Source organism: Carettochelys insculpta, chromosome 18 (assembly GCF_033958435.1).
Source record: "Carettochelys insculpta isolate YL-2023 chromosome 18, ASM3395843v1, whole genome shotgun sequence".
NCBI classification, from domain to species: Eukaryota; Metazoa; Chordata; order Testudines; family Carettochelyidae; genus Carettochelys; species Carettochelys insculpta.
Window position 1 is genome coordinate 26,422,121 of NC_134154.1, and position 525,926 is coordinate 26,948,046.

The window sequence follows — 525,926 nt, forward strand, 5'->3', positions numbered from 1 at the left end:
TCCAGACTAGCTCACCACCTAATAAATTATGTTGTTAGTCTTTAAAGTGCTTCTGGTCTGCTTTTTTGTTTTGATAAAATATAGACTAACACGGCTATCTCTCTGTTACTATCCAGAATATTTGACTATCCAGCAACCTCCTGGGCCCAAGGCTGCCGGATATGAAAGAGTTTACCATATATAGCTTTTACTTACCTCTGTTCAGAGTTGTAATTTTTATGTTAGAAACCGATTAATTAGGCATTTCCTATTTACTAGAGGATGAGTACATTTTTTTAATTCATGATTGTGTCAAACTCCAGGGGATGGCAATGGGAATGTTATTCAAATGCACAAAAGCAGTGTTTTTAAATTGCTTTATTAGTTAAATAAATCCCTTGTTAATTATACTAGGTATGTCAGGGGTTGGAGTACGTTTACCAAAACTAAAGATATAATTAACTTAAGGGATGTAGGAGTGGTATTAACTGACTGGCTTCTTGTAACCATGTCCTTCAAGAGTTTAACCCTGGGCGATCACACCCTTGTATGCCATGTTTTGTTGACAGGTTGGAAGAGGAAAACAAACTTTTCAGCATTTTTGGCTCCTCCTTGGTTTCTCCACACTGAATGATAGATACTGAGTTAGTTGAACAAAACTACATGAAGAAAATATTTGTTTGACATGCAAAAAATACTACTGCCATCAAAATGTGGTTTTGCCCTTCAACAAACATTGGTTCCAGGTGCTCCCGGGGGAGGTGACACATCGTTTCCTGCTAGCTTTTCTCTGTGCCCTAAAACACGTTGTGGTGGAACAAACACTATCCCAATGTAGTGCTTCCTTCAGTTTGTAAAGCTGGACTACTATGGATCTGTGTCCAGCATGGCCCAGAGACTGGGGCCTTGGCTCCCCTGCAGATATAGCTCTTGTGCCTGCATGGGTCAGCCACTGAGACCACAGGATGGCTTTACAGGTGGTGAATACAACATCTGATGGCCAGGGCTGGAGCTCTTAATCCAGCTTCAGAGACAGCTACTCCGTGTGGCTGCGGGCAGCCATAGCCGAATCTCTGGCGGTTTTTGAGCACCTCCTGCTGAGCCAGGCTGCCTTGTGCTCTGCATGTAAGCAGAGAGATATGCCCACAAAAATCTGTGTCTCCTCTCAGCGGCTGTGCTCCCTTTGTTCGGACCCACAAAAAACAAATGACTGCAGTATAAAGCATATGGGTTACAGCTTCCTGGCAAAACCCTGTGTCCCACATTGCAGGCAAGGGATGGCTCAGGGTTTCCTGCTAGTCAGTTACCTTCTCTCTCTCTCTCGCTCTCTCTCTCTCGCTCTGTGTGTGTGTGTGTGTGTGTGTGTGTGTAGGAGTAGGAACTCTGCTGTGATCTTGCTCCTTTTTTGCCTTGTGATCTGCAGACAAAGTAGAGCCTCATCCGCCTAGTCCTTGGGTGGCTTTAAAATGTATAGCCAATACAACAAGAAAAAGGCACTAGAAAACTGGCAGTGGGAAAACAAAAGGCGGTGGATTGTTTGAACCCAAAGAAATATAATGTGAGATGCAGGAACTAAAAGAAAATGAATCCATGAGGCACAGCATCTTAAAAGGAAATGACGGATTAGAGCACAGACATGAGCTAACCAGTCAGAGAAGCACAGATGGTACAAGGGAAGAACTTTTTCCTTAGTGTCAGCTTGATGAAGTCTTTCCATTTGCCCCAAATCAGAAATTGTGACCCAAAATTAAAGGTCTGACGTACTTACGAAGGGAAAAGAGGAAACCCCAGAGCTCCTTGGGAAATACCCGACCCAGTAAGATTATCGCCAATGAACGGTTTCTGAGTCTGTGGTCGCACAGAGCCAAAAAAAGAGAATTGAAGAACCAGCCTCACAAGACAGGAAGTTTCTGAACAAAAGTGACACAGAGCAGAATGGGAAGATAGGGTCTCTGATGCACTGGTGTAAGTCGATAAAATTACACCAGCCTCCTGAAGGAATTTTTACCCCGATGCACAATTGGCCAACTGCAGTTTGGGGTTTTTTAACCCATCAGGAACTGGTCACAGCAGTAGACAGGACAGTGGTAAGAGTGGGTCAGTGCGCTCCAACAGGATAAAAAAAATCTTACCTAGATGCCCAGATGATAACTCTCACTTACGTTATCAGGGGCCAATGGATTGCCAGACCTGGGGTCTGGTGTATAGTCTGTAATTTCAATGACATGATGCAACCTTGAAACTAGAAAGGCAGAATATAATAAAAACATGACATTTAAAGTTACTGGTTTCCCAAATCTGGGAAATGGTGCCTGAAATTAGAGCTGGGATAATAGATACATGGCCCAAACTGACAGAGACAAGCATTGTAGTATGTTACGGGGAGATATCAGTAAGATTAAAAGAGTGGCCCCAGCCAGTTTTAATGTGTGGTACTTATTGTTGGTTGCTTGTGATTTGCCAAGAGAAGAAAGTGGGGATGGTGAGGCCACACACTCAGAAAGCCATCATCCAGCATAATCTGTCAAGCTCTCACATGGAACCCACCAGGAAAATGCAAAAGAGGAAGACCTCAGACAATGCGGAGACGATCTACTGAGATTGGAAGACAGCAATTGACTTATTCCTGGAGTCAGCTAGAAGTTTTGTTTCAAGACAGAGTGAAGTGGAAGTGACTTGTAGATGGCCTCCTCTCCACCTGCACTACAATTATTTAAGTCAAGTAAATTGTCACTTACTGTTGGGCAACAAGAAACACAAGCAAATGAACTGTTCCACGGAAAAGTGAATGTTGAGATGGATGAATGGCGTAAGCAAGAGGTATCTATGCGTGAGAGAAGTGCTCAAAATAACACCAATACAAAAAAAAAAAGACTCTAGCAGTTAGGAGATGAACAGTTCTGACAACTGTGTAGGTCAGAGTGAGTTCAACAGATCAAGGATGAAGGAAAAAGAGAGGCTGACCCAAGAAGAAGTGGTGGGGTGCTATAAAGGAAGACATAAAATGATGGGGTCTAAATTAGCGGTTATCATTCAAGAAGGGTCTTGAAGTCATTGTGCATAGTTCTCTGAAAATAGCCACTCAGTGTGCCAGGGCAGCCAAAAAATGAATGGGATGTTGGGAAACATTTTCTACAATACATTAGAGGGTTTTGGCTCCAAAAAACCTGTTGAGCATCCCAACTAAACATGCATTCTGTTGACATACTGTCGACAGAGCTTGGTGCTTCTGTCGACAACCTTTTGCCTCTTCCCCATGAGGCAGAATGCTTTTCTCGACAGAATCGGTCAACAAAAAAGCTGTATGCATGCTCTGAGGAGGGCCCTCTGTCAAAGACAGGGCTTCCAGTTTACTGGGCAGCTTTGTTTGTTGATCTTCTGCTGGCTGCTCAATGGCGACAGTGCAGAGTGACAGAGCGAGCCACTTTTGTGTGTGGCCGCAGTCTGTCGACAGAAGTTTTTTCGGAAGATCTCTTCTGACAGTAACAAATGGCTGTAGTGTAGATGTAACCTTAGCAAGAGCGAACAAGACAAAAAATATCCACAGTACGCTTGCATCTTGAAGACCATGTGGTCGCTCTGTCTCACAGAAGATACTTTGTAATTAGAAAAAGACCAGAAAAGGGCAATAAAAATGATTAGGGGTATGGAACGGCTTCAGTGTGAGGAAAGGTTAATAAGATGGGGACTTTTCAGCCTGAAAAAAGAGATGACTAAGGAGGCATATGATTGAGATCTATAAAATCATGACTGGTGTAGCGAATGTAGATAAGGAAGTTCTGTTTACTCCTTCTCATAACACAAAAGTCGCCAGATGAAATTAATGTGCTGCGGGTTTCAAACAAACGAACATTTTTTTCTTCAAGCAATCTGTTGAACTCCTTGCCAGAGGATGTTGTGAAGACCAAGACAATAACAGGGTTGAAAAAGCACTAGATACATTTGTGAAGGAAAGGTCCAGCAATGGCTATGAGCTAGGATGGGCAGAGCAGTGTCCCCACCCTGTGTTTGCTCAGGCTTTGCTTGCAGTGTGGCCATCCGAGCAAGGCCTTGTCCTGAAAGAGGCAACGGTGTTATGGGAGTGTGACTTCCTAGGGTTTAACTCTTAGGGGGCTGATGTTTTTCAAGCTGCCAAATTAATGCTTTCTGACAGTGATGCACAAATATTTTGGGAGCAACTGTTTCACTTAAGAGCTCATTTGGCCCATGGGGCACCCATCATGTGAGCCCTTTTGGCCCAGATAGAAGAACAAAGCAAGGATCGTTATCTAAGGGACTTCTGTGGCCCCCTCGAGACCCTCACATTCTGGAACATAAATAGCCTCCCAACAACCATGTGAAGCAGGGCCGTGCTACTCTCCTGGTTTGCTGGTGGGGAACTGGGTTACAGAGATGCTGAGGCCATTAAAATCAATGCAAGTTGGCAACCTAACCACCTGTGGGGATCTGGACCGAACTGATCGGTCTAAGGTCCCAAAGAAAGGGACTGAACCTTGTCCTGGCTAATGGCCTAATCATTGAACCAGCCTCCCTCTTTGTGAGAGGGGAAAGCAAAGGGTTTCCCATAGTGCTGCAGGCAGGTGTGCAATGGGGAGACAGAGGAGTGCCTGTCATTCGCCAGGGTAGGATGGATACAGGAAGATGGGAAAGGGAGTAAAGGTGCTGAGTGCTCAGGGTGTTTGTTTAATTCAGTTTAGTTTATTTCATGCTCAATGGGCATCCTGCGTGTCTTTCATTTCACAATGCACAGAACAGGTCCAATCAAAACGTACCTCTTCTGCTGCTTGCCTTCCTCCCAAGGTTCTATCCCCACCCCCTCTATTGGCCCTCGTGCACGAGAAAGCTGTCAGCTCCTGCCTCTGATCGGTTCATGTGTGCTGGCAGCTGTGGGCATGCGGAGATCCCAGGCCCAGCCACGTGGGGACACGAGCCCCTACTGCTGAGGGAGAGCGGGAAGGGCTCACCAGTGATCCACTGCCCCCCCAGGTTGTAAAATCTGGCTCTGCCCCTTTGCTGCCTGAGCACATGCGTTCTTGACGCACCACCACACTCGTTAACTTTTCGAACAAGCTCTTGGGCCAAGCGCCCTGCAAACAGCTGAAAGCTGCCTCGTTCTTGTCCTTTACTCCCCCTCCACCACCTCAACACGCTCTTTTGCTGGGCTGCCTACCCAGCATTTCACAAGGATTATGCTGCTGGTATGCTGAGCCACAGCTGCCCAATGGTATTTCCTTGCATGCCCCCATCTGTCTGCATTGTATCACGGTTGGCTCCTGTATTTGGCTTGTTAAGTTCTTTGTGGCAGCAACCAGCTTTGGGTCAATGTTTGTAATGGGGTCCTGGTCTATGAGTAAAGCACTGGTCACACAGATACCAAATAATAACTGGCTCTCATCCAGAAAAAAAATCATCCCATGGTCTGGTATTTCAGCATCTCGGAGGTGAACAGCACAAGTCAGTACATGTTCCACTCCACTGGCCATCAACATCTGATGAAGTGAGTCTGTGCTCACGAAAGCTCATGCTCAAAACTTTTCTGTTAGTCTATAAGGTGCCACAGGACCCTTCGTTGCTGTTATCTATTTGTGTGGCTCTCCACATCAAACCGCTATCGTGTGTGACTCCTTTGGCACATCCTTCCAGAGTTATCTGTGACGGCGATAAGCAGAGTTCTGTCATGCTGATAAGGTGGCTGATCAACAGCTGCCTTGGACATCTGCCCAAATGGAAGGTATGTGTCCCTGTGCAGCCCTTGTGGACAGCAGAGCGAGTGACACCTGAGTTGCTGGTGTTTTATGGAAAACTAATCGCTTCTTTGAAAGAGCCCCAAAGAGGGGGCTTTTTGCAGGTCAACTCTTGGATGAGGAACTTCCAAAAGGGATTCAAGTCTTCCTAGTTTTACCATAAATTGTCTAGTGTTTTTGCTGTGCAGTAGAAATATTTGATATATATGGAGGTGTACCTATCTCACAGAGCTGGAAGGGGCCTTTAGAGGTCATAGAATCATAGAACACTAGGACCGGAAGGGGCCTTGAGAGGCCATCGAGTCCAGTCCCCTGCCCCGACGGCAGGACCGACCACTATCTACACCATCCCTGATAGACATCTATCTAATCTGTTCTTAAATATCTCCAGCGAGGGAGATTCCACAACCTCCCTTGGCAACTTATTCCAGTACTTGACCACCCTGACAGTTAGGAACTATTTCCTAATGTCCAACCTAAACTTCCCTTGCTGCAGTTTAAGTCCATTGCCTCTTGTTCTCTCCTCAGAGGCCAAGAAGAACAAGTTTTCTCCCTCCTCCTTATGACACCCTTTAAGATATCTGAAAACCGCTATCATGTCCCCCCTCAATCTTCTTTTTTCCAAGCTAAACAAGCCCAATTCTTTCAGCCTTTCTTCATAAGTCATGTTCTCCAGACCTTTTATCATTCTAGTTGCTCTTCTCTGGACCTTCTCTAATTTCTCCACATCTTTCTTGAATTGGGGTGCCCAGAACTGGACACAATATTCCAGCTGAGGTCTAACCAGCGCAGAGTAGAGCGGTAGAATGATTTCTCGTGTCTTGTTCACAACACACCTGCTAATGCATCCCAGAATCATGTTTGCTTTTTTTGCAACAGCATCACACTGTTGACTCATATTTAACTTGTGATCTACTAGAACCCCTAGGTCCCTTTCTGCTGTACTCCTTCCTAGACAGTCTTTTCCCATTCTGTATGTGTGAAACAGATTATTCATTGAGTCAGTCACCGGTCATTGAGTCCAGTCACCTGCCCTCACAACAGAACCTATCATCATCCCTGACAGATTTTTTTTGTTTGTTTTTTTAAATCTATTTGCCCCAGATCCCTAAATGGCTCCCTCAAGGCTTAACCTCACTACCCAGGGTTTAGTAGGCCAATGCTCAGACCCCTGGGTGATCCCTCCCCCACCAATAATTGTAAATAATACCAGGTGGCCCAGCTCAGCTCCACATTTGCCAGCATAGCTGCATTCGTTCCTCTCACCTGGTCACACTACACATCCCATAATGAAAAGCAGAGGTGGGGTGGAGCTAATCATATGGCTGGGAGACTGTTGCCTCTCCCTCCACAGACGGCTTTTAGGTGTACAATTTTACAAGCTGAATATGCCTTTGACAACGGAGGTCCATGATATGAATGTTCAGGCCTGGCTGGAGAGTGAACTGGCCCCGTTCTTGCCTGACAGGTGCAGCTCCTCCTCCTGGTGCCTGACTCCCACTCTGATCGTTATACTGTGGTTCTTGGAGGCCCTGTGCACCATGCCACAATACCACCTGCTGAAATTTGGCTCGGCCTTTCCTCTACCATGATGGAAAACTGGCCAGTCCATATCTTAATATCAGTGTGTGGCCCCAAGCACAAGGGCATAATGCCCAGCATGGGAAGCCAGGCTCAGCCCCCAGGGACAGGAGCCCCTGCTGCTGGCGAGTGTGGGGAGGGCTCATTTTCCGTCCCGGCACCAGGGACTGTTGCTCCTCAGGTCACAAAAAACCTGGCTCTGCCCCTTCTGTTGCATGAGGACATGTGTTTTGGAAGCTACACATGGTACATGTCATATTCCCCAAACAGCATGTAAGTGGTTAGCCAATCACAGTGCCCCAACAAATACAGCAACACCACTCCTCACATTTCAGTAGTGGGACTGGCTGCCACAGGCTCATGTCATCAATGCAATACCCATTTGTGCTGCAGTATTTACTCTAGTCTATAAACCTGGATTTAATTGCAAGGGAGAAGCCAGATCAAATCTCCTTGTAGCTGATCTCTAACCTGGACTATCTGTGCAATAACTTTTCTGCCATGGAATGCATTGCCCCCTCTCATATGTTTTCACCTTTGTATTTACTGGCTAATCATTCTGTGGCACATCATTTAAACTACTTTGCTGCTTCCAGCCCTTTGTGAGACCCTGAAGTCTACCCACGTCATCCTCAATAATAGTTGCAGTGTTTGCGATCACTTCATAAGGCTCCAAAAGGCCTTGGATTTCTTCAGTGGCTAGTTGGCTTCATGTCATTTCAGGTAGACACTACAATAAACAAATCCCACTGGTGCTGAGAGTAAAACCCATTCACTTCATGTGGAGGAATAAACACCTGAGCAAGGTCTGGTACATGTGCCCAGAGCCCCTATGAAGGCTGTTGAATGCACAGCTGTTTTGCAGCTGTGTTACAGGGGCCATGTGTGCCCTGAACACACCAGGGGTATAGATGTCTAATGGTGGCAATGTGCTGCAGATGTGTGTTGAGTGTGCAGACGTGCCAGCGAAGTGCATGCAGAGATCCCACGATGCAGGTGCATTTTGAATACGTGGTGCAGAGGTGTTGGAACTGGGGATGCTGCATCACCCCCTGGCTGGAAGTGGCTTCCATTAGATACAGGCCTTACAGTTTGGTCCAGTGGCTCTCAGCAACCCCGATACAAAAACTGTCCCAGGCTCTCTCGTGGCCATGTGCCTAGAACTGCGCATTGGCAGCTGTGGGCGCCTGGTTGTTCTCCAGGTGCACTGCGCGCGCCTTCCGCGGATACCACGTGTCCTCGCACGCGTCGCAGGGCGAGCGCGCGTCGCTGGCGTTACCTAGCAACCAGCCCAGTCTCCTAGCAACCCGGGGACGCGGTGTTGCCCCAGCCACGTGCGGCGCCGAGCGCGGGACTCCAGTCATGGGCGGCCTCAGCGCCTCCGCCGCCTTCCGGGAGCATCTCCGCCGGCTGTGCCTGGGGGAATTTCCCTGCGGCGCCGGCTCCTGGGTGAGGGCTGCTGCCGGGGGCAGCTGGGGCCGGCCAGCGGCTGTGGGCGGTCTGGGCGCGGTCAGGCTCTGCACGGGGCTCGTCCGACCCCAGGCCTGCGCAGGGGGGGCACAGACTCTCGCCGAGCCAGAGAGACACGCAGCTGGGGCAGGGGCCGGGGAGCGTTCGCAGGGGGCCGCTGGCCGTAAACCCCCCTCCCCGCTTTGCAGGGGCTCCAGAGGGGAGCTTCTGCCCAGCACACAGACCTGGCGACGCCGCTGGTGCTTGCAGAAGGCCGCAGCCCCTGCATGGGCCTGCAGACAGGGTCCCTGCCCTGAGACGGGGGCAGCCTGGAGTAGTGCTTCTCCGTCTTCATCATCATCGTCGTCAATAACGGTGGGCGCAGCGCGTTGGTGTCCGATGCCTCTCTCACTATTTCCTTCCATCTTTCCCTGTTCAGTGCAGAGTGACTTAGTTTCTGTAGTAACAGAGACAAGCTCTGCACCAATCCACAATATCACCTACCCATTCTCCGTGAGGTCTGCCTCTCCTGTCCCAACCGTCCATTACACCGAATACCAGGGTCTTGATTTTTCATTCGTTGTTCATTCTGCAAATATGCCCAGATAGTTGTAGCTTCCGTTTTATAACCTTCTGCAGCAGGTTCTCTTTCGGCCGTATCTTTCTATATAATTCCTCATTGGTGACCTTCTGCGTCCATTGCTCAGAATCTTTCTATAACAAGTCCTTTCGAATGCCAATATTATTCTTGTCAAATCTTTCGTTATCATCCATGTCCGACATTCGTACAACATGCTGCTGAATACACACGTTTGCAAGATGCTCAGCTTCATTCCTAAGCTAATCACTTTGGTTTTCCAGATCTTATTCATCGCCTTCAAACTCAGTCTTGCTTTCTCCATCTTACTTTTTAATACAATACCCCTTTAAAAATGGTAAGTACTCCCACCACCGACAGCTTTCGGACACACAATTTTTTTTCTACCATTGCAACACATTTGGTTAAACAACCTAATTGCAACTGGTTGGCTGGGAGAAATGCCCTGTAGGCAATAACTACTTATGACAGTGCAAAAAGGATAAATAAAAGAGAATGAGATTAACATAAAATAGATCTAATTCTTTTATTTATAAAAAGGTTGAGAAACACTGAGCCTCTGGAAGAACTCTAACAGCAATGAAGGGTCCTGTGGCACCTTATAGACTAACAGAAAAGTTTTGAGCATGAGCTTTCGTGAGCACAGACTCACTTCATCAGATGAGTGAGTCTGTGCTCACGAAAGCTCATGCTCAAAACTTTTCTGTTAGTCTATAAGGTGCCACAGGACCCTTAGTTGCTGTTACAGATCCAGACTAACACGGCTACCCCTCCGATACTTGACACTTGGAAGAACTCTGTGTACCCCCAGGGGAGCGACTGATTTAGAGCTTCAGCACCCCATTGGGATGCCCCAAAGCCAAATCAGCATGTTACCTGCCAGGCATTGTCACAACAAGCTCTCACTTGCCTACTGCCCTATGTTGCAGATGTTCTGTGTACTAAATGCCCACGGAGCCCAGGATCAGCCTATGGGGATATGGAGGCAGAGAATGGACCTAGACAGCTCACAGGGTTTCAGTTTGTTTTTAAAAAAGGCCCAGCAGAAGGCCAGGCCCAGAGTCCCAGACATTCTCAGTTCGCTCTTACACCTCTGCACTTTCTTCCCCTTCTTCCCCCATCCCTGTCCTATGCAGAACAGGTCCCACTCCAAATTAAGGAAAAGGAAACCTGGAGGAAATGCAGCCCACAGACAGGCAAGCCCAGCCCAGACCCAGGAGATTGGAGCTCCCATTGAAGAGAGTCTGGAGACCTTAATGGAGTTTGTCAGCCGCCAGGAATCCCTCTGGGCTCTGCCACCTGACTGCAGCCCCGAGGACCAGCACCTGAGGGAACTAGCAGTGCAATCGCCCGAGTTCATCCAGGACAACTTCATCTTCCTTTTCTTCAGGACCTTAAGGATAGTGGATAAAGGCGTGAGTTCAATCAGCGGGCTGTTCGCTGTCGTTAAAATGTAAAGAAAGGCTGAGCCCAGAATCGGGAGCCAGGATCTGCTGTGTTGTAATCCTGCCTCTGACACTGCCTCTCTCTGTGGTCTTGGCCAAGTCATGTAGCTTTCCTGCCTCAGTTTTTCTACATAAACAGTAGGTGCTACTGTGTTCCTATTTCACAGGACAACAGTAAGGATCCCGCAGTTAATAGCCACGTGTTGCCAAGGGTGCAGGAGCTGGGGTGTGTGTCAGCTTTCCCTGGCTTGATGTGATATCCATCATATATAGTGTTTAAATTTCTGGTCAGCGGCATTCACTGCCTGGTGCTGTGTGAGGACTAAGAGCTATAGCTGAAATTCAGCCCGTCTTCACAGATTTGTGCTGTAAAGAGCTGCTCCCATAACCTTCCTGTTCTTTAAAAAAAAAAAAAATTAAAACTGAACATTGTATAGTCTTGTGCTGGGCAAAATGTAAAAAAATACATCTCTCCCGAGCTTTCCAGAAACAATATTCTCTCGGTATTTCTTAGAGTTTTCAAGCATGTCTCAGTGATATCAGCCAACCCATTCCCAAGAGCCATGGTGATTTTTATTTCCCATTTATTTCTCTTTAAGAAAAGTCCAGCATTGAGGCCTTGTCTGAGGAAAGCACGCTGTTTCAGGCTAGCGCTTGAGCACACACATAATGGTAAGCATGTGCTTGTGTCGCATTGAATTCACTGGGAATTCAGCACATATTTAAATGCTGCCCTGCATATGGGTGGACTTAAGCACTTAAGGGCTTTCCTGAAACAAGGCTTAAGTCACATTAGACCTGTGGTCTAAAGACTCATTAACATAGAGTCTTGGTAGAAGGGGCTGGAAGGTTGGATCTGTCTCCTGGTCAGATTTCCAAGAAAAGATAATAGAGAGGGAATAAAACTGCCCTCCCCAGCTGCAGATACTGTCTACATCCTGTCGATACCGAGCCCCTTGAACTGTGGTTGTATGCCTGCTTGATCCCTAGAGTGGAAGAGAACCAATAATCAGCAATAATCAGAGTTCCTCCAGGTGTCCCTTTGCCTTATTCACTCTCCACCTCATGCCAGGTGTCATCTGAACCTGCACTTGCTCTTCTTCCTTAGCCTCCTGTCTCTAAGGGTATTGGGAGATTGACCTGGTTCAGTTTCGCACACCTGTTGGGGACATGCAAAATCAAACTATCAGGGCTTGACAGTTGACCCCATACTCATCATTCTAGTGAGGAGTAAGAGAGGTCAATGGGAGAGTTTCTCCTACTGACCTCCCTCTTTGAGGACGGCCAGATAAGTTGATCATAGAGACGTCGATTCCAGCTATGCCATAGCTGGAATTGCGTATCTAGGATTGACTTTCAGGTCTAGTGTGGACCTGGCCTTGTTCCCTCTACTGCTACCTTCTATAACTCAGAGAATTGTTTTGGGAGCTCCAGGGCCTGATCCTCTGACATGCTGAGCACCCAAAGCCTTCAATGAAATAAGAGGGAGCTGTAGGTGATCAGTACCTCTCAAGATCAACCCCCTAGTTAGTACAAAATATGTCTGTGATCCTCCAATTCTTATTTAGGTAAAACAAATGTACTTAGGCACTTGGATACCAGGGCAAAGCAACCTGAACAGGTCGGATTAGAGGAAATCAGACAGAAATCTCCCTTGGAAGCCAAGGGGAGTTTTGCCTGTGCGAGAACCCCAGAATCAAGCACTGATGTTGCCCTGTGTCATGCTAAGACACGTCTGTGGTTCAGAGCCAGCTGACTGATGGTGAATGTGAATCTCTTTCCAGGTAAATGAAGTTGATGAAAATGTGTTGAAGTTTCATAACCTGGAAGAACTCATACTCAGTGCCAACCAAATCAGCAAAATAAACTCTGCCCACCTTCCTAGAACACTGAAGGTAAATAAGCTGGTGACTCCTTTGGGTGGTCAGAGAGGGTGTGTCATGATGAGCTTCCCTTCTGCCTAGAATGGACAGAATAAACCATAGTGGCAACCAGCAGAAGCAACACCTAGATAAAGGCTCTCTAAAACCCTATAGGTATAGAACATTATTTCCCTCCCCCCAACAACTGTGCTTCCTCTTTTCCTCCTTCAGGTCTTGGAGCTCTGTGGCAATGAGATAGTCGGTTTGCAGGATCTGTGCTCTCACCCACCTCCGGAGCTCCAGCATTTGGGGCTGGGTTACAACAGGCTGCTGGGCTCTTCAGAGGATAAATATCTCACGGCAGAATTCTGGTAACTCCCAACCCTAACAAAGGACCCTAGTGTGACAGCCTGACAATATCATAATATCCTAAACAAGCCTGTATTGAAGTAAAACACTGAAGTAGGGTTAATCTCTTTAGGGGTGAGGGCATGCATTAAAACTGCACTTGTGTACGTGTTATTGGGGAGTTACCTGTTTCTCCTCTAGCAGGAAAGAAGGTGCTAATGTACTTCCTCTATTGCTGGTCATTTGAAGCCAGCACCCCTGGAGAAACAACGAGAAGTCCTGTGGCACTTTCAGGACTAGCCATTTTATTTGGGCTTAAGTTGTCATGGGCTCGAGCACACGTTTGTCAGATCCTTGAAGTAGAAACTTCAGTTTGTCAGGGATATATACACATGCAAAGAGAGGTACATTGCATTACTAGGCAGAAGACCAGTGTTAACACGGCCAATTCAGCCAGGGTGGACGTGCTCCAGTTCCAAAAGTTGATGAGAAGACCCAAAGGGAGGAAATTACTTTCTGAAGTGAGCTAGCCACTCCCTGTCCCTATCAGACGCAGTGTGATAGCATCGAGTTTGCATGTGAATGCCAGCTCTACAGTTTCATGCTGCAGTCTGTTTTTTAATTTTTTTTTTTTTTTTTTGGAATTTGTATGCAAACTTGATACTATCTCACTGGGTCTGACTAGTGACTGGGAATGGCGAGCACACTTTGTAAAGTAATATTCCCCCTTTTGGTCTTCTTACCTTCTCATTAGCTGTTGGGAACAGGCCCATTTCATGGAGTTTCCATTTCACTCAGCTGCATTTCTGGGGGATACGGGACTGGTGGACTCTTGATTCTATGACAGTTCTTACAATCCTGTTTCAATACGCATTTTCCAAGGGGCACGGCCTGAATTCTTTAATGAGTCTTGTCTGAATAAGGACCTGCAAATTAGACCCTGTACTAGAGAAGTGTACTCTACGCTAACTAGTTAGCTACCCCCATGTCAGTAGCATGTCACTGGACAATCTAGGGATTTTTCAGTAGCATTGCAAGAATGGTAACTTCTGGGTTCCTGTTTGAATGCACCTTAGCTCCCTGGCAGTTCCAAGTTGTTGCCAGCAAGTGGCCCAAGTAAAATGCATAGGGCTGATTGATTTCAGGGAGAGCTTTGCTTACACTCCATCATGGGTCTCACATAGTGATGTGAATGTTGCTTGTTAGATATTATCCTAATACTGTTCTGTTCTCTTTTAGGCCAAATCTTCTTTCTCTTGACCTAAGCTTCAATAATTTTACAGATCTGTTGAGCATAGTCTCTAAACTGGCCACTCTGCAGAGACTCAGAATGCTTGTGCTTCAGGGTAATCCATTAGTGCTGATACCTGGCTACAGAGGTTTTGTAATAGACAGCCTGCCCAAACTCTGTATATTGGATGATAGGAACATATCACCAGATGAGAAGCATCAGTTCCATGGTCTGTCTAGCAAGCCAGGTGAGACTTTATTTTGTAAATATTTCCACAGTACTTGGTAATCTTTATAGTTTTCACAAAGGCAGCTTGCAGTAGTGGGTTGAGGCTGGGCTTGGGAGTCGGGGTCCTTGGTTCTAAACCTAGGTGCAGTGAAGGCTTTCTGTTTGCTTGTGATCATTCCAACTTCTCTCTGCCTTAATTTCCTCCTCTGTAAAATGAGGATATTTTTCCCATATATTTACCTCATGCGGATGGGCTGTGACGATTAATTAATTGATATCTAGAACTGTCTGTAAGTGCTAAGCATGATCATTCTCTTTTAAGTCTGTTAAAGATTAAGGTTACTGACGTACCATCTAAAACGCTTTCTAAATGCGCACATTTTGGTAAGATTGGAGATGGTTGAGAAAACTTTATATAATCAAGTATTTCTATTGGCCATTTGTAAAATTGGGATATTGATAGTTGCTGACCTTCTTTGGAAAGTGCTTTGATGAAAGGCGCTATGCAAGAGTTAGGTAATCTTCATTATTCTCTATCTGTTTGAGTCCAGCATCTATCTGGATTCTGCATGGACAACTTCTGTTGATATCAATGGAACTTTGCCCATGCATCTCAGAACAGGCATCATGGTGATGAACAGCCTTATAAAAAACTAGACAGAGATAAATTGGCCTTGATCTGTTAATTAGGTACAAAGGTCTGCAATTCTTGGGTTTCAGACCCAAAGCCCAGCTGTGATAAAATCCGACTTCTCTCTTTGTGACATCAGTCTTTTGCCATCCAAGGGAGGGGAGAGACTGTCTCCAGTTCCTTACTGTGGCCTTCCTGCAAGGGAAATAAGAGCAGCTTGGCTGAGCATGAGCAGACCTTTCTTGCATAGACTTGTGTTTGATTTTAGATCAGGCCTCTGCCAGTCCAGGCTGCTGCTCTCTGCTGGTGCATTAGGGCCCTGACTCAAATACGTACACCGATTTAACTTTCAGTGTGCAAATAACTCAGCATGCGCTTAAAACTCATTGGCTATGTTTAAAGTCAGATGTTTGGAAGCTTCCCTCAGAAGAAAGTCCCCCCCTTAAGACCCTATTCAGGACAGCTCTGAAGCACTGAACTTGCTTTCCTGAATGGGGACTTAGAAGTCTAAAACAGAAAGTGAAGGCAGCAAGCCTATCACCTGGGGAAAGGGAACTCTTTGCATGGCTTTTGAGTGACCCCATGTGGCCAGTTGTTGCCTTGGAATGATTGGAGCTGGAACCACATAGGGTGTGTTCCTTGCTGGAGCAGTGTATTTGCTGAAGTAGGCTATCTTTCTGCTAAGCTAGCTCAGATAAGTCTATACACGTGTAGTTATACCTCTCAGCTATAGTGTAGCCATACTTTACAGCAGTGGTTCCCATCCTTTTCACTAGTGTGACCCCCAGTCCTTCCCCCAAACTGTTTGTGGACCCCCAATCACTCCCCCCAAATCATTCACGGACTCCCATCAAAGCCAATTCTATCTGCTGTGTACACTTCATTAACTGAAAAAGGAAACCACAACATAGATTCTTGGACAGGAATTAATAACATTAGTGGAAGATATTTAACTTAAAATAATAATTGGTTGTAACTTTGCAATTTATTTAAAACTTATTTTCTATTATAATTTTTCTCTTTTATTTTTTTCCCATGGACTCCCTGCAAAAACTTTGTGGCCCCCCAGAGGTCTGCGGACCCCAGGCTGAAAACCACTGGCCTTTGTGGATATCCCCCACCACCGCCAGACAGACCCTACACTAAAATATTTGACCCCCTTAATTTCCTAACTTGCTACAGTATCTCAAATTCAATCCTGGAGAATGGACATGGTAACCTAGTGGCTGGATTATCTTCTGCGCAGATCTCGTTGTGAATAAAGCACAACTGTTGGTGAGCGTTGGGAAAATCAAAGGTGTCCCTAACCCCGTCAAGCCAGAGGCACTGGAAGGAATCCCAGAGTCTCCAGTGGTCACTCACAGCTACTATGTGACCTATGAGTTTGTGGAGGGGGAGACAGATGAAGACATGAACACTGCTGAGGTCTGTTTTTAAATGGTTTAAAATATATGTAAAGAGAATTAGGGGGTGGTGGGTAAGAGGGATTCACAAGCCTTTCACCTCCAGGTTGTTGGTGTAACACGGCCCAGGTCATTAGTGACTGGAAGTTGTTAGTTCTCCCACACAAAGGGAATCTGGTACATTCTCAGAGGCTACCATCAGCATCACCCATCCTTGCAACTGGCCTCCTTTTGGCAGTGTCAGCAAAGAGCCCAAAGACTGACTTAGCCATGGAAGTTAGCTTCCCTTCTCACTGCGGGAGTGTGCGTCGCTGTCGTGCTTCAGGGACCATTTGGGGGAAGGCAGCTTGGCCAGCTCCTGAGAGTTTCATATTTGATGCTTATCTTAAAACTCTAGACTCCAACATCATGGGAGTGTCCCAGAATTCCTGCTTTAAAATAGGACCCCCTAGAGGTTAAAACGCCAAAGGGCAAATAACAATGTCAAATGTATTATTTTTAACATTGCACAACAGGGGCACAGACTAAGCCAGAATATGGCCCCCTTCTACAGATGTCTTTGATGCTTTTCTGTTACAGGTATTAAAATTCCATGAGAATCAAGTGGTGGCTACATCAGACCCTGGGAGTCTACCAGGGAATGCTGTCAAAGGAGAGTTGGAGTCTTCAGCTGTATCTTCTTTGCTTAAATTGGAGCCACCAACAAACCAGGGTAACACACAAACAAGAAATACCAATCTTAACCTGAATTTGGGGTATTTATCAATTTTGCTGGGGTGTCATCAGCTGGTGCTTTGAAATATGTAGCCATCAACACATCTCTGGTAATGTAGGTCACAGCTAGATCCATTATCAAAACCATGTCACTTAATAATTAATGGGCGGTATTATTCTCCAGCCAGACTTTGGGTCTGGAGTGGATACTGCTTTCCAAATAAGTGGAGTGAATATAAATCAGAGTCTAGACTTTACACTTGTGGAATGTCTCAAGTCTGTAATTTTGTTTGGTGTGATAATTATGGTATTACAAAGCATAGATCACAGCAGAGCCCTGTAATCATACCAAACCCCAAAAGCCCCAGGTGTAATAAAAAGGCTACTTCGTGATCTAACCAGGATTTCAGGGAATTAAAAAAGGAATAGAAACTGCTGTCCTTGAATGACAAAATATTGGCATATGTGTTCAGGTTTTGGTGCCCTGTTTCTAAAGCATGTGTTGTTTGAGTGCTCAGGAGAGGAGTGCTGGCTGCTGCAAGTAGTCAGGGATTACTCAGGACCACATCTGGGAGCAAATGCTTGCTACACCAGGCCCTTATTTTGTATAACGTCATGCTGGTATGCTGTGTATTACAGAATGGATGCAGAGCCCACTCCTGAATCCGCTTTGTGCACAGAGCTCCTCCTCAACTCAGTCACCGTTCTTTGTGTGCTATGATTTGAGGGGTGTGCTTTGAATCCAAAGTTAAAATAACGATTAGCAAAGGTGAGGGAGATGAAAGCTGATGAAGCAGAGATTCAAGGGGCTTTTCCCAGATGGCAGGAGTTTCAGAAGTGGAATGATCCTGTGCAAGGCCAGAAGAGGAGGCCAGAGGAAGACAAGATCATTGATACAAGCTGGAACAAGGAACCGAGAGGCCTTTAAATACTGTAGGAGAAGGTCAGTTTCGAGGGAGGCCAGTGCGATTACATTAGGAGTGGAGGGATGTTACTGTGCTTCATAGTGGAAGTGAGAATGTGACAATTGCTCTTCCCCTCAAAATGATTTTCTCCTTTCCTGGCTTCTGACACACTCACATGTTTCTGTGGCAGCCACCTCAGTAGTGATTTCAGGCTGCTTCCTATCCAGGCAGCTGTGAGTACCCAGGAGTGCATCTTACCAGAGACCCCTGATCTTTTCCTGGTTACAGGACTTCTCTTCTGCACTCAGCTTTCTGTGTCATCCCAGACAGTGACCTTTAAATGCTCTGTTTCTCTGTTATAGATCATATTCTCCTGTGATCACACCACAGGTGAGTGTGTCTGTTATAACTGGACTGGACTTAAACCAGTGAGCCAAATTCAGTCCTGGGGTAAGCCCATTCAGTGTCAGGAACCTGCACCTCAGGCTGTGGCCAGCTGGTCCTGGGCTGGAATCTCACTGTGGTAGTTTGGTGGGTCTTAGAGTTTAACTTCCAGCAGGCAAGTGCCCACATCCCTAACAAACAGCATCCACAATTGGGATTAGTTGCCCTCACCCCTATGCTGGCTATGTGAGCTGGGTGCCCAAGGACTGAATGGATCATGGAATCCCCGCTCACTCCTACTGGTCCTCCAGAGCAGAGACGTCTGGCGGAAGCTGGTACTGCCTCTGCATGTACTCTGCAGGCACAGCTGAGACATCGGGGAGAGACGGGGTCCTCACTGCGCTTTTTGTGTTTTCTCGCTTAGCAAGCAGGCACCTCACGCTTCGGAAGCCCTGGGCTGAGACCATGGATTGCAACTACAGGAAGGAGTATGTCACGGGGGATTTAGTGGCTCTGAAAGCCTTCCTGATGGCTGGAACCACTGTCACTGTTGTAGAGGAAAAGGTAAATGCTTGGCACACTCTGGGAGAGAAGGACACAGTCCAGCTGGGAGGGAAACAAGCTTTTCAAAAGCTTGACAGTAATGCAATTGTGTCACTGTATTTGCATCTTTTTACTTGTGCTGTAACAAACCGAGATCTCATCTGCTGTTTGGAGTCCAAACACTGCAGTGGGAGAGCCAAAGCTGTTCTGTCTTGTTAGGTGCTTTCATGGCCTGTTGCTGCAGCTCCAGCTGAAGAAGCAGGCAAGAAGGGGAAGGCAGAGAAGGGAAAGGCAGAGAAGGGAAAGGCAGTGAAGGGGAAGCCAAAGGATGGCGCCAAGGTAAAAACAAAGATGCAGGAAGGGAGAATGTTATTGTGAAGGCTGATTAAGAGGGCTAAGTAAAAACCCACAGAGAGTAAGAATGTGGCTTATGGGCACAGATCACTTTTCATTAACCTGCTCCCTTGCTCAGCATGCCAGTGGTGATCTACACGTACACAGGCCCCTGTTGGAGGTTCAGGGGGCACCTGTGGCTACTCTGGATGTTGCAGGCCATTGGAGAGAGGCAGCATTAAAAAATAACAAATGAAAAAAATCAACATGTGAGTTGCGACAAAACAGTGTCTGTTTCTCTGTCCCTAGGGACTATGTTCAGCTCAGGTTGCTTCCCCAGGCCCTGTACACTTGGTCCCTTTCCTGGTTTGTGCCAAGTCACAGTCAGGGCTTCCCACTTACTCCTGAAGCTCTTGCTTGGGTATTGAGCCCCCTCCTGGTCTCAGAGAGAGATTTTTGATGCAGGCATTTTGCTCACTCTTTTGTCTGGGTGGGGTGGTTATAATGACACAGGTCTAAGACCAGAATGGGGTCCCACGTGGTAATGTCCTCAAGGTATCATGATGTCTGATCAGTGTTCTTAAAGCACATGACTCTTGGACATAATCAAATTGGTGCTGTGCAGGGTGACAAGCAGAAAAAGAAAAAGGAAATCCCGGTCGAACTCCGCAGTGACCCGCCTCTTTTGAGAAGCCTGGGATCTGGGCACGTGAACCTTGACAGCCTCTTAACAGGCGACCAGCTGGTGGACATGGTGTGCGACTTTGGGGTCCTCGTCACTGAGGAAACAACACAGCCACCGTCTCCTAAGGAGAAGGTACCAACCACTCTAATATTAGCAGTGACTCCTTTGCCCAGCTCAGATGCTGCCCTGGCAGGGGAATGGATGGCTTCCATTGTTTCCAGCAGGAGCATGCTGCATGTGTGAGCCAGGGGCCTGGCCCAGGCTAGTGTGACACCCCTTAGGAGGGGAAGTGTTTCATGAGGAGCAAAATTTGGCCTGAGCTGAGGGAGAGCTTTGAGAGAGAGCAGTGGAACCTGGCTGTGGGCACAGAGCGCAGAATCTCAGCTGGGCTTGGTACCTTGCATAGGCCTACACAAAAGGCTGCCAGCTGAAGAGTGTTTCCTCATTTCAGGGCTAGTTTGGGTGAGGAAAGGCAGGAGCTGGGATCTTTACAGAGACATATATAGTTTTGGCTTTGGAGATGGCTATGCCACACACAGGCTCTCTGGATTATCTTGTGAATGTAAAACCAAGCTGGCCCATATGATTGTGCCAGTCTGGTATGGCCAATGGTCCGTGAAGTCTCTCGCCTGTTTACCCAGACATCAGCCTGATGCTTCGGAAGAAAGGGGAAAAGCCCTTATACCCCACATGGGACAATTCCAGCTGAAATGTGCTGGAGAAGCGCTAGGTGGTGGTGTTATGAATATGCTGAAGAAGAACTGGTCTCTGTGCGGTCTCCCCTGCATACACTAAAATCATTCACTCGAGCCCTTTTGCATTGGTCTGAGGCATGGGCCCCAAGGCCATGGGTGCTCAGCACCGGGATCACCCACAGAAAAAAATTAGTGGGTTCACCACTGGCAGCCAGCTTCCCCCTCCCTGCCAGCGCCTCCCACGTGCCATGCCAAATAACTCCTCCCCCTCCCTACCAGTGCGCCTGTCACCCACCACAATCAGCTGTTTTGCAGCATGCAGGAGATTCGGGGAGGAGAGGGAAGGAGCAGGGATGGGCACACTCGGGAAGCGGCAGACAGAGGCAGGGCGGGGGCGACTTGGAGGCAGAGATGATATGGGAAAGGGGCATGGAGCTGAGGCAGTGTTGGGACTTGGAAGGAATCAGGGGCAGGGCAGAACAGGGCTTTGAGCACCTCTTGGGTCTGGAGGAAGCTTGCACCTATGCTCCTAAATGGGATATAAATCCTAAGGAGCTGCTGAAATCTGATGGGGAAATATTCCCTTTGTAGAATGGCTCTGAGCTTCCTCCTGTCTGACACTCTCTCTGGTTTTTGAGTATAGGGGCTCTTAGTGGAGCTCCTGCTGCTGATTAGCACCTTTTAAAGCCTAATCCTCTGCTTGTGACATAACCTGGCAGTGTGAAAGGGACCGTCATGTCCCAGTCGGGAGATTATGACTGCAGGGCTAAACTTTGCCTCTCACAAGCGCTCTCCTGAGGAGGACAAACTTCTTTTTCCTAGGATGTTAAGAAGAGCAAAGACAAGAACAAAAAAACAAAACCTGGGGGAGAAAGTCCTGCAAGCCAGAAAACCGCAGTGGCTGCCAAAGGTAATGGAAGAGGTAGAGCTGTCTAAGGTCTCAGCACTTCTAGAGCCCCCTAGGAAGGACTACATCACTGAGCTGTGCAATGAATAAGGCAGCACCAGGATCCTCCATCCATTCAGCTGTGGTGTAGGGTGTGCAGAAGCATCTTAACAGCTCAGCTCTAATGCAGCAAGGCACTTAAACACAGTCCTGATTTCAAGCTCATGAGTAGCACTGTTCAACTCACTGGGAACATACAAGTGCCTGAAGTTGGATAGAGGTGTAAGTACCTGGCTTATTTGGTGCCTACTAGATAGATAGGGGTGGGTGTGTCCGTCCGTCCGTACAGGGCATGGCTTGGGTTCGCTTGTCTGACAGGGGAGAGCTGTCAATAATGCAGAGCTCAACACACTTTGCAAAGGTATCAGGGCACAGAAAGGGGAATTATTTCAAAACGTCACAGACACATGCAGCACATGTGGGGCCCTGGTGTTTTTTTAGGGTTGTTTCCTTTACCAGGGCAATAACTAAACCTTCCCCTCAGGAAAAGGAAAAACCAAAGAATCTCCTGAAGTGAGGGAAGTCCAAGAAACCCAGCCTGTGCCTCTGACGGTAGAATTCCAAGTTCAGTTGATTCAGTGGACGGCTGCATCTGATGCCCAGTGCCAATAAAGAAATCAGAACCACTTGCTTGATGAGGCAAGTTCATGTATTGTCTGCACAACAACAACAAACTTACAGGCTGCATTACTGAAGCAAAGCCTTGGCCATGTGTGTTTGTAGGGCCCGATCCTGAGAGGTTTGTGAGTACTGAACTCACAACTACCATTGACAGCTAAGCTTGCTGTGACACTCACTGAAGTCTAGCAAAGTTCCTGTTGACCTCAATGCGTCCGTATCGTCCCCACTAAGGGCCAGAAAGCCTGGGGACAACCAGCCCCCATTCAGCTACAGTGTCCCTTTTGAAGGACTTGTGTTGCGGCCTGGGAGGAGGGACAATCAGGCCCAGCTGAGAAAGGGTCAGGCTGAAATAGCTTGGATGACAAAAGAATTGTGGGAAAGCTTCTGGCAGCTGAGGCTGGCCCTGAGGTGGGGGGAGAAATGAAAAGGGAAAGGCTTCGGGGTTCCCGCTTTGACTAGTGGAAGAACTTCGTGGGTTTGTGACTAGAGAATATGAGAGCACCCAGCAGGTGGCAGAGGGGAAATTTTTCATGTGCTGGGTTTTTATTCTGACAGGCCACATCACATCTTGGATTGCTTCAGGTTGTCCTTTGGTGCCCCTTCGTTTTCCATTTTTGGTGCCTGTTAGGTTTGTGGTGGTAACAGGTTAGCCATGTGCCCAACTAATATGCCTACTCACAGCAAGGCTGTTTAACACAGCCTGTCTGGTCACTCAGGGCTGCCCACCCTGGAGGCAGCTGTGAGCACCGCTAGCGATGGCCACTGGCCACACAATGCCTTGGTGAGGTAATTGCCAGCCTTCTGTACTCGCCATCTAGCCCCTATATTGTGCCAGGGAGGGGTTTCTCTCACACTCACAGGACAGCAGACGCACTGGGTAGCCCTCCTCGCTCAGACCCACAGCAGGCTGAAGCAGGGAAGAAGATAGAGGACATCATCCTGAATCCAGCCTTCACCAGTTAGGTCCAACAGAGCCTGTTCATGCCTGGCCATCCCTGAGAGATGGCTTCTGCGTGCCAAATAGGATGGTACAGTGGTGATTCTAAATACTTCCTCTCCTGCCATACCTTCTTGGGCTCCTGGCTTTCAGCCCCCTGTTGACATTAGCAGCTGAAATATTATTTACTTAATACTTGTCCTGGTCTTTGCCTTGTTTTCCTCAGGATCTTTTATTTTCCTATTTTAATTCTTGATAATAAAATCTCTTTGCCCCATTCATGTGTGTGTGTGTTTTCGGTCAGGGTACAAATGTCTAAGGATGGATGTGGATTGGGAGAAAGGGGCCTGAGTACATGTGAGCTCCAGATGGTGTTTGAAGACTTAACCTTAGAACCTGAATGGCCTGTGGGTGTGGAGCTGGTCCTACTAGACATGGGCCAGAGTCCCGGCAGGAACAAGATCAGGCTGCATCTCCGTTGAGAAGGTCTTAAAACCCGGAGTCACTGATGGCAGTGAGCTGAAATGCAGCGTCAGGAGTATCAGTGGGAGCTGTTTTTCAGTTCTTTTTGATGGAAGTTGGACTGATAAATGCAGGATGACATGGTCCAAGCACAGCACTCCTGGGTTCTGTTCCCAGCTTTCCCATTAACTCATGCTTCCTGTAGTGGTTGTTGAAAATTGTTTTTGTACTATCCACACTGACACTCAATTTTCAATGCCATTTGAGGGAGGCTTGGGACTGACAACTGTTGCCATCAGCAGGCCAAGTGCCTAATGTAGGCTGAACTCTTGCTACTTTGATATGGTGACACATGGGTGGGGGGGGGGGGGATGCAGAGTCATGCCCCCTGCCCCAAGTTTGGGCATGTTTTATATGCCCTGCCCTTAATCCCACTTCATACTACCAGAATCTTTAAATGGTGCCCCCCCCCCCTTTCCCACTGTCAAGAGTTCTGCATGATCACTGGTGTCAATTCATCTTTCAGAATGTCTGGAACGCTCATTCTCTGGGTACTGCTCTGTGGCATCTTTAACATTAGTTGAGAGCAGAGGATAAGCTATCTTCAATGCTCTGCTTTCTCCAGGGTGAAAACTTTAAAGGCCGAGTCCTAAGGTGGCAGGTCTGATTGTTTCTCAGCCAGATGGTGCCACCAGAGCCACACACCTGAGACATGGTACTGCTGGACTAGAAAACAATAATTTACACTGTTGGCCTTCAAGGAGAATGCAAGAAGACAGATCATAAGAAAGCACCTAGCATGTCCCTTGTGGGTCTGCTAGAAGACAACGTGGAGACCTACTTATGCTGCAGAAGCTTGTAAGAACAGATGACTGGAAGGCAGTAATAAGAGGGTTGGGTGACACAAACATACTCTCCCCACAGGACAGAAGAGCTATTGAAAAGGGCAGAGTGTATTTGTTATAAGGCTTTATTGGTGAAGTTCCTTGAGGCAGAGGAAAGTCACAAGAGGGTCTGGGGTAAAGTGGTAAGTCCCCCAGATCCACGTACATTGTACAATGTTCCAGCAAATGACAGTGGATGCTAAAGAAAAAGGGAGAGGGTTGGATGATATGAAAGGCTCTGGTTAAATACAGGTTGAACCTCTCTGGTCCAGCACCCTGGGATCTGCCCAGTACCGGATGAGAGAATTTGCCGGACTATGGGAGGTCAATATTGTCTGTCAGCATTACCAACACTTCCACTGCTGACTGGGCTCGTAAAAGACATTTAGGGGTAAATTACAGCTAAATAACACAGAAAGCTCAGTGCCAGGACTGGTGGCTGTAAACAAATTTTATGGGACTGCAGGGAACTTGGCCACACCCATAATAAGTGGTCACTGGGAAAATTAAAATCATGCCTCATTACCGATGTTGCTGGAAAAGAGAGTTCTGGATTAGAGAGCTTCAACCTGTACATATATTGGAAATGGCTGTTGGTGAATGATTAGAGTCAGACAACCCTGGCTCCAACGGGGGAACAACATTGTTCTATTCTCTGCCTACAATCCCAGTCTAACTGTTTTTTTTCTAAAGTGATCAGTGGGGAAACAGTTAATAGTGCTAACAGTTAACCTGTTACCTGGGGAAGTAATACCTGCTGAGAGTCATTCTAAGACCATTCACATCCGCACCTCACTATTGTTTCAGGTTCTCGGAAGAGTCAGGCAGAGAGCCCAGTACTGGGTCCTCCCCAGAGTTCCCGGTAAGCTGTGTACTTAGATGGTTGCCCAGGAGAGCTTCAGGTGCTGTTTAGCTGATTGGCACAGAGCCCACAGCTGCCAGTATGTGTTTCTATTGGTGAAATATGCCTGTATATGCCTTGGTGCACAAAAAATTTATTTTGCACGTGGATGGAAAAAATTAGATAGAACATTGGTCTTACTGAGAAGATTTTTCTTGCAAAGAGAAAAGCAAAACAAATACTTAATGCTGCAGAGGTGGCTGACAGGTTTGCCGGCTTTCTAACTGCATAAAACCAAACACCCCCTTCCCAGAACCCTCCTGTCCATAGGGATGGTTCAGGATGGATACCCCAAGTCCTGCAGCAGCAGCCTCAATTGTCCTTTGAACAGGACTGTGGGGCCCAGGGGATTACTGGGGCAGAGGAGGTTGATGCAGGGTGGAAGCAGGGGCCACCCCTCCCACTCACCGTGGTGGGAGAAGCCAGATCTACCTGGCAGCCTGCTCCACTCAACCCAACCACCCAGATCCCCTGCTGCTGCGCTCGGCTTCACTGCAGCATCAGGAAGCAAGTACACTGGCCCCAATGCTCACCTCAGCAATGAAGGGCTTGTGGGAGTTGGCTGGGTCAAGGTTCAGGGTGCTCTGATTCCCCCTGCTGCCCTGGTAAAACACAGGGCAGGGTGCTGGAGCAGAGCAGTGAGTGTGGGTGGACAGTGATTCCTGTCCTGATCCCCCAGGTAAACTACCAGGGTTGCACTGCATGGGGAAGAGGCTTGGGGTGAGGGGTGCAATGGGAGGGGAGAGGCAAGATGTGAGTGGAAGAGGGGCAGGGAACGGAGGGGAGATGTAGGGCCTCCAGCAGGGTCTAGGACATGGGAAGGTGGGGATTGCATCGTGTTAGGTGCTCCCCTCTGTAGGGCCCTGCCCCTTCTCTGAGGCCACACCTAACTAGCTCCATCTCCCTTCCCTCTGTCACTTGCAGGGATCCCCCCACCCTTTCTCCAGGCTGGGGCAGGGGGTTGGGCTGTGGGAGGGAGGGGCAGGTTCTGGGGTGGTGGGGGCCGGGGTTGAGGCGTTTAGTGTGCAGAAGGGAGCTCCAGGCTGGAGTAAGGGATTGTGGTGTGGGCGTGTTGCAAGGTGCAGGCTCTGGTTTGGGGGCAGAGAGTTTGGGTGTGGGGTGGGACTCAGCGGGGGTGGGGGTTGGGAGAGGAGTTGGGGTCCCAGGAAACAGCCACCAGCACCCTGCGGCCCCTAGGCACAAGAAGGCTCTGCATGCTGCCCTTGTGCACATGGGCACCACCCCTGCAACTTCCAGTGGTTGCAGATCCCAGCCACTGGGAGTTGCTCAGCTGGCACTTTGGGTGGGGACAGTGCACAGTGCCCTCATGTCCCTAGGATTCGGTACAGAAACCGCCTTAGCCCTGGACTCCTGCTACACCTCTGGCCTGACAGCCAACAGCCTGGTTAATACCACCAACCAGAGCCGCCAAGGATGGGTCCCTTTTCTACTGGATGTCCTGGTTAGAAACCAGACCTCCAGTAATCCTAATGGCTGGGCCACTCAGTAGGGTATTGGGCAGGACGGTCCTGTAGTTGGGATGCCAAAAAGGCAGCCTGACATATGTTTTAAATGGGACTCATTGTCCTGTATTTGCCCCCCACCAGCCTCGGGGAAGCAGCTTCCCCAAGGCTCCCAGGGAGCACCGGCAGCTGCCACCTCCTTCCCAGCTCCCCGGGTCTCGGAGGAGCCTCCCCTCCCCATGTCCCTGTCCCGTATTTGGGACAGGGAGATACAGTCGCCCAACCCCCCGGGCCAGGGAGTAAACCCACAGGGCCGGGCTCCAGGCCCACCCCAGCCCTGAGCCCCTCCACGCTTTGCCCCCCGGGACTGTTCGCAGGTGGGCGGAGCGTGTGCTCTATTTAGGCGGCGTCCTGCTGCTTTCCCCCCCCAAGTCTTGCCCCAGGCCCCGCAGAGCCGCTCTGGTAAGCCCAGCCCCGCGCACAGCCCGACTCCAGCTCTTGCAGCCAACGTGGACGTCAGCGGGCGGGGAGAGGCCACAAAACCCCAGGCCGCACCGGGGGAGAAGTGACTGAAGTTCCCGGCTGGGGGAGTCCAACCAAGGGCCCTTGGAAGAACAAGGCGGGCAGGGGCGCGCGGGCCACTGGGGTTCCCTGCGGCGTGCAGAGCCCCAGCCCCAGCCCCGGGCGGACTCGAACGCCTTCAGCGCCATTCGCAGGGGCGTAAACGTCCCCCCCGCCTTACAAGACCCCCATAACTGGGCCTGCGTCCCCCCGCCGCGGGCCCTTCCATTCACCTGCCGCGAGCGCCAGCCGCTCCCCGCCCCCCGGCTGCTCTCGCTGGCTGGTGTCATCTCCACACGAGCCCTCCCCCCGGTTTCTATGGCGACCCCGGCCGGGCCCTAGAGCAGCGGAAGCCCCATTCGCCGCGGCGGGGAATGAGCGGCCGCCGGCGTCCAGTGCGCGCCTCCCCCCCGCGGCTAGGCGCGGCGGGAAGGAGCTTCAGGACTCCACGCCCGCCCGGCCCGTGTTAGCCTGAAGCCGGGAGGAAGCTTCGCTGGCGGCGGGCGAGGGACTTGCGCTGCGCCGTGAGTGGGGCGCGCGCCCTGCAGAGCAGCAGCCCCTGGAGGCGAGGCCGGTGCTGCAGGAGAGGTGAGCGGGGCGGGAGCGCCCGACCCCGGGGATGGCTTGCACTGGCGGGGCTCAGCTGAACCAGACGCCTCCTCCGAGCAGGCGGTGGCGAAATGCACTTCAGAGACTCGGGGGACTAGTTCTTTTAATGCCGTTGCCTTTAGGTAGGTGCAGCCCAGCCTTGTGAGGTGGGGGGCCGCCGCCGATTAGGGATTGGTCGGCCTCCTTTAACACCAGCTAAGGGCTTAATTGTCACAGTCCTGTAGCCCCTTAAAGACTAACACACTTAGTAAGTGCTGCAATGAGCTTTCGTGGGTCAGACCCGCTTCTTCAGCAGCTCATTACCTAATACGTGCAGTTGTTAGCCTTTAAGGTGCCACAGGACTGCTTGGTTTTTTGTGATGCTACAGACTAATAGGGCTACCCCTCGGAGCCAGTGTAAAGCCGGACCTGTGGTTTACTTCAGTTATTGACCGGCGGATTCCGTTGTACAAGTGACAAGGAGGCTGCAAATGTCTGTGTCTGTATATCCGGGTGACAGAACGTTTCAGGGCTGGGAGTAGCACAAATGATCCAGTTTGCCTAGGACAGCAAAAACGTTCAGTCTCTGATTGGATGCCTGTAATGGGCCGTTAGAACTGGGGTTAGGTAGACAATGAATCAGGCTGGTAACTGTTTCCTTCTTCTTAAAAGGAAGAGGGAGAAGTGGTCTCCTATCTCAAACAAGCTGTTCATTTAGATTCACTTTTTAGTATTCACGCTTGGTGGCTGGATGGACAGAATGCTTTCCCCAAGGGATGAATAGAAACCTCTTGGCTTGTCTCCTGCCTGTATAGAATGAAACATCTCTCTGTGAACATCATGATGTGATGTTCTTTTTAAGGCTGTTCTTTTTAAAACAGTGTAGAATTTAAAGACACTGGAGCATTGGCAACTTCAGTTGACAGACCTGAGGGTGCTGAAAAAGCTCTTGTTCTGTCTCAGAAATAGAATTCCAGGTTTGTGTACCTGGAAACCCTGGTGAATCTTAAGACAGATAAGCTTCATCTGGCCCAACAAGTATTAGGATTAGACTATCTTGGCAGATGTGAAGTGCCCCAGAGCGCAGAGTTTACAAACATCGTGCAACAAGATGGGGGCTGGGGGTAGAAAGCCCGGAGCCTTGCTTACCACCTGTGCTTCCAGCTAGACCCTCAAACCAAATTACCATGTTATCCAAACACCCCTGCTGAGCTTCCCTGGTTCCCTGCAGTGTTCCTAAGACAGGCCCCGTGTGAGCCGCGGCACTTGTGTGACGGCTCTCTTCTTCCTGAGACCTTCTCCAAATACATATCGGGCACCTGGGCACTGCCTAAGAGCAGGGTTAGCTTTGGATTTGCTGTGCTGGTCTTGGGGTGTTCTCCCTCCTTTCCCAAAGGAGATGTTGGAAATTGAGAACATGCTGCGCTTGCAGGACCCAAACTGAGCATTAACTCACTCCATAGGCTAATGAGCTCACAGGCCAACATAGGTATCCATGATGTACAAAAGGACCTATCTGCATCTTTAGGTACCTGCATAGCTTTGTAAATCTGGCCTGTAGCCTCTTTCGATTTTTTTTTTTTAAAGCTTCTTTAACATTGAGACGAGAAGCCTAAATGCTCCTTTAATAAATATTCTGTGTATTCTTTAACTGTGCAGGGATTGGCTTCTGCTCCAGTGCTTGCGATGTATCCCAGGATAAGAACAGTTGCACTATACACCATCTCAGTCACGTTGATTGCATTCTTTATGTATATAAAGAAAGAGACTAAGTTGGCTGTGCTTCCAGCAGCCAGGAAGGTAGCTGTACCAAATCCCAGCCATACGTTCTGGGCCCTGGAGCAGACTGAACGCAGCAAATGTTTGCCAGATCTGACAATTGCCAGTTCTTCTCTTGCACTCCCAGAGCTTCACCGAGCCTTCTTAATATACAAGCACTGCAGGAACTTTTCAACACTACTGAAGCCCACGAGATGCCGTGAGGAAACATTCCTCTTGCTGGCAGTCAAGTCGGCCCCAATCAACATAGATCGTCGGGTTGCTATCCGGAACACATGGGGGAAGGAAGTGGCCATTGGCAGCAAGCCCATCAAGCTGGTGTTCTTGCTTGGGCACTCAAAGGTCAAAGTCCAGGCTCACTCCCTCCAACAGCTGTTGGTTTATGAGAGCCAAGAGTTTGATGATATTATCCAGTGGGATTTTGCAGACAACTTTTTCAACTTGACGCTGAAGGAGCTGCACTTTCTCCGGTGGTTCATGGCGGACTGTCCACACGCCAGGTTTGTGTTGAAGGGTGATGACGATGTTTTTGTCAACACCTACAATATCATTGAGTTCCTCAAGGAACTCAACCCTGGGGAGGATCTCTTTGTTGGGGATGTGATTAGTCGGGCCCGTCCTGTCAGAAACACCAAAGTCAAATATTTCATCCCACAGTCTATGTACAAAGCCCCCTACTATCCTCTCTATGCCGGTGGCGGTGGCTATGTGATGTCCCAAAAGACAGTGCAGCGACTGCAGAGCGCTGCTGAGGACACAGAACTCTTCCCAATAGATGATGTCTTTGTGGGAATGTGTCTGGCAAAGATGGCCATGACCCCATTGAACCACGCTGGCTTTAAGACCTTTGGAATCCAGAGGCCTTTTAATCCTTTTGATCCATGTCTGTACAAAGAACTGATGATCGTGCACAAGCTGAACCCCACTGAGATGTGGATCATGTGGACGCTGGTAAAAGATGACAGTATTAGGTGTGCTGCATCGGTAACTCATAACTTTAGAACTGTTTGAAAAGGAGACTGCTGATGCTAAGGAGGGGAACAGAACATGATGGTGGTGGCTACTCTAAGGTGCTTAAATTGACATTTAAAAAAAAACAGAAAACCAAGTTGTAGTAGATTATACATTTGTATTAACACTGTAGTTTTACAGTAAGATAACATTCTGCGATGGGCCTCTGAAAATACATAGATAGGTTGCTGAAGCATCACAGAGTTGAACGGAAAAGATGTTGCGGGGGCTGGATAGTTCAGGGATGTGATCTCTTCCTCTTTGGATCAGTGACTTGAATTCAGGCTACATAGGTGGTTCTGAGGAGCTGTTTGGTGGCATGCACAGTGAAGTGATCTTCGTGTCAGTTGTGATGGTGGCTCTTAGACATAAGTGTCCAAATTACACCTGGCAACCTTATTGGCAGTCTTGAGTAGGAAGGCCCAGAGCTAAATGAGAAGTAGAGCCTGAACTTCTTTTAATCCTTGACATCAAGGCTGAGAAACAGTCTAGACAAGCTTAAGATGCTGCATTTCTAGGAAGAACTTTCACTATCTAGGGCTAGTAATCCAGCAGACTTCACCAGCACTCAGTTTACTTAATGGGGACAGGGGAAAATAACACTGTCAAAATGGTCTAGAAACTTTTCAATTGTCTTTTTATTTAAGCTGAGCCATTATGCACCAAAGTACTTAGTTCCAATAGCACTGACTTCTAAGCAGCTCTTTCTCTTTGGGTTTTATCTGAATTTCCACTAGATTATTTGCACTGGAATTTCTGCACGATAATACTTCCCAATGGGATTGGGAGAAGAAACAGACTGCTATTAATCTCTGTAATAACAGCGACTGGTTTTTTTTTTTTTTAACAGCAGGTACAAATAAATACAGTTTTGAAAATGTTTATATTCTGAGTATTCTTGGTCTCTTCCAAGTACAACTGCAGTTTGCATCTCAAAAAGGAAATACTGGGTTAGCCAACAGCCACATCCATCAAAGTGTTTACAGCTGCAAATGGAAAATATCTGTAAGGCTTTGTGGGATGTGTGACTTGCTTCCTTTCATGCATTAGTGTAACATTGCTTGTCTGGTGAAATGATATTTGCCTTAAGTAATGCCTGGAGGTGGCATGTAGTATAAAAGCGTACACAAGTCCTATGTCACCTTGGTGCTATCCGAGTCGATCCCTGGAGTAAAGGTTAATCAGCTCTGTTCTGCTGGGTGGTAAGATGGAATATATCCACTTCAGGACATTTCACAAACACAAAACAATTAATCCTCACAGTGTTGTTGCTGGTGAGGGGAGGAGGCCTGAAAGTGGTAGTAAAGCATTGCTTTTGGACAAGCAAAACCTGTGTTTCTGAGTGTTGTGGGAGCTGGTCCTTCATTGTAAAGTGCTCAGATATCCACTGCAGGGATGGAGAAAGTAAGTGACAGCCTTGCAGAAGGCTAGTGAGGAGAGTTTGACCCAGCTGGAACTAGAAGCAAGGAATGTCTGCTTCTTTGTAAGAAGGGATGTTCACAAGAACCCATGAGACTTATCAGTATGCATACTGTTTAACGACGCCTTGTCAGTTAACTTTGCGGGTGGCCACCGCGCCAGGCTGGAGCAGTCCCTGACAGCAGGGAGACCTAGGTGAAAACAGTTAACCAGTTAAATGCTACTGTTTTTAACTATTTTTACATCCCTGTTTTTAAGTTTGGTGATAAAACTGTTTAAACGACATCAATTCAATGGATTGTGATGGTGTGGCTTCCTGTTTGCCAGGTTATTATTGCCTTTACAGTCACTACTCTGCTTGCTTTTATTAGTGCTTATCTGAGCAAGAGCCTTTCACGTGACTTCTGAGGTCCTTGTCAATTCCCTTTTTGGTGTTGCAGGGTCTCCCCAGTTTACTTAGGGTTGTTGTTGTCTACAGGTGCCAGAGATTTGTTAACATTAGGAACTATTCAAATTTACACTGTTGTATGACAGATGGTTTCTCACTGTTTCTGTAGTGGACTCTACCACATAATAAGCTTGCAATTCCTGCCTAAGAACCTAGGAAAAATTAAGAGATAGACAAGTGGTTAAAAATGAGCATGTATGAAAACATTAGATTAGTACATTCATCTTTACCAAAGCTATTTTAGGGTGTGGGTGTTTTCTTAAAAATATATATATTTTCTAACATGCAACTGTACTCTTCGACCTTTCTATCACTGATGTAGGGGTTAAAAATGAGACTAGGAATGGGGTTTATGTCTGAAGTGAAAAGTGTCTGTTGCTGTGTTTGTAAGCAAGGCGCTAGGTAGGATAGTAAAACTAACTGCTTGGATTTTTAGGAGGGAAAGAAACCTTATTCACTGGAAACTGATAATTCTGTGCAGGTGCTTTTCATATATTTTCGAAGTGATGTGTGCGACTCAAGGGCACCATCCAGGATGAGGGTTGGTTCCTTTTCATGAAATACTACTTTCATCATTTGCTTAAGCTAAACAATGCCAGATATAAAAACAAATGGGCTATTGTATTAAATTATGCTTAGTGTGCCTTTGCAAGTGCTGTACAAACTAACATGCGCATGTGGTGATAACCTGCAGGCTGTAGCTAGGACTTTTGAGTGAGAAGCTCTAGCATGTATGCAATTTAAGAGCTTTGAATGCAAACAGGTATTTGGAAACATAAAGACTAGATCAAAGTCCAGTGACACTAATTCCTATCATCTGAGTGCGGTACACAAAGGATGCATCTGAAAGGGTCCTATCTACCATTCATGTTTAAGTAAGATTTTGAACAGCATTCTCTCCAATGGCAAATTAGAAAAATTGATGCATGTTGCAGGGCTGAGGTTACTTGAGCAGAGATATCACTTGGTTATTTTCAGTAACAAGCAAGGTGTTTGTCTAAGATGCTTGCCATGGCTTCATCAGGAAAGTAAAGCTGTTAGCATGGCTTCCTTCATCACTCTCTCAAAATGGGCTAATAACACATTATAACAGGCTCAGGCTGAAAACCCCCCCACCTTTTTTCAACTTGGCTCTACTCTCAGAAGCGACCTTGTGCTCCTTTCAGTATAGGATACAGCTGCGACCAGTGTGGAGAAGAAAGCAGACACTGAGTTGGCGGAAGGTGTGACTCAGAAAGGGTAAGGTGGTTCTGCTTTCCAGGGCACTACATAAACAGGATCCAGTTCCCTAAACCATACCTATTGGGTAGGTCTATACTAACGGTACTCAGCTGTGTTGTAATTCAACATCACATTAAAGGAAGCTCTTCAGAAAAATCTCGCAGCCATTGTTCTATATGATAAAACTACAATAGGTGAATTTGAAGAACTATAATCCTAGATTCAGTATGAATTCAACAAATTGCTTAAATGACAATAAAGGGAAGGAAATGATATGCACAGACTGTTAAAATGTGGCTTTAAAACACAGCATGCAGGATTGAAAACACTTCAATTTCAGAATCAAGGAGAAAGCTAATACTTCCTGTAATCTGAGGCAGATTGCAGCTATGCTACTTAAAAGCTCACATTTGGACTACTGTTCTATTTGCAACTATTTGTGGTCTTAGCCTTTTCAGCGTGATGTTCCCTATTAACACAAATAGCCTGGATTTTTTAAATGTCATGTGGCACTGAAACAAAATCCTTCCTTTACTGCTGTGGAAAACCATCTGTATTGCACCTTGCAGCTGATGTTCCTATTAGGTTACAAGCAAGTCTGTGTACACAGAACTGTCAAACTCTACAAACAGTTAGCACTGAGTGTAGACCAGGGGTACTCAAATCCAAAATGCTGCATTTGGCTCCAGCATTTTATAATAGTGCTGAATATTTTAAGTGAGTTTAATTTAGAAGGGTGGGGTTGCATTCAAAGGCTTGCTTACTGAAAGGGCTCACCAATATAAAAATGAGAGCCTCCAAATTCCACAGATTTGTAGCAACTCTCAACTGTCTCCTTTTGATACAATTAACTGCAATTAGCCTGCAGCAGTTTTTTATTAAACAATGAGGTTTCCATTATTTGTGACAGTCCAAACAATTAGAAAACACCACAAAAAAGTTAACATTTTTAAGCAAACTGTCTGATAAAGAAATGTAATTATATTGTACCTCCAATTGAACAATACCCACTAGGATTAACATGCTTCGCAGACTAGAAAATTATTTCTAAATGTCCCACTGTTTGCAATCTACAATTAATTTGACATTGGGAATTCTCAAGGGTTTATTATCATTATCATCATCATCTGAATTAAACAGTCACAGTACCAGACTCTAAACACTCAATATCTTTAACAGCTAATTTCACATTTTGCACAGTTGTACACTCTTAACAAAATGTTATTAGCAATGCCTATGATGATAACAGGAACTTAAAAAAAAGTTTCAATCACCTGAATCTCACTGGTTGTTTGGTATAACAAATTTATGAATTATTGCCCGCTGCCACCAATTATCAACAGATAAGCATGTTTATCTTTGGTGCTTTTCCCTTTCCAAGACTTTTTTTTAATCATATGGAAAGCTCCAGGCCCTGTTGTTAGTGGCATGCTGTCACCTTCAGAATATTTGATATTTAAAAAGTTTTTGGTTTTGGGATTTTTTCTTTCAGTCTTCACGCAGATAAGACTCATCCACTTCCTCTGAGGTTTCAGGAATACTGCAGGGCTGTGATGATTCCTCCACTTTTGTATTAATGAGCTCTTCGGTCTGCGCTTCAGCTAACTTGATCTCTGCTTTCTGTGATAGCTGTCGTACCTCTTGCACCTGTGTTTTTACCAGCTGAATGTGGTTGTGAACTGCCACTGAAGCTTGATCTGCACCTGAAATTTACAGTAATTTTAAGTAATTCAGAAATAAACCTGATGATAAAACACCATAAATTAAGACAGGAATTAAACTAGTAGTTAAATATCATGTCTTAATAAAACATCCATGCTCTAAGCAAATCAGTTTTCGAAACAGTTACTTCTCTTTTCTATTAATAATTAAATATAGTAGATACTTTAGACTATATGACCACAAGGGAATTTTTCCTCAGATAATTCCTGCCAACAAAGTTGGGTTGCCAATTAGTGCAAAATTAGGCTGTGATTTTATGTAATGTGGCCGCACGGTCTCTGAAAAACGGACCAAGACTGAAGAACCTTTAGTCTTTATTTGAATCTGCAGTTTAGGTGAATGACTGTGTTGCAGGCCCAAACCTTGAACAACCTACAGTCTTCTCTTTCACTGATATAACAGATTCCAAGAATAATTTAATAAATGTTTTAGTACAGTTTTTTTCCTAAATGAAAGCATCAGATCTTATTTCTAACTTAAATAATCAGATGAGTGTATTAAATGATGGGCCTGGTTTTCAGAAGTATTGAAAACTCTGAAAATCAGACCATGTGATTCTCAGTCTGCAAACTAAGCATATTCAGATTGTCAGTTGTGCCTGTACACTCAATATTAAATGCTGCTTAAGTGCCAGGGGAAAGTTTTTTTGCTTAAAAATTGCAAATTTCACGTGATACCAAGCAGTGTACTCCAGGAATGCCTGTATACCTGATTGATATGCAGCTTCTGCTGCCATCTCTGAAAGATGTAAAGCAGTCATCCAACTAGATTCTAACTTCAGGAATTCTTGCTGCTTTGTAGTCATCTATAATTAAAAACAAAATGCTATGTAATAAGTCTCACTTTTTGTATGTGATGCTCGTACAGCTATATTAAATTAATAGAATCATAGAATAGTAGGACTGGAAGGGACCTCGAGAGGCCATCGAGTCCAGCCCCCTGCCCTCATGGCAGGACCAAGCACTTTCTAGACCATCCCTGAAAGCCATCTATCTAACCTCTTCTTAAATATCTCCAGTGATGGAGATTCTACCACTTCCCTTGGCAATTCGTTCCAGTGTTTGATCACCCTGACAGTTAGGAACTTTTTCCTAATGTCCAACCTGAACCTCCCCTGCTGCAATTTAAGTCCATTGCCTCTTGTTCTATCCTCAGAGGCAAGGAAGAACAAGTTCCCTCCCTCTGCCTTATGACACCCTTTTAAATACCTGAAAACTGCTATCATGTCCCCCCTCAATCTTCTCTTTTCCAAACTAAACAAGCCCAATTCTTTCAGCCTTTCTTCATAGGTCATGTTCTCTAGACCTCTGATCATTCTCATTGGTCTCCTCTGGACCCTCTCCAATTTCTCCACATCCTTCCTGAACTGCGGTGCCCAGAACTGGACACAATACTCCACCTGAGACCTAACTAGCGCAGAGTAGAGCGGGAGAATGACTTCTCGTGTTTTGTTCACAACACACCTGTTAATGCATCCTACAATCATGTTTGCTTTTTTTGCAACAGCATCACACTTGTTTAAGAAATATTTCTTAAACAACAAAAAGGAGACAAACTGATGACTGAAGAAGTGAGTTCTTTACCTCAACTCTTGCTCCTATTATCACCTGCCATATTGCATCCACCTCTTTGGAATTCATTTTCCCGAGAAGATTTGTATATTGCCGGTAGAGAGAGACCAGTGTGTAAACTGCCTGCAAAAGATACAAAGTCAAGCCTAACTACTTGATAGCAAATGCTTCTTACTCTATATTTTCAAACTAATTTTGCATCTGGTGATGCTCTCACAGCATTAGTTTGTTACACAGCAGACAGAAAATTGGGGTGGGGAAGAGAAATCTAAGACTTGTTTTAAAATATTTAGTGAGGAAGTTATTTCTGGCAAGTCTCAAGTGGTTTCTGAACTTTGCTTTGGCTACTATTATATTAAAATTGTTCATTAATTTAACCTAAAACAATATGAAAATGGAGTTATTTCATTGTCCTTAAATAAAGTTGACAGTTATAATATTGGAAATCAAGTTTTAGGATATCCAGGAATTTAATAGTAAAAGCAAAGAGAAAATTCAATCTTTTTTTAAAGAGAACTTCCTTTGAAATATGGACTTATAAAACACAAACAGTTTGATTCAATGTGGCAGAGGGAAGTAGCAATAAACACAAACTTGGCAGTTCTAAACTGTATAATGAACTAGCTAACTGCTTGCTTTTTTAATTGAAATCTTGGCAAGAATGACATGAAGTGGGGATAAATTAGTTGTAGGCATATATCTTAAATTTCTACATTTATCTACAATGATATACTAAAGGCAATACTAATGAATAGTTAAGGAAACTAACTATTCTGCTTACTTTGGCATTTAAAAGATATTGCACTTCAAAGTGGACTTTGTAGAATTTCAAACTCAGTTAACTGGATTGGAAAAATAATTTTCTGATAGAACTTACATATTTGTCTTGCCTAGAAAAGAAGTGGAAAGGTAATTAATGTATTGTTAAAGAATGCTGGATATCTGGCTTGTGGGCTTTTGTCCTGTGTAGGTATTAGGCTACTCTTTGCAAAGTTTAGTGTCACTCATAAGGGTCCCACACTTCAGGAAGTACTTCTCTTGACAAGAATTTAACGAATCTCTAAACATCACTTGTGCCTTGGATCATGAACAGTCCAAAACAGCATTAACACCTCCTCTACTGTCCACTAGGGATATGTTAATCAGTTCATTTATTTTGATATGCATGATGTACCAATGCAATCAGAACTACTACACCAGAACCTCTATTGCATTGTTACTCTGATTCATGAAGTCAAAGTGCTTTTCACTTTAAAGAGCTGATTTAAAAGGTGCAGTCAGAGTCTGGCTTTGTAAGAGATTTAAATACTCTAGCAGTTGCAGTGTTAACTCTGTACTAATGCAGGCAGTCACTCATCTTACCTTTGTGTACTCTGTTAGTGCTTCAATTAATGCATACGTTGTTTGAGAGAGAAGTGTACCAGTACTGTCTGTTACCAGAGAGACTGCCCTTCTAATCAAGGCTTCATGACTGAGAGAAGTGGGCTCATTTTTCTGAAAAACAATAGATGTACACACTTTTTACATCGGTTTCCAAAGACAGACAACCTACATTGATAAAAATGTCATCTACCGTAAGCAAAAAACCCTACAAGAGATATTACTTAAGGAAAAAAATGCTGCTCTGCTTAACTCTTAACTAACTAACTTCTAAAAAGTAAAACAAATTGTTACTCCAAGGGCTTGTCTACCCTTGATTCCAACTTCGAAGGGAGATTACTAATGAAGTGCTGCAGTGAATATGCAGCACTTCATTAGGCTAATTCTCCACCATGGCAACATCGAAGCATCAAACTTCAAAGTGCCAGCATACGCGTAGCCCTGGGCACTTTGAAGTGCCCGTGGCCGCACACATGCTGGTACTTCGAAATGTGATGCTTCGAAGTTGTTGTGGGGGATAATTAGCCTAACAAACTGCTGCGTATTCATTGCAGCACTTCATTAGTAATCTCCCATCAGCCTGAGTACCATGCCCCCTTCGAAGTATGGGCCAAGTGTGGACACAGCCAGCTTGCAGCTGCTTTTCTGAAGGGCCCGCACTTCAAGAAATAGTTCAACAAAACAACTTCTCCTACAAAGTTTTGGAAGTCTCAGAACAGTTTGCATATACAAAAATATAGGGATTTATTTCCCAGTAGTCTGCTCAGGATATATAGAATAGAACACTATACAGAATACTATAACTATAGAACAGAACTCTAGAACTGGAAGGGACCTCGAGAGGTCACCAAGTCCAATCCCCTGCCCTCATGGCAGGACCAAGCACCAGCTAGAGAGAGTCTCTAAACCAGGGGTACACAAATTAGGAGGGTGTGAAATTTATACAGGGGGGTGCAGTACAGTCAGCTCCCCTCCTGCAGGGGCCCCATCTTGCCTTTGTCAGCTCATCAGTGTTGCATGCCTCCGTCTGCCAGCTTCACTTCCAGTCCGTCCATCCCCCACCCACCATGGGGGCCTCTGCAGCCTTGCCGCAGCCTCTCTGGGCTTGGCTGACCTGTGCTGCCAGCCCTCTGGCTCCCTAGGGGGCCACCATTTCCTGGGAGTGCTGGAATCATTTCCGGTCTCCCAGCCTGAGCAAACCAGGAGGAACATGTGGCAGAGGCAGCTGAGTGGGGGTAAGCTTGTACCGGGACAGAAGTTAAACTGACTGGTCTATAGTTTCCTGGGTTATTCTTATGTTCCTTTTTATAGCTGGGCACTGTATTTGCCCTTTTCCAATCTTCTGGAATCTCTCCTGACTTCCATGACTTTCCAAAGACGACACTGAAAGGCTCAGATACCTCCTCTGTCAGCTTGTTGAGTATTCTAGGATGCATTTCATCATCAGGCCCTGGTGACTTGCAGACATCACACTTTTTTCTAACTTATTTTTTAATTTTATCTTCTAAACCTACCCCTTTCCCACTAGCAATCACTATGTGAGGCATTCCATCACCATCAGACTTCCTGGTGAAGATCAAAACAAAGAACTCATTGAGCACCTCTGTCATTTCAATCTCTCTCTCTATATATACAGATATATGCAAAACACTAATTTTGTTTCCTGTGTGATGATAATCACTGGTTTGTAAAGGTTCAGGGACACTATGCAAAGTTCACAAAGAACTGAAACTGTCAATTCCATTCTAGGATCATGGATAAATTTCCCCCCCAGGAATTGTGAGATTTGGTCTGTTAATAAAGGGATTGCTGGGGTGTATGGGATGTCCTGGGAACAGCAGCACCTCTGGTGTGGGGAACTGTTGTGTCTCTTCGGGGCAGTTTGTGCACCTTTGGTCCCCACCTGGCACTCAGCTCTCACCTGTGGCTCCCAGAAGCTGTAGCATGCAGCCACCACACCCTGATAAACTGCTTCAGCAGGTGTGCTAAACCAGGTGAGGGTAGCCAGCAGGTCTGAAACCTGCGGTGAGATAGGGAATTGCCTATCCCAGCGTACAGAGTCGGCCCTGGCGGACTGGATGGATGAGATCAACAGCAAGATCCAACGACTAGGAAGGTGGTTCTGCAACAGTCGGTGGAGAGCGAAGGGCGTGACAAGGCACCAAAGACAGCATGGCCATCCACTACAGCCTAGGAAGTCCCAGCCATGATGACTTTCCGTACCACTGGAACCAGGCTTCTGAGGTTGAGAAAGTGGAACTGCTCCTGTGCAACGGCTTTTTCACTTTAAACATTCTCCCGCACAGGTTCTTTGCACATCCTCATCACTTCTGTCTACCTCAAAGTCCTACAGCGATGGCGGAGGGGTGAAGTGACAGGTGGAGGTGACCACTGGGAGTTGTAGCTCCAAACCTGCATGTGGGCAGCCTGTGGACTTTGGTCACTTGACTCTGACCCCGGGACAACAGAGGAGTTCAGCAGCAACCCAGGCGACTGAGCAAACCTTTTTAGGAACAGTACTGCTCACCTTCAAAATGAGGGAGGGGACTAGAAAAGGTGTCCCAAAAATTACTTGTCCTAACCAAAATGGCCAGCATGCTGCAGCTGGCAGTTTTACCCTCACAGCGGTCGAAAAACAGTGAAAAGAAAGATGATATTTGCAGCATGGAACGTTTGCACTCTCTTGAACAGGAAGAATGCTATAAGGCCTGAGAGAAGAACGGCCCTCATAGCAAGAGAACTGGCACGTTATAACACTGACATAGCCGCCCTGAGCGAGACCAGACTGGCAGAGGAAGGATCCATCTGCGAACCAAAAGGAGGTTACACCATCTCCTGGACAGGCAGGCCAGAAAATGAAGACAGAATCCACAGAGTGGGACTTGCCATCAAGACATCACTTCTGCACCAGCTTCCTGACCTACCACCTTGCATCAGTGAATGTCTGATCAAGCTCCGCTTCCTCCTCAATACCTCTCTCCACATTACAGTCATCAGCGCTTATGCCCCCACACTGACTAGCAGTGATGAAGCAAAAGAAATTTTCTATGAGGACCTTGACCATCTTGCGAAAGCAACTCCTCCTAGTGACAAGCTTCTCCTGCTGGGTGACTTCAACGCCAGGGTTGGCAAGGACTGTAGGACCTGGAATGGGGTGCTGGGGCATCATGGTGTTGGTAACATGGATGCCAATGGCCACCTTCTGCTGAGCTTGTGTGCAGAAAATGACCTGACAATTACCAACACTCTCTTCAGGCAGCCGATAAATACAAGACCACATGGATGCACCCGAGATCAAAACAGTGGCACCTGATTGACTATGTCATCAGTCACAGACCGGACATTCGAGATATTAAGATCACCAGGGCCATGCGGGGAGCTGAGTACTGGACTGATCATAGACTTGTCAGATCAGTCCTTATGCTGCTCATCACACCACTGTACCGCAAGAAGCTCAAGGTTGTCAGGCCCTCCTTCAACGTCGGGAAGCTGCAACATACTGGTCATCGTGAGAAATTTGCAGCCTGCCTTGACGAAGTGCTGATGTCCCATGGACCTGTGACTGGAGACCCAACACAAAAGTGGGACCAGTTCAAAACCCTGGTGATGGAATCAGCCAAGTCAACACTAGGACTGAAAAAGAGAGTTCACCAAAACTGGTTTGATGAAAATGATGATGCCATCATGGAGATCTTAGAGGAAAAACAGAACACATTTATGCTATGGCAGAATGATCAGTTCTCAATCTCCAAACGTGATCGTTTCAAACACCTTCAGAGCCAGGCGCAAACGGCACTTCACAAAATGCAAGATGAGTGGTGGGAGAGTAAAGCTGAAGAAGTCCAATACTACGTTGACACCAAGAACTCCAAGATGTTCTTCAGTGCTATCAAAGCTATATATGGACCTTCAAAGCCAAGTACTATACCTCACCTGTCTCCTCCTCCTGAGGGAGAAGAACAGCATCAACAATAGGAGGAGAGAGCACTTCAGCAACCTTCTCAACAGACCCTCCATTGTCAACCCTGTGGCCTGAGACCAAATCCCTCAGAAACCCACAACAGAGAGTCTTGACCTGCCCCCTACAATGGATGAGGTCAAAAAGGTGATCAGCCAGACCAGCTCTGGCAAAACCCCTGGGATGGATAGTATCCCTGCTGAAATTTTCAAAGCGGCAGGACCAGTGTCACTTAAAGCAGTACAGAGAAGAGAGATGCCCTGGTAATTTCCACAGTCAGCTTTGTTGCCCTTGTTCTTGAAGAGCGAGATGATTGTGGCATTCTTAAAGTCTTCGGGCATGTCTTCTTCTTCCCAGATGCTGATCAAGATGTTGTGAAAGGCTTTAAGTGACACTGATCCTGCCGCTTTCAAAATTTCAGCAGGGATACCTACCAGAGGCACAGTGTAGTTTTCACCCAGGCCGCAGCACCATTGACATGATCTTTGCTGTTCGTCAGGTCCAGGAAAAGTGCACAGAGCAGAACTTGGATCTGTACGCTGTCTTTACAGGCCTGACCAAGGCGTTTGACACCTTCAGCAGAGAAACCCTGTGGATTATCCTGTCAAAACCTGGTTGCCTAAGAAGATTTGTTAACCTCATACGCTTGTTCCACGATGACATGACTGGCTTTGTTCTTTCAAATAGCGAGTTCTCAGTTCCATTTGAGATATCCAATGGTATGAAGCAAGGGTGTGTGCTGGCCCCAGTGTTATTCAACATCTTTTTCAAGTGTGTCCTCAGCCACGCAGTTAGGGACCTGGACCATGGAGTCTACATAAAATACAGACTTGATGGGTCACTTTTCAACCTTTGTTGTCTGAATGCTAAAATCAAGACATTTGAGAGGCTCATCCTGGAAGCCCTTTTGGCTGGTGACTGGGCACTTACGGCACACAAGGAATCTGATCTCCAGCTCATCATCAACAAGTTTGCTGATGCCACTCACCTCTTTTTGGTTTGACCATCAGCCTAGGACAGACCCAGGTACTGTTTCAACCTGCTCCAGGATCTGCTGCTCTCCCTGCTTCAATCTTTATTGAAGGAACAGAGTTAAAAACAGTAGAGGAGTTCAAGTACCTTGGCAGTGCGATAGCCAGTGATGGCTCCCTTGACAAAGAAATCCAATGCCAGAATCTGCCAGGCCAGCCGGGCACTAGGATGTCAGAGGGCGAGTGTTGAATCAGCACAATATCCGACAGTCCACTAAACTGAAGGTATACAAGGCTGTAGACCTGACCAGTCTGCTGTATGGCTTTGAAACTTGGACCTTATACAGAAAACATATAAAACTGCTGGAGCGCTTCCACACACGCAGCCTGAGGTCAATACTGCATATTCGATGGCAGGACAGAGTTACGAACCTGGAAGTCCTGGACAGAGCAGGAACCATGAGCATTGAAGCCATGATTCTGAAAGCCCAGCTTCGCTGGACAGGGCATGTCATACGAATGGAGGAGTCAAGAATCCCTACGCAACTCCTCTAGGGTGAACTCTCCCAGGGCAAAGGAAATCAAGGTAGGCCTCGCAAGAGGTATAAAGACTGCGTGAAGGCAAACATTGCTCATGCTGGTTTAAAACCAGATCAGCCAGAGTAGCATGCAAAAGACTGAACAGGCTGGCATGCTCTTGTATGACATGCATATGACAACTTTGAACAGCAGCGACGCGTGCGCCTCATTGATGCTCGTGAGAGGAAGAAAGAAACAGCAGCAGCTGCACCAACAGAGCCAGGACAATTCCCTTGCCCCCACTGTGAACGCCCACGCTGTTCGAAGCTTGGACTCCTCAGCCACATGCGAGTCCACAACTGATGAGCCTGTTCAAGCTCAAGACATCATCGTCGGACATGATGGACTACCTACAAAGGGATTCCTAAGGAGGTGCCATTGCAGCTTGAGATATCAAAGGTAACAGCAAGTAATTTTCAATATTTTTTTCTTAGTTATATGAGACCTGAAACTGGGGCAAATCTATTTTACATTGCCACTGATCACTAAATTACCCTACTTATGTCATACTCTTTATAGTGGAATCACTTTAGCTGTGTGTGTCTTTTAAAAGTCAGATAAGATGCAGAGAATTTCTAGGTGTCCAGCTGTGCCCCAGAAAGCTCACGAACCAAACTGCAATATACGTGCTACTAACATCATACAGTAACTGGGAGGATGTTATAATTAACTGGTCCTTTTGCCACAAGTGCACTCTTCCACCACATCTTAGAATATTGAAGTACCTGTAATGTACATTTATTCCCAGTATATTTACCTGTACAACAGGGACTGCACACAAGGCTGCTCCAAAACCCACTCCTAACACTTTGCTCCATGGACCACTCAGTCCTGAGAAACAGCGTTTCCTAGCATTAGCCAGAACAGGAAAACTTTGTCTGGGAACGAGAAATAAAGATAAGCATGCAGACTCTACTACACAGTTGGGAAAATAAACATTCTGGAAGGACAGAACGCTTTGGGGGCAGAAACATTTTATTTTTTGCTCTATATTTGTCTTACGCAGGGGGCCTGTTTATGACTGGGTTTTCTATGCAGTATCACAATACAAATAATAAATTCAAATTTGTTTTAAAGTTAATTACCTAACCACAGTCTCAAGGAAAGATACAATGTGCATTGTAACTTCTTGGAAGGCAAGATTGTCTTTAGTTTGTCCAATAATAAGTGTATAGCATAATATAAGCATAAGCATATACTCTTAATATAATCAATAGGGATAAAATGTATTTAGATCATCAGTAAAATAAAATGCACTAACAAGGTGAAGTAAGCAAAACAATAAGGTTAATAATCAGAGGTCCTGAAACTGCATTATTTATGCATAAGTTTCACTTCACACATAGTGTAATCAATGAGATTATACAGCATCAAGGTCTTATTGTTAAAATAACATGGTACAGTAATGAATCAAACTAAAAGTGAAACGCATCTCTTTGCTTCTGCACTACATTTATATGGGTTTCAGGCCAGCTTTGAGACTGCCTGAACAGTTCATTTTATAGCTCACTCTCAAATTGTGTTATGCAGAACACTGGTGGTCTATGGAAAACTAGTTTATCATTTACAGCAGCTAAACTGGATTAAGACAAAAATTATTCAGTAAACTCTTTCATAGCCAGCAACCCCAGGACTGGGAGGTTGCCGGATATTCAAATATGCCTGTTAACAGACAGCAGTTGCAGAGGCACAGGAAGCTGGGGAGAGACAAAGCCATGGGATCCCCGACTGGGGCTGGGGGAGTGCTGGCAGCTAGGGAGCTGGCCAGGTCCCCAGCTAGGGTGTCGGGGAGTGCTGGCAGCTCCAGGGCTGGGAAGCTGGCTGGGCTGGGGGAGCGCCGGTGTCAGGAAGTCAGCCGGGGTGCGAGGGAGGGCGAGGGCCAGGGACCTATCTGGGGAAACTGGCAGTGACAGCCAGGCATGACTTCTGCTCAGTTTTGCCCTCAGATAACTGTCATGTTTGCACCAGTTATTTGGGAGTTCTGGTTGAAAGAATACCAGATATAAGTGAGTGTACTGTAGGTGTTCTTAATATCACTTCCCTAGATGGGTGATTGGAGCAGTTATGAAAGAGATGTTATGTGATCATAAATGACAGGGAATGGTACTTGTCATGGACCATCTTCATATAAAATATTACAAAAATATTAAACTAAATGAACAGTACAGTGAGAACTAAAGGTATAGCACAAGCTATCTCACTCACTTAAGTTGTTATATAGAAGTCAGTGAGAATGCCTATATAAGACAACGTTGTTTACATTAACTTCTTCAGCACTTTACAGACTTAAAGGGATACCATAATTTAATTTAGTCCTAAATTTTAATTATAGAAATGATTTTGTTTTTCTGTCATCCAAACAGAAACTGTTTTAAACATTTCTACAGAAATATTTACAGGTCAAACACTGCCCTAGTTCCTGGGAGCCAAAACTTGAGACCAAATTAATTTCACTATGTAAATTGAAATTATAAAAATGTAAACAAAACTAGTGACAAGAGATTTAAAAATTAACACTTTTCATGTTTTTCACTTAGATGAGACTGCTGGTGTTCTTACAGTTAAGTATACCCAGAAATGGATGGCGGTTTACTGTATGAAAGCAAAGCAAATAAGGAACCTAATCTATTACAGGCTGACAAGTGTCCCTTTAACAGGCTGACACGACAGAAACTTTCAGAAAGAGCTGCGCATTTGTTTTAGAGCAAATGCCAGCCTTGATGGATGCTCTAACTATGAAGGTAAGTCCTGCAGGGGCAAGGGATGGATAAAATATTTTCAAACTTCTAAAGGGTATGGGTAAAAAAAATGGAGCAGATACAAGTTCAATTTCAGCGTCATTTGTAGCCATTGTACCGAGCAGCCTATTTAAATTGGGGTGGGTGGCCCGCAAAGGATCTCTAAGCGCAGGACTCATCTCCGCTTTACTCAGGGAAACTGAGGCACCGCGGGGGCCAGGCCTGGCCCGAGGAGCTAAGGAGACGCCGCACGGGATAGGAGGTACAAGTTGAGAGGGGAGCGGGGAGTTTGAGGGGTACAAGGGGGTGGGAGGGTCCCGGTGCGTGGGGGGAGCAGAGGTTTCAGACCCAGGGAGGGGGCGCACGGGGGGGGAGCGGTTCGGGCAGGTTACAGCGGAGTCTCGGAGGAGGCTCCACCAGGCGATACCTGAAGAGGGCGGAGCAGCACCGGAACCACCGGCCACATACAGCGGCCGCCATTGCCTCCGGACTGAGGCAGGGCGCCGGAAGTGAGGTCACTTCCGCCCCCTCCCCCCACAGGCTGGACTTCCAGCTCTTGGAGGCGGTCCCCAGGCCGCGCGCGTGCGCGCTTCCAGCTCCGCCCCTCGCCTACGGCGGGCTGGGCGGGCCCGGAGGAGCCCGTTGCCCGGCCCTGGCGCTGAGGTCGGGCTGCTGCGGGGTTTTGTTGTGCCGCCCCCAGCTTCCGGTGCCGGGTTTGGCCGCCGCGGGACTCCGGGGGCGGGGAGCGACTGGGAGGAGGGTCCGAGGCCGGGCTTCTCACCGCTCCTCGCAGGCCCGGTTGCGGACCCGTCACCAGCTGGGCTGAGGGAACTCCGGCTCCGCGCTGACTGAGTGACCCCCGCCGCCCGCCCGGTGCTGGTTTTACCGGCCGGAGTACGGCGCCGCGCTTCGCCCGGGGCTTCCTCTTGCGTTGCCCAAGCGGTGCACGTGGGTTTGCATTTGAACGTTGGCTCTGCAGGGCTGGCCCGTCCCTCCGGCTGGGTGTCAGCCCCGCTCTGCCGCCCGCTGTGCACTCCAGTCTCCGCGTCGTTCGTGGGAAGTGACTAGCGCCCGACCTAGGATTGCCCCCCTCCCGCCCCATCGCTCCAGCCCTGTGTAAACCGGCAGACAGTCCTCCTGCGTGAGGCCCGTCAACATTGTTTCCTTGAATTTTCTCCATCCGTGGGGGGGATAATTTTTGTTACGTGCACGGAGACACGTGCGGGTGGGCACCCCCGTAGAAACGTGCTGCTGGCTGTGGGGGCTCCGCTAATCAGCGGGGTGGCACCCAACTCTCTCCTGGGTGGCTGCCCAAGTGCTCAGCTTACAGGGAGCGCTGCCTGTCAGCCACTTCTGCATTCACAGTAATTTTCTCTTAACAGTGTCAAAACAAAAAGCAGTCAAGTAGCACTTTAAAGACTAGCAAAATATTTTGCTAGTCTTTTAAGTGCTACTTGACTGCTTTTTGTTTTGATAGTGTATAGACTAGCACGGCTTCCTCTCTGTTACTTCTCTTAACAGTGTTTCCCTAGTGTGCTTATCAGACAGTCATCTGGAAGTGTCAAAATCTTCACTACAAACATGCATAGCTTCACCTCTGTCCGCTAGGCTAGTCACCTTAGGGGAAGTTAGGCTGCTTAGGCATGATTTGTTCTTGTTAAATACAGGCTGGCAGTTCCTTGTAACTTTATTTGCTTATAGGTGCTTCTAAATTGATTGTTTAATCATTTGTTCTAGCGTCTTTCCAAGTATTGAAATTAGCTTGGTTAATAGTTTCCCAGATCTTGTTTTGTTCTTCTTTTAAAGTATAGGTACTATGTTCTTCTCCAGTCTTCTGGGACCTCACTCATCCTCTGTGAGTTCTTAAAGATAGTTTTAAGATTGTTTCAGTTTGTTCCTTAATCATCTAGGATCAATATCATCACACTTGGCTGTCTTGGATAGCTCTAAGTTATCTAAAAATTATGTCAAGTATATGGTCACAATATTTTTAGTGAACACTGAAGCAAAAGAAGTATTGGACTCCTCAGCCATCCTGATGCCATCAGTTCTTTGCTCTTCTTTTCTGCTAAGTAGAGGGCCTACACTTCCCTTTGTCTCTCTTGTGCCTATTGTATTTAAACAGCTGCCTCTTGTCTTTTATGTCTCTTACGAGGTGAAACGAATTAGGTGCACTGATCTTTGTCTTTACAGGTTTGTGTTGTTGATTAGTACTGAGGAATTTGTCCATATTTTCACTTCTGTAGGATTCCTTTTTCATTTTTAGGACATTAAAGGATGCTTGCTGGAATCCTATTGGGGTTTTTTAGTAGACTGTGACTGCTTAGCTTGCCTTCGCATTGATACAGTTTGCTTCTGTGCCTTTAATATTGGCTTATTTAGAAATTGTCAACTCATCTGAACTTTTCCTCTTAAGGCTGAGTTTGGCAACACTTACTTCTGCTATGTAAGCTTATTACTTTTTATGCTGGCAAATATATTTATTTTCCCTTTTCTTTTTAGTCAAACTATATTGATGCCCTAAAAATGATTTAGTAGGAATTGACAGAAACAAGAAGCCATTGCTCTTTCAAAAGGGAAATAACTTAGTCTTGCTCCTCTGAATTAAAGTATATATAAAGAGAGTTATATGTATGTATAAAGTGTACATGTAAAGAGAATTTGCGGGTTGAAATGGCTAATACATCTGTGGAATCTTGACTATAGTGATGAAAAGAAGTGGCAGGCCCTGCCAGAGGAGAATGTGCTCCAAAATTAGAATTTTTCTGTGTGACCACCAGGTTTCCAGCAGGACTGTGGCCTAAGAAAGTAGATCAAAGCTCTGTTAGCATGATGAGAATTGGATGTAGGACTGTCTCCTTAGATGTGACCATTCTGTGATCCTATTTTTGTGCAAAACAAAAAGCAGTCAAGTAGCACTTTAAAGACTCGCAAAATAGTTTATTAGGTGAGCTTTCGTGGGACAGACCCACTTATTCAGACCGTAGCCAGACCAGAACAGACTCAATATTTAAGGCACAGAGAACCAAAAACAGTAAGCAAGGAGGTCCTCCTTGCTTACTGTTTTTGGTTCTCTGTGTCTTAAATATTGAGTCTGTTCTGGTCTGAAGAAGTGGGTCTGTCCCACGAAAGCTCACCTAATAAACTATTTTGCTAGTCTTTAAAGTGCTACTTGACTGCTTTTTGTTTTGATAGTGTATAGACTAGCACTGCTTACTCTTTGTTACTATTTTTGTGCAGTTCATTGGCTATACTTAGTACCAGATGCAAAGCCTCCAAGTGACTTTGATGGTCTTTGGCTCAGGCCCTTATTGATTAATCTTGTACTTATTCATGGCTTCTTTGCTATTTATAAAGTCAAGTGGTTACATTCACTCTTAGGAGTGGAGTTGCCAGACTTTCAGTAATGAACTATTTGAATGATCTAAAATCAAAGACAGGAGATAAACTTTGTAAATTAGCTGGAGAAACTTTTAACTTTTGGTGTCTAACAGTTTTCTATTTATGTTATAATGGTCTACATATTTTTATTCATTTATCATATGCATCAACAGAATCCACAGTGATCACTACTACCAGAGGGGTAGCCGAGTCAGTCTGTATCTTCAAAAACAACAAGAAGTCCTTTGGCACCTTATAGACTAACAGATATTTTGGAGAATAAGCTTTCGTGGGCAAAGACCCACTTCATCAGATGCATGAGTGGGGGATTCCAGAGGAAGGTTTAAATACATGGGCTTATGAAAAATAGCGATCACTATGGTATTTTAGAAACATGGGGTAAATACATTTTGAGGGAAAATAATTGTTACTTTTGTCATAAATATTCTTAGTTAGCTGGCACAACCTGCGAACTGTCACTGTGTGACCAAAGATACGTAGATTTTTGATTAAATTATAAAAGAGTGGGGATTATGAAATATGTATATGTGGGGGGGGCATAGTTATTTCTTTAATTCAAATGATATTTTCTTTTATTCGCTTTAAATTTTCTAGCATTTTTGTGTGGAAATACATTTTAGACGGCATAAAACCAAGCTTGAATGAGCAAGAAGATTTCTTTAACATGATGTCACTCAGTGGACTTCTCTGTGCAACAAAGACAGAAATCATTTGCACTTGAGCACTCTGATCCTGCTAACACATAAGTACTGTACTTGCTAAAGTTTATGCACTCTGTATAGTCTCAGACCCTCTTGGAAATTAGTGAGTCTATTCACAGTGCAAATAAGCATTTGCAGTCCTTAGACCAAGACATTCATGTCAATAAAACATCTGTGTTTTGTTTCTCACATTGGAATTGAAGTAAACTGCTGTGTCCAGAAGAACCGCATGGGTTGCTCTTTTTATTTATTCATCATATATATTTTTAACCCTGTTGTAGGCGAACTTCCAGCCTAGAGTTTGTAGTTACTAAAATGTTTGTTAGACATTGGAAACATACGGTATAGGTCATAGAAGTTAAATAGTAGGTTTTTCTTCTAAAAAATCATAGAATTGTTTTAACAAACTTCCATGGAGTGTTAACAAACTCCAAGGCTGCGTCTACACTGCCCCTCCCTTTTGGAAGGGGCATGTAAATACAGCCGTTCAAAAATGCTAATGAGGCACTGATATGAATATTCAATAGGTCATTTGCATAATAACCCCTCACTGTGTCGAAAGTGCTACTTGCAAAATAGCTGTGTATGTGGGGTTCCTTCGAAAGGAAGCCCCACTTTTGAAAGCAAACTTCTTCCTAATTAATAGAATTTTGTGAAGGTACGCATTTTTAACTGTTTGAGTTTTAGGGTTGGTTTACATTGACTTCAATGGACTTTGATTGTTTAAACTTACCACTTTTAGGAGATGAACAGTTCTGACCCTTAGAAACTACAGAAGGCCCTAGAGGGATATGTTGTTCCCTCTATCGCAGAATAGGTTAGTCGCAGAGGATATTTTTAGAGCATCCTTATACGGTATGGTTGCAGTGAAACTCTTGCCTGGTTGGTTTCAACTCTTCCAAATATGCTAATAGCACTTCTAGTGGAAAAGTCTTGGATACATAACCCCAGTCTGTATTCTGTCAATTAAAAATAAATAAATAACAAGAAAGGAGGCATGTTGATTATGCTGATCCAGTAGGAAATAAGAGGATCAGAATTTGAAAGACAAACAAAAAAAAAAAACCCTCTGCCTTCCTGTCCATAACCAGGCAGATGGAAGCAGACCTGTCTGGACTTGATTGCTCTGGGGACAGCTCACACTCTAATCGTTCTACGCCACTTCTGGGCTTTGTCCCTCCCTTTCATTCACCACTCTCAACACAAGCTGCTGTTCTCAGGAGAAGATTGATTGGAGTACAAAATTGACAGCATTCTTTCTGAATCTTCAGACCAGGAATAGGATTGATCCCAAAGACCAAGTTTGGAAGAGCCATTAGGGGTCAGCAAGGTGTTTTTTAATCATGTTTTTGTTTTACATAAGAAAATAAGATTGTATTTAGCCATAATAAAACAAAAGATTTTAACAGTTTGCGGAGCCAAAAGGAACTGACATTGATGAGCAGATGCCAGCTGCAGGGTAGGTGGTGGTAACAGTTTCACATTCTGGACTAGTCTGCAGCTAGAGAGGATAGAGGGGAGCTGTCACTTAAGTACCAAAAAGTAAGTTGTCCAGCCAGCCAGGAGCAGTGCCCCGATCAGCACTGTGTAACTGAACAGCACAAAGGCCAGGAGCTCCTTCAGCACTTTCAGGAAGTGGACAGCAAAGGACTCCTGCATGGTTCTTCCTGGCATTGCAAGTCAGATGGGATGTCTGCAGTTGTCTCAGACTCTGCTTCCCCACTATCCTGATCTGAAAAGGAGAGAAATAAAAGAAGCAGGATGAGCCCTTCTGAGCAGGTGGAAGCTGAGGCGAAGCCTGTTGATTGCATGTAGAAAAGTCTCAATCCACATTAGCTTCTGGTGGTGGTGTATGAACAAAACCCATGGATGTGGTTTGTCAGAAGCGTTTTAATACCCAGGGGAGCTCTGCAGGCTGAATGGTGCTTGTGTATTTGGAAAGTGTTTTCCAGTGTTTCCAAGATGTGCAGTGCTGAAAGGGGCTGTAAGATCTGATCACAAACCAGGTCAGGAGTTAGGGGTAGGGTTGAGGGAGACCCCTGTTAATATATGGGTGGAGTAGGGCAGGGACAGGCACCTGCGATCCAACCAGTACCTGGAATTATTCCCTTCTGCCAACTGATGTGTGGCTGGCAAGCTTTGTATTTAGAGCATTCGCCAGTGGTGCATTAGTACCAACAAAATGCTCTAATCAAAGTGGTCAGTTCCTTCAGAGAAGCCACTGTTAATATTTAATGTTATAATTGCTTCTAATGGACAAACAGGCACAGCGCAAGTGTATTGATTCAGCTCAGAGGAAGATTAAATCCAAAAGCTTCCTAACTCCTGTCAAAATATTTTTTTTTAAATAAGGGGTAAATTTTTTTGAACTTCTTCCCTTCCCAGTTATACATATTTATAATTGTTCATTGCCCAGGGTTTGCCCTAGTTAGTGAACGTTGTGTAAAATCTTAACACATTCCTAATAATTGTTTGTAATTAGGCTGCGAAGCTGTAAAAACAGATGTATACCCATCTTCAGTTGCATGTTCATTGATGCTTTATCAGCAAATTACTAGGTCAAAAATATTTGTCTCTTTAGTTGGCGTGACCAAAGGAAAAAAGAAATTAGGTTCACGATAATCCTGAACCTAAAGGATTGTTTTTTTTCCAAACAATATACCACCAGTCAGAGCAAACGGAATTTCATCTTACCCATTTAACAAAGGAGTGATTAATTAGATGCACAAAGTGAAGTCTAAACAGTAGCTTTAATTTGTTGTTTTAATGTTTTGTTAAAGCCTTACCTCTTGCTATGGTCAGATACAGTAATGGGTTGTGGAAAATATTACAATTTTTCTAAAAACAAAATCTGTTAGAGGTAGTTTTTTAGAGTCTCGAAGTTATTTACCACTAATGTTTCAGATTATTTTCATTATAGAATAAAATATATGTTGCTGAAGAGATAAATAACCTGCTTACCGTGGGAGAGATGATTGAATTTACTTCTTAAAGTTTCTGTTTTTCTTTTGCAGCTTTCTCTTGAATTTCTGGCTTCTAAAAGGTTGGTGATGTAGTTAGATCCCTTTCTGGTCTGCTAAGCCGAAGAGTCGGGAGTTATGAGGGTGCATTTACAGCCTGCACCAGTACTAATGGACTAGGTGTGGTCAGAGACCAATTATTATATATGACATAGACCCATAAGCTTCCTCTGTGCTGACAGCACAATAGTATAGAACAATCCAACCACTGGTATTGCTGTAAATCCTAGGGGGAGATTTTTTTGGATGTAAACAATGTATTGTATATTTTAAAATATGTGAAACTTCCCTTCCCAGTTGTCCTCTACCCATGTTTTTTTTTAAATACTATTTTTTGTTTCTTCCTACATCAGATATGAGGCTTGTGTCCTCATTTCACTAGGCAATTTCTTATTTTTTGGGGTACTTTATTGTGTGTATTCTGCTTTTTGTATAATTTTTCTGCTCTTAACAGCTTTGTTCTCACAGACAGAACATTGAAGAAGGAGGATACTGGAGTGGAACTGGAAAATCTCTTAAGATCACCCTGACGTGACAGGATGCCTGTAGATCTAGTTAAGACCTTTGGATGAAGGTAGGCTTACCTCTGCAATATCACCCGTCCAGTTCTGTTTTATTTTTAAAATTTCAGAAAAATTGTGAAGATGTCAGGCTAGTCTTAGTGAAGTGGTTACTAATAATCCTATTTAAAAGGTTAAGGTTGTTTGGCTTTTAAGTAACCTGAAAACGTATGCAGCACAGAGAAGCAAGAGCATCTACTGCAAATCAAATCTCTTACCTACAAAGCCATTATGGTCTAGCAAATGGCCTCTTAATTTAATCAGGATCTCTTGTTATCAAATTATTACCCTGTGGTCAGCAAGACTTTAGCTAGCAGGGAACATAAATAGGCTCAGGAAGCTTGTTAAGTAGTAATTGCTCCTCTGGAGAATTGGTCAGCTCCAGGCTCTGTTTCTTGCATATTTCCAGGAAGGGAACTTGTAGTTGATAGGTCTGTGTGGCTGTTAACCAAGCTGCTAGTTGTGATGTCCATTTAGAAATGCTATGCTGAGAGACAGCGCTTTTTCTGGCCAAAGGTGAAGTTTAATGTGATATGCAGGTTAACAGTATTTTCTTATGGAACAAGTACAGTGGAGAACAACTTAGTACAAATGAAAAAGGTAAACGGTTTAGCATGTGGTGTTTGTAAACTCTTTGTTGTTACCTTTTACATTTCACTTAGCTTGGCTACTAGTAAAACCAGATTAGTCAGCCTTTGCTCTTCTCTCTCCTCAGTTTTGTTCTCTCAGTCTTAAACAAAGTAAAAATGATGCAATATTACAAGAGAAAATGTAAACCTAAACTAAAGAAACATCCATTTAAATAAAAACTATGGAAGTTTGAGGTGGTTTCAATTTGATTTTTTTAACACACACATTCTATGTTTCTTCCTTTCTCAGTGATAGTTTATTTGAGCACCAAAACATGTTTGTATATGGTTAAAAGTGTAAGTGAAAGAACTTGGCAGTGGTACCATATGTAATTCCTTATGCCTTGATTTTTCAAAGGTCTTGAGAATTGATTTCAGTACATCCTTGGGACCTGACGAGGGATTTTGCTGGACCGCGCGGTCAGTCAGGGCCACCCTGAGAAGAGGGCAGGGCCCAGGGCTTGTGCTGTGGGCTTTGCCCTTTCCCTGCTGCACCCTCCCCCTGACCCCTCCCTGTCAGAGGATTGCCTTGGGCAGGACAGTGGCAGCGGGGTGGCTTCCCCTCACCCATCCCACTCTCACCACACAGCATGAATGGCAGCCTGCTCTTTTCCACTGATCCCTGCTTTTCTGCTGGTGGTGGGGAGCAGAGGCTGTTGCTGCAGAGAAGTGGGGCTTGTGCTGCTTGGGGAGTGTAGGCACAGCGGGGTGTTAATGGGAGGTGACCTGCCTGACACCAGCCCAGGTAAATCTCCAGTCCATGGGATGGCTGGAGTGGCTGCTGCGGGGCCTCAGGTGGCTGCCCCAGCTCATCCTCTGCACAGGATGGCTCTGAGGCCAGTGCTCCCCTGCTGGCCTTCAGCCGTGCCCCCCCCCCAGGTTTCCCTCTTGGCCACCAGTCCTGGCCACTTCCGAGTCGCCACCTGCAGCTTCGGTTCACCTCCTCTGGGGCACTGGCCACTGTCGGTAGACAGGATACTGGGCTGGATGGACCTTTGGTCTGACCCAGTGTGGCCCTTCTTATGCAAGTGTATTTTTTTTTCATTCATTTTAATAGTTTTAAGTGAGGTTGAGGTTATACACTTTTCATACTTATTTTACCATCATGCACCTTCAAAGGTAGAAGGGAAAGAGCTTCCCTGCTTTTTCACTGGGCTACATTTTGGGCATGCAAAGTGCCATGTCTAACAAAGCATGTAACTTAATTTTAAGTGCATGATGCAGCTACCAGTGACATCAAAGGGGCTAAGTGCATTTTGTGCTGAGTCAAGCACATGTGCTCAGCACCTTGTGGGAATGAGCTGGTTTGAAACTGCTGCAGGTTAGCCCACCATATATTACAAATGCTCAAATACTGAATGAATTTCCTGTAAAATGTTCCAATATATTTCTAGTTAAAGCAGCAGCACACAGTAGTCAGACATGAAGGATATAAAGGTGAGCGTGGAAAAAACAACACCAGGATTCTTCTTCCTAAGGGAGAAACAAATGGGAGTTGAAGATACTCAGCATCTCTTAGGTAGGATGCTAAGAAGAAGCTGAGAATCAGCCCAGTGCACCTCAGAAGATAACAAAGGAAGCTGCATGGTAAGTGCTAGTGATCATCTATCCTTTGCTGTTAATTCTTTAAGTAGTGCTATAAGCCTATACAGCACAGAATTGTTGCATATGTCTGTGTTGTGTTGCATTTTTATTTTCTTCCTTTACTGTGCTCATGGCTTCCAGCGACCTGTCATTATTTACTGAGGAGCTTGGGGGCATGGAGGGGGTTGTCTGCTTTCTACTTTGCAGCTTAGTGGCTCTACTTTAATGCATATAACAGCAGTGTGCACACAGCAGATCTGGGAGGCTGCAGTGGCACGGCAGGTAATACTGATTTATCCAGAACTTTAAGTGTAAGGGCAAATTAAATGGAAAGCAGCTATATTTTTGATGAGCCCTAGAGATGAAGTGACTTCTGCTCCTGAAGTTTTTACTGCCAGTTTACAAATCCAGCTGTTGTTTTGTCCTTGACATATATAGAAACACAGAAATTCAGTGTGCTAAACTTCTTCTGTAAGAGCTAGGCCACAGGACTTGAAAATACCACTTCCTCCAAAGGTGAACAGACAGCGAGAGGTTGCATTGTGCTATGGAAGCAGTCATAAAAGGAAGGGGTGAGGTCTGTCTCCTCCCCCCCCCCCCCCCCATCTTCATACAATGGAGAATAATTGAACTATGTTTATTTCTAGGCTGCCGTTATTGACCAGGAAGGTAAGAAACAGGTACTGATTGCACTAGGGCTTGTGCATCAGTTGGATGCCCTGTCACACCATGAATCTCATTTGTCATGATGATGTTTTGATATGATTGATTAAACTTATTTTATGCAAGATGTAATGTGTGGTGTATGATTTGCTGAAAAACTAGCCAGTGTGTGCATGTATCATTTTTGTACCTGAAATTAGAGCTCAGGAACAAACATACTGGACAAGATGATGTCAGTGTATTGAATGGGTGGGAAAGGGACCTTATACTTCTATCTCCCAGTGAGGGCACTTCCTTGAGCACACCCCCTGCCCTCTGGGTTCCATTGTGGGAAGACTGTCTTTTCCCCTGTCCAGGATGTCAGTCAAGCTTTGTGCAGAATATATACAGGACTTTTATAGGCCAGCACTCTTATCTAGCAGTATCTATGATCTGGTATGTTTTCAGTTAGCCACAGCAGGGTAAGTGGCAGTCTGGCTAAGTGTCTCAGTGTGTTTACCACCACCCTTTCTGGCTCCTGTACCTACTGCTCCTGCCTTTATACTGAAGCTAGGTACAAGTCCTTGCAGGGAGCAGAGCAAACAGTGAGTAGGAATACTAAAATTAAGAAAGGGAGAACTAAAAGTCATCAAGGAAGATTTCTGGGCAGATATCTTATGGGCAATCAACCTTCGTTGCAGGAGAAGAGTAAGAAGGCTTCAGCAATTTAAGATACTAAAACGACACAAAGGAACACACAAGATAGCACAATGCTGGCTCCCTTTAAAGTTCTATAACTTCACATTTCAGACAAAGGTCTACTACTGATAAATTATTTCCTCATATTCCTTTCACTGAGTCACAGTTAATAGGAAGTTCCATGTGTACCAGGAATAATAAGAGTAGAACGTGTAGCCAGGAGCTACAAGAGTGATCTCCTGTTCTCCCTCTGCCAGCAGTTCTAGGAGCCCAACACCAATATGAAGGCTGATGAATTCAACCAGATCTTTCCATAGCTTCTAAAAAGGAGGTGGCTCCAGTTTCTCCATCAAAGATTTGATCCAGCTTGTACCATTGATTAGTTTAGTGGTAGCAATGACATATTCTGTGCCTCCATCTTCCATCTGAGAAAGAAACCTCAGTGCAGCAATTTCAGCGTACGTCACACCTCCCAGAAAGAACACCAAAGTTACTCTGTTTTCTCCCTGTTGACCTGAAGATTTAGGGAGAGAGTTAACAACTGGACTGAGGGTGAAAGGACAGTTTTATTTTGAAGTCACAGTAGGGCTAAACTCAAGCACATACTTTAGACCATGGGTGTCCAACCTTTTGGCTTGCCTGGGCTGCACTGAGTGAAAAGGAATTGTCTTGGGCCCCATATAAAATATATAATTAGTTAATGTATATAAATCACATACTGTTAAAAGTTTACGATCTTGTGGGGCTGCATTACTAGCTGTCCAGGGCCGCAGGTTGGAGATGCCTGCTTTAGACAAAAGGGACTCCTTGCATCTGCCAGTGACCCTGAATAAGTCACTCTGTGGCTCAGTTTCCTTAGTGCAAAAAGTGGACAATATCAATAATGAAGGTAATGTTGTATAAGAGCTAGAAATAATATCTACTGTAAGGCAATGATCAAATAAAGCTCACTGTACTGAAGTCAGGAAGATAGTATCTCGAATTACTAATAAATGAACTGTACAAATGGATGCTGTCAGTCACCACATCAGGCTAAGTAGGTGTAAGAGTAGGACTGTCCCAGACTAATTAAGTTATTCTATAAAAACTTACGCTTTTTTTGAAGACCAGTTGGTAACTGCTGCCTCTCTTCAAAGTGGGGTCCTGGAAGCATCTTTAAAACTTCTTCAATGCTACGCCACCCTGGCCGAGCAAGCAGCTGTGCCAGACGCACACTTAATGGAGCATAGCCACTGTATACATAGGAAATATCATTCGGATTCTGTAGGAGTGGGAAATGAGCAGCAGTGAAGTTCTCTACTGAAAAGTGACATTTCAGCCTATTAAAATCATGCAAAGTACAACCTACCCTCTATTTCCCAATGTGTCCTATCAATAGACAGGTCAGTTGGAGGATGAAGGATTCAGTTTACCTGTTCATTAACGTCATCCATCCACAGGCGCAGGGTTTTCCTGATTGTTGGGTAGTTGTTTCTACTGCTTGTCTGAAGTTTTAAAAGTCCAGCCTTTTCCAGATTGTTTAAGGTCAATATATGTTCATAGCCATAAGTCTGTACATAAGAACATAAGAATGGCCATACTGGGTCAGACCAAAGGTCCATGCAGCTCAGTATCGCATCTGCTGACAGTGGCCAATGCCAGGTGCCCCACAGAAGGAGAACAGAAGACAATCATCAAGTGATTTATCTCCTGCCCTTGTACTGAAGGCTAGGGCACCATACTTTACCCCTGGCTAATAGCCATTTATGGACCTAACCTGCAAAAATTTATTGAGCTCTTTTTTTAAACCCTAATAGAGTCCTGGCCTTCACAGCCTCCTCCGGCAAGGAGTTCCACAGGTTGACTGTGCGCTGTGTGAAGAAAAATTTCCTTTTATTAGTTTTGAACCTACTACCCATCAATTTCATTTGGTGGCCCCTAGTTCTTGTATTATGGGAAAAGGTAAATTTTTCTATATTCACTTTCTCCACACCATTCATGATTTTATATACCTCTGTCATATCGCCCCTCAATTGCCTCTTTTCCAGACTGAAAAGTCCCAATCTCTCTAGCCTCTCCCCATATGGGACCCGTTCCAAACCCCTAATCATCTTAGTCGCTCTTTTCTGAACCTTTTCTAATGCCAATATATCTGTCTGTAACATGTGGATTTTGCTTTTAATGTATACTGTCATTTATACATCAAAAGTACACAGTTTATTTCAACACTAACAAACCAATTTGCTGAAATTTGAAATTACAGGAAAGTCAGAGGCTCGGAAGCAGATGGACATTTTAAATTGAAAAATATTTAAACAATTTTAAATTTAACTAACTTTAGCGGTACAACTTTTAGTTCATTAAGGTGACTCAGGTAATAAGGGCACAGAGTTAATGTGAACGTTTACAAATATTTTTGCAGTATGTAAAAAGAGTCAAAACAAAAAAAATCAAGTTTTACATATTAGATATATTTCAGTTATTTTTTTAAAAAAACCAGGAGTGTGATTAAAGCAAATAGGATTATTCACAGAATCAAGACCTATTAAAGTCCATAGGATAATTCATTTGTAAAATCTTTAAGACTAAAGTTTTAATTTGCAAGGAATATCCACATTAGTTAAACAATTATAGCCTGACCTGGAGAATCTCTCTTTTATAATGGTCCAGCACCTTCTGCTTGAGTCCACTGTTACACACTGACTGTAGGCAAACAAGCCTTAATATCTTTATCAGTGGATGTTTTTGAGCAATGCAATCTTCAGTGTAATTGTTGACCTATAAAGAAACAGATCCAAGCTGTCAACCAAACCCTAGTTTAGGATTTTAACAGAGCTGAAAAGAAAAGCTCTGCTTTTGCTTTTTCATTAGAAGGCAGAAATTATGTTTTCAGAAGTTGCTTTTACCCCATCACTTCAGGAAGGATAAAACAGGAATCACAATAGTTACATAAGCAGCTTCATACACTAAGTGTTTTGCAAACGCTCATCCTTGATTCCCCTTCAACCTCATAACAGCACCAGCCCATTCAAAGCACTGAAGCTCAGTCAATAGTTGCTGGTGCAGCAACACATGCAGCAAAACTACATCACTGTAATGGTGACAGTCTCCCATGTCAGACAGAAAATGCAGCAGAGCCACTATTGCCCACCTACACAGCAATGGTACAGACACAGTTTAATTAGGCCACAACTTTATTCATTTTAATGTTTGGGATTGTCAGCAACAAACTCTACAGTGCAGGGAGGAGGGGATAGGTTCCTGGCTGACGTGGGCAGCGGAGGCCCTCATTAGTCAGCTCCCATATGGGATGTTTTCCCCTGTAGTCCTTTGAGAAGCGTATCACTTCCATAGTGAGTACCTGCACTGGACACCCACTACAAGCTTTACATACAAGTTGTAACATAACTTAAATCTCTATTTTACTCCCTCCCATCAGCTGTGTGGAAGATGGAAAAACCCACCCTGCCCTTTGCCAATCCAGGGGAAAAATTCCTTCCCAGTCCTGCATGGAAAAGAGAACTAACATACCAGTAGATAAAAGGTAAATATGGTCCTATTCAAAGTACAACTGTGGGCAGGTGGGAGCTTCCAGACAGCAGGAAGGGCAATGCAGGAATCTTGGCTTGGCCTCAACTGGATCCTGCCCTTCCTGTCCATCATGGCAGGCCGTCCCCTTTTTCAGCCTTGTTTCTTTCAGTGTGCTAGACCACGGCACGCTTGTTTAAAAAAAAAAAAAGCTTACTTAAATCGGGCATCTTAAGTGATATGCACTGCTGGGAACGTGTGTCTCCAAAATGCACAAGGAACACACAAAAAGTTAAAGACCAGCATCAAACCAGTCGGCCATCATCATTACCAACTCCCTCTCCCCAACACCTTTTTGAGAGAGAGGTTTTAGGAGACTAGGTATAACAAGATTAATCACATACTAACACGACTATTCTCCACCCACCTTATCGGTGTCTATTCCAGACATGAACTCTTGCTCCACTGTTAGATTATCAAAGAAATCTTCTGATGCTTTAAAAAAAAAAATCACTAAATTAGTACGTCAATATGTAAAATAAAAAAGGTCAGGTGATCAGTGTTAAGTGGCTTCAGCAGAACTGCTCAAATATAAATAAGGCCAATAATTTGCTCCTGGAGTCAGAATTAAGAAACCAGCAAAATTATATCTTTGGTTGCAAGATGTACCTTGACTTTAGCAAAGTTTTTGATACCATCTCCCACAACATTCTTGCCCATAAGTTAAGTATGGATTGGATACATGGACTGTAAAATGGATAGAAAACTGGCTTGATGGATGGGCCCAGCAGGTAGTGGTGAATGGCTCAATGTCTGCTTGGCAGTCGGTTTCAAGTGGAATGCTGCAAGGATCAGTTCTAGGGCCAATACTGTTCATCTTTATTGTTGACCTGGATGAGGGGATGGATTGAACCCTCAGCAAATTTGCAGATGACACTAAGCTGCGGGTGGGGTCAGGTAGATGCATTGGAGGGTCGGGACAGGATCCAGAGTGACCTAGACAAATTGGGCCAAAAGAAATTTGATGAGGTTCAACAAGGAGAAGTGCAGAGTCCTGCACTTGTGACAGAAGAATCCCAAGAACTGTTACAGGCTGGGGCTTGACTGGGTAAGTAGCAGTGCAGCAGAAAAGGACCTGGGGATGAGTCAGCAGTGTGCCCTTGTAGCTAAGAAGACTAACAGCATATAGTGGTGCATTAGAAGTATTTCCAGAAGATCGAGAGAAGTTATTATTCCCCTCTACTCAGCACTGGTGAGGGCATGAGTGGAGTACTGCCTCCAGTTCTGGGAACCCCAGTACAGAAATGATGTGGACACATTGGAGAGGGTTCAGCAAAGGGCAACAAAAACGATTAGGGGGCTGGAGCACATGACCTATGAGGACAAGCTGAGAGATATGCGCTTGAAGAGAAGACTGAGGGGCAATTTGATAGCAGCCTTCAACTTCCCAAAAGGGGATTCTAAAGAGGATGGAGAGAGACTGTTCTCAGTGGTGAGGGATGGCAAAACAAGGAGCAATCGTCTGAAGTTACAGAGGGAGAGGTGGCTGTTGGATATTAGCAAAAACTATTTCACCAGGAAGGTGGTGAAACTCTTACTGAGAAAGGTGGTGGAATCTCCCTCTCTAGAGGTTTTTTCAGTGCTGTCTTGCAATAATCATGGCTGGGATGATTTAGTTGGGGTTGGTCCTGCTACGGGGAAGGGCCCTGGACTAGATGACCTCCTGGGATCCCTTCCAGCCCTGGAATTCTATGATTCTATGTACCACAAAATCAACTGTAGGGGGAATATTGAAAAGGATACTTACTAGTAATGTCTTTGATTAGCTCTGCAATTGAGGTATGATTTGCTAGAGAACTTCTTGCTGCCTGCATGTGTGGCAGTTGTGAAACAAACTGCTTGATCTCCCCAACTGTTTTAGCATGGTGCCTTTCCTAAAAACCCAGCAATTACAATAGTCAACATCTGCTAAATCATTTAATCAAAAAGTGCATTTGTTTAGTTGTGTACTCTGTTCACTGCTTTAAGAAACTGAAGGAGCAAGCTTCATTATACCATGCTGTCATTTTGCAATGCTGAGCAGACCTGACCTTTCAGACAGACAAGAGAATTTTCAAAAGACACCTTCCTACAACACCACTGTTGCTTTGTCAGTGTATAAAGCTATTGTGTAATTGTGCCACAAGAAAACCAAACTTGGGATCAGGGTTCTCTCATTTGCATGACAGTTTCTCTATAAACTTATATTAAAATAGTACAGCCTCCTGTACTCCTATTGTGCCTTCCATCCAAGAACACTCAACTGAACATTTGTGAAGTCAGTCTCAAATGCCACCTGAGGTTGAAAAGGATTAATATACCTATTTCACAAATGGGGAGACTGAGGCCCACAGAAATGAAGTTTTATTTCCTTTGGTAGAAAAGAGGAATGGACTACTTATTCTCCACCCATATACATCTGAGTGTGATGAGATTCTTAATGCTAAGATCCTGAATCACTGGAGTTGAGATGCAGTCACTCTGATCCACTATTTCAAGAACATAGACACTGTAGATGCCCTGCAGCTAAGGCATTAAAGCCCCAGGATGATAAGGGGCAGCTGTGCTAGTCTGCATCTGCAAAAACAACAACAAGTCCTATGGCATCTTAAAGATTCAACATGTTTATTTGGACCTAAGCTTTCCTTGGTAAAAATCACTTTGTCAGATGCATGGACTGGCAGTTAAGGAGGTGTGTATATTTTTATATATATAAAATTTACCTACATATCAAAGACTAATCAAGTGTAGGACCAGGGGAATGGAGACAGCATTTCCCCTTCTCTTGATATCTGAACATTTGTCTATCTATTTTTGGGGAAAAAAATTAACATGTCCCAATCTTTAAAGTCTTTCCCAAGGTAGCTCCGAACCTTCCCTAGATACTGTACTCCTTTTCAGGAGTCTGATTTGTCTTACATACCCCTAATTTTCATATCACTTAACATGACTTGTTTACAAAAATCAGACATAAAAATAAGAGTGTCTCAGGATGGTATTGAAAAATTGCTTAACTTTCTCATTTTGATATAATTATAAAATAAATCAACTGGAATGTAAGTATTTATCCCCCTCGTATTTCAGTGGATATAGAGTAATGTGAACAAACTGTATGAATTTTTAGTTTATACTTTTTTTTGTTAATTTTTTTTTTATGTAGCCTGTTGTAAAGGCTTGGCAAATATCTAGATGACCCGGTATACCCACAAAAGGCCTCTGTGCACCCCTTGTTGACAATGACTGATCTAGAAAACCAGGTCTGATGAAGCACAGACACACATGCATTCTTAGAGCAATCCAAACGTCCGCATCTTGTCACATCAATGAATTAAAGTAAGCTTTCTGAAAAAAATTATCTTGACTAAAATGTACACGATATAAAGGGGCAAGTACAGGCAGGAGAGAAATAATGGAGCCTGCAATTTACAAGCCATTTGCTGCCAAAGTACTGCTGTTTCATTATCACCTATTACATCTGCCACTCTCTCACGTCTCTGTCCTCCCTTCCAGTGTAAAATGTCTTAAACTTTGGGAGCTTACTACACTAATACCCCAGGAAATGTCTACTATTGCGAGTCAAACCTGAATGCATGATTCAGATTGGTATATGGTACATCTCACTGGCTTTAAGAATGGCATAAGTGATTAAAAGCCCTTTGAAAGAACACAAAACTGAGAACGTGCTGTCAGGACAGCAGGTTACAGCTAAGCACTTTGACTTTTGTTTCTCTCTCTCTCTCTCTCTCTCTCTCTCTCTCTGTGTGTGTGTGTTTTTAAAGCAGGGGGAGGAGAAGAAGAGTGTTTGAGTCTGCAACTAATGTGCAACACCCGACAGGCTGACTGGAGTCTCACTGTTACAAAACTTCAGACCTGTAATAGGTGACAGACACTAGTTGCCTTTTAACAGCCATTACCACTTATGATTATGTATTTATACTGTGGCAGAAGCTGCATCAGGATCCCCTTGTTGCATGTACAAAAACTAGCACAAAAATATTCTGACCCCAAGGAGCCTACAGTTTGAGAAATCTTTAAATGTCACCAATTGTCTTGTGCCCCCCTCCGCCAAATGCTATTGCTTCAGTTTTCTTAAAGGAGGAAGGATAATCCAATCACTCAGATTCAGTTCCCTGCTGTGTCTCCAACTTCCTGTGCGACTGACACCCTGTACCCCATGTTTACCACTTTTATAAGGTTATGATCTTTTTTGTACAAAGTATGCTTTGTGAGGTATCATCTGAAAACTCAATCTGCTGAATAGCAGTCTTCTGTTGAAATGTGCATAACAAACATCACATGTAGAATTAGGAGGAGATTTTGCCATGATTGTTACTGAAACATATTCTAGTTTTGTATAACACCCACAAGCCAATGTTTCAGACACAAAAATATGCTACCAAGCCACACAGTGCTAAGGACCCATTGCTAGCTCAGGCCAGGGATGGGGACCATACACAAGAAATATATAGATCATCTTAAGGACAGCCTGGAACTCATATGCACTGGAGCTGACAGCCCCAGGACCCACCAAGGATTTTTTACAGCACAAAGATTTGTGAGTATAAGAAGGGGAGAAGAATATCCCTAGCCACTTCCTTGCTCCTGACAACCATTCTCAAAAAAATTGAAAAAGATGGGAGGAATTGTCATCCCTGACTGGAAAGGGATTCAGCCTGTGACACCTACTGGCTAGGTCTACACTAGCCCAAATCTTCAAAATGGCCACACAAATGGCCATTTTGAAGATTCCTAATGAGGCACTGAAATGCATATTCAGCACCTCATGAGCACGCCACCAGCCACGGCTCTTTGAAATTGCCGCTTTTCACTGCCGCATGGCTCGTCAAAACAGGGGTCCTTTTTCGAAAGGACCCTGGGAACTTGGAAATCCCCTTACTCTGATCTGCTGATTTGGGCTAGTGTAGACACGACCATTGACGTTCATGGTGAGACAAACCTTTCACTTGTAAGTCTTTGCTTTTTAAACCTTTTTAGCCTTGCTCACATTTAGCTATTAGCTTAAGTGTTTATCCTCTTATTTCTTCTGTAACCAGTTCTGAATTTCTACGCCTCGGCATTTATAGTCACAGAAAGTCCATCTTTCTGCAGTTACTAAACTTGAGCCAAAACACACAGGTTTAGATAAAACAAGTGCTCTCTAATTAGGCCAATGGTGTCCCATTGAAATTTACCCCATCGCCACAGGCCCCCTGCCAAACCCCCAACCAGGTGCCCCCCCTGCCAAGAAGCCCCCCCAACACCAGTACGAGACCCCCAGGACCAGAGCTGCACTGGGTCTGGAGGAGCCATCTCCCCCGCTGTTGCCCCGCTCTTGTCCCACCCCATGGTGGGGTGCATGTGTAGAGCAGCCAGAAGGGCGCCGCCCAAGTGCGGATCTCCTGAGCTGCATTTGCCACACTACTCTGTGGTGAATGGGGAGCGTATTGGACACTGCGGAATTAGGCCAACAAGCTTAATGTGCAATCGTTACCCATCGTTGGACTGACAAGCCACCTATGAACTTCAACTGTCCCATAGGCTACTGAGGAGCACAAGAAGCGCGTTTCTGGGGAACAAGATGCCAGTGTTGCCTGTATGTAATTCAGGGATGGCACTCATACTCATCTGGGAGTGGCTCTGAATGCTGGGGTCAATGAATGAGCAGACCCTGCAGACTACATTTTATCAGCAAAGCAATGGAAAAAGGGATCCCAGGCTGGAGAGCTAAGAGGACACAGCAATGAACTGGTTCCAATTACAGCCTGGGGAATGTCACAGACACCTCTGGCAAGTCCCTTCCAGTGAAATCCTGTTGCTACTGAAATAAAAATTGTCACTGACTTCAGTGGGGCCAGATTTTACCCTTTGTATCTCTGTTGCTCAGTTCCCCATCTGTACAACTGGGATAACAGCATTTTTCTACTTCACAGAGGTGCTATGAGAGTTTGAGGTATTCAGATATAATAGAAGTATCTTAAAGAAGCACAGTAACAGAGAGGTAGATAAGCATGGTTTATGATTTGCAAGTCCGATTTAGAGCGTAAGTTCCCTTGAGCCTGTACAAGTCTATATATCTGTTATGCTAGGAAGCACCTACAGGTTGAACCTCTCTAACAGACAACTCTCTCATCCGGCAATATCCATAATCCGGCATGATTTTAGTTAGCTGGGTGCAGCCAAGTTTCCCATGAAGTTTGTTTCCTGACACCAGTCCTGGCTCTGTGTTCTATGCCATTATTTAGCTGTATTTTATCCCTACTCCTAAGATCCCTGTCAGCTCTTAGGAGCTGTAATCTACCTCTACAACTAAGGGCCTAGTCAGCAGCGGACATGTGGTAATGCTGCTCAACACTACTGACCTCTCGTGGTTCAGCAAATTCTCTTGTCTGGCACCGATCAGGACCCAAGGCTGCCAGATTAAAGAGGTTCCACCTGTAATATGCTGAGTGGTATTAGAAGTTAATAAAGAAGTTTAAGATTACTTTAAGATGCTTATGATACTTTAAGGCCCTAAAGAGTTTTAAAGTGGAAATGATCAAGGTAAAACCCGGAATCTGAACCACTACTAGCTATGAGACAGCTTGGACTCCATGTGATCAGTTAACTGCAAACTATTAGAAAATTAAATGTCAAAAATTAGGTTAACGTAATAGTAAAGTTAGGCATTGGAAGTGGTATTCATGGATCTTAGGCTTGTTTCATACTCATCTGCAGTGCAGTCAAATCCAACTCTGCACACAGGAGCAGAGTGCTCAGGTCACATAAACACTGGGTAGTACAGCAGCATACGGGTCCTTTACCTCAAAGGCGGCGGATATGATTTTGGCTTTCTTGCTCAGCACTGACCCCACAGCATTGAAGTTCTTGTCTCGAATTTCAGCATACAGCTCCTCGGCAGAATTCAGCTGGAGCTTCTTTGGTTCCGTGGGGAGATCCTTTCCGCCTTCACCCTGCTTCTTAGGAGCAAACTTTTCAGGAGGGAGTTTCACATAAGCTATCAACACAACAAGAAAAGAAATGATAAATTAGAACTCCAATCTCAATACTTAAACTGAACCACCACCAAAAGCTTTCCCCAAGCAAGAAACAACTCTAGCCTCACCTATCAAACAACTTGGAAGAAATGTTACCAGATGTAAAACAATTTTTCCTATTTTTTTAAAAAAAGGCCTATGCACAGATCTGTAGAGCACTAGAGAGATGCCTTCTGCTCACCTTTATCAGGTGGCAGTTACCAGCTGCACGTGTTTCTGGCCCCACCGTTACCTTATGGAGCATAAAGCATTGGAAACTGCTTTGAAAACTGTGTGCAGCAGAGAGCAGCTTCAGTGGAGCACTGAAATGAACAGCACGTTGATTAGACATTTTAGCTAAAATCTTGTGAAAAATGTCCTGGGATCATTAACGTCCGTGTACAGCCGACGCACCAAGCACTTGACCAAAGCTAAGAGAACTGTGCTTAATTATCTTCCTGGAAAGGATGAAGCATTGAAGTGACCTTGATGGGATTAAAACCTGGGTTTCTAGTTACATCAAGTAACCTTTGTAGGTTCAGCTGTTATTCGTGGCTTCATCCCACACTGAAGGGAGCAGAATTCCACTTGGCATACCGCAATTTAGTCTAGAACTCAGGAATTTTATTCTACTCCATTAAAAACAGAGTTTTGCTGTACTTACTATTTTGAATTCCATATATTTCATCAATAAGGCCTTCATAGGTAAGCTGAGTAGCTAGAGGAGACAACAGGTCTACATTGCGGTCGAGCAACAAGAGGGTATCAAAGACAGGAAATATGGAGTTCTGCCCTCCAGGAAATTCTCGCTTCATCCTGATCATCATGTTAGCCACATGCTAGAGATAAAACACTTAATTCATTATGGCTCAGACCACAAAGGGTGGGTTTTGACAACTAGCTTTATTGGACACATGCATATACAAAACCAGGGAAAGAAGTGCATGTATAGGAAGTTAATGGGAAGAGAGGCAAGTGGGGTGACTCTTACAACTTGGGAAGGGCCAATAACAAACAAATCAAAACTATTCTATGACAAAGTTTGCTAATTTAGTCTAACAGAACCGTGACAGAACCGGAACGCTGCATTCAGCTTCCAATGCCTCCTTACCCAAAGGGGTACTTTGGGACTGCAGGGAATTTGGAGATCAAGAACAAAAATGATCTGGTAAGAGGGACTGAATTAAAGGGACAGCAAAAGGCCACAGCATAAAAACTGCTTGACTCCAAGTAGTGAATAAAGATGAAGGTACCTAAACCCTTCAGCTATCAGTAGGTAACTCCAAGGGGGTCGGGGAAGAATTATTTAGAGTGATAGAGAGTGTTACTAGGAGAAAAGGGATGAAGTTGGGTCAAATATTTCACTTATTGACCGTGAAATCATCTCCCATGGAGAGGCATACAAGTCCGATGGCTTAATTTAACACAAACACAAAGTACTAGAGAAGTACATCATGAAACAATCTTGCCTTTGTCAGAGTCATCAGGTTTTTAACAACTCTAATCTCATAGATTCATGGACTAAGACCAGAAGGGACCGTTCCTGATCATGTAGTCTGACCTCCCGCACACTGCAGGCCACAAAACCTCACCCAAGAATTTCTGGGATGCCAACACCATAGCTTACAGGGTTTATAAAAAAACTAAGCAAACTAGCCAAACTGCAGTGAAGTACAGGCATACATAAACACCACCTGGTGTCAGCCTCCCAGCAACCAGTTGACTGTCACTGGGGATGCCAGAAAGATACCTGGGCAGGTAAAAACAACAGCAGGGAATATACTTTAGGGGAGTGACTTAGAGGGGACTCATAATGAGACAAAAGCTCACAGTGACAGATTGTGAATTATTTCAACCAAATTGCAGCTTGTGACATCAAGAAACCCAACACACCTTAGTGGCAGCTGAAAAAAAAACCACACAACAAAACCAAATGGACTTATCCTCTCAGAAATAGAGATGGCTTAAGTTGGTTTTACCCGTGCACAATCACCCTTCCCGAAGATCTGTGGGATTGTTCCATACAGTGCCTGTAAGGTCATCAGCCCCTTGGCGGCTTGGTACAGGCTTGTCTGGTCATTCTCCAAGTAACACTCCTAAATGACAGGGAAAGAAAGGTTACAGAAATGGAAACTAATTAGCACAGTTATTTTAAAAGGGGAATGGGGCTGAATGGGAAGGCTTGAGGGATTGTTAAAAGAACACAAAGCCATTCACACCCAGGTCACAGGCTCAAATCTGGCCCAGGGATCCAAAGTCAGTACTTGCAACTGGCTGCACAGTGAGTTCTAGGATACCAGCTGGTGACCTCAGTGCTGTTCTTATCTACATTCCTCCAGCTTCCATCCAAGACATACCACACAATCCATAGTCTACAGCGAAGTCCTAAAATACAACCATTATCTTCTTCATTCCCACCAGTGGAGATATTTATTCTACAAGATCTTTACCAAGCATTCTTAAAACTTAGTTATTCACCTGGGGAAATAAAGGGACAGATAGAGAGCCAGACGAGTACCCAGAAGTCACCTACTTCATGATAGGCCCAAAGGAAAATAACACAAACACCACTTGTCATTACCTATAGCCCCCAGCTTAAACCCCTCCAGCACCTAACTGACAATCTACAGCTAGTACTGGAATATGATTCCTCACTCTCACAGCCCTTGCGTGACAGGTCAGTCCTCTCCTACAGGCAGAGGCCCAACCTCAAGAAAATACTCCCCAGCAGTCACACACCATACCACAGAAACACTAACCCAGGAACCTAACAATTCTCATTGCCAACTCTGTCCACTATACAAGTGACACCACCACAGGGCCTACCCACATAAGTCACATCATGAAGGGCTCATACACCTGCATATTCACTAAAGCAGTATGTGCCATCATGTGCCAGCAATGCCCTGTCATATATATCGGACAAAACAGCCAGTCCCTGCGGCAAAGAATTAATGGACATAAACCTGTCATCAGGAACTGGAATACACAAACTTGTAGAGGAACACTTTAACCTCCCTTGACATTCAGTAATGGATTTAAAAGTAGGCATTCTTGTGCCTGCAGCTTTTCTAATAAGAACACGCATGTTCAACACCCTTGGTTAAGGAAGAAGCTCAAATAATAAAACTGGGAAAGTGTGACTGGCAGGCAATGCAAAACACCATCATCCATTCTTTCAACACAACAAAGACAGCTCAAAACCACTCACAATTTTACCACCAGATTACTGAGGGAGACATCTGAATTGGAATGCATTTACAAACTTGACACATTTAAATTAAGCCTTAATGGAGATCTCAACTATCTTATGCATTAGTGGGGCAATTTCCCCATCTTTGATGTTCTCTGGAATGAGACACATCCTACTTAATTTGCCTTAGGGTAGGTCTACACTAGCCAGAGAAGACTGAATACTTAGGTTCGATCTTCCAGAGCACTGTGTGTTCTGCAATTAACGTCAAACCTGGAACTCCTTGCGAGCCACAAGGATTAAGGATGTTGGCAGGAGAAGCACACCTGTCGACATTCTGCAGTGAAGACAGGGACCCATTATGTGGACGGCTGCAAAAACTGAGTTTCCGTATGCAGTTGCCATACCTAAAATTGTGTTGCAACTGTGGACATTCCTGCTAAGTACAGACATAGCCCTAGTCTCAGAGGAGTAGCTAAGTTAGTCAGTAGCTTCATTTAAATGAAGAAAAAATAAGCAGTCTTGTACCACCTTGAAGGCTAACAATTTTATGTATTAGGTAACGAGCTTTTGTGGGTAAGAGCTGTTTGTCTCCTGATCCTACTAGAGACAGCTAATTGCCCCCTTTCCCTCCCAGTTCCTTTGTTCCCCGCTCCCTCCTTGCTATATAAAACTTGGTTTCTAAGTGTCTGCTCCAGTCATCTGTGCAAGTGGGTCATACCCACCAAAGCTCATGACCTTATAGATTTGTTAGTCATTAAGTGCAGCAGGACTGCTCATTAGAGATAAAACCAGTTATTTTAGAATTCTCTAGCCAACATGCTGCTCCCAATTTAATGCAGCAGAGTAACAGAGATGAAACAACAAGCCTCTTTCCTGTGACTTGGACAATTAGAAAATGTGTCATCAAGCTAGCAAGTTTTATCATGTCCTGATATCCTCTGCACTGCTCATATAGCATATTGAATCTAGCACTAACAAGTGGAAATGGCTAAAGAAAGCCTCACACAGATTTAATTGACACAACATGTGATGTGCTGGCAAGGCAGAATATATATATGTAGCACTGTTGCCCATCTTAAAGCAAGTGTTAAGTCTTGGTGCTGCTGCTACGATGCGACACCTTAACAATTACACTTTACTCTTCTTTTGCACATCTGACACAAGAAACTTCACATTCTCTGAAAAGATTAGCCTCACAAATGCTTTTCACACAAGTACTGCCACCAATAAGCAGATGGAGAAGTTGACCCACAGCCTGGTGCTCAGTCCTCAGGTGTATTGCAGCAGACAGAAACAGACCTCAGAGTTCTGACCCCAGTCCACTGCTCTACTAGACTCTGACCACAGTTGCACTGCAACTCCTTTTACTGCCCTCTCACTAAATCAGTCTGAAAAGTGCTTTGAGACCTTTGACCGACAAACCCAACACAAATATGCAAAGTATGTTTCTTCCTCAAGGGAGCACTTACTTTAAATGCAGTCTCAGACTCCATGGATAGCAAGTCTCCATCAAATGGAATGAGGTCCAAATTGTACTGCTCTCTATGAATGAAGGAACCCAGAACTCCCTGATCCTTCAATCGCTGTTCACACAACAAGCTGCGACGGGGCACAAACAAGATGTGGAAGTCCCTTTGCGGAGAGCGAACTCTGTCTTCACTGGAAGAGAGTCAGCTTAAGTTGTCATGAGTATAGAGACACAGTACATACTGACCTTGATCACCCAGATTTGAAATACAGAAGATGTGCAGCTTAGACAGAGGATTCCTGCCTGATATGTCCAAGTCCAACCTTGCTCACAGCTTTTTATTTCAGAATGTTTTGTACAAATCGAGACCCTTACAGTGAAAGGGGTGGCTCAGTGGTTAAGCAGTAGGTCTGTAGTCTGAGCTGCTCAGCAATATATTGTTACCCAGAACCACAGGTTCGAACCACAAGCAAGGCTGACTGAGCCTTTGCCTTTTGCAATTGATTGTGGGGGAGTCTTTCAAACAAGACTGTCAGCTTTGCATGAACATGAACGGGTTCTGGACAATTTTAAAAAGAAACTGAGTTGAGGTTTTCCCTGGTGTCCTTAAGCAAACTTTTCCCTCACCATCTTGTTGCTATGCACCTAATTTCCGGCCTACAATCCCCGAAAGGTCTGCTTTTTGGTGACTTTATAATATAGGCCTTGATTCTGATCCCAATCCTGCCAAGTTGCAAAGCACTTTCACAATGAAGTGAAAGATCTATTATTAGTGAGTGGGCTAAAAATCTATCCAACTTATTTCACTTATAACTTACACCTGTTACAAGAACCTGGGACAGTTGCGGGGAGGCAGGGGAGAGAACATTAACCCCACTGCACCACCTCAGCTCTGAGGACATAAGAATAAGACCATACAAATGGACATTCTGGGTTAGGCCAGAGGTCTATCTAGCCTGGTGTCCTGTCTTCTAACAGAGACCAATGCCAGGTGCCCCAGAGCAAATGAACAGAACAGGTAATCAAGTGATCCATCCCCATGGCCCACTCCCAACTTCTGGCAAACAAAGGGTACGGATACCATTCCTGCCCATCCTGGTTAACAGCCACTGATAGACCTATCCTCCATGAATGTATCTCACTCTTTTTTGAATCCTCTTATAATCTTGGCCTTCCACGTCCTCTGGCAAAGAGTTCCACAGGTTACCTCTACACTGTGTGAAGAAATACTTCCTTTTGTTTGTTTTAAACCTGCTGCTTATTAATTTAACTTGGTGGCATCCAGTTCTTACATTATGAGGAGTAAATAACTCTACTGTTTCCACACCAGTCAAGATTTACAACATGTAATTGGAGATACACATCTCCTAGAACTGGAAGGGACCTCGGGAGGTCATCTAGTTCAGTCCCCTGCTCTCTCGGCAGGACCAAGCACCATCCCAGATATCTATTTGCCCCAATCCCTAAATGGCCTCCTCAAGGATTGAACTTACAACCCCAGGTTTAGCAGGATTTATAGAGCTCTGTCACATCCCAACTTAATTGTTTCTTTTCTAAGCTACAAAGACAGGGACTTTTCAATCTCTCCTTATATGGCAGCTATTCAATACCCCTAATACAGTTGTTGCCATTTTCTGAACCTTTTCCAGTTGCAATACATCTTTGGAGGTGACTACATCTACACACAGTTCTCAACATGAGGTTATACCACAAATCTATATGGAGGTAATATATTTTCAGTTTTACTATCTATTCTTTAATTCTTCTATTCCTTCTGTTCCTTTAACGGATCCTGCACAGTGAGTAGATATTTTCAGAGAATTAACCACAATGACTTTAAGATCACTTTCTTGGTAACAGCTGATTAGACCCCTTCATTTTATACATACGGTTAGGATGTTTTCCCATGTGCATTAATTTGTATTTATCAACACTGAATTTCATCTGCCATTTTGTTGCCCAGTCACTCAGTTTTGCAAAAGAGCTGTTTCGTGCCAAGCGTACCTGAGCACATTTTCAGCAATTATGTCCATTAACTCTAGCCTGGGCCTGACAAAGAAAATAATATTCTTTACATCTGCTGCGGGCAGACGGCCCGCCTTAAGAGTGAACATCTTCTCCACCTCATGTTCCTGTGAGGAGAAAAAAAAAATTATATTCATTTAGGGTTACAATATATAAAAAAAAAAGAGTACACCGCTGAGAGGGTCTGTATCTGTATCAGTATGTACCAACTCACATTATGTTTACCTGTTACTGATACAGATAATGTGATACATATTCTATATCTACCGACTCCCATTGTATTAATGTGATATATATTCTACAAACACAATAATATAATGTGGGTTGGTAGATACTCATACAGACACACTCTGACTCAAGGGTGTCATCTTTTTTGAAAGGTCAAATATGGTAACCCTAATTCAATCAGGATCTGCCTGTTAAGATAAAAATTGGTCTCAGAAAGGGCCACATCAGCTGAAGTTACCCAATCTGCTCTTTTTTTATGGTGATATGCATTTTACCTTCTATTTCCATATGTTGATTACATAAATTATTAGTTCATTGCATTATACTAGCATTAATAATGGGGTTCTACAAATCTGGTCTGTGGGAATTTGCAGAAGAGCAGTAAGTGGTATTACAAAAGAATCTGTTCTTGAAGCACATTTTTATTTTGATGCTATGCAGCAAAAATTTAAGCCCAACAAACCTAGTGACAAATTGGAGGGCACAAATTAAGGTTTGAAAAGCAAAAACTAGAACAGAAGCTGAGACAATAAGTTGTTCTGACAGTCTCCAGAGGCCATTATGAGACTGAGGGCAGAATTGCTTTTTAAAGTCTGAATCTTAATAAACACAGCAGGAATGTTCTGTAGGGCTTACCTTTAAAAGGGAATATTGTGCAATTAATCCAAAGGGTCCAGTAAGGGACTCATCCCACACTATTGCCTAAGGAGAATAAAAGCCACTGAGAAATGTGAGTTGTCACAAGGAAGAGCTAATATGCTACTGAAGCCTGTAGGACAGGAACTGATTTGCTTGGCATGTGCCAACCACAGGACAGCACAGCACTGGGGTCAGCCTTACAGAATGGTCTCTGTTTTTAGCCAAGAGTCTGCAAGGCATTCTGAGCTGATACTTTATTGTCATCCTTCAGTGGGCCTGTGCAGTGATGCTGCCATGGCGAGGGTCCCTCATAATGCACATCAAAGAAGCAGCTAACTCCTCTGCCTGAAAGCATTAAATCCCCTGTGAATTTGACACAGAATGACAGACGGAAACATCCTTGCTTTAGCTGGGATGTTTTTTACCTGTAGGGCTGCAGCGTTCAATACATTTGCCTCTCACCACTCACGAATAGGACACCGAGTTGGGGTGAATATGAGGAGTGGTCAACCCGGGGCTCCTGAAGCCTTCAAATGCGGCTCCTCCTGAGAGCCACCATGTGGGAAGCGCCATCTGCCCATGCACCCATCGCTTGGTGGGAGAAGCATGTGACGACAGCTGCCCTGGCAGCTCTGGTGAGTTGCTGGCACTGAATTAGAACACTTGTGTGTGTGGGGGGGGGGGAAGGGGATAGAGGGCATGTCTTTACTGAGCAGAGGGGAGCTGGGGAAGCCTGGCTCTGGGAAGCACATGTATTTAAAAAATATTTATTTAATAACAATGTGGCAAATACAGAAAGAGAACAAGCACAAGTGAGGAAACCTCTGAACTCCTATCGGACACCACTGCTCTCGGGGATGTTCGGATGGAGGTAGCTAAGGTCCAGCGCAAGGCAAAGTGCATTAAGGGTAAGTCCGAACTGCCTGAGAAGGATGCGGAGACAGCAGGGCCTGGAAAGGTGATGGACGGTTAGTGCCCTTTACCAGGGGGACCTCAGAGCAGGAAGGCCGCGTCGGCAGAGCAGCGGACTGGGGTGAGGATGAAGAGCGGGAACTCTCGCAGCCGAGCACGGGGGGGGGGGGCTGGCAGGGGGTCCGTGAGCCGAGCACGGGGGAGGGGCAGCGGCTCACACACCCGCCCCACTCACCTTGGAGCCCGCGCACTTGTCCAGGAACTCGCGCAGCTCCCTGCGCCCGGCCTCGCGCAGCGCCGTCAGGTTCACCCGGCCCGAGCTCAGGTGCGCCGCCATCCTTCGCCAGGCCCGACCGATCACATGACAGCGACGATCACGTGACTCGGCGAGGCGCTCCATTTCCCCTCCCCCGCCCCTCAGTCAGCCTCCTCCTCCTGGAGCCCCCACAGGCGCAAAGCGCCCGGCTATGAAGGCGGCCCCGCGCGGCCGGGAGCAGCCACGTGACCCGGTGACGCGCTGTTATTGGTGGATCGCGTCCTGCCCCGCGACGTTCAATGGCCTGTGAGGAGAAGGTAGCGGGCCCCAAGGTAACGGCCCCTGCGCCGGGGGGTAGGGGGGTGTGCGGGGGTAACGGCCCCTGCGCCGGTGGTGTCACCACCGCTCTAGAGCGTGTGCTGATAAAAGCGGCTGTGGAGAACCATCACTGTGGTCGCCCTTTCAAGACTAACCATTTATTAGATAATGAGCTTTCGTGGGGCCGACCCACTTCTTCGGGTCTCCAGATGCAGGTCTGAGGGAGTGGGTCGGTCCCACGAAAGCTCATCCCCGAATAAATTATTTTGCTCGTCTTTAAAGCGCTACTTGGCTGGTTTTTGTTTTCTCCAGCCCCTAGTGTGTCACCTGGTCCTTCTCCTTGCACAGAGGGTAGGACCAAGAAAATCTGGACTAGATCATTCACCACGTGTTCAGCAAGCTTGTTTTTTTAAAAACTCCTGTGATTAGGAGTCTGCGACCTTCCTTGAAAGCATATTCCAGAGTGTACTTATCTTCATAGAGCTGCATGTGTCGGTTAAAGTGTTCTGACTTAAATTTATCCTGCTAGGTGTCAGGCTCATTAAGTGTTGTCCTAATTTCACTGGATATGGACAGCTGTTGGTCACCACCCTCTTGAAAACAGTTATCAGATCTCCCTTCAGCCTTCCTTTCTGAAGGTTAAACATGTCCGTTTAAAAACAACTTTCCTTATAGGACAGATTTCTGGAAGCGGTGAGTGGTTCCAGCTAAAAGCATTGCCTATGAAATTTCTTAATGTCCCATCTTAACTTACTTAGAGCTGAGGCCCCATGGTGCCACATAATTTACGTGACCATAAGCCTCAGTTCCATGTGATCCCTCATTTTCTGTCCTCATAAGCTAGGTCTACCTCTCCTAGCATCATCTCCAGTTGTGGGAGCCTGAAGTGAGACAGCGAGATAGAGGTCACCCAGGTAGCAAGCAGCACAATACCTATTGGATTAAGAGCCTAACACTAACCTCCACTTCTGAAAATACTGACCAGAGCTCTTAACTGACCCTTTTGTTATGCCATTAATGTGAACCATCAGAAACTGCTTCCTTGAGAAATGTATTGCAGAGTGCACAAGATGCCATAGCAATGGGGGGCAACCTGCGAATCATTGGGGTTCTGTGTGTGGCCTGCCAGACATTTTCATCTGTGTAGTTTTTTTCCTTATTGGTTTTAAACGTGCCATCCACTCAGTAGCCTAGGTTGCCCAGTATTATGCTATAGGTTAGTGATATTCTGACATAAGTGGCTCAGGAGCCAAAGTACTGATCATTGGTACCCAGAAGAGCCACAGTACTGTGAATTAATTGTATAAGTTTTATATTTACTATATATGAAAGTTTGTCTGAAGTCTGCCTGTTCAAGAACTCTCCCTAAACAGTAAGAGCTAGGGCCACCAAATTCTGCATACGGCTTCCTCTCATTATAACTTAAAGCCAAGTAAGAGTTTGGTTGTGCTGGAAAAATCAGATGTGCCTGGAAGGGGATTGCTTCTCGTAAAACAGAAAGGCCACATGGAGGCAGCAGGGGATATGCGATGGAAAAATCAGGGACAGATATTCTGTATAGTTTCCAGAAGGGCAGCAAGGGGCCAGAGGTGGGGACTGGGACAACTATATGTGATATATATCAAAGAGGTGGCTCTGTATCTTTGAGAACAATCAGAAGTCCTGTGGCACCTTATAGACTAAGATTTTTGGAGCATAAGCTTTTGTGGGCAAAGTCCCACTTCAGCAGATGAGAGAGAGTTTGTTTTTATGTCTGCCCTTCAGTTAGGGGACATGCACCCCTTCTACTCAAGCAAGCTTCTTCATGCACCCCTCCAGCTGTTTGGTCTCTCTCCCTTGCCCAGGCAATTACCACATCCCTTTATTCTTGCCTCCTCTGCCATCCTGCCGGGGTTTATTACTGCCACAAAACTCAACAGTTGTTCGTGAACTCCCATTTTCCAACCTGCTGTATAGAGTGAAGTTTCCTGGCGACAGGGAATTATTTTCATAGAAGTTTCCTTCTGCAACAACACAAGCTTTGGCACACTCCATGGTGAATGTTTAGCAATACACCAACAACTTCCAAACCTCCCTTACAGGTAGACAAGAAAGTGAACCAGATGTAACAGATGGGGAAATGCCTTTAAGAATGTACACATTTGTCAAGAAATCCTGTTAACTGTATTAAGTTAATAATTTTTTGTATGTCAGTAGTGCCTAGAGGCCCTGGTCAGGGCTCCATTGTGCAAGGTATTGTACAAATCCTGCATCTACCCTTGTGTTTAAATTCATCACACTTTCACTGGAATTTAAAATATATTTATAATAAAGGTCATTAAACTTATGCTTTGCAACCTATTTTAAAAGACCCAAATTTTGGTCTCAAAGCCTTTCTATATTAAAAATAAATAGGTTCTAGAACACAGGTTTGGATCTCCAGCAACCCATATGGAAATTTTCTTACGCTATAATTTCCGTTCTAGTAGAGTAATTCTACACAGTCCCTAATGGACTCTTTCCTTCCCTGTGGGATTTGGTCAGTGCTCTGGGAAAGTCACACGTCATCCCTGCCCATTGAAGATTTTTTCTTCTAAATAACAAGAAATGCCTCTGTATATTCTCTGACAAATAGCAAGAGTTCAAGACAAAGGTAGCAAGAGAATCATTTATTAAAGGAGATACAGTACACTCAGTTCTTCAAAATTAACTGATTTCCCTGCCTTTGTTCCTACACCTATAATACATTCATTACCCCCAATTTAAAATGATTACAGAAGGTGTATTCATGTGCCAAATACTTGGTTGATAATCTTGAGGAAAAAATACATCAAAGGCTTATATACAGTTATATAAAAGAGTAAATCATTATGTTGTATATTATACATGTAGCAGGGAAGATACAGCCTAGTTTCAGTTCTTTTTATATATGGTAAAAGACATTCAAAAGAAGGTAGATTTAAACCATCTGAATAAATTATTTAGGGCCCAGTGGGCCCACCTTTGCTCATGTTGAGTGTTTCCTTACTCTATGAGCAGTCTCTCAAAATTAATTTAACTGTTGGTATAATAAGGTACATCTCAACATTCATTTGAGTGACAAACTAGACCATGTTTTGTTCTGATGGTTTAGATTTCTTCATTCCTTGTTATTTTTCTTATAAGAAAATCCACAATTATTAATGCTGAATTTCCATGTTACATTCATCTGAAACAATAACCAGGGAAAAGACATAACGAAATAGCACAGATCCTTAGTTTTCCTATGAACTTTACTGAAAATTTGCTAGCACATACACATTTGCTGGAAGATTTTTTTCCACAGGAAATATTAATAAAAATCTCCCACTACTGAGGTTTTTATATTTTTAAGTCAGCAAATGAAGTAGTCATGTTGTACTGTTTATCCCATAAACAGGTCCTGTGATGTTCTAATAAAATTTAAAAATGTGAATGAGAACTTTTCTCCAAAATATAATTTTTAATATATATGTATATATACACACTATATAGAAGCTGAAAGAATGCAAAAATGGATGTCATAAATGGTAGTAAGTGTGCACAGCATACAGTTTTTTTAAAAATTCCCAACAGTAGCTTATATTTTCTTACCTGATTCATGATTTCACAAATTTCATACTGTAGTCCAAAGGAAAGAAAGGCACTACAGATATCTATAAATATATAGGTAGTGCATATAACTAATGTTCTTTGATCATAAGCACAGCAAAATAGAGTAGATGAAAATCAAGATGAAATATTTCTCAACTCATTCCAGTGTCAAAAAGTTTTTAAAAAAATCTAAACATATAAACTCAGCCTTAAAATGTCTTAGTGCAAAAATGGAAATGAACAGCATAATTTTAAGGTATTTAAATAAGCTATAACGTAACTAAAATACTATGTTCCTACAATTTTTTTCCTAAAGATATATTTAATGGCATAGTGGAATTTCTTTGTTAGAAATGGTTCAAACTCAGAAGCTGGGAATAAATGGCAAAAAAGTCATTATTAAATAATTTATTTATATTTCACTTTAGTTTATTAAGGGGGAATAAGATATTTATGAATGGAAGATCAAAAATATCTACAGCTTTGAAACTGATGCTGTATGTGTCAAGAATCACTGTCCCTTTTTCTGATGTCTGTACACAGAAATGCTGGTGGGGTAAACTGTCCAATTGGTGCATACAAAGAAAGTTTGTTTTCCTAGCCTTGTATTGCATTAGTAGGTCTCATCATCATTGCAATTGGCTGTCCAATGCCCGAACATCTCACAGATTTCACAATAAGGGCGCTCTTCTTTTCTGCTGCCATGATGAGTCGAATGGGGAGGATCATCTGATGTCTGTGCCTGAGTTGGACAGTCTTCAGTTTCATGGAGATCGAAGCAGTCACAAATATCACAGAAGAGGCGAGGTTTTTTCTTTGACTGGTTTTCATCCTCACTGCAAGATCAAAATTGGCATAGGTTAAGCTGGATAGTCTCTAAAAGAACAAATCCAAAGGACATTACTATAAAAGTCTACTGGAGAAGAAAAAAAAACAAAAACAGTAACCTGTACAGGTTGCATACTCTGAACTGAGATTATCTGGTCTGGCATAGATGTTCCTGGACCAGACAGCCCTGGGCCAGAGCTGGCAGAAGTGGGTCCAGGGCTAGCATCTGGCAGCCTAGTTGATGCTAGGGGGCCTAGCTGAAGACAAAAATCAGAGCTGTCAGCAGGTTGGGGGCACAGTGGCAGAAAACCTTGCCTTGTATGGCAAATTACCTTGTCTGGGACCAGTCAGTTTCCAAGGGTGCTGGACCCAAGAGTTTTCCAACCTGTACTGCTAAAATCAATGGATCACAAGCAGCAAAAAGAATCATGGGATGGGGGGAGGGGGGAGAAAGAGTAAACCTTTGTGATTCTCCTATAATTCTGCAGATTGCTCACATTTCTTACGTGGTGTAACCACTGAGCAGATTATTCATTACAATTTTTAATCTATACAAATACAAACCCATTATTTCAAAAGGCATCTATGTAAACTCGTATTTCATTGATACAGAGGATATGATGCCACAATTATTTAAAAGAATACTAATTTTTTTTTTTGTCTGGTCTGGTCCCTCTACATTTGCATGCATCTACCAACCTTTAGGAGTAGGGAGCAATTTGTTTATTTGTGGTGCTCTAGGCTCACTCCTGGGAACAGATAACTAAAACCTGCTAATGTTTGTTTCAGAGCAGCAGAGAAGGAGCTTGTGCTAGAAGTCAGAAATGGACCAAAAAATGTCTGGATCCAGTTACCCCAGAGATCTGCTGGCAGTCAGGCTGGCATGCTGCAGCTGCACAGGCTAACAAAAGTGCTTTATAGTTGAATCAGCAGACTGCAAACCAAACACCTTTCCCATCAATATTATTACCTGTCATAATTGTTTATCTCTTCATTGCCATTGAGAGCTGCCTCAGACATCATTTCCACCTTCAACTTTAATTCTTCATTTTTCCTTTGAAGATCCACTATTACTGAATTCAGGAAGTCAATCTAGGAGGTTTAGAACAAAAAATAACATATTCAGAACACGAACCCAGTTCAAAGCCTTAGGAAATGCTACAGAAAACACCAGCAAAAACTAGACTGCAGCACATGGCCAATATATAGCATAGAAAAATGTGTGACTGTCACAGAAAGGAGGGGCTAGCTTTTACCATTAAAACAGTCATGCTAAGAAAAGTAAGGGAGGGAGAGCTTTTTTCTTTGAACCTGCCTCATTAGTGATGCACCATGGATAACAGGCCCTACGGAGTAATAGAACCATACAGAATATACATTATCTCTGAATGTGGGCCCCACAGTGATGGTCTGAAGCCCCAGATCAGACTGGAGATTATTTACAGCATGCTGATTGAAGACGTGTATTCCCGTAACTGACTAGAAAGCAGCTAAGTGTGCTAAGCAATACACAGGAAATGCAGCGAAAAAAACAAACAAACAAACAAAAAAAACCCATAAAAGGCAGAAACAAACCATATGCTGTTTGGAGGAAAATGTTGCCAGCAGCAGATGAAGGCAAGGGGCATGAGGAGAAAAAACCAGAAAAAGAAACCAGCAGTTAGATTGTTAAAAATGCTGCTTCTAATCTATACACATACTATGTTATGAGGAAACAGATTGGTATGCCCCATTCCAAGACTGTTAATCAAATAAACATTACAGTCCACTCATCGTTAAACAGGTGAAACTGGGTAGCATATTATGAACCATAACTAACTTTCAGGTTCTTAAGCTAAAATAATAATTGTGGCATCTTAGTTTTTAATAAGTCCTCCCTTGATCAGCTGGGTGCTCTCAAACTACAACCCTGTGGCAGCTCTTCCCACTTCACCACTCCTCCCCACCAGTTCTTGCCAGATGGCTTGTCAGTTGCCCTATGGCCTGTCACAAGTCAGCTGGTGTGGATTTTCTCTGGGTTCCCTGTTTGTCAAAGTATCCTGTTCTTCTGTCTCCAGCCTCTCTCTTTCCTTCTGTCTGCCATTAATATCCTCCCCTCATCTACTCTGAGAATCAAGAATTCAATTCTGTATTGCCCTATTTAGATAGGCTCTACTAAGCTATCTTGAGGAAGATATTTTACCAAAGCTCAGGCTGCTAAAGTTATGTTACAGTTTGAGAGAGCTGATATTTTGGATCCAATACCTGATTCTCCTGTGCTTTTTCTTCTTGGAGGGGATTAGCAGCAGTGTCACCTTTTTGGGGGGGAAAAAGAAAAAGCAAGATGTAGAAATCTTGCAACATACAAAACATACAGGATATGTCTACACTTTCCAAAAACTTTGAAAATGGCCATGCTAATGGCCAGATGGAAGAATACTAATGAGGCACTGAAATGCATATTCAGCACCTCATTAGCATGCCACTGGCCACAGCACTTCAAAATTGCCATGTTTTGCTCCCTCACGGCTTGTCTATATGGGGGTCCTTTTCGAAAGGACCTCACCAACATCGAAGTCCCCCTACTCCTATGAACACGGGCAGCATGTGTTTCGAAACCAGCAGTTTCAAAATGCGCACAACTGCCATTATGCTAATGAGGCACTGCATATTCATGGTGACACCTCATTGGCATATTTTGAAGTGCCACATTACCATAGGCCCCCCCACAAAAGGAGGGGCTAGTGTGGCCACAGCCAAAAGGTCCAGTGTGAGAGCAGTGAAACAGGAAATGGACAGTCTTCATTACCTGAGGAGCTAGTTATAGAAGCAGGCTGTTTGTTGGTCTCTCTGAGTTTCTGCTCCAGGTTCTTCACCTTTTGCTCAAGTTTCAATTTATCAGACTCCAACGACTGAACTACCGACTGCAAGGTTTTTGCAGAGGCATTTTCTCCACGGAGCACTGTGATCTGCAATAATTAATTGGGAATGCTTAGGCAGTTTGGAGTAAAAGCAAAACCAGTGAGGGAATATTATTGTAGTAGAATAAACGCTAGATTACCATAAAAAAAATACGCCACTTAAAAATGACTGAAACACAAAAACAATGTTCAAAACCTACTTTGATTTGAAAAAAGAATAAAGACAGAAATAGAAACAAACTGAGCCTCAAACCATGAATTTGTATCTCTGTTTAGTCACCTACATAAAAAAGTGGCCTACTTTTCAGAAGTGCTGAGAGCACCCGAAAGTCTTAAAGAAGCCATTGGATGCTGAGCTCCTCTGACTATCAGCCACCTATTTGGACACCTCCAGAATGATTTAGATGCTCAACTTTAAGGAGCTGCTTTGGAAAATCTGTATGTACCAGAATTCGTTAATAAAACGTTTTTAAAAAGCCAATGACACCTTACAGCTTGAGTACTATGGTTCTAAAGAGATACCTCATTTCTGAGTTTTTCCAGTTCTTCATCTTTCTCTGTGATCAAGGCACTAGTAACACTGATGGATTTCTGTAAAGAAGCTCTCTCTTCATCTATTTCTTTTTTTAATACGGATTCTCTAAAAGAAAGTCAAAGAGTTCCAGAAATCATCTGAAGAGTTGTTCGGTTAGCATTGCTTAAATCAACCAAGAAAATTAGGTTTCAGATTTAATTTAATATTAGACTATCATTAAAATTTTTTCTTAAAAGCTTGTTTTGGTTCTATATTTCACTGTGATTTTTTATTTATAAAATCATTTTGGATTTTACTACTGTGGAAACAAAGAAAAATTTTACCTACGTAGATACATGCCAGAATCTGCATATCATCGAATCCATTTGAATTTAAAGAAAAAAGTTAATAGATTTTGGAGATATAGAATGAAAAAAAACATGTTGCACAGAATGATCCACAAAAGCCTAATTTTAGAGTTGTATTACTTGTAGTAATAACATAACAAGCAACAAAAAGTACATGCAAAGCTCATTATACAGTTGTCATGCAAAGCATGGATGATGGTGGAAATATCAGCTGGTCCTCACTTATTTTAGTAATGTCATCTTCTACACAGAGATATATATTGAGAACTATTGGACCTCAACGATAGCTACTGTCATAGTAGAAATACATTCAGAACTTGCTTTTTTATTGCACAGTAGACATTTTAAAGAAAATCTCCAATGTGGCAAAGTGTACAGTTCATAAATGAACTGAAAAGCACTCCACTCTGATTTGTTTTCATGCATCAAGTAAATGACTTAAAAACAGTGAAATGGGTTAGCAGGTGATGCAAAATGATACCATGTGGTATTTGTAATATTAAACCCACAGTTGTGAGATCTCAGAGCATCACCAACTTACTGTGTGGATGGAACATTCAGGAAATAGTTTATCTGCTCAACAGCAAGATGAAAGAGTGGCCCAGAATGGTGGACCAGAATAGTAACAACATCCCAAAATGGGAGGAGATATGACAAAAAATCTTGTAATATCTGAAAGAGTTCATGTAGCCACATAACAAGAACTTATGCTCTAAGGGCCACTACTGCAAAACTACCTTTTAGTTTGGAAAGTAACACACTTCTATGACAAGCCATGATTTTCAAAAATGAGTGCTCAGAATTAGACTCTTACACTCACATTTAAGTACCTAGCAAAGTGGCCTGGTTTTTAAAAGCATGGGTGTTCCCCTTAGTCCACTGATCTTTAACAAGAACTGTTAGGAACACCAGATTTCTGAAAATCAGACCACTTTCCTATGTGTCTAAGTGTGGATTTAGGAGCCTATCATTAAGCACGTCTGTTTTGAAAATCCAAGACATCTTTTCAAGTTTTAACTTTTTTTTAATTTTATACATATATGTAAAATGAACACTTAATTTAGCTGGAGAAATACTTAAGTTTTAAGCATGAAGAAGCATATTCTTCAAGGAGATTACCTGGCTAACAATCATGACATTCAAGCAAATGAAAGTCATACCTATTAAAACTATCCAGGTGATCAATATTATACTATGTCCTTACAGAACAATACACACTTGATAGAGAATAACAGAGGCCCAAGTTAAAAGATTTTTTAATATCCATAGTATCTACAGTTAGTGAGACCCCTGATAGCCAGCCCATGACATATGGTACTCTCAGTGACTCAGGATTAGTAGAAAACTCAGGCAACAATAGCAGTACAAGTAATTCTTTCATTGTAAAGATTATGCTTATACTCAGGAATGGAAGCAGTAAGTGGAGAATCTGGGGTTTATGGAGTGTGCTGGACACACTTCACAACGTTCAGGTTCCTGTTTTTACAACAAAAGTAAATATGGAAACATGAAACTGAACTGTTGAGTTCACTAATCTCTCCCACTAATATAAACCTATGCTTTCATTAACAAAATTCACTTACTGAGCTTCCCCTCAGGTGCTTTCACTGGCAGTGATTCACCAAATCACTCAAGTACGTGCTTAACTTTAAGCATGTGAGCGATATCACAGGCTTTCAATGGGATTACGCACTGCTCGAAATTAAACACATGCTTTGCTGAATTGGAGACACTGCAGAGTGCTGAGATTATATACAAGGCAAAGTCTGCTGAGAAAACCCCTCTGGTTTTGGGAGTAGGGGGAGAAGGCCGATGACACATTGCCTGGATCTTCCCTCCCAAGCATAGAGCCCTGACCTCACAATATACTTGGCAGATTAGAAGAAGGATAAATATGTTGTGGAGTTGCTAGAAGCACCCTAACCCTTCACGTACAGGGACCACTATCATGGGTTTGTCTTCCCTGGCAGAGTGGTGGTAGAAGGGAAGAGGGAGGCCCTCAAGGACTTACATCAAAAGTTTCTCTCAAAATATTATTCAGTATCTCAACTCTGTCAATTCTGGATCTCAAAATGTGTCAAATATTTTGTACAAAAAAAAAAAATCAGTAAAGAGTGACCATTTATTAGTATTGATAAAAAGGGGTGACACAAAGTGGGCACTAGAGAGGTCTGATATTTAAAGGAGGGTAAATTACATTGTATTCAGAATGGGAGAAATGGCATGCATTTATAAAGGACTATATTTGTGTGTATAATTCTATATATTACACAAAACACAAGAGAGAAAGAAGAGGGGAGCAGAATCATGGAGCAAAAACAAGAGGAGACAAAAATCCCCTTCATATACCAATGCTCTATCACTTAGGCTGTGTCTACACTGGAGAGTTTTATAGACAAAACTGGGGTTTTGTAGACAAAAGTCACGGAGTGTCTACACAAAAATGCATTTTGTCAACAGAAACTGTCGACAAAGAAGTTGTGTAGATGCTCTTGGGGGCCCTTTTGTCAACAGAGAGGATCAAAAGATTGATCCGCTTGTATGTGTAGACAGGATCCATCAACAGAAATTTTGTCAGAACCTCTCTTCTGACAGTAACTTCTGCTTCTAGTGTAGATGTACCCTTAAAGGGGAGTCAGTATCTCTGTGAAGAAAATCCTGAAGTGTCATGGACCCACTCAGGTATTCTAAAAAGTGCAGAACAGAAATCCCACAAATACTGCAGGTTTGGTCTCACTTAGGCCTGAATCACAGTCACCTCTGGATAATCCACTTATTTGAGATTCTCATCTTCAAAATGATCTGTAATATGGGGTAGTATTAGGGTTAGTTAAATGTGAAGGGTGCATGTTGAGTTGGAATTGGCTTTATATAATGACTTGTAAGAGAAAGCAGGTGGAAAAGACCTATGATCATCTGAGAATAAGATGGCTGCGGTTGTACAAAATTAATTTATACCACAAATGTTTATTTAGCAACAAATCTTGAATAGTTTAGGTAATACATTGATGTTGGATTGTATTAGTTTTATAAAACAATACCAAGTGCTGTAAAGAAAAAAACATCTGCATAAGAAGTTAAATTATACTCTGCACAGAGTATATGAAAATCATGTGGGACATGGATTCCTTTTCACAATTACCCAGATTCTTCCCTTACTACAAAAATAAGAAATTCCAATAACGAAGCAAGTACCTTAAAGTGTTACTGGGCAAGCTTTAAAAATGCAAGATAACAAGAACCACATGTTAGAAACATGGGAGATAAATGCAAAATACAGTAAAGAAGAACATTGCACTGAAGTTTTTTGTTGTAAAAAATAGAAATATATATACTGCTGAATATCGTACAAAACAAAAGCAAGACACTGAGGGACAAAGGCAGCCAAAATATGTACAACAACTTTACTTAAAAAAATTTATTTATTGTAACGTGGATAGACTTTCTTGAGTCTTACCATTAAAGACACACAGATATAGCAAAGGAAGCAAGGGTAGGAAAGGGAAGAGAGAGGAGTGAAATGAGTATTGATAAATAGCGCAAGCTCAAAGACAGTAAGACAGTTAGCAATCCACAATGAATCTAATGAGCTGAAGTAACAAAGAATCCCCTCTTAGTTTCAGATTCATAAATAATAAACATTTGTCACTCCTGACTGGAATATTTCATAGACAGTTCATTGATATTAAAAGGGAATTCCTGTGGGTAAGGAAGGTGGGGAAATCTGCTCCTAGCTGGATGTCTGGCCAAATTAAAATAAAAAGAAATCTCAGCTTCTGGAACCTGAAAATCCATGGAAGGCAGGGGAAATCATCAACCAACACTATTTAGTGTATCCCCATGTCCGGGGTGCAGGGTGTGTGTGGAGATGTGTTATAGATGAGGAAACAGACTTTTTAATTTAAATTAGGCAGGATTAGCTTAACTGCCTTTTCTAAAATATAGAACAAATGCCACGTTTCAGCATATTTTAGCACCAATAGCTTGCTCTCTATTGAATCAGGCTGACTTGTTCCCATGCTTATTTTGGCCTTAATATCACAGCCTATTCTGTAAAACTGAATAATCATGTTTGTCAAATATGCCATTAGAACACTCATGTTGCATGAAGACATTTCAGGACAAGTGACTGAAGGTATGTAAGGATGGACAGATCTGGCAGATCAGACCCTAATGTTAAAATTAATACTACATATTTGACAAGTGCCAGTGTTTGTCTCCAGCAGCTGCTATACAGAGACAATTCACAGGGCTAGCTAGGGGTTATGCAACTTGTAGCTAAGGGTAATGATTTTTTTTAAAACTGTATTGGACCTAATTATATCATACTTGTTTGTGAACCTCTTTAAAAGGAGCCTAAATCTAACTGTAGCTTTAAATAGGTATATTTTATGTCACCATCAAGCTCAAAAAAGCCAACAAAACCTCCACCTTTTAATTTCTCCCAAATCAGATATTCTGGAGCAGATCCCTATCAGGAGAAATCATCATAGTTCATCTGATTGCTGCTGAGCTATGACCATTTATACTAGCTGATGATCTGGCCCCGCCTCTATATTTTGAGGTCTTCTCATTGCCACCCCCTTTTAAAGAACTAGAGTTTGTGTCTGGCTACTGGGTGATACTAGTAACAGGCACAGAGAGGTAGCCGTGTTTATATCTTCACAAAACCAAAAAGCAATCATGTAGCACTCTAAAGACTAACAAAATAATTTATTAGGTGATGTGCTTTTGTGGGATAGACCATAATAACAGGGTAACCTTAGTAACAGGATGAATGAAGATCTCAGTATCCTATGAAACTATGATGTTGCATATGTGCATTATTACAATGATCAGGCCCATAGCTTTTACTTCTGCAATATGCCACATACATACCATCACTAGGAAAAGTACAAAATGTAATAAAGAATGGCACACCCAAAGAAATCAAGTTGTTAGGGAGCAAAAATGGGGTCAGCAATTAAAAGGATGATTAAGAACCTTTGCATGAATATTGAGGTGGCATCTGATCCCTGCTACTAAAATTACAAAAAAATGTAATTTTATTTGATAGAGTTCAGCTTGTTGGTCCCTCTATTAGTCTGATGAATCAGTTTTGTAAAGAACAGGATCCTTCCCAAAGCATCATAAATTTCCCAAGACAAATCTACAGTTTTTCTCTGTACAGCTCACATGATGATGTCCAAGTGAGCTTTCTGGTTTCCATTTACAAATACTACATTCAGTGGGATCAGAGTAAAGTTTGTACTTGGGGACCATTCATTGGAGGATATGGTTTCAAATGGGGGAGTTTCAGCAAGCCAGAACACACTGATAATCTGTAAGAAAAGTGTTGAACAGGGAGAGGGTTGCCTTGTGTGCACTTGTCAGATGTGTACGTTATCTAATACTCCAGCAGAGTCTAAAAATATCACTAGACTTCGGTTTCTGAAATTAGGAAAATTTAGCATCAGTAAAAGCTGGGAGACAGTGAACCAAATAATAAAAACTGGAAAATACTAGATTTAACTTCTGCTGAACGTGCCCTAATGCTAAGCCAATTATATCTGCACCCAACTTTTAGTGCTGAAAATAATAAAAATATTGTTTGCATGTAGTTTTAGTATTGCAAAATTATGTCAATGCCAAACTGTGCAACAGTCTCACTACATTTCACTACTGGAGGACAGGAAGAAAGAACCATATTTTTCTCTACTACTAGTTTTGAGTTACATTTGGTTATGTTATAGAACCATACATATGAACCCACAATCACACCTGGAGAAACTTACCTCTTTTTCATCTCTAACAACTGGTTATTGAGTACAGATCTCTCCTCTTCCAGCTAAAACACAAACATCAAAAGCCAACGTTTAGTGAACACATATGAATCAAATGCTTTGTGTAATTTAACATATTCTAGTTTCCCCACATTTGCAGATGCTACTGAAGCATGGAACGTTTTTGGCAACGTAATTAGTTTTCTCCACTGGGAGCATCTATGTGATCTCAGATTGTTCAGTGCACGGGGATGTTAGCTAGCACTTTTAGGCATAACTAGGACACACTGCACAGAAAACTGTCTCTACAGATTCCAGTGGCATGGTCAAATACACTCAGCTAGTTTGCAAGAGCTCAGGCACTTTATGCCAACTCATCACCTACTCCACCAATGAGAGGTAAGCTAAACTGCCAGCCCATCATCCCAACATGGTATCAGGAAAAACTGTTTGTATGACCATGGTGTGAAAGCAGTGATCAGTGGAGGAGGTATGTAGATTAAATGAGACTTTATTAGAAAGACAGCACGTAAGTCACTCTCAGGATGATGAAATTCTTCATTTCAGCTATCCCTTATTTAATACCAAATAACCATTACACTATGTACAGTGCAGACCAGATGTGGAATGCCATCAAATTCAATTCTCCTGGGAATGCCAATGGAACTTAAGGGTGCCCAAAGAGACTGCTCACGTGGGGCTTCCAGAGCAAAGTAGACTACAGTGGGAGCGTAGGTCTGTCCATTTTCCTCAGGTCTGAGGATAAGGAAAACATGGATGTGAATTTTCATTGCCCATCCTCTACTACTATAAGGCTTCCTGATTTAGGACTGATTGTTCTCTTGTTGCTTGGGTACAACATTTCATGGCTTTGCTTATATACTCCTTTGAACAGCAGTAGAACCAAGAGAGAACTGACGCTACTGAATTATCTAAATGCTCAGAAGATCACAGTCTCTTTCTGCAGAGACTGATCACCCATAAGAGCCACTAGCTGTGCCAGACCTTGCTAAGTGACCTTACAATAGCAGGGAGCTTTGGATTATGTGCCATCATATTCCTGCAAGCATGCTGGCAGCCAAAAATAGAAATTTCACTGAAAGAACAAAGCACACCCCTGCTTCTGAGAGTTCGTCATCTGCTTCCAACACACAGGCAGACTACATTACATCTGAATTCTGTGCTTCTGTAGAATCACGTGGGGAAATTCTGAGAGGAAGAGTTTAATTTGAAAGCCCTGAAATAAATGGTGTCCGACATATTTAACCAGGGCTCAAACACGTAGGGGATCGCGTACATGAGAGTATAATATAGGAGGGCAGTGTGGGGAAATGGACTTAGAATCTATGTCCAGACTCTCAGGTCTACCATTCATCCAGCTGATCACTTTTCTCCTTATGGAAATTTTTAGAAATCCCCTACCCTCAATCTGCATCCTTTTCTCACCCTCAGATAAGATATTTGGGGCTCATATTCCTTTGGCTGCATTTTCTTGGTGGAATCAACCTGCTTTCCTTCATCAGTAGGCATCGTTTACAGCTCTCCACAGGCCACCTGTGCAGCACTAACCTGGCACCAACAAGCAACACAGTCCCTCATCCAGTTCCTTGGGTCCCCCTTGGGATGGCCTAATTTTTCAGTGCTTAACTCCTGTTTGTTCTCTATTCTCCTCAGACTGAAAATCACTTTAAGCCACATTGCCCTGAAACTTGGTCAGAATAGCCAGAAACGTGCACCCTTTCCCCCAGGCACACTGCTGCTGTCAACTAGCTGCTTTTTGAACAGTTTCATGGACATAGAAGTTTCCTTTGCTCCTATCAGGCTTTACAAAGCCTATGACATCTACAAAGGAATGGAAACAGAAAAGAAAATATCAATGAAGCTGTGGGTATCAAGTCAAGAGGGAAACTCCGGCCTTCCTACTCATTACCTGACTGAAGGTGATGAGCCAGTGCAGTCTGTTTTATGGACCAAGTCACAAGGAGCAGCTTAGTGGCGGAAAGGGTAATGCGGAGAACATTAGGGTCTGTTTTAGTTTATGTTATTTTAGGTACAAAGAGTGTAAAAGGTAAAATATGTGGAAGGAAGTGAGACAGGAGTTTGAATCTTAGGAACTTCTCTGATGGCCTGTTGCCAGCATCACCTTGGAATCTTCATTTGAAACTCAACAATTGCAGGATTGTTGAGAGAGTGAGTGGAGACTGGCCAGCAGAAGCTGGTGTTGTCTGGGTGTGCTAAAGTTGCCAATAAGTGTCTCTCCTAGAAGTTGTCCATTAGGGCTGACAGAAGTCCAGAATGCCAAGAAAGTGGTTGTGAGACCATCTTGGGAGTACACTGGAATCCATAGCTTACAAATAAAAACCCTGCACTGAAGGAGGAAGCGAGACTTCCCGGGGCTTCAAAAGGACAGTGAACACAACCAGGTGTTCACTACAAAGTTACAGCATAGATTTTAATCGTGAATAATACATTACAAGTTAATTGTTCTGGAGCAGAGCTGTGGTGACTGGGGATTTCTGCAGTGGCCTTTGCTGCCCACCAAACCAATCAGGGTCTCCCTGCCCCTGGGGACAGAGACCCCGTAACAAGGAAGCAGGAAGGATGACCTGAATTTACAAGTGAGGAGATTGGCAGGCAAGCCAGGGTCATGACAGCTGATGATGCGCTTTCTTCCTCTCACTCAGAGATCACTCTCTTTCCACTAACCTGCTCCACTGGGCACTTTTTTAGAAGCCGGTCACAGACTCATGACACCTACTTTACTGCACTGGGTTAGAGAGGGGTGGATAAGTTGAGCTGAGAGATCTTTCCACAATCTCTCCATTGACGTTAAAACTCATGCATTGGTCTAAAGGCTGAGAACACCAACATACAAACATTGCAAGCCAGAAAAGCTTTCTAAGCTCAGTATGCATCTGACTGGGAATCCTTTAGCTAATTACAAACAGCTAATTATTTACAGATCAATTTAGATGAAACCGCCTCAGTGTTTAAAGCAAATGCCACTCTGACCTTTAGATGTCAGGATAAATCATTCATGACACGGCATTCATTAGTTTTCAAAAATGTGTCATGTGTCCACAGATTCACTAACACCGTTGACTAACACTCTTGCTAGAATTTATATGGTTACCATAGTGACTGCTCAAAATACTTGCAACATATGCTTGATACCCGTCTTACTGTATTTTAAAAAGGCACAACATTCAAAGAGCAAAAATTTTCTATATTTTGGTTCTTTCCTTATTTTTCTAATAATATCCACTTTATAGAGAGGCAGACTGGATCTATGGCCAATTCTGCATGAATCCTGTTTCTCCTGGTTAAGAAGGAATTTTACGTTGTACTCTACAGTGTAGCCAGGGTAGCAATGCTCTATATTAAAATTCCTTCTGCATGGGTTCACCTTACAGTGTTCACTCTCAGGGCTTGGGTCCCATGCTGACTGAAAGGATAGGTGGTCTTTTCTTGACATGTGCAGTAAAAAAAAGTCTTCTTAGATGAGTCTAATTCTGAAATCCAAGAAAAATCTTGGTTTCATGGTACCAATTAACATTTGCTCTTTTGTACCACAAAAGGACTACCTCAAGGTCATTTCCTTAGTATTCCAATGGGCATTGTGAGTAACATGGTTTGCAGCAATGTGGTCTGATGAGCTGATGGGGCAAACCCAGCAGCCAGCATTTCTGTGTTTTAAGAGCTTGGATTATTTATTAAGATTCCTTCCTCTCCAAGAAGAATTTCATGTGCTATGAATGGCTACTGTAAGCGTTTAGATCGTTTCTCCTCCAAGGCCTAAGTAGATGTGTTGGTATGGAACTCCTGGGGGCAAATCTTGCCCTCCACTCCTGGGTAGAGAGCTCTGAATGTAATGGAACTGGTAAATTTCCATTGTGGAGGATGACAGGATCAGAGGATCCTGGCAGGAAGTCCAGCCATCTGCACAACAGAGCACAGCTCCATAGGGCTTCCGGCTGGCAAAGAGCACGTGTATGGGGAAACTGGGAGTGGGGCTGGAGGGGGAGAGCCAAGGTTGGCAGATCCATAATTAGGTGGACACAGACAGCTATTTTCTCCCTGGGAAGACAGCCCAGGAGCTGCATGGGCTATTGCAGCCTTCTCCGTTGGATTTCTCAAAAGCCTGGTTACTTGGACAATGCACCAAAGGCAAAGTTTGACTTAAGAGATGGCTCTGCTGCCAAGGAAGCATTTTCCAGCTGTTGGTCTGAAGCAAGAATCCGACTGACTCCAAAGGCTCAGATGTAATTTGAAAGCTCGCACTAGTTGTTTAAGTAGACACCATCCTATTATCCTACCACAGCTCAGGTAGAGGGTGAGAGCTGCATGCTAGGTACACTTTTCAATTATCCTTCAAAGCACTTTGTAGGGTGAAGGATTCCATGCACTACTCCTATCTCAGCACCCAAGAGGACACAGAAATTCCTCAGGCTTCAGCTCTGAGAGGTGCTTTGGGGAAAATCTGCCCTCTCAAATCTTGATGGAGTATGAGGTTCTACAGCCAGAAGCTTACAAACACAGAAAACATTAAGTGCAGTGATAAAGGCACATGCTCTAAGCCATAGTGATGTGTATTTGACAGTGGCTCATATGCTGTTCTTACTCTTATTTTTTACATTGAATGTCATGCCTTAGAATGAGACACGCTATTGTCAGAGGACATGGTGTCATAGTTCAAATGCAAACTTTTTTGGGAAAAAAAAAGTAAATGGTTACACTTCAGAACATAACCACACCATACTATACGTCTAACATAACCAGAATTATTCCATGTAAATATGTAAGTTCTAGAGCTTCTATTAAGCCACTTAACATTTCAGTTCTTAAAAAAAACCAAAAAAAAAAAAACCACCCATGTGATAAGCTCCATCCACAATAAATGTATTTTAAAAGTCTATTGACACGTACAGGGCAGTAGAGCTTTAGAGACTTCACACTGCCACCAGAAACCCTCACACCAACTACAGTCCTCTACTACTCAACAGTTACACACAATATGGATGTTAAAGCCTGCACATATGCACATTTCCATCCCCATTTTTACAGAGCTCAGGAAAGGGGTTTTGAACAGTATTCTCCTGACCACCTTAGAATATTCTCTCTGTATAGAAGGGTTTTTAAAAAAACAACTAGTTTGTTAATATAAGGTGGAAAGGATGTGAAAAGTGAATTGTCTGGAAAACAAAAATACTCCCACTAGAGTGTCTCTAGTAGATCCTTGGATATGGAGTGGACTCAGGCACATTCCATCACACTTACCTGAAGCCATCAAATGGACAGCTCTTGTGTAGAGATTCTTTATGGGTCATGCCACCGTTCACCATCCAATGATTCTAAACCTCTGATGGAGGCGGTTTGCAAATGTACGTGAACAATCATGAAATGAACTATCCCTTTAAATCACAAGCATGCATGACAGAGTCACACATGTAACAGTAGAAACAGCATGGATTATTTTAAACAATCAAACTGCGGCATTCTCTCAGCCCCAGATGGTAAGCATTCTAGCAGTCCTACCTTCTGATGAGTTGTGACTTCTTCCCTGCTCCTGCCCAGCTCCTCGGCAAGTTTAACGTTCTCCTCTTGCAGGGCTGTGAGCTGCTGGGACTTCTGAGCAGCCGCCAGCCTCAGCGCTTCTCTGCAAGGACAGGGAGTACACAGTTACCATGGGAACAAGACAGGCAAGAAAAGACTGTGGGAGAGAATCAGCTTCACAGCTTGGAAAAAATACATCTAGGTCACGTGACTAAAAGGAGCTATAATAAAGGTGACAATCTACACCTTAAATGCACACTTATAGCTTTAACCCTGAAAAGAGCAGTGGGAGCACAACACAGTTACTTCCTTTTCCTTTAAATGCATGTGATACCACAGCAAAGGAAAGTTTATTCTAAGTCATATTACCAGTTCTACATGGCTGCAACTGGTTAAAAATCCTCAGATTTAGAAATATACTAATTTATGGTACTAAATTTTACTTGAGGTATAGTATTTGTTTGATATATGCTATTTGTGTTTGAAGAGAGGGTAGTTCTAGCATCCCATTCCCCTGTTCAGGCACATAAATACAGTGACAGAGTTTTTAACCAAATTGAATACAAACCAAACTGTTTGTGAAACTAAGATTATCAAGGAAACCTCTCTTGTTCAGATTTAAATGTTACCTGGAATGACTAGCACACACAAACACTGAAGCATCTATGACAGCAGATGAGCCAAAATGTAAAGATGACTAGTCTATTTTCATTGTTCTTACGATGAAATCACAAAATAAACTAATTCCAATAGCAGAAAACACACTAGGATTTTCAAATTTCATCAATCCTTGTTGCTGTTAATAAGTTTGTGGGATTTTTTAGAATTGTTTAATTGCTGTATTGTAAAACAAACAAACCAAAGGCAGTTATATAATCTGTGAATATGTCATCTAACAAGTTCCTATAGATGTTGATAGGATTTTTCAAAAGAAAGGTTGAAATCTATTTCATCTAGGCAGATTTTTCACCCTGGTGTTTTGCTTTCCTAAAGGGAGACTCAATGATCAGATGTGCCAATATTTCATAGTTGGACACTGACTAGAATACTAAAATGTTATGATGACCCATGGCTGATGTGCCCCAGCAGGGAACATTTTTGTAACAGGATTCACAAAACAGGAAACTCAATAAATTATAGTTTAAAATGAAAGTATTTCACGTTATATAATCAACTTTTTCTCAGGCAACATTAACGCACTGTGCATATTAATATAAACATTTTTTAGCCGTTTTCCTTAGCTCTTATGCCAAAGATACATTAGCTATTAAAGATCAGGCTGTAAGCAATTTTGATGCAGTTTTTTATTCTCCTGTAATAAGAACTAGTGAAACTGGATTTAAGGTGCTGGCTCCTACCACTGAATCAAATTATCTTGGTATGAATTTGTTTGCTGATGCAGGAACACATCTAATTTTAACCTCATTTGTTTGTTGTGCTGCAGTATGTATTAGTGCTCTGACTTTGGATTTTGGCACTAGTGCAGTCAGGGCATCAGATTCTTGATGTTAAGGCACACGAAGTGGCATGGACTTGTGTAAACTGCAGCATTCCTTTGTAACTCATTCGCATCTGAGAGTTTTAGTTTACGTCTAAAAGAAAATTTGACGGACATTTATTAATAAGGTAAGTAAAATTCAATCAGTAACACTGTTTCTCTGGTGCCTAGTTTTATATATTAATCTCTTTTGCAAAAATGGTTACTGCTTCCAATGAAAGATGAGGTCTGACCTACAGAGCCACAGCTCGCTATTGAAAGCTAGCTTTATATTTTTCTCCTGCATTATTCCCCTCCACAATTACAAGAGTTTGCCATCACCTAATCAGGCATCCCAACAATGTGGATGGAGGATTTCAAGGAAACCTGCAGCTGCAAATCCAATGTCATCCTTTACTAAAGTTAATTACTTTGTTTGCATGTCAGGATATTTGTAATTGTAATACTGAGTTAAGATTAAATTAAATGTCACATTAGATTAGTTACCCCCTAACCATGAAGCACAAATTCAGAGGTAACAGAGACCACACTCAGCAACCAGCTATGATTAAGGTTTGGCTTAAACAGAACCATAAAAGGACCAAGCAAGACAAAACCAATCTCCTTTATCTAGAAGTCCCCTCCACTGAAGCCTGTGTAGCAATTTCTACATATAGTTTTTGCCTGACAAGTTGCAGAGGAATGATTTTTAATCAAAAATGGGATCTCATCACTTCCTGGAGTTTTAGGACTAAAGTAACTATCCTGGAAATAATTATTTTGCCTTGGCATTTTCTATAAGCGCTGAAGCAGGTGGGAATTACTCACGGAATGAAGTCCTATCACACCAAAAGGGGCCTCTTTATGACAGCCATTCAGGTTTTTAAAAGGATAGAAAAATCAATAGCGCGGTGCAGGTGCTGGAACATAGCATTAACGTGTGTGTTCTGCAGGAAACCCCACCTCTCCTTGCCTGTACTGTCTTCATGTCAGAGCACCGGTCAGGCAGCTTTCCCTGAAATCCTAAATCTGTGTTGCCAGAATGCCTGTGGGACAGCCAGATAGGTGATGGCAAACGCTTGCAATTGTGGAGGGGAATCATGCAGGAGAGCACTGCAGTTCTATTGAAAAAGAAAATTCTAGGTTCTTAATCCCCACAATAGATCACCAGATTCTCTCCACCCAGAGAGGGTGGGATTGCAGACTTGTGGTTCAATGTGCCACGTCTCTAAAGCCTGGGACACGTAAGGGCTGGCTGCCATACTGCGTCTTGGTCAGGGAGGGACACCATTTTAGGATGCTGGATGCCAGTTCCATGTTAGTAGTTTTATTCAGAGGTTAACGTGCAGTAATCTAATTGTGGCTAGTGGGCTTTAAACTAAACTGTGTGTGTTTCATTTCTACTAGCCTGGGATGGCAGTCACATATATACCTACCCCCCTGCTTGTCTCTGGAGACCTGGTTGGTTTAGGTTAGTGACAAAATAAATTCTAGTAACACTGGAGCATCAAGATAAACGTGAGCCCAGAAGTAGCACACTGCTTCACTGCCTGCTATTGTCCAATTTCAGAATCTCATCTGAAGCTGTCTAGACTTGCAGCAGACCACCCTCAGCTACCATATTGAGCTTCAGCTACATTAGACAAGTGGTGTCTAACAAAACATGTTAGCTGAAACATTAAACACCACATATTTTCCTATGTTACACAAGACCTGAGAGGCATCAGTTGTGAATTTTTGCTCTGACAGAAGTTACAAAAATCATGCTTTGCCTGGCAGAATGTGCAAATTTTATAAATCAGCCACTGATGACAAAACACAAAAACAAAAACAACAAGATTTAATAAGTACCACATAATTAGGACGGCTAACATTTTAACCACAAGCATATAAACATGTTACAAGGTGTGTTTTGGATTAATGCTTTTAAATTTTATAAGTTGGTGCCCCCAAGTGGCAGAACCGTATACCTCTTCAAACAATAACAGAGAGGAAGCTGTGCTCGTCTATACACTATCAAAGCAAAAAGCAGTCGAGTAGCACTTTAAAGACTAGCAAAATAGTTTATTAGGTGAGCTTTTGTGGGACAGACCCACCCCTCCAGACCTCTTCAAACAAGTTCAATTTGTGTACCATAATTTAAAACAACTGCACAAAAAAAAAATCAATAATCTTCAGAGATCCATGACACTGCTTTTGTTTCCATATTTTACATATTTCAGAAGCTAAGTTAGTAGTGAATTGTAACAAAGTACTTCTGTTTTATAAATGAGGATACTGTAGATGAACTGATAAAACGACTAATTTCTGAAACTTAAATTGCTACATACGCACATAGAATAACTATGGAAGAGTTCAAAGGCTCAACATACAATGAAACACTTACACTTCTTTTCTAAATTCTTCCATTTTCTTGTTCTCCAGATTCAGAAGCTCTTTGGACTTGTTAAGTTCCTCTTCGTTTTTCAAATTGTTTTGTTTAAGTTTGTCCAGCTTAGGGGAGGAGGAGGAGCAGAAATTTAGTTAAAAATTAATGGAATCATAATTTTCAAATGAAATGTTTGTAAATAGTTAAATATTTGGAGGCCTGAAGTTTTGAACAGTTACACTTTTTTTAATCTTTAAACCTCAATAAACAAAGAGTTAAAATAGTTGATCGGCACTGAGAAGTATTTGACTAGCAAACGTGGAACGAATCTATGTTCAATGCAATTTCAGAAGCACTGCAAGCTAAAGGTTAATTTAAGACTGAAAATAATATAAGTAGAAGAACATTATAAATGTAGCCACCACATTTCACACAAAACACTTACATGTATTTACCTTTACCTACGCCTCAACATTTTTAGTAAAATTAAGTTAGGGTGATCTGTTATAACTTAGTGCTATTTTCTATAGAGGGCTTTCCTGATCTTAGGAAAAAATATACATAATTAACCACGTAGTTAAATTTTACCATACCTTAAAAAACGAGAAACAATAGGCTGAATGTCATGTTTCCAATAATGGGAAATCAATTCTTTTGAGAGATTTTATTTTGGCACAAATTGTAGGGAGCCTTCTAGTGTTTATTGTGCTTGCATCTATCATGTAAGCACTTATCAGATTGTAATCCTCATCTGTTCACAAGCACTCAGTAATACGTTATATTATGCAACAGATAATCTTCAGCTACTTCAATGGCATTACAAGACAGTGGATTTGTATTTTCAAAACAGCCAGAAATTCCACTTTTGGCATTAATAATGTCATCTCTCTCAAGCAATCAGCAGTGCCTCAAAATCATTGAGAGCTGTGTTTCAACAGATGCCTAATTAATTAGGTTAGCTTGGCATTTCCCATTCAAAATGTGCAACAAGACAATTCCAGGGACTCATCAGCACTTCCTGTACCAAAAAATGCCCATTGTGCTCAAGTACGTTTCCCCATATCCTTTTGTTTTGAACTGTTAATGAAATACTTGGATCACTAGAGCTTGCAGACAACTCGTGGGGGCAAAGATTAGAGTGTTAGTGTTACCAAAAAAAGATGCAGTGTTACACAAGGGAAAAATAAGGGTAGGAGGACAGGGTCCTTCACCCAGCATCACCACAAAACGTAGTGTGGGTATTTGTTAGGTTTCAAGCTCTTTACGGCAAGAATTGTAGCTCTATGTGCATGTGCAGCACCTAGCACAATAGGGCATTAATCTTTACAGTGGCCTGGTACATACAGAGAAGAAGAAATGAAGTTGCTACACTGAAGCTGAAGGTCACGCAGAGGATACTATAATAACCACGCACAGAAGCTACAAAGATTTTTGTAGGCTAGATTCGGAGGGGAGAACCTCAGTAGATTATTAATGCTACTTCTGTAGTGCTTTTTATTGATGTGTAAGGACTTTCCACTAAAGATGAGGACACTGAGGCACAGAGAAGTTATTGTAAACAACTTCTCCAATGCTGCACTGTGAGACACTGATGATGCCAGAGTCTTCTGCATCTGTGCCCTGTCTACTGTCCTATATTGCACCTCTCATCCAGCGTACGGTCTAATTTTTTACATCCATATGCGGAATAAATTTTGTTGCATGCACCAAGGCACATGTAGATGTGCACACGCAACAGAAACACAGGCTGCCCACTGTGGGCACTCTGCTAATCAGCTGGGTGGCATCTGAATCTCTCTGAGTGGTTGCCCAAGCACTCAGCTTACAGGGAGCACTGCTCTCATCAGAGTGTAAGATGAATGCTGCTCCAGCATCTTGGAAAGCCAGGGTCCATGAATACATAGGTAACAGAGTTTTTATGATTATGCCGGGATGTAGCACATTAGAGCAGTAGTACATAATCTACAAGGCTGTATTAGTACCAAAAGTAGTAGACCATGGCCATGACTAGATCTGTGGTGGGACAGTGACAAAGATTACTCAGTCCATTCTTCTACTTTTCCCTACCTCCCCCATATTCCCTTTCACTTTTCTTGTGCCTTTGTGCTGTGATTCTATTGGTTTAGGCACTTAGAAACACTTTGGACTGAAGAATAAAAACTAAACCTGCCCCGAATTTTCCCTCCTTTTTAGGCTATTTGTTATGCGCAGAAAAATGGTATTCGAACAACCTCTCTTACAAAGATCAGATCAGATTAGCAGAAGGAAGTGATCACATGTACATTTCAACATGTGGCTAAAGTTGTGTAGGATTGGTAGGTGCCTCAAAAAGCACATATTCACTGATAAACTGGGGTGCTTTTAACTATTTGGACGTAGATTTCACATGAATTACAATATGGAGACATTTCAGGGGCTACCAGTCTCTTAAGAACTGTGTTACTATTTTCATATACAAACATTTTAAAGTAGTTACTTCATTTTGCAGCTTCTGATTTGTCTGTCTGGAGTCCTCCAAGGAGGCTAGTGTATTGATCTTTTCTTTATGAAGGGCATCCTTCTCTTTGGTCACCTGCTCCACTACCTGTAAAGCATCTTCAGCCATTTTAGCAGCCTAAATATAAGAAAGAATGATTACTGGGTGAAACACTCCAATGCAGTTGAGCAGCCACTATACTACATTCTATATACTTTATGCAGAACACAGTTACTTTGCAGTTCTTTTCCACATTGAATTAAACACATTAAATAGTTTCTTTTTCATAACTAAAACTGGAAATTTATCTGCATTCCAAAGCTGCATAAAGTATAAAATTGATGGCAAAGGGTCGAATTTCATGCAAAAATGAATTTACATCCCATGCTTGTGCTATCGAGGGTTTTTTTTTAATTAGATTCCTGAATGGCCCTAATTACGTCCACTGTAATTACCCTTAAATGCCAGAAATACCACACAATCATAGTTGTTCAATAGATATTCACTACCAACAGACTGATCCTCAGAAACATGAGGAATTATACAGAGTTGTTCTATTGCATTTGCTTTGAAAGGATCCTAAAAGTTAAAAGAGGATAACAAAAGAGATTCAGCTATCAAGTTAATGTTACATGTCACTTCAAACCTTCAAAGAGCACACACCAAGCTTTAGATTGAAGCAAAATATTATGAAAGCCTTTGGAATTTAAAAATCCCCCCAAAAATTCATACTTCAAGTGGTTTGAACAGTTTACAAGTCAAGTAAGTCTGGCTCAAAGTTCTAGTTATTGCTCTGTTGGTGGTGAATATAAACGCTACTGTGAATAAAAAGAACATACTGAGGTGCCAATTGGTTACAACATGTTTTGAAAGTTCTAGAAGCCCAAAGCCTACCAGGGGACTGTCTTATGATTCCTTTTGTTCAATTTCATTTACTGGAGTAAAATTTTGCTTTGTATCTCCATGTAAATTCAAACTAATACTATTTTTATTCCATTTTTATTTTAAAAGGTACAGTAAGCATCAAGCCTAAAATAATCAGCTGTACTCATTTACTATTAGTTGTTAGCTTGAAAGTCCTTTATCCACTAATATTAAATTTCTCCTAAAGGATTTTGGGGAAAAAATCCTTTTTATTCACAATGTCAGAATTATTTTCTTGTGGCATTCAGTGACAACATGGTTCCTTTTTATTAGATATAGAATTGTTTTACATTATAGGTGTTAAAAGATCTTTCACTTTCATCACTACAGACAACTTGAGACACACAGGGTAATATACCAAGAGGGAAGATAATTCCAGTCTGTTTACATTAAGATGAAGTGCTGGTCGTGCAATTAAAGTGCAGAAAGCAAAACCATTGAAGTTAGTGCCCAGTGTTAGTAATTCTACTTGACTGATTTAACAATAGGTTTCAATACCTCAGATTTTTGCATTACTGTATGTGTCTGAAGAGCCTCAGTTTCTTTTAGTTTCAAAGCAAGTTTGTCCTTCTCCACCAGTAGCATCTGATTTTTGTTCTGCAACACCAGTAAGTTGGCTGAAAGGTCACTGTTAGTTTGTGCTAACAACATTACTTCCTCACGAAGTTTGTAATAGTCCTCTGAGAACTTCTCCTTCTCCTTCAGTATTTCCTCCTTTAGAGTGATCAGATTCTTTTGTTCCACAAGCAGGCTCTCATTTTCCTGGATCAGTTTCGTTCGCTCCGATTCAGACACGTCATGACTGCGCCGAAGATCTTCTAGGATCTTAGAGAGACAGGCATGCAAGTCCTGGAGCTCCGCCTTCGACTTAGTCAATGAAGCAAAATCATTCTTTAGCTTCTCAATATTGGAGGCAAGTTGATCAGTCTCTCTGCTGAGAACCTCCTTTTCTTTAATGATTTCCTCAAGTTTTGATTCAGAGTTTTGTTTCTCCTGAACTAGCAGCTGGTTCTCAGACAGCAATTCTTTATTTTTAACTGTTAGCTGCTCTTTCTCCCTCTCTAAGAAGCTAATGGTGTTCTGAAGTTCTGCTTGTTCCAATAAGGACGAATCCTTTTCCAGCTTTCTAGCTTCCTTTTCAATTGTTAAAGTCTCCTGTACAAGTTTGACCTCTTCATTTAATTTCTGACACTCTTGCTGCAATTCAGTCCTTGCTTTGGCCATCATTTCCTTGCTGGAGGAACAGGTTTTGAAGGAAGCCATCAGGACTTGCTTGGCTTGTGAAACCGCAGAAAGTTCATTTTCTAACAGCGTGTTGGCACTCTGAGCCTCTTTCAGACACTTGGAAAGTTCACAGTTGCAAGCTACTAGTTCTTCATTTTGTTGATTTTTTTGGTCCAGTTCTCTTTTGAGGCTTTCAATGGCACTCTGGAGCTTGACCTTCTCTTGACCTAGCGCTCTCTTGGCAGAGATATCTAGCTCATGTTTTCTTTTCAAGTCACACAGTGCATTTCCAGAAGACTGTTTTTCAGCGAGCAGCTCTGCACATTTTGTTTCTAACAAGTCCTTTTCTTTGACAAGGGAATCATTCTGCTTTTTAAGTTTCACTGACTTCTGAGAAGCCAATTCCTTCTCTCTGCTCAGCTGACTTATTCTCTCATTTAGAGCTTTCTCAGCAAGGGCAGCCTCTTCCAAGGCCTTGGCAAGCTTTTCCACAATTGCCTTATTTTCTTTTAAAAGTTCTTCCCTTTCAGCCAAAAGTCTCCTCTCCGATGAAGAGAGGACTTCCTTCTCTTGTAGCAGTTGGATACATTCGGAGTCTGTTGTCTCCCTACTGGCTTTAATCTCTTCAAGCAGTTTAGAGAGACTAGCATGGGAGGCCTGCAACTCTACATTGTCTTTGGCTGATTTTTTAAATTCTTTTGTCATAGCATCTAGCTCTGCTTGCAGTCCTTCAATTTTCATATTCAGGGTCTTCTCCTCGGTAAGGGCAGTTGCTAAGCTCACATGCAGCTCTTCCTGACTTTTAAGGATTGCTTCCTTTTCAGATTGCAGTTCCTTGGTTCTTTGCAACAGATCATCCCTTTCATTTTTTAAGGCCACGTTTGTGTTTTCGAGAGCCAAAATTTTGTCCGACATTGAATTTCTTTCTATAGACAGAGCAGATAGTTCTTGCAGTAGCTCCTTTTGATCTCTGGCCAGGTCCTCATAAGAGTTTTTCAGCTTTTGGATAACATCATCCTTGTCTGTAAGAAGAGCAGTGTTCTCCTCATAAAGCTTTTTCTGATTTTTTTCCAGTTCTTCTTTTTCCCTAATCTGCTTCTGAGATTCCACAACCAAAGCATCTTTGCCGGCCTGAAGTTCTTCCAGCCGTTGGAGCAGTGATGACTCTGAAGAGCGTAGGGCATCGTTTTCTTTACTTATTTGTAGAAGATCTTTCTGGGTCATTCCTATTTCAATAAGTAACTTTCCTTTCTCAGAAATTAATGCTGCCTTTTCCATGCTTTCCTGTTGACTTTTAGTCTCAGCTTCTTGCTTTTCCCTTAAGATCTTATTGTTTTCTGAATTAATTTCTTCATTTATTCTCCAAAGATTTTCCTGGTCTTGTTGCAACAACTTAATCTTGGATTCCAGCTCTAGTAGTTTTGATAATAGTGAACCTTTCTCTAACTTTAAAGCATTTCCCTCCTGTGCCAGAATCTCCTTCTCTGATATCAAACCCCTCATCTCCTCTGACATTAGTTCAATCTCTTTTTTGGCAGATGCTAACACAGAAGTTAAAGACTAAAGAAATAAAGTTGGGGAGAAGGGAAACAAAAATGAAGTCAAACAGACAAATGGAAAGTATGGATTAAGGACAAACAAAGCTATTTCAGTTTAAATTAAAAAGGGTATATACTGACACACAAGTCTCATGTAATTTCAACTCTTAAAAATATTGAAACCATTTTTATTACAAAATGATGACTAGCTAGTGAGACAACCCAACCCAACCCAACAATAGATTTCAATAGTACCAGCTGCACAGATTAAGCATGGAATGATTTTTAAAAGCTACTGTAGAAGACAAAGATAAATAATAAGATATAGTCTATATCGGGGGGGAGGGGGTTGCATTACAATTAATCCAGGGAGCTATACCAAATACTGATTTCTAGTTATTTTACATACTGTTTATACTAGATGAGTAATGTACCATGGATACCATACAAATAAAATATGTTGGATACTTTAACTTTTGTGTGTCAATTTATACATGTTCTGCTCAAGCGTAACGTAACAAAGTTTAAGGCAAATAAACAATGAATGAGAGATGAAAAGAAGTAACAATGTCCAGGAAACAGAGAAAACATGGGAAGTTATTTAAATGAAACTAACAGAAAAATAGTTATACACAACATGGAATTGTTTTACAAATAAAATTTTAGTAAACAGGAGGCTGTAAAGAAAATATTTCTAAGTGTACTTAATTATTTAAAATCTAGATGCTTAAAAACCCCTTATTAAAAGTCCAATAAAATTTAGTCCCAACTGGCTCCATTGGAGCAGAAATCTATGAGGATATAAATTTAATTGATACGTATGATACTTTATATTAAACTAAAATATGGATATAAAGATTATCTAATAGTCAATGGCATATGTTTTCTTTCTTTCAATAATACTTCATTTAGTCTGGATAAATTTTCACTAAGTGCGTACCAAAAAAAACACAATAGGTTAGGTTAAACAGTAAAGGAAGAGTCTCTGTAAGCAGATAGACAATAGAGCAATTATTTGCTTAAAAGACACACATACTTTGGCAAGTTCTGCTTGTTTTTTCAGTTCCTCAGCCTGTTTTTCCAAGTTGCTGTTTTTCTCTTTTGCACTTTTCAGTATCTCTTCTGTGTCCAGCAGATTCTGTTTAAGCCCTTTGATGGCTGCATTGTGCTCCACTATCATCTCAGAATTGGTTTTTTCATGCATCATCTGCAGGTCCTTATACTGCTTTTGGCTTTTCTCAATTTGCTTTTCCTGTCAGATTATAGAGCAATTAGAATAGAATCAGAAATCTAGTTTTTTGGGTTTTTTTTTTAAATACTCTTTCCAACACAACTAGTTTGCCCTTCCTATAGTTCTTACCAAGTCTACTAATTTATCTTGCATTTTCTTCAGTTCAGCTTGGTGATTTTTAAGTGTTTCCTGGTGGTTCTGTTCAGCTTTACGTGTTGTCCGTTCCATATTTTCCTGCAGCTGAGCTGCCTTTTCATTTGATTTTGTAAGAAGAATTTCTAATTCTTCTAGCTTCCTACAAAAATTAGAAAATAGCAAAATGACTTTTTGCTGGAAATGTAACAAGCACACAGCTGCATAGCACTGTGTAAGTTCCAGCACACTTCCATTAAATCTTTAATACAGATAAAATATTTACAAAAAGATTTGTTCAATCACTAAAAAGTATGTAGAATCTTACATTATCCAACTACACATCAGCAGTCATGTAGCAAAAGTCTTTAAAGTGCTACATGACTGCCGATTAGTTTTGTTAGAATACAGACTAACATGGCTCTCTCTCATTATTATCCAACTGAATGTACGAATAACAAGATCAATGTACACAAAAATACCTGGGAAGGTAAATTTGGCTCCAAAGAGTAGGGTTTTGGGGGGGAAAAAAGGTTTGATTTAAATTTATGTTTAAACCAAACACATATTCCCTTGCGATCCAGAGGTTGCATGCACTGTAGAAGTGCATGAGAATCTGGAACTGAATAGTTCACATTACGGTGTCTAAGATAAAAGAAATGCAATGATAATCAAACCGTGAAAAAGTATATTCATTTAATTTCAATAGTATCCCGTGTTGTTACATAAATGAGAAGTTATTTAAAAATTTTAAACCTAGTTTCACTTTAATCTAATATATGTACAGCATATTCATAAATGACTGAATTTGATGGCACAAGCTCTGTTACCCCAACAATGTGGAACAGGTTTGTTTCAGGATGAGTTTTCACAGTTATTTACAAAAGGAAAAAAAAGTAAGAACAAATGGCAAGAAATTGCTCTGATAGCAATGAGATACCTTTCTTTTAACCGCAGCTCATCATTCATCTTTGTAAGCTGAGAAGAACTATCGCCTGATGACTTAATTATTTCCGCTATATCATTCTCAAGTTTGGCTTTCGCTTCAATCAATTGCTGTTCTTTTTCTTCCCTCTCTTTCAATGTTTTCTCCATAACTGAACATAAAAGAAGTTCATCTAGTAAATTTAATTCAAAGGCCATGCACAACACATCTAGATGCTAACAAAATACTGTAGACATCAGTGTTAGCTTGGTGCCATAAAATTCCAAATAAAAGTCATGTTTGGGTTTGGACTGCAAATTGTAGACACTGGAGCAATGCAAAGGTATAGAGCTCCTAATAGAGAAATATAACTTTGTACATGGAGAGATATAGGAAAAGACATCAATCAAGAATACAACTTTCAGTTGATGCATCACTTAATTATTGGTGTCAGGCTGTAAAGAACTGATGGCTCTACCGTTAGGACAGAAATCTAGTAAGTACATTTGAGCATACTCCCTTAACTGGAGTTATATACAGCTATGAAAGGGAAAACATCAGATCAATTGTTTTTAGAGCAGTGTATGCACAGAGAGCAACAAGAGCTACATCAAGCCTCTGCAGAAAATGGGTCCACATACGTGCACACCAGTGAGTATCTCCAAGGAAGAGATCAGGAAGCAGGACTTAGTAGGCTTCCTTTTATAGGCATAAGGTCAGTTTAGAATGCATGAAGATTAGGTGGATTTATGCAGACGGGAGTGGTATGACAGGTTATAGGACAGATTTAAATAGCTGAAGTAATGAAATTTACAATTTAAAAAAAAACTGATGTCCATGAAATTGACCAAAATGGACTGTGAATTTGGTAGGGCCCAACTGATATTTTAACAAGATACTATTTGGATTGATGGACACTATGTCCCCTCAATTCTCCAGGCTGGGATAACTGTTTTTCTAAAGTTGGAATATGTCTCAGTAATGTTATACAGTAGAATCCTATACAATGTTGTCACACATTTTACCAGAACAATAATGATCAGCACATTATGGCTACGTCTACACTAGCCAAAAACTTCAAAATGGCCATGCAAATGGCCATTTCGAAGTTTACTAATGAAGCGCTGAAATACATATTCAGTGTCTCATTAGCATGCGGGTGGCTGCGGCACTTTGAAATTGTTGCGGTTCACCACCGTGCGTCTCATCCAGATGGGGCTCCTTTTCGAAAGGACCCCGCCTACTTCCAAGTCCCCTTATTCCTATGAGCAGATGGGAATAAGGGGACTTCGAAGTTGACGCGGCTCGCCGCTGCGTGGCTCGTCCAGACGGGGCTCCTTTTTGAAAGGACCCCGCCTACTTCGAAGTGCCGCAGCCGCCCGCATGCTAATGAGGCACTGAATATGCATTTCAGCGCTTCATTAGTGAACTTCGAAATGGCCATTTCAAAGTTTTTGGCTAGTGTAGACATGGCCTATGAGTTTCAAAATTTTGTACAAAGTCCATTATAGTTTTGTAAAAAGGGTGAACATAGGGGATACAGACAGGTATTGCAGGTTTGCAGAAATGTTGATGTTTCTAAGAATATACAGAGTCTGCACCTCTTCCCTACCTTAACTCCTTCCTCCCTTACCTGCCTAAGGCTCTGAGAGAGAGTTTGGGTGGAGCTAGGTCACAAGCTCTGGGATGGAAATTGGGTGTTGGGTGCAGGCTCTGGAAAAGGAGTTTGGGTGCATGAAGTGGTGAGGCATTAGGTTCTGGAGACAAAGTGGGTGTGGAGGGGAGTCTGGGGTGGAGGCCCTGGGATGGAGCCGGGGTGCAAGTTCTGGGAGGAAGTTTGGGGGCTGGAGGAAGGGCGGGCAGAGGGAAGTGTGGAAGGGGATATGGTGGGAGCAGATGTGCTTACCAGGGGCACCTCCCTCTGGCAGCAGCTCCTAGGCAGCAGAGGTAAGGAAGGCGTGCCTCTCTATGGGCTGCTACATCTCTGACTGGCTGCAGTGGTGCTCAGAGTGGGGACTGGGTGCAAAAACAGACACACACATACATGCATCCTGCCCTCAGGCCACAGGGGCATACCAGCAGTTGCATGGAGCAAGCAGCCAGAAGCCACTCTAGCCCTGCTGCACTGCTGGGGACTGTAGGGGAGGGCGAGGGGCAGGAATTTTAAATTGCTTGGGGACAGCAGATGGGGCCAGGAGAAAGACCCGGCCCCAAACTCTGCTGGTGTCAGACCCTGGGCCAGGAATATTTCTGGAGCTTGGGCACCATGGGCCCAGATATCTTGCTGCCCATGCATACAAACTGCTAAACCTTTCCCCAGTAGGTCGGGGCCCTCTTTCCTGGACACAGCGTCTGCCACCGTAGGCTCTTTTCCCTTTACGTGTACAAGTTCTGTATCGTATTCTGGCAGTAAGAGACTAGCATAGTAGTTTGGAAACTGACCTATAGTTTTGTTTAGCCAGATCAATGGTGCTGATCTGTTAAGACACTGAACTTTCTATGCAGAAGACATGGCTTGTGCTGCTTAACTACTCACACTATGGAGTGAGCATAGGGATATAGACTGTCACAGTATCGCATTGCCACCCCACTGCCAGAGCCTTTCACTCATGCATCTAGTTAAGCATTACAGAGTGGGCATATCCTGGTTTTCTCTGAAGCATATAGCTACACATACTTTAGGGCAGGTCTATATTATACCTTAAAGTCGATCCTAGATACGGAATTCCAGCTATCGCAACTGTATAGCTTGAATCAACGTACCTAGGATCAACTTATTTGGCTGTTCTCACTGAGACAGGTCAACAGGAGAAAATCGACTTCCCTCACTCCTCAAAATAATGAAGAATCCAGGGGTCAACTGTCAAGCCCTGATTGTTCATTTTGCACGGCCCCACTAGGCACATGAAATCGAACCCTGAAAGATCAACCCTGACTGGGTCGATCTTTTGGTAAGTATAGATGTACTGTTACTCTCTGCTTCCAGCAGTACCCTGAGTGCGTCATCCTCATTCCTCTGCATTCACCCTAGAGCATCTCCACTAATAATCAACAGATCAGTTGTAATCTTAACGCATTTTTTGTGTATGTTGTTTGGGCCATTAAAGTAGACAAATGCCTAATGCAAAGCTTTAACCAGCTCAAACAGACTGGACGTAGGCAGCAAAGGTTCAACCAGGAAGGAAGCTAAGCCAGGAAATACTCTGGTATTACTTCCTCAACATGGTCATATCATATTGTCCGGATATCCAGTTCTTCAGTTTTTCTTACACTTCAAACTAACAATATGGTTTGCATTTAGCTCCAGGCTAGGACTGGGCTTGGTTCAAACAGGAATCTAACTTCACAAAGCTAGTACACAGACGTGATGTCTGCCACTAGTGGGTATTAGTTAATGCCATGTCATAAAAGCATCAGGTAGCATGAAAGCATGGCATATTCCAAACTCTTCAGTTTTGTCATTTCCTTACCTGTCAAATTAGATTTTAACTGATCCAGTTCTGAGGACATGAGTGCAAACTGCTCTTCTTTTTGGTTTAGTTTTTTAATTGTTTCTGTGGAAATAAAATGATATTTAAAAAATAAAGTTAAGTCCCCAATAATTGTGGCTCACCTTTTTCAAGGCAAATAAGACAAGCAGGAGGAAAAAAATCTGTTTTTTTTCTTAGTTGCCAAGGCTAATCCCACTAAATTACTAAACATAACCCACAGGCTCAGGAAGAATTTTTTTTTGTGCTTCTTTCCCCCCCCCCCTTTTTGCGTGGACAAGGAAGGAATTCATTGCAATTCTAGGGAAACATACCTTGCATAGATTTTTGAACATTTTCTGCCTCTTCAGCTGCACTAGTAAACTTTCCTTTCTAGAAGGGAATGAAAAACCAAGAAAAGTTAACCATTTGATAATGACACAATATTCAAATATGAACATCACTAAAAGGAGAGAGTTTCCAAGGGGTAGCCAGGTTAGTCTGTATCTTTGCAAAACAAAGCAAGCAGTCCTGTAGCACCTTAAAGACTAACAATTTTATTTATTAGCTAATGAGCTTTTGGGGGAAAAGCCCACTTTTTCAGACCTGTGTTATGCTCCATTACTTAATAAATAAAACTGTTAGTCTTGACGGTGGTACAGGACTGCTTGTTTTGTACCACTGGAAGTAGTCGTACCACTTTTTCATTTCTTGATTTCATAAAGACCCATTGTTGTCTTAGAAATATTATATTATTATATTACATAAATATCATAATTTATATCCTATTTTCAACCTGGCACCAGAGAAGCGAGTAGAAAACAAAAGAACTCCCCTTCTTAGTTTGAAAGGAGATCCACAGACTTCAACAGGAGCTTCTTTGTTAACTATGATTGTGGTCCAGCAGCAGCAGCAGCAGCAGCACACCTTTGTGTGGGAGATGTGGTTCATAGGTTTTGCAAGGTTAGTGGGCTGGGACTTCAATTTAAAACTTAACTCACAGGCTGTGGTGGACTTGCTGCCTGAATGGCCCCACAACCCCTTGTGTCTAATGTCATCGCAGTCTTTTCCAGCCACAATGGTAGGAAGAGATGGAAAGTTAGGGATGTCCGAGGAAAGGCCAGATAAAATATATCTGATATAGATAAAATAGTGGGGTTCCCCATTCAGAACCATAAAACACAGCTGAGACCTCAGAAAGACACATGGAAAGACTGAGGGTACATTTTCACTACATGGTAGATTGACCTGGTTAGGGTCAATCTTCTGGGTTTCAATCTTGTGCGCAAAATTGAACGGTCAGGTTCGACAGTTGATCCACATACTACTCAATCTCATGAGGAGTTGGGGAGGTTGATGGGAGAGATTTTCCCCATTAACCTCTCTCAGTGACAACAGCTAGGTAAGTCGATCATAGATAAGTCGATTCCAGCTGTGCATTTGCCAGAGCTGGAACTGGATATCTATGATTGACCTTGAGGTCTAGTGCAGACCTGGCCTGGGACAGACAGACAGAGACAGACAGACAGACCGACCGACCGACCTTGCTTCCTATTAAATCTGAGGTAATCTCATCAGGGGATAACCCAAATATAGAACACTGAAAAATTTAACTATTACATTACAAAACAAAAAGGAAGGGAAAATTTGTTATTTAAAAGCTGCTTGTGATAACGCAGTGAAGCAGTGTTAACTCATACAGCACTTATAATGATAAGGACTATAGCTACCTTACTGACAATTCTAAAAGTGTATTGCATGATGTATCTTATCCAGCTCAATGTTTTTACTGTAAACCAGTAATAACTGAGCTCTGCTTAGGCAAGAGCTTGATAAGGTGAAAGTAAATCTTACTGTATTTTTCCATTTGGAAATTAAAAATGCTTGGGACTCAAAGCCTGCTTTCCTTAGTTGGACAAAAGTCCATTTGAAATAACTAAGAGTTTTGCTTTAGTAAGGATGGTTACAATTGACCCTTTGGCTAACACTGACAATATCCCCCCTAAAAGATCAAAAAGAACCCCAGGGGCAGAGAGAAGATTTCTGAGAAATACTCACCAAAAGTTGAAGCTCCTTTTCCAAAGAATCTTTAACTTGATTAACTGCACCCAAGTTTTTCTCAATGTCAAGAAGCTTTTGCTCTTTGCCCTGCAGTTCTTTGGCCAGATTACTAGCCTGGCAGGGTGATTAGACGGAGTAAAACAAAAATTACGAACATGAATGAAAAAAAATCAAAGAACATAAAATTTTGAGCTTCACGGAAATAATCAGAATGTTCAAACCATCATATGTAGAAAAATAAAATAAAAAAAGAACAAAAGCTAAAGGAAAAATGTTGTGCGTTAACTACACAGAGCTGACTTCCATTGGCGGCTGCACCACAGTATTAACTGCATCTCAGAAGAAGATTCAGACTATTCTTGTAATTTGAAAATAGTTTAAATTTAGTTCACTTAGAATGGTGCTGCAAACATTCTTTAATGCAAAGCTTTTTCGGTATATTTGAGTATTTGAAACTGTGCTTATTATTTCACTAGAATATTTTTTACTGGACTATTTATTGAGAACATTATGACAGCCTGTATTGAACATTACATCTTGCTGGCATGACTGCCAAAGCTAGTGAGCACCTGCACCATCCACTGACTTTAATGGGAATTGTGGATGCTCATATGATCTTGGAAAATGATGCAAAAGTCTATATAAACCCAATTTTTAGCACCATTTGTGGAGAGGTTTAGGAAAGTGGCCTTTTTTTACTACTACGTTTATGATCACAGAGCTGACCTGACAGACCTTTGTGAAAGGAAAGGAACCCAATCACTACATTTCAGCCCCTTCATTCTAAACTACAGTAGCAGAATAATCTTCCACCTATGTAGTATGGTGCTATCCAACCACAAAGCCATTGTGCCAGCTACTGGCTTGAGTGCCAGAAAAATCACTTGCACACATAGCCTGGCACTCTTTGCTTCAAGTCATTTCATGTCATGATGCTGTTTCACACAACACCACTTCCATTTATAGATGCTCCATCACTGTGTCTCACTGTAATTTTATGGGTCTACCTGGGCCTGTTAGGTACAGCACCTTTTCCCTTGCCTCTTCCCCTCTTCTTGGCTACTAAAAGGGAAAATGGTTATACATTCAATCAATATTTCACTCCGGGATGATTAAGGAATAAGGAGTCTCATCTTCATGGGATGTGAGGGCCATGGCCATTAGATTTCACACAGATGAGGTAATCACTTGTAGCTCCCTGCACTAGTCTCCCAGGCATTAAACACTCCACTTACGCTGCTTGTATTCAGACAGAACTCAACACACAGAGGCAGAGTAATTTGCTGAAGATCACATAGGAAATCTGTGGCAAAACTAGGACCAGAACTCCAATCTCCTGACTCCCAGCCCCCTGTACTTTAACCACAAGGCCACACTTCAGAGTGGTACACAGCTCTTCCTAAACTTTCTGAAAGAGCACAAGGAATGCGAGGAAACCTCTGTGCAACTCAATATGTTGATTAGTAAGGCAAGATTTTTTCCCGCACATGAACTTAATTGCAATATATCCACAATTTAACTTCTCACACATCAATAAATATATGGAAGAGAAGACATTGTAGGGTTCCTAAGTTCACAGCAAGAAAGATCTCCTGTGGGAGAGTGACCCAGACATCTCTAACTAAAGCACAACCCTGAAAGACAAGACACAGCCCTCCAGATTTGACATGATGGACCATTTCTCTAAACCTCTTTGTGCTTTAAAAATATATGGTCTCTTAAGACTACCTTATCCTCTGTGATGATATCATGAGCACAGATAAAAAGGTATAGATGTAAATGAAAAGAAAATAAATTAAAGTAAAAAGATGGATGTTAATACAAACCTTGCTACTCCCATCAATCTTTTCAGTCTCTAAGTTTTGTATCCGTTTCTCAGCTGCCTCTAGCTCCTTGCTAAGCTTCTGGATTTCCAATTTGCCTTCAGAATTGGCTTTCTGAAGTGCATCAAGGTCCAAAATCTTTTCTTCGGCAGCTTTGATTTGTGCTGTTAAACTATCAATAACCTTAGTTTGGTCATTGCACTTGCTTTGCAGTGCCTCTAGCTCTTTTACCTTTATTTCAGCTTCCTGTAATTTGTTTAAAGCATCCTCCATTTCTACTAGATGTTGATCTTCTGCACCCTCTAGTTTGGTCTTCAGGCTTTCGAGGCTTCGCTCTCTCTCCTCAGTGACTTCCAATAGCTTTGCTTTCAGAGCTTCAATTTCCTTCATATGCTGGGATCTTTCATTTTCTTGTTTAAGTTTTAAATTTGAAGTTTCATTTTGATGCTCTAATCTCATTTTCTCAACCTGGGCCTCCAGGTCTATGAATTCAGCAGTCTGAGCCCCAACTCCTTTGGTAAATGAAGCTTTTAGTTCTTCCATTGCTTGCTGATGTGAAACAATAGCAGATTCCAGCTTTGATTTCCACAGCTCTATCACATCTGAGTTCTCCTTGTTGGCACGATCAAGCTTAGTTTTCAACAACTCGTTTTCTTTTGCAATTCTTTCATGTGAAGCTGAAAGTGCTTTGACCTCCTTCTGATAAGAGTCTTCACTGATTCCCAACTTCTCTTTTAGTGAATTTATTTCATTCTCATGTTCTTTGCTAATTTCTGCCATTTTTTCTTGCAAAGCACTTATTTCTTGCAGCAGTGAGAGAGAACTGTCCACATCACTGACTGGCTCACTAGACTCTAATCTCCCTCGGAGCTCAGCTACTTCCTTCACCCGTAATGCTAGATCTCTTTCTAGTTCCATGATGCGAGATTTTTCTGATACTGTGGCCACCTATGATCAACAGCATTTTACAAAGAGAAATAGTTTCAGTACATATATAGTATGAAGACATTTTAAGTCTCCCAAAACAAACAAAAACAAACACAACAAACATCAATTATTATAAAACTAACCTCATTAGTATAGCCATACCAACCTTTTTGGCAATAACTGACCAAAATCAGATCTAGTCTAATCCAACTGCCTATTCCTAGTGAGACAGCTAACAGAGCAAAAATAAGAACAAATGTTTTCATAAAGTGGAAACCTCTGAAACAAGAGAATCTGAAATACTTGACTTTGGTTACTTTTCAAAATTAGTTCCTTTCTTTTAAAGTAAGAAGTACCAATACCTATGTTTACACCCCATCACTGTTTATTTAAAGCAGTAATATATTTAAACTCCTTTTCTGAAGTTAGTTTAAAGAATAACAAACGGTTAAGCAAAGGCTTACAAATGCAACTCGTATACAGGTTATCAACGTCTAGCAAAATGCTTCTACAAATGAATTTAAAAAGTGGAATGGTGAGGGGCAGAGAGTTTGTAGTCTTCATTAATCCAGACAATTGCTTCCCTATACTGTTCGTATTGGTTTTGAAGCTGACCGAGAAATGCAAATATATTTGTTAGGTCTAGGTGTACCAGTAGGTGAAATTCTCATTGCATCTATCCGCAAATAGTTTTTAAATTATTCTGATACTACATAATGCCTTTCTCAAAATGCCAAAGAAATGTTAAAGAATTTAGCCTGTAACTACAAAAGTACCACAAAACCGGCCATTGTTTATGACCAGGACATTACTGTCTTCCACCTCCTTGTATTATCAACATCAAGATTAAAGATATTACTTACCTGAAATTTTTTAAAGTATTTTCTATAGATCTCACTCTTTGTTTTATATTAAATCCCTCTGTGACCTCAAGGACAAAACCACAGTATGTGCTAAACTTCTCCCACAAAACACATCAACAGCAATATATTTTGCAGTATGTATTGGGACATAGGTCAGGTTAAAAATCTTTGAAAGCTATTGAACAACTACTTGCTACAAAACTGAAAGTGGAATAAACAAGGATGTCTGAAGCTGTCATCTTGATGGAGCAACTGACAGCCTTGCAGTCTATCTAGGGTATATTATTAAGGCAGCAATATTTTGTGGAAGTGTTTAATTAGATAAATGACTGGTTATCACATATCTTATTAAAGCTGATATATATATATATCACTGCAGAATCTAATCGACAAAATGCTATCCCCATGAACAATGAGGAACATGTACAACATATTAAATAACTGATTCAGTGACTCAAAGCACCTCTTAAGGCTCTTCAGTTTGAGAGGAGTGCAAATAAATTACCAGCATGATTCACGAACTCTCTTTAAAAAGATATACCATCTGGCCTTGAAATATCTTCCTTTGTGTTGCTAGGAACATCACAATAGAAATCGGCATTAATTGGTTCATTTCAACACCAGCTGGAATTCTTAACATAAGCTGTGTCTACATTACAAAGTTTTGTCTACAGAAGAGGCTTTGTTGACAAAAGTGGGGAGTGTCCATACTACAAATGCATTATGTCTAGAATCTGTCAACAGAACACAACCTTTTTCAAGGCAGAGTTGTGTCTTGAAAGTTTGAGTTCTGGAGACAGAACTTTGTAGTGCAGATCCAGCTATAGAGGACTGAGCTTCCTTATCTCCTCTAAGACCAGATTTACAGGTTCTCAAAAAATATTTTATACTAAAACTCTTTAGAATGTATTTAAGGTTATTCTCATTTCTCAGGTACTGAGGGTTTGCAGCATCAAAGTGAACATAGGAGGAGAATTTAGGAGCAAAGGAATTCATAAAACAGCAGTGCCTTGCAACTTGTGTCCTAGACACCTATCATGAAATGAGAGGTTTATGTTCTTTTCTCCCATAGTCACTGTTATTCTGGTAGTATTTTTAACAATATTTGGTCAGTCATGCTGAGTTGTTTGCTGAGAATAGCCAACAAAAAGTGAAGATACAATATGGCCAAGATACAAGAATCTTACTAACCTGTCCAACAGTTTAGACTTTGCATCATCTTTTGTAAATAAAAGTAATTTTGACCAGTTGTTGCCAGAAAGTCTGAGGCTTTAGGCCCTATGTGGCCAGTTGGATGGAGTGAGAGCAACTACTATATTTGTACAAAGAAATAAGCAACCCCTTCTGCCCACAGATAGAGCTCCTGAATCCAGTCTGAGGCATGGACCCCAGCAGTGAACTGTGCACAGATGAAGTCACCCTGAAGCATTACATAAGCCCTGCCCAAAAGGGCCCTTTAGGTACTGGAAGTTGCTCCGTCTCTATTCAATCTTTTGTTAAAGGAAAGCATAGTTGTGGGCTCCTGTGCTAGTCTGATCCATCATCATATTGATACTTCTGCCTTCCTGGAGAAGAGCTGAAGTTGCTCAGTTTCTCTGAGAACGGTAAGGACTATGGACTATGACTAAGGGAATAAAACCCTGAACCAACAGAGAGCTCTCCAGCCCATCAGAATTCTTTCCCAATAAAAGGGCTTTTGCCCCTCACGAGAAAACAACTGGCTTGCATTATGTCTACTAGCATATGGTGAGTTAACCAGAGGTGCTAAGATGCTGAACATATAAGAAAGTTTTGAAGAATCACTTCTAAGTGTAAGATACTTGAATGCTGTAGTCCCATGCACATTCTGCAGGTAATATTAACTGTAATTCATCTGTGGGAGTTTGAAGAGACCTCCCCTTCCAATTGTCTCTAAATCATAAAAGTCTGGATCCTTTACTCCCATCCAAATAAAAGTCATTGGATTACTAGTCTCTTGAAGGCTGCTTCCTTTTAACTAAAAACAATCCATCCCTATAGCTTTATAAACCAAGAGTGAGAATCTGTAGAATATACATCCTGGGAGAAAACAGAGGCCTGATTGGACATCTGCAAACACTTAACGTTAAAACTGAAGCTTGATAGTAGACAGTCCTCTTATTAATATTTAGCACCCAAAACCACAAACTATTTTTGCTAGGCACACGTGGGGATTACATAGGTTCATATTAAAATACATGGCAAAGGGCTAACAGCCATCCACAGCTATGATTTTCCCACTCCAATACCCTTGCCTGAAAAAAATAAACTAGTAAACAGTACATCGACTTTAATGGTGTGGTTACTGTCTGCCCGCCATTCTGTTTTAAGTACAGGTGGCATTTGCTAGTGTGAAGAAAATGATCAGTTTAAAAGGAAATCAACATGCTTTACAATGCCATAGAAGAAAGATGATTGGATCACCTGCAAGCACATTAAGAACAATGAATGTCACTGATTTGACATTCATTACAATGCATAATATGCAGTGTAATTTAAAATAATCTAAATCAATGGGGAGTAATCAGAGCAGTAGGCTGATCAAAGCCATCTTAAATTACTGGAATGTTTAGAGTTTAGAAACCATAAGCAATTCATTCCTTCAAGCACAAAATAAAAAAAAAATTATTTTTTCACAAGTACAAAGACATCCAGATAAGGAACCTGGAAGTCATTTCCATCCTTCATCTTTCTGGACTTCTGAAAACATTGTTACAAAAATGTACTCTTACACTCTGCTCATACCCCTGTAAAGGGAGTACTAGGGTCAACTAATTGAGTCACATGGCCCTGTCTCAGCTGAAATTTGACCCAGCGTCAGCATCTCTCTACAATGGGACAAATAAGCTTCTTAGCAGAAAGATACTAACATTCTTTCAAGTCTCTGCACATGTAGAACTTCTTCACCTTTCTAAAAAGGGTATTAAAAGAAAGAAAAAGACCAGAGCTGTAAGCAGACTAAGCAACTAGTGCCAGCGACTTCCCTGTGGAAGGGACATACCAGTGAAGAGAAAAACTCTATGACCACTGCACTTGCTGATTAGCGAAATAAGCACCTAATGTTACAACCTGTATGTAAGGTCCAGATTGCTCCATTCCCCCAAAACCTTCAGACTGGAAGAATTAATGTGAATTAAATGAGAACATGGATATGTTTGCAACAAATCATCATTTCGTTTGGAGCACAGAGAGCCTTACTACCTGCTACAAGTGAACTGTGGGATACTTTCATAAAAAGAATCAACAAATTTGTTTGTTACTTTGGACCTGTAGTCTGATAGCTTTCCACTTCAAAGAGAGCTTACCTGGATTCCTTTGTAGAACTATACAACGTATAGTAATAATGTTACAAAAGGTCAAAATTTAATAGTTGTTTTAGTAGTGTCTTTCTTGGCTACTTTCTATAAAGTAAATAGCCGAAGGCAAGCACTTTCTTTCGATAACAATTACACCCCACAGGCTGTGTGATCAGAAATCCTCCAGGTTACAAATAGGTCTTGTTCATTTAAATAGTGAAAACCATTACCCTAGTGTCTTCTAACTCCCTCTGGAGTTTGTCAGCTTTGGTCTTTTCAAAGAGCAGGCTCTGTTCAAGCTCCTTAATGCGGGCATGCTCCAGTTTGGTCTGCGTCTGTTAGTAAAAAGGGAAAGGAAGAGAACACAACAGTGCCACCATCACATGCCAGCACAAGAAGAGGAAGCCACATGCAGGCCGTGCTGCCAGTATCTTCTACCAAAGATGAGCAGAGAAGATGCAGTGGGTAATGTGAACAGGAAAACGTATGGGTGAAAGGGACGGACTGAAAATGTAAATGATCTGATGTGTAAAAAAAAAAACAAAAAAACCAACCAAAATGCAAACAAGAAGAAATATGGACAAAAAGTAAGGTAGATTCATGCAGCCAAGTAGAAGTTATTTATCAGTATGTGATGTTTACCAGCACAAATTAGAATAGTTAATACTTTTAAAAAGAACTATAAGCCCCTTCCCCCATCACTCCCAACTGATACTGTATATTTACTTGAATGTTGCTAAGTTAATTAAATTATGAACTAGGGGATCCAAATTGAGACCTGCTGTACATGGGAGAAATAATACCATGGAACAAGACCAGCTCACAGCAGGTCTGAATTTGGCTAGAGATATTGATTAAAACTTTTGTAGAACACTATTTTAAATCTTCCTATAGTTTTCTAGTTTGGCAATAAAAATCATCCTGGCAGGTCCTGTGCATGTCAAGATTCATTTGTTCCTAACATCTGAATGGTGTGGACACATATCCTTGAGTTATTCCAAAGAGCAGAACATCTCTTCCTCACCGTTTCAGAAGGAGAGCAAATGTGACTGATTTAGACTAATTGTTCTGTAACTAAAAGACTGGATTGACCATGGTATGTCACTCAAGTCTACATAGGTTAAAACAAGAAAAGGAAGTAAGAGGACTTGTGCCCTTTGTACTTCTAAGAGGCATTGTGTTCCAAAAGAGCAAAAGGAACCACACAAAAAGGAGCCAAGTAATTTTTGCCCTCTGGTCACAAAGGGATAGATTTTATAAAGAGCTGTGGAATATGAGGATGCAGCTCCTGCATATTCACTAAAGAGGCTGGAACACTTTCCCAAGAGTCTGCAAGAAAGCATGGTGTTTAAGAGAGATGAAAGTGTCTAGCAGATACTCCCTTCTTGACTTGCACCACTATGGAAGAGAAAAAGCAAAGCACATCCCAAGTGAAGAACTGCACGTCACACTTAGCTCTGACCTGCAGAGTTTAGCACATTGTGTCAAACGTAACATCATTACTAACCTTAAAATACAGTATCTTTTAAAAAGTGGCATTAGTGCCCACTGGTTTTTAAATGACTTTTCCTAGAAAGAGGCCTGACCATTCCAACAACAGGGTGACCACCTGACAGAGGCTGAATATTATTTTATCTGTATATAGTAAGACAAGCTTCTCAGTCTCAGATGTATTCTACACCAGACTGAGGCAATGTTCTTCTGTGTAATTTAGTTGCAGCTTTTAATTTAGTGTGAAGTAGAGTGGCTGGATGTAATTAACTTAAGAACTATTAATTAGAAGAAACGGGTCTTCAGCTTCCAGAGCTAGCCATGGAACATGAGGAAGAAGAGAGTAGTGCGAAGTAAAATAGTGGGATTCCACCAAGGCCCTCTTCCACCTATCACCATCCCTGTGCCCATACTGTAGCACACCTACAGTTGGCAGGATGTCTGTGCATCCACATAGAGTCTGGATGCACTGTGCACCAGCACAGATAAGGCAGACCTAAACCTTCTCTGTCAGAAGAGATAAGTAGTAAGATATTTTGAAATCCTATGACAACAGTTACATATGAACAATGATAAACTCATTGTGACCACATTCAAAGCAGCCCCATCAATCAAAACAAGACCTAAGTACTCTCTGAAAAGGAAGTGAGATGGGGGAAGTCTTTGATTTGCTTCAAGTGTGTTCACCACCACCAATCAATCAATCAATAAAAAGATGGTTTCATTCTGATCGGCTCAAGTTGTTTCTTTATCTGTGTCAAAAGCTGGAAGTTGACAGGTGCTGAACCAGAAAAGTTCTGTATCCATCATGATGAAAACGATGAGCCAATTTTACCAACATAATTGAATAGGTCTCAAAGCACAGTAATCCAAAAGTATTAAGCTTTCCTCAAAGGCTGAACTTTCAGTGGTTCCTTGGGCTAATGAAATTTTTACAGGATTCTATGTCGCCTTTGTTCCTGGAATGCTTCAGAGGGCCTTCACAAAACTGCCAAACTGCCTGAAGAATAATGATTGTCCTTTTACCAGCAGCTTCCTATTATGTAGTTAGATAGTCTGTTGGGGATTAGAGATGTTACAAGAATTTTTAAATGTCCAAAAGCTCTAAATGCAATAGCTTTAATACAAGAGCATGTGTGGATCTAGTCAGAGTGACTTCAGACCCAGCAAACTAAAAATCCAAGCCACAAAACAGACCTATAAAAGTCTTGTGGTTTTTTTAAACTAGTGGTTTGGAATAAATCAACTTATTTACTAGGCCTTCCCAGAGGTGAAGCTCCACAGAAGGGCCTATTTAGAATTCTTCTTACATCATGAATCTCTGCTAAAATACAGCTTGAGGCTTTCTATAGCACCCATTATACTCAAAGCCTTTTTTAAATCCCTTGTTTATACAGCAGCTGTAACCAACATATCTAGGTGCTGTCCAACAATACTAGAACCTTCAGAGATCAAGAGGTAACAGAACATATTAAAAACATCCCACCATGACGATACTATCTGCAGTAAATAAAAAATAAACCTAAAGATAAACCCCAAACAACATTTCTGTTCATTTACAGAATAAAGAAAGGAAAACAAAACTAAAGGAGTCTGATTTCCATAGGAATGGCTCAAATTCACAGCGAGACTCAGGAATTGTGGATGTGTCTGCACTCCCTTCCAACCATGCAAGAGACCAGTCTAAGGGACAAATTCACCTCTTGGTTACAGCCGAATGAATTCAGACGATTCAATGAAGTTACTTCAGATTTATTTTGGTGTAAGGCAGAGAAGAGCAGAATTTGATACTAAAACTTGACTCAGATATAAAAATGACAAGGGAAGACTCTTGTCAGTCTGGGGCATTACAATTAGATGATGAGGGTTGAGAGCAAAATTCTGCCCTGACTTACATCCTCTGCAACTCCACTAAGGGCACACACAGCTACCCTGTAAAAACCACCCTATGACAGTGAGTCTCAGAGCTCAGGTCAATTGACGTGGGCTCATGCTGTGGTGCCAAAGATTGCTGGCGCTCAGGCTCTGAGACCCCTGTCCATGTCCTGGTTCCACCCTGAGCAGGATGGTATCCATGAAATTCAGAGAGTTTAGTTTTGCACCTGTATTTACCTCCTTTTTCATCTGTACTCCTATGCTGAATAGACTTACCATATTTGACTTTTCAAAAGAGAGGACAATCCTGAGAGTATATCTGTATCAATATCTACCAACACACGTTGTATTAATGTACTATAGATACACTATAACACAGAGGTCAGCAACCCTTGGCAGAGGTGCCAAGAGTAGCACATATCGGAGGGGTAGCTGTGTTAGTCTGGATCTGTAACAGCAACGAAGGGTCCTGTGACACCTTATAGACTAACAGAAAAGTTTTGAGCATCAGCTTTCGTGAGCACAGACTCACTTCATCAGATGCTGGTCTTGGAAATCTGCAGGGCCAGGTATAAATAAGCCAGAGCTAGGGTGAGGATAACAAGGTTAGCTCAGTCAGCAAGGGTGACGCTTACTACCAGCAGTTGATCTGGTGGTGTGAACACTAAGGGAGTGGAAGCTGCTTTTGTATTTAGCCAGCCATTCGCAGTCTTTGTTTAAGCCTGAGCTGACGGCATCGAATGTGCAAATGAATTGTAGCTCAGAAATTTCTCTTTGGAGTCTGGTCCTGAAATTTCTTTGCTGTAGGATAGCTACTTTTAAGTCTGCTACTGTGTGGCCTGGGAGATTGAAGTGCTCTCCTACAGGTTTTTGTATATTGCCATTTCTGATATCTGATTTGTGTGCGTTTATTCTTTTACGTAGAGACTGTCCAGTTTGCCCGATGTATATAGCAGAGGGGCATTGCTGGCACATGATGGCATAAATTATATTGGTAGATGTGCAGCTGAATGAACCCACGGTGGTGTGGCTGATCTGGTTAGGTCCTGTGATGGTGTTGCTGGTGTAGATATGTGGGCAGAGCTGGCAACGAGGTTTGTTGCATGGATGGGTCCCTGAGTTACTGTGGTGCAGTGTATAGTTGCTGGTTAGGATTTGCTTCAGGCTGGCAGGTTGTCTGTGGGCAAGGACTGGTCTGCCTCCCAAGGCCTGTGAAAGTGGGGGATCATTGTCCAGGATGGGTTGTAAATCCCTGATGATGCGCTGTAGAGGTTTTAGCTGAGGACTGTAGGTGATGGCTAGTGGTGTTCTGTTGGTTTCTCTCTTGGGCTTGTCCTGTAGTAAGAGGCTTCGTGGCACACGTCTGGCTCTGTTGATCTGTTTTTTCACTTCCTCAGGCTGGTATTGCAGTTTCAAGAATGCTTGGTAGAGATCCTGTAGGTGTTTGTCTCTGTCGGAGGGGTTGGAGCAAATGCGGTTATATCTTAGTGCTTGGCTGTAGACAATGGATCGTGTGGTGTGTCTGGGATGGAAGCTGGAGGCATGAAGGTAGGCGTAGCGGTCAATGGGTTTACGGTACAGGGTGGTTTTGATGTGGCCATCATGTATTAGCACCGTTGTGTCCAGGAAGTGGATCTCCTGTGTGGACTGTTCCAGGCTGAGGTTGATGTTGGGGTGAAAGTTGTTGAAGTCCCGGTGGAATTCCTCCAGAGTCTCCTTCCCATGGGTCCAGATGATGAAGATGTCATCAATGTAGCGTGAGTAGAGATGGGGTGTTAGTGGACGAGAGCTAAGGAAGCCCTGTTCCAGGTCAGCCATGAAAATATTGGCATATTGAGGGGCCATGCGGGTACCCACAGCTGTGCCACTGATTTGAAGGTATATATCGTCACCAAATCTGAAATAGTTGTGTGTGAGGATAAAGTTACAGAGCTCAGCCATCAGATGTGCTGTAGCATCACCAGGGATACTGTTCCAGACAGCGTTTATTCCATCTTTGTGTGGGATGTTGGTATAGAGAGCCTCTACATCCATGGTGGCTAGGATAGTGTTTTCTGGTAGGTCATCAATGTATTGCAGTTTTCTCCGGAAGTCAGTGGTGTCTCGGAGATAGCTGCGAGTGCTGGTGGCATAGGGTCTGAGGACAGAGTCCACATAACCAGACAGTCCTTCAGTGAGAGTGCCAATGCCCGAGATGATGGGGCGTCCAGGATTTCCAGGTTTGTGGATCTTGGGTAGTAGGTAGAATAGCCCCAGACGGGGCTCTAGAGGTGTGTTGGTATAGATCTGTTCTTGTGCTTGTGTAGGGAGTGTCCTGAGCAGATGGTGTAGTTTTAGTGTATTCCTTAGTGGGATCTGAGGAAAGTAGCCTGTAAAATTTGGTATTGGGAGAGTTGTCTGGAAGCCTCCTTCTGGTAGTCAGACCTGTTCATGGTAACAGTAGCTCCTCCTTTATCTGCCTCTTTGATTATAATGTCAGGGTTGTTTCTGAGGCTGTGGATGTCATTGCATTCCACACGACTGAGGTTGTGAGGCAAACGATGCTGTCTCTCCACAATTTCTGCCTGTGTGCGTCGGCGGAAGCATTCTATATATAGGTCCAGACTGTTATTTCTACCCTCAGGAGGAGTCCACGTGGAGTTATTCTTCTTGTGCTGCTGGGAGGGTGTCTGTATAACGGTGTGCTGGTCAGTGTTGTCTTGAAAGTATTCTTTGAGTCTGAGACGGCGAAAGGAGGCTTCCAGATCACCACAGAACTGTATTATGTTTGTGCGGGTGGTGGGGCAAAAAGAGCGTCCCCGAGAAAGAGCAGACATGTCTGCTGAGCTGAGTGTGTAGCTGGACAGATTGACGATATTGCTGGCTGGATTAGTGGTACCACTGCTGTGGCTCTGTGTGGCAGGCAGAAGTTTAGACAGCTTGCAGTCCTTTTTCCTCTGTAGAGCAGTGAGTAGCGCATGAGCCTATTTTCATCTGCATGCAAGGCAGGAGCTCAGTCCTGCCCCTCCTCCCCCATGCAACCGGGAGCATAGAATCATAGAATCCTAGGGCTGGAGGGGACCTCAGGAGGCTTGCTCAAAGCCATGCTGTCCGTGGATTAACAAAAGACCAGATAATGCTACCAACCACCACCTAAACAGTAAAGCTCTGCATCTTCATTTTTCTTTTTATTAATGAAGCTGTGTAAGTAGGACTATTAGTGACTTTAAAAAGTATCACCAGCACTTGGACTATACACAGAGATCAAAATGTTAAATTTCAGCACTCTGCCTTGCAAAGGTTGCTGATCCCTGCTATAACACATTAATACAATATTTCTTGGTAGATAGTGATAGGTACACTCCCTCTCAGTGCGGTTCTCTTTTTTATATGGTAACCCTAACACTGAAGTTATAACTCTGACTAATAATTCTGTGACCAGGGCAGCAAGTTTTCAGTCCCCTGCACTGCGATGTTCACCACAAAGTATGGTCTGGCTATTTCTTATCTAGAGTTCCCTGAATCAATCCAACACCACTCCCTAATCAAAAGGAGAGCAGAAATGGGTTTTTCTTGGGCAGTAAGGCTGCTGAGGGAGAAATTAGAATAGAGAGAACCGGAATAAAGGCAGAGGAATGAGGAGTGCACAAAATAGGAAACAGGAAGGTCACATGCAGATTTATTGCTAACACACCGTGTGCCTGATTTGGAAGAACAGAGGAGACCCAGTTCACTGAAGTAGCTTCACAAAAGGAACACCTAAGAATGCACAGTAGGAAATCTGTTTTAGTCTTGAGAGATTTCAGCTTAGTGGTCATGGGGGGCTTGTGAATTTGCATGGGGAGGGGGCAGGAGGGTTTTGCAGAAGGCAGCCTATTATAAGTTCTTACTGAACCAAATCAAAAGCAGATATTTTTTAATTCCATCCACTTTGTATGTGGATGGTATATAGAGGATTTATTTTAATGATTTGCAAAGCAATACATTTGTTCTTGTCAATCTAAACAATTTCTCTATTTTATGTTTCAGAAAGAAATCCTGTCACACTACACTGAAAAATCCATCTCTTTGCACATTGTAAATAATGAGATAATTTTTGTATTTTAATCACTTTTCCTTCAGCATTTCACAATAAAGAAGAGTAACCAGTTTGTGAGAAGAGGTGGGAGGCTATGCAACCTATTCTCCAGGAAATTTCACAAAATGATGCACAGTGCCACCACTGAACAGTAGTGGGAGCACATGGGAAAGTATGCAGGACTTTGTGTTGAAGACAAGTGGAGGCCTGCTTTTCTAGAACTTTTCAGAGTCCAAAAAGGTCATTTTCTGCAAGTTCTGGGTATTTTCAGTTGATGGCACTATATTAAGTTTGCAGTTTTATTTTGAAAACTAATGATGACACATCTCCCTGTCTTCAGCTAAAGGGGATTACAGTGTTTAGTCATTACATACATTTCTTGTGGTGAGTGTTGTAATTGCTCTGAAAGCAACATGCACAGAAACACTAGAGTCAATGTTCAATAGCAGATTATGCAGTTAGTGATTAAGTCTATCAATAAGCATTTTATCTGTAAATCTGTTAACATGGGATGTCTCCACACACTTAAATGCCCTCTTACATTTTCAGGATCTTCAGAAATCTGCCTCTTTTGCTATCAGTAAAAATTAAAAAAACAAAACAAAACAAAAAAAATATTTCACCTAAATGTTTAACACTATCACTCCAATACAACAGGAGGCATTTCAATCATTTGAGTTCTGCTTACATTCCTGATGGTATGCAGCATCTTGTCAAACAAACAACCAGAGTCCTCTAGAGAGTCTACCAGGATTTTAAATTCAATTTCAAAATTATTGATTGATTAAACAAAACAAATGTTCATGGACTGAGCAAGTAACAGAGCAGAATATAGATAGGTATTTTAAAATGGATGGAAGACTGACACAAAGTAGAACTAAAGGAAATGTCACATGAAATGAACCACAAGGCTAGCACTTTCATCATTAATGGTTCATTAGATTACCAGTCAGTTTAAATTGCTGTTGTTCTTTATAATGGGATAAGAACAACCAACTTTTTTTTCCAGATGGAACATGTTAAAAACTAGAAGACATCCAACAATTTTATTTTAAGTTTGGGTTAAAAAACTGGCAGTGTTTAAATGGTGTCAATTTTTTATTAACAACACAATGTGTATAAAATTATTTAATAATATTAAGACTCGAGTTCAGTACATCTTACCAGCAAGACAAAGTAGGAGGATAAATTGTGATGAGAGTAGATACTTTGTACATCACTGGTGTTGGTTTGTTTTTTGTTTTTTTTAATTTTGAGACCTTGCTAAAGCAAGAACATCTGCATTCAGTTTTTGTTGAGAACTGTATAGGAACAGTCACTTTTTGGTATGAATCACCCAGAAGACTGAGGTGGTTGAATCTTCAGCGCCTACTTCAACAGAAGCATGACTATTAACTGCCAGTTTTATAACTTTAAAATTGATTTTTGTTGCCGGTTTCCTTTGAATAATTTGAAAAATGTTAGCAGGATTAGAAGATTGGAAAAAGAACAGAATTTTACCAGGGCTAAATTAAATTACTCTGCCACAACCACGGCCACTCAGTTATAGAAGCCATGCTGAAGAATACAATTTATTTAAGGGCCCAATCTTGATCATTTAAGCTTACATGAAGAATTGGGTACTTGAGGATTAGGGATCCCCTTCCATTTGTTCTGTGTATTCCTGTAATATCAACATGCAGTTTCAACTCTTCCTTTCATTGTCTTCACTGTAGTAGCAATATAACCTGTACAACTGTGTGCACCTCAACATCCTACCAAATGGGACTTACACCAAACTGGCAGTGTTTTACCTCTAGATCTCCTTTGGTAATGGACTCTTCCTCTACGCGGAACTGAAGATCCTCCACCTTCCTGTGAGGCAGAAAGGAAGAGTTTTCAAAGAGAGATTGTTTTTCATATTTACTTTTCATTAGAAATTAAAAGCCACTGCAACATTCTGTTGTGATTACTTAATTGAGTTAACAGAAAGAGTGTTAGAGGAAAAAGGTCAACCCTGATCTGAAATGATAGAACACTGAAAATATCATTAAAAATAAAGCATGCTACCAAAATCCTGCCTAAAGTATTAACTATGAAAGCAGTAGTGCAAATAAAATATATTTAAATTAACTAGTCACCATTTCATTCATTTCTTTTTAGATTCTCAAACAATGATCTGCTCAAACAACTTGATCCAGCTGCCATCACTAATTTCTATGATTCATGCTGAAAGTGGGTAAGAAATTGTGCAAATACAAAATCTATATATGCAGCTGCACAAATGATCCACAGACATCCATGAATTTCCAGGGTTCTAGATAAACCCCACTAAAACTTTAAATGGACTGAGATGGACTAGATGGTGTGGTCCCATAGAAGAGGGCTCTGAAGCTAGATTCTGAGCAACATTCACTGTTCCTTCAACTCCACAAAAAACATGGAGAGGATAGAAAAGATGCCCCTTAAGGGACATGCACTGGCTGGGACTTTGTTGACTGACTCTGAAGATGATCACATTGATTTTTCTCAGTAAGGGGGTTGAGGGGATACAGCGTCTTTCAGACAATGAGGCTAAGATTACACTATGCTTTCTATTTTGGGATACATTTGTAACCCAAAATTGAAACCATGCAGCCAAACACTGCATTCAAAATAGCAGGGCTATTTTGAGTGCAGTATTTCGTTCCCACTAACCCTCATCATATGAGGTTAGCGGGAAGTTCAAAATAAGATGCCTCGAAATAAATTACACAATTTGCGCAATGGAAATTGTGAAACTTATTTTGAGCTAGGGCTACGCTGTAGCCCTAGCCTTAGTGTAAAGGAACAATAAGTATTTTAGTATTTATCATAACAGTAATTACAATGCTGTCTACACAACAGCTCCCTGCTTTGGGGAGTGAAGGATTTAATTTAAGGCAGCTAGACTTCAAGTTACTGCATGAGACTATATCTAACACAATGCAGAGAACTTTCAAAGAAAATAAGCGTAGCGTATTCAGAAAGAAGAGGGAGAAACACCACACTGCTGAAGCTGTGAATATTTCCCAAGCTGCAAAATGCCACTTCACTTAGGGTGTACCAGTCATGTACAGCAACAATGCTATTGCTTGGCAACATGCTGAAGGTGAGTTCAAGGCCAACGAGGATCAGAGTTAAAGTAGTCCCTTGCTCCCCAGCAGTAGGTGAAAACAGGCTCATAGATTTTACTATAGAAAGAGCTTTTATTTTAAGTCCTGTATGTTGCAACCTTCAAAGGCTGACGCAGTACCGCCACCTGTGCAGGTTGCCAGCTGTTGGTCTGAGCAACTCCACAGCACGAACTATGTGGGTAACTTCACACCAGCCACAGCACCCTAGAATTGTCCCATCTCGAGGTAGTCTTTGACTGGCAAACCACCACATTTGGAACACAAACCCTTGTTGAGTTGAAGGGAAATCTCATGTAAAGTTTGTGGTTCACCTTTTCTCTTCCTCAAGCTGGTTGAGAAGCTCCACTTTCTCCCTGTCAGCAGCTTCGACCATAGCCCGCAACTGGTCCATTTTCGCTTCCATCTCCAGTACATGCTAATTAGCAGCAACGACATAGAATTCAGTGAGTAAAAAGATTAGGCAAGTCAATATTTACTTGAAGTTTGAAAAGAGTTCTGTTTAAGGGCAAAGAAAGCATATGGTTTGCAGGCTGACCATTCTGCAAAATGGACAGGCAACTGTTCTGAATGGAGGCGGACATGGAAATATTAAGAACAAATACTTGGTAAAATGGAAGACTCAGAAGACAGGAACATGATAGTTATTTACTAACGGTATAAGCAGCCAGGGTGGCACATGTACCAGAGCATTATACAGAACTGAGTAATCCATGCTGTCTTCCACTCCCAGCTTCTGACAGCACTGCACCAACCATGGGGTTGCATCCCTGATCATCTTAATCATTCTTCCATCAACTGCTCCAGTTCTTTTTTGAACCCAGTTATATTTCTGATCATTACAATATCCCATATTGAGGATTTCCACAGATTAGTTATATGAATAATACTTTCTCTTGTTTGCATCAAGCCTACTATTTATTACATGACATCAAATGACCCTGGTTTTTGTATTGCGTGAAAGGATAAATAACACTTGTCTTTTCACACTGTCTACATCATTCATGACTTTAGAGACCTTTAGCATATCCTCCTTAGTTACCGTTTTCCTAAGATGAAAAGCTCTCATCTTTTTTGTTTCTTCCTGCATGGACACCACTCCATTTCCTTGATTATTGTTGTTGTCACTCTCTGAACCTTACTGTGTTTCTCTAAATCCTTTTGTTTCTTGAGTGGTAATAGCTAACTAAACATAACTGGGACTATTTTTCTTCCAGTATGTATTATTTTGCATTTGTCGGTAATTAATTTCATTTCATTACACATGCAACAGTCTCTCAAGGAATGTGGTGGAAACATCAGCTTTGGGATGCTGAAAAACAGACTGGATGAAGGAATAAAACTGATATGTTACAGGGAATAATCCTGCCATGGCCACTTAGGAAATGGATAAGATTGCACTGAAGTGGTAGCTTCTGTTTCTAGTCCAGGGGTGCACAAAGGAAGGGGCCTACTCCCTTGGGGCATGTGAAATTTATTATGGGGGCACAGCAAAGTCCCACTCCCTACAGCCACAATGTCTTTAAAAGGGAATAAAGCTGGCTCTGCGGGAGGACGTGCAGCAAGGAACATGCCCCAGCTGTTCTCACTTGGAATGGGACACACCCCCGGTGCGCCAGGGGTCACGTGCACCTCTGCTGTCTCCCTCCAGCCTGGCACCCGACCCTGCTCCTGCTCCATGCGAGGACAAAGCCCGGCATGCTGCCTGCCCCTGAGAGTCTTCCAGCTGTCTTTATACTGTCATTTGCTGGGCAATGGAGCTGCCTCCTCTGCCCCTTCCCCCTGCACCTCCTGGCTGCACTCAGATAACCAACAGTGCACCAGCAGAACTGCCCCTGCCTGTACTGCTGCTGCTACTGTAGGGAGCCCACCAGCATGGCAGTGAGCCGGGGGGGGCGGGCAAGGGCTGTGTGCACACCGGGGAGGGAAGAAGCTGCTTTAATCTGGTTCCTCAGCATTGGGCTTGTGTATTTGGAAGACTTTTAAAAATCTAACTCAGACCAATGTTCCCACTAATCTTTTCTATTCCCCTCCTCCCACCCCCATGGCCTCTGCTGCCAAGGGAGCGCAGTGCATCAGTTCCAGGAGACTGCTGCTCTTTTCCAGGGCCATGTGGAGGGCCCTGCTAATTTGCAGGGATGAAAAAGGGTGCCCAGTGTAAAAAGTTTGCTCACCCCTACTCTAGCCTACAACCTAGATATGAGGGTTAACAATATTAATTCTGAACTTCTTAATTAAGGGATTATTGCCTAAGAGAACTTGTTTCCAGCACGCAATTTTAGGAACAACTGTTTTAAGTGCCCCTGCCCAACTGCTCAGGGCACTGTAAAATGTTTAATAGCGCTTTTAAAATAGCATCTCTTAAAATCTGGAATGATCTATACGCACAGCTTCTTAAAAAGTCTCAATTTCACCATCATAGGGACCTCTAGGAAGAGCAGTGGCTGCCACCATGCCTCAGTTTTAAAACAGTGCCCATTATTCCCTATCTTGTCCAATCAAATTCTAAAACCTGGTGTGTGAAGTCAGCTGCCCTATAATCATCGTGTCCAAAGGGCAGCATTATTTCTTACCTGATCATGTCCATCTCGAGCCAATGCTAGCTCCTGCTCTATTTCCCCGACGTGACTTGTTGCTTTAGCAACTTCAGCCCTCTCCAAGTCCCTCTCTGCCAGGAGCTGCTCGATGTGCTGCTGCTTCTCCTTTAGCGCCTCCTGGAGGGCGGTGGTACCAGAAATTTTTCTTGCATATCGTGAAGATGTTTCTGTTAACTTCAAAGAAGCAAATGCACTAAAAACCTCATTAGCAAATTAAAAGGAAAGCTATAATCTTATTGTATAAGCATTTGGGGCACTAAGTAGGTAGGCAGATGCTGTTCATACCTGCCTGCAGCTCCCTCCTACGCTTGATATATTAAAATCAATAAGAGAGGAAAATAATTTATTTCCTGCTTTGCAAATTAATTTCAAAATAGTTGGGACACGACTGTGCAACAAGAGTTATGTGGCAATCAGCAGGTGGTACGTAGGAGCCAGAAGAGTTCAAATGAAAACAAAAGGTGTCTGTTTAAAATGGGCACCATAAACACAAGCCAAGGCTATCTTGTCTGGAAGCATCACTGACTCTTTGCATGAGCACTGACTTGATATGCAAATGTCCTCATAATAAAGTTAGACATTCTTCCCTTATATATAGTCATAATATTGGGTCACTTTCTGTTTTCTAATAACATTGTCGGTTTCCAAATGAATTATCAAAAGCCCTCCCCATGAAGTCCCACTACCACCTTTCATGTCTATGAAAGATCCGCAAACATTCAGAATAAAATGCGTCTCTCCAAGATTAACTTCAACTGAAGCCAATGAGAGCCTTCCTTGACTAATCCTCATCAATACTAGTACATGACATCTGACAGAAATCCATCTGAGGATTTGGTTGTTAAAAGGCTCAGTGAGAATTAAAGTGTGTCAAAACTTTTTGCAATGGGGCAGAAAGTGGCAGTACTGAAAACACGACAATAATTGCTACTAATGAATAACAGTTATTGAATAAAAACAAAAAAAAACACAACAGTCTCTTAACACTTTAAAGACTAACTAAAGGATTTATTAGGTGATGACCTTTCATGGGACAGATCAACTTCTTTAGGTCTGGAAATTCTCCTACTGAACAATTTGTGGGTGCAGCCAGAACTGAGTTTTTTTTTATTTTATTTTATTTTTTGTAACATGGCGCAACTAACCAGAAACCTGATTATTCAAACTTTCTTCCCAGGTCTTCAACTAGAGATAGCATTTTTGATCCTACTTCCTGAAAGTCTTATCAAAATCTCAATTCTTCAAAAATGGCAACCTTGTTCTCTTGGTAGATTAGTCTTAAATCTCTCACTGTCTTTGTGACCAAGAGTGGAAACAGGTCTTTTTCATGGTCTTTCCAAAGACTGGCCAGTTGAACAATATACTATTACTTCCAATGGGAAATGCTAGTGTAAGAGAACATTGGACCACGGTTCTCTCTCTACATACTAAATTATAAATAATGGTTTGTGCCATTCTCTTGTATTAGGGGGAAAAGAAAACCAAAAAATGTCTCTCTTTTGACAACTGGGAATTGCTACAGATTCTAATATTTACAAATTGTCTATTTGCAGACCTTTGAAGTCAGGATGACCTGCCTTATTTCCTCAGTTCTCCCAAATCATTACTCTGTCTCAAGGACACAACAAAAATTTAGCTCACATCTCTTCAGTTCTGTGGCTTTTCAAAGCACTTTAATGATCTAGCCATGGTTTCAGTGCTAGACAAAAAGAATCAGATTAGGGGACAGACTGAAATTGCCACAGGCAGCTTTTCTACATTCTCAGGTAATCTACCTTGGTGGTGGCTATTCATTACATATGCAAACAGAGCTTTGGTTAAATTAGAAGAATGGGCAGAAGCCTAGTAAATTGCCAATGAGATAAAATTATCAGAATGTATTGTGTCTGGAATTTCAGAGTCTTAGAGATCTGATGTGACTAAATTGTAAACATGAGCAACTTGGGGTCTCTTGCAATAAGTGCTCTTAGAGAAAGGAAAACGTCAAAAGATGATTTTGATGAGCAAGTATCAGAGGGGTAGCTGAGTTTGTCTGTATCTTCAAAAACAATAAGAAGTCCTGTGGTACTTTATAGACTAACAGATACTTTGGAGCATAAGCTTTCATGGGCAAAGACCGGCTTTGTCAGATGCATGAGTAGGGGTGGGGGGATAAACAGCAGCGCCAGAGCTGACAAGGTCAGTTCAGTCACGCAGGATGTGGCCCATTATCAGCAGTTAATGTGGAGTTGGGAACATCAAAAGAGGAGAAACTGCTTTTGTAATTGGCCAGCCATTCCCAGTCTCTGTTCAAAGAGCAGAATCTCTGCTGTGGCTGCACCCTTAATGAGAGCATAAGACTCTTACAGTCTATATGGCAAGTGCCATAGCTAGAATTGCATACTACAATCAACTTTCAGGTCTCGTGTAGATCTGCCCTAAGCAATTGCTACAGAAGCAGGGTCTTCTTTCCTGAGCTTCAGAGCTGAACAATGGGACTCCATGTTGCTAGAACAGACTGACGCCTAGCCTACCCTTCACTACTCTCCCTTCCCACACATCTGAGTTGATCTAACCTATGCAACTTCATCTACACAAGTAGCACAGCTGAAGTCAACGTACCTACTGTGGCATCTTCGACATAGTAATGTCAATGGGGGCTGCTCTCCTGTGGACTCTGGCTACTCTTCTCCTACTGGTTGGACTACCACAGTCAACAGGAGAGTGCTCAGAGTTCCATTTATCACATCTAAGCAGACACGATAAATTAAACGCTGATGGCTCGATTGCTGCAGCATCGATCCACCATGTAGGCAAAACGAGCCCTGAGATGAAAGGGACATCCCCTTGTGGTAAATAAAGATCCATATGTTTTTTTGTAATAAGGTGTTAATCCTGTTGTCCTGGCTAAGCACTGGCTTGGTTAATTTCTTCTGCCTGTGTGAAATCTGCTTCAGTTTCAAATGAATATGGTAACAACAGACTTCTCTGTCCTAAACCAGCTGTTCAGTGGAGTGGAATGCTAGCTGCTCAGGTTCATATCAGAGGTGGCTGCATTTTAGTAGCAGTGGGTAGGATCCCTACATAATCATATATATATTAATTTCTGGGGATTATAACAAACCATTGGAATCTTCTGGGGTGAATGGTGCATTACAAATTAATTCTACGTTCCAGATGTTTAGTTGCTAGGGAATGATGTTTGATATTAGGCTTTCCCAGAGGATTTTTAAGTTTCCTTCTTACTGCAAGTGACCCAAGACTGTGACATTTAAAACTTTTAAAAATGAACATAAATATAATATATATTAGTTTGAACTAGTACTTTGTTAACATTCATCTCAACACTGTCTTTGTAGTTTCTTCTCTGTAGAAGCCCACAGAGTTAAAATCAATTAGGAAAAGAAAGAGGCTTCTTATCATCAAAGGCAGACATTGGATTTCTACAATCATCTTTCTGGTGGAAAAAGAGAAAAATAAATACTGCATTTTGGCCTAGATGAGACATCTGATATTATGTTTAGTCAGACATGAGGTCATCTCTGGAAGCTTCAATGGGTGCCAAGTGTACAAATGTTAACACAGCTTTAAAGGACAAGCAGCTCTGGAAAAATGGGCAACCTTCAACAATGTGCGTTCCAAAGTATGTTACCTTTCATTTTGCTGGTAGCATAAGACCCTTTCCTATTGCAAAAGCCACAGTTAGTTTGAGTTCACTGTTAAATATATAAAGGTAAATGTACAAAAATGTATCTGTTCTCCAGGGCTAGCTCAGATTTCCTACCTGCATGCTTTGAGCAAAAAACAAAAGAGCACAATGAAATAAACATATATTATACTTTTCTCAAGATCTGGTCTATCCTCATTTACATAAGCAAACCACAGACATGTGCAATGCGGGTTTTTGTTTGGAAATGGAAAGCATGCAATAGAAAAAGAACCTTACTAGTCCTGTACGGCTAGGCTTGCTGCTTAGTGATGATGCCACAGAACTGAGAGAACTCAGAGAGGATGCGCTTGGACTGCGTTTCAGAGCTGATGGTGTTGCAACCACTTTTCTCACTGTTGCTTTGGCTTTAGCCGGTGTGGTTGATGGAAATCCAATCTTGGTAACTTTGTGAACCGGTGCAAACAAGCCATATTTTGGCTGACACTGAAAATACCTTTAGAAAAAAAAACAAAAACAAACTAAGGCAGAGAATTAGCTTTTCATGTATGGTATGGCAGTTTTAAGGAATTCCACATCACCACCCTAAATAGGGGGAAAGAGTAGCTGGTATTTATGCTGCTTAGCTCTTTTCATTATGAAATTCTTACAACCTCTCTTTTGAGAAGCTCTTGTAACACTTCTCTTGTGGAAAGTCCCTGGCCCATAGAATTCCATGCAGATTTAGTAGACTTAAATTTGCATTTCTCTTCTGTCACATGAATTCTTCAGAGCAAAAAGGGAGCATGCATATCTTAGAGAGGAGGAAACCCTTTAAGACTCCTGCTAGCTGCACTAAATTAAATGATCTTTACTTGTAGTCTGTTAACACCTAGAGGCTGCAGTCAGGGTTCAGGGAATTATTGTGTCAGACACGGTAAACACAAACATAACAACAGAAAGTCCTGTGGCACCTTATAGACTAACAGATATTATGGAGCATAAGCTTCCACGGGCAGAGACCCACTTCGTCAGATGCATGAGTCACTTCTTACTGTTGTGTTTGTGTTTACAGTGTCTGGCAAAATAATTCCCTGAACCCTGACTGCAGCCTGTAGGTGTTACCAGACTACAAGTAAAGATCATTTAATTTAGTGCAGCTAGTAGAAGTCTTGAAAGGTTCCTTCTCTCTCAAAGGTATGTAAGATATCTGATGAAGTAGGTCTCTGCCCACACAAACTTATGCTCCAAAATATCTGTTAGTCTATAAGGTGCCACAGGACTTCTTGTTTTTGAAGATACAGACTAACTTGGTTACCCCTCTGGTGCAAATATAACAGAAGGTCTCCAGTCAAAAGACCATACAGATTAGAAATGGAGAACCTCTTTCGGGACTGGGACCATACAAGTGAGAAGCAAAAACCCCAAAACAAAAAAGCCCTCACTGATGTGGTCCCTATGGGGTCTGGGCTGGCGGGAGAGTACAGGAGTAGGCTGGGGGCAGGTAATCTGGGCAGGAGTGGGCTGGGGGATGGGTGATCTTGGCCAGAGTGGGGTACAGGAGGAGGCTGAGGGTGGCAAGTGGGAGGAGAGAGGAATGGATTGCAGGTGGGGGATCTGGGCAGGAGGGAGGATGTAGGAGAGGGGTGGGTTTCTAGGTGGGAAAGGGGTGCAGGAGCAGCCTGGGGAAGTAGGTCTAGGAAAGGGAAGAGGCTGGGGGGGATCTGGAAGGGAGAGAGGAGCCAGGAGAGGGATGCAGGATCTGGGCAGGAGAGAGGATTGGGGTCTGGATGGGAATTAAGGCTAATCAAAGCAGCAGTATGAAGCCTCTGAGCAGCGCTGCTGAGGCTGCTGCCCCTCCCCTTCTCCCAACTTGGGGTCAGCAGCAAGCAGTAGCAGAGCCCAGAGCAGCTTCCCGCTCCTGCACTCCTCCAGCAGAGTCCACAGGCTGGATCTGGCCCTGGCTTGCCTGATCCAGCCTGCAAGACTTCGGGCTCCAAACCCACCACCCGTTGCAGACCAGATGCTACGGAGGGGAGCAATAAAACTTGGGGTCTGGATCCAGACAAGTTGAGGTCCAGGCTAGGGATATCTCACACCTGCAGACAAAGTAAATGTTAATATTAGGGGGTTTTTTTAAGTTACATAAAACCAAGGTTTAAACCCCAAGCAATTTTGTTTTACCGAAAGTTAGTATTATAGGATTATAAACTAACCTTGTTCCAGCCACTGCTCCATCATTCTTTCCCAGAGGCTCATCTAATTCTACTCCACACCACTCTCCTTTAGCAAAGTCAGTCTCCCCCAGAAAACGTACTACTCCAGCTTTGGTGCCACCCACCTGGAAGAGGAAAATGGGCAAGCATTTTTACTAGTTTCAAAAAGTAAACATCAAATCAGATGTAAAAATATTTAGCACAACTTCATAAGTACCCGGTGAAGTGGGGACTAAATGTGATTCATCCAGTAATGATTTAGAAATGTTTTCTCTACCTTTACTACTGCTTCTGCTACTTGTTGAGTGTGTTCTCAGAACCACAGCCATGACTAAATAAGACTTAAAATATAACTTACAATATTCCAGTGCAGATGTAGGGAACTGCCAAATTTAGAAGCTAGGTGGTAGCCAACCTCAGATGATCCGACGGTCCCTTCTAGCTTTAAAATCTATGACTAAATTAAATCTGTCCTGCACCTATTAAGATCAGTCTATCAGTCTAAATTTGTGGAGGAAGGATAGGAGACACCACAGAACTTTAGCTTCTTTACTGACATAATTCAGATTAAATACATGCTACAGCTAGTCATACACTGAAAGCAAATATAAAGCATGAGGCTTGGCAGGCTTGAATGGAGAGAAAATCATTTTTTTCAGGCCTTTTCTTCAGCACATACTCCTGACTAGTGCCTCCTAAATCAGACATTCACTTGGCTTAAAAGTGTTCAGAGGCCTACAGCATATTCATGCAAGACACAGCTTCACTGCTAAGAGCGGTGAGGAAGGGAAAGGGAAGAAAAGTAAGCAAAGTTTCAAGTGGGGTTCAGTGTGCTGACCAGCTACTACTGGGAGAAGCCCAGCACTGTAGGTATCTTGCAGGTAAGGCCAACTGTGTGTTGTGGTCTATTAGTGAGAAAACCTGAGTAGTTCTTGCTTCTAGCACTTTAAGTTTCATATGCACCAAATGTCAGTTCAAATTATTTTTTCAAGAAGTTCCCTCATTTTTTTTTAAATTTGTAATTCCCATTACTGGAAAATAAACTGTATCTTGACAGGAAACTTAAAAGTGACCTATCAAGACAAAAAAAAATTGGTTTGCATTATGTATCTTATTTATTATATTCAAAAGCCTGATCTATACTAAAAAACAAAAAACAAAACCAAAAAAAAAAAAAAAAAAACCCAAAAAACCCAGCTTTTGCTTTTTACATCGGCTATTGAGCCTTGTCCACTCAATTTTCCTGAGAAACCCTCTGGATGTGAGAGTACTAATAGCTTCATGACACTGGTGATATGAGGAAGTGAAACTTGAGTGAGAAGGGAAGTGATTTTTATTTAATGTTTTGTTTTTAATTACACCTCTTTATCAGGACAGAAAAGTTAAAAATTGGCCTTTTTCTTTCAAAAAAAAAAAAAAAAAAAAAAGGCAGGAAAGCACCTTTCGGGTGGTCTTTATACAAACTAAAAGGAGGCATACCTGTGTTTTTCACCCTTCACAGGTCACATTTAATTTTCAGAGTATCTTTATGTTTTTGTTTTTAATCACTGTATAGTGAGTCATCTTTGCTCTGCAGGAAAAAACCATTAAGCTGTAAATTTAAGCCAAACATAGCCAAATACTGTACGAAGAAAATGTTTAGTATTTGGTGTTTCTGGCTACAAAGCCAATGTTTGTCCTCATTCTAAAAAGATCAACAAGAAAAAAAATCTAAGCTGGAAGACTGGAAGTCATGTGGGATACAAAGCCTTGTTTACGTTCTAGTCTAGTTGTCATACTTCATATTCAATACTGGAAGAATGATCCCTGAAGTCCAAATTTGTTCCTGCATCCTTTAAATCATCCCACTTTTTTCTGAGAACTGAACAGCAAACACAGAAGCGTAACCTGTTCTCAAAATAAAATCTAAAGGCACAGCGGGGAGGGAAAAGCTGCAAAGTCCAGGCCAGATTTATCATGCTGTCACCATCCTGTGCTCTTTGTAGTTAAAGCCCTGTGTACTTTAAAACTAGATGTAATCAAGAGTGTTAGTATAACTCAGAGAACTAAAAAACCTACCATTTGATCTCCTGGTAAAATATCTATTTTTAATCCCACTGCAATATCTGAGATTTCATTTAGCTTTTATTGAAATACTGCCCCAACCTCTAGTACAAATTTAATTTTATTACAGATTTCTACTCTTACATAGAAGTTATACATCTGCCTGAAATAAAAATTAAATCCTTAGATATCCTATGTTAAGTGTTCAGTACTTGGAGAAAAACAATTAACTACTTAAAATAGGTACACAGAAAACCAAATTAAGGGGAACAGTTGCCTGCTAAAGGCTGTTCGTAGGAAGTCAATCTTGAGCTGCAGCTGCGCAATACACAACTCTAAGGGGCTTGTCAACACATAAAAGTTGTACCACTTCAGCTACACCTGTACAGTTAAAGTACTAGAATCCTCCCAGTGTAGCTATACCAGCGTAAGTACTTTTACTCTAATGCAGTTTATATTAGTATAACTGGATAAGTTGAAAAAAAAAATCACACCTCTAACCAAAATGATTATACAGTAAAACATCTCAAATACAGACCAGGCCTTAGTGTTATACGGCTATAGTGCAAGTCCTCCTGCTGTTAAAATACTCCTTACTAGTAATAATACTGAATGCAATTTACTACCATCATTAAAATATGGAAAAAAGGATTGCTAGAGAACTGTATCTAAAAGCTGTGCAACATACATGATTTGTTGTATTTGGATGCATGGTTATATCGCAATGGTGCATGAACCACCAAGTAACAAGACCTTTTAAATAAATAATAGGGCAACAATACAATGCAATGAAGACAGCTACTTTGTGACCTTCATTCACACTGAGGCAGGTCACTAAATAATTGAGCAGTGAAGAGAAGACCTGCCAAATAGTTTTAGCTGTTTGTCTCATTCGACATATTCAATATAGATAGTATCAAACACTAATGAACCAATGTGACTAAATATAGACAGACAGCCTTTGTGGGATGGGGAAGTTCAGTTTGGGGATCCAGCTGGGGTTTTACTGAAAATGTGGGAGAACACAGTAATTAAAAAGAACTTGTCAGAAACACTCAGACTATGCAAATTAACCACAATGCGACTGACGTTAAGGAATGAAAGATGTTTGTCTCTGGTTAACAAGATTTCATTTCAAAAACTTCCTGAAGAGAGCAGAAGAGGTGAATGAGCTATATTATGCAAAAAGGGATAGTTATAATTCTGCATTTCTAAATAACGAAGGAGTGGAATGCGGTCGTATGCTACGAAAGTGATTACAATCAAAGATCACATTTGTCCTTTTTTACCACAGTATCACACTGGGAGCTCATGTTCACTTGGGTCTCACATCAATGCCAATGGCTTTATCTACCAAATTTGTAATCTCATCAAAAAAACAGAATCAGGTTTGACAAAGCCTATTTTCCATAAAACTATGCTGACAGGCATTAACAACATTGCTATCCTCACTGAATTCCATATCAACTGCCCCATTGTTTGGTCCTGACCAACAGGCTAACCAACCAGTAGTTACTTGGGTCTTACCACTTGACCTTTTTGAATACTGGCACAATGTGAGTACATTTTGCTTGATATAGGAGAGCCAGCTCTGACTGACCTTATTCCTGGAGATCTTTTCCCCCAACATGACAGTGTCATTTTATTAAAATCTCCAGGACTGATTTCAAAAGTCAAGAGGAAACTGATGCTGATTGTGAGAAACTCCAGGCAGATCCTGGCAGGTTGGCAACCCTGGCTTGATTAGTTATTGAATGAACTAATGAACTTGAGTCCATAGTTCAGCTTGCTTAAGAAACCAAAACTGTAGCTAATGTGGCTTTCATCAATCAAACCATACAGGACCCCAAATGTCAGTAACTGAAGCCATTCCATAAAATCGTGGAAGAGGAAATGGTCTAGAAAATGTCTGGACTGATTCCATGGTGCAGAAGACAAACAAATTTACCATTGCAGAAGCATAAAGCTCTAAGGTGGGGCAAAGAATTGCTCTGTGAGTCATCCAACATGTGAACTAGCAAAACTGAATCAAAATTGTTCTGACCTTGTGCTAGACATTCTTCCCCTTGAAGGGAAAAAAAAAACACTGCTTATATGGCTTAATTGCGATTCCATCTTGGTGTATCACATTTAAATTAATGCAACTTAACTTGGGTCACCTTGCTGTGCCGCTAATTACAAAAGCAAATTAAACAAACACATGGTCTTATCTTTAAGCAAATAAGAAGGAAGATGTGTTGCCCTATAGTGTGCTCAAAGGCAACATTAAAAGTACAATGATATTTTACATAGAAAAAAAAAAAATCAGACTTTTCCCACAAGTCAAGTTAAGCTTTGTTTATTCCAAACTGAATGTCATCTGACTGGCTGATTGCAATGTTCCCATGCACTTAAAATACAGTAAATACAGGGGGCATGATTGTAAAATTTAACAATTGAAACTTAACTTTAAGCTCTCTAAATTCAGTCCTTGCAACCTGTACATGAGACAGATAACTCTTTTCCATATCCTTATTTCTTCTAATAAGCCTCTGGTTGTGAAAGCTAGCATAGAATGCCAAAATGTAGGAAATGTGCATTCATGATGCAGATAAGCAAGCTACAGATGAAGGGTGTAAAGAGCCAAACAGAAGAATCTGAGTTAACAGTACATGTGCTAAAAATATTTTTGGGGCTGTCAAACCATCTTTTATATAGGGCACCATAGTCCGGAGCAGGAGTGGGGAAACTTTTTTTCGTCGAGGGCTACTGACCACCAGGAAAAATCTGTCGTTCTCCTGTCAAACCCTTAGTGAGAACGGCCAGATAAGTTGATCCTAGTCGATGCCTGGTACGCAATTGCTGTAGTTGGAACTGCACATCTAGGATATACTTTCAGGTCTACTGTAGACCTGTCATCAGATTAGCAGTGAGATATTCCTTATGAAATAACAAGCATGCACCATACCTTTTATTCTCTTTTCAAACATACACACTTTTTTAAAAAATGCATAAGACAATACAGAGACCTCTCTAATCCCTTTTTAGTCACTAATAAACTTTGGGGAACTGGATCACTAGCTCACCACTCCCTTGATACATTAATTATCTCCTGAAAAACGTCCTCTAGGATGTCAGCTCGCCTTTTACTACAGAAGCAATAAACTTATGGTACCAGGGCAAATAATACAGAAACAGCCATGTAATTTTCCTGACAAGATTTTCATAGCATATTCAGAGATGCCAGTAGCATAAATTGCTGCCCTGCCTTAGCTAAAGGACATATATACATGAGATGCCTCTTCATTTACAATACTTGAAATACTAAAGTTACACCAAGAGATACTTCCGCCTCTAAACCTGATTAAAACAAGGTGCATACAATAGTTTAGGCACACAATCTGACTTATGATCAAATGGTTGTAAGTCTGGTGTAGTTTGCTCTTCAAATATTAATTTGGTTTTATTTTAAAATAAACTACTTTAGTGCTTTGAAGCTTTTAAAAAGGCCCTGTCAGAACATAGTAATTTCAGTCCTGTTGGGCCTTCTCACAATGAAGGTTTGGTGTTCAGATCCATGGCTGTGAACATCTTTTCCAGGAGTCTTTTGTGATGTCAATGCTCATCAAAGAGGTTATCAAAAAAGGCACCAAGTTCTGTTGCACTGGAATAAGCCAAGGCCAAAGGCTTTGAAATAGGCATTTCAAGTAGGAGAACTAGAAACTATTTAAAAAAATTAAAAAAACCTTTTTGATCCTGAAGCTTATGAAGGACAACCAACTGAACTCACAGACCAGTGACAGAACAGCTAATCTCGGTCCTTAAGAGAAGCAACTGCGTCTGTTGCTGCCTGTCATAACTAATGGGAGCAACTAGGCATGCTATTGTCGAGAAGCTTGCTGGAGACACTGAGCCCTGAATGACTAAAGAACGATTGGATGGAAATGTCTGACAATCCTGCAGTTTATTTAGCATTACTGTACTGCTTAAAATTAGAGTAAGATGATGAAAATACAAATAGCTTGTTAAAGCATAAGGGTTTTATTGATTAAATTTGCAATGCACAACCAAATGAAAGCTACAAAACTGGTTTCTGTTCTACTTTACTATTTCAGACATCTCCACACAGGGTGCAGAAACTCTATACCCAATGTTCTGTGATACTCTTGCACCATGAGATGAGGAAAAATAGATATGTAGCAGCTTTACTTAGCCCAACTATCAAAATCACAGAAAATAACAGTTAAACGTATTTTAATCATGAAGATTTTGGTTAAAAGTCAGCATTTCTGAATTCCAGACAGATGTAGCTATCTCACTGACAAGCAGCATCGCTATGTGACAGTGGCAGCACAGGAATCTAATGTACAGTATGTTCTAATTCGCAAAGAAAGCAATATGGGAATTGATTTGGAAGGTCATAAAAAGACAAAAGAGTAGCAAATTATATACATTAATCTGACTGTCCCACAAACATGGAGAATGGACACTAATATCTATAAGAATGCCCACGCCATGAAATACAACAAATCTCCAGCCACTAGAGTTTCATGGCTGACATTGTGCTATATGGCACAGCCATCTGAATAACAAACTCAAGGCATGGTAAAATTGTGGTCCTCCTACTCCAATAGCACAATCCCCTACCGGACAAGTGAAGGAGCATATCCAATACCTATTACCAGTGCAGAGCCTATATGACAGGTTCTAATTCCATGCAGTAGTTGGCAGTGGTCACACCTGCCCCACCAGAATGGGCCACACCATAATAACTTTCTTACTTCCCAGCTTGTATAACTCAATAGAGCAGGAAATATGTATTCGAATCTGAGTTGCAGTTTAAAGCTAATTAACAAAAACAGATTTTAAACAAGACCAAATGTTTGTTAGACTAAAATAAGACATGGGGATGGGGGAACTTACCAAAACTCGATCTCCTATTTTGAGTTCTCTTTCTCCTTTCTTTAAAGACCCAGCTTCAGAGAGGTTTGATACAGATTCGCTTGCAGTTTTTGAAAGATTGCTAATTTGTGTAGGAGTAGAGTGTTCCTTGCCTGCTGGAGGCGAAGTCTTTTGAGGAATTCCTGTAGGGGGAGCTGTCGCAGGAGAAGACACCACACTAACAGCTGATGTGGAGGTTGGGGAAGTAGCTCTTGAAGCACTAGCTGTCTGGGTACCATTGGCTTCATCCTCCGCCAGGACTCTTCTTGTCAGTTTTGATGGCCTTGTAAATATTCCCCGTAAGGGTTCACACTGGAAATACCGAACTCCAGCCACAGACCCATCATTCTTGCCAATGGGTTCATCTAGAACAATCCCTGCCCACTGTCCTGGAGCAAACTGTGTTTCTCCAAGAAACTGAATAAAGCCAGGTTTATTTCCATTGACCCAGACACGCTCCCCAACTCTGAAGTCATCCACAAAATCATCATGTGCCTCCAAGGAAGGTGTGCTTGACGGCTTTTCACTGCACACTGCTTTCTCTGCAGTTGCTGGAGGCAAAACATAAAAAAGAAGAAATACCAGTTAAACACAATTATATTCCAATATGCATCATCAGCTTGTTTCCATTTAGAAATACCAGGTGTGTAACTCTGAAAGAAGAAAGTAAACGTATTTTCTTACTGCTATATTGACATGGCAGTACTCTAACATTTCCTTGACCAAAAAAGCAGCCGTGCAGCACTTTCAAGGCTAACAAAGTAATTTATTAGGTGAGGAGCTTTCGTGGGGCAGACCCACTTCTTCAGATCTGGAAATAGTACCCTACTGGAAATACTGCACTATTTCCAGATCTGAAGAAGTGGGTCTGCCCCACGAAAGCTCCTCACCTAATAAATTATTTTGTTAGCCTTGAAAGTGCTACATGACTGTTTGTTTTGTGAAAATACAGACTAACACGGCTATCTCTCTGTGACTATTTTCTTGACCAGTTTAAGTTAAACATTGTTTGATCGAAGCTGGTGATGTTTTAATGAAAATTTACAAGCCCTGCACAAAATCCACTCACGCATTTACCACTATAATGAAAATGTGTTTTACTTACACTTCAAGAAAAACTGCTTGCCACAAAACTCTGCTTTGGGCATAAGTGTATTCTGAGTACACACCAAAATGTTCTACTGTAAACTGGAGAAATGCATTTTGGGGCTAGGATTGCCAAAGGTGTCTAAGGGCTGACCTCTAGCAGAAATTGGATGCCTGAGTTCCTTAGGTATCTTTGAAGATCACTTCTGTATTTCTATGGTAAATTTAATCTGAACATCTCAAAATGCTTTACTCTTTCAATTTATATCTAATCCTCCCCTGAGGTAGTATTAGGCTCCAGCAATAGGTGAGGAAACAGAGGTACAAAAACACCTGAACCTACACAAAGTCCACTGAGCGGGACAGAAAAACCAGGGAGTCTGAATTTCAGACCTAAGCTTTAACCATAACTACTTCCCTTTGGGTCATTTAAAAAGGTGATATTTAATAAATTATTACTGCCTTTTTTTTTTTTTTTGAGCTGCTTGACTAGATGGTCAATTTGGCAAAAACTGCTGTTTTGAGGAGAGCTTGGGATCAAGCCTTAACATTGTTTGCAAACGAATATTTGTTTCTAAGAATCAAAAGTACGTCAAAACATATTTTACTCAGTAGCTAGAACACTCAAAGATCAAAAATAAAATATAAAATACTATGGCACTAAACATAAATTTACTAGCTAGATCATAAAATTGTATATTACTGGCAGAAAGCCTTGACCCTTGTGTTACAGCAAGGTTAGTTTAAGAGATTACTGTACTGTGGGGCAAACAAGCAACAGCTGGCTGTACTGGCATGCTCACACTTCAGATCCTACATAACCAATAATATACCACACAATGTCCACTGCTTTTCAAGTATCCTTAATCTATTAGGAGTGACCAGTTTACAATTCACAAGTTTGTTAAGCATGGTGGACTCCAAGACAGAAAGCTCTTCCTTAGAACGTACAACTCTTTGAACACTACATTACTAATAAATAGTTTATTTTCTCGAATGTTACTCCAATTCCTTTATAGTAACAGAGAGGAAGCCGTGCTAGTCTACACACTATCAAAACAAAAAGCAGTCAAGTAGCACTTTAAAGACTAGCAAAATAGTTTACTGGGTGAGCTTTCGTGGGACAGACCCACTTCAAGAGGGTCTGTCCCACAAAAGTTCACCCAATAAACTATTTTGCTGGTCTTTAAAGTGCTACTTGACTGCTTTTTGTTTTGACAATTCCTTTATTTTTTAAAATGCATTTTTCTTATGTCTGCTTTGTAAACTCAAAGTTTATTACTTATTGTGCACACCAGCTGAGAAATATGAGAATTAGATATGCATTCAACTATAGCCTTCAGATTAGTGGGGTGTTATGATTTTTTTCTTAAAAGAAAAGGACATTTAAGAAAAGTGTTAAGATATTAAAATCTTCATTACCAGCAGCAACAGAGGCAGATGTTTTCAATGCTGTACTTCCAGGCTTGCTGATCTTGGTAGGCGCTTTAAGCCCACTTGGTTTTAACATACTCATCTTTCTTACTTCGTCGACGTTTATCCCTTTGTCTGTAGTAACTATCTTTTCCCAAACATGGATGCAGCATATGCTTGTATATTTTCTGCCTTTGTGTTAAGCCTGTATATAGAAATGTTAGAGACAAAATAAAATACATATTCTGAATCCTATGGAATAAAGAATTTGTAAAGAAAATGCTGTACAGAAAGTACAGAGCAATAAAAGCCCCCATACAGTTACAACCATGAATATTCTCAGGAGTCCAGCATTTCCCACATTTTAGAACATTATTTTCTATTGAGAGAAATCTCAAGTCTGAAGCTAAAGCACTGCGACAATTCACAATATTAACACTGCTGTGTTCAGCTTCAGTCTTCAAAGCTAAAGAGCTATTTTAAGAATGAAAAACAAAGCCCTTTACAGCATTACTAACACTAGATGTAATCATTCTGCAGTTTTAAGTGAAGTGTTTCCAAAGAGCTGCCACAGCCCAGTGAAAACAATTTTTAGACTAGCAAGAAGGCTGACTACAAGTCACTAAGGGACTTAGGACAAACAGAAAAGCTTTTTAAAGTGAGCTGAACTGAAAAACTCAGATGGATCAGCAGAGTCTGTCAGACCCAGGGAGCTAGCAAGTAAACACCCACCTCAGATTTCTTGGAATCCTGCATTTAAGATCATGAGACCCATTAGCTCATCATCGAAGTCCCCAATACAGTGCCCCAGCTCCAATCTGTTGGAACCCGAGTTAGGAGGAGGAGGAAGAATTAGGTTGCTAGGATAGACTAAAGAACTGCTCTGACTCAGAGACCAGCTATAGGTTTACAGGGCGACAAGCCATGAGATTTTTGCTGTAAAAGAAGGAAGGCCTCTTTTCTCCTGACTACAAAAGCTTTAGAATTTGCTGTCTTCAAATAAAATTTGAACTTGAAGCCAGCATTTTTTGGCTGTTTTCCTCTTTAAAAATACACACTGTTCTACAATCAATGTATCTTTGATGTTTACTAAATTTTACAAAGGCAGCATTTATGTGAATAGCATTTTGGTTAAAAGAAACAGAGCAGTGGTGAAAAGTGACTATTAAGGGCACACTGGAGAGTTAAAAAGTTGGGGGAATGGTTAGGAGAAATTTAGAAATCACACTCTACTTGCAGAACTATCTTCTCAGAGCATGACAAAACAGGAACAGAAAAGTGGGTCCTGACCCTATGAATTTACTTTGGCCACGTACACATTACAGCCTATGTTAGCATAAGTCATGTCTTTCAGGGGTGTGAATAAGGCACCCTCCTCCTCGGTGATGTAAGTTACTGTCCATACCAGTACTTAGGTCAACGTTGGTGAGAAGGTTTCTCCCATTGGCCTACAGCAGCGGTAGTCAATCTGTGGCTCTGGAGCCTCATATGGCTCCTTCCACAGGTGCCAACTCTGGGACTGGAGCTACAGGCACCACCTTTCCAATGTGCTTGCTGCTCAACCTCCAGCTCTGCCCCAGGCCCTGCTCCCACTCAACCCCTTATGGTCTAGATCTGTGGCGTACAACACACTAACCACTAGCCACATGTGGCTGTTTGGCTGATTGAGTGTGGCTAGTTGGCTTGAACAATAGTATCTTTTTAGCATAATGTGGCTACTTCTCTATAGCAGTAACCACTTTCATGGCTCTTGTTTATGAACTAGACAGACACCACAGGTCCAGGTGGCACTTGGTCTTGTAACAAGTGCATTATCATCATCATCAATACCCATGGGCTCAGTGCTCATTGGTGTCTGATACCTCTCTCACTATTTCCTTCCATCTTTCCCTGTCCAGTGGGGAGTGGCTTAGTTTCTGTAGACTAGCTCCGCACCAATCTACTATATCATCTACCTATTCTCTGTGGGGTCTGCATCTCCTATTTGAACTGTCCATTCTGCTGAATACCAGGGTCTTGATTTTTCGTTCGTCATTCATTCTGCAAAAATGCCCAAACAGTTGTAGCTTCCGTTCTATAACCTTCTGCAGCAGGTTCTCTTTCGGCCGTATATTTCTATATAATTCCTCATTGGTGACCTTCTGCATCCATCCTATTCTCAGAATCTTTCTATAACAACTCCTTTTGAAAGCCAATATTCTTCTTTTCGAATATTTCGTTATCACCCATGTCACATCTATACAACATGCTGCTGAATACACACATTTTCAAGATGCTCAGCTTCATTCTTAAGCTAATTACTTTGCTTTTCCAGATCTTATCCACTGCCTTCCAACTCGCTCTTGCTTTCGCTCTTCTAGTCACTATTTCCTTCTTATGGTCTAGATCATACATTATGTTGCTTCCCAGCTATGTGAACTTCTCTGCATTTTCTAGTTCAATACCATCGACACTGATCTTCCTTCCTATTTTCTTATATCCAAATATCCTTGTTTTTGTTTTATCGATGTTCATAATCAGTCCGTACCGCTTCCCTTCTTTGTTTAACACCTGCACCATTTTTGCTGGCTTCTCCTCATCTTCCTTAATGATAACTATATCATCCGCGAACCTCAAGTTATTAATTCTTTTCCCATGAACAGATACCCCTTCTACCTCTTCCTTGATCTTGTCCATCGCTGTCTCCAGATGTGCGATGAAGATACTTGGCAATATTAGAGCTCCTTGTCTCATACCTCTACTTCTTTTAAACCAACTTCCCAACTCCCTGCATGTTCTCACCACTGCCTCTGCATTGCCATTGATATCTTTCAAATTTATCAGTCTGATATCCATTCCATATGACTCCAACACCGCCCAAGTCACTTTCTGATCTATACTGTCAAATGCCTTCTGAAAATTGACGAAGCAAGTGTATGGGTTCTTGTTCTTTTGTTGAGCTTTTTCCGCTATCAGTCTTAGTGCCAATATTTGCTGAATGGTACTTCTATCTTTTCTGAACCCCGCTTGCTCATCTGCTGTACCAAGTGCAGGGGACTGGATTCGACATCTTGAGTTTCCTTTTAGTTCTACGATTCTCTAATTCCTCAAGTCCTATCCCTTCCTTCCCCCTGACATCTGAACCCGCCACATCCTCTCTCCACCCTCCCTCTCTAGAACCTCCTGCATGCTGTGAAACAGCTGATCGTACTGGTAAGGAGGCATGGGGAGGGAGAGGGAAGTGCTGATCAGCAGGAGGTGGGAGCTGATGGGGGCGGCTGACGTATTACTGTGGCTCTTTGGCAATGTGCATCGGTAAATTCTGGCTCCTTCTCATGCTCAGGATGGCCACCCTGGCTCAGAGCATCTTCACTAGCAGTACTAGAGCAGCTCAGCTGTAAGTTCTGTAGTACAGCTTTAGCCTTAGTGTCTTGGCAACACCTGTGCCAAGACACTGTCCACATACCAGGAATGAGCAAACTTTTTATGCTGGGTCCCATTTTTTGCCCCGGCAATTACTAGGGCCCCCCAAGAAGCAAGCAGTGGTCTCCCAAAAGTAACATGCCACATGCCCTTGGTGAGGGCGGTGGCAGAGGCCGTGGGGGCAGGGTGGAGGGGGCTGTGAAGAAAGCAGCTGAGTCTGGGGGCAGGGAGGGTGCTGATGACACTGCATCCCGCATTATGAAATTTCACCCTCCCCCACTTTGTGCAGCCCTACTTTAAGCTGCTATAGGACTCCTTGTTTTTGCAGATACAGACTAACATGGCTAGCTGCTAGCAGCTTGTGGCTTTTAGTTCTGCCAGTTCCAGTACTACCAACACATGGAACGTCAATTACGGCACATGGCAAGTCCTAAAGCAGGATAAAAAGTAATGAAGGAGAGAAATTCTTTCTACAGTAATGAAGACTAAAGAGGGACGGCATCAATGTCTTTTACCTACAAAGTAAATTTTACTCTTCATGTATTATTAATGGGAACCATGCTAGAATTGTTGAAAATCAATTCACTGTGAAACAAAAGTATCAGTCATGCTGCCCTGCAGACTTAGTGACTAAGTGAAGTATTCTTGTACTATTTCAAGGTGCCAAATTCAAACCATGTTCTAATAGCTTTGCTAAAAATTTACCCTTTACTGACAAGCTGTAATTACAGTCTCGATGTTTGGTGCTTAAGTTATGCACAGAAATAAGAAAATTCCTAAGTCGCTAAAAGTAACATTGTACAGACTGGTGAATATTTCTTCATCGAGCGATCCCAGAAAGACATCGCAAACCCATTTGTTAGAGGTATGACCAAATGACAAGAAAGTCTCTGGGACTATTCTTTTAGCAAGGCACACACAAATCACCCACCAATTTTAAACTTGAGCTTTCAAGTGCATGAACAGGAAAGAGCCCTCTGAAATCAAAGCAGAGAGACAAGTCACGACAAATACAGACTCAGTGGTGAAACAGGGAAGTATACACTTTATACACACAAGTAACTAGAGGGTCGCACGCTTTGTGGCTTCCAAAGGCCAAGCACACGGAGATACACCTATACCTATCTCACAGAAATGGAAGGGACCTTTAGAGGTCATCAAGACCAGTCCCCTGCCCTCACAGCAGGAGCTATCACCGCCCCTGACAATTTTTTTAATCTATTTGTGCCAAGTCCTTAAATGGCCCCCTCAACAATTGAGCTCACAACCCTGGGTTTACCAGGCCAATGCTCAAACACCCAGCGTATCCTTGCATCCATCCATTTCCCCCACATGCTCCCTTTCTGTCTCCTTGCTATCCTCCTCTATGTCAAGGGCTCCCCGCAACCTCACTTCCAATCCTCCCTCATCGCAAGGGTTCTGTATACAGTAGTCCCTCGAGTTATGTGAGGATTCTGTTCCCATGCACCCTCGCGTAACTCAAATTTTGTGTAAGTCGGCGGTGGCTTTTTCCCCAGTGGAACACACACTCTACAACCAGGGAAGCAGCAGGAGCACCTGGAGCTCCTTTTGAAAGGTAAGTCCTGGGCTGGGGGGTGAGTTGCGGATGGTTAAGCCTGGGGGGTGGGCTGTGGCTGTGGGAAGGGGGCAGAGGGGTTAAGCCTGGGGTGGGCTAGGGCTGCAGGGGGGGCGGAGGGGGGAGAAGAGCCGGAGTTGGGCATGCGGGGGCAGGTTGAACCAGGATGGTGGGGTGGTGAGACAGAGCGGGAGCTGCACACGGAGGTGGTGATTTGGAGCCATGCTTGGGTGGTGAGCCGGGCCACGGTGGGGAGGGGTGTGAACCAGAGCTGGGGGCTTGAACTGGGGATTTGAGCCAGACCCATGCATGGGGGTGGTGAGCTAGGCTGCAGAGTGTTTGAACTGGGTCAGGCTGAACCAGGGCCGCTGGGGCCGGGTGTTAGACAGGGGTTGCACACGGCCAGGGGGTTGATCCAGGGTCGGGGAGAGAGGGATTTTGAGTTGCGCTTAATGCAAGTTAAGTACAACTCAAAATTGCTCATTTTGAGGCTTTACTGTACCCAGCAGGGCCTACAGCCATCACAGGCCCCAGTGCAAAGTGTGAGTATACGAGGAGACGTGGTTTTCATAACCTCAGAAGGGGTGGGGCCAGGGTAGCCAACCATCAGAGCCTCCTGGCCCATAGCGCTGGGCCCTCACGAGGCCTCAGAGCCCCTTGGAGTGCTCAGCACAGTGCTCTGGCAGTGATCCAAAGCCAGCCAGGGATCCAGTCACTGCCGCTGCTGTAGCCCCAGGCCAATTGCCTTCCTGTTGGCGAGCCCGTGCACACTCCCTCAGGCATGCTGGGTATCAAGGTCTCTCATGCCATGGAAGATGTACACCTCTCTCCCCCCCGCCAGGCCAGAGTCTATATGTACTCCCCATTCCACACCTCCTCCAACATCATGGCTAATCAGGTGATCTCAACTTTCAGTCCTTCAACATGAAAGTTCCCAGAAAGATTCAGAAATAATTTCAATACAATTTAGCACTTTTCTCATACCAAATCCAGACAGATGTAATGCTACTTTGTATTATCTATCAATATAGCTGTCTCATGTCAGGTCCACTTTGACTAACCAGAACACCTACTTCCAAAGCTAGCTGTAATAACCAGCTCCACATTCTTTTCTGCCTCCACTTTTTTCTCACAAAAGAATATATGATTTACAGGTTTTTTGGGGAAAGCTGCAAACTACTACCTGGACTGTGCTATATCATCGTGCCAAAACCTAAACTCAAAGCCAAAACAGAAGAAAAGAACCACAAAGCACTTAGCTTAGCAATTCAACTTAAAAAGCAATTTGTACCATCTTTCTGATCACATACCAGCAACTATAGCTTGAAAGAGAATCTTATGCAGTCCTCAGCCAAGGTGATCAAGACACTTCAAGGAGTCCTCCTGTGGATCAGGATGACTTTGAAATTGAGAGAGAGATAAAAGCAGAAACAGGAAATGCCCAAGTAAAAAAAAAAAAAAAAAAAAAAAAAAAAAAAACAGAAAAGCAGTCCTGTAGCACCTTAAAAACTAACAATATTATTTATTAGGTGATGAGCTTTCACAGGATGGACCCACCTCTTCTGAAGTATAAGGCAAAGGTGCGGAGCTGAGAGACACTTATCTAGAAATTAAATACTAGATTTAAAACTGTGTAAGGATTCTCATGATTAAAAACTTAATGGAGCGAACAAGGAATTCTACAGCACATCTAACGCAGGTCCCACCTTCAATAACCTGCATCTCTCTCTCTTTTCAGGCCATCGAATAACCCTACAAATTAACCTAGAGAGAAAATACAAGAGGCACAAAGGCAGCAATAAGGACCACAGAAGATTAACAGAGGTATTGTAATCTAGAATTTCATTCTCTCACTCTACCCAATAGCATAATTGTGGTTGGTTGATGCAGATAATTTTAAGTCCATGTTTGCAATAAAGGAGGATTTAGCATAAAGTCAGGAAGTGTCATGCCAGATTAGATCAGTCATCCATTTAGTCCAACATCCTCTCAGTTACTGGCCATTAACAAAAAGTTTTGAGATGAAAGTGCAGAATTCCAAAGTAGACAATTATGGAGTAACCCAGGCATAAGGAAAGTCGCTTCTTAAATTCTGTTAGAAGCTAACAGTTTCAAGCATGTTTTTAACTATACCCTTTATTCCTTCCTGTCAAATTCAAACAGATATTCTCGTTATCTATATAATCCTTTCCTAGAATTCCCTCAAGCACTTGGTCTCAGTGGTATCTTGTAGCAGTGAATTCCACAGGTTAGTTATGCATTTGTATAGAAAAGGCCCTTTTTCCTGGTTTTTGCTTTAAATTCACTGCCTTACAATTTATATTGAATGGCCCTTTATTGCAGTACAATAACTGGGACTTCCTGATTTTCTATGTCATTTATTATTTCTTGCGCATCTCTCATGTACCCTGACAAAATTAAACAGCCCTAAGTTTTTTACTCTTTCCCTATGTTTTCATAGCCCATCTACAAACCCTCTATTTCTGCTCTTTATCACATGTTCATCATTAAAAAAAGAAACAAGAGTCTCCCTCTACATGTTTAATTAAACACACAGTATAAAAAGAGATAAACACCTTCCCTTTGGGTGGGGAAAATAGGGTAAACAGGGAAGGACTAAAGACTGACATTTTATCTTTTCAATGCCACAGTATCCTGTATTCATTTAAAAGCCACTGTATGTTAATTTAATGCCAGTAGTGTAATCCTTGATCTAAACACGCCCTGAAAATCCTCAGATGATTATTGTGGGAGAGTCACTAAAAGGAACAGTGACAGGCAGAAGAGAGAGGCCAAAGGTAAAGGGTTAAAAGTTTTACTGCTGTGAAATCTACAGCAGTAACGAGAGATGAGCAAATATTTTAAAAATAAATCTTAGGGCTGGGGAACAAGACAGGCATGCCCCTGAAGTCAGTGATAAAAACAAACCTGAACAAGGTTTACTGTGCTCAGCAAGAGAAGCAGCAGCACTGAACCCAGTAACAGAGAGGAAAGGCAAACATAAAGTTATTAAGGAAAAGACATGACAAAGGGTAGAGACACCAGTGGTTGGCTTGTGCCATTGGCTAAGGGGCTCAGGGCAAGGGGCGGTTTTACTACAGTGCAGACAACAGGGCTCAAGCTGGAACTCAGGCTCTGAGATCCTCTTAACTCACAGAGTCCCAGAGCCTGAGCTCCAGCCAAGCCTGAACATGTACACCGCAAATTAACAGCCCCTTAGCCCGAGCCCTGTGAGCCTGAGTCAGCTGGCACAAACTAGTTGTGGATTTTTAATTGCAACGTGAACATACTCAAAGAGGGAAAAATCAAGTCAGAGGCAGAGCGTTGCTGAATCTCTTCTGGACTTTTTGAGATTCCTTTCCTTTGTTGGTTTGTGATTCAATCTTCAACTCATTGAAATTATGTTGTTCTGTTGTTTTGTAAGTATTTAATCAAAATATTTTTGCCTAGCTAAGAGTAAAGTTTGTTACAAAAATAAAAACATGTCAATTATCCCCACTAAGGGACAAATGGGCTCAAAGAATTTTTTTCCCCAAATGCCCATACTCTTTTTAAGCTTAAAACAGCATCTGTTTCTCTCCCACAGGTCAGATTTATACAACACACTCGCTCATCTCTAAACTGTTTTCAGGACCCGTTTTAAAAACCATTTCAGGTAGCATGCAGCTATACCACTCTGTGTCAATGGACAGAGAGAAAGAGAGCACGCCAGGCACAGCCATAATAGAAGAAATGCAATTTCTGATCTTGAAAACAATCTCAAGACATAAGCAACCTCTTAGAGGAGCTGGAGCTCAAATATCCCTATTTATAGCATTCAAATGTTGGCAGGTGTGCTCTATAATCAGGGTCCTGGGAATTCTGTAGCTTTTCAGCATCAATGACATGTTCTTAATACACTGATTTCTTCACAATGAAAGTTACATTTTTAAAATGCCTTCCTTGTCTCCTTAACTTCAGAAGGAATCCCACCCACAAAAGCAGAATATTTAAGACATTCCCCACCCCCTTCCTTCCTACATAGAAGTGTTCCACTAAACATTGATCCAATAGCTGGCTCAACGGCTAAATAATATGATGCTGTTCACTGCTGTTGCTGCCAAGTGGACAGCTAACAAAACAGCAAACCCATAACTTGTAGGGCAGGAAAATTACAAACACACTGTACAGACAGCAGCTATTCCTTGTCTGACCTCTGGTCAGGCAAGCTTTGCAGATTTACCATATTACTCATTTCATAGGGAGAGCACCATGTGGGGAGCTGCAGCTGCCTCCAGAGTAGGCCCCCCCAGCACCCAGCTTTCCCCTTTAAGAGCAGGCACCTTGCTGTGGAGGCCATGCTGAAAGCAAGCAGGTGTCCTGTTCAGGAGATAGGTAATGCCTGTAAACTACCTAAGCTGTTCGCTAACTACATGATCAATGCGGCTAGATTAAGCAAGTCTGTTCATGATTCTTTAGGGAACACGATCCCAGTTTGTCAGTCACCAGATAAATGTCCCTCTAGGAGAGTCACTTCCACCTAAACCAATGAGATTTTATTGTTGCCAGCTTATTACAAATGTATCTTGTAGCTCCTGACAGAGACAGAGAGAGCACAGGAGCCTGCTGCCTGTGAGTGCAGCCAGCAAGTTCCTCTGCTCTCTCCATGTGGCCCCCACCAGAGCTACTCGGCTCTGAGTTACGCTGGTTATTTGAGCATGGCAGTTACTCAAATACTGGTTAGACAAGAGTTCACCGTAGCTTCAATTTGCAGCAATGCCCAGAGATGCATGAAGACTTAATCTCTGCCCCACGGAGGCCGCAATCTGTGGCTCCAGTCCAGGAATCCAACCTGCTAGCAATGACCAGTGCACTCCCGTGCAAAAGCTCCCTGAAGTCATTGGAGCTCTCCAGAGGTGCAGAAGACCAAACTAGCATATTGGATTGCAAGATCGTGGCCTAAGAGAGCAAGAAACATGGAAAGAGTTGGGGGAAAGGATGCAGTTAAACCATGTCCTGTACATTTTAAATATGTATTTCCTCTTCAAAACATAACTATATATCCAATGGCTGTTCCATAATTAGTTTTTCAATTTCTTGTGGGTATCACATTTAGGAAAATTACTTGAAAACTTAAGTTGTAATAATTATATTAATGTTCAGAGGAATAACAGCTGTAAGTGATTAAAAGTGACACTTAAAAAAAAACCAAACAAACTAAGATTTAACCAAAGACACACAGATACAAAATTACAATAATATGAAAATCTGATCAACCTCTTATCACCTGCAAAGAGCTGAAATGCGTCCTTCCAGTATCCATGTTACAACACTAATGCCTAGAAAAGGATCCAAGGGTACAGATCCTTGTACTGCTTGTGACAGCATCAACTTTTGCGAGCAGAAATTCCCAAACTTGGGCTCTTAGGACGCAGATAATATCAACATGCATTCCCCCTTGTATTGTGACTTCACTGGCTCTGATGTCACAAGTAAACAGCCGGGTTGCCAGAATGTCTGTTAGAATGCCTATTGGAACTGGATGAAGGTATCTTATTAGCCTGTCTTCTCCAATGTAATTCTGAAAAGCAACAATTTGTTGTTGAGGTTCTGAATACTGATCTTTACTGTTATTTGGCAGGTGGGATACAGGGAGGAGAGTTACTTCACTCCTTCCTAATAAAACTATGTAGCAAAAATATATTCTGTGGATCCACTACAAGTCTATATGAAAATCCAGGTACATGCTGATTTGCAGAGGACACAATATTATTTTTGATCTGATTACATTGTTGAGTAAAATTGGGATATGTTAATGCAAGAAACTACAGTTACGCAATTTTTTTTGGTTAGTTGGTTGGTTCTCTTTTTAAAGGGAAAGAATCTATATGTGGCTACTTCTGAAAGTATCTGTGCTGTTTTTCTACAGTGTCTACTGTGGAAGAGAATGCAATTGTAGACAACCTGTTAAGCAACTATAAAACAGACTGTAGCTAGATTTGAAATATGGAGTAATTTAAACACACAATGAGCTCTGTGATGTTCTTACACTTTGCTCCCATGGAGAAGAGGGTTTCCTTTGGTATCATTTCATCCTAAACTTCCTTCCATCTTTCTTTCCCAGAGCAGGGTGCACTGAAGCAGCAGAAGGAAGACAGAGGGACTGACAGAAACATAAACCTCTTTTGCTTGACACTGGTTGAGCCCTTGTTTCCTCGCAAACTGATAGGGGCCCAAGCATGAACTAATTCCATTTCATCACTACACTTAGTAGCATTCATCAATTTTCTGCCATGAGAGAACTAAAAATCATATTCTAGCAATTTATAGCACATATTCTAAGAAGTTAACTTATTTCTGCACAGGCAGCTCCCAAGGTTGATTTTCAAATAAAGTTTGCAAACAGTCAGCAGAACAGGAAGCTAGAACATTCTAATATTGTATTTCCTGGCCTGAAGTGCTCATTCATATTTGAATGTCATTCTCTGCAGTCATGGATTATATATCTGCTGTGTCATTTGTTTTCTTCACTACACAAGCCTCCAACCAAGTCAAAAGTAACACAATCACTTTATGCACTTTAGCTTTACCAAAATCACAGCTTAATACAAAACTTAGAAAAAACAAAAATTCACAGCAGCAATTTACTAAAATGTGTTATTTTCATGGCTGAAGTGCAGATTCTACATTTAGAAAGAGCCCAGCACCTTTTGTTTCACATTAGAATCTCCTAGAAGAGTTGGAGGAACACGGAATTACTGTTTTGCTTTGCACAAATTAACTGTAAGCAGTTCTGCATTACAATAGTTCCTCTTAGGGCCTAGCCCATTCCCTATTTTGACACCATCTTCTCTTGTGATAACTAACATGATAGAATAGCAGCCAGTTTCCTTGACCTGGACACTTCTCTTTATTTCTCTCCACTTCTCTGCGAAAGAATCTTTACTGGCTGTGCACAGTAACTCAACTGTAGGTTTCCCAAAGAGTATACAAGAAGGCAGGAGAATGCTCAGAGGGAGACAGACAGTCAAACATACCCATCGTAAGCCTTTATGAAGCCAAGTATCCCATTGAAACTGCAATGGATATCAGCCAACATGGTCAGGGATGCAGACCAAACTTGAAGTATCCTTCTGAGTGCCAGATGTTAGGACTTCTGTATTATGGTAGTGCGCAAGAGTCCTAATCAGGATTGAGGGCCCGCCCTACTGTGCCAGGTGTTGCGCAAACTGAAAAAATCCCCAACCATTTCCTTAATTCCATTGCTGGTCATCTTAACAGATGGATCAGGAAAGGGATGGGGGAAAACAGAGGGGCAGTGGTGCTGTAACAATATTTAGGCTGGAGGTGCTGAGCTCCTCCCCACCCTTCTTAACCCATCCACACCCCTCACCACCCTAGGCTGGGGCAACAGCTTCAGAGCCCCAGGCATAGGGCCAATGGCCAGGGCCCAGCAGCCCACAGTGGAGCTCCTGGCAGTAGGACCGTGGGGTGGACAATGGGGCCCCAAAAGGCCACCAGGTGAGACCACCAGAAGCAGTGGGGCCAGCAGCCGTGATTGCCTCCGCCCCCCGAGCTGGCAGCTAAGACTCTGGGTGGCAGTGGGGCCAGAGGTCCTAGGGCTCAAAATTTGGGGGCTGTTGCAACACCCGCTGACCCCTGCACTACTACGTCCTGTGCCTCTGTAGGGAAGTGGGAATTGGGAGTTCCTTTGGGAAGGAAATATAAATAGAAGCAGAGTGGAGACTCCAAGATAGTGGAAGAGGCTTACAGAAACGAGGCTGAAGAAAGAAGGGGCATATGCAGCAATAGCCTGAAGAGGAACGGATTTTCTCACCCAGCGATGCTGGATGTTCTAAGTGATTGCATAAACATTTAGTTTGCTACTGCATAGAGACAGTGTTCTCCTCCTTCCTCTAACGTCAGCTGGGGGGAATCCATCGTGGACTGAAGGAGGACGAAGTGGTCCTAAATTATGTCCGAGACCACAGGTCATAATTAAACACAAATCTGGTCCTTTATACCAAATGAGTTTAATAAGCCTCCTCTGAGGCTTCTTTCAAGGGGCCACATCCAATGTAGCAACAAAATGAACCTGAACTCTTCAAATGAGCAGCTTAGAATAATGGCAAGTATAACGCCTGCTAATTAGATTTAAATACAATCACTTTATTATACAGTTAAACATTTTAAATTAACACAAAGCAGCTTTCCTTGGGACTAAGTTGGCGTCATCGCTAATTTGATCTCTAGCTTCTCTTGTGCAACTGAGCATTTTTTCTGTCCCAGGAAAGCCAAAAGTTTGCAATACCAGGTAGTAAAGGAAACAGAGTTTGTCATGGCTTTGTCAACACCAACTTGCTTTGCAACGTATAGTATAGGACAGCAGAAAATTGTGCTTTAGAGAATAAATCCACCTACCTTAACAGCTTTAAGACTTGCGTAGTGCTAAATGAGGCAGTTCAATGGTTTCTGGAAGTACAGCCAAAAATGCAAAACACTGCACAGTATCGTACTGTGTTGAATGTAACCAGATTTCAAAGAAATGAGGGAAAGTTTGAAAAGGTGACAAGGTAAGGAAATGGTTTTATGCTTGTTTCCTTAAAATTAAGATAGTTAGCAGCAGCATTTTTTCTTCTGCATACTAAAGTCAATGCTCAGTTGAAAACGTTACAAACAGCCATAACCTTTTGTTCAGAGTTCCAAACAACCTCCAGTTCAGAGGTTCTACTCTTGTACTTTATGAAAATCAAGCTAATTCTTTCAGGTTTCCCAAGTTGGGCGTTCAAAAATGGAGGCATCTATAATCCTGAGTAAATTTTCAAAAATTCAGCCAGAGCACACCAGGAAGAAAGAGGATAATGAAGCATATTAAACCCCAGTGAATCATACAAGATGCTTATCCATTCAATTCAAAATACCTATTTGACACTGACACTTTACAGTTATTGTGGTCAAGCTCCCTCTTTTGTCTCAGACAGAATGTGTGCCCCAGTATAACACTGAGAAATAATTTTGCGTCTGTTCACAGTATTTCAATTTGCTTTGAGCCAATCAAAGGAAGAAATGTCCTGCGGTTGAAAGGGTTGTTCACTATGGTCTTATAAAATATACAATACTTTTAAATTAACAGCCACACCATTTCCAAGAGCACAACACTTGGCTTCAAAAGCTATAACCTCAGTGTAGTGCCCTCAAGATCCAGACAGTCATGGCAAGGAGAAAGATCAACACAGCTAACTTTTTAAATAAAACTTAGTTGACATCACCCGAAAGGCAGTACAATATTCTAGCACCTCTAGACTCTCCCTGCTTTCAGCTAACACAGCTGCATATTGTTTTAACTAGAAATTGTGTTTTCACTTATGACTTTGTTACAATCCAAAGTAGAAATTTAGTTGTCCAATGGTTCAGCTTGCTAATTAAGCCACAGGATAAATGCAGCACTTACATGGAGAATGTCCTGATCACATATCATCAATGTCACAGTCTAGAATGAAACAGTCTACTGCTTAAATCGACTCAAAATGCAAATTGCCTAGGGCCAGTCTCCTGTTCACAGTAATTCTATATCTAAACACAACACACCCTGACCCTGTGTGTCAAGCCTTCCTGTCTCATAGTAGGTGTCCATACAGAAAAACTGGTGTGAAAGAAGTATTTTGTGTACATTCTGACACAGAGGCTGTGTCTACATGGGCACAAATCTTCGAAATAGCCATATTTCAAAGATTACTAATGAGGCGCTGAACTGAATATTCAATGCCTCATTAGCATTAGGACGCTTCTGGCTGTGGCGCTTCGAAAGCGCTGCTTTCGAAGCGTGCAGCTTGGTGCAGCTACACAGGGGTCCTTTGCGAAAGGATCCCGCACCTTTCGAAATCCCCTTATCCCGATCAGTGAGCAGGGTAAGGGGATTTCAAAAGGTTCGGGTCCTTTTGAAAAGGACCCCCCATGTAGCCGCTCCAAGCTGCGCGCTTTCGAAGCGCTGCAGCCGGAAGTGTCCTAATGCTAACGAGATGCTGAATATTCAGTTCAGTGCCTCATTAGTAATCTTCGAAATGACCATTACCATGGCTATTTTGAAGATTTGTGCCCATGTAGACACACCCAGAAAGTCACACATGAGCTATATTCAAAAGAGTCATTATGAAAATCAAAATTGAACTTGCAATTAACTCATTTAAGAGATTAAAAGTACTTGGCATATGCCTTTCAAAGATGACAAATTTCCAAATTTCAATGAAGAAATATTTTCAATTTGTTAATTTGAAAAAGTCTGGTGTTTTGCAGAAGTTATAGAAATGCTAAGAACTGGTGCCTACACAACTTCCTACTTTAAACAAGCTTTTTAGAGTATTTACACAGATGGCACATGAGTCTCACATTGTAGTATTACATATTTAGTGTGCCAGTGGCATGGCAAGTATCTAGAAGGAAAACCTGAGCATATTCTGAAGAAACCATTAAAAGAAAAAAATGTATTTGGTGTACACTAGTTAAAAAAAAATATTGAAAATACATTTCAGAGCCCACCAAAACTTAGGATATTTTTTTCTTGAGTTAATATGGTTTAATATGGTTCAAACTAGGAAGAACAGTTTAAATCATCAGCCTGAACACAATTTCTTAACTTTGCTTCACATCTTCAGTGTTTTCTACACCACTAGCCTTATACAAGTAGCACCAATTCTGTGCATTAAAAAAAAAAAAAGTCAGACCCTATAATTATGAGATTGGCTTAAAGACAAAGATTGGAGGAGGAACAAAGAGCTCTCTTCTGATTTACAAGCATTACAAGGTGCTGAAACACTTGCAACAAAGCAGTACCTTGTATATTTACACACATAAACAACATAAAATTCCAAAGGCAGGTATTTTACCATGAATAAATAAGTTGCTTCAGCAGTATTCAGATTTGTTTGTATGAGCTAGAGTAGCTAGTTTAAATGACCACAAACACACATAAGATCAATGATAAAATTTTAAAAAATATCTAAGCATGGAAATCAACAGAAGTTAGAACCACAATTGAAGACGTTGGCCCCAAGTGACTTTGCTATATAAGTCTTACTAAAGGTCCATGGATTTGGGCCTTTTTTTTAATTCTGGGAAACATTTTTAATGGTCATCAAACATCGATTCTAAACAAAATACATTTCTTTGCACTGCTTTAGTATATGCTTCCTGCAAAAACTATTTTGTAAGATGTTACATTCAGGACATTCAGCTCCGGTCTGCTCGGAGTCAAGTGCAGCAGGTTGCTTGGTGGTGTGCCAGCGATTACTGGCTCCAACTCTGCTCCAAGATTCAGCAGGCCACAGACACTGGTAACATGCAAGGAATGTACAATGGGATCAAGCAGGCCATCGGTCCATCACAAAGAAAGACTGCGCCACTTAAGTCGGCCACAGGCGAGGTCTTGAAGGACAGAACCAAGCAGATGGAACACTACTCACAGTTGTACGCCAGAGAGACCGTAGTTACAGAGAGAGCCCCAAATGCCATCGAGCCTCTGTCCACCATGACTGAACTTGATGCTGAGCCCACCTTGGAGGAACTCAGTGATGCGCTAAAAGCACACTCTTCTGGAAAAGCCCCAGGGAAAGATGGTATTCCCTCAGAAATCCTCAAATGCGCCAACGGTACCCTAGTTTCAGAGCTGCATGGAATACTTTGCCAATGCTGGAGAGAAGGCAGCGTACCACAAGATATGAGGGATGCTAACATCATTACCGTCTACAAGAACATGGGTGACAAAAGCGATTGTAACAACTATTGCGGCATCTCCCTTCTCAGTACCGTGGGGAAGCTATTTGCACGTGTTGTTCTGAAGAAGCTCAGTGTTCTTGCGGAGAGAGTCTACCCTGAGTCTCAGTGTGGGTTCAGAGCTGAACGGTCCACCATAGACATGGTTTTCTCTGTTAGGCAACTACAAGAAAAGTGCAGGGAGCAAAGCAAACCTCTGTATATTGCTTTCATCGACCTGACCAAGGCATTTGACCTCGTCAGCAGAAAAGGTCTGTTCGCGATTCTGGCTAAGATCGGCTGTCCCCCAACTCTGCTCAGCATTATTAGGGCCTTCCATGAAGGCATGAAGGGGACCGTTGTATATGACGGATCCACATCTGAACCCTTTGAGATTCTCAGCGGAGTGAAGCAGGGGTGTGTGCTGGCTCCAACCCTGTTCGGCATCTTCTTTGCAGTTTTGCTCAAATATGCCTTCGGAACTGATACAGAAGGCATCTCTCTCCGCACAAGAATGGACGGCAACCTCTTCAAAACTGTCGAGGCTTCGAGCGAAGACCAGGGTGCTTACGAAGAGTCGACGGGAGTTCCTTTTTGCTGATGATGCAGCTATTGCTGCTCAAACTCAGCAGGAACTGCAGTCACTCATAACTCGCTTTGCGGATGCATGTATGGAATTTGGCCTCACAATCAGCTTAAAGAAGACCCAGGTGATGGGCCAAAACGTGGGTAACGAGCCATCTATCAACGTGCTAGACTACGAACTGGAAGTCGTCCATGAGTTCGTGTACCTAGGCTCGACGATCTCGGACAACTTGTCACTTGATAGCAAGATCAACAAGCGCATTGGAAAAGCCGCCACAACGTTCTCCAGGCTGACGAAGAGAGTATGGGCTAACAATAAGCTCACTGTACACACCAAGGTGCAGGTCTACACAGCCTGTGTTTTGAGCACATTGCTGTACGCCAGTGAAACATGGACTTTGTGCTCAAAACAAGAGCAGCGGCTCAACACATTCCACATGCGCTGTCTTAGGCGCATACTTGGTATCTCATGGCAGGACAAGGTCCCCAATAGCGCAGTGCTTGAGAGGGCAGGCACCGCCTCCATGTTCACCCTTCTCAAACAGAAGCGTATGCGCTGGCTGGGCCATGTGTCACGCATGACGGATGGCCGAATACCAAAGGACCTCCTCTTTGGTGAACTGGCGTCTGGAAAGAGGCCAAAAGGGCGACCTAAATTGTGCTACAAGGACACGTGCAAGCATGACCTCAGCGCTCTCTCTATCAGTGTGAACACCTGGCATTCGCTCACCTCAGAAAGGCATGCCTGGAAACAGGGAGTGAAGGAAGCTCTTGTTGTGTATGAAACTACCTTGGTGAAGGAAGCGGAAGACAGGAGAACCCTCAGGAAGATCCGTGCCTGTGATACCAGAGTGACATCTGCCTACTGCTGCTCACGCTGCGGAAAGGACTGCCACTCCCGGTTTGGACTGCACAGCCACAGAAGACGCTGCTCAAATCAGTCCAGCTGGGGCGCAAACCCATGATCCCTCGGGATCGAAGGATGCCCACTATCACATTCAGGACTTGTGTACACTTGCCCCCAACTTCGAAGGGGGCATGTTAATCAGGGCGACGGGAGATTAGTAATGAAGTGCTGCGGTGAGTATGCAGCACTTCATTAGGCTAGTTCTCCCCCACGGCAACTTTGAAGTGTCAAACTTCGAAGTGCCGGCATGCATGTAGCCGCGGGCACTTTGAAGGGCCTGTGCTACTTCGAAGTGCCTTTACTCCTTGGGAAGATTATGTACATCTAATTGCCAAGTATGCAATTGCAACTTATAATTCCTTGGGAAGTAAAGGCACTTCGAAGTAGCACAGGCCCTTCAAAGTGCCCGCGGCTACATGCATGCCGGCACTTCGAAGTTTGACACTTCAAAGTTGCCGAGGGGGAGAACTAGCCTAACGAAGTGCTGCATACTCACCGCAGCACTTCATTACTAATCTCCCGTCGCCCTGATTAACATGCCCCCTTCGAAGTTGGGGGCAAGTGTAGACCCAGACACAATGAACCTGTTCCCCCCTCAGCTTTGCATCTATGTACTTTCCTCTCCAATTGTACCCTGCTGTTTTTAGCTTCAGTCACTTACAAGTACCTGTACCTTGCACGTTTGGCATTTTTCTTAGAGCCCCAACTTTTTTTTTTTTTTTAAAAAACAAATGTTTCTAGCCTACATGGTTGCAGACAAAGCTTGAAAATGTGAGCCCTATACTCAAAACACCCAAACCCTGGAAACAAACAAACGAAAAATATATATATAAATGTAGCCTTTTTAAAGATATGAATTTTTAGGTCCCTAATTTTTGCATGCACGGGGTGGCAATTATAAGTTGCACTATTATTTCAATAATTATTCTTTGGGTGTGTCTACACTAGGAACTAACTTCGAAGTAGCTACCAGAGAGTCTACACACATTTTCCCTTACTTCAAAGTTAACTTAGAAGTAGGGAGCCCAACTTCGAACTCCTTACTCCATTCCTGGGAATGGAGCAGTGCCCTATTTTGAAGTTTAACTTCTGAGTGTATGGTGAGCTAGCCTCTGGCAAAAGACCTCCCGGACGCCCCCAGTTGTGTTACAAAGATGTCTGCAAGAGAGACCTCAGAGAGGTAGACATTGAGCTGGACAACTGGGAAGATCTAGCAGATGACCGCAGCAGATGGAGGCAGGGGTTACACAAGGGCCTTCAGAAGGGCAAGATGAGGATCAGACAGCTAGCAGAGGAGAAGCGAGCGCACAGAAAGCACAATAAGGACTTGCCAGACACCCACTACATCTGCAAGAGATGCAGCAAGGACTGTCACTCTCGTGTGGGTCTTTATAGTCACAATAGATGCTGTAAATGAAGTCCTCAATTGAAACTTTAAAGGGCACGATCCATAGTCTATGCAGACTGAAGGATGCCTACCACTACTACTACTCTAAGTAGGGCACGTGTAGACTCTCAACTTCAAAGTTGTACTTCGAAGTAAGCAAGTTTTAAGTTATTTTTGTAGTATAGACACGGCCTTTGAGATATTTACCTTCTGACACCTTAGAAGGACCTGATTTTAAGAAAGTATCCTCCCTGTAAAATAGCAGGTCCCTTTATGGTATCTCAAACTGAGAAACCAAAAATTGAGGCACTGAATCACTGAATACTTTTACAGAGAAGAATATTTCAGTACACAAACTAAGCTTCAAAGTCAATGCCATTATTATGATAATTAAAAGATGAATTTGGAAGTCTACATATGCTAATTTTACAGAATTGTTCTTACATAATCCATAACACAGTATGTTCTTTACCACTTATTAAACACAACTGTTTGGGAACAATGGTTGTCCATGTACATACCCACTGAAGACAATTAGCTACTTGGCAATTAGATGCTTTACTGAACTTGAAGGGCATATGACTGAGTGCAAGAATCAGTCTGTATTTTTAGCTGCAAACCTTTACTGAAACTGTAGCAAGTACAAGGTGGATGATAGCCAGGAAAAAAGCTGTAAGCAGCTCAAGTAATAAAGCACAACACAACAGCCTGCAATGATGCAACAATTTTGTAGGAGCTGTTAAACTAAATTGAGCAATAGTTACCATTTTAATCTTGCTGAGATGTTAAATGTATTGTTAATAGAGATCTCAGGACACAGAACTTTAGACAAGTTTCTTTAGATATTATTTAAATAAAAACAAATACAATTTAAGGCCACATTCTATTGCCTGGCATTTTGGAATCCCATGTTTTGCTACTTGTTTTCCAACACAGGATAACTCAAAGCAATAATGAGTAGCCCAAAGTTTAAAAGATTATTTTAGGCTTGTCTGTCTCTCTATATTGTGTATGTTAACTAGTGCTCGTACTATGAATCATCCTAATTCTTTTTTATCTGCTGATTTGAGACACGTTCTGAAGAGTATTTCCACTATAAACGATGACACTAAAAATCTATACTGTACAGTTCCATATTTATTATCTCTCATTGACACCAGATCACATATGCTTAGCTAACAAGATGGTAACTGACAGCACCAAAACCAGCGCTCTTTGCAGTGTGTATCTAGATTTTAGCAAATCTTTAAAACAGTGGGTTGGTCCTGGGACCGATTTTGTTCAAAATCTTTATTTATCTGGATTGCATCCTCAGCAAGTTCACAGATGACACTAAACTAGGGAGAGGTAGATACACTGAAGGGTAAGGATAGGGTCCAGAGTGACCTAGACAAATTGGACCAGAAGAAATCTGATAATGTTCAACAAGGACATGTGAAGAGTCCTGCAGTCAGGATGGAAGAATCCCAAGCACTGTTACAGGCTGGGGACCAACTGGCTAAGTGGCAGTTCCACAAAAAAGGACCTGTGATTACAGTAGACGAGAAGCTAATGACACTCACCAGTATGCCCTTATTGCCAAGAACACTAACAGCCTATTGGGCTGCATTAGTAGAAATACTGCCAGCAGATCTAGGGAAGTGATTATTCCCCTCTGTTTGGCACTGGTGAGTTCGCATCTGGAGTACTTCATCCACTTTTCGGACCATACCACAGAAAGAATGTGGACCAACTGAAAAGAGTCCAGCGGAGGGGAATGAAAACTATCAAGGGGCTGAGGCATATGACTTATGAGGAGAGGCTGGCGGAACTGGGCTTATTTAGTCTGCAAAAGAATGAAAGGGGATTTGAGAGCAGCCTTCACCTATTTGAAAAGGAGTAGGGGGCAAAGAAGATGGAGCTAGGCTATTCTCATTGGTAGCAGATGACAACGAAAAGTAATGGTCTCAAGCTGCAGTGGGAGAGGTCTAAGTTGGATACTGGGAAAATCTATTTCACTAAGAAAATGGTAAAGCAATGGATATAGGACGTTTTTAAGATCATGCTTGACAAAGCCCTACTTGGAATGATTTAGTTGGAGGTGATCCTGCTTTGAGCAGATGGTTGAACTAGATGAACTCCTGAGGTCTCTTCCATCCTAAATGTCTGATTCTATGACCAAGAGCAAATATTTTGTACTTTAAACTTGCTTAACAATTCAATCAGTGATGCATAAAGAATAGGGTTCAGCTCACACTTTCATAGTGATGTTGACTTTGCATGGCTGCAAAGAATAGAAACCTAATTTCATCAATAAACTAAACAGAGGTATTTTTTCTGCAGACAAAAGAAAGATCTCCAGTTGCCATTTTCACTTTTCTATAAGCTACTTTCCCAATTATAACTGCAATTTAACATATTGCAACCAGAACTCTACTATCCTTAGTATGAAAATAATTCTGTCTTTGTACACAGTATAGCTAGATATCCATCCAACCTGAACCACATAGCATGGTTTTCTCTAGATACTTTTTAAGATTCAGAGCAGTTTAGCATTTTAAATAATTCTATATTTTATAAACTATACTCTTTATATGTTCTTTCTTTAGGGACATATTTCTGGGTGTGTGCACCTCTGATATTTTAATAATTAAATCTATTTAAAATAAATAAAATTAATTCTATTTCAATCTTTTGCACTTCTAACCTGCCTTCAGAAGAATGAAAACTATTAGAATCACTACAAGAAACTCCTTTATTTCGTGAGATTTTCAGTATACAGTATGCACAAACAAACTTATGCTAAATTGTATTTCAAATTGTCTAAAAATATACCGTTGTCCCTCAAGTTACGTGAAGGTTGCATTCCCACACACCCTCATGTAACTTGAATTTTGCATAAGTTGGGGGGTGGGGGCAGCTTTTCTCCTCAGAGGAACGCATGTCCAGCAGGAGCTCCTTTTGGAAGGTAAGTCCTGCGTTGGGAGGGGGCAGTTGGGCAGGGTTAAACCTGGGGTGGGTTGGGGCTGCAGAGAAGTCAAGGGGGTGAGGCAGTACCACACAGCCCTTTGGGGGGTTGAACCAGAGCCACACACGGGTGTGGTGTGGGGTAAGTCAGAGCCAGGGCCACGCGTGGAGGAGTCGGGGGGGATGTGAGCCAGAGCTGGGCACGATGGGGTGGTGAACCAGAGCAGGGACAGGGAGATATGATCGCCCTACTTACAGCCACACTGAAGAGTGCTGATCAGACTCACAGACGTGAGTGCTGTAGGCAAGGCTGCCCAGTGCCTTTTGAAACTCCAGAGCCAAGTCAAGAATCTTGTTTAACCAGATATAAAATTGACATGGATCCTCCTTGGAACCCATATAAAGGCACCACAGTCTTGCCCTGACTAGCTACCAGGCCAGGAATAAATACAGTACATTACTTACTAACTTACCCTACATTGATTCTTGCATCTGAGACAGTCTAATAGCTTCTGTACCTCTCAGATCACATACAATATTAACAAAACATTACAAATTACATCTGTCTCCATATTTTATTTCTATTTGCTGCTCATTGAGTTTGTAAACTTGAAACATACTAATGAGACCTCTTGATTGTCCTACACCCATTTTTTTACATTCTTTTTTCCTTTTCATGAACGACATGATCTCATTTAAAACTGGGCAAACAACAGGAATTTCTTTATGTGGAAGGAAGTAGAGGCTTGTAGGGAAAAGGCTGAGTAGCACAGTAGAAACACCAGGAGATGCTGTGGATGGACAATGCAATGGAAGACCCAACCTCTGTAAGTTATTTCAGACATTAATTATCTACCCTGGCAACCTAGAAAGGCTTAAATTCTATGTAAAACTACTGAGTTCTACTCCTGACTCAGCCTCAGTCTTCTGATAAGACTGGGGCAAAAAGTCACCTCACCTCTGTACCTCAGTTTACCCATCTGTGCAAGAGAGGTAGTTACTTACCCACCTGCTTAATTAATTCAGATTCCTAAAGTGCTTTGAGATCCCTGGATGGAATGCACGAGAGAACCATGAACAATTCTGCATTTCACTTTCAATAGTTCAGTAGTGGAATGATAAAAAGAGGTCCTTTTGAACAGTTTGGCTTTTGGCTCAGGGCATTATTGGTAATTCTTTATAAAGCTGTGTTGCCATTTCAAAATACAATTGCTAAATTTTAAGAAAAGTTCCCACCTTTAATTAATGCAGGGAAACAGCTGATAAAAAGTCTAAATTTGCAGAACATATGGTGTTAAGCTCTAATACCCTGCTTCAAGTTTAGTGTTTTTTCTGTTATTTAAAGTCATACATAAACTATAAAAACTACAGCACATGTAATTTATTAAAAGATAAGAATCATTTGTTTTAAGCCTACATCAATCTGTCCTGAAGGAAGCTCTATGACTGGGAAGGAGAAAGACTTTTCACTGGTCTTAACCTCTTTTAATTAGCCACTACTCATGATTTACTTCTTCCTTCTGAATTTTTCAAGGGGAATCACAGAAGGAGTTTCAACAGCCTTTCATGTAGGTACTGTGTGATGAAAAGGGTCACTCCTCTTACCTGTAACTAGTTACTAAAGTAATTTTCTTTCAACATAAATGAGAGACTGCCCTGCTGGGAAAAACAATTTGTGAGCCAGAATACTGATAATACATAGGGATGTTAAACATTAACATCCCTATTGTCAGTATGCTGGCTCATTAATTAATTACTAATTACATGGTGAACTGGTAAGTCTCACTCTAAACAGATGAGGCTTACTAGGTACAGTTTACCAGTAGGGACAGGAGCAGAGAGGCGCTACCTCACCTGGCTTGAGTGCCCCTGCAGACAGTGGCTGCTTGGAGCCCCCCACCCATGGCACTGCCACAGGCAGGGATGCTACAGCTGGGCCAGAGCAGCCCCAGTCTCTGGTGCACAGGGAGCAGGGGCACTTTAGCCAGCCAGAGCCACCCCTGTCCACAGCCACCCCCCTTGCCCATTTAATCATTTAGCCATTTAAGCCTAGTGTTTAATCAATTAACTGTGATTTTACATCCCTAACTGACAAGAGAACAAAAAGGAAGGGATAAGACTGGCTATTGGAAGATCTTTGGTCCCATTATCTTTCAAAACAACAAACCTTCCCTGTTTTGGATACTTCCTGAAATCTCTTAAACTCTCATGGGAAAGGTGAGCTGGGTGGATGTCTTGTTAGTATAGATCCCCCCAAAGACAAGAGTGTTCTGCAACCCTACTTGGAAAAGTAGGCTCAAACTGGTCATCTTTTTTACCTACAGCAGTCGATTTTCTCCTGGCACTGAATTAGACACATCCCTTGCTACCTAAAGGCAGTTTGTGATGGAGACCGAAATTCTGGGGTCCATCAGTTTGAGTACAGTAAATAAGCGGGTCACTCTGATGATAGTTCAGGAAGGAAAGTAGTTAAGGCACAGAAAGTGGGATCTGATCACAATAAAGTACCACCATCTCCTGTTGTTCTCAAAACTTCAGTGAATATAAACAAGGGCATCCAGACCCCCAGGCTCCTAACTGACATAACTGGAAGTGAAGTAGCTGAAGCAAGAAGGCCGCTTTCCAGAGTAAACATTCCTTTTGGTACGTTTAGATGTTCTGGGGAGTACAGCAATTCACACCATTCACAATTGTCCAGTAAAGATCAGCCTTCTCTTTCTAGCTCTCACCTTTCTGCGATTATCAAATCATCACAGCTGCATGACAACCTAAAGTGGGTCTTATCCAGGAAAGCTTATGACCTAATAAATTCATCAGTCTTTAAGATGCTAAAGGACTACTTGTTATTTGTGACATGTAACCTAGTACCTAGTTCTTAATAGGGATAACTAACCATGGGATAGCAAAATGCTTATCACATACCTTGAATGGAGATTACTGAAAACAAACAAACAAACAAAACATGCACAAAATCAACAGAAGGGATCCAAGATAAGCAAGGGACAAAGGAACACTTTGGGGTGGAGAGGGCTACAAGGCAATGGAGAACATTACTAGCATGAAGGATCTTACCAATCCTGCCTTCAATTAAGATGCAAGGCTTGTTTAGCCAGGCTGGAAACTTGGAGATTGAGAGGACTGAAAAGCTTGGCGAAGGGAGTGTTCTCCTCCAAGCATGGGGGGAAGGCATTTTGCAAGATAAGCGAATGGGTAATGCCAAAGAGATCCAAAAAGTAAACCTGTTTCCACTGAAAGAGCTAGTTTATTTTAGAAATGCTACAGCAGCAGAGCTGCACTGATGCACCTGGGCTGCTGGAGCATGTCTGGTGAAGACGCTATGCTGACAGGAGAGAGCTCTCTCACTGGCATAATAAAACCCCTTCCACAAGAGGGGTTTGTCATCAGAGAAGCACTGTCCACTCCAGCACTTAAATTAGCGTTATCTACTTTGCTCATACCCCTGAGCAGCAACAACCATTGCCAAGGGTCCCAGGGGAAGCTGGAAGGGGGGCCCGGCTCCATGCCCTGGAAGGCGCAAAGTTAAGGGCAGAAGGGGTGGTGCTCCAGGCACTCAGCCCTGGTCCTCCATGCTCCCCCAGAGCCATGTGTGGAGTGGTCACATGGCATCTCAAAAGGGCCTGGAGCTCCAGCCACACTCAAAGTAAAGTAGTGGCAGTGGCAGCCAGTGTTCTGGGCCCCAGAGAAAACATCCCCTTTGCCTCCCCCTCTGTTAGCAGGCCTGGCGACGTAAGTTACGCTGCCATACATGGTAGCATGTACAACTCCAAATACTTTTATTTCAAATAAAGAAGTCCTTTTTTGAGAAGGCAGTTTGGTCTTGAGTTGCCATTGTGATTGTTCCCCAGAGCAAACAGACCTTCAGGTGCCATACGTAGATTAGCTATGCTCAGGTGATCACGCTCTTACATATACAACTGCCACCAAAGGGCCAGCATGAGGATCATGTGCCCACCAAGAGAAGTGATGTTCTAAGACGAGGAAGCATCAGAGGTACATTTAGCCCAGGAGCTGTGCTGAGTGTTATGAGAGAACCACTTGCCTTGATAAGCTGTGGGCAAGACACGAGAACAACTCAAGGAGACTGTGTAGAGCAATCTATTTAAGAACTGCTAACCCTCTCCAACGTCAGTATCAGATTTCTTTAGAATATTTTCTCCCTTCTGAGAAGTTGTGTGCTAGAATCACAGGTGAAAATTAGTCTTTCTCAAAAAAAGTTCCCACCCAAAATCCCTCATCTTTCCACAAATAGCACCTGTCTCCCACAGTGGATCCAAATTTCAAGCATTCTCATAACCAGTTTCACCCTACAGTGACTATTTGAGAATTTTTTCTTTTACCTTTTAATGCTTAATTCTCGTAGTCCTTAAAACCTGTGATTTCTGTTTCTAATTTAATATTCCCCAGCAGCTATTCTGTTAGAGTCCAGAACATGTGAGGAACTGCTCAGAGTACAGAGCAAATAAAGGTAATTATACAAGCTCTTAATTGGGGTGTGACAGAGATGAGAAGAAATGTGGTGTGCTCATAGATTTCCTCCCTAAACTCTGTCTACCACCAAGCCCCCAAATCAAGATCTATTTAAGAAAGCAGATACTACACGACTTGCAGGTTTGGGCCTGATACTGTCAGCCAACAAGAAAGAATTGGCACCTCAGTTACTCCACTGGGAACTGACACCTGGCTCAGGGTAGCTGAGATCACCATCAATGCATGTAAACATGCTCTTCTTTTAAAATTACAAAACTGCATCCAATAGAGGCATTTCTAGATAGGTTAAAATAGCCTATGAAATAACCAATGAGGATCCCAACAGTTTCCCTACATGTCAGCAACCCAAAAAAGACCCTAAAGAAATGTCAAACACCTAAACAAATGTTACACTAATTCAGAGGTTTTCAAACTGGGAGGTGCATGGCCCTTTCCAAATAACAATCTACTGCATCCTTCCATCTGAGATAGGGTCATAATATAGTTATGATTGGATTGCCAGGTCTTACTAAGTAAGATTCCATTGTACGTCATTACAAGATTTTTATTGCATACCCCCAACGAGAACTCACATATCCCCGTTTGAAAACTACAGCATTAATTCATACATCTAAAAGCTTTCATTTAAGGTACTGAGTTTAAATTTGACCTGAATCTTTAGACAAAGGAAGATGAAGAAAGGGAGATCTGAAACATTTTACTGTGATGATGTGAACTTTTCTTGATGAGGATCTTAGGTGAACAATTCTCAATCAATACCAAGAAGAGCCTTAACATAATTAAGGAAACAAAAAGGAGGACACTAAATTACAAGGAATCAAAGTCAAGCTGCCCTGTGTGCTGTATACCAACATTAATTGTATGCAAATAGACTTGGGCTAGGTCAGGACTTGGTTAGAAGATGCCCAAGGAACACTCAAGCCTTCCAGGAAGTAGTGCTTCCCTGAAGTGGCATCTGTACTAGGCTAAAAGGTGTTTATTCTACCATGTGAAATAATGTGCTAGTTTAAACAAGACTGACTGTAGTTTTCATATCCATAAGTACTAGAGAGCTCCCCTTTTAAAAAATAATTTTTAATGAAAGTTAATATCAGCCCAAGCATTTCTATGTATAAAAATGTGCTCTCCTTTATATTATTTAAAACAGGCATACTCCCTTGCAGTATGTGGAAACCCAAAACATCAAACTACTACAATCACAATATTGCTGACCCTATGCATTTGAAAATAATGATTCAATTCCCCAAAATGTGATTAGCTTAAAATAATTATTTTTAAAAATAAAAAAATAATATCTGCCTTCTTGGCATTGAACCTTTAGGGTTCGTGTTTTCAAGCTTTTCTCTGCAACCATAAGGGCCAGAAGTGTACTTCTCTTTAAAAAGATTCACAGGAGATCAGCTCACTTCAGGAACGGGGGCTTTAAGAAAGGCACCAAATAACACGAGACTCACAGGAAAAAGATAGAACAAATCACAAAAACTGGAAACACGGAAGCAAAAACCCACAACTGAACATTATTTGACTATTCAAGCTGAAATACAAAAAAATAAACAGCTCTGACACACTCCACCATGGGGAGTGCCCTGTAACCCCCTATATTCTTTGCATAATTGTGGTATTGTATGTCAAGCACACCATGTGAGGTATGGGGGAGGGGATTATAATCTGCTGAAAGTCATTTCTCTGTGTAAATATGTGTATCATTAATGCCTATGAAGTTGTGAGAATGTGTCATATGATAGTCACTAAAATATGCTGTAGGTTTGGGAGGTGCCCAGATACTATCACAACAGAGACAACAAATTACAAGGGAGGTAGCCAACCCCTGGCTTGGTGCTGTTGAGCAGATATCACCAGCCATTGCCACACAACGGAGCTACAATGCCATGACTCACCAGGGGCTGTTCAACTTTCCCTTGGTACTCAGTAATGCCCAACAGCCATGCCTGCATTTGCCTTCTCTAAGCGCATGAGACTGAGGGTATGTAAGACACCCCAGGGGCCCCAAGCCTGGCCTTTTGCCTGCACCCAACTATGCTGCAAGCAACAAGGACACTCAGAGAAGACATCAAAAGAGAAAACTGGCACTGGTTTCAAGTGTGCAATCTGTGTAACAGGAACTGCAGCAGTATCTAGTTGTTGCCCATTCTAACAGGTTGAGATCACAGACTGTGCGCTTAAATTGATTTTCTTTTGGTAACTACTCTGATTTTTGTCTATCACTTAAAATCTGTTATTTGTAGCCAATACACTTGTTCTACTGTTTATCATTACTAGTGAGGTTGCCTGAAGAGTTTGGGGGGTTTGTGCAGGTTTCACAATGGTTGGTGCCACTTTCCACTAATAAAGGGGTGAACCAATTAATATATTTGCCCTGCTTATCAAGCTCCTTGTCACTAGAAAAGCATTGTAAGACAGCCAGGTTAGAGAGTTAAAGGGGGCACAGTGATCCCACAGTACCAGCGCACCCTGTGAAGCCCATCCCATACATAATCAAAACAAAAAAAGCAGTCAAGGAGCACTTTAAAGACTAACAAAATAATTTATTAGGTGAGCTTTCGTGGGACAGCTAAGCTCACCTAATAAATTATTTTGTTAGTCTTTAAGTGCTACTCGACTGCCTTTTTGTTTTGGTAGTATATAGACAAGCATGGCTCCCTCTCTGTTACTATCCAAACATAATCAGTGACAAGTAAATGTAAACAACAAATTATGTCACCTTTAATATATAATTGTTGGTAACATGAATGAAGAAAGTTGGCTTTAGTAAGGCTTTAAGCAAGGGAAAACATAGGCTAAATATCAGGAAAAAATTAAAAGCGAAATTGAGTGTTATGGGGTGATGTCCTGAAAGAAGAGTTGAAAGCCTCACTTTAAGTAAAGGTACTAAGGACTCAATCTAATAAAGACATACTTTACTTTACAGATGTGAGTAATCTTATTAACATCAATGGAACCGCTTACATGTCTGAGCTTAAGGCAGAGCACATCTGCTGGAGCACGTGCTAAACCAATCAAGATAGCATACAGTAGATAACAATCCTGTGCTGGGTTGAGCAGGGGACAGACTAAATAGGACATGAGAGCTTCTCTACCTCTAAGTTTTATTATGCAGGAATGGTGTCCAAAAATTAACTGAAAATATTGCAACTACAATAAGATGTAACATTGTGAAGTAGCATTAGCCACATACAGTTAAACAAAATGCCCTACAAAATGGGAATATGTCAGTGACATCATTTTAAACTAATATTTGTTAATAGGAAATGCAGAAATTTATACTGATTCACAGGGCCATCCTTATGATCTATGGTGTCCTACCCAGGGGGAGGGAGGGAATGGAGGAGTAGCTGCTCCATGGGATGGGAGCTGCACCCAGGGCTTCCGGGGAGGCAGGAGCAAGAAAAAAAGGCATTGGTGTGGGAACTGATGAGATGCTGCAGCATCCTCACGTTTTATGTGGGTTTCCAGCTGCTGCCAGCCCTGTGCCCACATATGCACCATGTGGCTACTTAGGGCAACACTACATCTGGAATACCTGGAGACCTATGCATTGATTCAGTTTAAGTGGCGTTAGCCTTCAATTCCAAAGATCTAAGCATTTAAATAACTAGAGAACTTTGAACTTTTTGCTAACTACACCCCACCTCACGTCACCGACCCAGTCTAAGACAAACATAGTACACCTCCAGGACATGAACATTTTCCAATTTAATGATAAACAATATGAGAGTGAAAAATACACACACTAAAAACAGTCCTACAACAATCAGCAAGGCTGACCCCAGTGGTGATCTATGTCCAGGGTTACAATTCAAAAACACTTTATACCCACAACACTATATTAGAGGGGAATACATATATATTATACACACATTAAAGTTGAATGAAGCACCAGCAGTACAGGAAATCTTTTACTATGAATTAAGTGGAAGAGAAATAGATTGTAATGCTGGTATTTTAAACTAGATAAGTAATAACCTAATTACTGTTGTTTCCCCTAGTATTTCAGGAGTAACATGCATTTTAAGCTTGCAAAGGAACAGATTTGCCAGTAACTAAACACACATAGCAAAAACTTAGAGCCTTGTCTACACAACAAAGTTAAGTCAACTTAAATTATGTCAGTGATTGACCATATGCTGCCTTAATTACATTGGTTGTGCACATCCATACAACGCTCCTTGTGTCAGCAGAGCGCATTCACAGTCAGCACTCCTGCATCAGAGTCGCACTGTGGGTAGCTATCGCACTGAGAAACTCGCCACTCTATACTGCTGGGAGATCTGGGAATGGATCACAAAGCATCATGGGAACATGCCCAGCATCCCACAATAAAATTCCTTCTGTCCCAAGGCTTCTGACTTAATTTTGTGGCATTTTTAACAACCCTTGTAAACTGTGCACCTGCCATCTCTGCTGACAGCATCAGTTCTGAACAGCTGATCATTCTGTTGATGAGAATTATGTGCACAACGCACATCATTCTGCAATACTGCATGCAGACTGCTACCAGTTAGTTGCAAATCAGTGTGGAGTTGAAAAGTCCACTTTAGGGGTTCAGTGATGCAAGGGTGCAGAGCCATTAATCACTTCACGCTATAAAGGACTGCAGCTCTGGGTAATGCACAGGAAATAACTGATGGCTCTGTAGCAACAGGATTCACTAATTGCAGCAGGAAGACAGATGACATCCAGATCCCAATTTTGGCCCCAGTGCTCCTGAAACAGGAGAGGCAAGCTCTGGTAAACATGAACTTTGCTTTCATCCTACATGGTGATAGGAGAGAGAGGTCTCATTTACTTTGCTACGTGGTGGAAGAGAAATAAGAAATAAAAACGACAACAAAAAAAGGCTACTACTCCATCATCTTAGTGCTGGTAGAATACCAAGGTCATTTCACCTTGGCCAAGGTTCAGGATGCACACCTTTTAAGTAATATTGGACTGTACAGAAAGCTGAAAGCTGTGACTTTCTTTCCTGACCAGAACATTCCACTATGGGATATATAAATGCTCATAGTACTCTTGGGAGACCCCATTAACCCCTTGAGCTTGTAGCTCAATAATCTTTAACACCAGGAACCTAGACAACAGCAATGAAGTCAAAGAAACACTGAACAGAGATAGTAGTGAGCATGCACTCAATGTTATGAATCACAAAGTCATATATACCTCTTTCTCACTGTCTCTTTGCTAGCAAACAGCTCACTGAAAGTCTCAAATATCAAAATTTCTGGGCAGGGAGGATGTTAGGGAGGGGGAAATGAGCACGAAAGCACAAAACATCTAGGTCAGGAATCAGCAACCTGTGGTTCTGGAGCCGCAAGTGGCTCTTTAAGGAGCCACTTGCAGCTCTGAGTGCTGCCAATGCTGACTCCTCTTGCAGCTCCAGAGGCTGCCACCACTTAAACAAGCCATCAGGAGAGCTATGGGGAGGGGTGACTGAGCCTACCTCTGCAGGAGCCAAGCAGCCACTCAGAGAAGGAAGCAGCAGGGAGCAGCGGGGGACAGGCAGTGGCAGGTGTAGAGGAGCTGCGTTTACTGAGGCGAGTTAATTCTGGGGATGGGGGTGGGGTTCAGGCTCAGAGGGGTTAAGCCTGGGGAAGGGAGGGTGGGTTTGCAGGATCGGGGTTGAAGCTTGGGGACAGGGGTTGGATTTGGGGGCTGAGGCAGGTAAAGCCTGGAGATGGGGGTAACAACTTTCAAGTTGGCATAATTCATTGTGTGCACGCTGTTCTTAAAATAGGGGTGACAAAAAGTACGGTTTGATATTATTTATTGAGGACTATCTTGAATTCACATGCACTGCAGCTCTTGAAGTATTGATTTTGTAACTGAATTTGAACAAATGGCTCTTTACACTATTTCTGTTGCAGACCCCTGATCTAGGTGGTTTTTGATGAGGTTAATTACATGCCTTAGGGAAATATTCTGAATAATGACATTCTTTTCCACAGGGTAAAGACCTGCTATCTCACGCTGAGGGTAGGATGTGCCACGATCAATCTGCCAGAGTTCGATTTTGCCGTGTCAGTGAAGACACAACAAAAATCATTCTCTCTGGGCTCGGCTGCTGCATGGAGTAGTAAGGGATGTCAGCACGGGCTCAAAGAGCCCTGACTGACACCAAGGTACAAAGTCAATCCTGATACATCCACTCTAGCTACTTGAGTGGTGTAGCTAGAATTGCATACCTGGGATCAACTTTGATCCCTTGTGTAGACCAGGCCCCAAAATAACCCAGGATGCACTTCCTAGATGCACAAAGCTTAGACTGGGTCTATTCTGCTTGCTCTTGTGCCACCTTGGACCCTGCAGAAATTGTCATTGTTTAGCACTGCAAAGTTTCCTACAGCAGTAGGGAAAAATAAGGTAGCTCTGCCAAGGAGCCTTTAGCAGAGGATTGTAGAATACCTACACAAACACTTCCTCATGATGTCTCTGCAAGATTTTCAGGATGTCCTGGTGTACTTCAACAAACTTTTCCACTAGTCCCATAGAGCATAGCTGCACAGGCTCTGTTAGTTTGTATCCCTTATTCCTCCTCTACCATATAACAAAATAAATGAGACCTGTCTCATCATGTAACATCAAAACAAAATGCATGCTTACCACAGCCTACCTCTCCTGTTTCATGAGCACCAAAACCAGGCTGCCGAGTCTTGAAAGATCCCTCTGGAGTCAAAAGTAAGTGCTGAATTGCCATGCCACCAAACGCTACCTTTTACATGTTCCACATCCTCCTCCAGCTCCACTTCCTCACCCATCACATCATCCTCAGAGTTGACTCCACTGGCTCCTGCCTCCAGTCACCCTGAAGCATCCACAGGACTCCTGGTGGCAGGGTCACTACCAGTGTTCTGTGTAAGCTGAGTGCTTGGGCAGCCACCCAGCAGAGATTCAGGTGTCACTCAGCTGATTAGCAGAGTGCACACAGCCACCCATTGTGGGCAGCATGTGTTTTTATTGGTGGTACACATCAGCACATGCCTTGGTACACATTAAAAATGTATTCTGCTCACGGATTAAAAAAATAGAGGGCCTGCTGATCACTGTCAAGAATAGCATATAGTTCCTTGTAGAAGCAACATATTTTTCATGAGAATTGCCATCCCTGGCCTTCTGAGTATGCCTGTATCAGCTACTTGATCTTAGCACAGCACCACTGCATGTCCCTTTTCCTGCATGCTGTGAGCAATCTGTTGTAGATTTCAGAAGTTCCTACAGCTTCAGTGAAACTGTGACCACACAACCTCCTCTCCTCACAAGTCCAATAGCTCCAATGTGCTCTATGTGAAAATATGTCTGTTGCAAAAAGCCAGTGCGGTCAGCTGGGAAGATAGTGCGTGAACAGTCTGGGCTAAGCAAACAGGAAGAGGCATTTCAAAAATTCCTCGGCCTTTAAATTATGGAGGGGCGCATGCCTGTGTACCTGCAAGACCAGAGCAGTCAAGATGAGCATTGTAGAACGCTTCCTAAAGGCCAGTAGCGTGACAGAAGCACACGTTCTACATTTACACAAAGGGTGAATCTATACTTTTTGGCCAACTGACTGTGGTGCAGTCAATCTTCCAGAGTTCAATTTTGCTGTGTGTGTTAAGATGTAGCAAAATCAATCTCTCTGGTCTCCGCCATTGACCCTGGTACTTCAGGCTATTGCGTGGAGTAGGGGAGGTCAGTCCAAGCCTGAAGAGCCCTGATCTATGCAGAGTAGCTACAACTGCCTATCAGAAACTGATTTTCTAACCCAGTGTAGATCTAGTCAAAAAGAGTTGCACATCCTTGGCCAGGTGCTTTTGTTTTGTTGGCATACAAGGGGAGTTAAATCAATGGGAGGAGCATCCTTGGGTATACTCCTCCAGTGTTTTGTCAATGAAATCTGATTCTTCTTGACAAAAATGTGTTGCACAGACAAGGCTGAGCTGTATTGTTATTCAAGAAAAAAATATGTTGCTCAATTTCTCTCCATTTTACTTCATTTGCAGTTTTATGTCATGCTGTTTCAGGAATACGAATAAACTACTCCCTGGCATTGATAGTTTCAACAGAAAAAATTAAGGTCACATACCATTCGTTAAAAAAAAAATAGACAACAGAATACCAGCTATTAAAGTCATCACCCTACATTTCCTCTCCTGTAGGTCTTCTCGTTTGGGGCTTACTTTCGCTAAAATGTATTTCTAACATTATATTTGTTTTTACAACACATATGTCACACTTCTTTACCTTTTTCAACACAATGATCTCAGAGCAATTTGTGAGCATCCTCATCTTCCCAGCCCTATTTTACAGTTGTGGTAACAGCCCCCCAGAGTTAGGAAAGGAAAATAACTCAATTCTCCCAGCACTGTACTATGCTTTAATCACTAGACAATGCTGTAGCTCCTTGTCTAGTTTAGGAAGACAGGAAAAAAAAAAACAAACCCCACAACCAGGAAGCAGCTGCTAACCCCATTTCAGTTCCAACACAATAACCAATTCTGGTACTAGCACCCTGCTTGGTGAGCTGGCACATGTGGGCGTCTCATATGCAGATCAGCAATTTCCAAAAACAATGGAGACATAGGGAACAAAGCCTAAAACATGAAACTCAGGGTATGATTAAAAAAAAAACAACACAAAACACATCAGATGACTGAGCACTAAGCCAGGTGTCAACATCTGGCAAACCACAACGTGTGAGGCGCACTGCCCTTAGACATCCCAGAAAAAAAAATCTAGTCGAGTAGTCACAAAGGCTCATCCCAGCGCGGCTCCTTCCCAGCCCCAGACGAAGTTCAGACAGTTGACTAGGCGCAGGCCTCTCAGATGCGGCCCCTGGCGACCCGCTCCCGCTCTGACTGGCTCCCCGAGCACTTCCCGGAGCGGAGCAGACCAGACCGGCTCGGATCTCCCGGGCCAAGGCGTCCCCTCCCCACACCAGTTGATTCCCGCTCCGCGCCCCACCCCCACGCTCTCGGAGCGCGCCCAGGGCGCTGGGCCCCCGCGCGGCCGTGGCCGAGCACCGCGCGACCCCTGCGTGGGAGCGGGTCAGCCGCAGCCGGGGCACGCGCCACTCGGGCGCGCTGCCCGCTCGCTGGAACCGGCGGAACTGGCTGCTGTCACCCTGGCAACGTCGGGGGGGGGGGGGGAAATCACCGGACCTCTGAGGGTCTCCTGTACTACCCCACCCCCACCCAGCCCCTCACCTCAGCGGGGCAGGGACGCACCCTCGCCGGGGGCCCCAGCTCGAGGCGCGTCCCCGCCGCCCCCTCAGGGCGGACAACGCGCGCGCCGAGCCCAGAGGAGCCGCCGGGGGCGGGAAGCCGCAGCAGGGAGGGCGGCCAAGGCCCGCGCGCCGGACCCGGCTCCGGCTGCCCCCTGCGCAGAGCCAGAGTCCTCCCCGGCGAACCCGCCTCCCAGCTCCCGCCGCTGCCGCTCGGCCCCAGCGGCCCCCCTCACCGCTGGCGTCTCCTCCTCGCCGCTCCGCCGGCCCCTCTGCGGCGGCGGCGGCGGCGCCTCTCCTGCTTGGAGGGGGCGGGGTAGACAGGCAACGTCTGCGCCCGGCCCGGCCTCAGGCACTTCAAGGCGGAGACTGCAGCAGAGGGGGCCCTCTCCTGTTCTTCCTTCCCTTTGTCTGCCCGCCCCCGAGTCCTTCCTCCCCGCCTTTGTTCGCTTACACACCGGCGGGCCGGGCAGCCTCCTTCGCCTGCTCCTCAGGGTGCAGGACGTGCCGGGAGGGGGCCCACGCCGGGGGGGGGGGGGGAGGATTTCTCTCGCTGCCCCCCACCCTCCATCCACCACCTGGTTTCCGCTACTAGAGGAACCCGAGACGCGTCCCTGTCAGTAGGAGTGAGAGCCTGGGCGAGCAGGAGGGAGGATTCCCAGCACGGAAAGGACACTTTGGGAGTCAGACCCTGCTGGGAACGCCACGTCCCCCAAAGCCCCTGGGAAGGGAAAGCTCGTTGCAGCTCCCAGCCACGCGGATCTAACTGCATGTCAGTATCGACCCCCCCCCCCCCCCCCCGCCCAGCTGTGGGTCTGAAATTGACAAGACACATGTAGACGGGCTGAGTCCCCTCCCACTGGAGAGCGGACAGCTCTGGAGCTCCCCAGGCCCATGGCAACAGCAGCCGCCCGGCTGCTGCTCCCCGAAGGAATTTTCAGATATAATAAAAAGCAAGAGTTTAGGGAAGTCTAAGTCCTACGCTGGGGCCGTTCTCTTTGCAAAAGGCTTTCGCCCCGCAAAGAGGGAAGAGACAATAGGAAGGAAACGTGGCTAACCGTACTGTTTAGCAAAGAGCTATTCTGGCAAGTAAGTATGAATAGAGGGGAAGATAAGGGTATGAGACAAGGCAATATAAATAAGCCTAGTATAGATTCCAACAGGCCCATCACTTCACTGTTTGCCGCCTTTATCTTCCTTTCGTCTCCTACCTGCAAATTTATCTTCCATTCCCATCCCCTGAAACAAAATATTGTAATTTGTAATAAATTTAATAATCCATAAGATCTTGTCACTATCCTCTTTCTAACCTTAAAAATGATTTATCTGTCACTGGCAGCAGCATCAGTTGTTCTCAAGGAACTCTTAAGCCTAATACAAAAGTCTCTGTTTTACTTTCAGTTTACCAGGCTGCCTGGTATGCAATTTCCAGAAAACGTTATCCTAGACCCCTGCTGCGTAAGTTCTAAAGCAGAACTGTGTTTCCAGACAGTAGATAATTTAGTTTATACGACACACCATCCAAGCAAAAGAGAGGCAAAAAAGCAGTTGTGCTTGCTGCAACCTCACTGAAATTTTAATTTAATTTTTGCCTTATTCCTTGTCATTAGCCCAGCCTTTTGGCAGCACAGCACGGGAAAGCACACAGGGAAAAAGGGCAACAGGGACTCTATACAACTGGTTTAAAATAAACTGGTCCATATTTAGCAGTGGCTAGAAGAATTTCAATCCTTAAGTGCCATCTTTTATTGTAATTGTTAAACGTTACTGAACCAAATAAGCCAGTCTTTGATTCCCTGCCACTCGTGCATTTTGGTTGAGGAAGCAGCTTAAGATCTTCTACCTCAAAAATAGTTATTTAAATGGTGCATGGTGTTTAATTACAAAAAAAAAAATATGCTGACAGATCAATCTTGTGTGAGGACATAAGAGCTTGATCCCACAAACCTCATTTATGTGAGGCATCATTCATGCAAGTATTTCCATGGATATGAGTAGAGCACTGTGTGGTTGTATCCATAAGGGTCTATGGATAGATCCAGGTTTGTATGAGTGACAGTAATGCTGTCAAAATCAGATTCCTAACATGCATTAGACTGTTTGGTAAAGAACCATGTGAATTTCTTTGTATTAGTGTAGTGCTTAGGAGCCCTAGTCGTGGCCCTGGACCCCACTGTGCCTGTACAGCACAAAGATTAAAAATAGCATGTCTCTACTAACTGCTTTTCACACTGAAGATTAGCTCAGCAGTGGACCAAAGTATTGCTCCTGCCCTGAGTTTCTGTTGCAGGGTACAATGAAAAACATTTCTAAGAATGCATGTTTCAAGGGGCCTTTAAACACAATACAATCGCTATACCAAGGTTATGAACAGAAATCAGTTTAATATCTAAGAAAGTAAAGGTTGCAGCTTACTCCTGCTCCCATTTAAATAAATAGAAAATATTTTGATTTAGATGAGTGGCTCTTCCCTGCCTCCTTCCCCATGCAAGGAGACTGGCTTAGTCATGAAACATGTTTAATTCTATGTACAACTGCATGGGGTGTGTGTGCGTTTGTAAAGTTGCACCATATGCATTTGAATGGTGATTTAAAACAATTACCAAGTAAAAAGACCAGCAGCGTACTAATACATAGTAACTAGACTGTGAGAACGAGTGATTGATTGAAAGGTATGTTCTTTTAAATTTGAAGGTTTTGCTGGCCCAGATGAATAAAATGCAAGAAGTAAAACAGCATGAAATAGTAAAATATATACAGAAAAAGCTTAATACTTGTAGGGGGGAAAAATGCTAAAATGGTAATAATCCCTAACTCATGAAACAAGAACTGGGTAAAGCATAGTTCAGAAAGCCAACTATAACAAAATGTGCAACAATTGTTTATGTAGTTCTATTCCATTCATTCCATTGAGAGCACAGCCAGCCTGAGCGGGTTGGGTGGGGGAGTGGACGGAGCAGAGTTTTACTGCCTATATTGTCTCTGGTGAGAGAACAGCTGGAGAATAGAATGGAGTTAGTAGGGACTACTATATCACAGCATTCTATTATACATAGAATACATATATTAAAAGCTATTTAGCACCTTCTACAAATGATTGCTTAATTTACACTATTTGAGTCAGTTTCTATGCATCAGTTTCTACCCTTAAATAGATTAAAATACATATGCATTCATTAGACAGACAGACAGACATATCCAGTCTCTACCTATGTAGCTGGTACTGACTTATAAAAGCGTTGATAACAATGGATATGGTACAATAGTGGATTAGCCATGGGACTGGAAACCAAGACCCCTTGGATTTTAGTACTAGTTCTATTACAGTTCCCATGTATGGTCTCAGGCATTTATTCTGTGCACTCTTTCCTACCCTCTTAACAATGGGAAGCACTGGACATCCTAGTGATGTACAGCTGGAACAACTTCTGGCATTGCAACCATATAATAAAATGTCAGTAATTTAGGCCCATTTTAGTCCTACAGGATCTTTTCCTTCTGTGAATGTGGGAAAGTAACACTGCACTTTGTTCCATTTTCTCATCCTTACAGTATCTCTAAATTAATAACAGATGACGACATGTTATACTTTCCTTAGAAATCCAGTCCTCAGCTAAATTATGTCCACTTTTAAATCATAGAAAGTAGTGTGTGCGCGCGCGCGCGCACACACACACACACACATCAATTTTGCATCTGTCTGCCCTCCTACGCAGAGTGTATTTCCCCACTGCCCCTCAAGCATGTGAAAGATTGTCTCTCTGTCCCTGGCCGTTTTAGTGTACAAGGAGGTAAGGTATAAGTTTTACTGGGGCCTCATATTATATTATATTCCAGTAGCAGCTACAATCTGCAATGGGTGAGTGTGATGGGGTTCAGGGGTCCCGCCGCACTGCACCCCATCTGCTGGCAGGAGTGACTCTCACTCAGCAGGTACAACAGGAGGTTTATTAGGCAACAGATGCCCAGTTTCTCACAGAAGCAACAGTACAGCAGTCAGAGACAGTCCTTCCAACCCGTCCTGGGGAGAAAACCCCGAGGGGTGCCCCTCTGGGGTGTAGCTTTCCCCCTCCTCAGGCTGGCTGCCTTCCAGCTCTCTCTTCCCCTAGCCTCTAACTGCTGTTCCCCGATTCAAAAACCCAGCTCAGCTCCTCCCTCCTCTTTGTTCAGGGCAGAGGTGTTACCTGCCAGTTGTAGCCCCAGGGTCATCCTTAGCCACTGGGAGCTGCTTGGCTTGCCTCTCACATCCAGCCTGACTCACACATGCACTCCCCCTACTCCATCACATCTCTCCCCACTTCCAGACCAAACTGAGTGGGGTCACTTAGCCAGTGACCTGGGGAAGTTCGGGGCCCTCCCTGCGTGACAGGGCATTGGCTATGGCGTTGTTGTTCCCCTTCACATGGACCACCTCCATGTCGTAATCCTGCAGGAGTAGACTCCACCGCAGGAGCTTGGCGTTGGCCCCTTTCATGTGATGCAGCCAGGTCAGGGGTGAGTGATCGGTGTACATGGTGAAACGCCGTCCAAACAGGTACGGCTGCAGCTTCCCCAGCGCCCACACCACGGCCAGACATTCCTTCTCTATGGCTGTGTAGTTCTGCTCCCGGGGCAGCAGCTTCTTACTCAGGTACACGATGGGGTGTTTCTCCCCTTTGTCATTCACCTGCATTAGCACAGCCCCCAGCCCCACGTCTGAGGCATCGGTGAACACCAGGAAGGGTTTGTTGAAGTCTGGATTTGCCAGCACTGGGGCCTTGACCAGAGCCTCCTTCAGTGCGCCGAGGGCCTCTTGGCACTGCTCGGTCCAGACCACCTTGTCAGGCTTTCCCTTTTTACACAGCTCCGTGAGGGGGGCTGCGATGGAGCTAAAGTGGGGCACAAACCTCCGGTAGTACCCCGCCATCCCAACGAAGGCCTAGACCTGCTTCTTAGTCTGGGGTGTTGGCCAATCTCCAACAGCCTCCACTTTAGCTGGCTCTGGCTTTAAGCAGCCGCTGCCCACCTTGTGGCCCAGGTAGCTCACCTCAGCCATTCCCACCTTGCACTTCCCTGCCTTGATAGTCAGACCAGCCTTCTGAAGTCGGTCCAGCACCTGCTTGACCTGGGACACATGGTCCTCCCACGTCTGGCTGAAGACGCAAATGTCATCCATGTAAGCCAGGGCAAAGCTCTCCATCCCTTTCAGTAGCTGGTCCACCAGATGCTGGAAGGTAGCAGGTGCCCCCTTGAGGCCAAAGGGCAGGACCAGGAACTCGTAGAGCCCCACAGGGGTGATGAAAGCCGACTTGAGCCAGGCATCTTGGTCTAATGGCACTTGCCAGTACCCCTTGGTGAGGTCTATGGTGGTGAGGTAATGGGCTTCCCCCCAGCTTGTCTAAAAGGTCATCAGGCCTGGGCATGGGGTAGGCATCCGATACAGTGATGGCGTTAAGCTTGCGATAGTCCACACAAAACCAAACAGACCCATCTTTTTTAGGGACTAACACCACGGGAGAGGCCCAGGGGCTGGAGGAGGGTTGGATCACCCCCAGAGCCAGCATGTCTTTAACCTCCCGCTCTATGTCCTGAGCCATCTTCCCTGTGGCTCTGAATGGCACACACTTGATAGGGGCGTGGGTGCCTGTCTCTATTCGGTGGACAGCTACGTCAGTGCGTCTGGGTCTGTCCGAGAACAGCTGTTGGTGTGAATGCAGCACCTCCTTGATCTCCGTCTGCTGGGCAGGGGTCAGCTGGTCTGAGAGGGGAATAGACTCCAGCAAGGAGCCGGCTCCAGTCCTTGTGAGCAAATCCACCACGGGAGCATCCCCCTGCCCCTCCCAGTGTCTGCACACGGCCAGCACCAAGTTCTCTCTGTCCCAGTAAGGTTTCATCATGTTCACATGATAGACCCAGTGGCTGTGGGCCCGGTTTGACAGTTCCACCACATAATTCACGTCATTTAGCTGTTTGACGACCTTGAAGGGCCCATCCCAGGCCACTTGCAGCTTGTTCCGCCGCACAGGTACAAGGACCATCACTTGGTCCCCGGTGGCATAGGCTCGGGCCCTGGTGTTACGGTCATACCAGACCTTTTGCTTCCTTTGGGCCATGGAGAGGTTCTCCCTGGCCAGGCCCATGAGCTCGGTGAGTTTTTCCCGGAAGGTCAGTACATACTGTACCCCTGACTCCCCTTCAGGAGAGGCCGTCCCCTCCCACTCTTCTCTGAGCAAGTCCAAGGGTCCCCGTACTCTCCTTCCGTACAGCAGCTCAAATGGGGAGAACCCCATGGATTCCTGGGGCACCTCCCCGTATGCAAACAGCAGGTGGGGTAAGTACTTGTCCCAGTCATGGGGGTATTGATTCGTGAAGGTTCTCAGCATCTGCTTCAGAGTCCCATTGAACCTCTCCACCAGCCCATTGGTCTGCGGATGGTAGGCTGTGGCCCAGGTGTGCCGGACCCCACACTTGTCCCACAAGCTTTGCAGCAGGGCCGACATGAAGTTGGACCCCTGATCTGTGAGGACCTCCTCGGGGAACCCCACTCTGCTGAAAATGGACAGCAGTGCATCCGCCACGGTGTCAGCGTCGACAGAGGTCAAGGCCACTGCTTCCGGGTATCGTGTGGCAAAATCTACCACCACCAAAATATATTTCTTCCCCGAACGCGTTGCCTTGCTGAAGGGTCCCACTATGTCCACAGCCACTTTCTGGAAAGGCTCCTCTATGATGGGCAGTGGCCTCAGGGCAGCTTTCCCCTTGTCTCGGGTCTTCCCCACCCTCTGGCAGGGATCGCAGGACAGGCAATATAGACGGACAGCTGCAAAGATCCCTTGCCAACACAAGTTCTGTAACAACCTTCTCCTGGTGCGGTGGATCCCCTGGTGTCCTGAAAGAGGGATATCATGTGCTAGGTACAGCAACCTGCGCTGGTACTTTTGGGGAACCACCAGTTGCCTCTGTACCTTCCAGGGCTCCACTTTGCATCTGGGAGCCCATTCCCGGTACAGGAATCCCTTTACCCACAGGAATCTCTCCCTGCAGCCCTCCCCCAGCTGTGGAGCTGGGCTGAGACTGGCCAGTTCCCTCAGCTTCTGCAAGGAGGGGTGTCTGCTGCTCTGCCTGGAACTCTTCGGCTGGGGCAGGGGCAGATGCTACTTCCCCATCCCTGCCTGGCTCCAGCACCCCCGGCCTGTGAGATCTGGTTTTTGGGGGCCCCCTTTCTCTCAGGGTTGGCCCCTGTGACTTTGGCTGGGCCTGTACCCCTGAAGCTGGGGAACGCACCCCTCGTTTTCTTTGGCTATGGGTCAGGACCAGGGCACGAGGGCGTTCACCTGGCCAGTTCTCCAGGTCACCCCCCATCAGTACATCCGCCAGCAAATGGCTGTGCACGCCCACCTCCTTGGGGCCTTCCTTGTTCCCCCATTTCAGATGCACCGTCGCCATGGGCACCTTGAAAGGGGTCCCATCAATTCCTGTTATCATCAGGTGGGAACTAGGTATCATGCGGCCGGTGCCACCACCCCGGGTCGGGCCAGCATCACGTCAGCGCCTGTGTCCCAGAACCCTGTGACTTTTTTCCCCGTCTACCTCGAGGTGTTTGAGACACTTGCTCCACAGAGGCAGTGCCGCCCCCACTCTGTAAACTGACCTTTGAGCATTTGCTCCCCCTGAGGAGCTGGTCTGTGGGGCAGACTCGGACCAATCCGAGTGCCCACTGTCAGCACCACCCGCCTTGGCCGCCAGCCCCTCTGGCTTCTGGGACTCCACCCAGTTGACTCCATGACCCCCTGGCCTGCTCAACCTGTCTGGGAGCTTGGGGCACTGGGCTGCTCTATGCCCCTTTCGCCCACAGCGATAACAGCCTGGGTCTTGTTGTGTCCCTCGGGCTGGCTGCTCTGTCCAGGCTCTGCTTGGCTCTCTGAGGGGTGGGTGGCCTGCCCCTCTTTCCTGGGCCCGCCCAAGAGGTGGTCCCCTCTGTCGTATAGTCAGGAACCAGTCTCTCTGAGATTCTCGGTCTCTCCGGGACTCCCTCTCTTTGTGGGGCTCACTTTCAAATCTGGCCCGGCTGTTTGTGAAGTCATCTGCCAGTTTCCCTGCATTCTGTGAATCCCCTGGCCTCCAGTCCACGAGTCACACCCTCAGGTCAGGTGAGCACATCTCGTAGAATTGCTCCAGGACCGCCAGCTTGATCAGGTCCTCTACGGACTACACTCCCATCACAAACACCCACTTCCGGTAGTACTGCCTCAGGCAGGAGGTTGTATCTACATAGGTTTCCTCTGGCCTCTTCTGCACCTCCTGGAACTTCTTCTTGTATATCTCCGGAGTCAGGCCGAACTTATGCAGCAGGGCCTGTTTGAACCGTTCATAGTCCCCAGGCTGCAGCCCCTCCAGCTGGCTGAGCACTGCTGCGGCCTTCTGGCCCAGCAAGGGGGTGAGGTGCCGGAGCCACTCAGCTGGGGGAACCTCGTGGCAACTCTCAGGCTCGCTCAAAGGCAGTAAGGAACTCGTCCATGTCCCCTGGGTCCTGACACTGGGCCAGCACGCGCGTCTCCAAGTGACTGGCCACCCTGAGCTGCCTGGCCCTCTCCCCGCTTACCACAGCTGGGGCCTCTTGGCGTCTCGCCTCTGCCATGGCCCGCTCATGCTCCCGCTCTCGCTCTCTCTCCTCCTGCTGTCTCTCTTGTAGCTGGCGCTCGCGCTCACACTCTCTTTCCCGTTCCTGGTGCTCACGTTCCCTCTGCCGTTCCTGGGCTTCCAGCTCCTTTAATCTCATCTTGAGCGCCAGCAGTCGCAGCTCTGCAGCGGGGGACTCTGCCCGCAATGGACTACCGCTAGCTGAGCGTGACCTGGCGGGCACTGTGTGAGTCTGACGGCATCGAGCCCCTGCTCCTGTTGGAGAATCCGAAACGCTTCCCGAGGCTGACCGGCCACTTTCTGCTGGGACAGGCTCTGCCCCCCCGGATCGGTCACTCTCTTCCAGCTGGGCAATCAGCTGGGCCTTGGTCGCCTTCCCCACGGTCAGGCCCCTCTCTCTGCACAGCCCCGCTAGCTCTGCCTTCAGGAGTCGGGTATAATCCATCTCCCCGCTGTCTCCCGGGGCATCCACTCACCAGCAGCAGCTGCAGGAATTGCTCTGTTCCCCCTCCGGCTCTTGTGAGGCTCCTTCCTCCTCTTGCGCTCAAGTCAGCCACTGCTGGGAGCTCATCCGTGGGTGCAGTGCATCCCACTTCTGACACCAGTGTGATGGGGTTCAGGGGTCCCCCCACACTGCACCCCGTCCACTGGCAGGAGTGACTCTCACTCAGCAGGTACAACAGGAGGTTTATTAGGCAACAGATGCCCAGTTTCTCACAGAAGCAACAGTACAGCAGTCAGAGACAGTCCTTCCAACCCGTCCTGGGGAGAAGACCCCGAGGGGTGCCCCTCTGGGGTGTAGCTTTCCCCCTCCTCAGGCTGGCTGCCTTCCAGCACTCTCTTCCCCTAGCCTCTAACTGCCGTTCCCCGATTCAAAAACCCAGCTCGGCTCCTCCCTCCTCTTTGTTCAGGGCAGAGGTGTTACCTGCCAGTTGTAGCCCCAGCGTCATCCTTAGCCACTGGGAGCTGCTCGGCTTGCCTCTCACATCCAGCCTGACTCACACATGCACTCCCTCCACTCCATCACAGTGAGCTGTTGCACAGATATCAAGAGACATGCCTTCGCCCAAAGATCTTACAGGATTGGTTATGGCTAGGCATGTAACAAACAAGGTGTATCTCACCCAAGCTAACATTCTATAATAAAGCTTAGTTGCTAAGCTTTTAGTTATCTCCACAAGCAATCCAAACTTGAATGGTATGTTCATCCATTCTATTTTTTGCATGCTTTTGTGTTTTTCCTCCCACTTTGTATACATACACGTAGAGTTTACTGGTATTGAGGATCAATTCCGATAAACATCCTATAGGAGCTCATTGGTACAACAAACATGTGAACAGTTTTATTTATCAATAAAATACAAAAAGGCAGTTCACAAGTGACCTTATACAAAAAAGTGCAGTCTCTCATGTAGAAAGAGCAGCATAACTTTATGCCAAATGTCTATTTTCTCTTCTAGAAATTGCAATGTATACAACACATGGCAAAATTAGGCTTTTATTGGAGTAAAGAATGATTTCAGGTAATAGCCTTCTGGTAAGATGAGGATCTCGGTCCCCACGTACAGTCATCAATCGGCAGCAGCAGAGAGACATGCAAGAGACAATATTCTGTCAATCAGAGAAATACCAGCACTGGAATACTCTAGTATTGGAAAATCTATTTAGCCTTTATGCTCCTGTTTACTTCTTCAGTTCCTTGTTCACAATTTGCACTTCAAAAGTTACCCTTTCTTCTGGCTCTTACATACTTCATCATCACCTGTGTATTGACTGGGATTCTTATTGTTTCCTCCTGTATATAGGACTCTTTCAGTGAAGAAAGGCTCAGGAACAAATAGCTTATTATCCTGTAAGTATTGTTTTACACAGTTACTACACATACTAATTAAAAGAAAGACAACTATGTTTGTTTCCATCTTACTTTTGTTCTGGCTCTCATTTGTATTTAATCACCTCCTTGTTTTCTTCATGACATTTGCACGTGATCTCTTTTGACTGAGTCAGTGGAATACTGTATTATGTAATTTTGCAAATATAAATAACAAGACCACAGTTACTGTGTGTGTAATTACATGGTATAAAGTCCAACGAACAGAAGACAAAACAGGAAGGAGGAAAGAAGTAGGACTTGAGTAAATATATGCCAGCATATTTAGCAGACAAACATTTTATTTGTGAAAGAGACTCCTGCAATAAGCTAACAGACCTGGGAAATCTAATCTAAGCAAAGGTGAATGAAAGATTACAGCATTTTTTCAGTAATCTTTCCTACAATAGGCATCCATGATTTCTCCAGTCTCTCTTGCATTAAATGTTTCAAACATAATTTGTCTGCAGTAATAAACTATTTGGGGGGCAAAGAGCACACTAAAGTTTGAGAAAGGCCAAGAGAGCCTGGAACTAACATGTTTGTCAAAATGCCACTGACTGAATTTGGCATACAGTAACAGAGCTCTCCAGAAAAGTCAGTCCAGAATCAGAAGACACTCTCAGAGCTAAGCTAGATCCAAAAACATTACACAGAGGTCATCCTTTCAAAATATGATTCCCAACCTTTATCTGCCTAAAAGGATTCCTTTCCTACTTCAGCAGTCCATTCAAAGCTAATCCAAATCCATGCCTCTCTTACTGAAATTCTACAGCAGGCAAAAGCTATAAAATTTTGCAAAGCATTTAAGACATCATTTTGGGTGCAAAAACAGATGCTATTAAGTGATCCTCATTTGTTTGCTTACCTCTTTTTGGACTAATTTTATCTTCAATATAATTCTCACCTTGATGCGACTCAAAAGCATATTTTCTTTGGCAGAAGTGTCCTACAATGGAGAAAGAATAATATTTAAAAGGATTAACATACTTGCTCAAAAAAAGGAAGATTTTACATTTTTTCCACTTACATTGCACTAGTGTGAGTGAAAGTGGCACTGAAGTCCCACCTACAAAAGGCAACTCTCCATCTTTTGTATTAAATACTTTTGTTTGAGTTTTTAGGCGCTCTCAAACTGAGGATCATGACCCCTTCATGGAATCACAAGGTTATTATGTCAGGGCTATGAGCTGTCAGTGCCATTGGCCTGACTGTCCCAGCTCTGCCAGGCACAGGTGACAGCCGGAGCCTGGTTAAGTGGGTTTCCAATAAAAAAGTTTGAGAACTGCTGTGTAAGCACTCCTTTTTATTGATTCCCTAGGTAGAACAGGTAAGACAGGTTTTATTATAAATTACTTTGCAATGCTGTATTATTTGAAGCATTTTGGTGTTAGGAAGCATACAATCATTTCTACATCATCAAAACAAAAGCAGGAGAAATGTAGCACCTCAAAGTCTAACAAAATGATTTATTCGGTGATGAGCTTTCGTGGGACACACCCACTTTCTCAGATGAAATGGGTCTGTCCCATGAAAGCTCATCACTGAATAAATCATTTTGTTAAAGTGCTACATTTCTGCTGCTGTTTTATTGAATGAAGACTAAACACAGGTACCTCTCTGTTACTATTTATTTGTACAACATGTTAATTTTAATGCTAATAAATCCACCCTATTCATAAACTGCTTTTTGAGGACTAGATTGATATTTTTTCCTCTGATTAATTTTTCTCCCTGTAATATGCTCTTTGTGGGGACTGACCTCCCTGTCATTCACTATTGTTTACAAAATTTTCTATATAAGGACAACACAATCTTGGTACATGGTTAAGGTCTTAGTATCATAGGGCCTCAATTTAGCCTGACACACTAACTCAAGTTTATATAATTTTTTTGTTCTTTTTTGTACTTATCCAATGGATCCATATCCCACTCTCCAGAGTTTATGCTGTACTGCATATTTCCTCTTAGTAAAGTTATTCTGTGTCTTGCAAATATCTTAAAAATGTCAGCTATGGCTCGTTTTCCCATTTAAAGCACTATAATACATTCACACAACCCACTTTGGCTACTACACGTTACATGAATAACTACCAGATAACAGTTACAGTCCAACTGAAAGTACTGCAAAAATTTTAATTAAAAATGAATGTAAACATATAGTTAAGGCAGTGCTTTTTTTCTACAAAAACGGTGCTGGAACTCAAGTCTGATGATTCCTCATAGGGATTAGGGCGTAGCAGGAGTCCCCGAGCTGCTATGGGGCGGTGGGGGCTCCTGGCGAAGCTGGAATATCAGGAACGCTTCAAGTCAGAACTGAATCCCATTGGCAGAGGGATGTGGGAAAGCTTGATCAGTGTCTGGTCACATCATATGTATCTCATAACAAGTGTTATTAGAGCCCATTAAAAGGAATGAGTAATCTACACTCCTATACCACACCCATCACCATAATATGAACAGAGATTTTAAAATATCAAGAAAGTACCCTACTGTTTCAGCAAAACTGAACAACTGAAATAAAAGGTGATTTCTGAGACAAAGAACCCATGTTGCAGATGGATTCAAGTAGTGACAACATACCAAAAATTTCAAAGCTGTGGAACTACTCAAATGAAGACAAAGCTAGAAAGATTCTATACATGTATGTGTCTGAATAAAATCAACCTGGAAATTAGTTGGAAGTTAAGATGCACATCTATATCTGCGTGGGCAGCAGTGAGAATAGCTGTTGCTGTTAACACTTAGTTGGCCAAATCCAACTTTTGTATCACTCAGGTCCACTTCCATCTGAAGTCAAACATTAATTTAGCCCACTGTTTTTGCTCAGATACAGCAATGCAAAAGAGCTTTCTTAAAGCATTAAAATGCTGAACATATTACCCATAAAATTACAGCTATTCAAGCCATGAAATGACCAATTAGAAAGAAAAAAAAATTAAGATATGGTTGAAAATTCATTTGCTCTCCTGAGACCGGCATATGTATCCACTGTCTCCCTACCATTTGATGTTGACTTAAAAAAAAAAATCTGTGTTAACTGTTACTTTTATTCCCCTGGCCCCTGCTCCATTTTTAAAGCAAGGCTTGGAGCACAACAACAAAAGTCACAGATTTTGAATATTATTTTTGGACTGATCAGGCATTAAGACTTTTAAGCTAATGAAAAGTTAAATAGACTAGCAGCCTACATTGTAGAGAAAAATCATTTTTGTTGGTATTTGATTAAATGTTAGGCCACATGTCATCTTGAAGTAATTGCACAAGGGCTGTAAAATTCCTTTAAGGTGCGGGAAGAGATTCAAGAACTTGAAGTGAATGTTCAAGGCATAAGTGCCACAACACACCCAAGATGTGTACCTTACAGGTCTTGATTACCTCACACCTTGTCCTGAATTATTTGCCTGTGAGTCAGGCAGCATCCAGAACTCTGAATGGCTAATGTGGATCCTGGTTGTTATAAAGTTTGACAAGTCTGGAGAGAACAAAAAACACTACTGCTAGGCCACATCTACTAGCAAGTTCTTTCAAAATAATTTTTAAAAGAAAGTGCCTCTTTCAAAAAATATCCACTGCAGTTTCTACACAAAAAAACTGTTATTTTGAAGTTAAATTGAAAGAACGCAAAACTCCTTTCAAAAGAGCTCTTCCACTCACATTTCAGGAAAAGTGCCTCTTTTCGAAAGTAAACATGTAGATGTTCCAGGGGCCCCCTTTTCCCCCAAAAGAGCAGTCCTCATGGTGCCTGATATTTTGATCCCTGGCCTGGTCTTTCAAAAGAGTGGTGGCTGTGTGGACTTCAAAAGAGCAGATCACTCTTTTGATCCACTTTTTTGTGTGTGGTCACACTCTTTCGAAAGAACTTTTGGAAGAGATCTTCCGGAAGGACTTCTTTCAAAAAGATTACTGTAGTGTAGCTGTAGTCCTAGAGAAAAACCTATAAAAACAAATTATTCAATTTGGAACATTTTAATATAATGCAAATACTAACATTATTATTGCTTTTCACAGCTAAGCAGTCTACTTATAAGCACTGACAGTTCAAACAAACTAGTATTCTTCTTCCTATTATATTCTCCACTAGTGAAGAAATTTTTCAGAAGGGCATCTTTATACATAGAAACACAGTCCAATGTTTCCTGCTTTGAAAAATGCTTGACTGTAAAAATATTTTGAAGCGTTTCAAATTGAAAAATTATTTCACACATAAAAGGCTGTTCTGGAAAGCTTACACTGCTACTGTTTTTCCTGTATCTGTTCTGTGGGTTAATGACTGGGCTCCAAAGCTCCTGTCAGCATCTTTTGCCACTATTTGTTAAAATTAAGCATTATTATTAGTATTTGAGTTTTGTTCTTCCTGTGTTTGGAATGGCTTCAAAGAGTCCTGAAAAAATAAAAGTTGCTTTCTCTATTAATCTTTCTTATCACTTGATTGTCTTCTCCACCCACCCGTATCCTCACAGCACAAATGCTATTTACACAGCACAAATGCACTACCAGAACTGAAGAGTACTATTAACCATTTTCTGTGTAGCTTTCTAAGTGCTCCTTCTACCGGCAGTGCTGCTATAAGGCACTGCCAATCCAGCCATAGGTTCCTCATAAAAAGATTTTTTAGAAATCTTAGTGATAAAAACAGTAAATTAAAGAGAATTTAGAATTATTCATAACCCAGAAGACAGTCTTCAAAATTATGATAACTTTATAACTGAACTACATAAGCAGTTCTTGCAACAGAGGGCAGGAGGTAATGGGTTCAAATTACAGCATAGCAGATTTTAATTAAATCGCTCCTAAGTGTAAGAACAGTCGGACAATGGAACAGACTGCTTCCAGAGGCTGTGGAAAGTTTTTCACCGGAGGTCTTCAAAAGGAGGTTGGCTAGTCATCTGTTTTGGATGGTTTTGATAAGAGTTCTTAAATTTCATTGCACTATGGCCCCCGTCTGACAGCAAAAATCACTATATGACCGCAGGGCAGAGGACCAAAGCCTGAGACCAACCAAGCCCCATCACCCCAGACAAGAGAGGGGTAAAGCTGAAGTTTGAGCCCCATCACCCTGGGCACAATGTCTAAAGCTCAAGGGTTACAGACCTAGGCAGCCTATTAGCTGAGCTCTGCTGCACAAGGCTGAAACCAAAGCATGACCCTGACATCCAAGCCTAAAGCCCTTGGTCTTCAGGCAAACACCAGACCTGATGACCCCATAAAAAGGAATCATGACACACTTTGGCATCCTGATCTGCAGTTTGAGAACTGCTGGTTTAGACACAAATCATGCATCTTGATGGGGGGCCTAGACCAGATGACCCTTTTGGTTCTGTGAGTCTAAGTAATTACTTAAATATCTAAAATGTATATTGTGGCAAAGTACAAACTCAGAGGTCTTCTAAACTACATTCAAATTTTCCAACTAATTTTTTGACGCATATGTATCAGCATTCCCAAAGTGTGGTCTGCGGCCCAGTACTGGTCCTTGGGGGGAAAAAAAAAAAACGGTCCTTAGAAAATATACAAATTATCACTATGTACTATTATTATTGTGAATAAACAGTGAAAATTTATTCTTTTTTTTAATATATGTTTATATTTTTGGGCTGCAAAACAAGGAATTTAAAAAAAAAACTGAGTCCCAACTATATAAAGTTTGGGAAACCCTGAAATATAGTGATTTACATATCTGACAAAAAAAAAAGTCAGACACCATCCAAATGTACTAAGTTTTCACATTGCAGTAGTATCTTTTTAGTGGAACCTTGATGCTTGACAATCAACTATTTTTTAAAGTATTTGTATGAAAACTTGTTTATTAAACCTCTGTACACAAGAATGAACAGGTATGTACAGCAAGTTTACATAAAGAATGTTACAAAAAGTAGAAGTGGTGTTTAAAAATTGACCCACAGTTAATTTATAAAAAAAATATCCGAAACGGGGAGGATAATGCTGGTAATCCCTGATTATTTCCATCTGATTGCCAGGATTTTCAATGTGGAACATTTTAAAAGACTGGAATTAAAAAAACTGCAATATATTAAACTTATCTACAGGATAATTAGCAAAATGTAGAAAGAGCAGACTAATGTACAAAGGACAGATAAAAACCATCATTCCACTTGAAACTCACCATCAACGACAGTATAAATCTAAACCAAAATATTAAATAGCAACCTCATTGTTTTAAGAGTTTCATTTACCACAGAATGTAAAATATGCTGAACAAATAAAACCAATAGTCCTTTCATCCCTTAGTGGAAGGTTTTGATTTCGTCAAGTTCAAACGGTCATGCTGGATGACCAACATTGGTCCTGGTCAAATGGAAGCCCTGCATGAACGTAAAAAAAAGTCTAGGGAACAATGCAGAAAAGCTATTTGTGCACTCTTAACTAACAATTTTTTTCCACAAAAGGGCACACGAGATTATCCAATTTGGTGGATACTTTAAGTTTGTTTTGGGGGCACCATAAAACCTCAAAGGAAGACATTAATCCAACGCCTTTTTGTTTTTTTGCTGGTTTCTTGGGGAATTCTTTAATACGCTACGTATTCGAAGATAGACTCCAGTTGATTCTGCCATGTTTTCAAACTCAAATGGTGTTATTCCTGCTGCAAACTTGCTCATGTCAGGAACAGGATTTGAATTTTTTGTAGATGATTCAGCACTAGTGACCACATGAGTAACACCCTCTTTTCCTCCATTATTATCCTCACATTCTGAGGCTGTAATGCTGTTCTCCAGAATGCCTTCAGAATCCACATGATCGGTGCCACCTTCCTTTAGATCAAGCAATATATTCTCTGAAGTAGGGGTGCTTTTAGAATTTTCAGTTCTGGATATCTGCATACTTGCGTCTGAAATCTCAATTTCCACGGCAGCCAGCTTTGCAGATGTCTTCTCTTCTGGAATAATGTCTAGTTCATTCCTAGATGGTGATGATGTAACAGAGTTTCCAGTTAAAGGTGTATCAGCAGGTATATCAGAGTCACTGTTTGTACTGTCTGCCTGCTCAAGAGCTGCCCAAATCAATCGCTGCTGCTCCTCAAGCTCTTCTAGGGTCAAAGTATCTTCATCCATGGCTGAATCCCCTACTCTTGGCTGAGCAGATTCACTGGAAGGAGGTGGCACAGGAGTACTCCTGCGAAAAGACACAGTTGGTGCTGGAGGCTGAGGGGACATGAAGCTGGGTGGAGTACGTGGAGGAGTTCCTCGGGGCAGTGGGGGCGGAGTTGCAATTAATGGAGATCCAGGTGGCAGTGGAGGTTGAAATTGAAAACTGTCATAGGCTAGAGAACTGTGTGGCATTTCCAAATCTAAAATTAGAAGATGAAATAATTTTTTATTAATTGTACCAAGGCTTTCATTCTAACCTTAGCCTACTTTTAATCACATTTCAAATCTAAAATGTGTTCTTTGGGTAAAGGCATTAAACTTGTTTTCTTGGCCTTTAGAACCCAAGCCTTAGCATCAGTGTTCCCTGTAAGCTGAGTGCTTGGGTGGTTGCCCAGAAAAAATTCAGGTGCTTCTCAGCTGACTAGCAGCATGCCCACATCCACCAAATTTGTATTTCTCTTGGTGGTGCCCATATGAACGTCTCCGTGCACATAAAATATATTCTGCCCATGGATGGAAAAAGTAGAGAAAACATTGATTAGCATATGCAGAAATAAAATTATATCAGCTGAAAAGCCTGTCCCAAATTTTTGGAAGTTCCATTATATTTAGAATTTTCCATACTGAATCTGCCATTTTGGGTTCCAGAAGGAATCTTGATGGCTGCCTGAAAATCTGTATTTTCAAATGTTCTTGAGTGTGGATAACACTGAAAGAAGTTTGAAGTCAAACCTTAAAGATTTTAGGTCTAAGGTGTGTGGAAATTCCCTCCTCAGTCTGACAGAATTCAGAAGAGGAGCTGGAAGAACAGCTACAGATTTTATTTCTTAGAATATTTAAAAGGTAGCTTTCTGGTCCTTTTAAGCTTTCCTCAAAAAAAAAAAACAAAAAAAAAAACCAAAAAAAAACACCACACTTCTGATGCAATGCCCACAAGATGTAACAATGTAGCAGTTTATAATAAAAAAAAAAAAAAAAAAAAAAGTTAAACTTAGCTCCTTCCTCTGAATTTTCTACTACACTTTATCTTTGCTTCTTTTAAAACTGCTAAATCCTCAGAGCAGTTCTGCTATTTCTATTTTGGAAATTTTCTTTGGTCAGACTAACTTATAACCAGGTAAAATATATTATTTTCAGAATTTGCAACTTCCCATCCCCTAATTTTAAAGTGGATTTAGAAAAATGCAAGAGTGACAGACTTATGACTATATAGTTCATCGACAGAGCAGATAGCTGCAGTACAAGTTTCCTTGGCTCTCATTGCCAATTTGTGCCCCTTCTGTCAATCTTAGATACTTATGGCTCCCATTATTGTAATCGCTCACTAACGTATATATTATCACAACATCCCTCTGAAGTAAAAATATTATGATCCTCATTTTAGGGATGGGTAACTGAGATACAGAGAAGATGAGTGACTTCCCTAAAATTGTGCAGGAGATCTATGGCAGAAGACAGACTTGACCCCAGACCTCCCTAAACCTTAGGCTGACTGCCCAAATCACTGGACCACCTTTGTATTCTCAGTGTGAAAGGCATTTCAATTTCTGTGACAAATGGACTACTGGTCTCTCCTGAAAATACAAGACCATCACCTGTAGTGGTAATATCTGTCCAACAAAAATTTGGATGAACCAATTCATGTAATACATTTAGAAAATGTGTCACTAATTCAGTACTAATTGAAATACTAATACTAATGTTAGAATTTATATTCACATTTCACTAAAGTAGTAAGTTGCCCTAAAACTCTAAAATCAAAATTTCAAAAAACAAAACTATACCAGAATCCATGTCCATGTCAGCTACTGAATTATCTCCTTTTAGCTTCTTTGAATTGTGAGAGCTTGACTGATATGCAGATCTTTTATTGCTAGATTTTGGACTTTGCTGAGGAAAGAAGTTAGCCAGGAAGACAGAACACATTAGTATTATAATGATACTACTGTCTGATATAAGGTGCAAATATTTCCTGCTACAAAAATATTAATTAAAATCCTCAATTATCTCAATTTGACAGGGACCATTTTGTAAGCAGGACACTGAGGTGTCACAGAAATGTGAGAGGTTTAATGTAGTTGAATGAAAAAAAAAACAAAACAAAACAAAAAAACCAACCAGCAGTCTCATTTAGTTTTTCAGTGGTGAATGACAAAGGGATTTTATCTGCAGCCTTATCAGATTCTCAGGAACACTCCTTTTTTCCATGCTTATGCACGGATGTCTCATGAAGCCACCATGCCATATGAACAAGACATTCACTATGTAGAAATCTCACAGAAACTGTTTTTAATTATCTGTACAACAATTCAATGCTTTACTTTCAACCCCCATAAAAAGTCTTAGGGTGAATCTTCGCTTACCTGATGATCGATCGTGCTGGGGTTGATCTTTGAGCATTTGATTTTGCTGTGTGTTAAGACACAGCAAAATCACTCTCTCTTGGTTCAGTTGTCAACCCTGGTACTCCACACTATTGTGTGGAGTAAATGGACATTGGTGTGAGCCTGAAAAGTTCCTATCTACATTAGGTAAGAAAGTTGATTCTGATATGTCAACTCCATCTATGCTAATGGCATAGGTAGAACTGCATATTGAAAACTGAATTTCTACCCTAGTGTAGCTCTAGCCTTGATCAACTCTAATGTACCTCCAGCTCAGGAAACTGGAGACTGAAACCGGATATTAACCTACTCTTTCTTGCTTCAAGAAAGAAACAACACTAAGTTGGAGTTAAACATTCACATTAAAGGTCTCAGAGAAAGTTATGTTACAAGGTTGTCACATATATCCTAAAAACAAATTAAGCTCTTCAACCAAGAAACATCTGAAAACATGTCTATCAGTCAACTAAAAGTGGACCATTCAACAAGTCTGCAGTTTAGATATAATCTGCACAAAAAATAAACAATACATATTCAAATGGAATTAGCTAGTTGTTTTTATAAACTATGAACAAGAGAGTCTTTTAGCATTGAGTTTAGTGGATGGTTGACTCTCTCCCTTTAGCTGCAGTTGTTTTTATAAAAGTGTCAGTTTTTGACATCAAGGGTGGGTGGGGTCAGAAAGATTTAAAAGAATAAGGTCAAGAATCCTGGCTTATTCATAGGAATAACCTCTATTCTCCTGAGCTACTTTTAGCTACTGTACTGAGGAAAACCTCAAGACTTCACACCAAAACCATCTTTGGCCAAAATTGGAGGTGTAAGCAAGAGACCACTGGCAACAGGTAAAACCAAAATAAAAAAAATGTAAGATTCTTCAAAATTTTTACATCCAAATGTAACAGAAATATATTCACCGCCTGACAATTAGAAAGGTAGCTCGCAAACACATCCTTCTGCTGAGATGGCTGCATGGGTATGGAACCAAATATCCTCCATTCCTATAGGAAAACAAACAAAAAATCAGCAATAAAGCTCAACATTCAGTAAGCTGTGGCTCATAATGCACAAGCAATTACAACACACATGATATGGACTGAGATTAGTAAATGCTGCAGCCAGAAATGTGTTGAACTAGGAATCCCAAATATGAATTGTTAGGAAAAAAAAAGAGGTGCTCCACCCCAACCTGCTAATATGGATGGATGTCTGCTGCACAGAGCTATTTCGGTAGAGAAACTACAGCAGCACTTTGACATTCACTAGTTGTTTTTTTTTTGTTTTTTTTTTTCCTTCAAACCTCTTATTCAAAGTTTGTGCCTCAGGAGGAAAAGCAAACATAAAAAGCTACACCTTGAATAAAAGCTTAATAATTATTAGTAGTAATTATGCTAAAAAACTATAATACATTTGAAATACAGAAAACAGAAGAAAAGCTACATTAAGATGCCACTAACCACCAGACAGAAAACACTTTAAGGAACAGAAAATTCTCTAATGTATCTTTCCACACCAAGATTCAAAGGCTATGTCTATACTAGAGAGTTTCATAGGCAAAGTGGGGTTTTGTTGACAAAACTCATAGATCATCCACACACACACAAATGTGTTTTGATGACAGTCTGTTGACAAAACTCAGCACTTCTGCTGACAGCATTCTGCCTGTCCACCATGAGGAACAACACCTTTGTCGACATTTTCTATTGCCAAAATCCTTGTAAAACCTCCAGGAGGCCCTCTGTTGACAGAAGTGCTTCCTGTTCACCCAGGCAGCCCTGTTTGCTGAGCTTCTGGTTGGCTGTTCTGTCAAGAGAGCAACGAGGCAGTCTGTCAGCTCTGTTGACAGAACACATTGCTCTTTCAATCCACTTTTGTGTGTGGACATGATTTGTTGACTAAGGTTTTGCTGGAAGATCTCTTCTAACAGTAACTTCTCTCAACAGATCATTGTGGTGTAAATGTAGATAACAGGTGCCTGTTTAACTAGTTTCTTGATCTGCCTAATGTACAAATGTTGTAAGATGCATTACTGAACTTGTGCATCCCAGTTCCTGAGAGTTATTTTTTTGATTACACTTGTTTAGCTAAGATTATATGGTACAGCATTGCTATAGTAACATTCACATTTCAAAAAACACTTTCTAGATTTAGAAAAATTTAGAATCATGAGTAATATTTGTTTTGAAAAATACTGGAATTTAAGTGAAAAAATCTATATATCAGCATGGGCACAGTTTTATATGCTGTCTCATAGTGCAAATAATAAGAATTACGCATTACTAGAAGTCTCCTGAAGGTTTACTAGTATGAGCAAAAGTACAGTTAGTTTATTGCACAGGCTTCTTTGAAGATCTTAATTTTAAGATACTTAAACATCCCTCTCAAATAATGGATAATTGAAAACAAATTTACTTACAGATGACCATCAAGGTTTAAATAATCCACAAGTAGGTAAAAATGTTGTGTTTTCTATAATACCATGCCAATTATGTGTAACATATGTACTTACATCTGAGATCCCACTTGGAGTAGACATATTAAAGCCTGGATAGTTTATTAACTTAGACACATCATAAGTGATACATTTGTTTTGTTGACAGGCTCTTTCATCCTCTGTTTCACCACCAGTAGCATCTATAAACAAAGAATCATAACTGTTATTACTACTGAGGAAGAATTTTACAGAAAATGTTGCAGCAGAAAGAAAACACACTGAAAAGTTGAAATACAACTTAGAGAAAAGGTTTGCAGCCAATGTAACAGCAATTCAGTGGCAAATTCTCTCATTGCACACATCTAAACATATTCCACTGAAGTCCCACGTAAAGCAAGAACAGTATTGGTATCCTCACAGAATTTGGCTATAGAACATTAGACCAGTTGTTGGATCTTCTGTTCTATGACAGCAGTTTGTGTTCATTCCACTCAGGGACTTAAGACTGATCTGAAAATCACTGCTATCTCTTCTTTGACTATGAGAGTGTCTTCATTACCTCAAGGAATTGGCATAGCTAGGGCAGGAGAAAGGAAGAAGAATGGCACACTAGACATGGGGGGTAAAGAACCAGCTTTGCTTATCTTAAATCTACTGAATTTGGTAATGTTCCAATACCATTCTCTTGGAATATCTCATTAATAGTGAGGTACATAAAGGAGACCCAAAACTCTGAGGTGGCTTTATGAAAAAATGTTACTCCACAACAAGAAAGTAGAACAATATTCATAGAGAAATAATAGCCTTCCTGTTGCTGGACACTAAATTAAAGCATGAAATAACAAGAACATTTTCTCATGAGGTTTCATGAAGAAGCACATAGCCTGAAATTTTCAAACTCATCATTTGATTAACCAAGAATGTCCTCTCCTTTTAACACAAATAGAATCGCACAATTTAACCAAACTAGTACAGAGCAACACAGCCAGGAGAAATGAGTACCTAAGACACTGGCAGCAATTTATATATTGGATGTGTTTGATGAACCATAAGACAAGGACTGGAGATATAATTTAATCTACATAAGCAAGACATAAGGTTCATTAAAATTTCACAATAAATGCTGAAGTGTATGCAAAGCCTGTGTAAGGAGAAATGTGTGTGGACAATCAGTGCTAGTCCTAGTCTTCATTGATGCAGTCTGGACTAATAGAACTTTCTTTAGAGAATGAACTGGAAGAACAAGTGATATGGAATAATGTCAACTCAAAAGGGAAAATTAAACTTCTGTTCCATCATATTAATGCCTCAAAGAGGTAAAACTCATAAGGTGCCGGGAGATTATCCTGTATCCTTGCTACTTAACTGTGAGGATAGGAAATAATCAGCATTAAAAAGTAAGAAAATAGGCAAACTACTCAGTAATAAATTTTAAAAAAGGCAAAAAAAAAAAAAAAAACCAAAGAACTTCAGCTTCGATATGCTCTAGACCAGGCATCAGCAACCCTTCCAAGGAAGGGTGCCAAAATTTGACTTTTTGTCTTCTATGTACAGCCCGAGTGCCAGTGACACTTTAAAAAGTCACTAAGGCTATGTGTGCATGGCACCCTAAACTCAAAATAGACAATTTTGGCATTTGGCACTGTCTAAATGGTGCCAAATGTCAAAATAATGTATTATCTCAAAGCATCCCTTACTCCTCCAGCAAGGAGGAGTACACGCATGCTAAAATAGCATACCTGTTATTTTCAAAAATATTTTGAAACAAGCCTATTATTTCAAAGATATGGAGTAGCTATTTGAGGATACTGAGGTATCCCAAAATAGCTCTGCAGTATAGACATAGCCTAACAGTCCTACTTACAACAGCTTCACTAATAAATAAATCCCATCAGCGACATGCCTGTCAGTTTGATCCTGTCTCCTTATACCTACTAAAGAGAGAGGATTTGAACAGGGGTCTCCCACCTCTTCAGAGTGGGCTCACATCACTAGGCTGTGGAGTATTCTGATGTGGGGTTTCACATCTCTGCTGTTAAAGATATTCATTTTGGAGAAGAGACATGGACTAGAAAGACAGTGACAACAGTCCAGTGGTTAGGGCACCCACTGAGGTGGGAAACCCAGAGTACCCGGCTCCCATGATAATTTAATTACTGATTCACTGCTGCTGAAGTGGTTCAGTTGTGAGAGGGAGCCCTACATCAGAATACCCTTCAGTCAAGCAGGACTGATAAGAGACTTTGCCAGACTCTGTGGTGAGCCAGCTATGGGACCCCTGGAAGGGGCAGGGCCTCAGGTGGAAAAGTCCAGAAGGACAGAATTTGCTGGACCAGAGAAGGTCCAGGGCTTCTGCCCCAGGTAGCCTCAGCCTCTCGTTTCTCAAGGACTCCAGGTTCCCTGGGCTACCAAAAGGCTCTGGCAGGTGGGGGCCCCAGCCCTGTGCTCCAGCTCCCTCCCCTGCTGTCTGCATGGGGGAGGATGGGTGGGAATGAGCTCCTGGCTCGCATGCTGAGGTAAACTGACTTGTGTGCCACTCCTGGCACGCATGCTTGGGACTGCTGACCTCTGGCAATTCATTCAGATTCATCTAGAACAACTAGATCTTTGAGTCCTTTCTATAAGTTAGAGAAATTTATACAGCAAACCCTCGATTGAACAGAATGGGGGAGGGGCGTCTTAATACCGACAGTCCATGAAATCCAAGGGCTTTCTCACTGACCTCCCCAGCTCCTCTTGGCTCCAACACCTCTCCCCTCTGTCCTGCAACTCCCGGGTGATGCCTCCGGGTTCCAGCTGTGCTCTGTCCTTAGTATAGGGCTCCTCCTAAGGCTCCCAGCCACCTGTACTCAGGGCACAGCGCAGGGCCTCCTCAAGCACTGAGTTCCCTGTGCCAAAGCACAACGGGGCTGCCGCCCTCTGGCCTGCCCACCCGGGCTCTGAGTCCCAGTGCCAAGGCACAGTGGGGCTGCTACCTCCAGCCTGTCAGTGAGTAGCAGCCTCCAATATCAGCTGCTGCTCATTGCCATTGCAGACATCTGCAGCCAGGTGCTGACACACTTCACACATACAGGGCTGAGGGAGGGGAGAGTGCTTATGTCCCACCTGCACGGCTCCTTGGGTCCAGGGAATTCAGCTGCCCTGTAGGGGTGTGCTGCCAAGAAGGGCCACGGGTGACAGGTGCCTCACCTCTGTGGCCAGGTGCAATGGGAAGAATGCACTGGGCTCAAGAGAGAGAGCTTAGCAGCAGGTTCTCTGATCATCACCCACCCAAGCTGGGCATGCCTGTGGAAACTAAGTTTCCCTGGAGTAGGCATGCCTCTGCACAGGGCTCCAGCTGGCAGGATGCCTGCCAGATGTCCAGTCTAGGCACCCACCCCGCTGGGAGGCGGCTTAGTACTTGCCCTTGGCTAGTAGGCAGCCCGCTCGGCTGAAGCGTATTCGCTGTTCACCTGGCATTAGTGCAGTTATCAGGGACGACTTGGAGTAGCTGGGGGAGTAGAAGAAGTCTGCCCAGAACAAGCCCTCAGCCAGCCCCCACCCCCCGCTGCTTCTGCTGCGGCTGGCAGTGCCCGAGATAACAGGAGGTGCAGAGGAGACAGCCACAGGCACTCGGTGAGCCTCAGCCCCATGCTCTCTGCACAACTGTACAACAGGATCCAAAACTGAGTCTCCCTCTTGCTGACTTGCTCACGCAGCAGCCACTTGCTCAGAGCTCTCTGCACCTCCAGAGAGGAAGGGGTGGGGAAGAGCGTTAGCCCCCTCCAGCCAATGCGCCCGGCCTTCGGCAAGCAAGGCCTGGCTAGTGACTGCTTGTAGGGGGAGCTAGGACTGCTGCTGCAAGAAAGACGTCTGCTGGGGTGGGGTGAGCCTAGAACTGAACTAAGGTCTCCAAGTACAAGGTCTAGTTTACATTGTGAGTTTTATCCACCAGCGTAGGTACTCCAGTAAGTAGTGCACCTTATCCCTCACTCTGCAGTCATCCTCACTCCACTGTACATCTACACTACAGGTTGGCTACTGAGCACCTATACCAGTGGCATCCTAAATAAATTTCAAAATTGCCACACAGCCTTCCCACCCACCTCAGGCCATGCGCCCCCCACTCACACTACTCACCAGAGCCGTGCCACACTGCATATGCTGCAGCTAGATCCACCGACATGCACACGAGCATGCTGCAGCTAGAGCCATGTGGCGTGTGTGACAACCACTGATGCCACAGGAGCCCACGGCTCATAGGCATAGGAGGAGCCTCATCCACTGCTGTCATCACATGCTTGTCCCACCAAGTGGGGGGGGGGGGGGACGGACATGCACAGAGCAGTGGGTGGAGGGCACTCCATTTCAACACACCTTGGCTTCCTGTTCATCATGTGTGGCGAATGGGAAGCATACTGGACACCACAGAGCTATACAGTACTGCTGTAGCTACATCAATGCATTAAAAGCCCCAGTGCAGACAGTTCTAAGAGCAGAGGTGTAACTTGTATGACAAAGAATATAACAAAGCAGATGCAAAAGTAAAAGAATTAACTATTTTTACCAAGCATGCTAGTGGCTATTTAAGAGAATGAACAAAGCAATCAGCTCAAGTTGACAGGTTACACTACAACAACAACTTCCTCTTGTAAAACAATGCTCTTTGCTTCAGGTACGCTGCTTGTAGCCCTTCATGTTGAACAGGTGTGTAGACAAATTAAGAAATGAAAACGCCAGAAGGCAAAAAAAGGCGGGGCGGGAGACCCTCCTTGACCTAACACATGAAAGCCCCAGTTCTACTCAGTCTTCCAGTGTACTAGTAGAGGTGTGTGGTGAGGGACAGTTGGGAGGAGTGGCAACAGGTTTGAAGAATGTGTCAAGCTTTAGTTAAGTCTTATGCTGGCGTTGCTTTCTTATAATTTCCTTAACTGTACAAAAATGGGCATAATAAGGGTGCACTTCAGGGTCAGATGAGCCAATGTAATTAATGACGCCATCCAGGTAATCTGTTACAACAGAGAGCTTTGGTTTCATGACTGTCGGTTATTCTTCCTCTTCTCCACTCTCCTCCTCTTCATTTGTGGCAGCAAGAACTTCTTCAGCAATCTCCCCTTCAGTCAACATCCGGTACCCAAGATTGCTCATCATCCTCTAACCATGGCAGATCATCATCCTCAGTTGCATCTTTTTCTCCAGCTTTCAGAATGGTATGATGGTAATTGCAGACCTCAAAGCCCAAGTCAGGATCAATATCATATAAAAGTTTCTTCCAGCCATTAACCAAAGTTGATATTTCACTGCTTTCCATGAGGCAGCAAAGTTAAAGGTTGCAGACTTCACGTTGTAATTTCTCAGGTTCTGCAAAGTTTGCTGTCCTCTTGTATCAGTCTCTATATCCATCATCTGCCAGTACAAACCATTACCTCTTCTAGGAATTATTTGCAGTATAATCTCTTGCAAGCAACAATGATTCCCTGGTCCATTGGCTAGATAAGTGAGGTTGCATTAGGTGGTAGAAGCAAACACTTGTTTCTGCCATCACTACTGCACACCTTACCTATGCTTGGATATGCAAGAGCATTATCTAAAATTAGGATAGCCTTAAAATTCTCTGGAGCGATCTTTAGTGCCTCTATCTGGTGCCTGCAAACCTGAGAAGTGAAGTTGTTAAAGTACCAGTCACAAAATATGTCCATGTTAAACCAGGCTTTCTTAGAGTTGTAATGAATGACTGGACGCTCTCTCATGAGATCCTTTTGAACTCGTGGCTGACATGATTTACCAACAAGTTTCAATCAATGTAACCCATCTGCATTGCCAGAGTGATGCTGAGATCCTTTCCTTCCTTATCTTACGGCCTGATGTAGAGCTTTCATGTTTATAGGCCTGCGTGTTCCCCGGGAGCAACTGCCAAAACAAACCAGTCCCATCAGCTTTGTAAATCTGTGATAAAAAGTAGGCCTTCCTTCTCAATGAGTTCATTTTTTTCCCTAAAATGGCTCAATCTCCTCTGTTGGTGCACTGAAAGACATGTCAAATGTCCTCTTGTTCGCTATGCCATGGTATTTACAGAAACTCCAAGGCCATCCATCCATAGCTTAAAATTTTATTTTCATGTGATTTGCTAGCATATTCACAGTGGAGCGAAGTTCAACACCATGCATGTTTACTCTGCATGAGCACTGTTGAACAAACCATTTATCAACAGCATCCTCAAGGTTTTTATCCTGCCGCCACTCTCATATACTTCCTGCTACTAACTGCTGAACCACTTGAGCAAGCATTAGCACTATATTTCATTGAAAACTGCCTAAGCTTTTCCTTGCTCTTGTGAATGTTCAGTACTGTTTGTTCCTTTCACACACCTGGGCAACTGAAACACCAGACTCCCACGTCTGAATTAACTCAAGCTTTTGCTTAACGCTAACATTTACTCTTTTTTCAGCATGGACAGAGGCCATAGTTGATTATTTTATTCACTCTGTAGGAAAAAATGTATTGTAAAAACAAGTGGGTGAGATGGCTAACCACAGAATCGCAGTCCCACATGCAACATGTCAGCATAAGCGTAGGCACGCACACAACCACATATATGCGCCACCACTGGTGGGATAAGTGCATGAAGGCCCCAGCTGTTCTACCAGACCTGCCTAGAAAGTGACCCCAGCAGATATTTTGCCCCAGCAGCTCTTCAATCCCAAGCAGCGGACCCTGTGGCTGGAGGTCTGGAGAGGGATTCGGGGGGAAGGGACTGTGGCTGCTGTGGTCACCACTGGGAAGGTGGGGGGGACCTGGCAGCGGCAGCTCTCAAACCCGCAACCAGGGACCCCATGGCTGCAGTGGTGTCATCTGCATGGGGGGAGACCTGGCACAGTGGTCTCACCCGTGTGGTGGGGAGGAAACAGTGGCGTCTCTGGTGAATCGCCATTTACAGTACAGCACTGTACTCTGCTTTATTTGGCGGGGGGGGGAAGGCTAGCAGATGTCCATTATTACTGCTGTCTGGTAAACAGGGTCCATTATATCAAGGGTTTACTGTATAGCAATAAAAGTTTAAAGCAGAAAGAACACAGAATTATAAAATTTTGAGGAACACCACTGTTTCCTTCAAAAAGCTTAAATAAGGCAACTTAAAATCAGACTGAAAGCTAATAAGTAAGTACGATCAATAAGAGCACGCCAGATAGCAAGTCTTACCTGAGACTTAAAGAGCTTTCCACAAACTCCATGAACTAGTGTTGGTAGTTTAAAAGATAGCAAGATCAAATGGACAAAATCCTTCCAACCATGTGATTAAGTAATTTCAGGAAAAGCAGAGCAGCTACACTTTGAGGCTATGGTTACATTACAGAAGTCACTGTTGGAAGACATTTCCCAACAAAGCTTCTGTTGACAGACTGTGGCCACATACTAAAAGTGGATTGAAAGAATGCTCTGCTCTGTCAGAGTGGCCAGACTGCCCAGATGCTCTCTCAACAAATCAGGCACCCAGAAGCACAGCAGACAGGGCTGCCCATTGTTTTGCATGCCCTGTCTGTTGAGAGAAGGCACCCCCAGAGCATCCACACACCCTTCTTCGTTGACAGCAGCGTTATGCTTCATGGCTGAGAGGCAGAATGGTGGTGGCAAAAATGCTAAGTTTTGTCCACGAACTGTTGACAACACATTTTCCGTGTGCGCGCTCCACAAGCTTTGTTAACAAAACAGGCGTTTTGTAAGCAAAACTTGTCAGTGTAACCGTAGCCTTAGAGTATGACAGTGTTAAGCAATGCTGGTATTTTTAAACATGAATGGAAAAACTGACTCACAGGAGCATGAACCTCTCCTGTAAAGAGCACATTTGATGCAAGAAGGAAACAACTACCTGAAAACATAGAAACTTCTTGTAGCAAAACCACCACTTTTTTTTTTGTTTTTTGCAAGTTCTAGTGATGAGCAGAATCATACCTATAATACTAACTTGACAGTTTAACACTGGTACAGTTCTCTTGGGAACCAAAACAATCAAGAGTCCAAGACTTTAAGGTGGCCTGAAGCCTCAACATAGTAAGGACTAATTTTAGACTCGCACAGATTACAAATTAACAGATGAAGATCCTTTTAGGATGCAACATTAGAGTTATGGAGACATATAGTAATGCAAACCAATCGGATGAGATTTAGTAAACAAGTCTGTTGCAAGTCAAAATAGTGATAAAAAACACACTTAAGAATTACTAAATACATTTGGTTTCATATACAACAAGATATCATTAAAGCTAATATTTTAAGTGCTGCTTTTAAAATGCAAGACAGCAGGGAGACAAACTGCTGATTAAACTGCAGAAAATTATAAAGCAATATACTTATTCATCTCAGAATAGCATATATACAAACCACCCAAAATTGTATGTGGTATTTAGATAAATGTAATTTATTCACATTTCCAGTTCAGAGTTTTATAACATGGGAATATATCAAAAAACTGGGCAGCCAGAGTTCAGATAGTCATAAATGTATGACCTCTATAGTCAGCTAGGCTTTCCTAACCTGCATATTACTTACCTTTTCCATCATAAAGTGCAAGTCCTGAATCCTCTAGTTCAGCCTCTTTGAGCCAGCCTGGAGGGTAACCCAGCTGGCGCATGCGATATATAAATGGAGGAAGACTCTTATCTGTGACACCAAGTGCATCTTGAAGTTCTTCACTAGGTAGAAAAATGGAATACTGAAATTCAAAAATTATCTTCTTTCATATATTTTAGGACTTTTTGTAGGTTATTTAAGATTAAGTTACTCAGTTACAAATATCTCTAGATAAAAAAAGACAGTCACCTTCTATAGAGACAAAAATTCAAATTGTTTCATTTGCATACTTGATATAGTTAGCCCCTTGGAATTTAAAAGACAAAAATCAGGAAATTGGAATGCTACAATTCATATCCCAACATTAACTTGCCAATGTAATACAAATGCATGGATGTTTACCTAAATCTACTCTTTGTAAACTGCCTTCACTATGATAGCCATAATTCACTGCTGAGTGTTTGTGCGATGAAATTCATAACCTTTAAGGTAATCTACATCAGAAAAAATATCCTTCCTATAATGCTAGAATAAACACAAGGGCTATGTCTACACTAGTCCAAAACTTAAGCGCTGAAATACATATTCAGTGCCTCATTAGCATGCAGGAAGCTGTGGCACTTCGAAATTGCTGCGGTTCGGCGACACACAGCTGATCCAGACGTGGCTCTTTTTCTAAAGGACCCCGGCAACTTCGAAATCCCAGAATAAGGGGATTTCGAAGTTGCCAGGGTCCTTTAGAAAAGGAGCCCTGTCTGGAACGAGCCGCGGCAATTTTGAAGTACCGTGGCCACCCGCATGCTAACGACAAGCTGAATAAGTATTTCAGCGCTTCATTAGTAAACTTCAAAATAGCCATTTGCATGGCCATTTCGAAGTTTTGGGCTAGTGTAGACACTGCCAAGAGGTGTCTTCTTGTTAAATGTGATAGCCATATTTTATGTGGCTTTTTTTTTTTTTTAAATGAAAAGTTTAAAATTTCTGGAATCCAGCATGATCTGTTAATGACTGTCAAAAAGGTCATGGAGCCACAGAAATATTTGTAATCTCCCTCATTAGAAGACTAACCGGAGGACTCAGCACATGTCACTACCAGGTCCCTAGATTAGGGAAATGTTGGACAGAACAAGATTAACTGGGAAAGTTTCAGCATGAGAAGGAAACCATGAGGAATTTATCAACCCATGAAAATAGTCACAAAAAGGGTTTTAACCCAACTAAAGATATAGCTACTACATACTAATTCTCTTCATAGCATGCCAACTACTGTACATGACAAATGGCAGAAAGTTATTTGATGTGTCTACGAGAAATACAATGATCCAATCAATGGGACAGGAGACAGATACCTTATTGTTCCTGGTTTAAACTTCCCAAACCTCTCTTCTACTTCCTCTGCATGATAACGTTGCTGAAAGTTCTGGTTACTTGCTTCACCACAGGCTTCCATGAACTCTCTTCTTTTCTCACTTATACGGGTAGGATTCCGTGGCTTAAAAGACAATACAGGTTGATATTCACCATGATGCAACGTGTAATTGAAGCACGCAATTCACTCAATCCAAACTAACTTATTAAAAGGTGCTTGAAAGTTACATAAAGGGCATAAAACACATTAAACATGTCTTGTGATCAAGGTTGGTTCACTGTTCCACTGAATGGGAGTTTAATAAAAATGAAACTTTAAAAAACTGCTAGCTTCAGCAGGAAAGCTACAAATATGTAAAGACACTTTACCTTCTGTTGCACTGAAATACTTTTTGGATCACTCAGGTAATCTTTTTGGGATAGTGAGGAAAAAAGTTTACCTTTGGACAATCTTTCATCTGATGCTCCTCAGAACCACAGTTGAAGCAATGAGGTTTTGGCCTGCTTAAGAAAAGCATTAAAATATTTAACGTAAGTTTCTCTTTAAAAATGTACTTTTGAAATACACATTTATTCTTCATTATTCTATTGCATAAAGAGATTTACATTAACCTGAAATCTAATCAGTTTTCAGAACTAACTCAATGCACTACATCTAAACATACATCTTCCTCCCAATCACATTTTCCTATTTAAAAAAATATTTGGTGTCAGATGAAACATGAGAAACTATTTACAGAGAAAGCCACATAAAAGCACTGTCAAAGGCAGAAAAACCGAAATGAAAAAAGTTAATTTTTACAACAGACTTGGAGAAGGGTGAGGCATATTTGTTTTCTCAGAAGGTACAATTCAAACATTTGATGAAAATTATTCTTTTAGTGTACTTTAGCCACCATCTGGAAGTATCTACAGTGCAGCATGATTGCAAATCTGCTTCTCTTTCAAAATGTAAGATTTCATTTGAATAAACAGTAGATTATAGAAAAGCTTAGCTGAACATCCTTCCATCTCTACTACTTGCATTTGAAATAAGCTATTGCAGATGCTGAAAAAACTAGGCAGAGGGTGATCTGGAATTTGACAAGAAACTACCCTGTTGTAATTCTACTTTTCCCCACAATGGCTACAGACGTGACTCCAAAATCATTTTCTATTAAATGCAGAGAAAACAGATTAGAAAAAAAATTCTGCATTAAACAAAAGCTATGTGACACTATATCAGTACAAAGGTGAGAAGGCAAGTTCTTAAAAAATCCTTACAATAAAAAGAGAACAAAGCACAAAACACATTAGTTCAGAAACAAGATTCTTCTTACACATCAATTTGACCGCTTCTCTTTAGAGTATCATATATATTATATACAAACACACACACACACACACCACACCCTGAAAACATTTTCTAGCATAAAACTAAATATCATTACCTTTATTTAGGACCATAAAAATTAATTTCCCAACATACCAGACTCTTTAATAGTTACAATGCACATTTAAAAAAGTCTTTATAGTTAAAATAAATACAAACCTTTTTGCTTTTACTTGTATTTCCTGCCCATCCAGAGAAACAACGTGACTGAAAACTTGCTGATATCTTAGATATCAATAAGGAACTGCTACTGTACAAAGCAGAATTTCAATCTTGTTTTCCTTGACAGGGATAGTACTTTACAAAGAAATAAATGGATGGATTAAGCTACAAGTGCACCCTCAAAATAAATTTAAAGTTACAAAACTAATAAACCCACCAATTCGAAAGGGCAGTCTACTATGAGCTTATTCACTGAAATATCTGTACAGAACAGTCTCTACCTGAGAGCTTGATCCACTCAATATCTATTGCAGCCTGTCAAAACAGACAGAAGCTTCAACAGGTAAGCCTAAAGGTGGTCTTTCTTTGGCCTAACCACTAGCAGCTAAATTAAGGTAAATGTTATCTTTTATATACGCAAACAGATGACAGAAAAAATGCAACAGCTACTTTTTAAGAGAATGTCAATGTTGACAGACCTGAAGGTTAATCCCACCTTTGATTCACTTTGCACCCTTTGCAAAGTGTTTCTCCTCTCCCTTACTATCTGACACATCAAAACATACTCTTTCATGGGGGTACGCTCTTGGAAGTCAGGAAAATATTTACACTGATCAGAACCCTACTCTCTTAAAAGGAGTGAGTAGTCTAGAAATTGCGCTAATTGCAATTTCCTCATAAGTTATGAGAAAGCAGAAGACAGCAAGAGCAAATTATGGTGTCATGTGTATACAGTCTAAGGTGGACACAGCTCACTCAGGCTGGGCAACTAAAATGATGCGATTTCTCAATTATTGCACACACTTGAAATTTATTATTGCTTTAAGGCAGCCATTTGGGTTTATTGACTGTAAATGTGCCCCTTCACTACAGGCCTAACAAAATTAAGAGATCTCAGAAAGACTGTGGAGCTTTCCAGAGATTTTTGGCTTTTTGTGGGGCAGGCAAGTAAAGGGGAAGCAGAAGAGAAGAGAACTAATAGAGCACTAAATATATATAAATGGGTTAAGTAGTCCAGTGTTTGTATATTTGTCCTTCAGTAATCAAGAATTATCACAAAGCTCTTTTACCTGAGGTCTGGCTCTCAAATATCGAAGAGAGCAACTGGAAGAATGGACTGAAAGATTTTCTTCTTAAATGGGACTCAGTCTCAAAAATTTAAGATGTTAAAATTTACTTAAAACAGCATAGATTTAATTCAGAATTTGTTAGCTCTCCCGCTTCACCACATCAAATAAATTACAGAAGCAAACAGCCAGCACTTTAGGATTCGGCAGTCATTCCAAATCCTGTCATACATGGTTGCAACAGCTATTCTTGGGCTAACAGCAAAGCAACATTCATTCATGCAGAACACGATTCCTTTAGTGGACAAGTCAACCACAATAGATATCACACATTCAGTAACTTTGAAATAATAAAAATAGCTCAATTGACCTCATATACAACACGGATGGGTCATAAGTTTTTTAAAAAGTTGCAGAAAAAGCTTTAACTTCAACTTTGTCTCACTGTGTTATTTGGTTTTTATCAACAGAAAAAGGAATTCCATTTTACTAAATAGGATACTTGGGTATTTCCCATCCTTCCGTCAGCTGTGGATTTTCATTTAATATAGGTTGTCCCAGTTTATCAAGACAAAAATTGGTAAAATACAGAACACTTCCTACAACCTGTTGAAAGAGTCAGAACATTGTCAGTACTTCAATGAAATTCTCATATTAGAAAGGCAAGTTTTAATATTAGATATTTAAATACTTCAAAAGAACATAATTAACTGTATGAAATATTAGTTAAAAGTTGATTTCTTATTTAGGTGTATAAACATAACCAAAACATCCCTTCAGGACTTCTGGAAATATATATAGGTAATGTTTTCCAATTATAGCATCATGAATTCCAATAACGTCAATGAGAATTACACTGCTAAAACCCTGCTTATTCTTTTATAATGACATTGTGAACTAAACGTAAGAACAGAACTTGAGCTGTTTGGGAATACTATTGAATAATATGAAGTTTAACTTACACTGAAAGCTTCCTTAATTTTTTTTATCGTATTAGAGCTGGTTACTTTATGGTCCTCTTCCAACAAAAAACTGGATGGCTAATATGAACAACAAACAAAACAAAAAAAAAAACCATAAAGATCTCCTTAACTGCTACAAACAAGACATATGATATAATTGCTGGTTCCAACTTTTCACTGCCAAGTACATATAAATTAACATGTTAGTACATGAAGTATGCAATTTGGTGTTAAGGGCTGAGACTGCTGTACAGCAGGGGTCAGCAACCTTTCAGAGGCGGAGTGCTAAAATTTGACCTTCTGACTTCTACATACCGTCAAAGTGCCAGCGATACTTTTTAAAGTCACTAACAGTCCTACTTACAACAGCTTCATTCATAAATAAAGATGCCAAGCTTTACCATTTACGTGGTGGTTGGTAGCATTACCTGGTCTTTTGTTAATTCTAGGGCAGCATGGCTTTGAGCAACCTACCTGCTACATGAGGAAGGAGGAGTGGGGCTGAGCTCCCCCCCGCACGTGCTGATAAAAATTGGCTCACTATAGAGGAAATATGCTCAGCCTTTGGTATGGCAAGAAAGGGTGAGGGGAAATGTCCTGTTTCACTGAATTATCCAAAGGAAGTGGTACTTAATAGACTATTGACTTCTAAGACAGAGGAACACTTATCTCCTTCCAAACATTTGAGAAAAATACACCATTTTTAAATAGCATGAAAAAGCTTTGTGGAATTCAGACACTCTAGCAGTGTGATATTACAACCAAAAAGTAGTCAGGAATTTGCCCACCACAACCATTATGTTTCTGTAAACTCAGAATTTAAGACCAGGAGGAGGGATCATCAAGGCCAAGTGTTATACACTTTTTGAGACCATGAAACACCAAACAATAATATTTTTTGGGTGGAACATTTACAAATTTTTTTTTTAAATTAAGACTGTCAAACCAAAAAAACAGCAACATACACAGCAAACACAAAATGAAGTAATTTAATCAGGTATCATAGCAGTGAAGTAGTGACATTGTACCTGGTTAATAACAGAAAATATATTCCATCAATGTATGATATCAAAAAAGCACCAGATGCTTGGGGCACACTGAGAGTTGTTCACAAAACACCAGTGTTCTTCAGAACAGTTTAAGAAACTCTGATCTATACTAACCTCCTGGGCAAGACTCACAAGCTAAACATCAAGGAAAAAATCCCCAATACAGGTAGAACCTCTCTGATCTGGCAACATTCGTGGTCTGGCTCCTAGACCAGAGAGCCGTAATGGAAAAAGGGGTAGTTGGCTGGTCCTGTGCAGCCTGGGGAGCTGGGCATGGAGACAATCTGACTCAGCTCAGGTAACTGGACAACCGGCACATGGAACAGGACAGGACTCTGGCCCACAGGCTGGTGGCTCCACAGGAGAGCCTGGAGGTCTGACCTCCCCTGGTCTGGCCAAGTATAGAGGGTGCCAGACCCAGGAAGGCCAGCCTATAGTAAACCTAGAGCCTTCCCCAGCTAGCGTGCCATCACCAGCCATTAGAGATATTTGCTACTAGCAGTCACAGATGGGCTGTGTGCCATTACAGGCAGTCTCATCATACCATTCTCTTCATAAACTTCTCAAGCTTAATCTTGAAGCCAGTTAATTTTATCCCACTACTCCCAAAGGAAGGCTATTCCACAACTTCACTCGTCTGATGGTTAGAAGCCTGTCTAGTTTTAAGCCTAAACTTGCTGATGGCCAATTTATATCTATGTGATCTTATGTCCACAATGGAACTTAAAGAACTACTCCACCTTCCTGGTATTTATCCTCAGATGTATTTATAGAGACAAAGCATATCTTCCCCCAGCCTTGTTTCGGTGAGGCTTAACAAGATAAGCTATGTGACTTTCACATCAAAAAATAGGTTTTCCAGTCCTAGTCCTAAATCATCTTAGTAGACCTTCTCTGCAATTGTTCCAGTTTCAATTCACCTTTCTTAAACATGGGAGACTAGAATTACACAAAGTGGTCCAGATGAGGTTTGTATTCTTTGAACGTACATACCTGAGGCTTAACATTGAAGTGGGTCCTTTCTGGTTCAGCTCTCTGTTGCTCTTCATACTTTTGAACTAAACTAGAAATAAAATCTTCAATTTCTTGATGATACTGCCTGCAAAAAAAATGTAGAAATAAGAGAATATAACAGACTGCACATGTACATTTCAGAATTCCCAAAAGTGAAATTATAAATTTTGAACATTGCATAATGTGATTTTGTTTAATGTTCAGGCTAAAAATTTTGTTCCTGACGCTTTTATTGCTATATGCATACATTTTAAGGTATGACTAATAAATCTAAGCTATTCAAACGTCACCAACACATCACATCTATTAATAGGAAAATAAAGACATACAACTATTAAAAAGTAAATTCAAAACTGTATCCATGCTATTTCATATAATTTATGTGGATTTCAGAACTAAATTAAGTAACAATTGTGAGTTGTAAACATTTATTTCCCCCATTTACTAGCAGAAGTAGAAATGAAATGAGACATGGGCATATGGAATTGGATACCACACATCAAAATACACAGGTAGATCAAGATTAGAATATTTTTTAAATAAACTATCAATGTAGGTAGCTACCAAGGACAAGGACACTTTCTAAGTAGTGCAAAATGTTGGCTAATCAAGAAAGATTTTGTACTTGACAAACTCTTCTACACTGCAATTTTTAAAGGGAAAGGGTACAAGTCCTGCTGCATGAAATATTTAAACTAAACTGGATAAAGTACTATGAACAGGCTCCCAAGCAGGATACAGAACAATGGAAAACCCAAAGGTTCACTACAGACCCAGCTAGGGTTCCCTCTACTTTCTTCCATCCATGGGTGGAATAAATTTTATGTGCAGCAAGGGATATGTAGATAGCACTCACTGCCAGCAGCATATGTTTCTGACAGTGATGCTCATGGTAATCAGCAAGGCAGCACCTGATTCTCTTTTGGGCAGCCAAACACTAGGAACAGTAAACCCAGTAGCTATTCCCTCCTCCATCGTTTTCTGATTTTACAATCCTGCATGCTTCTTTTAGGTTGCTGTAAAATTAACCGTGAGAAACTATGACAAATCAGTTTATGAATGCTTTCAAAAAGATTTTTATAAGTCATTTTATGTATATGAACAGCAGATAAAACCTGACTATTTTAAATGAAATACAAGTTAGTGATGACTTAAAATATTCCTTTTAAAGTGGCATTAAAAAATTTAAATGTTTGCATTAGTAACTAAGAGGTTAGTGATATTAGACTGCATGCTACAATTCCGTCTTTAGTACCTAAGTAAAAACAAACCTCAAGCGAGCTTTACATTTAACAGTTCTGTCATTTATAGTACAGCAAAACAGCAACAGCTATATTCAAAAGGGACATAACTTTTAAATAAATGACATTTCTATTTGAAAATGTACATACTATTGTTAAAAGTAACCCTTGCTCTTACACTTAATATTTGGGAAAAACAGTTCACTTGAAGACACTTTGTTTCACTATACAGTGGTCAGTTTGGCTTATCACAAACATAGTTCTAGAGAACCCACACTCATTATCCCCCCAAGCCTGCAACTGAAGAGACAAAAAAGGCAGCAGACAAGCATATGCATAAAAACAAAGAGAAGCAGAGGTGTGACCATTCTGAATATGAGCACAAGTTTTTTTTTTAAATAAATTTCAGAACAAAGGATTTTCTGTCAAACACCTTCTAAAAATTAAATTTGAAAAATTAAGTTGTCAGTGGCCATTTAACACCTACCTCAGTATACGTATGTTTGAGAAAATAATTTTATAAAATGGTTTATAACAAAAGTAACATACCAGTTGGAATTGGGATATTAACGACATTTTGCTGTAACTGCATAAGTAATCAGAATACAACAGAACCAGAGATTGGTTTATACACATCACCACTGCACACTAAAATTCCAAACACAGGCAATCAAAGAGAGATTAGACTGACACTTTATTAGGAGTGGAAGTTACTTACTTCGAAATAACATTATTCATAAATAAAATCTGTAACAAAGGTCCATCTAACTTAGAATTGTCCACTGACAGTCCACTAGAAAAAAAAAAAAAAGATACTGTAAAGTTACTGAGTAATTACTGTTTCCTCTTTCTGCATGAACAGTGTGTGCAGCCACTTATTTTATCACAACACCACAATTAATCAAGAGGACTGACTTTCCCTGGGACATAGGCAGGCCTGACCAGTACAAATGCCATCTGCTTTTCACCCATTCTGGTATTCTCAGCTACAGTTCTCCCCCTGTATAAATCCAGTGTCTCCACCTCAAGAAATGCAGTAGAAAATACCAACAAGTTGCCCGAAAGATTTTATTACTGCTCTACTCTTATTAGTAATTGGCACTTTTGTAATAAGCTGCAGTTTAACTCAAAAATCGACAGGTAATTATGGATTAGAAATTTCTCATCTGATTAAGTGGGTCTTTGCTCACAAAAGCTTATGCTCCAAAAAGGCTGTTAGTCTATAAGGTGCCACGGGACTTCTAGTTGTTTTCACTGAATAAATAGTAACAAGTGAAAATGATTATTACATTAATAACTGCTACACAATTTCAGAGAAACTCGTTTTCCAAAAGACTATGGTAACAGTTTTTATATGAAAAGTTACCGACATTTTAAACTTCTATATAGTCAAGCTTGAACGCACAGAGATAGTGTCCAAAGTGCTCAGAAATTTTAGAAATGCAATAACAACTGTGCCTTTTCTAGAAAAGAGAAATGTGTATATTCAAGTAACTCGTGTAGAAGACAGTGATTATGCAAATTTCCTGTATAGTAGGAAAGGATCTGTGTTAAATATACTCACTGATCAGAACTTATAAATGGCATGCCAACACTACAAAGATGTAACTATGTAAGCGTGCACACTACAATAGTCCTTCCACCACTATAGTTAATCCCCCTGCATGAGACATGCAATAGGTAAAAGCAGTTCAGGCGACAAAGTCTGTACAGACACTGAGCTACTTGCACTGCCTGTCAACTAGAGATGGGAATTTCCCAGCTGGACCCGATTCTGCTCAAATAGATAGAGGCCCTGTTCCAGATGTGAGACCCAGCAGTGCTGACAGCTGGAGCCTTGTTGCCCAGCTCTAAGAACCTGAGCTGTGGGCTCACCACAGAGCTCCCAACTGAAGTATGAGTGACACTGGGAAAACCACAAGTGGCAGCAGGGTGAGCTGAGTGCCTGGGCTCTCAACTCCCTCCTTCTCCACTGCCCATTTTAAATCAGTACAAGCACTCCTAGTGAGGATGCAGATCAACAGGAAGAGGGTAGCATGAACATGAAAAATTACAATGATTCACATCCACACAAACACAATTTCTAACTAGGAAAGTAAATAACATACCTTGGTCGCGTCAAAATCTTCAGTTTTCTTCTAAGTTCTTGATGTTAATTATTTGTCAAGGAATACTCATGTTCTTTATATTAATCATTAGAATCAAAGCATACCACTTGAAAAAAAAAGTCAACTATTTCAATAGTTGTACTGAACAGCAAACAGGGTTTTGGGATCTTCCAATTCCATTACAGCACTATACAAAGCAATTCATAAACTCACCAGCCAACCAAAAACTGAATTTATAGGTCCAGAAAAAGGGGAATGTGAGAAACTGGTTTGAAGGAAAGTTGCCTCTTTCCAACAATACCTCATAATACACACTACAGAAAAGTTCTGTTACTGATGATACTTTGTTTCATCCAGAAGTAGATGCCTATCATGTAGAAACAGTACTCCTATGACAAAACTACTATTACTTAAACCCTTGTATTCTGAGTGGAGCGTAAGTCATCTATAAGTCTCCTCCACTTCACTCTGTCTTGGGACAAAACTTCTAGCTGACTCCAGAAGTACCCCAGTTGTTGTCTTTCAATCTCAGTAGATCATCTTCATGTTGTCTGACAAAACTACAGTTAAAATTACTCAAACAGAAGAGACCAAAACAAAAACATTACATAGAATGGAAAACAACATAGCAAAAGGTCAGAAGTAAGTGGAGAACTAAGGTATACACTGTTTCAAGCTTAAAACTACAGCACGTGTGAAACTAAATTTAAAGAACCAGACAGGGATAATATTTTTTTTTAAAAAGCTACACAAAGACAGATACACTGAATAAATGAAAAAATACAAGGCAACTGACATTTGTATTAGGCCCAGGCACAAATATTTTCCTCCACAAACACACTTCATCCACACTATTGCCACAAAGGAAAAAACATGAAATAAAAAGGAAACATCAAACTCTTTAGTCGGTCTTGCATTTCACAGTTTGAAAGTGTCAGACTAAACAAAACAGCCAGAGAATAAAACTAAAAAAGTCCACCTTGCCATCATCTTCCTTAAAAATGAATTATCTGAGACACAGGTAACACGAGAGGCAATGCAAGTTTTGATTTAAATTTCAGCATAAAAATGTAAAGATGGATTTTTAAACTCTAAACTAGGGATTGCTTACTGGTGGTGTCCTTTCTTCTAGGAAACAAGCAGGCTGAAATATCAATAGAAGTTGTTTTTTTAAAAATACCTTTTCCATCTCATTTACCTTTTATTGAGAAATGAGATGAAGAATCCAAACTTTTCCACCTCCAAAAACAAAACTGAAAACTCAAGACCAGATAGGATAAAAAGTCAGTCAAACCTAGCAACCCTCTTTCATTTGAGCCTTCTCATTCTACACAGAGGCTGTGTCTACACTAGCCCAAAACTTTGAAATGGCCATGAAAATGGCCATTTCAAAGTTTACTAATGAAGCGCTGAAATACATATTCAGCGCCTCATTAGAATGCTGGAAGCTGCGGCGCTTTGAAACTGATGAGGCACACCGCCCCACGGATCGTCCAGAGGGGGCTCCTATTCAAAAGGACCATGGCAACTTCAAAATCCCTTTATTCCTAACAGCAGATAGGAATAAGGGGATTTTGAAGTTGCTGGGGTCCTTTCGAAAAGGAGCCCCATCTGGACGACCCGTCTCAGTTTCGAAGTGCCGTCGCTTCTGGCATTCTAATGAGGCGCTGAATATGTATTTCAGCGCTTCATTAGTAAACTTCGAAATGGCCATTTGCATGGCCATTTTGAAGTTTTGGGCTAGTGTACACATAGCCCAAGTGTTAGCCCACATCTCTTACTCTCATATGATGAAAGGACTGTACATAAAACCATTTAATTTAAACCTATCTAAAAAGAATGGCTGCTGAAGCTACTTGCTTACTATTTTCGGCTTACATAAAGTTAGAAAATAAAAAAGCCATTCAGAAGCAAGGAGAGTATTACATTCTACTTTCAAACTAAAAAGGATTTTTTTAAACTACTAAAGCTTGAAACAGCCTCAAAAACGTGACCCTAAAAACCAACCACTGATTTTTTTTTGTAAACTTTAACATGCAACACTCCTGGGAATCCACACTTGTTTCAAACGATGAAGATCTGATTTAGGATTAAAAAAACAAAATCAAAACAAAAAACAAAAAACGGATTTTTAAGCAGCTCATGGAGCCGCACTTCATGTCGATGTCCAGACGGCACAGCCCCGTGCAAAACCACAGCCGGACTGGGGCGGCAGAACGCAAAGGCAACATGCGAGCGAGATTAATGAGAGCTGACTAGCAAGCCCTGCCTCCTGGTGGGGCGGAGACCCCATTCATGGGGGAAGAGGGCATTGGAAAGGAGATACCCCCGCCCCGGCAGCAGGGAGGGGACAGCGCCCGCCTTCGGTGAACTGAAGAGGGGTGAAGGGTTTTGTGCCGCGTAGGCCAGGGAGAGTCCTCAGCGCAGCGCCCCGGACCCCGCAGAAGCAGGAACCGAGGTTGCACCGGAAGGGAACCGGCATCAAGGACGAAACTGGACCGCGGTCGGGGTTGTTCCCTGCCGGGCCCAGGCGGGAAACCGAAGCGAGGCCCAGATCCCGCCTGTCAGGATATTCTCAGCCCGCAGCTGCCGCACCATCTCCTCAGAGTCCCTCAGCCGCTCCCGCAGCGCCTGCCTGTCCTCGTCCTCGTCCTCGTCCTCGTCTTCCTCCTCCTCGAAGCGGGTGTGAAGCGGCTGCGCCGTCGGGGCCGCCGCCTCGTCATCGTCCAGCTGCTCGAAGAGCTCCCGATCCCCGAAATCCACCTCAGCCGCCATCTTAGGCTGCGGCAGGAAGCGGGGGAGAACGGTCAAGGGGCAAAGGGCAGAGGTAACGGCCGCCTCAGCCGCTCGACCGGGGTGTGGGGGGAGGAGAGGCGAAAAGGGATTCCCCATGGGCACGGTGTCGTCACCGTAAAGCGGCGGTAGCGCCCCCATCCACACTACAAATCCCGGCATGCAACGGCACAAAATACTCATGGCCGTTCATAGATCACTGGTGCTCTGCAGTTGGGGAACGTAGTGGGAGAAGCGCAAGAAGTGTTGCATGTTGGGATTTCCAGCCCTCCCCCTCCTCTAGGATGTAAGCAGCGCATTGTATGTTGGGATATGTAGTCCAGAGGGGATGGCTTTAACGGCTGAGTGTGAACATTGCCTGAGAGGGATCACTGCAACCTCCAGCTCAGAAGCTAGAACCAGCGGACAAGCTGGCGGGTGGGGTCTTTTGGTTGAAACCTTGGAACCGCATTCGCTGTGTAACAGCTAATGGTTTGTAAGCACGACTCAAGAGAAAATCCAGAGGGGCAGAAGGAAAACGTGAAGCTGAGCATTGCTGTGACACACTTTGGGACACAGCATTTCCTTCACTTGTATCGGGTACTTTGGACTTTTACGAGCCTGTCTTTCTCCTTCATGTCTATTGGAACATCCACAGGCAAGGAATTGTCCTATTTCTTTGATCAGTACCACATACAGCTCTGCTAGATGATAAATAAAAATAATCATTCTGGGGTGTTTGGCAGAACAAATTAGAACAACTTAATCCAAGCTCTCAAATTCACCTTCCCTTTGGGAATGTGCTGTCTTAAAGGTCTGTTTATAGCATTAGACACATGTTGACCAATCCTGCTCCAAAAGAAATGGCAACTAGTGCAGCTGTGGGAATTTAGGAAGGCAGTGGACATTGAGATTCATTCCATGCTTTGACCAATTTGTGTTCTACTTTTTGTTTTCAGAATGGAGTCTTTACAACAAGGCCAATACATTTGCCACTCGCCCCGTGTAGTGAATAGGACACTGCTTTGTGGCAAATACATGTGTACCTAACTCTTAAGACCATAAGTCCATCTGCAGCTCTCCAGCTGCATGTGGCTCTTGTAGCCCTTAAATATGTCTCCTGAAAGTTACACAGGGGAAGTGCTGTCTGCCTGCTCCATTCACATGCCCCCCCAGTTTGGTGGGAGAAGTGGATGATGGCAGTGGCCCTGCTGGCAGCTCCAGGAGCTCTTGTGAGTCACCAGCATTGAATTAGAATAGGGGAGCAGGGGGTGCCTGACTCTAAAGGGAGGGCATTTATTTAGGGCAGGGGAGGGGCCCCAGAGTGCCTAGCTCTAGGTACAACAGAAAGTGACAACATGGAAAGACCACCACACATGGCCATCTTTGAATTCCTATTAGACTCCACTGCTTTTTGAATCTTTGTTCAGTGACCATCAAAATGAGGCCCCCATTCTGACAAGTCTTTGGCCAGTGTTATAATAAATAATGCACATGTATATATAGAAGGCTCTAGTATCTCTGATCCAAAAAGTAGTGTCCGATGCTAATTTTACTGTCCTGCAGTGAAAATATCCCCAAAGCTGTTAAGAGCTTTTTTCAAAAACAGGTACACTAGAATACAAATTAACAGGGTTCTTTAAAAAGCAAAATATAGGACTTCCCGGCTTGCATGAGATAAAATCCATATTTTAGACAACAGCTGCTATATGTAGCACCGTTTATTGATATTTATTACATACTGTAATACTGCAAATTTCTACCCACAGGTGGTTCTAGCTAAGCTGAATACAAGCTACGTACCTACCTTGCCCTGCTTGGCAGAGACAGGAACTAAGAACAGATCACCAAAGAACTATGGTTTTCAACTGGCTGCTTACTCAAAGGACACATAATGCTAGTTTTAATAGTGTTGAGAGAAAGGTACTCTGCAATGTTGTTGCATGGATGAAGCACAGCGGATAGGAGAACCTTATTTTCAAGCCACTCTGTATCAGTCATTGGCTAGAAATAGCACATCTGTACTAGGGAAAAATCCCTTACAACTTTTATGAACAAGTAAAGTCCTTACATTCTCTCCTTTCCTCCTGCTCCCAAATAACTCTGATATTTACTTCAAGGACATAAAAGAGATCATCTCAGTTTTTATGCACACTTAATTCTAATATTTACTTCACTCCTGCTAATTTGTTGGAAAAATATGGGTTTAATTTGATAAAATTAATTTTTTCAACAGTGAAATTCTCAATTTTGACACACAAATAGAACATACCATTTCTTAGTCTGCTTGAAGTAAAAAAAGGGCCAGTACTCAGAGCAATTTCTTTCTGACTCAGTCTTGTTCAGGAACTTCAGAAAAGTGTGGAGAGATAATACAATGCATTCCCCCACCCCATTTTCAATACTTCAGTTTCATGATTCCATGTCTGTGACAAATTTTGTTTCACCATATTAGAACAAAAACTGTTCAACCTATGGACCCTTTGGGGGGCCTATAGACTGTCTAAGATTTCCACATCTCCATTTACATTTGTTATGCAAACAAATACATTGATTTAAAAAAGTTACACAAGGTCACAATATCATTAGTACTGGACACCAAACACAAGTCTTCTGTGACAGATTTCTCTATTACTTCTGTAATCACAATGAAAAAAAGCACACTTTGTTTTTCGTTGTCCAGCACTCCAGAATTTTAGTCTTTGGGTACTTTCAAGGAAGTGATAATAGGATGTTATTTCAACTTTTTCTTATGTTGGAGATGGACATCTTCCTCTTGCAACAATGCAAATCTACAGAGGATATCCTGAGAAGGCATACAGGTTTCTGGTTGTAGCATTTTTTTGAAGTTATTTTAGAAAAGGGACTAAACTAAAGCACTGACAAGTTTAATTTAGCTATTTACTACTTCTCTTGTTCCTCTGTATTTAATTCCCTCAATACGTTTTATTTCTTTCCTTGTATTTTGAAAAGTTTTCATTGTATGTTTGAAAAAGGAAACCATTTATACTGTCAGTTTTAGTTATTCAACAGTAACAAAGCTAGTGAAAACCTCAGCCAATCCAAGCTACAGATTGGACTAAGCCTTGCCCTAAGAGTCAACAAGACCAGTTTCTGCGAGATGTGTGAAGCATGAGTAAGTCCAACAAAAACTCAGACTAAAACTCAAATAGCAATGTGTGAACTACTTCATTTCACCAGAGTCCCGAGAGGAGTCATGGCAGTAGGGTTCTGCATTTCTCCATTCCATTCCCATTCCAAGCACTCTATAAAGTGGTAGATCACACTCTTGTTTCATATTCTCTGATGGGGGCAGCAGACAGGAAACGTGGAGCTCCTCCTCTTTCAGCTGATCAAGGTTTTACTGCCTGCCCATCTGTTATTCCAGGTTTTGGCCCATGAGGCAGAAGGAAACTTACATCTCTCTGCCACCAAGTGCAGGGCTCTGTTTGTAGGTTCAGTGGAAGCTCAAGTCACTGGATGGGGCGCTGTCCCAGCATGATTTTTTTCCCTTTTTTGTGGTCAAGGACCACTGATTATTTTTTTTTTTTTTTTTAGTGTATAGGTGGAATTAGGATACAAAATTTAGCTAATGGCAGTGTCTTTCAGTATTTTGGGCAGAGACAGAGGAACAGATAATGGTATCAATGTCAGGATAGGGAAAGCAAACAGCTGCCTTCAAGACTGCATCCCACATGGAGTTCACAAATAATATCCGCGAAGACAAAGCTGCAGATCTTCAACACAATGTGAAGAGAGCGTGCTCCTGTATGGATGCAAGACCTGGCATACTAAACCATCTCCAAATTACAAGCTACAGACACACACAAACAGATGCCTGAGGTACATCCTTCACATCAAATGTTAAGACTTGGTGACAAATGAGGAGCTTTGGAAGAGCAGGACAAGAACCAACTGACGCTGAAATCAAGAGAAGAAAGTGGGGATGGTAAGACCACTCTCTCAGAAAACCATCATCCAGCAGAGTCTGTCAAGCTCTCACGTAACCCACAAGGAGAGCACAAAAAGATGACCTTCTCCATGTTGTCCAAGGTCTTATGGAGATTGAAGAACAACTGGGGTACTCCTGGAGCCAGCTAGAAGTTTTGGCCTGAGACAGAGTGAAGTGGAAGGGACTTGTGGACCTATGCTCCACTCAGAATACAAGGATTAAGTACTAGCAGCATCTCTGAATCCAAGCATTGGAGAGCAGTTAGCCAACAAGAGACTAGGGAAAGGGGAGGGGGGAGGACAGCTGGCTATGGATGAAGGAGTAGTTCCCCGCAATTGTATTTCACTCTGATAAGTAAATCCTTGTTTACTGGTTGCTGGGTTTTCAACACCTGCTACTAGATTGGGACACACTGTATACACCATAGTAACAGTCAAGCAGAAATTTCAAGTTCAAAAAGGAAAATGTTCAGTGCCTGTTACTCTTATTTGAATGTCCCTCAGCCCTTTTATTTTAATTATTCCCAGTACAGAACTCCATATGGTAAACTAATTAATAACTGGAAACTCACAATAAACTTTTTATGGAGTAACTTAAAATAAACTAGTTAAAAGAAGCCTTAAAGTACATTTAAAAATAGAAGGTTAGAGAAAAACATGTTTATTAACCAGGTTTTTGCACTGGATTATGTGCCAATCAGCCCAATCTGCTAGATAACATCTACATACTTTTTCTTTCATGTTTCAAGAGTTGAAAATAACTGTACAAGGTTAAAGTACAAAAGTACACAAGACAGCGGACAAGAAATATCCATGTATGAGTTTACCTCAGCTGCTGCTTTGTTTGAAAAAGTAGAACTTTTAACTAAAAATACTGTCATTCTATAGTTGTCAAGTTTAATGGAAGTGGGTATAACCTGATTACAACACTAACACCAGTATCACTGATCTCATATTTACAGAAAAATTGTACTTTTCAATAAATTAAAGTCAATGCAACACCCATGCAAGCTAGAATACTAGCTTTTTGGTGAACAAGGACCCAATCTCAGAACAGGAGTCATCCACAAAGTCCCAGGCTTTAAAATCATGTTCTTTTTCAAAGAGCATCCATTCCTCGCATTGAAGACGTAAACCCCAGTCCCATTCCTCTTTGTGTGTGTGTCTGTGATCGTGCCATCTCATATTGTGCATCTAGATTTCTGAATACTTCTTCCTGTTGCTTGAGAGTTTTGTAACTTTCTTCGTCAACTGAACTACAACCAGCTTCATCCTCACTCTAGAAATCAGACAAGTGATTAATAGAAAGATTAAATCATTGTTGCACAATCAAAGCAGTAATGTATTAACTTTTTCAAGCTTCATACAAGGCCTTTTACATGGCTGTCTTAATAATATGACCTATAGTAGGCATTCAAATGTTATGATACCTACTAGCAATATTAAGTTCCCCACACCTGTGAAAAACTAATATTGAATTACATTAAACATATACCGAGCTTTTAAAAAGACAGACTAAAATCAACATTGGGCTCTTTAACAGTAAGGTAGAACAGTTTAAAGTTGAAGGTGAAATCTCAGTTTTTTTTCCTAATTTATTAATCTGATCTCTTCATTCCTAAATAATAAAAAAATGCTTCTTCCTTTATTTCTAAATTGATTTTTATTTGTACAAAATAGTAATCCGGATTAATCCAAATGCATGTCTCCAATTACCAATAACCCTACAAATAACTACTAGATGCAGAGGGATCTCTCTGTTAGTGTGCAGGTTCACAAACAAGCAGTCCTGTGGTACCTCAGGATCTAACAAATTTACTAGGTCATGAGCTTTCATGGGCAAGACCCCAGTTCCTCACATGAAAAATGGAGGAAAAACAGAATCCAGGACTTATATGAGACAGGCAGGGGAGTAGATAAGAGGTTACCTGTCACTAGTAGGACCTGTTCATGAAGCAAATTTAAGTAGGATCTCTCTCATTCCTGCAAATATCAAAAGGTGGTGAAGTTATCCTTGTAACACACAAGATAGTTAAGATAGATAGCTGTTCAGGCTAGCTTAAAAGGTGTCAAATCTGTAAATGAATTCAAATTCAGATGTCTCCCTTTGTCATATTGTTGTAAAATACTTTTTTTGAAGAATGTCTTCTTTTAAATCCATTACTGACTATCCAGAGAGGTCGAAATGTTGCCCTACTGGTTTATGGGTATTCCAGTTCCTGATGTTAGATTTATGTCCATTCACCCTTTGGCGTTGAGACTGTCCAGTTTCCCCAATATACATGGCATCATAGGGCATTACTGGCACACCATGGCACATATCATTAGTGGACATGGAGGTGTATGATCCCCTGATGGTGACGGCTGATGTGGTGACACCCCGTCAGGGTGTTGCTTGTATAGATATGTGGACAGAGTTACCAATGGGGTTTGCTGCAGGGACAGATTCCTGGGTTAGTGTTTCTGTGGTGTGTGGCCGCTAGCAAATATTTTCTTGAGGTTGGAAAAAAACTAGCTTGTCACCCACGATCTGCTTAATTTGCTTCACTGGTCTTACTAGTGGCCCTTCAACTCCCCCAACCCTCTCCCTGGTTCTATAAACCCTGGATTCTGTTTTCCTCCGAGGAAGTAGGTCTTGCCCACAAAAGCTCATGATCTAATAAAGCTTAGTCTCTAAGGTACCAAAGGACTGCTCGTTACTTGTGTAAGTACTATGCTGTGAATAACAGCTGAGTTAAAATCCAATAGTTTGTTCTAGGTCCTGAAAAATATTTAGTCAAGAGTGAGCACAAAGCGACTTTAAGAATGTTTACTTGAACTGGGAAATACTTCTGATTTAAATTTACAAACAGCCTGTTAACATGAAGTTTTTAATTTTACAACACCCAAAAATGTGGTTTCAAGCATTTAAGCATTTTAAAATGGGTATTATTCATAAGACACTCTTTCAAGGAGTATTAAGATTATCGTAAAACAAAGAAGTTAGAGAACCAAATACAAATTCAGAACTCCGTACCTTGATGCCCATTAGTTTTCTGAATTTGACATTTTGGTCCTTGTTTCCAAAATTCAATTTCTCCCATATTTCTGCAGACTGTGATTTATCCTACAAGAGCAGGAAACAATTACACAAATTTAAGATAATTTTCAGAACATTTCTATTAAAATTACATTTCTAGTAGTAGCAAACAGACAGAAAGATGCCTCAAGAATGCTAAGGTCTAGACCAGTTGTTCCCAACCTTTTCAATAACACATCACACTTGAATGAGATGAACAATTCAACAGCACACTCACTTTTATCTGAATCAACTGCTCACAATCACCACATTTACTCACATCTACTGTGCTTGTTGCAGACCTCTCTAGTAATATAGTACTGCATACAAACTAAACAAAGACCAAATGCATTAATTTTTCAAATCCACCACAGAATACACTGTCTTAGACAGCTAGCATGGACACAAGATCAAAGTCTGCTCAACTCCATGGTAGGAATGTTGAGTAAACAAAAGTAACCACTGAAAGCAGGCTCGCCTCCCTGCCAGCCTGTTGCAGAAAGGACACAGCATTTAAACCACCTCCCAGCTCCAACAGGCTCCCACCCTACCTCATTTCCCCTTGCTCCAGCAGGGAGTGGGGTCAGGCTCCCTGCCAGCTCATTCAGGCAGGAAGCAGCATTTCAGCTGCCTCCCAGCATGAACAGGGTCTTGCAGTGTTGGCAGTTCCCCTCATGGTGGCTCTGCTAACAGCAACCATTGGGAGGGAGGGGAAGACTGATGATTCCCGTGCCAGCTGGAACTCAGGCAGCATACTGAGTCTCTGTGAACTGCAGTAGAGCTGGAGCGTCAAACTACATAAGCTATCATATCTTGAAATTTTACAGGACAGTGAAGAGTTATTTTGAGATGCAGTGTCTCCTATTCCAAAAGGATAGTTTCAAGCTTTTTGTGCTTTTCAATCTTTCACTTTATAATACTAGACATTCAGTAGAAAATAGAATTTGAGAAATTCAAATCTAGAAAATAACCTGAATTTGTTTACTAAAGTAACTTGATGACAATGAATCTGATATACCACAAATTCTTTATATTAGTATATGGTGTTTACAACCACTAAACACTAACCCCAAATCTTTGGCACTTGGAAGTGGAAAGCTGAACCACTACTGAAATCCTCACTTGCTTTTTATATATTTAAGTATTTTTAAAGCCTGCCTCTTTTCATTCAAAGACCTATATTTCTATTAATGCTATTATAAATCTGGTAGCCAAAAATTTAAAAAACTACAAATTTGCAGTTTTTTAAACCATACAATTGTTATCGCCTTAATGTGCTGTTTTACATCCCAGACATTTTTGCAGCATAGCAAACACTCGTTTAGTGTAAGACTGCAATGTGCAAGAAAGATTCTTGACCAAAGTACATGATCCAACTTTCACAATGATGTTATGACATGGGGTAGGATAACAGGCTGTAGAAGCATAATATTTTTGTCACTCCATGGAAATCAAGAGTTTGTACTTAGTTTCTTTGGATATAAGCCAAGCTGTATCTCCCAAAGCAAAGGCCATCTTGCAAGGAATCAATTTTAAAAGGCCATCTTGCAAAGAATCTATTTTAAAATGCAATTATACCTTATGAGCAATATGGGTATTTGGGTTCTTATGATTCCCATTCATTGTAACATCTGACATTCACTAAGTCATTTCTTATTTTCTACACTCCAAATTTAACGTTGTGCTGTTGCTAACAGACTGTCAGAATGAAATTGCTTGTTGACTCAGTTTAACGTCACACAGAAAGCAAACATTTTAAACTGATTTATATTGATTAAGATGCTTGTACACTAAAAGTAGAAAGAGAATTACCCCTTCCTTTTTCCCTTGCCACAGCATTTTCCGCTTTTTCTCCTGCTCAGCAAATTTCATCGGGTTTACTGCTGCTGGATTATAATAGCTAGGTACTGCTATTCCTGTCTCTGCCAGTGCTTTTGCTTGTAGTGCTGCCATTTGAGCTGCCATAGCTATTTGAGGAGTTACTTGGGTTCCTGATGCCAGAAGAGCTGCAACATTGATGACAGAACCCCCAGTGGCAGCAGCAGCTGAAGAGAAAAATGTGGAAACAAATGTGAGTGAAATAAAGGTAAATGCTAAAATTATGAATAATCTTTCAACACAAGGAACAAGCTGTTAAAGCAGCAACACTTCAATATAATTTTAGCAATTGTTTTCTAATTCACATTATTAGAAAACAGACTGAACCCATCTGGATGAAAAATAAAATTGCTATTTTCTAAAGTGCATCCATGCTCAAAATGGGAAGTCTTCAGTGGATTTTAGCAAAATGGTGTTTAAATTTAATGTTACATTAAAACTCACTTTCAAAAAAAAACACCTACAATTTAAAAAACTAGATGCACCTATGTCACAAATGTATTTCTCGACTGATAGCTAAAAAAGGAGAACTGCACATTCTTCATCACCATCATGCAATGAGTAACTAAAAGCCAGAAGAGTGTGTTACATACTTTTTGGATTAAGTCTAATGTGTAATATAGTACTTGACTGGAACACCATATGGGAAACTGGAGCACTATTCTTAAACAGAATTCTCTCACTTCCTGGGCCAAAAAGGGGTTCAGGAATGCTTTGGACTACTTGTCCAGCTATGGACCCTACATAGTGTCCCACTAACATGCAGAGAGGTCTTATTAGCAAGTCAGCCTCAAGACAGTGATCATGGTACTGAGCATTGATGGAAACAACAAAAATCCCAAGAGTGAGTTTTCAAAAACAGTCTCATGCAACAGACACCACATGTTCCAGGTTACCATAATTAGCTATGGAACAAGGAAAAAAAGGTTACAGATATTTCAACTGGTTCTGTAAAAACTGGTTACATCCAAGATCCAAAGCTACCTCCTATTTTCCCTTTCACTACTCTTCTGTACTTAAACTTTAATTAAAAAAATTACCTGCAACGATTTCCTGTTGTTTCTGTTTTTCAACCATTTCTTTCTCTCTCTGTTCTTGCAATTTCTTTGCTCTTTCCAACCTACAAGTGATTTACACAATAAAAGGGTAATTCAAAAAAATTAATATGGAAAAAGACTACCAATATCAATCAGCTTCCATACAAATGTCATTTATTTGAGCAAAGTCAGAATGAACATGAATATTACTAAGCAAAAACCAACCTGTAAATATTTAAAGATATTTTTAAAAAGCTTATGATAGTACTAAATAGATATTTGAGCAGCAAGAAAAATGAAGTAAAACACCACACAGTCAGACGTGAACTGGTGGTCTTAATCCAGCCCTGGGTGGATTTGCTGTTCAAATCCCAAAAGCCACCGCAACTGACATTAACTGGCTAGCAAAAAGTCTCAGAGGGGATAGCTGTGTGTTAGTCTGTACCTTTACAAAGATTATAGAGGAACACATCTGAATTGGAATTCATTTATAAATTTAACATGTTTTGGCCTGAACAGAGATCTTAACTGCCTTATGCAATATAAGGGCAACTTCCCCACCTTTGGTATTTGCAGGCATGTAACATCACACTTACTTTACTTCATTAAACTCCTCCTCCCAGCTCCATAAACTCTGGATTCCTTTTCTGAACTCCATTTTCATCTGAAGAGGGTTTTTACCCATTACCCATGAAAACTTATGACCTAATAAATTTGTTAGTCTCTAAGGTGCCATGGGACTGCTTATTATTTATTAGCGATATACATTTGCAAAATACAGTAAAGAATCTTGTCCGGTCAAATATGTGCACTGTCATTATGTAGGGAAAGTATGAAAGTATTTCGTCAGTTTTTTAAAATGAAAGTGAGTACCTTCTGGCTAATGCTTCCTGTGCATCCATTGCTGTGTTTCGCCCCCTAAAAGGTGGTGGACTTGGACTTCGACTATGACTCCTACTGAATTTTCGGGGTTTTTCAATTCTCTTCTTTCTTTCTCTATAAGGGACCATATTAATAAAAAGATCCATTAGTCACTGAAATAAACCCATGTGTATTTTCAATTATTTGAAGAACGTTAACATTAATCCTTCAATTGCTTTCCAAAGACACAGTGGAAGGTTAAAATGTTGGAAGCATAATATAAAACAATGCATCAAAAGGGAAAAATCTTAAATGAAAACGGAGGCCATAAGTATGTAATAGAAATGTTAAAACTTCTAATTCTAAGAAATTAAGTTCCTCAATCATCTGACTGAAATGTATAGAGTTCAAGCAAGCTATGAAATTAAAAGTTTTAAATATGGCATAAGAGGCAGCCATGGAAGTCTCTCTTTTGCACCTAGTATCTTAAAGGCTACCAGAAACAGTAATTTGTGGTGTGAAATTCAATAAAATAACTGGGAAACATTTCCATACCCCAACCAACACTAACAGGTGGACGTCTGTCTTAAACGTATTTTTTTAATTGGTATCTGAAAAAGTTGGAAGGAATTTATAATAATCATCTCGAAATTTTATATATAGGACATTACTACCTCTTAAAACGAAGTAGTAAAACAAAAACCCCTGATAAAAGATCAAAAAGTAAGCTCAGCTCTAAGTCAAGGAATGGTTTTACATAGGAAACACAATGGACTTGGTACAAGATAAATCTGCAATATTCAAAAATTGCTAATAGAGTCCTAATCTTGGAGTCACCTGACTATCAACAGTTGCTTTGTAAATGCTGTGTTCTGACTGCACAATTTTAAACTGCACTAGACTTTCCTTATGAATAATCTAGACAGAAATAAGGAAAATATGTGCAGGAATATTTTTGGCAAGTAGTCCTGCTAAAACTAAAAAATGTAAAATTAAGTTAGAACATCATCTTGTACCCAGGGATTCAGAAGCTCAGTTATACCAGTGAATGCGAGTACTACTCCTTTGACATTTCTATCCAGAACAGAGAACTCTGAAGCATAGATCTCCTGAATAACAGCAAACTGAAAAAAGCTAGTTTCAATTATACAATGTTTGGGAACTAAGAAAAATTTTGGAAACTAAACAACAGCTCATCTGGCAAGCCCCTTCCTCCTCAAATATAAAATTCTCCATATAAAAGCATAATTATATTAGGTTGACTATAAAAATATATATTGCTGCTAACAAATGACATGAACAACAACTATCAAGGCTTAATGCATTGTAAGTCTTTGACAAGAGGAACGTTACAACCACCTCATCCTAACTTTTGTAAAGTTCTTGACAGACAGCAGATTGCACGAGACAGCACTCATAGGTGACTCATGGCAGCATTCAGGAGGTGCAAAACCTCCGTATGTCCCTGCCAAATTTTAAATCGCTAAATAGGGTGCCCTCACATGTGCCCTCCTTGCCCCTCTGGATGGTCCTCCCTGTACAATCAGATCTACCCATAGGCACCAGTAGTGGTCCTTCAATAATGCCACAGGAGTTAAAGTTTAAGATGTACAGTAACCAAAGCTTTTGCAATTTGACATTTAAATGCGATAAGGAATATGGCTGTGATATAATTTGTAACTTGACTCAGAGTTGAATACTGATTTCTTCATAGCTGCACTGACTGCAAGCAAAGCTGCAGAGTATTACAGCTGCCATATTTATACAATATGTCAATCTTCACTAAAGGTGGGAAAAGAAAGGTCAATTTACTTCTTAATCTGAAGAAATCACTGTCAAAACACTGACTCTGGCACTGTGAAAAGAGGCACAGAACTGAGCTCACCCTCAGCATGTTTCAGAGACACCTGTCTTTCTATCATAGCACCAGTTACCAGGGACTGATCACTGATGTGCCAAAGCAAGGTATCAAGAAAATTAAAAGCTTTTTAACTTCTATATTTGAGCATTTTATAGTGTACAGCTGAAAAATGGTTGCTTAGTACTTCATGCTCCCACACTGAGCATTGAATCTGGGCAAAGCCAGGGCAGAACTGCCACAGTTATAAACACCAAAGATGAAGACACAAGACTGAATCAAGTGCCAATGAAGAAATTTCACTTGGGAAACAGCGTTTCTTGGAAACGGTCACAAAACTCATGCTCTGGACAACTAAAAATGCTGAGAGATTAAGACAGTGCTGTAGCATAGCAAAAGCAGTATTTTGTGCATACACGGCTTCATTTTGTGGTGGAAATTATAACTGATTTGCAAATTTAATTCTTGTTGGAACTCAGTTCAGTGGCTTTATCCCAAGCGTAGATGTGAAATGAAGGTCCAGCTGCTGCTGAAATAAAAATAAAAAACCCCCACAAGAGTTGGTGTGACCCATATACACTTGATTTCAAAACAACACTGACTCACTTTTCCAGGATTTTAATCATGCCTGAATAAAGCGCGCACGCACACACGGATTTATGTCACAATCTACTTGCAATCCTATATTGCAAGTATGTTCCATGGGCACATTCATGATTTGAACTGTGAAGGCCTCTTATTTGTCCAGCAAACTTGCCGCTCAGTTTCAGTTATTTTTGAACTTGGTTCTTGAAGAAGCTGCAAGATCATATGCAGGGAGTGCACATGCGGTAATTAAAATATACAAAAGGCTGCTTTGTTAATCTAAAAATGATCCAGTAGCATTTAACACATGTGGTCTGCAGTGGTTTAGCACTGTAGGGGGAACTGAAACACATTATTCCCCACATTCCCCCAAAAAGCAACTTAAAAGCTTACATTAAATACCACTAGGAACATGTTCATTATGTCACATATGTTCCCTCCGCTACCTTTCAAGAAGCGCATTCTGACATAACGTATCATTGTGAGAAAAACTCTACAACAACTGAATTCTATCGCTGACCAAATGAAGTTTGTTGATTATTCCACAAGTGTCACTGTGATGTTACTTCAGATGTTCCAAGTGGAAAAACACAGACACTAAACTGATCTAATGGTGAACAGTCACTACGGATCTCCAAACTAAGGCCAGGACTTCAAATATCTGGGGGACATTATAAGGATGTATAATTGAATATTTCAGAGGATCTCCAAGAGTTCTGAGGGAATATCAAATTTCACACTTAGAATTTACTTTTTTTCCTTTAAAAACACAAGCACATTGAACAAAGTAAGTACTTATCAACTGTTTTGCACCAGTGCTTGCAGCATATCATTCATTTGTTGAGAACAAAAACTGCAAAGTAGAGATGCAAAAGAAGGCAAATGCAACCAGTCTGTGATATCCTGGCCATCCATGCCTTATTCTGCTGGTATTAAACTCACTGGTAAGGCTGGTTTTATCTTGAAGTTCCACAGGCAAATTAACACTATTAAGACTACAAGTGCACTCTCTCAAGTACGATGTAAAAAACCTCCAAAAACTCCAAAAGGCTCCAGATCTGTCAAACAAAGCTGTGGAGTCAAGTGAACCAAACATACTGAGGGTCAGTATCTTTGATAGCTAGTATTTCCGAGTGGGCAGCTCCCCTATCCTGACGTGTGTTTTACAGCAGAGTACCATCTGGAAACAACAAAACGCAGATACAGTAAAGTTATTTTTAACAAGCACTCTGGCAATCACACCGCTCTAATCACACCAATCTTAACACCTTTTCTTGTCTCTCATTCTGTATTGTTCTTCGCCTTTGAGAACTTTATACTCCAAGCTGACTAAACTGAAAACGTGGCATGAACAAGTTAGACAAATACAGAGTGAGCTTGACAAATAGTTCAGACAAAAGCAATTATGTCTCTATTGATAACAAATTACACATTGTGTTCTATATCACCATCCACCAAAAGGACCTCAAAAGTAGTTTACAAGTTATCCTCAGTAGCTCTGTACTTCAGTAAGTGCATTTTATACCCAAGGAAACATTGCCTAAAAACCATCATGCAATTTCTCAAAAAAGACACACAAGGAAAACTGTGGCAGAAATGTCAACAGAAGCCTCAATGCTCAACTTTTTGTTTCTGTAGTTTTAACAAAGTTAAGAATATATTTTTCAAAATCCTATAGTCTGTACTCTCTCAGATCATGGGGTACCCTCTACAAGCTTTATGGCTAGCTATGGAGGAACAGGTGTGATCCCAGGATATATATATTTTTTAAATTTATACTGTGGAGTCAGTCATTCTATTAAAAAAAGATGAGAACCCAAGCCTTAGATAAGCTCTTTGGGGGCAAATCCATCATATTAGGCATTTGTATGGTAACCAGCATAATGGAACACCTAGGTTTTAACGCAACAAAGCTATGCCCATTAAATTATACAATTCCACTTTATCTAAATAGATATTAAAACATGCTACATGTCAGTGGTGACAGTCTGCAGTTCAGCGAAAACCATTTCTTTAAATGACTTCATGCTTACCTGCTTCTGCTTCTAGTCCTACTTCTGCTTCTACTTCTATGTCTGTGTCTAGATTTTGATCTAGAACGAGATCTTATACGGCGTTTTCTTTCTCTGCTTCGGGATCGTGACTTTTTTCTATCACGGCTTCTACTACGATGTCTCCTGAAAAAACAAATATCGCAAGTATTCAGAAATATTATGAAGCTTTCTAATTCAATACATTTCAAAGTGGAACACTGCATAAAGAAAAGGAGATTTCTACTTAGGATCTTACAGAACATATCTAAAATTTCTGCTTTATCCACATAAAGCAAACATACATTTGTTTGTCATACAGTTAATATCTTGAACAGCTTAAGTAAGGGGTTTGAAAGAACAAAAGAAGACTACCACTAAAAGAAAGCTACAAGATCCACTCAAATATTGGAGTTTATTAAGCAATCTTACTTATTAATGTTGATGTGCACTATGTTAGTGGAGTAACGTAACATGACAGGAGCATTCCAATGCAGGAATCTGAGTTTTAGAGATAGCGTAAGATAAAAAAACTCAGGTTATGTCTGGGTAAACTTGTGCTTAATCAAACAAAACTTTTGTCGTTCATGGAATCTTCAGAAAATTTCAACCTCCACTCCAGAAAGGCAAGGTTTTGCCGTGACAAGCCAAAGTGTGAATTCAGCTTTGTCAGCAGGAGTGCTCTGCTGCTGACAATGCAAAACCTCCTTGTTGGGAGTGGGAATATTTTGTCAGCAAAACTGCCACCAAACAAAATTCATACATGCTGACTTTTAGTGAAAGGGCCGTGTTGACACAACCTTGTCACTAAAAGCTACACAATGTAGACCAGTGGTAGGCACTTACAGCCCATGGACCTTCTGGCTGCATCCACCCCCACTGTGCAATGGAGGATCGCCCCCCGCAACTTACTTGCTCCTCCCAGCACTTTTGGAGGAGACATGAATTGCCTGATTTGTGCTCCAACCCAAGATCTCTCCCCCATATTTCCCCCTCCACAGCTGGAACAGCCCCAAACAGCTAATTTCAGGTCTGGAACGGAGGGGGAGGAGCAAGTAAATGAGGCCTCCAGTGCCTTGGTATGGGAAAAGCACTGTGAGAGGAGGAGCTCCAGGTGGAACCCCAGTGGGTTGCAGGCTGCTGAGGCTCACTGAGGTGGAGGTGGGCCGCTCATATGGCCCATTCACCACTCATGGATGTTAATGGCTGGTGCTGACATACCTTAATACTGTAGAATGCAAAGAAAATTCTCAATTTAGGAGGTAGAGATGTTACAGGAAATATACAAACAAGGGAAAAGCAATGCTCTGACAGTAGGGCTATGTCTACACTTGCCCCCAACTTCAAAGGGGTCGTGGTAATCAGGGTGATGAGAGATTACTAATGAAGTGACACGATGAATATGCAGCAATTCATTCGGCTAATTCTCCCCCACAGCAACTTCGAAGTGCTGGCATGCTGTGCGCACTTCAAAGCGCCTGTGCTACTTCGAAGTGCCTTTATTCCCCAAAGCACTTCATTAGTTATCTCCCATCACCCTGATGTAGCCTAGGAGAAGAAAATGCACGGTTAAGGTGCTACGAGAATTAAATATTTTTGTAATATATATTCATTAGTTAAAATTTATGAATAAAATTAATTCAAATGCACTTTACTGGGCCTCTTAAAGGCCTGATTTCTTTTCCTGAGTTGACAGTTACCTGGACCAGCATTAAGTACACCGCATAACAAAATGGCAATCTTTGTTACTTTAGAGTTACCATTCTGGAGGAAATATTCAACAGAGTTTGACCCAATTCAGCTGTATATATGAATGTTAAGGAAACTCCAAAGCACTCAATTTTTGTCAACCATTTTAAGAATAAAAAATATGATTATTCAATAATCACATACAGACAGCTTACCTTTCACGAGACCTGGATCTTGAATGACTTTTGCCTCTCGATGATTTCCTCTCTTTGCGTTTGTGTCTGTCCTCACCATTTTCAGATGAATTTAGGCTCTCTCTTCCCTTGTCAGATGAATGTTCTTTGTCATTGTGGTCCTCAGATTTGTGTTTCTTAGAGGACTTTTCTTTGGACTCGTGTCTTCTTGCCTGTTTTAAGAAGAAGTTGGTTCTTTCAGGAAGATAGTGCAACAAAGAGAGTTAGTATGGTATCAGAAGATAAAAAATGATATGTTGTGATGCAACATTAGTAACCTTAGGAGTGTAGCTCATTCAACACTGATGGTTATTTTACTTAACACCATCATCTATCTAATGTTGCAAATACACACTAATCACTTCCCCCACCATCTAATGTGTGTATTTCTAAAGCACCCATCTGAGTACAGCAGAACCCCGTTTATCCAATGTAACACAGACCAGGGCCAATCACACAAGCTGAAGAATGGGAAGTGCAAGGCAGCATGACCTTCAGGCCACAAGAGAGACTTCCCCAGCCAGCTAATTGGTTACTACGGAGTGCCAGGTAATGGAGGGTCAGATAAAAGGGGTTATACTATATTATTACACTGCCTCCTGACATGACAGTTTGGAGCATTACAATGAAAAAAGTGTTACCCCCTCAGTTACTGGTTACTCCATCTATAATGGAGCAACACTAAAAACCTAACATATGTTTCTGTCTCTACAAGAGTCTAAGCATGTATATATAAGTGTATAGATACTTGAAAATTAAACATTTAATATTTCTCTAGAAAACCACCACTCGCACAAGCACCTCTGTCAACCTACAAATAGCTTTAGACATATGTACAATAACTTTTTACTTGAAGTTTAACAATTATCCTACATATGGTTCAATAAGTACTGGTGACTTACAACTAAGATATTTAGAGTTAAATATTGGTCTCACATGAGTTTAAAATGGAGATATCTTGCAATGCTGCACTGCAATTTTTTCCTGCAGTGCCTCTTTTTAATGCAGGCTCACTCTCCTTTTATAGCTGCAGTGCCCAAAGTACTTTGGTAAGGTCAATTCTGATTTTTATCAGTTTTCTCCTTGTAGATTAAATCAAGATGAATTTTCTTTCTTAATAGATTCAGCTTATTTACTAGGTATTTCTAAGACAAAAATACTGGAGATCAATTAAATTGTTTTAAAAAATAATTCTAAGAATCGAAAACCTATAGATCTTATATACGAGTATCAGCGTATATAATTCATTTTTAATATACTGATATTTACTGGTTCAGCTATTTCTGCTCTAACCTAAATTGGTCATCTACATATCCTTGCCCTCCCTTCTTCTCTCTCAAGTACCTATTTGCCACTTAAGACAGACGATCCTGGAACAGACTTTCCATAATTAGATAATATCTACAATAAGCTGTTAATAGTCTCACCCAGATCCTTTCAACTAAACTTCTGCTGGTAAATTTCAGATTTTAGACATGTACTGGATCCTTCATTTCATTTTTAACAAACTGAAAATGTGTTATTTTTTCAGGCAGTTGTTATAGCTATAACTCAAAAAACAAACCACATTTCCCTATAGTTGAGTAAACAAACTTATTTAAATACCAATTACTTAATACTAGAGTCACATTCATGAACACAATGTAAGTTAGAAAGACATTTTGAAGTATATTCAAAATCAGCTACTGGTATTTTAGCCTTTAGTCTGGGGCCATTGAACAAACTTTAAGAACCTGTAATTCTCAGCAAACACAATCTGAAAGCTAAGATATACCCTGACATACTAACCAGGTAACCCACTCATGAAAAACCTGCTAATCATTTAAAATAAACTTGCAAGAAGTAAATGGTTCACTCAGGTCTCACAGTATGGTAAACAACTTGAAATGTGTATAAGTGAAGGAAAGCTTTCTGAACAGTAAGTGTAATTTTTTTTTTTTTAATTTCAGTCTTTTAGACACACTTAGTAATAAAAACACCATTACATCCCATAACTGATTTAAGATATTTTAAGGGAAATATGAGTTTGAATGACTAATAGTTACCTTATCATGAAGTAGGCTTATAATTTTGCTATCTGAGTCTGGAGCGTCTTCAGTTCAGTCTCTTCGCGCATTAGCACGCTGAGTATGATTTATTATAGAAATGTTATCATGTGATCTAAACAATATAGTCAATTTCACAAAAACTCCTAAATCAATCGTTACAGAGCTTCCATTGGGATGGGGGAAGGGAAAGTTCCTGTCCCACATTTAAGTTTTAGGAGTTCCCCAATTAACTAGCCTATTATTGCCCCACATGACAGCCTCCCTCCTGGCTACTTCTGCTGTTCCTTGTTTGCTCCTCATCTCTTCTCTGATGGTAAGCCAGTTATCTCCAATGTACAACTGCTGCTTCCTCTTCTCATTCCCCTTGATTTTTTTTAAAGAAGCCCTCTGAGCGCTCTTTGCTGTCACAGCCACACTTCCAGCTGCCTCTTGCTGACATTGTTACATATGTAATGCTGTAGCATTCCTTAAAATTTGAAGTTGCAAATCATCCTAGCTTAGTCAGTAGGGATTTTTTTAAAAAAAGAAATATCCTTGGTGTTGGATATGCATCTACCTGAGACCCCAAGCAGTGGTCAGGCATCAGAAGACCTAAGGCTTCTGGCTAATGGAAGCTCTGTGAGATAGTCACCAAGAACACCAAATTCTACTTCTCCATACGAAATTTTAATTTGGCTGTTTCCACAAAAAGTTACCAGTTTCTGAATGCAATTTTGCTACAAACTATTACCTTCTTGTCAAAATGATGGCTTCAAGTCATGCTTCTCTATGATAGGTATTCCATACTGATTTAAGTTTATGAATTTCCAGTAGGGGTTTTCGTACTTACCATAAAGTCATTTATATATCATTTTACACATACACACGACTACAAGATACTTTTAAAGATGTATCGTATAATTACCTAAGCACTACAAAGTGTTAATTACCTCTTTGCTTCTGCTCCGGCTTCTGTGTTTTCTTCCTTCATTATCTGAAGAAGAAAGCTGTGTTATTTTTCAAGTAAATATGAATTTTCTTGTCTAATTTTTGTTGATACGTAAAGGACATTTAAGTTTTCTATGCCACAAAGTCAAGAATAAAGGTTAAACAAACATTAACAAATATGTTTAAAGATTCCTTGCCTATGCTTGAAAATGTGTTATTAAAAGAGAATTTTAAAGTTCTTAAATCTTAAAATCACTTGCGCCATAGTTCTGAGAACTTTTGCCAAAGCTGTATTTTTCCTTTCTTTTTTAAAAAAATCAAGTTCTGCAACTGATCATGTTTTTATTTTAGGTATTTTAAACTACTTTATTCTATGATAAGAAATTAGGTTCAATCAGATAAGATCAACGTCAGTTTTCCTCAAAAGGCAAAATAACTAGGATGAAATTTACATGCCTTATAACCAAGGAATCAAGAATTTTGGTCTATATCAGAAATAATTTATAACTTGCTTTATTAACTTATTTGCACATTACCCAGGCACAAAATATGCCGTCTCCAAAATTTCCTGAGCCAGGATCCTACCATACATGTAAAACAACTTAGAGATTAACTATACCTGACTTCCGTTTTCTTTCCCTTGATCGTGAACGTGATCTTGAGTAATGATGTTTTGTGGTTCTAGGCGAGTTAGCTGCATCTGTCTGTTCCTTTTTCTTCTCTCTCTCTGGAGATGATTTTTCTGGGGCTATTCCATCTCGTTCTGTATCACTACCCTAAATGGGCAAATGAGAATGTGTCAAACTTATTTTTTGTCCTTTTTAGGCTGAAAAAGATAGACTGAACTGCAGCTCATAAGGTACTCTTTTCACCATGATTCTTATTTAAACGAGTTCAACTAAATCAGGCATCTTTTAAAATTAGAAAATTCTAGAATGACCATTTTTTTAAAATCAAAATAATATTATGGATACATAATCATTTTGCATCATTGATGTTTGTATATTAAAATGACAGTTGCTCCCTGAACTGTCATCAAGACAGGCTGCACCCTGACTAGTGTGGGGAACAGAATTAAGGGCTTCCTCAAGACCAGTTTAACCATAAAAGAACAGCATTCTTGAAAAAGACTGTATTTTCATAAATGAGCTTTTAAGAAAAAGAAAAAAACTTTCAGTAAAAATTGTTAACTTCTGAATTGTTTGGCACACACTTCTGTAACATTATAAAGCTCTTCTTGAACTTCTCCAAATTACATTATTTAGCTGTGCGTCCTAATGCTGCTTTTATAAAATTAACATTACTAAAGTTACTTCTGTGTTTAATGCAATACAAACAGGACAGTGCAAACCAGGTAATACATCAGGGCACAACAAAGGTCAAACAGTGTGGTAGCACTAAAGTCTGCAGTACAGAATTGGCCTTGAAGAGACATGAATTGAAAAATAAAATAAAAAAAATAAAAAATCCCCACACAATATATCCGTGCGTTAAATAATGGTCAGCCAAAGAACAGCGCTATTAGGAAAATATCACTGTGTGAAATGTTTGTAATAGTGGGATCCATGCAAGCTGTGTCTCAATGATTTCTGTATCACGTTTGCCCTGTCTGCAAGAACATGATTTCTCCCCTCTTCTCCAGTTAATCCTACTTTTGAAGAAAAGCTTTTAAAATATGGTCTAACAGGTCAGCCTAAATAATTTAGGCAACTGTCTCATTTTCAAGAGATTCAGAAAAAACCCAAAGATCCAATCATGAAGTAGATCTGAAAATTTTCCAAGGTGGACCTGAAATAATCTGTTTAATTTACTTGTTAATTTAATATACAAACATTTAGTTGTAAATGTGAAATATGCTTTGATAAGAAATATATGTATCCAAAACATTAAAAGGTTGTGTATTACGATTTATTTTATACACTGTTGTGCACATTTAAATTCTTGTTACCATCCAATGACACAAATCATAAGCAAAAGGTGATTTACTAAATAAGCAATATATCACACCATTTTCTGACACGTTAAACTATACAGTTAAGCTATATAATTGCTTAAATAGAAGTATACAATTATAGGGTAACCTCTCAGCTCATAACCAGATGCGCCAAATTTACAACAAAATAGAGCTTTTATATTAGATCAACAATTTAATAGTTATATCAACCAACAAGATGACTTTTTAATAAAATAAGGGCAGTACAAATGAAAGTTAATTAAAATTGTGGTTTTCTACTTGGTGATTTCAATCATTTAAAAAAATTGTCTTAATTTAAATCACTGCACCCTCGTATGTTCTTTTTCTGAGTATTCAAATCAAAACAATGATATATTGTGTACTAATTGTGGAGTCCTTTCATTTCATCTCTCCAATATTCACAGTTCACATTTCACTTGCTTTAGCACACCCATTCCATGTTGTCCAGACAGTTAATATTTATTCATTGCTTCTTTTGTTCCACACCAGCAGCTTCACAATTTTTTATAAAACACTTGTGTGAGGTGAGAAAGCAAGCAAGTAGATTAATATTTTTCTGATTTTCAGTACAACACATATAGCAGTGATACTCAAACTTTAGTATTAGTAACCCCTCACACACTTATAAAGAGTACAGTAACTGCCAGAGAAGAAGCAAAGATTGCGGGTAAAGGGTGCCAGCTCCTGGTCCCCTATGTAATAATTTCACATACCCTAGTTTAAGAACATTTAACTTACAGTAAATATTTAAGCACACAAAAACACATTCTGAATACAAAGTATCCTCCACTTACATATCTTGAAGACTTAAAGTTATACACATGATCTTCAAGATACAGCACCTGCCACTAAGGTATCCAAAATAAATGGTTTATGTGTTAGGTTTTTTTTTTTTGTTTTAAACAATTTGGTAATTAGAGATTCTGGTTTTCAATTGCTAATATACTTAAATTAACAGAGAGTCAATCTGAAGAATAATACTATCTTGAGTTTTGCTTCTCTAGTCATATTTAACTCTGGTTAAACTGAGTTGTGTTTCTTAAAACAGGTTTTTGCCCACCCACAGGAAATTATGGAAGGCGATAACGGTGCATAAACAACTCCACATTTGTCATTCCACCACTCTTTAGTTTTGCCATACTTCTTCGAGAGAGGGAGTGCTTCAAAGTACTACTGGTAAAATGATCATGTAGAACATTTGCAGAGGACCACAACTAATGAGTTTCACGTGATGTTTCATATTAAATTGTTGTGTTTTATTTTCAGTAAGTTAACCAGCCTCTGCTATTTTGTCTGCTGGAGTATATTTTGCACAAGCATTTTCAAAGGTTGTCATTAAATTTTAAACTTTCTCTGGAAAACAGTTGAAGGGCTGAAGTACCAGTTAAACAATTCTCACGCTCTCCTCTTTTTTACTGTCTGCATACCATGCTAAGCAGAAAATGCAACAGAATCTGAGTTACGAACTCAAGTTGCAAACTGATGACCACACACCTCCTTTGGACTCAAAACAGGCAACAGCAGACACAATAACACAGTAATGTACTTTAATTCTGCATAATAAAGTCTCAAAGGTGTATTAAGTTAGTCTAGTTGTAAATTTATGAAAAGAATAACTATAACATCACGTTGGCCGTGTCTACACTAGCCCCAAACTTCGAAATGGCCATTTTGAAGTTTACTAATGAAGCGCTGAAATGCATATTCAGCGCCTCATTAGCATGCAGGAGGCCACGGTACTTCGAAATTGACACGGCTTGCCGCCACGTGGCTCCTTTTTGGAAGGACCCCGCCTACTTCGAAGTCCCCTTACTCCCATGAGCAGATGGGACGAGCGGTGCGGCAGTGAGCCGCGTCAATTTCAAAGCGCCGTGGCCACCCGCATGCTAATGAGGCGCTGAATATGCATTTCAGCGCTTCATTAGTAAACTTCAAAATGGCCATTTCGAAGTTTGGGGCTAGTGTAGATGCAGCCGTTCAGGGTTACAGAGAACCTACATTCCTGAGATGTTTGTAACTCTTACGGTCTGATTTAACACTATTACAACACTGTTCTCCAGTCTACAAAAGCCTTTTTAGTCATGTCCAAAATTATTCATTCAGCATACTAAGGATGCTTCTACACTACACAGAAAGCCTTGAATTCTACAGCAATTCAGACAACAGCATAGTCATTTCAACTTGAACGGTACTTACTCACAATGGGTAAAGTTAGTCCCATGTCTTAATCTCTGCAGGATCACTCAAGGTACATCCTAAAGTTAATTCATATATTTGTCACAAGGACCTCAAGTTTCAACAGGCAAAGGGTTACAGAAATGTTATGAGTCTGATTTGTATATTATATTCACTATAGAATATAATGTGAGGTCTCAAATGAAAGCTGCTGTCACTGGGATTAACATTGTGGTGAAATGTGTACATGAACACCATGCAAGGAGTTATGTTTTTAACTTCAGTATTGAGATATTAATGATCAGCAAAGGAGAAAAAACAGGTTTCCCTCCACACAGGAAGTAAGAAGTATCTCTCCTCAACCCCACCCTTCCTAGTAAGGAGTAAGCCTCACCCTAAACAGAGGAGGATGAAGCTTACTGGTTACAGTTAACTGGTAGGGGCTGGAGCAACCCTAATCTCTGCAGCAGCCCCAGAGGGTAAGCTGATCTGGAGCACAGGTGCCCAAGGTACTCCTGGGCTGGGCTGCTGTGGGCAGAGGCTGCTCTGGAGCACTCCCCACTCACAGTGGTGCCAGGAGCAAGGATGCTTTATCTAGGCAGCCCCAGTCCCCAGCACCATGAGCAAGAGTGATCTAGCATGGCCACAGCAGCCCTGTCCACACCTGGAGCAACCTCCCCCTCTGCTTCCTCCTCACTATTTTTACTAGTTAGCTAAACAGGATTTCTCATCCCTAGTACAAATTACAAGCAAGCCAAGGTGTTTTTTTCTGTCTATGAGCATAGATAATGAGGATAAGATAACATTCCCTCATACTGCACCTAGAAAGCAAATCAACAGAGCATGTATTTGTGAAAATGGGATCTCAACCAATCTTGGCAGAAAATGCTACAACTTACTTTATGGAAGAAACTGTGTTAGAAAGATGAACCTGGTAGCTAAATTTAGTTTCTAGAAAGTCTGTTGTATTGTTTTATATGTAAGTATTTGCTTACCATATTTTTATCCATTGTGAGTCTTTAATAATGGATATATTCTTACTTTCAATATAAACATATCAATATTAAGAAAAGTCCTGATACTGAATTGAATTTTACAAGCCAGTAAGGTTCTGTATTCCCACAGGAACAGCAGATCTGGTAATTCTGCCTGTTGCCCAGGTCAGGGGCTAGCTGTCACAGGGGAACACATTGAAAGGAATTGGATACAGTACTTAAATGGCTGCAAGATTACAGGAAGGGCTGCCATGACCAAGAGTACTTGAGGAGCTCACAGGCTGGTAGCTGTTTTGAAACTAAGTATAAGCAAGACTCCCTCATCCCGGAGGCAGGTGACAACAAGCTGCCTACTTGTTCTGCATTTCCCTGAAAACCACAACTACCGAATTCTGGGCCAGGAAGGAGATCTAAGATTCTCTCTACACCCATAGTTACTTTACATTAAAATTCTCTTCCTGTACATTGCAGACTAAATAATCACATAATCTGATATGTCAAATACAAAATAAATTCAACAAGATTCTATCAAAACAGAAAAGGATGCGTTTTTCTTTACTATCACAGACAAATTTTGCAAGATGTTAGTGAGTTTGCCCAATTTAAGAAATTGTAAAGAAGCCTGTTTTCCATGAAGTGTCATATGCACCTCTCTTTTAGAAACCAAACCCCTTCTAGACATCTCAAATTTGACATCAATTTTAGGTGCATCAAAAAGGACTACTTTTGAAAACCTCCCTTATACCAACTTGCCCACTACATTTTCCTTCTTTCTCAGAGTTATGTTTCTCACATCTTAAAATTTTCTAAACATGAAATTTTAATCTGGAATAACGTGGAAGAATCAAAGTCCGAAGTTAACCAAATTCATGTTAACAAAATCCCTCAGCGCCTCCCCCCGCACTTTTTAGAGTGGCATACATGGAGCAGAAAGGCAATAAAGAAAACTAACAAGAGTTTAAAAAGGCCCCAACGGGGACGGCTTTTAAATGTTGCGTATTAGAAAATATTTTCAGGTATTAAATCTACTCCTAAAGATGAAGAAAGATATAAAGAGAAACTGAACGTTGCCCCCGGAACGCTACCTACGGAGAGTCTACATCTAAGGCGCTCCTCCGCCTTCACTCCCCAACCGCCCCTCAGAGGCGGCAAGTAGTTAAGCCCCAGAAAGGTGCCCGCCAAGGCTCTCTGCTTCTCTGGCGCAAAACCGAAGAGGGGAAAAGGGACAGAAACTTCTGGAAGAGAAGACGAAGGTGGCAAGTAACCTCCCCTCCCCCTCACAGAAGCCTATTATGGCGCCGGCAGGGGGAGGAGGCGGGCGCCATTTTGTCGACGCGCGTACCCGGTTCCCCCGACTCAGATCCCCCACCCCTCCGGGTCCTCCCGCTTCCTGGCTTCTTAAAACATCCCGTGATGAACATCACCTACCGCCATATTCAAGCGCGCGGGACTTCGCTCCCCTCCCAGGTTCCTCCGACGAACCCAGCCTCCCTCGGCAGCTGCGGGCTACTCTAGCGCTCGCTGACTGAAGAAGAGACCCCGCCCGCTAGCTCCAGCTCCTACCGGGTACCCGGATGTAACAATGGCGGTGGGAGGGGGAGGATACCCGCAGTGGATTCCGGGCATGAAGGAGGAACCTGTTACCTTAGCAACGGAGGGAGGGCCCGCCAACCCTATTGGGCGTGAGGGCCGGGGCGGAGATGGGCGCTCAACTTGCTCCCGCGCGCCTTTGTGTTTGACCCTTACCGCCCCCTGTAGTTGCGGGCATAAACCGGGGCAGTTCCCGCCAATTTGAATCTCTGAAGCTGCTTGTGTAGCAGAGGTCTGTATTCCATGGCCGGCTTGCCACCTTCCTCCAGCGATTGAGGTGAGAGGGGCCTTACAGTGCCTCTGGGCTTACGCGTTGCTACCGGGTGCTCAGCTGAAGTAACACTGGCGGACGGGTGGTGCTGACAAAACTCCTCAGCGGGGGGGGGGGTTGATGAGGCGCTCAGCGGGATCATGTACTCTGGGGAGGCGGGGAGGTGATGGCATTCCCGGGCTAAGAGGCAAAGCTCATCTTTGCTATCCTCAAAGAGTCACACATCAGATTGGCCCCACCATCATGAAGATGTTTTTAGAGCTTCTTTTGAGGCGAGGTCGTGCGTGGCGTCAGTGCTCCCCAGCGTATTTCGGGTAATTCTGACCACTCGTTGTAAGTGCTCCCATGCACATCTGTCCCGCCCCCCGCCTAGCAGTCATTTCCACCGCTCTCCCCGATCAGTTCTGCACCCAGCCTTCTCTGGAGTACTTTATCTGCCTCTCCCAGGGCTGACAGAGCAGCTGTTGCTCATCTTCTGCCAGGACTGGGAGTGGCTCTAGGGGTTCTCCAGTTTCTTTCCCACTGCCAAGGCTGATGTTGCGTGGAGGATAGGATGATCTGTATCTTCTTCCCTTTTTCGCAGAATGATATGGACTGGGCTCCCCCCGAAATGGAATGAGCTTTGTATGTGACTTCACCATGTCTGGGAATGGCAAGGGTGGTAAAGTGTTAGGGAAAGGAGGCACAAAGCACCACCCTTAGGTGCTTAGGATAAATGTTCAAGTAATACAAGGCATTACTATGACAACTGTTAGTTACTTGGCTTAACACAAGAAGATGATGTGTACATGAAGAGACACTTGGCAAGCTGAAGATGTTGAAGAATGTGACTAATTCTGGCACATAATTTGAACATATGAAGCAAAAGACCAAATTGGCTATGTATGTGGCTTACCCTGTGAAGTTCCATGTTGTACTCTATGGTTTTGGCTGCTAAGCAGGTCATTAAGTCAACAGGGTGACAAAGACTGCCGCCTTCAGTATTTCTGTCCAGCTGCTTTACTTCCAGCCATGCTATCTGGGGAAGAGCAGCCAATCAGACTGGGTTTCACGAGAAAGAGCTAAAGTTGAATAGAGGGCTAGAGCTCTTGCATTTACTCCTGACCAAATTCATGTGGTCTACATTTTTCTGTGCTGCCTAAACAGAAAAACATAAACCCCCCTGCTAAGCAGGGGCAAGTGTAGCCCTTTGGAGGCCTTAAACTGTGTCAAGTTTAAGAGGCTCCATAGCATTACCAAAAAAGTAATTTAATAATTTTTGTTGGATTTAGAGGCCCCAAAGTTGGTGAGTAGATTAGCTCTAGTGTTAGGGGGCACATGCCCCTTTGTTTTAGAGTGCCTGACTTTATGAAACTCCTGTTTTTTTAAAAAAAAATAAAAAAAAAAATGCTAGACTGCAAGGCAAGGAATGTTGTCACTATCGCTGTAACAGTGACCACGGTAACAGTTTTGGGAATGTCAGTGTCCAAGTATGAGTCCTAGCTGCTTTTACGAGCAGTAGTTTGCTTATACATGCAACAGTGATTGTGATTTACAGCCACCATGGTTTGGCAAAAACTTGATATGTAATAAGGAATCTATGCCTGGGGGGTTGCAAAGCAGTCAGTCATCGGTAGCATTGTTTCACTTGGAGAAAGGCATTCACTATGGCTGCTGCTGGCAAGGCATTGGGCCTTGAATAGGCTTCAATGGTTCAGGGCAATTGAACTGTTAATCCCACTCTCTATGGTCCAGCAAGGAACATACAGTCAACCCCTGACTTACACATAGGTTGCGTTCCCAGACAACCATGCGTAAGCTGAATTTTGTGCAAGTTGTGGGAGCCATGAAGAAAGGCCATGACTAGCAAGTTAGATGGAAGGCCTTGAAAATAAATTGTAAGACCAGAAGGAAAATGTCTGATTAAAACAATGAATTCATGATGAGGGATAAGTTCTTTATTTAAAATAATCTGCAGTCATCCCATCTATTAGGCACCTTGTTTTTAGAAACTATCTTAAAATTAACCTACATGGACATTCCCACTCTACGTACCAGACTTCTTTCCTATGTGACAGGCTGAATGAAAATTTGGAAGTCTGGGGATTAGCTCTCAACGAGTCTAATGTCCCCTCCTTTGTTTACTCGTGATCTCTCTCCCTAGACTCAATTACTCCCTCTTTGTAATTCAGGGTGCTCTCCATGGCTTGGCCCTGTGGCCAGGTCATTGTGGTTTTCTCCTCAGGGTATTAAAGTCCCACTGGAAGATTTGTTTTAAGCAGTCTTCCATTCCTGTGCCCAGACTGTGCTATTAACCCAGTGGCTAAAAAGAGAACCTAGATCTGCTTACTACTCTAGGCTGCAGCCCTGGGACCTACATGTACAGTAAGTATGGTCTAAATCAATGGTGGGGAAACCCGAGACCTATATGCAGTCCATCAGAGTTCTATGTATGGTTCGCAAGACATTTTGATTAATTGCCCACATGCAAGTTTTCCAGATTCCACTGGCTTCCATCTATGTACTTTTGTTCCTGCTGGTATTACTAAAGCAACATGCACATAGAAGCAGGGACATATGAAGTATGTGCTGATTGAACTCAACATTGACTATGAGAGATATACTCTCTCTCTGCATCAAATCAAAATGTTGCTGCGGTTCAGTTGGTACACCCCACAAATTCTAGGTACACAAATGTAGTTAGCAAAACTATCCTATCCCAGAAGACTGTATTGGTTACAGCAATCCTGCAGCCCACTGGGATGAAGGTGGGCCACTCATGCAGCCCTTTCACTAACCTCGTATGCCCACTACTTGTGTAAGGAATCCTAAGATTCTTCTGCTTCCCTGGTCTCTTTCTTGTTTCTCCTCTTCTGACCTACTGCTGAGTTACTACTGGAGCTTTTTTGGCTCCTTATGACTGCTTCATCACGTCAGGTTTTTGCTAGAATCTGCAGTCAGTGGGAGGATCCCAAAGCTTACTCTTGCAAGTTTACCTCCTCTTAGGAGAGTAAAACAGCAGAAATGTAGCACTCTAAAGATTAACAAAATGATTTATTTGGTGATGAGCTTTCGTGGGACAGACCCACTTAATCAGATCTCATAGGTCTGTCCCACGAAAGCTCATCACCAAATAAATCATTTAGTTAGTCTTTAAAGTGCTACACTTTTGCTGTTTTGTTGGTGTACAGACCACCATGGCTACCTCTCTGTTCCTATCAAGATAATGACAATAGAGTTTCTTTATGCAACCTCTTTTTGCACTCCATTGTTCATCTTGCCCAAAAGATTTCGTCATCAGTTAGACCTATGATTTTTGTCCCTCTGTGAAAGGTGAAGAGTTTCTTCAACATGTGGAATGATATTGAACTTCTGGCAAATGATGACACAGGAAGTGGACGACTAAATATAGGTTCAAGACAAGGATGTGGAACTGCCTTGTACCAAGAGGATACACTAGCGAAAATAACTTCCTGTGAAAAGGTAGAATTTATCAGCATCAGTTTGTTATGCTGGAATTTATTTCAGAACTATGTTAAAAATGTTTGAGTAGCAGACCATTACAACTATTATGTGTTGTTGTCTTTTAATTGTTGGAAAGCATTTCTCTTTTTTTTTTTTTTAAATTTCTTTAGTTGCTTATATTTCACAGTTCTTCATTTTATTTCTAAGGTTTTGTGTAATCCAGCAGTATTTGCATGCAGCTCAAATGATGGTTGTGTTATTGTGGCTGACAAATCAGTGACACTTCTTGATAGCATTTGCCAGTCTTTGCAGATGCACATTCAGTTTGGTGAGTTTTGGAATTAAAGTAACTGCAAGTCATAATTGCCTATAGATGAGTTAATAAAAACTGTTTTATTATATTGCATTGTCAATTAGAAAATTAAGAAGTACTTGGCATCAAAAATCCTAGATTTTGGAAAAAAAAAAATAAAAATACCCACAACGAACTTCCGCTACCCATAGAGCAGCGGTTCCCAACCTTTTCCAGACAGAGACCCATTTTGACAATCAAGACGTGGTGACCCAAGGCACTTCAAAAATGGAGGCGTGGGGGGAGCAATGCTGTAACAAGCTAATTTTGGACCTGCAGCAAGAATATAAAATTGCACCCCCCCCCCTCACACATATTAATAGTAGTTAGTGTTTTCCCTTCTTCTATTAAATAAAATAATTTATTAGTTAATCTGAGGTGTGGTGGGAGACTCATCCTCAAACCAATTCCTCTCCCCCCAGCTCCTGGCTTAAACCCCACACTCTGAGGCAGAAGGGGCTGGGGAGGAGTCAAACAAAAAATGAAGTGAGAAATCATCTACATAGAAAAGAAGGGGGAGTGGGATGGAGGGGGACAAAAATTACCGCAAGAGTCTATTAAGGGGCTTGTGTGGGATCATTATGAATATCAAAGATGGGGAGGCTGTCTTTATAATGCGTAAGGCAGGGGTGTTCCAATGATTTTTTTTCATGGGGTGGGGGGGGGCACATAGCAGTTTTTTAAAAGTTTCAGGGACTGAACACAAACTAGCCCCAAACCTCTACCACTGCCACCACCGCGCCCAGCAGACCCTAACCACCACCTCCACCTGCCCCCAGGCTTAACCCATCTTGCAGCCCCAAGCAACCCCCAGACTTAAACCTGCTCCCCAGTTGGTTCAAGTCCTCTCCCACTGCCTGGCTAACCCTGCTTCCTGCAGGCCCAAACCCAGGATTCCCTTCCTTACCTTTCACAGGAACTCCACATGCTGCTTCTTCCTTGTCTCCTTTTCACTGGGAATGTTAGGCTGGGTGGCTCTCCCAGCAGTTAGAGCATGCAGAGGCAGCTCTCAGCTCCCTGCAGCACTGAACCAATAGGATTTAAATGGTTTAATGACTGTTAAACCAATTAACTCAGTATTAAGCTTTCAGCCCCAGGCATAAATTAATTGCTATCTCTCTTGATAGACAGTTGCCGGAGGAGGCAGCGATAAGCAACTGCAAATGGCTCCTTAAAGAGCCACACTGCAGTTCCCAGCTGGCGACACTTAACAAATCTGTGATCCATGTATGGGTTGTAACAGAGAAGTAACTGTTAGTCTGAACTCCAACTAGACAAAACAGCAGAAATGTAGCACTTTAAAGATTAACAAAATGATTTAATTTGGTGATTTCACCAAATAAATCATTGTTAGTTTTTAAAGTGCTACGTACCTGCTGCCATGTTTGGGTCGTGACACATAGGTTGGGAATCCCTGCCGTAGAGGTCACTAACAAGTCTCCAGTTGACTTATTGGGGATCTCTCCAACTGCAGGGAGTTCACCTATGTGAAACTCTCTGCAGGATTGGGGTCTGCAGTCACAGTTCTGGAAACACTTGTGTGGGAGCTTAATATTAAATGTGAGAAATCCTCATGGCTTCTGTTGGTCTACTCTCATGAGTAAAGGGGTGTGTGTGTTTAGAAGACTGGAGAGTCAACAAATGAAACTACAGATATGATGCAAAGACTCCTCATCTTACATCTTGAGTGAGAATTGGGAGAAGTCAGTCTGTATAACTATGTAGGCAAGCTATCAGCTATTTTAATTACCTTGAAAGTATGTGATATGTGAGAAAATTAGGAATACGAGCAACTAGAAGTTAAACAAAACCATTTATATATTAGAATACAAATCCTGTTGATAGTACAGTAATTTACCTGCTCTTTATACAAAATGAATTGTGGACAACTTTTAGAATTATTATATTCATCTCAGGCCTGACTTCAGAAGGTTTGTAGTGGGTTATTATAAATTTCTACATTGGTATTTTAATTTGTATCAAGGGTGCCTAGAGTGTGTGAAAGATGTGCCTTTATTAGCATTTCTATACATCAAAATATATGAAGGAATTTGAGAAGCTTCACTATAAACTTACTCATGCTTGAACTGAACTGTCTGACAATCTAATATTTGAAATTTTGGTTTGGAATTTTCAGACACTGAAGTTGATGTGGTTGGCTTGTGTCAAAAAGGGCATTTTCTTGTGGTCGGTGAGAGAAGTGGCAATCTGCATCTTATTCATGTACCATCAAAGCAAACTTTGCTAACTAATGTATGGAACTTGCTTTTTTGCTCCATTCTCAATTGCTTGTATGCTTTTAATTTGTGTTTGAATGTCAAAATATGAATAAACTGAGTATCTTGAAGAGGCCTCTTGGTTTGACTGACTAAGCATGTGAGGTTATAAGTAGAGATGTGAAAGGTTAGCCAGGTAACTGGTAAGCATCAGCTTTAAGGGATGAATAATGCTTATCAATTCCAGTTAACCATTGGGGGCTGGAGGAGCTCCCCATCTGCTGTAAGTAGGGGACTGTGCCTGCCCCATAGGGCCTGCCACCGACAAGGGTTGCTCTGGCTGCCTGGAGCAGCTGCTGTCCACAGCATGCTCAGGTGTGCCAGCTGCCTGGAGCAGCCCCTGTCTGCGGCAAGCTCAGGCACATTGCAGGCAGGGGCTGCTCCAGCCCAGCTGGAGAAGCCCCCCTCCGCTCATCCCCTTTAATCAATAAACTGGTTACCAGTTAGCCAATTAAACAAGATTTTACATCTTTCATTATAACGAACATGCATTTTGCACTTATAAAATGTAGTGCAAGTACCAGATCTAGTGAACTTTACTTAAATACAGAAAACAGCCCAATTTTGTATGAGAGTTAGGCTTATTGCTCTAAGGCTATGTCTACAGCGATCTGTTGACATAAAGTGACTGTTGGAAGAGATCTTCTGGCAAAACTTCTGTTGACAGATCATGTCCAAACACACAAGCCGATAGAAAGAGTAATCTGCTCTGTTGACAGAGTGCCCAGCTGCTCTCTCAACAGAATAGCCAACCCGAAGCTCAGCAAATTGGGCTGCCTGCTGAACCAGAAGCCCTGTCTGTTGACAGGGCATCCCTCGGAATGTCTACGTGGCTTTTGTGGACAGACTGTTGATAAAGGCATTGCTCTCCATTGCAGAGAGGTAGAATGCTGTCGGTGGAAGTGCCAAGTTTTGTCGATATGCTGTTGACAAAACACATGATATGCTCCATGAGTATAACTCTCTAATGTAGACATGGCCTAAGAGTATGCTGGATTTATCCCTAAAGTAATTATGTATGTTACCAATTCTTTATTATTCAAAATTGCATGTTAGTGCAGAATTTTTTGGGGGGAGGAGAGCTTGATTAAAATTGATATGCTTTATAGGAAATAATATTAATTGAAACCTAACATAGAATAAATTTTTTTTTTATATTTACTTGTACTTTTAGGTTTTGGTTCAGAAATCTCAGAATGGAAAGACTTATCTAAACCTTATTATTGAAAAAGATAATGCAGATGGAGGTATTTTTTTTTTTTTTTTTTCTTATAATTCTTCCTAAATCTAGCCTACCTTACTTTATCAATAGGTGGAGTGCCACTGAACTGCATTCTTAAAGTTAAAAGCCCATGCTTATGTACTTTGATTGATCAAGGCCAGAGTGCTCTGCACCTTCCAAGGCTGAACTCTTGACTGACAACTTCAGGAAAGCGAGGCGCGAAATATATTACTTTGTGCATGTTGTACTTGTAGTACATCTCTTGTTGCTGTGTTTATATTTAAAAGTGGATATTCACGTGCATTCAGGATATTGTTTAAGAGGATGTCTTCTGTTTTAAGTTGAGATCCTGTAAAGATGCTTGTACTTAACTGTACACATTTGGCTCAGTGGATCTTCTTGCATGTGTACAGTTAAGCCCATTAATAAGTATTTGCATAATTTAGACCATAATCACTTACTGAAGTTTTGGTTAAATCTGATTTCAGACTTTGATTATATTTTTATTTATAAAATTATAATGGTGTGTAAGCATATTATTTGAGTGACTATACTCCAAAACTTTTAATTTTTCATAGCTAGTGTTCCAGGGAAGCAGCTCAGGTTTCCTTTTATATTGTTTTGATTAAATATGTATGCTCCACTTGATGGGCGGTACAGGCAGTAGGGCCTGATCCACAGCCCACTGAAATCAGTGGAGAGACTCCGGCTGATTTAATTGACATTGCATTAGGGCCATGTAGGTTATTCATATGGTATAATCTTCAGCTTTTACAAAGTCAATATCAAAACTCCCTTTACCTTTAGTAGTACAGGATTTCATTCTTTTTACTTTGTCTTCAATAGTCATGTGTTTCATGTCTATTAATCTAACCAGAGAAAGCAAATTGCATTGTTTGTAACTACATTTTATGGTGCTAATTTACATATTGAATTGCATGTTGAGTTTTTGGGGATGGGAAATCAAATGTTTGTAGCAGATCTAGTTAAGGTAGTTAGTGACTGAAATTTGACAATGACTCGAGGAGCTTTTTTAAGTAAAGAATTCCTGATGGATCTCTTTACAAGTACTGGCCTCTATATGCAGTACTTTGACCTTTTTTTTTTTTTTATTAATTACAAGTTTGACATCAATATTTATTTTTTTCCTCTGTTTAAAATATGCTCCTTCTGAAACTTACCTGGTTCTGAATGTTTCTTGTTTCCTCTTTTATGCACCACCTATCTTCACTGATGCCTTTTTTTTAAATAGTACCTAGATATGACTGTCTGAGGTATTACATTTTTATTGGAGAACGTGTAACTCTAGATATCCTTTCCTTTTGCTGGTCTGACAACACTGAGTGGTGTGAGTTTAGGCGATAAATTTAAGATCTAGTCTCTCAGGACACTGGTGTGAATTTGTGAGTTTTCTTTGTTTGTTTGTTTATTTTTAGTATGTAGCATCTGTTTGGTTGACCTTAGGACCAGTTCTGAGAATGTTTCTTCATTTTTTTTTTTTTTTTTTTTTTTTTTTTTTATAACATATGTAAACTCCTTTTGACTTCAGGACATCCAGATTTGACCTGTAATGGTGTATATGTACTTAGTGACACCTAGTGAGGAGGGGATTTTTGTGCAGTTACAAATCACAATTAACAGCATAATTAGTATCAGCAAAGTTCTAGGAATTGTGTCCTTCACCAGCTGTTTAGAGTTGCATGGAGTAATCCCATGGTGTGTGGTGTATGTTGCTCTTAATAAGTAACTAATTTGACCTATTTTGAAATTAATCTGAAACTTTTGGTCTAAATTATTTTTTAGTTTTAGAAAATTAAGTTTGCATTTGTTTATTTTTATAGGAATCTATCATATGTTCATTCTCACAAGCAATGGATTCTTTTGCATTATGGGTCTTCCACTTGCAAAAATTCAGGAAGGTATGTTGATACAACTCATGTTTAAAATTTAAATTCCAGATTGCTGTGTGTTAACCTATAATAATACAACTACTTTTTGCAAGCTATTTTCTATAGTGGCTAAGACTCTGAAGTGCTGAGTGACTTTGCCCCCCATTGACTTCAGAAGGAGCTGAGACTATTTAGCAATTTCCAGGAAATGGCTGTAATCATTTGTAGTACTTCTAATTTTAAGACCATATGAGCTAATTGTGAATGATACAAGTTTAGTCTAGTTTTAAAAAAAAAAAACAAAAACAAAAACCCTGTTTTTATTCTCCCTTCCTCCCCCCCCCGCCCAAACTTTCCCTCTAAATTATTTATAGTTCACATTCCTTCAGTAGTTTTATTTCTAATTGAGAGTACTGCTTACTACAGGAACAAAATTCCAAATCATAGTTACTGTCCTAGTTTATATTGAACAATATTAGAAATTACTTTAATGAGGTCATCAACAGCACAGGACAACCCTGGCTTACAAAAAGTTAATTTTCTATTATGCCATAGTTTGACCAAGAGAAATGCATTTGATCTTTATTATAGTGTTAGTTCTGTATGGAGCTGTCAGGTTAGAATTAGTTGTCCAATACATAATTCTAAAATTATAAAATCATATTTGTTGTTCATTTTTATATAGGAATTGACAAGATGGACATGATTACAGTAAAGAAGGTAAATAGCAATATCTGCTAATGTAATCCATGGTGTATCAGTTACAAATTTCCAGTTTAACAAAACTGTGATTTGTGTAGTTTAACAAACACTTCTTGTTTTGAAATCTTCTTTAATTGCTATAAAACTAACTGATAAATGGGTAAAGTGAAGTTGTCTTTGCATTCTAAAATATCATTTAAGTTTTAACACACTTTTTATTTTATTCTATAAGTAATTCTATGGTTTTTTTTTTTTTCATTTTTCCAGTTACAAGGGGAGATCAAGACTGCTTATATTTCTACAAAGAACTATCACACGCTTGGCTGTCTGAATTTTGTGATTAGTAGTGACTTGACGAGCAACATGCTGCTAATAATTGGGGTACATGTATAAACTTAATGGAAACAAAAGATTTTGGAAGCAAATGACTATCTGTATTTAGATGCCAGTTAATGTAAGGGTAGCCTTCAACATCAGTAATATGTAATTGATTAAAAAACAACATTAAGATGCTAGTATTAATTTGTTACTTCAAAACTAGGCACAGAGCTTTGATGGTAGATGTATGGAGCTTTATTAGTGACTATAGTAAATTTCAGGTGTTATGTCATATGCATTCACTCTACATTTATAATCTAAGGAGATTAGTCTAATGAGAGGACCCAGTCTAATGCAAGCTGAAGTCAATGATCATGTTTCTGTCAGGCCCATGTCAAAGACTTGCCAAAGTACAGTATAAAGTCCTGCTCTGGCAAAGTGCTGAAGGATGTGCATATGCCATTGATTTAAGAAGATGAAAATTATGGACATACTGAAGCACTCTTTTGGATCAGGACTTAACATGGTCTGATGGTTACATACTATTTGTGGTCTTGGTCCAAAATACATTCACTTTCATATGTCATTTTCACCAGCAGGCTTTGGGTAAGGTATCATGCCCTAACTGGATGAAAAGGGGTTGTTCATAAGCGTTCCGTACTTTTGGAAGAGCCAGAAAACAATTATTTTAGTGAGAAAATTATTCAAACATTGTGATAGTAATGAAAATAGGAAAGGGAAAAAAGCTACTTTGATTTTTGAGATATGTTTATATTAGTTAAGACGCTTTATAGAAGAATACTAAATATGACTTGCAAATTCCTAGGAGCCCTTTACTATTAGGCTTTAACAAATGAGACAAACTGAACAACTGCCAGAATTTCTAATATAGAAAAACATTTTGTGTGTGCGTGTATGTGTGTGGTTTTTAAACAGGGTAAAGGTGACTGTGTGCTCTCCAAATGGGAGGTGGAGCCTCATAAATACCTGGTGTCTATTCAAAGTTTTGCTGATTCCAGTATGATTAAAGGTAAAAATTTAAAAGAAAAAAAATACCTTTTAATATTAAAAAGTATGTATAAATTTACATGAATATCACTGAAAATGTCTTGTTACTTTTTCTAATTGTTACTTTACTGTTTTAATACTGTAATGCATGTAGTATTGTGAAAGGAGTCTTCATTTTGTTGTGTATGTACGGCAAGTTGAAACCTGATTCAGAGGAGTTGTTGTTGTGTGGGGTTTTTTGTATTGTGAGATGTGTGATCTACACCTGGATTTCCTTTTTTGACAGAGTTGAATAAACTTCCTCTTAACCAGATTTTAAATATTTGTCTTTAGCAGAGGAGTGATTAGGAGCATTTTTAGTAAAGCTATCGTTCCTCCAGGGCTTACTCCTAAAAAATATGTTGAACGCTCTAGTTTGAATCCAACAAAGCAGTTCATCAGATGAGTGGTTTGTAGACTGGGGCCTAATTGTTTCACTACAATGGTGATGATTTAAGATTTATTCTGAAAACTAAATAAACTGCTTCATAAATGAGTGTTTTCTTAAAAAAAAAAAAAAAAAAAAAAAAAAAGTGTAATTTTGAAATATGTTGTTCCCAGACAAATATATAACTTCATATATAATATATATATATATTTTTTCCCTAGATGCCGTGAAACTTCAGGTCATAGACAACTTCTTGTTTGTCTTGGATAAGGAGGTAAGTATAACTTAATATCTGTCTGTCCTGTCTGAAGTTGCTTTTACAATGACTTTTTAATCTAATGACTTAAAAAAAATTGTCTACAAAATACATTTTATAAAGTAGATGCTATTTCTTACAGAGGAGTTGACAGTACATTGTGCTTTATTCTACTGATAGAAATACTCCAAGGACTAGTACACTTATTTACTATCATAGTGTGAATTCACTGGTGTCCTCCTTTTCGGACTATCAGCCTAATAAAACGTGTCTTGATTATGTCAAAGTATGACATGAACACCTGAAGTTTTGTTTTCTTGTAGAATATTTTGAGCATGTGGGAAGTTTATTCTCTTACCTTGATTTGGGATTGGCCCTTAGTTCATATTGAAGAATTTCTTCTAACTACAGAATTGGATTCTTCTTCAGTTGTACGGTAAATGAAGAACTATAATACTATCTTTGCAATGCAAAGAGTCTGTTACTGCAGGAACTGTCCAGTCTTCCTTTGGCTTACAATAGAACATGTCTTGGTGTAATCCCTGGTTTTTGAGAACAGGAATTGAGCTCATGTTTAACATCAGGGAATCTAAAGATTGAATTGCATGATATGACAGATGTGCAACCCAAGTATCTTTGACTTCTTTCCAGAGAGGATAGAAATGAGTCCTCCTGCAGAGCGAGTGAGTGAGTGACTCTCCTCATTACTACTAAAGCCATTCATAACCTTCCCCCTAGAACTGCAAGCATCATTTTGGGAATACTCATTTGCTGTCTGGAGCACTGGAGTATTGCTCTCGACTACTTAAGATAACTGTGTTGTCCAAAATAGCCAGAATTCTTAATATAGCATTTATATTCTAAGTAGGGGGAAATAAGTGTTCTCATTTTGCAGTATAGGTGAGTTGGCTACAACTACAAAAGAAGCTGGTAACTGAGTAGAGATGAGAACACAAGAATTTTGGCTGTTACCATTAGGCCACACATTTTCTTCCAAGCTTGCCACCACATGCATGATTTCAAGCTTGGAATTGAATTCCTATCCTGTGCATTTTAACATACTGTGGTATTCTAGGGCCATATGTTGTATTTGCCACAATATTTCAGTTTTCATAGAAGACCTAAGTTTTACAAATTGTTTCCGTATCTTTTTATAACTGGCACAATTTAACATAATATTGAGTCAATGTTTTTGGTTTTATTTTCTCTATAGACAAAGGGTTTCCAGCCTTAAACTAATATCCTTGACAGTACCTGATAACAAACAGGTACAAATCTCTTTATTTTTCTATATTCTGTTTTTTACTTTGACTGCATAGCAGTTGAAAAGCATGAAGATTTGAGATGGTTGATTTGCATGTAGTTAATTGCCTTTTTCTCAATATTTGGAATTAAGAGCTGATCTACGCAAGACGAGAAATTTGACTTAAGGTACGCAGCTCTAGGTATGAGAGTTGTGTAACTGGAGTCAATATACCCTCGGTTAGTCCTGTGGCACCTTAGACTGATACTTTGGAGCATAAGCTTTCATGGGCAAAGACCTCTCCCTCCCCTCCCCACAACTCATGCATCTGACGAAGTGGGTGTTTGCTCATGAAAGCTTATAAAATAATACCTGTTGGTGTATAAGGTGCCACAGGACTTCTTGTTGTTTTTGAAGATACAGACTAACTCAGCTACCTCTCTGATACTTAAACCTTAGATTTGAATAATTTCTTGCATGGCCCCACTGCAGGAGGTCAATGAGAGAAACTCTGGTTGACTGCATTTATTCCCTGCAACAGTGAGGAGTACCACAGTCAACACGGGCCCCTCAGGATTTGATATAGTGCATTCCTACTAGGTGCGCTAAGTTGAATCCTGGAAGATTAACTGCGACAGCACTGATCTTCCCATTAGTGTAGATATATCCAAAGAAACTCCAAACTGCTACAAAAGCAACAGTTAATTTTTTTACTTGCCTAGGGTGAACAGTCATTGACATTAATGCATAGTATGAAATTAGATGTGCTTGTATTTAAAAATATAATAATTACATGACATCTTCTAACACAGTGCTTGACTTTCTTCTGCTTTTTTTGCATTTGTCCTTTTTGCTCCCAAAAGTGAGGATGATTTGTACCTTTGTTTTTTTCCTCTTATTTTATAGATGAGAAATCTCATGGTTTTTTCACTGCCTGCAATGCATCTGCTTTATTCCTTGGAAGTATCTGCTGTTTCTTCACTCGTTCAAAGTGGAATCAACATAGTATGTTTGTTTATTTTAAAAATTAATTGTTTTAATATGTATAACTTCTAAAGCCATTCATGTATTTGTTTCTTCTAGATTAGAGCCCAATATCAGGTAAAAACTGTACATGCATATAAGAATAATTCATTTCCCCAGATGCTCTTACAAGCTAAGTTTGAAGAAAAGCAACTCCTTTTTGGGAGGGAGAAAAAACTCACCAAGGATGGAAGAAAGACATAAATTATACATACAGTGATCAGGGTGCTGCTGAGTCCATGTCTTGGTTACTTCCATGTTCTTGTTATTGGCAGTTGCCACTGTATCTTGGTGTTAGATGTATGTTTTATATGGTTTTGTTTTCTTAGCATAGACTATGTTTTTAGGCAATACTGCTGAAGAATTAACCTAAGGCTCCAGAAGATGTTAGTCCTTAAAAAAACCTGCAACTGTTTCTTCTCCCCCCACTGTTGTTATAACTTCACAGTTGTTTCAGATTCAGAATAGTTTGATCTTTTGTTATATTGTTTGGGTCTTTGATCTTGGCCTCAGGTGAACCACAGACAAAACTTAAAGGTTCAGATTTTGTATAGCAAAAGGTGGGCAATTTCCATTCACTTCTCCCTAGATATTTACCAGGAAATCCAGTTTATTCATAGTGTCCCAAATGTCTGTCTGTTTGTTTTAGGCATATTATTCAGTATATATTTAGTTGTTCAGATCATGTATCCCATTTTCTCTGAAGAGATTACATAAAATCGTGGCCTAAACTAACACACAAACAGTTAATTTAGTACATTGGATCTCTAAAATATTTAAATTGAGTTCAATAATGTCTCCTAAGGATACTTCAGGAAATTGCCATATATGATCTGGATAATGGGAGAAGGTGAGAGAGAGGTCAGAAACAATGCTACTGTTAAGGGCTTGTGTCAGAGCAAAAGTGTCATCAGTAATTGTGATGAGGTAATTGGGGATTTTGGGTAGAAAGAGTTCAGTTAAAGCCCTCTTAAACTTTAGATTGTGGTAGCCATACTGTACAAATTTCCTGAGACAGCAGTAGATGAGCTATTGATAGGTCCTTACCATATTCCTGGTTATTTAAAACATGTCATGGATGAACTCTGGTCTGCCCTCCTCCCCCTTGAAATCAGGGCTTCTGTTTGCCTTTACTTTATGTTACAGAGATTCCATAGAGGAATCTGTTTCTCAAATTGTAGGCCTGGACCCAAAAGGGAATTTCAGGAGGGTCACAAAGTTACTTTTTGAGGGTTCCAATATTGCCATTCTTACTTCTGTGCTGCCTTCAGACCTGGGTGGGTGGACTAGCAGCTGCTGACTGAGGGCCCAGCAATTCAGGTAGCAGTGTGGAAGTAAAGGGTGGCAACACCATACCAGGACATCCTTCCTTCTGCACTGCTGCTGCTGGTGACTCAGCCTTCACAGCTGAGTTCCTGGCCAGCAGCCACAACTCTCCAGCTTGTCCAGCTCTGAAGGCAGTGCTGCTGCCAGCAGCAATGCAGAAGTAAGGGAAGCAGCACTGCAACCTTCCAACTCCCAACAACCTTATGAACTCACCAGCTCCTTTTTGGGTCAAGACCCCTACAATTTAAATAACTGAAATCATGAAATTTTAAAACTCCTATGACCAAAAACTTAACCAAAATGGACTGTGAATTTAATAGGGCCATAGTTATTGTATAAAAGAAATGGGTAGGTTCCAGATTAATAACCTCTTCATTCTTAGTTGCTTCGTACTACCTGAGATTTTGTAATAATTGTCTCTTGCAGGATACAATATACTTTTTGGAAGGAATTAATGAAAATCACCAAAAGTGAGTCATGCATTTACATTTAATTAGATCACTAATACATGGAAGTGTATCCAATTATTTTATATTCCTAAATTGTCATAATTCCATAATCACTTTCAGGTACCCTGAAGGTCCAGTGTCTATATTAGTATTGAGAAGTTTAACAGAAGCCTTGCCAGAAAACAGGTATATTTTCTGTTTTGAAATTTTGCTTTTCCTTTCCATAACTTTGAGCCCATATAACACTTTATTTCATTTTGCTGCATAGATTAAGCCGCTTACTTCACAAGCACAAGTTTACTGAAGCTGAGAATTTTGCTCTTCAGTTCGGACTGGATGTTGAGGTAAATGAGTTACATTCAGCTATCAGTTATGAGACTGGGTTTATGAACTTACTTTTTGTCTCTGTTAATTTCACATTGTGAATTAGCTTTTAAAATAAACTGATTTAAGATTAACAAAACAAAGCAGCAGAAATGTACACTTTAAAGACTAACAATTTATTTGGTGATGAGCTTTCATGGGACAGACCCACTTTATCAGATATGAAATTGATCTGATGAAGTGAGTCTGTCCCCCAAGAGCTCATCAGCGAATAAATCATTTTGTTAGTCTTTAAAATGCCACATTTCTGCTACTTTGCTTTGTTGGAGTACAGACTAACACAGCTACCTCTCAGTTATGATTTAAGATTAGTAGTTGTGTATGTGGAGGAAGTAACTTCATCTGAAATAACTAACATCTCTAGAGCATTGTGCATAATGCATGCCTTCTGATGGTTATCCATATATGCATCTGTATCTAGCTCTGCTAGAAGAGCAGCACTTAATGTATATTGATTAACAATAAGAAGCCTGGTTTGTTTGAGTCATTGCATTATTATTAGAACTTCCTTGGGGTATTGGATCTGTTCCTCCAGGATGTTGAGCTCCCTCAATTCCTATTAGCTGTTAGACATCTCATCACTTCCTGGGGGCAGCCATCTTGGCCTTACTCTGAATTTGAACTATTTCTTTTGTAGACAGACCCTTCTGAGTTGACACTTGTGTATAAAAAATAAATGTGTTAAGGCGGATGCTACATGGGCTTTTTCAATGACGACAATTTCTGGGAGTTTTGCCATTTGACTTGAATGGGAGCAGAAGCAGGACTCTGACACCTAACTTAAATATGAAATACAATTTGTTTATGTTCACAAGAAAGTTTGATATTTTCTGAAACTGATAAAGACAAAGATTAGACTTTATCGACAAATAATTTTTTACTTGGCAAGTGAGCAAATGGGTTTGAGATAGAAGGGATTAAAAGCATGTTTAGATTAATTACCTTTATAGCTATATTAATAACAGACTAGACTTTATGTGGAAATGTCACATGGAAAAGGTCTACAGGACTTTATCACTTACCCTGCTCTCCCATGCACATATATACTATTTGGCAAGCTAAAAAGTACCACGATAGATTGCTCTGTAGTGAGGACATGCATCTTATTTGTACCTAGTTTCCTTCAGAGTAATATTGTAATCAGACCATTTGATGATCTCTCAACTAAAGAGAAGGATTTTTCTCTAAAGCACTAGGATGGTATTTTTAAGTGTCTCCCTTTTGTCTTTTTTTAAACAGCTTGTTTACAAAGTAAAAGCAAGTGACATTTTAGAGAAATTGGCTTCAGCTTCCATTGGGAGTTACGGTCAAACAGTCTGGTTAGACCTTGTGGCTGAAGCTAAAGAAAATCTGCATAAAACTCAGGTAAATTCTTGATGTGTTGCATGACTCTCTTGTTGTACACATTGAAAGGGAACCTACAGTTAATAATTTTAAACTGTTTGTTTAATCAAATAGGATAACCATTTTGTTGTGGATTACTGCATAAATGCTCCATGGCCGTCGTATGAAATAACTCAGGATATGCTAAACTATGCTAAAATCAGAGTAAGTTGTATATGAAATGACTTATACTAGGATATTTCTGCTCCATTTTTCAAACCTGATTTTGAATAGTTATCATTCTATATAAGGGATGTTGAGCTCAACAAATGTTGATGCTGTTTTGGAGGATTAGCAAAAAATTACACAAACTAAGGGCTAGGCAAAAGGGGAGATGCTGTGAAGTGCACTTTGTTGCCGTTCTTTGCTAGGGTAAAGCATACTTCTACACAATTCCTAGCATGAGCTCATTTCTGCTTCTAGATGTGGTGTGTGGGCTATTTCCTAGATGACTTCCCTTGCGCTCTTGAGCGTTGTGAAGGGATCCTTTTTCCCCTGATACAAAGAGCAGGACAGGGTTTCCTTTTCCACGATGGAAACGAGAATCCCATCTTGGGCAGTAAGCTTTTACAAAGCCTTTTGCATAGACTAAATACAAAACATCTATTTGAATATATAATGTTTTTTCATTCTCTTGAGATCCCATACTTTCTTGTCTTATTAAAAAGAACTGGGTAGATGAATTTTGGCCCTGATTCTGCAAATGCTACATCCTATGCAAAGGTCCATAGGAAAGATTGAGAGCTTCCTGGATCGATCCTTGATTTATAACAATACTAGTTTTTTGTTAGTGTTTACATTAAACGTACATAGTATTGTACAATATCTGATACATTATGCATCACCATTATTGTCCATTTTTGTCTTTAATGCTTTCATTTCAGATCTTGAAGAGAGATGACAAAACAGTTGCTTCCTTATCTGATGAGGTTCAAGTGTCCATAACAGAAGTAAGAGACAAATAAAAGCTACCTATATTTTTATAAACGTGTTCACTTCCTTTAAGCAGTTAGGCAATTTTAAAAATAGGATTAAATTTTAGCCATCTAAATATTAATCTAAAGACTCTTAAAATAAGAGAAGAGATCCAGCTATTGACGTGGTACAGAATTAAATGCTTCCTGTGGTATAGAAGTGAATGGCTCAGAGTACTTTGATCTCAATGGCTGCTAATCTGCAGTTTGTCTCTTGAATTTTTAATGTTAAGGAGCTTTTAAACAACTCTAAAATGTTGTGTTTATTCAGCCCTGTTTTAGCTAAGATGATATTCTTTTGAGCCGTGTCTGCACTGCACTGCCCTTCCAGAAGGGGCATGCTAAGGAGCAAGAGTGAAAATTCAAAATGAGGCATGGGTTTAAATATCTCATGCCTCATTTGCATACACTCTCACGTGATTTTTGCTTCCTGAAGAGCCTATTCTGAAAGCAAAGACAGCCATGTAGATGGGGTTCCCTCAGAAGAAAACTCCTCCTCTTCCAGAAGAAGATTTATTCCTAGGGTTAAGGCTTCTTCTGGCACGGTTGTTTTTCTTTTCCCAAGGAACCCCGTCTACATGGATGTTTTTTGTTTCTAGAAAGGCTTTTCTGGAAGTGAGATAAGTAAATCATGCCTTGTTTGAATTTTAGCAGCTTTTTATGCTTTTCGTTTAAAAAGAGACTGCCAACAAAGGGAGGGGTTTCACTGGCAGAACCATGTTTTTATACTCCCCCCCCCCCCCCCCCATGGCAGCAGCCTCTGCCAGCATGCAGATATACAAATGAGTATGCATTTTTGAGACTGCCCGTTTGCACACTGCAGCCAGAAGTTTGGGTCAGTGTAACCATAGCCACTTCGTGTGTAGACGCTCTGCAAGTTTTTGTCTACAAAACCCACAGTTTTGTTTATAAAAACTCTCTTTCTGAAACCTCTCTTTTTGTAGGGTTTTCCCTTCAACTAAAATAACTCCTTCACCTTTGGACAGGTACTGAGAGCTCAAGCAAGACTAACTACTTTCTATGGAGCCTTTGGACCAGAGAAATTCAGGTTTACGTTTTTAAATATATATTTTTATGTTGGAGTTTCCACTGGGGCTATGCCTACATCAGAAGGTTTTTCTGGTAAAACTAAGCTTTTTATGGGAGAAACCTGCAGAGTGTCTACACACGAAATGTGCTTTGTTGGCAGTCTTTGGACAAAACTCGCACATCTTTCTCGACAAGTTTTCTGTTGACAGAAAAAGGCTGTGTAGATGCTCTGGGGCCCTCTGACAGACAAGGCTTCTGGTTCACTGGACAGCCCTGTTTGCAGAGCTTCTGGTCAGCCGTTCTGTTGAGAGGGGCCTGGGCAGTCTGGCTGCTCTCTGACAGAGCAGATTACATCTACACATAAAAGTGGATCAAAAGAACAGTTTGTCAGACGTTTTGCTGGGAAATCCCTTCTGGGTCACTTTTGTCAACAGATGCTTCTCTTGTAGATGCAGCCTTAATGTTTTCTCCTTTGCTCCCATTTTTACTTGCCCCCCTCCTCCCCAGATCATGCAGTGGGAGAGGGGCAGTGCACCACTTCTGTCCCTAACATGCCAGGTGAGCTAGCAGAAAGAAGAGGGAAGTATTCAGGCTCCAGTAAGTGACCCCCAACCCCAGGCGGGGTGACTCATGCAATGGGGGTTACAAAGTGTCACTTGCCCCCCATGCCATGGGGGAAGGAGCCAGCAGTTGGTGGGCAGAGATGTGCCAGGACCCTCACTTTGTGGGGAATCCAGGGGTCTGGTGCCTACAGCAGGGGATATTGCACCAGCCCCAAACACACACACACTCCCACAGGCACTGTCCCCCCAGCTCTCAGCTGTGACACTTCACTTCCCCTGACCAGTGAGTGAGGGAACGCTGCCACCCCTTTCATTTAGCAGCTTAGCCCAAGGAATTAATAGGGAGCCTGGCACTGGCAGGAGGCACCACCCCCCATGTATTCACTAACAGCAGGAAGCAGAGAGACATGGCTGGGACTGGGTCTCTCCGCTTCCCACCACTGCTGCCAGTGAGTGCAGGGGGATAAACCTGGCTGCTGATGCGAGGCCTTATTGCTTGTAGGTAGAGGCAGGGTGGAAGGTTTGGGGGAAGAGGTGGGCTTTTCCCCAAGCTATGGGTGTTGCAGGGAGGAGTTATGTGGGAGGAGGGATAGTGCCATGGCCAGTATCCCCCTATGTCCCGCCCCAGCACTTGCCACTGTCCTCAGGACCATGGTGGAAGAAAGGAATTATGATAATCTGTTGTAGTTCCTTTACTTTGAATCGCAATGTTTTTTCCCAGATCTGTTCATGGTGTGAGCCAAATGATCAGTCCAGCCTCTCAGGGCTTTTTCCTTCTCTTCTGTGGGCTTGTTTTTATAAATTTTCCTATCTGCATAAAAGGTCACCCTTCTCAGCTGTTTTAGTTGTATTTTTTTATATATATATAAATATGACAAGAAAATTAGCAGAGTGAAATATTTGCTCCCTTTTATATGGGGTCTAATTTTCAGTCTGTGCCTGTACATGACCATTAAGTTGGCGATTTGTTCTGCCACACAAAGGGGGAAATACACCACACAGTCTTTTTGTGGATATTAGTATTCATTATTCGTTCACTGAGCTCGTGATATAACATCAAGTATCTGCACTCTGCCTGCTCATAAATCAAAGAACCCAGAAGAGCGCACGTAAAATAAATCCTGGCCATTTGAAGAGAAGTTAAATCAAGCCTACATGGTGAAAATATGTAAGCTAACTTTTTTTTTTTTCCCCCTGATGCAGGTGCTGTATTTTAAGCATTTAGTTTAAAAAATGGTATTTGTGGATGAATGTCATAGGAGGGATATTATTTTTCAAAATCTGTATTTGTTTACCACTATCTTTGTTCTACTAAAAAAAAACATGACATGGTGGGGGTGGGGGAGAGAGAGAGAGAGAGAGAGAGAATGTGTGTGTATGTTAAATATTGTATGTTAAGGTCTAATTACTTTCCCTCATCACACTCCTAGTGGAATTGCTTGGACTGAATTCTTGAATAATGAAGATATTTTCAAGAACATTCTTTCTCAGTTACAAGAAGGCAACCTCTCTTGTGCACAATACATGTGGCTTAGGCATCAGGTCTGAGTTCTCAGTTTGTTTTTTGTTTTTTAAATCTCTGTTGTTCTAGAGAGACCAGTATTAAACATCTCTTTAATAAATAGAAAGTCTGAGAGAATCCCATCTCTGAGGCTGATTACATTATCCTATTTCCTTTTAAGTTCTGAACTTTTTAATGGCTAGATGAATTAACTTCTGTTGTAAGATTACAGATCAATCAGTTTGGAAAGAGGCCAAAGCCATGAAAGATAACATTTTTGGGACTCTGAGGCTTGCTTATCTTGTGTTCACCTTCTCAGGAACATGAACTTTGCTTGCTAATAGAATTTTTAAGGCTTGCCTAAGACTTGTTTGACTACTGCCTTGAAAATGATTTAAAAGGAGTTATGTGGCCTGAGATGTAACAAACCCAAAATAGTGGCCACAAGCTATAGAGTTTCCTATTGTCTTGCTGGGGAGAGCGAGAGATGTTGTGATAGATTCACTTCCTTTAAGTTGGCTACACTATTTCTTTATCGCATTTTTCTCGGTTTCATGTCTATGAATGGCTGAACACTTCACTAATATAAAGAGCCAAGTTAGAAAAATAAATATTTATCTAATGTTACACAAATCCATAATAAAAGCATGATTGTTTTGTTTTTGTATCTTAGGCAGATTTTGAAAGAAACTTTGATGTGAATATGCTGGAGGATCTACTTAACACAATTTGTGCCACGGTTCCTATAAAAGTGCTGTGTCTGTGGTTTAAAAATGTTTTGATTCCTTTTGTAAGGAGAGCTGTACCAAAAGGACAGGTAAAACCATTAAAAGAAATATCCATGCAGATTTACTTTTATATAAAATAGGTTTTGTTTTGTTCAGATTAAGAAACGCTGTGGGTGCGTCTACACTTGCATACCTCTTTTGAAAGAGGTATGTGAATGAGGTATAAGTTTGCATATTTGGTGCTTCATTTGCATATTCTCATTTCAAAAGAGCTTCTTTCGAAAGAAGAAAGCCAGTGTAGACGCTGCTCTTTCGAAAGTAAACCTGTAGACGTCCGGAGCTAGGATAGTGCCTGTAGCTCCAGAGGGGACCGCAGCCACACCGGCAGTCCTGGGAAGCCCAGCCCTTGGCTCAGGGCAGCGCAGCAACAAAAGGGGTTACAACACAGGCCCAGTCCTTAGTTCAGGGTGGGCAGCAGTTTGCAGCTTATAATACAAGCCCGGCCCAGTCCTTAGTTCAGGGTGGGCAGCAGTTTGCAGTTTATAATACAAGCCCGGCCCAGCCCTCAGTCCAGGGCGGGGCAGCAGTTCACAATCTATAGTACAAGCCTGGCCTTCAGTTTGGGGCAGGGCAGCAGTTCACAGTTTGTAGTACAAGCCTGGCCCAGCCCTCAGTCTAGGGTGGGGCAGCCGTTCAGTCTATAGCACAGGCCCAGCCCTCAGTTTGGGGCAGGGCAGCAGCACAAGGGTTTGGAGCACAGGCCCAGCAAGGGCTTGCCCCGTGAGGGAGGGGTAGGGGATCACAGGCCCTCCCACACCACTGCAACCCAGCCCAGGGCCCTGGGGGTTGCTTACACAGGACCACGGCGGTGGGGATCCAGGCCGCAACACACCGCCATGGGTTCGGGAGCAGCGTTCCCCAGGCCACTTCCTACCTCTACCTCCACTGGGGGAAGGTCCCAGTCCATCTGGTCAGGGGGTCCCGTGGGGTCAACCCCCTCCAGATCGTCTACCTTTGGGGGCTCCGGCCAGTTGGGCATGTCCACATCATTGGGGTAGTCCGGCGGCAGTAGCATGGTGGGCCCAAGGCAATCCTGGACCTGGGGGCTGCAGGGGTCCACCGGAGCTCCGGGGCAGGCCGCTCTTGGCTCCTTGTGGTCGCTCACCCTCATCGGTCTGGCAGGGTCAAGGGTTTTCTCCAAGGCGGGGGGTCTCCACGAGCGTGAGGGTCTGGGAAGTCCGGGTAGGTCCCCTGAGGCATCCAGATCCGTGGCTGGTCTGGGCTTCTGGGGGCTTGCTCCTCCGGACCACTCAGGCGGTAGCGGGCTCTCTGCCCCTGGCGCTGGGGAGCTCATGAAGGTGCTCCCTCCCTGCCTGGAGCACCAGGCTTTAATGGGTCCTGAGCTCCGCCCTTGGCCCTTCTGGCTCTAGGCCCTGCCCTCTGAGGGGCGGGCCACTGGTGTTCTGGCTCCGGGCCCGCCCACCAAGGCCTCTGTGTAGCCTCCTCTGCCTTTGAGTCAGCAGGAGGCCACACCGGCTCACTACAAAATCCATCTTCAAAAGAATCCTTCTTCCCTTTATTTAATGTTAGATATGCAAATTTATATCATTTGCATTTTCAATTTACCTCATTTGCATACCTCTTTTGAAAGAGGAATGCAAGTGTAGATGCACCCTGTTACAATCCTGCCTCTTAGGCCATTTCTTCATGTCACATTCTTTGAAAGTGGCATGCTAATAAACAGCCCAAAATATGCTAATGAGGTGCAGATGCAAATTCCCTGTGCCTCACTAGCAGAAGGTCACGTGATTTGGAGTCCAGAAGATGTTCTTCTGGACTCCAAAACACCGTTTAGAAGCACGGCCCCCAGGGGGGTCTTCTGGAAGGAAGTCTTGAAGGGGCCTCTGGAAGAAGGACTTCCTTCTGGAAGACCCCCAGGGGCCATGCTTCTAAACGGTGTTTTGGAGTCTAGAAGAACGTCTTCCGTACTCCAGATCACATGACCTTCTGCTAGTGAGGTGCAGGGAATTTGCATCTGCACCTCATTAGCATATTTTGGGCCGTTTATTAGCATGCCACTTTCAAAGAACGTGGCATGTGTAGAAACGGCCTTAAAGATTTTTTTTGATAGTCAGAAAAGCAATTTGTTAGTATTATGAATTTTTTGCAATTGTTTTAAAAATTACTAAATAATTGTACTTCATATTGTCTGCTTCTTTGAGCACACAACATTTTAATTGTTTTTTGTATTTAGAAAATATTAGCAAAATGGCTGGAACAAGGAACTCGAAACCTTGAATTAACTGACAAGGTAAAGAACACTTATGCTGCAAAAACCTTTTATTTTTACATATGTTGTATTTCTAGACTTCTACTGATTAGTCTCACTAATTTTTATTATTTTGGCTAGGCAAATTGGCCAGAAAATGGACTTCAAATGGCAGAGGTGTTTTTTACAAGTAAAAATCCAGGTGAATTGGGACTGGCATCTTCCTGGTATTGGATTCCCTTGGTAAGGAATGTTAAATGTGCAGCTCAGTAATATAGTATTAGTAAATGAGACAGATATTAGCATATAGTCTTTTTATATGATAATTGCTAAGACCCACTAGTAGCAATAAAACTTTTTCTGGTTCATCTGACAAAGTGGGTTTTACCCATGAAAGTTTATGCCCAAATAAATCTGTTAGTTTTCAAGGTGTCACAGGACTCCTCCTTGTTTTTGCAGATACAGATTAACACTGCTACTCCTCTGAGACTTCTCAACAATGTTTAAAATAAATCTGTGAAATGCTGAACTTGTTTGTTGTTATAACAACCATATCAGTCATGGTAGCTCTAAGAGTTTGTTTGCAGCTGTCTCTTCAACAACAGCATGATACATTTTTGCAATTTCAGTCATTGTTATTGTGTTGTGACAAATCCTAACAGTTGAGATTCCTGTATTGAGTTAAACTGAGAATCTTTAACTCTTGGCATCAATCCCAACATATGAAGGTCATAAACATACTATGGTACAATTTGTACAGCGTGTGTAATTAATAATATTACAGAATGATTTACAGCTTAAAAATGAACACAAATTACCAGGAGGAAATAAACTACTACTGAGATATGAAAGGTTAGCCATATGAGGAGTGCACACCACTCAGGTTCAGGGGCCAACTCAAATGTAAATGGTGGACAGCAATAGATAGAAATCCCTTTCTAATTATTCTTCCCCTCTTGTAGAGCCTTCTGGTTTCAGTGAAGAGGGACAAATGGTGTTTGCTACTTTTACCCTTCACCAGACTCAATTTTTTGGAGTTCTACTCCTACATGAACAATTCTGTTCAGTAGTTTTTCTTGGCAGCAACATGAAATTGACATGATTCTTGATAGTGTCACTTGAATAAAAATGGTGAAACTACTTTAACTCAGCGGTGGGCAGTCTAGGATAGTGAATGGGTTGCATGAGTGGCCCTCCTTCATCTCAGTGGCCCTCAAGACTTATTACCAAAATGGTCTCCCAAGATGGGATCATTTTACTAACTGCCCTCATATACCTAGAATTTGTGGGCTGTTTGTAATTGAACTGTGCAGTGCATAGATTGCTCTCACAGTCAATATTGTGCTCAATTAGTATGCCCCTCTCTTCACATGCCTTTGCCTTGTGTGCATGTCACTTTATTAATATGGGTAGGAAAAAGCTACGTGGATGGAAACCAGCAGAATCTGGCAACCCTGTGCATGGGCAGCGAATGATAAAATGTCTTGAAGGCCATGCTTAATACTCAGATGGACTTCATGCAGCCCACGGACTGCAGGTTGCCTGCCACTACTTTAACTTATTGCTGTTTGTTAAAGTTCTGGACTTCAGCAAAGACAGTGAATATGCCTATTTGTAGAGGCAGGAAACTGACACTGGCTTTGTCTACACTACGTGATAAAGTTGAATTTAAGGCAGTTATCTTGATTTTAACAACGTCACTGTCTTCACTGTAAATACCATTAGCTTGATTTTTAGGGAGTGCTAATATCACTGTAAGATCATCGAAAGCGGGTGGGTGTATCATTAAATTCGAGTTTAAAAGTTCGAATGAAGGATAGCATGGAAGTGCCATGTCTTTTGAATCAAATTCCTTAGCCTTCAGAGGTGTCCCTTAAGCATCCCACAATGCCCCATGGTCCACCATCTCCACTGCTCACCAGGTGCACAGGAAGTAGGTAAGAGGAAGCCCACAAATTTGAATTCAGCTCCAGGAAGCTCATAGTTATGGGGTCATGCTTATATGAGAGGCTGGGAAACTTTTCTTACTTTGCTATCAGCACTGTAAGTGCTTCTACCCATTAAAAATAGCCCCAACAAAGAGTTCATGGTTCTGTCTCTACTTCTGCAAGCTGAGCACTTGAATTTTTTTTTCCTGCACTAGTGCCAGCCCCTGCTCTGCCATACAACGTGGCAGCTTGGCTGGTGGGGGGTGGGGTGTACTTATATGAGAGGCTGAGAAACTTCTTTTCTGTGGCTTACATTTTTGCAGGCTCCCCCTCACTCCCCCAGAGGCACCATATAATTGAGGTTTTTTCCTGCGTTCCACCATATAATGTGGCTAGACCCTGACCCAATAAAAGGATGTGTCTGCTGGTCAGTGTGGACCATGCTGCCAGGCAGCACCAAGGACGGGGAAGATTTTTGGGGGCTTGCTGCCACCAGGGGACCATCTCTACTGGCCCTTGAGCCACAGCCCCACACTTCTTCCTGCCCCTCCAATCAAAAAGATTTTGGGGAACCATGTCAACTGGCTCTTCATCCTCTGGTCCACCCCCATGTGGGATGACGGGGTCCGACACCCTAACAGTCATTTGGGGCTGGCTCCCCCACCTTAGGTCCACAGCATGTTGAAATTTGACAAGTCCCATCCCCTGTGTTGGACAATTGTGTGTAGTGTAGTGGGAAGCCAAAAATCTTTTTCCCAAACTTTTCTATCCTCTTCTTTCAAGCTTTGGCCCCCTTAACGTAGGGAAGAGTGGGCTGAGGGCCAGTTGAGAAGACACAGATTGCTGGGTGATCCCAGGGCACAGAAGCTGTGTAATGGACTGGGAAGCCAAAAACCCTACCTCACAATTTTTTTTTTTTTAAATCCTTTACTATCCTATTCTTTCTTTAAGCTTTGCATTGTTCCTGTCTTTTCAGGCATCATATGTAATTGAGGGAGGGGACACAGTGGCCGGAGGGCCAGTTGAGAAGACTCAGACAGCTGCTGCTTTTTGTAAAATACTTGATAATTGAGTTACAGCTACAGTTGTAAAAAGCAATTCAGTTATAGACGCAAGAGATTTCAGTTAATTTGGCAATCTTTGTTAATGCCCTACTTTTCCTTCCTTCCTCCTGGAAGAATGGCTGTTTGCTTTCCACTGGAGAGCAATGAGAGCAATGTAATGTGGGAAAATGACATCACATACTCAAAACCACTTGCGGGGCATTTTTTTCATGTACTGCACCGGTGAAAATACACAGAATGCTAAGGGGATTAAGGAATTGTGTGGTAGGTTCCCACAATATGCTGCAGCAACCATCGATGTTTGGCAATTGTGTGGCGGCAATAAGTTGGCTTTGTGGGGAGCCTGTGGGGAAGTGAGATACTCAGATTCGAGTGTATAAAACCCAGCGTTACAAAATTGATTTTAATAAACTGAAACGTATCTCGTAGTGTAGATATAGCTACTGAATTTGACCTATCAGTTTACAGAAGTAAGAGCCAGAAACTTAGCAGATTTTATTTTGTTCATTTTTTTAATGAAAGCTTAAATTCCACATAAATAGGACTTATCACTGGGATGTAGGCACAAGCTTGTTTCTGTGTGTTTTTGTTTTTGTTTTAAGTCTTGGATTAGTCCATTAAAATAAAAGCAAATTTTATGTACCTTATTGTAGTATGTTACCCTATTGCTACAGATGCATCTATAGATATTCTAGGACAGAGATGACAAAAAATAAACTGTGAAGCAAACCAACAATCTGAAACCAAAAGCTGAAAATGTGGAAGCTCTGTATGTGTAGAGCAAAGTGATTGTCAGAGCTGCTGTCTTTAATTAAACCCTCTGAGCATCACACGTTAAAAGATGAATTGTCTCTTGGCACTTCTTATATGTCCCATTTCAGCTATGATCTGACTTATTTTCATTTTATGTTTTATGAAAACAGTAGCAGTGCTGCAAAGAGTTTCACATCATATGCAAACCTCAGCCAATTATCAATAAGTTCCTCAGGAAATTTTCTCTATTGCCTTCTGTTTCAGAAGTGTGGCGATTGTGAAGAGGTGCATCGGTTAAAGAAGCTGGTGTATGATTTACAAGAATTGGTAGATCTCTACAGAAAGTACAGCTGCAGACTAGCACTCAATGACTTTGAAAAGGTAATATTGCAGGCGTATTAAAAATAGTATCTGAGTACTATCTGTCTGGTTGACACTTCACTAAAAAATCACTGGGCCAGCTGGAATAGTTCTGTGGATTATTTGAGCATAGGCTTTCAAGTAAAGAACTAACATGGTGATAATCCCAATTCTGGCATTAACCCTTTAGTTATGTGTACACTCGGTGGCATGTAGCATACATGTAGCTAGCATCAATATAAATACCTGTGTAGATGGTTCAGCACTGCTTAGGTGAGTCGAGTACATAAAAACCAAAGTTTTTTATAAGCCCTAATGCTGCTTCCCACATATACAGTGCTATTTCTTTTCGGGTGCGTCTACACTAGCCAGCTACTTCGAAGTAGCCGGCACAGTCGAAATAGCACGCGCCGCGTCTACACGCGCTATGTGCTATTTCGACGTTGAAATTGATGTTAGGTGGTGAGATGTCGAAATTGCTGTTCCCATCCGAAGATGGGAATAGCACCCTACTTCTACGTTCAACGTTGAAGTAGGGTGTGTGTAGACAATCCGCTTCCTGCTACTTCGAAATAGTGGGGTCCTCCATGGCAGCCATCAGCTGAGGGGTTGAGAGACTCTCTGTCCAGCCCCTGTGGGGCTCTATGGTCACCACATGCAGCAGCCCTTAGCACAGGGCTTCTGGCTGCTGCTGCTGCAGCTGGGGATCCATGCTGCATGCACAGGGTCTGCAACCCGTTGTCGGCTCTGTGGATCTTGTGCTGTGCAGGGCAAGTGTGTCTGGGAGGGGCCCTTTTAAGGGGGCTGCTTGGGGCTTTGCTGGCCCCTTATTTTGAGGGGGAGCGCTTGTGTGTGTGGACACTCCACATTTCCTTCCAGGGCGGCTCCTTTCGATGTTCCCCGTCGCTACTTTGATGTTGAAAATCGATGGCACCAGCCCTGGAAGATGTGTAGATGATATACGTCAAAGTAGCCTATTTCGATGTCCTTACTTCTAAATAGGCTACTTCGATGTAGTGTGCTAGTGTAGATGTAGCCTTAGAAGCATAGTGTTCTGCAGCCTCTTCCCAGCCAGAACTTTTCACTGCTCCATGTATCTGTTTACCACAGCATGGACACAACTCGCTTTGAACAGCAGCATTTGTCACCCACCTATGTGAATGGTTAGGTGAACTTGAGAGGGCCAGTAGCAAAAAGGAGACGGTCCCAGTAGAAAGGTAGGAAGCCACTCACCCTATGACAATAGGAGTCTTGCACCCAGGGGCCAACTGGAGGAAAGGGGTGCTGATTGGTCAGCATTTCATAGCTCCCAGAATTTAGTTCAGTGCACAGGCCTTGTGGAGCCTCTTGGCCCTGTTCCAGCAGCTCGCTCTACCCACTCAAACTAGGAATAAGAACCTTTTCTGACAGGTGCTGTGGTATAGCCTGTTGGAAGGAGTGTTTCTTCCCATTGTCCAATGGGCAGAGGACCCAGGAGTATTTTATTTTCCTCGCAGCACCTTCAAGCCACAGTGGATTGAGTAGTACCACACTTTCTGCTTGATAGTGGTATTGGGGTGGACTTGTTTGTTCGTTGTCAGGTTTCCAGTGTGGTTAAGATACAACTATTAGTGGTTCCCAAAGGGAAAAGATGGGATTTTGGTTCTGGGCCTTGGGCTAAAGTGCTATAGTGAGACCTTGTGGCCTTTGCAGGCCAAGGTCCTCAACCTGCTACAGTCTGTGTTCCCTCTGTAGTGCGGAGGGTGATGAAACTTTTTCAGTCAGTCTTCTGGACTGGACTTCAGTAAAGGCTATCCCATGTTCTGGAGGGGTCATAAAGAAAGCATTTCCATGCAATTAACATATAAGATATAAACTGTTATAAAAAAGTAATTAGGTATGGCCCCTTCCTCCAGTAGTTTACAGTTTCAGGTGTGTCTATTGGATGACAGTACAAGCTTGGGATAGAGGAAAAATCAAAAGTTTAATGAAACTCAAGAAGCCTTTTTATAGAAGGGTTTATTCCCAAGATCACTTCTGGAATTTAAGGGTAATCAAAGATCTACCCCACCCCTTCCCCAAATGTCTGCTGTGCTTGCTCCATCCCCACCTCTCCATGTTGCTCGCTCACTCACTCCTTTTACTGGGCTGAGGTTGGAGGAGGTATGGGTGCTGGCTCTGGGAGGGGGATCAGGACTGGGGGTTGGGGTTCAACAGGGGATATGGGGGTTGGCTCTAAGAAGGGGGGCAGGGCTGGGGCAGGGGGCTGAGGTTCAGGAGGGGGTTCAGGGTGCAGGAAAGGGTGTGGATGCTAACTCTGGAAGGGGGCAGAACTGGGGCAAGTGGTTAGGGTGCATGAGTGGGGCAGAATCCTGGTTCAGAGGCAGGCAGGGCTAGGGTTGGTGTGCAGGAAGGGATGTGGGATGCTGGCTGTGGGAGGGGGCTCAGGGCTAGGGTTTGGGGTGCTGGCTTTTGGAGGAGGGGCACAGGGTTAGGGTTACCCTATGGTACAGGAGGGGGTGCTGGCTGTGGGCAGGGACTAGGGGTAGTAATATGTGCTTGCGTAAGGCGGCATTTTGAGCTGTTGGATCTAAGTTAGGGGTCTAGTGATGGCGGGGCAAACTCCCAGCCCCATTCTGGAGCCCTGCCTGGGTATAAATGTCTGTCTACAGAGAGGCCATCAGTATCCACTGATCCACAAGGCTGTCCCAGGAGCTGCAGCAACAAAAGGAAAGGAATGGGGTGCTGCTGCCCCTGGGAGCCTGTGCCCCATGCTGGCAACTCCTCCTGGCCATTCAGCTGTACCCTTCCTAGCCTTGCCACCAGAGGCACTGTATGACCCCGGATAGGAGATATGCCAGGCAGCATGTACAAGAGCAGTCACAAAGAGGTGCTGATGTGGGCTACTGTTTCCCAGGATACTGGAAGCAGTAGCACCACATTACTCTTTTGGCCACAGCCGCTCATGGGATCAGCAACATTGATGTATATCTGTGAGTAGACATTTCTGTCTGCTCAGGACTCTTCATGCTGCTCCCAAAAGGGGCCAACATGCTCCTGGAGGCGTGGATGAGAAGCACATAGCTAGGACTCTACCAAATTCATGATCCATTTTGGTCAATTTCACATTCATAGGCTCTTAAATATTGTAAATTTTGCAATGTCAGCTATTTAAATCTGAAATTTCAGTTTTGTAGGGGTTCTGACCCAAAGGAGTTGTAGAGAGGTGTTACGGGGCTGTGGGCTCTGCAGTACTGTTACCCTTACTTCTGTGCTGCTGCTGGCAGTAGTGCTGCTTTCTGAGCTGAATGGTAACTGCTGGCCAGGAGCCCAGCTCTGAAGGCAGAGCCACAGACAGCAGCAATGGTATGGTATTGCCACCCTTCTGAACTACTGCTAGCAGGGCACTGCCTTCAGAGTTGGGCATCCAATGAACAGCCATGGCTCTTATGTCTCTCAGGAGGCAAAACAGAAGTAAGGGTGGCTGTCAGTGTTCCTGTAAGCTGAGCGCTTTGGTGGGCACTCAGGAGAGATTCAGGTGATGCCCAACTGATTAGCAGAGTGCCCACAGCTAGATGGGAAAAGAAGGATAACTGATAACAATATCCTAGTCGTGTCGTCCATGTCTCCTCCTTCCCGCACCCCACCCTCCTCCAATAATCTTGTGAACTCCTGAAACTTCCTTTTTGGTCAGGATTCCTAATTTAGAGAAACTCTTGTCTCCTCTGTGAAATTTGTATCAAGTAGGGTAAAAGCACACAGAAGACCAGATACCATGGTCAGCAATGTGTTTTTCATGGCCCTACCAAATGCACAGCTGTGCACATACCTCAGCACACTCACTGTATCTGTCTTCTGGTACTGCCCCATCAGCTCCCATTAGCCACAGTTTCCTGTTCCCAGCCAAAGGGAGCTGCCAAGACTTTTATTCACCCACCTCTGACCCACACGCAGGGCACCACTGGCTGTACTGGGGAATGGTCTGGGGCCAATTGTAATTGACTGGGAGAGTCGCCTGGATTGACCAGTCAATCACAATCAACTAGTTTTGTGACTATTGCTCTAGGGGGTTTTGGTTTCTTTGAGCTGGGCAATGAATGTTTCGTCCTGAGGTTTTTCCTTTGGCTACACTGGGCAGTGGATAAGGCCCTTAAAATGAAAGAATGCTGTTCACTGTGCTGTTCTAACATAATGTGGAACTCATGTTTCTGTAACTGTCCTTCTGTCCCCCTAGGAGAATGCAAGTACAATAGTATTCCGTATGCTTGATAAAGTTTTGGCACCAGAGCTCATTCCATCCATTCTGGAGAAGTTTATTAAACCGTACATACATGAACATAAACTACAACAGGATGAACTTCTCTTGCAGTATATAACGGTATACGTTTTCCCTCTCTTTTTAAAGGGATGTTATTTTTGGTAAATCAAGTTTTAAGGCCGTCTTTTGAAACCCTTACTCTTTTGTGTACAACCCAGTTGGTCTGAATGATTAAATGTGGTCCTTCAGTGTTTTCTGAATTATGGAATGCTCCTTCCATACTTCTGAAACTTTACTATATTATATTTTGTTCATCAAAATACTCAGGACTTGCTAGAACGCTGCCGTACACGGTCTACATCTGTGTTTGAAACTGCATGGGAGGCAAAAGCAATTGCTGTCATTGGCTGCATATCTGATATAGATGTAAGTACATTAGATAAATGTACAAATGGGTCTTATTCTTTCTTCTTTTATTGTGAATGAAAGAACAGAATACAGTGTCTGGTAGGCATATGTGATGGGCCAAATACTGTCCTGCCTTTCAGTCAATCCAAGGAGGATTTTTTTTGCTTGGTCTAGTTAGTACCTTTTACCGTTTTTTCTTCAGTTAAATCTGTTTTTGCTTTTCAGCTATTTTTATTGGGTGGTTATGCAAATGGCCATCTGTAAGGTGCTGAGCACTCTCAAGTGTCGTGATTCCAGGAGGGATCACGGTGGTGCCCCTTTAGAGACAGGCCAGTGTGGTGGTCCACTGCACTATCATTGAGCCACCGAGACTACCTTGCTCTCCATGGCTTTGTAGTTGTAGGGTTCTCTTTTCGAAGAGTTGTTCCACTACCAGTAGTTTTTTTCTTTTTTCCTTTTACATAAACCTATGTTATAGTACATATAAATTTTGTAAGTATCGTGTGAGCAATTTGCTGTGTCTTTTAGTCATTTAACGACAATTAGACCTATTTATAACATCTTTTAAGTATTAAATTATGCAAGCTTTCACACAAAGCTGTATAAAGTTTGGAAGAAGCTTGCCAGCCCTTTTTAATACTGTTGACAAAAGACAGAATCTTCCTTCCTTAAGTGCCAGGCCAACTGACGTAGGCGATCCTGGCCCTCCACCCCTGTCTATTCTGAGCGCTTTCTAGCGTTTTTACAGTGCTTCTGCGCCGTAACCAGACAGAATCTTAGGAGAAAAAATTAAAGCATTCATCTTCCAAACCTTAAAAATAAATAGCACATAGAACTCTAGCAGAAGTGAACTATAAAGTATTCAGCGAGATTAAAGGCTTTTGGGTGTGTCTGTGCAAAACGTGGGACGATTTCCTTGTGTAAATGAAGTTTATGAAGGAAGAAACTTTCCACATTTGAGCTGTGGGTGAACAATACTTGAAGGAATTATGTAACAAAGAGCTTCATTTCCATAGAAATTTGGATTTCTTTGCAGCTGGTATTTGATGCAGTACTGCAGATCATGCATGGTGCAGTGGTGCCTTGGAGTGCAGCAGTGGAGCAGCTGGTCAAGCAGCATTTGCAAATGAACCATGTCAAGTAAGGGAACAGCCTTTAACTACTAATACCCATCTCTTCAAAATCTCTTAAAGTTATTTATTTAGTGCTGTTTCTTTCAATTAGAATTCTGGGTCGAACTCTTAATTGTGCTGTTGGATGAAGCAAAGCTATTAATCGTAACACATCTCTTTGTAGAGTGAAGTTATTGCAGGAAAGTTACAGACTGATGGAGATGAAAAAGCTGTTACGGGGCTATGGAATAAGAGATACGAACCTTTTAAAGGATAAACAGATGATAATGGTAAGTAATGATACCTCTATTTATATTTTTACTTTGCTTCTATGATACATGTTCAAATTGGGGATGTTACCAGATAACTGGTTAACCTCACCCTAAATGGATGGGGCTTATCTCATTTATGGCTAACCAGCAGGGGCTGGAGCAGCCCCTGAATGCTGCAGAGGACTGCTGGAGCCCTGTGGGGCCTGGTGTAGGCAGGAGACACTCCAGTGTGGCCAGAGCAGCCCTGGTCTATTGCAGCCCAGGGGGCATCATTGGTGGGGTATCTCGAATGGCTTCGAAGCAGCCTGGTTCGTCTCCCCCATTTCCATATTTAATCAGTTAACTGGTTAAACTTAGCGTTTAACCAGTTAAGTAACTAAACAGGATTTTACATCTCTAATTCAAATAAGGTCTACTACACAAGGCCTTGCGTATTTTGACAAGATTGTAGGGGGCCAGATTTTGAAAAGATCTTAGCACCCAGCAGCTCCTATTATTCTCTTATTTAGTTTGAAAAATACAGTCACTTCCTTTAGAGGCCTAAATAGGAGCTGAGCTCTACTGGTGGGGGGCGGGAGGGGAAAAATCAGAGCACAGACAATCCAGAACAGAAAAACAAAAATAGCAAAACAAATATTACTTTTAGTTCCCACTCTCCTGCTTTCAGGAGATGGGAAAATTTAAGAACTGTCAAATGGCTTGTGTGTTTTGGATTAGACGTCAGCATTTGTATTCTACTGGTGAGAGATGTTCAGAAAGGTGCTTATTAGTTCTTTCCAGTGTTAATGGAAATGCCACAGTCTATCTGATCCAAGAAACTAAGCACAAATTACATGACTTAGGTGATCACAAAAGAGAGAAAATATAGTTAGAGTTTTGTTACTATCTGTGCTTTGGTTTGCTGTCTTTTACCTTAATGAGATACTTGATAAAGAAAAACATTGTTCAGCGCAGATCTCTGCGAATATTTGAAAAGCAGACTTAGTCTGTTTCTTTGCGCACCCCAATGCATCAATGGCAATTCTCAGACAACTTTAGAGATAAGATCTCCTGCATTTGTCCTCTCCCTTGAGCTCTGCGTAAATGTATGGCTAGATGTAGAACACAGACACTGAATGTCCATGTGACCATGATGTCTAGAGGGGCTGTAGTGAGAGTGCACATTCAGGGCAAACGCTACAGAATAGGGCAGACAGCCTCAAAACTGGTGGTTTCTTCTATCATTTGATTTCACCAAGAAAGTAACCAAACAATTTCTGTAATGCCTTATGGATTACCAAAAAGCAAAAATACAGTTCTCTTTAAGCAGTCCAGCCCTTACCACCTTCCTCCCTCAAGATAGTCAAGTCTACTATAGTGAGGGTTACTGAAAACCTTATTCACTTTCAAATGGGAAACAGTAGCTGAGGGACTAGTTGACATGACACAATCCCCTGGGTGCTCTCAGATCACATGTACATTGTGGGTTTGACGGTTCCCTGACGTGCTAGCTGGCTGATTTGGTAAAAGCCTGCCCATTAGTTCAAATAGAAAGTGTTCCTTCAATGGGGGAAAAGTAGCTGAGCGACCAATTTACTTGATTCAATCACCTTCTGAAGCCAGCCTATTTGGTTTTCTTTTGCCTGGGATTCCCTACATTTTCCTTCTTTTCTCCTGGAAAAAATTACCATTTGCTTTCAATGGGGAGGGTAATGAGGGCAATACAGTGTGGGAAGATGACACCCCACACCTACAACCACTTGTGTGGCATTTTTTTCCCATACTGCACCAGCAAATAAACCCAGAATACTACATGACTGAGGGAACTCTGGAATAAGTTCCCACAGTGCACTGCTGCAATAGTCAATCTTCGGCGATTTAGTGGGGAAGCACTAAGTCGACTTTGTGGGGAGGTGAGGACACTCTGCTTTGAATTTATAAAACCCAGCATTACAAAGTTAAATTTGAATTTACCAAATTTATCTCATAGTTTAGACTTTGCCTGGTAAAGTTTAAGCAGATCAGATATAAAGCAGGATGAGGCCCAAGATGAGGCCCAGCTTCCTCTGTAGTGGAAGCAAGCTAATAATAATAGATAAAGCATATCTAGTTGCTTTTAAAGCTAATCCCTGTTTCGTAAGCATGCACCAGAAACTAGTTGCACTTGTTAGCATAAGGCATTTAATCCATCAGAATGTTCACGAGTAGTCTACAATTCCAAAGACAGTATTATTACAACACAAGTTCTGTCTAAATATTAATATTCCCTTTTTAAATATTTCCTTCCCTATTTCAATCTGTAGAATACAGTATTGAAAAATAATAGACAAACAATAGAAGTCTATTATCTACAGAATATTTAGATCACATTTTTAAACTTCTAATAGGATACAGGTAAAGAAGACACACAATTAGTATCTATTTTTAATTCTCTAACAATAGAGGACTACATTTCAAGGACTATATTCTGTTTTAACAAGGCTGTTGAACCTCTCTAGTCCAGCACTCTCATCTGGCATGATTTTAGTTAGATAGATAACCATGTATCGTGAGTGAGGCCAAGTTTCTCGTGGTCCCATAAAGTTTGTTTGCAGCCACCAGTTCTAGCTATCAGTGTTCTGTGCTGTTATTTAGCCCTCATTTACCCCTTAATGTCTTCTAAGAGCCCAGTCAGCAGCAGAAGTGCTGGTGATGCTGCTAGGCAACATTGACCCCCTGTGGTTTGGCAAATTTCTCTTGTTCAGCACCAGTCAGGTTGTGAGGGTGCCAGACTAGAGAGGTTCCAATTTCATACACAAAAAATTGCTCTGATCATAATTTCAATCTGCTTCTTCGGTACTTGTCCTTCCGGGTTACTTTGGTGTCACACAGGCTGCATGTTACTTGGCCCTCACTGGTTCAGCATCACAGCCCAGCTAACGTTGGTAGTTAGGGAAGTAAAGTTCAGATGCATTAGAATTTTTGGGTATGTATCCTGCATGGCTCTCTGCCTGCTCAAGGAATTCCTCCAACATCCACACTTCTGCCTCCCTGCTGCCACAGCTTGTGCCTGCTATAGTGAAAGGCTCTAGCATTGTGGAAAGGATCGGACGGGGGAAAGGGTCTGGTAGTTCTGCTTCTAAATATTTCCCACAAGATTTAACATCCATGTCTTTTTTTTCTTGTTTTAGAGACTGGTGAAATACATTCTTAAACAAGATACCCCTACTTCTTTGGAAGATGCTTTGAAAATTGTAGAAGCATATATGTTGCCAAGCGAGGAGGTCTATATTTTGAGGATGGTGGACATGATTGATAAAGACAGGGTATGAAGGTTTTATTTTAGTCATTTGATCTATCTCTCTAAAAATACTTCAGACCTATTCTTCAGAACTGTGCACAGTTATTGCAGTTTCATTAATATCCATGTATGTAGTTTGTGCATTTATGCAACTTGAACTGATTGCAGTCAGTATTATAGTATTGAAAATCAAGCCCATATTTAAACATGAGTAAGTTAAATTTATTGTGGTATTCCATGAACTAATACATAATCACATTGAAAGTTTTGCTGCACAAACCCTCATGTTTTGAAATAAGGTGTAAAACACAGTAAATGCCTCTTAATTCACTGCCAAAAAGGGTGTGAAGTGTTCTGTGCATGTGAACATGCTCAGAGTTCAACATTATTTAGAATAAAGTATTCTAGAAATCTTCAAATAAGCTTTGCTGCAGTTGCTGTTGTGTGGTGGACTCTTTCCATTCAAGCAAGAACAAAAAGGTAATTTTAGGCACGGCAGTGTTGCTGTATTTGACATGGGATGTCAAAACATTTCAGTTTCCATGTTCTAAAGAGGACCTAAGAGCTGGAGTATGTCACAAACCATTTTTTGTGGAGAGGGTTATTGAGCAACTCTTTACTGGCACAAGCACCTCTTTCTGCATCCCTATGACTAGCAGGTGGTTTCCTCTTCTGCCGAGCTTTCTGACTAGTCTGTTCAGGTCACAGTTCACCACAGCACTTCAGTACATCCTGAAGTTCCATTGATGCTATGGGACTCAGCAATGCGCTGAACCTTTAGCTTGCGAGACAGGAATTAGATGCTTTAGCACTGCTGAATTATGATAGAGACTATTTAGTCATTAAACTACTGGTTCCCTTTTAGTTATGATTATTTTTGCATATCTGTATATTTTGTCGAAGATACTACTGTGCTCCCTGTAATGGACCTACAGTATGGTAGGCTCCTCTAATTGAGGAAAGGAGTTGGACCGGCCCTTTCCAAAATACAGTTTCCCATCTTTAAAAATCTGAGTATCACTTTCTCAGCACTAACCAAATTCTGCTATTCTGTTCTTACCAACAAGTGGTAATAACATAGCCATGTTTCTGGAGTGCTGCAAATAAATACACATGCTAACTAATCAGTTGTTTTGCAAGAACTCTTAAAGGAATTTTTTTTCTTCACCTATAGTAATTATCCACAAATAAACTTGCAGGTTAGCTGCCCTCAGATCTCTGAATCAAAGGACCTACACGTACTAGATATTGAAGAGTCTGTATATTCTAAAAAGGGAGAGTTAATGGACTCTCTAAGCTGTAAAGTGAACTTAGAAAGTGTCTCATCCGGTGGGGCACCATTACAATGTCAGACAGTAAAGAGATGCAAAAACGTGCAGTAGACAACTGATAAGCAAATTGCAGTCCTTTCAACAGCACATACTTTTGTCAAAATATTTTTGCTTTGTAACTTTTGTTTCCAGGGTGAGGAATCCCTAAATTTATTAAAATCTCTGCCTCTTGCTGAAGCTGAGACGGTTGCAGAGAGATTATCTTTATGGGCAAGATTGGTATTACAGAAAGAAGCAGATAATTCTGAAGAGGTACTAATTAATTTCACTTCAGAAAATACATGTTAATTGATCATTCTAAATCACAGCAGGCAAAATACAGTCTTCCGAATCACCAGATGCATTCTGCCACCGTTCCACACCATAGTGGGAGCCATGGGCAGGTGCCGTGCATTGCTTAGAGCAGCCAACTGCAGGGGCCATATGTTCTCTGCCTCTACATGCTGCTTCTGCCTCCAGATCAATCTTGCAGCTTGCATTGACTAGAAGCTGGCCAAGGGGAGCTTCCTGGACTGTTTTTTTTGATACAGGCAGCATGCAAAATATGCTGCCCCTCCTCCCCCAAGAGTGCACAATGTGCAGAGAACACATGATCCCCACAGCCAGCCACTCTAAGGGGCATGTGGTCACGGAAGGCGGGAAGTCTGCCTGAGGGTCTCTCTGTGCTGCTGACTGGGAGCCACCTAGGTAAGCACCTGCCAGCAAGATCCTGCACTTGATATCTCTCCCAGTCCCTCCCTCCAACTCTGCCCACCTTCTCCAGCATCCTTGCCTCAGGTTGCAACCCAAACCCTCTGTATCCCTGCTTTTGCACCCATACCCCATCACAGACCCTACATCTTGATCCCCTTCCCTAGGTCACAGCCCCCACCACACCCTGTATTCCCTCTTACACTTTTTATCTAAATCTCATTGAAGATTCAGTAAATTGCTGTGGTGGTGATAATTTTGATATTACAATATTACGTGTATAACATACACATTATATTATTGAATTTTTGTTTCTTTTGGTTTTGGATCAGTAATATAAATCCTAGAAAAAATTAGTAGTCTTGATCATAATGTCTTCACTATCACATTTCAGCGCAAAGCACAAATGTGTATAACAAAGACGCTGGTGGAGGTTCTTAAGTTCCTGCTCAACATTCAGAAAGGTAAGTTGTAACTTTTCCCCTTAGGTATTGTCCCAGTAAGTAGCACAATAAGTAACTGTTTTTCTTATTTTATAGAAAATCCTCTGAAGGAAGATGAATGCAAAGCAAACTTAAAAATGTTTGAAACACTTGCTAGCTTGCAAGTAAGTATTTTACAGTTATAAGAAATGTAACTAAATTATGCATTTTTAAAAATGAACCCCTCTTAAAATGAATTTTTAGTTTTTGGTTTTACTACACTTGCGGTGTGTAATAGTGTCTTCTTACAAATAAACTAAAATGTTCAAATGTCTGTGGATTATGAAGACTGATAAATACATTTTTGTCAATTATTTCCATGCTATTCTTTTCGTGAAGAAAGCAGCATGGATTAAAAATAAATATTTAAAATATATATATTTCTCCTTTTCACTCCCCCACCTCCCAAAAAAAAAGCCCATGACTCACTGGAGCCTGCCGCTGTGGCTGGAGGAGCTGCCCTCGCTGCCATGGCTGGAGGAGCCGTCCTCGCTGGAGCTGCCACATGCTCTTCCCACCAGGGGTGGGACATGTATGCAAGTGCCATCTGCCCCTCTACGTGCCCCACCTCCGGTGGGAGGAGTGCGTGGTGGCTCCAGTGGTCCAAGCTGTGGTGGAGGGTTCAGCCACAGTGGACTGCAGCTCCTAGAAGCCACAACCCCTCCCGCCGCAGCAGCGGCAGCTCCGATGGCTCTGGTAAGTCACCTTACCTTTCTGCGGGGATGTGTGGGCAGGATTTAAGGATTTTACAAGCACCGATTAAGCGGACTTCAGGAACAATGGCGGGGGGGGGCGGGCGGTGGAAGATGTCCATTGTTCCTGAAATCCACTAAATTGGGGTCCATAAAATCGAGGGTTTCCTGTATAATGATCTTGTCAAAAATCCTAATTTCACAAATTGCTCAGCAAAGATTTTCTAATAGTATTTGTAATGATGTTGCATATTACCAAGAATTCTTCACCTGTTGCATAGTAAACAGCAGTATATTTGATCTATTTAGGAAATATTACATAGTTTTTGATCCAGTATCTTTTATTTTGTTTTTGGTTTCATACTAGTTAGCTATATTCTGTAAACAAGTAAATTTAATCTGAAGATGGAATTGATCTGTGAATGAGGCAATGAAAGTAAAAAAAATGTAAACCAAAACAAATTTCTAAAGTAAGTCACATAAGTAAGAAGGTTCTGTTCTATTATTTTACTTTTTGTTGCAGGAAGATTTTAATATCTTTATTTCAGTCAAGGATTGTGGAAATCGTTCGCTGATGTCTCAGCTGCTTGAAGAGCACATAAAAGCCTATGAAAGTCTCCGATCCATGGCACAGTCTAGAAAAGTGCAAACAGCAAATTCCAAAGATGATAGTAAGATGACAGACTGTTCCACTGAATCAAGACTTTACAGACTAGCTTTCCTTTTGCAAATGACAGAGCAAGAGTTAGGGGTAAAGCTGGCACTGAGGTCATTAGATGCTGGAAAAATTGAAGAGGCACTAAATATATGCAGGTAAAATTTCAGAACAGTTCAGGATTGATTTGCATTACAGCAAGAAAAAGCATGCAATAAACTGTTTCTGGTACTCTGCAATAGCTGGTAGCTGTAATGCCAAGACAGGATTGGCTAGAGGGAAGATGAGCCACACAGCAGATCCATTTAGAATACTTTGTTGTGTAGACTGCAAGAGTAGGTTCACTTTGGACTTCTCTGGACCTTTCCAATGTGTTTTTTCCATAATATGGTTAATAATGCCATCCTTTTCACTAAGGCTAGGTCTACATTAAAGTTAGGCAATGTAGTTGAGTCAGTATAAGGGTGTGAAAAATCCCACACGCTTGAGTGACCATAGGTAAGGTAATTTGACTCTGAATAGACCACACCTCAGTCATTAGAAGAATTCTTCCATCAATCTGTCATCTCTTGGGGAGGTGAATTAACTGCAGCAAGAGGAGAACTCCTTTCCGTACTGTAGTATCTGTACTGAAGTCAGCAGCACAGCTGGAACACTGTAACTGCTGTAGCTTTTCTAGTGAAAAAGATAGACGAAATAAAAGATCTTAGTAACACAGTTGAATGCCAAGTATCAGAGGGGTAGCTGTGTTAGTCTGTAGCTTTGAGAACAACAAAAAGTCTTGTGGCACCTTATAGACTAACAGATATTTTGGAGCATAAGCTTTTGTGGGCAAAGACCCACTTCATCAGATGCATGAGTGGGGGGTGGTTTCAGAGGGGTATTTAAAGAGTGGGTCCCAGTAAAGGGGGAGGGCCAGAGCTGACAAGGTCTATTCAGCAAGGTGGAAATGGCCCACGAAAGTTTATGCTTCAAAATATCTGTTAGTCTATAAGGTGCCACAAGACTTTTTGTTGTTACAGTTGAGTGCATGTATTTTAATTCTAGCAATTTAATACTGTTATATTGGATGAAAAATCATTCAGGTAGACAAGAACAGCCAGCCATTGTGTACAGCTGAGCTTCTTGAGTCCTGTGAATACATGGAAATCATCCAAGCCCTAAACTATCCTGCTTTCAGTAACTGAACCCTTTGATCAGCATACCTGGCTAGTTATCTTCCTGAAAGTGGTACAAGATGGGAGTTAAACTAATACTTTAATTTCAGGACAGTCAGTAGTTCTATACGAAGTATGATACTAGCTGTCCTTTTTCTTGCATAGCCAGTAATTCAGACTTCAGGCCCAGCAGCACCACCTTTTGATGAGCTCATTTACTTCTTGGATTTTGTTGGGTTAAAATTAATAACTCCAAAGATAAGTTATGATTTTGATCTTAAATAAAAATCTAACTGATTAATTTCCCTGTATCGTTTAGAGATTTATATGAAAATCACCGTAACGAAGAAACAGGAAAGTTGCTGTTTTTAATTTCTCGAAAGCTTTGTCATATGTTGGGAGCTGATGTTCCAATGATCACACCTGAAGGACTGAACTTTCCAGCAGTGATAAATGAGATGGCCTGCCAAGCAGCTACAATATGCAGTCCAGGTAATCCAGTATCATCATTTCTTATTTGTGTTCATGTTGGAAAGTGTATATTTTTTTCCAGATAAATTATTTTTCTATGAAACATGAAAGCAAAAAGTGAATTTTTATGTATGCATTCCTCTTTAAAAATTGGTAACATTTACTAAATTGTGATTTTTTTTCTTTATTACAGAGAATATGTAACTTTCACTTTAATTTCTCACAGATCTGTTATTAGATTCTCTGGAGCTATGTAAATATACATTGGCTGCTAAGGAAATTTACGGGCAATGCCAAATAGAAAGCTATGGATTTATAGCAAAGGTAACATCTTCCAATTTGAAGTCATCTGCTTCACTTTTTTTTTCTTAGAATGGCTTATGAAATATTCATTATTTATGAATATTTGCCAGCTTGCTAATCAATATCTATTCATAGGTGTTCATCAGCTACTGCCATCCAAAGTAAAATGATATTCTCAGCTTCTCTGCTTTGTCTCCTATATTTCCGAATAAAAACTATTGTATCTTATTTTGTGAAAACATCTATTTGAGTATCATCAATAGTTGTTAGTATTTTCACAGAAAGTGATGGGTGTGTGTGTGTGTGTGTGTGTGTGTGTGATTTGATGAATACATGTAGAACAGAGGTTAACAAGTGTAAGATATTAAAAAGTTTGAACTATCCCTTGGTTACTATTTTTTGTTGAGGGCCCACAAGCAGTTTGGGCTTCACGTAATGTAAGGATCAAAGGCTATGTCTACACTAGGATATTAGGGCAAATTTATTAAAGTTGATTTTTTAGCACCTGGTTTTATGAAGTTGAGTGTGCATATCCCCACTGGCACATGAAGTCGATGGAGTGTGTGCCTATTAGGGTGGGCTGCTTCGACTTTCTCAGCAATGCAATGTGGGTACCTCTCCCTTTTGACATTAGTGGGTACAATGCCCACGTAGGAAGTAGTAACTGTCTTTCATTCTCAATGTCCAGCAAAACAAGTAGCTTGGAGACACATTTTTAAATATGGGCATCTTCCTGATTTAGAAACTTGATCTTTAATTTTGTGCAATTTATTAGTTGTACAGTTATGCATACTTTTTAGCTGGTACCTTTTATGGAACTTAGCAAGCACTTTATTACCTGTTCATATTGTTTGCAATGTGTTTAATTTAGGCAGCGTCTTTTGGCGCTGATAAAGATCCTTATGAAGAATGGACCTATGATGATTTCTTTAGTGAAGACGCGATAGTCCTCGATCCACTGATGGTGCTCCCAGTTGCATATGAAACTATTTCTTCCCTTGTGCCTATTGCTGGTATCCTTTTTCCTTAATATTATGAGTTAGTGTACAGTCTTTATCCCATTTCATATTAGACTGATTTTTAAACTGCAATATAATAAATCAGTAAACAGTTTTTTAAACTCATCTTTCCAACCTTCCCCTCACATAGGTTTGTGTTCGCATTGTATTTGTTGTTCTCAAGAGACTCATATTTTTGATTATGCAGCAGAAACACTGAATTTTCCAAAACTGTTTATTTCTTGTGTATAGATGTAATTAAATACATTCATTTTCTTAATGTCATTGTATTCTACATATTTCATTTTATCAGTATTTTTAGATAGTTTATGAACCAATTAGCATATACTTTATAAATAGATAACTAACTTTCTGAGTATGAAGGGAATTCTGTTTGGCTGTGGTGGTGGGTTTTTTTGTTTTCATTTCACATGGGAAACATATGAGGTCTATATTCCCATCCAGGCAAAGGAATTTATACACAGCTTCTACAAGGATAATGGAAAATATCTGTTCATATTTCTTCATGCATAGATGAGAAAATAGTTCCTCTCTAAGAAAGTAACATCCAATTATACACAAGAAAATCGCAGGAAAATTTCTACATCTTGCAGACTAAGCCACTCTATACTGGAAAGGGAAAGATAGAAGGATATAGTGAGAGAAGCTGAGCCCATGGTGGTGGTGGTTGATGATTTTAATAGTAACTTCCAATGTTTGTCACTTTGCCAAAATCTCAGTGCACTGCTCATAAATATTTCTCTCATCTGCAGATAACAAGATGTACCCTTTGGACTCTGTAAGCTTGGCAAATTGTCCATTTATAAAAGGTACCTTGAAGACACATTAACAGCACAAGAGTAAACTATTCTAAAATATCACTAAGTGGGTAATCCCACCAAAACAAGAACATTCCTATACAATGTTAAATAATTGGGAAAAGACTCGCCACTAATGTTGAATTTTAGCACCTATACATGGCCACAGCCCTCTTAGAAACTATAGTTGAGGGCAACTTAAAACTATGCCCTAAACAGCTTTTAGTTTAGTTGACAATACAGCTTGCACGCATTGTATTGTACCTATACACTAGAGATTGACCTTGCTTCTGTTTTATTGCTGGGTATTGTCTTTGACGGCTAGATATCCTTCTAGTACAGAATCTTTTGCATCTTGGAAAACCCATCTCTTCAAGTCTTATTTCATCAGTTTAATCAGTTTGAATGCTTGAGCTATCTATCTTTAGATAGATTAACAACATCCTGTCCCCAGATAAAAACTAACAACCTCAGGATCTCATTGTTGGCGCTCCAGAAACATCTGCCTGCTTTGAAGAGTTTACATTGAGTCTCTAAAGGAACAAGACAGGCAAAGGATGGGAGGGAGGTGTAACATACAAGTGCAAGATAAACTACAGTACAGAAAGCCTAATCAACTGTTGAGCGTGTAGGTAATTGAACCCAACCTAACCTGAGTTCCAGTCCAGTAGTTTAACCCCAAGATCACCCTTAATCTCTAATTTTTTTAAATCTAAAACATACCCCTGCCTCTCTCGGGTATCTTGCAGAACATGGTATACAGGTGTACACTTCCAAAGAGATGTACTGAATGTGGATGAGTGGGTTGAGGATAGAAGGGTTTTAATTCTACAGTTTTAACATCAGAGATATGAACATGAGACTTACCAACTGATCAATCAGCCAGCCGTACACCTCATTTGGAACCAGAAATACATGAGACAGCAGTGCACACACGCACGCACGCCCAAAAAAAACAAGTACAATACAGTATTGAGTTCAATATAAATGGCTAAAAATTAAATCAAAGCAACATATTTTTTTCCCGCATAGTAAGGTTTGAGTTGTATTAATTCAATGTTCAGTTATCTTTTGAAAGTGCAGCTATTACATTTTGCTCAAAGTTATGAATATTTCAGAAAAATCTCCATTCTTGAGGTGTTCATAAGTCTGAGACTCTAGCACTTTTTTGGACAGACCCATCTGTATATACCTAAAATTTAATATAAGTGTCCAGAAATGGACCTTACATACAGATTGAACAGGAAGATTGACATATTACAGCTCTGTGGTAACCCACACAAGACTGTCTGTTGAAACAGAAAAGCAATCATTTAATGCTATACTAAGGAGGCAATATGATCCAGTGGACAGGGCACTTGATTGGAAGTCACAAGATCTGTATCATCCCCCCACCCCTGTGTGCACTGGGGCAGATCATTTTTACTTTTCTGTGCCTCAGCTTCCTTGTGTAAAATGAAGAAAGGGTTCCTGACTTTCCTTTCAAAAGCATTTTGAGATCCAGTCCCTTCATTGAGAAGAGAACTGCTCAGAAATTACTGTCTATGCAAAAGGCCACATTTGACAAACAACACCTGATTGTTAAACTAGAGAGAATTTGTTTAATGAGGCATAAACTTGTGAACATAAAATTTGTAAAAGCGATTAAAATTGATGGGACAACATCATCTGCACCGTTATAATTTTCTTAACAAAGAATACCTTAACATAGAAAGAGGAAAAATCAGCTTTCTTGGCATACAAGCTTCCTTAATATGTAAACTAATCGTTTATATTCTTGTGAAATATTCCATAGGCCAGAACCTGCTGTTGCCAGTCAAAACGCCCATCTGTGCACTGCTTCAGAACCTAAGGGAATGCAGTCAGTATGAGTTAGCCTTGCGACTAATAGTCTGTGTGTTTGAATCCTGTCTTCATCACTGTGTATCAAACAACATGGATATGTGTCTGGCTCAAAAGGTATGGACAAACCCTATGCTTCATTGAAAACAAACTTTTTGGAAATTTGCTAAATATGACTGAGAAATAGGTATTGTGATACACAGTCTCTTGTTAGAAAGTTGTCTCATTGCCATCTGAAGAGCTGTTTAGTTGTCTGTGTGAAACAAGCTGGTCATCTCCCCTTCTACTGGAGAACTGTTTCCAATTACAAAACCACTATCCTAAGTGGGACTCTTGAGACTCTGTAAGAAGACCAGGAGTTGAATGGGTGTTAATAACAAAATTACACTTCCACCATCTTCCCTCCTCCTGAGGTGGGAGGGATATCGAGGGATATTACCATAGGATGGTGAGAGAGAGGTTTGCAGGTTACATTATCCAAACAATAACTTACTTCCGGATAAAGAGAGGACTCCTGTGTCTACTGCTCTCCATTTGAAATGTTTCTCAAGCGTTTAGTTCACTCTGAAAATACAACTTACTTGCAAATATCTCTTAAATGACTAGAAAAGTAGTAATTTGTAAAAATGATTTTTGTAATCTTGAGCAGTTACTTTCTTGTCCATTCCCTTTTTGTGCTAGTTACATGATGCCAAGATGCTAGCTGATACCAAAAGCTTTCTTATTTTTATGAAACAAAAGTTCACTTCAGTGATTGAAGCTGCTGTCATGTCCTTATTACACAAGGTAAGCATCAGCGTACACACAAGGAAACATTGCATAGGCCCTTCCTGTCTCTGATTTGAGTTCTGAGACACTCCAGCCCATTTTTTCACTTCACGTCCCGCTGTTCTGAAGAATACTAGGCGGCTCATTTCAGAGCTTCACTGTTGCATTCTTCTATTTCTTTTCCAACCCCAAATGGAGGCTGCACTAGCCCCAAGTGCAGCTCCGTCCCATCCACAGGACAAAGGGGGGTGGCTGCCCCAGCCCTCATGGTTTTGGTGCCCCATGGCAGCCACCCCACCCATCCTATGGACAGGAGGAGGAGACTTACCTGGGGCAGGGCATGGGCAGTGGCGGCAGTAGCTGCGGGAGATCAGGGGGTGGTGGAGAGGCCGCATGCCAGTGAACTTACCACACAGTGATCCACCATGCTCTTCTGGTCCACTGAGCCCCTCTTCTCCTCTGGCAGCTGGGAGGCATCCAGCCATCCACAGAGAAGCGGGGCTCAGTGGGCTGAGACAGCACAACAGAACACCGTGGGGGAGGTGACCTCCTGCCGGCTGCCTCTGCTGTCTGCTACCCACGCCCCATGCAATCCCCAACCAGGGGTCAAGGTGGAGGCCTAAGTGAGCATAGTATTAGCTTTAAATAGTGAAGATGATCTTGTGGTTAAGACACTTGACTGGGACTCAAGAAATTTGGAGACTTGGTTTCAGTTCCCAGTACTGCCACAGATATCTGATGTTACCTTGGGCAAGTCACTTATTGTTTGTCTCACTTCCCCAACCATTAAAAGAGAGAATTATTTTTGAGTGAGGTCTGTCTCTTAGGCTATCATTACATTACAGCACTCTGTCGACAGAAGACACTGGCTGAAGAGATTTTACGACAAAGCTTCTATTGACCGTATGCAGCCACACACAAAAGCCAATTGGAAGTATGCTCCGCTCTGTTGACAGAGTGGCTGGACTGCCTGGCTGCTCTCTTGACAAAACACACCCGGAAGCACAGCAGACAGGGCTGCCCATTGTCCTGGATGCCCTGTCTGTTGAGAGAAGGCCCCTCCAGAGCATCCACACTGCTCTTTTGTTGACAGAATTTGTTGACAGCAGTGTTATGCCTCATGGCTGAGAGGCAGAACACGTCTGGCAAAAGTGCTGACTTTTGTCAACAAACTACTGACAAAACACATTTTCTGTGTGGATGTGCCACTAGTTTTGTTGACAAAACTGGGATTTTGTAGGCAAAATTTGCTAGTGTAACCATAGCCTTACAATATATGTGCAACGATTAGTACAACGTTTAGTACAATAGGGCCTGATATCATTTGGAGCCCTTGTATGCTACTGAAACAAAATAATAATGGCATATATGATTTCTATACTCTTCATTTTAAGCAATGTCTTTGCTCTTATTTCTAAAAATCTTCATGAATTAAATCAAGGTTTTAAAGGGGTACCCATGAATCCAATAATATCTAGTTATAATAATCCAGTAATATCTAGTTAGACAGTAGTGTCCAGTTGTACAAAAGCCTGTTGTGCCTTTAAGACTAGTAATGGGCCTCATAGTAAAATTATGTCAGGAATAATCCTTTTGTATTTTAGGAATAAACTTGGAAAACCTTTATTTTTTTTCCACCTTCTAAACTAAAAAAATCTTACCTTTTTTCTAGCTTAATTAAAAGGCCCAATAGACCTTTGTGTATTACTGGCCACTTGATATGCATAACACATGGGCTGCACCTGCACAGCCCTCTCCCATATTCAAATGAAGCAGATTTAAATATCTCACACCTCATTTGCATAGTCCATTGAGATTTCACTTCCGGAAAAGCCACTTCTGGGAGCTATAGAGCCGTGTAGACAGGGCCCTTCTGGAAGGAACCCCACCTTCTGAAAGCCTGCTTATTCCTCAAACATTAGAATATTTGAATATTCCCTCATTTGAATATTCCCCTTTGCTCATTACCATGCTCCTTCTGGAAGAGAGAGGGCTGTGTAGACACGGCCGATATCATGTGTGTTAACTGCACATACTTAACTGGACGTTCCAGAAGTATGCTTATTGTGGATTTAATGTCTGTAGGTTTTCAATTGCCGCCTGATAGACCATAACCTGGCATTGGGTTACTGCACAATTTTGCCCAAGGAAGATACGTTTGAAAAACTCTGGAATATCATAAACAACACAAGGCAAAATTACAACAAAATTCTGGTAAGTCTCTGGAAAGGCAGTATTCTCTCTCTCTCTCTAGCCGTGTCTACACGTGCACGCTACTTCGAAGTAGCGGCACTAACTTCGAAATAGCACCCGTCACGGCTACATGCGTCGGGCGCTATTGCGAAGTTAACTTCAACGTTAGGCGGCGAGACGTCGAAGTCGCTATCCTCATCAGGAGATGAAGATAGCGCCCTACTTCGACGTTCAACGTCGAAGTAGGGACCGTGTAGTCATTGCGCGTCCCGCAACTTCGAAATAGCGGGGTCCGCCATGGTGGCCATCAGCTGAGGGGTTGAGAGACGCGCTCTCTCTCAAGCCCCTGCGGGGCTCTATGGTCACCGTGGGCAGCAGCCCTTAGCCCAGGGCTTCTGGCTGCTGCTGCGGCAGCTGGGGATCCATGCTGCAGGCACAGGGTCTGCAACCAGTTGTCAGCTCTGTGGATCTTGTGTTTAGTGCAGCTGTGTCTGGGAGGGGCCCTTTAAGGGAGCGGCTTGCTGTTGAGTCCGCCCTGTGATCCTGTCTGCAGCTGTGCCTGGCACCCTTATTTCGATGTGTGCTACTTTGGCGTGTAGACGTTCCCTCGCAGCGCCTATTTCGATGTGGTGCTGCGCAACGTCGAAGTTGAACATCGACATTGCCAGCCCTGGAGGACGTGTAGACGTTATTCATCGAAATAGCCTATTTCGATGTCCCTACATCGAAATAAGCTATTTCGATGTAGGCTTCACGTGTAGACGTAGCCTCTGTGAGAGAGAGATAAGAAAATTATTATTCAGTATAATAAAGTGCAGCTTGAAGATGTTAACTATATAGTATAGCAATTCATTAGAGTTAACCTCACTAAGGTTTAAAAGTGCTTTGGAGAAATTTTGAAGTAATCTTGCCCCTGGAGTAATTTGAAGGGGGGAAAAAAATTTTCAGGCAATAATTTAAAGAATGGAATGGGCCTTCAGGAAAAAGGTAGTCGGTTTTGGTTGTTTCTTTTACAATTATGTTTTAGGTGTTTCTGGTAACATCTCATTCTATCTGAACACTGTTCTTAATGTAAAGAAGGATTATTGTTCTTTCCTGAGCTATCAATTTCTGTCTTCATTGTTGCCAAGAAAATCCTATTGAATGCTTTTCCGGGAATAGACAGTAACATGATGCCCCTCCAGTTCTTGCATTCCTTCAGGTTGCCTTTCTTTGGAAAGCTTGATAAGGTAGCCATGTTTCCAGTCTTGTGGGATCTCTTCAGTGTCACAAATTTTCCCAAATAGATTATACATCATGTTGACTGATGTCTCACTATCTGCTTTGACTGCTTCTGCGGGGATGTTGTGTGGACCAGGTGCTTTTCGGCTTTGTTTGTTTATGTCAGCATAACCTATATTACATGGAACGTCCCAGCCTGGGGGCAGTAGGAGAAGAAAGTGTAGTCCTTGGGAGGTGCCATAATGATGGCCACTGGTAATAATGAGGAAAATGAAGGCTAACACCTCAGATTGTCCTAGAGGGAATGGTGTGAGTATATGGTATGGAAATATACATGTATATTCCCTGTCTCATTAGGGTCTTTGTGACAGTGCTAAATGTATTAATAAACTATATTTGTAAATATACAAGCATTCCTATAGTGTGAGTGTTGCAACTGTGCATCTCACGGTTCTCAATCACACATTTTTTCTTTTCAAGGGAGTAGCTCTGGTTGGAGCACAGCTTGCTAGTCACTATGGTGAACCAGGAAGGAGACAAAAGTTCGGGGAATTAATTACTGATGCAGAATGGGGTATTCAACTTAGTAAACTTGGTGTGAGTATACTTTTTAAATGTTTCAATTGGTTACAGTCTTAATGTAAAGTGCCCATGTGACTTTATATTGGAATTTTTCATATTTGTTGGTGCTCACTTAAGAGCAGTTTCTTGGCAAATATATATATTTGATATACTGCTTTTTATGGACACACGTCACTCAGGATGTGCACTGAACTTAATTTATGGTAAATTTACTACTTTGAAGGAGCCATACAAGAATATTGCTTAAATACTTTGCAGAATGGGGCCCAGAGTAGTGAGACTGTGGCACCACTTCCCACTGGAGCTCAAACAAACATCCCTATTGTAATGGTTAAATATCTCTGTTAACATTCCAGAAGTTAATGGCTGGAATAGAAGCGTGCAAATGAGTAGTGCCAAGCATATTGAGAATAATTCCTTGATTGTGAAAGAATATTTGACGCACCATTGTGAGACTACGCCTTTTTTTTTGTATCTGCAGATTTCTTTCCAGACTGTGTTTAGGCAGCCCTCAGTAAGAAAAAAGGAACTCATAGGGACCCTGGTACAGAATCCAAATGTAGACACAGACCTTATATTGAAATATTGCAGGTAATATCTGAAGGAAATCAGTGTTCTGTTGTTGCTGCCATAAATAATGTAAGGAATTCTGTTTCAGTTTAAATATCAGCTGTTTATGAATACACTTTGAAAAACAAAAATGTCTACCCACCTTCAAAAATGCAGTACAGGTAATCAGGCTCTTGTGTGAATTTATTCATAAGGAAATCCACACATTAAACATATCTATTTAAAGTGAATATACAGTAAGCTCTTTCATATCTGGCAGCCCTGGGACTGGGAAGTTGTTGGATAGCCAAATATTCTGGATAATAGAGATGTATACCTACCAACTAAAGAAAAACAAGATTAGATATTAAGAAAGAAACAAAAAAATGTATGCAGAGTACTTTATTTACCAATAACAGTAGTATTGTACACTGTAAACTTATTGTATTTGCTATATTCCTTTGTATTTACTTTCATTATACTGTGTTTATGGAAAATGTAACTAAAATTTATGTATGGTGAAAATGCTGGTTATTTGAGAGTTCCAGATGACAGACTGTTGGATATGAAAGAGTTTACTGTATTTTCTCCCTTTTCAGAACAAAAGAGCAGGCCAGTAGCACTTTAAAGACTAACAAAATAATTTATTAGGTGGTGAGTGTTTGTGGGATAGTGGGTCTATCCCACAAAAGCTCACCACCTAATAAATTATTTTGTTAGCCTTTAAAGTGCTACCAGACTGCTTTTGTGTTTTAATAGCATATAGACTAACACAGCTTATCTCTCTGTTACTACTCCCTTTTCAGAACTTTCATGTTGGACAGTGATGCAGCACTGCAGCTTTGCATTGAAGCACTCCTTCTTCAGAATGCTAATGCAAACAAAGTTGAAGGAGACTCTGCAGGAGATATTGGGAAGCAGCCTCATTCCACGTTGCTGGCCAAATCTGTAAAAATAATTCCTTTACTGAAAAGCACAAAAGATCTAGTCATTAGCCTGAGTGGAATACTGCACAAGGTAAAACAGTTACAAAGCTTGCATATCGCTTCAAACGCTGCTTTCGTAGCTGTCCTCTCATTCTGATGAAAACAGCTATCTTTTATTAGATCGCTGTAAAGAGTCTTAAGAACTGTATTTAGATATGTCGCTTTATTTTATTAAGAAATTAAACGAACAAAACAATAAAGGGCAGTAATAATGTGTTGGTCAGTGTTTTTCTCTTTTTCTCTACACCTCCACTGATTGAAAATAAAACCAAAAAAAAAAACCCAAAAACCCCAAGAAATGCCTCAATTTTCCATTTAAAATATACATCTGCTTGAGTGCATCATGGGAGCTTGTTTCCTTTCTGTTTGTTCATTACTGACCTAATTTGGCCTCTCTGCAATCCCAGGATAACTTTGCAAGGTTTTAAGTTATTATACAAGTCGTTACCTAACTTTCTAGATTGGATGTAATAAATGCCAGAAGTAAATAAGAATCATTCTGGTTCTTCATCATGCCTATCTACCTGAAAATAAAATTTAAAAAAACAAGAAGACTGAACATGTATCAGTTCTTTTCTTGTTTTGTTTCTTGAAACAGCTTGATCCATATGATTATGAAACGATAGAAAATGTGCTAAGGGTGATACAAAGAGCTGATGAAAGTAACACAAGTATCCACCTTAATCAGGTACTATTAAAAATAAGATTTTTTTTTTAAATACAGTTTCTAGCTCAAACTTTGTTTATTTGCACTGTTTTAAACTAATGAAAACATAGATGGAGTAACACAAGATTCTAACTCCACTGGCATCATTTGGCGTTGCACATTTGTACAGACAGCAAAATAATTCATCTAAATAGAGAAGTGTAGTTGTTTCTCGGAAAAGCCTCACAAAGGGAGAGTGGGTGGAAACTACAGCTATAGAGTAATCCTTGCAAAAATATACCCAAAACTTGTGGGCAGATATGGAGACAGTTTTTCACTCCAGAAAAATAAAGTAGTTGTCTAACTTTTCTTCATGTTCTGGTCTTATAGGCTCTGGGTTTATTGAAACACCTGGAATCCTATAAAAGAACTTCCCCTCCTGTGGATCTGGAACACCAATACATTTTGGAGCATGCGATTTCCCTGTCTCCAGCTGCAAAAACCAGGCTGCCTTTTCATTTGATATTCTTTAGAACCACACAGTGTTTCTGGAGTATTATATGTATGATCAGTATTTCAGCTATTAGTGTATATGTATTGGCCTCCTCGTTGTGCTGTCTTATTTACATGTGTACAATCTTGTATTTATTCTTCCTACACCCAGTATTTTTGCCTCCATTTTTTAGAGAGGGAAACTATAGCACAGAGAAAGTAAGGGTCATTTGACTGCAGTGGATCTGACAGTTTTATACCATCTGAGGACCTGCCAAGTCCTATCCAAAGTTACGCAGGGAGTCGATAGGGGAGGAGGGGTTTTACATCCTAACCAGAGAACCATTCTTCTTGTCATCAGTAGAGTCCTACATTTAGCAGTAAACTGAAATTACTTCATTTCTTAGGAGAAAAATTATACCGTGACAGTGTGACTCTTCCTAGATCATTGTCTGATTTCCTTACAGCTGCAGAGCTTAGCGAGGAATCCTTCTCAACTCTTCTGTTGATTTCCAAACTAATGAAGGTAAGGCTGTGCCTCTGTCTAGGGAAATTTTTATTTCAGAATCATTCAGTCTTTTCCTTGGGAGAAAAATGCATATTTTTCCTTTTTTTATGTCTTTGACTCACTATAAACACTGCATCTGATAATCTTCTAGGTTTCACTGGATACCCTGTATGTGTCTGCAGCCAGGCATGTCTTCGAAAAGAAATTGAAGCCAAAAGTATTTGAACGGGCAAAAGCTGGATGTTCATCAGCAATTAACAAAGAAACTACTAAAACTGTGCAAACCATTCAATCCTACCTGTTATCTATAGTTAACCCAGAATGGGCTGTAGCTATCGCTCACAAGATTACACAAGAAATTCCAACAGGTATGGTGCTCATGCATTTGAGGTAGGGGAGTTGGTTTTAGGGTTTTTTGGTTGGAGACTGGTGGTGGTGGTGGAGAGCTGGGCAACTTTCTAGTTTTGCTTCTGTGTAGCATTTTTGAAGACTAACATACCTCTGGCCTTGCCAGGGAAGCTGCCATTTTTGTTCCTAAACCTAGTTTGGGCAAAATGGAAAGATGCCAGTTACACTTCCACCTATAAGTCAGTGTTCTTTTTGTTTCTTTTTAAATCTGTTATTGTTTAATGGATATTTACATTGTTGTGCCATAACTTTGCGTGGCATTTCAAAGTGGTTTTGGTTTTGTTTCAACCATGTTTCAAACCGGTCAGAATGTGACTGGCCCTACTGAAAGAAATAAATCTGGTGCCCTATGCCAGAACGGGTGAACTCATTTGGTCAACTGAGAGGGCAGACAACACCTGGCAGTTGCAAAGGATCAGGGAGAGATCTAGTGAGGGAAAGTCTCTAATGGAAGTCAGGAGAGGGAATCCTCATTAGTCCATGGAGACTGGTTCAGACAAAGGACAAGAATGCTACCAAAACACTGTGAAAGGTCCCAGAAGGAAGCAGAAAGCATTTCCTGGGGGAAAGGCTGAAGGCAGGAAAGCAGCAAGAGGGATTTGTTGGCTGGTTGGCACCCCTCAACCTGGAAAGCCAAGGGAGCAGTGAGGGACCCTACCTCTGCAGGGCTGGAGAGCTGGACAGAGGATCCATGATCCATGAAAGGGCCAGATGTATGAGAGATGCTCTTCTGGTAAAGACGATTTCCCCAGCAGAGCACCTGTGAGGATTCCTACAGGGAGAAACAGGGTTGTACCCTTTTTAGAAGGGCAACACTGGCTGTCTTGAAAGTTGGAAGGAAGAGGATGAACAAGATCACCTAGGGGTGGCAGAAGACACCAGGTTTTCACACAGATGCTTCCCAGAAGGGATATTGTGAGAATTCCTGCTGGATAGAGTGGGAGTATACGCTAGCTGAAAGGACTGGTGTGGCTGTCCCAGTATAAAGAAGGGTAACTTCTAGAAGTGTGGGTTGGTGAGTGAGAGAGAGTGGGACTCTGTATCTGTGTACTGTTCAGACTATGCTGGGGAATGACTAGGGAGAAATGGATCACTGAGAATTGGTGTTCCCTCTAATTTTTTCCATCCATGGGCAGACTAAATTTTGTTGTGTGCACCAACAGGTGCAGGTGTGCACCACAAATAGAAACATGATATGGGTGGCTGTGGGTGCTCTGCTAATCATCTAGGTGGCAACTGAATCTCTCCTGGGTGTCCATCCAAGCACTCAATTTACAGGAAACACTGCTGGGAATGGTCAGTCTCCAGCAAGTCTTGGGACTTGGCACTGAGACTCCAGATAAAAAAGAATAGGAGTAGCCTGCTAAGAAAGAGAGGCCTAGGCTCTCCAGACACAAATGCCTAGGAAGAGGAACATTTTTTGGGGGACACAAATTTGGGACTAAGAGGTGTGTTTGGTTTTAGTTTATTTTCTGTAAATAAACACAAGCTCCAGAGAGGAGTAGTTTGCCCCCCGGAAAAAGTAATATATAAGAGACCCTGAAGGAGGAAACAGAGGCAGGATGCTGTAGTGTGATCTCTGACCCTATGGCTATGTCTACATAAGAAGCCTCTGTCTACCAGAAGTCACTGTCAAAAGGGGTTTCTTGGCAAAGCTTCTCTTGACAGATTGTGTCTACACATAAAAGCAGATTGAAAGAGCAATCTGCTCTGTTGGCAGAAAGCAGCCAGACTGCCTGGCCCTCTGTCGACAGAACAGCTGACCGGAAGTTCTACAAACAGGGCTGCCTGGAGAACCAGAAGTCCTGTCTGTTGACAAAAGGTTCCCAGAGTGTCAACATGGCTGTTTTTTCGACAGAATACTGTCGAGAGAGGTGTTATACCTGAACAAAGCATATTTTGCATATAGACGCTATGCAGTTTTTTCCTGAAAAAAGCCCAGTTTTGCTGAGAAAATCCTCTCATGTAGATGTAGCCTAAGAGTCCTCAACATAAATGAGACTAGACAAAGAAAAGGGGTAGAGAGAAAAAAGGGAGAGGTGTCTAATGTTAGTATTGGGCAAATTAGTTGAAACTATGAGGTATAATAAAGAACAGAATTGTCAGACATATATGGATGAGTAGAATTTCTTGGGGGGAGGAAAATCAACATGGTTTCTGTTAAAGGGAAATCATGCCTCTCTATTCTAGTAGAATTCTGTGAAGAACGTGGACAAAGGGGATCCAGTGGATATAGTGTTCTTAGATTTCTAGAAAGCCTTTGACAAGGGACCTTCTCCAAAAGCTCTTAAGTAAAGTAAGCTGTCATGGGATAAGAAGGAAGGGCCTTTCATGGATTGATAACTGTTTAAAAGAAAGGAAACAAAGGGTAGGAATAAATTATCAGTTTTCAGAATGGAGAGGAGTGGTGTCCCGCACAGATCTTTAGTGGGACTAATCCTATTCAACATTCATAAATGATTTTGAGAAAGGAGTAAAGAGTGAGATGGTAAAATTTGCAGTTGATACAAAACTGTTCAAGATAGTTAAGTCCAAAGCATACTGTGAAGGGCTCCAAAAGGATCTGACAAAACCAGGTGACGAGGCAACAAAATGGTAGATGAATTTTAATGTTGATAAATGCAAAGTAATGGATATTGGAAAACATAATCCCAAATATACATACAAAATGATGGGGACTAAGTTAATTATTACCACCTCAGAGAGATCTTGGAGTCTTTGTGGGTAGTTCTCTGAAAACATCTATTCAATGTGCAGCAGCAGTTAAAAAAGCAAATAGAATGTTAGGAATCCTAAAAAAAAAAAAAAAAAAAGGGGGGGATCTAGAGTAAGTCAGAGAATATCTTTGCCATTTTACACATTTGTGGTACGCCCACATCCTGCATACTGTGTACAGATGTGGTTGCCTCAGCTCAAAAAAGATATTTTGGCATTGGAAAAAGTTCATAAAAGGGCAACAAAAATTATCAGAGGGTTGGATGACTGCTATATGAGGAGTGATCAAAGGAGTGGGACTTTTCATTTTAGAATAGAGGAGACTAAGGGGACGTGTATGATAGACATCTATCAAATCATTGGCTGGTGTGAGGATGTGAATAAAGAAAAATTATTTACTTGTTCTCATAACACACGAACTTTGAGGGAGGGTGACCAAATGAAATTAATAGGTAGCAAGTTTAAAAAAAAAAAAAAAGTATTCACACATCGTATAGTCAAATTGTGGAACTCTTTGCCAGATGATGTTGTGAAGACCCGGACTTTAACAGGTTTCTTATCAGTGAGAATTGTCACATGTGATTCACTTTTTGATATTTTGGAGTCAAAACTGAATGGCACATGAAGTGGAAATTAGTGATGGAAAGCAAAGTGAAAAGTTACACACTGAGATGAGTTACAGACTTAGCTTGCTACTAAATATGTGTTAGGTTCAGGTCGTTCCCATGATTTAAACAAGTATAATGCTAAAAAACTATCTTTGTCTGTTTTGTTTTTTCTTTTTAAGGTCCTGACCAGATTCAGGCATTGAAATTCTGTCTCTATTTAGCTGAGAAATGGCTAACGAATACTACAGCCAAGGTAATGACACCAGATCCATGGGATATAGCAAATATATGGAGATGATAAAGTGTATTTTTTTGATTTTTGTTGTAGTTTGGATTATAGAGCATTGATATCACACCAAATACTTTTTTTCACTAAATTAAAAAAACTCACAATATAACCCTTTTATATGAAAAAGTGTACCTATGGAAAGTGACTGGAAAATGGCATTACAATAGAATTACTCAACAGAACTACTAATTTGGTTCCACTTCCAGAACGTTTACTGCTGATAGATATTTTCTATCATGTACCTCTTTAATACAGCTCTCAGATTTTAGGGTGAGTTTCTGGCCTGGTAGTTGAGGACTGGGAGTGGGGGGGAACTTGCTGTGGAGTCACTGAGGCACGATGAACATAAAACATCACAATGATGGGTTTTTGTTTTTTTTGTTTTGTCTTTTTTTGGAGATTCACAACTCTGATTTGGAGCCACTGTTAAATAGGTTTATTATGGGTGCTAGACTTTTAGCTGAACCCAAATTTTCTTCAACTTTGTCCAAACCCTTTCCCATAAAGTTTATTTACTTTACATATAGAAATAATACTTTTGCTGGCTCTTCCACAGTGCTCATTTTTATCAAGTGAGATTGGTAATGAATAATAAGATCTTTGCACATAAAGGTCTAAAATATCAGATATAAAACTCCCCAAGCAATAGACTTAACACAGTTGTTTAAATGTTCAGCTGTTGCATCAAACTGAATATTATCATGAGTAATCAATTTTCTTTATTCCTCTAAATGGAAAGAAGTTTATTTTGTATTACAAATGTCACTATTTTGATAAAGGATGAATCGCATGAAAAAGCTGAAGTATTGCTGAAGAAGTTACGTGTGCAGTACCAAAGATCAGCCACAGAAACTGTGCTAATAACCCACAAATTAAATACTGCAGAACATTTGAAACTTACTGGCAAGCCAGCAAATCTTATTGTTTTACTCTATGAACACAGCAGCATAAACCAACGGATTCAGAATCCAACTGGCAGAGATTATCCAGGTTAGTAAATTTTCTCTGGATTTCTGAGGGGGGAAAAATAGATCTAATTCATAAATGAATCTTGCCAAGAATTTCTAAAATAAATTTGCATTTTCCATATATGTAGATATTCATGCAGCAGCTAAGGAAATAGCAGAAATTAACAACTTGGATATGAATAAAATCTGGGATAAACTGCTAGAAAAATGGCTGTGTCCAAATGTGTCACCAGATGAAGTAAGTAAGAGAATTCTTGAGGGAAATGAGCTTTATATTTTGTAGAAAACCATTGCACTCATCTGCTCACAAACCAGGGATGTGAGCATTGAGAAGACAGAGCTATGAAGATGTATCTAAAATGATTCAGGCTTTCAGCCAATTTCATTTCAATCTATTATGCCTTATTAAAACAGTTTGAAATGGCTTTGCTTGTACTCTGTAGTGATTGTGACCATCATTCTCTGGTCTGGCTGTTTCTTTTGTGCAGATTCCTGGAAAGGTAGGGTCTGGTAAATATGATTATGCACCTGTGTGCTTAGAGCTGGCTGAGAGGGTGATTCAGCTCCCAGTGCAAGATAGAGCAGAGTTGAGGTTCATTGTCCAATATTTTGTTGGGTGTGTTTTATCCCAAACAAATAAGTGGAAAAAGAATGGTGGAGTCTTAGCTTCACCTCCATGTTCCCAACACACCAGTCAGCAGGGTGGGAAGTAATTAGAATATAATGAAGGACTGGCTTATATTACAGCATAAGAGGGTGTTAGCCGGTGGCCGGGTAATGTGCGGTGAGGTGCTCCCCTGCTTATGGATGCACCAGCAGGACAGACAGACAGACAGACAAACAACATTAAACAAAACTCCATGACATATACACATACACCACAACATAAATGTTTGCATAACTACACTTTGTAACACAAAGAGTTAAGAACTTGAACTAAAGCTTTCAGAGTTGGGCAGTTTCTTCAAGGTCTTACAATCTGGGCTTTTGTCCAAGGAGCTGTTTCTAACAGCCAGATACAACTGCTCCAATATTCCTTTTTCCTTTTTAGTTTACAAGCAGTTCTCTGCTTACAGAGCTGCAACCATAATTCCTCTGATTGTCCCCAGTTCTTTTCCAACATTTCCTTGTCCAACTTAGGGTCACCCCATCCTTCCCAGGTGAATTCCTTCTCTATGTTGGGGAAATCCATGTTTATCGTGACTGGTTTCATTTTGTCACTGCGGTACAGCCTGTGTCACAACCCTGCTCGCTGCGCCAATTCTGTTAGCCGGTGGCCGAGTAATGTGCGGTGAGGTATTCCCCTGGGTCCTAAACAACCCAGTTTTTTTACTGTTAGAGCAGGGAGCTCTAGCACTCTCACCTATGGCCAGGCTGTGGTAACCAAACGGTTAAAGTTTTTTGTTGTGCCGGCTGTGTTGCAGTGACAAAAGGGTTAACAGCAGAGTCAGGCTCAGAGCTTAACTAGTTACACGTTTATTAAGCTACAGTTATAAGCGTGTGGTTACAAAAGGCTATTGTTTACTTCTTATATGCTAGCAAAGTACAGGTGTTAACAAGTTACGTTACAATCCAATACAAAGATATCTGTTACCATCTAACACAATGATATCTTGATACAATGACATCTAGTTACAGAGCTCTAATTCTTTAGCTGTGCACAAAAAAAAAGTCGGAGACCTAGTATGGGTGTATCTTACCCTCTCTGCGTCTCTCGATACCAGCGTAGCCAAGCCAGATCAGTCACTCAATTCCGTGGAAAGACAAATACGAGGTTGGGCGTCCCCAGTTGTGGACCTCGGAAGGCAATCACCTGACCCGACCAGCAGGTAGTTGGTGGAATGCACTCAGAGTTCTGCTGGGCCCACCTTTTATACCCCTTTTAGGTTACATATTCTCTTTCTTATCTATGGTGCCAGATCACACTGGTCTGTCTTTTGTGACGCCAGTTTGTTACAAGGGCATTTCTTACTTAATTTGCACTTGTAAGACAGGAGATAAGCAATTTGAGAGTACAGGCCAAACTGTCAACGGGGGGGGACCCTCAAGAAATCACCCCAGCTGGCATTGATGGATATGATGCGCACACACACAACCACCCCAGAAGGGGAAGTCCCCCGCCCACACAAAAAGAATGTCCTGTATGCTCAAATTGCTTATCTGCTGTCTTACAAGTGCAAATTAAGTAAGAAATGCCCTTGTAACAAACTGGCGTCACAAAAGACAGACCAGTGTGATCTGGCACCATAGATAAGAAAGAGAATATGTAACCTAAAAGGGGTATAAAAGGTGGGCCCAGCAGAACTCTAACTTTGAGTTCATTCCACCAACTACCTGCTGGTCGGGTCAGGTGATTGCCTTCCGAGGTCCACAACTGGGGATGCCCAACCTCGTATTTGTCTTTCCGCGGAATTGAGTGACCGATCCGGCTTGGCTACGCTGGTATCAAGAGATGCAGAGAGGGTAAGATACACCCATGCTAGGTCTCCGACTTTTTTTTGTGCACAGCTAAAGAATTAGAGCTCTGTAACTAGATGTCATTGTATCAAGATATCATTGTGTTAGATGGTAACAGATATCTTTTGTATTGGATTGTAACATAACTTGTTAACACCTGTACTTTGCTAGCATATAAGAAGTAAACAATAGCCTTTTGTAACCACACGCTTATAACTGTAGCTTAATAAACGTGTAACTAGTTAAGCTCTGAGCCTGACTCTGCTGTTAACCCTTTTGTCACTGCAACACAGCCGGCACAACAAAAAGAACTTTAACCGTTTGGTTACCACAGCCTGGCCATAGGTGAGAGTGCTAGAGCTCCCCGCTCTAACAGTAAAAAAACTGGGTTGTTTAGGACCCAGGGGAATACCTTACCGCACATTACCCGGCCACCGGCTAACAGAGGGTAATATAAGAGGAATTGTGACAGTTAAAAACTTATTTCCAGTGCTGCTTCTGAGGTGGCTTAATTATGCACAGCCTCTTACGCATGATTTGAGTAAAGACTTGATCTAGCCCTCAAATATTTTTTTCTCCCTCAAAACCTACAAGTTCAAATAATTCCTTAATTACTTTTATCCACTCCTGTTCTACAGAAAACTGAAATCTTTGGGGATGTACAGGAAGATGAAGAACTCAGGAGGTATTTTCATTTTCCTGATATAAATTGCTAATTTTACATTTCAGTGACTTTTGGCTTCCAAGCAGATAAAAGGCAATACTGCAGCCTCCAATTAGGCAAAGCTACCATTGGCTATAAAGGCCCATAGTATTCTTTGTTTTCGAACCTGATCCTGTTACCCTGCCAAACATCCAGGTGGATGCTATAGATTAATTGATGATAATGCCTGGAAATCTGTATATTAGACTTGGCTCAACAGATGTCACATTCATTATAGCTACTTCATGACAAGTTACAGGTGTTAGACTGTTAACTTTTTAAAACCCGCTCAAAACTAATTTGTAAGTTTACTACATGGTAGAAAATTGGAGTTGGGGGGTCATTCAATAAAGACCTGGGAAATGGAACAGCACTATATTGCATATATTAGATTATCTCATCTATATTTTTTTCTGGACATAAGGCTTGAATTTTCAAATGCTTATTTTCTCAGATGTTCCCATACTTAATGAGATTAATGTGAGATTAATTGCTGTGTGAAAGTAAACATTGACATAAATGGGCCCGTAGTTGTGGTATCATGTACAGTAAACTTTTTCATATTCAGCATTCTATTATCCAGAACTCCAAAATAACTAAAATTTACTTATGGTTGAAATGCTAGTTAAGTTTTCCTTAAATAGAGTACAGTAAACCCTTGAAATATGCGGCTTCAAGTTGCGCATAAATAACTTTAACACAAGTTGTTCTGTGGCCCATTCCCCCTGCCTTCCGTGGTGGGCTGGTCTGTTTCCCGGCTCCTGCAAGCCCAGGGTAACTGGAAATCAGGCCCTCCCTCCGTCCCCCACAACTTGTGTAAAAATTTATAGTTAACGCAGGGGCTGCAAGAATGCAACCCCCACAACTCGAGGGTTTACTGTATAGTGAAAGTAAATACAAATAAATACCGCAAATACAGTATAAGTTGTTTCTTAATATCTAATCTTGTTTTTCTTTAGTGTTCTATGTTGCTAGGGATACCTCTCTATTATCCAGAATATTTTAAAATCTGGCAACCTCCCAGTCCCAGGGCAGCTGGATATGAAAGAGTTTACTGTTCTTTGTAGGACTGTTATCAAAAAAATATATACTTAGAATAAAATGGATATGCTGCGTTATAATACAAAGTCTATGCAACTCTACTTTTATTAAAAACATTTTTTCAGAGTTATATATCTACTTCAATCACGCCCAGTGGATTACAGCTCAAGATTGCTTTTTGCAATTACGACATCTGCCACATCTGTAAGTTTAGACCACTTTAACAAAACACTTAAAAGCTATTGCCAATTTTTATTATACGTTAGTAAATCTGTTTAAAGCAATTGGTATTATATATGAGGCTTGTAACTTGGTGTAACATATGCACATAAATTACTCAGATTTATACTTACTAATATTTCTTTTCCGATGTTAAGTCCTGACTTCATTGAAGTAAGCTGGAATGTTGCCATAAATTTGTTCATGGCCAGTAGTTCACCCTTGAACTCCAGGACTTTAAACTGTTGCTAATTAGTATTTGCCTTTTGGATGGTATCAGGACTAACTCTGAGAGCACTTGAAATAGGGAGGTTTATAGTGCTCTAAGATGTTGGATCATATTTTCTTAATGTGGGAGGTGAACGGAAACCCAACAGCTAAAACTATGGTGGTTACCTCTCCACTTTAACAGAATCAATTGTTCATGTAAATTAAAAATAAACAAAAAAAACCTCAGTACATCAGGCCTTGCTTATTAGCATTCTAAAATACTGGAAAATCAGATGGGCCTGGAATGTGGACAGATATTTTAACTGGACAACAAATTCTTACTGGTTGAAAGGAAGCCAGCCCACATTGTTCTGCACAACATCTGTGCCAGAGTCTGTGAATGTTAGGCAGCACATATGTTGTTTGAAAGAAAATATCATGCTTTGTTACTATTCAGCAAACAGGTTTTCTGTATCTTTTCTCTTTCAGCCTATTGGTGTGAACCAGTTGACATTTGCCCATAGAAGTAGAGCTCTCAAGTGTTTGATCTATTTGGCAGATGCAGAGACGATTGAATCACTCTTTAAGAAACCCATTGAGAAAGTAAAGTAAGCTGAATTTTTCTCTTCTTTGGAAATTTATTCCAATATTTAGTTCAGTTTCTTAGGACAAATTGTCTTGTTTTTTTATTTTTGAAGGGAAGACTATTGCTGTGTCTAGTTTCCCTTTTTCCTCCCCCCTTTTAAAACCTATTTTAAAATCACACACTCTACTTTTTTTATTGCTTTGTTTGGGGGGGGGCGGGGTTGCATGTATCATACTATACTGCATCATAGTCGTGCCCATATTTTACTCTGAAAGTGAGTGAGAAATTTCTATGATGTCTATGTCCAGGCATCAAGCCAATTTTAACTATTTTCTCTGTATAGGAGAGTTTTTACTGTAATACTTTAAGCATTTTCTTCTCACCATCTATGGGCCTTATGTTCAGAGTCCCTTCAGGAATCGTATCTTGCGTATACAACTTCTCCATCAGCACACACCAAAGTTAGGTGTCTTGGTATCAGATTTGCCTCTGCGGAAATATTTTGAGTACAGGTTGAACTGCTCTAATCTGGAACTCCCTCATCCAGCATGAGTTTAGTTAGCCAGACAGTCACTGTGGTCAAGTTTCCCATGGTCCCATAAAGTTTTATGTTTTATAGCTAGCAGTTCTAGCTCTTGGTGTTCTGAGCTGTTATTTAGTTGTAATTTACCCCAAATGTCTTCTAAGAGCCCAGAAAGCAATGGAAGTGTTGGTAATGTGCTAGGAAATATTGGCTTCCTGTCATCTGGCGTATTCTCTCATCTGGCACCCTCAGGACCTGACCAGTGCTGGATGAGAGAGGTTCAACTTGTAATGGTAATTCTTTTAAGGTATTATCCCATGCTCTCCAGCTCCTTTTGATAATTTGGATTGTGAGTGACTTTCATAATTAATCTAAGATAAGGACTTTTATCTGTAGCAAATTCATGTGTAGAATTCACAGTGCCATGTACCTACATGTCTCTCTGTAATTCTGATAATCTCTGTATGAGGTGAGATTCTAGTATAAGATTTATAGTAAGTTTTTAGTCACTAGAAAAATGTTGAGTCCAATAAACTTGTTTTCATAAGACCATAGTTGATAGTGGTACTGTTTTATTTTTAAACTAACAGTGCATTAAATTAGTTTGATCCTGAGCTTTAATCTAAGCTTTCAGAACTACATGGATTATAAAACAGCTGTCATTATAACCATCACAACTTCTTTTGTTTTTGCAGGTATCTTCTAAAATGCTTCATTTATCTGGCAGAGTTTGAAACACTGAATATTCCATACACCTATGAATCTTTTGACACGAGTCCTAAAGAAGGGATGATTAAGGGACTGTGGAAAAACCATAGCCATGAACCCACGGTATGATTTAAGAAGAGACAATAAATTGATTGTGAATGCGTGTAAATAATTGTACATTCTTGTGTATGTATATACATGCCTGTATACTGTGTACGTTTTGAACATTTTTAGGCTTTGGTTGCCTACTTGTGTTTTTGAAACAGCCTTGAATAATGTGCATAACTTCAGGGTAAAAACCTATTCTAATTCAGTGATACAAATATTGGAGGATCTCTCTCTCACTCACACACACACACACACACACACACAGGCTATGTCTACACTAGCCAAAAACTTCGAAATGGCCATGCAAATGGCCATTTCGAAGTTTACTAACGAAGCGCTGAAATACATATTCAGCGCTTCATTAGCATGCGGGTGGCTGCGGCACTTCGAAATTGACGCGGCTCACCGCCATGCAGCTCGTCCCGACAGGGTTACTTTTCGAAAGGACCCGTGTACTTCGAAGTCCCCTTGTTCCCATCTGTTCACAGGAATAAGGGGACTTCAAAGTAGGCGGGGTCCTTTCAAAAAGGAGCCCCCTCAGGATGAGCTGCACGGCAGCGAGCCGCGTCAATTTTGAAGTGCCATGGCCACCCACATGCTAATGAAGTGCTGAATATATATTTCAGTGCTTCATTAGTAAAATTCAAAATGGCCACTTCGAAGTTTTTTGGCTAGTGTAGACATGCTCCCCCCCACACCTTTTGATCAACTGTCAGTTAACTCATTATGCTAAATTGGTAATGGGGCTTAACCTATATCTTGTTTATACCAACATTTTTAATGTTTTGTTTTACAGCCAGTGATTTGTTACATTAAATTACCAGTACTGTATTTATAGCTTTAAAGAGCTGAGTTAATATGTATCTGAAGATAAGACAGAGAGACAAGTTTTGGGAAGAAATTAGAACATGTGCAGTGTATGTTCATGTCCTCTATTTTGTAGGAAAGTTTCAATGATGACACTTGTTTTTATACTAGTAAGATGGAAATGTTTAGATCTTCAGCAGAAACCCATAAAACATAGTGGAAAAAATATGGAAATATGAGAGCAAATGAGGTAAAAGAAGAAATACAAACACATCATATAAAATGTGTGTTCTTTAAATCATGTTAACATCCTCCTTGTTTTGTCAACTTTGGGGTTAGGTCTCAATCATAGCCTTTCAGAAGTCTGTATAAAATCACAAAATTCTCTAAAATAACCCTATCTAGAAAACTGCAGAGGATTCTGAGATAATATAGCTTAATGAAATAATTGATTCATTTTGTTTTTGCTTTAGGCTGCCAGACTGGTGACTGAACTTAGTTTAGAATATAAAGTATATGATCCTCAACTCTGGAGTGGCTTACTGCATAAACTACTTGGTTTCAATATGGTAAGGAACTTTTAGGTAATATTTGAAAGATGTGTGTTCTGTAGGAACATGAAAGTAATGCTCCTTTGGGGCAACTGTGTATGCAAGCAACTGCTAAACAAACACTAGTTTGATCAGCCCCCCGATTGCTGAATAGCGAGGTGTAAATCTACATGATGCAAGCAGGCTGCACTCCATAGTTTCCATGCAGACCCTGCTACTGTGATTTAAAAGTTCCTCAGTGCACTTTGTATGCTTTTTTTCAAAGTGGGCTATATCAGAGTGCACTAAGGCAGGGAAGAGCAAACTTTTTATGTCAAGCCCCACATTTTGTCCCTGCAAGGTCCCCCCGCCCCACAACCTGTTTAATGTTACCCAAACCAACTGGGGGGGGGGGGGGGACACACTTTCAGCATGAATAAGAAAATTATGTAAAATGTAAAAACTTTATTAATCGGCATAGAAGTGTGAATATACATACATAAAAAAGTAACATTTCAATGTTTTTAATGAGATGGATGTGCCTGAGAGCCAGCAGCCGATTATGCTGCTGCCCCCTTATGAAACTTCACACCACTTCCCAAGGGGACCCGCACCCCACTTTGCTCATCCCTGCACTAAGGATCTTAAGTGCACCATGCCAAGGGAAACACAGGTAGCCAAGCATCTAACATGCTGTAGATTTACATCTCAGCTTACTGCATAGCCTGTTTATATAAGCCAACCATGGGTTATTGCTTTTATCTGTGCTGTTGGCAGTGAGATTTTAGACTGCTTTAAGGGTCTTTGTATTTGTTTTTTAACCTACTGCCTGAAAACAAAGTAGATCTTAAATGATTCTGCTTATGAATGTTTGAAAATGACTCCTTTCAAAGGTAGGCATTCAAATCATATGTGATGATCGTAATGAGGAAAAGAATTTCAGTATTACTGTATTTTGTTACATCACCAGATACAGCCATATAACTGATAAAATGTTACAGTCAACTTATTGAGATGCAGGATACACTGATAACATTCATAATTTTGTAATATAAATTGTTAAAGTTCGCTTGGGTTGTCAAGTGAGGATCTTCAAATTCACACTTGAATGCCAACAGCATAAATATAATTTAATCTTGTAGGTTCTTGTGTAAATCTGTAAAATACTAACATTTTGTAATGGAATAATTCTTTTAGATTAATTATCTCAGAAAAGTTCTGATAGCACTTACTGGAGTTCCCTCATTATGGCAGGTATGTGACTCTCTTATGAATGAATGTATGTTGCTCCTCAATTCCTCATGTAAAATGATACTTACCTAACCTCTTTGTAAACAGTTTTGTCACCCTTGATGGAAAGTGCCAGACAGAAATGGCCTGTAACAAATGGTACCAAGTTTTATTGCCATGAGATATAATTGTTGTTGTTTGCTATGGTAGTTTTAAGCGTGTGTCTTGGTTTCCTTATTTTGAGGGAGCTGTAACTTGATGTAACGTTTATTTTGTATAGCTCAGTCCTGCAAGATCAGGAGGATGGTAAAGATTAAATTGGAGGTCTGACCCTTGACAATTCACATAGTGTCAAATACCATTGCCTCTTGGTGCCATGTGGCTTAAAAAGAAAAATACAGGACTTACGTCCTAGTCTCAGAAGGCAGACATTCATGAATCCACTGTTCAAAATCTTACAGTTTAAATTATGTATTACAGAACCTAATAATTAAATCAGTCCAAAGTTGATTGAAATTTTTTCAACTGTTTTCAAAATTCCATGTTCTGCTGGCTAGTGAATGTTATGGATGTTATTTTTAAAATATATTTACTTTCAACAGATTCCTAACTTTATTCGAGCTTGGAGAAGTGTAATTCTGGCACCATTTCTTGAAGGTAGGTTTAGTCTTAGCTCTCTGTCGTAGTTTTGGAGTAGCTGAGCTACTCTTTTTTTGGAAACGGAGTCCTATGGCACCTAACGATTAATAGATTTGAGCACAAGCTTTCATGTGCTGGAACCCAAATAAATCTGTTAGTCTTCAAGGTGCTGTAAGATTTCTCATCATAGTAATGTAATATTTCGCAGTAATGTATTTTAGTTAGCAATTTTTTTTCTTTTTGTCAGCTTCTTGTCCACCAAGTCCTAAGCAGTTAGAAGCATGCTGTGAATGTTTTGTGGTTTTACTGAGGTAAGTAATGTTGCATTCTGCTTGTGGGTGGATGCTGGAGATTCCCACCCCTCCTGCAACCCTTTGCATCTGGTAAAAAAGCTAAATCACTGTAAAGTGACTGACTGTAAAAGCGCTGGATTTGACAGGGGAAGATCTCTGTGGCGCAGGAACTAAGACAGCCCTCTACACCACATGTTTCTGGGGGACAGAGCCCAGAACATAGTCCCGTACAGATTCTGGGCAGCACTGCTATCTGTAGATAGCCAAGGACAGGTGCCAAGAGTTACCCATTCATGGTATCTATTTACATCACCACTTGTTCCAGACAGTGGAGAATACCAGAATCTGCACAATCCAAAGATCATATCCTGTCCTTTCCACAGGGCTCTTACATCCATGCTACCCTTTCAAGGTGCATCACAGAATCTCACTCTAAAAGTAGAAGTCATAACTATTTACAAAGCCTGAAGTGCATAAGAAACTTCCCTGTTCTGCTATCTTATATCACAAGGAAAGTGTTAAAATAGGATAGTCCATGTTGATTTATATTTTTAGACAATAACCACAGCATTTTAAAATATTAGTACTAATAATCACATATGGACAAAGGTAATCTGTTCAACACTGAGCTGTGTACACATAAATGGTTTGTTCTCTCTCATTTGCATCAGTTACATTCTAGTGAAGTCATGCAACTTTGCCAGTTAACTATAGAAATTTGAGATAATTTCAACAGAATAGTATCTAGCTCAGCGGTTCCCATCCTTTTCTAGATGGGGACCCATTTTGACAGTTCAGGAAGACTTTGCAAACCAAGGCAATTAAAATGGTGGTGGGGGAGGTTCTCCACTGGGAAAAATGCACTCCCACGCCCCAAGCCTTCAACCCTTCTTAGCCCCAAGCCACGCTCCCCCGCACCTAGCTCACATGAGCTCCGCACACAGCTGCTGCTGGTCCTTCTCCAGGCTGTTGCCACCTCCTCCGCATGGCTCCCTCCAGCCCAACTGCAGCGCAGACCATTCCCTGCCCAGCCGCTCTGAAATGGGACTCAGTTTCATTGGTTTAACAGCGAGATCCCTCCCTGCCAGCTGGTAAACCAATTAAATTGATTTCCATTTCAGCATGGAGGGGCAGGGACTGGAAGCTAGAGGAGTAAAGGTGGCAGCAGCGGGTGCCACAAATGGCTCCTTAAAGAGACAAGTGGCTTAGAGCCGCCCAGCTGGCAACCTTTAGAAAATCTAATGGCGACCCATTTGGGTTCTAACCCATAGGTTGGGAATCCCTGACGTAGCTCTTACAATAATTTTAAAAATCATTATGTTCACTTATGGAAGTGTGCTTGCTTAGGTTCAGTTGTATTCTGTCTTGTTTTTGTAAGTACCAGCTTGGCAGAAGATCCAATAGCACAGTGGTTCAACTTTTTTTTAAACCAGAGACCCTAAACTTAAATAGACAAACCTATAGAAACCTCATTGTTATTTTGTTGCTCATAATTTGTTTCCTTACATGACTTTAATAGTTATCAGAAAGTGCATCTGTCCCAAGAAAGCTCATCACCTAATAAATTATTTTGTTAGTCTTTAAACTGCTACATGACTGCTGGTGTGTTTTTTAAAATAAATATTACTGTAGAGCTGTGGAGTCCAACATGCCAGCATGCGGCTATTTGGCCAGTTGAGAGTAGCTAATTGGCGTGAACAATAAATATACAGTTAACCCTCGAAACGCGCAATTTTGCATTACGCTTAACTTGCATTAATGCAATTTAAGCATAACTCAAAATCACGCTCCCAGCCCTGGCTCAACCTCAGCCCCACTCACCACCCGCACACAGTTCTGATTCACCCCGTCAGTGCGGCTTCAGCTAAAACCCCCCATGCCTGGCTCTGGCTCACCACCCTTCACATACGGCCCCAAATCAAATCCCACATGGCTCAGCTCCAGCTCACCACCCGAGCATGGCTCTGGCTCACCACCGCCATTCGTGTGTCTAGCTCAAACCACCACCACCACCCCCGTGCAGCCGCAGCTTAACTCCACCTCCCCCTGCTACCAGACTTGATCCTCCCCCCAAACCCAGGACTTACCTTTCAAAAAGAGTTCCAGGTGCTCCTGCTGCTTCCCCAGCTGCAGAATGTGCATTCTGCCAGGGAGAAACACCCCCCCCACCCCCCCGACTTAAATGAAATTCAAGTTACACTAGGATGCTTGGGAACACAACTCTTGCGTAAATCGAGGCACTACTGTATTGTCAGAAAAATGTGGCTAGTTTGTAACTACTGCTTCAGAACTGGTTGGACACTGTAGCCATAAAGAAATTATTTGAACAGATCAACAAATTAAATACTGACAGTTTACCAGATACTAACGATAAATTACAGCATTGGTTGATGATACACGGGAGTCCGTGATGCAGGAGGCTTTATGTCCCCTGTCATGCATACATTGCTGCTCATAGGGACAAATCAGTTCACAGACTCCCTTGATTGTACTGGGAGGCCCTTCAGAGTCTGCAAAATGGGCCAGTAGCAGTACTTGCCTAAATAGATGGGCAGCACAAGAGGAATAGGAGATTCAAGCCACAATTCTAACTTAAAGCACCAGAATATGTATATATATTGGAGCCATATTCTAGGCAGAGCTGATAAAGCTGCTTAATTTACACACAGTTGTCTGGATCTGTGCCGTGCAGGTACCCATAGCTGTGCTGCTGATTTGAAGGTATATATCGTCTCCAAATCTGAAATAGTTGTGTGCGAGGATAAAGTTACAGAGCTCAGCCATCAGATGTGCTGTAGCATCATCAGGGATACTTTTCTGGACAGCATTTATTCCATCTTTGGGTGGGATGTTGGTATAGAGAGCCTCTACATCCATGGTGGCTAGGATAGTGTTTTCTGGTAGGTCATCAATGTCTTGCAGTTTTCTCAGGAAGTCAGTGGTGTCTTGGAGATAGCTGGGAGTGCTGGTGCCATAGGGTCTGAGGACAGAGTCCACATAACCAGACAGTCCTTCAGTGAGAGTGCCAATGCCCGAGATGATGGGGTGTCCAGGATTTCCAGGTTTGTGGATCTTGGGTAGTAGGTAGAATAGCCCCAGACGGGGCTCTAGAGGTGTGTTGGTATAAATCTGTTCTGGTGCTTGTGTAGGGAGTGTCCTGAGCAGATGGTGTAGTTTCTTAGTGTATTCCTCGGTGGGATCTGAGGAAAGTAGCCTGTAAAATTTGGTATTGGAGAGTTGTCTGGAAGACTCCTTCTGGTAGTCAGACCTGTTCATGATGACAGTAGCTCCTCCTTTATCTGCCTCTTTGATTATAATGTCAGGGTTGTTTCTGAGGCTGTGGATGGCATTGCGTTCCGCACGACTGAGGTTGTGAGGCAAACGATGCTGTCTCTCCACAATTTCTGCCTGTGTGCGTCGGCGAAAGGATTCTATATATAGGTCCAGACTGTTATTTCTACCCTCAGGAGGAGTCCACGTGGAGTTATTCTTCTTGTGCTGCTGGGAGGGTGTCTGTGTAATGGTGTGCTGGTCAGTGTTGTGTTGAAAGTATTCTTTGAGTCTGAGACGGTGAAAGTAGGCTTCCAGATCACCGCAGAACTGTATTATGTTTGTGCGGGTGGTGGGGCAAAAAGAGAGTCCCCGAGAAAGAGCAGACTCTTCTGCTGAGCTGTGTGTGTAGCTGGACAGATTGACAATATTGCTGGCTGAGTTAGTGGTACCACTGCTGTGGCTCTGTGTGGCAGGCAGGAGTTTAGACAGCTTGCAGTCTTTTTTCCTCTGTGGAGTAGTGAAGTGTCTAATGTAAATCTCCTGTCTTATTTTAGTAAAGTTCAGCGGTGTGGAAGTTTGTGTTGAAGGCTGGCTTTTTATGAAAGACTCCAGATTTGAGAGCTCTTTTTTGATGTTCTCCTGTTTGTTGTACAGGATGCTGATTAGGTGGTTCCTCAGTTTCTTCGAGAGCGTATGGCATAATCTCTCACTGTAGTCTGTGCAGTTTGTAGATTGCAAAGGGTTTTTCACCTTTAGTCCATTTGGTATAATGTCCATTCGTTTGTATTTGGAGAGAAAAATGATGTCTGTCTGAGTTTGTGCAAGCTTCCTTGTGAGGTTGATAGATTTCCATTCCATACGGCTAAATGCAGTGCCTTGCATGGTGTCAAGTATCAGCTTGACACGGCTACCCCCCCCCACACCCCCGATACTTGACTCAAAGTTGTCTGACACTTTCATTCTAAGACTCTTTCATTTGCCTATACTTTTGCCAAACTTTAACCATTGAAGCTGATTTTTTTGCACGCTGGGTGTATGCCTTAAAGCAGGGGTCAGCAATCTTTCTGAGGCCAAAAAGCAGTCAAGTAGCACTTTAAAGACTAACAAAATAATTTATAAGGTGAGCTTTTTTGTTTTGATAGTATATAGACTAGCACGGCTCCGTCTGTTACCTTTCTGAGGCAGAGTGCCAAAATATGACCTTTTAGACTACCTATGTGCTGTCCGAGTGCCTGTGATGCTTTTTTTTTAAATTCCTACTTTGAGCAGCTTTGTTAAATCTCTGCCTCTTTATTTATTATCATTTAGGTGGTGGGTTAGTAGCATTAGCTGGTCTTTTGTTAATCCACTGGTATCATGGCTTTGAGCAAGCTCCTGGCTGCATAGGGGAGTGGGGGCAGATGTATAACTACTAGAATACACTACTCTGCATCTGGAATTGAATGCAGACGTCCTCAGTCTCTACATTCCTCTGCTGTCAACAAATAGCTGATACCCACTGGCAAAATGTTTCATCCCCAGTTAATGAGTGATCCACATAGACTATTAGCCTACTTCTTTTACTAGTCACTCCTTCTAGTTCCTGTGTTATCACTCTGTGCCATAGACTAATGTTTTGACCTTATGACCCATGTTGGGGGTCATTATAGGTTCATGTGATACCAAAGATTTTTTTTTTTAATCCCTTACATGTAAACTATGTTTGACTTTGCAACCTTGATGTTCTCTTAATTTTTTAACATACAAAAATATATAATGTATAGTGACTAATGTATACACTGAATATTGGTGTGACTGCATTTTTAATTATGTGGGTTAGTAGTTGAGGGATACAAGGAAAAAAGTGACACACACAGAAGGGGAACAGAATGTGTGCGTTTTGGCTTTTTCCTTCCCTTGCAGACATTTAAAAAAAAAAAGTTGGGGGGGGGGGGCCCCGCACATTCTTATGTAACAGGTAAGGGCAGCAGGGAGGGGTAACACAGTGGGTTGAGCTTTGCCCTACTAAACCCATAGTTGTGAGTTCAATCCCTGAGGAGGCTATTTAGGGTTTTGGGGCAAACAGATTTAAAAAAAAAAAAAAAAACTGTCAGGAGGGTACTTGGCCCTACCAAGAGGGCCGGGGACTGAATATTATTGGTCTAATACCTGACTGAAGCAGCAAATGCTATTTAACAGCATGTTTCTGTTACTTCTTTAGAGAAGTGGGGGTAGTGGGGCACATTAGTATGGGCTATGTGCCCCTACCTCTGCCTGTGTCACATTAATCAGAGCTGAGTGAGATAACTGCCCTTAATATTTGGTTATCTGACCATATAAAATGTTAAGTGCAAAGCTGTACAAACCTGGAATTTATAACCTTTCTCTCAAAAATTTGAAAGCTAAATATATTAATTAAAGATACCTCCCCCTCTGAAGGTGTCCTATTCTAGCTGAGCTAGATATAATTGGAATTGCAAGGCAGTACGCACAGTTGGACCTCCCAGCTTTTGCTTTGGGATGCTTGCTGCTGATTCCCCAATCTGAGAAGAGAGAGCAACAGATTCAGGTAAGAAAGTTGTTTACATTTCTTTACAGCTGAACTGGCAAAAAAATTCATGAAAGGAAAGCATGGAATGTATTGCACATAGGGAATGCTGCTTCCATCAGTACTGAGAATTTATACTAACCAAAACTAAATTTGTTAAATTTCAACATCTTCTTAAGATAAACAGCCTCTGAGTAACGTATGTGCAGAAGCAATTAAAATTGATGCCACTGTGATAATATTCAGTGTGATTACCATGGGCGTTGTAAGCTATAAAATTAAGTGCTATGAAGCCTTAGTTCAGAAAACTGCCATATTTTTTAAAAACAATCTAATTGTTTCCTTTGAGACACTTGACACCTTTTGCCTTTCTTAGAATCAGTGCCTTTTTGTTTTTAAGGAGAGGGGGAAAAAAAAAAGCTGGTACACACAGTCAGCTCCCCACCCCCAGCCCACTTCCATGCCTGAGGCTGCTGAGGTGCCATTACTCAGTACCAGCAAGTACTGGGATAAAAAAACAACGAATGCTTAGAATGAACATTTGATGTGAGCTCCTCGCATGTGGTGAACCCCCACTTTTTTCTTTGCATAAATTTGTATCTTCCCCATTCTTTTTCTTTTTCTGCTTCTACATCTACCAATATAGTACTGGCTATACTAATAGATGCATTCTTAATTTATCTATGCACATGGCACGTTGTTAATTTGTGAATACATCTACAAAGCATGCAAGGTGTTTAGTTTGTTTATATTTTATAAATACTTGTCTATTTTCAGTTTTAATTGTGTTTGTATGGCTTCATGCCGTACTCTTTTGACTCGGTTTCTCATGATGGGGTAAAATCCAGATTGTTTACCCCAACTATGTAATAAATTTTACTGTAGAACATGATGGAGTTAATCAAACAAAAGCTTTTAAACAAACAGTATGTACTGAAACCAAAAAATTTCTCATTTGTGCAAGAAAATGATTTATTCCTCTGAGAATTTAATTATAAAATTCTGCAAATGTTTAACATCAAACTAATTTTTCCAAGGGTTTCCTATCTTCATGTAACCCAGAGGCTGTCCTACAGCAAGTGGATGAACATATGAACACTGGTGAGGTAGCAGGCTTTGCGTCACAGGTAAATAAACTAATCTCCTTATTCATACACTTTAAGAAAAGGGACCCTTAGACCACTTTATCTGACCCGTGTATTTTAGGCTATTATCTTCCACCCCAGTTACTTCTACATGGAGCCCAATCATACCTGTCTAAAAGTTATTTTCTGGAAAAGATCGCCAGTCTTGATTTTTAAGAGGGAAAGAAATGGAAAATCTATCACTAACACTTTTTCCAGTGGCCCATCACTATTGCACTTGTGCCTTATTTCTAGGTTGAATTTTTCTGCCATCAGTTTCTAGCCATTGGTTTCTGTTATGAGTTTCTATGCTAGATTAAAGAGGCCTTTATTATCCAGTTTTTGTACTTGATAAAGGGATGCATACACTAATCAAGGCACCAAGTTTCATTATAAACTGACCCGACTGAGCTTTTTAACTCTCACCGTAAGGCATTTCTCCAGCTCTGGAATCATTTTTGTGATTTCTTCTGCGTCCTGTCCAATTGTTTGTGGAGTGTTTGTGGTTTTTGTTTTTTGTTTTTTTTTTTTTAAATGTAGACACTAGAACCTCATGCATTATTTCAGAAGGGGTGACACCCATACAATACAGCCATCACCTCCCTAGTAATTTCTCCCTCATTTACACATTTTAAGGATTGTACCAGCCCGTTTTGACACAGCTCCGGAAGTTCTCCTTGAGTAATAAGATGGTGACAAAAACACAAGTTTTGTGCATAGTGGTGGGACACTGCTAGTACACTGTCAGTTAACAAAATAAATCAGTGGTAGTTTAATTATTCTGTAATTGACTTGCTGACAAATGTGGTTACACAATGTTCTGCAGCACACATCACATCAGAAGTGTAACACTAAGTGAAGGCTGACTGTCAAATTAGTAGTCTATTACAAACTAAACACAGCAAAACACTAGCCTAAGAAAAGCTATATACTGTTTTTCTTGCTTTCTGGCTCACTGTGGATGAGTTTATTTTGTCTCCCTATCTGAGACACAAGATTATTTAATTCTGAGATCATCCTAGCTTTCTTGAGAGTATGCCTATATTTTCAAAGTTCATTAAAAATCTTAACCTATAGATGCCTTACAAGTTATTTACATTTTCCTATACTGAGCTCTTCTTTAGATCTATAAAGTTTAACTCTTCCATCACTTTCAGATTAGATGTGTAATTCTAGACAACATCATAAATGAGAAACAATATGAAAGATTTTTGAAAACAAAATACTTCCCATTCTTGAAGCTACAAGTGATGAACACTGACAGAGTGAAAGAACTGGTGGATTATCTTGCCAACAAGAACTGGTAGGTTAATAAGGTATAGTATGGCAAGAGGTGGTTGGAGGGGCACTGAAAGTAAAAATAAAAAATTCCTATGGAAGGAAAATGTTAATTATAGTAGGTTTTTTGTTCACTACAGTGCTACTGACTTACCATCAAATAGGCTGTGTCTACACAAGCACAGATCTTCGAAATGGCCATTTCGAAGATTACTAGCGAGGCACTGAAATGCATATTCAGTGCCTCATAAACATGGCACAGGCCACGGCTCTTCAAAATTGCCACGTTTTGCTCCCGCGCAACTGTCTCGACGAGGGTCATTTTCAAAAGGACCCCACCAACTTTGAAATCCCCTTATTCCTATCAGCAGAATGGTGATAGGAATAAGGGTATTTCAAAGTTGGCGGGGTCCTTTCGAAAAAGAGCCCCATCTGGATGAGCTGCACAGGAGTAAAATGTGGCAATTTCGAATAGCCGTAGCCGGCACCATGCTTATGAGGTGCTGAATATGCATTTCAGTGCCCCATTAATCTTCAAAACGGCCATTTGCATGGCCATTTCGAAGATTTGTGCTAGTGTTTGGCGTAGCCATAGTCTCCAAGAGTTTCAATAGCATTGAGCATTTTTAAGTGACTAAGAAATCCCCCATCCTGCCTGGCACTCTGCATACTGGGCTAAGGGCATTATCTGAAGGTAATGGATCACTTATTTAGTAAAGTTATTTGCACCAAACTTCAGCTGTTAGCATTTTGTTCTTTGACTCAATAAGACTCGGACACGTGTTCTACTGGGATGGAAAGAGTAAGTTTACTGAAAGTTCCACAGAGCAGCAGATCTCAAATGGCAAACCATGAAACAGCCTCTTGAGCTGACTGGCCACATGTGACTAGCTTTCTTAAATTGAAGTTTCAGCTGTAAACAAATGTTTACCTTTCCATAGCTGCGTCTACACGTGCACACTACTTCGAAGTAGCGGCACCAACTTCGAAGTTAGGCGGTGAGACGTCGAAGTCGCTAACCTCATGAGGAGATAGGAATAGCGCCCTACTTCGACGTGCAACATCGAAGAAGGGACCGTGTAGACGATCCACGTCCCGCAACGTCGAAATTGCTGGGTCCTCCATGGTGGCCATCAGCTGGGGGGTTGAGAGATGCTCTCTCTCCAGCCCCTGCGGGGCTCTATGGTCACCGTGGGCAGCAGCCCTTAGCCCAGGGCTTCTGGCTGCTTCTGCGGCAGCTGGGGATCTATGCTGCAGGCACAGGGTCTGCAACCAGTTGTCAGCTCTGTGTATCTTGTGTTGTTTAGTGCAACTGTGTCTGGGAGGGGCCCTTTAAGGGAGCGGCTGGCTGTTGAGTCCGCCCTGTGACCCTGTCTGCAGCCGTGCCTGGCATCCCTATTTCGATGTGTGCTACTTTGACGTGTAGACGTTCCCTCGCTGCGCCTATTTCGATGTTGGGCTGAGCAACGTCGAAGTTGAACATCGACGTTGCCGGCCCTGGAGGACGTGTAGACGTTATTCATCGAAATAGACTATTTTGATGTTGCAACATCGAAATAAGCTATTTCGATGTTGGCTGCACGTGTAGACGTAGCCCATATGAGCAACAATACATGCCACTGTGATGTTTTGTGATCACCAATGGGCAGAAATCCTTATAGCTCCAAACTCATACCCTAGGGTATAACTGGTGTTGGTTTTACACAAGTCACTAGGTTTTAGGGGGAAATCCCAAGGAAAATAGAATAACTCCTATTAGGAATACAGGGAATTGGAAAATAAGTGAACGTGCCAAAGAAAAGAAATCAGACATGCATTGTTTTATAGTTAAATGTACATTTGTCTAAAGTCTCTCTGCATTATACAATATTAGAGGTGAGGGTGATTAGTTTTGGTAGCTGTGAAACAAATCTTATTTTTGCTTTTACAGCATGGATGATGCAGCTGCCCTAATTGTAGAATGTCAAAAACAATATGGAAATCCCATTCCTGCAGATAAGTCACCTAGTGAGATTTTGACGGTAAAAGGCTCTAATGTATCAGAAACTTAATTTTCAGTATTTTCTGTTTGAACAAAAAGACATTCATTCAGACTAAAGAGCAAAATGCTCTTGGACCAGTTACTTATTTTTCTGTTTGTTTTTTTTTACCACTTCATGGTAGCATTCTAAGTTTCAAATATAATCTATGCAACATTTCTTTTTATAACAGTGAACTTTATGCTTATTTGAATACTCCTACCCTATTTTCCTGTAAACTAATCCTTTTGTAATTGTTCCATTCCTATAAAAATAAAATTCTCAATGTTCTTCTTTCCTTCCCCTCCAGATGTTTCTCAGTGGACCAAAGTAGACCTCTGAATTACCTTACTCAAAACAGCTTACCCAGAGGAGCAGTTAATTGTATTCGTCACATGTATGGTGTTTAAAGGGGAACTAAGCTGAAACCACCTCAGTACCTTTTCAATAAAAGATACCATTCAATGTTTTTATTGTCCCTGGGTAACGTTCACATTAATAATGTGGAGCCATGCAAAAGTATTTGTATTATGACCCCTTTTTTTTTCTCCTCTGTGTCCCTCCCTGATACATCTTGATGTAATTTCAATTACTTCCCTTATCAAAGGGCTAAGTAGGAATGGGAAACTTCATCTTCCTTTCATGAGCTACGTGAAGTCATGGCTAATGCTAGTTCTCAGTCAGGTTTTTTGTATTTTTTTAAACAACTTATGCTCAAATCTTAAGATAAAATTCACTTTGTATAACAGTGATATGGGTTTCTAAATAATTGTAAATGTTACTGTATCTTACATAATTTATAGACTTGGGTTTCATTTAAGGATGGGCATAAGAGCTCAAATTTTGAACTTATACTACTATTTAATGTAAACTAAGATGCTCCCCTGACTTTTTTAATATATATACTACACGAATAGGGTAAGTTACCTGTGACTTTAATCTCACTGAAATGAGTAACTTCCTTAAACCCACAGTATTTAAATAAACAATTTAACTGCCATTAACTTTTGTGCCACTGTTTAAGACTGAAATATGTGGATGATTTCCTCCTAAAGAAAACTGAATACCTCACTGAGTAGAAACATGCCTTGAAGCTGTGTGCAGTTAAGTAGATGCACAATAGGTATTAGACCAGGTCGATTTGTATTTAAGATTTTTACACACACACGCATGCGCGCGCACACATCTGTTAAATTAATCCAGCAACAGTCCTAGTTTTTCAGATGTCATCTAATTGTACAATACATGATAGAAGAGACTAAACTGGGTGTTATACAAACTGAGCGAGGGAAGGCAAACTAGAAAACCCTGTATGCTTGCACCAAACTAAGTTAAGATAATTACTACTCTTATATGACCACATAGGGAATATTTTAGAATAGCAATTGTACTCTCAAGTAAACACTTCAGTCCAATTTAAGTTTGAAGGTAACAGAGAGGTAGCTGTGTTAGTCTGTATTCCAACAAAACAAAAAACAGCAGAAATATAGCACTTTTAAAGATAAAATGATTTATTGGGAGATGAGCTTTTGTAGGACTGATCCACTTTATCAGATCAATTTATAAGTACAGAGGATTAACTAAAAAAAAGCAATAAGCTGACACAGCAGATGAGGGATTAGACAAGCTTTGATATCAAGAGGCTTCAACAAATGTTTCCAAAAAAGTATAAGCTAATTTTATTCAAATGTGCAGGTTCCGTAAATACCATTTCCAAAAGTAGAGAGTTATTGTATCAAGCTGATCAATAACTCCATATATCTTAAAACAATTTCAGCTGCCACATATCATTAATAGTTTTATTCAAAACAAGTTTATTACAACATTAAAGGAATTTATTTAACAAGACTGATTGCATACCTATGGCATTTTGCACCATCACAAGATATTTTATAAGCTGAGCCATAGGTAGAAAACAAGCAGGAGTGTGCACTGTTTGAAAACTATGTAACTAGTTACATCACAGGCTACAAGTAGTTGGCATGTGAGTGTTTAATACTAAAAACAATCAAATATTGCAGTTTGTGGTTACTTGATTAGAACAAGGAATGAGATAGTAAAGAGAACCAGAAGATTGATTTAGGGTTTTTTGTACTCTATTCTTTCTACTTTCACATCATCTCCAATGAGCTGATATACATAGGTGACAACTGTGGAAGCTTGAATATCCATCAGCACAAATGAAGGAATAATGTTGCTGAAAAGAAAAAAATTGATTTACTATCAGGTAATTATAAAACAAACAGTAGGCATTAATAAATGGCTCTAAATAATTTGGATTTGAATTTTATAAGCATGACCTAAACAGGTTTAGGAAACAAGACTAGATAGAGGTTGAATATCTAACCCTCAAGCCCTGACTAGTGCTGAATGAGAGAATTTGCCAGACCATGAGAGATCAGTGTTGCTGAGCAGCACTACCAACATTTCCACTGCTTCCTGGGCTCTTAGACATTGTAGGGGAAAATTAGAGCTATATAAAAGCACAGAAGTTTTATAGGACCACAGGAAACTTGGCCACACCCATGATAGTAGATACTCATCTAAAACCACGCTGACTACCGATGTTGCTAGACAAGAGTGACAGACCAGAGGTTCAGTTTATATTTCAACAAACTCATCTTAAGGATGACTTAGAAGGTGTTGCAGAAAAATCCTTTACACCAACAGCTGTTTTCAGCCTTTTCTGTGCTAGATCCAAACCTTTAAGAAGTAATGCAGAAATGCATTTCTAAAGTTTCAAGGAAAAATTAATGTTAATATATAAGGCTTGAAGATAAACATGTTTATCATGGTAACTGGTATTTTATTGCTGTTAGTGCTGATAAAGTATAACATACAGACAATTGTCCAACTTATTTTAACTCACTTCTCCAAGGCACTGTAGGCTCCTGTGGCTGACCCAGGGTTGATGTAAAACTTGTTTTCATGCTCAAATGCCTCAAATTTGTGTGTATGCCCTGAAATTAAAATGTCCACATCAAACTGCCTTTGTATCAGTGCCAGGCTGGCCATATCTCCCCAGGGTATCACTTGATGGCCGTGGATCAGCCCAATTTTGAACTGCCCAACAGTTACAACTTTCTGTTCTGGATAATTCAGGTTCTAAAAATTAAGAACAAATATACAGATTAAGAACAAATATACAGAAAATACACTGAAACCGACATCTTCAAAAAGGAATAAAGTCATTTTACATTTATTTATATCACATAAAAGCGGGCTGCTCTTAAGAATGAGTTAGAGTAAGCAGTTTCAAACTTTGGGTCATAGCTGGTAAGGGCAAGCCAGTGGCTGGCTATCAAAGTATGTTTAGTTTAGTGTCCACAGGTATAGCCGCTTACAGATCCCAGGGGCTGGGAACAGCAAACCATAGCCCCTGGGACCTGCAAGCAGCTGTACCTATAGATGCTCAGGTAAACATACTGGCTGTGGCCACACTTGGCCAAAAATTCAAAATGACCATGCTAATGGCCAAACTGGAGGATACTAACGAGGCACCTCATTAGCATTTCAGAAGTGCTGCATTTTGATCCCGCGTGGCTCAGCTACATGGTTGATAGGAATAAGCGGATTTTGAAGTCTGTGGGGTCCTTTCAAAAAGGACCCCTGTGTAGCCAAGCTGCACACGATCAAAACACAGCACTTTTGAAGTGCTGCGGCCAGCAGCATGCTAATGAGGCGCCTCATTAGTATCCTTTGATGTGGCTATTAGCATAGCCATTTTGAAATTTTGGCCAAGTGTGGTAGCCAGCCCGCAGCTTACCCTTATAAGTTGCAACCAAAAGTCTGACAACCCCAAACTAGACACACCCTTCAATTTAAGTTTTTCTTCACTGAAGCATGCAGAAACCTCTACACAGAAAGCCACACCCAGCCAGAAATCAACTGCATTGAAGCCAAATGCATTAACTTGCTGGTGGCACCAAGTCTGAAAAGCTTGTAGAAATAATGAATGGTTATCCTGTATGTTTTAAATTAAATTGAAAATTACAAAAACTGCATCTGCTCAAGGAAATTCAACATCTTTGCAACAGCAGCTATCTGATGGCAAATAGATAATCCTAGGGAATTACTTTTACAATGCTTAATCAAATGCAATTAAATAAACCAAAAAGCAGTCATGTAGTACTTTAAAGACTAACAACGTAATTTATTAGGTGATGAGCTTTTGTGGGACAGATCTACTTCAGATCTGGAAAACTGTCTGTCTCACAAAAGCTCATCACCTAATAAATTACGCTGCTAGTCTTTAAATTACTACGACTGCTTTTTTTGTTTTTGTGACGATCCAGACTAACAGCTACCTCTCTTTAAATATAACAAATTCTCAGCTTAAATCTAGTTCTCACTCCATGCCAAACTAGGATAAAGTAATTTTACTGACCGTGACTACCTAATACAGGTTAAACCTCTCTAGTCTCAGCTTTGGGGCCCAGCTGGTACTGAACCAGAAAATTTGCCAAACCACAGGGAGTTGTCATCTAGCAGCATTACCACCACTTCTGCTTACTGGGCTCTTAGACATTTTGAGGTAAATTAAAGCTAAGTAACAGCAGAGCCAGGACTGGTGGCTGTAAATCAAACTTAAAGGATGACAGGAAACTGGGCTACACCTATAATAAGTGGACATCTAACTAAAAATCATGCCAGACCATGGCTGTTGCCAGACAGAGACTGCTGAATTTAAGAGGTTCAGCTTGTACTGCATATTTTTTACCTTGCTCTTTAAGTAACTGACGGTCTCAAATCAGTCCATTTCATTAATTGGTGTAAAATAGCTCATGTCACCCTTGCATAAGAGACTTATGTAAAAATCTTTACAGAGTCATTACCTCATCAAAGTCTCCTCTAACAATGTGAACATCCCCAGCCAGAGTCTTGAGGTAGTCATAGCTCTCCTTGGTGCAGAGGTTTCCGGTGCAGAGGATGTGCTGGATCTTTCCTGGGACCAACAGTTTTTTGAATTTAGCTGGGAGGCTGTTGCATCGATGCGGGATGTGAAGGTCTCCTAGTACTAACACCAGCTTATTAGGTATTGAGGACAGGAAAAAAAAGATAAGAATTACAGAATCTAATTGGCCAATTTAAAAAAAAACACGCAGCAAGAAATTTGCAGACTTGATTACCTTCAGTTTCACAGTTCTGCACTTCTAATGTAAGACTACTGTTAAAATAATTGAAACTGAGTTTGTGATTGGGATGTAGGTAAATCTGGGTCACAAGGTGAGTGTCTCAGATAGTGCAAACAAGGCTTTAGTCTATACTACCCTACAAGATTGCTGCCAGTAGATATGGTAGCAAAACCATCTAGTACTAGAGGCCCTTAATATAAAAGTACTTGTGTAATTGTTGTTTTTCGGAAATGGTATAAGCTATACCAGAACAAGCACAATTATACTGGTGTAACTGCATCTACAGTACACCTTACATTGGCTATGTCAGAAAAAAAACACGTCAGATGTAGCTATATTGGTAAAATTTAAGTGTGGACTAAGTCTATGTCATAGCCGCTTTCCTTTCATTATTTCAAGTTTACCTTATTTCAGTATTTAAATCATTTTGTTTTCCTAAAATGAGTTTGCAGTGTGTCAGTGTTTAAATGTTTTTTGAATCAGAAGTCTATCAAGAACCAAGATTAAAAACATTTTAGTTTGCATCATGTGCATGTTTTTTCCTCAAAAAGTTTACTTTAAGAGCACTTCAAACTGAAAATGAACCAGAACAGAAATATGAATACATAAAACTGTTTAAAGAAATGCTCTATGAAGTACGACAAGTGCTGACAATACAACTGATGCAATTAACCAACAATAGGGTCTATACTTCAAATCTAAGATGTCACCATTATTTAGTAAATCACCTATACTATCATAAATACCTTTCACCTGAATCCTTAATATAAAGCTGGCCAACAATGTAATGTCACACCACTTTTTGAACATGTTATTCAGGAAATAATATTAATAGAGGCAAAGCACCAATAAGCCGAGAATAATATAATTATGCAACATATGTGTGAAAAGGGTTGTAAAGGAAAAACTTATGTGCCACCAGGCCACATGATCATAGGCTGAAAAGCAAGCATTCCTATTATTCTGATAAACACATCAACAGCTGTGTAACTTTTCTTGCAAGTGCTGAAGTTATAATACTCAATGTGATAATACTGTAAACAAGTAAGTTGCTCTCCAGCCAAATATAAAAAATAGCTATCACTACTCATAGCTACATTATAAATTAAATGCAGCCCAGTCTACACAATAAAATTTTCTACTTTGCATTTTATTCCAGCAGTCATGCAGCTGCATTCATGTTAGCAACAATGTTAACAGAAGTGGAGATAGGGTTTTTACCACTGTTGTAAAAGCCTGCTCACTCTAAATATCCAAACTATGCAAGAGAGAGGGGAATACTGTAAGTCAAAAGACTGGTAAAGCAATACCGAATCTTTAACCTGTAAGCCATGGGTGTTGAACCTTTTGGCTTGCCTGGGCCGCACTGAGTGAAGAGGAATTGTCTTGGGCCGCATATAGAATATAATATAGTTAATGTATATAAATCACATAATAATGTTAAAAGTTTATGATCTTGTGGGGCCACATTACTAGCTGTCCCGGGCCGTGGGTTGGACACGCCTGCTGTAAGCCACTGGTTCAAATACAGTCCACTCCAAAAGTAACAAAAAGCACTCCTTCTGCTATTCTCAATAATAAGGTAGCCTTCCACCATTTCCCACTGGACAGATGTCCTATTATTCCAAAGGATGACACCTTCAGCTCAAAAAGGAATCAAAATGGTTTACTGAGCTCATGCCAGTGTTGTACCTGTTCAGTGATTAGGACTTCATTCTACAGCAGTGTTTCCCAATTTTATTTGGCCATGGAACCCTTTTAAACTTGAAAGAATTTTACAGAAACCCATTCCCAGGCTCTACCCCCTTAGCCTCTAAATCTACCTCCCTATCCCCAAGCTTTACCACCCTACCCCCAGGCTTAACCCCTTTCAGACCCAAACCTGTCCCCACACCCCCAGGATTAACCCACCTCATCCCCAAACTGCCCCCCTGGGACGAGCCCATCCATGACACTGGCTGGAGAGTCTATGCCAGGCAGCCACATGCACCCAGCAGAAGGAAGGCTTGGCTGTCATGGAAGTATTCTGTTGGCAGGAGTGAGCCAAGCCGCACCCACCCGAGAAGTGTGGCCGTGTGGGTAGCAGGCTGAGTGAGGGGCTATCTGCAGCTGTCTGTCCTGCTGTCACTGAAATAATGGAACTAAATTCAGTTGGTTTAATGGCCGGATCCCTTCTGCTGGCCGTTAAACCAACTGAATTTAGTTCCATTATTTCAGTAACGGCAGGACAGGGAGTCGCAGGCGTCAGCTATTATAAGGGCATTTTCTTGCAGAAACCTTATTTTGTTCCATGGGACACCATTTGGCAAACACTGTTCTACAGGGTTGTTAGCCTATCAGTTTTCACCAGAACTTTGTTCATTTTAAAATTTGAATAGGGCAAAGGCGGGAGGGGGGGGGGAAGGGGGAAGAATACAAAATTTTGGCATGAGCTACAAACTTAAAAAAAAAAAAAGTGAACTAACATGTTTGAGCTGCCAGTGCATATTGGTAGAAATGTTTAAAAGTTATGTTTTAAGAAAATGTTATACCCTCTTGATAGCATAGCCATATTTACTTGAAAATTTTAAAATTATATCCTAATATAAGTGACTTTGTAGCATAACTGATTTAGTTGGCAACAAAACATAGGGGGTCTTTAATCAAGTCTCACAAGATTTATATGCAACACTAGTTAGTGACATATGCAATCCCTTCACTTCATGCTCTCAATTAGCCACATAAACCCACCTATGAAAATAGCTTACTAGACTTCAATAAGGTTTACGAAGTTTTCTTCTGTACCGTTTCATAGATACAACAATCCATGACAAAGAGCACATAAGAATTTGGCTTTAAACAGAAATTTAGTTGCAATTTTGCCTATGGATTGACTACCAGCTATTTCATAATTCATACCTATTTTAACATCTAGTAGCATTGACAAATCACCTACCACCAGTGTTAGCAAGAGCCAAGAGGAGTAAACTTACTCTGTGCCCAGCCTTATTGGAATGAAGAAGTTGATTGCAGACAGGGGGAATGAAAAAACAGGGTGAAACATGAACAATGTTAAAAGAAAGCAACAGAAAAGAAAAAAATAGACATGAATAGCTAAATAATGATATTTAATGTTATAAAAAGAAGTGTTAAAAATTAGCTTTACTGAAACTGTGTCTAAAATAATATTGGAAGACTTATTCAAGCTGCAACTTCACAAAGTAGTCATACTATTTATTGTAACTTCCCAGTGAACCAATTAATGTTTTTCTTCCACACGATCTTTTTAAATTGAACATTAGCCTGACTAAACAGTGACTGATCAGAATTCCTCACCAAAAACCAAAAAGGCCAAGAATCGCCACTTAAGTCAATTTCATGGATTTATAGTCTTACAAGACATTGCTTATGTACTTCTGGTGGGGCGGGGAAAGGCTATTCATATAAATTAATACTATTAAAGCAAACAATGCTGAAGAACAAATTAAGGCTAGAAGGGTAATAGAAAACAGTATGCAAAAGAAAGACAGACTCACCTTGCTAGTTTACCTAAATGCCTGGGAAACCCGCTATGGATTTCTGAGATGAGCATTAAGGTGCACGAGAACCAGAGGTAAAAGCCAACGATTGTTTCATAAAGAGCTGCTTAGGTTTACTTTGCAGTAGGCGTATTAGTGGAGAATCGGTGCCCTACAGAACTGGCCCCACAATTAAAGCAATGCTCAGGGCAGCCTGCTGGCACTGAGCGCCCCGAAACGGGATCCCTACTCGAAAGCGGTGGGGGCGGAACGCCTCTGGGCCGGCAGCTCAGTGGGGGTGGGGGAGAGGGACAGCAGTGCTCGGCCCTGAGGGGAGAGCCAGGCCCCCTCCAGCGAAAGGTGGGGGTCCGGAGCTCCCTCCGTCACTCACGACGCCCGGGGCGGCTCACCATTCTGCTCCGCTCGTCAGACGCTTCTCTTCCGCTCAGCAAAGGGCCACGGCCAGCCGGCAGTCGCGCAGGCCAAAGGCGCTTACGGCCTTCCGCTACGGGACTGGACCATTCCCAGTCGGTAGGCGGGAGGGCGCGTTCTTTAGACGTCAGGCTGCGCACGTTACGAGTCGCGACTGTCGACCCGCTACGGGCGGAGGCTCATCCGGGTCCCTGAGGAACAGTTGGCTCCGCCCTCTTGAGCCATAGTTTTGTTTCCCGCCTTTTTGCGACGCCCTGTGAGGGTGGAGGTGTTGGGTTGGGAAGCGGTTGCTTGACTGTGGGGCTGTCGCTTCGCTCTCGAGCCATGAAGTGTGTGATTGCAGGGAGCCACCTGAGAGGTAGAGCCCGCCTCAGGAAGCGGGGGTCTGCGGGGCAGGGCAAGGGGACTCCACCGAGGGGAGCACGAGGTTGGGACTACGATATAGGGAGCTGCGCCGGGCGACCTGTTGCCGGGGCCATGATGGCGCCTCCAGAGTGGATGTGTAGGGGCTCAGCTGTGAGCTAAAGCCACCTAGAGCCTTGGACTCACATGAGGTGTGATGGCATCTGCAGGCCATTGGTGCCATATTACTGCAAGGTGGGGCCTCACAGAGCCCCGTGAGTGCATTGTGCCTGGTCTCAGAGACGACGTCTGCCATCAACCCTCCAGGTCTCCGTGTCAGCACCTGGTGGGTACGGTGATGAGGCCTTTGTTAACAGCCCTGTGAACTGAGTGGCTTTGCAGGCATTTAGGGCAAGCAGACCCTGGTGCAAGATGATGAAAAGTACAGCTGCTTATAGATAACAAGCAGTCCTGTAGCATCTAAAAGACAAACGAATGTATTCAATAATGAGCATTTGTAGGTGAGACTCACTTCTTCCTTAAAGATTAACAAATTTATGCCTTCACAATTAGCTGAATAAGAAATAGGACTGAGGGGAATTATAGGCTATAAAGTTTTTCATTGATTTGTTTTGGAGTGCAATTATATAACAAAAATCTGCAATGGTAAATTGCAGTTTCATGGTAAAGAGAATGAACTATAGTACTTGTAGGAAGTGAATTGAAACTATTTCTTTCATTTATCATTTTTAGAGTGCAAATATTTGTGATAATAGTGTAATGTTGAAAATGTAGAAATCATCCAAAATATTTAATACATTTCATTTGATATTCTAGTGCTTAACAGGGCAATTAAAACTGCCATTAATCATGACCATTTTTAGTTAATCATGTGGGTTAATGTCAGTTAATTAAAAGCCCTAGTTCAAGGTATTATTAATAATTTTACAGATACAAGACCGTCCCTACTTATTTAAACTTTATTTGAAAGAAAGCCAATCATAGGGAAGCATTCTGGTGATCATCTTTGAGGTGATTGTTATTTTGTAAGGTTATTGTGGTGCATTTCCCTGTCATTACAGTCTGTTCATTGGGTAGTGCTGCCACTCCTGACCTGGTGCACAACATAAAGGCAAATATGACTTGGTAATTTCATGTTCCAGTTAAGTATGGGAGGTGGCGACTCAGTATGTCAAATACTTGGTGGAAATGTTGCCTTATTTAATAGAAGTCGTGATTTGGTGTTGTGCCTTTTGTATTTTTGTTTAATGGCTTCTAGGTTCCATGGCCAATTTTTTCAGCAGATGCCGCTGACTTCATGTATCTCAGGTTTTAATGCATTCTGGGCTTGATTTCTAGGAGTGTAGAGCAATTGGGTGGAAACTTGAAAAGTTCAACCTGTGGTTCATTTCTGCTGACACTGCGAGCAATATAAAGAAAACTTGCTATGAAACAGTATTTTTTGCCTTTATGGTCCTCTTTACATCAGCATGTGCTTTAAAATAGATGTAGGAATGTTAGATTTTTTTTTATCAACATTAGCTAATCTGGAGATAGCGTTGCATCTTTTTTTTTTTTCATTTAGCCAAATGCAAATAGCTCACTTTTATCTTCTCTTACAGTGTTTGGAAGAGCAATACATGCCATAGCTCGAATTAGTGATGAATTTTGGTTTGACCCAAATGAAAAAGGTGTAAGTGCATTTTGGCTATTTTCTCAACATGTATTTAGATAGCTTATTGAAAAAAAATCTACATATGCTCTACATCATGATTCAAATTCTCTGCATTACAATCTCTCATTTTTGAAGTGGCCACTACATTTTTTGGATATCATCTTAACTATGCAAATGATGTACTGGAAACTCTGTTTCTGCTTTTTATAGGTTTTCTGTTTTTTCATACTTGCCAAAATACAGTTGGTCCATGACATTAGGATTAGTGTCATAAACTCCTGGCTCACAGCTTCCTGCTCCAACTACTAGGCTACACTTCCCTCCTCCTCCCAGGGAAGGGATAGGAAGCAAGAGTCCTGGCTCCCAGCCTCACTCCACTAGACTCCCATCTCCCTCCTGGTGGAGGGGAGACTAGAACTTGATTTTGTAAAGTCAAATGTGTATGTTTCCACTGTGCGCATGAGTTTGATGGAGTATGTCCCCAGTGGGGTGGTTACCTTTGACATGGATGCACTGTGGGTAGCCATCCCACAGTTCTTGCCACCCCCTAGCATTCTGGGTTAAGCTCCCAGTGTAGGACAAATACAGTGTACAGAGAGGGTGGCTCTGTGTATGTGTCATCAGCCTCACATAGTGCACTTAGTCTTCCCCCTCCCCCTTGAAAGCAACGACAGTGTTTTTGTTCACTCGTTAGCCTTATAGATGCCATATCAAAGCAAGCATAGACCCTGTTCAGCTTCAAACTGTTGTGGCAAGCATTGTGAATACCTGGCGCGTTATGCTGTTGTATGTGCAGAGCCTAGCCAGAAGCCACTGGAGCAAGGAAGAATGGGTGGAGAACACGGATGCAGACAGACTTGTATGAAACACTGGAGTGGAGCAATTGGCAGCTGCTGGCCATAGTCAATCCTGTTCACCCAGTGGAATGCTGGATCTGGTCCTGCATGACAAGCACAAAATAGTGGGACTGCATAGTTATACAGCTATGGGATGATCAACAGTGGCTGCAAAAGTTTTGCATGTGTAAGGACACTTCCATGCAACTTTGTGAATTGCTTTCTCCTGCTCTGAAGCACAGCAATACCAGAACGAGACTTGCTCTGACAGTAGAGAAACAAGCGGCAGTACGCCTGTCGAAGCTTATTGGTCAGTTGGAAACCAATTTGGAGTGGGTAAATCTGCGCTGGAGTTGCTGTAATCCAAGTTGCCAAGGCAATTAATATTCTACTGCTACAAAGAACAGTGACTCTGGGAAATGTAGAGGATATAATGGATGGCTTTGCTGCAATAGGATTCCCTGACTCTGGTGGAGTGTTAAATGGAATGCACATCCCTGGCTTGGCACCTGACCACCTTACATAAACCGCAAGGGGTCGTTCTCAATGGTGTTTCAAGTACTAGTGGATCACAAGGGCCATTTCATTGATATCGGCGTGGGATGGTTGAATTGATGTGTTCGCCTTTAAGAATTACTTTCTCTTCAGAAAGCTGCAGGATGGGACTTTCATCCCAGACCAGAAAATCACCTTCTCTCCTCATGCTCCATTTGCCTTTCCTCACACTCCATCCAGCTGTCCTGAAGAATTATCCTTGCATTTAACTGCACCATGTCCCTGCTGGCTGGCAGATTGCATTTTTGCAAGGAATATGTCATCTGGAATAGGGACATTAATGATTTACTGTTTAACTGACAAGCTTCATCCTAAATGGATGAAGCTTGCTGGTTATGGTTAACTAGTAGAGACTGTAGCAGCCCCCCTCCTGCCCTGGGCAGAGGGCTGCTCCAGACCTGCAAGGCCTGCTGTAGGCAGGGGCACTCCTGTGTGGCTGGGGCAGCCCTTGTCCGTTGCAGGCTCAGGAGCACCGCGGGCAGGAGGGTGCTCCAGCTAGGCTCCTCGGTGGCCCCAAGAGTGCCATGGGTGGAGTCTCACCCTACCAGGCGAAAAGCAGCCCCTATGCTTGGCAGCCTTAGGAGTGCTGCAGCCCCTCTCCAAGGCAGGGGGCCCTGATGTTCTGTTGGTTAACCGGTTAAACTTAATGCTCAACTAGTTAACTAATTAAACGGGATTTTGCATCTTTAATCCTGAGTGTGTTTTTTGCCTTGGGATCTGTGCTAGCTAAACAGCTGGAGTTGCTGAAGGAGTGGGCAATAGGCTTGCTTTTGCACTCCCATAACAAAAAAGTGAAGGAGAAGAGATGCATTCTGAGCTGTATGAAGATGTGCACGGAGCATTCCTGCTCTGTCTCCAGACACTTAAACAAACTGATCGTGGGAGCCCCTGCTGTGTAGGCTGAGTGGCCTCTACAGATCAGGCGGGATTGCCTTAACCCACTTGCAGCATGATTAAAAATGCGAATTGCCCTCAGGGTCTGGCAGCAATATGCCCTAGGAATAGGGGATTGGTTCCAAAATTAAAAAAGGATCCTGTTGGTGAGATTGTCTGGTTCATTCGCCTGCTGACCAGTCACCTCGCCCTTTTCCTCACCATTCACATCCTCCTCGCTGTTGCATGAGGCTTCTTCAAGAACTTCGTGGGAAGTATTCATGGGCAGCTTTGGGAATAGTTGGGTCTACCCCTAGAATTTCATGCAGTTTATGTTAGAAACAGCATGTTTGCAGCAATGACCAAGACTGTCCGTTTGCCTCCTTTGTCTTCTGGTATGCCTGCCTGAGCTCCTTTATTTTCATGAGACACTGCTGGACGTCCCTGACATGTCCTTTTTCCACCATGCCCTGTGTAATCTTGGCATAGATGTCAGCATTTCTTTTGCCACTTTGTAGCTCTGTCAGCATAGATTCCTATCCTGCCACCCCTTATAGCAATCAGGTCCAGACTCTCCTGCTTGCTCCATGTTGGAGCTTGTCTGCAACCCTACACATTCATGGACAGGTGTGCAGTGGAGGTGCTCCGCCTGCTCTACTCTCCATGCTGGCCAAACGGGAGATGAAATTCAAACTTTCCCTGGCCTTTTTCTGTGCACCTGGAGAGCAGCAAAGTCAAAGAGCTAGCTTGAATGGTCACGTTAGAGCACTATGGAACGCCTCTGGGAGGACAAGAAAGTTGACTTTCACAGTGTTACATTTTAACTCCCATTAAGTTGATTGTGCAATTTGGAATTCAGCATTACTCCTAATGAAAAGTAGAAGTACCAAAATCAACCTTAACAGCCTTTAAAATTAGTGGAACTGGCTTGGAGGCGTGGACTTATAGTTAAGAAAATCAACCTGATGCAGATAAGTTTGACTTAAACTCATAATATATGCCACTGTTTCTTAAAATTTGTGAGACCATGGAACACCAACCAATATTTTTATGCGGAACACCTATGAAAATTTTCCTAAAAAAGTTGTTGTCAGACCAGAAAAAAAAGGGGAGGGGACAAACAGCAACATATACAGCAAAAAAAAAAATGAAATAATTTAATCAGGTATCCTAGGAATGAAGTAACATTTTATCTGGCTTTAATAACAGAAAATATATACCATCAGTGTGTGATATCAGAAGAGTATCAGATGTTCACAGCACACCGACTTGTTCACAGAACAGCAGTGTTCTGCAGAACATAGTTAAAGAAACACTGGTATAGGTGGGTAAGGTTATAGAACATCAGGTAAAAAATATAGAAACTGTATTTTAATTTGTAAAGTAAACCACCCTTCACATCGAGGCATTAAAAGATGCATTCATACTCTGGACAAGGACAGGAACTATTACGTATTGATAGCAGAGGCCCTGATCCAGCAATGCTGTTAAATACAAACTTAATTTTAAGCACATAAATAATCACACTGAGGAAATTGGAACTATTCACATGCATTAGTTTTGTTGAATTGAGGTCCTAAATTTTATCAGCCAGTTCTGAAAAGTAGGAGTAAAATTGATTTGTTTGAAACATGATGATTGTGTGTGTATATGCACCCAACCAGCATTGATATGATATTTGAGTATAGCTTTAAATAAAAATACACATTTCATCCATTTTTCTTTATTGTTTCAAAGGTAATAAAATATTAATTTTAACTATATTTCCAGCTTGCTCTAAGATCAGTGAATTCTTCTAGATCAGCATATGCATGTGTCTTCTTTTCATCTATGTTTTTTCAACATTACTGCTGGACAGCTGAGTCTGAACTGTGTCAGAAAAAAAGACTGTTACCCCTTACATGTAAATTGGTAATGAAGGTAAATCTTAATGAACTAGTAAGATGATTTTTTTAAACATCAAGACAATTCAATTTCCCAAAGGAATTGAGAGTGTTGTAGGGGACAGAAAGATATACGGTAGTCCCTTGAGTTGTGCAAGGGTTGTGTTCCCACACACCCTCACGTAACTCAGGAGGTGGCTTTTTTCCCTGGCGGAATGCATGTTCTGCAGTCAGGAAAGCAGCAGGGGCATCTGGAGCTCCTTTTGAAAGGTAAGTCATGGGGTTTGGGAGGCAGCTGGTCAGGGTTAAGCCTGGCCACGGGAGTGGGGCAGAGGAGTTAAGCCTGGGGTGGGTTAGAGCTGTGGGGGGCGGATGGAGTTGAGCTGGAGCCACGTGTGGGAGGTGGTGAGCCAGAGCTGTGCGGGGGGAAGGCAGGGTTAACTGGGGCCACAGGGTGGTTTGAACTGGAGATGTGCGGAGAAGGGGGCTTGAACCAGGGCCAGGAAAGCAGGATTTGAGTTGCACTTAAATTGCATTAATGCAAGTTAAACGCAACTCTCAGAATCACACGTTTCGAGGGATTACCGTATTATATATTTGAGTAGAAATCGCTCTTTTGGACCTGGGGATCATTTGTGGTCTTTAAAGCTCTATCTTATAGCCCTCAAAACAACTTTGAGGTAGGAACAAAATTTGTATTTATTCATGATTAGAAGACAAGTTACCTTAGCTATGCCCTGCAGTTTCATCAAAAAGTATTTGAAACGCCTTAATCATAACAGAAGGACAGTGTGAGACACCATGTTTTAATTGCCTCTGACCCTTTACCCTGTACAGTCTCAGGAGGAGGATTGATGTGACCCAGGATGCTCTCCCTCCCAGCTTCCGATGCTCATTAGTTGTCCTAGGGGCCTGTTTTTGTATTATAGGGACCAGAGAAGACAGTTAATCTAGTTGCTTTATTGCCTGTTTACTTGCCTGTGTGTGAAAGGTATAATCAGAACGGGATAGGAGCTTCAGAGGGTTTGCTTAAGTTTAGGAGAGCAGCAGGCAGTATAAGATGGCTCACTTCTAGCACACAGTCATCTGCCTCAACCCAGGAGAGATGGAAAAAGAAAAGCTAGAAACCAACAAGATAAGACTTCTTGATTCTCTATCTTAGCTCAGGTTAGAGGAGTCTTTAGTTTTTTTATCCAGAGTGAAAGGCACACTCCAGCCACTATCCCTCTCCTCCCCTGAATTCTCCCACCCTTCCGCACAAGGGGCTGTGGGAAGGAAGGGGTAGCAGCTGGCTGTGTTGACTTTACAGCCATTGAGAAGTCCTTCATAAATCCTATTTTTTTCTCTCTTCACACACTGAGCTTTCCAAAGGAAGCAGAATAGGGCAGAGAGTCTGTCACAAAATATTTATTGTGGGTTTTTGACCTTTTGAAATAATATATTTGGCCCTCAGGCTGAAAAAAATTGATGCTGCCAGTGTACACTAAAGACTTTTATTGGAAATAAAAATACAGATATATTTGTAAGTAAAGAACTAATTCGTGGATTCATCTTTATCCTGTGCTATTGCTAATTCAGTTTGTTTTAATTGTGGGTCTGTGTTGATTTGTGTGACTGTTACTGTCATTGTTTTTCTTTTTCCATTTGTTATTGATATACTATTATTCAGCATTCTTGGTGTTGCTCTTACAGTGCAGACGATTAATTTCTTTCTTTCTTTTTTTTTTTAAATATATACAGTCAGTCCTCCCTGTGTTTAGATGTCTAAATACACTAGAAAGGAATGTAGAAAAGTGCAACATTCATGCAAATGTTAATGATTGCCATATAACTTTTCAGCTCCTCTGCAAACATGGTATGTTAAATGTAATATGACTTTATAGAAACATTAAAAACTTTACATTTGTAAATATTTTGCCACTTTTAAATTTATTTTTTGTCACTGGCAGAATGTTATGCCTCTCATTCTCCATTATGAAAGATTCTTGCAACCGTTTCATATCTCTTAGGTGCTTGACTTTGCAACCGAACTACAGTAAACTCTTTTTCATATCTGGCAGCCCTAGGACTGGGAGGTTACCAGATATTCAAATATTCTGGGTTAGAGAGAGGTATACCTAGCAGTGCATAATGCTAAGAAAAACAAGACTAAATATTAAGAAACAAACAAAAAATATGCAGAGTACTTTATTTACTAACAACAATAGTACTGTATTCTGGATAGTAGAATGCCAGGTACGAAAGAGTTTACCATAACTTTTCAACCTAATACAATATAAAGTGTTGTTATATAATATAAGGCACTATTTATTCAGTTCTCATCTCCTGATACTGATTGATTTTTCTGTATGAACTGCAATTACTCACATAATAGCTGTTGATTTTTGTTAATTTCCAGATAGTATATAATATGATTACTTTTATGAAAGGTTGATGCTTGTTAATAGTTATTTAGTGGATCCTTGTCATAAGTTATGTTGTACTGAATAGGTGTTTGGTAGATGGAATTACAGTTTCACATCATGATTGTAAATGAAGTTTGTTTACATGCACATGGTCCTGTACAGTAAACATGACTCTAACAAGATTTATTTTATGCCTTAAATTCTTTGAATGATCCATGGAGATATTTGCTATATTGTGTTTATCATTCAGATAAGTACCGGTGGCATGGGAAATAGGGCTGTCAAACTCCAGTTCCCAAAACGTAGGGTACCACCATTCTGAGATAAAAGAGCTGCTCCATTAATTGCTAGCATAATAAATTGATACATTTGAAAAGGTCTTGAGAACAGTACAAGGAAGTGTACTTAGGGGTTATTAGATAAAGTTGAGAGAGAAAATGAACAAATATCCGGGAAAAACTTTGAGAGTGAAACCTGTTATAATAGTGAAATAGTTTCCTCTGGAAAGCAGTGAATGCTCTACTGCGCACATATTTAAAAGCTAGATTGGACAAAATACTGAACATGCATTATAGGGGAAAGAGCCTATTTTGGCAGTTAAATGGACTGATGGCTTAATCCAGAGTTCTTACAACAAAATCTTTGGTGGCCTCAGAGGCTGTCTACACTAGAGTTTTGTCAGCAAAACCCGTGGAGCATCCATGTTCCCAAGGCATTCTGTGGACAGTAAATCAACAGAATTTGCCACTTCTGTTGACGGGGTGTTCTGCTGCTCCCCCATAAGGCAGAAGGCCTCTGTCAACAGAAAGCCAGTCTGGACGTTCCGGGGGTCGGGGGGGGGAGCGGCTTCTGTCAACAGAGGACACTTCTGGGACACCAGGCAGCCCTGTCTGCTGTGTTTCCTATTGGCTGTTTTGTTAAGAGAGCATCTGGGCAGTCCTGCCATTCTCTGTCAACAGAGTGGATTGCTCTTTCAATCTGTTGGTGGTCTAGCTGTGATCTGTCGACACAAGTTCTGTCGGAAGATATCTTACACTCTAACAAAGTTTCCTAAAATATTTAATGAACTTGAGGAAAAACAAATGTGTGCATATATATATCCGTCATTTATTTATGTAGTGCATTTTTGCAGACTCAATAATTAAAGTAATGTACAATTTATTTTGGTGCCCCTGCAGCCTCCACGTGTCCTCCACAGATTTCCCCCCTTCACCATTCCTGCTGCCTGCACTCAGCCCTATTGTCTTCCCCTTGTTCCCAGACCTTACTGCTTCCTCCTTCCCATTGCCCTGAGCACCCTTCCAAGTCTCAGTTACATCCCAGGCTCACCTCATTACTTGCGTTTGGCCATGATATCTGATAACACCAGCCCTGCTGAAGCCCACAGACAGTATCCCATAGCTAGAACTGGCCTGGGTGTGGTGGGGGAGCTAAATTCTGTTCTCAGCATTCTTTAGAGGATGAGGGAATTAAACCTGGTCCCAGAGCTTTGGGGAGATGGGGAACTGAAGCCCTCCCCCCTGAAAACCATGGGAACAGAAGGAAAGGGCCCTGTTTTGCCTTGCTCACCTGTTGCTTTTCAGGAGGCTGTGTGACCGCAAAAAAGCCTACGTGAAGCCATGGCGGCCACATCTGATAAACACTGACTTAAGCAGTATTTTTAATATCTAAGTTACATATGGTTCTGTGAATTTATAACAGTTCTGAACTACCCTATCCAGTAGAAGACAGTGATGCCCCATCATTTTCTACTGGAAAATAAACACTTAAAATACCGCTGTAATTATTTTTGTCGGTACAATTAGCAGAAGTGTGGTAAATAATGCATATTTTAACAGTAGAAACATACTATTTTGTGTTAATGAGTGGAAATAATGTACTAAGGCTGAAGGCAATAAGTATAATTTATTGATAGCTTATTGCATGTGCTACCCTGAAATAACAAGATTTCTGGATGTTTGTTGTTTAGGTTATATTTAACTTTGAGTTTGCATTTAGGAGATGTAAGTGAAAAAAATTAATAGTATATAATCCTTCTTTCATTTATAATACTGCTATTTGTGCATGGAACCGGACACCAAATGGTTATTTGATGTCCTTTTATTTTGATTAATAAAATTATTAATTTGAATAGTGAAGAACCTGACACACACATTGATAATGGAAATTGGGTTGTGGCATCTCACAGTAACCAACAGAGAGAGCACCATCTTTCGTAAAACCTAGGTATCTGAGTACTTGATGTGTCTGTATGCAATACAGTAGTAGTTGATAATTAAGATTTCTATAAACATTTGCTAAATAGCTGATGATGATGATGATTATGATATGCACCAAATATTAAGAGCTGGATTCTGCCTTTCTTGTATAATATCCTTTTTGTCTTGTGGATCACCTGAAATTCACAAAACTCCTGAGACTACTCACAACTTTTGGAAGTGGACCTTTCAGCTTTTTTTCCTGATGAAAGAATTCTGAATGAAAGTTTTATTAAGAAAGAAAGTGAGTCAAATTCATGGAGTTTCCTATACTTATGCCAGCTGTTCCCACACAGGACATAGTAGGACCTTTGTTATTGTGTTTTGCTGAGATTAATGAAAGTATTAATTTGCATATTAATGTAAAATTAACAAATGGAAAACATCTGTCAATTTCTATACATATGCTGTATCTTCAGGTATTGTAAAAACCCATAACTTGGCTTTTAATGAAAGTGAACCTTTACAAGCTGTTTTTTCAAAGCACATGTGTCCCAATGTACTGAAGGTCCAATCAAGGTAATGAATTTAATATATTCTTTGTTTTAGAAATAATATAGGAGGAAGCAGTGCACTCACGGTCCAGTTACTATTAATTATATATTAAAAATTAGTATTAAGAATATAAGAAGTGGGGTGTTCTGCAAAAATGTATTCATATGATGTTTACTAATTCCAAATGAAATATCAACCTTTCTATAATATCCATTAGAGAGACAAGGTGAGTGAGGTATTACACTGTATACTATTGTACACGTTGGTTACTGCATAATTGTGTTATTCAGGTGAAAATAACTGGGATTTTGATGTGCACTTTTATCTGTCAGTTCTTTCAAGTAAAGAAATAGTTCTGTATGTTTGTTTGAAAAAGCCACTTTTGGGGTTTGAAATCTTTTGATGAAATATTGCTTTTGGGTGAAGTTGTCATTAGCTACAAAGTTTTTTGGACATTTAAAAACAACAGTATTATCACAGTCATATGTTCTCCAAGGCTTTCCACATGATTCACTGAAACATTGCTCTCTTTTTAGGATCTTTTTTAAAAGTAGTCCCTGCTCCTCAGGTGTCTCATTTTAATTTGCAAAGGATTCAGTTTTCAGACTGAGGTTAGCATTGTCAGATCAGTTGCTACAGCTGCCAAAGTTACAATTAAAGGATTACTTAATATCAAATAGTCTTGGTTCAAATGCAGATTTGTACACTCTGCAGGCATATTTTCTAGTTTACAAAAGGAAAGATATGTCAGTGACTTGACCAGAATCTAAGTTGCAGTCCGGTAGAATACATGTAGAGAAGATACCTCAAGGATTTAGAATATAATCCAATGTGCATTGAAGTCAATAGAAGTCTTTCCATGGACTTCATTGGCCTCTGAATTAAGCGGTTTTAGTGATATGAGTACAGAAAAAATTTTTGTTGACTTTAAGTGTATAGCTGATTTTAGCACAAACCACAAAAAATTGCAGTGATCACATTTCCATAGGTAGAAAAAAGCTAAATATTTTTACCTATAGGACAGTCAAGTTTAGAACAAGCTTTGTAAGAATGATGCTAAAAATAAAATTCTTAGATGTGGCATGCTAGTTGAACATAACGTAGAAAGATTTTAGCTAGTCTTCTGTAAGAAAAGCAAATTCTAGAACAACGAACTGTAGCTGTTAAAAATGTACACAGGTTAAAAAAGTATTTAGCTCTATAGAAGACTATTAACCTGACAAAGTTGTATCTCAGTTGGTCTTATATTGACAAATTTGCTGCTTCTCAGCGATTTTGCTAATTGTATTCTGGAATACATTAACTGCTTCTTATTGTGATACTGGACTTGAAAATAGACAAAACAGTTTTGTAGCAAGCTTTGGCTTAATTCAATACCCATCAAAATCAATGAGTCTTTCCACTGATTTCAGTGTGCACTGAATATAATTCTGTACTTTTTTGTTCCTTAGTTTTGTGATCTGTAAAATGGGGATGATATTTGCCTAGCCCGTAACACTCCCAAAGAATTAATTAATTACTATTTTTAAAGAGCTTTGAGATTTTTCCAGTTGAAAATGCTGTAGGAAAACAACATATCATTGAATTTGATAACAGGACAACAGCTGCATGGGCAGGTTGGAAGATCTGGTTTATGATAGAAGCATTTTATGATAAAAGCGTATCACTACCATTTTGAATGCTTGACATAGAGAGTTACAGTTCTTCCAATATTTGAAAACATTTAAGTTAATAACATTTCAGAATGTCTAGGGGATTTAGGTCCAGACCTTCCATTAATTTTAAGAATGAATTTAAATTCCCCAGATTGCTTTGAAAAATCTGTTTCGTTGTTTAGATACTCTAGAAGTAAAAGATGTGAAGTGTCAAAAGCATACTTTGCGTGATACTGCTGTCCCACAAAAGCTCACCTAATAAATTATTTTGTTACTCTTTCAAGTGTTACTTGACTGCTTTTTCGTTTTGCATTATACTGTTTTTGTAACCAAAGTAAGTGTTTTAAAAGAGTTGGTGTAAAGCTAATGTTCGGAAGTGAGTGGGTATACATCATGTGAAGGCTTAATATTTATAATGTTATCTATAGCATGACTGAATAAAAGTTTATGCAGACTGGATTTTTAAACAATTAAACATTAATTCAATAGAACTGACAAATTAGTAAACATGCATAAAGTTTTTCATGAATCTGTTTTAAAAAATTGAAGCGGTTCATTGAGTAAAATGGAAATGTTTTAGCCCAGATAGGAAAAAAGAAGTCCCATTTGACTTTATTAAATAAAAGAATAGTAAAAAGAATGTAAAGACAGACATCATTTAAAAAATATCAAGAAGTTTAATATTGTCATGAATAGGCTACACAATAAGAAATGCCTTAGAGTGTTAATAATTCTCCACCTTGCAAGAAACATCTTCTATAAAGGGTCTTTTTTTTAACTTTTATGGTTGGGGAGGAATCATTCTTAATCAATCAACATATTTCCTTTTGCAATCAGTATGGCTACATCTACACTTCAGTGATTCTTCAAAAGTTCTTTCAGAAGATCTCTTCCAAAAAAATGTCTTTCAAAAGAGCACGCACGCGCACACACAAAAGCTAATTGGAAAAAATTGATCTGCCTTTTCATAGAGAGTAACCACACAGCCCGGGCTCTTTTGAAGGAATGGGCTAGTGATCGAAAAATCCAGCACCATGAGGACTGTTGTTATGAAAAAAGGACCCCTGGAGCATCTAAACAGGTTCTTTTCCAAAAGAATCTTTTGGGGAAAAGGTGCTCTTCCTTATCCAGGAGAGGAAGAGGGCCGCTGCAAAAAGTACCGCATTCTTCCGATTTAATATTGAAAGAGCATTTTGTGCGTAGATGCTCCATGGGATTTTTCAGAAGAGCACCAGCTTTTTCAAAAATATATGCTAGTGTAGACATAGCCTATATGTAGAGACAACTATCGATTGAACCTGTTTGTAGTGGACAAAATGTAATGTATGAATTTTTCTTTTTCATCAACTGCAAATTTCTGAACAAAGTGTAAATAATAAAAATACTGCTTCTGGATTCTACTAAAATTTGTTATGTTTGATCATAAATGATGATGACAGATGTATCTAAAATGTTACTTGACTCTGGATCAGTGATGGGCAACCTGTGGCCTGAGGCTGCATATGGCCTCTCATGGTTATCTGCTGGCAGGCCATGACTCAGTTTGTTTACATGGAGAATCTGCAATCATGGTCCCCTGCAGCTCTCTGTTCCCAGCCAATGGGAGTTGCAGGAAGCAGAGCCTTATGCCCAGTATGTTCCTACAGCTGTGCTGCTTCTTATAGCTCCCATTGGCTAGGAATGGTGAACTGCAGCCAATAGAAGCTGCAGAGGGCAGTGCCTGTGTGGTTGCTCAACATAAACAAAATGTCTCTCAGCAACTCTGATTGGGTAGATGCAGGCCACAGGTTGTCCACCACTGCTCTCGATAAAGTTAATACTAACAGGAAAACAAAATGGTGTCAAAATTGTCATATTAACTGTTAAGCAGTACTGGTTTGATTAAAATATTATACATTATTGAAGCATAATACATAAAATCATATGCTAAAGGAAAATAAAATACAATTAAATCACATTTAAAAGAAGGAATAATCTACAACAACATATATTTTCTCTTGAAACTTTTAAAAAATCTTATGGCACAGTGACAGTAATTTTCATTGTTAATGTGAATAGATAGTAATTTGTTGTCTAAACTTAACATGCTGTACACAATTTCTTAGGCTGATGACTGACATAATGATTCATTTTCCAAACTGTCAAGAGGAAGTAACTATAGCTGTTACACCAATGAAAGTTTGTTTCAAGAGTTATACTGAGGAAGATGTTGGTAAGAATTAATTCACAGTATTTTTGAAGGGTAAAAGTACTTTTAAACAATTGAAATAAATAGAAACTTTGCAGTGTTGTGGGAAAAGGTATCACATGGCTGGAACTTAAACTGATTTGCATGTCTTAGGTTAAAGATGTGCAGAATGTTTCAGGTCAGAGAACATGCTAGGATAGAAAATTAAAAATAGGACTGTAATCTGAGAAGTCTTTGAGGAAACCTAGATGCCAGCCAGAATGGTACATTGAGTTAAAATTACACAATTTGCTTCAGACTTGAACTGAGATCATTATTCTACCATAGCTGTAAAGAAACAGTAATAAACTAAGAGAAGAGGAAGAGAATAATTTTGTGTTTAGAAATGAGATAAATATTTAAATCTAAATCGCATAATTGTAATGGCCATCATTAGGAGTGAGCATATTTCTAAAAGTTAATGCATGACAGAAGTATACATTTCAGCTCGTCCAGTAGTGTTATGTTGTGCATTACAGTGTGAGAATATAAGATGGAGAGAGAGTTTTCTTGACATCTGATGTGGAAGTAGTTTGAAGATATAACTCTCTTTTTAAAGCATATTATAATGTGGGAATCAGTTCATACACGTTTTGAGGGAGATGACTATAAATCATAGGATTGGAAGGAACTACAAGAGGTCAAGACCAGTCCCTTGCACAGATGGCAGGCCCAAGCACCATCTAGACCATTTCTGAAAGGGGTTTGTCTAATCCACTTTTAAAAATCTCCAATTATGGAGATCCTGCAACCTCCTTAAGTAAATTTATTTCAGTAGTTAACTGCCATGACAGTTAGGAAGTTTTTCCTATTCTCCAACGTAAACCTCCCTAGTTGTGATTTGGTTGTTTCTTGTCCCATCATCAGAGGTTAAGACGACAATTTTTCTTCCTCCTGCTTATGACAGATTTTTAGGTACTTGAAAATTATGTCCCCTCTCAAGTCCTCTGTTTTCCAAACTAAACAAACCCAATTTTTTTCATTCTTCCCTCATAAGTCATATGAATGCTTACATTTTAAAGTAAACTATTCAGTAAAAGCTGCTGAGCAGAGGGCTTACAATTAACCCTCTATCAACACTGAAGTCAATGGGACTTTGCATGAGGGACTTAAGGGTCAAACCATAGAGTGAAAAACATTAGGATGCATTAAAAACAGTGGAAATAGAATTTGTTCTAGGTAATATCTTAAATGCTTTATTTAACTTAATAGCTGACATTACCATAAATAAAATTGCCTTTAGCTTCTAGGTCACTTAAGGTAAATTCTAGAAGTTAAATAGTTCTAGAAAAATGATTAGGCAAAAGATTATCCAAGGCATTTTGGGAGTATTTTACCTAAAACAATCAATGTGTTTATTTACAGCTCTTCCTGGTGACATAGACAAGACAGTAATTTGCTGTTTGGTAATTGTTTTAGTTGTTTGATAAGCTTAAAATTAGTTTAAGTGATTTACTCCTCTTTGGCTATGTTTACACTTGCCCTGAACTTTGAAGGGGTCATGGTAATCAGTCTAATGGGATAGCTGTGTTAGTCTGTATCTTCGAGAACAAGAAGTCCTGTGGCACCTTATAGCCTAACAGATATTTTGGAGCATAAGCTTTCGTGGGCAAAGACCCATGACCCACTTCATCAGATGCATCTGATCAAGTGGGTCATGGGTCTTTGCCCACGAAAGCTTATGCTCCAAAATATCTGTTAGGCTATAAGGTGCCACAGGACTTCTTGTTGTTCAGGCTGATGGGATTTTACTAATGAAGTGCTGTGATGAATATGCAGTACTTCATTGGGCTAATTCTGCCCCATGGCAACTTTGAAGTTTCAAGCTTTGAAGTGCCGGCATGCCATGTAGCTGCAGGCACTTTGAAGTGCCTTTACTCCCCAAAATTTTGTCCTTCATGATTAGATGGAATTATTGGAATATTTTCATAATACTGTACACTGTGTTTTCCAGTGTAATTGTTCTAATAAGGGATAGTCTTGGAAGATAACGTATAAATGTTTTAGCTGATATTTCATAATTATCAGTATTAGTCAGTGTACATTTACATTAAGTTCTTGAACACATGATTGTAAGTTATGTGTTAAAACTCTTACAAAAATGCTGGTCCAAAACACATCTAGTTTCTGGGTCTATGCTGCTGTCATGGCCCCACTGACTTACCAGGAGTCACTTTATGTTTTTAATCCTTACCTTTCTTGTAACTTTTAAACAGATTTTTCAAAGGCAGTGCACACTAAAATACATCTTAATCCAGATGAATTTGACTACTTTCAAATTGGAGTAGACTCTGAAGTAACATTTTGCCTTAAAGAACTGAGGGTAAAAATGCAAATAAAATGTTGTTAGTAGGATATTTGTGTAGTATATGATGTTTAACCATGACACAGCAGCAGGCCTCTCACTGAGGCAAGCTTTTATACAGAGCTTCACATACATAGTGGTGTTTCCTGGCTGGCTTAAAGGTAGCCATAAAGGCAGGATTTCTTTAAGCCCTGGAGTTTTACCTTCAGAGGGTATGTTGGGGAACAGGGACACAAGGATTTTTTTTTTTTTTTTAATAAAAGCTTGGGATTTGATTCAAGATTATAACATATTCAACACGTGTATAATACATTATTATAGCTATAAGTCAACTTATTTCATACTAGATGTAGACATTTTTTCTTGGAAAATTTCAGGACATAGAAAGCAAGAATATATACATGTCACAGTATATTGGTATCGCTAATCCATAAGATAAATATAAAAGACAGCATAGTGCTCAATATTTGTGTTTTTAAATACTTTAATAATCCTTTCTTTTCCATTTTTAGGGTCTGTTAGCATTTGCAGAGGCTACTAGTGCTACTGTCTCAATTCATTTTGATGTGTCTGGAAAGTAAGTTTTTTGGAACCTAATTGTATAGGAGTCTTTTGGTAAAAGCTCTGCATTCCATTTCCATCTGCAGTCTAATTTATAGGTAATATTTAGCCATTATAGTAGAATCTGAGATATGAACACATCCAGAATGAGGATGTTTGTAACTCTGAAATGTTTGTAATTATAAACAAAATGTTGTTTCAAAAGTTTACGGCTGACCATTGATTTTAATATCGTTTGAAACTTTACTATGCTAGGAGAAAAATGCTTTTATACATCCAAATTTAAGTGAAACAAGCTCTAAGCAGTTTCCTTATTGTGTCAAATCTTTTTTAAATGTTCCTATTGGAAAAAAAGAATTACATTTTTCAGTACTTTCTGTATTTAGGTTTTTTTTCGGTCTCAGCTATTGCCTGTTTTTGTACTTCTGGTTCCAGATGAGGTATGCCCTTGACTGGTCAGTTTGTAATTTGGGGATTTATAACTTTGAAGGTCTACTGTATATCAGTAAAATGTCTTTTCCCTTAAAATAATCAGTAGCATTCACTTATGAGAGCTGTGTTTGTAATTAATCAGAGAAATACAAAAGTTGAATAGTTTATCAGATTTAAGGAGCTTACTTTTAAATAGGAGACCTTACACAAATCATAATTTCTTATTTTTCCGGATTGCTGAGCACCCTTATATCTCACTGAAGTCAACGGATACTTTAGGTGCTCAATACACTTCTGAATATTAGGCCATCACTTTCTTTTCAGTGTTAAAGAAACTTTTCATTTAAATCTGTAATTTGAGCAATTGTTTGCAAAGGCAGAAGTATGTTTGGTATAGGTTGACCCTCTCAAAACCAGCACTCTCTGGTCTGGCAACATCCATGATCCAGCGGGACCACAGATATTACTGGACCAGAGACCCTAGGTTGGGAGGCTAGTACAGGGAGTAGGTGGGAGGTATTCAGTGATAAGATAGTCTGGCAGGGGAGCCAAGCAGGGCTTGTCTCCCCATTAGGAGGTAGCAGCCAGCTGGGGCTAGAACTGGTACCCACAGGCCACGACTATGTCCAGCAGCCCAGCCAGGGCTGGAGCTGGCCTCTGTGGATGCAGTTAGCAGCCTGAGCATGGCCAGGTTGGTGTCAGCTTGCCAGGGGCCAGGCAGGAAATAAGGGGACCCTGGGGCTGGAATTGGGGGTGTGTGTGTGCGAAAATGGAGCTGGCAACAGGAAGGGGCAGCAGACTTGCAACATTATAGTCACAGACAGGTAACCTCCCTTTGTCAAGCAAATTCCCTCATTTGGGACCAGTCACATCCTAAAGGTGCTGGACTAGAGGTGCAACCTGCACTAAATTATTTTAAGCACAAAATTTACTAACTTTACTGTGTGGTATATAAAGCTGTAATGGGAAACAGAGAGGTCTCCCATGTTTCTTTATAGAAGCAGTGAATTGAAATAATTTTTTCTATCCCAAGCCTTTTTATGTATATATCTATTTATACATAGACTACATGTGGGAGATGCACCGAGGGCTGCGTGCTTTCCCCCCCACAAGCATCAGTGCTGTGCTGCTTCCAGGGAGTGCAGGGGCAGTCCTGCTCTTCCCCTGGAGTGGTGCAGCCCAAGAGCAATGCAAACTGCCTACCTTATACTACTCAAAGGCCGTGCTGTCCTGAGGGCCAGGAACTGCCCCGCACTCCCCAGAAGTGGTGTGGTGCTTCTACAGGTAGAGGCAAGTGGGGGCAGGGCAGAGGTAGGTATAGGGAGAGGCAGGGCAGTAGCTCATGGCTGATACCCGCCCACCCCTTGAATCCTCACAGTGGTCACCTCTGTATGTATAAGTGTACCTGTGGAAGTATATAAACTAGCCTCCTTCCTTCCCCCCCCCCCCCCCAAAAAAAAAAGACCCCACCTATGTTTACTCATACAATTCAGTCTCTGATTTACATTTTTAGACCAATTGCTTTCAGTACTGAGGACATGCTGATAGAAGCCAGCTTTGTTTTGGCTACATTAGCTGACATTGAAAACAGACAATCCTCTCAGCAGTCTCTATACCTTTCACCAAGACAGAAAAGGTAATTGAGGACTTATGGTTGTTTCAGTTTTCTCCTCCTAGAGGTTTAAAAGTCAGGGTTGTGTGTGTTTTTATTTATTTTTTTTAATTTCCAATTGTTAGGTTTGAAGTGGGAGGGAAGAGATGTACTTTAGTTTTCTATGGCATTCATCTCTATGGTACCTGATAACAGGGCATTTGCACACAAGTGAGATGACTTATTAAAGGAATAAGCAGGTTCAGATTAAGGACAGCTGCCAGACGAAGAGCTGGCACAATGAGAGACCTGAGAGAGTGCACCAGTTATGAGGTGAGGGCAGTCTCTTTACTTGCCACCTTGCATATCCAGAGTATGTATCTGTCTTTCCAACACTGTTGTGGCTCTTCTCACCATAACTTGACAGTCAATAGGTATTTAAGACATTGTTTGCATGGCCTATGTAATCTTTTTCATTGACTTTTCCAATCTCCCCCTATTTCTAGTTTGTGGGAAAGGGCTTTCTGTAGATTTACATTCCTGTCTCAAATGCACACATCAGTTTCATGAAGTGGACTGGTGCAATTCACTTTACCTTAGAGTAGAAGAGAATCCAGCAGCAGGGATTATCAGAACAAATAGCTGCTCATTACTGTTCCACAAAGCTTAGCTGGGGAAAAAGTCACGCTATATGAAAGTCTAGTTTTAGAGTCATGCTTTTCATTGCAGTGGTAATATGTTTGTTTACAGTCAAGATACTAACATGTCTGTTAATCCTTTAGGCCCACCCTCAAGGCCCATGCAGATAATTCTGAAAATATCCCAAACAATTCTGCAGATAATACAGAAACAGTCGCTTCAAAAAAGCCATGTTGGAATGGAAGCATAACACTACCATCACCTATAGAGTGTAGGAACCCTCTCTCAAAACAATATATACCTGTGATTTCAAAGACAGACGTGAAGAATGTAGATGTATTGAACATGAATGTAACATGTGACATGAAAATTATGGAGGAAATAGTACCCACATATTCTGATAAGTACAAGGTAAGAATGCCAAATTCAATCTCCATTATAAGGTAAAGAAAAAATAGTTTTACTCAGCAAAATCTTACTGTTTCCTAGTACTGAAAATACTACTACAGGTTGAACCTTACTAATCCAGAACACTTGACTGACAGCATCTGTAATCCAGCATAGTTTTAAATTAGCTGGATGACCATTTATGGGTGTGGCCAAGCTTCCCCTGGTGCCAAGTTTGTTTCCAGCCACCAGTCCTTTCAAATTTATATGGAAATACTGAATTACAGTGGTTGCAAGTAAATCAGTTGATAAATTTACCATTGCAGCTCTCTGATAAGAGTTAGAAGTAACTGTCAAATGGTTTGTTAGCATATACTGGTTACTGAGGTTTGTTTTTTTTAATGTGTATGCCAAAAGGACGTAAATCAGAAGTAAACTATCCCAGGAACATTTTATATGTACAAAACCTCACATTATTAAATATTGCATTTTCCAGTTTCATTCACTTTTCTTTGGAGCAGTTTCATTAAGAGAGCAAGATGCCATCAGCCACACTCTCCATAGTTTGGCCACAGCTAGTGACGCTGAAGAAGATTTTGACAATGAGAAGCTCTCCCAAGCCGTCTAGTGATACGTAGTGCATGTACTGCCTTTGCACAGATGTTTACGCTGTCTTTAGGCACAAAAAGTGTGTTTAATACCTAAGGGTTATTTTACAGATAAGTGTTGCAACATTTTTTGTGGGAAATTTCCATTTTTATTATTTCTGGATTACATGGGTATTAGAACTGTAAATAGAAAGTTATACTCTAGCCTATTATGAGCATTAGTGATTTTGAGCTGAACACATAAGCAAGCTAGTTTCCAGCTCACAAGTAAACAGTCAAAGGTTATTTGTACAGATACCATCTTCTGCAATAAAAATACATAAAAGGAACTAGTTATGACTTTTCTTAATGAATTTCCATGTTTTATCATTTCCTTTTATATTCACAGGTTAAAATTCAATATTTTATTTCAACTCTTGTGGAAGTTTAATATGTAACACATGCCCAAAAAGCTTTAAATAAGTGTTCTTACCATCTGGCTGGCTGTCAGCAAGTTATATATGGATGTGCCTTCTTTAAACTGTAGCTGAAAGTCTTTGTAAGTCTGTACAGGTATAAAGCTAGATTTGGAATTCTAGAGTTTGTCAAACACACCCTACAGCCCTAAAATGGATTAGAGCTTACATTTTAGAGGATGCATAGTATTAGTCACCTGAACCACCAAGTATAATGTTTCAGGAGAATAAATGCTGTACATACGACATGGGAAGTATTAGTAGCAGATCCATGCATTCTAGCAGACTGACATGTATTGGTATAATAAAGGGCCAGTAACTTTTGCAACATTGGCATTTAGGTGTTAAACTTGCTGTAATTTCTGCAACACCATGAGAATTTTTATAATGGGAAGTATTTTAATTTATTAATTGACTTGTATATTGCAGGGCATTGTGAAGTATGAAGAAGATGCAGTGAATTAGAAAAGTTTCATTTTAGAATTTATAGCAAAGGGGTAGCAGATTTAGTCTGTATTGTCAAACAAGGAGTCCTGTGGCACCTTACAAACTAACATTTTGGAGCATAAGCTTTTGTGGGTAAAGACCCGCTTTGTAAGATGCATGAGTGGGGGTTCCAAAGGAGGATCTAAATTTATAGGCTAATGAAAAGGAGGGAGTCCCAGTGTCAAAGTCAGTTCAGTTAGAGGATGTGGCAGTGTGAACATTCAGAGAGGCGAAACTGCTTTTGTAATTTGCCAGCCACACTCAATCTGTTTGATCCTTGGTTGATGGTGTCAAACTTGCACATGAATTGTAGTCCTGTAGTTTCTCTTTAAAGGCTGTTTTGGAAGGTTTTTTTGTTGCAGGATGGCTACTTCTAGATCTGTTAGTGACTGTCCAGGGAGACTGAAGTGTTCTCCTACAAGTTTTTGAATGTTACTGTTCCTGATAGCTGATTTGTCCCCATTTATTCTTTTACAGAGAGACTGTGAAGTTTGGTAAATGTATATTGCAGAGGGGCCTAACTGGCACGTGGCATATTACATTAGTAGATGTACAGGTCAGTGAGTCCCTGATGGTATGGTTAGGTCCTGTGATGGTGTCACTGGTGTAGATATGTGGGCAGAGTTGGCACCAACATTTGTTGCAAGGATTGCTTCCTGGTTTAGAGTTACTGTGGTGTGGTCTATAGATGCTGGTGAGAATGTTTCAGGGTAGCAGGCTGGCTGTAGGTGAGGGCTGGCCTGCCTCAGTTAAAGATCGTTGTCCAAAATGGGTTGCAGATCACTGATGATGTGCTGGGGAGGTTTTAGCTGGAGACCATATGTGATGGCCCGTGGGGTTCTGTTTTCCTTGTTGGGCTAGTCTTGTAGCAGATGGCTTCTGGGTATGCACCTGGCTCTGTCAGTCTGTTTCTTCACTTCCTTAGGTGGGTATTGTAATTTCAGGAAAGCTTGGTAAATGTCTTGTAGGTGTTTGTCTCTAAGAGACTGGAGCAAATGTGGTTGTAGCATAGTGCTTGGTTGTATACAGTGGATTGTGTGGCATGCCCTAGCTGGAAGCTGGATGCATGTAGGTAAGCATGGCAGTCCATGGGTTTCTGGTAATAGGATGGTGTTTATAGATCCACATATTGGACACTACTGTGCAAATAAGGGTGTGATCACATAGCCACCACATCCTCTGCTGGAATTGACTTAACTCTGTCCCTCTTCTTGACTAGGACTCCCTCCTTTTCAGGAGCCTGTAAGTTTGGAGCCCCCACTTATGCATCTGATGTAGCAGGTCTTTGCCCATGAATGCTTATGCTCCAAAATGTTAGTCTATAAGGTGCCAGAGGACTTCTTGTGATTTTAGAACTTACTTCTTCACCCACAAAACCCCCCAAACAAGTCAATGAGTTTGGTGGTTTGACTACTGTTTAGTAGATTGCTGTGGGTAACAGATTGTCACCAGGATCAGACATCTTAATTTTCTTTGCTCAAGATGGCTTCACTGCCTTTTCAATACATAGAATAATTCCATTTGACTTGTACTTTGATAGTGTGGAGATGTGTAGTTTTAGAATAAATACATCCTTACCAAATGCCAAAAATGAATGTTGGCTATTGGTCAGTGTGTTTTGGAAAAAACTGGTTCTTTGGCAAAGCTGGATGGGCCTTGTGTGTATAACCACAATTTAGTGAGTAAGAGAAAGGGCTGGTGCCATTTATTTGAGTAAGAGAACAGAGCATTGCAGTTTAATACAGGACACAGAAGACTGGAACAACAGGTCTTTCATGCACCTATGGAACAGTTTTAAAAAGCTGACTTATGTAAGCTAATGGGGTTGGCAGAATGTGCAGATATTGCAAAAGTTAGGCAATTTCAAAGAATGCATCTCTTACACTGAGCCTATCAGTATAATGCAAACACCATTATTTTTTCAGAATGATGTTTCTTCTCTTGACTATAGAATTTCTACTGCTTGTATGTGACTTAGTACTTAAGAGGCTTGAAATGGAAAAGCTGAACAGTGGAACATGAGAAGTAAAATATTTTAGATACACTCCAAAGTTGAGACTCAGTGGCAGGGCTGCTCTAACACACAGGGATCTCATTGCATAAATGGAAAATAAGTTAAGTCAGTTACCTCAAAACCACACTTTAGTATAAATACTATATTTATTAAATATCTTTACAGTTCATTTAAATGTATTTACATAACTATTCCTGCATATTTCAAACATCCAATTCACATAATTGCCTCTTAGTTAAGTATAAGTAAAATGATAGTCTAACACAAACCATCCTCATTAGATACAGACTCCAATTTGTTTCATTATCTCAGCTATCTTTGTCAGAAACTACTACATACAGTCAACTTCTACACATTCAATAGTCTGGTTTTCCACTGAGAAGTTACCTATATTACCAAGACTTATGAATTCCAATTACACAGTATATCATCTTTTCTACACCTTCACTCATTCCTTCAGATAGTTTTGTTATCCAGTCTGGTCCAAAACAGAATTTTTTTTTTTTTTTTTTTTTTTTAATAAATGCCAAGGGAGCAATTCTTAAGAGGAACTGGATGTTGCAGCTCTCCCAAAGATAGCTAGTAAAGTGACAAGGAACCATGGACATTTCAAACCTTCGAAAAGAGTGGACATTTCATATTATCCTAGGCCTCTCACCTGCAGACACACCAGGTCATGGAACTGCTGTTGCTGCATTACATGGTGTGGTAAACAAATCTGTTCCATCTTTTCAAGTTACCATTCCCCACCAAGCAACTGTTGATACAGAGCAAACCTCCTCTGACTGGTGAAAACCTGTTCACCTTTCATGTTGCCAACTCCAATGAATGCACCTGTGTCTCTCCTGTATGTCTGTCTTGTGATAAAGTAATCTAATTCCTAGGAAGGATTACTGCTTCATGCATCATTAAGGTTAGAGTACTTGAGTCCTGTCATTTCCTTTTCTGTAAATATCTGTTGTGCGCAGACAGCTTAAATTCATAGGAAGAAATTAGGTTCTGATATGTTTAGAGTGCACATCTTAAAACAAAAAAAACAAACAAAATTCTCAAGCATGTGATAAAAATATTAACTCTTTATAATACAGTATTGCTTTAACAGATGGAAAAAGCTATAAACTTTGCTGGTCTTTGGTGTGTCCAGTGAGGGATAAATTTACAAATTGTAAATTAAAATCCAAATTTGTTCATTATAAAAAACATGATTTGAGGCAAATGGCTTTATATAGACTTTGACTAAAACTGCATTAACACAAAAACAAGATTTAGAATCAGACCCATTAGGAGAGAGAATTCAGTCACTAATGGGACAGCTGGATTTCTAAGACCTAGGATTCCAGACCCTGGATCTAAAGAGGCAGAGCACATTGACAACTGAATTCACTGGGGGAGGGGAGCTGTTGTTAAAGCACCTTTGCCACTCATCTGATCCACATACATACCCTAATTTGTAGTTATAAAAAAAGAGTGAATGGGGAAAGGCTGGGAAGGAATATAAACTGAGGAAACAGTCCAGCTCTACTGGGCCATAATACTAGAGAGTAAGTTCAAAAATAAGGAACAACTAATTGATCTAATCTGCTCTAACAAGCAATTATGACAGTCAATACTGGAGAATTTAGTGTAGAGAGTGTCCAGTTTTGAGACACATTCCTCTAATGCTAAAAATTAAGCCCTATGCCGCAGCACGAATACATTCCTTCCAACAAAACGTACTTAGATACAGTTTTAACTATTAAAAGGGACTGCAAACAGTTTGTGCAAAGTTGTCTACCACTCACTTGGTATTTTCATTAATATCCTTCCCACACCCTCCACCAAACTGCTACTATTTTGGCCAAGTTAGGGTAGTTAAGGCATTTTGACAAGTAACTAAAGGTGATTTAAGATATCTAACATTATGCCAATTCATGAATTCAAATAAATTACTGAACAGCTTCCAAATTAATCACTGTCTCAAATGAAATGCCTGTTACAAGCATGATGCATTAAAATATAGTAAAATGACATGTACATGGTACATGTTAAGTGATTTTAAATAAAATAAGAGCTTGACATACAATTATGCAAATATACAGTACAACTTGAAAAAAAATTCTTTAAACAATTTGAGATTTCCTCAAACTTAACAGTTTTAATACAAATAAGCCAGGTAGTAAAATCTCCTTTCAGATAAGGAGAAATTCCTTACTGACCAAGTTTAACTGCACTGATCTAAACATCATTACCTGACTTTTATATAAAACATGGCTTTAATTTATTTTTAAGTACTCTTCTACCAGCAAAAAAAGTTAATGAAAAACTGACCAAAAATATATCATCTTTACAGCTATAAGCTTTTATGCACCTCAGAAAATAAGAGCTTGCACAAATTGGGGAAACAACTGCAACCTACTAAATTTCATAAAGGAAATCCTATATTGCTAAGAGGCTATTAAATAATTGTAAACATCATGAATGTTCCATTTTGAAAACCCTAAATAAAATTAGCTACTGAATTGTAAATTTTGCTAGTTATTCATTAATTTTCCATTTGTATTCTTGCTGCTGCTGCCACAGCATAAGCAGAGATGCATTTTTGAGTTACCACGAATCAAATTAATTTGGTACAGATTCTACTTTATACAAAGTAAGAATGGCAAAACAGACTGTCTAAAGTTCTCTGCAAACAAAAGCAAGGAAGTTCAGAGTTGGACTGTATTCTTAATGCGAATCATCATCCTTGGGTATTGCAGCATACATGCTGATTAGGGACATATAGATATTGTGCTAAACCTCAACTTTGAATATTCTGGCTTTCGTAAGTTTGAGATACAACTTAAACTTTCTTTGAACAAAAAGTTCCCCACTGCGAAAAAACATCCAGCAATAGCAGGCCCTATTATGGACGAATTATTTGCAAAACTTTAATTTATAAGATCACAATTAAGCACCTGAAATCACAAAACACTTGTGCATCCATACAGCTCAAACTAATTTTGCTTTTCCAGATTCTGCACTAGAAAAAGGCTCCTAAGGCTGACACGATGTATGCCACCAGCAAATGTTTACAGCAGCTATAAACCCCCTTAAAACTGGAGTTTATATATAAACACAGACCCCCACCTATCACTGTAACAAGACTATGTTTACGAAACTATGCTTTGTAACATCTCATTTGCTGGATAATGGATGTTTCTAGCAGAACAGTAACACCCTGTTGTGGAAGGCTTACCAATTTTATATATTCTAGTTTTGAATTGTAACCAATCAATAGTAATCATTTGAAACTTGGTCACATTTTAGAAGTAGTAACCATATGGATCTGGTTTCCCCCACCTTGTGAATGATCACTAAATTTTGAGCAACAAGCTTCATGCCTTAAAGTTTCTTCTTTTCTTGCTGGCAGATGAAGACCAGTGTACTGCAATAGTGGTTCTTAAAAGGATCTCAATTGTGTTGTAAGAGGCAACAGGCTTGAGTAACTGGCCATTGAGATCAACTGCAAAGAAAGTAAAATTGATCCTGCCAGCAGGAAACAGTATATGTGAAGCTAGGAACTCCAGGACAATGAGAAACAGGCGTTGACAATTTAAGCAAATCAGTCTGTATATTCAGCTACTATAGAAAGAAGGACCGTGATGTCATCTGGCTTTCCCCCTGTAATGCAAGTAAATCAGATGTTTTAATCCAAAGAGTTGATCAGGACACAATGAAAAAAGGCATGTAGAATTTTCATTAAGCCACACTTGAGGGGGTTGAGTTTGTTTTTTGCTAAGAAACTGCTTGAGATGAAAAATAAATGTTCATTAGATACTTTCCTCTGAAAAGCCTATAAAACCCCTATTTCCTTTTCCAGAAAAGTTGATGGTATCAGCAATACCCATAAAAAGCACCTTACACTACTATTTTAAGTAAAAATCAGTATTGTTTTTAGCAGGAAGTAGACAGCCTATTTTTTAAATTATATTTTAGACAAATTTTCATCTCTCCTCCAAATCTGGACATGTACTGAATCAAATTTTAATGTAACACTGAACTTACGCAATGAACCATTCAAATAACAAATGCATTTACATGCCTCTCCTGATTTAAAAGATTTTCAAATGTTGACAGCTACTGTGTTCAGTAGTCTTTGAAAAATTAATTTTGTAGTACACATACTTGAAGTAACCAAAATGACTTGTATTACACAAAATGGTATATTGCAAAGATGTCAGAGGGCTACCAAAAACTTTACTAATGGAAGCTACTACCAAACTCCTCAACTGCAAAGCTCATTTAAAAGGATTGTGGTGCTGAAGAATACTGTATAAAGGTTTTGGTGAAGTTACTCAATGAACTGGTATTTTATTACACACACTCACATTAAGCCTGTTAATACAAAGGGCCAGCAGTCACAAGGGAAGCAGCTAATGACTGTCCTTAGGATGGCAAGAGTTAAGATTAGCAATTCAACACCCACAAGGCAGATGGAATGATGACAAACACACAGGCTAAGCACCCCCAGCAATAGGAGGCAGTTCTAATGGACCATGAAGGGAGTCTCACCCTCTATATTTGGAAAACCTTCTCATTCTTTAAACTATTAAGTAGAGCCCTCAAGACCAAGGGGTGAAAGTAACTTACACTTCTTACATGTACTGTCCTTTTGAAATCCACAGGACCTTGCTCCCTGGCTACCCAATCCTGGAACCTTGGAGCACTGTGGCCAGGCTGCCCACTAATTGTAGGTCCTGGTGTCCCAGCCCCTGTTTATCTGGGGATGAGGGCAACAGGGAGAGGTGAACCACCCATACCTGGCACTGGCATCTTAACCATGCACAGCAAGTGGCAGCATCTAGAGTCCTATCCCTTGCTGGTCATACTGTTACCAGTGCACCATACCAGGGCACACTGTCTTATTTTCACCTTTGCTCAGGACTCCTACAAGTATACTAGAGACCTCTCCAGAGGATGGGAGCAGTGGATCAGAAGGCAAAGGGACTGAATAACGTCAGGTAAATGGGAAGCAGTCTGCAAACAAACTACTGAAATAAAAACAGTAGTGCTATTATACCTACTCTGGGATGCCTACAAAGTTAACTACCAGAAGGCAGGCGGGAAAATGAAGACAGATGTGGAGCCAAAAATAGAACACAGATCTGATTACTTCCAGTCCGGTGTCCTATATACTGGATCACTCTACCTTAGTTATGGCTGGCATCCCCTTTCCCAGAACATGGCTAAGATTACTCACTATTCAGCAACTCTGTCATGAGTCCAATGAAGGAATTTCATTTGACACTATCAGATTTATGTTGTTATCCAGTAGTAGGAAACTTACCTCTCACATTCAATCCGTTGTCACATGCAAACTGTGCAAAAGGTGACATATAAGTGGGGTCATAAGCCAGCTCGTGAGCTTGCTCAGCAATGCTTCTTGCTGTCTGTTGTATACTCTCATAATTAGAATTCTAAATTGATGGAAGAACAAGTTACTCTTACAGAAACAAACCACCACAGGTAATTTCATTCAGGCACATAATGCATTAATAGAATATTGATATAATTAACAATGCAAATATAAACACCTTTCGTTTGCAAATTAGTTAGTAGATACTGCCTATTTCAAGGGAATCAACTATATCTCCAATTAAATCAGTGCACCTTAAGAATGTATGTGGAGGAAATTAAGTCTCAATCTCTATCTGCCACTACAATCACTTGTGCAGGAGTTTCATGAAGACATGATTATCTTAGGAAAGGAGAGAGAACCATACACCCCATTCATCCAGCTCTGTTCTGCACAGCTCAACACTCCATCTTTGCAAAGGGAGTGCTGAACCAAGGAAGTGCTCAAATATTGCCTCCATAAAATGCAGCAGGGTGCTCAATCACAGCATCAAAGCACCATCCTAGCACAAGGAATGGAAAAATAAAACTAGTTTTATTGATAAGGGTGAGCTGTAGAAGTGTGGAGCAAAGGGTTATATATGACTATAAAGCCTTTTAAAAGAAACATTTTGCCAGTGCTTTAAAATGCCCTACACTAGGTGATGGATCAAATCATAATGAAACTTTAACCAACCACACAAGAAGTTTGGATATCCAGCACAGAGAGTTTGCACCTGACAATATAAGTTACTTCCACACACAACCACCTGCATGATTGTTAATGAAAAGGAAGCCAGTAAGTTCACTCCTTTTTGTCAGCGATTCCTGAGAGAATATAGATTATATAAGGTGTTCCCTCCAAAAGTTCCAATCACCTTGACACTTTCAGTACCTGCTTCTTTACTGGGAAGCAGATTCCTATCCATGTTGAGCAAAACAAGTGATGAATAGCTATTTTCACATAATTTTGATTGTCTCTAATTTATGCACGCTTTCACAAACATCTCAATTTCCCTAATGGATGGGGTGTAAATGTTTGGATTTTGACAATTCTTAGCTCAGCTTTCCATTATAACCCAGATTCCTATTTGGTGCCTTAATCAAATGTGCCAATAGATGGAGCTCATGCTTCTCTTCAAAACTAGAGCTACGTATATCCAGTGTACCCATTCTAGACTACAACAGTTTTAAACAAAAACCTAACCAAACCATAGCTTCAGCGTCAAATATAGCCTTTCCGATTTGAATGCTGTTCAGGAAAACAAACAACAAAAAACCCCCCCAGACTTCTGGTGGAAGATAATTACAATTTCATTACCCCCAAGAGTGCAAGATTTCTAGCAAGTATTTCTGAAATTCTTAGAGCATCTCCAAGACAGACACTTTGCCTAAAAGGCAGCCACTTATTTTCTGTCTACCACCACCAACTTTCAGTAATGTATCTCAGATAAGAGCCTATTGGCAGACAAGCCTCTTCTGAAACCCACATATGGAAGGATACTAAAAAGTTAATATACAGGTTTACAACATCAAAATCACTTCCTAAGGGAAGCTCTCACACATTGATACTAGTTCTGCATTTTCTGCTTTTAGAACTGAACTATATTGTATTTTCAAGCTAAAGAATTTTGTTAAACCAGATAAAGTTATTTAATATACTAGAATTCTCATTTGCTGCTCTTGGAACGTTTCAGAGAAAGTAACTTTCAACCATCATTCATAGTATAGTCAGTCATGGGACTAAAATTCAGCTGCACACACTCAATTTTTGGTTACCTTCAGCTTTTTGAGTTCCTGAAGAATCATATAGTCAGGCATGTTGTCAAAAAGTCCATCTGTTGCTGTCAGAATAATGTCTCCTAGCTGAACATCAAAAGTTGTACTATCAGCAGCATCTGGGCTGTGAAGATAATGCCACCATATCAAAGAAATTAATACTAGCTTATGCCAAATAGTACCAAATCCTGTTTAACTACAGCATCAATAGGTTTTGCAGGTCACTGGTATTATGAAATTGTCTTTTGTTCTACTGGCTGTATTCTTCCATAAGTATGATCATAGACAGCATCAAAAACACTACTGTAGAGCATTGCAATGAAGATGCTTGACTGGGATGATTCTTCAGGTTAATATGTTTTGCAAATATTAACCTCAAACTCCAGTATATCCTAACGGTTTTCTTCTTACTCCCACTTAAATATGCAGAACGGGGCTCTCACTGGCAAGCATACTTACTGGTATGGAAGCATCTTTTGTTGGGAATGAGACTGAAGTGTTTCATTCTACTTTGGTACATCACCACCGACAGTGGGCAGTAGCCAAAATGGCCAACGGCTACATAACACAGAGGAGGAAGTATTTGTTTTGGCATAGACAAGATTTTTGTGGGAGATTTTAGGCTAAAACCTACATAGCTCACCACTACTGTACCATAGAAGGAAGCAGGGTTGAGATTTGAACTTGCAGTTTCAAAAAGGTTAGCATTTTAAACCAGAGTTTTAGATCAATTGACTCTCCCCTGGATAGGACTAGTTTAACATTGAGCTTAATCAATAGGAGACAAATACTTGTATGTATTATCACTTTTAAGTGCCTTTGCAATTAATGTTAAGAGTGCAAGAGACTAGGTGAAGTGATATAATCGTGAGTCAGCATGGAAATTTGGGTATTGTAAAAGCCAACTCATCTCACACTTTCCTTATTCCACAGTGGCTCAGTCTTTGGTTTTTCTAATTTCAAAAATTGTTATCCTTGTCATATTTGCATTATTGTCTTCTTGTAGAATGGATTGTACTAAGATACCTCGCTCTCACTCAAGCACTTAGAAAAGTTTACAGTTATCATAGAAAAGTGGATGTTTAAAGTGCACAGATCCCTTTGTATGCTTTCCTATAAATAAAAGCTATACACAAAGAACAAATCAGTAATCAGAACTATTTCCAAACTTTTTTTTTTGGTATGAAAAATTATAAAGCCCAAACCTTGCCCAATTTGGACTAACTTCAGAACAAGAACTTCCAGATTCATACTGTGTTCCTTGGACACACCTCTGTGTTTTCTATATTCAGGTTAAAAAAAGAGAGCACTTTAATGAGTCTAATATTTTACTTAAGAAATGTAACTTGTACAATGCTTAAATAAACAATTACCAAACCAATCAAGAAAAGTATTTCCCTTTACTCTGTTACAAAACAGCCAAGAGCGGACAGACATTAGACGAGGAGGCATGGCTTCTTGCACTTTGTGTTTTAGGTTTCATTCGTTTAGAAAACTGACCAACCAGCTCTGAAATCATATCCTCTGCTTTGAGATGACTAGTTTCTATTGGACAGGGTACACTTCTGTAGCATTCCCATTTCTGAGCTCAGTGTTCTGCCAAAATGGAGTTTTGCTCTTTTTGATTGAGCACAGTGTGCTGCTGGAAACTTAACTGGACTGAAATGCAAGCTACAGTCACATGCTTCCCTGCTCTCTTCCTCAAGTACTCAACTACCTCACTGCCTGGCTATGTAAGTTAGTGTATTCTTAATCAGCCCCAAATGATACATGAGGGTTAGGAAGGGAAACCTGCAAGAAGATAAGGCACTACTACAGTATACAACAATCTGAATACACTGTATTTTAAGCCAGTGGTGTCCTAAAGGAAGGCACCTAATCATCACATGTCCCCTTCCCCATCCCCCCACCAAGTGCCCTACCCCCTGGTGACTCACTGGAGCCGTGCCACCCCAAGCCACGCAGTCCCAAGAGCCAGGACAGCAGTTTGAGTGGCAGCAGCTCGGGAGGATGCGGCTGTCAGAGCTGGGCAACTTCAGTGGCACAGCGCCCAAGGTATCACTGCAACACCAAGCCAGCCATATGGCACCTGAGCTCCCGAACCACTGCCATGTGACACCGGAGGAGCTGCTGCCTAAGCTGCTGCACCCGACCATCGACATGCCTCACCACAATATGGTTCCCAGTTTGCCACAGTGGACATCGCGGCTTCAATCAAATAATAAGTGTTACATATGTTAGGCCAGCTTTGCTAGCTAGTACTGCAGTGCGTATGATAACCCTCTGTCAATTTTTATTCGCATCCCACTGGAGATGCATTGCAGCCAGATGACTGGGAGTTACTTTTATGCGCTTCAATATTATTCTTCCAGACAGTAGCATCATACGTATTTTTCATAAGTCCCATCAAGTCATGTTCATAATTTAGCCAAAAAAGTTTCAGCATAGATACTTTATGCCATTTTCCCTGACCTTATATGGGCTAAAAATTCACTTTGACTTAGTTCAGAAAAAGAGAACATGCACTAAAATATTGTATCATTAATAAGGCCAATATTAACTTGCATTGGAGGTGCCTACAAATGCTGCCAACCAAACAGGAAGGCCATTAAAGCTACTTGTATCAGAATAACGTTAAGAGCTTATCTTAAACTGCAGAAGCAGTGAATTCTATCATGAAGGTTACTACAATCTTAACATGTGACAGGTGACGTCCTTTCTAGGACCTAAGCATTAAGTGGACACATTTAGGCTGTGTTTACATTTGCACTCTTTCAAAAGAGGAATGCAAATGAGGGAAATCAAAAATGGAAATGAGGCACTAATTTACTGCCTCAATCTTCATTTGCATAATCCCCTTTCGGAAGAGATTATTTGGAAAGAAAAAAAGCAGTGTAGGTGGGATTCTTTTGAAAATAAACCTCATCTTTGAAAGAAACCTTCTTCCTGAAACAAAATAGGAAGAAAGGGCTCATTTGAAAATAAACCCCATCTTCCAAAGAAGCATTCTTCCTATTTTGTTTCAGAAAAAAAAAGTTCTCTTTTGAAGATGGGACTTATTTTCAAAAGAGCCCCATCTACACTGCTTTTTCTTCTTTCGAAAGAAACTCTTCCGAATAAAATTCTGCAAATGAAGCACGATAGGTAAATCAGTGCCTCAGCTGTGTTTTTGCTTTCCCTCATTTGCATTCTTCTTTCGAAAGAGGAATGCAAGTGTAGACTCAGCCTTAAGGTTTACAGTGTACAAAAACAGGTATATTTGTATTTTCATCGGCAAAAGTTAAACCTCAAAAAGGACTCATGGATTATCAGGGATGATTAATATTCAATCTACACCTAACTTCACCAAAAGGAATCACCTGCATGTAAGCAGATCACTCCTTCTCTGAGCAGAGATTAGACAACGGCAAGAGCCTACACAGGCTGATAACCTAGCTTGTAGACAAGCAGGCAGGGAAGTCACCTTTCAAATGAGAGTATTTTTAAAAGCCTTATGCTAAGTTTCAGTACCTAGACCAGACCTGTGAATCCATGGGAGAAAAACCTCAAATTCTCCTTCCATGTTTCGGATTAATTTTCCATCTCACCTATCACTTAAGACAACTCCCTCTGCTTCTGGCGGAGCTATTGACAGCTGGAATGGAGTGTTGAAGTAATGTTGCTGTTCATCAGACCGATGTACTACTTCTCCTCCTCTGACCACCAAAAATCCAGAATCTCCTAAGTTTGCAGTATGTAAACGATGACTTGTTCTGTCCAGAACTACTATGCAAGCTGTACTGCTTCCTAGAAAAAAAGTTAACAATTAACTGGAGAGCAGCAGATTCATCACAGGATCTGTTATTCAACTTTTTTCTTAGACCAACTCTTCAAATATTTATTGTTAATGAAAGATATCAGAATGAAATACCTGTATGTTCACTGCTTTGTATTACATAAAGAGTAGGAAAAAAAGCACTGAGATTACGGCCATCGTTTCCCCTCTCAGCTACAGATTTATCTGTGCCAAGTCTACATATCTGGCTTGATTTGTCTCCTTATATTGTGCGTTACATTCCAATATGTTACCTATGGCAGGCTGGACCTTCCTGGTCTAGCACCTGAGAGCTGACTGAAACAGGGAAGGTCAATTCTGGCCCTTCTGCTGATGAGACTGTGGGCTCCCCCAGGATCCGTCTGTCAGCACAGTCAGCTGGGCTCCATGCCCCTAGCCAGGCTCCCCTTCTGGCTGTCTGGGCTCTGCACCTCCAGGCTCTGCTGCTGATCTGGATGCTGGCCCTTCTCCCAGCCCTCTCCTCTACTGCCCAGCTCTCTGTGCCAGCAATACCTGTGGTCCTACTGGACCACGGATGTTGCCAGACCAGAGAGGTTCAACCTGTCCTAAATACTGAAATGCTGGTACATTAGCAGAGTTCTATATAGAAGGCTTATTTTACCAGAAGTATACTGAATAGTGAAACCATGATTAGCGTGAAGCTATTAGTGCAGTATTCCATAAGACTTACACTATACTACCTGTTATACATACACTTTCATTCACAAATAATTTGCTTAAGTAAATAAAATATCTGGTGACCACTTTCAATACTGTTCCATTATTGGTGGCAGAGCAATGAAAATTCTCAGTTTTTGGAGACTGACTCGAAAGGAGGCCTTGTTTTTAAAAGGAATGTAGGGTTTATTAATATAATTCATTCAGACGTGCATTGCTTTAAAGCTCAAGAAATTAGCTGCAATATTTAAATGAGCGTCTGCAGGCACTGTTAGCTGCTGCTAACTGGCCAATATCCTGACAACTGAAAAAGTTTCTCTAACATTTACAACAGCACGTGTCAATTTTTAAACTGGGACTACCAGAAGTTCATTCAAACGTTATCACTTATTCTATAACTGATAGTTTTGCAACTGTCTTCAATATTTTTTCTTCGGGAGTCTTTAGTCTTGTTTTAGATAAGGGAAAAACTGAAATATCCTTGATAATTTCAGAAATATTCCTTTCATGCTTGAGGGCACTGTGGACTTTTTATTCATTCCAATATAGCATCTGTGACCAGCTGCTGATGGCAATGGCAGAGAAGCCACAGTAAATGTTTACAACCAATAAAGAGACAAATTGTAGAGGGTAAGAAATAGAACACCTAAGTCGTCTCTGGCCCAGAGGTGGGTTACAGCAGTAATGAGCACTAAACTTGGTTAACAATTATACATCATAACGCGCCTTGCCCATGAGAAATGTGGTGGGAAGATTGCATTTAAGCCAACAATTAGCCCCTGGGAAAATATCCATATAGCAGATTCTTACTCTGTCAACATAGGTACATAGCTTAACTGCAGGAATTTGCCCCTCTTGGGGTTAATTCCTAACATTTCAAGAAAAAAAGATTATATTGGAAAAAGGCCAAAACTGTCCAGGTTCTTCACAGAGAAGGAAATACACTGACTTATATGCAGAAGGGCAGTAATTCTAACCAGAAAAAGCAAGCCTTTCCTAAAGGCCATGATGCACAACTGAATACAAGGAGTTTTCACATACTATTAAAATGATCTCTAGCAGATGTTCTGCTACCAGCCAGTAGAAGAAGAATCTGAATCTTCCAATAACAGCTTCAAATTTCAAAACACAGCTGCATTTTTGATAAAATGTTTGCATCCCAGGGTCTATCTAGCACACAGACCATTAACTCTTCTACCCTTGACAGAGGTCTTTGTTGCAATTTAATAGCAATACAGGCCTACTCTTGAGTCCATTAGCAGCCTGATCATCTTAAAGTAGTAGTAAAAATCATGGCCACTTAACAAAAAAAAAAAAAAAAAAAAAAAAAAAAAAAAAATCAGCATTCGAGTCTGAAAAGTCACTTTAAAAGTTAAAATTTAAAAAGAAACCTGATGAGTCCGAATCAGAAGGGACAGAACAGCAATGCAAGACAAATACTGTGTCTGGAATAAACACTTCAGCTTTCTCACTCTCATCTGCACAGAATCCAGCAAATACCTGGATGTGAAATGATGACTAGGTGAAACAAGCATAATCAGCGAGGAAAGATGTTCTTATGCAGAGAAACTGTAAGTGCAACCTACTACGAGATTAAAAAAAGAACGCAAGATCTTTTAACGCTGTTAAGAGTAGCAACATTGAGAATAACTCCCACCACGTGAGTATTTAGAGTGCATTAAAGGGAAGAAAGAAGGATGGAAAAACAGAGTTCATTAGTTTCATATTCTAACTTAACAGGTACTATAACTAGAACTCCATGTGTGGTATGCATATCTTGTGACTCCACATATGCTGCTCTTGAGAATTTGAAAAGGTCAAGCTGCACAAAGTTGCCTCCCCTTATAAAAGGGCTGCTAGAACTCATTACCACTGGTCCACCCAGTAGATCATTTGTTTACTCTCTTTTGTACAAACTGTACCAGCACAGTCAAACACTTAAACCCACTAAAGTAACTACTAAACAGTGCTAACAGTGAATTGAGGCACAAAGTCATTTCTGGGGCTTGTACCTATTCTCTACGTGTATAATTAAAAAGTGAACATGTGCTGCTGTGCTAAATATAGTTTACATAGAGCTCTTTTGGCAAATAAGTTTAAGGTCAGGTGAGAAGCATGTGCATCAAGCAGGGTAACTTGCTCTTGGTCTGAAAGCTTGTTAAAGAGTCCCTTTAGTGCTCAGTTTGCAAGGTTGCCTATTCAGAGTCTAATTCTGCCTTCAAATGCACTCATAATTCTCACTGATTTCCAAGAGAATTACATGAACATAGCACAAAGTATACTTTGTGCACAACTCTTACTAGTAGCACATTTTTAGGTGCATTTCAAGCCATCTCTTCCCAAAGGAAATACAATAGCATATCAATGACTGATTATACAGCATAAGCCATGTACAGCACAATCTTAACCCTTTAAATGAAATTCAGTGATTCTGAAACCTGCAGTGGACAGGAAGTTCAAGAGTAGCAGTAAGGCAAGGACATCCAATAACTAGAGTATCCTGTTACTATCTTCAGAAAAATACGAGTTCAGTTTGAGCTTAGCCACAAAACTATAATCTCCCAAAAGGTTTCAAATTGGAGATACACACACCTCACAGAACTGGAAGGCACTTTGGGAGATCCTCAAGTCCAGTCCCCTGCCCTCTTGGCAGGGCCAAGCCCCATCACTTTTTCTTCTTTTCCATTTGCCCCAGATCCCTAACGGCCCCCCTCAAGCATTGAACTCACAACCCTGGGTTTAGCAGGCCAATAGTCAAAACACTCAGCTATCCCTCCCTTTTAGAATGATTCTGCTGAAGATATACCTAGTACTAGCTGACTTCAGAAGGAATTTGTTTTGTATCCACCCTGCAAGACAAGGTTACAGACCTGCAAGTGCATTTCAGGTTTTCTTTTATAAATTCAAAAAGCTGGCTGAGGCTTGTCATATTGGCATTCTATGTTTAAACACTGAACCGAGTTTACATCTATATACCTATGTCTAAAGACATGCAATAATTACACAATAGTTGTAGGATATTTGCTGCTCTTACCAAGCAAAGGTACTTTGTTCTGCAGCAGCTCACAATAACTTGTGGTAAGAATTCCAACGGGATTGCTTGGTACAAACCGTCCTTCTTTTACTAAACGTTCACATGTTCGCATTAGAGTCCCTGAGAACTGAGAAGGGTCAACCCCATAGTCTCTCCAGCCACCTACACCATCTGCTACCCCTAAAAAGGAAAAAAGAAAAAAAAAAAAAAGTTACTGTTAATAAAATGTTTCAAATGGTTTGATATTCATTTCATTCTAGCATATATGTTTAAGGTCCAATAGCTTAAAAAAAAAAGCCACCAGAGTTTGCTAGCCATATTTCTGCATTAAACAGTTTTCCCCCCACCCAGACGGTTATTTACAGTTTTATTATGATGTGAGAAGAGCAACAACATGAAGTTATAGTTAGAAACCAGCAAGGGAATTTTTGATTTTAAAGAAACCCCATGCTGTGGAAAGTAAACACATATTTAAGTGAATGTCCAACGTTAGCCGTGGGGTAGAGGTCCAGATGCATCTAACAGTTAGCAAAACAGATAAGTCTAATTAGCATGTTCAGTGAAGAGACTGACTTTGCTATAAGAAAGAGTGAAGTAACTTTTCAGGGATACAGATCACATGTTCATTAGCACACACAGGAGGAGGGATGGAAGCAGTGGAAGAAAAAAAGCCTAAAGAAAATTTTAAATAGAAATGAAGATATTGCAGGGAAACTCCCCCCGCATCCAACATCTCCTGACAGGTATTCTGCCGCTCATTCATGGTGAGACAGTCCCTTCTGGCAAAAATTGGTGCCACACACAGGAAAGTAAACTTCCTCTAAAAGAAGTGTTTGAAGAAAGGCTCCCAAAACATGAACTATTCAAATCAATGCGCATTCTTATTCTACATCTGCTGAAAGAGCACTTGAGAGGCCCCATTGGTGCTTACACCTTCAACCAAGCAAGGGTTAAAACTGACTAGAGCTCACTGTACCCATTCAGAACAGCACTGACAGCAGTGAACCTAATGTGAATCAGGTCAGTGTGACTCTCATAAATCTTCAGCAGCAGCAGCAGCATCAAAGTTATGCATGCTGGAGCAGGAGGCTGGAGATGGACAGAATCCCTCACCACCAGCAGCAGCCCAGAGTCTCTGGGATGTGAAATGTGGGGGGAGAGAGAAATTCTCTCCCCTCTCTCCCACAAAGAGCAGAACTTTTGGTTTTAGGTAAGTAGGAAAAGGAAGATTTAAGACATCTAGTAACCAGAGGCCACAGGAGATGAACCTCTAAACTGGGTCCGAAGAGTATTGTAGTAAAGACCCCATATACTCCTAGCTTTCCCAAAAATTCGTGGGGCTGTGAATTCTGACATTGCCCAAATTCTTCCCTTTTCTGTATTTTATCTTTGACTTCTAAGTTTAGTCCTTTGGCTCTTACGTGCCTAGTAAAAATATACAGTCCCTATGGCAGAAGTGCATGGATGATAGCAACAGGGGAGACACTGATCAAAAGTAGGGCAGAGCAGTGCATTGTTTATTTTGCTAGAGGAGTCATAAGGAAAAATGGAAGGCAGCAGGTAAGGTATTTGTTGTAAGAAAATAAAGATACATGGGAGGAGGGATACAAGGGAAAAAAGCAGCACAGAAGGGACAGGTAGAACAAGGGAGACTATTTTCACGTTATTACTAAACACCTGATTGACAATGTTACCATCAATACAGCACACAGCTCATTTACTCCTTTAAAATAACTATCAAAGGTTACCAGCCACTGGCTACATCTACACTAGCCCAAATCTTCGAAATGGCCATGCAAATGGCCATTTCAAAGATTACTAATGAGGCACCAAAATGCATATTCAGTGCCTCTTTAGCATGTCGCTGGCCGCAGCTCTTTGAAATTGCTGCTTTTCACTGCCGCGCAGCTTGTCCAGACAGGAATACTTTTCAAAAGTACCCCGGGGAACTTAGAAATAAGGGGATTTCGATCAGCAGAAAGATCCTATCAAAAAAGGACCCCCGTCTGGACGAGCCGTATGGCAGCAAAAAGCAAGAATTTCGAAGAGCTGCAGCCAGCCACATACTAATGAGGCACTGAATAGGCATTTCACACCTCATTAGTAATCTTTGAAATGGCGCCATTTCAAAGATATGGGCTAGTGTACACATGGCCACTCTGTATGTGCTGTGCACAAATGTTTCAAAACTTGTTTTAAAGTGACCAGGCAGTAAAAAATTAAGAAAATTAGAATTTTCATTTTGATTGTCTCATTAGTACAAAAGAAAGTTGAATTGCAAAAGTAACAACACCTGACTACACAGTAACATGAAAGCTTTTAAGTTCCAGCAGTTTGGTGGCCTGGTAACAACTAATGCGCTGTCTGGTTGGCTGGAATATTTTTAGTCTTTTAGAATCTGTTCTTAATGTTAACACTACTCTATTCAAATATTATCCCAAAAAGGGACACACAAAACAGATTGGAGATACCCAATAAGAAAAATAATCCCATTTGAAAATGTTTCATGATTTAATTTAAGGATCTTTCTGATCTTCAACATGTAAGAGTCATAATTTGAAGGGGTATTCTGTTTTATATGGCATTCTGTGACAAAAATGAAGCTATTATTCAAGACACAGTCTAATGAGTCACTTTCAGAGCATGCTTAAATAATAGCTTTATTTTGGAAAAAGAGCAAACCTAACCTCCAGCAGAGTGAAAATTTAAACAGTAACATGCAATTTACTCATCTATAAATGCCCTTCACATAGGATGCCATTTGAAATCAAAGCGAAAGATTTAGAGCTGACTGACATGAACCATATATCTGAAAACAGGTTAGAGACTGATTCTGTACAGCCCATCAACATTAATCAGTTTTTCCCCAAAACAGTGAACCATCTTTTAGGCACCTGCTATGTCTGTGGGATTGGTTTTTAGAAAAAGAATACAGTACGCTGTAGTCAAACCCCACCTCAAATCACTGAACAGAAGAAACATGGAAGATCATTTGTCTAAGAACTTGGAACAGAACTCACCAGAAAGAATCCCTAGAATTCTAGGAAACTCACCCCCCTCTCCTTTCAAGAGCTAAGCCTCTACACAAGGGGTATTAATTCAGGTTAAGTGTAGATTAACTAGGATCGGAAACAAAAGGGTTAACTACCAAAAATCTAAAAGGTAAACCTTAAAGATGCCAGTGAAATACTTTGAAATATCCCTACTGGGGGAGAGAGCTGAGGGTGTCTATGTAACAGTTTCTTTGAAAGGTGATAGAATCCAAAGTTAAAATTCTGACCAGCCACAAACCCATTGAGATACTAGTTTATAATTCCAGAGTCAAAGACTATTAAATTTTCTAACAAAACAAAGCAGCAGAAATGTAGCACTTTAAAGACTGACAAAACAATTTATTTGGTGATGAGCTTTCGTGGGAAAGACCCACTTCTTCAGATCCTGGAGCTGTCCCACAAAAGCTCATCACCGAATAAGTCATTTTGTCAGTCTTTAAAGTGCTACATTTCTGCTGCTTTGTTTTACTGGAGTACAGACTAACATGGCTACCCCTCTATTAAGTTTTCTGGTTGTTTTAAGCGCAATAATTTTAGTACTTGTTGAGAGCCTGACAATCCAAGCTTGCCAACTTTGCCCTGTTGCAACTATGGGGAATGAGGATAACTCAGTCCCCCTACTTGCAAGCCAAAAACTATATAAAGGGACCAAATGTAGCAGGGGTTTTGTGGGTTTGTTTATTTTTGTGGTGTGAACACGTGTTCTCTGGAAACAGGACAGATCATTGGCTTATAAGGCAAATCAAAGAATCATTACACAGTAACATCTGCATAATACCAAGCTGGGCTATTTCTGACCTTCACTAAAGGACCCTTACGCCAGTCCCAAGCCATCCGGCTATGCACACTGGTTGGCTCTTCAATTTAAAAAAAAAAAAAGTTACACACAACTTGTCAGAGTAAATAACGTCATTGTACAGAAAGTGGAATTTGAAGTATCAGCTTCAGATTCAAAAAAAAAAAAAAAGTTACTTTATTTCTTTACTGCCCAATGAGACCAAAGTTTAGCAAACAAATTTTGAATATTTTCAATACCTTGATTAATAGACTCAGTTTTTCAGTCTAAGATCAGTACAAAGGGAGAAGGCAAACAAAACATGAGATGCTGTCACTTTATACAAGTAATCTGTATAATGAACATCACTTCAGAGGTCACTCAAATAAAATTCAAAACTAAATTGACTGGTACTAGTTATGTTGCTGCTGAGGAATCAATGTCCTATACAGATTCTTTATATTCACCCTTTTACCTTGCTTTCAAGTTGGACACAACATCCATACAAGAAGATAATCAGAACAATAGCTGTCTTAATTAATAGACTTGTTATTTTTCAGTGTACGTACTACTTTCCACCACATTTCATAAACATGCAATGTCCTCTTCTAGCTCACCCTCAAACCCTGAATACCCATATAAAACAGTCATTTGTTAAATTTTAAACTTTAAAAATGTCAGTTAAGTAAGTAGAATAATTACAAAGAGCACATCTAGACTAGCTGTTAGCAGTAGGGTTGTGTGGACAGAACCCTGTCACTAGAAATCTGCATGTGTGAAAGTGGTCTGTCAGCAACATACTTGGATCCCCAAAAGAGTTTCATTTTGCGCATAGCAGATTTGCTGCTGACAAAGTAATGGTCACACTTTCACTTGCTGCTACAAAACTTCATCATTGGCTGGAGGAGGTTAAGAACCCACGAACAAGTGAATTTGTCAATCAAGTCCAAGTGTAGACATAGCCTAAGTTTGAGTTTTAAGAACCCTTTGACACTGAATATGCTGTCAAAGCAAAACATCAATCCAAGCATGTTTCCTTGGATATAAGTATTACCCTCTGTTCAAAAGCAAGCGAGGGTTAAGTCAGAGTTTCCGTACAAGAGATCATAATTCATGGCAGAAGGGAATAAAGTCAGTAGGTAAAGCAGCTGGATACATTTTAAAGAAAAAAAAACATGAAGGCCAAGATTCCCTGCATTACTGTTCGTCCTAGGGCATTCACAAATGGGAGTTATCCTGCTAAAAGATAAGACAAGTACTCCATAGTTACCACCAAATTATAGAATGCCTGTATCAGTTACTGCAAAGCTGGCTTCATCCAACTTCTTAATAGCCCAGAAAGTCAAGAACCCTCAAAAGTCTGAGGAAAAGCATGAAGCAAGCAAAGCTGCAGTGCTAAACCCAAGTGAATCAAAATGTGGCTAACACTACTTGAAGTTATTTAAGTTTAATCATACTGAATAATCTGAACTTCAGCAGAAGTAGTTATAAATTAACTGGAGGGGAAAACAACAAACATTCAAAGCTAACAGATGGGTTAGTTGTGTACATTCCTCCCCTGCAAAATACTCAACCAAGATAAAAGACACTTTAAAAAAAACAACAACAACAAAAAAAAAACATTGTGTCCCCAATACTCCCTCAGTATTAAACCAGCCCAAGTTCACTGTTCTGTAACAGCAACTATCAGGCCTAAAAACCTCACACTAACATATTACTATCAGTATTTATAAAGAAGAGAAGAACTAGTTGTGCCAGACAAAGGAATGTATATTCACATTTGTCTAGGTTCCTATGTCGATTAAGCATTTAAGTCGAAATACGATGGCAGTTGCATGTGCATTTCAAGGCAATTTAAGAATATTAAGACAATTTGGAGCCAGCACACTGGAGCACAAAACAAACGGGAGCCATCCTGAATCTGGAGTCAAAACAATGAGTTTGGGTAAATAAGGAGACCCAAAATACACCACTATCAGTTTACTGAGGAAACTCCTCCTAGAACTGGATCGACAGCTACTGGCACACATGCCAAAAGTGGCTCGTGAGCCAGTTTTCTTCGGCACATGGCAGGACTCAGCCTTGCCTCTCCTCCCCCTATGCAGCTCCCAGAGATCAATCAGGGCAGGCCCAGGCCAACAGGGCTATGCCCCTGGTGCCGGAGGCAGCTGTCCACCCAGAGCTGTCTGCCTGGTGCTTCACACCCTGGGGTTGGTGGTGGCTGTCCACCCAAGGCTGCATGCCTCTGGCCGCTGGGGCTCCCCCATGGGGTCTGACAGCAACTCTAGGCCCCTAGCCTCTGGGACCCCCCTGGGGTCAGCAGTGGCTCTGCACCCTAGGACTCCCTTCCTGGTTTGGGGAGCTGAACCACAGACAACTACTTCATGCTAAAAGCAGGCAGTGGCATGATGTCTCACAAACTGAAGTACCCTGGGGAGTGTCACAAGTCTATCATGGAAGCTGAAGTGAATTTATATTCCAATTAAGTCAATTTTCCAGCCAAAACCAGATCTAGCTCTCCAGTTCAGTGACAACATTCCTATTAACTTCAACAGCAAAAGCAGGATCAGTGTAATAGCCAAGTATGAGGCTACAGAACAGCAGAGAATGGGACTTTCCAATGCTAACCAGTTCCTCAAATGATTATCAACAGATTTCAGAGTTACAAGAACATAGTCTTATCTACGCTAAGGAAGCTTCGCAAGAGAGTTTCCCAGCATGGCTTACACTAGTTCAGCATTACAGTCTTGAGCAATATTGGGACTTCTTGTGTAGCTGGACTACCAGCAGCCACTGACATTTTAAATGTCTTCTATCCCTGCACAGAAATAATCTAAATGACCCAGTATTTAACATGCTGTCACCCATCTACACTAACAAGATAAACCAGTGTAAAACCAATAGTGTAATATTTCTGCAGTCTTACCAGCACAGACATGGCTCAATCTTTGGCTATGCTGTTCAGTTTTCCTCACTCTCACGCAGAATTGACAGAACAGGGTTTGCCCTTCAGGCATCACACTCATGCTTTGGGTATGCAAGGAAAGTTACATTCTGTTCACCAGCATCAATAGTGGGTGTGGCTGAGTATGTGTAACTATGTAGGAGCCAACACAAATCACATTCAGCACCACTACAGAAATTGCGATTAAGAGACCAAATAGAAGTGCTTTTGCTAAAGACGTGACTCATGTTTCCAAAAAGCTACATCCAAGCAGTATTTAAAAGTTCTGTTGACATGTTCCTTATCCATTGAGAAATCTCCTAGAAACTATATTTCCCCACATGCCTACAAAGAATCTACATCTTATTAGTAAGAAATACTTGTTCAGCTCATTCATATATTAAGTAAAAATATTACACCTAAAAGTTGCAGACCCATGAATTTATTTTTACTTACAACCACTAACCTACTTGGTTACGCTCAGCATACAGACCTAAGCACACCCTTTGTCCGATCCAGAACAAGTTTCTCTGTGCAATGTCTTCAGAAGCAAAAACAATTCCTTTAACATTACCTTCTGTGCCTTGCAGGCATCAGATATAGAATACACTCCCCTACTCATATCAAAACTGCTTTGTTCATTTATTGCAGCTGTAATGGAGTGGGGGAAGTGCATGTGTGAGTCAGGCTGGATGTCTAAGGCAAGCAGCAGCTCCCAGTGGCTAAGGATGACCCTGGGGCTACAACTGGCAGGTAACACCTCTGCCTGAACAAAGAGCAGGGAGGAGCTGAGCTGGGTTTTGAATCGGGGGCGGCAGTTAGAGGCGAGGAAAAGGGAGAGCTGGAAGGCAGCCAGCCGGAGGAGGGGGAAGCTACACTCCAGAGGGGCACCCCTCGGGGTCTTCTCCCCAGGACAGGTTGGAAGGACTGTCTCTGGCTCCTATGCTGTTGCTTCTGTGAGAAACTGGACATCTGTTGCCTAATAAACCTGCTGTTGTACCTGCTGAGTGAGAGTCTCTCCTACCAGTGGATGGGGTGCAGTGCAGGGGGACCCCTGAACCCCATCACAGCAGCTCCTCCAGTGTTTTTTTTTTCTTGTGCCCTTCTCCTGCCCAGTAAAGTGACTAACACAACACTAAACATTAAAGTTGATTGTAGATATGCAATTGTAACTATGGCAGTTGGGTAGCTAGAATCAACTTATCTACAGTCGACTTACCTGGCCATCCTCACAGAGGGAGGTCGACAGGAGAAACTCTCCCTTTGACCTCCCTTACTCCTCGCAATACTGAGGAGTACGGGGCTGACTGCCTAACTCACGTAGTTTGGTTTTGCACATCCCTAATAGCCATGCAAAAAATCAAACCCTGCAAGATCGACCCTGACCGGGTTGATCTGCTGTGTAATGAAGACATACTCTAAATGAGTTTTAGACCTACCTATAATAGTACAAAACAAAATAGTGAGGACTACCTTGTAACTAGAAACTGAAGGTGGCAGCAGTCTGGCAAGTACAGTACTATTCACTGAAGTTTTAGCTTATGTTCTACCCTTTCCAAAAGGCCTAGATTTTAATCAGAGGGGATAATTGCCAAATTTGGATTTTACAGTGGACAGCAATGCCTTGCTCTGGGCCAGAATTTCAAAGCTTTGGCAGCCATGAAATTGGCAATGATCACATGACAACTATGGACAGCAGCAGTATGCGAGAGAACTACACAGGATTATCTCCCTCATCTGGCACCATCAGGACCTGAGTGATCCCCAGTGAGGGGATTTGTTGGATGAGGGGAGGTCAGGCCCCCAGCCTGCCTGAATGCGGGGTGGGGGGGGCGCTACTAATGCAGGGCTCCCCCACAGGGCTGCAGGGCTCCCTGCTCAGCCAACTCCCTGCAGCGCAGAGCTGCAGGACTGCCAGTGGGACTCCCTGCCCCAGCCACAGGGCTGCCAGGGTCCTCCAGCTGTGGCTGGGGTCCCCATGGCTGAGGAGCTTCTGGCAGGGCTCCCCCTACTTGGCTAGGGTCCCTGAGGCTGCGGGACTGCAAGCAGGGCTCCCTGCCGTGAGGCTCCTCAGAGCAGGCTGCCTGCAGGGTTTCCTGCCACCAGCAGGGCTCTGCTGTACCCCCACACAGCTGGAGTGCTCTGGTTCAAGTACTGTTTCACCAACATCCATCGTCCTGCTGGATGAGGGAGTTTCAACCCATACTCATGAAGGTGCCAGAAACAGAAGTCAGGGATAGTAACAGAAGTTGTCCTTACTGCAGGAAGTCCCAGAAAAGAAAATAGCAAAGAGAACTCTCTAAATTGTTCTGGTTATACTCCCTAGCTGGAAAGGAGAACAACTGCAAGTTTACCAATTCTTGGTTAACATGAATTATCAAGCTTCAAGAACACTAGGAATGATTCCAGTTACCTACTTGTTTCCAACTGTTGCAAGATGAAAGTGAGATGACTTTTCAGGAGGGTTTCGTCCTTATTACTTAAGCTATTACCTAGAAGTCAGAGCCTACAAAATAGCACGCAGGAAACAGTGGCCAGCATTTTTCCATTTGAACAATTTATGTTGGAACCTTTAGCTATTAAAAATAGGAAAAAAGTTGTGGCCTCTTCGGTGCTCGTCAGCTCTTTCGTGACTCAAGAAAGACTAAATCCTAAGTACCCACACAAATATTCCAATGAAAGGAAACAGCTCCACACCCACATTCACCCACTGTGGGCTTGTTCTTCATAAACGCTATCTTTAAAGTAGTTTATTTAAAACTACTTTGCCAGAGTTATCTGGCAGACTTATTACTGAGTAACTAATAGGAAAATCAAGTCTACACAGAAAAAGACTTCATATTTATCCTTTACCTACAGACATTCTAAATAGATTTATATAGGCTATGCCTACACTACAGACCTTCCAGCAGCACACCTATACTACCGCAGCTGTGCGGCTGCGAAGTTTCCCCTGTAGCCACTCACTCCATAGCAACAGAAGACAGCTCTGCTGGTATAATTAAATCATGTTCAACAAGCACCAGCACTACTGTTGGGGAAAGTTATGTTAGTTACAGTGGGTAGTATTTTGGGGTTTTTCCCCATGCTCCTGACCAGCAAAAGTGCTAGTGTAGACATGCCCATAGTATTCCATTCTACTAGAATACTAAAGGTTCAAAGCTCCTCCCTTAATAAATTAAGGAGATTCTAGCCCTAAAGAGTATGAAAACAGGAGACCAAAATAGTAAAATGGAGGACTGGTCCAAAAGAAACCTGATGAGTTTCAACAAGGACAAGTGCAGAGTCCTGCACTTTGGATGGAAGAAGAATCCCAAGCATTGTTACAGGCTGGGGACAGACCGGCTAAGTAGCAGTGCAGCAGAAAAAGACCTCAGGATTACAGTGGATGAGAAGCTGGATATGAATCAACTATGTGCTCTTGTAGCCAAGAAGGCTAATGACATATTGGGGAGCATTAGGAGGCACACTTCCAGCAGATCCAGAGAAGCTGTTATTCCCCTCTATTTGGCACTTGTGGGGCCATATCTGAAGTACTGCGTCCAGTTCTGGGACCCCCCGGTATAGAAAGGATGGGAAAAGCATTGGAGAAGGTCCCATGGAGAGCAATCAAAACGATAAGGTGGCTGGAGCACACAACCTATTCAGAGAGGCTGAGCGATTTGGGATTATTTAATTTGCAGAAGAGAAGAATGGGGGACGATTTGATAGAAGCCTTCAATTTCCTGAAGAGGGGCTCTAAAGAGGAAGGACAGAGGCTGTTCTCAGTAGTGAGGAATGGCAGAACAAAGAACAATGGTCTCAAACTACAGAGCGGGAGGTGTTAGGTTGGATATTAGAAAAAAACTGTTTCACCAGGAGGGTGGTGAAGCATTGTAATGCATTACCTAGAGAGGTGATGGAACCCCCGTCCCTAGCAGTTTTTAAGTCCCAGCCTGACAAAGTTTTGGGTGGGTTGATTTAGTCGGGATTGATCTTGATTTGGGAAGGGGGCTGGACTTGATTACCTCCTAAGATCCCTTCCAGCCTTAGGCTTCTATGATACTATGAAAACAAAACAGTTCAAATGTAAGAGGGTTTGGAGACAGAGAGTTTACAGAATTTTAAGGAAACAAAAGATGCTAAAATGGACAAGAGGAGGGAAACCAAGACAAAAAAAAAAGGTAGAATTGGGAGCACAAGAGGAAGAGAGACTGTCAGTACAAAGTTATACAGGGTAAAGAGTAGGGGGTGAAGAGCTTCATCTTAATACACTAGAAAAGAGAAGACGACATTTGAGGATGGAGTGATATGAGAACAGCAAGGGAATTTCAGCATCAATATTTGGAACAGACAGAGGGACTGAGAAGAAAGGAGGTCAAAGTCCTGGGTCCAGTCTAGTCCATATAATCCTATTGGTAAGAATGGCAGAGAGAGCACACTTGTAATGTCTAAAACTAATACTAAACTGGAAGCAAGTGCAAGTGCTTTGGAAGACAGAATTAGAATTCCGACAAATTGGAGAAATAGTTCGAGTAGGATGAAATTCAGTAAGACAAATGCCAAACATAGAAAGCGCAAAACGATTGCCTATGAGAAAGTACTGCAGAAGAGAGTTGGGATTATAACAGGTCACAAATGAAATATGAGTTAACCAGTGAGTAACATTTTGGGATGTATTAGCAGAAGTGTTGTAAACAAGACATAAGCAACTCTCACTCTACTCAGTGTTCATAAGGCCTCAGCTGAAGTACTGTCTACTACTAGGCATTACACTTCTGGCAAGATGTGGACAAATAAGAGAAAGTCCAGAGAACAGCAAAAGTTAAAGGCCTAGAAAATATGACCTACAGAAAAGAATGAAAAAGTTTAGTTTGTTTAGTGTGAAGAAGACTGAGAGGGTAACACGATTAACAGCTTTCAAGCACACAAAATATTGCTGTAAAGAGAAGGATGACAAGTTATTCTCCTTAACCATGGAGGACAGAACAAATAGTAACAGGCTTAAAATAAAGCTCGCTAACTCTAATGGTAATTAAGTACTGGAACAAACTGTCAAGGGAGGTTGTTGAACCTGTTATTGCAGAGGGACTAGCAGGGGCACTGGCAGGGGCAAGTAGCTGGTATCCCCACACTTGTTACCTCTGGTTTAAGTAATATTTAGTTCTGCACTTTGCGCCTATCAAGATCCCTTTCAATCCTATATTCGCATGATTTTAAGCAATATAAATTGAAACAAGGATGAATTATAAGTAGTCCCATGGCACCTTACAGACTAACAGATATTTTGAAGCATCAGTTTTTGTGGGCAAGGACCCCCTTTGTCAGATGCATCTGACGAAGCAGGTCTTTGCCCACAAAGCTAATGCTCCAAAACATCTGTTAGTCAAAAGGTGCCACAGGACTTCTTGTTCTCAAAGATAAAGACTAACATGGCTACCTCTCTGAAGGATGAATTATGTTATCTAGAATTTTGATAGCTGCAGAGCATAAAGTAATTCTCAAGTTATTGGTACATTTTAATGTAAGAAAAGAATAGAAAATGGTCTCTTCTACAAATTCTACTAGTCTGCTAGTAATTTTCCATTTGATTTCCTAAATACTATATTTGAATTTGCAGCTAAGTTAGAACTGTGTATTTGTCATCACGTTGCCATGAAAGTTAATACAACAAACTCAGTACTGTAATCTCTGCTGAGTCCAGCATGAAGACAAGATGTGCTGGGAAAAGAGCAGCATGCAAATATGGTATGGCTTCCATATATGGTTTTAAAAAAAGTCAGTAGACCCAGTGTAACCATGTTCTTCATTTCATCTTCCCTCCCCTTCCCATGTACAGAGTTCCCCTATCTGGAAAACAAATTCCCCAGATGCTTTATTTTCATGGAGATGAATGATTGAACATTCAGTCATCCATCAGCACTGGAATTGTAGTGAACTTTAAAAACAAAGATGGTAAGGGCCAAGGGCCATAGTAAAGCAGCCTGAAGTTATTTTAATAGGAAAAAAAGACATATTAGCAGAAATGGAAAGAGACACCATGGAAGAGATGAGATGCAGAGTACTGAACACTGGGATCACCCACATGTTTTGGGCACCCACAGCACCATTGAGGGCTCCCTTAAAGATGAACAGCAACTTTGTTTACTATCAACAACTTATGTATTAATGCTGTCTCAGTCATCTCAAGTAATCAAGTTACCACTGGAGCCCACATCCTGAATTACTAGCAATATCACAAACTTATGACGTACTCCAACAAAAGCCCACTATTATGGTTAAATCAAAAAGGCTGAAACTCCATTAAGTTATTTTTGGTATACCATATACGTATGGTGCACCTATTTCTGAAGATCTCAACCCCTGAACTTTTCTAATTAACACTCTATAAAATTCAACCACTACCATACCTGAAAGAGATCATGTGCCTCCACAATACTGCTATTTACACACCAACAATTATCCAAACCTATTCACACCTAGCCAGGACATATGAATCAGAGTAGTCCTATGCATAAGTCAAAACTGTTACATGGTGGAACCAAGGTAAACCAGGTGCTGAAAGTGAAATGTGACATTTGAAACCAGTCTCAATGTCACTTTGCCTTTCAACCGCCAAGGACACAGTGCACACTGACAATAGGAAGTGTCTGTTTCAATGACTTTCTCCGTTAAAGTTATTTACAGGGCTTAAGTTTTAACTATTTAAACAACCAGAGCTGCATGGACAATTACCTTTCTGGTTTTAACAAACAATGATAGATTAGGTACCAAACACTGGGCCTAACCCTCTAGCAGATACTCCACTGCTCCCCCAAGGCCTTTTCTGGGCTAGGGAGGGCAGTGACTACCAGCCCATCCATAGAAGCATGGCTTGGCAACGGCCTTTTCTTTGGACACCGTCAGGGCTGCCGGGGGGCGGGGGGGAGCGTTTTGGGGTCCCTGGCGCCAGTGACCTCCGCATGGGCTGGGAAGGGAGGCGGAGCGCAGGCTGGGCGAGTACTTACCGAGCACATCGGCTGAGCGGTGCCTGGCCACGAAGCAGGCGTCATCCCCATAGCACATGCCCTTCTTGAGGATGCCCTTGCGGAAGTCTTTGCCGAAGCCGCAGCTAGCGGTCACCAGGCTGTAATCGCGGGAGTCCGTCTGCGAGAGGCCGCCCAGGACGGCCCGGGCCACCAGCCTGCCATAGGACAGCACCGAGAACATGGCGCGGGCCGCCCGGCAGCCGGCACGAGGGGAACCGCGGGCCGAGGCCACCTCAGCTGCAGCGGCCCGCCCCGGCTTCCCCCTGCGGCCAAACCAGGCTGCCCCTCAGCGCCGGCCCCCGACCTCACAGATGCTGCTCCCTCCTCTCCCTGGGATCCCCTCAGCGCCTCGCGCGGCTCTGCTGCCCCCCGCCCCGACCCGACCCACAGGCCTCCGGCGCGCGACTCCTGACTCGGTCAGAGCCGGCGAGGTCCACTGCGCCGCCTCCGCCCCCAGCTGCGCCCCGCCGCCATCTTCGGCTCGCGTGCTTCAGGGTTCAGGCCCGGACGGCTGCCGCGACTACGGGGAGAGCGAGGTCAACCCCGCCTCGCCGGCTCGGGACACGCCCCCCGCATCCGGGACCTCGCCACGAAGCCGCATAATGTGCCGGCGCCCTGCTGAGTCTCCATTGGCTACCGGCCTGAGGTATTTGCATAAAAAGGAACAAATATGTCCGCGCGCTGTTTCTAGAGGTGACTTCTATTCCCGTTATGCCACAGGCGCAGGACTACAGCTCCCAAGGTGCAGTGCGCTGACAGTGCGCCTTTTAGCCAATGAACTGTAGCTGCTCTGGCAGGAGCATGGTCTGCTGGGACGTGCAGTTCCCCTGCCTAGCCCTTTACTTGGAGTCCCTCATCCAGGCAAGCTGGGGCAGCTGCAGGTTGTAATGCCGTACACAAGTTTGCCAATACTACCACTATTACTAATCCCTTCTACTCCGTGTGGCACAGAGGTCACCTACAAGTCTGCTCCCCTTCACTCTATCTTGGGACAAAACTTCCAGCTGACCCAGGAGTACCCCAGTTGTTGTCCTTCAGTCTGAGCAGACCTTCTCCACCTCGTCTGAGGTCTTCTGCTTTTGTGTTTTCCTTGTGGGTTCCAGATAAGAGCTTGACGGACTCTGCTGGATGATGGTTTTCTGAGAGCGTGGCCTCACCATCCCCACTTTCTTCTCTTGATTTCAGTGTCAATTGGTTCTTGTCATGCTCTGTTCCAAAGCTCCTCGTTTCTGACAAAGTCTTGTCATTTGATGTGGAGGATGTACCCCAGGCATCTGTTTAGGAATGTCTGTAGACTGTGATTTGAAGACTTAGCATAACGGCGGCCGCAGCACTTTGAAAGTGCCGCTTTCGATCACGCGCAGCTCATCTACACAGGATCCTTTTCGAAAGGACCCCATGTAGACTAGCTGCACGTGATGGAAAGCGGCACTTTCAAAGTGCCGCAGCTGACATTATGCTAATGAGGTGCTGCAATGAATATGCAGCACCTCATTAGCACATACCAATGTGTCTCATTAGCATCCCCCTTTTGAAACGGGGTGCTAGTGTAGACGTGGTCTTGGAGGCTGAAATAATGCTTGCAGATTTTTCAACTTTAGAATAAATTTGTTTAAAAACATACTCAAAAATTCGACTTCTGAATGACAGGGCATTAATTCCAAAATGGTCTGCCCTACATTAGTCTGATATCAGAGAAGAGGCATTAAATTCATTTGGAGTAGAGGGTTTTATTCCAAGTTTAACCAGAGTTCTTAAGCCAGAATAAATTTTCATGAATTCATACTCCCTCTTAGTCTACATCAGCTCTCAGGCCTTACACGAAGAACACAGCTTTACAAAGTAACTAACTTTCCTGATCTCTTGATCCTTATAATCCTGCTGGATGTCAGGGGCTTTATGCCTGTAAAATATTACTACTGTTTTCTGCTCAGAAGGTTATTGTGCTGCTATGAAAGAAAGAACCAGGGAGTTTTCATGGCTGATATCCTAGAAATCAGTTTGCCATGTAAGAACACAGAATTTGCATTTTTACACAGAATCTTTACTTTTTACACGTTATGAAAAAATAAAAAATATGTTAACTATTAAGTAAATTTTAGTGCAAGTACCAGTGTCACCTATTCAATGTACACTCACTCCCTGTTTTGTAGTTGATTTTTCAATAGTTACAGAAATTTAAAATGCCAATATACAGTGGTGCTGGAACAATTTCTAGGTTGGGGGTGCTGAGGTAGGCCCCCCTTTATACTTGTCCATGTGGTGGTACCTCAAGAGCTGGAGCCGCTGGGGCCAGCAGCCAGGACCACAGGCAATGAGGTCAATGGCCAAGACTGGTGCTGGCAGTGGAGTCCCTCCAGGCATAGGGCTATTGGCTGTGACACCAAGTGGCAGTGGGACTCTGGACGTGGGCTGACAGCTGGAAACCTGGTATTGGGCCATGCTAGATACAAAGCCTGGGGGTCATGCAGAACCACCTGCACCCCTACTTCATGCACTTATACAAATGTACTCCAATAAACTACTTCCAGCATACAGAGGTTACTCAAGAACATATAAATTTCATTTGACCCTCCAGATGTGAGTAATACAAGTTATGAAAAGAAGCCTAAAACTTTACAAATCACTCCTGAATACCCTGTCACTTAGTTTGGCAAAGATAAATGTTACATTGATGCTGACATGCTGTTCTTACTGTACGCAGCAAGACTTTAGACTGCATTCAAAGGAAAATAAGTGTGGAGCCATTTAAAAGGGCTAACCAATCTGAATGAAAATAAACTAAAACAAAAGGCTGAATTAGTAGGGCCACTGACGACAGTAAAGAAGTAATGCACTCTGTCTGGATCATTCAATGAATGTTATTTTATTTTAATGATGGATGGCACTAGTAGACACTGAACTTGCTTAAATATGTAAACGTATCAATAAAATACTGGGTTCAATTGATACCCAGATATACTGTGGCTAGGGAAATTAAAGTTCAGGGTTTAATTTTAATGGCAAATCATATAGATTTTTATGGTTTTGTTTTAAACCAGAGAATTCTGGGTTCTTTTAATCACACAGAAACCAGGATCCCTGCTGATGGTGCTCCATGTAAACCCCGAACAGTACTAGCAAGTGTGCCCCCTGTTGTCCTACATTTTATACATACATACTTCATAGAGCTGGAAAGGACCTTGAGAGGGTATCGAGTCCAGTCCCCTGCTTTCTAGGTAGCAACAAGAACTCTCTCTGTCAATTTCTTCCCCTGCCCCCAAGCTATTTACCCCAGATTCCTAAATGGTCTAGTTCAAGGATTGAACTCACAATTGTGCATTTACAAAGGCAACATATAAACTACTGAGCCATTCCTCCTCCCTGCTGCTTATTAGTAAGTGAAGGTTAGAGCCTGACTAAAGAACCTTTGCTTGAAATATTAAAATACACAAAATTGGCATGAAAACATAGCGTATCCCCCCCAGACTAATGTGGCTGAGTCAAATCCTCCCACCTCAAAGTCCAAGACCCATTAATATATGTTGACTTAAAGCCGCAAAACAAAATAAAGTACTTCAGTGACATTCGCTTAGATGGGTTAATAAAATGAGCAGTAAATTAAGAGCTGAAATACCATAAAATGTAAAAGACTGTCAAGCATACAAGCAGTTTTTCAGCTCAGACTAAGACACTTAGAATAACCAGATTTGTGTATGAAGAACAGCTGATATCACCATCTTACTGCCCTGCTCTCTTAGGAATCTGAGTTTGATAAATATAACCTGTAATGTCATCCACTGTACAGAGAGAGGGACTGACATTCCCAGGCTCCTTAGCATTTATTTAAAGACTATTGATGTGCTTGACCAGAATGGAGTTTATTTTAGGCTTATATGACTTGGTTTTGATGCTAACAAAAACATCTGTTTTCTTGAATAGTTAATTTTTTCTGCTACAGAGTGGAAAAAATATTTGGATTAAAATAAATTTAAGGACAAAATTTTCAACTTTATCCATAGGTTAATCAAGGAGGAAAGTCACATAATTAAGGGCAACAGGGATAGGCTCCAACTGGAGAAGCATTTAGAAAGGCAGCACAGTCTGATGGTCTCTGAACCAAGACCTCTTGAATTCTAATTCTAACCCAACTACCAACTCTCAGGCTGCATCTACAATTGCATTCCCCTTTCAAAAGAGGCATGCAAACGAGGGAAATAAAAATGCAAATAAGGTGCATATTTGCATATTTAATACCTCATTTGTATATTCTTCTTTCAAAATAGCTTCTCTCAAAAAGAAGAAAAACAGTGTAGATTTGGCTCTTCCGAAAGTAAACTCCATCTTTGAAAGAGCCCTTCTTCCCACAAAAAAAGGGAAGAAGGGTTCTTTCGAAGATGGGGTTTAGTTTTGAAAGAGCCGCGTCTACACTGCTTTTCTTCTTTTGAAAGAAGTTCTTTGTAAAGAATATGCAAATGAGGTGTCTGATAGGCAAATCTGCATCTCATTTGCATTTTCCATTTCCCTCATTTGCTGGCCTCTTTTGAAAGTGGAATACAAGTGTAGACACAGCCTTAGTGAAGTCTTGGGAAAGTCATTTAATCGTGGTGTGTGTTAGAAAAGGCACAGAAAGAAGAGTTCAGGAGACTTAGGTTCAGTATGCAGACTCTCCATAGACTGGCAACATGATCTTAGGCATGTCACAATTTCTCCGAGTTTCAGTGGTTTTGCCTGTAAAATAGGGACTAGTGATTTGATGCCATTAGAGTATGTTTCTGTCAGTATCAGAATCACTTAGAATTGTGACTCATGTGAAAACAGAATTGTAGATGTTTGAGAAAGAATTATGCAAGTGCAGGATTATACATTATTTAGGATTTTGTCCATTCTGATTTTAAAAGGCTGCCTTAATGTTTCTTCCGTCATTTCCCTTGACAGGCTGTTACATTATAGTAGATTTTACTGTCAGAAATTTTTTCCCTTAAAAAAGGATACTAAACATTGCAAGATTTGTCAGACTATTTAAGATTCTTTCATGTGTCATATTCAATAAGAAGATTATCTCAAATTAATAAAGTATGGATATCCGTTTGAATATATCTGGTTCTAAATTAGGGCAAGTGCCTTAAAAATAGTTAAAATGTAGCCAACAAAGCATCAGACCTCATCTAGCTAGTTTCCTCAATTTCACCCTACCATAAGGAAACATGTTGACTTTGCCAAAACATACATCTAGGCCAAGATTTGCATTTAGGTAACTGTTGCTGAATAGCATTTAATATAACGGTCCAAAGAAATCTTATCAGAGAGGTAGCCGTGTTAGTCTGTATCTTCAAGAAGAACAAGAAGTCCTATGGCACCTTGTAGACTAACAGATATTTTGGAGCATAAGCTTTTGTGGGCAAAGACCCACTTCATCAGACACATGAGTAAGGGTGGGAGTTTCAGAGGAGTATTTAAAGAGAGGGGGTCCCAGTAAAAGGGAGGGCCAGAGCTGACAAGGTCTATTCAATCTGATAATGGTCCATTTTCACCCAAATCACATGTTAATGTGTCAAATTTGAATATAAAAGAGAGCTCGACTTGGTAGATTACAAAGGGAGAGTGCCGAGCTCTCTTTTATATTCAAATTTGACACATTAACACATGGTTTGAACTAGGATGCCAATTACTCAGACCATTATAAGGACTCTTTTACATACTTTGTTTTATCTGACTCTTGACTTCCTGCCCCTCCTACCGCCTCTCTTCTCTTCTGATTTGCCCACCTTGATTATAATTTTTCCAATTTGTCAACCTGGATAACTATTTTTGGTTCTCTGCGCCTTAAATATTGAGTCTGTTCTGGTATAGCTATGGTCTGAAGAAGTGAGTCTATCCCACAAAAGCTCACCACCTAATAAATTATTTTCTTAGTCTTGAAAGTGCTACTGGACTGCTTTTTTGTTTTTTTTACCTACAAACGTGTCTGAGGCATGTCAGCAAAGGACAAGGTGAAGAAGGTTGCATTGCTATTGCTCATGCTGTACCTATCTATGGAAATATTTCAGTTTCCAGTATGACAGCTGAAACCTCGGCAATTTTTTTTTTTAAATTTGCACAGAAAAGTTACTGCAACTGGAAGTGGTAGCTGTGACTGGGTGCTAGTTACTGAGACCTCATTACTAGCACTACAACGAGTCTGATGTGCTGTTTACAGGATCCTGTGCGCCCTCTGATGGTCATGAAGGTGGCAAAAATGAAGTCTGCTGCTTTATGTCAAAGTACAGGAGAAGCTCAGAGTTCCGAATACCTCGTTGTTTGTAACTCTGAAAGGCATTATGGCCATTCTTGCAAAAGTTTGCAACTGATCATTGACTTAATATAGCTTTATAACTTTACTATGCAGAAAAATGATGCTTTTAAAAATCTAAACAAAAACAAGCACAGAAACAGTTCCCTTCCAGTGGCAAGTCTTTAAAAAAATGTTAAATGTAAACTACTAAAAGTAATTTTTTTCTTTGCTGCCAGATTGAATATTCCCAGTTCAAAATTAGGAATGTGGCTGGCTCATCAGTGCCTAACCCTTATCTCCAAGGTCCTACTGTAACAGGATCAGAATTTGATCAGAAGAAAACTCTGTAGAATAATACAGGGTCAGGTCACAAGCAGGAAATAATTGTTGCAAAATCATTCATGATCAGATTATGACAAAATAGGAAAAAAGTTTCAGGTCTTTCAAAATACCCTAGAGTCCAGCCTGTTATGCAGCATACCACAGAGAACCAAGAAAAAGTGGACCTTGTGACCTATGAACAGGAGTGAGAATCTTTTTCCAGGAACTATATTGTATAGCTACCCCCCCATAATAGAAGTAAGAAACTTGAGAGTGACTGACATGCACTGATCACACAAATATATAAACGTTAGCGGCCATTTATCAAGCCAGGTGCCCTATCACTGATACCAGCCTGTTGGTGGTAGCACTGACAGGTGTGCTGTTATCAATGGGCCAAAAATGTACTCACGTAGTTTGGCTCTGAGCAGGATACATGTTATAGTGATTAAAATGCTGGAGGTTAGTTGATGTTGGGAAGCCCATCACAGCTACTGGGGGAGCTGCAATGGTGGGAAAAGCTAATATTGCTGATAGACAAACCTCACAGTACAATATACCCAAGCCTATGCATCCATGCTGTAGTTGGTGGGAGTTCAGCCTGAGTGGGAACTGCAGGACTGAAGAGCCCAAGCACCTACTAAGGAAGGTACTACAGGGAGTCCAAAGAACTTCCAGGCCAGGACACCTGTGGGTGTCCACAGCATGGTTTCATTCGGTGTGTAGCAGCACCTCAGGGAATGGGGTTGTGGTCCAGGACTAGGGCGTCTGGCTCCTGCAGCAATACACATAATAAACAGCTGTAAGAGGGACGCACTGACCCCATCTCGCACTGGTCTCTCTGACACGGGGGCCCACGCTCGCTCCCCAGCACAGCCACGATAAGGCGTGAGCCCTCCCTTCCCCGTCCCGTGATGCCCTGCGGCTGGGCCTTGTTTCTTTCCCGTGATGCCGCAGCGACGCAACAGATCTCTCCCATGATGCTCCGGGGCGGGCGCGTTGACTCTTCTCTCCCATGATGCCCCGGGCGGTCGCCGTGGTTACCGAGGTGCTGGCGCGAACGCGCGGGGAATGGCGGCAGCGGCGCTGAGGGTCGGGATCCTCCTGCTGCTGTCGCCCCTCCCGGCCGTGAAGGAGGTCTCGGGTCAGAGCAGCCCCGCCAGCGCTACGCCGCAGCCCTCGGCGGACCCAGGCCCGAGCGCCTCCTCTGTTTGGCCGCAGCCGGCAGAGACCCCCGCCGCCAGCCCCTCAGTACTCACTCCCACTCCCGGCCCCACCGGGGGTGCCTCCCCGGCCCCGACGTCGCTGCCGCCGCCGCCAGAGACTCCCGCTGCAGCAGCGGCCACTGCCTTGGCTCCCGAGGCGTCGGCCTGGGCCGGGCCTGCCCCAGTCACAGACTGTGGGTACCGCCCGGCAAGTTCGGGGTTTGGCTGGGGGATCCGGCCCTGGGATGGGTGCGGGAGGCGGGAGCTGGTGGGCCGGGCGGGTCAGAGGGACGGGTGTGAAGGGGAAGAACATACGGAGACCGAGTCGGGGGGTGGGATTCCCATGAATGCTGGGGCAGAACGGGGAGAGCCTGGGAGAATCCGCCCGGTACCTTCAGCTTCCATCTCTACAATTCCCTGAAGTTCTGGGTGATACATCGACAGGAGTGCATGGGGGGCCTTAGAGATTATTCCCCCCGCCCCCAGCATTGGCCTGCTGCTGTGTATTTAAAATGGTCTTTGCATCTGGCCTACTCCGTTGGACCCTGTTCTGACTTTGCACCTTTTATAATTGGAGAGATATGTCTCCTAGAGCTGGAGGGGACCTCAGGAGGTCATCTAGGCCAGTTGCCTGCCCTCTCGGTAGAGCTAAGCACCATCCCTAACATCTATTTGCCCCAATTCCTAAATGGCCTCTTCAAGGAGTGAGCGCGCAACCTCAGGTTTAGCAGGCCAGTACTCAAACCACTGAGCTATCCCTCCCCCTCTGTCCTTCTTCCATGCCCACTGTGACTTGGAGCAATTGCTTGCTGGCCAGTTGCTCTTCTATTCATCCTGGAAATCCTTCTGGTAAAGCCCAACTTCTGTGCAAAAAACTTCATTGAAGGTCTTCTTGTCTTTGGTAGACACCACATGACAGATAGTTATAAGTGTAGTCCTATGGCACCTTATAAACCAACAGATTTTTCTGGAGCATAAGCTTTTGTAAGCAAAGACCCGCTCCGTCCAACATGCCTCTGATGAAGCAGGTGTTTGCCCATGAAAACTTATGCTCCAAAAAATCTTTTGGTCTATAAGGTGCCACAGGACTTCTCGTTGTTTTTGTGGATGTAGTCTAACATGGCTACCCATCTGATAGTTATAAGTATATTGTCCTGCTTAATGATTGTGGTACATCCTTTGAATTTTAAATCTTGAAACTAGAAGAATTTTTAAGATAAAGCTGTAAAGATTATATGGAAATGGGAGGGAAGAAAGAGAGAAAATACACATCTTTAAAAAAAAATCAGCTCAGATTATAACATCTGGAAAATATGTTATTACCATACCTGAAATAAGTCCTTGGAACTGCATGGAATTTATAACAAAATATTTTATTATTTTAGTATTTAAATAACTAGATCAATATTTACTCATACTTTTTTCTATGAATATTGGGTAGTGATCATATTTTTTGACACATTCATTTGATTGCACTAGGAATTCTGGATTCTTAAAGAATTCAGAATCGCATCTGTAATATGCACTTGTTTTTGTTAATTGCACATCATCTGATCACTGCTTGAGCAAATGTATAGCTTTAATAATTCATGGTTTTATAAACCACAGCACCTGAGGATTTAGCTACAAATGTTTAATTGAGGCTAAGGAAAGAAACTGTGAAAACCAAAAAATATAAAGTATATTTTGGTACACATTAAAATTAATTCCTAACTTGATTTTAAATATTCTTCTCTCCAGTTGCTACGTTGTGTGTTTGTGACCTCTTGGTTACACAGTGCGACATAAATTGCTGTTGTGACCCAGACTGCACTGCTGCCGATTTCAGTCTCTTTACTACGTGTTCAGTTTCCATTGTCACGTAAGTTTATAAATAACTAATTTTTTTTCATCTTGAAGATGGAGTCCCATCAGATTCTCATTGAATTCAGTAACAAAACACCCAGTCTGTGGCTACACTAGCCCTCGCCTTTTGAAAGAGGCATGGTACTGAGCCACTTCAGCAGATGCGAATGAGGCACTTTCATGACTATGCATCACCTCATTAGCATAACAATGGCCGCATGTGTTTCGAAAATGCCGCTTTTGAAATGCACGCTGCCCATGTAGACAGGGCCTTTTGAAAGGACCCCTCACGGTCTCTGAAATCCCCTTCTTCCCACTCACAGGCTGTTGCAAAGCCTGTAGTCACTCTTTTCAGGCTGATCCACCTGCTTACAGGAAAAATTAATTCTCCCCACAGTTTGTACCTTGCTAATGGGCTATTTGCGCTGCGTCTGGCTTTTTCATTGTCGTAGCTAATGGGCTGGTAATAGGATTTTCCCACAATGAAGACGTTGATAATATATCCACAGTTAGTATTCCTATCTTCAGATACAGAAATGATAAATGCATACGAATAGGATGATTCCATAAATTACAACCTTTCCAATGACATGTCATGTGAACTATTTTGCATTAAACATATTTGAATTTTTACATATTCACATCATAAACATATTTTCTTAAAACATATGGAATACCTGATCAATTTGGAAGGGTTCAGAGCCTCTCAGACAAATCACTGACAGGAGCTCTGAAACAGACATTCTGAACGTGCCTTCTCAGACTCACTGTAGTTATGGAGGAGTCTTTGTGCCCATTTATACTTCTCCCCAGGAATGGAAGATGTGGAGGTCTGTCCCACCCTAACTGGACTGGATGTCCCTCTTTTTAAGGCTCTTCACCCAGGACTGAAATGCCTCAATGGTTTCCTGGGGCAGGGGAGCTACAGTTTATGCCTGATTTTTAACCCCCTTTCTGTCCAGTGTGGGGTTTGTATACTCCCATCACAACTTGGAATTGGTTTTAGGGATCTCTACAGCTGAAGAGAAGTACCAAGGGAAGCTGACAGTGGTCTCTTGGGACATGTGTCAGTTTGCTGTATCTGGAATAAAAAAGGAAACTGTAAGAGTTTAAAAGATCACTTTGAAGTGGGATGTGACTATTTAAGTCTATGCAGCTGAATCGCTAATTGTTCCGAAGTCAGGAATAGTACCAGCACTTAAATTCTTATTAATACTTCAGAAGTGATTTCCGCCTACATCTTGACAATGGAGCTGCAAAGGTAATTTAGTATCCATTATATTGCATTAGGTGGCTATCTGGAACAGACAATTGAACTTCTACATTAATTTCATTGTGCTGTGCTTTGGATTGTTATTGCATCAATGCTGTCAAACTAAGCAAGACCCTATCTTTCTGTTACTTGGATGGGAAATCTTGAAGGAAAATGCAGGTTTTACAGGGAGTGATGGAGGTTACCTCTTTCCCTCTGTGTCAATACTGACTGAATGTTTTATTGTGACATTAAGGGAATTGTTTTTGCAGATCCCATCTTTAAAAGAAAGAGTAAGATATTTTATCTTCCTATCAACAGAAGCTGGAAATTAGGAGCACTAGCACCATGTGAGCAGGTGGTTCTCTTCCCATGGAATGCGAGTAGTCCATCAATGTTAGTTTGGGAAACTTTGCTATAAAGAGCCATAATGATGTAAATCAGGAATATGATAGCATCACAGCTGTTGTTAAATAATGTGAGCTGCCCTCTGATCTCTCTCTTTTAGGAACCATCATATGGGCTCTTCATCTCTTTGGCAGTTTATGCCTTTCTAAAGTAAAAAAGTAAAATATTAAAATTTAATATGATAGTAAAGTAATTCTGGATTATTGTTTCTTTTTTGTTATTGTTTACAATCTATTTCAGTACATTGCTTTGCACTAACTTCGGGAATTGCACTTTCAAACAGGAGTTAAGAAAGCTCATTTTAGAGTCTTAATTTAAAATAGCTCAGTGTGAACTTCTCAGAACAATAAGCATAGCTCTTCAGCCCACTTCCTGCATAAATTAGCTCAATCTGAATAATAGAGTTTATTCTGAGGGCTTGAAATTTGACTCATTCAGCCACCTGGGACTGCTATTTCTCATTGTTCTTAAACACAATGCATAGTGCCACCTATTTATAGGTATACACACACACACATATATAATCAGAAAGGTAAAATCAAGCCTTTCTGAATGACAGTTTAATCCTCTGCTATATGTTATTCTTGTCAACTAGGAATGCATAAAATCAAGCTGTACTTTTTTCCTGAAGCTCTCTTTTGGGACATATTAAGGAATTGTCAATGACCACAAGTTTTACATCTCACTTTTACATCTCGTTTTAAAGATGGTAACTTTCATGTAAGCAATGGCTGTAGTTGTTACAGTCCTGTTACAATTATAAATAGGAAATAAAAAGGCAGTCCTGTAGCACTTTAAAGACTAACAAAATAATTTATTGGGTGATGAGCTTTTGTGGGACAGACTCACTTCTTCAAAATTTTCCAGAGCTGAACAAGTGGGTCGGTCCCACGAAAGCTCATCACCTAATACATTATTTTGTTAAAGTGCTATAGGACTGCTTTTATGTTTTGTGAAGATACAGACTAATGCAGCTATTTCTCTATGCTGCTTATGAATAGGAGTGAGGGTGGTTTCTGGATTAGGGATCCTGAAGGAGTAGGAATATGGCACATGGATATGGGCTTATTAAGATGCTGTGAACATAGTTTGTAACCCTCTATCTAAGAGGTCATATCTAACTAGCATCACTTAATAAAAGAGAAATATGGGATTCAGGTTTATATATAATCTGTGCATGGTATTTCTTTTAATTTTGATAATATCCTTTCACTGCTTTTGACCATTCTGTACTGTCCACTCACTCTAACACGAGGAATCATGGTATCATGTGACATCTACCATCTGCTGAAGTGCATCGGCATTTGTATCTGTCCTTAACTAACTCAGTATTTCCCCTCCGTGTTGTTTCTCATTTCATCTTTTGTCTCCAATGTGTTACAATTATTTAATTATATTCTTTTTATGAAGATGAGTGATATGATTCTGCGGCTATCTCCGATCCATACACCTAATTTTTCTCCAATATTCTATGTTCAGCCTCATTCCGACCCATCCCCTACCTTGTCTCTGGTATAAATAAAAGTGCTTCCTTGATGTCTAATCTTTAACATATCCGCCCCTGTAGTATTTGAAGCCCAGTGGATCCCATCTGAGTTGTCATCTTTTATATTAGTGTTATCAAATACTGTCCTAGTCCCAGCTGTGGCTATTATCACAGCGCTCTGTTTTGAAATCCATGAATAAAGGATATTGGAGAATGCCTAATTGTTATTATTTGCTCCTGAGATAAACAGTATAAAATACTACCCCTTGTAATGTTACCCTTTTTATAAAAAATCTTCACATTTTCACTGCAGTTATCCATTCCCCCTGTTGCTTTCCTTCTGTTATAGCAATTCAGGCATACACAGATTTTACAATAATGCTGTCAGGATTGACTTTGTTGGATTTGTACTTATGCTTGCAGAGGTGACAGCCAGCTTTGCAGTCAGGAAGCAGCTATGTATTCAATTGATGTTACGGCATATCCACCCAAAAGGATATTTATGTTGGTTGATCAGAAAAATCCAAGTATTTTCTGCATTCACACTACAAACTGTAAGTAGACCTGTAACTGATGCTGAGCAGTGCAATGTTTTCATCTTCAAAACTCTTGGGATGGCAAAAATCAAGATTAAAACTGCAGGTTGGCAAACCAGGAAGAAGACTGATTTTTGTGTATGCTGAAGGGTCTGGTGCCATAGTCGGCCCTGATAAAACACTTACCAATTTATCAAAGTAGTTTTGCCCCTGTACAGAGCCTCTCTGTACAGAGACTGGATTTGGACTCTGAAGATTTCCATCAGACTTTTTTCAGTAGGAAATTGGGGTTTGGGTAAAAGAAGATTATTGCAGAAAATGTTTGCTTTTTTCAGACTTAATTTTTTTTAATTAAAAAAGCTAAAAACATTTAAAATTCTAGATGAAAAGTTGATACTTTCCACAGGGGGAACACGTTCTAACCAGCTCATATTGTGAAGAGTAGTTCCTGAAAGGTGAGGTCTTGGGTGGCCACCCAGGACATATTCAAATGCTGCCCAACTGATTAGCAGAACACCCAGAGCACCCACAGCTGGTAGCATGTGTTTCTATTGGTGGTGCCCATTGCACATGCTTCAGTGCACGTAACAAACTTTATTCCACACATGGATGGAAAAAATTACAGGGGCCACATGGGCCACATCTACACTAGCAAGTCCTTTCGGAAAATCAGGCCCTCTTCCAAAAGAACGAGCGGCGCGTCCACATACAAAATATACTCTTTCAAAAGAACGCAGGGCTTCTTCTGGAGGCCCTCTTTCTTTCGCAAATGAGGAAGAGTGCCTTTTTCTGAAATATACTTCGCTCAAAAGAGCTGTCCTCGTGGTGCCAGATTTTTCGACCCCTGGCTCGTTCTTTCAAAAGAGCGGGGGCTGGATGGACGCTCTCTTCCAAAAGAGCAGATAATTGTTTTGATATGTTTTTCTGTGTGTGGACATGCTCTTTTGAAAGAAGATCTTTGAAAGATCACTGTAGGGTAGACATGACCATGGTGTGAGTATACAATTGGTGAAAATTTTTCGGTGTCAGTTTTGTGGGGGCTTTTACATCAGTAAGCTACGGTTGATGCTATAATTTTTTCATCTTATCATGACTTCAGAATAATAATTTAAGCACCACCCATAATTTTTAGAAAGATTAGTTGGCATGTCTTGGTATCGGAATGTGGGTTCAAATCAGAGACTATTGTCTAAAAGGTCCCAAATTTAGGAAAGCGTTTTCTTTTGTGTTTAATTTTAAACACATGTAAGTACTTTTTTGAATTAGGGACAAATTATGGGTACCTGCTGATACCTCCTGGAAATCTTTGAGAACTAGTCAGTCTCTTCTGGTATTTTTCTTTGTGTTTTTAAATTCTAATGATATGTTCCTGACTCCATAATGAATATGTATGTTTCTAAATGCAATTTTTCAATTTTTATCTTAAAACTTTCTCCTCATAAAATATTTTTCACAGATGAACAAGCATTGTCCTTTATTCCTCCTGAAATGCCTACTGCGCAAAATTTTGATAATTTACTTAAACGATTTGAAGGCTTTACTTTCAGTGCTGAATCTGATATTCCTTTGAATACTGACTCAGATGTTCAGAATTCCTCTGATGTCAATGAAACTGCTAGATATGAGGTAAAAACTAATCTGATTCTTTTTATATTTGCGGTCATTTAAATGTAATTTCTTTGATCACAAAATACCTTTATCACGAATGAATCTTTCAGTATATAATTGAATAAACATTGTGTGCATCAACTTAAAGTTGTTTTTCTGAAAAATGCAGATTTCAGTATGGTCCTTCATTAAACATCAGCATTTCAGAGCAAAAGACTGAAGTGCAGCATTTGGGTTTAGTCTTTTTTCCAAAATCAAAGTGAATTTTTAACTTCTGGGCAAATGTGCAGCTTCTTTACATTGTTTTTGCTATTATTGGTAAGAAAAAAAGAAAATGGCAAGGTGCTATTAAAATCTAGCACATAGGGTTTATCTAGTTAGTTGTCAGTGCAAATTTCTAAAATACAGACTACTTTATAGTCTTTGAGAAGATTTGTTTTATTTTTGTAACAGCAGATGGAGCTGGAGAATTTCCAGTGATTTGCAGCAGATCTTTAATTTACCAGTCAATTTACAATGGTAACATGATCTTGGCTTGAGATATTGGTGGGTGGAGATGTTTGGTTTATTGGGAGCCATGATAGAAGCAAATAAAATGCTAATAGTTCCTGTTAAATTTGTTGTGTATTTGTGAATCTTTCTCTGTACTGAAAATCTGCAAGTTTGGGTTTGTCCTTTCCTTTGGCAGTATGGAGTTCCTATACAGACAGCTAATGCATTTCTGAGATTGCCTGCTCCCCTGGTCTCCTCTCAGTGCTCCGATGTTAACCCTGCAGGTTGGAGAATGCATTCTAATTCCCGTTTTTTCTCTCTCTAGTGTGTGCTTTTATTATCCTGACATTCCAGTTTATAGCTCATGCAAGTAAACTTAGCACACTTACCTGTTCAGCTCTGGGTAAAGTTGACAAAAAAGGTACTTAGCTATTTTAGTTCTTTTTGGTGATAGACAGGAAACTGTGTTCCATGTTAACTGAACCATTCAGCAGAATCGTATTAAAATACGTGTAAAATCACTGAGTTCCATTGATGGGTTGCTCTTCTGTTTCTGAAACAGCTCCTTTAGTGTGAGGGTGGGATGGGGTTACGTGTAGAACCCTGCAGATCCACAGATACCACTTTATTTCTGCGGGTAGCCACATCTGTGGAAGTCAACACGGAAACCCATGGCTCATTTTTGTGTATAAAGATGCAGATATAAATTTTATATCTGTGCAGGGCTCTAGTTGCATGAAGCAACGCTCAATCCTGTAGCCCTTGGAAGGAATCCCCACTGAAGCAAGGAAAATCTTCACATGACCAAGCGCTGTTTGCCTGAGTAAGAGTTGTAGGCTTAGGCCTTGAACTTCTATTTTTCATACCAACAACATTCTAAAGTGCTTCAGAGATAAATACAAAATGATAAATATTACAAAAGATACTAAATGGTAAATAAAAGTATTAGCTTAAGGCAAAATAATGGGGGAAGAAAGAGAAATCCCCACTTAAAGGAAGAAGGACAAGCTTCTAAGAGCTCTAAATCAAACAAAACAGTACTAATGGTAGCTTTTGTTTTAAATGTCTATTTTTAGCAACTATTGTTGAGTGCTTAGTAAGACTGCAATCATGTCGTAAATGAGCATGCATGCACATGCAAATCCTCTTAACTCAGTGGAAAAAGTGTGCTTTTTCTTTTTCTTTTTTTTTTTTCTTTTGGTCTTTAAACAAAGTTTTAAAATGCCAAAGAAATTCACTATAAATCCCCCTCCAGTTTTGCCCTCCATGACAGTTTAAAGTGTTAATGAAAAGGTAAACTCTTAGTTTTGAATTTAACCTGAAATGTGAGGATTTTCACTATAAAAGTGATAAACCACTTTATCTATAGTTATACCATAGGCTACATAATGGGCATTGATTCTAAAATATGGTCATATGCTTGTATGGAAGTGTTACAAGATGGCCTTTTAATTGACTGCTAAGAATTACTTGACATTCACTTCTTCTGTTGCATTTATTTGAGTTTTTTCTTTTTTGCTTTAACATTTTTTCTTTAGTTCTCTCACTAGTACTTCGTGATTTTTACAGGTTTTCTAGTAAACCAGGCTGAGAAATGTAGTAGAATGATAAAAATGGGAAATTGCAACACCACTCAAGCACTTAGTATGCTGTTCTACACCAACTCCAGCATTTTAGCAGTAAGTAGGGTTTTTGAAACACATCTGCTGGATAACTGTCGGTATTTATTTCCTATCTCTCCACATCTATAGAATTGTCATTTCCACTTCCTACAGGAAGTGAGATGACTTTTTAATTTAAACTCCTATAGAAAGTAAATGGGATTTGGAAGCAATCTTGATAATCATCATACCTTGTAGAAAAAGCCATTCCCTCCCACTTCCCTTTCAAGCTCAGAAAGGAGAAACGATTATTTTTTCGGGATTTAGACAACCAAAAGATGGACTGAAGGATGTGAGTTTGTGCCTACTTCTAGGATTTCTGTGGCTGACTTAGTGGACTTTACGGGCCCGGTTTCCACTTTTGATGTGCATGCCTATGCATTCATAAAGAGCCTATTGCCAGGAGCCAAGATCCTCAAACGTATTTAGACTCCTAATTTGATTTCACTGGAAGTTAGGAGCCTACATACCTTTGTGGATATGGGCTAGAGTGCCTAAGTTGTCAGCAGTCAGGTTTTGGTAGCATGAGCTTGATGTTCTTGCATGTGGAAATCTTAGACGCACCTCTTCCTCGCTGAATTTGATTATTTGTGGGAGTTTAGCCTGATGCAATTTTGCAAGTTTTCCATTGATTTCAATGTGCGCTGGATCAGACCACAAGAACTACAAGATTTTGCTCTTGCGTCAGGAGGAGTTTCTATCATTTTGGCAGTGAGGATGATATATTGTATTTCTAATTATTTCCATGATGTGAAAGTACTTGTAACGTTTGCTAATTGTTGTTAGAGGAGAAGAAAATAGACAAAGCAATTAACTCTTAACCACATACCTTTTTATTTGTTGTTTTTAATTAATGATTTAGCTGTGGTTTGAAATAGCTTGTTTTTGTTTCCTCCCATAGGTACCTAAGTCAAGTCAGTTGGTAAGTAACGTTATTTCTTAGATGAGAAACATGTGGGATGAAATCCTGGATCCATTGACATCAGTGAGAGTTTTGTCACTGACTTCAATGGGGTTAAGATTTTATTCTGTCTGTTTAATCCATGCAAAATATATACTTTGAGCCAGATACTAGGTCTTCTGTTAATAAGGATATAGTTAATAAGTGAGAAGTGCTCAAGAGCAAATCTCAGTCCTCTGAGATGATTTATTAATTCTGGTGACTGAATCCCCACTTGTGTTCTTATAAGCTCACATTTGCTATTAAATATTGACCATCTGACTGGTATTCAGGAATTCACATAACAATAGTGTTACCATTTTTGACCTTTCAAAAAAAGAGGACACCCCGAGAGGGAGTATATCTATACCAGTATCTACCATCTCACCTTATATTAATATACTACTACTACTATATGTTAATACAATATGAGATGGTAGATAATGATACAGATCCACTCCCTCTGAGGTGTCATCCTTTTCTTTTTTTTTTTTTTTTTTTTTTAAATATGGTAACCCTATGTAACAAAGCCAAACAGAAAACAAACTATTGGTTTCTAGAAAGCCCTTGTTAAAAGACTTCTGAATTATAACAGTTGTATTTCTTTTAAAGAGGAATAAATATAAGTCATGCAGGCAGAATCACAGTATGTGCCTCACTTCAATTATACCTACTACAATATAAAGAAGTGACACTTGTTTTGTGTTTCAGGTGAATGTTACTGTCCAGTCCATAACTGTCCAATCTCTGAATAGAACACGTACTCTGCTTAATAGCACTGATGCTCTTTTGCTCCCTGTGCTTTTGGATAATCATGTGTGCATAAATGTCGTTCTTGGGGTAGGTACACAAAATGTTCTTCCTCTTAACTAAATTAAAGGCATGTACATGTTAGATCATTTCTACTTCTGAAACTATTGCAAATCATGACACTTTCAGCTAAAATGTAATGTAGAGAAACTAACAGTGGGAGAACAGAGCCTTAAAATATACTGCATGGCATGCTCCGGTTGGATTGGAAATGCACACTAATGTAAAATGGAGGTGTGGGATACAAACCATCTATTACTTATTATTTACTGTTTGGCAGTTTGCATAGACATGATAGTCTCTTTCTCCAGGAGCTTAAAATCTCAGATAACTGAGACAGGATGCTTGGGGGAAGAAAAATAAACAAAATAAGGTTGAACAACTGGTTGGCTTGGTACAATGTTCTTTATTATTTATTATTATTATTATTATTATTTTGTTTTTCTAAATAACTAAACTTGCGAGTTGGCACATGGGAGTGAGTAGGAGAGATATCAGAAAATCAGTTTTGAAGAAACTGGGAAGCATTAAATTATTCCTGTGCACTTAGAACTAATATATTGACTTTTGTTACATTTGCCCCACGTTTCATGGTGCCCTGGGCAGCTGCGTGCTGCCTTTCAGCACTGTGGTCAGCTTCATCCTCTTGGCCACATGCACACACCCTGTGGGCTGCACCCAGCTGCTGCTCACCTGGCAATGAACAGCACGAGTCTGCAGGCCGGAGGACTTAAGGAGCAGCTGCTTTCCCTCATCTGAAGGGCACTCCAGAGAGAAGAGACAATGCCCAGACCACTCAGACTCAGCTCTTGCCTAGCTTCTTGGGGAGAGGGCAGTTTTCCCAGGGCTGGGCACCCCTCCCTGCCACTGTTCCAGTGTCTCCAGTATGCAGCTCCCCACTCCTGTCTCCTCTCCTTGCCTAGGGAGCAGGGCGGGGGGCTTACCACAGTGCACCTCAAAGCTGAGCACCACTTCACTGTACCCCTGCCTGCCAGAACTTTGCTGAGAGTGTGGGCTGAATGCTCAGCCTGCTGGGAGCTGGCTCAGGTGGGGAAAAGAAGTGCTGTGCTGCTTGCTTCTCTGGAGCTACCTAGGCATGTGGCCGCTTACCATGAGGAGGGAAGAAGGTGCTGCCAGCTGCATGACCACCTGCTTCTGGAGTCTCTCTGCCTGCATGCTTGCCTTTGGTGAGCCACCGTGCCCTGCTCCTGCCTGCCCCAACTTCTGCCCCACCCACCACAGTCTGCTGGCGCAGTGGCTGCCTCTCTGCCGTAGGGGGTGCAGGTGCTGAGCATGCCGAGGGCCCCAAAATTGGTAGGAACATTTACTCCCCCCCCCCCCCAAGGAGGAGAGGGAACAGGAAGTGGGGCCACATACCAGAGAGGTTGTTTTTTCTTTCCTATACCAGTAAGTCTGTACATATTAGTGTTTCATAAAACCATAAACACTTATGTCTGACTTAAAAAATGTGGCCATTGTGAAATGATCATGCATGTAGTGATTAGTGGTTCATATCCTGCTGCTCTACAGCCATGTGACTTTATACAAGTAGTGCCACTGAGACAGAGCATATTTCTAGAAGGTGGTAGTGATGGTTTCCACCCACTTTATCCCTAATGAAAGGGAAAAGTGTGGAAAGATTCCTTCTATTGTTTGGTTTTTAGCGAATTTTTTACATGATTTATTAATATGTAAAACTCTGTTTTCAGGTGAGCTATTCTATTACATACACAGATGCAGGAGAAATAACAGATGCAGCTGTTTCTTTTGTCCTGGGGACAATTAACAATGCAGTGCTTCCACTACAGCAAAGCTTTGAAATCAGTTTTACTCAGGTAACGTCTAAAGATATTGTAGATGATTTACTGAAAGATAATTTGATGATAAACCTTATTAAACTTTCATCAGAACTAATTAACAGTAAAGTAAAAACTAGATGGATGAGGCAGAATTTCAGAGCTACGTGTTAACATCCTCCCCCTGCTCTGGTATTTTTCCTTTTGAAGGCTTATCAGGGGATTCTGTACACCTGTGTGTAATTATGGCCAAGTGTGTGTCTGATCTCAGTAACAAGTAGAAGTCTGGTATGGCCAATATTTCAAACTGATCCAGATTGGTCAACCTAAATTAAGTGACTGTCTCTGTCTTCCAAAAGTTTAAGTAAAACATTAGATCTAATGTTGTATAATGTGTTGCAGCTAAACACAAAGCCAGTCCCACTGAGTGGAAATCCCGGTTATGGTATTGGATTGCCTCTGAGGGCAGGATTTAAACTTCCTGGATATCCTTTTCATTTCTAAATGTTTTTTAGAGCAGCTCTAAAAAAACGCTTCTTGCCTAGAGGAAAAGTATTTTAGCTCAATGAAAGAAAAGTGAGCATTGACCATTCTTCATAGTTAAAAAGGTGGACAAGTTGATTTTGTGCCTAGTTTAGTACATCTTCATGATTATTTATCAGCCATGGTTGATAGCTTTGGGAGAAGATAATGCTATGTATTTCAAATATACTGAATGATTCAATCCCCTACAACTACAGTCAGTGAGACCATTTGTCATTTACCTCTAAGGAAACAGGATCAGGCCCTATGAACTCTAGTAAATGTTTCTAAACTACCTGCAGAATGTTTTGTACTATTGTAGCATTTTCACTAAGGAGTCCTACTTCATAATTCAGTCTGAATATTTAATAGTTTGCCTTAACTCTCTATTACGTCTGGCATTATTCAGAACACCGATACATATGGTCAACTTACTATTTTGCAAAGCTCATCTAACCAGGACTGTTTAGCTCTAGAAGGAGTCAGAGCCCCATTATTGTTTGGCTATAACATGATATCTGGTTGTAAACTAAGGTAAGAGGTAATTTTCCATTGAGTATTTATCAGCCTATTCTCAGGCTGTAATTCACTAGTAATCATAAGTTTCACTTACCTGATCTGTTCAGATGTTAGAACTTTTTTGTACCCTGTACCAGTAGTGTAGGGGTAGGTATTGCATACCTAGTTTGTTAAAGATAATTTAATGACATTGTCTTGGTATAGCTCAGCATGTGTGTGTATATTATATACACCCACAAACAGATATAGTCTGACGAATGGAGGACCGTGTGAGAGTACAGCAATGATTTCCCCTTGTGAACACCCAGGATTTCACATACCTTTTTTTCTCTCCTCTTCCCCCCCCCGGCGCTGAAAGAATCAGTGCAAGTACAGATTGTCAACTCATAGCCAATCTCATCTTGAATATACTGAAAGGACAAAATTTTCCAGAATATGTAGCTTCATTTGGAAATTCTCAGGCCCAAGATGTACTGGACTGGGTGCCAATCACTTACATCCAGTCTTCAGAACAGGTGAAAATAACTGTTTTGTTTTTTTTTCTCAGAACATGCACTCTAATTTTGAGTAATCCTGGCAAAATCTCATAGTTCTTCCATCCTGCATATCACTTTTGTGAATAAAGCTCTTTTCTCAACTCACAGTATTCAGGAGTTTCTAAACAGGAATTCCTACCATCCCACACCCACTTCATACTGTCCTTGAGTGTCTCCATGGGCCCTTTTAATTTCAATGGAGGTATAAAAGCACTTGGATCCTCAGCTGCTGTCAATGGGCACAGCAGTCCAGAGTAAAAGTCAATGAAGCTACTGCTGAGTACCCAAGTGCTTTTATGCGTGCATGGATTGCATACCCTAGCACATGAGTAACAGCACTGCTACAAAGGGGAATTAGAGTGTTACTCCGGTAATTTGCTAAAACCCCCACATTGAGCTGTTAGGTACTGTACAAGTATAATAAAGTGAATGAAGCAACAATCAATATAAGAATTTGTAACACTTTCAGGGCCTCTGCCAAATCCCCGTATCATTTGAAATAGAAGTGAAGTGGACAAAATATGGATCTTTGGTCAATCCACAAGCTAAAATTGTGAACGTCTCAGTAACAGTCATTAGCACCCTACTGACCGAGGTATGTGGCAAACTAGATTGATTTAAGAGTAGAAGAATGTGAGGTTTTAGAATTTAGAACACTGGAGGTGGCTGTTAATGATACATTACCTATAAATTGTGCATGACAGGGGCCTAGTTACATAAACATTGGTGCTGTTACGTTTCCCTTTGTTTCTCAGAAAGAGATCAAGATAAAACTTGGTCTGTTGGATGGATACAATACATTTTCATTCCAGTTCAAAAGTAATTGTGGACTCCTTGCAACAAACAGGCTTCTGGGGAAGTTGTACACACTTCTCAGAAAGGAAATCTAGTGATGTAAAAATACTTATGTTACCAGTGCATGCTAGATATCTCACCCCTCATGAAAAACAGCTGTAGTAAAACCAGAGTGAGACTTAGTTGTATCTTTATTGCAGGCGAACTTCAGAAGTGAAAGAACTGTTCAGATAACAAGTTCTGTTACTTTCGTTGATGTTTCTACACCTGCAGAACCAGGCTATAAAGCTAAACCAACCATTGATGCCAAGTTACCCTTTGATTTTTTCTTTCCATTTGTCTACTGTAAGTATACACTCAAAACCCATTCAAGTTCTACTTCTTAAATTAAGTAATCACTAAGCACTAGATGAACAAAGTTCTCACTGTCACTTTTTTTTTTTTTTTTTTTATATATATATAAAGAGATCGTAGTAGTCTGGGGGTTTTCCTCTTACCTCATGGCTGACCTGCTTGTATGAGTATCAATGGCATAGCAAGTGCTGTTGAAATTCCAGTCATCAGTTTCTACACGTCCAAACTGTGCTTGCACACGTAATAAGAGCCCACTCACTGAATGGGCCTTTTGCAGCACCTTAGTCAAGTCTGCATTGAGTCTGAAGACAATCGTGCTAAATGGAGTAATCTGCGATGAGAGGTTATTTTGGAACAAACTTCTTCATTAATGCACTTTTTACACACTCCACTGCTTTAATGTTTTACTTTAATAGCTTTAGTTATGCAGTTCCCATTTTTGCCAGCCCACATGCAAATGAAGAGCAAGAACTGATGAAACGATACAATGCAGAGTATGCAAACCTGCTACTTAGAACTTCTGCCTTATCTGGATGTAGCTGATATGGTCCCACTCTTGTCCAACATTGCACACGCTGGTCCTGGGTCTAATTGCTGGATTAAGTACAGCAGCACAGCCAGAACTGAGTGCTATCAAACAGCAGGATGATACAGCCAAAGAAGAAATTAGCAAGGAAGCTATTCTGACAGAAGACAAATAGGAATAAAGCAGGAGGTGGTTTCAACATAGTAACGCTGAGCTGTAAATTAAACAGCTTTTTTTCCTCAGGCTCCTCTCTTATCTTAATTGTCTTTTTACTTTGCAAGCTCCTACTAGAGATAGAAAATGAAGAAAACACAGCAACAAAAGAGCAAGGCCTTGAAATAAGTTGTGGCCCCAGTATGTACAGCTTTGTAAAGGTCTGACTGTATTAAATTGGTTGCAGCACTGACTGTATAGCTTTACAATTAAAGACTTACACAATACAATTGTTTAATCTGTTGTAAGACTATCTGTACATGACAAGGTTGTTGCAACACCTTTAACCAGATTTTTGATGTAATCTCACTGGTAGTAAAGTAGAAATTACACACAGACATTGCTATATAAGAATATGGAGGCATATAAAATATCTGAGGTCAACAAGGGATCATCACACTAGCATTTTTCACATTAAACTTGCTCAGGGAAGGATTTCCCTTACTCTAGGTGGCCATTCTTTTATTTTGGCTGGCAGATAAGTCCATGCTGTTGTAACAGCTTGTTGAGCCTTTCGATTTCTTGCTCCTGTTGGAAACAAACACTTAGTTGCTTATATCTTAAAAGCCACTTTCTAAGCTATAACCAGAGAGCTCTTCTCCCATTGCCAAAAAACAAGCTACCCTGACAGGGAAACAGCACAGCTCTTCAACAAGGCATTGCTAAACTAAATATGTGCTTATCCTACACCATAGAAGCGGTAGAGGGAATTGGAAATGCTATTACCCATGTTTGAATGGATCCTTATGTTTACGGGAAGCCCCACAACCTATATTCTTATCAACTGGATAGGAGTTGCATAGATTTCATGGCTAAGGTACAACATCCCCAGTCATGCTTTTGGGGCAAAACCAAACCCAGAGCGTCACCATGGCCATTCATCTCTCAGGCAGCTAGCTGCTGGAAAAAGACTGTAGTCCAGCTCACATAGCCATTCACTTTTATGAGCCTTCTTACCTTCTCTGTACAGCTGTATTCAAGTTGTTCAACTTTTGCAGAAAGTTTCAGATTTGCTTGCTTCAGCTTTGACACCCGTTGTTCAGAGCGTGTCTTTACTGATAAAATGATTCCTAAGAAATAGGGCATGGAAAATTAGCTTTATGAGGTAAAACAGCAGACACTAGCAAACTCAAGTTAATAGCATCTGGGGCTTGTGCTCAAGTAATTGGTTTTATATCTGTGTAGCCTCTCAGACTTTGCCTCTGCCTCCTCCCTTCCCCTTACATCATGCTTTCTGTAATGAGGTTCTCAGATTAGCCCCACAGGGGCCTCAAACACCAACATCCTGCTGAGAAGTGGTACTCTGCCCTCGTAACAAATTGGGTCCACTCATTCAAATCTCTACTTTATGTTAGTCCTTCAGCAGAACTCAAGGGATGTGGGGCTGAATAGCAATTTATGCCTCCATTTAAAAGCAGATTTCCATTGTTACATCCTTAACCTAACCTAGCATAAAGTACTGCTGAGGAGAGCAAACAGGGGTGTTAAGAGTAAACTGGTTAAACAAGAGCGCTTAATCATTTTGACACAGCTCCTGTCACCCAGCCTGCCATGGCCATGAAGTCCCACCTCCTGGCCTGCTCCAGCCCAGCCCAGCTAATCGCCGTCAGAGTTTGCTGCCAAGGGTCAGTTACCCAGTAAGCCTACCTTACCGGTTGATTTGTTTTAACATTTCTAAGAGCAAGTACTACTTTGAAATCCACTACACGGGGGAAAAAAAACACACCAGTCTAGATCCAGAAGCTCATGGGTGACCTTGACCAGGATTTCACTTTTCTTTTAATTTAAAGCTTTTAGTTTCTCCTTAAATGCCCCTTTCTGACACAAGTCTCTTATCTTTACTAATGTTCCTGGTTATGCAAGTGCTTTTAATTCCTCTCCCATAACTGAGGCAGTAGTTATCTCACCACCCTTTTCTTTACAAAGAACTGCATCACCAAATTGTCTCTGTCCTCAGGAGCCCCCTGTTAGGTGACAAGGCAGAGTAATTTTAAAGCTGGCCTCCTATGCTCTGTGTAGCTGCTACTGCATGCAGTCATACCAGAGCCAATTCTACATCCTTCGTGGTTTTCCAGTACTCGCCTCTCTAGAGGAGTATGGAAACATCTACACTGCAGTTTTGCATAGATTCCACCTCCTCCCAGGGCATGCATATGCACCTGATGACTGCAGCCCTCCCTCAGATGGGTCAGCAATCATGTCCATTACAGGAACAGTGCCAGAACACAACCTGAAAGCCATGGAACTCTGACAGAGCTGGAATCTGTCCCCACCCAGTGTCTAAGCTTGTTCCTTCCAGCCACCCCATGGCTTCAGGCACAGTCTCCAGCAATTCAGGGAATGTGAGCAATCTGACTCCATTTATTTATTTGTACAACAGACTCTTGTTATGAACATTAGGGAGATCTGAATCAAAGCAAAGGGGAAGCAAAACCCCAAAGATAAGATGACATTTTCAGATATTTACAAGCATGTTTAGTTTCAATTAAGATTACAGTTTAAGACTAAGATAGTGACTTAACTTATGCACTCACTCTCGGCCACTCTCCACCCTTCAGTCCAGAGTAAGGTCAGCGTCTGCTTTCTACTCCACAAGTTCCTCTATTCTCCCCCTTTCCTTGAGGTGTCCTTTGAGCAACCCACACACTGGGGTTAGAAATGTGTTCGTTGTGTCCCAAATAAATGCTAATTCACAACTGTGTCAACAACGGAGCAGTTGTGTAAAATGAACATGTAGGCACTGTGTAGCAGACCTACAGCACAGGTCTAGGTCTAAGGTTTTAGCCTTAAATGAAGCCAGACCTGGGCTTCAATTTTTTTAATGCCAGAATAGCTTATTTAACAGGTAGGAAGGAAGTGGTTCCAGCTACTGGGTATTTGTGTTTGTTTTAAATGTGCTATTTTATTACAGTAGCAGCAGGGTGCCGAAAGAGAGAGAGAGAGAGAGAGAGAGGAGAACTATCACCCAGTCAGTCTTTTAATATTTTCTTTGCTGATCTCAGAGGACAATGTACACAATGCTAAATCCCTTTTTTGAGAGTGACATATTGAGCGTCGGCAGGCTTCTACATCTTTTCATAGTACTGTACCATTAGAGCAGAATCAACTGGGAAAAGGTCCCAACTAGCACAAGGACTGTTATCTAGATCAAACACACCAGCAGTCTGGAAAACACAGGAACAAGAGTAAGTGCTGAAGTAGCAAAATGCATACTTTACTATTGGACTGGAATCCCAGAACAGAGAAACTAAAATATTCCCTCTGAAATATTAAGACACACAATAAACGAAAAATGTACGTTGTCCCATTTCGAAAGAATGTTCTAATCCAAGAATGTTTTAAGAACAGTGTGCTGGCCGCATGGATATTTGGTTAGAGCGTAGGGTTCTGCCACCAGTCATGTCCCCATTATGTAGGAGCTGTGTTACCACAACAGATTATCTCTATCCCAAAGAGCTTCCAAAATTAACTCAGGCTACACTCCTGGAACAAAATCACGGCAAAACTGTGCCCACGTGGCACCTTCTGCAAGATCAGGACCCAAGTCAGCAAGTTTGCCTCTTGCAGACATCTTTGGACCCTCCTTCCCCCTACATACATGCACGCACACACTTCAGCAGGTGTACTGTAAAAATAGCAACTTCTTTGAAACTTACCATTTATAATCCTGGCCACTCGCCAAAGTCGGAGTAGGATCAATAGTCCAGCAGCTTGAAATTCATGTTCCCGAAACAGAAGGACAACATCGATGATGAACGAAACCACCACCACTATTGCATCCAGGACTTCAAACTTGTGGTGACAGAATTCCAGGCGATAGACAAATATTTTAAACCCAACTTCCACCACAAAGATGGTCACAATGGAAAGGCTCATATAGTGAAATACCTGGGGAAAGAACACCAGGGAGTTTTGTGGATGGTGTACATTAGCAGATTAGTCTGTTGCATGACCGTCATTGTATTTGAAGTCTTCCTGCACCTTTGATTGAACTGCACATATGCAAAATGATTAAAATTTATGGAGCAAAAGGATCTTGCTGACCAGAAAAGAAGCCACCAAACACTTGCACAGAATTATGGATATTGTAAGACACTGGTTCTCATCCTGTTTACCATTTTGAGCCAGTGCAGCCCGCTATGTGGGTTCTATGGTCCAGAGGACATGAGCTGCACCTGTGTGGTAATTAGGCCACAGTTGGTGGGAGGGATAGCTCAGTGGTTTGAGCATGGGCCTGCTAAACCCTGAGTTGTGAGTTCAGTCCTTGAGGAGGCAGATCAGGAGCAAATAGTTGTTTGGGATGGTGCTTGGTCCTGCCAAGAGGACTGGACTATATGACCTCCTGAGGTTCCCCTCCAGTTCTATGAGATGTGTATCTCCATATTTTTTTTCCCACCCACAAGCAGCCACCAGGTCAGGGGTTGAATACTATTTCCTAAACAGACAGTATCACAGTAATTTCACTCTGCAACTTGGGAAAGCTTCCAGCACCTGCAGAGACAAATGCTATGGAGCAGGACCCAGACTTGAGAGTGATGAAGGGTAGATTAGCCTGTCCCACCTTGCAGAAGTCAGGCCCTGCCTGGGATCTCCATCTTTTGTAGCCTCCATCTCCTACCACTTCGATAGATCTGAGGTCCCCTTCTGCCACCTTGCTGGTGGGAGGAGGAATTTCGTTTGTCTGTCTCCCTATCTTGAACTGTCAAGGAGAGAGACTGACTCACTCAGGAATTTGTCTGCAATTTACCTTTGGTGCTATTTCGTGTTTGTCTGGGTGGATGATTTTCAAGTCCAGAAGCAATTCAGCAAGTACCAACAAAGCATCAAAAATGACCAAGCAAACCACCAATACCTGCAAGGAAAGGAAAACAGCAGTGGGATAATAAACACTATTTCGTTCACTATTTGAACTATGTAAAATATTTGATAAAGATATGCTAAAAATTATCTATCCTGCATATGTACAAGATATGTACTGAGACATCTGGCCTGAAAACTGGCTGAGCTATGAAAGCTGCCCTGGACTGATGATTGGATTTATTGTATGTAGATTAGTTTCCAGTTGTGCCTATTTAAGACTTTAGGGGCCCTCATCACTAATGCAATTTTTGCAGGCAAAGGAATGCTTACCAGTCTCAATGCTGTAATTCCTTACTCATGGAAGTAATTTCATTAATGCCTTGGAGATTACTCACTTAAGTAGCTGATCAGGGCCATGATTATGGGTCTCTTTCACAGTTCGTTTCTGCCCTGTCCTCCTCCGTGTTAGTTTATTATTTCTTTTACCTCTATTCTAAACCCATGAATTTTTAATGCCACTGTTTCAACGGTGCTACTTGGGAAAGTGGGTGCTTGCAGCAATAGGCCCTTGCCTTGTTGTAGCTCTACCTGAAATTTGTGGGAACTGAAGAGCTTTTTCATCATATCCTGGTAGGAACGAGGTCTGACTGAGGTATCCACATTGATTGTTGAGTCTTCTGGCTTCTCCTCCCCTTCCTCCATCTGCTCTTCCTCCCATTTCTTGTAGTCATTGCCCCACTGCACAGGGTCGTCCCCGACAACAGTGAAGTGTTTCAGATACATGGACATGGCTCTGGCTTAAGTGGACATTACTCAGCAGAAACACACTATGGGGAAACCACAGTCAGCACAAGAACATTAATTCACAACGAAAACCACGTCTCTGAAACCTCTCAGGAATCTGAATTCCACCCAAAACAACACAACTCAAAGTTCTGAAATGGGCAGAAACAAAAGCCTTTTCAACACTTGCATGTTGTATTAACTTACAGCTCTGGTTTTAAAACCACCCTGACACTCGGACTTCTGGGTGTGAAGCTCAACTCAGCGGAAACTGATGTCCATTTACTGCTTGATGTATTCCAACATCAGATCTGGAGAGATTCTTAACCACACCATGAAGATAAGCTAGTTGACACCCAGGTCTGCTTTCCTAGCTAACAGATGCTTTATGGCAGGTATCACGTATACTGTATCTAGGGCTTCAAATTTGTCACAGTGCTCTGTGAGCCAGTAGGGATTCTCACCAGATAAGTTCTCCAACAAGCATAGTTCACAAAAGTGTTACATTAATTTTAGAAGATAGAAAGTAGTTTGCAGACTGGTGGGACATTTACCGTTAATCAAAAATTAGTGACAGCGTCATTTGCTTTTCTCAACCTGCCCTGCCTGTTGTCCTAGAGTTGGGGAAATCAAATATTTTTGCATGAAGGCAGATAAGCAGGACAAATAGTGCAAGAAAAGCTGATCATTTCAAATGATTGATTTACATCTGTCTCCAAGCAGCTCAGTTTTGAAGCAGAAAAAAGGTCTCATGTCCATTTAGGCTTATGTTATGGAACCAGGAGGTTATTTAACTATGGCTTTAGGCACACGTTCAGGGGCAGATACATTCTTCATGCCTCAATGTGTTTTAGTAACTTAAGTTCCTGCCTCTTACTTCTTGGAGTACATTTTTCCTGATTGCTTTGTCTGGGCTCTCTCTGTGGTTCACTGCTCCTAATGCTGTCGTCTTTCTCCAGGACCCTCACTGGCAAGTTCTCTGGTGTCCCCCACAGCACTGGCAGCAGCCCAGGGTGTATTATTCTCTTTCAGCTCCTGGGGGTTCTGCGAAGTGACTTGAACCAGTGGCTGCTTTATCAGTGGGTTTAGCCCTGTACCTACTTACCTGGGTCTTTTTGGGGAATGAGGAAGAAAGGTTCTGGTGACCAATGTGTGCATTTTCCTTCCCCTGGTACATTTTGTATCAGAAGTTACTGTTGCAAGAGGGGACAGTCATCTTCCCCGCCTGCCAGCTTTTTCTCCCCACCCAGGGCCCTAGGGCTGGCTCTGTTGGTGCAACACGGAGAAGGGGTTTTAGTGAGATTACAGTTAAAATAATTTTCATTATTGCACGTCTCTGTTTGTTGTGGGTATGACCCACATTTACCACATCCCTGAGTGGAATGTAACCTCTCAGCCCTTGAGCTAGTCCCTTACTAGAGAATTTGGCAGCCAGAGGGCTGCTCTGCAGAGCTTTGCTCTCCATAAGAAACGAAGGGGAGACTAGCCAGCAGGAACAGGTACAGGAAAAAGGCAACGTTCGTAAACATACTGCAGGATCTAGGCCATGGGGATGAAGGGTTTAAGTGACCACCCGTTCCCTCCCGCAAGCCAGGAACTTGAGAAGGGAGTCCAGGCGCTGATTTTAAAAGTAATTGACAAATACCCAGCGAGGCTAGCATGGCACCTTGCTGAGTAACAGCCAGTGGCACTAGCATGGCACCTTGCTGGGTAACAGCCAGTGGCACTAGCATGGCACCTTGCTGGGTCAGTGTGTTATTGGCTATGGGGGGGATGCTGCCTACTGCCCACATAGCAAAAATGGGAAATTCTCTTAAGATGGTCGGCTGATTTGACAATTAACATGGATGGTTCCAGTCTGCAGCTACTCATGTGCCTCACTGATATCCTGTCCCTCCCTCACCATGACTATGGTATCCTACAACCCCCTGCCTTCCCATCACCAGAGCTATAATACCATTCCACCCCCATCCCTGCAATCACCATGGTTACGGTATCATGCACCACATGCTCCTCAGTCATTACAGTTACAGTACCAGCTATCCACCTGCCACTCCATGACCCTTGTTACAGGGATAAGTATCACTACAGGTAATGCAAGATTTAGACAAGTTTTTAGAACCAGGATGCTCTTCCCCTGGAAGAGGGCAAGATATCTGGCCCAGGACAGAGCCAGCTAATCTGTTTATACTACTTGTCTGAGAATTGTTCCTCCTGTGTTGCCAAACAATAGGGAGACTAATTAGAAACTTATGTCAAAAAACAAGCAATAAAATTACAGAGGTGAAACATTAATGCTTCTTATCCCACAGTCTATTGATGAAAAATAAAGAGTTCTATTGAGCTGTTCATCTGTCAAAAGTAGACATTTCCAGTAGGTACCATGTTACTAACACCAACCATGGAAGAAAAAGCAGTCAAGTAGCACTTTAAAGACGAGCAAAATAGTTTATTAGGTGAGCTTTCGTGGGACAGACCCACTTCTTCAGACCATAGACCATCTGAAGAAGTGGGTCTGTCCCACGAAAGCTCACCTAATAAACTATTTTGCTAGTCTTTAAAAAGTGCTACTTGACTGCTTTTTGTTTTGATAGTGTATAGACTAGCACGGCTTCCTCTCTGTTACTATTCAACCATGGAAGATTATTATTAACTAATACATGGATGTTAGATGACCTTTATGTAGGACTTGCAACGAGTATTGTTTCTCATTAATTTCTGTGTACCAGGTGATTGGCTGTTAGAAGTTTAAGTTAAAATAATAGACTGGCAGGGACCTTGAGAGATCATCAAGTCCAGTCTCCTGCCCTCATGGCAAGAGCAGGCACCATCTAGATCAGACCTGATATCTGTTTATCTAATTTGTTTTTAAATATCTCCAGTGATGGAGATTCCACAACCTCTCTAGGCAATGTATTCTAGCGTTTAGCCACCCTGACAGGAGGTGTGTCCTAAAGTCCAACCTGAACCTCCCTTGCAACAACTTAAGCCCATTGCTTCTTGTCCTATCCTCAGAGCTCAAGGAGGACAATTTTTCTCCCTCTGCTTTGTAGCACCTTTTGTGTACTTGAAAACTGCTAGCCTGTCACGTCCCAATCTTTTTTCCAAACTAAACAAACCCAGTTTGTTCAGTCTTCCCTCACAGGTCAAGTTGTTTAGGGGTCTCTAATATTATGGTACATTATGGGCATGGACTCAATTTGAACATAGCTGTGAAACTTTCAAGTCCACTTGATTTAATTTGAAGTCCGTTTGTGAAAAATGTCAATATCCTCCAAGTTCAGGACAAGAGTGTTTGATTTTAAGGAGCTGGTCCACATTGTGACATTGGAGAGGTAGAAAATGGAAGATTCATAATGAGTAGAGAACATAAACAATAAAAAAAATTAAATCACTTTGGAGCAGGGATTGTCATTTACTATGACCCGGGATGAAGGGACTGTGCCCCCAGTGTGACAGAGGGAGACACAGATGAACATTTTCTACTCCAACATCCCAAATATGGTGAAGTGCAAGAAAAATACTTTGTTAAACTATCAGGAATAAAAGACTTCTCTTCAAAAAGTGACACCTAAGAACAGTGACAAAGAAAGATGGCACCTGATCAGGCCAGACAGCCATGACAAGGGGACACAGAATCAACCTCCAAACACAGTGTATAACCCCACCATAGGTGGGTCACACCCACCTTTGACAAATGGCTGAGTTGGGCCTTGTCATTTCCCTATGCGTTGTCCATGCTTATGGAATGGGTCGTGCCAGAGTGTCTAATTGAATTTAATTAAAAATTGTGCTCATGCAGCCCCAAGCACAGTGGAAGTCACACATAGTTGAGGCCCCTTACCATAACCTGCTTGTTGAATGATAACAGTGGATCAGATACAGAAGTGCAGGAAGATTGAGCCGGGGTTGTCAGTCAATTCTCAGCAAAATATAAAGCAAAGAATTGTTCCTAACTCGTAGTTCGCATGGTTATCTATGAGGATGGGACTTTGGAAAAAATAATGCAAACTGTCCTAAAATAAATGGGGAATTAGAGTTAGTGCTGGGAATTAAAAACTGCCCTACTGGATCAGACCAGCGATCTATTTATCACATGAGTAGATGTTCTGGGAGAGTGGACAGAACAGGGCCGTTTTGGAGAGATCCACCTGCCTGCCCCTCCAGGCAGTCAGTGGCTTAAGGATCATCCTGAGCATGAGGTTACATCCCTGAGCATCTTGGCTAACATCTACCAATATCCCTTATCTTGTACTTTTCACCCAGTCATACTTTTGACCACCACTACATCCTGTGACAGTAAGTTTCAGATTAATTGTGCATTGTGGGAAATTATCACTATAATGATCTTTTATTTTCACCAGGGCTAAGGCCACTATATCATACTGGGCAAACTTCAGTGGACAATCCTGCTTCCTTAAGAAAACTTCTGAGGCTGAAAAGCTGTAGGAGAAAGTTCAAGGTAAACCCCAGATGTTTCTGTAGTTGGGGAAGGGATAAAGAGCTCTGAAGCCTAAAACTAGACCAGATTAGAGACCTAATCCAGAAGCCACAGCAGTCACAGGGCATCTTTTTGTTGCCTTCAGTGCTCTTTGGAGAAGGTCCCAAACTGGCTTTGATTATGGGCTAGACTAACTTTGCTACAACAGAACATCCTCTGCCATCTTGCAATATAAGCTGTAGTGTCTGGCTCACCTTTAGCTGGGAATAAATAGCTCACTGAATAGCTGTTGGCTTTGGAGGACTTTACCCTTCTCGAGTACTCTCCCTAGCTCCTCTCAAGGGCAGCTACAAAGACAGCCCTGGGGCCAGGAAGGCACTGAAAAAATTCCTTGATTTTATAGTTTGTCGTCTTTTGTCCCATCTCCTCCACTGACCTTGGCATCTTACCAAATGGGCTGAGATTTACACCAATAAACAAAAGAAAAAAAAGCCTTATATTCTGAATACTAAAACAAGAGGAATAAGGTTTCCTCTTACCAAAGTCAGAATTCCCCTAGTCAAACATTTACCACTTCAGCATCTGACTTTCACAAGATAGCTCTTGCTAGAAGGGTGAGGTGTGGTCACTTGTGCAATCCTTGGGATCACCGGAGATTTCAGATTAAAATGCAAAATACTGTTCAGTATTTGTTGCTCAGAGGGTTGTGTGACCTAGGGCGAGGATGGGTGGGGAGAGACACCATTGTGTTAGTCTTTACTAAGCTATGTTAGATACTTATCTGGTCCCTCCCGCCCCGTGAAGAGTTTGGACATGCCAAAGGCTTTGTCTACAGTACACTGTCACTTTCAGTGCTAAAATTTTAGTTGTTGTTTGGGGGGGAGGGGGGTGGGGGGGGTGGGAAGAGACTGAAAAAGGTGTAAAAAAAGGTTGAAAAACTGCCATGCAGACAGGGCTTTATTGCCAGGAATGGAGCTATTGGCAACAAAGCTACTACCCCACATTTTGGGTAGTTTTTTGTTTGTGTTTTTAAATTGCTGGTGAGCTCTCATCCAGCAATCAAGAGCAACTATGCCCATGTCACCGCCAAGGCTGTGCTGTAACATGGGCGGTATAGACATACCCTTATTTCCTCAGTGTCTGTGAGGTACAGGAGTGCTGTTACCTCATTTCACACAGAAGGAACTGAGCCACAGACACACTCTGGGAATAGCCCAAGATCACACAGTGAGCCTATGGCAGAGCAGAAACTGCACACAAGTCTCCCAAGCTCTAGACTACAGCTGTATCTACTGGACCAGTGGTTCGTAACCAGAGATCCTGGGATCCTTTGGGCCTGCAAGCAGGTTTCGGGGGTCCACCATGCAGGGCCCAAATTAGACTCGTTGGGGTCCAGGACAGATAGCTTAACTGAACCTGCTCCCCGCCTGAAGCTGAAGCCTTGGGCCCTGAGCCTTGTCACCTGTAGCTGAAAGCAAAGGCTGAGCCATGTAGCTTTGTTGGGGGCACCAGGCAACTGCTTGCTGTCTCCCAATGCCAGACCTGGCTTTTGTATGCAGAAAAGCCTTCATGGTGGCACAGATGGGCTGAGGAGTTTTTATTGCACAGGGGCAGAGAGAGGCTCAGAAAGAAAAAAGGCTGAGAACCCCTGTAGGGGATCACTTCCTGCCTACATTGAGCCTGTGCGCATCCTTAGCTCAGCTTCACTTTCATCAAGAGAAGTCCAGTTAGAAATGTGCCTCTTTGGTTGATTATTCTGCAGTTCCTGGACGCAGTAGTCTACATGGGCCTGAACCCAGCGGGAGGGGTGTGTGTCCTTCCTTTGACTTTAGTAGACACAATATGACTCAGAGGGATCCACATGGAAATATCCCGTTCTGGTTTAATCTCAGAAACACTAGACTTTGGTATAGATTTGCTCTGGTCCAAACTTTTCCAAAGCCCTGGAAGTACTGGGTGAGCCTCATCTTTTATATAGACACCCTGAACAGTTACATGACATTAAGAGAAGTTAGACATTTACACCTAGCTGTTAAATTAGGAAGTAATGAAAAAATGAAAGTATTGCGATGCCAAAAACAGTTCCTTAAAACCACAACAGCGAAACAAATGCAAAACTTTTGTCAGGTGACATATTAAAAAAAAGAGTGTCTCAAAACGTTACAATAACTACACAGCCAACTATGAGATTCTCTTCAGACACACTCAATCCAGCTTGAATCACTGGTGGTGGTATAAAATAGCCAGGAAGCTAGGTCTAGTAAAATTGCTCAATGGTTAGCAATAACACCTTCCTGTCCACCATCCATCTTAGGCATGTATCAGAGAGGTAGCTGAGTTAGTCTGTCTTCAAAAAGTCCTGTGGCACCTTATAGACTAACAGATATTTTGGAGCATAAGCTTTTGTGGGCAAAGACCCGCTCTGTCAGAGTGGGTCTTTGCCCAGGAAAGCTTATGGTCCAAAATATCTGTTAGTCTAAAAGTGCCACAGGACTTCTTCTTGTCGATCTCAGGCATGTGACGCCCTCCTCCCCCGCCCCCCCCCCGCGCACACACTTTATTTGTACACTGATCACAACTCAGGGTTGAAATAACATGCTTGAAAGTTTGCTGCTGCATGGCCCTGCCTGGAGCATTATTTATTATATCACACTCAACACTATACCAGTCTCCCGGTTGGCTTTGTACCATCTGCCCCTGGCTAGGAGGTGACTTTTCCTGTAAGCAAGGGCCTGGCCACTCTTGTCTTTGTTCTGTCACTTCCAGATTAGACTCCTGCCTTGTGATGGCTGGGTAGAGAGGGGCTGCCCCTTCAGGCCATTGGGGGTCTGCCTCCTGGCTTCACTCTGGCACCACTAATACTACTAGTATGGCTGCCATGAGCAGAGCTGGCACGACTGTCTACTCAGATAGGGAGGCACATTGCCAGGTGCTGCAGAGACATCCCCAGTCAACAAACAGCAGCTTCCTTGCTGGTAAGGACTTCTGCCAGGAGCCAAAGCCACCAGTGCTCCAGGCTGCGCACCAAGTGCCTACAGGCGTTCAAGGTGCTGGTGAGACTGGTACAGCCCTACATGACCTGGGACCAGCCTTCTTGCTGGACGTACCCTCCAGCTGGCCTGGCTCCCTCTTGCAAGGGGAGAGAGAAGGTGGCAGCAAGGGTGTCCCCTGGGGGGCTGCAAGGCTCTGGAACTTGCTCTTCCTTGGTCCAAAATAAACTAAATGTGGCCACTCCCCAGGCCCAGCAGAAGCCCCTGCTTGAGGTGGCCTCTGGTCACAGCCAAGGGTGGGCTTCCTCCATGGTGCAGGGGACTGGGGGCTGGCTGCTTGGGGGACTGGCTCTGTCGCTTCTTTTTACCCATCTTTACCATCAGTTCCCGGGCGCCCAGCACGGCTGTGATGTTAAGTCGACGCAGGAAGGGCAGAGCTCGTGGCTTGACAGGGACTAGGCTCCCGTGACACCCACCAGTGCCACACGCATCTCCGCTCACACAGGGAAGAGCCTCTGTGCCTGCAGACGCGTCTCCACCTGCCCGTCCCCAGAGGCCACTGTGCAGCGGGTGCCTGGAGCAGAGACCAGAGGCTGCGGCGATGGGCTCCCTGGGCAATGCCACAGGCTGCACGTGTCCCAGCGCTTCTCCTGCCCTCACCCTGAGCCCTGGGGGCTGGAGGCAGCGCACGTGGGCTGGTTCCCCCAGGCCCAGCCGATCCCGCCCCAGACCCCGGGGGAAGGGGGCGCTGGCTGCCTGCCCCGGCCCTTCCCTGCCAACAAGTGGCAAACCCTGGAGGGGCTCCGCCAGCCAGTGCCCGCTGCTCAGCCGCCCTGTGCCCCGTCCCGGGGCTGGGGGCTCTCGGCTCCGGGTTCAGAGCAGCAGCAGTAGCCCTGGCACCCGCCCGGAGCCCCCGGCCCCGTGCAGCGCCCAGCGCCCGCCCGCTCCCCCGCCGGGCTCCGCGCCCCGCATCGGTACCGTGTGTCCGGGCTGCCTGCCTGCCCCCGCCGGCCTCCGCAGCCAGCTGCGCCCCGCACCCCCGGGGCTGGCCGGGACGTGGGCCGGACGCGCGACCTCCCTCCGCCCCTCGCCCCTCATTGGTGCAGGGGAGGGGCGGCGGGCCGGGCGGGCTCCCGGTACCGCTGCCCGGCGGCCCAGTCTGGCCGCGAACTTCCCCCGCCTCTGCAGCGCCCCCCGGCGGCCGCCAACTCCCCGCGTTACGCACCTCGGCGGCGGCTGCTGCTCCGGAGAGCGGTGAAGAGCCCGGGGGGTCCCCTCCGCCCAGGCCGCTGCCCCGGCTGCTTCTCCCGCCTCCGAGCGGCAGACGTCAGGGGAAGGAAATCCGGCTGCTACTTACAGACAGCGAACGACCGGGGCTGGGCTGTCGGGCAGGGGCTCGTGCTGGGTTCCCGGGGCCGCTGCGGGAGTAGGGAAGCGGCTTCTTCTCTTCCTGTTTCTAACCCTAACCCTTCCCGGCCGCTGCTGTCCCCGTGCCCGGCCGCTGCACCGCGCCTCCAGCCGCTGCAAACAGCTGCATGGGGTGGTTACTGTAGCAGTTACTACCACGCGGTTAGGTGCAGGATCCTTCAACTCAGAATGGAGAAGCCCGCGGATGATGGGCAGTTGATATGTTACAGGTGACTCCAATCCCCTTTCTTATGTAAGACTGAGCTCCTGCTGAAACGGTAGCTGCTATTAGAGGTTTGTCTACACTTAACCCAAGATTGTCTCCTTCAGAGTCCATCTTTTCTGGGGTTTGATGAAGTGCACCTAGTGTGGACGTGCTAAATTGAACCATCACGGCTCTGCAGTGGGCCCTGCTACTCCTCATTCTCATTTCTCTTGTCGACCTCTGCCAGCACAGCCAGAAAAATTGATCTTTGATAAGTTGATTCTACCTCTGCAATTGTCATAGCTGGAACCGCATAGCTTAGATTGATTTTTCAGTTTAGTGTAAGCAAGGAGTCCGCCGCCAACCTTAAGACTAACGATTTTATTATGCCAAAAGCTTGTGCCATAATAAAATTCTTAGTCTTTAAAGTGCCACTGGACTCCTCATTTTTGGTGCAGCTGGGGCTATTCAAGGTGACTATAGGTTAGAAATTGTAAATCAATAAGCTATAAATGATGTCCACGTCCCCCCCACCCCACTGACCAAACACATCATGTTAGGCCACCTAACATAGTGACTCTCAACCAGGGGTTCCTATCAGCAGATAGGAATAAGGGGATTTTGAAGTTCCTGGGGTCCTTTCGAAAAGGAGCCCCATCTGGACAAGCCCCACGGCAGCGAAAAGCGGCAATTTCGAAGAGCCACGGCCAGCGGCATGCGAATGAGGCGCTGAATATGCATTTCAGCACCTCATTAGTAATCTTCAAAATGGCAATTTGTATGGCCATGTCGAAGATTCGGGCTAGTTTAGATGTAGCCCATCTGTGTAACTCCCCTCAACCCAACTTTTTTCTTAATACCTCACTGATATTTTTCATGTTCAGACCTTACAGTTCTTTAGCAGAAAATGTTTTATTACAAAAATGGCTTCATACTATATTTTAAAAGAAGCGTCACTAAGCAAACATGCATTTGGTATGAGAGTACATCATGCAAACACACGTGTTTCTTTTAAGTGGCACATAAATGCAACTGATATGTAGACCAGGCAGGAAGTTAAAGCACAAGGCTATGCAGCAATCAGAATTCAACTGCAGACAATGTGTGCAGATTAATTCCATGAAGCAGTTCCAGATGTAGAGGTCAAAAGTATTACACAAGTCTAAGCCTTGGACAATTAGCCCATGATTAACCCATCTCACTTTACAAACTCCAGGCTTCATCAGAAGTCTTGAAGAATCTGCTTTGCTTCCCCCCACACCCCTTTCAGATGAGGCCTGATTTTGGTACAGCATTAGGTGAGCTCTGGAAGGTATTAAGGGAAAGTGTCTATTGTTTGCCTTTGTTGGAATATATCTGAAATCATTTCAAGGAAGGAAAATGCCCCCTACCCCCATTTTGTTCTAGCTGTTCTCAGGTCAAATGCAATAGAATCTCCAATGAGTTAACGTCTAATGAAAAAGTCAAATAGTTACCCTCTTACTTGGAAATATTGTTCTGTTCGTTCAACAAACGCTCAAACAGTGCCTGGTGCCAAAAACTTTTAATACTGTTTAGCTTACAGCTTCAAACTGCTTCCTTTCAGCTCCAAAAACACAGGCCTCTACCCCCCGCAAGAGGACGGAGAATCTGTGGTAGTTGTAACAGTACTAGGACTTAGTATAATTTCAAAGCAACGGGATCAATGTGTTCCATACAGCAGGAGTGGCAGTACCTTGCCCCACAACCATCTACTTGCATAAAGAAAGTACTGAGGTGGAAATCCCAGGGCCCACTGAAATCAATGGGACAATTTCATGATGGGAGTTTCCATCTATAAGCATTTTTGCCCCACATATGTGCAGAAAGCACCAAAACAGCAGAGCTTCCTATTTACAGGAAAGGGCGGAGTGCTCAGTAATTATAAAAGAGTCTCAGAAGTCTGAAATGACGAAGACCAGAATTGGTTAGATAGTAGCTAATTCCCCTTTCCTTTTTCCTACTGTGAGACTATTTGGACAGCAGTATAGTGATCTGAGCCAAAAGTGGTCTTTGTAATACAAGATAAAGCTCACTCAGGGTCAACTGCATAATTATGAATGAGAGTGGATTTATTTGACAGGGCCCTAACGCGTATTAGCACAATTGTTGAGGTGATGAGCTTATCAGGATGATTACAGACCCAAGGCACCATTTTCAGAAGATGCACTAAATGGATAACTCTACGTCCCTATGTCCATAAAAGAGCATAAGGTGTGCTTCTTTAAATGGGGGCAACGAGACCATTTGTATCCCAGCCATCACACTTGTGGTGAGAGAGGTCCAGGTTTCCAGTGAGGACAAACAGCTAAAAGAGGCCATAAATAATTGAGCTTGGAAGATGAAAAGCAACAAAACTGGAGCCTCTGAAGCACAACAGCCTAATGGCTAGTTACCTTATCCCAAAGCTGTAAAATCATAAATGTTTTCCCAACGTCTATATGGCGTGCAGTTTAAATTCCTACATGGAGTAAATGAAATCTTTGATGTAACAGGAAATCTTCATCCCAACTCTTATTGTGAATCAAAAAGCTCATTAACTACATTTTTTTTTTTTTGCAAGAGCACACCTCAGCTCCTCCATCCTCTGCAGAGGTAGGACAGCTAGTTCCCAGTATTTAGTTTTTTAACCATAGTATTGACACCTTCCACACGCTTTTGCCAGCATTTTATTCTTTAATCCATTCACAGCATTGGAAGTCGCTTCAGAAAAGCTGCTAGAGTGGAAATTTGTTGTTGGACTTTAATCATCATCTTGAGTGAAAATACAATAAAACACTTTATTTTTCAGAGCATGGTAATTTAATTAATCCCAGTGTAGCCCTAGTGAAGCAGGCAAATATTCACAATTACAGTAATTTTGCAGATGCATTGATAAGTGACTTGCCAAAAGTGCTCCCACAGAGAGCTGAGACAGAGCTAGAATTCAACCTCATGAGTCTGACCCCTCCCCCCACTGCATTCAATCCAATAGACCACCACCAGCTTTTAAAGGTACGCTAATACTTTCCCATGCCAGAACAGGAAGAACAGTTCTGTGTTCTATTACTACATAGTTAAAAAATATATGTAGATTCACTAAATTGCTGCCAGAACCTTGAGTGTTCTGTTTAACGATGTCTATTTCTGCAGTCTATAGGCACACCATGGCCATTAAAATAAAATTTATGTCCTACTATTGTTCCCCCAACAGCAATAATCATATTAACTTCTCAGCCTCACAAGAGAGGCAAAAATCCAGCTTTAGTCCCAGGTGAAGTAAATTCTTGGGGAAAATGATAAACCTTACCTCATAATCAAGGGGCCAGCAAGTTTCTGAAGAAGTCATACTGGGTCTCTAACCTAGTACTCTGTGTCTTCTCACAGTGGCCAATAGCAGGTGCTTTGAAAAGAATGAACAGAACAGTTGAGTTTGAATTAGGTATATCTCTGGCACATGTATTTACCTGCACAGTATTATAGAAATACATGATACTTTGTAGCAGTGGTGGGCAACCTGCAGCCCGAATGCAGGCCATCAGGGTTCCAGGTGTGAACCACAAGGCCTTTTGACTGTTGCCCACATGCAGGGTTGCCAGATCTGCTGGTTTCCATCCATGTATGGTTTTTGTTTTTTTTTTTAAACCACTATTACTAAAGTGACATGCACATAAAGTGAGGTGCGTGCTGACTATATGCAGCTTTGAGCATAAGAGCTGTGCACTCCCTCTGCATTTAACCAAAGGGCTGCTACGGTTGAATCGGTACACCTTGCAAATTCTAGATATGAAAGTACAGTGAGCAAAATTACCCTACCCCAAGAGACCATCTTAGTAACAACAATATTATGGCCCACTGAGATAGAGAGCCATATATGCAGCCCTCTCAGTAGCCTCGGTTGCCCATCGCTGCTGCATAGCAAGGTCTTTCCCCCACTGCACCTGCAGTTCAAACAGGCAACAGTTTCCTTTCTGGGGATCCTCCTCTGAGAGCACCCTACATCCATGCCTCAGGTAACTGAGCTACAGTAGTAGTTCTCACGGAGCAGTGCAATAGGGGTAGTCCAGTCCCAAGCCAAATAGGGTTTTTGATATTGGCCCTAGAATGCTTTGATTTCCAGCTATACTTCCAAAGTAGTTAGTTAATACTATTCAGAGGATCAAATTTTGTGCTCAGGTGCACTGGACAATCAATGTTACTGGTATCTAAGGGCAAAATTAGTCATGTGTGTGCTTGGTTTCCAAACTATTTCAGGATATTTCCAAACTAAGATTGAAGGCCCTGCTGATGTTAGTAGTTTAGTAGCCTGGGTGTAGAAGCAGGGGCAGTGAAAAAGGCTTCATGGTAGAGAATGCACACTCTGGAATGAGATGCTAATCCAAGAGTTAATAATGATGCACCATTCTCCAAAACAGTACCCTGAAGAATTGATTAAAGTATTTGCACAGAACATTACTGGATAACAACTTACTCAAATTATAGCCTTCCATTAGACTTGGGAAGCCAATGTAACCTAGTAGAGAGAGCTCTAGAGGGTGACCAGTGAGCTGGATCTGTGCCTCAGTTTGCCCATTGGTAAAATGAGAAGAATGAAATTGAGCTTCTTTGTAAGTCACTTTGAGAGCTATTGCTGAAAAAGCACTATAAAAGGGCTAGGTATCATCACACTCTTTCAGAAGTGGAGAAAAGGCCCAGTTCGTGTAAGTGAGCAGTTTCTACAATTACCAGAAAAGAGGTAGCACTTTATTGCTAATTTCTAATGTAAAAACTGCCATAAAATTGACTCCGTTCTGATCTCCTGCTGCTAACCAAAGCAGATTTACCCCATCTATAACATGGGGGTAACGTTGCTGAAGTTCTTTATAAAGCATTTTGAGCTCCAAAGACAAAAAGTGCTATGAAAGAGGTAGGTATTATTGTGTCAGGGCTTCTTTTTGACCCATCTCAAAACAGTACCATTTTAGACAGCACACTAGTGAAATATTAGGATGCCAGTATTTTATCTAAATTCCCTATTTTGCTGCTTCAAAACTACGTAAGCTGCTGAGTCGACCAGTGGAAACAAACTTTTGCTCAGGGGCCTGGCAACTGCCAGAGGAAGTGAAGACGTTTCACCACTGACACAAGCTTTTAGATCAGGAACAGAAAGCACAAACCTGCAAACTGCTCTTAACAGTCAAAACAAGATGAGGAGAGAAGCATCTCTCATGCCCAGAAAATGCAAGGTTTTATAGATAACCAGCTCTCTGAAACAAACCAGCCCTCTTGGAAAACAAACAGTAGCCAAAGATTAAGCTGATTGTACATGCTGCTTTATACATGCATTATAAAGTTACCACCATGGCCTGCAAATCCTAAAATTGTCTCGAGATGAAGGAAACTCAAACACAGCAGTGGTAATCTTTAATAACTTTTTACAACTAATGCAAAACAACTTTATCATTTACTCTCAGTTCAGGGACAGAGAATTCATGTTTTTCCATACATCTCCAAATTATTTAGCTTTATTTAAAATTAGATTACATTACAGACTCAGATTGTTATAACAAGAAGTCCTATGATACCTTATAGACTAACTGATCTTTTGCAGCATGTGACATCCATCTGACCAAGTGGGTCTTTGCCCAAGATGCTTATGCTCCAAAAAACTCTGTCAGTCTATAAGGTGCCACAGGGCAATTCATCGTTTTTGTGGTCTGATACATGTCAGATTGCTATATACTTGCTCTTTAAAATGAATGTCAGAAGAAACCATTCCTCTACTGGTAAGCAACATTGGTGCCTATTTTAGTTTCCATTCTTAGGCTTCACATACCCTTGTTTATAAGCTGTTTTTCCCCCTCTCCTCCACCTTGTTTTCAGGAGTGCCAGTAGTAAAGAATTTCTTTTTGTGGTAGTAGTCAGTCTAGACCCTAAACATCAGCCCAGCGACCAGTTCCAGGCAGATGATGTTACAGAACAGTTTAGTTCATAGAAGGAAAATAATTTGCGGGAGATATAGAAAATTGCTGTTTGGGGACTAGAGTCTCCAATAGTTATAGTTTCTCCCTGATTCATGGCTTAAACAGAATTTAGGACCAGAAAGAACTAATCATAGTCTGACCTCTATCTCAGACTATTGAATTTCATCCAGATAACCCTATGCTAAGCCTACTGATGTCAAGCACTCCAAATCCTTAAGAGATCAAATGGTTGTATGCCAGAGGCAGAAAATGAGACCAAGAAGTCCGGTGGTACCTTATAGACTAACTGATATTTTGGAACGTAAGCTTTCGTGGGCAAAGACCCACTTCATCAGATGCATCTGCCCACGAAAGCTTACGTTCCAAAATATCTGTTAGTCTATAAAGGTACCACAGGACTTCTTGTTCTCAAAGCTACAGACTAGCACAGCCAAGGGACACCAAGGTGTAACCAGTGGGATAGGCTCCTGCAACAGCAGGGTAACGATTAGGTGTATGCAGGTATCCGAGCAGGCAATTCATGTAGCAAAGGAAGACAAGCAACTATTAACAGCTGTCAGTGTGACCTGGGGCAAGGGATGGGGTGGGAAGTCCTTGCACATTCAGAAATCTAGTAGTCAGTTTAAAGACTGAGAGACTATTTGTCAAGGATTCATAGCTATCACCCAGGCTTTGAACAGTCTCTTAGCAGCAGCCCGATGAAGGGCGGTGGCCTGTCACACCCTAAGCAAGGCTCACCAGCCAGGTATCTGCATAATAGGATTAGATTTGCTGTATCCAACTCTGGGCAAGGCCCCCTTTTTGTTGAGAATTTGTTTCTGTCAAGGAATGTAAACACCCTGGATACATGTTGCCAATTATGTCTATCAGTATTTCAAGAGTGCACAGGTGATCTGCTGAATACAAAGTTTTGATTCTAGTGCTGTCAATGCTGAGCTGCCTATGCTAGTATACTGACAGCAGGATTCTCCAGCTCTGAAGATGTGGGTATGGCCCATGAAAGTTCATTGCCTAATAAATTATGTAGTTTTCAAGGTGCTACAGGATTGCTTTGTTTTATGAAGCTACAGTAACATGGCTGAGACCTGACACCAGGGGCAGGCAATCTTCTCTCCACGTGCCATGAAGGATGATAGAGAACACCCAGGCCCAGCACAAACCTCTGCACAGACATGCTGTAGAATTTTACATCAAAACCTACATTAAAGCACATATCTTTCTAAAAGATGTAATTTTCATCACCATCCCACGTGCAATGGTGACTAATTCACTTCCCCTACTAAAGGTATTGGTTCCTATATTTAATTATCCCCACTGCTAGCGCTGTGTCTTATGTGAAGGCTGAATTTGTCTAATTTCAACTCCCAGCCAATGGACTTGATTACATCCGTCAACAAGACTGAAGTGCTCCCCACTATTAGATCTTGTGTGTGTAAGCCTTTCTGTAATTTGTCATCACCTCTTAACCTTCTCTTTGATAAGCTGAATAAACTGAATCCCTTAAGCCTCACATCCTGGGGCTTGTTTTTCAGCTGTTGGAACTAGTGGAGAAAGTTCAAAGGAGGATAACAAATATCCACTTCCTTAAGTCTTCTAGTACCAGTCTTACCAGCATTGTCACAGCTCTTCAAGAAGTCTCGGGATGTAAATCAACACAGCTACACTTATCAACCCAACTTGTAATTTTGTGCAGATTTGCTACTCCCCTATTCAATGCAAATAGAAAGTAAGTTATAAAAATTATGAAGTTAACATACAAAATAGCAATACTGGAATTTCACTCTGAGATCTTCCTGCAATTAAATCCTCAGACTTACATTAGGCCAGGGCTACATGACCCAACTCTGCTGGTGGAAATCACGCAAACAGTTCCCCCATCTACTTAAATGGATAATCATAGAATACTAGAACTGGAAGGGACCTCAAGAGGTTGTAAGTCCAGTCCTTTGTACTCAAAGCAGGACCAAGCACTCTCTCTAGATCATCCTAGACAGATGGAGATATTTAAAGAGCAGGTTAGATATCCAATGATGGAGATTCCACAAGCTCCTTAGGTAATTTATGTCAAGTTGATATCACGAATCAAGTTTTCACAGTGGCATTATAAACCTCTTAAAAATAAAGGTTAATCATGAAAAAGAACAGCTGCTGCTACGGGTTTTAGAGCAGACAAGCTCTCCACAATATCTCTAATGCTTTTAAAAAGTAAGGCTACAATTTAATATTACCAAGTCAATGGAAATGCAAGAGATTGGGCTCAGCGATCCAAATTATCTGTTGAGTCCAGTCCTGTGCAATCACAGTCAGTACACTCAAACACCCTCCATATTGGCGTAACGATGAAAATCTTTTGTCTGAATAGTAACAGAGAGGTAACCCTCTGTCTGTACTCCAACAAAACAAAGGAACAGAAACATAGCACTTTAAAGACTAAAAAATGATTTATTTGGTGATGAGCTTTCATGGGACACAAGTGGGTCTGTCCCACGAAAGCTCATCACCAAATAAATCATTTTGTAAATCTTTAGTCGGTTATTTAAGAGTCAGACTGATTAGCAGGAGGTTCCTTTTGTCATCAAAACAAAAAGCAGTAAAGTAGCACTTTAAAGACTAGCAAAAAGGTTATTAGGTGAGCTTTTGTGGGACAGACCCACTTCTTCAGACCATAGCCAGACCAGAACAGACTCAATATTTAAGGCACAGAGAACCAAAAACAGTAAGCAAGGAGGACAAATCAGAAAAGAGATAATCAAGGTGAGCAAATCAGAGAGTGGAGGGGGGGGGGGGGAAGAAGGTCAATCTAATTCTTGACCTTCCCCTCCACACTCTGATTTGCTCACCTTGATTATCTTTTTTCTGATTTGTCCTCCTTGCTTACTGTTTTTGGTTCTCTGTGCCTTAAATATTGAGTCTGTTCTGGTCTGGCTATGGTCTGAAGAAGTGGGTCTGTCCCACAAAAGCTCACCTAATAAACCTTTTTGCTAGTCTTTAAAGTGCTACTTGACTGCTTTTTGTTTTGATAGCGTATAGACTAGCACGGCTTCCTCTGTTACTATACAAATCAAATATTTACAGTGATGAAGAGTTGTTCTGTTACACAGCCAGGTAAGAAGAGAGACATATATTAGGTAAGAATTCATACTAACAAAGCTATTTGAAAGTAGGCTGGTGGTACTGGAACAAGCTAGTTTGTTCTACTTTTAAAATCCTACTTTGCAAGGTCTTTCAGAAAAGAATGTGTGTTGCATTTTCCCTATTAGCATTCTTATCTCAAAGCTGAATCACCAGGAACTCACTTTCATTTAAAGCTTTCAGCTTTATTCAAAATCTACATTCCCTTTCAGATTATACCGGTACTAAATAAAGGATATTGAAAATATGAGGCCAAGTTCTGGGTTGCAAAGGTGAAACTAGGGAGGAGTTTTGAAGACTGACATTTTAGAGGGAAGCAAAATAGCACAATTCAAGGTTGCAAGATGATCTTACAGCACGTTCCTCCTCCATTCCACTAGAAAGCAAACACTTGACTGCTTTTTGTTTTGATAGTGTATAGACTAGCACAGCTTCCTCTCTGTTACCATAGAACTGTTTAGGAGTTGTGTTGCAGCTATCTACAGAAGACAAGTATTTAAGATGCTTTTATTTTCAGTTATAAATTTAGCACTTAGATTTACTTGTATACGATCTACAGAGGGCTGAGAGCACAACTCTCCCCATCTTGCTCTTAATGGAAAGGCACTCAAGTTTTACAAGTGAGCATGATGGCTCAATATCAAGACCTCTTTAAAAACATACCTCTGGTGTGTGAAGCTCAGACACTGAGTTGAGTTGCAGAATTGCAGGTCAATTTGCACATCTAATTTAGTCAAATGAGAATTCTGCTGTGTATTCTGCTGATAAACAGACACTGAGAAGATTTAATAATTTCTTCATTTAATAAGAGAATTATTTTCACTACATGGTATTGTACACTGTCCTCTGTTCAAAAAACATACAATTTTGTTTTTAAAAACCAACAAGAGACTTAAGATTTGTATAAACTGGTGAACAAAATTAACTTCGGTGTTGGCTGGCTTATCAAGTTATTTTCTAGTCCTCTTTGTGGAATAAGTCTTCAGGCCAGAAATGAACAAATTCCCAGGCAGATCTAGAACCATTCCCACAAGTTACAGGTTTCTGGAACTGGCTATCACAGTACATATGCAACTGTAAGAAGGTTCACTCAACAGAATGTATTGAAATTGTACAAAAAGTTGTTTACCTTTAACAGCACAAACAGCACTGCATTACTACTTGCTATTTAAAGTCAAAAACATCCTTTTATCTCCAAGAGAAAGGCATGAATGTAAAGCCCTGCCTACTCATCTTGGTGGGTTGTTCAGATACAGCTTTCCGAACAGAAACTTTGGCTTCAGGAAAAAGAGACGCAAACACTTAAAATAATGGCTTTAATTTTCATTTAAAGCATATGGGAGGGGACATGTGCTTTAATTAAATATACATCATACCAACAATGCTGGTCAGGTTGAGGGTTATTTCTTATGTTGACAGCAACAACACTAATGTGTACATAAGACATTAAAAAGAAAAGCAATCCCTTTAAAACAAATTTTAAAGTAAAAAAAGTTCACAGTGGTTTGTATAAACAGTATGTAATTTCTGACAGTAACAAATTTCTAGTTTCATAGCACGCTTGTGCCCTCTTTAGTTCCTAAAGAAAAGAAGCATTTACACTACTCATTGTACAGATTCAAAAAAGTCAGTTGTACAATTACCCATAGTGACAGGTAAGATGCTGTGGAGTGTACAGCTGTAACACCAACATAAGGGAAGTTTCAAAAAACTCTTCTTGGGAAGGGAGAAAAGTCTTTCATTTGCTGTTACAACCAGCAAATTCCATTCATTAAATCAAAATAAAAACCACAAACACGTTACCTATTTTGAGCAAGCTGAACAGTACACGTTACGGTTTTAAAAATGGAGGTTATATACTATAATACAAGTCCCAGCTCGGCAGTACCAAAATTACTATTTCTTCGCTTGTTTTGTAATCATACCCCTTGGTGGCGTTACAGGTCTGCTAGCATTAGGCTTCTTTTTTTCTGCAGGTTTCAAAATCTGAAAAAAGACAATTCAGTCATTTACTATGGTGATTTAGCCAGCAAATAACTAGCAAATCTGATAATTTACTTGTAAAAATAGGATACTGGTGACCACGACCAGTAAAGTCAGCCAGCAGTTCTGCATCCTCGATGCTAGGAGTAGCGTACTTCCTTTCCACCGAATAGTTACACTAGTACTAGACCAGATCTGGAATCACATGGCAATAAGGAAACAGATCCAACTTCATTTGGAAAAATTTACTTTAAAAGGTAGATTCTTTACAGGTAAAGAGACGTGTGCTCTATTTCAGGGGTGCACAAAATGGGGTGGGGGGATGAGTCCCCAGGGGGCTGGGGCATGAAATTTCATAACAGGGGCACAGAACGTTTGGCTGCTGGGTCTCAGGCTCATCCATCTCGTTGAAATATGTTACTGTTATGTATGCACATTTGCAGTTACATACTGATCGATACAGTTTTTACATTCTACACACTCTTCTCACATTTGCCGGAAGGATTCTTTTCCCCATAAAAACAAAACTGAAATATCTGTCAGTTTGGATTACACCAGACAGGTTGGGGGGGCGGTCCTGCTAACTGCAAGGACAAGGAGTGGCACTTGACAGAAAAAATTCGCTCACCCCTGCTGTGCTTTATGCCAACGTGGACAGTAGCCTCAATATTTTGAGAAGCAAATGAGGTTACGTCTACACTACAATGTAAATTAGGTTTTATTAAAATTGATTTTATAACGCTGTGTTTTATAAAATTCAAATTTGACTATCCTCACCTCCCCACAAAGTTGAGTTATACTGCCACACTCCATCGTCAAAACATTGACTGCTGCAGCAGTACACTGCAAGAACCCATCCCATAGTTCCCCTCAGCCATGTAGCATTCTGGGTGTTTTTGCTGATACAGTACAGGGGGTGGGGGGAAATCGCCCCGCAAGTGGTTGTGGGTATGTGACATCTTCCCACATTGCATTGCTCTCACTCCCTCCTGTGGAAACCAAATGGCCATTTTTCCCCAGAGTGAAAGTAGTAAAAGTAGGGAATCTTAGGCAAAGGTAAACCAAATAGGCTGGCTTCAGAAGGTATAGTGCACCAGGCAGGGGGTCTGTCATACTGCCCTGGGATCACCCAGGAGTCTCATCTCAGCTGGCGCTCCAGCCACTTTCCACCCTGCCACCTTGAATCCAGAAACATCCTCCAGGAAGATATTCCAGCTTGAAGAAAAAGAATAGTAAAGTTGAGGGAAAAAAAAAGCTTGTGATGCAGGATGTTTGGTTTACTACTTCACTGTACAGATGTGTGCAACACTGGAGATGGGGTTCCCCAAATTTCCACATGCATGAATGACTGTCTCCTGGGATCACGCAGGTGTCTGTGCCATCTTAACGCCCTCCTGCCACCCGCCAAAAGCACCCCTACCTGGGCAGAATGGTATGGCTTCTACCTGATAAGCCAACTAGCACTCCAGGCATAGGACTGCATATCTGCCCCCCATTCTATTAGGGGTGTCGTGAGGCATGGAGGTGTCTGTTGAAGGGCCAGCTGACAAGGACCCTTCATTGTGTTGCTCAAGTGGGGCGGGAAGGTGGCAGCTCTGACTGACTGTGTGGTGTTTGCTCCCCCCATTCCATTAGGTGGGTGTCAGGGGGTTGGGAGGAGGGTTGTCACTTGAAGGACCAGGTGAAATGCTCCCTTGCCCCCAGGACAGCAAGCCCCCAAAATCTTTGCCTGGGGGAGAGGGGGGAGGAAGACTCCCCCTCCCCCAGCAACAGCAAACCCTGCTAATCTTTCCCACCTTTGAAGCCCTCCCCTTGTGCAAGCCAGAACACAGTGCTGTCTGGCAGCATGGTCCACATTGGACAGCAGATAATTTGTTCATTGGCTTGGGGGCTAGCCACGTGATGTGGCTGGGCATGGAAAGACCCCAACTGCACAGCACCTCCGGGGGAGGTGGAGGGAAGGCCTGCCGCACACAAATGTAAACCACAGAAAAGTTTCTTGGCCTCTCACACAAGCATGACCCCCAACGTGGTGTGGTGGGGTAAGGGCTGGCACCAGCGCCAGAAAGAAAATTCAACTGCTCGTCTTAGAGAGGTAGAGAGAGAACCATGAACTCCATGTTGGGGCTGTTTTTAAATGGGTAGAGTGCTCACCATGCTGATAATAACGAAAGAAGTTTTTCAGCCTCACACACAACCATGACCCCAAAGGCTGGCCGCCAGAGGCTTCTTGGTGCCAAAGTTCAAATTTGCAGGCTCTCTGTCACCTAATTTCTGTGCACCTGGAGAGCAGCAGAGGTGAAAGTGGCCAGAATGGACAATCATGGGGTATTATGGGATACATATGGGACACCTCTGAAGGCTAATAAAGTTGATTTAAAGACATGGTGTTTCCACGCTAGCCTTAATTCAAACTCGTCGCTATGCCGAGTCACTTTCAACGATGTTATCTAGACCTTACTGCTTCCTTTAAAAAATACACACACACACACACACACACACTTATGGTATTTACAGCGAAGACACTGACACTGTAAAATTGAGCTAACTGCCTTAAGTTCAATTTTATCATTTAGTGCACACGTACCCTGAGTGACTGAACTGACACTTTCCAGACACCTTCTTTACATCTGTAAAAATCTGCTGTGAGAACTGTTTCTACAACAGTAATTTTTAAAAGAGCAAATTCACTAAAAAGGGGAAAAATCTTAATATACTGTACCTGAAAAGAGCACATTAGAGTTTCGTCCACACTCATCATGGCACCAGCGTTGTCAAATTCTCCACAGTAATTTGGGGCAGAAAACAGAGTTACCAATTGCCTTTTTGCAAAGAACTCATACCCATCTTCAACCACCTTTAATAGAAAAATAGCTCTATTAGAGTGGAACACTTTCTCACTGCAGTCACTTAATACTTTTCACATGGCATGCATTTAAGTTAGCCCCAACAAGCCCAGTGAGATGTTATAGCTATCTAGCAGACAGAGTTATGGAAGAATCATTTAAGTCTCCAGACAGTGGTACCTAATTAAATCAATCAAAACAGAATTAAGAATGAATACAGGGCCCCCGATGACCTGTGCTCCAACCAGAATACAAGGGTTAAAATCAAGTAAGTTACAGGCCCCATCCTGCAGTGTAAATCTATTAGCAATGAAGCTAATGGAATTCTGCAGGTGTACAGGGAATGCCAATGGAAGATCAGGGCCATGGACTGTACTTGTAAAATTAAAAATACCTGATGAGCTCTACATATAAGATCCAAATCATGTTTGTGGAGAAACTTTGCAACCACTTCAGCACCAAATGTGAAGGACACGCCTCTGTCATTTTCGCCCCATCCTAAGACATCTTTGTCAGGGTCAGACCACAACAGATCACAAAGAAGACCTTGATCTGGCACATCAGTGGGGCGCATAATTCGTCGAATCTGTTCCATTGACTGAAGATCTGGTGACAAGCCTGTTAGGAGTTTTACAGTGCATAAATGGTTAGTGGTTTACTCAAAAGATGGTCCACACATTAATATTCCAACTCCCCTATTAAGGGGCCCAAAATCCTTAAAGTGCATAATGTTGATTTGCTAGTGGCAACAGATTTCTATAAAAGCTTTTATGGCAATTCTTGATTTTTATCCAATTGTAAAAGCTTTCTATAGCAGGCTGGTCTGGGGGCCCAAAGCCAGGCAGGTCCATGACAAGGCCCCTTTAAGGAAAAGAGTGCCAAGCAAGCTGGCAAATGAGGACCACACGTCATATACGTAAACTACCTCTTGAAAATAAAAATGGGGGTTGGCAGGAGAGGGGCAGAAGGACTAAGCTGTGCTTCAGGCACTCAGGCTAAACAAGAGGGCAATGAAACCTCTTAACTAAGGGAAAGGAATTAAAAGGTCTACAAACATGAACTGGCAGCCCCAAGATGGGCAGATTAGACTCCAAGAACAGGAATACAGTAAACCCCCCCCACCCCCCCAGATATGCACGATTTCAACTTGTGCTTAACTTGGTTCATGCGAGTTAAGATAAGTAAAAATCTTGGGAATCCCAGGGACTGGGGATTACAGCTCCTTCACCAGCTCCATGCTCCCCAAGCTGGGGGAAGCCCAGGGACAGCCACGGTGGCACGGTTTCTCCCCGGGCTTCCCTTAGCTGCGAGAGGCCATGCTGTCATGGTTGTCTGCCCACCTGACCTCCTCCAGCTGGCAGAAGCCAGGCTTAGGTCCCAGAGAAGTGGGGATCTGGGAACCAGGTGGCAGCCTGGCTCCCACCAACAGAGGGGAAGGCTAGTGCCCTCGGCAGTTTCCAGGCTCCCGTGAGTTGCATGAAAAATTTGACTTATGCAGGGGATTGCGAGAATGCAACCCCTGCGTAAGTCATGGGTCTACTGTATTTCTTTAAGTAACCCAGGCTGTACCTAAATTATGGGGAGGTTCAGGAGGGAACTGAGTGCAGTACAGTACTGTGAAGGGCAACACTGACAAAGATGTAAGCAACTTGTCTTCACACCTTTATGATTCAAAAGAAACAGCCTATTGTGAAAGTTCACTAAATATGCATATACAGATGAGAAAGGTCACTTATGCATTTTACAGACCTACAAAAAGCCATTCTTACTGAACAACATTTATTAACATCTACCAAGTGTACTTTTAAGATACACACTGAAAGACAATACTGGCAAGAAAGAATGTTGTACTTAGCTCATTCAGGCACAGTAACATTAAATAACAACATAGGGAGCTACTAAATTACTATAACACTAAATATTCATTAAATTTTTCACTAGTGTCTAGATAAGCTATTATTGCAAGTTATAGACATATAAAGAGCTGCAATATACATCACAGCTGTGATAGTTGGACAGTTTTGTACATTAGATACATTAGGTTTCTGAAGTGGTATAAAACCACTTTTTAAAAAGCTAACATGAGTAACCTTCAAAAGCGTAAGGCTGACTTTCAGGCATAGGCTAACCCCATGGTATACCCAGGGAAGTACACAACGACTAAGAACGTATTGTTCTTAGAATCTATAGAAGTCTGAGGCAGCAATAGGCAACAGAATACTGAGTGGACCTCGAGTGACCCTTCTTCGCCTCGGTGGGTTGCAGCAGCCTGCAGCCCACTGGGATTCCACCTGTGGTCCTGCAGACCCCTCTCCCCCCACATGCCTCTCACATGTGAGCTCCAAAGGACGCAGAGGAGCCAATGTATCACCTAATTTACACTCCATCCCCCGGGATTGGAACAGTGATAAACAGCTGATTTGCGTGGGTCAGTCAGTCTCTCTCCCCCCCCCTGTGGGCTACATGCAGCCTGTGGGCTGCTCACCACTACTGAGGCCATCTATTCTGCAAACTGCATAGGTTCTCTATGTAACAGAACAGGAAAAAAATCAGCCATATATTCCAAATGGTACTAAACTATTTGCTCAATTCAGAATTTCAGTGCTTTAAACCAACCCTAACTGGGTTGCAGCAAGTTCCAGAGCTGCTTTTTTATTTAAGCTTATCCTTCAACATCCAGCTCAATCACCATGAACTGAGCCCTCCATATCCTCCCTCCCTCCCATTGGAAGACAGGTATTACAGAATGTCACCAACCAGGATTAAGTCAACAGGTAGTCATTTTCCTGCTATGCAAAATGCATAAACAAACATGAAGTAGCATACCTGGCGTTAAGAGATCAGCAATCACTTGCTTAATAACACTACATACCTCCATGACAGCAGAATATTTTTTCATCTACAATAGCTGCAATTGGTAAACAATTAAAACAGTCAGTGAAAGTTTTCCACAGCTTAATGTTATATCTTCTTTTACCTACGAGACAGTTGTAGGGAAAAAAGTTAGTATGGTCTCTGAAAACTAGAAAGTATCTAAAAATGCTAATATTGCTGTCAACTTTGCCAAGGTGTAGAAATACAAAATTAGCTGCTTTTAGACGTAATGCATTTTATTGTGGATGGAAAAGGTTTTAGATATCAAAGGCTACATCTATACTTGCATCCCTCTTTTGAAACAGGAATGCAAATGAGGGAAATCGAAACACAAATGAGGCACTGATTTGCCTATATCATGCTTTATTTGTGCACTTTTTTTTGGAAGAGAGATTCATTCAAAAGAAAAAACAAACAAACAAACAAACAAACAAAACATACATTGTAGACCGGGCTCTTTCAAAAAATTCCACCTTTGAAAGAACCCTTCTTCCTATTTTGTTTCAGGTCTCTCTTCAAAATCCAGATGGAGGAGAAAATCCAGCTAACAAAGGTGGCATCTATCTTGTAGGCTTTAACTAAACAGATCGCTTGCCCAAGTTATGGAAGATCCAGGGTCAACTCCCCTGTCTTCTGTCAGGGTAGAGGATTTGTAAGGCGGATTCTTTAATGAGTGAGCTATGAGATTATTCTCATGTAGACCCTCTGTCATCTTATTCCACATCAGGGGAAAAGCAACTGGAACTGAAGTGGGGAGACCTGAACCTGGGTTTCCCTCATTCCAGGTTAGTGCCCTGGGCTAAAAGTTAAGTGAGTAGCAGCAGCAGACGTGTTAAATTATATCATTGCTTAAATACATTTCGTATGGCTATAGCATACCCTACCAGTTAAGGAAAAGCATCAAATTTAGTGTATGGGGGAGGGGAGAAGGGTAAAAGCTCAACCTTTTTCGTTATTTTCCTAAATAAAGTATAGGCACAAACATGATTAAAGTAGAATAATTTAAAGCAATGTTTCCTGCTTAGTGATTTAAATTAATCCACATGGGTTTGTTTACATTACTGCCTCATACTGCTTCATTATTCAGGTCCTCCTGAAAAGAGAACACAAGGGGCAGCTATTTCTTACACAAATCTTTTATTTATTAGCTGGTAGGTGGAGCATAAGATCTCCAAAGGATTTACAATGTAATTATACACACAAGTTTTACACTTCAGAGAAAAGGGTGCCTTTTCATGCAATTTAGAATTTCTATCTTATACAAGATTAAACAGGCATACAATTTGAAATTTTAACAGGTGTATAGCAATGATCAAATAGGAATAAATTATTCCAGTCATTGTATACATTGCTCTATTTTGATAATCAGACAATTCTGGTTATTGAGAGCACCAGTTTCACCTGCCAAAACAAGCAACCTGATCTTCGCAAGAGAGAAGCTGTAAGTTAGTAAACAGTTCAAATAAAACCAGAGACTGGAAGTGAATTTTTGTAAGCTAGTGTAAGTGCATAATAACCCTTCTCTTCCATCCACCAAAACCAAAAGTTACTTACATTCATCATAAAATCCATAAATTCTATTTATGCTGGCACATTCATGGTTCCCTCTGAGAAGGAAAAAATTCTCAGGATATTTGATTTTGTAGGCCAGTAAGAGACATATTGTTTCTAAAGATTGTTTTCCTCTATCAACGTAGTCACCAAGAAATAGATAGTTGCTTTCTGGTGGAAAGCCTCCATATTCAAAGAGTCGAAGTAAATCATAGTATTGTCCATGGATATCACCTTAAAAAACAGAGGCATTTATAAGGGGTACGTAAAGCAAGATCTTCGCTACAATCACTGATCAACTTACAAGCAAGAAAGATTTGAGAAAAGCTGTATCTATTTACATGAGTAAAACATGAAATACTGGAAAGCTATACGCTGCCCACCATAGATGTCTGAAGAATCAAACAGTCTATAACCTATTAGTATGAAAACACATACTGCTGAATGTGCATCAGCATTGTTGAAGCTACATAACCCAGCAAGAAGTTGTGCTGAATGATCAAAGAATTGCTGAATGTTCACACTATCCTCTCTCAACCCATAAGTTAGCACTCTGAGCCCATTCTTGCAGTCTTTTCTCAGGTAAGTGCCAATGTGAGTTTTGCTTGAGAAAAGATGCTATGATCAAGAGCCTTTATTTCACTCTTAATACCTCCAGATGGCATCCATCAGCAAGCTTTTAGTTTCAGAATGCTGCACATGTAAGAATTAGCAGGTCTCTTTGATATAAACCTTGAGTACCATTTATGGATGTGCTAAGGAAGTAACAAAGACTCTTCAAATCCTAGCTGCAAATGTGGCTAAGTAGTGAATGCTACTTTCACTGTTGGTCTCTTTCCTCCCCAACCCCTAACCCCCAAAACAGAACGTGCCCTACAATCCATACTTATCAAAACTACAGTAAACCCTTGCTTTTACAGATGCTGATTTGACCGACCTTGGGAAAAATGGACATCACCCCCCTCAAAAAAATAGTTTAGGGACTTACCACTGCCACCACCTGGAGGAGCTATTGCCTCCTCTGCTGGAGCCGCTACATCCTCCTTTCACCAGGAGTGCCCCAGTGGGAGGAGTTCACGGCATCTTGGGTGGTGGCTCCTCCAGCCCTGTGTGGCAGGCTCCAGCAGTTCCAGCCTGCTGAATTCCTTAGTTTTTATCCCCTTTTTTTTTTTTTTGGGGGGGGGGGGGGAGGGGGACGACAGGGGCTGGGGGGAGCCTGGAGGAGGTGGGTGGGTAGCAAACCCTTGTATTTAAATGGAAATTCTGATTTAAGGGATACCTCTCCCCCCATTAGTCTTAAATTAAGGCCTTACTGTACTATGTTTTAAACCAGCTGGAAAGTTATAAAATACAGATTACTCTAATTTAAGGTAATTTGTTCATCACCAATCTCAGAAAAGGATTTAATAAAAACTACCTTATGCAAGAAGTATTTAAAGAGAGAGGTAAGTATTCTTACTGGAGAGGCTTCTATTTGCCCTTCATTGCAAATATAAATTACTCAAACAGATTAGGAATTTATGCCCCAAACACCCAGCCATCACTTTTCACTACACACCTTGCCTGAAAATTAAAATCCACTCCTGGGGATCTGTTTCATCCCTAAGTTCCATCATGGCTATGCTGAGAGTAGGACTTTCTTCATACAAAGCCTTCTGTTCCAGGACTGCCCCCAACAAGTAGCCCATCTTTTTTTGTTTCAGCAGATTGAAGGTCAGAGGCGGAAGACCTCTTTCCATTCACAGGTCAGGTACAGTGTGGGCAAATGCACTCTACATCTCGCTCCACCAGCACACCTCAAAGCCAAGTTTCAGACTTATCTTTGTGACTGGGGTTTCTACTCCGAAACCCCCCCACTTTAACTTCTGTATGTTACCCTCTTCATTACTATTCTTTATATTAATTGGACATTGATTTGTTCACGTCCTTGTGCTACAGCCTGTTGTTCAGACCAGTTGATGTTTTGTGTAAATTCTATTGTAGTTACATTTAAAAGACCTATCAACAGGCATTAAGAAATTAAAGACTTCTGTAAAGAAATTTTCAAATTGTTGCCTGTTCACTAAAAGGGTTAGCTGACCAATACACAGAATCACAATACTTACCACAGATTTTAAGTGGGGCTTCAAGTTCTAGTAGAATAGGCTGACTGAGAAAGATTTCTCTGGATTTCAAGCACAGTCCTCTAATTTCATTCTCTTGGAGTTGGACATTTTTGCCTGGTTTAGAACCCCTTACTGTAGGAAGAAGTTAAAAATCGGTTATATGAATCAAATGACTTGCTAAGTGCCACCCTAATATCATACTGGAGTAGCCATTTAATTATGGAGTGAAATTAAGAACTCCATGACCTGAAGCTGACCTCTGGTAACTAAGGGAAAAACCAGTGACATTAGCTGAAATTTTAAAAACAGAAGTCTGACAAAGAGCCTCTGACTCAACATTCCCCCCCGTCAGTTTCAGTGTGTTCTGAATAGTATCACTGACAATTTCAAACACTTAGCATTCAGTATTACAAGAAGCTTGGTACTGTCCTGTAATTCAACATTAATTTTTATAAAACCAAAATGTATTTTAAAACATTTTAATTTTCAGAAATGGTCCTTAAGAGCACTTTATGTTAAAAAATCTTCTGTTTAATCATGGAATAGATGTAGCATAGGTAGGACCAGGAGAAGCTTCCGTGAACTAGTGGAATGATGGTTCTGAAAGTTTCAGGATAAAGCGAACTGCTCCAATTCATTTTGCTGATGAAAGATCATATACCTTCTGATTACTATTTAATAATAAACACCCAGCAACAACACTGCTTCATTCTATTAAGGCGATTTGCCAACTTCTTAACGCAATGCGAGAGTCCACCACCACCACTTCCAGTAGAGAACATTGATGTGAGAACAACTGGACATCTGGGTTCCATAAGGAAGCCAAGAACTCAAAATGCCTCTCCACAACAAGAAAAGAAAATTAATCCCCTCCTGAACCTGAGAGGCTTCATGGATATCAAGACTCCCGAACTCCTTATGCTATCAAAGATCCCAAAACCCATCCAAGTGTTATTTCTCCAGAATTCAAAGCCTCCAGACTTCTACAATGCAGTTACACATTTTCAATTAAAAGTCTCTAGATTTTAAAGAAAATATGTTGATTAAAAATAGACACCACAAATCACTGACTTACATTCTTAATTTTCAGTTTAGCTGAAGCAGTTATGCCATTTGGCAAGCTGATGTTTCATAAAAAGCACCACCATCACAAGTACTTTCAAATAATTTAGAAAACAGGAAATCCAGGAAGCTCCTGGCACTCAAGTGCCTAGAAACCCTTTATTTTCATTCTAAAGAGCAGAGGCTGTCAGGTGAAAGTAAAATTAAAAGCTGGCTCAAAGTTACAAGGCAAGGAGTGGAAAAAGTTGCAATTAAGAAGATTGCTTCCACGGTAAGCTCAGTTCTGCTCAGTTTTACTCTAGTCCCCTAATGGGGGAAGCCAGTCAGCTTAAATTTGTGCAAGTGACACACTAACCACTTGCTCAAATGTGGCCCAGCCAACCTCCATCATGACAAAGCAGCTGGACCAAACCTGTGTGGTGCTTTGACCCTATGCATGTCACAATGCCAAGATAAAAGACCTCAGCCTAGCCAGGCCTGTGGAGCTGGAGCCTTAGGAGCTGCTGCTACAGGGAGAATTTTGCTCCTCCAAATGTTTTTTAGATCTTAGCAACCAATCTTTGATGATCACTGTTAAAAGCCTTTGTTTCATTCTGAAGGAGAGTGACTCACTCAAAATTACAAAGTATTTAAAATACATTTGAGAGGGAATCTATTACAGACAGCAGATTTTCCTAGCCCTTCCATTTGGGCTTTTTGGCTACCCAATTGAAATTCCAGAGAAAAATCAAAATCTTCACTGTAATAAGAACAACCTCCACATCCCCTGCACCCCCCAAAAAAAGGGGGGGGGGCATGGAAGTGATTTTTTTGTTTGGTTTTCTCCTTAATCCTTTTACAATTGGGCTTCTCTATTTTCTTTTTCTTACTCTTACCCCACATGTCCCAGCCTCAGTTCTTTTCCTGCTTTTTCCCCTATCCTCTGCCCCTTCTGTTACAGACTTCTGGTATCAATACTGTCCTCAACCTTACACCTTAATATTTCAGCTGCTTTGCAGCTGCTGAAGCTCTGGGAGGGGAGAGAGGAGTGAGGACAGAAGGTGAAGTAACAGATTCATTGCACTCTGAAAGTGCTGGGAAGGAGGGGGAGGAATAGGAATGTGCAAGGCTCCACTGCAAGAGACTTGTGGCAGACAGGGAACATGCAGGGTGCAGGCAGAATCCCAGGGGGCCACATGCTGCCCACCACTGTTTAAAAAACTGGGACAAAATTAATGAGTAAAGAATAATACACACTGACCTGTATCTTTTTATTTTAAATAGAATAATTACAAGTTACTTCTCCAATGGCAATCTAGAGTGAAAGAAAAAAAATCTGCTCTTCTGAACCCACTGCATTTCAAAGTTAACTGTGTAAATACATTTTTACTGAAGCTAAATGGGGCACAATCACCCAAGACCCAAAGAGTGGCAGTGGTCGGTCTAAATACTAAGGACTTTAAAAAAAAAAAAAAAAAAAAAAAGTTTTAGATTTTAGTCATGTCTATGTTAGAAAATACTCATTACAGTAGCCAACAAGCATCACATGGTCACTCACTTTTCTAGTAGACATAGTGCTTGTTTTACACTTTGTAAACTAAGTCATACTGTTCTTTGACCCTAGCATCCAGTCCCTGCTCTTAAGTCTTATAATGAAGTCCAATTTCAAAAACAAACCACCACCCCCCGCACACACACACACACCCACCCTGCCCGTGTCATTACTGGAACACTGATTCTGTAGCCTTGAATACATTTAAAAAACCACATCTGTGTGACATCAACTGTCATACCAGGTACATTCTCAAATGGTGGTAGTAATGATTTAACCCCTAATAAAAACAAAAGTTTCAGCATAGGCTTGCCTACACTGGTGGATTAATAGTGTCAGTTGATGTCACAAGTAGCAATTTTTCCTAGCATAAAACAGGGCTGCAGAACCACTAATTTAGTTTTTTTAAAGTTCTGAAACTGAACTACAGTTCATCTTACCCAGCCTATTGACAAATGCATGCAATGCACTCCACAGCAGGTCAAGGTCACATCTTTAACAAGACCATCCCCCAAGAATTACAAATTCCACTATCTATAGTATTGTGCACAATTTCTGTAGCCCTGTTGGTCCTAGAATGACAAAGACAAGGTGGACCAACTTGTTGGCAATAGAGACAAGCCTGAGTATACAAAAAAAACTCCTAAGATCTATGAAGTGTATTTTTATCATCTTCAATATTATTCTGGATTGCCAAGGACATCACACACACCTTCAGACTCAGGAACCAGCCAAAACACTAAAGAAATCTATAGCCAGGCATTCACATACCACAGAGTATGCTCTCAGGAGATAATTTGGGATTCACACCCACCCACCTCCCCACTCCCCATGGAATAAGCCATTCAAATACCCTGAGAGAATCTGCTTTATGACAGAACTGAAACGCACACCAACCACATAGCCCTAGTTGTTCCCTACTTCTCATCACTGGAACTTACATGGGGTATGAAAACTACAGTCCATAATCAATGGGCAACTCCTCCTGAAACAAATATTTCCCAACCTCCATCTTCTCACCTTCAAACATTCTTCTACCTCTCACAGCTCATTATTAGAATCGAGGTCACCACAGACTTGGAAACCTAACCAAAGCAATACCAGAACCTATTCAAACCCACAGACCTCTCTCCACAAATACAACCAACACCACATGCCTGCCCGCCTCCCCCGCCCCCAAGATCCTTGGGTTATATGCATACCTACCACAACATATGGTATACCTCATCCTATGCACTAAATGTACCAGATAACCATTATGCTCTTGAGTTAACTCTCAGGGAAATTTTAAACAGAACACATCACCAGCAGGTGACCACTTTTCAAAAAGACATCACCCTGTGACTTAAGTCCTCCTCCCCAAAAGAAAACCCAGATGTTAATTTCAAAAGATAAGCCTGGGCGCTTAAATTTGTAAGTCTGCTTGATACTAAACATCATGGACTGTACAGGCACTGGTTAGTGGGTCACAGATCATTGTAAAAGAAACTATAACACCCCTATCCTAATCTAGCTGCCTTGCCCACGTTCCTTTCTCCTTTATGGGAGTATTTAACAGGCCACTTCACCTTGAATGAACCACTGAAAGTGTTAACAACTTATGATTGTCAACTCTTCCTTGTGTTTAGCTGCAACACTGAGGGCTTTCCTCTACTATGGTGTGGATCCATGCTGCGGTGATCCACTGGGGCCGGGCCTGCAACCTGTGATTCTGGAGTCATATGCAGCTCTTATGAGCAACTTATACCCTAAATAGCCAATGATACAGGATCTGAAAATGTTGGATAAATCCCCCTTTAATACATGCTGTGCATTGTGGGATATAATAGTGTATCTGTGTTTTTCACTGTGTTGCTAATAAGTCTTCATTTTGAAAAGGAAAAAGGAAACTTGGAGCATTCCTGCATTTTAAGAAAGAAAAATTAAAAACGTGAAAAAGTGGAGTTGGATTGGCTTCAAAAGAGGACAATTGAAGATGAAAACAATTTCCAACTGAATGGACCCAGTACATCATATTTACATTGAGTATGTCTGGGCTCCCTTTATGTCTCATTTGCAATGACTAATTTGCCAACAAAAATGCAATCTTGAGAAAATATGTAAAAAAATTGTGAATGTCGTGCTGTAAACATGAATTGCATTACAAATCATTGTGTGCGCTGTTCTTAAAAACACGTTACAAAAGGTATGGCTTGATGTTATTTCCAAAGGACTACTGTGTATTCACAAGTACTACATGTGGCTCTAAAATTACTGACGTGGGTTTTTTTTTTTTGTTTTTTTTTTTAAACTCAATTTGAAAAAAAATGCCTTTTCTTGCTATTTTGCTTGCTAACCCCTGTGGTCGGGGTGTGTGTGTGTGTGACAACAATTAAATAAGTCTAGTGAAAACACTAAAAAAACCCAACCACCAGTCTCAGATCAACTCTAGTACTCCCTCAGAACAAGATGATGGGAGAGTTTTTTCTGTTGACCCAGCACAGTGAAGACCCCCAGGTAAGCAAATCAAAGCAACATCAATTTGAGTTACACTAATGTAACTCAAAATTGTGTAATCTTTCATCAACCTCACCCTGTAGTACAGGCATGCCCTAAGTATGTTTCCCAGACCCAGGAGTTCTATGTAAGCTCAAAAGCACATCTCTCTCACCAACAAAGTTAACTGAATAAAAGATGACCTCATCCATTATCCCTCTCTAATATCCTGGGACCAACAAGGCTATAACATTGCATAGCTGTAACATTAGCACACATCATTGACGTTACATGGAATCACTGGAACTGCTACTAAATTTCAAGTGTTCCATTAGAAGCAAGTAATGAAGCATGGAAGTGAAAGTTAAATCTTTATTTCATAACAGTTTATTGCTTATGAAGCTACTGAGCCATATAGCAATTTTCCAAATGCTTTCCGAGCTCAGCAAGTTATCCAAAAATGCCACATATCCAGAAGCAAAGAAAGGAAACGTAGAGAAAAAACGTGATCAAAGTTAATTGCATTATAAGAGGCAAAAAAAATTAACAAGCAAAAGTTAACCTTTTTAAAAGCAAAGGTTAACAAAAGTGTATGGTCTTATCTGTAATTTCTGGGGAAAGGAAATGGATTTAACATTACATTAGTCAGTCTTAATAGGTACAACTACATTGAAACCCTACGTCCCACATTCTAAAAGAGCAAGATTAATCTGGGCTTAGAAAGAGCAATGCAGTCCACAGTTGTAACCATAACTAGGCCAGAGATGGCATAAGTCTATTTTTCCTAGAAGCTGATAATCTGAAATAGAAAAATCAGTAATTCATTTTCTGCAGTTTTCCTGTAGATGTCCATTGAAATGCCAAAATCTTAAGTTTTCATATAAGAATAAGCAATTTTTAGTTCTTTGGGTGCTGACAGCCTTGACAATATGAACTGATGCTCTTTTGCCAGTGCATATTAAATTCACTGCCATAAAATGAGAGAGAGAGGAAAGTAGGAAAAGCTCTTGAAATTGAGCAAGGTACTTTTTTCATGATCTTTGAAATGTTTTGTTCCAAAAGTGGAACTCATCCAAGAAAATGGACATTTTTGCTCTCTGCCAGCCTTAATGATTCCTAAGCTAGCAAATATGCATAATCCGCTTGAATTGCTGATGTAGGTAAGATACCTCTGTCCTGAAGTGTTGGAAAGGTACTTCCTGGCTTCAGAAGTTCAATGGTCAGGACTACGGTCCACTGTATGAAAACCTGTCTATAATTTTGGAACAAGAATTCTTATCCACGATTATACAGTTGGTGAGGGGAAAAAAACCCAGCATCTTCAACCTAAACAAATCCCTAAGAGGTTGCTCTGAAGGATTCTCCCAATAAATCAGACTAAGTCATAGATGCTACCATAATAATGTAAAATTCTAATTTTTTTTTTCGGGGGTGGGGGGGTGGGGGTGGAATGAACTATGGACCATCCTAAGGCAGCTTGGGATGAAATCATGCATGATGACACCACCTGACAGCTTGGTCTTGTAATCAAAATAGTCTTTTAGTAAAGGGGATGCTTGATAGTACCATATATAAATATTAATTTTTAGAGGCACTGAGAGCACCCTATCCACATGCAAGAATTAAAGTATACCGCAATTGATAAGGAATCAGACTCAAAAATACAGTAGAGAACAGAATAAAAAAATAGTTCATCGCAAACTAAGTCTTTAGTGCTATATTTATACTGCTGTCTTATTCTCCAATGTCAATAAGAAATACGTTGACAGATTCTTTCCCCTTTTAGGAAGATTAGCTTATAAAAAATAAACTTGCACTAAGCCCTTTGATATAGTCATTTCTCTTAGCAAGACAATCTTCTCCATTGTGGGAGGTATAAGAAATTATGGAGAATGACACCACGGACAGAAAGAAAGAAAGATGATCATCCTTTTGGGTCCTGTGCTCACCCGGCTTTTGAACAAACCCTTGCAGGAATCCCATCAGCGTGCTAAACTTCCAACAGCTCTCACTCTCCCTTTACAGTTCGGCGTGGAGGCTGCATCACCTGAGACTGAGCTGCGGACGCCAACACTGTATCAGACATGAGCTCTGATCAGAGAATTCTTATAGTCTTCAGGGACCAATACACCTCAACTGGCAGTAACACTGAACATCCTTTTGAAAGCATAGGAGAATTTAATAGTCAGCTGAAACACAGCATCAGAAAGTTCATATTGGCATAGAGCAGCGGTGGAGAATCTTTTTGGAGTCACGGGCCAACACTCATTGACTTGGCTCCTAAGTGAGAAAGAACAAAACCCTCGCATCTGTGGCAACCAACTAAGCAGCAGGAAATAAGAGGCACTCTCAATAAGGTCCAGCCAAAGCTCGGTGCTTACCCCAGACCTGGATTAATTCTTTTGGTGGCCTAGAGCTAATAGGTTTAATGGGGCCCCCTGGACACTCAGATGGAGCCAAAAATTAGCGGTTTAGGATGCAGCAAAGGGTGGGGAGTCTGGGCAGGAGGGAGGGTGCAGAACCTAGGCAGGAGGAATGTTGCAGGAGGTACTGCATGCTGAATGGAAGCACTCCCTGCAGCACGCAAAGCCATTTCCTCCTCCTGTCAGTTAAGAGCCCGCAGTCCAGACCTGGCTCCAGCTTGTCTTGATCAGGCCCACAGGCCTCAAGAGTCTTCCTGCCAGGGGGAGCCAGTGCTGGTACTCCAGCCATGCTTCCCCTTCCCACTGGTACGGCTGGAGCAACAGCAATAACTTGCCCTACTTGGAGGTGCAGGGGGAAGGAGGGAGAAGGCGACCTGTGCCTTGCAGGCCAGATCAAGGTAAACTGCGCATGGAATTCAGCCCCCAGGTCATAGGTTCCCCACCCCTAGCATGGAGATGCAGGATGAAGATAGTCCATCCTGACAACCCAGCAATCCACCCAGCCAAGAGGATGGAGAATGCATTTTTTGGACTCTCCATTTATCAGTTCCAGGGGCAAGATGGCAATTCTCCCCCAAAAATGCATATAATCTTAACACCTCTCAGCCCTTTGGGTTCCTGAAGTCAGTTCACATGCTCCACTGCCTACTGGAGTTTCACTATTATGCATGAAAGGATCAGTCCTTGGTGCTCTCACTGTCTTCCTCGACACCCTCATTGATATGGGTTGGTTTCAGCAAGCCAGTCCTTTCGTGACACACTTGTTCTACCACAGACACAATTGTGAGAGCCACTCATCTTCTCATTTGTCCCAAAAGAAGCTTTTTAATCCTTTTGGCACGCCCTGAGTGGAAACCCTTACTCAAGTAAATTATTGCCAGGCATATCACTCATGGAAGTATTACAAAAAATTCCCACATCCCCTGATGTCAACATATTAATATGGAAGTCCTTTTCTAAGACTGCCAGGATTGGAGACAACCATCACCTCTACATATACATGCTGCTGACTCAACCCAGAGCCATTTTGAAGTATATACTCTCACAAATCAGACACTGAAGTCAGTCATATGACTAAAAGAGCTACCCAGAAGCACTAGTCTATTGATGCTTTTCATGACTCTATTACAGTGTGTTAAGAACGCTATGGAGAGGGAAAGACAACCTATGGTCCATTTGGGACTGTTTTCTCCTTCATAATGACCTGCTACTGAAGGATGACCTCTAGAAAACATGGTGATTCAACGCAGAAGCCTCAAGCTGCCTAAAGAAAAAGATCAACAGATTTCAACTACTCAAATTTCCAGATGTTTAAGGGGGGAAGGGGGGAATCATTCTAAAACCCTCCTTATGAATACTCAGCCTAAAGCATCTCTGTGAAACTGAGGAAGAGTACACTAGGATCAAAATGGAGTGTACCATCTGTCCAGCAGAGGGCAAATGAACTTAAAGGAGAAAGGAAAAACAGGGTTTGTGCACCACACACTGTTGTGGAATGAGTAGATTTAACTAACAAGTAACACAAGAAATGGCTGCAAGTCCCAGAAGACGGAAACACCCCCAGGGCTCCTGGTACTTCTTCACAAATTTCCCACAACCCACAGTTTCAAGGATCTGTGTCAAGAGCTGTCAGATAGATACCTGGATTGTAGCGTGGTTACACGGCTTCATTAGAGGAGACTATGCACAGAGGACAGAACTGCACCCAAACAGAACGGCCCATAAAAACAACTAGGAGTTATGCAGCATCTTAGAGACTAATGGATTTATTAGGGAATAAGCTTTTGTGGGTAAAAACGCACTTCAGATGGGCTGAAGTGGAAATACAGAGACAGGTATACCATGCAAGAAACTTACAGCACAAGACAGATGTTACGGTCCATTGTAAATCAGAGTGATCAGTCAGGACGACTGCAGCCATTCAAGGCAGTTGATGGGGAGATGCAAATGTCCATGGTTGGAAAGTTGCCACTGTAGGGTGTTAACCACTAACTAAGAAGGCCTAATTGTGTAGTTCTGGATTTGCAAATGAGCTCCAATTCAGCTGCTTCCCTTTAATTGATATTAAAGGTTGTTTGTTTTTTGTGGTACAGGGATAGCTACTTTTAAATCCTTTACTGGAAGTCCAGGGTGGTTGAAGTGTGCCCCCCAGAGATTTATGTATGTTCCCTTTCTTAATGCTGGATTTGTGCCCATTTATCCTTTGGTGCAGAGACTGTCCAGTATGTTCAATAAACATGGCAGGGTGGCACTGCTGCAATATATCGTGTTAGTGGATGTGTAGGTGTACGAGCCTTAGATGCTGTGGCTTATGCTGTTACGTCCTGTGATGAAGTCACTTGTGGACAGAGTTGTCAATAGGGTTTGTTGCAGAGATAGTTTTCTGGGTTAGGGTGTGTGTTGTGTGGCTGACACTGAATATTTGCTTCAGGCTGGAGGGTTGTCTGTAGGCAAGGACTGGTCTGTTCCCCAAAGCCTGAGAGAGTGAGGGATGAGTCTACAACAGTGTTTCCCCACACTTAAAACATTTGCATACTCTTATCAGGACTTCAGCCTTATTGGCATACTGCCCTCTCCCAGTACAGCACTATCTCCAGAGCTGAAGAGGTGGGTCTGCCCCCTGAACCCTCATCACCTAATAAAGTAATTTTGGTAGTCTTCAAAGTGCTACATGACTGCTTTTTTGTTTTTAATCCAGATTTTTTGTAAATTTATTTCCTGTCATGTACTCCCTGAAATCCTTTTGCATACCACACTTTAGGAAACACTGGAATATGGGACAGGTTGTAGATAGTCAATGATGCACTAGAGGGGCTTTAGCCAGGAGCTGTAAGTGATAACCAGTGGTGTTCTATTATTTTCCTTGTTGGGCCTGTCTTGAAGTAGGTGAGTTCTGGGTATTCATCTGCCTCTGTCAATGTTTCCTTACTTCTCTAGGTAGGTACTTAAGTTTTAAGAATGTCTGATAAAAATCTTGTAGGCATTTAACTGTCTGAGGGATTGGAACAGATATGGTTGTATCTTAGTGTGGCTACAGACAATGGATTGTGTGATATGCAATTTTCATAATTGCTGTTTACATTAGTGTTATCCCACTGGTTTAATAAACAGTATGATTATCTATTGAAGACCCACCTTATGATGACAAAGCTGTAAAACAGATTAAGTCACTCAGGAATAAGGTGTAGAAGGAGAACAGGAAGGGACTCATGGACAGAGCACTTTGAGTCAGTATGATGCTGTTGCAAAATAAGGCAGCAAACAAGATTCTGGGACGCATTAATAGGAGTGCTGAGAGCAAGTCACTAAAAGGCATTTTTTCCCACTCTACTCTACAGTGATTAGACCTCAGTTGGAGTATTATGTCCAGTTGTGGGCACCACATTTTAAGAAAGATGTGGAGAAATTGGAGACAGTCCGGAGAAGAGCAACAATGATTAAAGGGGTAGAGAACATGAGTTATGAGAGAAGACAAAGAACTGGACTTCTTTAGTTAAGGAAAAAAAGAAAAAAAGACTTAGAAAGGACAAATTACAAGAGGAGAGGGTGAAGAGAAATTGTTCTCCTTGGCCTGAGAGGATAGGACAAGGAGCAATGGGCTTAAACTGCAGCAAGAGAGGGTCAGATTAGACATTAGGAGAAAGTTCCTAACTGTCAGGATGGTTAAACGCTGCAATAAATTACTAGAGAAGTTGTAAAATCTCCATTGCTTGAGGAAATTTAAGAGCAGATTAAACAGACACCTATTGGGGATGGCTTAGACAGTTCTTGGTCCCACTGAGGGGGCAGGGAACTGGGCTTGATGAACTGACGTCCCTTCCAGTGCTAGGACACACAACTAAAAATATTCTTTCAAAGATAAAAAAAATGCCTTGTCCTTAGAGTAGATTAAAAGTGACATTTACAATACCATCAGCTAAAAAAATGCTGGATTCACATCTTCTTTACAAAAGGTTGTGTAGGAGGCCATGTCTACACTGCAAGCATCTGCCAGAATAGTCGAAGAGACATAAGCCCCTATTGATATAGCTGTGCTACCAATAGTCCCTTGCTTACATGCAGTTATACAAGCAAAAGCATAATACATCTGGGGCTTTTGCCAACTCAGCTATATTGACCAGGGATCATTTTTCATTTTTGCCACTGCAGCTTATTTCACTCATCTGGGCAGAGTTATAACTAACTTTGAACAGAGAGAGCATGTCCTACTAAAATTATTTTTGATGATACAATCTGTGGCCACACTAGCAGAGGTTTGCCCAATGCAGCATATGTTCCAGTGCAGTTGGGGCAGCCTGTCTGCAGTAGGTCTGAGCATGCCATGGGTGGGGACCAGCACCCCAGGTGCACTGTCCCCATCCACCCCCCCACGCAGCACACCCCTTCTCCCACCCTGGGCTGCTGCAGATGGGGGCAGTTCCAGCTGTGCTGGAGCCCTCCCCACTTTGCAGGGCCCCCAGGGCTGGAGGAATCCCCTGCCTAGTGCAGACAGGGGGGAATGCTACAGCCTCTACTGGTTAACCATAACTAGTATGTGCATTTCCTTTAGGATGAGGTTTATCAGTTAACCATTGACATCCTTAGTTAGGAACTGCTGAACTGTGAATCCCAGCCAGAATTTTGTGCAATATTTATGCCAAGACTTTTATAAATAGTAGTGTTTTCACTGAGGTACTGGTTAAGTGACTTGTCCACATCCATGATAGTGGTATTAATGGGATCCAGATCTTTTAGCTTGAGTACCTAATTCTATTAGACACTACTGCATCTCTACAGAATGTAGTCCACCAACTGGTAAGACCCATTTCAAACTAGGGGTTTCCAAACTAGTGAGCAGACTTTATTAGCGACATCATGTGTGCCACACGTACCAGGCTTGCCCAATGAGCTTTGATATAGGCTTATTTTAAAGCTTCTGTTTAATTAAATGCTCCTACAATTCTGTGAGAGGCATGAGATTTAAAAGAAAGCCAAAAGTTCCAGAACAAGTTGTCAGATGTGAGAGCAGTCAATTTAAAAGACAGAGGAGCTCATATTTAGCATTTAGCTCTCCAGACAAGCGTCAATATTTGTGCGCTCCAGGCAGCTGACCTAAACGTTGCAAGACTATGTCTGAGCCTATCTTCAACAATAGCTTCACCATGCTAGCTCCTTTGTGAAAGGAAACTGACTCAGACACCTCCACGCTAACACCATTGCAGTTTCCGGAACAGTCACTAACCTAAACTTGCACCCCTAGCATTATGACAGGCTACAAGAGGGTATGGGCAGCACTTCTCCTGTCTGAACAGCAGAGCAACTTGGTGCTTACTTTAAGGAAGACCGCATTTTCATTTCCATAGTTACGTTAGATGTGGTATACCTAGACTTTAGTAAAGCATTTGATACAGTCTCACATGATATTCTTATCAAAAAACTAGGCAAATACAATTTAGATGAGGCTACTATAAGGTGGGTGCGCAACTGGCTGGATAACTGTACCCAGAGACGAAGGGTCCTGTGGCACCTTATAGACTAACAGAAAAGTTTTGAGCATGAGCTTTCGTGAGTCTGTGCTCACTTCATTAGATGCATCTGATGAAGTGAGTCTGTGCTCACGAAAGCTCATGCTCAAAACTTTTCTGTTAGTCTATAAAGGTGCCACAGGACCCTTCGTTGCTGTTACAGATCCAGACTAACACGGCTACCCCTCTGATACTTGTACCCAGAGAGTAGTAGTAAATGGTTTTCAATCCTCCTGGAAAAGTATAACAAGTGGGGTTCCGCAGGGGTCTGTGTTAGGACCAGTTCTGTTCACTATCTTCATCAATGATTTAGATATTGGCATAGGAAGTACACTTAAGTTCGCAGATGATACCAAGCTGGGAGGGGTTGCAACTGCTTTGGAGGATAGGGTCATAATTCAAAATGATCTGGATAAATTGGAGAAACAGTCTGAGGTAAACAGGATGAAGTTTACTAAGGACAAATGCAAAGTGCTCCACTTGGGAAGGAACAATCAGTTTCACACATACAGAATGGGGAGAGACTGTCTAGGAATGACTACAGCAGAAAGGGATCTAGGGGTTATAGTGGACCACAAGCTAAATATGAGTCAGTGTGATGCTGTTGCAAAAAAAGCAAACATGATTCTGAGATGCATTAATACGTGTGTTGTGAACAAGACACAAGAAGTCATTCTTCCGCTCTACCCTGCGCTGGTTAGGCCTCAGCTGGAGTATTGTGTCCAGTTCTGGGCACTGCAATTCAAGAAAGATGTGCAGAAATTAGAGAGCGTCCAGAAAAGAGCAACAAGAACGATTAAAGGTCTAGAGAATGCGACCTATGAAGAAAGGCTGAAAGAATTGGGCTTGTTTAGTTTGGAAAACAGAAGATTGAGGGGAGACATGATAGCGGTTTTCAGATATCTAAAAGGGTGTCATAAGGAGGAGGGAGAAAACTTGTTCTTCTTGGCCTCGAAGGATACAGCAAGAGGCAATGGACTTAAACTGCAGCAAGGGATGTTTAGGGTAGCCATTAGGAAAAAGTTCCTAACTGTCAGGGTGGTCAAACAGTGGAATAAATTGCCAAGGGAGGGTGTGGAATCTCCATTGCTAGAGATATTTAAGAACAGGTTAGATTGATGTCTATCAGGGATGGTTTAGACAGTACTTACTCCTGCCATTGGGACAGGGGGCTGGACTCTATGGCCTCTCGAGGTCCCTTCCAGTCCTAGTGTTCTACAATTCTATGAACTCTATAAGGCTCTTTGAAAACATGGAAATGTTTAAAATTTAGATGTTCTAAATATTTTTGCATCTCATTTTTTGAAGGAAAAAAAGCTACAAAAAATATTTGCATTTACTTTTAAAATGCCTTTTACCCAAGGAAGAGTTAGGAAATAAGAATTCCATTCAATTCTTTACGGGAAAGAAAATCAAGTTCTTCCCAAAGTCAGCTACTTCAGAGGGCTTTGCGATGTTAAAACATTTGTTATTTACACAGTTCTAGCCTTTTTGGCTGCCTCTACCCTGGCAAAGTAGGGATGCATAATTTACAGATCCCTTTTGATAACAGCCATGGAAATTCTAGCACAGGGCCAAAATTTTTAGACACACAGATTTGTTATGATAGATTTAGGAGCCCACTCCTTTAAGATATTGGTCAGTTGTTTTAACCTGTCAATCCTTTTTTTCCTGTGACATTCTCTTTTGCCATCTCACTACAGTGAGCAAGTTTCAATATCATTTAAGACGTTTATTGTGGGGGATCAGCTGCATGAATAGCCAATTTAATTATACAAAACAAAGCAGCAGAAATGTAGCACTTTGAAGACTAACAAAGTGATTTATTGGGTGATGAGCTTTCATGGGACAGACCCACTTCTTCAGATTGATTTCATTTCCAATACAGACTGACATATTGGAAATGAAGTTGATCTGAAGAAGTGGGTCTGTCCCATGAAAGCTCATCACCCAATAAATCACTTTGTTAGTCTTCAAAGTGCTACATTTCTGCACAAGTACATTTTGAAACAAAACCACTTTGAATAAAAATGGATGTTTGTAATCTGTGTTGATGCTTTTTAAATCAAAGTTCCACTTTTGGTCAGCAACTACTTTACACTGTCTATAATAAGGTTAGTGTGATGCACTAAATGCAGGCAGCAGCTAGAAGGCTCAAATTATAAAAAGTACCAGAACTACACAAACACCAGTATTTCAAAGCCATATTCTGGGTTTGAAAATCCTAGAAAACCAGGATCAGAAGTCTCTGGGCTCAAGAAAGGGAGCTCAGGCATTTCTTAGAACTCTTTTTCCATCACTATTCCCACTGTAGGAGTCAAGCTCTCAGAGGCATCTTTCCTAGTATACTCTTCTTGTAACTAGCCTTTTTAATTTTAGAGACAGACAACTACAACCTGGAAGTGGCCACTTTAGAAGCTGACTGCATCTCCTTTCTTATACTGCTGATATACTCTGGTATTGCACACATTTTTGTACACCTCATTATATTATTCAGCAGAATTTTAAGAAACATCAGTCTTCCATGCAGAGCTCCTGTTACTTACTACCCCCTTCAAGTCTTGTTCTATCAATGTATGCTGTAAAACTAAGAGAAACATTCTGCCAACAGGGGAATAAGCACCAAATCATAAGAAAAGTGCCTTCCCAACAAAGAGTCAAGTACACTCATCCCTCGCTATATGAGCATAATTGGTTCCCAAATTTCTGCTCATAGGCAAAAACTCATAAGAGCGACACTAAATTCACATTAAAAAACATGTAGAAGTTTCCGATTTGTTCCAAGTGCTTGTAACTTGACATAAACCAGTTGATTTTAGGTATTTTTCTGACGTATTTGACTAGTTTGGCACCAGAAATAGGATGAGTATATGTATGTAGAACACAGAGAACAAGAGGTCCTGTGGCACCTTATAGACTAACAGATATTTCATATGATGTATGTAGTGCAGGGATTCCCAGCCTATGGGTCGGGGCCCAAATATGGGTCACCATTACATTTGTTAAGGGTGGCCAGCTGGGCAGTTCAAGAAGCCATGTGCAGTTTCTTAACACTGCTGCCTCAGGCAGATATCTATCATTAGAGATAGCAATTACCCTATGCCTAGGTGCTGATAGCTTAACGCTTGAGTTAATTGGTTTTAACAACTGTTACCTGCCGGGAGCAGGAGGAGCCACTGAGCCTAGCAGCCGCAGTGAAGAAGCTGTGGAAGGAGGAGGAGTGTATAAGGCTGGGGGTGGTTTAGGGATGCAGAGGGTGTGTCTAAAACTGGGGGAGGTTTCGGGCTGCAGGGAGGGGGTTCTAAAGCTGGGGGCAGTTTGGGGCTGCTGGGGGGGGGTGCAGGTTTCCCTGCCCCCCAGCCAGGGACCCTGCTGCTGGAGCAGAGCCAGCCACAGGTCTCCCGCTCCCCAGCTAGGGACCCCGTGGCTTGCATATATTAGCAGGGAAAGTTCACTCATTTAGCAAACATAAGTGGGTATACATGCCCCTTATTTTACCAAATACTCGTAAGTAAAGTACTCATTAAACGAGGGATGGGTGTACAGGTAGAAATATCATCAAGTACATTTTCATTAAATTGCTCTTTGAGCTTGTGACCAGGCTAATAGCTTTGTCCCACACAAAGTTTGGCGGACTAAGTGATATTTACATTACAATGAGAAAATTTAAGGTATTTTTGCAAGTCTTCAAAATCCAAATCATATGCGTTATTTTTAAAAGCATCAGATACTTAGAAACATGATCTCCATAAAACTACTATACAGTGGGGGTACAACTGGTATCAACAGAAATGTTGCATGTAAGACACAGACAGAAGTTATTCCACTCTGCTAAACATTAGAGAAGCCTCACCTTGAGTATAGCAGCAACAAAGGGTCCTGTGGCACCTTACAGACTAACAGAAAAGTTTAGAGCATGAGCTTTCGTGAGTTAACTCACTTCCTCAGATGCTGGTCTGTTAGTCTATAAGGTGCCACAGGACCCTTCGTTGCTGCTACAGATCCAGACTAACACGGCTACCCCTCTGATACCTTGAGTATAGTGTTCAATTCCGGGCACAGGCTGAAACTCCTTAGTCCAGCTTTTTCAGAACCTGGCTGGCACCAGATGAGAATTTAGCAGACCACAGGAGGTCATACTGTCTAGCACTCCTATGTCCAATACATTCGCCAGTCCCCACATGTGGCAAACAGGACACTGTGGTGTGGCAATTCCTGGGCTCTGGAGCCACATGCAGCTCTTAAAGCCTTTAAATGCGACTCCACAGAACTGTACATGTGGCGTGCCCTCAGCCCGCTCCACGCATGTGCCCCACTGTTGCATGTGACTCCAGAGTAGCCCTGGCAGGTCTGGTAGGTCACCAGCATGCACTTGGGTGGGAGGGGTATCTGACTCTGGAAAAGGGGGAAGGCTTTCAGTTAGAATGAGGGGGGTGGAGGAAGTGCCTGGCTCTGGGGGAGGGCATTTGTTTAGAGCAAGAGGGGAGGCTGTGGTGAATATGCAAGGACAACCACCACAAGTATGGTGATCCTTGAATTACTGTTGGACTCCACTGGTCTAGCAGCATTACCAACACTTCCACTACTTACTGGACTCTTAGAAGACATTTAGGAGCAAATTACACCTAAGTAATAGCACAGAACACAGAGCCAGGACTGGTGGCCAGAAACAAACTTTATGGACCACAGGAAACTTAACTGGATGACCACTTATCATTGGCACAGCCATCGGAAATCATGCCAGATTAGTGATGTTGCCAGATAAGAGAATTCCAGAGAGATTCTACTTGCACCACACTTTAGGGGAAACAGAAACTGGACTCCACAGGCGAGCAACAAAAACAACAAATTACTCAAAAATCCTGCACTTTGAGGAAAGAATTTTTTTAAAAAGGAGGACATGGCGAGTCTTGAGAAAAGAAGGGGGATGGGAACGGACTGGGTAAGCAACTTCAAATATGTTAAAGGCTGTTATCCAGATGACTAATCAATTGTTGAAGTCAAGTAAGACAAGTAGCAATGGTCTTGATCTGCAGCCAGAAAGATTTACATTAGGTATTAGGAAAACTTTTCTGAGCATAAGAGCAGTCAAGCTCTGCAACAGATGTCCAAGGGAGACTGGGGAATCCCTAACACTGGAGGTCTATAAGAACAGGTTAGACCAGGGGTCAGCAACATTTTGAGTGCCAGGAATACTTTTTAAAGTCACTAATAGTCCTACTTACAACAGCATCATTAATAGGGAAAGCTCTGCATCTTTATTACTTTGGTGGTGACTGGTAGCATTAGTTGGTCTTTTGTTAATCCCATGCAGTCAGCAGCTGTGAAGAGTAGGGGTGGGGCTGAGCTCCCACCTTGTATGTTTAAAAAAAAAAATCTGCTCACGTGCCACTTATGGCACCAGTGCTGGGGCTGCTGACCCCCTGGGTTAGACTATATGGGTCAGGTTTACTTGGTGTTGCCTCAGACTTCTTCCAACCTTACATTTCTATAGTTCTATGAATATGGTCTAGATATACACACCTTTTAACAACAGGATCAGCAACTTTTTCTTAAGCTCACTAAAAAAAAAAAACTTGCACTAAAATTAAACCATAAATTTAGCACATTTTCCACTGAATCTTTCCTAAGTAGCTTATTAATGGGATATTTCAATGGGGTATTAAGAGTAGGGTATTCAAGACAAAGCATATTTCTGTTTTTACATGTGAACTCAAGTTTTGTCAATGACAGTCTTTCCCTTTATATTTTAAATGTATTAATATAATCCAACCTTAAAAGTCATAGGTAACTTCACAATCCCTACAGTCAATTTCTACACTCTAGAGATTAACATAACTTTGAATTTGCATAAAAAGAATGAATCATGTTAGTTTATTATCAAAACAAAGTTAATATACTCTATCATTTAATCACTTCGTACATTTGACAACAAAAAACAGATTTCCTGATTAGTTGCACTTGGAGCCATAATCAAAGTAACACGAGATAAAAATATTGAAAATCTTTGATACCAATACTCTCACTAATTTCAAGTGTCTCACAAAAAAATATTTCCATTGATGCTAGGGTTTGAAAGATCCTAATTACCTGAGCAGTGCCTTTACATTTTATTAGCAAAACACTTAGAATTACTATTACATTTAAAATGCAGGATTGTGTAATTTCTAAAGTACAGGTGTACTGAAATAGAAGATAGCTCTAAAGATTAAGCCTTCACTGAAGGTTTTAGTATTAGGTTTGAGAGATGTCTAGTTAGCATTTTTTTGGGGTAGGGGGGGTAAGGTCATAGTTCATCAGATCAAATTTTTAATCAACGGAGAACCTAGTCTGAAGTGCTACTTATTTGATGGGAAAACTGAATTATACAAAGTTATGAAATATCAAAACAAAAAAAGCAGTCAAGTAGCACTTTAAAGACTATCAAAATAATTTATTAGGTGAGCTTTCATGAGACAGACCCACTTCTTCAGACCATAGCCATACCAGCACAGACTCAATATGGTATGGCTATGGTCTGAAGAAGTGGGTCTGTCCCACGAAAGCTCACCTAATAAATTATTTTGATAGTCTTTAAAGTGCTACTTGACTGCTTTTTTGTCTTGATAGTATACAGACTAGCACAGCTCCCTCTCTCTTACTATTAAAGTTGTGAGCATATGCACACAACTAAATATTAGCACATTTTCATGTAAGTAAAACATTTGCTATCACTGCTACAGTTATGGGTGAGGAGGACCTTTATACAAGATCCTTTTTAGGTGATTTATAATCCAGAAATCACCACTTGGATATAAGTTTCTCAAGCTTGCTCAATGAAGTCCAAATGGTGGTGAAGAGTGTGTGCACGCGTGTGCGTAACTTGAACAGATGTACTTGAACTTTGAAAACATTACCTACATAGGACTGCTGACTTCCTCATTGACTAAGTTTCCAGAAAAGAACTGAGAAGTTGTAATAATGAAAAACAGTATTGTGGGTTTTTACACATTAAGTTGTATAATCACTGTTTAACACTTCTATTCAGAACACAGCTATTTACTTGAATTCAAGAATGGTTCTTCAGTCCTTGTTTTTAAAAATGGATACAAAAAAGCAAAAAGCTATGTTAACCTAATAGCATTGAGATTTAACAAAATTCAGTTATTACCCCATGTAGCAACTAGCTGCTATTGCTAATATTAAAATAGAAGTAAATATATACTACACTAAATACAAATAAAGAACTCACTGCTGTTAAAATTTGTAACTAGTGCCATAACTGATTTAAATCTGGAAAAAAAATATTTCAAGCAGTTTGAAATCCTCTCTTCAATTTCTTAATCTTATATCAAGTTTCAGTGTTAAAGTTTTGGCATTTAATCAATGAAACAATACTGCTAATTGTTACAGTGATAAGTACAGCAATCCGGACATCTTTTCTGAGTACCTTCTTCCCCAGTTCTGTAAAGTACTACAGGTTGAACCTCTAATCTGAGAGCTCTCTCAGCCAACATCCATATTCCAATATGATTTTAGTTAGCTGGGTAACCACTTATGGCTGTGGCAAGGTTCCCCCCTCATGGTCACATAAAGCTTGTTTCCAGCCTGACTGAGTTCTGTGCTGTTATCTAGCTGTAATTTACACTGAAATGTCTTAAGAGCCCAGTAAGCAGTGGAAGTGTTGGTAATGTGCTAGAAAATACTGACCTCCCATCACTCAGCAAAGTCTCTTGTCTAGCACCAGAGTCAGGTCCCAAGGATGCTGAAGAAGAGCGAGTTTCGGACTGAATGTTGTAGTATTTCACGATAGCAACTTTCACAACCCCAAACACCTCCAAAAAATCTTTAACAAATAAACCTTATATAAAAATATTACACTAACAGATCTTACTACATGTTCTACCCTTTAACATTTTAACTGTTTTTTTTCCTTGTTAAAGAGCTTTACCATATTTACATTCTTGTCCTGGAAAAATCTGATTGTCATCTGATAGCAAAGCAAATGAGCTGCAGTAAGCAGCTGCTATACAAAACAACTTTTTTTAATTCTATTAAACGCCAAATGTCTATATGAAGGAGCTTGGCATCTGCAAAATGCAGCAGTGTTTCTTTCATGAACCTCTTCTTCAGCTTGTTAGAGAAATTCAAAAAATATAGTTTTGTTTTTTAAGCCACCCTAACATGGTGGAGAGGGACAAGAGACAAGATACACTTTCTATCACAAAGCTATTTGCAAGAGAAACCCAAACTAAATTCACTGGATTTGCAAATTCTAATAATTTCTATAACAGCACAACTGCCCCTAAACCCTGGCTTTTCATTACCCATGTTCAAAGAAACCTTACAGAAAGAAAAAAGGATGAGAAGAAAGGCATGTCTCTACTATCTGTCTCAAAGTTGTAGGTTACTTTGCACCAAATGGGGAAAAAATCCTGACTAAGCTTTTCCAGGGTAAAGCCAGATAAGTGCATGGATGGACTTGAGACATGCTAGATAATCCAGTTGTTCTTTAAATCATTTTGCTTTCTGCTTCAAAGAGAAGGTCATTGGCTCCTTTGCGACTTGGTACTCTTTATGAAACCATTTTAACCCGATTCTGACCAAAGAAAAAATTAAACCCACCACAACCCCCATATTTAAGACTAGACACTGAGTACACCTCCCTATCCTCCACCCTCCCAAAGCATTACAAGATGACAATAAAACAGACCTTTTCACTAAGCCGGCATTCAGAAGTACCCCAACCACAGAGCCAAGGCAGCCCATGTAAATCCTCAAACCAGGCTTTCTAAACAGCTCAGCACTACACACCATTAGGACCACAAATGCCCCGTCCGGTTTTAATTAACAAGACCACCCGTCCCACCTGAAGCAGCAGAACCCGCTCCCCGAAGACGGGGCTCAAAAGGCTCCACGCGGGACTCGGTCGCTCTCCTTCGGACAAGCCGCCTTCCCACGCACGCCGCTGGGCATGTGCAGGCAGGGGGATGGGGGGGGGGGGAGAGAAGAGTGGCCGGACACTCGGCTGTTTCAGCCCCCTCCCCCCCACACCGCCCCACAGGAAGGGGGGGAGCGCAGGCAGCAGCCCCATGCAGGGCACCGGTTCGCCGGGCGCTTTACAGGACCGGCCCGACGATGGAGCAGCGCACAGACTAAGCCCAGCGGCCCCTACTCGGCGACCGTTGGGGGGGGGTGTCAGGCGAGAGACCCCCCCCAGCCCGGCCTGCCCCAGGCCCGCAGCGAGCCTCCCTCAGCACCCGGCGGAGGCCGGCGCATCCCTCACGGCCCCCGCTGCCCGCCCCCCGGTCTGGGCTCCCCCGGGGCCTCCCTCACCCTCCAGCAGCCGTTGGATGATGCTGTCGATGTTGAGCTTATCTATATCCGCCATCGCCTCTCAGCGGCAACGCGGGCCCCGCGGCGCCCGCACCCGAATCTCCCGCCGCTCTCAGCGGCCACCCAACACCGAACAAAATGGCCGCGGTCCCCTCTCAGGAAGCTCTGGCGGCGCACGGATCCGAAAATGCGAAGCAGCGCCGGAACCCTTCCCGGTCAGCGCGTGGGGAGCGGGGTCGTTTCACTAGCGCGGAAAGCTCGCGAGATCCTTCCGCTGCGAGGGGGGTGAGCGAGGGGAAATAGATCCCGGGCGAGCTTTCGAGCCGGCGTGTGGCCGTAGCGTGGCAAAGCGCTGGGGAGGGGGGCGGGGGGTTCGGAAGTCCCCCAGCCGTGCAACTCCGGGTGCCGATCCATGAGTTGAAGCCAATAAGAGCGAAGATTAGTGCTGCCAACCTTGCATATTTCGCATCATCAGGAGTCATTAGCAATCCATAAACAGAGCCATGCATGCAACTGTCATTAATAGGCATTAATAATCTCAGGCAGGACAATTAACATCCCCCACCCCTCCTTCTATCCTATTTGATTTGTCAGCTTTTATTGCTTTTTTTTAAATTTTGGTCCTCTGTGCTCATAGATGTGAGTCTGTATCAAAAATGAAATTGATCTGATGAAGTGGGTCAGCCCCAGGAAAGCTCATCACTGAAGAAATCGTTTTGTTAGTCTTTAAAGTGCTACCTTTGTGCTGCTTTGTGTTTTGTTGGAGTACAGACTAACATGGCTACCTCTGTTACTATTTATTAATAGGTGTTGGTCATCTGCCACAGATAATGAGGCCAACTGAAAAAGGATCAACAATTATTTCAAATGATAATTAAGTGGTGTTATGTCTATTTTGAAGCCCTTTGCACTCATGCTTAAAGGCCCTGGGCTTCTTTTATTTGTTTCTTCCCACACACCTGCCCACCCCCGGGAGCCTCCGGATGACCCTGGAAAACCGCTGTCTGACAATGACAGGTGTGGGGAGCGTGGCCAGGAAAAGTGGGCTGCTGGTGAGTGCAGAGCTTCAGGAGATTCAGGTCCAGGTCCTGCAAGTTGCCCAATGTATATGAAACCAACAAAAAACAATCAGTCCTTATAGCACCTTAAAAACTAACACGTTTATTTATTATGTAATGAGTTTCCATGGGGCTTACCCAGGAAAGCACATTGCCTAATACAGCGTTTCCCAAATGGTGTTTTGTTCCATGAAGTGAAAATAAAGGTTCTGCGAGAAAATTCCTCTGCAGCTCCCTTCACTGGCGCCACTGAAACAGTAAAACTCACCTGAATTGGTTTAACGGCCACCAGGGCAGAGGGAGGGATACTGACGTTAAACCAACTGAATTTAGTTCCATTATTTCGGCAGCGGCAAGCCTGGGAACCGCAGAGCGCTCTCAATCGCCTCGCAACCCAGGTGGCCCAGACCCCTCCTGGGGGTGGGGTTCGGCTCACCCCCACACACACAATACCTCCATGCCAGCCTTCCTCCCGCTGGGCACACGTGGCCACAAGGCATAGGAACCCCAGCCAGTGCCACAGGTGGGTAAGTGCCAGGGGCCAGTTTGGGGCTGAGGTGGGTTAATCCTGGGGATGGGAGGGACAGGTTTGCGAGGTGGCAGGGTAAAGCTTAGGGATGGGAGGCAGATTTGGAGGCTAAGGACGTAAAGTCTGGGAATGGGGTCCCGCAAAATTCTTTTAAGTTTAAAAGGGTTCCATGGCCAAATAAAATTGGGAAATGCTGGCCCAATAAATACATTTGTTAGTCTTTAAGGTGCGATAGGACTGATTTTTTTTTTTTTTGTGAAGCTACAGACTAATATGTCTCCCCCTCTGAGACGATCAGTTAATCTTCTGGGGTCCTATTTCGTGTGCCTAGTGGGAACGCACAAAATCCATCCATCAAGGGTTGACAGTCGACCCCTGTACTCCTCAACATTGCGAGGCATAAAGGAGGTCGATGGGAGAGTTTCTCCCGTCGACCTCCTTCAGTGAGGACAGCCAGATAAATCAACTGTAGATAAGTGGATTCCAGCTCCACAATTACCATAGCTGGAATTGTCTGTCTACAATCAACTCTCGGCTCTAATGTAGGCCTGGCCTATGTATGAGCCCCTGCACCCCAGTGGAGCTCCAAATTTCAGCTGGGCTCTGACAGTGTAGAGCGTATTGCTCAACTGGGCCCCCACAGTGTCTGTTCCTAGCTTTGACAATGACTCACAGAGTGGTGTTGGGCAAGCCAATTTCTCTGTTTCTCAGCCCCACACTCTCCACTGAATTCCATGTGGGTGTAGAGATGTAGCCACAGGTAGGATCCTGCCAAACTCAAGACCATAAAAAACAAATCATGGACCATGAAATCTGGTCATTTGTGTGCTTTTATACCCATTTCACAAGGGAGACCAGTGGTTTTCAGATTGGGAGTCCACATTCAAAAGCGAATTATGGGAGGGGGGTGTTTCAAAGTTATTTTGAGGGGGGGGCGGTGTCAGGTTATTGTCGTCGTTACTTTTGTGTTGCCTTCAGAGCTGGGCAGGCAGAGAGCAGCAGCTGCTGGCCAGACACACAGCTCTGAAGGCAGCACCCCACCAGCAGCAGCACAGAAAAGTGGTAATCCCGTACCATGCCACACTTACTAAGGCACTGCTGCTTTCAGAACTGAGCCGTTGGAGACCAGTGGCTGATGACTGAAAGCACAGTGCAGAAGTAAGCATGACAATACCAGACCAGGCTATTCTTACTTCTGCACTGTTGCTGCTGCACAGTTGTCAGAGCTGGGATCCCAGGCAGCAGCCACTGCTGTCCAGCTCCGAGGGCAGTGCCACCACCAGCAGCAGTGCAGAAGAAAGGATAGCAGTACTGCCACCTCCCCTACATAACCTTCCGCCTTTCCCTGCTTTAACTCCTTTTTGATTCAGGTCCTCTACAGTTACAGTACCGTGAAATTTCAGATTTAAATACCTGAGATCATGAAATTTACTATTTTTAAAAGCCTGTGGCCATGAAATTTGCTGAAATAAACTGTGAATTTGGTGGGGCCTTAGCCATGGGGTCTAGCAATGTCAACTGGCGTCATGGACCAGGTGTGATGCACCCCGGAAGGGGAAGAGCCAAGAGCAGTCAGCCCTCAGTACTACCAAGACGGTGGCACTGTGCCCCCCAACCCCAATAGTTTTGTGCAGCCAGAGCAGCACTGCTATGGCATTTCGAAGGGGCCCAGAGCTCCAGCCATTCACACTGCCAAAGTAGCAGTAGCATCTACCAGAGCTCTGAGCCCCTTTGAAAAGCCAGGCCTGGGGCAACTGCTCCCTCCCTGCCACACACCAGGCCTGTTGGGGCCTCAGTTTCTCCATCATTAAAATGGGAAAAATCATACTGACCTACCTCCCCAGTCCTGCCAACCCTATGTGTGCAAGTCTCCCAATGCCAGTAGATATTTCCAGGATGTTTGTTAAATGCTTTGAAATTCTTGGAGGAAGGCACAAGAAACGAGCACGTCCAATAAATATTGTATTCTTTTAATTATTTAAAATGATTTTATTCTGCATAGTCAAAATCAATTAAAATCAGCCAAGTTTCAGACAAGCTAAATTGCATTGGCAGAGAGACAGTCTGTACTGACCTTTCCTAGCACTGCCGATCGCTTTGCATCTATGACTGAATATTATTTAATGGGTTTATTTACTCCTAGTTTAATTTGCAGGAATGGCGGTGCCAGCCCGGTTCCCTCCTCCCCTCTCCAGGATGAATTGCTTCCACTGTGCACGCTGGATTCTTAACACAGCAGTTATATAATAATCATAACAACTCATTACCATGGTGGAGCCAGAGTAGAGTTCTGAGTGACTGCAGTGATGAAACAAGAAACTTGTAATCTCAGCACATCTTAGAACCAATAATGAAGAAGCAGTTGAAAGGTGATAGATACAGAGACCACAGGTAACTACAGGCACTTGGTGATTACTCTATACCAAATATACTGCCAAAGTTAAGCACTTGAATGAATGCTTATCCTAATGCAGGGTGGGGAATCACCAGTCTGTGGGCTGAATCAGGGCCCCTGCTTAATTTGATCCTGCCAGTGGCAAATTTCTGTGCCTCTGGCTGGATGCCCTGAGCCACACCACCCCACTCCTGCAGTGCTGGAATTGCATGCCTGACTGTTCGTGGGGCAGGGAAGGGAATTAGGGTGGTTGGCTGTCCCCACAGCCCTGAGGTTCAGGGATGGATGATCAGTGTAGCTTTGAGGCTATGTACACTTACCCCACCAGCTCCCATTGACCAACATGAGCTGTGGAGGCAATGCCTATTACACAGGGCCGCCTGGCCACAGCATGGCAGGGCCAGCAGGAGCCTGTCTTAGCCCCACTACCAGGGGGAGCTGTCAGAGGTAAGCAGTGCCCCATGTCAGGGCACACACCTCTCTTATACAGAGATATACCTGTCTCATACAGCTGGAAGGGACCTTTAGAGATAATTGAGTCCAGTCCTGTGCTCTCACAGCAGGACCTATCATCACTGACAGATTTTTTTTTATATCTATTTGTCCCAGATCCCTAAACAGATGCTTAAGGACTGAACACACAACCCCGGGTTGAGCAGGCCAATGCTCAAACCACTGAGCCATCCCTCCCTCCCTTACTTCTATGTTTGTCTCCATTGTCCCTTTACAGCTAGGTCTCTGTTTTCCTTCTGTTTCTTCCCAGTTCTTGCCACCAAACACCTTTTCTCATTTTGAAACCTCTGCGTTAATTCTAGGGATCACCTTCTCTGCCAACTAACTTCCTTGAACTCAATAGAGTTCCATCAGCAGAGAGTCTGGCCCAATGTTTCCAAGGAACCTTTCCTGTCTTGTTCTCCTTGCCAATAAGGTCTCCATCCCCTTTCATATTTCAACTGCTGTTCCACATCTGGCTTCTCTTAAAGGCCTAATTTTGCAAGGTCCAAAGCATCTTCTATGAAGTCTGAGTGCCTTCAACTCCCATTGATTTCTGTAGGAGTTGGAAGGGCTTAGCACCTTGCAGAATTAGGCCTTTAGGGTTTAATCTTAGCAGCAGAGGTATGGGGGGATCACTCCTCTGCAGGATGTTGATGGATGCATGATTGGCCTTTTTCAGGGCAGAGGATATGCTTGGCTCTGAGTCTGATAATACACAGTGTAGAGGGCTAACAATTCTTAATGGCCTCAGCAGGGGTTGAGGACGCTTTGCACCCTCCTGAGGACCAGGCCCTTTTTTTGCAAAGCAACGTGTACCTCGACAGGGGATATAAACACTGTTCTAACACTAAACCCCAATTCATATAAATGAAACACATTGTTTCCTAACCACGGTCATTAAAGTGCCATTTTAAAATTGTTCTTTGCAGAAAATAGCAAGCCTCACTTGGCAACAGTGTCATTGGTTTTAAAAAAGAGACACAGCCAAAGTATTTAATAGTTTTAATTCCCCCGCACCTCTCACTCCCAGTGATTTGCTTCAGGGGTTTGTGGGAGAAATAGCTAGGGAAATCCTTCTAGCATTTAAACTCTCAGCTTGCTGGCTTCAGGCACTCAATAACTGTCTAGCCTTGAGAACATATATCTTCCCTCCTCTCCATTTTTCTGAGGTTTGCATTATAGTGTGCTAAATACAAGGTGGCATCCTATTTGCCTCACTCCACAGCTTCAAGACCTTTGGATTGCTTCCTTCTTGTCCTCTAACAGCTAAACCAGTGATTTATTTATTCCATAAGTAAAGCACTGGTTTAGGACTCCTTGTAAGGCTGGATACAAAATGCCTTTTCATACCCATTTTTCTCTTCCATTACAAGAATATATGTTGCATTGTTTGTAGTCAGGTGGCTCAATCAGCAGGGTTGGGGATAATTGTTCTTAACAATTGCTCTTTTTAATTGCTGTAAATGGACTGATCATAAGAAATGTGAATTAGCTGCAGCCCCTATTGACTTAGGTTATATATTTGCTAAGTCAACAAAATTCCATGTGTTTTAAAAGGAGAACATGGATTTTGCAAACACTATAAGAATAAAACAGAATCAGTTTTGGCTTTCCCAAGCTAGATGTTCAAATGTAGCTTGTATGTTTCCACGTCTCCCGGTTACGGCTAATCATCCTGCCATTTCCATTTAGGGAAAACTTCTCCACATGTTATTCAGGTTTTACGTCCAAAAATACTTGCTGATCTGGAAGCCTCTGATGTTCTTCGTAGACAGTGACGATTTAAGTCTGACAAAGGATACGTTTCTTGGCATTGTAGGTAGGCAAATCTGAGGCCATACAAATCAGTTTCCTGTTTGGAACAGAAATCAGCAACACAGAGTTGTTTTTCTTTCTTAGTGTAATTGGTTATTTACAAAATAAACACCAGTCTTGTTTCTCTGAACAGCAGCCAGCTCAAAGGCAGTGCCTTGTGCAGAAATCCCAGGGAGGAAACTGCCCTGTTCCTAGACTGTGGGCTTCCACTGCTATCCATTTAATTGGTGCAAAAACTGAATGTAGACAAGTCCATATTCACAGGTATATAGTTCTATGGAAGGAACTACGCTAAATGCTCTCTCCTAACTACTTAATATATAGTTGTCTCTGAGCCCTCAGCCCTTAAGTATGAAACCTAGAAAATCACATAAATTCCACATTTTCCTTCTGAATTGTCAAGCCTCCCTGGCTATGTCTACATCTGTCTGTAGAAGTATCAGAGGGGTAGCCATCTTAGTCTGTATCCTCATTGGATGCAGACTCATCTGACTCATCTTTGCCCGTGAAAACTTATACTTCAAAATATCTGTTAGTCTATAAGCTGCCACAGGACTTCTTATCTGTCTATAGAAGTTACTGTCAGAAGAGATGTTCCAACAAAACTTCTGTCAACAGATCGTGTCTACGCATAAAAGCAGATGGATCTTTTGACCTGCTCTGTTAATAAAAGGGTCCTTGGAGCATCTATATGGCTTTTCTATCGACAGTTTCTGTTGACAAAACGTATTTTGTGTATGGATGCTCCACAAGTTTTGTCAACAAAACTCTCTAGCATAGACATAGCCACAGTGAGTTGTAATACCAGCCCTTTGCTTTTGCATGAAGCTGTTCTTCACTAGACAGGGCTGAGCTGTTCCTGTGAAGCTCAGTGTGGGAACCAGAATTTTCACTCTTGACAAGATGCCATTTGTTTTTGCTTTGAAATTTCCTGCAATGTGACATGTTTGAGAAATATTTGCTTCAGGTCAGTTGAAACATTTCATTTCCATTTCAACTTTGTTTTTTACTACTATCAAATAAAAGACATTTCAAAACAAAAGGTTGTTTCAAAACCAAAAAAAAAAAATAGGACATGTTCTATTCTGAAAATGTTGGAGGAGGATTTCAGTCTAATCAAAATGCTTTTTTTCATGGTCTTCTCTGAGTAAAATTTTGTCCAAGTTGACATATTCCCTAAGGAAATTTTGGTTTCAATAAACCAGTATTTTCTGACAGAAAAAGCATTGCTGTGGAAAAATTTTAACCGATTTTGCTTATACAGGTTGAACCTCTCTAGTTTGGCACTCTCTCATCCGGCAACATCCGTAATTCAGCATGATTTCAGTTAGCTGGATGACCGCTTACCATGGGTGTGGCCAAGTTTCCTGTGGTCCCATAAAGTTTGTTTACAGCCACCGGTCCTGGTGCTCAGTGTTCTGGGCTGTTAGTTAACTGTAATTTACTTCTTAATGTCTTCTAAGAGCCCAGTAAGCTGTGGAAGTGTTGGTAATGCTGCCAGACAATACTGACCTTCCGTGGCCCAGCAAATTCTCTCGTTCAGCACTGCTCAGGTCCCGAGGGTGCTGGACTAGATAGGTTCAACCTGCAGCATTTATCACAGAGGAGAGCATTTTAAGCACATGTGTTCACTTGAAGGAGTTGGTTTGTGATTACTTTGCATCCAAGAACTTGTAGCCTTTGTAACATAACAAACTGTATTTCGCCACTGTGAAAAAATCAGATCATCTGTCCAAGCAGTGGCAGCTCTAGCTCAGCAATGTAGATGCGGCACTGTATCGTACAGTCGCTTCACAGAAATTGAAGAAAACACTTAATGAAGTGCCCCCAAAGCTTGAATACAGGGACCTGGTTCTTCAGTAGTGACCCCCTGTTGCTTTGCAGCCCTCTCTTGAAATAATACACTCTGCAACCCAGACTGTGACCCCTGATTTCAGACTAGTGAGTCCAAGTTACTTCAGTGCATTTATTCCCGAATTGCACTAGTGTGCGAGTTCTCTGGACATTCAAAAGCAGTGTTTGAAAGAACAAAACAACGGGTTGCAAGAAATCAGAGACCAAAATTGGGACAACAAAGCATGGGGGGGAGGGGGCAAGAAAATTCCCAGAGGCTGAACAAAAAAGCGTAACAATCTGTGTGTAATGCAGTGCCAACCAGAAGCACAGTCATGCGTTTAGGCGACAAATAGACAATTGCACGGTGACTGACCGCTCCTTTCGATGCATCCAAAATTAGCACTGACCCCAATGGAATGTGCTTTAAATACAAAATGCTCACTGAACTCCTGAAGGCAGGAATCTCAGTACAGCCAGATTATTCCCCATGCTGATGTTAAGTGACCAGAGTCCCGTGGATGTGAAATCACTGTTCTCTTTCCCTCCCTTGCTGTCAATGGGCCAGAGTCTGATCTCACTCCAACTGGTGTCACTCCATAGTCACTCTGTTGACTTTGGTCCATTACCCTGGATTTCCTCTGCCACTAAGAACCTGAGAACTTGGCCTCATGTAAGCGGCTGCTTTTATTTTCTTGGTGCCTGTGTTTATTTGTTTTCATTCTCACCTCCTTCTTTCAGCTCTTCTAGGAGTGTAAACTGGCAGGTTTTCAGGAGGAAAGCTGTTATGATAGAATGTTACACCAAAAGGTATATGAACGAATTCAGTGGAATCTGTGACTCAAGCCAGTTTTGAATCACTGACCCCACTGAACTCATTCAGGCACCTTGAACGTGCCCTTGTAGACTGTTTCTTTGCCTTGGATTTCAGGATTTCCTGGAATCCAGCAGCCATAGAATGATGTCTTTCAGAGGTTGACAGGATCAGGCTGTCGGGGGTGTTCATCAAGTCCATGGGTTGTACCTGCCTCCTGAGAAGGCTGCCATGCTCATCAACCTGCATGTCTTCAGCCAGCATTAAGAGTATCGGATCTCTCAAATACAGTTACTTACAAAACAAGAGGCTCTCTATCCCAGTTAGGTAAGCTGCAGTCGGGTATATCTCTCTAGTGCCCCTTGGGGACAGGATGGGCTCTGCTGCCGTCTTGGGGTATGTCTGCACAGTAAAGTTATTTCGAAATAATGGCCATTATTTTGAAATAACTTTGCTAGAGTCTACACAACACAGCCGCTCTATCACAATAAGTCTGAAACAGCGGTTGGCTTATTTTGAAATGGGTAAACCTCACTGCACGAGGATAGCGCCTGTTTCGAAATAGGGGCTGTTTACACAGGGAATTGAACCTATTTCAAAATAAGCCAGAGCGCATCCAATGGCTTCATTTCAAAATAGTCCCTATTGTGCGCAGACACTGTATTTCAAAATAGCTGAGGGCTATTTCGAAATGCATTTTGTGCGTGGCAGCGTTATTTCGAAATTAGCTATTCTGGAAAATCTCTTCTGGAATAGCTTATTGCAAGATAGCGCTGCTGTATAGACAGACGTTGCCTCAGAGACCTGGGCACAATCCTCTGCCTGGACTGTTCAGGGCATCTACACCATACAGATTAAAATTAAAGTAGCCCACGCCAGAAGGTGGGGTGCTTCTGCTGCACCAAAAAAGCAGTTGCGGGCCTTTGGGCAGCCAAAAAAGAAAGCAAAATACCAGCCCTTGTTCTTTCTGAGACAGCCCAGGCAGCCAAGGCTCTCAGGCTGATCCTCAAGTCAACAACCAGCTCTTCCAGGGGCCAGTGGGACCTTCGCGCATTGTTGGGGGCTGTTACCACCCACAAGGGTTGTGTGCTTGTTGAAAGTTCCATAGCTGTGTGGCTGCAGAGCAAAATGCACAATTAGCAGATCAGATATTTTAACACAGCAGCTAACAATAAAATAGCAAGATGCATATGCAAAATTAAAATTCATTTGTGAACAGGGTTATATAATGAGTTTACAGTGGGTTATTTGTCCTAACAGGAAAGGAGAAAAGGCATTAAAGATGTGAGGAAACTCTGATCATGAGGCTCCTAGGACTTTGACAACCATGGTTCACCCTGAGATACTGCACATGCTGAGGGTGAAATTGACATTGCTAGCAACTGCTGATGACATTTTGCAGTTGTTGACAGGGAATCTCAACTTTAGATAATCAGTGGTGGTTATTGCTACCAAATGGGTTGCCAGTCTGCTCCCATGCTAGGGCACAGATAAGGAAATTTCTCAAAGGAGTCTAACGTAGAGACAGCTGTTGTCAGAACGTACTTATAGCGTTCTTGGCTGTCGTGAAAGCTCTGCAACACTTCAGCACATTTCAATGGGGTTTCACTCCTGTCAGTAAAGCCGCCTTCTGTTTTCAGTGAAATCCCCTTCTGCTATCAATGGATTTCACTGGGTTGACGCTCTCCCGCTCTTTGAATTCAACAGTGGTGACTAGGCAAGCATGCTGCATTCCCAAGTGGTCTTTGCCACTGCAACAGAGGAGAAAGAACTTACTACAACCTCATGTGGAGATGGAAAAGAAGGAAATCCCAGGGCATCATACTGCAGCAGTTGTTCCTAGAAAGATGCTCAGTCATATCAAAGACAGGAGACCTTGAGAAGTGATCAAATCCAGTCCCTTGCACACACAACCACCATCCCTGATGACTTTGTTTTTTAATCTAACCTGCCCCTAAACTTTAAAAGGTTTGAATGCACAACCCTGGGTTTACAAGGCCAATACTCTAACCACTGAGCTTTTTCTGTCATAGCTGCAGCCCTTCTCAGAAAAGGGAAACCAGCTTTCAGTTACCCCTCCCCAGGGTTTCTCTAGATTAGCGTTACCAGGCTTTGTCTACACTAGAAGTTCCTTACAGAAGTGAATTCACTGCCAGCTAAGGTAGTAACAGGTATGTAAAGGCAGGTGTCTGTGCTCCAGAAATGTGTGAGGCTTACATTAGGGTTGGGAGGTTGTTAGAATGAAGAGGAAGAATTTTTTCTTCCTGTTAGGTCCTCTCCTGTTACAATGAAACTGTTTGTAGGGATATATTTCACCCTGGGCAGAAGACCAGAAGAAAGTATATGGACCACTCAGCTCCTCTCCTGAATGCTAATGTGGGACCTCATTTGCTCTATAGACTTTGTTTTCGCTCTCCATACAGAAGCAAATTTCACCTTCACATTTCCCCACCCCCACAGAAATAGGAGACCCCTATATTAGGGTTGTAAATTATTTTTTTGGGTTACTTTACAGCTCTGCAGCTGCTGGGCTGTATCCCTTTGACAGCAGCCTTAGCCATGCACGAAGGGGAGAATTAGGCGTCTTCATTTAAGCAGGATGCAGCATACCTGCGGTATTCACTTTTCATACCAGCTCACTGGATTCTGCCCAGGGAATTTCCTCCACCTTTGTCACAGTATGAAATTCTTATGGGGACAGTTCCTTTCCCATCAGTAGCACACAGGCCCAGGGGTGCGGGAATAATTTTTATAACAGTGGTGCTGGCAGCTGTTGTACCAAACTGAAAACCCTGAATGAACTGGAAACTATTTAAGCCAGGAGGTGCTGCAGCATGTCCTGCATCCCTAGTTCCATCATCTGTGTGTGGGTAGGCCCTCAAATAGCCTTAGGGCCCCACCAGCTGACAGTTAGTCCCTAATTTTGAACCTGTTTGTGCATCAAGTTTTCTGGAGGCACAGAAAACCAAGGCCGATGTCTTTTGGCCTGGTCGCCATTCAATATCTTTCTCAGGACGATACTGGTGACAATATCATTTTTTAAAAGAAACAAAAACGGAAAGGGTTCAGCCAAGTCCAATGTGTGTGTGTGTGTGTGTGGCTGGCTCAGTCAAAAATTTAATGGGCCCATATTCCTCTGTGAAAAGGTCATTTATATTTTCAGTTGAAATCTTCCTTTTCCTTTGCGCCTGCCACTTAACCTTGAAGACTTACCATCCTTAATGTCAGTGCCCATCAAGATGTCGGGTTATTGCTTCGTGCTCAATGGGCTGCTGAATTCGCTGGCTTTGCAGCCATTCCACATGCAAGCACAGGAATTCACTCAAGGCTCTAGATGGTGATTGTCCTCCTTTTTCTGACATGCAGTCTGCCAGAATAAGCATCCTGTAATTGTTATGTGCTTTCTGAATTGTTTGATCATTGTGCTACCTTGGAATCCTTTGTGACGCTATATTGCATGATGTGCCGGTGGGACAATACAGGATAGAATAATTCCCTGATGTTCTTCTCTGTGGCTTGTTTCATTGTGAAAGTCCAAGGACCCTTCGTAGATCTTGCTCCCTTGCTCTCCCAGGCATCCTCTCTGTGCTCTTGCAAAAGTTTCTGTCCTGTCCTCTAAGCCTGGTTTGTAAATTCTGACACCACTTTTGTTGCCTGTGTGGCTTCCCTGTTCTTCCCAATGCATCTCTCTTTGGAAAAACCCATCATCTGCGTTAAGCAAACTGGGTATAGAAGGTCTGATGACTCATCATTTAGTCTTATGCACACTGAATTTTTCCAATACACTTGTTTGTCTTGAACAGAAATTTACAAATAAAGGAGTTTAGAGATCTCCACTTGGAACCTGGAATACCCATGCTTTTGTAGAACTACAAGATTTTATCCCAGAAGGGTGACACTAGCCTTTGGTTTCCTAAAATAATTAACTAAAATGAGTAGCATACAGTCTAATAAAATCTGGGGACCATTAGAATAAGATTTAATCCCCTCCCCAAATCCTATCCACAGCCTGTAGAGCAGTTTTTATTAAGGAAAATTGTTATTGGCCAAATAAATCCTCTGTTCCGCTGCTGAGTGGTTGGCTGCAGCCCTCTGCCCCAGAAGTGGCTGCATTTCAGTGAGGCTATATGTACAGACTTTGTGCAGTTCTTTCGGCTGAATGTTGGTAAATATCAAATATATGTTAGCATAAACTTCTGTGATCTCTTTTGGTTTGACGCATGGTGCAGATTCTCATGATGTAGGATGGCTTAGCCCATCTTTAGTGGTCAGTCTTTCTCAAACTGTAGCAAGCATTTGGTTGATAAAAGTTGCATGCCAGGGAAGGAATGTTCCCAGTGAGCTGCAATACAGTATGCGCCAGCCATAAAAGTTGCATGAGAAACAGAACGGTGATGAAGAAATCCAATCCAAAGGCAAAATTGAATGAGTCACTCGACGAAACTGTAATAAATCGGCTGTTATTTGCTGTGCCCTGAAACCAGGACAACAGACGAGATCGGCAACAAAAAGGTGCAAGCAGCCAGAATAACAAGGACACGCCCAGACTCTCATGCACCAGTAGAGCTGACCAAATCATTTAGCTGACTGCTGTTTACCTCCGTCAGTCATTAGTGATAAAGCAGCACCATATGATTAATAAAAACACTGTGATTGAAATCTTGTGACTGAAACGTCTATAATTTTAGGTGAGACAGGGCGAGTGGCTTCCTTTGGTGAAAAAGATGCGCTTTCCAATGCCACAGAGCTCTTCCCCCAGGCCGGGAAAGGACGTTTTATGTGACTATGACTATACGGCAGAGCTTGACCTTTAAGTTGGTGGATTCCTCAGACCAAGGTGGCATGATTTATCAGCAAAGCAGATGGGGTTTGGAAAGCCCAAGTTTAATACCTCTTATTGCTGTGCTTTGGGTTCATCTGCTAAAAGATTTTGAATGACGTACTATTAAGTGACTGTGTATGCTATGCTCTTCAATTTCACCTCTCCTGATGATAAAGTAAGCTGCAAATGCAGTAAAAATATAAATTTGATACATTTGAGTACAGGCATTGTCATCATCCTTTGAGGTGTAATAACTGTTTACTAACAAGACCAGAAGTCATAAGTTATGGCCTAAGTTACTAACAAGGCCATAGGTCCTAAGTTATGGCTTTGTTAGTAAACAATTAGTACATCTTAAAGGATAATGAAAATGCCCATATTGAAACATATTGGATTTATATTTTTATGGCACTCACAGTTTTTATACAGGATTTACTTTTTGTGGTGGAGATTCTTCCTGACTCACAGATCAAAACATCCTGGATTTTTTGTTGTGCATTGAACCAGAAGGTTCCTGGAGAAAATTTGGTTTTTGACTTTTAAATGGAAAATGAAACAATCACTAAATAACCCTATTTTGTTCGTATACTTCTCAAGGTTAAAGGTTGTTGGCCCAGTTGCTCTGTGACGCTACAGACATGTATTTCAAAGCCAAAGGCATTACAGTTTGTCCTTCACTATTGAGTGTCTGATTCTGCAGCATTTACTCACAATAGGACACAGTTAGGCAAAGAGTCTCACCACCAGACTGCTGTGCTCATTCTGGGCTTTAGGACCCTCTCCAGAGGCTACAGTGACCAGGTCGCAACAATAAAATATCAGGACACTGTCACGGGATGCCACTGGTTCACTCCACTCAGGCTCCACACCCACCCCAGGTTCCTTCTCTTTCCTGCTTGCCCCCCTCCATGTCCCTGCTTTCCCCCGCGCTTCCCCTGCTCCACCCTGCTATGTTGGTACCAGCCCTCCTCAGTCCCCCACCCACTCCTCACTTCCTCACTCCCCCACCAGCCCCCGCCTCAACCCCTGCTATTCACCTTATTGGTTGCCTCCTCCCCCCCACAGCTCTTCTCCTCATTTGTATATCACAGCAAATGGCATTCTAGTCATCTATCAGCTGGTGTGTGTGACAAAGGATTAAACATTGGGACAGACATCTGGGCAACCTACCAGAAGCTGGATGTCACAGACAACTACAAAAGTGTTAGGCTACTTTGATCTGAGCAGAGTCTAAAATAATGCTATGCTGGAAGAAGGAAGGGCCATAGTTCTGGGTTGAAGATACCTACTAAGAAGGTGTCACATCATGATAGCTACGTCTACACGTGCACGCTACATCGAAATAGCTTATTTTGATATGAATAACGTCTACACGTCCTCCAGGGCTGGCAACGTCGACGTTCAACTTCGACGTTGGGCAGCACCACATCGAAATAGGCGCTGCGAGGGAACGTCTACACGCCAAAGTAGCACACATCGAAATAAGGGTGCCAGGCACAGCTGCAGACAGGGTCACAGGGCGGACTCAACAGCAAGCCGCTCCCTTAAAGGGCCCCTCCCCGACACAGTTGCACTAAACAACACAAGATCCACAGAGCCGACAACTGGTTGCAGACCCTGTGCATGCAGCATGGATCCCCAGCTGCGGCAGCAGCAGCCAGAAGCCCTGGGCTAAGGGCTGCTGCACATGGTGACCATAGAGCCCCGCAGGGGCTGGAGAGAGAGCGTCTCTCAACCCCTCAGCTGATGGCCGCCATGGCGGACCCCGCTATTTCGATGTTGCGGGAGGCGGATCGTCTACACGTGCCCTACTTCGACGTTCAACTTCGAAGTAGGGCACTATTTCCATCCCCTCATGGGGTTAGCGACTTCGATGTCTCGCCGCCTAACGTCGATTTCAACTTCGAAGTAGCTCCCAACACGTGTAGCCGTGACGGGCGCTATTTCAAAGTTGGCGCCACTATTTCGAAGTAGCGTGCACGTGTAGACGCGGCCGATATGATCTACCCTGGATTCTTGATTTTAGGTTAAAACTAGACTGGGCCGTACGAGATGTTTTATCAGTGAATTTCGATTTCACCATACACACAAAAACTGGGGAGCCAGTATTTCCGGCAATAATAATCCAAATGCGCAGACTTGCAAACTCCAAATAAAAGCTATTTGACAACTGATCACAGTTTGATTGAAGGCTAGTTCTTCGTGTATTTTGACTTGTAATGATGACGACTTGTGTTTTAATGGCTCTACAACTTTAACTCTTTGAATCTCTGCGTCTACTGTCATTACATTGTTATTGGCTGTTCCCTGTCCCCTATAATTTCCTACCACTCAGAATATTTAAACGGATGAAAACAGAAGAAATCTTGAAAATCAACATTGATATTATCCATCCAGATAATAACAAAGAAGAATTTAATTCTACCAACCTTTGTTAAAACCAGTGAAACGTGCACACAGCCTGAAAGCAAATATTTGAAAATTAAGTTGTTAATGGAAATAATACAGTGAATGTAGTTCTGCAAAGTTGAAAATGTTTGACATAGTGGACAGATGGACCCAAAATCCAGCTAAAGCACTAACAACTATGGGAAGAGCTTGAATCTGTAAAGACTTTTCAATGCAAATAAAAGATGAAGAGCCAGAATCATAATTATAGCCCCTTAGAGCATAAACAGCAGCCTCATGGAAAACGAAAGAAAGAGAAAAAAACGGGTTACTTCTAAGTCTGAAAGAAATTAGTGGGTAAGTATGTCCAAGAAACGCAAGGTATTGTAAAACTAGAGTTGAACCAGATGCGTTCTCAAAAGGGAAGCAAAATCTTCATCTCTCCCTTTGTTGTATGCGCATGCAGTCTCTCCCTCCCCGCCCCCCGGAAAAAAGTGCTCACGAAATCTCATCTGCACATGTTACTCTATGAAGTCTTGCTACTGGCCGGTGACTGATGCGGCATTTACGATTCAGAAAGCAGATTTTCATCAGCTGTTCCAGACCTTTGGCCAGTTTCCAGTGCTTGCCCCCAGAGCTGTGTTTAAATATGGCTTCAGTGCAGTTGCTCCATAAACAGGCTGTACCATAGTTGAGCCGCCTGCCTGGATGGAATACAAACATAGCTTAAAAAGCAGAGTGGAAGCTCAGCATTGCTGTTGTGTTTGGTCTGTGTTTAAATATAATGCTTCCAGCATGTCTGCTTTTTCTGTCAGTTTTGGATTAGGTTACTCAGGAATGTGTTCCTTCTCTCTTTCTCTGTCTCTCTCTCACAACCCTTTCAACAAATATCTTCTAATGTGGCTTCCATCTTTCGCTTTCCAAATGCAGGTTGAACCTCTCTAATCCATCACTTTCTTGTCTGGCAGCATCCATAATCCAGCATGATTTTAGTTAGCCAGACGACCACTTATCATGGGTGTGGCCAAATTTCCTGTGATCCCATAAAGCTTGTTGCCAGCAACCAATTGTGGCTCAGTGTCCTGTGCTGTTATTTAGCTGTAATAGTCTCCTAAATGTCTTCTCAGAGCCGAGCAAACAGTGGAAGTGTTAGTAATGCTGCTGGACAATATTGACTGTCTGTGGTTTGGCAAATTTTCTCGTCCGGCACCAGTCAGGTCCCGAGGTTGCTGGATGAGAGAGGTTCAACTGGTAGCAGGTGCGAATAGCCACACACTGTCTCAATCTGGCTTCCACCCCAAGGACCAGCACATCCTGAGGATTCCAGCAGTGCAGCAAAGTCTGGAAGCTGGTAGCCCATGAAAGATGCTTTGCAAACGTCAGAACCCTCTGTTCAGCATGTATAATGAGACCTGCTCTGTGTTTGGTGCGCAAAGGATGTGACTAGAGGTTAGAGAACTTAAAACCAGATTTTCCAAGGCACTTGGGGACAGATTTTGAGTGACCAGCATCCACAACGTGGGCCAGTTTTTCCAAAGGGTTCAGCAGCTCCCATTGTAATATTTATGTCCAGATTCTCAAAAGAGTTCAACACCCAACATGCCCCCAGCATGCTGAGAACTTCCAGCAAGTTTGGGTACTTGTCTGGGTGCTTACATGGGAACCTGAGCCTTTAGAAAAATCTGGCTGTTAGTGCTTTCACTGTAAAGGCCACAGGCTCTGGTGACAACTGGGATATAAAAACCCATCTAGGCTAGAGAACAACTGGTTGTTGTTTCGAGCCAAGATACACAGGTTGGAGTTACCTTGGAGATGCTAGGCCAAATGTAGTGCTGGTATAACTCCGCTGGCTCTGGAGGAGTTACACAAGGGCTGAAATGGGTGCTCTGTGATGAAATTTGTGCACTGGAAAAGCAGAGGAGAAATTGCTGCTATAAATGCAAGCTCTACAGAGGGAGAAACACCCAACGTGCTTGAGGCAGAGAGAAGGAGGACACTGGGTCTGCTTCTTATGCAACTGTACTCTTCACGGTACCCAAGGATTGCCGTGTCCCATAGGGTCACCACTTGCTACATGTGGCCAATAGGACACTGCAGTGTGGCAGATAGGGCTCTCGAGCCACATGCAGCTTTTGGAGCCTTTAAAATTTAAGGCTCCAAGAGCTGCACGCGGCTCAAAAGCCATATTCGCCACGACGCGGTAATGTGGCTCCTCCTGAGAGCTGCGTGCGGGGAGTGTTGTTTGCCTGCTCTGAGCACGCGCCCCACCACTTGGTGGGAGGAGCGCATGGTGGCAGCAGGCCCCTGGTGGTTCTGTTAGAATGAAGGGGCTGGAGGTCCCTGGCTCTGGGGGAGGATGTTCAGTTAGAGCAGGGGGTGGGAGGGCTGGGTGTGCCTGGCTATGGAAGAGGGGGAGGGCATTTACTTGGTGAGGGGGCTGGGAGTGCCTGGCTGTAGGGGAGGACATTCAGCTGTGGGGAGCTGTGGTGAATATGGAAAGATGACAGCTGACAGCCACAAGTGTGGTGATCTTTGAATTCCTATTGGACACCGCTGCCCGAGGATGCTCCTGTACAGACAGATATCTCCATGCTTAATTGCTGCCATCAGTCGCAGAAGAGCACGTGTGCATCCAGGAGGGAGGGCCCCCACCCCTCCTACAGGGTGCCCTCCAAAAACATCAGGCCCATTCTGCTATGACCTCCTAATGCAGACATTGCTTTCTGGTGCTGAACTGTGGAACTAGACTCAGAGAGGACAAGATAAGCTGTCAGAAGCTGTGCACATCAAAGCCACAGCACTGCTGCTGGGGCTTTTTCCTTCACAGCTTTACACCACGCTGGATTAGGCGCTGAGCTCTGCAGCAGAAAAAATCCTCCCAAGCTTAGACTCCGTGGCCTTCGTACTGCACAAAATACGGTACCCTTGGCCTTTCCGTTTGACAAGGCTTATTTCACCCTGGGATGCTCTTGAGTGAGTCCCTGTGCAGTCAACACAACCAAGACCCCAGGGCAGAATTTGCCCCAGTTGTGTTTAGCAGGGAGACCAAGTTCTAGCTGAATGGGTGGGATCCCTGTCCCAGACTGATTAAGACATGGTGCATGGTGGAGCGCTAGCTCTCTGTGGAGAGCTGGGGCAGGGATATTGTGCTTAGCACTGTGGCTGGTGCTATGACTACTTAAGACTATTGGCCAAATTCATCTCTGCACTGATGCAGGAACAGAGGACGGTTGGCTTGTCTCCCCTATTTAGGGACTGCTGGGAGCTGGTTTGGCCCTCGGCACAGATGGCTTTAATTTGTACAGGTTGAACCTCTCTTGCCCGGCACCTTGGGACCTGACTGGTGCCAGACAAGAGAATTGCTGGACCATAGGATGCCAGTCTTGTCTAGCACATTATCAACTCTTCTACTGCTTACTGGGCTCTTAGAAGATATTTGGGGGTAAACTAGAGCTAAATAACAGCGCAGAACAGGGACAGCCAGGACCGGAGGCTGTAAACAAACTTTATGAGACCACGGGAAAGTGGCCACGCCCATGATAAGTGATCATTTGGCTAACTAAAATCATGCCGGATTTCGGATGCTGCTGGACAAGAGAGTTCTGGATTAGCGAGGTTCAACCTGTACTTTGTTCATCTTCTCAGGCCCAGTCATCCCCCCATCTTCTCTGCAGAGAGAAAACAAAACCCGTGCCAAGGGACCACTGTGCCGTACAGAACTTCCTTGGATTGTGTCCAGGGTGCTCAAATGTCAGATGGTTGCCCCCTACACAGGCAGGCAAGTTGAGATGGGCCCTCTTGCTGCTCCCTTTCCCCCCGCCCCTGGGGTTCCAGCTGCTGCAATGTGGTTCGTTCATCGTAACCATCACAAACAGGCACCTCTCTTAACTTGCTCAAAGTTCCTGCAGTCATAGAGCTGCACTTCTCACACCATGCCAGGCTGCAGCAGTTTCTTTCATCTGGGGGGAAGCCCAGAGGTTTGCAGCAATGTGTGCATTGGAGACCCAGTAGCTTAATTATAGCTGAAATACGGAGCTATGCATTGTGTACAGTTGCTAGGACTGCTGCCAGTAAATAGGTGGATGTTGGTAACACAGGGCTTTCCAACCCTGAACAGTGCCATCCTGGTGCTTCCCTCTTCGTGTCTTTCAGAGGCCTCTTGATCCGCCTCTCATCCCAAAGGAGAGTTTTCTGTCTGCTAAAGCTACAGGCTCCCTGGGAGAACTTGAGTGTTCAGCTGATTCCTTTCTGCCTCTTGCAACACTGTCAGGACTGAAGGTTCTGGGATTAGAATTTTGCTGACCCCAGCACCAGTAGTTGGAGAGACAGAAAAACGGGAGGTTTGTAGCTGGTATGTACAGAGAGATACACAATTGCCCAGTGCACGTTTGCACCTGATCAAAGGGAAACAGGAGGAATTTGGACAGTGCCATGGAATAAACCCCAAAGGAGCGTTTCTAGAAGCAGTGCAAATAGACCTCGTCAATTATAAAACCCCTGCTTCCGGGAGGTAACATAATGCCTCTTTACAGCACTTAGGAGCTAAATATAAAAGACAGCGATAGTGCGCTCATAATAAAATGATGCTGCAGGATTGCTCTGCTTGGGAGTGTGTCACAGTGAGGCATGTAGATCCAGCACCTCTGGCTTCTAGTTCCGTCCCTCTCACTAATTCACTGTGTGACTTTGTGACAGTCATTTCACCTCTTGCTGCAGCAGTGTTTGCCTCTCTTTAAAATGGGGGTAATAATATTTCACTCTCTTACTGCAGTGCTGTAAAGATGCTTGAATGTTTGTAAAGTGATCTTAGATTCTCTAGAACAGAGGGTTGCAACCTGTGGCTCTCTAAGGACTTATTTGTGGCTCCTGATGCTCTATCTGCAAAGATAAAAACAAAAAACAACAAAAGCAAAAACCCCAACAACCTCTCTTGACTATTTTCAATATTGTTAGTGAATGTCTAAAAGCCGAATAATAAACACCTCATAGCTAAATAGGAAACGATATGTGATCTCGAAGTGTTGGGTAACTCCCCCTTTGCTATGTGCAGTGCATTATGGTATACGTGCGTGCACTGATCTTAAAATAGGGGAGACAAAAAGTCTGGTTTAACATTATTTATTAAGCACCATCTCGTATTCACATGCATTGCAGCTCATGAATTTTTGACTGAATTAGAAAAAAAAAATGGCTTTTGTTCTTTTGGTTGCTGACCCCTGCTCTAGAACAATGGTTCCCCACCAAGAGTCCATGGACCCGGGTGTCTGCCAGGGCATTGCAGGGGTGCTATAAAAAAAATGAAAGAAATAAAAATGGTTGGAGAAAATAAGTTTTGATTAAATTGCAACGTTACAATTGATTATTTTAAAATTAAGTATCTTCCAATAATGTTGTCAGTGGCTGTCTGAAAAATCTGTGTTGTGGTTTCCTTTTCATTTTATGAAGTGGACATAGTGGCTAAAGTTGGCTTAGATGGGGGGAGGGGTCCACAAATGATTTTGGAGGGTGACTGGGGGTCCACAAACAGTTTTGGGGGGTGATTGGGGATCTGTACCAGTGAAAAGGTTGGGAACCACTGCTCTAGAAGTGCCCTGATCTAAACTTCATGCATGGTATCAGTGAGCCAACATCTCCTCTCACACCCCCTCTCTGGTACTTGGGGTGGTAGAGTAATCCAGAGAAAAATTTTGCCCAATACCCCTTAGAAAAATCAATAGGAAGGAAAAAAAGGCCCAAACAATTGTTATCATGGTTTGTTTATGTCTTTCTATACTCAAGACCTGGTGAAAATTCAGTCCTTGATTAACTCCAATTAAAAAAAAAAATGAACAGTGATAGTTCTGGGTAACAGACAAATCTGATGATTTCTCTCTCCTCTCTGGAAATATCCACACCTGTTAGGAAACCTGATGAACTCAGCCTGTGGAATGCCGGGTATTTACAGGAGCCGCAGAACTGCTTTCAGGGTTTTAGCTAAACATCTCAGAGCACAATGTCAGTACTGTTCTGAACACACACGCTGCAATGAAACAAGTGAAGCACAAAGCCAGAGAGACAGTGTGTGTTCACACACCCGCTGAATACGATAGACTGATTTGTAAAGCCAGTTTGTGCTTCCTCCGTCCCTTGGTATTTCTGTATACGATGGCCTACAGACACCAAGACATGCTAATGAAAACAAGTTCTCATTCTATAGATATCCATTCCATAGATATCCCCTGTTCTATTTTCCATGTAATGGGATGAGGCCGAGATTCAAATTTCTATTTTCTTTGTTACTGGGAAGTATTAGGATTATTCATTAATAATATCATAATTCAAAGAAATTCAAAGAAATGGGACCAGGACCCATTGTGTTAGGGGCTGTACAAATGCAGAACAAAGAAAGAGACATCCCCGTCCCCAAATCTGTCAGTGGAGTCAGGGATATATCCCGATCCCATTTAATTTAATGGCAAAATCCTATGGGATTAATTTAAATCCAGATTTAGCTCTTACTCCAGGGCTGAGAGTGTAAAAGCATATTCTGACTCTGACTGCAAAACAAATTTCCTGTCCTGGGAATGTAGTCAGAAATGAGCTAAAAACATACCATCCTCACTTGCACTCATTTCCTGTCTTACACCACTGTTCACATCCTCCCTAAAAATCATCCAAAGATCTCCCATGGAGCTGCAGCTGCTTGTGCCAGGTCTGCAGCTGCCTGTTGGTGGCTAGGAGACAACAGTCCTCTATAAGGCATAAAACAGTCTGGCTATAGACTGAGAGCCTGATCCAAAGCCTACTGAAGTCAATAGAAAGACTGGTGTTAACATCACTGGGGTCTGGATCAGGCCCAAGTTCAGTCAAAAATGTTTGTGATCACATGTTCACAGTGGTGATTTCTCAGAAAACTGGCATGTGAGTTGACTATTTCCCCAAGCAGATCCGGGCGATGTGGTTTCTTTTCTGACGCTCGGCTGCAGCTGTAAACATACAGTCAGCTAAAACAGAGCTCAAATGCACACTCTTCGACTGAGGCACGCTTGCAAGGGAAGTGCTAGCACTTCAGTTAATACATGTACCACTTCAGATTTCAGCTTGGTAGAATTACCAGCGGTGTCACTCAGAGCTGATCCAGGACAATCACCATAAACTTGTGGTACCGGCCTAATTTAGATGTAACATAAAATGAGAGGGAGCATAGCAGGTAACCAATCTGGCTTTCCAAACAAACAAGCCATCAGGCCCACTCCTATTGCCCAGAGATTTTTTCACTGGAGAAGCAATCACTTTTCTCCCACAGCTGTGCGTACCTAAGCTGTGATCTCCTCAGATTCCCCCAAAGCTAAGCAGGGCCATGTGTGGGATGGGACACCAGCCTCGGTGCTGCACAGATGGTGGTGGTGAAGGAGATGACCGTATGTCCTCTGAATCAGGAGTGAATCAAACACTGCTGGCTGCACTCAGCGTCCGAAGATGCCAACTTTCTGATGAGGAAACGGCAGACTTGACCGCTTAAGATCATTATATGCCATACCCCAGTGTCCTTTTGGCCAAAAGTGCCATTTGGGCGATTACTGACAGCCGGCTGAAAGTTCTAGCTGGACAAAGTATTAGCCATTTCCCACTCTAAAATGCTGCGCAGCATTGCTCTGCACCAGCAGCTGCTGCGTCCCAGGCCAGAAGTGGCTGCATCCTGATGGTAAGCGGATAAAATAATACACAGCGAGGACCAATGGAGTTGTGTGGACTTACATCAGCTGAGGATCTGTCCATAATGTAACTAATCTAAGGCCACATAGGACTTCATGGTTGTCATTATGAGGCACACCCAGGCCACTGAGAACTTCACCAAGCTCAATAACAACGAGAAGTCCTGTGGCACCTTTTAGGCTAACAGATTTATTGGCGCATAAGCCATTGTGCGCAAAGACTCACTTCAGATACATTGTCTTTGCCCTCAAAAGCTTATGGGCCAATCAGTCTGTTAGTCTATAAGGTGCTGCAGGATCTCCTGTTATTTTTGGAGTTACAGACTAACACGGCATCCCCTCGGACACAAGTTTAATGGTATCTCAACTCCTCTTCCACAAAAGCACACAAGCTAAAGGAGAATCTCCTTAGCTATGAGCAGTACGGGGACTAAGAGGCAGCTTAGCATGTCTGCTTGTGTCCATCAGTATATCTATACATTTACTAAAGGGCTTTGAAGCCTTGTTGGATGAAAGGTGGTTATGTCAATGTGAGTCATTATTATTCTGCTGTCACCAAAGCAATACCGTCCTCTTATCCAGAAACGCAAGATGCAGTTCATATTTCCACTCAGTACAAGCACCAGGTAATTTCTTCCAACTTCTGCATGCACCAGATGGAGTTGTATACAAGCGACAAAAATTGTTCGGGGCTAGAATAATTCCCTACGAGTCACGCACAATATCACCTTGTGTATTTTTGGGCTCATCACAAGGAATATTGCTCCTCTGCCTTGTTGAATCTGCTACCATGTTACGTACTTCAGAGACTCTTTTAAGGACCAGCCCACAGCCCTGGGATAAGGGTCGCTGGCAATGTCCGTACCACTGAGGCAATGGCTATTTGTTTTTAGATACAGAGACTGTGAGCCAGCAATCTACCCCCCAGAGGTCATTTCAGTAATGCAAAATGGACAGGTGTGCATTTAATAGTCTAAACCAAGAGGGAAATGAAGCATGGGAGAAAGCCACTTATTACGCTAGTGGCAAGCACACCTTTGGTGTCTAGTGAGGCATAGGGGATTCAGCCTCCTGCCTCCAGCTGTTCCAAAAGGGCCATATTCAGCCTTCCTTTGCAGCCATGGATTTTCGCAGCCAGCTGCCACCCCTGGAGCAGAAAACAGCAAAGCTTCCACCTGCCAATGCTAAGCTAATGTTGGCCCCATAAGCATTAACTTAGCTGAGGAATCCCTGTGTGTTGTGACTGAGCTCTCTGCTTCCCTCTTTGGGCAGGTCTGAAACCCCAGAGAGCACCCACAGAGGGGTCACCATGAAGATGAGATGCATGAGAAGAACAAAGACCACAGGGTGGGGTTCTCCGCTGTGTGCCCCAGCCCTGCAGATCCATCACACGATGATGGAGGAGACAGTTCAGGCTCTATGAATTAATGAAATTCTGGTAGACCACCACTTCTCTCAAGCGGCTGTAATCCTCTTCCCCCTCCAGGGCATTCCTTGTCCAGTCTCCAAACCAGTCCTGCCAGCTGGTTCCCCTCTCCGTTCGTTCAGCGCAACCTATTATCTTTTTCAGTTTGGTCCACCTGTGCAGCCCCATGGATGGCAGCTTTCCTGAAGACCCCAGCAAATTAGATCCAGAGCCCCTGCTATGATCTGTGTGTTATTGCTTTAAACCATCTGATTAGCAAGGCCTGAACCTCCTCTTGTGGATCTAGCCCAAGTTACGGAAATTAATGTTCTCTGACAGGATGAAAATTTGCATTCAAGTTGCTAGGCAACTGCTCTAGTTCGGCTGCCTGTTGAACTTGTCTATGTGGCCTGTAGCCGGTTCAGGGCTCCTGGAAGGGCTTCTCCCCTTCCCGGTCAGTGGGCGGCCATCCCGTCACACTGCCACGTGTCCCAAATAACCCCCAAGTCACTCGTTCGAGGGAGTTCCCACCTTACCTCAGGTGGGTGAGAGGCACACTTCAAAAGCCCCCTACTTTACCTCTGGCAGGTGCTGGGGAAGTTAGCTCAGGGTTGGCAGGCCAGTGAAAGCCCAACCCTGGAGCCAGGCAAGGCAAAAAGCACACACAGTCTTTAGGTGGCCCCCAGCCCTCACCCAGGGCAGGGCAGCAGACACCCAGAAAGGAGCCCACGCCCCAGAGCAAGGCAGGGCAGGCCCAGGTGCAGGGCAGAGCAACAAAACCAACAGTCTCACAGGCTGCCCAGCTCGGGGTGGGGCAGCAAACAGACACAGACTCTCTGCCTGTGCTGGTAGGGCAGGGGGGAAGAGACTGACACCCAGTGAGTGGGTGGCAGGGGGGATGCAGGCTCACCTGCTCCACCACATCCCAGCCCAGGAGCCCTGGTTGCAGCAGCACAGCCCAGCCCAGCCTGCTGCCCAGGTCAGCAGGGAATCCAGACTACAACACACTGACCCTTGGGCCTTTAACGGTCCTCACTACCCCCTGGGCTACTCCCAGTCTCCCCACCTCCAGCACATACCCAAAGTCCATCTGACATCTCAGGGCTCACGGGGCATCAGGTCTGGCTAGAGGTTCAGGTGGCCCAATCCAGCCTGTGCAGTCTCTCAGTCTGGCTGCCTCAGGCTGGCTCACGGTGCAGGCTGAGGCAGGTACTCCAGTCAGCCCTCAGGACACCGCTGGCTTCTCTGTCCTGCAAGTCCTGCTGGGGTCCATCGAGTGTCAGAACCAGCAGGGGCCCAAGCACCCCAATCCAGGCCTTGGTCTCACTTAGCCAGCCCTCAACCACCCCAACAGGGAGCCCAGGGCTGTTCCCTAGCTCCTCTAGATGCTTCATCCCAACTGAGAACTCAGCTTCCCAGGCAGCAAACCCAAAACCCATCCTCTGACTCCTCAGGAAGCTCCACCCCAACTGAGCCCTCGGGCTGGGCTTTCATAGGTCTAGCCCCACCGCCTGACTTCCGGTCAGGTGACTGGGAGGGGCCAGGCTCCATACAAAAGTGGCCACCGGAAGGAGTAGCAGGGTGGCTACTCTGCCCCAAAATAGGTCAATGGAAAGTAAGGTGAAGGCATCTACCTTTTATACCACCCTGCCAGCGCATCAAAACCTGAGTCATATATTTTGTACAGGAGGCCTTATATTGAAGGTAAAATAGAAGCTTGTTGATGATATTTAATACATTTAATTGAGCACAGGAAAGGTAGTCTTGTGGTTTCCGCACTGTCTTGGGAGTCTGCAGATCAGGCTCCGTTCCCTTCTCTGCCACAGACATCCTGTGTGACCTTAGTCAAGTCATTTAACTGAGTTACCCAAGGCCATGAAGCCAATCAGTGGCAAAAACAGGATTAGAATTCAGAATTTTGTTTCTTTCTCAGCCTGGTATTATTCTTAGAGCTCATGCAGCCTCCCTTGGAGCTCACCACCAAAAACATGCATACGATCACGTCAACCAAAATACACAATAATCCCAATTCCAGTCTCATTTTCACTGGAGTTATACTCATGTCTCCTATGGAACAATTTCTGGTTTCCACCGATATAAGTTAGATCGGAACTGAGTTCAAGATATCTGGAGAAATATGCATCTCAATTTTCTGGAATTTTGAAAAAGTGTTTGTTTTAAGAAAGCATTAATTAGCACCAGACAATTGCCAGCTGACAGCAACCTTGAAATTTTTGTAGCTGAAAGGAGAAGGTGGAAAAATAAAGGCTAATGGGAGAAGAGGCAACCTGTTATTGTGATCTCGCAAAAGCTCAGTGGCTGAGCATGTGGTGACGAACTGCAAATCCAGCCAGCAAGAGTCAATGGCAAATGGACCAGAATGTTCTGAACAATCTGTTCCTTTTATTGATGAGGCATGAAATGTCAAAAGGAGGTTGGGAAAACTTCTGTCCTCCGGGATAAAAAAACTGAAATGTCTGTTCAGAGAAACGGAAGTGGGAGTAACTTCCAACATGACGATGGTTCAATTATAAGACTCAGAAAAAACCTTCATGAGTCGTTCTTTTCAATTGGATCTGTAAGTTCCCTGATGGCTTTGCTGTATTCTTTGCTCTTTGCACAAAGAATGTAATCGACAGGAACAAGACAGGCAAAATGGGACCCGAATGACTGTGTGTTAAACTGTATACAGCATGCGTGGCCTAGTTAAGCATTGTTTCCTCTTAGGCCTAAGAGGTTAGCCAATATTTGGGGCCTTACGGGGCTGCTTCTGTTCAGAGAAGAAACTGATAACACAAATCAAGGGAATTCTCAGTGTAACATTATTTATTTAAAACAAAAACAAAAACAAAAACAAAAACAAAAACCCTTGTACCCAAAGTCCTGTTTCCCTGGACACAGTAGAAACAAAGAGGCGGTTTCCTTGCTCAGAACCCCCCAGATCTGCCAATCTAACATACTCTGAGCTCAAGCTCTGTCTCTGCTTGTCAGCAGGCTCATCCGTACCGCTGCTTCTCTGATTTTCTATTGCAACGCACGCGAGCTACAACCAGTGTTTTAGCCCTTACGTTTTCAGCTGTGAAAAGCCTTGTTAATCCTCCCCAGATTAGCTCTGCTCAGGCCTGGCCATGCAGTTTGGTGGCTCGTGAGGAAGTCTCCATCATCTGTGTTGGCTTCACTGCTATCTGGCCTGAAGGACAGCACTTGGCTAGGTGGGCAGCCACAAGTCCTGCCCACTCTCTCTGTGTTGCTTTGGATGTGGTAAATTGGAACAACCAGATCAACAGACTCAGGGCCTAGTTCTGCTCTCCCAGCAATATAAAACATGAGATGCTCCTTTTGTCTCAATGGACTCACACTTGTACAAAAGTTAAACCAATGTGGGGTTAGAATTTGGCTCCTGGTGCTCAGATAACTTTTTAAGGGAGAAGGAACTTAAACATCACTGGTCAAATCCCATGTTGGCAGAAATGGGCTCAGCTCCTTTGACTTCGATGCCGTTAAGCCTACTGACACCAGCAATGAATTTGGCCCTATGACAAACACTTTTGTGTGGAAATAAAAGCCAATGAGTTGCCATCTCAGGTCAGCCCATGGTCTTTCTAACGGAAATTTTCCTTCAGCAGTGGTGAGTATGTGATGCTTCAGAGGAAAGTGAAGTATTTCCCATCTCTACCGGCCCACCTATGCATGGAGCCAACAGTGTATTGGAGATAGAGGGAGAGATTTTCCATTTTGACCCCCATAGCTATTAATTTATTTCTCAGATACAGGCTGAACCTCTCTAACCTGGAACTCTCTTGTTTGGCAACATCCATAATCCAGCATGATTTTAGTTAGCCTGAGGACCACTTATCATGGGTGCAGCCAAGTTGCCTGTGGTCCCGTAAAGTTTGTTTCCAGCCACTAGTCCTGGCTCTCAGTGTTTTGTGCTGTTATTTAGCTGTATTTTACCCTAAATGTCTTCTCAGAGCCTGGTCAGCGGTGGAAATGTTGGTTATCCTGCTAGACAATATTGACCTCCCATAATCTGGCAAATTCTCTCGTCCAGCACTGGTCGGGTCCTGAGTGTGCTGGGTTAGAGAGGCTCAACCTGCACAAGAGAACATCCCAGAGGTGTTCTTGCTGTTTTACATTAGACAGGGCCAGCAAGTACAGTCTCTGTCAATTGATCTAGAGCTCCTTCTCTGCTCGATTACCTAATTCACTTCCATTATGAAAAGTTCTATGTAAGATATTAGCTAAACTGTACAAGTTGAACTTCTGTAGTCAGGCATTCTCTGATCCATAAACATCCATGGTCCAGCATGATGTTAGTTAGCTGAATGTCCACTTATCATGGATGTGGCCACGTTTCTCTTGATCCATAAAATTTGTGTATAACCACAAGTCCTGGCTTCTGTGCTCTAATTTGCCCCTAAATGTCTTTTAAGAGCCCAGTAAGCAGTGGAGGTATTGATAATGCTGCTAGACAATATTGACCTGCTGCGGTTTGGCAAATTCTCTGCTTCAGCACCAGTCAGATCCCGAGGGTGACAGATTAGAGAGGTTCAATCTGTATTTATTTTTAACATTTCCCTGATCCTAAAGTCAATGGGCATCATTTTATTGACTTCAGATGGCTCCAGAGCCGGCTCCATATCTGTGTCTGTCTTTATAATGTTGCACCTAACTTATATTTATAGTGTTTAGGCAGTAAGTCATCATATGAAAACTTGCACTTGCTTTAACTTTCGGAATATCCAGATATATTACATCTCAATGTTTCCCTTTTTCGAGACCGACATTTATTCCTAAAAAAGTAATGGCCTGACATGATTTACCTTTCACAAATCCCTGCTGCCTCACACCAGTTCAATTCAACCTGATAAACCAAATATCTATGCCAGTCTAAGCAGCATGTAAGTTAGCGGAAAATTACTCTATCTCATCAGCACAAAAAGCAGTCCTGTAGCACTTTAAAGACTGACAAAATATAATTTATTAAGTGATGAGCGTTAGTGGGGCAGACACCTCTTCTGAGCTGGAGATAGTGCTGTACTGGAAATGGTGCTGAAAGTGAATTGCATGATGGTTTTACAATAGAGAAATGCAAGCAAACAAAAAATTGAACTGAAAACTGACCAATCAGATACATAGGACAGAAGGGGGGCAAAGAGTGGGGAGGAGAGGGGAGAGAAAAATGACTTACTGTAAGGGTCAATTAAGTTGAGTGACTTGCCTGAGATCACAATGAATATCAAAGATGGGGAAGTTGTCCTCGTAATGTGTAAGGTAATTGCTATCTCTGTTGAGGCAAAGGCACAAAGTATCAAATTCAAGCATAAACTCTAGTTCACATGTTTTCCTTTATAATCTGGTGTTAAAGTCTCTTTGTTTTAAGACACGGTTTCTTAGGCCTTTAAGACTTTGGCGCACTTCAGTGAAGTGGGCGCTGGCAGGCTTATGTGTATTCAGATTCCTAATGTCTGCTTTGTGTCCATTTATTCTTTGGCGAAATGATTGCCCAGTCTGTCCAATGTCCATGGCACAGGGGCATTGCAGGCGCATGATGACATGTATAACATTGGTTGAGGTACAGGAGTATGAGCCCCTGATCCTGTAACTAACTTGGTTAGGTCCAGTGATGGTGTCTCCGGAATAAATATGTGGACAAAGTTGGCAATGGGGTTTGTTGCGAGGAAAAGTTCTAGGATTAGTATTACTGCGCTATGGCCTGTGGTTGCTAGTGAGAATTTGCCTGAGGTTGCCTAGAATTTGCCTGAGGTTATCTAGGGTTGTCTGCAGGAGAGAACAGGCTTCTCACCCAGAGCCTCTCAGAGTTTAGCATCATGTTCCAGTATAGGATGCAAGTTGTTGATAATGCACTGGAGGGGTTTGAGCTGGGGGCTATAGGTAATGACAAGAGGTTTTCTGTTATTGACCTTCTTGGGCCTATCTTGAAGTAGTTGGTTTCAGGGTATTCGTCTGGCCCTGTCAATTTGTCTATACCAGCAGGTTCACACTGCCTGATAGGGGTCTGAAGGCTGAAGGACGTGTCCTGCGACAAAGCTCCTCCAAGGGCTTGGTGGGTCTTGTGCTTTTTGGCAGATTATTTTCCTCAGAGGCTCACAGCAGCCCTCGGGCTAGACACCAGCTCACTGTTTGGTGAGCTACTCTCATCATTGGCCAGTACAGGGAAAAGAGAGGAGACCAACGTTCATAGTCTTTGCTGTCCCACCCAAGTAATTTAGGCAGGACAGCCCCTCCAGCAATATCAGTCCTTCTCCTGTGCTAGATAGGCCTGGGCTCCCCCTCATTCCCTGCCCTCTACTCCAGGCTCCAGCCCAGGGACCCTGTGGTAGCAGGTGCAAGCAATGTCTCGAGTCACAGCTGCTTGACAGCTAAGATTCCCTGGGGCACTTCCCACAGTGGTCTCCAGCATCCTCCGTACCACAGGCTCTTCCTTTTGGTACCTGCTTGCATTTGGTCCTCTCATATTCTCCATAACTCCTTTCTTCACCCACTCCTCACATGCACTGAGCCAACAGAAGAGGAGCCCTTTTAGAAGCAGTCTCAGCTTGTTCTTCATCAGCGCCAGGTGTCCCGTTTAGCTTGGCTCCCTTGAGTCTGGAAGCCTCCTAAATGGTTCTAGGAGTTTTACTTGGCCTGATTGCCTGGACTGAGTTGCTAGTTTACTCTGGGGACATCCAGGGCATCCTTCAGCCTGCGTAGACTATGGATCCTGCCCTTCGTAACTCCATTTAAGATCGTCATTTGCAGCGTTGACTGTGACTGTGGAGGCCCACACGAGAGTGACAGCCCTTGCTACATCTGCTGCATCTGTAGTGGGTGTCTGGCAGGTCCTTGCTGTCCTTTCTATGGGCTCGCTTCTCCTCTGCCAGCTGTCTGATCTTCATCTCGCCCTTCTGAAGGCCCTCATGTAGTTCCTGCTTCCAGCTGCTGCGGTCATCTACCAGCTCTTCCCAACTATCTGGGTCGATGTCTACCTCCTTGAGGTCCCTTTTACAGATGTCTTCCTAGCGCAACTGGGGGTGTCCGGGAGGTCTTTTGTCAGAGGCTAGCTCGCCGTACAGGATGTCTTTTGGGATCCTTCCATCATTCATCCTGTGGACGTGGCCAAGCCAGCGGAGCTGCCGCTGCCTGAGGAGGGTGTGCATGGCTGGGATTCCAGCTTGTTCAAGTACGGCATTGTTGGGCACTCTGTCCTTCCATGATATCCCAAGAATGCGCCTGAGGCAGCGCAAGTGGAAGACATTCAGCCTCTTTTCCTGGCGGGCGTACAAGGTCTAAGACTCGCTGCCATAGAGGAGGGTGCTGAGGATGCAGGCTCTGTAGACTTGCATTTTGGTGTGAGTGTACAGCTTGTTGTTATTCCTCTCTCCTGGTAAGTCTGAACAAAGTTGTGGCTGCTTTTCCAATCCTCCTGTTTAGCTCAGACTCCAGCGACGGGGTGTCAGTGATCGTGGGCCCGAGGTAAGTAAACTCGTGGACGACCTCTAGTGTGTAATTGTCAATGCTGATTGATGGAGGTTCAGCAATGTCCTGACCAAGTATGTTTGTCTTCTCTAGGCTGATGGTAAGCCCGAAGTCCTTGCATGCTTTGGAGAACTGATCCGGCAGTTTTTGAAGCTGGCCTTCTGTGTCTGGGGACAGGGACCTACTTAATTAGGGATAATATATTTCCCTTCTGTTACTCTTGTATAGCCCTCTGGCTTGACCCCGTCACAGTCCCTAAATGTACCTTTTAAAAATCCAACATAAAATCATCTGGGCTCAAAGGTGTATGTCCGCTGCATGAAATTCCACCTTGGTGGCTATTAATAATTCAGAGGAAACCTGTTTTAGGCATTTACCATTAGAAACTGAGGGAGATTTCAAGGAAAAATGAATTATGGCTGCACAACAAGAACAGATCCAGAAAAGTTTATTGGTTAAAATTACTGCTATGATATGAGCCCTCACCCCCAGCAGAGACATCACTGTCCCTGTCTGATACCTAAAGCCTGGTGACAGCCACTGCTGTGGCCTGCCCAGAAAAGCGGCTCTCAAGCTTCATTGCACCATGACCCTGTCTGACAACAAAAATTATTGCACCATCCCAGGAGCAAAGCCTGGGCTGACCCAAGTACCACCACCCCTGGAGGAATCCAAGCCCAAAGCTCAAGCCCCACCATTAAAGGGAGTGGGGATGTGTCAAAGCCAAACCCAAATGCTTCTACCTCGAGTGGGGAACCTATAACTTGAACTCCCCCACCTAGGGCTGAAGCCCAAACCTGAGCCCTGTCACTCGGGGCTGAAGCCAAAGCCCAGGGCCACACACGGGGTGAGGTGGAGACAGTGGGGCAATTGCCCTGGGCCCCAGTGATCTAAAAGGTGTTGCTGCTGCTGCTGTAGCAGCAGTTGGAGCCCTAGGCCCCTTAAATAAGCTCCGGGGCTCTGCATGGGGAAGTCTGGGCAGTGCAGTGGGCTGGTTCTCATAGCCTCACCCCTTACACCAGAGGCCATGCCCTTTCCAGGGGGGTCAGAGCAAAGTCACCTCCACATTACCCAGGGCCTGGCTAAGTCTGTCACCAGCCCTGCCAAAGGCTGAGGCCTGCTGCTCGGAGCTGAAATCTTCAGGCCTTGGCCTCAGTTGATGGGTTTCTGGCTTCAGCTTCAGCCCTGGGCCACAGCAAGTCTAACGCCAGGCCTGGCAGCCCCATTAAACCGGGATCACGACCCACAGTGGGGTCCTGCCCCACAGTTTGAGAACCGCTGCACTAGAAAAACCTCCCAAGAGGAGGAAGAGAGGCATTGCTTTGCTGTTTGGGTGGCACTCCCGCTACAGCCACACTCAATACTGTTCATCCCATATGCTGCCGGGGGTAGGGCCGGCTCTCCTTTGTGTACTGACCGGGGCTTCCCGGTGCTATTGTCATACGGATGCTCAATAATGAAAAGACCAAGAGCTGCTTGTGCCATTATATTGACCGTGGAGCATCTTTTATTAAACAAGGGAGGAGAGAGAGAAAAACAGCACTGGAATTTCAGGCAGTTCAGCTTTAGTGGGTGGTGTGTGATATTTTTATAAAGCAGCATTTTGGCTATTATACAGTACCTACAGGGGGCTAAATTCAGCCCACTGTCAAAGCAACCCCACACCTACATCAGGGCTAAGGTTGCCTAACGGAGACCTGCTTAGCTTCTGCGCATCAAGCCAGAGAAGTATTTAATCCAGTAAATACTATAGATCTAAAATAGAAATCCGTGTGTGTTGCATCTCCGGCATGAGCACAGGAGCAGATCTGTCAGGCTACCTCTGTACCTGATGAATATCTGAGCTCAAAACCTGACGTTTAAGTTGAGCCTTTTGACTCTGAGCTGCGAATATGCCTCTCCATAGTGATGTGCCTTCCTGGTTGTCAATCTTTTCATGCATCTCCCGGTGATGGGGCTGGAGCTGATCTGCGTTTGAATACGGTTTAACCCGGAGAGAAAAGAAACTTCTGACAGTTCCATACATAGCCCTCTGACTCACAGATTTCACGTGTCAAAGACTGAAGATGGGTTAAGTAGAAGTAAGTTTTGAATTTGTTATAAATAGGGATTAAGTAACGTGAATTAATTACATTTGCATGAAAGTATGGGCCTGACTCTCTTCCCGCCTGGAGGGATGAAAATCAGGAGCAATCTCCTTTGAAGCAAGTGCATTTACGTCAGTGCACACGAGACCAGAATCAGGCCAAGCATCACTGGTGGGTCACTGCCTTACCTAGACATCTAGATAGGCTAGACTGTGCTCTCTGATAACCTGGCGTAATGCTGGAGTAATTTGTTGAAGTCGTGAAGTTGCTGTGGATTTACACCCGAGTTATAGAGTTCAAAGTAGCAAAAATAATTTTAGTTAGTCTAAATGGTTGCAACTGAACTAATTCCTCCATATCGCTCCACTTTATGTGTATCTGCTACATCTGAACATAGCTTTAAAGAGGGTTAAAACCAGCCCTTGAGAGGGATCTATAACATGGATGTTTTGTAAAGATTAATTCCTTTTACGGGTGCACTATTAAATAGAGACAGTACTGCTGCTGCTGCTGGATTGAGAGGTTACTGCTGATCTTTTCCCACTCTGATTACCATTTTGCTGCACAGCAGCCTAGGAGTTTGTTCAGACAATAAAGTCACAGTCATCCAAGAAATGCCTGACAGTTGTTCATTGTTTGTGTAAAAAACATATGCCCTGTTTGGTCAAGTAAATGCTTCCGTGACAGAGTGACAGACACAGACTCTGCCAACTCAGTTTCTTTCTCTACAGTTTAATTTACTGCCTTGTTGACTGCTAAAGAACTGAGAGTGGGTTTATGGAATATGCGTGCAAAGAACAATAGGACCAGTATTTGTAGGCTGAAGTGCACTCTGCCTAGCAAAACCAGCACAAGGAAATTCCAGGCCTCTCAGAAGCTGTTTGATTGGCTCTTCCAACTACAACTTGTGAGATGTTAGGCCTGGACTCCGCAGTAGCAGCATTGTTATCAGCTGCAGGTACTGCTCCCACTTCCATTGGATGGGAAGAATGGATGAAGTTTCCTGTTACACAAAAGGGAGAGGGATGAGTGATATGCCCCGTTAGGATTGTCTGAGTAGGACAGACAGCCTGAATCCACAGAACTCTCAACCAGCAGGGAGCAGTTCAGACTCAGCACCGTACAGCACTGGAACCAAGACTGGCAAATCTCTCCCTAGCCATAGTGGCAAGCTATGATGGAAAGACATACTGCGGCTGCAGGTTTGGCCGCTCTGCTGAGATCATCCCTCACCAAGGCTCGTTATCCCCTGCTGGTGTTTTTCTATTGACACATTGTCTTTCTTCAGCAAAAGTCATTTGCAAAAACATCGGTGTGCATCTGGCGTTGCGTTAGCTTGAAACTTGATCCTTGGGTCTTTAGATCATTAAGGTCTTTGGAATAACTGGGCAAACCAGTCACAAGAGTAATTAATTTTGTGGGGTTTTTTCTTCACTTTTTCAAATTAACCCCTCTAACCTGGACCATAGGAAATGAAGTGTAAATGCCCTCGTCTTGCCAGTCTGTATTTCTATTTATTCCAGAGCTAATTAAGCAATGCAACTAGTATAAAACAGGGACTTTGTGGAGTTTGGAGTTCAGGGACTGTAACATCTCAAAGTAGGTTATTGAATCATGAAACTTCGCCTTTTTATAGCGCCTTTCACAGAAAGATGTCAAAATATTTCACATACTTTAATGAATTGATTCTCTCCAAACAAACCCCCTGCAAGGAAGGTCAGTCACCAAGGGGTTGTTTGGGCTTGCACTCATGCAGCCAACAGTAGCCATCAGAGCTGCAATGTCAACACAGCTATTTTGGCACGAGTGTGTCTCTCTGGAACAAGTTCACAACTCACTCGCATGGTGCCTCCCACTAGTCATGCCGGGAATTAGCCCAGAGCGTGAGAGCTCTCTTCTGACCGGTGTCTCGCCTGCCGTTACCTGCTGTCCGTTCTCCAACGCCTTGTGTCAGGACCTGTGTTCCTCCTAGACCTTTCCTCAGAGTTCTGCCCCACAACAGAGCCCCGTGCTTTGAGGTCCTCACCTTCCAGGAACCCCTATCCCCCTCTACCCACCTTCCCTCGGTGACCCACTGCCAGTCGTCATCTAGCCCCTGTCTCGGGGGAAACTGCAGTCTGAAATGGGCCACTCATCATAGGCAAGGGGATCCCTTCGCCTGCCCTGACTGGCTCCTTACAGCCCTACCCTGCAGACCCCTGTCACTGGGCCTCAGCCTCGGATGACTGGGGCTGGAGCTCCCCTGGCTCACTCTGCCTTTCCCCAGTATGATCTGTCCATGGTACCTCATTGGCAGGCAGATAGGTCCCTCTGGATCTAGAGTGGGTGTGTGCGCCTCTTCTCTGGGAATCCTTCTTATAAGGGCCTAGCTGAGCCCTGACTGGCTGTCTCTAGCCTCACTCAGATAGGCTCCCGGGACGGGCCTCTCCTAGGGTTGTTTTAACCCTTTTTATGCTGTAGGGGGATGACTGCCCTGCTAAACTACCTATCTGGGCTGGGAGGCTTGCTGCCAACAGCCATATAGACATACCCACCGTGGGCTACCCCAGGTCATAGTAATTTAGCAGTTGAACCGGAAAAAGAACCCAGAAATTCACTTGACTTCCTCTTCCTCCAGCCACCACTAGGACAGAGTCCTTCCCTTCCTACTTTCTACAGCTACAGTAAGCAGCAACCGCCTGTCCGATATTATTTGCACTAATATTCAGGGTATGGGCCCTCCACAAAGCAGGGATGCCATCAGCTGCTGTGGGGCCCGGGGGCAAGGTGGGAGGGGGGCCTGGCTCTGCACCTGGAAGGGGTGGGGCCAAAAGCAGAAGGGGCGGGGCCAAGAGCAGTCAGCTCTCAGCATCACCTGGACTGCGGTGCTAGAGGGCGCCCCTCACCCCCACCGCCCTGTGCAGCCAGAGCAGCTCCGCTGAAGTGTATCAAAGGGGCCTGGAGGCAGCTTCCCCCTTTGCTCCCACACCCCCATCAGTGGGCATGCCACAAGGACTGAAACGATGCTGTCAAAAGCAACATTTGAAATGACGTTCACTAGAAACCAAGTGGAAATGCATAAAGACAGCTTGTACCAATGTTGTACCTGTGTTGGTTTCAGGGTACTGGAGACAGGAGGGGGTGTGGTCACATCTTGTATTGGAGGAACTTCTGTTGGTGGAAGAAGAGCTCTGTGTCAGCTGGAAAAGTTGCCTCCTTCACCGAGAGAGGTCAGCGAGATGGGATCTCACCCACGCTGAGAATGAAGGTAGCAGTATATGGCAGGGAAGCAAACTCCAGCAGATGTCATGCCAGAGATATCACTGCAGGCAGGCTAAGTTGTGAATATCTGAACGTTACGCCATCTCTGCGTTCCATAAACAAGCAGTGCCTCTGTGTATCCAGACAGCTGTACACGGTGTGTAAATCAGATGGGTTATACCATGTGGATGTGGCTTCTGAACGGAGAAATCAAATCCAAATGCCTGGCTAGACCAGTTTGCTCTAAAGAGAAACATTTAGAATAAAATCTATAACAATCATCCTTCCAGCCATATCTAACAGGGAAAGGATGCAGGCAAATAAATCAATCTCTTCAAGCTCCATGTGGAACTCTGGAGTCATGATTTATAATCTGGCCAAACAATAAGAGCATTTGCTTTAGACTCATGAGCACAAACCATTTGTGCTTCAAAGCCTTTCTGAATCTCGAGGTGTGTGGTCCCTTTAAAGTTGACCAGACATAAGACGACTGGGCCAGCTGTGAACTGTTCTGCTTTGAGGGTCGATGCAGTAGTTTGGGAGGGACCTGGGAGAGCCAGAAACTGGCTGGGAGGGCATGGGTGCAGGGAAAGCAGTGAGAGGAGGGGGGAAGGGAAAAAGAGGGGAAAAAAGAGTAAAAGGGGGGTGAGGGGCTGAAGCCTGCAGACAGGGTATCCTATCACCCTGCCAGTGTTTCTTATAAGCTGAGCTCTTGGGCGACAGCCCAGGAGAGATTCAGGTGCTGCCCAGCTGGTTAGCAGAGCACCCACCTCCACTCACAGTAGACACCATGTGTTTCTATCGGTGGTGCGCAGCTGCACATGCCTTGGTGCTCAGAACAAAATTTATTTCACCCATGAATGAAAAAAATAGAGGGAAAGCTACTCCTGGCCCTCCCCCATGAGCAGATGCAGGCGCCGGCGGGGCGGGGGGAGCCAATGGCAGGCTGCCACCTCATAAAGGGGACCCATTGTTCAGGGAACCCCCGGCCCAGGGTTCTGTTCTGAGCTGCAGAGCACAGGAGCGCAGCAGCCTTGCCAGCAGCCAGCACTCTCGTTGCGCTTCCGCAGGCAGCATTCAGCGTAGGCCCCCCCGGTCCCACTGCTGTCCAGCGGGGTAACCACACGGTAGGGGGGAGTGGAGCTAGCAGGACATGGGGTCCTGCTTTATGGCTAGCGACCAGCTGGGTTGGCTCCCTCAGGGCCAGGGGACACCTGGGGCGCTAGGGCATGGGATGGGGCCTTTTCCTTGCCCTCCCCTCCCTCTGCAAATCAGTTGGCAGTGGTTTATCAAGCCAGAAATAATGTTCCCCTCGGGAATACGCCCTGTTGTCTGTTGTCCTATTGAAAACCCTGCGTACCTGGGGCAGGAAACGTTACCTCTTCCAGAGGCTGGCAACGTGTCCCTCCCACAGTGGACCTGCTTTGAAACCCTGTGGCTTTATAAAGAGAAAACGGTATCTGATGATAAAAGTCGCCAGATGCCCCTTGACTCTTATGGGCTTTGGGCCTAGCCCTCTATTGCAGAGTTTATTGATAAACCCTTTTGTGAGCAGTCCAACCTTTAATGGGCAGTTTTGTAAACCCTTTCTTCAGGTGCTGAACCTGGTTTTAGGTATGTTACCAGTTTCCTCTGTTAATGTGGTAGGAGTTTGTCCGGGTGATGTACCTGTGTGCACAGACGCATATCCCTAAAAGAAGAAGTGTATTATTAATCCTGAAATGACTTTCATTCACAGCGGGATGAAAAGTTCTACCTTCCTTGAGGGTTTGACCAAGTTACTGGACAAATGTTTTCTAATTACAGCAGATTCCTTTAGCAGTTGCCTTAAAATGTAAAATCCACCAATTCGGTTACTAATTTAGTGGAAAGGGTGGTGTATATATGGAGTTATTCAGGAACAGCTCGCATGCTCTGAATTTCTACCTACCTTAAGCTGAATTCACTCTCCCGTAGAGACAAGCTTTAACTGTTGCTGTGTATCTGTAAAGGATCTGAGCATAGATAGAGCCTTCCAGTTACCACAGTATATTGACATGGTCTCTATGTAACTCACACGTCTACTGGGTGTGGTTCACTGGCCCATGTAGTGGCAGATGAGAGCGAGAGAGGAAAGAAGAAAGACTGAGTGTGTCTGCGCAGCAAAGTTATTTCAAAATAACAGCCTCTATTCCAGAATAGCTTTTGTGAACATCTGCCCAGCGCAACCGTTAGTTCAAAATAGCGGATGGCTTATTTTGGAATTGGTAAACCTCGTTTTACGAGGAATAATGCCTGTTCCAAAATAGGTGTTTCGGAATCGGGGCTGTGTAGACAGAGCATAGAGGCTATTTTGAAACAAGTGCAGTGCTTCCAGGGGCTCTCATCCCTCAAATCCAAAACAGGCTCTGTTTTGTGTAGATACACTATTGCAGAATCAATTTTGCTTATTCTGGGGCTTCCTTGTAGTGTAGCAACATTATTCTGGAATAGTTTATTTTGGAATAATAACTCTGGAATAAGCTATTCCAGAATAATTTTGCTGGGTAGACAAGCCCTTCCTCTACTGAAACAAGCCGTGCAGATAAAGTGGGTGTTAGATATGACACAGTGCTGTTTCGGGGTCCCTCATGGGCACTCTTTTGTTTGCCAGGCTCCGATTTTTGGAAGAGCATGAGGCCAGGTTTTCACATGCTTAGCAACCACAACTGGTGAAGACGTCTGCAGCAGCTCAGCTCCCATCTATGCGCCCTGATCCAGGCCAGAGTTTTAAAGGCACTTAGCATCCCAGGCGCTGAGTGCTTTGGAAAATCTGGCCATCATTGCAAGCTTGTGGGATTTTATAGCAACACAGTTTCACAGCCCAGAAGAAGGGGCAGACAGAGCTTCCCCACACAGCAAAAGTCCTAGTAAGCAGATGTCTTCCCTGAGAACTTGCCGGGGGAGTGTTTCTTGTATGCCACCTGTTATACAGGAGGCTATCTGCACCCCTGTGGTGTGGAGTGCAGGGCAGATTCATGGCCTACCCCAACCCTGTGTCCTTTTGATCATCAGGTGTGTGTTCCCTCTAAGCTGAGCGCTTGGGTGGTAGCCCAGGAGAGATTCAGGTGCCGCACAGCTGATTAGAAGAGCACCCAGAGCTGCCCACGGCCAGCAGCAGGTGTTTCTCTCAGTGGTGCACAGCCGCCCGTGCCTTGGCTCCCGTAACAAAATTTATTCTGCCCCTGGATGGGAAAAATTCGGGGGAACGTTGGACCCTGGAGGAATAGGGAGGGAGCAGAGTGCAGGGTCTGGCTTCGATGGAGATGACGCAAGGGCGGAGAGAGAAGGCTCTTTGTACCTTGCCTCCTTTGCATGCCTGCAGAAAGATCAGGCTCCTTCAGTCCTGGCACACTGCAAACTCTCGCTGCAGCTGGTGCTAGGGGAAGAATGGCGGAATTTGTCCCATACTGGTGAGGAATGGCTGTTCAGGGCTGTATTTGCAGAGGAGCAAATCCTTAGGGGGTAACTTCTGCCCTCAGATCTGCCATCCCTTCTCCCTCAGAAACCAGTCGGCGTTCTGGGCCCCTAGCTGAGGGCCGAATCTGATGCCCCCATCTTCTTTTAACCCCTTCCTCCCCAGGTCTGTCATGCAGCTGCTCGGCAAACATGAGACTTTTCCATGATTTCTATGGAAACTCAGATATTGAATGGGTTGGAATAAGTTGGAGCCATCTGTTCTTCCCTTAATTATAAACTGGATGGGAGGAATATGTTTCACAGTGACATCACTACAAATGTTCTTCTTTTATTCAGCAGCCAGCCATCTGTGATTATGTGCTCATGTGCCAAAGATAATAAAGGGGTTTTAGGGCTGGGGCGGGGAGAGAGGCTGAACCCTGCAACCGTGCAAGGAATCTTCTCATGCAGCAGGGCGCTTCTCTGTTTTTCCTTTAAGGACAGACCTTCTTCGGAGGAAGGTTCACCACGTTTCTGTATCGCTGTATTCACCCAGAAGTGCAGGCAGACGGCAACAGGACACAATGAAGGGCGCACAGGTAAAAAATCCCCAAAGCCAACACCAGCGATGGTTTTGAGCAGCCCAGCACAAGCTCTCACCCACAGCTGTCAAGAAGATCGTGGGTGAGATTTCTGGCCTCGTTGAAGGCGGCAGTGGAGCACCCAGGGGCCAGGATTTCACCTCATCTGAGTAAATGCCGGCTTCAAGAGAAGGATTGTCTAGTGACCTGAGCTGGGGACTGGGAGCCGGGACCAGCTGTGGTCTCGTCCTTTGTCACTGAGTTGTGTAGTGGTGCGGCTTTGTGGCGCTGGGTGAGGAAGGTCCTGGGAGCCCTGGTCCCTCATCAGAGGTGAGAAAAGTACCCCCAAAGTTACTTGAGTAAAAGTGCAGCTGCTTTCACTTCAGGATACTTGAATACAATCTAGATGTGATGGGGGTGTACTTTTACTCAAGTAGTTTTCCAGAGGGATACTGGAATTTGCCCTTAAGTACGTTCCTCCCAAAGCAGCTGTTCTTTTAGTCAAGTAACTTGTGGGGGTACTTCTTTCACCTCTGTCCCGCAGCCTTGTCTTTCTGTCCTGCCAGCTGCCAGCTTCCAGAGATTTGGCGTTCAGCATGCAAAGCAGCCTTAGTGCCTGCTGTGGTGTTGAGCAGCCCAGTCTGCCATATCACAGCCACGGCCACACCCTCATCCTCTAATTAATAATTAGAACCCTCCATGGGCACAAAATTTGTACCCGCTGCCACAGCTGCAAAAATGAGCTGCTGCTATCTGCACATATCGCTGAAGACGCGGGTAACTGTGGACATAAAGCAGATTTCTGCAAAGTTGTAGACAGCTAGATACAAAATTTGTATCCTCATCTGCATCAGCAAAAATGAGCCGCGTCTACGCACATCTGTATCCTGGGGTATAAAGTGGATAGCTGCGGTCAGGCCTGCAGAGATGTAATACTGCACCCTTTTAAAAGATGTAGCAATTGCTGCTTCTGCATAGACTTCTCTAGAGACCCTGGAGGCTCTCTGCCTACTTCTGTCGGCTGCAGGGAGCCCCCAGTGCCTGCGATGGCTTTAAAAGCTACAGTGGAGCAGACTCCCCTTTGTAACACAGGGGTTGGAAGGCTTTCCGAGCTCTAAGCTCTAGGGAAATGTTAAGTAATGGAAGGTATTAGGAGGGGGGTGGCCAACCCACGGCTCTTGAGCCACATGTGGCTCTTTGAGCCATTAAATGTGGCTCCTCCTTGTGGCCACGTTATGGGACCACCATCTGCCACTCCACTCACCCCTCCCCAGTGGGAGAATCATGTGACGGTGGCAGTGGTGGTAGTGGCAGCTCCAGTGAGTTGCCGGCATCAAGTTAGAACTGATGGGCTGGGGGTGCCTGGCTGTGGGGAAGGGGAATGGCATCGAGCCACGTATTATCCATCTGTCTGTCCATCCATCTATCTATTATATTGATAGGTACAAATAAAT

At 42.1% G+C, this 525,926-nt stretch overlaps 15 protein-coding genes and 2 long non-coding RNA genes across 40 annotated transcripts; 7 read left to right on the forward strand and 10 right to left on the reverse strand.

Annotated features, from left to right (window-relative positions):
* Positions 1 to 8,666: 8,666 nt before the first annotated feature.
* On the forward strand, positions 8,667 to 23,532 carry LRRC43 (leucine rich repeat containing 43). Its single transcript, XM_075012729.1, is given in 12 exon segments — positions 8,667 to 8,753; positions 10,488 to 10,766; positions 12,581 to 12,691; positions 12,890 to 13,029; positions 14,246 to 14,484; positions 16,343 to 16,521; positions 17,079 to 17,211; positions 18,927 to 19,066; positions 19,242 to 19,376; positions 20,004 to 20,195; positions 21,581 to 21,668; positions 22,189 to 23,532. Coding segments are annotated over 12 exon segments (1,851 nt in total). The 3' UTR covers positions 22,317 to 23,532.
* Positions 23,533 to 27,967: 4,435 nt separating this feature from the next.
* B3GNT4 (UDP-GlcNAc:betaGal beta-1,3-N-acetylglucosaminyltransferase 4) lies at positions 27,968 to 33,015 on the forward strand. 3 transcript variants are annotated; one of them, XM_075012614.1, is made up of 2 exons: positions 27,968 to 28,121; positions 29,781 to 33,015. In XM_075012614.1, the coding sequence occupies exon 2, from the start codon at positions 29,808 to 29,810 to the stop codon at positions 30,909 to 30,911; it is 1,104 nt and encodes a 367-aa protein (XP_074868715.1). In that variant the 5' UTR covers positions 27,968 to 28,121; positions 29,781 to 29,807; the 3' UTR covers positions 30,912 to 33,015. The 3 variants fall into 3 exon arrangements, with proteins under 3 accessions (XP_074868715.1, XP_074868717.1, XP_074868716.1); XM_075012616.1 differs by lacking the exon at positions 27,968 to 28,121 and adding an exon at positions 28,209 to 28,264; XM_075012615.1 differs by lacking the exon at positions 27,968 to 28,121 and adding an exon at positions 29,571 to 29,649.
* A 1,662-nt stretch (positions 33,016 to 34,677) lies between these two features.
* On the reverse strand, positions 34,678 to 47,408 carry DIABLO (diablo IAP-binding mitochondrial protein). The gene is made up of 6 exons (XM_075012648.1): positions 47,346 to 47,408; positions 44,938 to 45,058; positions 38,655 to 38,786; positions 37,305 to 37,415; positions 36,430 to 36,526; positions 34,678 to 35,702 (listed from the first exon to the last, which is right to left on the reverse strand). Exons 1-6 carry the CDS (start codon positions 47,396 to 47,398, stop codon positions 35,488 to 35,490), a joined length of 729 nt encoding a protein of 242 aa, XP_074868749.1. The 5' UTR covers positions 47,399 to 47,408; the 3' UTR covers positions 34,678 to 35,487.
* Positions 47,409 to 50,672: 3,264 nt separating this feature from the next.
* LOC142022456 (uncharacterized) lies at positions 50,673 to 57,298 on the forward strand. Of its 2 annotated transcripts, XR_012647973.1 has the most exons (4): positions 50,673 to 52,342; positions 54,036 to 54,064; positions 54,510 to 54,615; positions 56,625 to 57,298. It is a non-coding gene; the product is annotated as an uncharacterized LOC142022456 (long non-coding RNA). The 2 variants fall into 2 exon arrangements; XR_012647972.1 differs by having other exon boundaries at positions 54,036 to 54,615.
* LOC142022455 (uncharacterized) lies at positions 52,546 to 52,695 on the reverse strand. The gene has a single exon (XM_075012300.1). It carries the CDS (start codon positions 52,693 to 52,695, stop codon positions 52,546 to 52,548), a length of 150 nt encoding a protein of 49 aa, XP_074868401.1.
* A 139-nt stretch (positions 57,299 to 57,437) lies between the features above and the next one.
* VPS33A (VPS33A core subunit of CORVET and HOPS complexes) lies at positions 57,438 to 77,560 on the reverse strand. Of its 2 annotated transcripts, none has more exons than XM_075012299.1 (13): positions 77,418 to 77,560; positions 76,268 to 76,333; positions 75,383 to 75,510; positions 73,380 to 73,569; positions 70,694 to 70,810; positions 69,379 to 69,553; positions 68,502 to 68,695; positions 63,470 to 63,596; positions 62,090 to 62,157; positions 60,775 to 60,912; positions 59,568 to 59,705; positions 59,248 to 59,416; positions 57,438 to 58,669 (listed from the first exon to the last, which is right to left on the reverse strand). In XM_075012299.1, the coding sequence occupies exons 1-13, from the start codon at positions 77,517 to 77,519 to the stop codon at positions 58,476 to 58,478; spliced, it is 1,806 nt and encodes a 601-aa protein (XP_074868400.1). In that variant the 5' UTR covers positions 77,520 to 77,560; the 3' UTR covers positions 57,438 to 58,475. The 2 variants fall into 2 exon arrangements, 1 of the variants encoding a protein (XP_074868400.1); XR_012647971.1 differs by having other exon boundaries at positions 58,531 to 58,669; positions 59,248 to 59,387; positions 77,418 to 77,537.
* On the forward strand, positions 60,036 to 68,487 carry LOC142022457 (uncharacterized). Its single transcript, XR_012647974.1, has 3 exons — positions 60,036 to 60,096; positions 61,574 to 61,678; positions 65,481 to 68,487. It is a non-coding gene; the product is annotated as an uncharacterized LOC142022457 (long non-coding RNA).
* Positions 77,561 to 80,389: 2,829 nt separating the features above from the next.
* CLIP1 (CAP-Gly domain containing linker protein 1) lies at positions 80,390 to 187,203 on the reverse strand. Of its 10 annotated transcripts, none has more exons than XM_075012882.1 (27): positions 187,185 to 187,203; positions 150,486 to 150,681; positions 147,960 to 148,528; positions 141,015 to 141,139; positions 139,099 to 139,315; positions 135,150 to 135,347; positions 132,891 to 132,994; positions 131,239 to 131,299; positions 129,987 to 130,019; positions 122,253 to 122,357; positions 116,922 to 117,866; positions 115,093 to 115,209; positions 113,370 to 113,427; positions 113,038 to 113,121; positions 109,583 to 109,739; positions 108,640 to 108,805; positions 108,316 to 108,531; positions 105,016 to 107,301; positions 103,594 to 103,731; positions 101,136 to 101,242; positions 97,255 to 97,375; positions 91,732 to 91,784; positions 85,598 to 85,715; positions 84,964 to 85,123; positions 84,420 to 84,469; positions 83,146 to 83,267; positions 80,390 to 82,183 (listed from the first exon to the last, which is right to left on the reverse strand). In XM_075012882.1, exons 2-27 carry the CDS (start codon positions 150,577 to 150,579, stop codon positions 81,961 to 81,963), a joined length of 6,627 nt encoding a protein of 2,208 aa, XP_074868983.1. In that variant the 5' UTR covers positions 150,580 to 150,681; positions 187,185 to 187,203; the 3' UTR covers positions 80,390 to 81,960. The 10 variants fall into 10 exon arrangements, with proteins under 10 accessions (XP_074868983.1, XP_074868979.1, XP_074868982.1 ...); XM_075012878.1 differs by lacking the exon at positions 187,185 to 187,203 and adding an exon at positions 186,963 to 187,072; XM_075012881.1 differs by lacking the exon at positions 187,185 to 187,203 and adding an exon at positions 186,710 to 186,857.
* A 10,883-nt stretch (positions 187,204 to 198,086) lies between these two features.
* ZCCHC8 (zinc finger CCHC-type containing 8) lies at positions 198,087 to 231,073 on the reverse strand. Of its 3 annotated transcripts, XR_012648012.1 has the most exons (15): positions 230,607 to 231,072; positions 228,036 to 228,076; positions 226,646 to 226,720; positions 224,666 to 224,771; positions 222,624 to 222,701; positions 222,164 to 222,267; positions 220,592 to 220,657; positions 219,501 to 219,564; positions 219,042 to 219,184; positions 217,672 to 217,814; positions 209,221 to 209,345; positions 207,629 to 207,712; positions 206,112 to 206,217; positions 200,873 to 204,527; positions 198,087 to 198,164 (listed from the first exon to the last, which is right to left on the reverse strand). XR_012648012.1 is itself a non-coding variant. In XM_075012703.1 (14 exons), exons 1-14 carry the CDS (start codon positions 231,009 to 231,011, stop codon positions 203,701 to 203,703), a joined length of 2,364 nt encoding a protein of 787 aa, XP_074868804.1. In that variant the 5' UTR covers positions 231,012 to 231,073; the 3' UTR covers positions 198,176 to 203,700. The 3 variants fall into 3 exon arrangements, 2 of the variants coding, with proteins under 2 accessions (XP_074868804.1, XP_074868803.1); XM_075012703.1 differs by lacking the exon at positions 198,087 to 198,164 and having other exon boundaries at positions 198,176 to 204,527; positions 219,501 to 219,561; positions 230,607 to 231,073; XM_075012702.1 differs by lacking the exon at positions 198,087 to 198,164 and having other exon boundaries at positions 198,176 to 204,527.
* Positions 231,074 to 235,393: 4,320 nt separating this feature from the next.
* On the reverse strand, positions 235,394 to 257,663 carry RSRC2 (arginine and serine rich coiled-coil 2). 2 transcript variants are annotated; one of them, XM_075012706.1, is made up of 10 exons: positions 257,536 to 257,663; positions 251,582 to 251,738; positions 250,965 to 251,008; positions 247,970 to 248,160; positions 246,069 to 246,212; positions 241,605 to 241,727; positions 240,735 to 240,814; positions 239,629 to 239,861; positions 237,775 to 237,864; positions 235,394 to 236,037 (listed from the first exon to the last, which is right to left on the reverse strand). In XM_075012706.1, exons 1-10 carry the CDS (start codon positions 257,539 to 257,541, stop codon positions 235,858 to 235,860), a joined length of 1,248 nt encoding a protein of 415 aa, XP_074868807.1. In that variant the 5' UTR covers positions 257,542 to 257,663; the 3' UTR covers positions 235,394 to 235,857. The 2 variants fall into 2 exon arrangements, with proteins under 2 accessions (XP_074868807.1, XP_074868808.1); XM_075012707.1 differs by lacking the exon at positions 257,536 to 257,663 and adding an exon at positions 250,033 to 250,110 and having other exon boundaries at positions 235,397 to 236,037; positions 247,970 to 248,182; positions 251,582 to 251,596.
* Positions 257,664 to 257,882: 219 nt separating this feature from the next.
* On the forward strand, positions 257,883 to 339,749 carry KNTC1 (kinetochore associated 1). Its single transcript, XM_075012708.1, has 64 exons — positions 257,883 to 257,974; positions 261,281 to 261,430; positions 261,620 to 261,740; positions 263,902 to 264,017; positions 265,215 to 265,287; positions 267,104 to 267,181; positions 267,837 to 267,871; positions 268,121 to 268,234; positions 269,108 to 269,201; positions 269,828 to 269,880; positions 270,186 to 270,298; positions 271,076 to 271,130; positions 272,012 to 272,110; positions 273,881 to 273,924; positions 274,024 to 274,089; positions 274,172 to 274,247; positions 275,527 to 275,652; positions 275,746 to 275,835; positions 276,555 to 276,620; positions 277,631 to 277,692; positions 279,667 to 279,778; positions 280,411 to 280,554; positions 282,720 to 282,776; positions 282,876 to 282,977; positions 286,744 to 286,860; positions 291,053 to 291,196; positions 291,404 to 291,502; positions 292,521 to 292,624; positions 292,781 to 292,886; positions 296,018 to 296,152; positions 297,591 to 297,710; positions 298,543 to 298,612; positions 298,688 to 298,755; positions 299,846 to 300,135; positions 301,454 to 301,626; positions 301,832 to 301,929; positions 302,780 to 302,921; positions 303,680 to 303,736; positions 305,520 to 305,683; positions 306,248 to 306,352; positions 308,420 to 308,548; positions 310,229 to 310,345; positions 310,812 to 310,921; positions 311,686 to 311,896; positions 312,464 to 312,553; positions 312,902 to 313,073; positions 313,471 to 313,529; positions 313,663 to 313,879; positions 317,422 to 317,495; positions 318,311 to 318,521; positions 318,628 to 318,737; positions 321,595 to 321,641; positions 322,826 to 322,904; positions 323,619 to 323,737; positions 324,934 to 325,069; positions 326,335 to 326,430; positions 327,589 to 327,645; positions 328,224 to 328,278; positions 328,508 to 328,571; positions 334,245 to 334,374; positions 335,391 to 335,480; positions 336,635 to 336,780; positions 338,686 to 338,776; positions 339,084 to 339,749. Exons 2-64 carry the CDS (start codon positions 261,299 to 261,301, stop codon positions 339,105 to 339,107), a joined length of 6,654 nt encoding a protein of 2,217 aa, XP_074868809.1. The 5' UTR covers positions 257,883 to 257,974; positions 261,281 to 261,298; the 3' UTR covers positions 339,108 to 339,749.
* A 519-nt stretch (positions 339,750 to 340,268) lies between these two features.
* VPS29 (VPS29 retromer complex component) lies at positions 340,269 to 347,998 on the reverse strand. Of its 2 annotated transcripts, XM_075012840.1 has the most exons (5): positions 347,816 to 347,998; positions 346,881 to 346,892; positions 343,609 to 343,800; positions 341,643 to 341,878; positions 340,269 to 340,970 (listed from the first exon to the last, which is right to left on the reverse strand). In XM_075012840.1, exons 1-5 carry the CDS (start codon positions 347,816 to 347,818, stop codon positions 340,853 to 340,855), a joined length of 561 nt encoding a protein of 186 aa, XP_074868941.1. In that variant the 5' UTR covers positions 347,819 to 347,998; the 3' UTR covers positions 340,269 to 340,852. The 2 variants fall into 2 exon arrangements, with proteins under 2 accessions (XP_074868941.1, XP_074868940.1); XM_075012839.1 differs by lacking the exon at positions 346,881 to 346,892 and having other exon boundaries at positions 347,816 to 347,978.
* Positions 347,999 to 348,120: 122 nt separating this feature from the next.
* RAD9B (RAD9 checkpoint clamp component B) lies at positions 348,121 to 373,043 on the forward strand. The gene is made up of 11 exons (XM_075012837.1): positions 348,121 to 348,195; positions 349,802 to 349,872; positions 353,889 to 354,038; positions 355,742 to 355,856; positions 359,084 to 359,183; positions 362,920 to 363,026; positions 365,258 to 365,364; positions 365,859 to 365,923; positions 367,853 to 367,975; positions 368,713 to 368,980; positions 369,453 to 373,043. Exons 1-11 carry the CDS (start codon positions 348,162 to 348,164, stop codon positions 369,582 to 369,584), a joined length of 1,272 nt encoding a protein of 423 aa, XP_074868938.1. The 5' UTR covers positions 348,121 to 348,161; the 3' UTR covers positions 369,585 to 373,043.
* On the reverse strand, positions 373,014 to 401,378 carry PPTC7 (protein phosphatase targeting COQ7). Its single transcript, XM_075012838.1, has 6 exons — positions 400,935 to 401,378; positions 387,177 to 387,356; positions 383,238 to 383,436; positions 379,651 to 379,774; positions 377,825 to 377,954; positions 373,014 to 376,158 (listed from the first exon to the last, which is right to left on the reverse strand). The coding sequence occupies exons 1-6, from the start codon at positions 401,134 to 401,136 to the stop codon at positions 376,100 to 376,102; spliced, it is 894 nt and encodes a 297-aa protein (XP_074868939.1). The 5' UTR covers positions 401,137 to 401,378; the 3' UTR covers positions 373,014 to 376,099.
* A 7,183-nt stretch (positions 401,379 to 408,561) lies between these two features.
* On the forward strand, positions 408,562 to 425,271 carry TCTN1 (tectonic family member 1). 3 transcript variants are annotated; one of them, XM_075012797.1, is made up of 15 exons: positions 408,562 to 408,942; positions 410,475 to 410,595; positions 414,149 to 414,279; positions 415,718 to 415,887; positions 416,558 to 416,645; positions 417,931 to 418,040; positions 418,924 to 418,944; positions 419,674 to 419,802; positions 421,482 to 421,607; positions 421,971 to 422,053; positions 422,484 to 422,624; positions 422,968 to 423,124; positions 423,615 to 423,740; positions 424,141 to 424,285; positions 424,406 to 425,271. In XM_075012797.1, coding segments are annotated over exons 3-15 (1,395 nt in total). In that variant the 5' UTR covers positions 408,562 to 408,942; positions 410,475 to 410,595; positions 414,149 to 414,182; the 3' UTR covers positions 424,408 to 425,271. The 3 variants fall into 3 exon arrangements, with proteins under 3 accessions (XP_074868898.1, XP_074868896.1, XP_074868897.1); XM_075012795.1 differs by having other exon boundaries at positions 408,562 to 408,928; XM_075012796.1 differs by having other exon boundaries at positions 408,562 to 408,928; positions 422,974 to 423,124.
* HVCN1 (hydrogen voltage gated channel 1) lies at positions 424,437 to 439,536 on the reverse strand. Of its 4 annotated transcripts, XM_075012800.1 has the most exons (7): positions 439,026 to 439,205; positions 431,722 to 431,882; positions 430,422 to 430,660; positions 429,781 to 429,885; positions 428,690 to 428,921; positions 425,991 to 426,103; positions 424,437 to 425,561 (listed from the first exon to the last, which is right to left on the reverse strand). In XM_075012800.1, exons 3-7 carry the CDS (start codon positions 430,620 to 430,622, stop codon positions 425,496 to 425,498), a joined length of 717 nt encoding a protein of 238 aa, XP_074868901.1. In that variant the 5' UTR covers positions 430,623 to 430,660; positions 431,722 to 431,882; positions 439,026 to 439,205; the 3' UTR covers positions 424,437 to 425,495. The 4 variants fall into 4 exon arrangements, with proteins under 4 accessions (XP_074868901.1, XP_074868902.1, XP_074868900.1 ...); XM_075012801.1 differs by lacking the exons at positions 431,722 to 431,882; positions 439,026 to 439,205 and adding an exon at positions 439,405 to 439,536; XM_075012799.1 differs by lacking the exons at positions 431,722 to 431,882; positions 439,026 to 439,205 and adding an exon at positions 439,273 to 439,391.
* A 10,517-nt stretch (positions 439,537 to 450,053) lies between these two features.
* On the reverse strand, positions 450,054 to 482,579 carry PPP1CC (protein phosphatase 1 catalytic subunit gamma). 2 transcript variants are annotated; one of them, XM_075012539.1, is made up of 7 exons: positions 482,421 to 482,579; positions 460,111 to 460,242; positions 458,009 to 458,239; positions 456,453 to 456,488; positions 453,975 to 454,198; positions 453,457 to 453,591; positions 450,054 to 450,737 (listed from the first exon to the last, which is right to left on the reverse strand). In XM_075012539.1, exons 1-7 carry the CDS (start codon positions 482,473 to 482,475, stop codon positions 450,648 to 450,650), a joined length of 903 nt encoding a protein of 300 aa, XP_074868640.1. In that variant the 5' UTR covers positions 482,476 to 482,579; the 3' UTR covers positions 450,054 to 450,647. The 2 variants fall into 2 exon arrangements, with proteins under 2 accessions (XP_074868640.1, XP_074868639.1); XM_075012538.1 differs by having other exon boundaries at positions 456,453 to 456,557.
* Between the last annotated feature and the right edge of the window lie 43,347 nt (positions 482,580 to 525,926).

Coding starts and splice junctions, on each gene's coding strand:
- B3GNT4 (XM_075012614.1), top strand. CDS start 29,808: ATGTATCCCAGGATAAGAACAGTTGCACTATACACCATCTCAGTCACG.
- DIABLO (XM_075012648.1), bottom strand. CDS start 47,398: ATGGCGGCCGCTGTATGTGGCCGGTGGTTCCGGTGCTGCTCCGCCCTC. Junction 37,416..38,654: donor CACTAACAGAGTACACAAAG/GTAAGATGAGTG, acceptor TATCTTTTGCAG/GCAGTTTACACACTGGTCTC. Junction 35,703..36,429: donor AGAAGCTGCATATCAATCAG/GTATACAGGCAT, acceptor TGTAAATTTCAG/GTGCAGATCAAGCTTCAGTG.
- LOC142022455 (XM_075012300.1), bottom strand. CDS start 52,695: ATGCCAGGAAGAACCATGCAGGAGTCCTTTGCTGTCCACTTCCTGAAA.
- VPS33A (XM_075012299.1), bottom strand. CDS start 77,519: ATGGCGGCGCACCTGAGCTCGGGCCGGGTGAACCTGACGGCGCTGCGC. Junction 75,511..76,267: donor CACAATATTCCCTTTTAAAG/GTAAGCCCTACA, acceptor TTCTCCTCACAG/GAACATGAGGTGGAGAAGAT. Junction 69,554..70,693: donor GGAAGGGTGATTGTGCACGG/GTAAAACCAACT, acceptor TTTTATCTCTAG/CATGTGGCTAACATGATGAT.
- CLIP1 (XM_075012882.1), bottom strand. CDS start 150,579: ATGAGTATGTTAAAACCAAGTGGGCTTAAAGCGCCTACCAAGATCAGC. Junction 122,358..129,986: donor TTTCTGAAGATCCTGAAAAT/GTAAGAGGGCAT, acceptor TTTTACTAACAG/ACGCAGACCAAACTGGAGCA. Junction 108,532..108,639: donor AAGATAAATTAGTAGACTTG/GTAAGAACTATA, acceptor ATAATCTGACAG/GAAAAGCAAATTGAGAAAAG.
- ZCCHC8 (XM_075012702.1), bottom strand. CDS start 231,011: ATGAGTATTTTGTGCCGTTGCATGCCGGGATTTGTAGTGTGGATGGGG. Junction 228,077..230,606: donor GGCAGCTGCGGGCTGAGAAT/ATCCTGACAGGC, acceptor AATAATTAACAT/CAAGAACTTAGAAGAAAACT. Junction 222,702..224,665: donor ACTTCAATGTTAAGCCTCAG/GTATGTACGTTC, acceptor TGTTCATATTAG/CCATCCAGTTTTTTGTTGGA.
- RSRC2 (XM_075012706.1), bottom strand. Junction 246,213..247,969: donor AGATCCAGGTCTCGTGAAAG/GTAAGCTGTCTG, acceptor TTGTTTTTTCAG/GAGACATCGTAGTAGAAGCC. Junction 239,862..240,734: donor ACAACAGGAAATCGTTGCAG/GTAATTTTTTTA, acceptor TTTTCTCTTCAG/CTGCTGCTGCCACTGGGGGT.
- KNTC1 (XM_075012708.1), top strand. CDS start 261,299: ATGTGGAATGATATTGAACTTCTGGCAAATGATGACACAGGAAGTGGA. Junction 267,872..268,120: donor ACATGATTACAGTAAAGAAG/GTAAATAGCAAT, acceptor TCATTTTTCCAG/TTACAAGGGGAGATCAAGAC. Junction 336,781..338,685: donor TATCTTGCCAACAAGAACTG/GTAGGTTAATAA, acceptor TTGCTTTTACAG/CATGGATGATGCAGCTGCCC.
- VPS29 (XM_075012840.1), bottom strand. Junction 341,879..343,608: donor TTAGAGGAGACTTTGATGAG/GTAATGACTCTG, acceptor CTTAATTTTTAG/AACCTGAATTATCCAGAACA. Junction 340,971..341,642: donor GCCTACAGTGCCTTGGAGAA/GTGAGTTAAAAT, acceptor TTTTCTTTTCAG/CAACATTATTCCTTCATTTG.
- RAD9B (XM_075012837.1), top strand. CDS start 348,162: ATGAAGTGTGTGATTGCAGGGAGCCACCTGAGAG. Junction 363,027..365,257: donor TTATACTGAGGAAGATGTTG/GTAAGAATTAAT, acceptor ACTTTTAAACAG/ATTTTTCAAAGGCAGTGCAC. Junction 365,365..365,858: donor TTTGCCTTAAAGAACTGAGG/GTAAAAATGCAA, acceptor TTCCATTTTTAG/GGTCTGTTAGCATTTGCAGA.
- PPTC7 (XM_075012838.1), bottom strand. CDS start 401,136: ATGTTCTCGGTGCTGTCCTATGGCAGGCTGGTGGCCCGGGCCGTCCTG. Junction 379,775..383,237: donor GGAGTTGTCTTAAGTGATAG/GTGAGATGGAAA, acceptor TTATCTTCACAG/CCCAGATGCTGCTGATAGTA. Junction 376,159..377,824: donor CAACGGATTGAATGTGAGAG/GTAAGTTTCCTA, acceptor CTTGCATTACAG/GGGGAAAGCCAGATGACATC.
- TCTN1 (XM_075012795.1), top strand. CDS start 408,601: ATGGCGGCAGCGGCGCTGAGGGTCGGGATCCTCCTGCTGCTGTCGCCC. Junction 408,929..410,474: donor GCCTGCCCCAGTCACAGACT/GTGGGTACCGCC, acceptor TCTTCTCTCCAG/TTGCTACGTTGTGTGTTTGT. Junction 410,596..414,148: donor TGTTCAGTTTCCATTGTCAC/GTAAGTTTATAA, acceptor TTATGCTTGCAG/AGGTGACAGCCAGCTTTGCA.
- HVCN1 (XM_075012801.1), bottom strand. CDS start 430,622: ATGTCCATGTATCTGAAACACTTCACTGTTGTCGGGGACGACCCTGTG. Junction 429,886..430,421: donor TCAGTTCCCACAAATTTCAG/GTAGAGCTACAA, acceptor CTTTCCTTGCAG/GTATTGGTGGTTTGCTTGGT. Junction 426,104..428,689: donor AGTGGCCAGGATTATAAATG/GTAAGTTTCAAA, acceptor CCTATTTCTTAG/GAATCATTTTATCAGTAAAG.
- PPP1CC (XM_075012538.1), bottom strand. CDS start 482,475: ATGGCGGATATAGATAAGCTCAACATCGACAGCATCATCCAACGGCTG. Junction 453,592..453,974: donor TTATATGTAGAGCTCATCAG/GTATTTTTAATT, acceptor TTTCTATTAAAG/GTGGTTGAAGATGGGTATGA. Junction 450,738..453,456: donor CTCTAATGTGCTCTTTTCAG/GTACAGTATATT, acceptor GTCTTTTTTCAG/ATTTTGAAACCTGCAGAAAA.